This window comes from Cervus elaphus, chromosome 29 (assembly GCF_910594005.1).
Source record: "Cervus elaphus chromosome 29, mCerEla1.1, whole genome shotgun sequence".
Classification (NCBI taxonomy): Eukaryota; Metazoa; Chordata; class Mammalia; order Artiodactyla; family Cervidae; genus Cervus; species Cervus elaphus.
Genome location: NC_057843.1, coordinates 24,108,893 through 24,685,608, shown reverse-complemented (window position 1 = coordinate 24,685,608; position 576,716 = coordinate 24,108,893). Strand labels below are relative to the sequence as shown.

Below are 576,716 nucleotides of genomic sequence, written 5' to 3'. Positions count from 1 at the left end.
CCATACCTGATGTCGTCATGATGAGGGTTAGAAGGGGCGGCAGCAGACCCACCATGCAACACAGGTACGGAATCAGTTTTGACCAGCAGTCCATCTTGGTGAACAGCGTTTTCACTCATAGAGCGTTCTTTTTTTAGCCTGCCAACTGCACGGATTTCTTCATTTTGAGGGGTTGGAGCAGGTCTTTCTAAATCCAGAAAATCTAGCGGTCTTTCACTCAGTGTGAGCACACAAAGTGCTGTTTTTGGAGCCACAGCCTTAAAGGGAGTTGACTGTATAAGGTCAAGATCTGCTGGTCTTGAAAATGGAATGTCTTCATTATTTCCTGCTACCACAATTCTCTCTGGAACTTGTATATCACACTAGCGTTTGAAACTCCTTGAAATCCTTGTTCCAGGTCAGCATTTGGTGGTGCTACCTTTAATTTTTCCAGGACCCTCATTCGCTGACTAATACCTTCGGTGTATTCCATTTCATACTGAATTCGACTAATTTCCGCCATCTCAGCAGCAGTGGGAGAAGGAAAGGCTGCCCCACTCACTAAATGTGTACCAATTACTGCTTGTTCTTTGGCGTTATCTGCTTCTGTGCTTCAGAGTAAATCCATTAACTTGCCTCAGTATGCACGTGCTGGATTGAGGCACTTTTGACCCCCTGGGCCCGCTGGAGGGTTCCTGGCGAGGGCCGCCGCCCGCGGCTCCTAAAGAGTCTCTTAATGAAAGTGAAAGAGGAGAGTGAAAAAGTTGGCTTAAAGCTCAACATTCAGAAAACTAAGATCATGGCATCTGGTCCCATCACTTCATGGCAAAAAATGGGGAAACAGAGGAAACAGTGGCTGACTTTATTTTGGGGGCTCCAAAATCACTGCAGATAGTGATTGCAGCCATGAAATTAAAAGACGCTTACTCCTTGGAAGGAAAGTGATGACCAACCTAGACAGCATATTAAAAAGCAGAGACGTTACTTTGTCAACAAAGGTCCGTCTGGTCAAGGCTACTGTTTATTCCAGTGGTCATGTACGGATGTGAGAGTTGGACTGTAAAGAAAGCTGAGCACTGAAGAATTGATGCTTTTGAACTGTGGTGTTGGAGAAGACTCTTGAGAGTCCCTTGGACTGCAAGGAGATCCAACCAGTCCATCCTAAAGGAGATCAGTCCTGGGTGTTCATTGGTAGGACTGATGCTGAAGCTGAAACTCCAATACTTTGGCCACCTGATGTGAAGAGCTGACTCACTGGAAAAGACTCTGATGCTGGGAAAGATTGAGGGCAGGCGGAGAAGGGGATGACAGAGGATGAGATGGTTGGATGGCATCACTGACTTAATGGACACCGGTTTGGGTGGACTCCAGGAGTTGGTGATGGATAGGGAGGCCTGGCGTGCATGGGGTCACAAAGAGTCGGACGCGACTGAACTGAACTGAACTGATGGGTACAGAGGCTTCATTACACTCCTATTTTTGTTTGTATTTTATAATTTTCATTGTTTTCTATAATAAAATGCTTTTTAAAACTAATTTTTGAATAAAGAATACATCTATTTTTTTGATCAGTGGTCAGGACAATTTGTTAGGAATATCAGTCATGTTTGGGGAGAGTTATATAAAGAATGTGCTGAGTAACTCCAAAAGACTCTAGATGAGCCTTTACTGATAAAGTTGAGACAGAGTCTCCAGCCAGATAAGATACTGGAGTGGAGAACAAAGAGAAGAGTGTGCTGGGGCTCCCTGTGGAGAGTGGAACACACTGAGTCATTTAGATATCATATGAATAAAGCAGATGTAGTGTTTGTTGACGTCATTCTTACTAAAAACTCTTTCTAAAACAATAAACTAAGAGTGCTTACGGGCACCAGGCCTTCAAACACCATGTTTTTGAGAATTCATTATGAGGGACTGGAATGAAATAATTTGTTAATCTACAAAGTATGGATTATAGAAAATCTGGAGCAAGTTATTCTGTTTGGGAAAATAAAGAGCCATGAATTTAGTACTGTTGACCCCTGAACAACACATGGGTTAGTGGTGTCAATCCCCTTGTGCAGTCTAAAACCTGCATAAAACTCTACAGTCAGTCCTTCCTATCTGCAACTCCACAACCGAGGATTCAACCCACTGGCAGATCTCATAGTGTTGCAGCAAGCACTTATTGGAAAAAATCCCCATATCAGTAAATCTGCACAGTTCAAACCCACAATTCAAACTGCAGTTGTTTGTCAACCGCAGTTCCTACTCAACTATGAAATCACCAAAACTGAGCCTGGGAGACTTCTATTAACAAGTAAGTTAAGAAACTTTGCTAGGCCTCAGTTTTCCCATCTATTAAATGAGTTAATTAGACTAGACAATCTCTATAGGGATTCCCTTCAGTTCTTTTCATCTCTGAAATTCCATGAAATAATTAAAACAACTTTTTTTATATAAAATTTCAAAATGACATAAAATGCAGAGAGCACAAGGAAACCTCAAGTACCAATCATTGCACTTCAACATAATGTCCAATTTTATTTTACCTCAACCCCTACTCACCTTCCTGCTCCCACTATTATTCTGAAGCAAATTCTAGACATCATATGAAATATATTTTAATGATTCTCTTGAAGCAGATAGTTTATAAACAACATATCACACAAGTTAGTCTCTCCACTTTTCCAAGATACCTTCTCTTACTGCAACTGTAAACACTGTCATTTAACTTGGCATTGCAGAATGCTAAGGTTCACATGCTTAACCCAGATACACTCAGTAAAGGAGTTACCTTTTTTTTTTTTCTTTTGCCCTGCAGGTGTAGCTTATGGGATTTTTAGCTTCCCCACCAGGGATTGAAGCCAGGCCCTTGCCAGTGAAAGCATGGATTTCCTAACCACAGATCCACCAGGTAAGTGCCTAGTATGGAAGGACAAGAAGTTCACAAACTAATTCTGAAGTATTAGTTCCTTTGTAAACTTTTGACCAGATAGTCACTATCAATGACTGGTTACCACTAGGCTCAAAATGACTCCAACCTAGTATTAAATAAGACATTTTTATTGCTGTGCATTTCTACTGAATCAACTCTTACTGCTAACATGGTCAGGGAGATAGTTTCTGCACCCCATATATGCAATAAACGTTGGAAATAAATTGTCAATACGGCCCTCATGACCAAAGTTTAATCTCATACTTTTCAGCAAAAAAAAAAAAAAAGTCAAAAAACAGATTTAATAAGGAGAAAGTAATTTTTTGGAAAATGATTACTGTGTGTGTGAATGCTTATTAGATATACACAAATCTTGTCAATTCTAATTCTGACCTGCCACGGAATCTATGAAGTCACTGGCCACGTTTTTTTTTTTTTGTCCAGAAGGTAAAAATGTTCTCCCAATTTGTTTTAAACCATTTGCTTCTTCCTGAATAACTAGCTGCTATTTTTTCATGTATATATAATTGCATATACATAATTATTTCAGGATGTAGTCTACAACATTTCATATAATTTGCATTAAGGGAACCGATCATGCATGCAGCCGAATATATATGGAGGCTACACTTACTTAGGAGGCAGGAGTGGGCTGATTATCTAAACGAGAGATTTCCAAGATCCGAGTTCTCATCCCCTAATCTCAGCCGAGGCAGCGACACCAAGCGCGGTCTAAGACTCTCCAGGGGCGCTGCAGCCGGGAAGGGCTTGGGGAAGCCACAGTCGGTGGGGCTCTCTCCTGTCCGGGAGGCCCCCAGTCAAACGTGGGAATTCCAACTCCCACCCCGAGAAGGAAGCTTTCGACAGTGTTCTCAGTGACTCTGAGCGACTCGGCGTCACTTTCCCCGCCTGTGAAAAGCCCGAAAGGAGCAGCCGCCACCTGCCCGAGGCCAAGGCAATAAAGCCACACCAAACTGCGAGTCTGAGCCCCGCAGGAAGGGGTGCGAAGCGGTGCCTTGAGCCTCTTCTCCCTGACTAGTTTCTGCTCGGGATGCGCAGGACGGACGCGGCGGAGGTGCTCTCTCAGAGTGGCGACAGTGTGACCGGGCACCCCGCGGGGGTCGCGGGTGGGGGAGGGGAGCAGCGGCCCCGCGGCCTCGGCCCTCTCCGGGGGCGGGGCTCGGGCGCTGCCCCGCCCCCCGCGCCCTCCTTTTCCCCGCCCCTCCCCCACGCCCTTTTCTGCCGCCCCCGCAGTAGGAAAGGGAGCGGGAGTGGGGGGGAGGGAAAGTGCTGTTCTATGGAAAGGGGCGGAAGGAGGCGGAGGAAAGGAGAAAAAGGGAACAGAAACATGGCCGTCAGCTGTCGGGGCGGCAGTGCAGCGCGCAGCTCCTAGGCAACCCGCAGCCCGCACGGCCGACCTCCGGTGAGCCGAGGCGCCGGCGCGAGCTCGCGCTCCCGGCCGTTACCCCTCGCTGCAGGAGGCGCCCCTGGAGACCCAGCCCGGGAGCCGGCGCAGGCGCAGACCAGGCGGCGGTGGCCGCCGGAGCCAGTCCCCCGCCCTGCTCTGCCGAGAGAGACCAGGCCCGAAGCCGGCGCTTTCATGCCCCAGGAAGGGACTGTGCCCGGGTGGCGCTGAAGGAAGATCGGGCAGCAGGTGAGCGTGCGGCAGAGGACCTTTGGCGGAGGAACCCTGCGCCGCGCCTCGGCCGGTCAGAGTTCCGGGCCGGGAGGGCGCTGGGCAGGTAGCGACTCGGAGGGCTGAGTTCCGACGGCCGGCTTGCGGGGGGTCGCCCGGGAGGCGGAGAGTGGCGGGGGCTGGCGTTCCCGGCCTAGTTTCTTTGCGGTTTGCGGGGGCGGGGTGTCCCAAGGACCCTGCGGGGTATGATGCGCGGAGAGGCCCCGCCTGGAAGAGCCTCCCCGCGCAGCCGCCCGGGCTTCGGGGAGCCACTGCTGTGGAAGGAAGCGCGAGGGGTCTGGGCCCTGGGGACCGCCAAGGGGACCCCGCCTGGGTGGGGGCGGGGGGAAGGGGCGGGGACGAGGGTTCTCGAGGGCTTTGGGGCGGAGTGGGTGAAGAGCCGAGATCCGGGGCCTGGAGAGGGGTCTGGGGCCAGGTCGGGGGGAGAACTCGGGACCTGGGCAGGTGTCGCAGGTGAATTGAGGACATCTCCGCCTTACTGTGGCGGATCCTCAGGGCTTCTTTGTTGGCGATGACTTTTAGGAAAGTGACTAAACACAAATAAAACCAACTAATGAGCCCCTAATACTGACTCTTGTAAAGAGCTGTAACTTTTCTACATTGAAGATGCTATCATCTATCTGCCCTCCCATTCCCCCGGCTTTCTGCTTCGTAGACTTTTCCCTCTGAAAGATGGTGCCTCGTCAGGATAAATAAATGACCCAATTTTTAAACAGTGCGGACCCCCCCCCCCCCATTACCTGTTTGTTTAACTGGAAAATTTAGGTCAGTTACCGAAGTTATTTGTGCAAACGTGAGGAAAAGAGTCATCTCCAGTAATAAGCCCTCGGCTGTCTGTGTTTTTGCTTCTGAGAAATTGTCAAGTCTTGTAGTTGGGGTAATTGATTTACTGAACCAGCTTAATTGTGCGCGAACTCGCGTTAAGAAGTTCTCGCTAGACCCTAATTTAAGATAGGAGTAGGTTTTCCCTTCCGGTCTCTTGGTTTAGAAGATGAAGGGTGTGGTAAGGAGAGAATGTTAGTGCTAAGGCGCTAAGTTTTCAATAAATGTTACATTTGAGGTGATCATGTGTATTAAGCTTTCCGAAATTAAGAGAATTGTAGGATTTTTATGTGTACACGTGACACGAGCAAAACTCAAGGAAAACTTCATCTCAGCACTGAAGGATATCTATTCTTTATCAGTCTTACCATGACAAAAAAAACCCTCGCTTTTATTTTTTGCCCTGTATTACTGTTGAAAATTTGATAAACTGCTTCTTGGTGTGACTGGAACTCAAAAATGAACTTAGATTTGTATTCATGAGGTTAATCTGCTTCTCATTTAAACTTGCTTTGACTCGTTTTTCTAGTAATGTCAAACTCGATCCACACTTTCCCCCATTGGTATCTCCTGTGGCCATTTTGCCGAATAGTTGATTAGGATTATATTATTTACCTATAATATGGCAGTTCACTTTCGCCGTAGTACCTCACTTACTGTACTACTGTTTAGACTTGTATGATGGAAAAGCTACGATGTTAGAAAGTTTGAAGCTGTAAGGTTGGAGTCATTTACTCGTGTGTAATTTGTAAATGAGTGCATTATGTTGTTGAGAGTAAATATAGTATTTTGTAGTTTAAACTTGAGCTTTCAGCTGGGGAGGTTGGCAGTAGAATTGGTGTGTGGAGACTGATTTTAAAACGCAAATGTTTTAAATTACAAGGGACTGCAGTGGTGTGTGTAAGCTCTAACAATTCATAGTGCCAGATTTGGAAGGTTATTTGGTTGAGGCAGCGCTGTAAGGAAACATGTTAAGTATCTGCAATAAAAGCCAGTTTGTAGCTATAGACAAGGGATTTTGCATGTTAAGTAATAACCCAAGAAGGCACCTTTCCTCTGCCAGTTGAGACCAAAACATCTCGTGTTTTCATTGGAGTTTCCTGCTAAGACAGATACTGATTTTGCATTGAATTTGCTGCTCAGTTTGAAAGTTAGGTTTCAGTCTTATTCTTGCAACTTAAGTACAGGTTGTAAAGTAGAAAAGAAACTGAGTTAGCGGCAGGTTGTCTTATTTCGTCTTCTTGATTTGCAGATGGAATTTGTTTTAATTTGTATTTCCAATATAATCTATTTTCTGAAACTTAGATAGTAAGGGTAAATAAGCTTTTATAGTACATGAATTAAAATTTTGTCTTCTGTATGCTGGTACCAGAAGTTGTACCTCCTCTTTAAAATTGTCAGTTTGAAATAAATAAATAAATAGTCAGTTTGACATACTTGCAGTAATGGGACACCTTGTTGGAACTGGAGAATCCTTTGAAAGAATTAAAACTTGGGGAATGAGTTTGTATAGTATAGCTAGTATAAAATGGTAAGTCTTTAGCATCAGATTGTAGGAAATTCCAAAATCCAATAACTTCATATTTGAAATTTAAAACTTAAATTTTAATTAATAGATTTATTTATTGTTATTTGTGGGGGGAAATTAGGTAGTTTTTAAACTTCAAATTTTTTCTAAATTTATGTCAGTATGTAATACATATGAGTAAATGTAATAGAATTCTCTTTGTGTGGTATTTGAAAACTAACATGGTGCTACATACTGCTATATTTTATGGTTTTGTATAGTGGTAGTCCAAAGTTTACTATCATAGTTTATTTAACCAGTATTCTGTCTTTTTAATATTTTAGTAATTCCACCTTTTCCATCTTAAAATAATGCTATAATGAAATCTTTTTGCTAGGATGATGGTCCAATCCACATTAAACGTTTGAAAATGTAGTCATTCTTTTTTTTTTTTTTTTCTTTTTTTTGAAAATGTAGTCATTCTTTGTAGTACTTCCTTTGCAGTGGATCATGAGGGCTCTTACGATACGGTATTTGATTGAGGAATGAAAGCAAGGTGAAAACTGTAGATGTGCATCTGTGACTTGAATTTGTTGGGTAGAGATCAAAATAAAAATTTGTAAGTCTCTGTTACTGATTTGCTGCAAGTTTCTGTAATAATTCTGTTTTATTTTTCAATATAATAAAATTCTTATAAAATTCTTAACTCTCATGGTAATATTGTGGGGCATAAATATTTCTAACTGGACCTCATTTCAGCCAAATTTAATATTTGTGAATACAGATTTATAATCATTTGACTTACAGGATAGTCATTTTATGGGTTTTTTTTAGCTCTTTGAAATATTTAAAAGGATTCTTTGACTCTCATTTGTCATTGTGTACATGTGGTTCCTTTGTCTCTTAATTTAGGGATGCTTAGATTCTGAAAGCATACATGTTAGGAGTCTCTGTTGTTTAATTGTAGAAACAAGTCTCTATTAAATAGGTACTATGCTATCTGCTAGGGATAAAAACATGAATAACATGCAGTCTGCCTATTAAAGTCTAGCAGGATAAACATCCTAGTCTTGTCAACAAGCATCCACATCATGACAAATCTGGAACGGAGCAAACGGAGCTGTTGTAGCAGGGAGAAATACCTAGGCGTTTCTGGTGTGAATTAAATACAGTTTACATAGAAGGCATTTGACTTAAAACTCAAAGATGTGAAAGGCACCAAGTAATGAAAGAATGTGATGGGCTTTATTAAAATGCAAGTAACTTAGTGTTGGGGCACGGGTTATTTTGAAGGGAAGTGGGGAGTAAGCTAGAGGGGTAAGGAGGGACTATGTCATGAAGAGTATTAAAAGTCAGATAGGAAATTAAGACCATAGACACTGTAGGAGACAGGGAGACATTTAATGATTTTAAGGTATTCAGTATCTGGCTCAATAGTGAAGGGAAAGCAGCTTGAGTGAGGCTGCACGTTCATCAGCTAGAAGATCTTGTAGGCATCTACATGAGAATTGAGAACAGCAGTGGTGGGGATGAAAGAAAGTGGGTAGAACTGAAAATATGCAGACATTTTCCTCTGCTTGAGGAGCCCTGCTTCTGTACTTGCCTATGGGGCACCTGTCACACCAGCCTTCTTTTAGATTCCTTCCCTCAGAGCCTTTGTATGTACTATTCCATTTACCTGTTCCTTTTCTGAGAGGGCTTTTCCATTTCTTTTCTCTTCTTTTGGCCATGCAGAATGGCTTATGGGATCTTAGTTCCCTGACCAGGAGTTTAATTCGGGCTCACAGCAGTGAAAGCACTCAGTGTTAACCACTGGACTGCCAGGGCATTCTCCTGAGAGATCTTTTCTGATTCCACTGTCTAGTTAGATCAAGAGAGGTCAGTTATTATCTTAGTGAATGTTCTATATGTACTTGAAGCGATTTTGGATTTTGCTGTTGTTGGAGTATTCTATAAATACTAATTGTGTGAAGTTAGTTGATAGTGTTCTTCAAATTTAAGTATCTTTCTGATTTTCTGTGTACCTGTTATATGCATTACTGAATGAGGAGTGTTGAATCCTCTTTAATTATGAATCTGTTTATTTCTTAACTTCTGTCAGTTTTTGCTCCATGTACTTTAATGCTCTCTTGTGAGACATGTACATGTTTAGGATTGTAATGTCTTGATGATTTAACTTTTAGTGTTATTATGAAATATTTCTTTTTATCTCTGCTCCCAAGTCTGCCTGTTATTAGTATGGCCGCTCTGGCTTTCTTGTGATTAAAATGTACATGATATATATATTTGCATCCTTTAAAAAATACTTTATTTTTTTTTTAAATACTTTATTTTTAAGAACAGTTTTACATTTACAGAGAGTTCTCTATATTCCAGACCCAGTTTCTTAACATCTTATACTAGTATATTGTATTTGTTACAATAAATGAACCAGTATTGACACATTATTACTAACTAAAGTCTCTAGTTTATTCAGATTTCCCCAGTTTTTAACTAATGTCCTTTTTTTCTGTTCCAGAATCCCACCCAAATACATTTAGTTGTGTCTCCAGACTACTTTTTTTTTTTTTTTCCCCAGACTACTTTTGAGTATAGCAGTTTCTTAGATTTTCCTTGTTGTTGATGACTATGACACATTTGCCAAGTACTGGTCAAACATTTTGTAGGATGTCCCTTTATTGGAGTTGTTCTGATTTTTTTTTTCAAGGTTAGATTGAGGTTATATGTTTTTGTGAGGAAGGTTGCATAGATAAAGCCCCATTACAATATCTCAAGAGTACATATTATCAGCATGATTTCTTTCATTTTTAGAGAGTTTACTTTTTTCTTTTAAAAAATATTTTTATTTGTTTATTTGACTCTGCTGGTCTTAACTGTAGCACATGGGACTTTGGTCTTCACTGCAGTGTGCATGCTCTTTTAGTTGTGGCACGTGAACTCTTCGTTGCGGCATGAGGAGTCTAGTTTCCTGACCAGCGGCTGCACCCAGGCCCCCTCCGTTGGGAGCATGGAGTCTCTCAGCCAGCGGACCATCCGAGAAGCACCTTGACATGGGATTTTGATGTCGGTCATGACTGCTTGGCTGATGTAGTGTTTGTCATGTTCTCCACTGCAAAGTTACTCTCTTCCCCACTTCCATTCTGTACTCTTTTAAGAAGTCACTAAGCTCCTCCCACACATAAGGAGCAGGGGATCACACACTCTTTGAGGACAGAGTATTTGCTCCAGTTATTTAGAATTTTTTGCATTGAGAGAGTGGTCTCTTTTCCTTCATTTATTTATTCATATCAATTTGTATTAGGATGGACTTACAGGTGCTTATTTTATACTTTGGGTTATAATGCAGTCTTACCTTATCTGCTCAAATTGTTCTGACCCTGGCAATTGGGAGCTCTCTTAGTTGACTTCACTTGGCTCCTGTGCTCCTTTGACACACACCCTTAAATGTGGGTTTGCTGTTGCTCTTGTCTGTTTGCATGTTTGTTAATTCTGGTGCTAAGTAAATGCTCCAGGTTCTTTTTTTCCCCCCACCTTGTTTTTTAAATTTTTTGCTCAAAAATTTTCAACTGAAATATAATTGATTTGTAGTGTTGTATTAGTTTTCAGTGTAGAGCAAAATGATTCAGTTGTGTGTGTGTGTGTATACACTGTATACATACATATATATATATTCTTATTCAGATTCTTTTCTCATATAGGTTTTTACAAAATATTGATTATAGTTCTCTGTGCTATGCAGTAGATCCTTGTTGGTTATCTGTTTTATATATTGTTGTATATAAAGTCCTTTATTTTATATTTAGTAATGTGCATATATTGGGGCTTCCCTCGTAGCTCAGATGGTAAAGAATCTGCCTGCAATGTAGGAGACTCGTGTTTGATCCCTGGGGAAGGGAATGGGTACCCACTCCAGTATTCTTGCCTAAAGAATTCCATGGACAGAGGAGCCCTGGTGAGCCACAGTCCCTGGGGTCGCAAAGAACCGGACACAGTTGAGTGACTAACACTTCATTTCACTTGAATTCAGTGTGTATATGCTCATCCCAAACTCTTAATGTATCCCTCCACCCCCTCTGCCACCTTTGGTAACCATAAGTTTATTTTCTGTGTCTGTGCAGGCTAATTTTGTGTAAAGGTTTCCTCTGCTTTATGAAAGTAGAGTGTACCTATGAAACCTTTCATAAACCACTACGGTGTAAAGCAAAGAAACAGTTACCCTAGGACACATCTTGCTAACGGTTATGCACAATAAATTTAGATGAAGCACGGATGCTTTTAGACACAGTTCAAAGCTATGTCAGCTTGATGCTGATATGCTGAGTGTAGTTACTGGGGAGGGAGTTTGGTTACGCTTTTCTCCCTCCTCTGCTTGGGGTGCCTGCTGCCTTTAAAACTGCTTGCTGCAAAACAAATGCCATCCTATTTTTGCTTTTCACCTTTTTCCATAAAAGTAGTTTGTTTGTTTTTTCCAGATTTCTTTTGCATTAGCAAAAACCAGGTGCTTATATAGGTCTTTTGTAAAAGTGAAGTGGCATAAAGCAAACTTTTGAAAAGCAAGGGATACCTGTATTTCCTGTTCCAATCCTATAATTAATCATTTCTTCAAGAAGCCTTGGCTCCTTCTGTTGGAAAATAGCGTTAGAAATCAAGATCCAGGTGCTAGGTGTGCTGATGGCTACTGGGGTGGCCTTAATTCTGGGTCTTCTTAGTTGATTGAGCAAGGAAATATACTTGTGTATATTAGCCTATGATATACCTATGTCTGTAACTCTACCTATATGTCACAATGTGTATTTATATTAAACTAAATGAGTTCATAGTGAGCTCCCACTTGAATCCGTTATTACATGGATACTCCTCCCCTAGTCTCTCTGTAAATTCCTACTTAGTGAAAAAACGTGGCTCCCACCATCTGTCATCCATTTATGTAATTGTTCAGTACCAGTATACGTGTATAACAGTGTCAGAACTGTTAACTCATAGCCCTGTGTGAAACTGTTTTATCAGCTAGAGTGCCTGTTTGCAGTTCCTGTTGCTTTTAAAGGCTGTACTCATTTCTAAAGTTACTTTGGCTAGCATCTTGCCCTCCACACCCCCCAACCCTAACCCCTTCAGTGAAATTGTTTCATACATTTGTGATGTTCTCATGACCTACTCCATATTCCTTCAGGGTATCCCATGACATCCTCACTGGATTTAATAATTTTGCATACATTAAAATTCACTCTCTGTGCTCTGAAGTTCTGTGAATGTTGACAAATGCTTAATGTCAGTATCTACCGTTACAGTATCAGATTGAATAGTTTTACATCTGTAAGAATCCCACACTTCAACTCTTCAACCCTCTGCCAAAACCCCACAGCCCTGGAAACCGCTGATCTCTTTACTCTTTCTATAGTTTTGACTTTTCCAGAATGTCATGTAAAAAGGGTCATATAAAAAACAGCCTTTTCAGACTGGCTTCTTTCCCTTTGCAATATGCATTTAAGGTTCCTCCAAGTCTTTTTGTGGCTTGATAGCTAATTTATCACTGAATGTATCAGGTTTTTGTTTGTTTTGTTTTTTAATCTATTCACCTATTGAAGGACTTTTTCTTTGCTTCCAGTTTTTGGTGATTATGACTAAAGCTGCTGTCAACATTATATGTAGGTTTTATATGGATGTATGTTTTCAAATCAGTTATGTAAGTACCTAGGAGTGTGATTGCTGGTATAATCACACTCCTTAGAAGGAGTCTACAAGGATTGTCAGCTTATGTCTAGCTTTCTAAGAAACTGTTAAACTGTCTTTCAGAGTGGCTGTTCCATTTTACTTTCCCTTGAGCAATGATTGGAAGTTTCTGTTCGACATCCCTTTCAGCATTCAGTATTGTCAATTTAAAAAAAAATTATTAGCCATTTTAATGAAAGTGAAAGTCGCTCAGTCATGTCCAGCTCTTTGCGACTCCATGGACTGTAGCCTGCCAGGCTCCTTTGTCCATGGAATATTCAGGCAAGAATACTTTAGTGGGTAGCCTTTCCCTTCTCCTAGGGATCTTCCCAACCCAGGGATTGAACCCAGTCTCTCTCATTGCAGGCAGTTTCTTTACTGTCTGAGCCACCTGGGAAGCCCATTTTAATACGTCTGTATTATTGCATCTCATTATTTCAACTTGCATTTCTCTAATGACTAAATATGTTGAGCATTTTTTCATATACATATTTGCCATGTGTATGTGTGGATCTTTCACCCATTTCCTAATTGGATTGTCTGTTTTCTTACTGTTTAGTTCTCTGTGTTTTTGCTGTGTTTCGGATATCAGCTCTTTATCAGATATGTCTTTTGCAAATATTTTATCTCACTCTGTGGCTTGTCTTTTCATTCTCTTTGTCTTTAGCTCAGCATAGGTTTTTAGTAGAGTCTATCTTGTCTTTTTTTTCTTGGATTGTGCTTTTGCTATTGTATCTAAAAAATTCATTGTCAAACCTGAGATCTCATAGAGATTTTTGCCTGTATTTTCTTCTACAAGTTTTATAGTATTGCATTTTACATTTGGTCTGTGATTCATTTCGAATTATTCTTATAGAAAGTATAAGGTCTCAGCCTTGTTGTATATGGAAATCTAACTTTTCCACTTGTACTTGTTGAGGCTGTCTTTTCTCCATTTGTCTTTGCTCCTTTGTCCAGTCAGTCACTTTTTTAATGGTACTTTTAATGCATTCGTGTCTTTGTATTTAAAGCATATTTCTTGTAGATAGCTTAGAGTTGAGTCTTACATTTTTATATCTGGTCTAATAATTTCTGCCTTTATTTAGGAGTGTTTAGACCATTTGATAATTTGCTTTTCAAAATAGCCTTTATTGAGATATAACTTATACGCCATAAAATTCACCTGTTTAAAAGGTTCAATTCAGTTGTTCTTAGAATATTTAGAGTTTTACAGCCATTGGCATAATCTTATTTAGAGCGTTTTCATCACATTGGAAATAAATCTTTGTCCATTCATGGTCACGATCCAGCTCTCCTCTCTTCCACCCCAGCCCTAGGCAACCACTAGTCTATTTTTTGTCTCTGTAGATTTGCTTATTCTGAACATTTCATATAAATAAAGTCATATAGTATGTGATTTTTTATGAATGGCTTCATTACAGAATAATATTTTTGAGGTTCATGTTGTTATACATATCGGTATTTCCTTTAAAAAAAAATTGTGGTGAGACTTTCCTGGTGATCCAGGGGCTCAGACTCCAAGCTCCCAGTACAGAAGGCTCAGGTTCAATCCCTGGTCAGGGAACTAGATCCTACTTTCCACAACTGAAAAAAAAAGATCCTGGGCCACACAACTAAAGATTCTGCATGCCTCAGGGAAGAGCAGAGATACTGAGTGCCACAACCAAGACTTGATGCAGCCAAATAAGTAAATAAATAAGTAAAAATATTTTCTTAGAAATTATTTAAAAATTGTGTCGTAACTCCCATCATGTAAAATTCATATTAACAACTTAAAAATCTATTAATACAGTGCAGTGGCATTTACTACATCCTCAAGGATATGCAACTGTTATCACTGTCTAGCTCCAGAGTGTTTTTATCACTCTGAAAGGAAACCCTTTTCCCTTTAAGCAGTCACTCCCCATTCTCTTTCCCCCTCCGTCCTCTTCCTGACAACCGTTAGTCTTGCTTCCTCTGTAGATTTGCTTGTTCTGGATAGTTATTGTGAATGGAATAGTGTCTAGTTGTTGTGTCTGGGCTTTTTTCGCTTAGCATAATACCTTCTAGATTAATCCACGTCACAGCATGACTCAGTAGTACTTCATTCCTTGTATGGCTGAATAGTACTCCATTGCATGGAAATTCCACATCATGACTTGATGGACATTTGGGTTGTTTCTACATTTTTGCTATTTTGAGTAGTGTTGTGATGAATATTTGTATCCAGGTTTTTATATGGACTTTTTTTTTTGGATTTATTTGTATTTTTTGAAATTGAGGTATAGATGATGTCTTAAGTTTCAGGTTACAGTGTAGTGATTCACAATTTTTAAAAGTTATCCTCCATTTATAGTTATAAAATACTGGCTATGTTCCCCGGGCTGTGTAGTATATATCCTTGTAGTGTATTTATTTTATATATAGTAGCTTGTACCTTTTAATCCCCAACCCCTATCTTGTCCCTCCCCTCTTCCCTCTTCCTGTTGGTCACCACTAGTTTGTTCTCTCCATCTGTGAGTCTGTTTCTTTTTTGTTATATTCACTAGTTTGTTTTATTTTCTAGATTTCGCATATAATACCATACAGAATTTGTCTTTCTCTATCTAACTTGTTTCACTAAACCTAATATCCTCAAGTCTGTCCACATTGTTGCAAATGGCAAAATTTCATTCTTCTTACATAGTTAAGTAGTATTCCATTTTGTGTATGTATGCATGTATCATCTGTTGATGGACATTTAGGTTGCTTCCATATCTTGGCTATCAAAAATAATGCTGCTGAAAACATTGGGGTGCATATATCTCTTCAAATTAGGGTTTTCCTTTTTTTCCCCCAAGTATTTGCCCAGCATTGGAATTGCTGGGTTATATGGTAGTTCTGTTTTAGTTTTTTGAGGAACTGCCATACTGTTTTCTACAGTGGAGGCACCAGTTTACACTGCCACCAATTCACACCGCCACCAATTCACACCGCCACCAATTCACACCGCCACCAATTTACACTGCCACCAACAGTGCAGTTCCCTTGTTTCCACATCCTTACCAGCACTTGTTACTTGTGTTCTTTTTGAAGCTAGCCATTCCGACAGGTGTGAGGTCATATCTCATTGTGGTTTTGCTTTGCATTTCTCTGATGACTAGCAGTGTTGAGCATCCTTTCAAGTATTATGGACATACATTTTCATTTGTCTTGGTGTAGACTGCTTAGATTTAGTGAAATTATTGATACGGTTGGGTTTGCATGCATTATCTTGCTATCTGGTTTTAATGTCCTGTTATTTGTTTCTTTTTGGATTGAGTCTATTTTAGTATTCCATTTATCACCATATTGATTTATTAACTATACATCCTTTTTTTTTTAAGTAGTTGGCTTAAAATTTATTACATGATCTTTAGCTTTCAATAGTTTGCCTTCAAATAGTATTATACTACTTCATGTACAACCTAGGACTTTTAATTTTGTGTATTTCATTCTCTTCCATTCTTCTTCATCATCAAAAGAGGATAATACTAGTTACACCTTGTTGGGTTTTTAGGAGTATGAAATGAGATAATGCATGTAAAATATTTAGAGTATCGCTCATGCTTTTATTTATTTTGAGAATAATAGAAGACGACTGACTTCATTTGAAGTTCTTGAATCTGCAGATTGCAAGTTTCTTTTTAGGTTGCTTCAACTACCCATTTCCTTGATCACACCCAAGATTATTGGTTCTCAGTTCTAACTGTATATTATGGTTAACTGGGCCTCTTAAAATTTTTTGATGGGAGGATGCCACCCTTAGAAATTCTTACTTCCTTGGTCTGATTTTTTTTTTAAGTATTCCAGCAGACTCCAGTGTATAGATAGAATAGCGAACCATTGCCCTAGACTTTATCATCATGATGTATAACTTAAAATATTTTCAGCATCTAATTCTGACTTCTGTCTCTCTTTTGCTAGCTTGTACTTTAATACCCTGTTTTGATATTTCTTTGGAGAAGGAAATGGCAACCCACTCCAGTATTCTTGCCTGGAAAATCCCATGGATAGAGGAGCCTGGTGGACTACAGTCCATGGGGTCGCAAAGAGTTGGACACGACTGAGCGACTTCACTTTGATGTTTCTTGGATTCTATCCAGACCACCAGGCCATTGTTCACACCACTTTTTCACTGTCCCTCATCCCCCTGATACAGTAACTTCTTTCCTTACCCAATTACATTGATTCATTGAAAAAAATTAAAAGTTAATGCCTACTAATGTTCTGTACTATTTTGTGAGGTCAAGTTACCATCTCTTGTTTCCTGCTTCCTTCACTGTAATTAGGGTAAAACTTCAGCACCGATAAAACACAGTCCTTTGCAAACTTTGTGTTCCCTTAAACCTGAGCAGTAGAGTGTGACTAAAGAAAACAAACAGCAGTGCTGACTGTCTCTCTTTAAACTTATGGCCATAAATGCCATCAGCATTATGTAGCCATTTACGCTTCTGCTTTGATTACTAAACAGAGTACTTAATCTCTTTTCTTCCTTTACTTGTCTCTCTCCCTCTACTGCATCCTCCATCTGTGCTGCATCTCCTCACCTAGTAAGGATTTAGCTCCTGCTGTTATCTTTTGTCTCCCCTGCATCATCCTTCTTTCCTTCTGAATCATATTTGCTAGCATAAAAACATGCTGTAACATCTCAAATCTCTCTCTGTCATATATACACACACCCCTTTTTGTTTCATGTATAGCAAAATTTGTTGAAAAGACTTGCTTGTATTGTCTCTATTTTCTTTCTTTGCATTTTCTCTCCAACGTGCTTGAGGCTGACTCTTCATCTTCATCTGCTGAACCCGCTCTGGTCAGTGTTCTCAGTCTTAAAGCCACTCTACCTCTCATCAGCATTTGACACGATTGATGAGTCCCTGTGTTTGGAATAATCTCACTTATTTTCTGGATGCCATATCATCCTGCTTGTTTCCTGATTTATGGCAGTTCCTTCTCCGTCAGTTGTGTTTTCTAGCTTCTCTTCCCTTACCTCAAAGTTGGAATGCCCTAGGCTTAGCCCTTAGACCTTTTCTACATCAGTATAGATATCTTACTTAATACTGTGATTATTAGTATCATCAGTTCGCTGCTGACTGTGGCCTTGATATTTTTATCAAACTCCACACTGTTGGACTGCCTTCTCTAATTTGTATGTTTTAGTAGGCATCTGAAACTTGTCTGATACAGACTTTGGGTTTATTTACTCAAACTCACTCTTTTTCGCACTCTCGGTGTCTGGCATCAACCATTCACCCGCTCAGTTAGGCCGCACGCTGGCTGTCCTTAGTTTCTGTGTTTTCCCTCTTACCTCCAATTCATCAGTAGCAGTTTTATCTTTAACCTGTATCTCAAATCCTGCCATCTCTTATCACTCCCTCCGTAATATGTCATTATTATCTCTTCCTGCACTGCTGAAGATACCTTCTAACTGCTTTCCCTGCTTCTGCTCTGTTCTCCCTCTGTGTATAGCAGCTGCTGTGATTTTTTAAAAGACATAAATAATAGCACATCACCCTCATCTGGAGGCTGCTGGTCACTTCCCAGCACACTTAGAGTAAAATCTAAAGACCTTACCTAACTTGAAAGGTGCTGTATGATTTCCCCCTTCACTGACCTCATCTTAGTACTCCCTAAGTTCCGGAGCCATCTCCTTCTTGCTGTTCCTCAAAGATAAAGGAATTGACCTGCCCTTAGGCTTTTATTTTTTATTTCTTTTTCCTTGCAGTGTTTTCTATCATCATATGATTTACTCTTTCCTATTACTTCAACCTCTGCTCAGATTTTACTTCCTTAACTTCTTCAAAGAGATCTTCCTTGATTGGACTATAAAAAGCACTTCAATATAAGCACTTCATATAAACACTTCAATATAATTTTCTTACTCTGCTTTATTTTTTATTCACAGCATGTTTGCTTTCTGAAATTATTTATAAGTCTATACTTGTTTACGGAATATTTCCCAACTGTAATGTAAGCTCCATAAAGATATGGCCTTTTGTATTTTCATTGCTTTAATTCCCCTCATTTAGAACAAGGAGTGAGATTCAGTCATAGGTTGTTGATGTACCAGCAGTGATTGTTTGGCAAACATAAAAGCTCCTTCCCGTTAGCCACAAAACTGTAAAATAATTATGAATAATCTTAACAATCTGCAGGACATGGATGGAGAAAATCATGAGACTTTACTTACAGGCTATTAATAGCAACAAAAAAAGACCTGAATAAAAAGGAAAGCCATACCATACTCACTTGACTGGAGAACTTAATGTAAGGATGCTTGTTTTCCTTAAATCTGAGTTTTAGACCTGTTCCTAACAAAGATCTCTACTTTCTTCCTCCCAAAACTTAAGAAGCTTGGATGAATAAACCTGGATTTTTTTTTTTTTTTTTTCACTTTTCCAATGAGTATTTATTCTTAGTTAAGCCAGCCATGATTCAGGATCCCAGGGTGCGGATCACCCCAGGTGCCCCTTGATTGCCCTGAGAAGGATGGAGGACAGAAGAGGTGAGGAGGAGCCAGTTCGGATCTTCCCAGGAAATGTGCCTTCTGCCTGGCGATCGTCCCAGGCTGATAGCCAGGATATAGGGTGGAGGGACTTGTACACACACCAATATAATTCACACATGGGGACATCACCCCCTTTAGCAGGCATTGCCTTCTCACAGCTGTGGAAGTCCAGTTTTGCCAGCAGTTCCTGGTTTGGTTCTTGTTGGAGAAGCGGCTGTTAAAAGGAGCAGGCTGGTAGATTTTTATTTTGATTTTGATGTTTTCTGCCATACTGCTGGCTCCTAAAGATACCCCTGAAGCCGCTATGTGATCCTCACCAAAGACGCCAGTCAAGTTTTTAAAACGGAAAAGTTTTTAAAAAAGGTGAAGAGGGAGTTTATCTACCAGATCAAAAAACATGCAGAACTATTACAGTTAACTGTGGGTGGTACTAGCTTGGAAGTTGGCTAATGAAACAAAATAGAAGTTAGTGTTTTTTTTTTTTAAGATTATATGGAATTTTAGTATTTATGATTTTAGTATTTAGTATGTAGATAAAAGTGAGAGAAGAATGTAAGTTAACCTTTCCATTATAAGTAGATGACATGATTATAAATGCTGTAGAGCATTTGTAAAGCTTTGATACCCTGTAGATATATTTGAGATGTGTGGAGCTCTTACAGTTCGGGATCTAATTAACTATGCCTTTGGGTCATCTTCTGTTTCATAAACTATTTCCCTCACTCCTTGACAACTTTAATTTTTTGATCTGATAGTGTGCTTACCTCTTTTCCTTTTAATTTGTTATTATTTTCACTGTGTATTTAGTAGTCAAATGAACTTAATAGAATTTTTTCATAAGCTATCATTAAATAGACTGTGAATGAGACTGAAATGCATTAAGCATATATGTTTTGCTGCTTTGTGATACCTATTGCTGTTCTTTTTTTAAATTTATATATTTGGCTGTTTTGAGTTTTGGTTGCAGCGCACAGGCTCAGTTGCCCTGTGGCATGTGGAATTTTCCCGGACCAGGGATTGAACCCATGTTTGCTGCATTGGCAGGAGAATTCTTAACCACTGGACCACCAGGGAAATTCGTATCTATCTTTTTGAATCAGTGCTTTTGTTTTCTTCCAGTAAATACCCAGGAGTAGAATTGTTGGATTGTTATGATAGTTTTATTTTTAATTTTTTGTGGAGTGTCCATATTGTTTTCCATACATTTTCCCATTAAATAGCTGGTCTTTTTGTCTTCTTGATTGTTTCCTTTACTGTGCAAAAGCTTTTGAGTTTGATGCAGTCCCAATTGTTTATTTTGTTCCCTTGCCTGAGGAGATATATCCAAAAAAATATTACCAAGACTATTGTTAAATAGTGTACTGCCTATATTTTATTCTAGAAGTTTTGTGGTTTCAGGTTTTGTATTTAAGTCTTTAATCCATTTTGAACTTATTTTTGTGCATGATGTGAGAAAGTAGTTCAGTTTGTTTCTTTTGCATGTAACTTTCTAGTTTCCCAGTGCCATTTATTGAAGAGGCTGTGTTTCCTCCACTGTGTATTCTTGACTCCTTTGTCATAGGTTAATTGCCCATAAAAATAGATTTGTTTTGGCCCACTTTATCCTATTTCATTGATCTGTGTATCTGTGTTTGTGCCAGTGCCATGCTGTTTTGATCACTGTAGCTTTATAGTATAGTTTGAAATCAGCTCATGTGGCACCTTCAGCTTTGTCTTCCTTTCTCAAGATTATTTTGGCTTCCTTTCTCAAGATTTGGGTTTTTTTTGTGTTTCCGTACAAATTTTAGAATTATTTGTTCTAGTTCTGTGAAATATGCCATCAATATTTTGATAGAGACTAGCATGAATCTCTAGATTGCCTTGGATAGTACATTAGTTCATCTAGTCCATGAGCACGGTATATCTTTCCATCTGTTTTGCCTTGGATAGTACATTAGTTCATCTAGTCCATGAGCACGGTATATCTTTCCATCTGTTTTGTCTTCAGTTTCTTTCATCAGTTTTGCAAATACAGATCTTCCACTTCCTTAGTTGGATTTATTCCTAGATACTTGTTTTTGATGCACCTGTAAATATGTTCTTAATTTATCTTTCTGATCATTAATTGTTAATGTATAGAAATGCAGCAATTTCTGTATATTCATTTTGTATTCTGCAATTTTGCCAAATACAGTGGTGAGTTCTCATTGCTTTTTTATTTGGCTGTGCTAGTTCTTTGTTGCTTTGCAGACTTTTCTCTAATGGGGGCTACTCTTCCTTGCAATGTGTGGGCTTCTCATTGGAGGGGCTTCTCTTGTTGCAGAGCACGGATTCTAGGGCACTTGGGCTTCAATAGTTGCTGCATGTGGGCTCAGTAGTTGTCATTCCTGGATTCTAGACCACAGGCTTAATAGTTGTGGCACGTGAGTTTAGTTGTCCCATGGCATGTGGGGTCTCTCTGGACCAGGGATTGAACCCATGACTCCTGCATTGGCTGGTGACTTCTTTACCACTGAGCAACCAGGGAAGTGCCTCCCCCCACCCCCACTCCATCCCTTTGTTTTTTTCTCTTTTAGCCATACTGTGTGGCTTGTGGGATCTTAGTTCCCCAACCAAGGAAACTATTGAACCCATGTCCTCAGCCATGAAAGGGTGGAGTTTTAACCACTGGACCACCAGGGAATTCCCTCAGGATTTTCTATGTACAGTATCATGTCTTCTGCACACAGTGAGTTTTATTTCTTCCTTTCCAAATTTGATTCCCCTTCTGTTTCTTTGATTTGCTATGGCTGGAACTTTCAATACTATGTTTATTAAAAGTGGAAGAGGTGGGTATCCTTGTCTTTTTCCTGATCTTAGAGGAAATGTTTTCAGCTTTTCACTATTGAGTATGATTTTTTAATGTGGTGTATTATGTTGATTGATTTGTGTATCTTGAACCATCGTTGCATCCCAGGAATAAATCCCACTTGATTATGATGTATGATCTGTTTAATGTATTGTTGAATTTGGTTTGCTAATATTTTGTTGAGGATTTTTACATCTGTATTTATCAGTGATATTGGCTGGCCTGTATTTGTGTGTGTGTGTGAGATACTCTCTGGTTTTGGTGTGGGGTGCTTCTGGCCTCGTAGAATGAGTTTGGAAGTGCTTGTTCTTCTGCAATTCTTTGGAATAGTTTTGAGAAGGTTAGGTGTTTTTCTTCTCTAAATGTTTGGTAGAATTTGTGTGTGAAGTTATCTGGCCCTGGACTTTGGTTTGTTGGGAGGTTTTTTTTTTTTTTAAATTACTGATTAAGTTTTATTACTGGTAATCTGTTTATATTTACTGTTTCTTTCTGATATATCTTTGGAGATTGTACATTTCTAGGAATTTGTTCATTTCTTCTAGGTTGTCCATTCTATTGTCATATGATTGTTCATAGTAATCTCTTATAATAATTTGTATTTCTGTGGTGTGGGTTGTAACCTCTTTGTTTCATTTTCTATATTATTTATTTGGGCCCTTTTTTTTCATGATGTGTCTGGCTAAATGTTTATCAGTTCTGGTTATCTTTTCAAAGAATCAGTTCTTAGTTTCACTGATCTATTCTTTTTTTTTTTTTAATTTTTATTTATTTATTTATTTATTATTGTTTTTATTTTTTTAATTTATTTTTTTATTAGTTGGAGGCTAATTACTTCACATCTTTTTTTTTTTTTTGCCTCTATTTCTTTTATTTCTGCTCTGATCTTTATGATTTCTTTTCCTCTACTATGGGTTTGATTGCTCTTCTTTTTCTCATTCCTTTATTTATTTTTCTTTTTTCCCCCTCATTCCTTTAGCTATAAGTTTAGGTTATTTATTTGAGATTTTTCTTGTTTTCTGAGGTAGGTTTGGGTAAGGTAAGCTTGTGTAGGTAAGCTTCCTTCTTAGAACTGCTTTTCCTACATTATCATAGATTTTTGATTGCTATATTTTAATTTCTTCTTTTTGACATCATATTTTATATTTTTTTGTTTTCTGTATCCCTTAACTACTTACTGCAGATGTAAATGATTTTACTACATTGGTCTTTTAATCTTCCTTTGTAAGTGGTTGATTTACCACCTTTACTTTATATTTGCCTTTATCAATGAGATTTTTCCTTTTGTAACATCTATTTTTCTAGTTGTAACCTTTTATTTTCCACATGAGAGTAGTCTCTTTAACATTTCTTCTAAAAATACTGCGTCTTGAGCCCTTGGTGAAAGTAGCTGGGTCTTGAGGCAGATAGGGTGGGTGTCTTTAGCTGGCTGGGCCACAGATTGGTAGGGCCTGGGTAGCCACACGGCTTGAGGTGTCCCAGTACTGGCACTGACTGGGACAGGTCAGTGAGCTGGGACAGGTCCCATTGCTAATAAGTTAGAAGATTCCAAAATGACATTTGCCAGCACCAGTGTGTTCATGGTGTATGAGCTCCCAAAATGGTTGCTGCCAGTATCTGTGTCCACAGGGTAAGCTCCAGTTGCCTTCTGCTGTTCAAGAGATTCTCCAAGATCAGCAGGTAGGCCTAACCCAGGTTTCTTTCAAATTACTGCTTATGCCCTGGCTCTCAGTGTGTGAGATTTTGAGTGTGCCCTTTTAAAAGTTGAGTCTTTATTTCCTAGAGTCCTTTGACTCTCCTGAAAGTAAGCCTCAGTGGCCCTCACAGCCAGACATTGTAGGCGCTCATCTTCCTGGTTGCAGTCTCTGGGTTAGGGAGCCTGATGTGGGGCACCCTGGGGAGTTACTTCTGCATTTGTAATTATCCTGTTTGTGGTTCCCACCTGGAGGTGTGGTTCTCTACCATATCCTGTCTCTAGCCCTCTTGTTTGTTTCATTGTTGTAGAACATCTTTTCTGCTAGTTTTCAGGTCTTACCAGTGTTACTCTGTAAATAGTTGTGACTTTGGTGTGCCCTTGGGAGGAGGTGGGCTCGTGGTGGCTCAGCTGGTACCGAATCCTCCTGCAGTGTGGGGACCAGGGTGCGATCCCTGGGTTGGCAAGATCCCTTGGAGAAGGGAACAGCTACCCACTCCAGTATTTTGGCCTGGAGAATTCCATGGACTGTATATCCATGGGGTCATAGTAAAGAGTCGGACATGACTCTGCAACTTTCACTTTCACTTCACTTGAGAGGTAAGCTCAAGGTCTTTCTATTCTGCCATCTTGACCACTTTTTTATCCAGTCGTTTTAGCATCCATTTGATGATTCTTACTTGAATCTGAATACTGTGATGCTTGTAAAATGGCTTTTAATAATTTCTTAGGTGTTTATTATGTTATATTCTGTTTTGAAGAGTCTTCCTTTGCTTCTTTCACTTTTATTCATTTATTTTATAATATCAGCTGTGTGGACTCAAGGCCTAAAAAAAGTCAGTGTTTTATTAGTCCATTACTGTCACTCATTTTGATGCTAAACTTGTTCCCAGATTGGCCAGTGGGAGACTCTTCAAGCAGTTTCAGTCCCCTTTTGATAGAACCCCCCGTTAGTCTTTGAGCAGTGCTTTTTTCCCCCCTTGTATAAAATATTCTAGGTGTATCCTGTGTTATTTTTTTTATAACAATTTAAAAAAAATTTTTTTTTTAAAAATAACAATTCCTGCCTTGGAATTGGCCATTTCTCCAAGGAGCTCTACTATCTCTTGACTGGAAATGTCGTAAAGAAACAGAGATTTAGGTGCTGGGCTTGTTTGTTGCTGGTGGAGTGACACAGCTTCTGGGTTTTTGTTTTTGTTTTTTTTAATAGCAGAAAGGAGGAGGAGATACACTGACTCACACATACATATTTTACAGTTTTATTGAGCTGTATTCTATACACCACACAGTTCATCTGTTTAAAATATATAATTTACTGATTTTTAGTGTAGTCACAGATTGCTCAACTATCACCACAAACAATTTTAGAACATTTTTATTCCCTCAAAGAAACCCCCTACCCATTATCAGTCTTCCCTATTTCCCCTCACCCTCAGGCCTAGCAGCCAACCACTTTTTCTGTGGATTTGCCTGTGCTGCATCATATAAGTGGAATCATACTATCGGTCTTTTGTGACTGACTTCTTCCACTTAGCATGTTTTAAGGGTTCATCCATGTTGTGGCATGTATTACTACTTAATTTTTTTACTGCTGAACAATAATAGTTCATTGTATGAATATACTATATTTATCTCTATCAGTTGATGGACATTTGGACTGTTACCATTTTTTGTAACCAATAATGTTTACACACATGTATTGAAACATTTTTATTTTTGAATTATTTTAGGTTTACAGAAAGGTTGAAAAAATAGCACAGAATTCCTGTATTTTTCTATGGCTGACATTTTATATTACCATGATACATTTTTCAAAACTAAGACATCAATACTGTTACATTGTTGTTAACTGAAATCCAGATTTTATTTTAATTTGACTAATTTTTACATTAATAAAAGATTTCTGTGATCTAATTCAAGGTGCACATGCCTTCAGTTATATATATTTTAAAATTGTGAGTTCATAACGATACCTCTTAATTCCATTCTCAAATAGAGATTCTTACTTGTCTTATCCCATCCCTTAGTTATATCTCCCTTTTCTCATAGCAAAAACTCTGGCTTCCAACAATTATGCCATTGTAGAGTTCATATTGAATAATTTCAGAATTGTTACAAACATACCAGTATTAAAAAAACAAGCCTTCTAAGTAAAGGTTAAGATTTATTTTCAGTTCTTCATGTTAAATTGTCCAAACTTTACTTGGATTAGTTTTCCTTTTTCATTCTCTTGTATGTAATTACATTATCAGTTTGATATACACTTAGGTTCATTGGCTCACACAAATTTCATGATGAAGTTGGGTATTTAACCAGGTCAGTACTTTAAAATGAAATTTAGAAATTGTTCTTTTATAGATATTTAATCTTTAGAGTGAATATAGCCTGCTTATGCATTTTATTTGTATGGTATTTAAGGATTTTTAATGAGTGGCTACTGTTAAAACTTGGTGATTTAAATAAAAATTTGTATTATTCCAGTGCTCAACTCTGTGTTATCAGGGTAGAGTTGGAAAGGAACTATCCGGGCTCTCTACAGCCCAGGCAGTCACACTTGGCGTGGGAGGTAGATGACACATGGTTTGGTCACAAGAGCTCTGCCCTGGAATATTGGAGGTGTGTGGTGGGGAGCGGGGGTGGGATCTGGATTATTTCTGCTTTCTCTTGAAAATACAAGAAGGAAGTTCTGATTTTACCAAATCCGTTTGGCAGTAGTTGGATGAATTTGACCAGTAGTCACTGCCTGTGTTCTCTCTCTAGTTCTGACAGCTCATATCTTCTGTGACTCCTTTAAAGCGTTTGTGTTTTCAGCCTTTCTTTATATCCCTTCTTCCTTACAGAACTGTCAGTTGCAGGTGCAACAGTGTGGAATTACACTGTTTTGTGTTCATAAAAAGAAGCAGAGTTTATCTGAAATGAGTTACTTTTTTGATTTTGTAATTCCATGAATCAGCCAGCATAACTGATGTTGATAATACTTTTTATGTGGAATCACTAAGGCCTTAATTGTAGCAGATAACTTTGATAATGCATTACTTTCATTGTGGTTTAAACAATGTTCATTTTTCATTCTCTATGGTTTGGAATGCCAGGGAACACAGATATTTTTGAAACTTTAAAAAATCTTTTTATTTCAGTGACAGGAATTTTGTAAATTACATTTAGTCTTGTAAATTGAAGTTAATAATATTTTGTTGATATTAAGAGTATTTATTTATTAAAATGTATGCCATTCTAAATAGTAAGGTGAAAAGAAATTGATTCTGAAAGGGTATCTTGACTATAGTTGGAAAATGAAGTCTAATTATTTAACCGTATATCGCCTAAGTTTTAATAAATATTTTAATATTTTTCAAAAGTTTTTGTTAATACAGACTAATTTTTACCGGAGATAAAGCATTTCATAATGATAAAGGGGTCAGTTCATCAAAAGGACATGGTAATTCTAGATAGTTATGTCTGCAGAGCTTTAAATTACATGAAGCAAAAACTGATAGAACTAAAAGGAGAGACATCAACAGATGTATAATTATAGTCAGATTTCAGTAACACTCTGTTAATAATTAAACAAGTGGGCAGAAAATTAGCAAGGATATATAGATTTGAATAATACTAATAACCTTCTTGGCCTCTCTCCAGCAAAAATAGAACATACATTCCACTAAAATGTACATTGTATTTATCAGAGACTATATTCTTAGCTGTAAAACTAATCTCAATAAAGATAAAAGACTGTAAGTCATATGTAGTATATCCTCCAAGCATAGTATATTTAAGTTAGAAATTGGTAACCGAAAGATTCTTGGAAAATTTCCAGGTACAAAATTTGGAAACTGAAAAACATTATGTAGCCCACTGGTTAAAGAAAATACTTTAAGAAAGAGAAATTTTAAAATATGTTCAACTGATTAAGAAGAAGACATAACTGAGTTCATGAGATGCCACGAAGACGATAATGGAGAGGAACATTTTAGCTCTGAATTCATACATTAGAAAAGAAAGATCTCAGTGACCTCAGCTCTGACCTTAAGAAACTAGAAATAGAGCAAATTAAATTCTACATAAACAGAGGAAAGAAAATTATAAAGTTCAAAATAGAAGCCAATGAAATAGACAAGCAAGAAAGAGAAAAACCAGTGAAACTGAAAGCTGGTTCTTAGAGAAGATCAATAAAATTGACAGTTTTCTAGCCAGACTGATCAGGATAAAAAGAAGGCACAGACTTGATTGATATCATAAATGAGAAATGTGACATCACTACATATTCTACAGATGACTAAAAGAATAAGGGGATATTATGAAAAACTTTATACAAGTAAATTACACAACATAGATGAAATGGACAAATTCCTGGCCATATGCCCTCTCCCACTTCTTCATTTATTCATTTATTTATTTTAATTTTTGGCTGCTTTGGGTCTTGCTTGCGGCCTGATTCTCCGCTGTCCCGCGGCTTGTAGGATCTTAGTTCCTGGACCAGGAATTGAACGTGCGTCCCTTGCATTGGAAGGCAAATCCTTAACCACTGGATCACTGGGAAGTCCCCCCAATTCTTACGTTAAAATGTAACCCCCAATGTGGTGGTATATGGAAGTAGGGCTTTGGGAGGTGTTTTGGTCTTGTGGATGCAACCCTCATCAGTGGTTTTAGTGTCTTTCTCAAAGAGACTCCAGGAAGACTCTGCTCCTTTCCACCCTGAGAGGTTACAGTGAAAAGACAGCCTTCTGTGACCTAGGAAGCCAGCCATTACTAGACACTGAATCTGCCAGTGCCTTGATCTTGAATTTCCCAGCTTCAAGAAATAAATTTTTTGTTGTTTGTAAATCACCCAACCTATGATATTCTGGTATAGCAACCTGAATGGACTAAGACTGATACAAACTCTGAAACTACAGAATATGAAAGTTTACTCAAGAAGAAATAGGTAACCTGAATTGCCCTACATGTTAAAAAAAAATGGATTTATAGTTTACGATATACTCTCAAAGTAAACTCTAGACCTGGATGTTGGAAAAAATTAACAACAATTCTATAAAAATTCTTGAAAACTGAAGGAGAGAGTTTCCCCAAGTCATTCTGTGAGACTATCACATTCAGTTCAGTTCAGTTCAGTCGCTCAGTCGTGTCCGACTCTTGTGACCCCATGGACTTCAGCATGCCAGGCCTCCCTGTCTATCACCAACTCGGGAGTTTACCCAAACTCATGTCCATTGAATCAGTGATGCCATCCAACCATCCCATCTTCTGTTGTCCCCTTCTCCTCCTGCCCTCTGGAGAAGGCAATGGCAACCCACTCCAGTACTCTTGCCTGGGAAATTCCATGGATGGAGGAGCCTGGTAGGCTACAGTCCATGGGGGTCGTGAAGAGTCGGACTCGACTGAGCGAGTTCACTTTCACTTTTCACTTTCATGCACTGGAGAAGGAAATGACAAGCCAGTCCAGTATTCTTGCCTGGAAAATCCCAGAGACGGGAGCCTGGTGGGCTGCCGACTGTGGGGTCACACAGAGTTGGACACAATTGACGTGACTTAGCAGCAGCAGCCTCCTGCCCTCAATCTTTCCCAGCTTTAGAGTCTTTTGAAATGAGTCAGCTTTTCGCATCAGGTGGCCAAAATATTGGAGTTTCAACTTCAACATCAGTACTATCACATTATCTTGATATCAAAATCAGTTAAAGATAGTATAAGGGGGGAAAAAAAGAACTATATCCCTCATTAACATATGTAAACTTTCAAACAAAATTTTAGCAAGTAGAATCCAATAATACATGAAAAGGATAATATATGGATGGAGAATAAGCACATGAAAAGGTTGTCGACATCACCAGTTATTCAGTTCAGTTCAGTCACTCAGTCGTGTCCCACTCTTTGTGACCCCATGAATCGCAGCACCCCAGGCCTCCCTGTCCATCACAAACTCCCGGAGTTTACTCAAACTCATGTCCATCGAGTCGATGATGCCATCCAGCCATCTCATCCTCTGTCGTCCCTTTTCCTCCTGCCCCCAATCCCTCCCAGCCTCAGGGTCTTTTCCAATGAGTCAGCTCTTCGCATGAGGTGGCCAAAGGATTGGAGTTTCAGCTTCAGCATCAGTCCTTCCAATGAACACCCAAGGACTGATCTCCTTTAGGATGGACTGGTTGGATCTCATTGCAGTCCAAGGGACTCTCAAGAGTCTTCTCCAACACCACAGTTCAAAGGCATCAATTTATCGGCACTCATCTTTCTTCACAGTCCAAATCTCACATCCATACATGACCACTGGAAAAACCATAGCCTTGACTAGACGGACCTTTGTTGGCAAAGTAACATCTCTGCTTTTTAATATGCTGTCTAGGTTGGTCATAACTTTCCTTCCAAGGAGTAAGCGTCTTTTAATTTCATGGCTGCAGTCACTGTCTGCAGTGATTTTGGAGCCCCCAAAAATAAAGTCTGACACTGTTTCCACTTTGCAAATTACATCTATAGCTAAGTATCACTATAGGCATAATAGAATGTAGTCTAAATTTAAAAGACTGACCTTCTAAAGTGTTGGAAAGGATGTGGAACGACTGGAACTCTCAAATACTGATGATAGGAATGTAAAATGATATAATCATTCTAGAAAACTTTTTGGCACTTTTTTAGAATTGCATATACCTACCAGGTGATCCATTCATTCCATCTTAGAATTTGACTAAGATAAATGAAAGTGTATGTCTGTTAGGCTTGTACATGGATATTCATGTAAGCTTTCTTTATATAAATAATAGCTCCAAGCTGAAAATAGCCCATATGTTTATTAATGTAGGTGAATGGATAAACATCTTGTGGTATATTCGGACATGGAATTGTTGTTAATTGTTTAGTCGGTAAGCCGTGTCTGACACTTTTCGACCCCACAGACTGTAGCCTGCCAGGGGAATACTGCTCAGCAATAAAAAGGAATGAACTGTTGATATAAATAGTAACATGGATGAATCTCACAATAATTACATAAATGAGTGAAAGAATCCAGACCAAAAAAGAATACACTGTGTGGTTTGAGGTATATCAGTTCTAGAAAGTAATCTATAATGACACAAAGCAGGTCACTCATTGTCTGGGGAGGGAGGGATGATGAAGGGGTACAAGAGTATTTTGGATGTCAATGAATGTATTCTCTATCTTGATTTGTGATATGGTTTCATGGGTGTATACATTTGTGAAAACTTACCAAATTGTGCACTTTAAATATGTACATTTTATTATATGTAAATTATACCTTAATAAAGTTTTTTTAAGAAACACATAAAATCCATAGAAATATTTAAGATTTCAGAAGCTTAACTTTATTTTTAGTGTTGCTGAGTTTAAAGATAATAGAAATCTTGACTCAGCATTCATGTTCTCTAGATTTCTACCATATATTACCTAAGTGTCCTTTAATATGTGTTTTATATAATTTTGTCTTTTTTGGTTATTTTTTTTTATGCTGTATCTGGTATTTATATATGAAATAGTTAATGACCCCTAAACACACTTAGTTTTGACCCTTAAACACTCTTAGTTTACCCGGTGTTTACTCAAAGTTTTTTAACTGTACGGGCATATTCCTGATTGAATTAAGAGACTGGTTTAATTATTTTTATTGCCTTTTGTTGTTGTTTAGTTGCTAAGTCCTGTCCAACTCTTTGTGACTCTCATGGCTCTGTCCATGAGATTTCCCAGGCAAAAACACTGGAGTGGGTTGCCATTTCCTTTTCCATGGAATCTTCCCCACGCAGGGATAGAACCTGTGTCTCTTGCATTGCAGGAGGGTTCTTTACCACTGAGCCACCAGGGGCGCCCAGTTTTATTTATTATTAGTATCTTTATTTTTTTCCTATTAGATCTTGAATAATTCATGAAGAACTCAATTCATTTGTTTAAATGTAAAGTTTAGCTCTAAGAATTCTGTAACTTAGAATGATTTTTTTAAAATAGTATGCATTTTGTTCATGTGTGTGTGTATGCATTTTGCTGAAAGGAAAGCACCATGGCCCTCTTCCGATAGTTTGATTATCCTTAACAGGGCCTTAGGCATATGATAGAATCATAGTTGTCTTACAGATGAATTCGTGCTGTAAACTTCTACTTTGTAGGAGGTAAAAATTGATGAAATGCTATCATAACAAGCTTCTTCTACAGAATGACAACAGTTTGTAAATCCAACTGGGAAGTATGCTGGTTAATTATTGTTAACTCAGGAATATTTTAATTTAGTGAATTAGGGTAAGGCATTTCATTTAATCGATGTATTTTTTTTTCTCTCTGTCTCTCTCTCCCAGGATATCTAGTAGCAGCCATGATAGAAAACAAAGGGCCCAGAGTGGTGGACTACTTTGTTGTGGCAGGTCTCACTGATACATCTACTCTTCTGGATCAAGAAATAAATCGTTTAGATACTAAGTCAACTGGACCTAAAGCTCCAATTACAGACATTGCAGTTATTAACAAATCATCTGGGGAAACAGTACCTGAAGGTTACACCTGTGTTGAAGTCACTCCATCCGGTCTCCAGGCAAACTTGAACTATGGAAGTCTGAAAAGCCCAGAACTGTTTCTCTGTTACAAGAGAGGAAGAGAGAAACCACCCCTTACTGACATTGGGTATGGTGACTTTCTTTTGCTGTAGTGAAGGGAATAAAATTTATTTAAGGTGCACAGGAATAGAAATTTTAAAATCCTTGATGGTTCTGTTATTTGTTACTTGAAGATCAAGTGTACTAAGTATGTACTTCTGTCCATCCTTACTGAATTTCTCTGCATTGTACTGAGTCATTAGATTATTTCCTTTCAAAAGAATATTGAAATGAAGGCATTAGAGCCTGAAATGTGATTTCATTTCTGTTTGTACTTATCAGGTAAGTTTACTAAACATAAAAGAACAAAAAGCTATAGTGAAAGTATATTTTTAAGGAGCTAGTTAGGTTATGTGATCAGGGTTTGTGAAGCCCTGAACTCATTTAAGAAGAGCAGGCAGCAGCAGCTAGGATTTAGATCATAATTGTGTTGACCCTGTAGATATGTTTGCAGAAAGTTGATATCTAACCAATACTAAGTCATCTTTTCCATGACCATGGGATAACGTTTGGGTTGCCATTTCCTACTCCAGGGGATCATCCCAACCCAGGGATTGAACCTGCGTTTCCTGCATTGCAGGCTCTGTACTGCTGAGCCATCAGGGAAAGCCCTTTTTATTTATTAGCTCATGTGTAATTTCTTTAAGCAGTGTTTTATAGTTTCAGTCGAGGAATTTTTAAAGGGAAAATTTTTAGGAGAATTTTGAAAGTAAGTTTTGTGAAAACATCTGAATATTAGATAAAACTTCTAAGAACTGACCTGAGGATGGTTGGAGTATTGCCTGTCTTTTATTTCATGTTTCTTATAATCAATTAAAAAAAAATTGTTTGATCCTATTTACACTTCTGAAATTGTGTTCTAACTGTTAAAAAATAGTAGTTAAGAGATTTATAATTCCCAAAGTAATAATTTTAGTTTTGGTATGTAATTAAGTTTTGGGAAACAACAGGTGAGACCAAAAAAAAAAAAAATGTATTTTGTTATCAAGGAGAAAAAACTAGTGTTAACCTGACATAAGTTTACTTGTCAATTTTTTTTCTTCCCTCCCATACAGAGTTTTATATGATGGGAAAGAAAGGCTTATCCCAGGATGTGAAGTGATCCAAGCCACACCCTATGGTCGCTGTGCCAATGTCAACAATAGTTCAACTACTTCACAAAGAATCTTTATCACTTATCGAAGGGCTCCTTTAATTCGGCCCCAGAATTCTTTGGCTGTAACTGACATCTGTGTCATTGTAACCAGTAAGGGAGAAACCCCTCCCCATACTTTCTGCAAAGTTGATAAAAACTTAAATTGTGGAATGGTAAGAATAAAATTTCATTTCTGAAATTTCATATGAAAATTAAGAAAAATTTTTTGGATTCCTCTTTATCATTTGGTTCATTATTTACTCTCAGTTTATATTGTCATGATTTAAAAAAAAAAATTTAGCCTTCTGATTTTCATGGTTCATTGTAACTTAAAAAATCCTTAGCTATCTGATGTTTTAGAATAATTTCATCCAGAAAATAGATACCTAAAGTAAGGGATTTTTTTTTTTCCCTTGGTATGTGCTAATACATCACATTAATGTACAGATTTTACTAGCTTTTGGGTTTCAGTGTTGTCTGCAAGGACAACTTCAGGGAGACTGGGTTGAGATACTGCATATATTTATTTAATTATCTTAGATATTGTAGTTTTCATCCTTATTTTAAAAGGGTTATAGTGAAAAAGAAAAATACAACGTATGCATTGGATTTATAGTTTTTTTATGACCCTAAAGTTATGTTTCTTTTGAGTTGTGTTTATGTTGAGTTATGTTTATTTTGAAAAATATTTTAAATCAGACTGAAAGCCTAAATGACATAGTCAGAGCTGACCGATGCACCCAAGGCTGTTTGTCAAGACCAGTTTGACTCTGGAGATAATGACTTCATAGCCTCTAGTGGCCCCAGTCTTCCCTAGTTTGGGCTCAGCATCCCCTCCATTTTGTGCTGTTTCTTTCAAATAGAGGCAGCCTTTGCATGATTACAGAGTTCTGAACTTTTTGAAACAGACCTCACATCAGTTTAATTTTTGTGGCAATGTTTTTTTATTACTCCTTTTCTTTTAGTGTTTTCCATTTTATGCTTTGTTATATTGTATACTATATAGTCTGCTTGATAAACATGTTTTTTTTTTTTTTTGATAAACATGTTTTAAATAGACTTCCCTGAAGAAATAATCAAAATCTTTAGAAGACATTCGACAAAATCAATTGATTTTCACTCTTTTGTCTTTTATTTATTTATTTATTTTCTTTTCTTTTGTCTTTTTAAAACCTAACTTATATTTTACAGTGGGGTTCCAGTGTGTTTCTGTGTTATAAGAAGTCTGTGCCTGCTTCTAATGCTATAGCATATAAAGCTGGTAAGTAAATTTGGGAAAAAAAAAAGGTTTCTATTTCTATAGGAATTGTTACACACTAACATTTGGTTAGAAGAGACAGTGTTTGCTCCCTTATACAGTTTGTGGAACTGATCTATTCATAAATTGAGTTAATTATAACTTTAGCATGTAAAGACATTAAGTTTTCTTAAGTTCATACTACAGGATATATTCATATTACCCCTTACCAACAAAAATACACTATTAATTGAACAGAAAATTTTATTCCAAACAAGCATTTGTGGAATAAACATTCAAACTGTTAGTCTACTCTAATAGATTTAATAGTTGAGTGGAAAATGCGTACTCTCTGACCTTTTTATATTTTGACAATCAGAAAGGTGTCAAACTGCATCTTTGCTTCTTATATATCTCCTTCTCTTATTTCTGTGTGTCTGATTTGAAACCACATGTTACTTGCCATGAGAGGTGGACTTGCTTCCTTTTTCCCTTGTTGCAAAGAATCAGCTATATGGAAGAGAGGAGGGCCTGAGAACCTTTTCTGCCATGAAGTGTTTGAGAAATCTATCGTCACATTCTTACTGCACAGTAAAGTGTCAAGGGCTGTAAAGATTTAAGTGTGACCTCTTCATCCCACTGGTATGGTGGGATAAAAACTGAAAATACAGGTATGCTCCAGCTGTAAATAGAAGAGATACTGGAATACTTCTTGGTGAACAGAAGCAGTGTCATTACTTTTTGTCATGCACAATTTTTGGAGTAAGGTTTTACTTCAGGGAAGTCAGGCAGATCCATATATGAGAAATCTTAATTGTCCTCATAAAGACATCCATATTAATGAATCAAACCATTTAATTTATAATATGAAAATAAAGGCAGCAACTGACAGTTATAAATTTCAGTATCACTTTAAAATGTAATGCTGTTAATATTGCTGTAGTGTGTTGATTATATGCGGTTTCCTTAAAAAAATTTTTTTGAGGTGTTAAGTGTCACTTAAACTTACAGAATTAACTTATAGAAACAAATTTTGTGAAACTGTTTAGGCATTTGATATAAGACATACATATTAGAATAAAGAGTTTTGGAGACTGAATTTGGACTTAAAATTCAGCTACTGATTTTCAAATGTTTAACCTAGAAGTGTCTGTGTATTAGAGATATTAGAGATGTCATGTAGCTGTTTTATTCTGAGGAGGCTTTGTTTGGCTTCTGAGAGTGCCCCCCTCCTCCTGCTTCCTTGATCTCTCATACTTTGTACTTAGTCACAAGAGTTTCTATCTCATTTACTTTTCATCTTGCATTCATTTTACACTGCTGCTCATTCAAAATAAGTTTAGGGGCTAAGATAATTTCTGCTGCCTTAGCTATACTGTCCCTTCACTGAGTTTATTTTTTTTTTAATAGGAGGCTAACTGAAATAGTTGGTAAATTTCCCTGAATGTTTCTTGCATTCTCTAAGATGTTGGCACTATGCAGGAGAAATAAATTAATGGTTCTGTTAAATAGAGTTTTAACTAGTATATTTAATACATTTTAGTGTTATAGTGAACTCTAAGTCCATGAGTAAAAATAAATGTTAAATTTGTTATTCTCATTTCTGATATGGCAAGAGAAAAGTTGATCTTGAAATTTCACACATAAATATTTCACATATAAAATTTGCTATTAAAATGTCTTATTAGTATGTTTTACATATTAATAACTACTTAAAAGTAACAGTTTAAAAAAGATTGTTGCGTTGCCTGGTAGTGCAGTGGTTAGGACTCTGCACTTGCACTGCTGTGGGCCTGGGTTGACTCGCTGACCCGGGAACTGTGATCCCACAAGTTGTGCAGTGCAGCCAAAGAATGAAAAATAAAAAGAATAAATAAAATAAGGAATCAATGGATAAATAAATTATCATTATCTTCTTTCTCCAAAAGGTTTAATTTTTAGATATCCAGAAGAGGACTATGAGTCATTTCCACTCTCAGAATGTGTCCCTCTCTTCTGCCTTCCGATGGGAGCTACTATTGAATGTTGGGATCCCCAAAGCAAATACCCACTACCAGTTTTCTCAACTTTTGTTCTCACAGCTTCTTCTGCTGAAAAGGTACATGTTTTCCTTTTATTAAACCAGTTTTGCCCATGTTTTTAATCCACAGACTGTTTAATATGAGATGTCTCATTGAATGTTAGGATCCTATTCAGACACAATACATTTTTTATTTAAATTTTGTACTCTAATGCCCAAAGTGAGAAGTCAACATGAAAATTGGAATCAGGATACTGATACCACTTGAGTGTTCTTAGGAGCAAATATAAAGTCTCCGGAGAGATACAGCCAACACCCAGGACTCAAGATGAGTTTCTAGTAAAAGATAGAAGACATAGGTACCATAGGAAGAATCAATAAGACACAGACCTAGATTATACCTTTAAGATATTGAAATGATAGATAATATCAAAGATATTGTAAATTGAATATATAGTCGAAATATTTAAGACCTAAGAGAGAAGCTCAACACATCAAAGAAAGAACATGATATTTTGAAAACTGAATAGACAGGTTGGAAAAAGAAGTGTCTAGAAATGAAAAATATGTTCCTTAAAACTAAAAATTTAATCAGTGGCCTAAACAGCAGGTAAGTCATGCATGAAGGAAGAATTAATGAAGTGGAAAATAAGTTACCTCGAATGTGGCACAGGAAAACATAAAAGGAATTTAAAAATGTAGAGAATAGAATCAAAAAGACCAATAGATACTTAATAATCCAGAAGGAGAGATTAGAAAGAGTACAGGCAGCATTTTAAGAGCTAATGGTTGGTTGAAAGTTTTCCAGGGTTGATGAAAAATTGAGTTTTCAGGTTAAAGATGTACTCTGAATCTTAAGGAGAGAAAAAAAAAACATATATATAGAACCACTTATTTCATGTTATAATAAAACCATGGAATACCAAAGACAGAAAATATCCAGAAAGGAAAGACATAGCACTAGCCATGAAAGAAAAGGTGAATAATAGGACCTTATTGAAGTTAAGGACAGCTGTTCATTCAAAGGTACCATTAAGAAGGTGAAAAAGGAAAAAAAAAGGTGGAAAAGGAGAAAGTAATGTGATACAGTATGTGTTCCACGAGGGTCTTGTATTCAGAATATTTAAACAACCTCTACGTTGTCAACAGGATAAGAGATAACTCTGTGGCCCAACAGTTATACACCTGAGCGTATCCCAGGAGAGATGAATGTATGTATGTATTCTCCAAAGCACATGTGCATTTGTAGGTTCCAAAAACTCAAAACATGTATAAACAGTAATAATGACAAAGAATAATCATTTAAAATAAAAAAGAAATGGCAAAAAAATTAGGAAATAAAAAGTAAATAAAGCTACAGATCTAGTGGAAATTTAAAAATTGAAACCTTTCATAGGATATTTGATAGAATACTCAGTTTTATTGAAGAGTGTGACTGACAGAGGCTGACTTTTGTGAAGCAAACAAAAATGCATCTGTGTCCATGAGCAACCTTCATGTTTTCAACCACTGTAAGATGATTAACTAAGGTTAAGTGTCCAGCAGTGTCTGGAACATAGTAAAATTCTCAGTGAATGAAGGCCAATACTGTATTGACTGGATTGCTTACAAGTAAGCTAACTCTCTAGCTTAATAATCATTTGTAGTTTCTCACTTTGAAAGCAGTAAATATAAGTGAATTTTTAAAGATCTTCAAACACTTGAGTTACCGAATATACCTTGACTAGGAGAGAACAACAGAGCCTCTTTGAGATGCTTTTGTTATATTGCTTGTTAAAAACCCTTGAGATGACTTTGAAATAATTGTATCCAAGAGTAGTGTTTGTATTTGTAAATTCAAGGGTAAATATAATTCACACAGACATACATATGATATATATACACATGTATATACATACACACACATATATAGTGTTAGAAGATTTATAAAAGTGTCATTTATCTGTTTTCAGTTATAAGACTTATAAAAGTGTCACTTATCCGTTTTCAGAACCTTTTCATCACTTGAAACAGAAGCTGCTTCTAATCCTACCGTATGTCCCTCTCTTCTACTCTCTGTCTCTACCAGTTTGTCTATTCTAGGTAGCATATATAAACGGAATCATATAATATTTGTTTTCCTGTGTCTGGCTTGTTTCACTTAGCATAATGTTGTCAAGGTTTGTCTGTGTTGCAGTATTTTTCAGAATTTGATTCCTGTTAGGGGTGAATAATACGAGTATATGACTGTATGTGAGTGTATATACAGTCAGCCCGCTGTATCTGTGGATGCCAAACCTGTGGATCTGGAGGGCTGATTGTACTACTCGTACATTTTATATAAGGAACTTGAGCATTCATGGATCTTGGTATCCGCGGGGGGTTCTGGAATCAACCACCCTTGAATACTGAAGGACGACTGTACCACGTTTTGTGTATCTGTTCATTTGTTGGTGGACGTTTGGGTGGTTTCCATTTTTTTGGTTATTGTGAATAATGCTGCTATGAACATTGGTGTACAAATATTTGTTTCAGTCCCTGCTTTCGATTGTTTTGGGTATATACGTAGGTGAATCATATGGTAATTGTTTAACTTTTGGAGGAGCTGCCAACTGTTTTCCACCATAGCTGCAACCATTTTATATTCCCATCAGCAGTGCTTGAGATTTTTTTTTTCATTTTATCTGTCATATGTACTCTAAGAAAATAGTTCTTTTGGAATAGAGGAGAGAAATTAAGTTTTAAAAAACACTCAAATTTTATTATGAAATTCTTTTACTCTGTAGGTATATGGAGCTGCAATCCAGTTTTATGAGCCTTATTCTCGAGAACTTCTAACAGAAAAACAGCTTATGCAGCTGGGCCTGTTGACACCTGTGGAGAGGAAAATGGTCTCTAAATCCATCAATTCGAACAAATGCATTTGTTTACTCTCGCACTGGCCTTTTTTTGAAGCTTTTAGAAAATTTCTCATGTTTATCTACAAACTTTCTGTGTCTGGACCACATCCTCTTCCCATTGAGAAGTATGTATAATGATTTGAAGGGTGTCTGATGGAAAAATTGGATGTATATATGTACATTTCATTGTTTACTTAACTTTAAGCATAAAGAGTTGAAAGGGAAGGAGAATCACAGTCATCCTGCTTTTTACTTGCTCGCTTCTTCACAGAATCCATGACTTCGAATTTAGAACTAAGGAGTGGTGGTGAGAATCATCACATAAAAATGTGAGAATTCTTTCTGAGAATTCAGCTAAGGAAGAAACATACACGTTGCATTGTGTGTGTTCTTCATGCTTATTCTCAAATAACCAAGAGAAAAATAGCTGTTGATGCACACATACCCCAGCCAATCCAAATGACCATTTCAAGTTAAAACATCTCTAAACTGATGTAGAAATTAAGGGTGAGGTAATTGAGACTTCCCTGGTGGCTCAGATGGTAAAAGCGTCTGCCTACAATGTGGGAGACCCAGGTTTGATCCCTGGGTTGGGCAGATCCCCTGGAGAAGGAAATGGCAACCTACTCCAGTATTCTTACCGGGAAAATCCCATGGACAGAGAAGCCTGGTAGGCTACAATCCGTGGGGTCGAAAAGAGTTGGACAGGACTGAGCGACTTCACTTTCACTTTCTTTAATACTAAAGTAAGGTTTTGATTTTAGTGTTGACTGACCTCTACATGTTTTCCCTTCAATTTGTAATTCTCTTTGTCATGGAAATGTTTTGAGAACCAGAAAAATAGATGTGGAGTCACTGTCTTTTTAAAATCACGTCTTTTCTGACTTCTAATGGCACATTGACTTTTGTTTATTAAGTTTTAGGTAAGTGGCTTTGTCAAATCCGGGATGATCAATTATATTTAAGATCTGTTAAAATCCATGAAGTATTTTAGAAAAGTAATTGTCTTTATTTCAAAATTTTTTTCTAGGCACATTTCACATTTTATGCAAAACATCCCTTTTCCTTCACCTCAAAGACCAAGAATCCTGGTACAGGTAATCAAAAAAGAGTATGTTTGAAGGGAGGGCGGCATATGTTCATTCCAGTCATCGCAGTGTGGACTCTATGGCCCTTTGGGTTTGAGGTGGAGCAAGATGCATCCATTATGTCCTTGAATTCTTATATTTTGTATCTTTAGCGAATACTCTTTTGTACTTTTTTTTGAATTTAGGGTATACAGAATTGGAATAATTATAATACTTGTTCATGACATCATCATTGGTCCATTTGTGGCCTAAATTTATGTAGCTGATTTTAATAACATAAAACCCAGAATTATGTTGAGGGCAAGTTTTTAATATCAGAGTGACTTAATAAATATTAAATGTGAAATCAGTTATGGTTGGAGGGCATAAGTAAAGTTGTCTGTAATAGTGCTCTTCAAACTGTCTTTGTTAAAGGACCAGTTTCTTTTTATTTCCAGTCGATGGCAGACCTGTATAAGCATATAGCTTATAACATAAGCAGTCAGTGTAGACATGAACAGGTCTATACCCTGTCCAAAGACATGAGTTCACTGATAATGTAATTGGATATGAGAGCAATGTCAAATTTCCATAAAAGTTTCTAAATCACTTTCTCTCTATATACAATTTCTTCCTAGACCGATAACAGTTTGTAGACTGGCACTTTGAGTAGAGGCAAGCTATTTAAACATTTTTTCTAAGATAGTTACCAACCTTATATAGGATAGTCAGGTATTGTTAATCTTGAATGTATTTTTATTTTATTTATTTATTTAGAATGTATTTTAGTTCAGCAAGTATTAATACACATTAAGTAGTTGCCAAATACAAAGTAAATATTTGTAAGGCTTTTAAAAAGCAGTTACTCTTTTTAAACAGGTGTATTTTAATTGACTAACTGAATCAAAATTCATTTGATTTAATCATTTAATTATAAAGAACTATATACTTCTAAGTAAATACAGCTGTTGTTTTATATTTTAGTACATGGTTCCAAAACTGTATCAGTCTGCATGTTAAACAGTTTTCCATTTTACCCTTGATATAAATATTTAGGTTTCAAATTTGGCTTCGTTAATTTATCTTTTTTTTTCTTTTTTTAAGCTGTCAGTCCACGATGCATTAATATTATCACAACCAGTTTCTACACCTTTACCACTAAGGTAATTAACGGTATATAAAATAATACATTTATTCACTTGGATCAGAATGCTTTAATATATTTTAAGAGTTAGTATGATAGAACTGTGCTATTTTTACAAATGGAGAATAACCTTAATGTTTCAAAGTTTGATAGCTGGTTGTATGGTAGGGGTCATTCACCATTTTAAAAATGAAACACTTAAAGAGAGTTGCAAGATCAGATGTAGGGAGTATCTCCCTCTTCCTCTCATCTCCCCTCCCCATATCCAGTTTATTACTAAATATTTCAGGTGAACTGCCTTTACCTCCTAAAATGCCTTGAATCTCTTAGCTTCTCTTCGTCTGCGTGGCTGGTCCAGGCTCTGTACAGCCTTCACCTGAGCTGTTTCGTTATGAACCTCTTCACTGGCACCCTTTTGCTCTTGTTTTCCAGTTTTTTATTCACACTGCAGTGTGCCTTTTTGAGGATGCTAATATAAAATTGTTGGAGAATGCAAATATTTTTATTTGGGGCATAATCTCTTACTGTATTCACCTCTTCCTTTCCTGTGCTTTAGTCACAATATGTTTATTTCAATTCCTTGAACATGGCAGATGGTTTTTCTTGCCTCAGGAACTTTGCAAGTGTTGTCTCCCCACCAGCCTCTACCTTCTTTCTTTTGAGCTTGGCTCAAACGGCTGTTCTTTAGGGAGATCTTTCCTGATAAATGCCCCCTTTGTTTCCGAAGGATGAATTTGAATAATTTTCTTGCACCATCTCATTAACTTTGCTAGTTTGCAGTGATGACTAAATCAGGACTTGAGGTTAATATTATATTCTCAATGTATCAATATTCAGAAAATAATAAGCAAAGCTTAGTACCTTTTGGTGAAATAGTTGATAATCTTTCTCTCCTTTTCTAGTGGAGCGAACTTTAGCACCTTGTTAATGAACCTGGGTCCTGAGAATTGTGCAACGCTGCTGCTCTTCGTTTTACTCGAGAGTAAGATCTTGCTGCATTCTCTGAGGCCAGCTGTGTTGACTGGGGTAGCTGAAGCTGTTGTAGCTGTAAGTATAGAATTTTCTTTTTAGTACAGAATTCTTGAGAGAATTTTTACTCTGAAGGGAAATTTCCTTCAGTGAAAGCAACTTTGAAATTACCACTAAATGTTTAACATAAATGTAATAAAGTGGCAAAGAGATAATATAAAGAAAAAAAGTAATTTGTATTGAGAGAAAATTTCAGTTTCTAATTTTTCATATCTTGGAGTTCTTCAGAGAAGTTATATGATTACATAAAAATAGAACTTGTGAATGAAGTTTACTGTGTTAAATGAGAAGCTCTAGTCAATTTCAGCTGCCCTAAAATTGTGGGCAAGACTTTCTCCCAATTTGAACCTTTAATCATTGTGGGCCAGTAACATACACGAAAATCTAGGTGATTGTAAAATTGAACAATGTACAAATGCTTTGCTATTGTGAAAAGCATAAATAAAAATTCAAGTCCCCTCCGGTTTTAAAACCTCTTGATAGCATCCCCTTGCAATTAGAAAGAGGTCTGATCATTAGGGCTTTATAGGTCCATAGTGTTGAATTTTGGATGTTCCATTTCTCTATCTTCCATTATTTGTTTAATTTAAAATAGTTGACTCTCCTTTCTTCCCTTCCCCATTTTACTGACATGGAGGTAAGGATCTAGGTCTCTTTTCCACTCCTGTGTCCTCAGCACTTATTACAGTTAAATAGCATGGAGTAAACACTCTGTAAATACTTGCTGAATGACAAATGGGGTATGTCTCCAAGATCTTAATCTGGTCAAAGAAATGCTGCTAGGACTGAAAACACTAATAGCTATTTGAGATGGTTCCTGGGGGACAAAGGTCCTAGTTATATACTAATTATTCCAAACCTCCCCAGTTGCATGTGAAAGCAAAAGTAGTTATAATGTGAAAATATTTGTTAATAAACTGACTAGTTTTAGAAAGTTCCTACTCAAATATTCCTTCCTATAAAACTTTAGGGATTATCTACTGCCCTCTCTCTGAATCTTTGTAGTTTAGTCTCTTGCAATGTGAACTTGGAAATCTTATTAAAATGCAAGATTGCTTGAAATTTATGTAACCGATGTTGCTTGCAAGACTGTTGATAAATGAGGATTTGATAGTAAGGCAACTTAGCATTTAAAGAGAAGAAAATGGAAAAGAATGGTGACAGGATAAATTCTGCAAAAGGAGAATGATTTTGATATAAAAAAATATTGAAGAGTTAATGGAGCCTTGTAGCAAGAATTGGTGGAACCAGTGGATATTTTTGTGAAATTGACTGTATTTTTGATTGTGCTGTGAAAGTCAAAGATGAAAATAAGGATGTTGTATTTTGTTGTTCAGTAGTTTTATTCTGAAATTTCTTACATAGTTGGAGGTATAACATACCTTTTGTTGAATGGAAGATGGTCAGTTTTTACTGGAGGAAATCTGGAGTCCTTGCAAGGTCTTTTGCAAGCAGTTCTGTCCCTCTGCTCTCTGATATCATTTTCCACTTCTCTGCCTTTTGCTCACCCTGCTCCGCCTGTGCTACCCCTGGAGCATATTAGGCAGTCCTCACACCATACGGTCTTTGCCCTGGCTGTTCCTTTTCTTCAAAGCGCTGTTCTCCTAGATATCCCCTTGACTAAATCCCTTACCACCTTCAAGTTTCAGCCCAGTGTCTCTTTCTTAATGAGGCCTACCCGCTTTGGCCTGTTTAATACTATAGCCTACTTTCCCTCTTTCCTCTCTGCTGTTCTAAACTCTAGTACCTTTTACTTGGCTTTACTGTTTTTTTTTTTTCTCATAGCACTTAGCACTCTCTCACATGGCATATAGTCTGTTTATTACGTCTTCTTTTTGTTTTCTCTCTCCCTGCTAGACCAGGTGTTTGAGTAAAATCCTGGCTGCCGCTTGTTTTTTGTAAATATGTTTTACTGGAACCTAGGCCATTTATTTATATATTTCCTCTGCTTTCATCCATGAAGGCAGAGTTATTTGTGACAGACGCATTATGGTTTGCAAGCCATAAAATATTCTGTATATTTTACAGAAAAAGTTTGCTGACTCTTATGCTGTACTATAAACTTCATGAGGGCATGGAGCTTTGTTTTATACACTGTTAGAGCCCCATCGTGTAGAACAGTCTTTGGTACATGTTAAGTGCTCAATTGCCAGAAAGCAAGTAAATGATTGAAGACAGAATTCCAATTCTACCATCTGGAATAACTGGCAGAGGTAGTAAATGTTATAGGTAATTATTTGGGGTGAGTAATGATGGGTAAGGCGACAGTTGAACTAGACCTTGAAAGACAGCAAAGATTTTTATAATAGAAGAAAGATTTTGTCATCAGTGATTAAAATTTTAATATTAGTTGAAGTGGAACATTTTATGTTTATTTGGGCAGTTAGGAAGATTTTTTGTTGAAATTTTTAGTTGACTGTTACTATTCCCAAGATAATCGTTTAAATTTTTTGTTTTGTTTAGTTCTTGGTGTTCTTAGTTGAATTTTAATCAGAGGTTATCTTGAAATTTAATAGATGGATGAAATGCATCAGTTAGAAATCATGAATTTGTTTTATAAAATTTCCATCAATTTTTTCCCTTCTCTCACTTTCTCCATAAAGTAGGAATGTGGATTTTCTATAGACATTAGAATTAACGTTCAAAGAGCTGTTAGCATTTTAATTGTGCTTATGATCATTGTCATGCCTAAAGGTTTTAATCACAGTGGTTCATAGGATTAACCTGTAATGTTTTATAGTCATTTATATTTTGGAATGAAGTTTAAAGTGAAAGAAACTAGACTTTAACTGCTTTTTAACAGTCCCTTTCAATAATATTAGTTAATTACGTAATTCTTATTGCAAATTTAAAAGTTGGTTAATTTTTTAAAACTTTTTTCCCAGATGATCTTTCCATTTCAGTGGCAATGCCCATATATTCCCCTTTGTCCTCTGTCACTGGCGGCAGTGCTCAGTGCACCTTTACCGTTTATAGTTGGAGTTGACTCAAGGTACTTTGATCTTCATGACCCACCACAAGATGTTGTTTGCATTGACTTGGATACAAACATGTTATATCTGTAAGTTGATTCTTTTTGTATTATGTCCCTTTATATTTTTCTCCACATGTAATTGTAGTTCATCAAAACCATATACAAATTGGTACTTTTAAAAGTTGTTAATAAGTCTTCATCTTCAATTCAGTGATTCTCAATCAGGACAGGTGTCAGAGTCCTGGAATGTTACATAGTTTGAAAAAGAATGTGTTCAGTATTATAATAGTTTATATTGGATAATATTGTTAATGGTAGGCAGGAGATGTTTATGTTTATCAGAAGATAATATGGATTCTTAAAAAGAAAAAGGGTAAACCCTGCTTTCAGAGCTCAAGAAATATGATGTCTAGGTTTAATTCAGAATCCATGTGTAAGTCACAACATAGTGACCTTATCACAATATAGGGTCATATTATGCTGTTTCCTTAGTTCAAGATTTGAATTTTACGGGGATTATAGAGAAATTGATACTAAAAGTCAATCACAGTTTGTGTTTAGGTGATAAATTTGTATAGCAGTGATGTAACTGAGGGTTCAGAGAGAGTACCACACTCGTAAAAGCAGCATCATCCATCCAGTTCTAGATGGATGTTTAGGCGCTCCCTCCACACCCCATCCTCAACGACAAGAGCAGCAAAGTGGGAAAGAGCGGTAAATAGTGAAAGTTCCCTAGTGTAAGTGTCAAATTCCAGATCCTGGGGTGCTTTTATTCTTTCCTGTTTGATATTGGTAGAAAATGAATAGAGAAAGAATTTGGGATGAGACTTCAGTGGTTACAACAGTCGAATTGGTTGGGGAAAATAGGCTTGCCTGAACCCAAAGAATAATTTAAGGAAGGAAGAAAACATTTGATGTACCTTAAAAAACAATTTTGAAATGAATCTACCATTGTATTTTGAAAACTGTAATTGTGGTATTGTTGTTGCTCCATACTATGTTTGTATATTTATTTGAGCTTTCAATACTTTTTAAGAATTGAAGTATAGTTGATTTACAAAATTACACTATTTTCAGGTGTATAGCATAGTGATGTAGTCTTTTTATAGCTTATATTCCAGTAAAGGTTATAAAAGCTGATGGCTATAATTCTTTGTGCTGTGCAGCAATGGTCCCCAGCCTTGGCGGTACCAGGGACCAGTTTCTTGGAAGATAATTTTTCCATGGACTGGGGGGGCGGGGGGGCGCGGTGGTGGAATGGTTTGGGGATGGTTTGAGCAACAATTACATTTATTGTACACTTTATTTCTAATCTAATACTGCCATTAAAGTACCTGTCTATGGCCCAGAGGTTGAGGACCCCTGCTATACAGTATATGCTTGTTGCTTATTTATTTTGTATATAGTAGTCTGTGTCTTTTAATCCTATACCCTTATCTTGCCCCTCTCCCCTTTCTTCTCTCTACTGGTAACCGTTAGTTTGTTTTCTGTAAATGTGAGTGTGTTTTGCTGTCCCTTTTTTTTGTTTTGTATTTTAGATTCTACATATAAATGGTAGCACATAGTATTTATCTTTGTCTGACCCATTTTACTAGGCATGATATTCTCTAGACCATCCATGATGCTGCAGATGTTAGCATTTTACTCTTTTTTTATCAATCAGTTCAGTTCAGTCACTCAGTTGTGTCCAACTCTGTGACCCCATGAACTGCAGCACGCCAGGCTTTCCTGTCCATCACCAACTCCTGGAGCTTGCTTAAACTCATTGTTCATTGAGTCCATGATGCTATCCAACTGTCTGATCTGCTGTCGTCCCCTTCTCCTCCTGCCTTCAATCTTTCCCAGCATCAGGATCTTTTCCAATGAGTCAGTTCTTTGCATCAGGCAGCCAAACTATTGGAGCTTCAACTTCGGCATCAGTCTTTCCAATGAATATTCAGGACTGATTTCTGTTAGGATGGACTGGCTTGGATCTCCTTGCAGTCCCAAGGTACTCTCAAGAGTCTTCTCCAATCCCACAGTTCAAAAGCAGCAATTCTGCACTCAGCTTTCTTTATAGTCCAACTCTCAGATCCACACATGACTACTGAAAAACCATAGCTTTGACTAGACAGACCTTTGTTGGTAAAGTAATGTCTCTGCTTTTTAATATGCTGTCTAGGCTGGTTATAACTTTTCTTCCAAGGAGCAAGCGTCTTTTAATTTCATGGCTGCAGTCACCATCTGCAGTGATTTTGGAGCCCCCCAAGATAAAGTCTGTCACTGTTTCCATTGTTTCCCCATCTATTTGCCATAAAGTGATGGGACCAGATGCCATGATCTTAGTTTTCTGAATGTTGAGTTTTAAGCCAACTTTGTCACTGTCCTCTTTCACTTTCATTAAGAGGCTCTTTAGTTCTTCTTTGCTTTCTGCCATAAGGGTGGTGTCATCTGCATATCTGAGGTTATTGCTGTTTCTCCCAGCAGTCTTGATTCCAGCTTGTGCTTCATCCAGCCCAGCATTTCTCATGATGTACTCTACATATAAGTTAAATAAGCAGGGTGACAATATACAGCCTTGACGTACTCCTTACCCTATTTGGAACCAGACTGTTAATAGTATTTATTCATTTATCTATTGATGAACACAGGTTGCTTCCGTGTTTTGGCAATTGTAAATAGTGCTGCTATGAATAATGGGGTGCATATATCTTTTTACATTAGTGTTTTCTTTTTTTCTGGACATATACCCAGGAGTGGAATTGCTGGGTCTTACGGTAATTCTATTTTTAGCTTTTTGAGGAACCTCCATACATTTTCCCACAGTGCCACTACCAATTTACATTTCTACCAACAGTGTATGAGTGTTCTCTTTTCTCCACATCATTGCCAGCATTTGTTATTTGTCTTCTTTTTGATGATAGCCATTCTGGCAGATGTGAGGTGACATTTCAAAATTGTTTTGACTTGCTTTTCTGTAGTAATTAGTGATATTGAGCAGCTTTTCATGTGCCTGTTAGCTATCTGTATGTCTTTGGGAAAATGTCTCTTGAGTTCTTTCTGCCCATTTTTTTTATTGCATTGTTTGCTTTTTGATAATAAGTTGTATGAGCCGATAATGAGTTGTATTGTTTGCTTTTTTGATACTGAGTTGTATACGAGATGTTTTGGGTGTTAATTCCTTGTTGGTCATATCATTTGCAGGTATTTTCTTCTATTCCATAGGTTATCATTTTGATTTGTTGATGATTTCCTTTGCTGTTCAAAAGCTTTTAAGTTTAATTAATTCTCATCTGTTTATTTTTGCTTTTATTTATTTTGCCTTAGGGGAGTGATCCAAAAAATACTACTTTGACTTATATCAAAGGGTGTCCTGCTATTGTTCTCTTTCTCTTAGAGTTTTATGGTTTCAGGTCATCTATTTAGGTCTTTAATCCATTTTGAATTTGTTTAGATATTTGGTGTGAGGGAATGTTCTAATCTCATTTGTTTTACCTGTAACCCTCCAGTTTTCCCAGCACCAATTGTTGAAAAAACTGTCTTTTCTTCATTGTAAATCTTGCCTCCTTTATCATAGACTAATAGATTGTAGGTGCATGGGTTTATTTCTGGGCTTTCTGTGTAGTTCAGTTGACCTATGTGTCTGGTGTTTTGCCAGACATAAAATATGCTGTTGCTGTTTTTTTTTTTTTTTTTTGCTGTTGCTGTTTTGATCACTGTAACTTTGTAGTACAGTAGAAATCGGGGATGTGATGCTTTCAGCTTGGTTCTTTCTCCTCAGGATTGCTTTGGTAATTTGAGGTCTTTTGTGATTGTTCATGAATTTTGGGATTACTTGTTCTATTTCTGTGAAGAATGTCATGAGTATTTTGATGGGGGTTGTATTAAATCTGTAGGTTTGAGTAACATGACCATTTTAGTGATATTAATTCTTTCAGTTCAAGACGAGCAAGGGATATCTTTCCATTTCTTTGTATCACCTCCACTTTCCTTCTATGACTTTTCAGAGTGTAGGTCTCTCACATTCTTGGTTAAGTTTATTTCTGGATATTTTATTCTTTTTGATACAGCTTTAAATGGGGTTTGTTAAAAAAAAACTTTCTGATAATTCATTATTGCTGTATAGAAAAGCAACAGATTTCTGTCTATTAATCATGTATCCTGCAGGCTTGCTGAATTCATTGATTAGTTCTAATAGTTTTTGTGTGGAGACTTTAGGGTTTTCTTCAGAATTTATTTTTAATTGAAGTGTAGTTGATTTACAATGTTGTGCCGGTTGCTGCTGTACGGTATAGTGGCTCAGTGATACACAAACATACATTCCTTTTTAATATTCTTTTCCACTGCGGTATATCACAGGATATTGAACACAGTTCCCTGTGCTGTATGTTAGGGTTTGTTTATCCATTCTGGATGTAATCGTTTGTATCTTCCAACCTCAAACTCCCAGTCCATCTGTCTCCCTCCCCTGTTCGCCCTGGTCAACCACCAGTCTGTTCTCTGTGTCTGTGAATCTCTTTCTGTTTTATAGGTAAGTTCATCTGGGTTGTACTTCTAGGGTTTTCTATATAAAGTATCGTGTCATCTATAAAGAGTAACAGTTTGAGATCTTCCCTTCCAATTTGGATGCTTAATTTAACGGGAAGGAGGTCCACTTTTCACCATTGAATATGATGTTAGCTGTGAACTGTCATAATGGCCTTTATTGTGTTGAGATTTGTTCCCTCTGTAGCCACTTTACTGAGAGTTTTTAGATGAGTGGTGGTTGAATTTTATCAGTTGCTTCTACAGTGTCCGTTGAGATGATCACGTGGTTTTCCCCTTTCCTTTTGTTAATGTGGTGTGTCACGTGGATTGATTTTTTTTATATTTAACCATCCTTGTGTTGCTAGAGGAAGTCCAACTTGATTGTAGTGTATGATCCTTTTTATATATTGTTGGATTTGATTTGCTAATATTTTGATGAGAATTTTTGCATCTATATTCAAAGATATTGGCCTGTAATTGTCTTTTTTGTAGTGCCTTTGTCTGGTTTTGATAACAGGGTATTGGTGGTCTTGTGATGAATTTGGGAGTGTTTCATCCTCTTTAATAATTTGGAGTACTGTTAGAGAAGTTTGGTAGAATTTCCCAAGGAACTGCCTGACCCTGGACTTTGTTTTCTGGGAATTTTTTAAATTACAAATTCAATTTTAGTACCAGTGATTGGTCTGTTCAAAGTGTCTGTTTTTCTTTTGCTGCCTTTAGAATTTGCTGTTTACCTTTAACTTCTGCCATTTTAAGTATGGTAGCTCTTGGTGCGGGTCTGTTTGGGTTCATCTTGTTTGGGATCCTCTGTGCTTCCTTTACCTGGTTCTCTGTTTCTTTTCTCAGGTTTGGGGAGTTTTTAGCTATAACCTCCTTAAATACATTTTTGATCCCCTTTTCTGTTTTCTGGTACCCTTCCCTATAAGGTGAATATTGGTACATTTAATGTTATTCTTGAGAGCTCTTAAACTGTTTCCATTTTGAAAACTTTGTTTTCCTTTTACCTCTTGTTAGTCCCAGCAGTTCCCTAAACAGCTTATCTCCCCTGCATAGGAGACTGGGGTGCCCTGCCTTTGGCTCTCACTGCTCCCTCCCATGAGTGGGTGTCCACCTTATAATCTTTTTCCTCTGAGTCCCCTCCACGGACACAGGTCCTGACTCAAATCACTTTTCTTTCCTTCCGTGTGTATCTGTCTTATTGATTTGGTGGTACAGTAGTTCACCTGCCAGTTTTCAGTTAGTTTTTCATGAGAATTGTTCCATGTGTTGAGGTATTTTCTGATGTGTTGATGGGGGGAAGTGAGCTCCATATCCTGGTTGTCCACCTACTTGATCGATCCCTACTGTGAACATTTAGATTTACTTAGCACCTGGAAACAATGAACTGCTTGCAAGCCCTAAATATTTCTTATAGTACACATTTTGTTATTTTTTAGTAACTATCCCTGAAAAAGTTGTTTCAAGGTTGCATATATTGTGGTGCTTTGGAAATTATTTTGAAGTTGTAACTCAAAGATTTACCCCATTTTATTTGCTATTCTGAATAAGATAATACAGAGATTGTTAATTTTGCTCAGATTTAAATAACTTCTATATAATTTCTATAGATCAAAACGCTATTTCTAAAATAGTTTTGAATGTTTAATTATACAATTATGAAATGTTTTAGGTACCAAAGAATTATAGAGAATAATGTAAATAATTTGCATGAATCTTCCACTTAATACACATTATATTTATACTAGTATAAATGATGTTTTGTTTTGCATGCTTTAAAAGCTTTTACGTTTGTCTAGTTTTCTCATTTGCTGTTTTACTTAGCATTTTCTGTGAGGTTCACTTACGTTGATACATGTAGCTCTGCTTTGTTTTCAATATTTAGCAGTGTTGATGGCTTTTTAGATTGCAGTTAAATTTTAAAGTATGAACAAAGCCTCTCTGATCATTATTACGCATATTTCTTTGAGTATATGGTTAATATACTCAAAAATATCCCTGAAATATATACCTAGGAATTTAAGATTCTAGCATTGATGTTCATAAGTGATATTGGCTTGATACATAGCATTAGTGCCAACTCATGGTTGGCACATAGTGCTTTCATCTCTGTAGAGTTTGTTACTGTTTGTAACAAACAGACTCTGTATGTTACTGACTCTGATATTTGTTGAGATTTGCTTCTGATAGGTACTTTGAAGTCTCAAGTCAGTTAAGTTTGACACTTAAAATATTATAATTCTAAAATGTAACTCTGATACAAGACTTGTCTTGTATTCATGACTCCAGTTAATGAAAGTCTGTGTTGGAGGGTTAGAATGAGATGACCAGATTTGGCTGAGGTTGATTGAAATGAAAAGAGAACTTGGAAGTCTCTTAAGAATTTAAGTGATCATTTAAGTGATCATTTAAGAATGCAGATTCTTAAATTGTAACATCAGTGTAAATACTCTTTCCATTTTCTTTTTTAGTTTGACATAAGAATTTTGTTTAAGACAGATTATAACAGACTTTATTAATGATGTTGTTATTTAATAGATCAGATGAAAAGAAGAGCATGAACTGGAAGCAGCTTCCCAAAAAGCCGTGCAAAAGTCTGATTAGCACCTTGAAGAAATTGTATCCCCAGCTATTCTCAGGTAAATGTGAGGAAAAAAGAAGGGATTTTTTTTGTTTAACTTTTCGTTTTATGTTGGAGTGTAGCCGATGAACAATACTGTGACAGTTCCAGGCGAACAGCAGAAGGACTCAGCCGTATATATACATGTATCACTCCCCCAAGTTCTCCTCCCATCCAGGCTGCCACATAACTTTGAGCAGATTTCCCTGTGCTATACAATAGGTCCTTGTTTGTTATCCATTTTAAATATAGCAGTGTGTACATGTCAATCCCAAACTCTCTAACTGTAAAAAGGGATATTTTTAATGAAAGAATGTATATAAAAAAATTCTTGTTAAATTTAAACATAATTTTGCTGTGTTTAATGGGAGTCTCATTACAAAACAAATTCCAGTAGTAAGAAATAACTATTGTGGTTCATGGTGTTTTGGGCATGTTTTCTGTGCCTCCCTGTTTGCCTCTGCCAATGATCCCTTCACATTAATGAGGAGAGGATTTTCAAGAAGTCATGGGCTTTATTTTGACAGTTCCCTTAATTGTTGAGTTATTATATATGTATAACAATATGTATTTTTTATATGTATAACATTATGTATTAATGTCATTTATTTCTCTTTCTTGTTTTGTCAGTTCACCGAAAAACTCAAGAAGGTTCAGCAATTGAGATGACTCCAATTGAAGCAGATTTCTCTTGGCAAAAGAAGATGACACAACTTGAGATGGAAATTCAAGAGGCATTTTTGCGCTTTATGGCATCGATTTTAAAGGGTTACAGAACATATCTCAGACCAATCACAGAGGCTCCTTCAAATAAAGCTACAGCTGCTGATTCATTGTTTGACCGACAGGGTGAGTAGCGTTGAAAATATAAATACTTTTTATTTTAAATGAAAACATTTTCTATTTGGTAGTACTACCAAGAAACATTTACTATAAGGTCTTAGAAATTTATATTAAAATATGGTAATCTTCTGTGTATTTGTAATCTAGTTCTGTGAATAGAATTTCTTTTAACTTTTATACCTTATTTTTTTTCCTGAGAAATTTGAAATTGGAGGTGTTTAATTATGAAATATCTAAGATGTTGCTTATATTTATAGTAGTCTATGATCAGTTATCTCAGTAGAATGAAGCTGGTCGTTTGCTTTTAGGTGTTTTCTCAACTTTGTATAATTTTTGACCTTATACATGCTAGGCTTTACAGTATTCTCTAACAAATAGTTCTTGGAATAAAGCCACCAGTTTTTAAAATTTTTTGAAAAGTACAGCATTGTTCCAGGGGAAAATACCATACTCATTCTCTTCAGTATTTGTAGTTTTAGGAAATTACAAAGATTTGTGTTGGTATTCAGCAGCTCTTATATATATATAGTGGTAAACTTAACAGATACATCAGTATTCATAACGACAATTATTTTACATATCTATAGTTTGGCCCTGCAGTTTTTTTTTTTTTTAATCTGTATTTTCCCAATAATCCTTTTATCTTTTCTCATTTCTGGTTTAGGACGACTTATCTCTCAAATATTTAGTTACCACTTACTAAGTCCAATTAGTTATTATTTAGGGATATAGAGGAGTATAAAATCTAGCTCCTTGGGATACCCAATGGAAAATAATTTAACATGTTTTAAGAAATAGAACAAATACTCAAGAAAAAGATTTTACATTATCATTCAGTGAGAGGGCATAAACATTCAGAAAAAGGAAACATTCTTAAAGATGAGTATTTTGGAAGACTTTATGGAAGGAAGAGCATGACTTTAAAGAATGGATATAATTGCTATGATCAACCTAGACAGCATATTAAAAAGCGGAGACATTACCAGCAAAGGTCCATCTAGTCAAAGTTATGGTTTTTCCAGTAGTCATGTATGGATGTGAGAGTTGGACTATAAAGAAAGCTAAGCACTGAGGAATTGATGGTTTTGAACTGGTGTTGGAGAAGACTCTTGAGAGTCCCTTGGACTGCAAGGAGATCCAACCAGTCCATCTTAAAGGAAATCAGTGCTGGTATTCATTGGAAGGACTGATGCTAAAGCTGACGCTTCAATTCTTTGGCCACCTGATGTGAAAAACTGACTCATTGGAAAAGACCCGAAGCTGGGAAGGATTGAAGGCGGGAGGAGAAGGGGACGACAGAGGATGAGATGGTTGGATGGCATCACCGACTCAATGGACATGAGTTTGAGTAAACTCTGGGAGTTGGTGATGGACAGGGAGGCCTGGCATGCTGCAGTCCATGGGGTTGTGAAGAGTCAGACATGACTGAACGACTGAACTGAACTTAACAATTATATTCAGATTCAGTTTTCTTGGCAAGTGGTGCTCACATGAGGCTCACTACTTCTTATTGCAAATCTGCGTGTGTACCATTTTTAGTACTCCTAAGATTGATCCATGGGTTCAGGTGTTGTCAGACTCATTCATTCACTATAATTTCCCCACCAGCCTTTCATTCAATTGTATTAGTAGCCTTTGCTGATCATTGCCTAGATCCATTAGAAGAAAAGACTTCTTGTTACTGCTTGGCAAGAATAATTTATTTCTGTTTCATTGGAGCCTTTCTCAACTAAGTAATATTTCAAGGTGATATAGTAAGGACAACAGCATGTGGAATGCCCTGAAGCATAACAGAAAGGCTGGAGGAAAAACTGACCTTAAAAACCATGCTTGAAGTGGTGGATGAAAGCCAGATCATGTTGGCTCTTTTAGGAACAATGAAGGATTTCAGTGTTAATTCCAAGAGTAATCGCAAGTCAGTGAGGGATATTTAAGTAGGTAATAGGATCAGGTTTGTATTTGTAAAACAAACAAACAAAAAAACCTCTTTGACTTCTCTGCAGAGATTCAATTGGAGAACCCAAAGTATGGATCTACTTATTAGTTGATTAATGCCTTGGTTCAAATGAAGTGACCTAGATTATTTGATAGCATGAATAGAAAAGTGATTTTTAGGATGTAAATTCAATAGAGCTTGGCAATTGAATATGGGATGTAAGAGGGAGATGTCAAGAACAACGTAGAGCTTCATGTCTTTAACAACCAAGTGGATGGTTTATTGTTTATTTAAGTGCCCTTTATTGAGAAGAGAAATGGCAGAAAGGGGAAGGATCTAATTATTTATTAAGGAAGAGTTTTTCATTTTATTTATTTTATTGAAGTATAATTGATGTGCAGCCTTTATATGTTACAGGTGTACAACACAGCATTGTAATTCATAATATTTACAGGCTATACTCCATTTATGGGGGCTTCCCAGGTGGCGCTAGTGGTAAAGAACCCACCTGCTGGTGCAGGAGATGGAAGAGATGCAGGTTCAGCCCCTGGGCTGGGAAGATTCCCTGGAGGAAGGGATAGCAACCCACTCCAGCTTCTTGCTTAGAGAATCCCATAGACAGAGGAGCTTGGCAGGCTTCGGACAGGATTGAAGCAACTTAGCGCACACACATGCACACATGCCCTCCATTTATAGTTATTATAAAATAGTGACTATATTCCCTGTGCTGTGTGTCCTCAAAGCTTATTTCTTCTATGCATGATAGTTTGTACTTCTTAGTCCCCTACCCCTATCTAACCCCTCTCTGCTTCCGTCTCCCCACTGGTAGCCACTAGTTTGTTTTCTATATCTGTGAATCTGTTCTTTTTTTTTATTATATTTACTGATTTGTTTTATTTTTTAGATTCCATTTATAAGTGATAATATAGAGAGTATTTTTCTATGTTTGACTGGTTTCACTAAGCATTAAAGTCAACTGTGTTGTTGGAAATGGCAGAATTTCATTCTTCTTTATGAATGAGTAATAGTCCATTATGTGTATGCATGTGTGTGTGTGTGTATCACAACTTCTTTATCCATCCATCTGTTGACTAGTTAGGTTACTTCCTTGTCTTGACTATTATAAATAGTGCAGCTATGAATATTGGGGTGCATATATCTTTTTGAATTAGTGTTTTTGTTTTTTCTGGATATATATCCTGGAGTGTAGAATTGCTGGATCATATGGTAATTCTATTTTTAGTTTTCTGAGAAACTCCATACTGTTTTCCACAGTGGTGCCATCAATTTACATTTCCACCAACAGTGTATGAGGGTTCGCTTTTCTCCACCTCCTCGCTGACATTTGTTATTTTTGTCCTTTTTGATGATAGCCATTCTGAAAGGTGTGAGATGATGACTCATTGTGGTTTTGATTTGTATTTCTCTAATGATTAATGATATTGAGCATCTTTTTATGTTCTTATTGGCCCTCTGAATGTCCTCTTTGGAGAAATGTTTGAGGAGAGATTTTTAAAATGAGAGAGACCTGAGTATACTGGTTACTAGCTAATAGAATTTTCCAGAGAACACTGAAAGAGCTCTATCCCAGGCTCATGGTGGGTTTGGCGTTAGATAGGAGGAGGGTCATACTCACTGTAAAACATGGTCAGGAATAAATGACAGCAGAAAGAGTCATAGATTTTATAGTGAGATAATGTAGTTCTCACTTAATGATATTCGTTTTCTCTGCAATATAAAGTACTACCATTCAGGGATGAGGGAGAGAACATGGAGGGAGAACATTTAAACACTGAAAATAACTGAAAACATGAGTAAAGGAAAGTTCAGATTCCAGAAATGTAGTGTGATTACTGGTCAGAGATAAAGGTGTAAGTTAAGTGGTTTTGATTCACCTAGTTACATAACTCCATCGCCCCTCCCACCCCCACCCCCCCAACAGCTTGCATTCAGCCACAGTGCTGCAGATCCAGAGAAAGCAGACAATGTATTGCTCCAGAGCTAGGTTATACTAGATGAGTTTGACAAAAAAGACAAAAGGGCATAAGAATTGAGAGTGTTGACAAGAAAATAATTAAAATGGACATGGAATCAATGTTAGATAAAGACGTGAAGATAGGAGGGTGTATATAGAATGTAAAAGGGTGAATGGATTGCAGATTACCCCTCACAAAAGGCTTGGTAGGAAGAACTTAAGCATACCAGATAGACAGGAATAACAGTCAGAGAGTAATTTGTAAATTAGAGATTTGGGAGGCAAAGCTGTTTATAGTGCTACCAAGAAAAGTCCAGGGAGTATGAAACTCCGTATAGAAGTTGGTGATTGAGGTGGAGTAGACCATAAATTATTGAAAGTTAAGGAATTAAAAACTCTTTGAAATGTTGGATGGTTGGTGTTATGGGTGTTGAAGAATGATGATGGGAGGAGTTGGAGAGAAGACTTTGAATTAGGTGCCCTGCTCTTCAGTGGATGAAGGAGTGTTTCTAAAGTCAACAGCTGTCTACAGTTAATCGAGGAATGGATTAAATAATAGCCAGAAGAGCAGAAGTTTCTATAAGATGATAACATAAGTAATTGTCTGGTAGCATTGCAGAGGAAAGATCCGACCCTTCCTGCTTAAGAGTATGTAGAGTATTAGAAATTTTCTATTTGAGATCTGTAGGGCTAGAGACTCCTTATAGGAAATTCAGATTTCAGTGAAAAGGTTAATGGTATAAGTTAAGAGTTTTCATGGTTGAATTAGGCAGAAGGGACTATGGTCCCTTTATATATGTATGTATATAAAGATAAAATAATATATATAGAAGTTTAAAAATAATACATCTAGTTCTGCTTTGAAATTTGAATTTAATTCTAATTTTATTTTCTTCAGGATTTTTAAAAAGTCGAGATCGTGCCTATACAAAATTTTACACCCTTTTATCCAAAACACAGATTTTTATTCGTTTCATTGAAGAATGTAGTTTTGTAAGTGATAAAGATACTGGATTGGCTTTTTTTGATGACTGCATAGAAAAGGTAAAAGTTTGTCCGGTAAACCAGTATTAAAGAAAAGCTTTAATAATTTGTTCATCTTTATAATCATTGTTTTATTAGCCCAAATGATCTGAGGAAAGCATTAAAGTTCTGGTGTTTGTGTGTGTGTGTTTGTGCACGTGCGTGCACATGCAAATGTTCAGTGCTACGCTTAATATAAGAATTGTTTTCCTTTGTGGCATCTAATACTACCAAACATAGCTGATTTTTCCCTTTGAATCTCACTTTCGTTTGTATTAAGTACTAAGAACATCACTGAAACTCCTGAATCTTTTTTTTTCCACATGACTAAGATAAGATTTAGTAGTTCATTAAAAAATGTTTAGTTTTGGGAATTCCCTGGTGGTCCAGTGATTAGGACACCTCACTTTCACTGCCAAGGGCGCAGGTTTAGTCACTGTTCAGGGAACTAAGATTCCACAAGCCACACAGGGCAGCTATAAAGAAAACCCCAAAAAACAAACCAAAAAAAAAGGTTAGTTTTGTGGGTAATGGAAATCCTGTGGGTTTTGTTTGTATCTTTCCAGATACTTTTGCTAATATATTTCTTTTTTTTTTTTTTCATTTATTTTTATTAGTTGGAGGCTAATTATTTTACAATATTGTAGTGATTTTTGCCATACATTGACATGAATCATTGTCCTGATGGAAACTATTTGGAAATATGTTAAGGCTTTACTCACTCATAAAAAGTTTAAGTTGACTTTTAAAACTTTATTTTTGGCTGTGATGAAGGGCAGCATGAGGCATTCATGCTACATGCAGGCTTTTTCTGGGTGCTGAGCGCAGGGGCCACTCTAGTTGCGGTGTGAGGGCTTCTCTTTGCAGTGGCTTCTTGTGTTGCGGAGTATGGACTCTAGGGTGCGAGGGGTTCCGTACTTAAAGTACTCAGGCTCAGTAGTTGTGGCGCATGGGCTTAGTTGCCCCACGGCATGTGGAACCTTCCCAGACCAGGGATCAAAACCGTGTTCTGTGCATTGACAGGCAGATTCTTAACCACTGGACCACCATGGTAGTCCTGAGTTGATTTCTGATGGTGATAACTCACATATTTTTTCTCATTTTTTGTAGAGCTCTTATTTTTGCTAGGTGGGTTGTAGGATTTATTGTTTATGCAAACTATATTTATAAAATTATTAGAGATTGTATCAAAAAAAGATAGACTCTTATGACATTGTAATTTTATAGGCTCCTAATGATTTGTGTATCTTAGAAGACTTGCATAATTTTCTCCCATTACATCAGTGTGATCTGAAACTCTAGGAATACAATTTAAACTTTTCAACATTTTTGTTTACTTAAATATTGATAGTCCAATATCATTCAGTTAGAGAAGCTGGGATATTGTCAATCACCACTCCAGTATGCTTGTCTGGAAAATTCCATGGACTGAAGAGCCTTCAGACTGCAGTCCATGAGGTCGCAAAGAGTTGGACGTGACTGAGCAACTAAGCACAGATATTATCAATCATTAATGCAGGAGTTTGTTAATAATGAAATTTTTGGTTTGAGAAACCAGGTTCTTGTGATTGCCCATCTTTTCCTTCTAAAGAGGGATATATGAACAAACTAGTCAAGATGAATTGTTTTCTATCCTAATAGTCAAAAGAGAAGTATTATACAAGTATGGGGTCCACCAAATACATTGTGAAGTGTTTCATATCTACCTGGTATTAAAAAAGAATGAATTTTTAAATTTGAATTTAAGGTAATCTCTATTAAATTCACAGTAGACATTTTCACTGAGAATTCTTTTTTTCCCCTAGTTGTTTCCTGATAAAGGCACAGAGAAAACAGATAAGGTATATTTTTTTCTTAATTACAAGTTTCAGCATTTTAGAATCAGGTCTTGCTTATATGCAAATTAATTGAAGAAAATACTTATTTTTAGGTTGACTTTGATTCAGCAGAAGATACCAAATTGATAGAGCTAGATGATTCACAGAAAAGTGAGCACACTGTATTCATAATGCCACCCGAGCCACCTCCTGATGACGGAAAGGATCTGTCACCAAAGTACAGGTACCAGGAATGATTCTGAAGTTGTTTGGGTACAATTTTAATATTTTGATCTTTTGCAACTATTAGTAGATATCTATATTGATCATTTATAAAGGTCATTTTCAAAATGTATTCTGTGAACTGGTGGAGATGGATATCCTATGGAGATACCACCAGGGATTGTAATTTAAGAACCGGACAGCCCTGTTTGAAGGGAAGCCAGATGCCGATCACTATTAATCTAAACATTTACCACATTTTAATCTTTAAAATTTTCATTTCTGAAGAATAAAAATATTTGTGAGGATCCCCTCCCTCTGGGGTGTTTTGTTGTCAGTGAAAAACTGAAATTCTTACGCATTAGTAAGCTGTCACTTAAAAGTAGAGGGCCAGGAATCACTCTTTACTAAAATAAACTTAGAGAATTTGGATGGGAATCTTTTAAGAAATTAAAAAGCTTGTTTATTATTATGATCATGGTAATACTTAATACATTCAGAAAACCACACAAAAATAATTAGCACATAATTTTAGCACCAATACTTAATGTTTGTTAACAATCGTATGTATATCTTTCTGTCTTTTTTGTACATAGATTTGAATTTACTTAAAACAAATATTAGTTCATCTTGCCCATATTTGTTGTGATGTGTGTTTACCTTTAATGGTCTGAACGTTTTCCCATGCCAGTAAATACTTTTGTGCCATATCATTTTGAATAACTACATTGCATGCCTTTGAACTAGTTTCCTGTGGAATTTATTTGTAGTTCTCTGCTATCTATATCTTTGTGTGTACACACAGTTATTTTCTTAGGCTGTATTCATAAAAGAATTTCTAGGGCAATGGGAATATAAAAGAACTGTTTTCTAAAAATAAAATTAATGTATAATCTCACTAGGACTACATAAGAATGAAGAATGTATACCTGAGATGAGTGATTTAACTAAGTACTGTTTTGATTGCATGTCAATTATAGAAGGAGAGTTCTTTTTTTATTTTGGCTTTAATCATTATACATTGGAATGCAGGTATTGACAAATAAGTAAATCAGGTATTGACAGATAAGTAAATCAAATAGGAAAGGTAATATATTTCAGAAGAAAATTGGCCAAAGGAAATAAGTAGGCAGTTTCTGAGAAGAAATGCTAATAGTCAGTAATATGAAAGTATGTTAAGCTTTTCTAGTATTTAAAAAAATGCAGATCAAATGATGAGTAGAAGCATTTTTATTCTATCAGTTTGAGGATAGTCTTTCCTACTAGTTAGAGTATATTTTGGAGAGTATATGAGTATAACCTCTCTGGAAATAATTTGACAGTGATTATAATAATTTTTATTTTCTTGATAGACATTTACCATAGAAAACTCTTATAGGGTCTTATTCTAAGAAATTAAGCAAAGTATTCACAAAGATAGATGTACAAAGATACTTAATTGCAAAAGTTGAGAAATAATCCACAAATGTCCAACAGTAAAGAATTTGTTAAATTATGTCACGTCCCTAATATAAAAATATTATGGCATTTTTCCTTTTATATGAATACAAGGTATTTTTATAAAGAAAAATAAAATTGCAAAGTATATATACTAAATGTTTTAATATAAATTATCATTGAATACATGTGTTCTGTTGAAAGAGTTATTAATTCTTTAGTCAAAATATCAGGGTTTTCTGTGTTCTAGGAATTGGTTGAAAATAACATATAGGATGGGGAGGAGCCAAAGTTTCCATGTAGATAGTCTGCTTATCTTATTAATTACATCATCATACCTATTTGAAAAAGAAATGTGTATACAAGGATTTTGGAGAATAATGTTGGTTACATTTGAGGTTTAGAAATATGCACCTAAATTCTGAAATAATATGAAGAGTTAATGTATTTTAAATCAGCAGTTCTATTTTTGCTTTTTATTTTAGTTACAAATACTTTCCAAGACTGGACCTTAAGCTTTTTGACAGACCACAGGAGTTGAAACTTTGTTTTAGTAGACACCCTACTGGGAGTAGCATTACAAACAGTCCAGCTCTCATGGCTAAGAGAACTAAACAGGTCAGATATTCTTTATCTAATTTAAAATGTAAACTATGTATATGTGATATGTAGCTCATAGTTTAGACTTATCACCCACAGAAATTATTTGAAGATCCACTATGGTTGTTAATGAATTAAAATTAATTTCTTGCAACCCTACTTGTAATTTGAGGGTGAAGGTTTTGAATGCTTATGTTTATGTTCTAAGAGAAACTTGGCAACTAAATACAGTTTTAGAAAACTTTATTGAAATATAATTCACATGCCACACAATTCACTCATTTAAGTACACTCTCTGGCTTTCAGTACATTCACAGGGCTGTGCAGCTGCCACCACAGCCAATTATAGAACATTTTCACCACCCTATAGAGAAAGCCCACACCCCTAAGCTGTTAACCCCCCTAGTTCCGCCATCTTTCATAGCCCCAGGCAATCATTAATCTGTTTTCTGTCTCTATAGTTTTGCCTATTCTGGGCATTTCATAAAAATGGAATTGTACAGTTTGTGGTCTTTCGTGACTGGCTTCTTTCACTTAGCATAATGTTTTTAAGGTTCATCAGTGTTGCAGAATGTATCAGTATTTCACGTATTTTTATTGCTGAATAGTATTCCATTGTGTGGAATATTTTATTTATCCATTCATATACATGTGGTTGGCTCTTACTTTTTGGCTGTTATGCATAGTAGTCCTGTAAACATTTGTGTACAAATGTTTATGTGGTTATGTTTTCATTTCTTTGGGTATATGCCTAAGTAGAATTGCTGAGTCATATAGTTACACTGTGTTTAACCTTCTGAGAAATTGTCAGACTATTTTCCAAAGTGGGCATACCATTTAAAATTCCCACCAGCAGTGGGAATTTCACCACATTCTTGTTATCGTCTGTCTTTTTGGGTTTAGCCATCTAGTGCATATGAAGTGGTATCTCACTGTGATTTTACTTTTTCATCATGGTTAGTATAAATATATTTTATACTGAATATTACATTATAAAGGGAGTTAACTTAGGACAACCTAGACGTCTTGCTTAAATACTGTATTTGATTTAGGTATAAAGAGTTAAACTGTGGTTAGGTGCGAGTTAAATCAAACATCCTTTATATATATATACACATGTATATACTGATATTTGGGGTAGCTCCAAAACATGGACAATTTCAGAATGAAATTCTTGGTTCAGGTTTTATCAGTTCGAGTACAGTCCCTCAAATCCTAGAGGTAACTTGAGGTGGTCTGTAATCTCATATAGTACACAGTTCTCTCAGTGTGTCTGAGGCGAATTTTTTTTAACATTATATACTTTTATCAGCGTAATAAAAGGCAAGTTTTTTAAAATGGGAGAATTTTGGTACTAAGTCTCTAGATTGCATTTGCCCGAGAATCTTTCCAGGCACATCTCTTGGAAGCTCATAACAATATGTTTAGTTAGAACACACCCAGCAGAGGGATCTGTCGTGCAGGGCTGATAGTGTCAGTCTGACGTGTGGAGGGCTCTATAGTTTCTGAATGTCTGTAGAGTTCGATAAAGCTCAGCAGTTTTGATGCCTTTTCTTTCTTCCACCTAAATCAGAATGAAAATCAGAAGTAGAAAATATACCTATCAAATTATTAGGTAGGGACATCTGTGATCTTTGTCAGAATATGTTGCCTGCAGAGGAATAGGTGATTTGAAAGAAGCTGTGACGAAATTAACACAGAAGGTAGAATAGAAATCTTGGGAAATAACTCAGAGCACTCAGAACGTCTTAAACTTTTAGTTGGGAGAAGAGTGAGAAGGCTCTGACTTTTCAAGAATGATATTATAGAACTCATAAGCTATGAATGACTAAATCACTTTCGTTCGTCGCACATTTGAGTGCCATATATGTGAAGAGCACTTAATTACCTATTATATTATTATAACATGAATGATGTCCACTTTTAAGGAATTTCTTGTCTCTTAGGAGACACATGCTTGCCAAAAAAATAGTTAAAATACAGTATAAAGTGCTCCTGTAAGAAGAACCATGTGGCACTAAGTAGGAAGCCATTCACAAAAGCAAAAATATGAAATGCTTGATTGCAGAGTCACATTTTACATTAAATTCTTCTCTCCCTTTTACTTTTCACTTTTCCTGTCATCCTAATAAATTTTAATGAATGTCATAATTTTTTATTTATTCTCTTTCTAGGAGATAAAAACAGCTCATAAGTTGGCGAAGAGATGTTACACAAATCCACCACAATGGGCCAAGTGTCTCTTCAGTCATTGTTACAGTTTATGGTTTATTTGTCTCCCTGCCTATGTTAGAGTTTCTCATCCTAAGGTCAGAGCACTTCAACAGGCATATGATGTGCTTATTAAGATGAGGAAAACAGATGTGGATCCTCTAGATGAGGCAAGTATAACACTGAGTTGTTACTAAGATAAATTCTACTTGTATTTTTAAGAAAATTTAGGTCTCAGTTGCTCTCAGTAACCTCAGGTATTTTCATTAAACTGTTACCCTGTTTCATAGAGCTAATACCTATTGTTTATTTTTAAATACATTTATTTAAAAGTTATTGCTTTGAAAAAATAAAAGTTATTGCTTTGAAATTCAGCGAGGATTGACTTACTTGGACCAGATTACCCTTGATAGATAGAAAAAATAGTGATTTAATTTTATTCTTGAGATAACTTTACTAAGAAGCAAATAGGCTTTTAGTAAGTGGCTTCCCACTTAGGACCTGTGTCATAGGTGGATTACATAACCTATCTGTGATTCAGATATTATGTATCTGAAGCTGGAGGTCTGAGTTGCTCAGCCTTGGCACTGTTGACATTTTGGCCCCTATAATTATTTATTGTGAGGTCCTTTCCTGTACATCTAGAATGTTTAGCAGTATCCTTGCCTCCACCCACTAGATGCCAGTAGCTCCATGTAATGAGGAATGTCTGCAGGATAATGATATTTAATTCCTTTCCTCAAATGGTTAATTTGATAGTTAAATCTGTTAATGTACATCTGTCTAGACGAGTGCCTGATAGTAAGTGCTCACTGAACAATGTGCTGAGTCTCTTCAGGCTCAGAATCATCCTCAGAGATAGGCAGTGGTATTATCCGACAGACAGCTGAAGAAACTGAGTTACTGATTTAGTTCTCCTCTTTGATGTGTTTCCCTTTAAAAATTATTTTTGTGTTAAAATAACTGTAAATGATATTAGAACCAGATTAGAATTTAAAATATAGTTGGAATAAAAATTCAGAGTAATGGGTATTTGGGAAGAAGGAGACAGCACAAGATTTGAAGAGAAATATAATTGAAGAGGAGCACATGATAGGCTAATTTTTATGTTTAATTTTTTCCTCTTTTGAAATAAAAAAGATCTGAAACTAGTACAGCATGTACCTTATTAAGATTTAATAATGCTTGTAACCACACTAAACTTGTTTTTCTCGAAGTATTATCTGTATGTTATAAAAAACTTTTCAAATATAGAGTTACAGAACAAATACTAACATATCCATTCTCACATTTGATTACATATTCTCTCATCTGATGTTTATAAAACTGTTTGGAAATTTAAAGTGTTTGATCAGTATTAGTGTTTTGTACCTCATATGTTTTAATGTTATAAGAATTTATTCTGATAGAGTTAGTTTTTGTATCTAAGATATATTTTAGGATATATTTCAGCTATGTGGCAGCATATCATATTTTTAAAGTGCTGTAAAATATGCTCCATGAGAGAGCTAGTATTAATTGTTACTGCACTGTAAAGTCAAAGCACATTACTTGGTTAAGTTTCTTTGGTAAATTCACAAGACAAATTTCCTGAAAAGTTGTTTCCTCTGTATGTATGTATTAAGGTTCTACGGTACTTACAAGTAATTACATTTCTTGTTTTCTAACATGCAGCAAATACGAATAGTAAGCTAAAAAATGTTTTTATATTATTTTCCCAATCAACATTCCGATAGGAGGCTTAACATTTGGAGGTTAATTTGTTGTATTCCTACTTCTAACAAGTTATATTGACAGATTTGTAGTCACCTGAAATAATTACATCTTTCCAACTGGAAGAAAGAAGTGTTTGTTTTAAAACTTTAAGGATGTGTATTTGCTTGGCATATTTGATGCATTTTATTTATTGATTACACATTGGGTTGCACATTAAAATTTTCACAGTATTTTTATGTAGTCATTTCCTTTGGTATTCCCAGCAACTCTTTGAGGCAATTATATATTATAATGTTACATTTTACAAAGAAAGAAAATTTGAAATTTAGATGAATGACACATATATAAGGCCACCTAGCAAGTAAGTGGTTTTGATTTTTAGGTTCATACTCCATTAGAAACCACTGTCTCATTCATATGCTTAATGTTTGTTTTAATTTGACAGCTTTGTGATCTACATGTTATGTTTATAAAACTTGTAATAATGTAGATTTTTAAATAAAACTCATAGAAACCCAGAAATAGCATATGCCATGTAGGCTAAATTCAAGTTAAAATGCATAACATGTTTTGCTTTTAATACCATTTATTGAATTTTTAATGGAAATGAAATGTTTGTGTCAAGCTCTTTCTTACATGCTGGTCTCATTTTGAAGGTTCAAGACAGCTTAACTCAAATACCAGCCTAGGTACTTTGGCAAGGTTATCTGGAAAACCAGGCTCAGATGGACCCCTCTTCCTCCATATAAGTCTCAGACCCCTCCATGTGATACTTGGGCTTTTCCTATGATAACTTAGCACTCCAAGAGCATGTGTTTCAAGAGAGAGAAGTAGAAACTGACCTTTCTTAAGGCTTAAACCAGGAAACTGGTACAGTTGTCACTTCAGGCAAATCCTGTTGGTCATGCAGTCTCAGAGGCTTTCCCCTTCAAGGTGAAGGGACAGAGCCCTCTCAATGGGAGGAGTAGTAAAGAGTTTGTGGCCATCTTTTATCTACCATAGATATCCAAAAGGTATCATGTTGTAGGCAACAACATACTACAATTAAAAAATTATATCCCTCACATTTTTACTGTTTCTTTAGTTTGGTGTCTGCCTCTTATACAAGTGAGCCTGGAAGTTTGAAGGAATACTTTGTCGACTTCAGAATAAATTGTTGAGAATGGTTTTGGAAAATCCAGATTAATCCCAATTTGACACAGAAAGTGATTTATTTCTTCATGACTCAGAATCTTAGAGTCGAATAGAACTTGAAGATATTTTAGTAAAACTTCAACGTAAAACCTGAGATGTTGGAAATCTGTAACATATGGGACCTTGTCTGAGCTTGAACTGGCTCTATGAGAAAGTGTATTTTATGCTGAGTTCAGTTCCACCTCCTTACGGCTTTTTGCAGAAGTCGTCAGTGAAGTGACACTTCAGATATTTGAAGAACTCTCTTGTGCCACATTCTTTTTAATCATGGCATACATCTTTTATATAGTAAGAGTTTTCTTTAACTTAGTCATTTGTGAAGTTGCTCTGATAATTTCTGAACTCTTCTGCTTCTGAATTAAATTCTTCATTTCTAGCTGTATGTGTGTGTATATCTATATACAAACACACAGTCATCTTTATGATCCTCTGCTTCTTCACATCTCTTTCCCTCCTTCATCTCTTGAGTTAAATATCCTTTCTCAATTCTTTTTTCTCTTCCCTTTTAAGAGGCCACAACTTAGCTTTATGGTACTGTTCACAGTTGTTAAACAACTCTGTTATAAATAGAGACATTTTACAAATCCCAAGAAGAGTAGCTTTTTCTTTATATTTTCTTATTCTCAAATTAAGCTATAGTAGTTTTTGGCTGCTGTGTTCACTGCTCTTGCAAGCTGGCTAGCCTCTTTGCCAGGGATCCTTACAATTACTGTCTCATTCTTCATGGTTTCTACTGTTGTCTTCCAAATGTGAGATTCTAAACTTTAGGAGTTGCCAGTTGGATTGTCCTCTTATGATCAATTCTACCCCTCTTCACTAAGCACATATTCTCAGAAAAGCCTTTGCTAATAGTATTACAGTGTTTTTTACTTTCTTCCTTTTTAAGACATAGGTTTATAGAATTCTTTTTGTTATGTAGGCATCCTAGAGATGCTGCTTTTAATTCCTTTAGCATAAAATATAAAACATGATTTGGGAGAGAACCATTTTAATCATGTGCAATTTTAAAAATGAATTCCTCCTCAAATTATGGAAAATAATAATAATTGTTCTCTTTGTATAAATTTAGTTACTGAAACCGATGGTATGTGTGCCCATAGATCTTATATGGAAAAGTTAATAGTGCTGGTACTTCCATTGATGAATAGGTTTTTAGAATAGTTTACCAAGACTCTCAAACCAGAACGAAGGACAAAAGAGTAATGACTATTGCTTGATAACTTTGACAGGAATTGAGTGAAGTCATTTAAAAAAAACCTTTGCAAGTCACAGACTAATGCTCTGATGTTATTTTTTGTTAGGTGTGCTATCGAGTAGTGATGCAACTTTGTGGACTTTGGGGTCATCCTGTTTTAGCAGTGAGAGTTTTATTTGAAATGAAAACTGCTAAAATAAAGCCAAATGCTATTACTTATGGCTATTATAATAAGGTAAGTAGGATTGACATTAGGCAGTATATGCTGTTTATTAAGACTGATAAATTTCTATACATTTTTTTATTTAGAAAACTTAGAAGTTTGGGGGTAGTATTCTTTTTGTATATATTATATGTGTGTGCATTTAAAAATTCAAATATTCCTAATAATCATTATTTTAATCGTTATTTTACCTTTAGGTAGTTTTGGAGAGCCCGTGGCCTAGCAGTACCCGCAGTGGTATCTTCTTGTGGACGAAGGTACGGAATGTGGTACGTGGCTTGGCACAGTTTAGGCAGCCGCTTAAAAATACCGTGCAAAAGTCACAGGTCTCCTCAATATCAGGTAATACACGTGATTGGAAAGATAACTTTCTTGCTGAACCATAAGTTTTATAGGCATATGAATTTTTAATTATATGAGGCAGAAAACAGAGGTAAAATTCTAGTTGATATTTTCATATACTACTAAAAATAGAGGTTGCCTTGGCCCAAAATTATTTTCTTCTCTCACAGATTTAGAAAGTATTCTGCAACTTTAAAAGAACTGTGAGTCACTCATGTTTAGTTTCAGAGATTACCAGTGAATGAGTTACTGAATTGCTGTTGTGCTTATCTTCAGCTCCCCAGAATGCCACAGGCGGAAGTGATGGGGACACGGTGAGCCACGGTAGCGTGGATAGTTCTAATGATGCTAACAGTGGGGAGCACACAGTCTTCGTCAGAGATTTAATCAGGCTTGATTCCACTGACAATCACTCTAGCACAGGTACTAAAATCTGGATTCACTAACCCTTCACTTAACTCTCATGTTAAGTCTTCCATTTTGTAAAAAAGCTTTTACCTTCCTCTTTCAAGTTTGTGCAGTACGATTACCTTAAAAATACCATGTATAAATAAGGGGAGAAGGTACACCTCTGACTGCAGATCATGTCTCTTTATTTCCTGCAGTATAAAATTAACTTTGAATTGCTCTACAAAAGTCTCTCAATGGGGAGGGGGGATCGGGATGGGGAATAAGTGTAAATCTATGGCTGATTCATATCAATGTATGACAAAACCCACTGAAATGTTGTGAAGTAATTAGCCTCCAACTAATAAAAAAATTTAAAAAAATAAAAAAAAAAAAAAAAAAAAAAGTCTCTCAATGGTACTTTGTGTTTGTTCATCATTAATTTGTGCAAGTATATGATATAATTGTTAGGAATTATATAATAGGCCTTTTGTTTTAAGTATTGTGATCTGAGAATGTTGATGCTAGTAGTAGATATTGCAAGTCCTTTTTTCTTAAGTGGATAATAGTCATTAAATATTTGAATTATGAATATTAAAAAGGAACGAAAAGAAGTCACACACCGTGAGAAAAAAGTATTCTTTGCTTGGTCACTACCTTAAATGACACTTTAAAATCTGCAAAACTGCTGAAGTTTTGTAGTTTTACATACAAAGCCATGGGCATTCAAAGCTCTATCCTCTGAAGTTAGAAATAAGCTTAATTAAAGTAGCATACTTTGCATGTGTGTTGCACATCCTTCTTGTGTTTTTTCTTTTTGTTGTTAACTGTTAGTATCTCAAGCTTTTCCTTATAAAGAACTCTGAGTCTGAATCCCTGTGCTGCATCTGATGAACTCGTCGCGGTGACTGAAGTTTCCTTTTCTCTGCTCTCTGTTGCTCTGCTTGATGCTCTGTGCTGTTTCTGGGTGCTGCGTTTGTCCTTGGCTGTTATGGTGTGGGGTGCAGACAGACTTGTATGACGTGAAGCTATGGATACACATGTGCATTAATTCTACCCTTGAATGTTAACCACCTCAGGTAATTTCCCGTTTATTAGGTTAAACTTTGCTGACATGCATGGGTGGGGGAGAGGCCTTTTGTTTTAAGTACCTTTACAAGTAGAAAGCAATTTTAGTTTTCTTGGCTTTTTCTCCTGTATAATCACATATGTACTACTGAAAATGCCCAGGTAACTTTATGATTAATTTGCAAAGCATATTTGTTATCTTATTTGAAAATATGCTATGCCTGTCTACAGTTCTTATTTTGAGGGTGATTTGTAGCATCACTGTGTCAAATAGTTTTATGGGCATTAAAGATTTCAGTAGGTTTTGGTTGCTGAAACTGATCTGCTGATTCTTGTGCTGGAAACTACCCCCATGATTACAGAAGCAGGTATAAGTTGGTGAAAGTCAACATAAAACTATAAGTTAGAATCCTGTTTGTAAATTAAATTTCTTTCACCATGTAGGAATTTTCATGAGACTTTAATTTGAAAACCACCTTATTTTATTTCCTCATATATTTTTTCCTTGTACTTACAGAATAAACTGATTTCATTTGTGAAAAACCAAGAAAATAATTTGTGGTATGAAACCATTTCACCACTTAGAATAATAATTATTATTTATAGTAAGCACTCTCCTTCTCCCCCTAGATTTTTAAGTTGGTCTCCTTTAAGGGGAAAAAAAAGATCTAATACTGGGAAACTGCATGAAGATTGTGTATTCCCCAATTGGGGAGGAAACTTCAGGTCGCTTTTTCATATATTTCTTTTCAGTTACATTTCAAATGACTGAAGCTCTAGTATTGAATTTACTGTGATTATGTCTCTGTAGAGTTTCTGGTGATGTCATCTGATACTTTTGGAAACCTCCAGCCCAGATGCTTAAGTTACTCTTTTCATGAAGGATTATCTCATAGAATCTTTCCATTTGGTACCTGATACTGAGTCAGTTAGCTTATTAAAAGCATATCTGAGTTTAATCAGTTTACTCAGTTCCCAGTCCAGTGTCCGTTTCGTGGCACCATCATGTTTTACCAGACTTTCTGAGGGGCCAATAAAAAAATGACTGAACGTAGTCATTCTTAATAGCAGTATTTTTTACAAAATTTTTTTAAAAAATTGAAGTACAGTAGACTTACAATATTGTGTTAATTTCAGATGTGATTTAGTTATATATATATATGTATATATTCTTTTTGAGATTCTTTTCCCTTATAGGTTATTAAAAAAATATTGAGTATTGTTCCCTGTGCTATACAGTGGGTCCTTGTTGGTGGTCTAAATAGCAAATTTTTAAAGTTTGATTCTTTTGTTTTTGGCAAACCCATAGTTTCAATGGTACTTTAAAGAGCAACAGAAAGTGAAAAAAATAAAAAATAAAAAGTGGTAGACAGTGGAAGTCACTGTATTTTTCGTTTTATATGTTTTTCATTGGCATCCTTGATAATGTTTCCCTAGTAACTTGCCTTTATTTCCTTAAATTTATTTTATTTCCTTAAAATGATGGAACATTAAAGGCAAAGTAGACTTTTAAAAAACTATTTTGAAATCATTTTAAGCTTATTAAATGTTTCAAGAGTACTACAAAGAACTCTTGAATAACTTTTATCTAGCTTCATTCACTTTTAGGTTAACACCTGTATCATTTTCTTTCTGTATGCATGCACACATTTTCTCCCTAAATTATGTGAGAGCAGATTGCATACATTTTGCCCTTTTACCTCTTAATACTATAGTAGCGTTTGCTCTTACATGACTGCAGTAGAGTTTACTAATTCAGGGAAACATTTATCTACCACTTTAATGTATGGTTGTTATCCCAGTGTTGTCATTTGTAATGTCCTTTGTGGTACTTAACTCCTTCTCTTTAGTCACCCTTAACCAGCATAGTTCCTCACCTTTTCTTTGTCTTTCATGACCTCGACCTTTTTGAAGAGTAAGTCAAGTTATTTTGTTTGTTTGACAAATTTGAGTTTGTCTGATGTTTCCCTGTGATTAAATTAGATTATGCATTCATGGCTTTTCTACCAAAATGCTGTTATAGGCTTCTGAGATGGTCACATCTCAGAGGCCACAGTTTTGTCTGTTCCTTGGTGGTGGTGTTGATTTTGGTCACTTGGTGTCAGTGTTTGGTTTCTGTTAGTTACTATTAGCCCTCCTGCAGATAATAAGCCACTTGTGAAGAGATACTCTGAAACTATGCAATAATACCTGCTTTTTCATCACACTTTCCCTTTTAAGTTTAGCATCCATTGATGATTCTTGCCTGGACCAGTCTTTACTCCTGTGATGGTTGTAAGGTGGTGAATGTCCTTTAGAAATGTCCTCTTGTGTTTTTGAGCACTTGCTTTCTTACATTACAAAGTGTTCCTGGCTCATTCTTGTACCTTCCCCTGCCTGAGCTCTGGAATCAGCCATTTCTTCAAGGATCTCAGCTTCCTTTTAATGGGCGATAGATTTTTAGAAACCAAGATCTGGGCCCTAGATATGCTTACTCCCTCCAGGGTGGTGGTCTAGACTGTTTCAGCAGAGCTGGAAAAAATTTTTATGTTATTTTAGAAATACTTCTAATTCCAACTCAGTTACACAAGTTTTTCTTTGCCTTTCTGCATGTCATTTTTTTTTCTTTTGTAAAAAATCTCTCTCTTCTTCCACAGTCAGAATCTTGGTTCCCAACATCATCACATTTACTCAGTTGCTCAGTCTTCCAGTACACATAATACAGTTTCAACACTGCTACACACATTTCCCTGTGAGGAACAAACTGAAGGAGTTCAGAATTTGGCTACTATCCCTCAGGCTTAGGGTGTATACTCAAAATAATGTATTAAAAGTTACTTGGATTAGTCCTGTCCCATCCTTTAAGTGTGGTTATGTTACTCATAAACAATTGATTTCTTTTGTTTCTATGTACATTCAGTTTTAGTTACATCCCCATCCTTGGTTTTGCTGATTTAATTTTTGAATATATAGAAATTACTACATTTCCAAAAATAAAAAAGCAATATGATAATCGTAGTTAGATAAATTTCCTCTCTATCGCTTCCATCCTATTTTCCCACACCTGTTGGTGACCAGTTTTGTTGTTTTATGGTTTATTATTCTTGCATTTCTTTTTGCAGAAATAAGCAGGTGTATGTTTTATTTCCACTTCTGTCTTAACACAAAAGGTAGCATTTTATAAATACACTCCAAAAGAAACTTTCAAAGCATCCAAATCTACTAATTTATACATGAGGAAATTAAGATTCATTGCTTTCAAGTATGTAATGGTTTTTAGTTTTGAAATTCCTTTCTACTATTCTTTGCTTCTTATCTTTGTTGTAAAATGTTTTCTGCGCTTTGTGAGCTGTCGTCTCTTCTTTCTTTTTAGAAGTTGAATTGCGTAAGTTGGTGGAATTTTCTTTTGACATTTTATAGCTGGACTGTAAATATATGAAAACATATGTCAGTCTTTATTCTTTGTTAACAGGTGGTCAGTCTGACCAAGGCTATGGGTCTAAGGATGAACTTTTAAAGGATGATGCAGAAATTCATGTGCCTGAAGAACAAATGTCAGGAGACTTAATAACTAAAACAGAAGGTTAAGTACTGATATTTGCTTAGCTTTACTTAGTGAGTTACCTCTATTATTTAAAAGTCTTATTTGATAATTTTGGTGATAATGTTCAGAAATGTAAAGTCTGGGCTTTATAAGATATTATGTACTGTCATCTGTGGGTTTCCCAGGTGGTGCTAGTGGTAAAGAACCTGCCTGCCAATGCAGGAGACCAACAGAGGCACATTCGATCCCTGGGTCAGGAAGATCCCCTGGGAGAAGGGCATGGCAACCCACTCCAGTATTCTTGCCTGGAGAATTGCATGGACAGAGGACCCTGGTGGGCTACAGTCCATAGGGTTGCACTGAGTTGGACATGACTGCAATGACTTAGCACGAACTCTCTGTCATATATGATAGATTTTTGGTAATCTCTGAATTTAAGAATTTAAGAGATTTTTAGAGACTCTGTAGGTCAACCCTCAATTTTGTAGGAAAGTGCAACCCATCATGGTATTCATTTGCCAATGTAAAGTAACTATTTTGTGATAGAACCGGGACTAAACTTTGAGTCATCAAACTTGTATTCCAGCGTACCTTTTATTTTAAAATGCTCTTTCACTAGAAGTCCTTCAGATATCTAAGTTGACATTTTTCATTTGTAAGTTCCAATATAGTCTGTGTAGTTTTTCTTCTTTTAGGGTACTCACTGAGATAGAAATGTTTTCTAGTAATCACTTTAAGAAAATATGGAGAAATATTTGGCTTTATGACAACACAATGTTCTTCTTGTCCTCTTACACAAAAGTTCCCTTTCTTTAATGATGTCACTTATTTTATGCTCCAGAATTATACAGAAGCAAGCCCCTCTCCTGCTTGAGATGTGATGAGGAATGTGACGAAAGGCCAGTCTTAATTGATTCACTCAGGAATGCTCAAGTTAGAATTATGAATGCTAAAATAAAGCATTTATTTCAGTCAATACTGGCAGCATTTATGGCATAAAATAAATCAGAATAAATGAGTAATAAAATAATCATGTATTCATCTCCACATAGAAAAAAAAAAAGTCCATAAGATATGTTTAAAAGTACTGTTTCTGTTCAGTACTGGCAAAGATAGAAATGATAACGTCCAAATATTTTTTCCCAGAGGTGTGCAATGTCTCTGCTGTTGTGGCCAAACATTCTCAACCTACTGCAGAGCCCCAGAGTCCCGCTGAACCTCCTGCATGGGGTGGCAGTATTGTGAAAGTTCCATCTGGTATATTTGATGTCAATGGCAGAAAAAGTAGCACTGGTAAGTCTTTACATTTAAATTATTAAGTTTTTTTTTACTTATTATTTTTTGGCTGCACTGGGTCTTTGTTGCTGCATGCAGACTTTCTCTAGTTGTGGCGAGCTGGACACGACTCTCTAGTTGTGCATAGGCTTCTTACTATTGTAGCTTCTCTTGTTGCTAAGAACAGGCTCTAGGACGTGGGCCTCAGTAGTTGCAGCTCCTGGGCTCTATAAAGTGTGGGCTCAATAGTTGCAGTGCATGGACTTAGTTGCCCCTCGGCATGTGGGATCTTCCCGGACCATGCATTGAACCCGTGTCTCCTGCCTTACAAGGCAGATTCTTAACCACTGGACCACGAGGGAAGGTCCAACACTTTTGTTATTAAGTGTTTAAAACATACTTCTCTAGGTCCATGTGTGTCTTTAGTGACTTTATAAATTGCTAACTTAATTGTAATGAACATGCTCAAGAATCAAAAGTAATAAGCTGAATCCTGTAAATGGGCTAAAGAGGAAATTAAAATCGTTATTTAAAAATACTTTATTTTTAAAAAGAAGAGTATTAAGTGTGTCTAGATGTTATTTGGAAAACCTTTTTTAAAAAATAAGACTGCATTCGTGTATTCTGTAATTTTAAAAATTTTAATTCATTTATGGCTGCATTGGGTCTTCATTGCTGTGTGCAGCCTTTCTCTAGTTGCGGTGAGCCGAAGCTACTCTTCACTTGTGATGTGTGGGCATCTTCTTGTAGCGGCTTCTCTTGTTGCAGAGCACAGACTCTACGGCTTATAACCTTTCAAAACGGGCTCAGTAGTGGTGCATGAATTTGGTTGCTCTGCAGCATGTGGGATCTTCTCGGACCAGAGATCGAACCTGTCTCTCCTGCTTTGGCAGGTGGATTCTTAACCCTGGACTACCGGGGAAGTCCTGGAATACTTTTCTTATTGTCGTGTCTGTTTTGAGTTCTGTCCTCCTTTCTTACGGTTGATAATGAGAGAGGAACTGTAGGGTGGGCCTCATATTCATCCTGAACAGAGAGGCAATTATGTGGTCAAATTCCAAAGGGCTTGTGCATAGCAAGGTGATTCCTATACCTGAAAGGAAATGGAAGAAAAAGATTCATATCACTTAGATTCTACACAAAAGTGCCAGCGGGTCTTTAATTTTTGCCCAATTATTATAGGTACCCTGAGCGACTTCTTATTTATGATTAAGTTGTTCAGTCACAGTGTTAGTTGCTTAGTTGTGTCATCAGACTCTTTGCAATCACATGGACTGTAGCCCACCAGGCTCCTCTGTTCCTGGAATTCTCCAGGCAAGAGGACTGGAGTTGGTTGCCACTCCCTTCTCCAGGGTATCAGTATTTGTAATGACACTCTATTGTGTGTAACTCGAATAAATTGGAGTTTACTACTGTCGATTATGTTGTAGCCCTCCCAAATACCCTTAAGGCAAACATTTAAGGGTATGATTTTATTTTATTTTATTTATTTATTTTTTTTAAGTGTATGATTTTAAAAGACAATGAGATTGGCCTGTGTTATTTGCGCTTTGTTCCTAGCAGCTACAGTTCACTTCCCTAAAGTCAGTTGTCTTATCTGTAAGTGTATCTGTTTGTGATTTCATAGACATTAATTTGCTTAGCTTTTTAACATGGAAATATTTCTTATTCCTAAAGTTTTTTGGTTTTTTTTTTTTTTTTTTTGGATACCAATTTCCATTATTTTGCAGGGGGTTGAGGGGTTTTGTTCAATAGGTGGAACTAAATGTTTTTTTGAAAGAGTAATATATATATTCTTAATCCTGTTTTCCCAACGTATTGATAGCAGATTAAAAAGAAAAAAGGAGGGCAAGAGTTTTCTTCATCAAATGTTAAGAATCTTCTCAGAATATTGAAATGGACATAGTTTGGGGACTGGTGTGTTTTTCCCTCTTTTTATTGATCTTATTTCCATGTTACATTTTGATGTAGAGTTATTCTATTAAGAAAGGAGAAAATGGAATGAGGCTTTTGCCAATATGTTAAACATTTTAATTTAAATATGTCAAACATATTTTAACATATTTTAAGTCAAAGTTAATTTAAAATTGAACAAAATGTGCCACTAAACTAGAAATAAGAACCAGTAAATTTGCAAAGATCTCTTCTAAAATATTGGTAAAATTTTTTTGAAGCAGGTACAAACTTCGGAGTTCCGAAACAGGCTAATTTAATTCCCCTAAAAGCTTTAAAAAATATCTCTAAATGCTTATTATTAGTTCTCTTTAGTTGATTATGATTATTAGATACCAATATGAACTATTAAAAAGAATCTTGAAATTAATTTGAAAGATTTAAAAAAAAGATTTTATCAAAGGCAACTTTTGCCCCAAACTCTAAGGTTCTTACCCTTTTTAAAAAACCAATGAGAATCCTAAATATGAATGCTTAGACTTAAGTTCTGCTAATCCCAGTGAGTCAGTGGTAAAGAATCCACCTGCAATGCAGGAGACCCTGGTTTGATCCCTGGGTCGGGAAGATCCCCTGGAGGAGGGCATGCCTAGAGAATCCCATGGCCAGAGGAGCCTAGTGGGGCTACAGTTCATAGGGTCACACATGACTGAAGTGATTCAGCATGCACGCAGTGATGCAACTAGAGATAATTTTTGGTCTTGGCATAGAAAAAATTGCATGGTAGCAAGGAATTAATGACTGCCTGCATCACCTAAAGCTGGGAGAGGTTCCTATAGACACTTGATGAAACATGATTGATCTCTGTGAAGGCTGGGATTATGTCTGTTTTATTCTCCATTGTATTAGCACTTCATGTAGTGGGTACTTAGTAGGCATTCAGATACTTGTTGAAGGAATAAACAGAAAAAATTTTGGCTATTCAGATTTTATTAGGCTTCTTATCATTTGCTGATTCTAAGCACTTCATTCTAGATCCTTTTATTCAGTACTTTGGAGAAGTAAAACTTTGGCTATAGCAAATATGTAATCTATGACTATGAATTTGCTTTGTGCAAAGTAGACTTCTGGTAAGAATTGTTGAATTAGGTATATGAAATCTAGGATAGAAGAGATTATTTCTTTTTCTGCCTCTTTAGCTGCTAAGTCATGTCTAACTCTGCGACCGCACGAACTGTGGTGTGCCAGGCTTCCCTGTCCTTCACTATCTCCTGGAATTTACTCAAACTCAAGTCCATTGAGTCTGTGATGCCATCTAATCATCACACCCTCTTATCACCCCTTCCTTCTCCTGCCCTCAGTCTCTCCCAGCATCAGGATCTTTTCCAGTGAGTCACCTCTTCTCATCAGGTAGCCAAAGTTTTGGAGTTTCAGCTTCAGCCTCAGTCCTTCCAATGAATATTCAGGGTTGATTTCTTTAGGACTGATGATTTGATCTCCTTGCTGTCCAAGGGATTCTCAAGAGTCTTCTCCAGCACCACAATTAGAAAGCATCAATTCCTTGGCATTCAGCCTTCTTTATGGTTCAACTCTCATATCTGTACATGGCTACTGGAAATAGTTTGCTTTGACTATATGGATCTTTGTTGGCAAAGTGATGTCTCTGCTTTAGCTGTCTAGGTTTGTCATAGCTTTTCTTCCAAAGAGCAAACGTTTTTTAATTTTGTGGCTGCAGTCACCGTCCGCAGTGATTTTGGAGCCCAAGAAAATAAAGTCTGTCACTATTTCCATTGTTTCTCCATCTATTTGCCATGAAATGATGAGACCAGATGCCATGATCTTTGTTTTTTGAATGTTGCATTTTAAGCCAGCTTTTTCACTCTCCTCTTTCATCCTCATTAAGAGGCTCTTTAGTTCCTCTTCACTTTCTGCCATTCAAGTGGTATCATCTGCATATCTGAAGTTGTTGGTATTTCTCCTGGCAGTCTTGATTCCAGCTTGTGATTCACCCATCCTGGCATTTTGCATGATGTACTCTGCACGTAAGTTAAATAAGCAGGGTGACAATATACAGCCTTGACATACTCCTCTCCCAATTTTGAACCATTCCTTTGTTCCATGTCCGGTTCTAACTGTTGATTCTTGCCCTGCATACAGCTCTGCTGTTTCTTTTTAGGTCTGCTGTTTAACACAGAATATATTTCTTAAGTTGAATATAAAACTCTTAAAATATAAAACATGTTTATAGATTATATTTATTGATAGGTATGATATCTGTCAGTGAACAATACAGGTTTATACAGTATATATTGCATGATCTTTTCTTAAAATATGTATGTATATGCATAGAGAATAAAAGGCATATTAGACATTAAAATGTTTTTAAGACACAGGGTTAAGCAGTGTTTTGGACATTTTCTGTATACCATCTAACCTTAATCTTTTACTCTGAGTATGTCTCACTTTCAAAAATCAGAAAAAAATATTCTTTTAATAAAAGTTACATCAGAAAATAGATGTATTTTTAATATTGTACTTTCTCTTTTTAGGCAGTACATCAAATATATTATTTTCTAGTCAAGATCCAGTTGAAGATGCTGTCTTTGGTGAAGTTATTAATCTCAAGAAGAATGGTGACAGAGGAGAAAAAAGACAAAAGCATTTTCCAGAGAGAAGCTGTAGTTTTAGTTCTGAAAGTCGAGCAGGAATGTTACTTAAGAAGAGCAGTTTGGATTTGAATTCAAGTGAAGTGGCTATCATGATGGGAGCAGATGCCAAGATTCTCACAGCACTGACGACAAGTCCTAAGACTTCTCCACTTCATAATTCAAGAACCCATAGTTTTGAGAGTATTAGCTGTCATCCAGCTGACACTAGGACTCGTGTGTCTGAAAGCACTTGGGATTCGGAGCACCGATCATTGGTGTTAGAGATGCTTGAGGAAAGCCAAGAGTTGATCGAACCTGTGGTTGATGAAAATGTAGCTAAAGCTACTATGACAAAGGATACATGTGACAGTCTACAAAATGATAGTAATCAGTCCAGAGACTGGAAAGCAGGATCCAGAGATCTAGCAAATAAAAGAAATAGCTTATATGGTGTTGCTAAAGCTGTCGAGAGGGAAGATGTTGAAACTGGACTAGATCCTTTGTCACTTTTAGCCACTGAATGTATAGGAGAAAAAACTGATTCAGAAGAGAAGCTGTTTTCTCCAGTTATTGCACGTAATCTGGCTGATGAAATCGAAAGCTACATGAATCTAAAGAGTCCCTTAGGTAGCAAGTCTTCTAGTATGGAACTACATGGAGAGGGAAACAGAGAGTCTGGTGCTACCAGTGCATTTATTCACTCTTTAGAGAGGAGATCAAGCCTACCTTTAGATCATGGTCCGCCAGCACAGGAGAGTCCTGAAAGTGAAAAGGACTCCCCTGCAGTGTCCAGGTCTAAAACTTTTACGGGGCGTCTCAAGCAACAGACTCCCTCCCGAAGTCCTAAGGAACGTTCAACTTCTTTATCAGCACTGGTCCGTTCTTCACCACAAGGCTCATTGGGTTCTGTGGTCAATTCTTTGTCAGGGCTAAAGCTGGACAATATCCTCTCAGGACCCAAGATGGATGTGCTAAAATCTGGTATGAAACAAGCAGCAACAGTAGCCAGTAAGATGTGGGGAGCTGTAGCGTCTGCCTACAACTACTCAGATGATGAGGTGAGAGCGCTTTATGTGTGCCAGCCATCTGATGTTGGAATGTTTGGAGTATTTTTTTAATATATGAATTATTATTTAGATTTTTCTGGTAATTTTGTTTTTTATATCTTAAAACATGCATATCCTACTTCTTCCTTGAAATGACGTAAGTATACATGTAAGGAATTTAATAATGAAGAAATAGAATATCAGGACTACTTTACAATTCCACAGCTCAGTCTGAACTAACACATTGTCTATTTAGTTGAAAGAATTAATGATTAATGTTTGATCTAATAATAATGCCATGTTGTATTTGCATATCACTTTTTAAGTGGAGGATAATTGCTTTATAATGTGGTGGTGGTCTCTGCTGTACATTGTTGTGAGTCATTGCATTTTTTTATATATATATTTATTTGGGCTTCCCTGATAGCTCAGTTGGTAAAGAATCCGGCCTGCAATGCAGGAGAGCCCGGTTCGATTCCTGGGTCGGAAAGATCCACTGGAGAAGGGATTATCTACCCATCCAGTATTCTTGGGCTTCTTTTATGGCTCAGCTGGTAAAGAACCACCTACAATGCAGAAGACCTGGGTTTGATCCCTGGGTTGGGAGGATCCCCTGAAGAAGGGAAAGGCTACCCACTCCAGGATTCTGCCCTGGAGAATTCCGTGGACTACATACACAGTCCATGGGGTTGCAAAGAGTCAGACACGACTGAGTGACTTTCACTTCACATATATATGTGTGTGTATATATATAGCTAGCAAGAAGCTGATAGATGACACATTTATATGTATATTTTATGTATTTATATAATATATATATATATCTCCCTTCTGTCTTGAGCCTCCCCCCGCTCCCCGCCACACCTCTGGGTTGTCACAGGCTTCCAGGCTGGCTCCCTGTGCCATGTGGCAGCTTCCTGCTAGTTACATTTTGCACATGATAGTGTATATATGCCAGTGCTACTTTCTCAATTTGCCCTACCCTCTCCTTCCCCCACTGTGTCCACCAGTCTGTTCTACATTTGTCACTCCACTTTTTAAATAACTTTGACCTGTTATTTCTTTAAGATACATAAATCACTCTACAGCTCAATTGATAGATTTTATACTGCGTAAGTAAAGCTAAGTTTTTGTTGAAGTTAGGTTGATTTTATAATCCTGTATTAATTGGTTTTATAATCCTGTATTACTTTTAGGTGTACAGCATGGTACACATTATATTCTGTTATAGGTTATTACAAGATATTGGGTATAATTCTGTTACAGTAAATTGTTTTTGTTGTTTTTCTTTTAATTTTTGCATACTTTGTAGACTGTTACATTTTTTTAGTTGTGAAGATATCATAACACATTTACAGGAGACTTGGAATATACAAAGCAAAGTTATATATAGTTATATATATAGTTCCACTGTATATTACAATTATTTTTAGGTAGATAAATTAAGATTTTTATATGGAGTTTCAGTATCAAACTCTCAAAAATTAATAGAATGAATAGAAAAGTAGAAGGGAAGAGTAGACCTGAAAAGCACTATGAGCCAATCAAAGATAATTAAGATTTCTACAGTTTTCACACAACAGCAGGATACAAATTCTGTTCAAGTTCTCATAGATTATAAACCAGGAGACTCTGGAACATACCCAGCAACATCAAACAAGGTACAGACATTTCACGGCCTCACGTGACTGCAGTCAGACAGACTCTGTTCTCTCTCAGCTCAGTCCTCAGTCGTGTCCGACTTCCTGCGACCCCATGAACCGCAGCACGCCAGGCCTCCCCGTCCATCACCAACTGCCAGAGTCCACCCAAACCCATGGCCATTGGGTCGATGATGCCATCCAACCATCTCATCCTCTGTCGTCCCCTTCTCTTCCTGCCCTCAATCTTTCCCAGCATCAGAGTCTTTTCCAGTGAGTCAGCTCTTCACATCAGGTGGCCCAAGTATTGGAATTTCAGCTTCAGCATCAGTCCTTCCAATGAACACCCAGGACTGATCTCCTTTAAGATGGACTGGTTGGATCTCCTTGCAGTCCAAGGGACTCTCAAGAGTCTTCTCCAACACCACAGTTCAAAAGCATCAATTCTTCGGTGTTCAGCCTTCTTTATAGTCCAACTCTCACATCCATACATGATTACTGGAAAAACCATAGCCTTGACTAGACGGACCTTTGTTGGCAAAGTTAATGTCTCTGCTTTTTAATATGCTGTCTAGGGTGGTCATAACTTTCCTTCCAAGGAGCAAGTGTCTTTTAATTTCATGGCTGCATTCACCATCTGCAGTGATTTTGGAGCCCAAAAAAATAAAGTCAGCCACTGTTTCCCCATCTATTTGCCATGAAGTGATGGGACCGGATGCCATGATCTTAGTTTCTGAATGTTGAGCTTTAAGCCAACTTTTTCACTCTCCTCTTTTTCATCAAGAGGCTCTTTCGTTCTTCTTTACTTTCTGCCATAAGGGTGGTATCATCTGCCTATCTGAGGTTATTAATATTTCTCCCAGAAATCTTGATTCTAGCTTGTGCTTCCTCCAGCCCAGCGTTTCTCATGATGTACTCTGCATATAAGTTAAATAAGCAGGGTGACAATATACAGCCTTGACATACTCCTTTTCCTATTTGAAACCAGTCTCTTGTTCCATGTCCAGTTCTAACTGTTGCCTCCTGACATGTATACAGATTTCTCAAGAGGCAGGTCAGGTGGTCTGGTATTCCCATCTCTTGAAGAATTTTCCACAGTTTATTGTGATCCACACAGTCAAAGATTTTGGCATAGTCAATAAAGCAGAAATAGATGTTCTGATCCAGCGAATATTGGCAATTTGATCTCTGGTTCTTCTGCCTTTTCTAAAACCAGCTTGAACATCTGGAAGTTCTCAGTTCACATACTGTTGAAGCCTGGCTTGGAGAATTTTGAGCATTACTTTACTAGTGTGTGAGATGAGTGCTGTTGTACGGTAGTTTGAGCATTCTTTGGCATTGCCTTTCTTTGGGATTGGAATGAAAACTGACCTTTTCCAGTCCTGTGGCCACTGCTGAGTTTTCCAAATTTGCTGACATATTGAGTGAAGCACTTTCACAGCATCATCTTTTGGGATTTGAAATAGCTCAACTGGAATTCCATCATCTCTACTAGCTTTGTTCATACTGATGCTTGCTAAGGCCCACTTGACTTCACATTCCAGGATGTCTGGCTCTAGGTGAGTGATCATACCATCGTGATTATCTGGGTCGTGAAGATCTTTTTTGTACAGTTCTCCTGTGTATTCTTGCCACCTCTTCTTTTTTTTTTTTTTTCCACCTCTTCTTAATATCTTCTGTTTCTGTTAGGTCCATACCATTTCTGTCCTTTATTGAGCCCATCTTTGTATGAAATGTTCCCTTGGTATCTCAGATTTTCTTGAAGAGATCTCTAGTCTTTCCCATTCTGTTGTTTTCCTTTATTTCTTTGCATTGATTGCTGAGGAAGGGTTTATTCTCTCTCCTTGCTATTCTCTTACCACCTGTTCTTTTACTGTTACGGAATTATGTTACAAATGCATATCAAAAGGTATTTAAAAATACCCTACATATTTTCAAGTGCAATGTGACATTTACCAAGAGAGATCTTTGACTTAGCCATTGAAAACCTCAGTAAAGTTAAAAGACTGAAAAAATACAGGAGTGATTGCAGAGAAAAAAGCATTTAAATGAGAATATTATTATAAAAATGAGAAATATCAAAGATACTTTATAAACCTATGTAATTAGAAATTTAATGTCTGCTTTTAAATGATGGGTGTATCAAAGAAGCCATAATAAGGAAAATTAGAAAATATTTGTAACATAATAAAAAATAAAAGAGAGTTTACCAGAATTTGTTGCATGCAGCTGAAGCTGTTCAGTGCAACTAAATACAATGTGGAATCCTGAATAAGGTGTGAAAACAAATAATAGACACTAGCATAAAATTTTGTGACATTTGATCAAAGTCTATACTTTAGTTAATACTGTATCACATGTTAATTTCCTGAGTTTTTTTAAACCACATACTATTTCTTAGACAGTAAATTCTTGTTGCTTATCTATTTTACGTAAAGTAGTTTGTATCTGTTAAATCCATAACCCTGATTTGTCCCTCTCCCCTTACTCTTTGATAACTGCAAGTTTGTTTTCTGTTTCTGTGAGTCTGTTTCTGTTTTGTATATACATTAATTTGTGTTACTTTATAGGTTCCACATGAATGATATACAGTATTGATCTTTCTCTTACTTATTTCACTAGTCATAATATTAAGTCCGTCCATATTGCTGCAGATGGCAATTTTCCATTTATTTTAAATGGCTGAATAACACTCCATTGTGTATGTGTGTTTTTATCACATCTGCATGATCCCGTCATCTATTGATAAGCACTTGGGTTGCTTCCATGTCTTGGCTATTTTATATATAGTGCTGCTCTGAGCATTGTGGTGCACGTCTCTTTTGGAATTAGTGTTTCTGTTTTTTCTGGATGTATACCCAGAAGTAGTTTTATAATAAGGAAGACATATAAGTCTTGTTTAAAGCAAAAATTCAAAAGGAAACTGCTTAGTGAAATGTTTTCTATCTTAAAGTATCAACAGTCAGTTAAAGCATTACAGTCACTGTAATCAGCAATTACAGTGTTCAGAATTTTGTTCATGTTTTACTCCTCTAATAATGATGGTTGTTTTCAGAATAATCATATTGCCAGCAAAAATTCTCACAATTATCTGGTTTTAATGTACTCATACTATCCACATTTTTCAGATAACATAATTAAAAGGGAAGTTAAGTCGTTTCTGTAGGATCATTTCTCTAGTATCACAGGATGTAATGGGGGACCAAGATCACAGTCTGGCTCTCCTGACTCTTAAGCCCCTACTCTGTTTGTACTGGGGTCTCTGATTACATTGGACACAGTGAGCTCCTAGGGTTCCTTCATTTTATAGTTTGAATATTGGGATAAACCCCACAGTCCTAATATACACTAGGGGCACAGCATGATCTTAAAGCATAGGTCATTGCTTGAATGTCTTAAGAGTATGGAAGAGAAATTCCAAATAATAGAGGTCAAGGTTTCAGAACATACGGTGATGAGAAAAGGATAGAATGAATATATTCTCATTGGAGAAGATCTTATGTATGTATGTGGGATTTTATTTTTTCCGATTAAAGGAGGAAACAAATAGAGATTACAGTTTCCCAGCTGGCCTTGAAGACCATATTTTGGGAGAGAATCTATCACCTAATACGAGTATCTCAGGGTTGGTCCCCAGTGAACTCACCCAGAGCAACACAAGCCTCGGCAGTAGCAGCAGCAGTGGAGATGTAGGGAAACTGCATTACTCACCAGGTAAGGGGGAGGGTTGTCCTCTCTTCTGACTCACACGCCCGTAATTCTTACCCCTGTACCACACACACAGTAAGCCCTCGTCTGTCGAGAGGATAGCCACACCATATTACCACTGTTATTTTATAGGATCTTAAAGTACTGTGTGGAATCAGACTGTGGCTTCCCTGGTGGCTGAGTGGTAAAGAATCTGCCTGCAGTGCCGGAGATGTGGGTTCAATTCCTGGGTTGGGAAGATCCCTTGGAGAAGGAAATGGCAACCCACTCCAGTATTCTTGCCTGGGAAATCCACTGAGTTTATTTTTATTTGTGTATATTTGTGAATTGTATCATTAGTTCTCAAACTTTGGTGTGTCTCAAAATCACCTGGGGTATTTGTTTATAAGTATATACAAATATCCAAGCCCTAGGCTAAAACTTTTGAGACTTAATCTGTGAAATGGAACTTTAAGAATATATATTTTTGACCAGCTTTCCAGGCGAATCAGATACTTACTAGAGTTTGAGAATTTCTTTGCTATATTACTGAAATCTCCTAGTTCTGTGTTATTTTTTTAATTGTAATTTTATTCATTTTCTCCAACTTTTTATTAGGAAAAATTTCCAATACCTTAAAAAGTTGAATCATATAGTGAACAATCATATATTCTCCACCTAGATTTGATTAACTATTGTTAAATGAACATAAGTAGATTTTGATACTAAACTGTTTGAGAATAAATTGCAGACTTCATGGTATTTCCCCCTACATATGCGTTTCCAAAGAATAAGGACATTTTCATACATAATGTGTTATGATGTTTACTTCTCTCTAGGTGAACTTCCATTTCCAAGAGGCATAAAAGGGCAGGAATTTGAAAAGTCAGATCATGGTTCTTCTCAAAACACCAGCATGTCCAGCATCTATCAGAATTGTGCAATGGAGGTAAAAGTTCTATATTCAGCCCATAATAAAGTGGCAGTAAGCATTTTCATTTCAGATTGGCATTTTAACAGAATTCTATGATACCTTCATGGACAGAATAATAAAATAAGTCATTTTGTTGAATTTCCTTGGTGTCTTATGTAAATAAGGCAATAAGCCAGTAGTTTTACCTATAAAGTAAATGTTCCGTTATTAATTTCAAATGTGATCCACAGAATAAATACAATTCTATGTTTGTCTCAAGAGGATGGACTATTAAGACTATTAAGACCTATTAAGACCACTGTTCACTGTGGTGGTTTTCAGTATGTGCATTTTTCTGCTCTTAGGTTTTGATGTCAAGTTGTTCACAGTGCAGAGTTTGTGGAGCTTTAGTTTATGATGAAGAAATTATGGCTGGATGGACGGCAGATGATTCAAATTTGAATACAGCCTGTCCCTTCTGTAAAAGCAACTTCTTGCCTCTTCTCAATATAGAATTTAAAGACTTAAGAGGCTCTGCAAGGTTAGTATTATAAAAGCTCCCTTAGAGAGGTAAGTGCCCTCTAAAAGGCATGACTTCTGGTGGAAGAGTGAAGTAGTGATGGTGTGTTCCAGATGTTCCTTTCCTTGCCCTCCTTCATTTTCAATATTTGAGAGAAAATACTAATATTGTAGGAGGCTGTTCTTCCATGTTATTTAACAAATGATTATTATTAATAGTTAATTTTTGGAGCTAAACTTTATAGGTTATATAAGTATATCAGTTATTATAAATTCAGAATTCTAACATTAGTTATTATTTTGATACTTCTGCCTTAATGACCTTGATTACGTGCTCTGGAGCCTCCCCCCCGCCAAAAAAAAAAAAGATGAAGGGGACTTTAGCTCTTTTCTTATCTTGTTGCCCTTTATGGTGGTGCTCTGTAATGTGAAATGAGTGAATTCTAGGCATTGGAAAAGAGATTAACTGATCTATAATTAGTCATTAAGTAATTGAGAGTTTGGTAACTGTTTGCTGACTTAAATACTTATAATTTTTTTTTTCTTCTTGTGGTGATTGTAAATGAGATTGTTTTCTCAATTCCACTTTCTGCTAGCTCATTAGTATATAGAAATACAAGAGGTTTTTATTGATTTTTGTACCCTGCAACTTCACTAGATTCATTTATTACTACTAATAGTTTTTTGGTGGATTCTTTAGGGTTTTCTAGATATAAAATCATGTCACCTGCAAACAGTTTTACTTATTCCTTTCTAAACTGGATGCCTTTTTTTCTCTTTTTTGCCTAATTTCTGTGGCTAGGACTTCTCTGTTATGTTTCAGCTTTTCACCTCTGATAGTGATGTTAGCTGGGGACTTGTCATATATAAGCTTTATTATGTTGAGGTATATTCTGTCTATATCCACTTTGTGGAGAGTTTTTATTATAAATGGATGATTGGCCTTATCAACTGCTTTTTCTGCACCTGTTGAGATGATCATATTTTTGTCCTTCATTTTGTTAATGTATGTATCACATTGATTGATTTGCAGATGTTGAACCATCCTTGCATCCCATGGACAAATTCCACTTGAGCACGGTATATGATTCTTTTAATGTATTGTTGCATTTGGTTTGCTGGTATTTGGTTGAGGATTTTTGCATCTTTGTACATCAGAGATACCAACCTATGGTTTTCTTACTTTGTGTGGTCTTTATGTGGTTTTGGCATCTGGGTGATGTTGGTCTTGTAAAATGAGTTACGTGTTCCCTCCTCTTGAATTGTTCAGTATAGTTTGGAAACGATAGGCATTAAATCTATAGATGTTTGGTAGAATTTACTTGTGATGCTGCCTGGTCCTGGCCATTTGTTTTTTAGAGGCTTTTTGATTACTGCTTCAGACTGTACTAACAATGAATCAATTCAAATCTCTTCATGATTCAGTCTTGGAAGGTTGTACAAGTCCAAGAATTTGTACATTTCTTCTAGGTTGTCCTGTTTGTTGGTATATAGCTGGTTTTTAAAATATTCTTATAATTCTTTGTATTCCTCTGGTGCCCTTGTTATTTTCTTTTTGTTTCTGATTGTATTTATCAGAGCCTTCTCTCTTAGTCTAGCTAAAGATTTGTCTATTGTGTTTATCTTTTTAAAAACCAGCTTTTAGTTCCACTGATCTTTTCTGTTGTCATTTTAGTCTCATTCATTTATTTCTACTCTGATCATTATTATTTGTTTCTTACCTTCTACTGACTTTGGGGTTTGTTTGTTCTTCTCACATTATTTTTGGCTGTGCCCCGTGACTTGTGGGGTCTTAGTTCCCTGACTAGGCATCCAACTTGGGGCCCTAGCAGTGAAAGCGAGTCCTTTCCGTTGGACCACCAGGGAACTCCGTTTTCTTTTTCTAGTTCCTTTATGTGTAAGGTGGTTTACTTCACATTTTTCTTGTTTCTGGAAGTAGGCCTGTATTACTCTAAACTTCCCTCTTAGTACTGTTTTTGCAGCATCCCATAGATGTTGGTATGTCATATTTTCATTTGTCTTCAGGTAATTTTTTGTTTCTCTTTTGATTTCTTCATTGAACCAGTGTTTCAGTAGCTTATTGTTCATTAGCCACATATTTGTGATTTTTTTCAGCTTTCTTGTAGTTGATTTCCAGTTCCATACCACTGTGATTAGAGAAGGTAACTTTATATGATTTCAGTCTTTTATTTATTAAGCTTTATTTACTTATTGAGCATTGTTTTCTGTCTCAACATATGGTACATCCTTGAGAAAGTTCCATGTATACTTGAGAAGAATGTGTATTCTGATGCATTTGCATGGAATGTTCTATATAAATTTATCAAATTCGTCTGATCTTAGGTTTCATTTAAGGCTGCTTTCCTTTCTCTCTGATCTATCCATTGATGTAAATGAGATATTAAAAAGTCTCTTACTATGTTAGTCAATTTCTCTCTTTAGATCTGTTATTTTTTAATGTATTTTGATATTTTTGTATTAGGTGCATATATATTAATAATATGTCTTCTTGATGAATATTATTTATCATTAATAAATGATAAATATTTATCATTATTTACTATCCATTTTTGTCCTTTATTGCCTTTTTTGGTTTGAAGTCTGTTTTGTCTGATAAGGGTAGGACTGTACCCACTTTCTTTTGGCAGCAGTTTTCTTGGAGTATCATATTCTTTTCCTTCACATGTAGTCTACATTTGTCCTTGGAGCTGAGGTGAGTCTTCTGGAGACAACAAGTCATTGGGTATTGTTTTATGTAGGAGTTTTGCTTTTCTTTTTTATTATTATTATTTTTATACAATTTTTATTTTCCATTTACAGTTACTACAGAATATTGGCTGTACTCCTCATGTTGTATAATACATCCTTGAGCCTATCTTATACCCAGTCATCCCAGATACTTAAAGAGTATTCTCTCTGTTTAGTAATATCACTTCTGAGATTGAACTGCCCGAGTTTCCTTTTAGCTTACTGAGTTTCTTTATGACAGCTATTTTGCATTATGTTAACCAGTTAGATTGCAGTATTTATAGCTTTAAGTTTGGGTTCTGGGGGAGTGTAATTTTTTTGTGTGTGGGAGGATACATGTAACTGTGGTGTTCATGATGCTTGATGAGTTGTTCCCATTGCCAACATATTTGAAGTACTGAACACCTTTCTGCTTGATTCTGACAATTCAACTGGTCAAAAAATAGAGGTCTCTTGTTTTCTGGTAGGTGGTGATATATTAATAGCACAGGTCTTTGGTTCCTCTCACCTGAGCTGCCTCTATTATATTTGAGTTTGCACTTTCCACACTCCACTGCCTCTGTCAGAGGTGTGGCCGTGTGACCTTGTTACTGCTTTCTGGGCCTTGGGGTCATTGGTGCTTTGCTGCTGCCACTGTGGCTGGGGTCTTCCGACCCGGTGCGTTGGGATGGTGGGCTCTTCCCGCTTGTCTGGACTCCCCTGGGTTGCAGGCTCTGCCACTGCTGGTAGTGGTCATCTGATTTTCTAAGGTTCGTGGGCTCCACTGGCGTGGGACGGCGGGGCAGGGGGCCAGAGTTGTGGGTTCCTCAGCGGCCAGAGGGGTGAGGTCCCAGGCCCCTTTGCCCCTCAGTTAGCTGTCGTGACAGCTGCTGCTGCTTCTGGGAGGCTGGAGCTGTGTGCACTTGCCTGCACTGCTGCTCGGTTTTCTGAGGCTTGCCAGAGCTTGCCAGAGCAGAAGGCTGAAACTGGAGGCTGGACTTGTGCTGTTCCTTCCGTTTCGCCGCCTCTGTGTGTTCTAGTCCATCCCGCTTAGGTGGACAGGTGTGTGGGAATCTCCAGTGTATCAGGCAGAGGTACCTTTGTTGCATTGTGGATGTTTAACTGCTTGTAAATTGAAGGGGCGAGATAAAGGTAACTTTGCACCGTGCCGCCTTGCAGATGTCACTCGCCTTTACTCATTTTTGTATTTAGTTTTCTTTTTCTTGTTGATCTGTCTTGACTATTCTTTTTTTTTTTTCTTAGCTGCACCATGCCACTTGTGGGATCTTAGTTCCCTCACCAGGGATAGAACCCAGGCCCTAGGCAGTGAGAGTACAGAGTCCTAACTATTAGACTGGCAGGGAATTCCTGTCTTTAATATTCTTGATATTAATTCCTTGAAGAGAAATGACCAGTTTTGATGTTATTATGCATTAATTTTCCACCTTATGATTTGTGTATTTGAAATCTTCTTTTTAAATAAGATTCCAAAGATTCCCATCTGTAGTAAATGAAAATCTTTTCCTAATGTTCTTCTGTTACCTTTCTATTTTCCCTGTGGTATTTAGGTTTTAAATACATCTGTAGTCTACCTTTGTGTATGATCATAGAGATCCAGGTTTATTTTTCTCCATATAATGAGCCAGTTTTACATCCTTCCTTCATTAATATTATATGTAGTATCACCTTTACCATATATCAAGTTCCTGTGTATACCTCACTCTGGTTCTGTGTTCTGTCAATACTGTATTATTTTTATTACTATATTTATGTTATGTCTGGTTGGTAGGGTAAGTTCCCCCTTTGGAAATTTTTTATAATTATTTGATTATGCATATAAAACTTTAGAGTAACTTTGAGTCCTCCCCCACAGAAAAAGTCCACCTTAAGTTTTCATGGGATTCAAATAGATTTGTAGGTTCCTTTGGGGGAAATGGACATCTTTAGTGTTATTCTCCTATGAGCATGGTATATATCTCCCTGTTTTAGATCTTCTTTTAATAGAGTTTTAAATTATTCTCCATAAATTTTGTACTTTTTTGTTAATTGTGTTTCTTAAGCTTTTGTGGTATATTTTCTAATTGAATATAAACCAGCATTATTAATCTTCCTCCCCAGTATGTCATTATGGAAAATTTCCTACTTATGGCCAAGTTTAATTAAAGATTTTTTTTTTTACAGTACACCCAAATATCCACCCCTGTATTCTTCAGTTAAGGTTTACATTGCTTGCTTTATCACCTGTCTATTCTTCCATCCATCCACCAATCCATCTTATATTTTTCTTTGTTTAAAATAAGATGTAGATGGGGAGGGAAATTCCCTGGCAGTCCAGTGGTTAGGGCTCTGTGCTTTGCAGGAGACACAGGTTCAACCCTGGTCAGGAAACTAAAATCCTGCATGCTTCACAATGTGGCCTATTAGTAATAATAATATGTAGTAATAATATTACTACTAATATGTAGTAGTATTATATTAATAAAAATAAAAATACCTTTCCCCCCCAAAATTGAGCTTTTGTATCATTAACTAGAGTTCAGTATTTATTTACAGATTTTTTTTCATTTAAGGTAAATTTGATTTCTGCAAATCAAGATACAGAACATTATTATGACTTCAAAAAGTGCTTTTTTATGTCCCTTGCAGGGCAAAGCTCTCACCCGATCCCCACCCAGAAGGAGAAAAAGAGAGAGAAGATGAAAATAAATTACTGAATTAATAGAGGGGAGAGAGAATGCCTAAAGACAAAAATGGAAATTCTTAAGCGGGGGAAAGGGTATTATAAATAGTTATAGGTTAATACCTGTTAAAATGCTGTTCTTTATTTTTTTTAACTAAGAAAATTAATGAAATATTTTGCTTTCCAACTTCCCTCATAGCTTTCTTTAGTGTCTCTCAAAAACTGAAGGGATCTTGAATTGAACTATAGTGACCTGCTCTGGATCTTTTCATTTGAAAAGTTTCAGACAAGAGAAGAGAGAATGAAAGCAAGAGTGTGTGTATGTGTGTGTTTGAAATAGGCAGTATTTCTATGGATTTGTGTAATTCATTAATGAGTATTTTACTATACAGTGATTGTAAATATGATGACATTTGGAGGATTCTAGGATTTTTATAGACTTTTTTATACTTCCTTTTTTTTTTTTTGAACGGATCCATATTTAGCTTTTTCTTGAAACCAAGTACCTCTGGTGACAGTTTACAAAGTGGCAGCATTCCATTGGCAAGTGAACCTTTGGAGCACAAACCCATATCCAGTTCAGCAGAACCTGACCTGATCAACTTTATGGATTTGCCAAAACATAACCAGACCATTACTGAAGAAACAAGCTCTGTAGTTGAATCAAGGTACCACAGAATTCAGAGAACTTTTCATAAAAATTGGGTGCCCCTGTAAAAATTTCATCTTTAAATACAACCTGGCTGACATAGACATAAGTTCTGGCATTTTAAGAATGTAACTTTAAAGGCTACCCACTCCTGTATTCTGGCCTGGAGAATTCCATGGACTATACAGTCCATTGGATTGCAAAGAGTCAGACATGACTGAGTGATTTTCACGTTGTTTAAATATCTAATGAAGGAATATGGTGATAAACCATTTTTAATACTGTTTAATGTTTTACAGTGGTCTTTATCAAAAATGAACTTTCCAAAAGAAAAAAGTATTTTCCCCTTCAGTGTAGTCGTTGCCAGTTTCCAGATACATACTCTCTTTACAGTCAAGTATACCTTTAACTCTTAAATATTTACTCAAACATTTATTGAGAGCCTATTGTATGCTCAGCATTATGCTAAACACTAAAAATAAAAAAGTAAATAAAATCTGACCTCTGTTCTTAGGTGGGTCATGGCTTGAAAGTGAAAGTCACTCAGTCTTGTCCAACTCTTTGTGACCCCATGAACTATACATTCCATGGAATTCTCTAGGCCAGAATACTGGAGTGGGTAGCCTTTCTCTTCTCCAGGGGATCTTCCTAACCCAGGGATCAAACCTAGGTCTTCCTCATTGCAGGCAGATTCTTTACCACTGAGCCACAAGGGAAACCCAGGTCATGGCCTTGTAGAGATTAAATACTTGACAGTGAATCTACATTACTTACTTGGATGCATTATACATACTTCCAGGTGATTTTGTTTAATAAAGGTGAGATAATGCTTGAATAGAGCACATGAATGGGCACTCAGTCTTTTAAAAATAATACCATAATACTTAACCATATACCGTCTTCCCACCCTTCATCAGATCATCCACTCCATCCTGTTTTTCTGACTGATTTTACAAAAATACCTGAAGAAAAGTTAATTCCTATAAGGCAGTACTGACTCTTCTCAGATACATTCAGTACATTCAAAATTTATTGTAGAAAATACTCTAGCTCTACAGATTTGGACTGTTTAAACCAATCTAACCACAGCATTTCTCCTTCATTTTTTTAAGTGATGAAATAATGAAAGCCAGCGGAGATGTCCAAACTGTGAAAATTTCACCTATGCCTAATAGTTTATCAAAACGAAATGTGTCTTTGACTAGAAGTCACAGTGTTGGAGGTCCCTTGCAAAATATGGACTTTTCCCAGCGACCGTTTCATGGCATTTCAACAGTTAGTCTTCCAAACAGTCTGCAGGAGGTTGTGGTATGTAACAATATTATAATTATACTGTGTGTTCATGTAAGTATTTATCAAAATAGCATCTTCTTCTGTAGTTTTTTTTATCACATGAAAAATGATACATTTTCATAAGCAGGCCAAGAAATTTCAAATTTCAAAAATACATACAAATAAAGAATACAGTGAGTCCTTTTGTCGCACCATCCAGCTTCAGTAATTTTCAACTTACAACATTTTTGTCATGCATACCCCAATTCAGTTCTCTTGTACATCCATTTGAAGCAAATTTCAAACATATACTCCATTTGTCAATATTTCAGTATTTATCTGTAAGAGATAAGGACTCTTAAAAATGTAATGCTGTTGGTTCAGTCGTTAAGATTCCACACTCCCAATGCAAGGGGTGCAGGTCGGTCCCTGGTCAGGTAATTAGTATCTCACTTGCCACATGGTGCGGCCAAAAGTCAAACAAACAAAAAAGTGCCATTATCAGACCCAGGAAATAACAAACAATATCAGGGTCATTCAGTCTTCGTTCGAATTCCTAGTGGTTTCAAAAATGTCAAGTATGTGTGTTTTGCAGTTTGAGGAATCAGGATCAAATAATGCTTTGTAATTGGTGATCTGTTTTCTAGTCTTTTTAAATCTATAGACTCTTTTCTTCCCTTGTAATTTATTTGTTGAATGCAGCCATATAAGTTGGTAATTGCAGCTTGAAGCTTGATCAGATTCAGGTTTTTTGTTGTTTTGTTCATTTGTTTATTTTTACAAGACAGCTTCATCAGTAGTGGTATGTCTTGAGGGACATGAACTATCTCTGTGGGGTTCAGTTCAGTTCAGTCACTCAGTCATGTCCGACTCTTTGCGACCCCATGAACTGCAGCACGCCAGGCCTCCCTGTCCATCACCAACTCCTGGAGTCCACCCAAACACATGCCCATTGTGTCGGTGATGCCATCCAACCATCTCATCCTCTGTCATCCCCCTCTCCTCCTGCCCTCAATCTTTTCCAGCATCAGGGTCTTTTCAAATGAGTCAGCTCTCTGCATCAGGTGGCGAAAGTATTGGAGTTTCAGCTTCAACATCCGTCCCTCCAATGAACACCCAGGACCGATCTCCTTTAGGATGGACTGGTTGGATCTGCTTGCAGTTCAAGTGACTCTCAAGAGCCTTCTCTCCAACACCACAGTTCAAAAGCATCACTTCTTCTGTGCTCAGCTTTCTTTATAGTCCAACTCTCACACCCATACATGACTACTGGAAAAACCATAGCCTTGACTAGACGGACCTTTGTTGGCAAAGTTAATGTCTCTGCTTTTTAATATGCTGTCTAGGTTGGTCATAACTTTCCTTCCAAGGAGCAAGCGTCTTAATTTCATGGCTGCAATCACCATCCACAGTGATTTTGGAGCCCAGAAAAATAAAGTCAGCCACTGTTTCCACTGTTTCCCCATCTATTTGCCACGAAGTGATGGGACCGGATGCCATGATCTAGTTTCTGAATGTTGAGCTTTAAGCCAACTTTTTCACTCTCCTCTTTTGCCTAGATAAGTTATCCATTTGGAGCTATAAAATGATGATAGTCTAATTCTGTCATATTCTTTATTATATGAAATATATTTATAAAGAGAAACTTATCCCATGGCTTTTGTCTGATTTTCTCCAAAGATGCAGTTTATGTTGGAAAAGCAAGATAAATGTTTGATTTTCTTTTTTCCTTTTATTTATCAAACTTCACAGTGAAAAAAGAAAAAAAAAACAACTTCACAGTGACAGGTTGGGTTCCTAGCATTCTCCAAGGTGATCCATTATCTGGGGGTATAGAGTATCATTATGAACTCATGGGTTTAAACATTTATGTTTACATCCATTGCTGTTGTTACCCTTATTGATGCTTGTTTTATTCCTTCTTTGGTCAGCTAGAAGCCTCTACATGTTGGTGCCTTATTCCTTTTGACACAACTCTAGTAGCTTTTGTGGGGCTTCCCTGATCACTCAGTTGGTAGAGAATGTGCCTGCCATGCAGGAGATCTGGGTTTGATTCCTGGGTTGGGAAGATCCCCTGGAGAAGGGTAAGGCTACTCACCTCCAGTATTTTGACCTGTAGAATTCCATGAACTAGTCCATGGGGTCACAAAGAGTCAGACACGACTAAGTGACTTTCACCTTTGTATAAGTTTTTTTAACGTTTCCTTGCTTTCTTGTATTATAAGATGTTTGACGCTCAAGTATTACATATTTCCTTCTTCAGACCTCGAATCAGTCATTTCTTTAAGAAACATTCCTTTTAGAGAAAAACAGTATTTGGAGATCTCAATCTGGGCACCATGGGTGCTTATTAATATTGGTCATAAACATTTAATTCTAATTGTGCACAACTTACAAAGTCTAGGTTGGGTTTCTTTTTTCATTCACTATTTCATTTGATTTATAAAATTGCTCTTTAGTTTTTATTGCAGTCAAATTTATAAATAAGTTAGGTATATTTTAAAGACTCATCAAATATTAACACAAAAAATGGCCTCATCTGTTTAGTTTTATGTGGAAGATAAAGTCAGATTTTTTTGGTATCATCAGAATACCAAAATACATCAGAATATCATTTGAAACATCAGAAATGCAAATATTTCTTGTAAAAAGTTGAAAAGGAAAAATCAGTCATACATAGGGCATTGCTCTTAATGTGATAAGAGAAACTCATGTTTAAAATAGGGCCTGAAAAAATAAAATAGGGCCTGGTATATGGATTAATAATTTTTGTTCATAATCATTTAACAAGGGTATTTATGATTCAGTACTTTTTCTTCTTTTATGTTTTCTTTAGGGTGTTCTACTACATGTAGTAATGGCCCTGAAATAAGTTTGAAAGGACAGAAAAGTATGCTGTCATTGAGACATACTCTGAAGCATACATACTAAAACTGATCATGCTTACTCTTTCTCTCTTTCTGTCTTTAAGGATCCTTTAGGAAAAAGACCCAACCCTTCCCCTGTCTCTGTGCCTTACTTGAGTCCTCTAGTGCTTCGCAAAGAACTTGAATCTTTGCTAGAAAATGAAGGCGATCAGGTGATTCACACGTCCTCATTCATCAATCAACATCCAATCATTTTCTGGAACCTCGTTTGGTATTTCAGGCGTTTGGATCTTCCTAGTAACTTGCCGGGACTTATCCTCACTTCTGAACACTGCAATGGAGGCGTGCAGGTAGGGAACCAACTTCTGTACGTATACTATATTCATGTTGGTTAGGATGAGGCTTAACTTCAGGTATTAGGAAGTATACGATAGTAGTGTTAAGTCATAGGGTATTTCTCTCTCACTTAACAATTTAGATAGGTGGTCCAGGGATGGTATAATGCTAGAGACTTGAGAGCCTTCTATCTTTTTTGCTTGCAGTGTGGCCTCCCATTTCCAAGTTTTATACCTGGTCTAGGGTAGCTGTACTCTACTTCCAAGCTACCACATCCATATTCTAGTCAGCAGTAAGAAGAAAAATGGATGGAGAATATATTCTTTATTTAGGGATAGTTCCTAGATTTGCATGTAATCTTTTCATACATATTTGTTTGGCCTAAATTTAGTTATATGATCATTTCTAGTGGCAGGGGTAGCTAGAAAAGTAGTTTTTATTCTGAAATATAATATTCCCAGCTGTGAGGGGTGTTTGGGGGAGAATGGATACATGTATATGTATGGTTGAGTCACTTCGCTGTCTACCTGAAACTGTCACAACATCGTTAATCAACTATACTCCAATATAAAATAAAAATTTTTTTTAAAAAGATATTCCCAGCTGAAATTCTCACAACTTTATTTTAAAGGATTTGTATTAGCCATATTTTTCAGATATAATTAAAAACTAAAGTTATTTTGCTAGGTCACATACTGAATAAGTGATGGGGGGCAAAGACCACAGTCTGGCTCTCTGACTCTGTTTGAGCTGGCATCCTTGACTCCCAGGGAGACAGTAAGCTTATGATACTGAATATGGAGAGATAACCCCCACCCCAAACATACATCAGAGGCACAATAAACTTTTAGTCTTGTACACGGTTTTGACTCATTTATGTACTAGTCAGTACAACGAGATAGCAGTAACTGCTGTACTTTTCGTACCTTAAAACTTGTTGTGATGGAGGTTAACCATTCACGTAACTGCTGTGCCAGTTACCAAGCTGTCACTCAGCCCTTGAAAGTCAGATGAGAATTGTGCACCTCAGAAAATAATAACATTTGTACTTAGATATAAATAAAAATTAAAATTTTTCTTCTGAGTTTTAGGTCTAGAATTTTATTTTATTTTTTTACAAACCCTTATGTCGAGGGCTGACTTTCAGCAGATCATAGCGAGGGAGCTGCTCTGCCGTGTACTAAATCTCTACCCAGAAGCGAGCCATCCACGAGTGGTTTAGCACCGGGTCCCCCAGGAACGGGCAGTGTGTGACGGGTGAGGGGGCAGCTGCCTTTCCAGCTGCACCGTGTCCCGGGAGGAAGGGCTCTCCACCATGCCGTGCTCCAGGTCTAGAATTCTAAAAAGGACTCATCTGTTTTATATAATCAAGCTTCACTAGGTCCACTGATAATTACTATTATGCTTAGTTATTACCATGCTTAGGGTACTAATACTTTCTGTTGATCTTTTTTTAGCTTCCCCTGTCATCTCTGTCTCAGGATAGCAAACTCGTTTATATTCAGCTGTTATGGGATAATATCAACCTTCATCAGGAACCAGGAGAACCTCTGTATGTTGCATGGAGAAATTTTAGTAAGTAAAATAAAGACATAAGACTCAAACTGGAAACAACCAAATATCCATCCACAAGTGAATGCATAAGCAAGTTACTGTGCAGTCCATCCACACCGCAGAATACTGTTTAGCAATAAATAAAAATGGATGCCTGAGGGAAAAATAGAATTAAGGAGATGAGATTAATTATTTTGCTTTGTTTTTAAATCTTTCATTCACTTTTAGTATCTCCTCAGGCTTTTTTCCATTTTATTTCAAATTTATTTGTTGTACCAACCTGTTTATTAGATGTCCAGTTGAGCTGAAGAGTGGCTTTTTTGTGTGATTCTTACGGTTTATCTGTCAAATATTAATTTGGTGTAAGGTATTTGGAGAGTAAATTCTGTATAGCAAATGTGTTTGTGTAGATCATAATTTCAATTATATGGGTACAAGCCTCAAAAGATTTTGGCTTTATTTGCAGTTTTTTATATATAGAACATATTTTTAAAAGGGGTTTAAATGGTTAGCCAATATTCAGAAGCCTTGTGAGTCCGTAAGAAACCACAGACAATCCAATAGGTCAATGGGTAAATGGTATCAGTAGGCAGTTTCTGGAAGAAACATTAAAATGCTCTGTTCTGTAGATATACAGTGTACAAAGCTGTCGTTAAAACAATGCTTCCCAAAAGATTATAATAATGAAAAACTTAATACCTAACAAGAGAGTTGTGATAAATCCACATTTTGAAATGTTGGCAAACAAGAAAAGGAAGGAGTTACTTCTGTATAGATTCCTGAAAGTTTGGATGCCCATTATATTAAGTGGAAAAAAAAAGGCAAGTTGTAGAACAGTACATTTTGCAGGAAAACAAAACCAAAATATTTTATTAATATTTATTGATTTTTGGCTGTGCTGGGTCTTCGTTGCTGCACGGGCTTTTCTCTGGTTGTGGTGGGTGGTGGGCTGCTCTCTAGTTGTGGTGCAGGGGCTTCTCATTCAAGGCCTCCCTTGTTGCGGAGCACAGGTGCTAGGGCATGCGGGCTTCAGGGGTTGTGTCTCCCAGGCCCTAGAACCCAGGCTCAGTAGTTGTGGCACATGGGCTTAATTGCTCTGCAGCATGTGGGATCCTCCCGGATCAGGGATCAAACCCACGTCTTCTGCACTGGCAGGCAGATTCTTTACCACAGAGCCACCAGGGAAGCCCCTGTATGTTTTTAATGTATGCATAGAAAAAGGTCTAAAACTATATATGTCCCGAGCTGTTAGCAGTACCTGCTCAGAAGAGAAAAGGGATTGTATTTTTTCCTACAGTCTTTCACTACTTAACATTTTAACTTGAATTATAACTGCAATTTCTTTAGTTGTTTCTCCTCATATCTTGAAATAGATAAGTGTTTTCAAATGTTCTCTAATTTGTGGTAGGAACAAAATTTAGAATTCCCAAGAATAGCTTTGTTTCTTTACTTGGTTTCTTTAAATGAAGAATTGGCACATAAATAAAATTATAAGACATAATAGAATTGAGTGGTGACTTTCGGAAAAGCAGTATGGGGAGCTGCACAGTCCCACTTCCCAGCAAAACAACATGATTGGTGAAAGTTATTAAAGACAAAAAAATGTCTCTCTCTGTCTATGACTATAGAGGAAAATGAAGAAACATTTATTTAAGAAAATATATATTAAATTGCAGTAAAAGCAGTGATTTCTGTAGCACTTGGGATACAACTTGCTGCTCCCCACCAGCCCCCAGTCAAGGGCCACAGCATCTCCCTGGGAAAGACCCGTTGTCAGCAGTTCTCATCCTCCCAGCTCTATAGCGCCGAGGCTCAGTTCCTCCACTCAGCCCCCATTCCTCGCCTGTTTTGGCAACCCTTGAATACTGGGGCTCTGATTGTTCTCACAGCATGTTGCTCATAAGGGAGAGGTTTTATGCCTTTTGAGGCAAGCTAAAGAATCAGAGGCAATGGCATCCCTCCAGTGCCCCACTCACAAAGTAGGGGAATCATTCTAAGAGAAAGGCCACAGTTCCCAGCCCCGGCTCCAGAGCAATGGCCAAGAGACAGGCCGTAAGAACAGAGAGTTCAAAAATTCTCCCCAAAGGGAATGATCTTATTTGGAACAGACTAGAGAAGTTCAAGCCTAAAAGCACTCTTGGAAAAAGTGGAGATTTTGGTGAGAGGGCCAATATTACCCTGATAAAAAAACCAAAAACATCACAGGAAACAAAAACGAAAAATCTGTATCACTTATGAATATAGACATAAGGATCCTCAGCAAAATACTATAAACCAAATCCAGCAATTTATAAAGGGGACTGTATATCATGACCAGTGCTGTTACCCCAGACATGCTGTGTTGATTTGAAAATCACTTACTATAATACACCGTATCAGTCAGAATAAAGGACAAAATCCACATGATCATCTGTATGGGCACAACTAAAGCATTTCACAAAATCTCTTGTCCTTTGTTAAAAACACTCAACAAGCTAGGAATAGAAAGAAACCTCCACAGCCTGATTATGAATATTGGAAAACCCACAACTGGTCTCATACTTAGTGGAGAAGGACCGAATACTTTCCCTCTAAGCACAGGAACAAGACAAAGATGGCTGTTTTCATTATTTCAACATTGTACTGGAGGTTCTTGTTAGAGCAATTAGATGGGAAAATAAAAGGCATCTAAATTAGAAATGAAAAACTATCCCTATTTGCAGGTTCTGTGATCTTATATATGGAAAATCTTAAATTAGAAAATCCTAAGGAAATAAACACACACACAGAAAAAGACAAATGGATAAGTTCAGCAGAGTTACAGGATATATGATCAATATATAGAAATCAACTGTATTTCTATATACTTTCAATTAATAATCCAGAAATTAAGAAAATAACTCCCATTTATAATAGCATTAAAAATAATAAAATACTTATGAATAAATTCAATAAAAGAAGTTAAGAAAATAAAAACCACCTAAATAAATGGAAAGAAATCCCATGTTCATGGACTAGAAAAGTTAATATTGTTAAGATGGCAGTACTCCCAAATTGATCTATAGATTCAGTACAATCTATATCAGAATTCCAGGTGGGTTTTAATAGAAATTGGCAAGCCTGTCCTAAAATTCATATGGGTTTTCAAGGGACCTAGAATAGTCAAAATAAGTTGTAGGACTCATACTTCTTGACTTGAAAACTTACTGCAAAGCTACAGTAATCAAAAAAGTGGAAAACTGGCATAGGATAGATACATAGGTCAATGGAATAAAGTTGAGTTTCCAGAAATAAACCCACACATGTTAATTGCCTTTCAACAAGAGTGCCAAGGATCATTCAGTGGGGAATGAATAGTCACAACTGGAACAACATGCAGAAAAGATAAAGTTGGATTTCTTTCTCACATCATACATAAAAATGAACTCAAAATGGATCATATACCTAAATGTAAGAGCTAATACTATAAAACTCTTTAAAGAAAACATTGGAATATATTTTTTCATGACCTTTTATAGGACCAGGCCTTCTTAAATACCCCCACAGAGGTGACAAAAGAAAAAGTAGATAAATTGGACTTAAAAACATCTGTGCTGAAAAATTAACCATTAAAAAGTGAAATGTCAACCCACAGAGTGGGGGGAGATACTTGCGAAACATAAAAAGTATCTTAAGGATTTGTATTCAGAATATATAAAGAAGTTTTAAAGCTCATCACAAAGAAGAAAACTCACCTAAAAATTGGGCAGATCTGTCTTAATTAGTTCGGGCTGCTGTAACTAAATAGTACAAACTGAGTAGCTTACTAAAAAGTGTACTTACTATTACTTTATTAGCTTATAAAAATTTTATTTCTCACAGTTCTGGAGGCTGGAAGTCCCAACGCCAGGTTGCTGGCATGATCAGTGAGGGCCCTCTTCTGCATGGCAGACATACGCCCTCAGGCAGTACAAGGGATGAGGGATCTCGCTGGTGCCCCCTTTTTAAGGGGTGCTAAACTAATCCATTCATGAGGACTCTGCCCTCATGATCTTACCACCCACTGATGGTCTCACCTCCCAATACCATTTAGTAAGCATTCCTTTTCAACATATGAATTTTGGGGTGACACAGACATTTAGATCCTAGCAGGATCCTGAATTGACAGATCTCTAAAAAAGACATGCAGATGACCAGAAACAAATGAAAGGATGCTCATTATCACTAGTGGTCAAGGACATGTAAGTCAAAACCACAAAGAGATACCACTTCACACTCACTAGATTGGCTTTAACCAAAAGGGCAGATATTAAGTTGTGGTGAGGATATAGAGAACCCCAGTTCCTTGCTAATTGGGATAAAAAATAGTTCCGTTGCTTTGGTATAAATAGTTTCACAGTTCCTCAAAATGGTAAACACCGTATATGACAGCAGTTGCACTCTTAGGTATACACCCAAGAGAAATAAAGGCACACATCCACATTAAAACTTGTACACTGTTCTCAGCAATAAATTTTCCTAATATCCAAGTAATGGAAGCAATCTAAATGTTCATATTAACTGATAAGAGGAAAGTATGGTATATCCATACAATGGAATATTATGTGGCAATAAAAAGTAGTGAATACTGATATGTTACAAAATTAATGAATTTTAAAATATTACAGAAGAAGCCAGACACAAGAGTATTTTATATGAAACAATCAGAAAAGGCAAATCTGTAGAGACAAAATTAGATTAGTGGTTGCCTAGGGCTGAGGGGGTGGGAAGATAGAGAAGTAACTGCTAATAGGTAGATTTGGAAGTGATAAAAATGTTCTAAAATTGGTGATGGTTGCACAACTCCATGAATTAAGGAGCAGCAGTGAAATTGCATATTATCTTTGAGTTGAATGCCCTAAAATCATAGCATACAATGAAATTAAATCTGTTCAGCAGTAGAAAAACTAGGATTAAAACCCATAGAGGTTGTCTTTTTTCCATTGTATATCCTTGCCTCCTTTGTCGAAGATAAGGTGTCCATAGGTTCGTGGATTTATCTCTGGGCTTTCTATTCTGTTCCATTGATCTATATCTATATCTGTCTTTGTGCCAGTACCATACTGTCTTGATGACTGTGGCTTTGTAGTATAGTCTGAAGACAACCTCTTTAACAAGTGGTGCTGGGAAAACTGGTCAACCACTTGTAAAAGAATGAAACTAGAACACTTTCTAACACCATACACAAAAATAAACTCAAAATGGATTAAAGATCTAAATGTAAGAACAGAAACTGTAAAACTCCTAGAGGAGAACATAGGCAAAACACTCTGCGACATAAATCACAGCAGGATCCTCTATGACCCACCTCCCAGAATATTGGAAATAAAAGCAAAACTAAACAAATGGGACCTAATGAAACTTAAAAGCTTTTGCACAACAAAGGAAACTATAAGCAAGGTGAAGAGACAGCCCTCAGATGGGGAGAAAATAATAGCAAACGAAGCAACAGACAAAGGATTAATCTCAAAAATATACAAGCAACTCCTGCAGCTCAATTCCAGAAAAATAAATGACCCAATCAAAAAATGGGCCAAAGAACTAAACAGACATTTCTCCAAAGAAGACATACAGATGGCTAACAAACACATGAAAAGATGCTCCACATCACTCATTATCAGAGAAATGCAAATCAAAACCACAGTGAGGTACCATTACACACCAGTCAGGATGGCTGCTATCCAAAAGTCTACAAGCAATAAATGCTGGAGAGGGTGTGGAGAAAAGGGAACCCTCTTACACTGTTGGTGGGAATGCAAACTAGTACAGCCGCTATGGAGAACAGTGTGGAGATTCCTTAAAAAACTGGAAATAGAACTGCCATATGACCCAGCAATCCCACCCCTGGGCATACACACCGAGGAAACCAGATCTGAAAGAGACACGTGCACCCCAGTGTTCATCGCAGCACTGTTTATAATAGCCAGGACATGGAAACAACCTAGATGCCCATCAGCAGACGAATGGATAAGGAAGCTGTGGTACATATACACCATGGAATATTACTCGGCCATTAAAAAGAATTCATTTGAATCAGTTCTAATGAGATGGATGAAACTGGAGCCCATTATACAGAGTGAAGTAAGCCAGAAAGATAAAGACCATTACAGTATACTAACACATATATATGGAGTTTAGAAAGATGGTAACGATAACCCTATATGCAAAACAGAAAAAGAGACACAGATGTACAGAACAGACTTTTGGACTCTGGGAGAAGGCGAGGGTGGGATGTTTCGAGAGAACAGCATCGAAACATGTAGATTATCTAGGGTGAAAACAGATCACCAGCCCAGGTTGGATGCATGAGACAAATGCTTGGGCCTGGTGCACTGGGAAGACCCAGAGGAATTGGGTGGAGAGGGAGGTGGGAGGGGGGATCGGGATGGGGAATACATGTAAATCCATGGCTGATTCATGTCAATATATGACAAAAACCACTACAATATCATAAAGTAATTAGCCTCCAACTAATAAAAATAAATGGGGAAAAAAAAATTTAAAAAGAAAAAAAAACCCATAGAGGGCTTCCCTTGGTGGCTCACTGGTAGAGAATCTGCCTACCAGTGCAGGAGACAGAGGTTCAATCCTTGGTCTGGGAAGATACCACATGCCATGGAACAACGAAGCCTGTGTGCCACAAATACTGAGCCTGTGCTCTAGAGCCCGGGAACAAAACTAGCGAGCCCATGTGCTGCAGCTCCTGAAGCTGGCGCACTCAATAGCCTGTGCTCCACGACAGGAGAAGCCTGCGCACCATGACTACGGAGCAGCCCACCCTCACCGCAGCCGGAAGAAAGCCTGGGCAGCAGCAGAGACCCAGTACAGCCAAAAATAAGTCTAATTTTTACAAAACATAAACCCATGGCAGCCAGCATTTCCTCTTGTAACAGAGAACTTTGCTTTTTGGTTCAACACAAAGGAAATATTACTAGTTACCTTTATTAAGGGGCTGGGTTGTATGCAAATTAATAGCTTGCTTTATGACAGATGCTCAAAAGGAGGCTGACTGGGCACCTTTTGGATACACAGTTCCATCTTAGCTGATGTGGGTATCATAAAACTGTATGGTTGCTGGGACTACGTCCAGTATTAAGTTTACCCTTTTTCTGGGCCAAGCTTACATTGTTGATTTGGTGTATTTTTAATGTTAACTGTGATTCAGTTCAAATATGCCACTGAAGCACTTTTATAACATATGAAATTGGTATAAGTATTTTTTCTTAGTAATTCATGAATTACTCTTGTATCAGTTAGGATTATACTCTACTGTATTTAATAGAAAATGACAGAATCTTAAACAGGTAAAGATGATTCTCTCATGTGAAGAATTTATGTAGCTACTCCAGGACTGGTAAGCAGTTCCTCTGTCAGCAGGGGCCTAGACTCCTTATACTTTGTCTGCTTTCCCATCTGTAAAGACTCATGGTCATAGGATGGCTGCTGGAGTACCAGCCATCACATCCCAGCCTCAAGCACAAAGCCCTTAAGTGCAGGGAAAGGAAAAAGGGACAGGCCTCTGCTATCTGAAGAAAGCATTAACTGGTTACATTGCTGCATAATTGTGAAGATGGAAAGAAATAACTTCTTTAATAGATTGAATAAGTGTATTCTTTATTACTGTGTTCATATCGTTAGATTCTGAAAAGAAATCGTATCTCCTGTCAGAGGAACAACAAGCAACAAGCACTTTAGTAGAAACCATCAGGCAGAGTATTCAACATAATGATGTTCTTAAACCCATCAGCCTACTTTCACAACAAATGAAGGGAGATGTGAAAAGACAAAGGTAATAATTCAGTATTTTTTACTTGATGTCACTGGAAATAATTTCATGATTTTTAAAAAATTACTTTCAAAACTATCTCCAGTTGTAAAAGAAACATACTCATTATGGAACATCTGATTCTTTTTTAAAGTGCTACCCAAATGTATACAGTCATACTTCAGCACAAACATAATAAAAATGTCTGATGAATAAATTTTAGTAAGTGATGCATTCATGTCTAAAATACACTCAGTCTTTGGGAAACACTACTTCTCTTCACTGGAAACCTATAAATATGTTTAACATCAGTGTTAAACATACCTACTGCTTGTTCAGGCCATGTCACACAGCGTATTTTGTGAGATGTAAAAAAATATATATGGGTTTAGGAGTAGAACCAACTTAAGAAAATGATGGAAGCAGTGAATCACAAAGGATATGGAGCTATCCTGATCCTCTTACTATTTATTATCTGCTAACACATTTGGATCAGTACTCACCGTGGTCTCAGCCTGAGTGAATTTTGTGATATAAGCTTCAGAAAAAGGGACATAGTATCTTCTATCAAACATAAACAATGTTTCCAGGTGCTCTTCAAGTTTGTAGTCATGGCATCTTTGAAGACAGTCTCAGAAGTAATAGGACAAGAATTCATGATGGAAATCGATAGATCCTTTTATAATTTTAGCAGTTGATATGGAGATTATCTCCTTTACAGGCTAAAGAGTAGCCTGTTACAAGCATCTGATTTAAGGGCAGGGAAGGAATATGAGAAATGATACAGCTTCTGAAGCTTTTAAAGAAAGCTGCATGGAGCATCATCAGAATCAGCATTACAAATTTTTTTTTCTGTGTAAATACTCATAAGTCAGTTCCTAAATTCCCCCCTCTTTTTCAACAACTGAGGCATGAATTTGATTTTTAAGATTTGTCTTGCTTTTATGTTCGCAAATCAGATAAAGGTGATTTTACCTTTACTGTTCGGTTAAATTACTAGTAAGAGACCACAGAACCTGTTTGTGTCTAAGGGTTTAGACCCCTAACTTACTTAGAAACTAATTTCTTACTTTGTCGTGTAGCAAAAAATTGCTTTTGTATGAATTAGAAATTAGAATTGAAAGTTACCTATTGCATTATTAAATATCAATAATTTTAATAGCTAAAATAAGCCATTTTTGTTTTGAACATGAAGCTTTATGCCCATTAACTTTAAACTTTTTAATTTGAAATAGAAGTTTGCAGGAAATTGCAAAGAAAGTATCTGTGGACCCTCTACCCAGTTTCTCCCAAAGGTGACACCTTAAAACTGCAGTGTAGTCAAAACTGTGACACTGACATAGATGAATACACAGAACCTAATCTTTTTTTAAAGTATAGCTGACTTACAGTGCTGTTAGTTTCAGGTGTTTTTTTCACTATTTAAAAAATCTTCTTAGCATATTTTTATGCTTTTCGCCCATTAACTTTAAAATATTTGTTTTATAGGAGTTTATACAGAGAAATCCTCTTCTTATCATTAGTATCTCTTGGAAGAGAGAATATTGATATTGGTAAGTTGGTCAAATGGGGATTACTAAAGGTGGTTTAGTCTTATTCTCATAAGTAATTTAAAAAATTCTAACTGATATGGGTAAATACTCCATTTGCCTTTTAAAAGATTTCTATTTTTAAATGTGCAGTTTATATATATACAAAATGATTTGACTACCATTTTTAAATGCATAGCTTTCATCTTATTAAATTCCAACTACATTTTTGAAAATATCTTTCAGAGGCTTTTGACAATGAGTATGGACTTGCATACAACAGTCTGTCTCCAGAGATTCTTGAAAAGTTGCAGAAAATTGATGCTCCACCAAGTATCAGTGTGGAATGGTGCAGGAAGTGTTTTGGAGCACCTCTCATTTAAATAACAGATTCACTAGACTCTTGACACAGTGCTGGGGGAATAGATTCAATCTGGAGACATTTAAGGTTTGTTTCACATTACAAATTGGCGAAAACTGAAATGAAGTTCCTCTTGGGACAGTATTTATGATGAAATCATACCGAATCATCTCAGTGTAAAAATGCCATTAAAATGCCCCAAGGTTTACTGAAGATTTACAATTTCTGAGCTGTTTATATCTGCTGAAAATTGGTGTCGCATTTCTCAGTATTTCTAGTAGTTTGATAATGGAAAACCATATTTGCTCTTGGCATTTTGTTTGTTTGAAGCTATTGAGTTTGGGGAATGGCAAATTAATGTAAACCTGCCTAACCCCCAAGCAAATGAAATCTCAACTATTTGTGTATTGTGTATATATGTGTGGCTGTGTAGGTGTCTATTCAGCCATATTATATTTATTAAAATTCTTAAATTGCATGTTGCAATAGTTTTTTGAAAGGGGTTTCCAACTATTAAAATGAGTACTCTATGTAGTCATTTTAAGTTCAAAATTACCTGAAAATCTGATGAAAACTGCCATGCCTTTGACTTCAAAATTAATATATTATTTTTACCCTTCATGCTATATATTAGCCCCCTTAACAGGTTGTATTTCAAATATCCAGTTCCTTCATCCTCTTCCCAGTACCATGTTAATTTGCAACAGCTTTAAAATGGAATAAATGAGCCAAATAGTTTAAATGAAATTAGATCAGCTTCATAATTTACAAAATTAAAATTCTTGTGTATGTCTTTGGGTCTGAAATTGTTCAGGCACATTAAATTGTTGCTATTGTTCACTTTTAAAAACCTGTGGAATAACTTGCACTGCACAGAATTCTACTCTTGTATAATACTTAGATTTGTATGCTTATTTGTGCATTTGTAAATACGGTTTTTTAGGATGAATCAATTAAGTCTTAAAACATTAAAGCTTATTAAGCTTGTTGCTGTAGGTTTAAGAAAATCATGACCTCACATGCCTCACTGACATTCATGCCTTTCATTAAACCATCCCTTAAGGATAGTAAACTTCGTCTTCCTTACCTTTGTATGCATGGTTTGAAAAACCAATGATTATGTGTGCTTCCTTTTATAGAATAATTATGCAGATGACTAAATCACAGTTGATAACTATTTCCAGATGGTACAGTTAACAGCATACACTGTTACTATACCAATCTTCCAAGATTTCAAGGTTATTAAGACCTATGCAGAATCCTTATTTCAATTTATGGTTAAAGTGGTGAGTGAAAGAACTTTAGAATTCTCATTGCCTTAAAAATGAATCTTTTGCACTGTCTCAGAGTGTATATATTTGCAACTTAAGACTTGGTACTAGTTTTAATACTTTTAACACTTACTGCCCCAACAGAAAGTTTGGAATTACCTTGCATATAAAAAAAATTGAGGTTGAATAAAGTGAAAACTTCACAAGTTTGCTGTTCTCGTCTCTTACATTTTTAAGGCTCCTGAAATGTGCACAGTAGTTCAAGCTCTTGTGGTGTTCAGAATCCCAGTACTGTGTTCCCACTTTTCTGTGGTTTTCAATAATTTGAACTAATTAACAAAGCACTTCCCACTAAAAAAATACTCATGTATTCCTAAATCTTACACATTTAGGAGTATGTGAATTTTACAGGAACTTTTACTATTAATCTAAAAAACAGCCAATATAAAGCTTAGCCTATTTAGAAATAAGTCTGATTTGTATTAAAGTTGCTTAAAGGCCTTTTCTGGCACCTACCACTGGGCAGTAGAAATTTACAGCAAAAACAAAGACAAAACATCGAATCATTGAGACTTCAATCTCCTTTTTAAAAAATGCTCCAAGTTAACTTCTCTGTCAATTGCCAATTGAAGTTTTGTAACTCTTAGCAGCTATTGGTCCTGTCCAGCAGAAAGTAACAACACTGTAAATCACCTGCACCCCAATTTTAAAAAGACCTGTGGGCATCCCCTCTACAAATCTTGCTTCTCATAGTTCAAAGTGCCCCAAACTATCCAATCATCATCCACTTTTTAGCCAGATCCTTGGGTGATTCTTCTGCACAGTCTTAACTGAAGCACTTCTTCAGTCTCTACATGCCAAAGCCACTTGAAAATTTTACTCACCTGTGTTAATACATACTCCAGAAAAGGAGCACCTTTTAAAGCCTAATGTACCTTCTCTCAAGACCCTCTCACCTGTTAATGGTTTGAATAAAGGTTCTAACTGCAGTTACTATAGAAAGCAGACATGGTACCTATAGAGAGAAAAAAAAAAATACCCTTTGGGAATTCCCTGGTGGTCCAGTGGTTAGGAGTATGCTCTGCCTGCCACGGGTCTGGGTTTAATCCCTCATCGGGGAGCTAAGAAAGAGCCTACATCCCGTATATCAAACAGCACAAGGTATGCTTTCTGTGCACATCCTTCATAGATGCAAGTGTCTAAAAACAGGTACAGTCAAGTCCCCTGCAGAGTGTGAAATATAAAAATGTAAATCCACTTGAGTTGAAAAGGTTTCTGTTAATGTATTAAATCTGCACTGTTTTTAAAAGCTTTGTAAAACTATTCTAAAATGGTATCCATTAACTGTGTTTTCCACAACTTATTCTTTTTACGTATGACAATGTCCATCTTCACAAGGGCACTTTTCATATATCGTGTAGAAACTATATTCCTTAAAATAAAGTCTATCAAAGATTAATAGTCCTAAGTCATTTATTTCCCCCATCTTGTCCCATGCGTTGCTGAAAAGTCAATCAATCAATATAAGAATTCTGAGACACCCACTAAAAGAAACTCTGTTCTGGCCATTTCTTCCACTATCATATATAGACTGTTTCTGAATTTGAAGGACTATCACTCTCAAGTATCTCTTGTAGACCTAATCCACTGCTAGATTATACAGTACCTGCTTTTACATAAGAGTTTGTGGGCCTTCATTTATCTATTTGATCATCAATTAAAAGTCAAGAAGGGAGATTTGATGTCTGATCTTATTTATTTGTTACTCTTAGAACATCTCATTTTTGACTGGACTCAGACTTAGAAGTAGAAGCTCTCAGAGAGGACAGCCTCCGTCTCTTGGCAATCTGTTCCTGCCGTTTTTCTTTGGCCTCCTAAACAAAAAACAAAGTGCGGTTAAAGCTTATCTGGATTAAAAACTGCAAATCCCATAATTCCTATTTCCCCCTGAGATTTACCTTCATTCTCTTGGCCAAAAGTTTAGCATATTCTGCAGCCTCTTCTTTGTTTTTCTTAGTACGCTGTTTCTTCAGAGCAATACGCCGGCGTTTGTGTTGCAGAACTCGTGGAGTCACGAGACGCTGAATCTTGGGTGCTTTAGTCCTAGGTTTCTTACCTAAAAATTTAGATGATGACTCAATCACTTCAATACCCTTGCTCAACAGGACCCACATTTACATTTTTAAAACATCAGAGATTCAAACTTAGTAGCACATTTAATCCTCTAACAGCTCACTAAACCATACCAATAGTTTAGATATCAAGTTCAAGGTCATATATAAATTTATATTATTTAGTTGAACAGATGGAAGTCCTATCTTAATTTTTACTACTCACTTTGATGTCCCTTCCATAATTACATTGTCTTGGTAGGGTATTGTGTGTCTATATCATAAGACATGTGAGCATTATTTTAAAACAGTATTTAATTTGTCATGAAAACTTAAGTAAAGCATTAACTGCATCACTATCCCACCCACCATGCTTTGAAGTCCCAATTTGTTCTCAAATTTCTATTTTCCAAGACAGGACCTGCTTATCTGCTTCTGAGGAGTAAAACCATCAACATTCATTAATTTCTTTCGCAATGCTGTGCTGCTTGTAGGAACTTAGTTCCCCAACCAAGATTTGAATCTAGGCCACCACAGTAAGGCAGAGTCCTAATCACTGGACCAGCAGCAAATTCCTAAAGTATCTTCATTGAGCCTGTCTGGATTATAAATCCGCTTCAGAGCAGGAGTCTTTTCAGATGTAATGGTTTTAGTTTGTGGACCCCTGTGAGAGCAATAAACACTCCATATAAATATAGTCTAAGACTAAATGCTCAATTTTCCAGGTTCTGCTAAATGATAAAGGAGTTATAAAGAAACAAGAACCATCTTATAAATACTATGAACTAGCACTTACTAATGTTATTTCCAGGAGTGCGACTACAATTACTTTTTAAAGTGTATGATCTTCATGAGGATAATTGTGTATTTATACCACATCTTCAGTACATAATAGAACCTAGCACAGAGAAGGTTTCCAAATATTTGGAATGAGTGACCAATAAGCACTTAACACACGCCAGGTATTAATTAGCTTATTTAAGCCCACAGTCCTGGACACCAATACCCCAATTTTTTCTGATTTGTCAGGAAAACTCAACCTGAAACTAATATGTTATTTATGATGATATGTTATGTTGACTAATGAACAATATACCTGCTTAAAATATAAAACACCAAGTTTTCTTGAAAAAAACTAAAAATTTGAGTTTCCATATGATCCAACAATCTCACTCCAAGGCATATATCCAGACACGACTGTAATTCTGAAAGATACATGCACCCCTAAGTTCACAGCAGCACTACTCCCAGTCACCAAGACAGGAAAACAACGTCCATGTCCACCGACAGACGAATGGACATCATACATACATACATACAGTGAAACAGGAAGCTACAAAGAATGAGTGTCATCTGCAGCAACATGGATGAACCTAGATGATCATACCGCGTGAAGCCACAGTTAAGACAAATACCCTATCACTTATATGTGGATTCTAAAATACAACACAAACTCTACAAAACAGACTCACTGACACAGAGAACAGACTTGTGGTTGCCAAGAGAGGTTGGGTGTGGAGGGATGGATTTGGAGTTAGGGATTCTCAAATGCAAATTATTACACATGGAATAAAGTCCTACTCATATCATAGCACAGGGAACTATATTCAATAACCTGAGATAAATCATAACAGAGAAGATTTTACATATAACAATCACTTTGCTGTACAACAAAATTAACTTTAACAAAACATTTTTATAGTTAAGTCAACTACACTTCAACATAATAGTTATATATATATATAAAATGTTCCCTGGTATCTTGAATGGTTTTCTAATTCACAAAGCTATCGCTATCCACATTCAGAAGTTAAAGCAACTTACGTTAATGAAAGCATCAGCTTAACTTTATCCACTTCAGTAAACAAAAAATTAGAACCACTGATATGTTAAGAAAGCAAGTGTGTGACCGTGAGAGCATATTCAATCACAATCCCAGACCTTTCTCCTGACCCCAAAGCAATGAACTTAAAACATCTGAGAAGTTATCTTTCAATGAACTCATACAATGACTCAAAAGCAAATTTCCAAGAAAAATTCTAACACTATAGGGCACTAGTTATAATGAGGATTAATTCCAATTGCATATCTTGACCCTTTTCCACACTAATTTCCTAAAAACGCATATTCTAGGTAAATAGTAGGCAGAGATTGGCTTCCAACATGCATACAGAATGGTACAACTAATGAAATTAAGAAAGCCTTATATTGCGTAATCTTTCATACCTTCTTTGTTTAGGGGCTTTCGCACAACATACTGGCGGACGTCATCTTCTTTAGAGAGATTGAAAAGTTTGCGGATTCTGCTAGCTCTTTTGGGACCCAGGCGACGAGGCACTGTAGTATCAGTGAGTCCAGGAATATCCTTCTCCCCTAAAAGAAAAAAGTGAACAGACATTTTTAATTCAACAACTTCCTTAAAAACAAGAACCCTAATCTGTTCAGGCATTGCCAAAGCCAAGTCCACTTTCAAAGACAGATTTAAGTCAGTGTTGACAAAAATAAACTCCAGAATAAAAGGCTCACCTTTTTTCACAATGACCAAGTTGAGAACACTCAGATTGGCATCCACAATGCAACCCCGTACAGATTTGCGCTTTCTCTCTCCAGTCCTCCTTGGTCTGTAACAGGAATGCCCCTTACTCAGTAGCAGGCGAACTCGGCCATGGGTCAAGACACCCTGCTTCATGGGGAAACCCTGCTTATCGTTCCCGCCACTGATTCGGACCACATAACCCTGCAAGAGAACACGATGACACATTTAAAACAAAGGATTGTGGCCTCAGAGAAGTACACCCTTAATTCTACTTAGTACCATTCATTAAGACTGATTTGACACTTTAGTTTCCTCCAGTCACTAAATTTTGTCTGTACTTCCAGTTTCCCAAGTTAGATTAGCAAAATCTTTTCAATCAAGTCATATTTCTAGCCTATATTTTACCAGAGTTAACAACTCTTAGGGTATAAAGAGTGTGTTATGAAACCGAAGTATTAAGGAACCACAAATCAGAAACCATCCTTCTTGGCACTTTTGAAGATCCCTTTGGAGACCTTTAGCTTGCAGGTCAAGAACGATATATTTTCATTTGATCTACATAAACACAACCCTGCCGGGTGATAGCGCCACCTTATAAAGTGACATTTGGAACTAAAGTTGGGAAACAGAACCCGAGTGTGAAGCCCATTATATTTATCAATTACCAATAGCGTTTACCACCTCTCTTAAATAGAGCTAACAATTCAACTCGACAGTCAACTTTTACCTTCCATTCTTCACCCAGAGCGTCAGCAGCAACTTCTGTGGCCATACGCTTCTCGTAGAAGGTACGAAGTTTTCGTTCATCGTCCACTTCAATGAGCTTCTGGCAGCCAGTGGCCGGGAAAGAGATGTTCAGCTAAAAATTGTAAACGACGGGGAAAAGAACTTCATGAAAATCGCAGAACCACTAGATAGGTTATTCCATAGCAAAAAGCCTTTCCTGTCACCCCCACACAACAGAAAATTTGATTATATTCACTAAAGGACACGTGCAAGGAGCCACAAACACGGCACTAAAAACAGGACCCATCTTGCAAGGCTTGAGGAATGCCGCCACGGACAATTACGGCCCACAGTCGTTCACTCTCAGATCAAGGAGCCTGACCTACTTGCCGTCAGCCCGGCCGCCTCTGTCCTGCCTGGGAGTCAAGACGCCACCATGGCGCTCCCCGACCGGCGTAGCTCCAGCTGCAATCGCTCGCCATCCGCTCTCCCATGGAGATCCGGCCCCAGAAGAGCGACCCTTCTCCTGCCTCAGACCCTTCTCCATCCAGGGCCAGGATTTTGGAGCGCAACGACACATCGTGGGGCTTGATCCACGTTCCACAAGCCTACCCGAACACCCGCCACTAGTTCCTACCTTCATTCTGAAGTGGCCGACAGCCTCCGAGGCGCCACGAAAAAGAGACCCAACTTCCGCTTAGCCCAGGTCACATAGGCTCTTCCAGTTCTCGCGAGATGTGCAGACGCCTGGGATAGTAGACGTAAGTATTGGTAGGCAGTACTTCCGGGGTGGGGCTAATCAGCGGTTGGGAGATAAGAGTCGGTGGGCGGTGCATGCGAAGCGGCACAGGTTTAGTACGGGAGATTAGTCTTTCTACTTCTTGTTATTTCCCGTACGATTCTGGGTTAGGGAGCAGCTCTGCTCGGTCCCGGACACTGCTTCTGATGATACCAGGGAAGGAGGCGGGATCGGAGTTCGACTGTCCTGCGCTCTCCTGTACCTCAGGCTCTATCCGAAGATTTCCAGTTTAGGAGCGTGCCCTGCCCTGGTTCCGGTCTTGAAAAATTGCGCTTTGTTTTTTCTTAAATACTTGATCACCCACTTGTCCTTTAACCGCTTTTCAGTCATCGTTCTGTCACGTGCGTGCGTGCTAAGTCCTTTGGGTCGTGTCCGACTCTTGCGACCCCATGGAATGAAGCCCTCCAGGCTCCTCTGTCCATGTGATTCTCCAGGCAAGAATACTGGAGTGGGTTGCCATGCCCTCCTCCAGGTGATCTCCCCGACCCAGGGATGGAACCCGCATTCCTTCTGTCGCCTGAATTGGCAGGCGGGTTCTTTACTACACTAGCGCCACCTGCAGTTCTACCACAGAATGATGCATTCAGCCAGCCTGTCTTGCAAGCCGTTTAACGTAACCATAGTTACTCCGAGTCCCGGTGCCTGTTAAAGAGCCTCTCTGCTTTCTGCCTTTCCCCTGCGATCTTTTTAAAACGCGAAGTTCTGGAGAAGCGCAATTTATCTCCCACTGCAATTAAATACTTTCCAAACTTCTTAACCTACTTTCATATATTTTCCACAGTCCAAAGTTCAGCTATTGCCATTTGTTAATGCCATGCAAGGCGGAGAAGGAAATGGCAACCCACTCCAGTATTCTTGCCTGGAGAATCCCAGGGACGGAAGCCTGGTGGGCTGCCGTTTATGGGGTCGCACAGAGTCGGACACGACTGACGTGACTTAGCAGCAGCAGCAGTCCTTGCTAAGAGAAGCCTCTGCTGACCACACAACCAGAAATTGTATTCCTCTCCTCTAGTGTAGCACTATTTTCCTTTATTTAATCATGATACATAAATAGTTTGCTTATGGTCTATCTGCATACTAGATGGTAAATTAGGCTAGGTCTCATAACTTCACTATGGTATACAGGAAGCAGTAAAATGCATGGCACTTAATAAGTAAGGCTCAATAATATTATGTGATCATAACCCTAGTTTTGATATGTATTCGTCTTTCAGAGTGTGGTGGTATGGAGCCAGCCAGCAGAGGAAGAATGAGTTGAGTGTATTACAGTAAATTTTGAATCAGCAATAATTCAGCTCTTAATAGAACAGAAAGATGTGAAGAAAACAGGGTGCCTTTGATAGTCCTCCAGAACATTGTTGGGAGAATGAGAATCCAGATGATCTAACTTTGAAACCCACAGTACCCTGAAGAATGGAACACTTACTATCTATTACATATTTACTCCATATTTTTTCCTCAAGAAAAACTTTGAAACCCACAGTACCCTGAAGAATGGAACACTTACTATCTATTACATATTTACTCCATATTTTTTCCTCAAGAAAAACTTTGAAACCCACAGTACCCTGAAGAATGGAACACTTACTATCTATTACATATTTACTCCATATTTTTTCCTCAAGAAAAAAAACCCTGCGTTTAAAATAAATGTTTACTTTCCAAGATTATCACATCCATCTTCTGCTTCAGTATCACAAAGTTTTGAGTTTAGGTCCGCTTCACATTCAAAGCTGAAAGATTCTACTAAACCCTATTTGTGTGGTAAGTCACTTCAGTTGTGTCCAACTCTTTGCAACCTTGTGGACTGTAGCCCATCAGGCTCCTCTGTCCATGGGATTCTCCAGGCAAAAATACTGGAGTGGAGTGTCATGCCCAACTCCAGGAGATCTTCTTGACCCAGGGATTGAACCCGCCACTCTTATATCTCCTGCATTGGCAGTTAGGTTCTTTACCACTAGCGCCACCCGGGAGGCCCAAATCCTGTTTGATCATCTGATATTAATGTGAAAAATGTGCCCAAATGATGCATTTAAATTCAGTATATGTAGTTTTTGTTGTTAAGGTGAAATTGACATAGCATAAAGCCATTCATTTTTGTGTGAACAGTTCAGTGGCGTTTAGCTCTCACAGTGTTGTACAGTCAGCACCTCTATCTGGTGCCAAGACAGTTTCATCTCCCCAAAAGGAAACCTTGTATCCATTAAGCAACTGCTCCCCATTCCCCTCTTCTACCAGCCCATGGTAGCCACAATCTGTGCGCTGTCTATATGGATTTACTTAAACTATATATTTCATATAAGTGAAATTATACAGTATGTGATCTCTGTGTCTGCCTTCTAATTTTTTTTTACAGTCATCCACATTGTAGTGTGTATCTGTTTTTTAATTCCTTTTAATGATTGAATAATAGCACTTTGTACATGTAGGTCACAATTTGTTTATCCATTCATCCACTGATAGACATTCGGGCTGTTGCCAGCTTTTTTTTTTTAAGTTTATTTTTGGCTGCACTGGGTCTTCATTGCTGTGCTTTCTCCAGCTGTGGCAAATGAGGGCCACTCTCTAGTTGCAGCTTCTCAGCGTGGTTGCTTCTCCTATTGTGGAGCATGAGCTCCAGGGTAGGTGGGCTTCAGTAGTTGTGATGCAGGGGCTTAGTTTCCCCACAGCATATGAAATCTTCCTGGACCAGGGATCAAACCCGTGTCCCCTGTGTTGGCAGGCAGATTCTTAACCACTGGACCACCAGGAAAGAGGTGGTGATTGGACAACACTGTGAGAGCTAAATGCCACTGAACTATTCACATAAAAATGAATGGTTTTATGCCATGTCAATTTCACCTTAACAACAAAAATCACATACACTGAATTTAAATGCATCATTTGGGCACACTTTTTACATTAATATCAGATGATCAAACAGGATTTCGGCCTCCCAGGTGGCGCTAGAAGTCCTGTTTCCAACTTCTGACTGTTCTAAATAGTGCTGGTATGTTGAGTACCTATTTTTAGTCCTTTGGGGTATATAGGAGGAATTGCTGGGTCTTGTGGTAAATCTGTGCCTCGTAGGAGAACTGCTAAACTGTTCAGTTTCATTTTCATTCTCCTCAGAAATGTATGCATTTGTTATTTTGTTACTTTATCTCTCCTTTTAAATTATAGTCATCCTAGTGGGTGTGAAGTGGTACCTCAGTGTGGTCTTGATTTTCATTTCCCTAATGACTAATGAGCATCTTGGCCATTTGTATATTTCCTGTAGAGAAATGTTTATTCAAGCCCTTTGCCCTTTTTTTTTAAGTTCTATTTTTATTGAAGTAGTAGTAGTGAGTTAATAAGAGGCAAACAGTAAAATCCAGGACTATTCCTCAGGTTTTTTTTCTTTTCTAATGCATTTTTTATTGTGGTAAAAGACATGAAATTTACTGTCTTAACAATTTTTAAGTATGCAGTTCAGTAGGGTTAAATATATTCATGTTGTAAAACTATCTCCAGAACTATTTCTTCTTGAAAAACTGGAACTCTGGACTCATAAATCAGCCCCCATTCCCCCCTCTCCTCATCCCTGGTAACCACCAGTCTTACGTATCTATGAATGTGACTACTTTAGGTAATTGATACAATTGGAATCATACAGTACATGTCTTCTTGTGGCTGGTTTATTTCACTAAACACGATGTCCTCAAGGTTCATCCATATTGTAGTGTGTGATAAGATTTCCTTCCTTTTTAAGACTGAAAAATATTTCATTGTATTTATATACCACATTTTATTTATCCATTTGTCTGTTGGTGAACATTTGGATTATTTCCACTTCTTAGCTGTTGTGAATTCTGGTATTAACATAGACATGCATATGTCTCTTGGAGACCCTGTTTTCAGTTCCTTTGGATGTATATCTAGAAGTGAGATTGCTGGATTATATGGTAATTCAATTTTTAATTTTTTACTTTCTACTAATTCCCATAGGAGTTGCACCATTTCATAATCCCACAAGGGCTTCTTTTCATATATTTGAATTGGCTTGTTTTCTTATTGAATTATAAAATTTCTTTATATATTCTGAATATATATATTCAGAATATATATTCTGAATATATATATATATATATTCTGCTATACCCTTATTAGATACATAATATGCAAATATTTTTTCCCATTTTATAGGTATATTTCCACTTTCTTGATAAAGTCCATTGATGTACAATGGTTTTAAATTTTGATATAGTCCAGTTATCTAATTTGTCTGTTGTTGATTGTGCTTACATTCTCATATCTGAGACAAATCCATTGCCAAATCCAAAATCCCTATATTCTCCAATAATTTTATGGTTTGAGTTCTTGTATTTAGGTTGTTGATCCATTTTGAGTTATTTTGTTGATATGGTTTGCAGTTGGGAACACAACTCCATTCTTTTGCACATAGACATCCAGTTGTCCTACCACCATTTGTTGAAGAGGATATCCTTTCCCTCCTTGGCACTTCTGTTGAAAATCAATTGGCCACAGATGTACAAGTTCATTTCTGGCCTCTCAAGTCTGCTCCATTGGTTTATACATATCTGTCTTTATGCCAATACCAAACTGCTTTGATGTGTAGCTTTGCAGTAGGTTTCAAAATCAGGAACTGGAGTCCTTGACTTTTTGGAGGTTTTTTTTTTTTTTTTAGTTCTTTGGGATCCAATATGAATTTTATACTCCTATATGCAATGGATGCTCTTGGAATTTTGATAGGGATTGCATTTAACCCATAGATCATTTTGGGGAGTATTGCCATTTTTATGACATTGTCTTTCACCTCATGAACATGATGTGTCTCTCCATGTATTTAGGTCATCTTTAATTTTTTTCAGTACTGTTTTGTGGTTTTCAGTATGTAAGTCTTTTCCCTGCTTGACTAAGTTTATTCCTAGGTATTTTGTTCTTGTGGATAACATATGATATATATTATACATATATATATATATACACGCATATACTATTTTTTCTAAGCTGTTTGAAATTCAGAAGCATTTCACTTCTGAATACTTGGGGATATATTCTAAGAACACAGCTATTTTGCTACATAGCCTCAATATTGTTATCCCATCTAAAACTTATTATTTACATAATACTTTCTACTATACAGCCCATATTTAAATTTTACTGATTATCCACAAATCTCTTTAGTTTTTCCCTCAAACCTATTAGCTCGAGGGCCTGGCCCCACCCATCAGCAGGTGGGTACCAGCCCCAGGATCCCCTGGACCATGTAACCAGCAGACACTGCATGAGATAGGGCCTAGTAGCTAATCAGACTGTTGGCCAGCCCCACCTACCAACATATCCAAACAAAAGAACAAGACAAAACTCCAGAAGAAGAATTAAACAAAGTGGTAATAAGCGGTTTACCTGATAATAATGTCCATAAAGATTCTCAATGAACTTCGGAAAAGACTGGATGAACACAGTGAGAAATTTAATAGAGTAAAAATATATAAAGAAGAACCAAGCAGAGCCAAAGAATACAATAATGGAAATAAAAAATACATTAGAAAGGATCAATAAATCAATTCATACTATACAAGGCAATCTACAGATTTAATGCAGTTTCTATCAAAATGCCAAAGTCAGTGAATTCCTTGGCAATCCACTGGTTAGAACTCCATGCTCTCACTGCCTAGGTTCAATCCCTGATCAGGAAACTAAGATCCCACAATTTGGCACTGAAACCCAATTTCTTTTAAAAAGTCATTTTTCACAAAACTAAAACATATAATTCTAAAATTTGTATGAAAACATAAAAGACTCCAAATGGTCAAAACAAAACTAGAGGCATCATGCTCTCTGATTTTAAAATATAATGAAGTTATAGTAATCAAAACAGTATGTTACTGGCATAGAAACAGACATATGGATCAATGGGACAGAATAGAGGGCCCAGAAATAAACCCACACTTACATGGTCAATCTATGACAAAGGAGGCAAGAATATGAAATGGGAAAAATAGTGTTGGGGAAACAGGACAGCTACGTGCAAAAGAAACTGGACTGCTTTGTCACACCATAGACAAAAACAAACTCAAAATAAATTAAAACTTAACACATATTGTAAAGTAATTAGCCTCCAATTAAAATAAATAAATTAAAAAAATAAAAAAAGATCCTACATTTTGCAATTAAGATCTGGCACAGACAAAACGAAAAACAAAACAAAACAATAGAAGTAATTCTTAGCAGTCTAGTCCACAGGCTAGAGTAGTTTGTCTCTTGTAACTGAACCCTGACTGAATATAACCATTTTAGCCCTTCAGTCTTTCAAGTTGTCATCTTTCAAAGCAAGTATAGTACCCAAAGTTAAAGGCTTCAAGCTAACTCATAAGGTCCACAATCTGGTAAAATTCTAGGTAAGGCAAATAACTTTATGCTGTTTCCTTTAATTTCCTGGTAAATTAATTAAGAAGGATATGGTTTTATCTGCTCTTCTTAATAAATTTATATACCTTCTTATTAAATTTATATACCATTAAAAAAAAAACTTAAGTACAAGATCTGAGACCTCTTAGAAAAGAAAAAACAAAGGCAGTACGCTCTTTGATATTGGCCTTACCAATATTTTTCTTTTTGATGTGTCTACTCAGGCAAGGGAAACAAAAGTAAAAATAAATATTGCACCAAACTAAAAAAACTTTTGTGCAGTGAAGGAAGCTATCAACAAAGTGGAAAATCTGCCTATGAATGGGAGAAGATATTTGCAAACAATATATCCCATAATAGGTTAATATCCAAAATATACAAAGAACTTGTTTACTTAAAAAAAAAAAAGGATGAAAAATGGCCAGATGACATGAATAGACATTTTTCCAGAGAAGTCATATAAGTGGTCAACAGGCAAAGGAAAAGATACTCAGCATCACTGATCACCAAGGAAATGCAAATTCCAGGAGATGATGAGATGATGAGGATGATGAGATATGTCATCCTTCATAAAAGGAATATTCAAAATAACATCAGCAAGATGGCTGAATACTTTCTTGCTCCTACCCCTCTCATCAAAGACAATAATTCAGCATCCATCAGGGAGAAAAGTGCCTTTGTGGCAGCTTTGGGACCCAAGTTGATTGTGAAACCTTAGTCCAGTCCCAGACCAGGGAGAGAGATTTTGTGAAGGCAGTCCTGAATCCAGGGTGCTGACTTCACTGGTCACAGACTTGAAACAGCTCCATATCTGAGAACTCAGCTACAGCACCATTTGGCTTTGGTTCTGTCACCAGTACTGTTCACTAAGGGACCCAGAAGGTGTCACGCCTACCCGTGCATTTGACAACAGGTACGCAGACCTCAGTCTTGCTGTAAATTCTGAAGTGGCTTATGAACAGGGTCTAGCCAGTCTTGCCTGTGATCTGGGAATCCTTGCATATATCCCTCCTAACTCAGTCAAACTGTAGATTTTAAAATAACCTTTAACTGGGATTCAGTCTATCGTAGTCAGTTAGCAAATGGCCCTGCTGATGGAAGGACCCAGCAGCAGACGCTCTAAACCCTAAAATGGCCCTATACTTGGTTCCAGCCCCTCTGATCGTGGCTGTGAAGCAGTCCAGCCCACCCAGGGACTTGGTGGGAGACCCTCCAATCCACACCTCCAGACCCAGGTCTGCAGACCTTACTCTTGCCTGTGAAACCTGAAATAACCATGGGCCTCAGTTTCACCCCTTCTCAGCCACAGTCCAGAAGCAGTCCTGCCTGTCCAGGGATTCATCCAATTACCAGGTCCTCCCAGGGACCTGGTGGGAACTACCTCCATGTACCTGCTAATAGGCTGCTGCCTGAGGACCCAGCTGTGGAAACTGAGGCAGATCCTTCTCCCAACACCAGAATATTGAACAAAGTACTAGAGGTAGTCCCATACCAGACACACCAGATCAGACAGAATCTACACCTGCCCAAACCTCTGGTAACATCCCTGCCAGCTAGGGAGCCTGCCCACTCCCACAGACCCAGCAACATCACATAACTGGCTCTCATCCAGCAAGACTGCAATTCTGAAAGTAACCCATCATCCCAGGGAACTGACAGGACCTCTCAGAGATATCTGCACCCCTATATTCATTGCAGCATTATTCACAATAAGCAAGACATGAAGACAACTCAAGTGTCCACTAACAGATGAATGAATAAAGAAAATATGGGGAATTCCCTGATGGTCCAGGTCTTAGGACTTGGCACTCTCACTGCAGGGTCCCTGGGTTCGATCCCTGCTAGAGGAACTGCTGCTGCTGCTGCTAAGTCACTTCAGTTGTGTCCGACTCTGTGCGACCCCATAGACGGCAGCCAACGAGGCTCCCCCATCCCTGGGATTCTCCAGGCAAGAACACTGGAGTGAGTTGCCATTTCCTTCTCCAATGCGTGAAAGTGAAAAGTGAAAGTGAAGTTGCTCAGTTGTGTCTGACTCTTAGTGACCCCATGGACTGCAGCCCACCAGGCTCCTCCATCCATGGGATTTTCCAGGCAAGAATACTGGAGTGGGTTGCCAGTACCTTCTCCAGCTAGGGGAACTAATATCCTACAAAAAAAAAAAAAGAAAAAAGAAAATTTGGTATCTATCTATCTCTAATGGAATAGTATTCATCCATTTCTTAAAAACTGCTATTTGCAATAACAGGGACAGCTCTTGAGGGCATTATGCTGAGGGAAATAAATCAGATAGAAGACAAAATACTGTATGGCCTCACTGATTTGTGGAATCTAAAAATAAAAAAAGCAGAACTCATAGAAATAGGGTTAGAATGGTGGTTGTCAGGGCTGAGAGGTGGTAGAAATGGGGACACACTAGGTGTTAATCGTTGATGGGATATACAAGCAGAGATATCCAGGTACTGTTAGGTACATAGGCGTGAAGGCTGAATATTTGACTCAAGTGAAAAAGGTGGGTTTGGAGTGGGGGGCCTGAATTAACATGCTGGGGATGTCATAACAAAGTACCACAAACGAGGTGACTAAAGAACAGAAATAAATTTTCTCACAATTCTGGATGGAGCTAGAAGTCTGAGGCCAAGGTGTCAGCAGGACTGGTTTCTTCTGAGGCCTCTTCTTGGCTTGTAGCTGACCATGTTCTCTCTCATATCCACGTGGCCTTTCCACTGTGTGTGTCTGGGTCCCAATCTCCTCTTCCTCCAAGGTTACCGGTCATATTGAGTTAGAGCCCTGCCCAATAATATCATTTTAACTGAATTACCTCTTTAAAGACCCCCATCTTCAAAATACAGTTATATTCTGAAATACTGGGGATAGGACTTATACATGAGAATTTGTGGGGTACACAGTCCAACTCCTAACAGGGCCCAAAGGTCAAGTCTCTCTACTATGAAGAGCCTGACTAAATGGAACACATTTTGTATTCAATAGCACTGAGATAAAGTACTTCTCAAAGCACTCAGTAAAGGTATTGGGTTGGTCAAAGAGTTTGCATGGGTTTTCCCATAGTGTCTTAGAGAAAAACCCAAGGGAACTTTTTGGCCAACCCAATAAAATTTCCCCTAACTCACTGAGCAAATGAGTTTTTCAAGTGTGTTTAGGGAAAGAGACATTTTCCAAAAGGAGGTGTAAACACAGAAAGGAAGAGAAGTAGTAAGGAAGGAAATGGAACTTGAGCATTTCAGTAAGCTGTCTCATATTTGGCTCAAGTCAAGAAAACAGGAAATAACGATCATTTAGACATAAAAAAACTTTAAATTTCAAGGGCAATTTCTACTTGTAGGAAGAAACTAATTTTAAAACATGCCATGCTGTGTTTGGGAAAGGAAGCTAAATCAAAGAAATGAAGTTAGGAAAACTTCTTGCCAGTATTTCTCTAAGTATATGCAGGAGCAAGAATTACAATGGATTTCTCACCCCTTGGGTCAGGGGCTAAGGGATGTTTTTGCAGGTTTGTGGAAAACAAGCTCTGGCATATGTTGATGAAATATTTGGTGGTGGGCAGGAAGGAAAGGGGATGACAAGAAAAATACTAGAATAAATCTTTTTTTTTTTTTTATCAGATTAAGTCACTATATCAGAGCAATCTTCTTTTTGTTCCACCTATTTTCATTCTTTAATAGCTATGTGGCCTTGGACAACTTATTTATTTCATTCTCTCCATTCCTTAATTTCACCATCTTTATTTTTTTTTTTAATTTCACCATCTTTAAAATGGTGGTAATACGTTCTTTATAGAGTTTGTGTCAGGGATAAATGAACCTACACTTGAAAAAAGGTAAACACTTCTGGGAGTGAGTATGGTAGACTCTCAATGAGTGTTAGTCGTCCTCACCATCCCCAGCACCACGTTATCACCTGGCATCATCTACATCCCTCTAACTCTGCTCCTGTCACTGTCATTTCCAGAAATGTTTCCTTTCCTCTCCCCTTAAACTGTGGTGCTTTGGGGAGGCTTTCCCCAAGGGCTCCAACCTAGGCTGATCTTGCTACGAGGAGGAGATGGAAAGCTGAACTTGGTGCTGAGATGTTGTGGATTAACTCAGTTGGTGGATAGCCTTGAGGAGGCATTACTGAGAACACACCTTCTGGACTCAACAAATTCACACAGCAATTTCATCAAAAATTGGCACTGAGGTTCCAGCAGGTTCTTCCATGGGAGGAAGTTGAGAGTGGGATTTAATCTACTCGAAGTCGTCATCAAGTAGGAAACCACACAGACCCTAGAAGCACCAGAGAGAGAGGGCGGGGAGAGCTGTGGCTCAGACACAGCCTGGGTCCCATGGCATCCACTTCCTGTTCCTCACTGATTGGCCCGAAAGGTCGCCATGATGAAAATTCATGAGTTGTTTGTAGTTAGTTGGTATCTGCAAGGAGATACCTGAATTATTCTCTGAAATTATCACTATAAATCCTGTCAAAGATTTCTTCAAAATGCACACCCTAAAATACATTAGTAATGTCTTCATACGGGGAGAAATCCCAGCCCTTGTGGTGGGTCCAACTCACTTTGGGAATTATCAGATATTTCTAGGATTAAATTTCTTTACATTTTCACACTTCACAGGAGGGTCAAGTGTCCTCTAACTTCCCTTTTGTTTCCCAGGCTGCACAGCTAATGAGAAAGAAGAAAAATCTGTGGCTCTTCTTGGTGTCTAGTTTGTAACCTTCCTGGTAATGACTGTCTCTATCTACAGAAGATGCTAAATTTTACATTCTTGCCTCCAACTATTATAATGATTAGAGAATTTAATTAAAAAAAAAAAAAAAGACGATCTTCTCGGCCCCAATCTTCTTCACTTTAAAACCCCTGACCTTTCACCTGGACCTCTCTTTTTCAGTAGACAGTGTTTCTTCCCATTTCTTGCAGAGGTATGAATTGCTTTGGGGCTTCCCAGGTGGCTCAGTGGTAAAGAATCCACCTGCCAACGCAGAAGCTCTAGGAGACACTGGTTTGATCCCTGGGTGGGGACGATCGCCTGGAGAAGGAAATGGCAAATTGCTCCAGTATTCTTGCCTGGGAAATCCCATGAACAGATGACAGTGGACTGCACTCAATGGGATCACAGAGAGTTGGACACGACTTAGTGATTAAACAACAATGAATTGCTTCAATCTTCTCTCACCCTCCGAATGTGTCCAGGTGTTTATATATATCCTCCATATTCCCCTCTTTCTTTGCATAGAGTTCTGTTAGGACACTTGGGTTTAAGTCACAGAAATCCTATCCAAACTAGCTGAAGCAAAAATGTGGCTTTACTATGAGGGTTCCAGTTTATCTTCGGAACATTTCTATGTGGCTAGGTCTCTGAGCTGAGCTCAAACCAGGGACTTCTTTTCCACCGGAACTGTCTCTTGTCTATTCTCTTCTGCTGGGTTCTGCCTACGTCTCCATCCATTGGAAGAAGTTACCAATAGTGCCTCAGTTAAAATCTCCATTCCATTAGACAACTAGGTGAAACTGGAAGAGCTCAGTTCTGCTTCCAGATTCCGACGGGTGCATTCTGATTAGTCAGCCTGAGCCAGGTCAATGAACTCTAGCCGTGGAGTTGGGTCACGGTGTGTTACCGTGGCTGTTCCTACGGTACCATCTGAATGGAGGTGGGGGCAGGGGAAGGTGGGAGGTGGGCAGGAGAAGGTCCCAGAAAAGGAGAGGATTCTGGAACAAAACAATACGTGTCTACTCCATGCTGTCCCTTCTCTCCATGCAAATATTATATTTCACTTCTTTCCATCTCCTTCATTTCTTTTACATTTTCAATCTGTTTTCTATTTGGGCATTACAAATAGAAAAAATTTGCTCAAGGCCCTCCTCTACTAGAAGACCACCCCATAACTCCTCTTCTTCAAGCTCCTGCCCAATCGTGTACCTTTTTTTTTCCAGCGAATAAATTTCATCTGCCCTTTGCTCACATTTCACCCTAACCTGGTCTCCTCCCACCTCCATTTCCTCAAGGTGTGTCTTGGTGTTCGAAAGGCCAAAGATAAGGCAGAGTGAAGGCAGCATGAAATGTATAGGCCACGGTGAGCAGGTGTGAGCTCTCTGACGTGCCAGAGACCCCTCCTGACCCATCTCAGTAGCCTCAGAGCCCAGCCCCAAGGGTCCCTGGACTGTGAGGCGTGGTACTGACCAGGCCCTGACCTTTCGAGCTTCCTGGTTCCAAGGAGTCTTTGGCCACAGCTCCACCTGGACCCCACCCTGGCTGCTGATCTAAGTTTGTTTATCAAAGCCTCCTTTGGTGAAAGGACCTTCTCAGAGGCCTGGGGGTGGCCTTCAGGCCATTTGCCATTCACTTCCACAGGTGAGAATAACTTCCCTGCCTGGCCTGTGTCCTTTAGGATGAAGGAGAAGGTAACAACTACGGGTTGGACCGGAACTGTTACTTTCAGGGTACCTCCCGGTGAAGATGGAGCCCCCAGAACTTGCTCCCCAACTTGCCTTTCTGGTGCTCTGGGATATATGGGTGCTTATGGAGACATCCTATTTAATGGAGCCTTTTGCTGCTTTAATTTTTTAACTCTTTACTATGGTAAATTTTAAACACATCGAAAGTAGAGAGACTAGTTTTACTGGTCTATCACCCAGGTTCAACCACTCAGGTTCAACAATAACCCATTTAAAGCCAATGTTGTTTCATCTATACGACCAAACCAACACCCTTCCCCCAAATCTCAAAACAAATCTCAGAAATGTTTTACCTGTAAATATTTCAGTATGTATCTCTAAACGATCATGTCCCTTTTGGGGGGTTTATTTTTTATTTTGGCCTGGTTTATTAAGGTCTAACTTATTAATACATGCAGTAAAATTTTCCTTTCTTAGGTACAGTTCTGAGGTTTTAGAAACTCAGTCAGATAGCCACACACCCAGGAAACAGAATAGTTCCATCACTCCTCAAAATTTCCCTGTGCCTTTTTGAAGCCAACTCCACCTCCCATCCTCAAGTAACCACGAGTGTGTGCTAAGTCACTTCAGTCACGTCCGATTTTGTGCAACCCTATAGACTGTAGACCCCCAGGCTCCTCTGTCCATGGGATTCTCCAGGCAAGAATACTGGAATGGGTTGTCATGCCCTCCTCCAGGGGATCTTCCCGACATAGGGCTCAAACCTGAGTCTTTTATGTCTCCTGCATTGGCAGGCAGGTTCTTTACCATTAGCGCCATTTAATTCCTTAGTTTTACCTTTTTCAGAATGTCATAAAAATGGAATCATTAAGTATGTACCCTCTTGAAGAATCACCTTTTAAAATGTAATCATCATCACTACATCTCTCCAGTCAGCAATAATTCCCCCATAGCAAATATCCAGTGTTCACATTTCTACAATTGCTCTAAAAAACATTTGCTTATACTCTGATTAAGGATCTAAACAAAGGATTGCTATTGGTTGTTACATCTCTAGAGATAATCTATAAATTTCCTCCTCATTTTTTGTTTTAAGAAATGAGATTGTCATGAAGCGTTTCCCTTAATCTGGACTTATTTTATTTTTTAATATTTATTTTTATTTATTTATTTGGCTGTGCTGGGTCTTTATTGCAGCATGCAGGGTTGTGGCATGTGGTGTCTAGTTCCCTGACTAGGGATCGAACCCGGGTCTCCTGCATCAGGCATGTGGCGTCTTAGCCACTAGATCACCAGGGAGTCCCAATCTGGAATTTATTGACTGTATCTGCATGTTTTCATTTCTTCCATTCCCAGAGACCTGCTTCTAAAATCTGGCAAATAGACCAGCAGCATTGGCATCACCTGGGAGTTTGTTAGAAATGCAGAATCTTGGACCCCACTCAACCCCACCTGGGTTTCCCAGGTGGTGCTAGTGATAAAAAAAATCCGCTTGCCAATGCAGGAGACAAGAGAGACCCAGGTTCTCTTTCTGGGTCAGGAAGATTCTCTGGAGTAGGAAATGGCAACTCACTCCAGTATTCTTTCCTGGAAAATTCCATGGGCAGAGGAGCCAGGCGGGCTATAGTCCAGGGGCCACACAGAGTCAGAAATGACTGAGCACGCACACACACAAAAACTATAGAATCAGAATTTGCATTTTTAACATTTTTAACAAGATCTCCAGGTGATTCACCTCCTGTGAATGGGTAGTGAGAGCTATAGTTTTGATCTGGTTTAGGGTCACTGTTTGGGGGGGTGGCGAGGCTGCTTTATAGGCCATGTTGCATCCTTGATTTTTTCTCAACCCAACATACCTGCTTCTGGTCTGTCAGGACTTGAGCCTCCTTGTCACTCAGGCCTCTGAAAACTGCAGCCATGCCCATGGATCTGCCCTCTGCCCGCCTCCATTCTCTTTCTCTCCTGAGACCCAGTGAGCTCACTTACCCACAGTGAGCTCATTTACCCCATGGCTCAGGTGTCACCTTTAAAGTCACGATCCACAAATCTTTCTGATCCTGACCTGTCCTTGGTCTTCTAATTTACCTTTCTGGTTACTGAAAGAACGTGTCTTCCCAAATATTCAGCCTGCCCTTTAATTCAATACAAAGCCTAAATCACTATTTTCCATCTTATCTTCCCTTTCAAGTTAGTAACCTAGTCGCTTTCTTCTAATTGCTCAGACTACACTGTTTGAAGTTCTCTTCCATTTTTTCCCCCACTCTTTTATGTTGTACCTCTAATCAGCAGTTAAGCTTTATTCTCCTTCTGTATTTGTCAGCCACCATTAGGTTATGCTGGGGTAAGAAACAATTCGCCCCAGTTTCCATGGTTGACAGCACGAGGTTATATTTTTTGTTCAAGTTATGAGTGGATTGTGGACTGACTCCCACTCTGTGCTCTCTGTTTGTCTTCTTCATTCTGGGATCCAGGCTGAAGACACCGTCCCAAAACAGGGTTTGGAAAAGGGAAATGAGGAATGGCAGAATTAGAAATCACTTTCAAATGCTCTGCTCAGTCATGGACAAATCAATTCCATGTACATTTCATTTGCCACAGCCATTGACAAACTCAAGTCCCATATCCATGGGTTGGGAAAGTATGCTGAGTATCTTCAGTCAATAGTGCAACCTATCACAACTCCTATTTTCTATCTCTGCTGCATTCCTTATTTCAATTCGTTTTACCCCTGCCTCAACCTTCACTTCTTGCAGCTTAGAATTCACTTCCTCAGGGAAGCCTTTTCCCTGGTACTCTCAGACAAGATCACATTACCTGCTCTTTGCGGTCATGGGACTTGTACTCTCTCATAGCATGCAGCACAACTGTAATGAATTATTTATGCAATATTTAATCTCTGGCTTTCCTCCTAGACTGCAGGCTCCATGAAGGCAGACACAACATCTGCTTTGCTCACCATTTGATCCTTGGCCTCTGGAAAACTGTCTAGCGTAGCACATAGCATATTCAATAATTCTGTAAATGATGCAAAAGAATGAATGCATTTCTTAGTCATGCCAGTATCATCCCGCACTTGGACTATTGGCAGACATTATCAATAGTTTCTGATGTCTATTTTATTCTTCATCTATCAAGGTTTCCTTCCTAAAGACCTACTCTTTTCACATCATCTACCAGTCTTTTAATTCAGTCTCCTCTTCTGTAACTTTTCCTGCTGGAACTATACTGAAGTTTCCTGAATTATTATGCTGTCTCAGACCCTCATCCTTTTGCACATATTAGTTCTTCTAAAGAATTCCCCCTCCTCAGTGCTCTGCCTGGTAAAATACTGTACACCTTGTACATCTTAGTTTGGAGGCTGCCTCCTCTGCTCTTTGTGCCCCTTTGGTCTCAATGTAGACTTGGGCCCCTCTGCATCCACATTCTGTGTCTGCACCTCCGTTATAGCAACTGTCCTGTTGTATTCTAATGGTTTGTGTGCTTCTACTAGACTAAGCTCGATGAAGCCAAGAGTGTTATTTTTGTCTTGTATTACCGAACACTTACTATAGAGCCTGGCATGAAACAGGTGCTCAAAATTGCTGCTATCCTGTGGCAAGCTATAGTTATTTAACAAAGGAACAGCTTCTCTATCCGGAAAGCAGTGGTCAAAACACATGTTAACAACGTCCATGCACTTCAGGCATGGGCAAAGCCTCAGATTTTCAATTAGAATCAATTTACTTTTATTATACACCCAGTCCTAACATTGTTTGTGTTTTTCCAGGGCAGATTAGAGGAGAAGAGAGGCCCAGTGACAACTGCAGGAAGTGCCCTCTAATGACTGTCAGGAAATAATCCAACAGCACCCACGGCAGCAAAGGTAGCCACTTTCTTGGAGTGTTTGCACCAGTGTTTCCCTGGTGAGGTCTTGCTTTCTGCAGCCCTCCCCCATGGCCTTCTGAGCCTGGAGACTGTCTTAGATGAAAAAGAAAAACAAAAACTTAGTGACTTTTTTTGTTTCTCTCCTAGCTGGAGAAGGGACCAGACTCTGAGCCCTAGTTTCCTGCTGATGAGCCTGATGAAAGAATGACTTCCTTCACTGGGTTCTTTTTTTCTTCCTCTTTTCCTTGGTAGCAGCAGCAGCTGCAGTCTTGGCTTGGATTTGTTTTTCCTTTTTCTCTTTTTCAGGGAAGCTAAGTATATATTCCAGAGTGAATTTTTTTACCGCTACCATGAGTGTATTAGCTAAAACAGTGATTCTCAAACTTGAGTGTGGGTCAAAATCACCTGGAGAGTTTGTTAAGCTGGAGGTTGTTGGAGTCCATCCTCAGAGTTTCTGATTCAATAGGTCTGGGCTATGGACCTATAAATTTGCATTTCTAACAAATTCCTAGGTGGTGCTGATGCTGCTGGTCCCATACCTTCAGAATCACTGGCCTAAACGACAAGCCTCAAGCATGACCAGTGATGAAAAACTCTGGCCAAACAGCAAAATGCAGAAAATTTCATCTTCGATCATGCACTTCTTGCTTCATTTACATAAGCATTTGCCCTTTTTTTTTTTTCCCCCCAAGGCAGACTTTGTTACTTGATGATTTATTTCCACTTGTGGGACCAGCTGAACTGGATATTTATCATCAGATATTTACTTAGACCAAAAATAAATAGTTATAAATTCTGTAAAAATAGATGCTGGCATCCTGATTTCCCTGCAAGGGTGGTTCTCCAAACCTGCTCTCTCCTAGATCTCTATCACTGACTCTTATTTAAACCAAAAGTACCAGAAGCAAACTTATCATCAGAATTCAGCTGGACCCTGTTCTCTGCTGTCACACCCTGCAGTCCCCACCTTACTCCCACTCTCCCCAAGCTCCTTTTACTCCAGATATCAGATTTTGTGTTAAACTATTAATGGCAGTTTCTAAGGCAACATTCTATTAATAGGTCTGCTTCAAAATTAATTACCTAATGACCCTTATGGCAGAAAGTGAAGAGGAACTAAAAAGCCTCTTGATGAAAGTGAAAGAGGAAAGTGAAAAAGTTGGCTTAAAGCTCAACATTCAGAAAACTAAGATCATAGCATCTGGTCCCATTACCTCATGGGAAATAGATGGGGAGACAGTGGAAACAGTGTCAGACTTTATTTTTTTGGGCTCCAAAATCACTGCAGATGGTGATTGCAGCCATGAAATTAAAAGACGCTTACTCCTTGGGAGGAAAGTTGTGACCAACCTAGACAGCATATTAAAAAGCAGAGACATTACTTTGCCAACAAAGGTCCATCTGGTCAAGGCTATGGTTTTTCCAGTGGTCATGTATGGATGTGAGATTTGGACTGTGAAGAAAGCTGAGCGCCGAAGAATTGATGCCTTCGAACTGTGGTGTTGAAGACTCTTGAGAGTCCCTTGGACTGCAAGGAGATCCAACCAGTCCATCCTAAAGGAGATAAGTCCTGGGTGTTCACTGGAAGGACTGATGCTGAAGCTGAAACTCCAATACTTTGGTCACCTCATGCGAAGAGTTGACTCGTTGGAAAAGACCCTGATCCTGGGAGGGATTGGGGGCAGGAGGAGAAGGGGACGACAGAGGATGAGATGGTTGGATGGCATCACCGACTCGATGGGCATGAGTTTGGGAAGACTCCGGGAGTTGGTGATGGACAGGGAGGCCTGGGGTGCTGCGATTCATGGGGTCGCAGAGAGTCGGACATGACTGAGCAACTGAACTGAACTGAACTGAATGACAGGTCATGGTGTTAAGTGACTAAGGTTATATCCATTGAAAAAATGTTAGCAATGGAGAGAGTGGATGAAAACATCAGAAAAATGTTAAAACACTTCCAAGAAGGCCAACACAGGCATATTTGGAGTAATGTAACTTGCATCCTTCATGCTGGTCACCAATGGCTTTTGGCTTGAGCACCGTCTCTCTGTGCAGTTGTAACTAGGCGAACCCAAGGGGTCAGCTTTGATTTTGAAACAAAACTCTCATCTGCAATAAGACTTCCTGTGTAGGAAGAAAATTCATTCTTTTAGCAGGACTTGGAGAGAAGAATGAATACTATCCAGCGAATTCCAAATTTCACTGATACTAAAACTTTGTTTTGCATTGTAATATTGGTTATTTGTTTTGTATATAGTAGTGTGTATATGTTAATCTCAAACTCCTAATTTATCCCTCTCCCCACTTCCCCGTTTGGTAAACATAGGTTCATTTTCTATGTCTGTATGTCTATTTCTGTTTTGTAAATAAATTTACTTGTATCGTTTTTCTTAGATTCCACATGTAACTGATGTCATATGACATTTGTTTTTCCCTATTTGGTTTACTTCACTTACTATGATAATCTCTAGGTCTGTCCATGTTGCTACAAATAGGAGTATTTAATTCTTTTTATGGCTGATTAATATTCCATTGTTTATGTATATATACCCCACACCTTCTTTAGTCCTTCATCTATCAATGGACATTTAGTTTGCTTCCATGTCTTGCTGATATGGACATTAGGGTACGTGTACCTTTTATAGTTTTCTTGGGATATATGCCCAGGAATGGGATTATTGGGTTATATGGTAGTTTTATTTTTCAGGACACAGTGGAACTGGCTGTCTAGGAAGAGGACAGGATAGGAGTTGGGACAAAGTTGAAAAGAGAAGTGTGGTCTGGCTCCCAGGGGTGAAAGCTGGGTTTGCTGGAGTATAGGAGAGGAGTCGGGGGTTGCAGTTTCTATCAGTGATGGAGGTCTGGAAAGATAAACAAATGGCTCTGCAGGAACCTGTGGAAGACGGTCACTGGGAGCATAAGACCCTGGAGCACTAGCCAGGGGCCAAGTGGAGACTCAAGTCAGAGAGAGGTCAGGCCCTGGGGAGGTGCTGGCCTTCAGGGTACCACGTAGGCTGGAGCTCAGAGATCCTAGTGACGGTCACCTGAGCAGGGTCTCTTCTGCCACTGCTATCTTGAGCTGAATTTCTAGAGCTGCCCAAGGAAGAAGATGAGAGCCATGACCAACTGAAACAATTGAGTTTTTCCTTCTCCAGGAATCAGTGGGACTAGATTAGCTTTGATATAGAAACTACATGATCTCAGGTGACCTGGGCCTGCAGAGGCTTGAAGCAGGATTTCTGCTTCTGGCCAGAGATTGAAGTCAGGCCTCGACAGTGAGAGTGCTGAATCCTAGCCACTAGACCACCAGGGACCAGTGGTCAGTGACAAGGCCCTGGCCCATCAGCTGTACAGAAATGAATTTCCACATAGACACAGAAAGAAGCGAAACAAGTAAAGTGTCTTATTAGGAGGAAAAGGGTACACGGATAGGCACACAGGCAGGTTCAGAGAGAGAGAGAGTGGGAGAGAGAGTCGCATCCTCGCAGTAGCTTGAATCACTTTTATGGGGCATTTCTTCGGGGTTTCCTTTAGCCAATCATCTTGCTTTGCCAGGTTCAGCGTCTGTATTTGGTGTATCTCAGGGTGTGTGTGCACACATCTCTTGACCAAGATGGATTCTAGCAAAGAAGACCATGGGTATCAACATCACTCACTATGGGGTGGCACCCCCTCCCTATGTACCTCCAGGGGAACTTTCTGAGCAGGTATAGTCAGAAAGGTCCTCTTGACTTTGCAAACGAGGGGTATGTAATCCTTTATCTTTTATCTGGGTAGGGCTCATTTCCTCTCTCACTCCGGCTATTTCGGGGTATCTATCCACAGGGGACGAACCAGCTGTTCACCCTGGGGCCCACCTAGCTCTTACCTCAGGTAGAACAGTTACAGCAACGAAAGCAAAATAGTTATCTCACAGTTGAGATCATCCTCAATTTGATTTCTAGCTTGGCCACTTACTAGTTAGAATGGCATTGACGATAGCACCCACTTCCTAGGATCCCCTCTGGGAGCGCTAAGTGACACATGGAAACTCTTCAACAAATGCCTGATACATGCTGCTGATGCTGAGTCACTTTAGTCATGTCCGACTCTGTGTGACCCTATGGACAGCAGCCCACCAGGCTCTTCCGTCCATGGGATTCTCTAGGCAAGAATACTGGAGTGGGTTGCCATTTCCTTCTCCAGCCTGGTACATAGTAAGTGCAATATATGCATCATCATCTCTTGTATCTGGGGTGTTCTGAAGGTGCCATACCTGTCACACTGCATACTTTGGGGGTTCGGATAGCTGACGTTTGACCCGATGGGTAATAGAAGACTTTATTCTAGCATTGGACTCCAAGGGGCGGAGCGCAGGAAAGTATTCAAAATTGCAGCAGCACTCCACCAGGGTTTGGGTGGCAGAGGCTGCGTGGGAGAGTCCTTGGTCCCCCACTCCAGTCCCCAAGGTCTTCTTGACCCAGCCCACCGCACCAAGCAATGACTTCGCCGTGAGAGTGGGTGTCCCACGTATCATACAGGCAAGACTGAGCAAACTTCCCCAAGATTCCGTAGGGGTCCGGTCCCCCCGGGTTTCCTCCTTAATTTTAAGTTTTGCCAGGGAGAGTTCTGTCACAACTCGCTTAACAAGGGTAGGGGGCGCCTGCAAGTCTGAGCCGGAAGGTGGGCGGGGGCAGGCCTGTCAAAGCCTTTGCCACCTGCTGGGAACAGGAGTATTTGGAGGCGGGTGCAGGGGGCGGGTCCCGCCTCCCCGCCTGCCCCCTCCCCGGCACATCCCGCCTCTGGGGTGGGCGTGGCCGGCCCCGGGTCTCGCAGGCTCCCCCAGGGGGCGGAGCCTAGGGAGGGGGTCCGCGAGCCAGTCACGTCCTACGGGACAGAGCGGATCCCCGAGAGGCCGGCCCAGGAGGCGCCACATCCGGCGGCTGTCCCGTGGTGCATAAAGCCGCGGCCGCCGCTGCCACCACCACCACCGTTGGTTTCCAGCAGCAGCTCTGGCCTCCTCTCGGCTGCGGGAGCCCCTGCTCCAATGCCCCAGAGCGGCCATGAGTGCCCCGCACTGGTGGGACCAGCTGCGGGCTGGCAGCTCGGAGGTGGACTGGTGCGAGGACAACTACACCATCGTGCCTGCCATCGCCGAGTTCTACAACACGGTGCGGGGCACGGGAGCGGGGATGGCAGCCGGGCTGGCGGGAGGGGGCTGTCCCCCAGCGCAGCCGCCGCACCTGGAGCCCGGACCCTGGTCGACGTGTGTATCTGGGGCGTTTTCGCTCCGCGGCCAGAGTCGACCCACGCCCCCTCCCCTGCGCGCCTTCCAGTTCTCCATCTGTCCTCTGCAGTCTCTGTCCCCGACATCTGGGCCATTCTCCTCCTCTGGTCCCTTCTTTCTGATGGTTCTATTGTCCTGTTTGGTCCCCACCCGTCCCGGAGCTGGTGCCCCGTGTCAGCCCATTCTTCCAGTTTGGATCAGTTGGGAGCGGTGAAACCGCGGGGACTACTCCCTTCCTCCCTTAGGATCTCTGTGGTGTGACGCACTTGGGTCGCATTGTGCGATTTTTGCCCCGAGTACCTGCTCTAGGAGTCGGGGAAAAGGGGTGACCTCCAGGCAGGTCTGTGGGGCGGGGCCCACTCCGAAGGTTGGCGCTGCCCGCCCCCCAGCTCCACGTACATCAATAATGGGTCGAGTTACCTGGGGCCAGAATCAAGTTAATTTTACCAAGTTCTTGCCTTTAGTACGGAGCCTCACACTAGCCCCTAGATCAATTTCCCTAGGCCTGTGCTCTGTGCAGTAATTAAGCCAAAGAAGTGAAAGGGAAATTTGGGAGTGATCTGTGTCTGTGTCTGTGTGTGTGTATGCTTTCTGGACTTGCCTGGGTCTGTAGCTGTGGTCAAGAGGAAACTGTCCCATTGCAGAATCTTGTGTGCTTTTAGTTTTTCGTGGTAGGGAAAACCTGCAGTTGTGTGTGTGTGTGCTCAGTTGTGTCCAACTTTCTATGACCCCATGGACTGCAGCCCGCCAGGCTCCTCTGTCTATGGAATTTTCCCAGCAAGAACACTGGAGTGGGTTGTCATTTCCCTGACCCAGGGATTGAAACTGTGTCTCTTGCGTCTCCTACAGTGGCAGACGGATTCTTTACCACTGTGCCACCTGGGAAGCCCAAGCCTGCAGTTGGGAAGGAGATGTCTATTTACTCCTTTTGCTAAGTCCAATGTGGTTCTAGATGTGAGATGTTGTGTGGTCATTTCTGCAGCTTATCTTTTCACTGCTGTAATATGGAAAACAGCAACTCCTGCTATGTGAGTCACTGTGAATTTTGACTTTCTTCTTTAGGATTTTCTCCTTTGATTTGCTGGAGAGAATGTCCTGGGCTTGAGTCATTGCTTATTGCCTGGAGGGATCTCCGTGAGCTTGTCCCCATTCTTCTATTCACTGTTGAGGAAACTGACTCTGGAGGGGGGAGCGGCCCTGTGGTCATTTCTGGCAGAGCTGGGACCATGATCCAGGGCCTGTATTCTCCCTCCCTTCAGTGCTGAATTCCTGGGCTGCCCTCCCAGCAAACATTCCTTTTTTTTTCCCTTAAATGACTGGGTTAATTCTGCAAGGAAACCTGGCCCTCTGCTGCCCCTAGAAGCTGTGACACATGCAGTCATCAGAGGTGGCCACCCTCCACCTGTTCTATAGCCTGTTTCACAGCGTGCTGTCGGGTGTGGCCAGATGCCCACAGAGGATGGCCTGGAGCAGGGCTGGGTGCTTTCAAAGGCAGTAAGTCAGTTTTTCCATTTGTAAGTGGAGAGTACTACTAAGGATTTCACCAGAGTTAGAGAAGAAATGGCAGCTTGGGGACAGATTCTCACATACCCAGCAAGGTAATTATCTGTGGTGTCTGAGGCTAGTAGAGTCAGGTCTAGTTATTTGGCCAAAAAAGTTAGTGTATAGCTACTCTGAGTCTCCCCCAGGGTGCTGGATGAGGAGGAGAGCTTATTTTTGTCTTTACTTTTAATCTGGTCCCGTTGGAGCTGTTACGCAGTGAGTGCTAAAGTCTTTTCTAGAAATGAGCTGTTGATCTTCAGCTGCAGCATCTGTGGCTGATTAGCTCTGTTGGTCCCCCTGACAAACCTTGTTCTTTGGCATACTTGTAAACCACAGAATTTGCTTTAGCAAAGTGCGGAGACCGGGTCTCAGAGAAGAAGTCAGTCATCAGACTTTGTAGAGTGTAGATCCAAAGAATTTAGCAAAAAGCGTTTCCTCCTCTCCTTCCCATGTCTTAGTTATCTTCTGATCCTTGTCACAGAACAAACCCATGCTTATCTTACTCCTGTTTTAGGGAGGACGGTGAGCTACTTGGTGATGAAGTGAAAGCGAAGTCGCTCAGTCGTGTTTGACTCTTTGGGACCTGATGGGCTGTAGCCTACCAGACTCCTCCATAGGATTTTCCGCCCCCTCGTCCATGGGATTTTCCAGGCAAGAGTACTGGAGTGGGTTGCCATTTCCTTCATCTCATTAAATTCCCAGAGTAAGGCAGCAGGCCTAATTATTTTACAAGAAAATAATAATCATTACTGATTGAGAAAAAAATTAAAGATGTAAAATCAGGAGAAGACTCAGAAGGGGGATTCAGAACCTTCTTAATGGATCTTGGTGGTTGGCTGTCACTACTACAGCTGCAGTTACTCCTGGCTGCCACTAGTTGCCCTGTTGAAGCACCCAGGGGTCCTTTACAGTCCCCCTCAGCAGTGGGTGCTGTTTATTACATCCATTTGATGTAGGCCTCAGTTTTCTCCTGAGGCCTAGATAGATTTTGAAACTTGGTAAGGTCAAGAAAATGGCAGATCTGGAGTTAGAACTTGGATGGTCCATTTGACCCTGCTAAGATACTGCTCTTGAAGATGCAAGTGCCATTGTAGCTACTTTAAATTTATTTAGCACAGTATAGGTATTTATTATTTAGTCATTCTTTAACTTAAAACTCCTGCATTGGGACCATTTGACCTTTAGGCTAGTCATAGTAGTGGATATGGGACAAAAAGTTTTGGAATTTTTTTTTTTTGGCTGAACCTTGCAGCATGTGGGATCTTAGTTCCCAGACCAAGGATTGACAGAATTTAGGTCCCCTGCAGTGGAAGTGCAGTTTTAACTACTGGACCGCCAGGGAAGTCGTTTAAAGTAGTTTTTTTTGCCATTGTTGTTGTTTATTATAAAAGTAACAACATGATCATAGTTAAAAAAAATATGCAAGTTATAAAGTGAAAAATACCCTTTCTTCTGTATCTTTTGAGACATATTATAAGCATGTAAAAAACACATGTATTTGTGTAAACATAGAAAATACATGTGCAACATGTATGTACACAGTGTTAGTCACTCGGTTGTGTCTGACTCTCTGCGATCCCATGGACTGTAGCCTGCCAGCTTTGTCTGTCCATGGAATTCTCCAGGCAAGGATACTGGAGTGGGTAGCCGTTTCCTTCTCCAGGGCATCTTCCTGACCCAGGGATTGAACCTAGGCCTCCTGCAGTGCAGGCCAGTCTCTTTACTGTCTGAGCCACCGGGGAGGACTGTGTATATACACACCACAACCAAAGTTTTTTCCAGCCCAGTTGAGATCACACTATAGAAACTCTTCTACACCTTGGTTTTTTCACTTGATTTGTCTTGCAGATAATCCCATATTGGATTGTATAGAATTATTTTCTTCTTTGCAGTGTCTGTATAGTATTCCCTTTCATGGATTGACCAGTCAATTTATTATTGATGGACATTTAGGGCAGTTCCTGTTTATTGTTTTCATTTTGGTTTCTGAGCAATTATGCAATGAATGTCCTCAAATAGGCATCTGGATGTACTTCTCCAAGTACTAGTTCTAGATAGGAAATTGCTGTGTCGAGGGCAATATTTACTTTGAAGACTAGTGATTGTTGCTTAATGGTCCACCAAAGAAAGTACTCTGATCTGTGTTCTCACTGGCAATGTTTGGGAGTATAGAGCATTTTGCTTTTGGTGCCCATATATCTCCATTGCCTTAAATCTTGTCATCATCCTTTGCGTCAGCCAAGCCCAAATATCTCTTCCAAGAACATATCATGCCCTTCCACAGCCTTTTGCCTGTGCACATTTTGTACTGTTTCTTTTAAATACAAATTTTATTGAATTAAGTTCCTTTTTATGTTTTAAGTTTTAAGGCCTGGTCACAGTCAGAGAAAGATCCAAGACCTAGCATCTTTGGAGGAAAGTGGGGTCTGTGTTTTAATCACTTAACTTGGCCTTTGGGAATTCTGTTGGGGACCCAGGGGGACAGAAGGAAATGAACTGGTGCTGAAAAAAAGTCTTGAAGAAAAATACGTGCCTAAAATCAGCCCATGGTCTGTCACCTCCCCTACTCAGCTCTGCCCCCATCATCAAGATAAGTGGAATTCCCTTTATATGCCAAAGCTCACAGCCCACTCTCTGTAGGGCAGAATTGTCTGTCAGTCAATCTATCAGTCTCTCTGTCTATCCATTTAGCCATCCACTTGCTGGGCAACTGTGTGCCTATCACAGAGACCAGACCCACAAATAGTCACCTGGGTGGTGAGGACCATAGAAGAGATATATATATATACAAGTGGCTGAGGTGTTGTTTGTGGGATTCCCTCATAGCTCAGCGGGTAAAGAATCTGCCTGCAATGCAGGAGACCCCAGTTCAAGGTGTTGTTAGTCCTCTGCTCAGGTGGTATACTGTGGGAGGTGGGTGGATTTTGCAGGGAGGCCTCTGAGCTGGGTTCCCAACTTGTTCTGGTTTGCCTGGAATTTTACCATTTTTAAAACTGAAAGTCCCATGTCCTGGGAAGCCCTCCTCAGCGCCAGGCATGCTAGGACAGTTGGTCATCCCAGAGGCAGGAAGAAAGCCATGGATGGATCATTAGGAACCTGCATTCGATTAAGATACATAGTCTCCTCAGCCACGGCAATGTCTGTTAGCTATTTATGAACTTGTTGCTCAGAAGAATTTACAGCCTGTTGCTTTGTCAGTGTTTGCCCTCTGTCCGGGAAAATACACAATCGCATGCGTCAGGATGAGATTGCAGTGTGTTCCTGAGATTATTTTGGTGCAAATGTCACAGAATGAGGAACTCTCTAAGGAAATAATAAATTTTTAAATTGTGGTTTCCTTTTAATTAAACAAAATCTGTTAGGCAGGCACTGAACAAACTAATTCTCCAAAGGATAATCCAACAATGGGCTTTAAAAAATACCCCTTGGCTGAACTATTCAACTTCAGTGAGCTACATAACTCTGAGGGGAAGTTTCGTTTTCTCAGTAGAGATGGAGCCATTGAATCTTTTTAACCACGACTCATTTGCTTTCCCACATTTCTCTTGGAGTTCCTTCCTCTTTTTGTCTTGGGGAGCATCTCCCTCTAATTTGGGCTTTTCCTTTGCATAGATTGATATCTTTTTTCTTTTAATTTTTCCTGTGCAACATGTAGGATCTTAGTTCCCTGACCAGGATGGAACCTATGTCCCCTGCAAGGGAAGGGTGAAGTCTTAACCACTGGACTGCCAAGGAAGTCCCCATAGATTTATGTCCTGAAAAGGCATGGTGGAGGCCAGCAAGTATTGGTAGATGAGTTGTACAGAAGCAATAATGAGATTTCAGGGTTATTTGGAACTATCTGTTAAATAGTGTTTCTAAATTGAACTCTCTAATATGGGCATTTAAAATACTTGAGGTATCATAATTTCACTGGAGGTGTATTAAACTACCTCATGTTTTTGTGAATTGTGTGTAAATTTAAAAGTCATTATTGTGTACAATGCTAGTGGTAACATAGATTGAAAAAGCCTTTTAAGGGACAGCTTGGCCATAGATGGTTGTACGTGGCTGAAGCAAAGGAGACTGAGAGGATTTGAGGCAATAAACATATCCAGTTGGCTCTCCATGTCCGTAGTTCTGTATCTGTGGATTCAACCCAGTGTAGATTGAAAATATTTGGAAAAAAAAAATTCCAGAGAGTTCCAGAAAGCAAAACTTGAAATGCTGTATGCGTGTGTGTTAGTTGCTCAGTCATGTCTGACTCTTCGATCCCATGGACTTTAGCCCACCAGGCTCCCCTGTCCACGGAATTCTCCAGGCAAGAATACTGGAGTGGGTTGCCATTCGCTTCTCCAGGGGATCTTCCCGACCCAGGGATCGAACCCAGGTCTCCTGCATTGCAGGAAGATACTTTACTGTCTGAATCACCAGGGAAGCTTGAATTGCTGTATACCTGCAACTATTTACATAGCATTTACATTGTATCAGGTATTATAAATAATCTAGAGATGATCTGAAGCATGGGTTCCCAACCCTGGGCTGCAGACTAGTACATATTAGGAACTGGGCAGCAGAAGGTGAGCAGTGGGCGAGTAAGCGAAGCTGCATCTGTATTTGCAGCCGCTACCCATTGGTGCTTGAATCATCCCGAACCACCCCTCCCCCCGTCTGTGGAAAAATTGTTTTCCCATTGTAAAGTGTAAATTTATACTTTACGATCAGTATAAAGTATACAGGAGGATGTGTGTAGGTTATATGCATACTGCATATATAATGCTATTTTATATAAGAGATTTGAGCATCCAACGAATTCTGGTATCCAAGGGGCTCCTGAAACCAGTCCCCCATGGATACAGAGGGATGACTGTTCTGGGGTAACAAGCTGTGTTATGTTCCCCAGCGTTGCTGCTGCTGCTGCTAAGTCACTTCAGACGTGTCCGACTCTGTGCGACCCCATAGACGGCAGCCCACCGGACTCCCCCGTCCCTGGGATTCTCCAGGCAAGAACATTGGAGTGGGTTGCCGTTTCCTTCTCCAGTGCATGAAAGTGAAAAGTGAAAGTGAAGTCGCTCAGTCGTGTCTGATTCTTCAGGACCCCATGGACCGCAGCCTACCAGGCTCCTCTGTCCATGGGATTTTCCAGGCAAGAGTACTGGAGTGGGGTGCCATTGCCTTCTCCCTCCAGCATTGTTAGGTGGGGCTATAAATCAGTGTGCTTCCCACCATTAGTGGAATGGCTCAATAAAGTGTTGCCTTCTGCAGTACCCTCAGCAGGTGTGATAAATCTCTGTGACTTAAGACAAAAAGGTTAGCAGGGTGTATTGCTGAATGAGAAAAGGAAGTTGCCAAAATATAATGTTGCAATATGTGATATATATGTATTTAAATAAATGCAAAGAAATTGAGGATTATGAATCTGAGAAGAGTGGGTATCTCTAGGGAGGAGGATAGCAAGGCAGACTTTAGCTTTGTAATATATTCTTTTTCTTACACGGAGAACATTTCTTACACGGAGAACATGTACATGAGAAGAGAAAGTTATCTATAGTATCACAATCCCATTTTTCTCCTTCTTCCCGTTTCACCTTTAATTCCTTCTACCTCTATGTTTAACAAAACAGAGAGCAGTGTTTAAATCACCTAAAGGTCATAGGTGCACAATGTGTGATGCAATTCAGAATTTTCAGATGCCAATCGAAGCATGAAGCCAAGGTGGTCAGAATGTGGTTGAATGGATTGGAGGTGAAAAAAGTCAGCTTTGGGCAGTGGAAAGAGTGGTTGGATGCTGGCCCCACCTCTGTGGGTGACTGCCTCTCTGAACTTGGCTAGCCTGGGAGCCTTTCCAGGCCATTACTTAACATCCCCTTATAAAACATTAAACATCTCTCACGTGCATGCTCAATTGTGTCCGACTGTTAAGGTCTCTCATTTTAACTCTTAAGGATCTGAGTTTTTTCCTTTGCTTTCTTCTTTTTTCCTAAGATCTTGGGTTCTTTAAATAACTCCATGGAAAGTTAAAGGCTGTGATATTACACAGAGCCTTGTCCTGCATCCCTCCTTATCTGCTTTTTAGTAAATAAGTGAGAGTTGGCTATGTTCCCAAGTGTGGATACTGCATACCGCCTGGGACTGCTGTGGTCGTTTATCCAGACTCTCACCCAGGGTTGCCAGTAACTCCAAGAGGGGAAGGAGAAAAAGGTCCCCATCAGAATGGGCCAACTAGAGCAAGGCACCCCCTTCTCCAGAAGGATGCAGCCCCATGAGGGATTTGTCTTGAACTTTAACCAAAGGCAGCAGCCTTGTTCCTATCCCACCCCCACAAAAGATCTTGCTCTTTATCGCTCTCCACTCTATCCTTCTCCCCTTTCTAAAGAGTGTCATTCCCATCCCCTCTTGTTCCCAGATGGTGACAGAGGCGTCCATTGGTTACTGATGTTGCCAGTGTCTTCCCGCACTTTGCCTCCAGCTCTGGGGTCTGCTGATGCGTTTCGTTTAACTGTGCCCCAGTGTGACTTCCCAGGTCTGGAAAAGTCCTACCCTGGCTCCTTTCATTCAGTTTAGGCACCCACCCTCTTTGTTCCTTTGAGACCTGCTCTGTCTTGTCTAATATGGGTGACCAGTCTTTCCTTTCTAAAGCCCCCATGCTCTTGGCTTTCCAGCCTTCATCTACTCCATCTTCCTATCTCTGAAAGGTTTTAGTCTTTCTTGACCCCTCCGTCACCCCTTCCTCTTTGGTGTTGCGCGTTTAGACATTTACGCATTTGCGCATGTTGCACACTTAGACATTGTTTAAACATTCTGCACATCTCCTCTCCTCTGCCTGCCCAGTCCTTCCCAAGGAGCTCCTTACTCCTCAGTGAGAGGTAAAACTTTAGAAGAAGCTGATTATCCCTACCACTTCTACCTTCTGGGGTGGCCTTATTAAACAAACAAAGCAAATAAAAACCTCAGAAAATAACAAGTGTTGGCAAGGATGTGGAAAAATTAGGACCCTTGGACCTTGCTGGTAGCAGTGTAAATGGTTCAGCCATTGTGGAGAATTGTCTTGTGGTTTGTAAGTTAAACACACAATTACCATATAATCCAGTGATGTTAGCTTGGGGGGATATAAATCAGAGAATGGAAAACAAATACTGAAAACCTTGGACGTGAATATTCATAGCAACATTGTTCACTGTTAGAGTAAGGACATTAGGTAAACAAAATGTGGTATCCATACAATGAAATGTTACTCATGAAAAGAAAGTATTGATACGTGCTACAATGCAGGTGAACCTCCAAAACTGTGTGCTGAGTGAAAGAAGTCAGACACAAAAGGTCACTTATTGCATGATTACACTTTTATGAAATATTCAGAATAAGTCAATTTGTGGAGACAGAAAACAGATTAGTGGTTGTCAGGGACTGGGGAAAGGGAGAAGGGGAAGTGACGGCTTCATGGATGTGAGGTTTCTTTTTGGAGTGATGGAAACATTTCAGAACTGGATAGAGGTGATGATTGCATATTACACTTGTATTAACTGCTGCTGAACTGTACACTCCTAAAATGATTAGTTTTGTTATGTGAATTTTACCTCAGTTTTTAAAAATCTGAGGGAAAAAAAAAAAGAATTGGCCATGACCCCCTAGTTAAAAAAAAGATAGACAAAAAGAAATTTTAAAAAATTAGAGGTGAGATTCTAGAGTTAGGTTGTCCAGTCTGGTTTTTTAAAAAAATCCAGGTGACCTGTGAAAAGATAATAGACTCAAATCCAGTCTGAAAGATAATATGATGCCATTTTAAAGCTACAAATTTGATCTTTACCTAAAAGTAGGTTTGGCTTAGGGTGAGAAAACTGACGAGGGGGAAATGAGGAAGGCACTCGTGCCTTCACGTGGGCCCAGGACCTGGCTGGCAGAAAATTATGGGGGGGCATTAGAGAAGGAAATGGCAACCCACTCCAGCGTTCTTGCCTGGAGAATCCCAGGGACGGGGGAGCCTGGTGGACTGCCGTCTGTGGGGTCGCACAGAGTTGGACAGGACTGAAGCGACTTAGCAGCAGCAGAACAAGTCTGGTCCTTTTCATTCTTCATGAAACTATTCTTTTTAAAAATTTTGCCATTATTTAGTGCAGGCCTTATCTTTAAAGATGATTATTCAGGTAAATTAGGATGCTTCATAACTGGGCAGAAAAAGAGTTGTTGATTCTTTGCATCAAGAGAGGACTCTGGGCAGCTTTCAGATGGCAGTGTTTTCGTGTGTGTATGTGTGTGTGTGTGTACGTACATGGTCAGTTGTGTCTGACTCTTTGCCACCCCACGGACTGTGACCTGCCAGGTTCCTCTGTCCATGGGATTTCCCAGACAAGAATACTGGAGTGGGTTGCCATGCCCTCCTCCAGAGCATCCTCCTGATCCAGGGATCAAACCCAAGTCTCTTACGTCTCTTGCATTGGCAGGCAGGTTCTTTACCACTAGCGCCACCTGGGAAGGCCCAGTCTTTTCATAGCTGCTCCTAGGATCACAGAGGCAGGAAGTATCCCCCTAAAATGGTTACTAAAGAAGTTGTAAGTTTCCCTAGTTGTGAATTTTTTTTCTTGTTAAAGAAAGATGTGTGGCCATATTCATCTCCATTTACAAAGGACATACTGGGAACAAGCTGCTTTACTTTTTGCCCTTTTACTTAATATTCATCTTTCCGTTTTTCATCCCCGCTACCCCCCCAGATCAGCAACGTCTTGTTTTTCATTTTACCGCCCATCTGCATGTGCTTGTTTCGACAGTATGCAACGTGCTTCAACAGTGGCATCTACTTAATATGGACTCTCTTAGTTGTAGTGGGTAAGTGGATTCGTTTGTGAGCATGGGCTGAAAGGGAGGAAGTGGAACTTCGCAGACTCCCTGACCCCTTTGTAAACCAAAGTCACTCTGACGTCTTAACAAACTTTTCTGTTGTTTCCTGGACTCCAGAAGGAGGACTCTTTTGAATATGGGCTTGATAACAAGGTTGACCATAATTATCCCTTAATTGCATTTGAGAGTTCATTTATATAATAGTCACTGGTGTTGTGCCAGTGCAGTTTTATGTGAACTTCTCAGGGAAGTCTTGTGAAACAATTGTATTTGGATGAAACCATGGTTTCTAAAGAGCTAAAAAAAAAAAAACAAAAAACAAATTCTAGATGTTTGATCCTTTGTAATTCTGGGAAATACTTGTATAATTTTTATTTCCTTCCACAGGCAGATTAGGAATTCTTAACTATGAAAGAATGTTGACTTTTGATTGACTTTTCCCATGAAGGCTCAGTGGATGAAGACGCACTGTCCTTGTGCAGTTATTAAAGTTCTGATTTGCTGGTGTTTGGGCCCTGCTTCAAATCCTCTTTCTAGACGTGAAGTCTATATGCCTTGATGGTGTAGGTGTCGTCCTTCCACTTCTTTCCTCAGAGAGAGAGAGTGATTTGGTAATTTTGGTAGTCGTTTAGGAAAATGCTGTCCTTAATCGGTGTGTTGAATTTGTGACTGTTGTTCTCTGTGAACTTTTTTTATTGGCTGTGATTGATTCTAGGAATTGGATCCGTCTACTTCCATGCAACTCTTAGTTTCCTGGGTCAGATGCTAGATGAACTTGCAATCCTTTGGGTTCTGATGTGTGCTTTGGCCATGTGGTTCCCCAGAAGGTATCTACCGAAGATCTTTCGCAATGACAGGTAAGCTTGTACTAAATTTTTGCATTTACTACTAGGTGCGGTACCCCACTGGAGAAGGCAATGGCACCCCACTCCAGTACTCTTGCCTGGAAAATCCCATGGACGGAGGAGCCTGCTAGGCTGCAGTCCTTGCGGTCGCTAAGAGTCAGCCACGACTGAGCGGCTTCACTTTCACTTTTCACTTTCATGCATTGGAGAAGGAAATGGCAACCCACTCCAGTATTCTTGCCTGGAGAATCCCAGGGACAGGGGAGCCTGGTGGGCTGCCGTCTATGGGGTCGCACAGAGTCGGTCACGACTGAAGTGACTTAGCAGCTTAGCAGCAGCAGTACCCCATGTAACAATGTATATATTAACAAATATCACACCCTACTGAGTCTAACCTAGTGATGACCTTTATCATATATTTAATATCCACTGATTACACTGTCAGAGAAAAAATTCTGCCAGATAAAAGATGTAATTTTAATATACTCAGGGAAAGAATTTATCTAATGTTCATTAGGAAGATAAAGTCAATTATCTCCCTTATTGGTACTGGCAAAACTAGAAGGTTCAGTGGGGGAGAAAAGACTGAATGGTTGTTCAAAGACCTTTGATGTCCTGCTAGAACATCTTATTGGGTGTGTCCCAGCTCTATTACTTTTATATATTTGCAGTAGAATGCACACTGAGGAATTAGTTCTTGGAGCTGTAGATACTGTAGTATTCAAATTGTGTCAGTTTGCTTTTGATGAGAGCTACACACCAACACACACACATATACATACACATTCAAGCCGAAAACCCAGAATTTTAGGAAGAGATGCCTTTTAATATCCATTGTGTTGTGCTTATATGGTTATTTATCCAGTAAATAGTTCATGGACACTTACAATGAAGTTTTCTAGGCACTAGAATATAACAGTAAACAAAACGGCAAGGTCTCCACCCTAAGTGAGCTTATATTGAAGATGGAGAAATTGTGAATCAATAAAAAAATAATATAATGTTAGGGTGTGAAAGTACTATGATGAAAAATGAAGCCGGTAAGGGGGTCATGGTGACTTGGAGTGCTGACTTAGAGTTTGGTCAGGGAAGGTCCTTTCTGAGGTGCTCTTGTTAATATCTGAAGTAACAGAAGACATCATCATAAAGATGAGAAATGCTCCTAGAAACATATGACCCATACATTTCTCTGTACACACTGTTTTGTTAAAATATATACAGATAAATGAGCTTCCCAGTTGGTGCTAGTGTTAAAGAATCCGCCTGCTGTCGGTGCCAGGAGACACAGAAGATGCAGGTTTGATTTCTAGGTCAGGAAAATCCCTTGGAGGAGGAAATGGTAACCCACTCCAGTATCCTTGCCTGGAGAATACCGTGAATCAGGGGAGGCTGGTGGGCTACAGTCCATGGGGTTGCAGAGAGTCAGACACAACTGAGCATTCATGTACTCTATATGGATAAATAATCTAAAAATATGGATTCAATCAAGTAAGCTGTGTGTTCCCATGGAGGAACTATCCTGGAAAAATAAGAGTTCATTGTAGGTTTCCTGGTACCCTGAGTGGGACTGGGAGTGATGCAGCCATTAGAGATGCAGGCTCTTCTCTATGGATGGAGGTGGAAGAACATTCATGAAACATGCTGGCTTCAAAAAGCACATGTAGAACTGTGTGTGTGACACCCTCATTTTAGAATGAATGAAGCCTCTTTTTGACTGTATGTCTTCAGATATGCACAAACATGTCTAGAGGGTAAGGAGCCACTACCATTGGGCTCTTCTTAGGAATGGGAATGGAGAGAGAACTTTCACTTTTACCTTTAATCTATACTGTTTTACAATTTTTTTTTTTACAAAGTGCACGTGTTAATTTTTAATCCTAAAAAATATATTATTAAATGAGGTAGGAAGAAAACACACTTTATTCATTCATTCATTCATTCTTTGGCTGCACTGTGTGGCCTGCGGAACCTTAGTTCCCCGACCAGGGATTGAACCTGGGACCCTGGGACCCGGCAGTGAAAGTGCTGAATCCTATCCACCGGACTATGAGGACATTCCCAAGAAAACATACTTTAAATGGATTAGCTGTACAGTCTTCATCCGGGGCAGCAGGATTTGAATTAAATAGTATTATCTTTAAACACCATTGAGCAAAAAGAAGTATCTTCAAGTGGAAAGGAAGCTGTTCCTGGGCTTAGATGACATATGGTCTCCCTGGTGCGGAAACCTCCCAAATGCAGGACGTGTACTTTAGAAATCAGAGATAGCCTGGGCCAACCTGCTGTGTTTCAGTTGTGTTTCTGGTTTCCTTGTTCAGCCTCAGGAGAGATGGGGGTGATCAGAAAGCTGCCGGAGGAGGGGAAACGTGGAGGTGGATGCTGCTCGGCAGGGGCACGAGGTGGCTTGACCAGCAGGGATGTTTTGCCTCCGCCTGAGCAACACACCCCTGACCTTTTGGCTTTTCCTGTTGTCTCCAAAGATGCCCACCAGTTACTTACTTCCATGCTTTCCGGGAGCATGTTTTCATTGTATTGAGAGCTCAGGAGCCACTTTGCTGTTAGATCTGAGTCTTCAAGCCCTGGGATCGCAGTGAGAAGCTGACAAAATGGGAATAAGGGTTTTGTTGTTTCTGGTGCTCTGGAGACTTGGGTCTGAAATTCCACTGGACAATGTTTAATGTGTTCATAATAGAGAATCTTGTTCTTTTCTTGTTTCTTGGTGGGAGCAGGAGAGGAGAAAATGGGGCAATGCTGTGGTGACAGAAACTTACCAACTTTAGTGATGAAACAGATTGTGAGGCAGGGCGGTCTGACCACTGGAGACTTTTCCATCGCCCGCACTCAGCTGCCTTTCTCAGGGGAAGATGTGGACCCCCTGTCTTCAGTTTGGGGAGAGTCCATGGAGGCTCTGAGAACCCTCTGTGTCTGTATCCCTGGCTTTGCAGACCACCTGGGTTTGATTCCTAGATTCCCTGTTTAAAAAAAACCCAGAACGTATAACTTGTTTAGACTCTTGAGGTTTCTGTTTGCTCATCTGTAGAACTGAGTGACTAATAGTGTTCACCACAGGATTCTTGTTAGATGATCCTGCAAGGCCGTTCACAGAGCACTAAGAACGTGGTGAACAGTCAGTCAGCTTTCATTTTTAACAATTGCACATGGAGATTGCTGCCCAGTATTTGAGGTATACATGCTAATTGCAGGGTAAAAATGAACGTTGATCATTTTCATGAGCAAAGGAAGAAAAGGCGAATGTTATAGGAGAGGTAGCTCACTGTAAATAAGGATTTCAGCTGTGTCTGTGGACCTTCAATTTGCCAGTGGTGTGTGCAGCAAGAAGGCGAGAAGGCCAGACCGTTTAGCGTGGACTTCATCTCGTGATGTGGGAACAGGCAGCATCTCTGGTGTGGAATGGCATGCCAGACCAGAGATCTCAGGGCAACACCAGGAATTCTGCAGGCTGGGGATTGAGTGGTAAGCTGCCTGAACTTATATGATAGTAACCATTTATCTCTCCACAACCACCCCACCTTTATTTTTTCTTTTTCTGATCTAGACTTTGCTGGAATATTTCTCAAAACCTCTAAGGGGTCTTCCTTGGTGGTCCAGTGGTTAAGATTCCATATTCCCAATGCAGGGGGCACAGGTTCAATGCCTGCTTAGAGAACTAGTCCCCACATGCTACATGGTGTGACCAAAAAAAAAAAAAAAAATTAAAAAAGCTTATTAGTAGTGATTCCAGTGTGAAATTTCTGGAGAAGAGAGGGGATTGTGTGTTGGCCAAGTGACTTTGGATCAGACAGATCTAGATTTGAGTAACAATCCACTTTTTCTTCTGCACTCTGGTACCTCATTTTGCTCATCTAGAAAGAAGAGATAGTAAAAGTATCTAGCTCAGGGGTTAGAAACATATGTGAAAATTGTACACAGTATATAGCATAGTGTCTGTTACAGAGCAAACACTCACTTGGTGCTAGCAGTTATTATGAATGGCTAATACAGATAAGTGTTTTGAAGATAAAGAATATGCAGAATAGCAGGGGAATGTAAATAGGAATTATTGTTGTTCAGTCACCAAGTCATGTCTGACTCTTTGCAACCCCATGGACTGCAGCACGGCAGTCCTTCCTGTCCTTCACCATCTCCTGGAGTTTGCCCAAGTTCACGTCCATTGAATCGGTGATGCCATCCAACCGTCTCATCCTCTGTCACCCTCTTCTCCTTCTGCCCTCAGTCTTTTCCAGCATCAGGGTCTTTTCCAATGAGTTGATGCTTCGCATCAGGTGACCAAAGTATTGGAGCTTCAGCTGAATAGGAATAGGAATAGTAAATAGGAATAATTGGTGGGATTTTCTAAAAAGGCCTGTATTTCATCTTGCCTAGAACGTCTGAAGAATTGTTGGGATATGCACTCAGCTGTTGCTGGTTATTAATAATTGGACATTTCTGGTTTTTTTCTAATTTGACATTTCTGTTTTGGGAAAAAAGCAAACTGTTATAGGCTAATTGTATCCATTTTCTAAAAAAATTTATCCTGCTGTGGTCCTTATGATGTTTTGTCCACAAAATTTAGGGATAGCCCTCACCTTATGATCCAGTTTATTTTTTGAATCCTGAGTAGCAAGGTTGCAGGCTGGGATCTGCTTGTTCTGCTCTCCCTGCTGGGTGACTTGAGCGGTCATCTCAGACTCTCTGGGCCATATCAACTTTGTACTTAGGAAATGACAGGGGTGGACCTTCCAGGACCAAATGCTGGAATCCCGTGGACATCAGAGACTTGTCCTAAACAGGTTATGTTTTAGTTGTTGTTTAGTTGCCAAGTTGTGTCCAACTCTTTCGTGATTCCCATAGACTGTAGCCCTCCAGGCTCCTCTGTCTAAGGGATTTCCTAGGTGAGCATATTGGAATAGGTTGCCAATTCCTTCTCCAGAGAATCTTCCTGACCTAGGAATCGAACCCAGGTCTCTTACACAGAAGGTGGATTACTTACTGCTGAGCCACCAGGGAAGCCCGTTTTACGTTAAAGGGGAGTTTAAAGCAGTGAATCTTGTCCAGGAATGTATCTATCCCATGCCGGCCATCTGGGGAGCTTGTGGACATGTTTTTGGTGGTCACAGTAATGGAAAGTTTTATCATCCATAAATTCCATTTCATTTCAGAAGAGTAAAATGGGCATTACCAAATGTTTGATATGAAAAAAGGGACTAAGGGCCTGACAGGGTTAAAAACCATCTCTTTAAAGGGAAGCTAATGATAACAATAGTAACAGCTTTATTATAATAATATTATGATGATGGTACTGGGTTGCTAGGTTTGGGTTTGGGGAATACAGGAAGAAGGTGTGCTATGGGTTCACCAACCTTGTGTTCAGTTTGAGCTGATCATGGGCTGCAAAGTTGAAAACAGGACCAGAGGCAACAGTTGGGGATGTTTAGAGAACACCCTGGCGGCCCCTTGCCTCCTGGGTTTTCCCAGCTCTCTCTGTCCTCAGGGCCTCTGTTGACTTCTGTTGGCTTCTGCTGGCTGCAGAACCATGCATTCACACGGTGTCTTCGTTGACTGAGCTGCCTTCCAGAGGCGCATTCCTCCACACCCTCTGGGGAGCGGTAGGGAGGTGCCTGCCCATGTTCCTCTTAGAGAAAGCATGTTTCATCAAGCTCACTGCCTTTGAAATCTTTGGCAGGACTACAGAGAGCCTTTCTGATTGCAGTATCAGCTCATTCGACTTTTCCCTGAGTATGACATTTTCAATAATAATATTATTTAAAATAACATTTATTCTCAAATCATGGTCATGAGAACAGAAATAATGGATTTTATTAGCACACACCATTGTATCAGGCACTGTGTTGAGTGCCTTAATGCTTATAAGAACACTACAGGGCAGGTGTCTTGATTTTCATACAGAAAACCTGAGGCTTGGGGAGTTTTAGTGACTTGCCAAAAATCCCATGGGCTGCTAAGTGATGGAGGCAGAATGTGAACATACATGGGTCTGGTCTCACTGGACCCATGTGCTCTGACTCACTCTTGTTTTTCTGTGTCTGGGTCCTAAACCATCAGACACAGAGAGGTAGTACAGTTTTGAAAGTATCTGATTATGTGTTTGCTGTGGTTGTTATTTAGTTGCGTAGTTGTGTCCGACTCTTTGTAACCCCATGGACTGTAGCCCTCCAGGCTCCTTAATCCCTGGGATTTCCCAGGCAAGAATACCAGAGTGGGTGCCATTTCCTTCCCCAGGGCATCTTCCCGACCCAGGAATCAAACCCGCTCTCCTGCCTTGCAGGCAGATTCTTTACCACTGAGCCACCAGGGAAGCTCATAATTACGTGTTTATCTAATCTAAATGACCAAAAAGCCTTGACGTATCATGGAACCTCAAATCCAGTGATAGAGTTACTGGGGGTCTCCAGGGGCCAGGCACATGGTGGGGACCTGGGGCTGTGTGACGCTACTGTACTCAGGCCAAGCTGCAGACTCCTCTAGTAGCTGAAGGATGCCGGGGCCAAGGCTGGGAGAAAAACACAATTCTCCTGAGGATTTGCTGCCTGGATCCTTTCCCATGTACATATATTTCCCCGTTGGTCAAAGTTCAGGGCTACAATTCCTGTTCATTCCAGTCAGAAAGTTGGCAGCTTGATCAATGATTTCCTGAGCCTTGATGATAAGTGGTTTTCCTCTTTATGAGATACACTTGTATTTTGAAGGTTTCCATGCACTTTGGTTTCTTTCTAGTGGAATTTCATTCAAATTAGTTTCCTAACAGTGATGCTTTCCAGGGCTCCTGGCCAAAGTAAATGGTGCTAATGAGGAATAAACAGAAACTTCAGGAAAGTCATGTGCCCTTAAGATTCAGTAATGGATATGGGTCTTTGAGATCCTCTAGTCCAGACTAGATAGGAGATTTATAGATAAGGAAGCAGAGTCCCAGGGAGAGGGAAAGTAACGTGTCTAGGGTCACGTCGGCAGTTCTAGCTCTTTCTACCGAAAGCACCTTCGCTGAAGGGCTGTTATCAGTTATTTTTGATTCCAAAGGATGGTATCAATTATTTTTCTAACATTTCTCCTGTCCGAAACTTAACACAAAATTCCAGTGCATAAGAGGCTGTAGATTGTCAGTCAATACAGATTTCAGGATTTTATGGCTTTTCAGGGAAAAGAACAGACTTGCTTGCATTGGCCGGGAATCGAACCCGGGCCTCCCGCGTGGCAGGCGAGAATTCTACCACTGAACCACCAATGCCTCAACAGATTTCAGGATTTTAGACTTGTGTGTTAGGCACATGGGGCATTTTTTTTTCTTTTGATCTAGGATGCTTTATGGTTTGTAAATGGTCTGTTTTCCTTATAAAAGTCATACACGTTCACCTTGGAGAAGAGGGGTGGGCAGACTACATCTTTGGCCACATGGGTGACTTGTGTGTTTTTTGCAGATTAAGTGTTATTGTTGCACAGTCATGCCCCTTTGCTTACTTATTGTCTACAGTGGCAGGGTTGAGTAGCTGTGGCAGAGAACCTATGACCTGCAAAACCTAAAATATTCACTATCTGACCCTTTTCAGTAAGAATTTGCCCAAACATGCTGTAAAACACCTAGGGAAAAAATACAGAAAAGTACTGCTAAAAATAATCAAGTATTCATATCTTATCCTTAAAGGCTCAGGTTGATTATAATTTAACCGTTTTCATAGCTGAATATTTTGAACATTTCTGATTGTTTCTTAAGGTCGAATTCCTAAAATAACTGAGATAGTGTGGGAGAATGGTTTGCAGGCTCCTGGTCCTTTGTGTGGAATGTCTTTTGAGCTTGCCCTCCCAGCATCAGTGCCTGTACTTTGCCAACATCCAACAAACAAACACAACCCCTTTTGCTAACGGATTTGGTTTGCTTTCACCCACAAAGGGGCAGGTTCAAGGTGGTGGTCTGCGTCCTGTCTGCTGTTACGACGTGCCTGGCGTTTGTCAAGCCCGCCATCAACAACATCTCTCTGATGACCCTGGGGGTTCCCTGCATGGCGCTGCTCATTGCTGAGCTAAGGAGGTGGGTACCAGTCTTTCTCCCTGGCCCTCAGGCTGTCCTTGGGATAGGAACAAACCAGCTCTTGGTTCTTTTACTGCCTTTGAAGAGGAGTTACTCCTCCCAAAGAGTCATCCCTGACTTGTGGATTAGGATCAAGTTGGATGGTTTGGTTCAAAATATTAATCTCGTTTTCAGAAAGAAGGGACGAGTATAATCAATGTATTCTAATGATCCAAAAACTAGCTTAGGAGGAACATCTCAGGACCTGGCAGGTGCCTAGACCAAGCTGCCTAGAGTTAACTCTGCTGAAAGGAGAATGTTGTGTTGTGTTTGTTAGTCACTAAGTCAATCCCAAGGACTATAGCCCGCCCTACGCCTCTGTCCATGGGATTTCCCTGGCAAGAATACTGAAATGGGCTGCCATTTCCTTCTCCAGGGGCATCTTCCTAATCCAGGGATCGAACCCATGTTTCCTGCATTGTGGGTGGATTCTTTACCACTGAGCCACCAAGGAAACCCAAAAAGGAGAATAGATGTGATATGAACACAAGTTCATATGTGTGACATGACAAGAGTCAGAAGAAAAGCAAAGTCCTAAAGAGGCTATTGCGTTTATACAGAGAAGGAAAAAGAAATGAATGCCTGATTACAAAGCAGCCTTGCTACTTTCCCTGAGGCTTAGTTTCTTTCTCACAACCTATCAAGTAAAGCCTTTTACTGTTTGCATAAACATTTTCTTGTGTCAGCTCTATGTGCAGAGTTCATGTTGATACCCAGACACATTATTGGATTGGCCAAAAAGTTTGTTTGGGTTTTTCTGGAAAGTTGTTTAGCTCTTGTGTGTGTTTAAGACTGTCTTATTCAGTGCCAACTAAAACACATCTAAATCACTACCCGTATTGTAATACTCTTTGAAAATGCTTTTTCTCTGTACCACTTTTAGAAATCCACTCTAATTCATGGCTTATTGTCATAGACACAGATGGTCTTAATTGAAGTCTTCTATTTATCCCCTTTTGTGAGAGTTTCTCTGTGTAGTGTATAATCAGCTTTCTCTCACTCTTTGTTTTGAGTGGAGACATGTATGTTTTCTACCATTGCTTTGCCTCTGGGGATTGTTTTGATTGTCAGCAATACCAGGCAAGGTCAGCGTTGGTTGTTGAAGGGGGATATAAACTTGCTGGCTGGCAGTGGAAGGACTGTCCTGTCTTGTCTTGTTGGCTTTGAGTACCCTTCATGGACCTGGGAGAGAAGAGACCCATTTCAGAACATTAACAGAGCTTAAAGGTCTTTGGAAAACCATTAAATTGCCGATAAAGATATCTGAATGGATTTGTGATAGCCCAGTGATGCTGGCTGATATTAGGCCTGAAGTCAATAGAATGTTCTCTACTTAGCTATGTTTCTTGAGAATTCACTGCAATCTAGTTTTCATTTTAACTCCTGAGTTTCATATGTTTTAATCTATCAGTTCAGTTCAGTTGCTCAGTTGTGTCTGACTCTTTGCGACCCCATGAACCGCAGCACACCAGGCCTCCCTGTCCATCACCAACTCCCGGAGTCCACCCAAACCCATGTCCATCGAGTTGGTGATGCCATCCAACCATCTCATCCTCTGTCGTCCCCTTCTCCTCCTGCCCTCAATCTTTCCCAGCATCATGGTCTTTTCCAGTGAGTCAGCTCTTCGCATCAGGTGGCCAAAGTATTGGATTTTCAGCTTCAGCATCAGTCCTTCCAGTGAACACCCAGGACTGATCTCCTTCAGGATGGACTGGTTGGATCTCCTTGCAGTCCAAGGGACTCTCAAGAGTCTCCAACACCACAGTTCAAAAGCATCAATTCTTCAGCGCTCAGCTTTCTTTATAGTCCAACTCTCACATCCATACATGATTACTGGAAAAACCATAGCCTTGACTAGACGGACCTTTGTTGGCAAAGTAATGTCTCTGCTTTTTAATACGCTGTCTAGGTTGGTCATAACTTTCCTTCCAAGGAGTAAGCGTCTTTTAATTTCATGGCTGCAATCACCATCTGCAGTGATTTTGGAGCCCAGAAAAATAAAGTCAGCCACTGTTTCCCCATCTATTTGCCGTGAAGTCATGGGACCGGATGCCATGATCTTAGTTTTCTGAATGTTGAGCTTTAAGCCAAGTTTTTCACTCTCCTCTTTCACTTTCATCAAGAGGCTCTTTAGTTCTTAGTTTTAATCTATAATTTTGTTCAAAACTGGCTAACGAAAGGGAAACTTTTAAATTCACATTAGCTAAACAAGAGCAAATGAAAGGGCAGATTTTACAGAATAAATAAATTTTCCTTCACAACTGTGATCTTTAAGCAGGGAAACATTTTTCTTTAATACTCTAATCTTTTTAAGTAATTACAAAGGAAATAATTTCTATTCTATACTTGAAATTTTTTACCCCTGAAAAGCCAGTCATCATTACTGCTAATTAGTCTTCATTATGACCTTAAAAACTTGCAGCATTGTGGAAGTATTCCTCCTTCTATCTCTAGGGTCCATCTTTCTACTTACAGATTATCCCCTCCATTTCCTTTTCCTATTTTACTCCTGTAAATTGTCTACCGTGTCATCCCTCTCTCTCCAAAGGATCCTTCCCATTAGCTTGTTGAATTTCTCCCATTGTCTCTAACTCCCAGCCTAGCCTCTACTAGATCTGTCTCCAGCCATCACCCTTTCTCTCTCATCTGTCACAGCCACGCTTATTTAAAAGGTGTCTCCATCTGTTTCCTCATTTATTCTTCAAGCTACTCTAACCTGGCTTCTGTGCCCACTTTGATACCCAAACCCCTCTTGGTTGTACATCCACTGATCACTTTTTAGTCCTCCTGAATTTTACTTGTTTTCCCAGCTCTCTGCACAATTCACCCCCTCAACCTTGGAACATTCTTTCCTGTGATTCCTATAACACCACATTCTCTCTCTCTCTTTTTTTAACCAGTTCTGTGGCAGCTCCTCTTCAGCCCCTCATGAGAGCGCCTTCTTTTCTATGCACCTGTCCATGCAGGGAACCTATAAGGTACACCCTCATGTCTGCTTTGCTCTCCCTACACTTTCCCCTAAAACCTCTCATCTACTCCATGCCTTTAATTCCTGTTCATATGCTGGAGAGAAAGGGAAAATGGAAATTGTTCATCTCTGTTTTAGTCACTACACTGGAAAGCGGTCACTAATGTCGTGGGGCTCTATATATTTTTTCAAAAATCTTTTCAAGGGGTACATGTAACCCTCCGACTGACAGGGCTTTTCAGGTTGTTTTTTGAGCAGGTCTTTCTGAGCCTGCTATCCATCCCATATTCACTGTGCTTTTGCCTATGTTTCCATCAGACAGCTGGGAAAGGTACCAGGAAGTCAGACTTTAGACACCATTAACCTGTTCAGCAAATATGAACCGATAACATCTGCACCCAAGAAGGGGTCATATTTATATTAGACGCAGACTCCTGCGAGTGAGTGAGCTGGACTGACTGGGGTGCAGGGCCTTTGAGGGACAGAGACCCCAAAGGAGGGGTGGAAGGGCCCTCAGCCACCAACTGCCTCTGGGCATTTCTCCCCAGGAAAAGAAGTCACCCTTTTTGTGAGCAATTTGGTAATAAGGAAGGAAAACAGCTGCTGAAGTTCCCCTCGAGCTGTTGGGGTTTGTTCAGAAACCCTTTGCCCCGGGGTGTGGAAGAGCTCATTCTTTCTTTCAGGAGCACCAAGAGCCTCCCTGAGCCTGACACCATCCCAGGTCGGGGAGACAGGCTGGAGATACATAAATGAAGCACAGAGGGTATCGGCGAGGCTGTCTTTGCTACAGAGAGAATTAGAGGGAAGAAGGTGATGGGGGCTTGGGGGTCACTTAGGAGGTGGAGACAGGTGGTGTGATTGTTAGGAACAATGCTGAGCCAAGGGCTCACTGAGGGACATCTGAACAAAATCTGGGAGGTGGCGAGCCCCGTGCCTGTCTGGGAATAGCATTCCAGGAGGCAGAACAGCCAGTGCTGAGGCTTGGAGCAGCGTGCCTGGGGTTTTGGAGGAAAGGCAAAGATTGCTGGGGGGTTTGATGAGCAGAGCAACGTGGGGCTGCTAGGAGGAGTGGGTGGAGCGCAGAGGGAAGCCAGCACACTGGGGCCATGAGCACTTCGGCTTTCCCTCTGGGAAGAGGGAAGATGTGGGAGGCCCTTGGGCAGGGCGTTGAGAGGTGACTGTAGGAACAGGGGCAGATAGATGGAGGTGGTTGCCATAACTCAGAGGGCTTGGACCCAGGCGGTGGTGATGGAAAGAGATTGGATTTGAAATATATATCACCGAGCTGATGAATTAGATGTAAGGTATGTGAGAAAGAGAACAATGACTCCAGAATTCTTGGCCTGAGGTCCTGAAAGCACCCTTCCCCAAGAGATCCGGGAGGAGAACGGGTATGGAACAGAAGAAAGGATCAGGAGCTCTTTGTAGACATGTGAAATCTAGATCAACACTGACCACCGGGTGGATGTGTCATAATGTGACGTGTGGTTTGCAGGTCTGGAGTTAAGAAGAGGCCTGGGTGAGGAGTGTGGCTTTGTGAACCATCGGGGTATATATAGTGTTTATATCCTTGGGCCTGTGTGATGGGGCATTGGGTGGGAGCCCTGGTGCCAAGGGGCCAGGGAGGGTTAGGGCTGGGGGCCGGGGAGGTGTGAGGGGGCAGAGAAGGGACCGGTGCGTTAGAAGGAGACCAGGGCTGACCCGAGCTGTTCTCTGCGCCTCTGGCAGGTGTGACAACGTGCGTGTTTTGAAGCTGGGCCTCTTCTCCGGCCTCTGGTGGACCCTCGCCCTCTTCTGCTGGATCACTGACCGGGCCTTCTGCGAGCTGCTCTCGTCTGTCCACTTCCCCTACCTGCACTGTGTATGGTGAGCCGCATCGTCCGGGGCAGGGGCTGGCGAGGCAGGGTCTACACTCTCTGCCATCTCTCTGCTCTCCTGCAGGGTGCATGAGTGTGCCCAGGAGCGGGGGCAGACCCTGGGCGCCCCTCTCCTCACGAAGACTGTCGGACGTTTCAGGGAGCAGGCTGAGCCAGAACAGACAGACCTAATTGCCTGTGCTTCCTGTCTGTGCTGTCTCTTACCTCTAGCTCTGTTATCAAGGCAGAAAGGAGCTTGGAGGTCGAAGCTGTAACCTGAGCTCTAGCTAGATCTGCAGGGCAAGGGAATGTGGAGAAGGCTGGGGACAGATGTGACGTGGGGACAGGACAGTCCCAAATCAGAACCAGGCACTCCTGAGCCTGAGTGACCAGCCTGGGCCTCACAGGTCACTTGGGGACAGTCTCACCCATTCATTTGACAGGTGGAGACACAAGTCCAGAGAAATAAAAGTGAATTGTTAAGGATCGCCCAGCTGGTTACATAAAACCAGCCCAGAAGCTTAATCGTGGGGAACATGATCAAGCATCTATAGTTTAGAAGGCTCAGGATGCACCGTTAGGTTAAGAAAAAGGTTACAAAACAGCTTGCAGGATCCTGTCCCCAGAAAGCAGAGGAGGAAATGGGGTGGTTTTCTTCCTGCGAACTGCTTCAACTCCAAACCTAGCATCATCTTTCCCTCTCTGTCCTCCAGGGCTTCTGATCGTGAGATATCAAGGGACAAGAGAAATCTTTAGAGTGCTCCTTGTAAGTTGAGAGCACCCAGGGAGGAATTCTAGTGGTAAGGAGTTGTTAAAACTTGTTAGATCCAGATTTGGAAGGAGGCTGACCTCTATCAGGAGATGCCTAAGATTATTCGATTTGAAAGAATTCTCTTGAATTCCCTGGGATGTTTGAACTTGTGTATTATCTACCATGAGACCTAAGCTGCTCTCAGGTTAAGACTTGGGAAATTCCAGATTTGTTCGCTGAAGGCAAAGCAAAGCAGCTCATGCTGGGGATTCCAGTCTTAGGATCCATTGCCTGATATTTCTTAGGTTCAACCTCGACTCACATTAGTGAATTTATATACACTTCGTATATCTGAGTTATAATTTACAGATTATTAAATGCACAGATTTTGTGTAGTCTGGTAAGTTTTGATAAATGTATCCACCTGTGTAAAGAGGATCTCATTCAAAGTATAGTACTTTCTTTAAAAATTTTTATTTTGTCTTTTGGCTGCTCCACGTGCAGCATGTGAGATCTTAGTTCCCTGTCAAGGGATTGAACCTGTGTCCCCTGCAGTGGAAGCTTGGTCTTAACCCATGGACCACCAGGGAAGCCCCTGGTGTGTTTTTAATTGATCCAAGTTCCTTTATCACAGAGTGATTTAAGTAAAATTAAAAGTAGAGTGTAGTAGTAACTTTGGTTCAATAATTTGTTTCTAAATTTGGTGTACTTTGAGTCCCCGCCCCCCAAAGTTGAACAGTTTTCTGGGATTTCCCTGATGGTCCATTGGTTAACATTTCCAGCTTCTGTGGCAGGGGGTGCAACTTTGATCCCTGTTTGGGGAACTAAGAACTCAAATGCTATGTAGTGTGGCCAAAAACCAAACCAAAGTTGAACCTTTTTTTTTTTGGTTCCAGTTATAGTGATATATTTATTTATTACAACAAATTTAAACAACAGGGAAGTATAGAAAGAAAGGCTTTTACAATTCTAATTCTGTCCAAAGAGAACAATTGTTAACAACCTAAAGTATATCTTTCCAGATGTTTAGTTCTCTAATTCTACTTTTAAAAATAAAAATAGCTTTCCTTCTATACATGATGCAAGCTGGTTCTTCTTTTGCTGTTTAAATCATGGACAACTTTCCTTACCAATGTATTTATATTATTTTCTTCAGCTTGTGTGTCCAGTTAATAACTCACAATATGGGTAATGCTATGTAATTTATTTAACCAACTTCTCTGTCAATGGATATTAAGGTTATTTCTAACTTTTCACTTTTACAAACAATTGGTAATGAATATCTGTATTTGTTCATATGACTGAATGTTCTCTTAGGTTATAATATGTTGCCAAACCCAGAGATACCAACTGACACAATTTTACTAAAATCTGTAAGATAATAAAAGTGTATCTGTAAGATATACTTTCACATATACTGGATGTTAGTAACTTTAAAAAGTATTTGTTAACCTGATTGAGAAGACTTTATTTTCATATCTTTTAAAAAGTTAGTATTTTGTTGGACATCTTTCAAATGTCAATTTACTATATCTTTCCTCTTTTGAAATGTGCCTTTTAAGTTTCTTTATCATCTCTGTGGAGTGTTCGTATTTAAACATTTATATCCAGCCCATACTTCGTGACACATAGTAGAGTCATTACTGTTAAATACCTATGTGCCGTTTATTATGCACATTTGTAACATTTTCAAAAGTATAGAGGGTAATACATGGAGCCCCCAGGAAGGCAACAGTTAGCTTCTGTATTATCTACAAGAGGCAAGTCTCATCCTTGCCACCCTCACCCACTGCCCACCCCACCCAGATTATCATAAAGCGAATCCCAGACACCCTGTGAAATGGTTGGTTTTTAGGGCTCTTCATCAGGTAGGGATTTTAATTCTTTGTCATATGGTACAACTATTCCCCGCTCCCCCGCCACTTTCCCATTTATCTTTTAGTATGTTAGTGATATCTTGCGCCATACTGCTTTAAACTTTCATGATTTCACCTCTGTCAGTCTTTTCCTTTAGTTTTTTTTTCCCCCTTCTCCCTTCTGCATGCATTACAGTGTGGCTGTGACATCCCTTAAATGACGCTGTTCTCAACTGAGCAAACCGGTAGTACTCTTACAACCTTCTTTATTCCGGGTGTGTGTGATGTTTATATGTTTGGCTATATTGGGTCTTAGTGGCAGTGCGTGGACTCTTGTAGTTCACGGGCTTCTCTCTGGTTGCTGTTCCTGGTTCTAGAGCGTGGGCTCCGTAGTTGGCGCGCTCGGGCTTAGTTGCCCCATGGCATGTGAGATCTTAGTTCCCCAACCAGGGATTGAACCTGCGTCCCCTGCCCTGGATGGTGGCTTCTTCACCACTGGATCACCAGGGAGGCCCGTGTTCCGTGTGTTTTTAAATGTAGAGACGTCCATTACATGTGGCTGCCACAGTGATCCCCTCTAGGGTTTTAGAACTTTGTGTCATTTTAAGAAAGCCCTCTTCCAAGGTTTATAAAAATATTCTTTTATTTTTAGAAGAATATTATAAACGAATATGTATAAAAATATTCTTTTAAATACGTTTTTTAAATGTATTTTAAATCTTTAATTTACCTGGAGTTTTAAGTTTCAGTATAAGGTGCAAAAGTTACATGCCTTTAAATGGTCCCCATGATAAAGATCAATATGAAAACTTTCTACCAGCACAGTGAAGATAAATAAAGGGTTTCCTTACTAAAGTGCAAAAGCTGATGAATCAGTGTAAAATTATTTCTAATGAAGGGTGTTAGATATGTGCAGCCCATTATTAAAGTGAGAAGCAGCGAATCAGTCCCATGTGCTCAGTTATTTCCATTCTCTCAATGCCTCTGTTTTCTTTTTTATTTTAATTAAATTTGTTTATTTATTTACATGTCAATCTCAAACTCCCAATTTATCCTTCTTCCCCACCCTCCCTCCCCAACCATAAATTCATTCTCTGAGCTTGTGAAGCAGTTTCTGTTTTGTGAATAAGTTCATTTGTATCCTTTTTCTCTCTTTTCTTTTTTTTGGCCATGCACTGTGGCGTGTGGGATCTTAGTTCCCCAACCAGGGATCGAACCCTCGTCCCCTACAGTGGAACCACAGAGGCTTAACCACTGGTGCGCCTGGGAAGTCCCTATATCCTTCTCTTTTTTCTAGATTTTGCATATAAGTGATATCATATTAGTGCTTCTGTCTTAAACCCTTGTTTTCTGTGGAGCCCCAAAGGCATTGGCAAGTTTTTCCTGTTATCAGGCTGGAATGTTTTAGAACATTTCAAAAGAGGCTTTGTTGGCTCAGAATTTATCACGTGCGTGCTATTCCGGGGGTGTGGGGCTCCCTCACCCCTTCTTAACTAGAGGAGGCCCCTGCCAGCCTTTGCACCTGGGAAAGGGGTTAGCCTGGAGGGAGCGGGGTGGAAGTCCGGCCCAGTCCCCCTGCCTCGGGCCCTCACGCGTCTGTCTCCTTCTCCAGGCACATCCTCATTTGCCTTGCTGCCTACCTGGGCTGCGTGTGCTTTGCCTACTTCGATGCTGCGTCCGAGATCCCTGAGCAAGGCCCCGTCATCAAGTTCTGGCCCAGCGAGCGCTGGGCCTTCATCGGCGTCCCCTACGTGTCCCTTCTGTGCGCCAACAAGAAATCCTCGGTGAAGATCACATGAATGGCAAGGCGGTGACTGGCCTCCCTGCCCCCTAACCTTCACCTGCCCGCACAGACAGCCAGGGTGGGGCTTTCGCAGAGTTGGGAGTGGGGTCTGTCTTTTTAAAATTCTATTCCCTTGGGACCTAACTAGAGTGTCTGTGGACCGCCAGGACTCCACAGTGCCTGGGGGCGAGAAATGCTTGCCCAGAGCTGGGAAGCGGATGGCCAAGGGACTCTGGGTGTGTATTCTGTGTCACCTCCAGCTGCACGTTGGGCTGCGTCCTTTGTGGTGATGGCAGAGCCGTCCAGTGGAGGACCCCTTGCTGCACATGCCTTGCTTCCGGGCCCAGCTGTCCCCATGTGTTCCAGGAGCCAACCCTGCCGTGACAGACACATCCTGCATCTGATGAGACCCTCTGTTGAGTGGAAGAGGTCAGAGCTTTTCATCTCAGGCCACCGTCCTAAATCAGAAGCAGACAAATGGAGGACACACAGGGCTTGTGCCCTAGGAGGCTGGCTTCCCCCTGCAGAGCTCTGTAACCCGAGGTTTACATACACGTGTGAACCCCTTTCCTGCTACCTCTGCTGAGAGATGGAGACTTGACTACAGATCCGGGTGAAGCTCACGTGCAAAACCCTCTATGCCAAAAAACCACACTCCACTTGAAGCCATTCTGGAAGATGAGCACAATCTTTAAACGCTGACATGGTTTGCCTCCCCAACCCCACCCCAGCCCAGTATCCTCAAATACAAAGAAGAATAGCTAAGGTGTGAGTGTTCCATACACAAACTCCTCCCCTCTTACTACTTGACCTCTGTGACCTTCCCAAAGGCCCGTGACAATCGCGGTAGGGATCCTGGTTCAAAATTTGGAGCAAATGTGAAGTTTGAGAAGTTGTTCTCATTGGAAGCCTCTTGTCTGCTGTCCTGTTCTGGAAATTACCGTCAAGAATCTTGCCTCTTCTTTCTTTGATATCTACTGTGGGAATTATTCTCGGTGTTCTCACAGGATGAGGTGCTTCCTGCAGCTTCTCCAGTCATTTGACCACTTGCTTTTCTTAAGTGCTGGCTGTAATTATTCACTGGCTGCTTTGGGTGCAGCAGGGCAAACCTCTTGCCCTCTGAGTTCTCACCTAAAGTCACACTGGCTGCAACTCATCTCCTCTTCACAGGGCTGAATGGAAGACCCCACATGTATCTTCAAGGTGCAAGGTGGGGATTCATGACCTCAGGGATACTCGTGTTAACTCAGGCATCTCTTGCTTTGCAACATTCCATCACGGGAGCGGGCAGAACAGATGTGTTCTTCTCATGTGGGAAGGAAGCATGTCAGTGTCCTCCGTACTTAAGAATGGGGCCATAGCAATTTTGGCTTGTCTGGGCACTCAGACTCTGGTTAGAACTTGCACAGGATCAAAAGGTGAAAAGTCCAAGAAGCAACTGAATTTAGAAATGAATGACTTTATTCTACTTCTGTGGTTTTCAAATGATTTTAGCAGAAGAACCCTGTTGGCCGTAAGGCGTCTTGATGGAGACCTAATGTGTGAAATAAGTTGTGTTTTATTAGCTTAATTTTATTTTGACGTTAAGCTTGCAGCATTTCCTGAATAATATGAAAGGCAGTGAAATGCAAAGTAACAAATTGGTGGTTTCCAGGTTAGAAAGTTTTGGTATGGAATGAGTGTCCATGTTGCTTTATTGTAGTTTAAAAATCAGTATTTGAGTTAAATATTCATGGAATCGTTAACATATGAATATGAGACCTAGGTGGCTTGTGGAACAGTATTGGAAAACTGCTCTTTAAGTCCTTTGGGTTTCAAGACTAGAGTTTTCTTTAAAGGGAGCTGTCAGACCATCCTCTTTTCAGACTGACCCACCAGTCATGGATTCTGTTCTCATCCATGCTGAAGGAGAAAAATGCTCTGAGGAGGGAGTTGGTTGTATTTTAAGCCCAGCTCTTTTAGTGGGAAAAAGTAAAGAGAAGCAGAGTGTAGGTAATGTTTTGTGTGTGTGAGATTTAGTTTCTGTCTTGAAAGTTCCTCAGTGATGGGAGCATTGTCCCAACCATCAAGGAGGGACCATTTCTCCTGATGAAATGAAGGGCATGTTCCTTGGAAACCACCACCTCCAGCCCCAAAGGCTTTGACCTGGCCCACATGGAAGGTTCTGAATGACCTTGGAAATGGGGATGAAATGCGACTCTGCTAGAAGTAAAGAAGTAAGTGCCCTAACTTACAGGGCTATTTCTCTTCTTCTGCAAGACAAATGACTAAGTTTCAGAAAGAATGCTTTTGTTAGGAAAAACAGAATGCCCTTCTAGCACATGTATGAGTGTTCAGTCCAGTCATATCTGACTCTTTGTGACCCCGCGGACTGCAGCCCGCCAGGCTCCTCTGTCCGTGGGATTCTCCAGGTGAGAATACTGCAGTGGGTTCCCATGCCCTCCTCCATTGGATCTTCCTGACCCAGGGATCAAAGCTGAGTCTCTTATGTCTCCTGCTTTGGCAGGAGGGTTCTTTACCACTAGCCCCCTTCTAGAGGTTGATTTTAATGGGATGAGGCTGAGAAAAAGTGTGGAATAGGGTGGGAGTATTTGAGGAAGACAAGTCTTAACTCTATGTCTGAACAGAAATCACTATGTTTACCAGTGTGGGATGGTAAATCAAGAGAGTAGGAATATACCAATCTTACTTCGTTTGGATTATGGCATCATTCATATTTATATTTACATTTATAGTCATAATACTCTTATAGCACTACATGCTTTTTAAGGAAAATGGGGATATCACAGAAAAGTTAAAGAGAAGAAAACAAAGTAATCTATTTCTACGGCTCAAGGACAACCACTGTTAACATATTTTGGCTTATTTCCTTCTTATCTTTTTTTCCCTAATACAGTTGTAAATAGATGCCTTTTAGAGCTGACAGTTGATTTTGTACCTTGAATAGAATATAAATGCCAGTCATATTTTTCCTGAAGAACAGGTTTTGGGATATTTGAGAGTTAGCTATATTCTTGAGTGTTCATCACTGGATTGTAAGACTTAACTACTGAGTCTTCCCTTTTTAATTAAGCCTAACATCAATGGACCCTAAGAAATAATGAATTCTACTTTTTGATATGCTTCTGCACTTAGACGGATGAGTCCTAGAAAATAGCTGTTAAATATATGGTTGTACAGGTTTTGATGTAAAGAGTGAATAGCTTATTTCATTCCTTGATGTGCAATCAAGAATCTTTTTATCCCCCCTGGTCATTCAGGGAGGTGGAGATTTGACAGTTAGGAGTTAGGTCATGACAGTTACTCAGCATGGCTATTAGATATTTCTTCCGGTGAGGATTTGCCTAAGATTGACACCCAGCAGGAACTGGATTTGGAATATTAAAAAACAAAACATTAATGTAACCAAGTGATCATTTAAGTTAATGATTCTTATTTTATAGTGTCTGATTTTTAGAAAATATTTCCTCTTATTATTTTAATGTAAAACCAGCACTTCAGTGACTACATTGCAGGTGTCTGGGGATAAGATGCCTGCATCTGTTTGGTAATAGGCTACGCTTGTGGGGTGCTGTGTGCCTGTCCCCCCGAAGAATGCCTGGGAGACATTCCTTGTGGATCAGAGATGTCCTTTTGGGAGACTAAGCATGATGGTCATCAAGCACAGGATCTGTAAAAATACCATCACCTATGCTATTTATTGGATTTCTCAGGTATGTAAAAACTTCTCATTCATTATGCTTATGCGAGCTGGTGCCATTCTGGAGGCTTCAGAACTGAGGGGTGAGCCTCCCCTGGCTGTTCATCACTTGGGGCTGATGTGGAACCATCTGCCTGGGGGACAGGTGAGCTCGCCTGGCCACAGCCTCTCTCATAGCTCCTGGCTCCCAAATGAACCTGGAAGCCCTAATAGTCAGCTCTTTGCCTGGTTGCTGCTGATCCAGCTGGTCAAAGAGAAGTCTTGGGCTAGGTTGAGATTCTCAATGGACTTTGTAGACTTCATTTTCCTACAGATTTTTTAATGGCCCCTACTTTAAAGAACTCCTTGTTTGAATCGTAGCTTTCCCTCTTTGTTAAACCAGTTCTGAGAGGATTTTGTAACCACAGTATGTAATTAGAGCAAATAGATACATATTTTCAGGTATATACCTTGTTCTGTACTTTATATAGGGTGTTCTGTATAAGGGTAGTGGGTCCACTGGCTGTGGTAGCATTTAACCTCTGTTACATTGGGAGTAACTGAAGGCCTTTTGAGCTTGTGCACTTTATGCTCTTTTTGTGAACTGACTGTGATGGCTATGTTTGCTATTAAAGCCCTAGGGGGCATTTTCTGTGAATGAATAGGTATATGTTTGTTTATTTCCAAAATGATTTCTGCAACAGCTGCTATGAGAAATACATTTAAGGGACTGCATCAGTTCATGGCAAATAGATGGGGAAACAGTGGAAACAGTGGCTGACTTTATTGTTCTGGGCTGCAAAATCACTGCATATGGTGATTGCAGCCATGAAATTAAAAGATGCTTACTCCTTGGAAGGAAAGTTGTGACCAACCTAGACAGCATATTAAAAAGCAGAGACATTACTTTGCCAACAAAGGTCTGTCTTGTCAAGGCTGTGGTTTTTCCAGTGGTCATGTGTGGATGTGAGAGTTGAACTATAAAGAAAGCTGAGCACCAAAGAATTGATGCTTTTGAACTGTGGTGTTGGAGAAGACTCTTGAGAGTCCCTTGGACTGCAAGGAGATCCAACCAGTCCATCCTAAAGGAGATCAGTCCTGGGTGTTCATTGGAAGGACTGATGCTGAAGCTGAAACTCCAATACTTTGGCCACCTGATGCGAAGAGCTGACTCACTGGAAAAGACCCTGATGCTGGGAAAGATTGAGGGCAGGAGGAGAAGGGGACGACAGAGGATGAGATGGTTGGATGGCATCACTGACTCAATGGACATGAGTTTGGGTAAACTCTGGGAGTTGGTGATGGACAGGGAGTCTGGCATGCTGCAGTTCATGGGGTCGCAAAGAGTCGGATACGACTGAGTGACTGAACTGAACTGAACTGAAGGTACATTTGCTCAAACTCATTTATTAATGAATTTGGGTATCATTCTTATTAAGCATACTTAAAATGAGTATATTTAATACTAATTAAACATGCTAGTTAATCATTGGTTTCTTCTTAGAGCTGTGAAATTAATACACTTACATATTTCCAGTATAAAAGTACCTAGAGGCAGTTTATTGAAAGGTCTGTAATTATGTCAGATGGATATAAAATCTCAAATGCAGAAAACGTTTCATCTAAGCTGCAGTGCATCCAGTCACTGGAAGGAAGGTCATATAACAATATAAAATAGTAAATGAATTTAGCAGGAAAATTCTGTATATCCATTTTTCTTAATTTCCTGTGACCATTATTTTTAAATTAAGGGATTCATAGGCAATCCTGTTTATAAGAATAATGTGACTATGAGAAGAGAAAGATTGAGTGGTCAGCAGTATCAGCAGTGCTGCCGTGGTCTTAGACATTTTTTTCTGGCCAGGACGAGGGGATGAGGGGTGGCCACTGAGGTCTTTGATAATCTGCTATAAGCAGCGGGTCTTCTCCCTAGGAAAATGGCCATTCAGAGAATTACTTGGGTATTCAGATGTCCCGAGAAGCCATCCAGGTAGAGAATGTGCGACATGACATGAAGCCAGGATTCACCTCCTTTCTGGTGGTGAAATTGAGGTCTCCATAGCTCAGCATTCCTGACTGCCCTCCAAGACCAATCCCAGCCCCCTTCTCCTGTGAGGACTTTCCATCACGAGGGAAAACTTACACCTTAAGAGTTGAACAAATTTGAAATTTACGTCTTCCTCAAGCCTCTGGTCCTGGTTTATACTTCTAGATTCTCCTTAAATGCTATCTGGATCTGCCGTATTTTTGCACTGTGGACATTTTTCCAGAATAAAAAAATGTTTTTAAATATGGTATTTGGGTTCTCTTCCTCTGCTCTCTCTGGAGCGGAGCTCAGCCTCCTCCTCTAGTCCCACCTTAAAGGGGCTGGTAGCCCCTTTCCCCAGTTTACAGAGTTACCTTTTTTAAAAAAAATTTTTAACTGGAGGATAATTGCTAAAGATTTATTTTTATCTCAAGTGGGCACTTTTGTCTCTGGTCACCCCCAGGCCTGGTGACCCTCTGAGTATAACTCACAAAAAGAAAAAAAATCAACCACACCTGGGTTTTTGTTGGCTTATTGGCTTGTTTATTTCTTGCTAAAACATTTGATTCAGCTGCTTTACAATCGAGCACAGAGACCATAACGTGATCTTTAAGAATGTTAACACAGAACAGTAAAGTCAGTAGAGCTTACTTTGATGTTAGGGCAGATGGTGGGAAAGTGGCTGACTAGGGGACTCGGGGCATGGCGTGACAGGAAATGCACGATGGCATCTTTGGTGACACTGGCTAGAGAAGGATGTTCGTGAACAAAGAACGCTGTAGTCACCAGGGTGGGGGGGGACCTGGAGCGATTCCTGGAGTATTATCGCCATCTAGTGGCCTTTCAGGGTATTGCTCTCAGTGGCACCTGTGAGGCCTTTCCCAAGTGAGACTCGGGTTCCATCCCTGGTTGGAGAAGATGCCCTGGAGGAGGAAATGGCAACCCACTCCACTATTCTTGCCTAGAAAATCCCATGGACAGAGGAACCTGGAGGACTACAGTCCATGAAAGTGAAAGTGAAGTCGCTCAGTCGTGTCAGACTCTTTGCGACCCCATGGACTATAGCCCACCAGACTCCTCCTCCATCCATGGGATTTTCCAGGCAAGATTACTGGAGTGGGTTGCCATTTCCTTCTCCGGGGATCTTCCCAACCCAGGGATCGATCCTGGGTCTCCTGCATTGCTGGCAGACTCTTTACTGTCTGAGCCACAAGGGGCTACAGTCCGCGGGTTGGCAAAAAAGTCTGACATGAGTCTGAGCACCTGAGCACACACACACTCACTATAATTGTCTCAAAGCTTCCACAAGTTATGCAACTTCTTTTGGGGCCCAAGTATGTTTCCCTGGATTTTTTTTCAAGCTTCTCTCTGCCTTCATTTCCCTTTCTTCTATCCCTCCAGCAAGTCATTCTTCACTCACTAGGTGTTTGATTTTACCTGATTAAAAATAAAAAAAAAATCAGCCAAATACCTTAAACCAAATATTTCCCTATCCACAAAGCCAACTTTATGTAGCTGTGATCTGGAGGAAGTTTTTTAATCCACTGGAGTTAAATTTAACTTTTGGTATCAATAGTTTCATTTACACAAGTCAAACATCAGTACAACCTCCCAAATTTAAAGACTGAATCCAGTTTGAACCAACGCTTTGCAAATACCTGCTATGCTAATACAGAAGTGAGCAGGGGTGAGGTGGGTGTGGGGAGTGTTGAAGAGGAAGGAGGCCATTAACTCTGCTGAAATCCCTACATAAGAGAGGAATTCATGGTGCTGGGGAGGCAGGTGGGGGACAGCAGTGAGGTTTGACCAGAAAGGAGTTGAGGTTTGAGAAGTGTTAATTGATGGCCCATGAGTCACATTTAATAATATATAATCTCAGTCTGATTAAAGTATCTGTAGGGAGTAATACTACCTAGGAGTAGTAGTATTTTCTTAAAGCCAATCTTATTTGAGAGCCCATCACATAAGTTATCTTTCAGGTAAGTTATCTTCTCACAATTATTTTGTGCAGCTATTGTTATTCCTATTTTGAATACCACAAAACTGAGGCTCAGAAATGTATCTTGAACACAGCTGTTTAGTGGCAGAATCAGGTTTTGAACCCAAGCCTTTTGACTCCAGTTCTGTTTCCATAAGTATTAAATCTTATTTTCAAAATGGCGAAGGAGGTAAAAGGTTTTTATATAGATAGGTGAACACTAAGTTGGGATTACTGGATTCAAAAGTATCTTTTTAAAATGCATGATTAGACAATATAGAGTAGCAGTTGGCATGTAGTGAATCAAGCTGTTGTTTAGTCATTAAGTTGTGTCTGATTCTTTGCGACCCCATGGACTGTAGCCTCCACTGTCTATGGGGTTTCCCAGGCAAGAATACTGGAGTGGGTTTCCATTTTCTTCTCCAGGGGGCTCTTCCCCACTCAGGGATCGAACTCGTGTCCCCTGCATTGGCTTGTTTATTCTTTACCACTGAGCCACCAGGGAAGCCTCAGTAATCAGGATTCCCCCACCATCAAGCAGTCCTGGGTGATGGTGCCATCTTGTGGCCACAGGCAGGAACCGCACTCCATCCTCACACCTTCCCAGGAGTGGATGACGGTGGCATATGGGGACTCCTCCCTGGTCTGGCTCCAAGCCATCTCTTCTCTTGGCAGTAGATCTGCAAATCTAATTCATTCCTGGCCCTCTCTACTTGGATGTCCAGTAGACTCTCGCTTTCGTCTTACCTCAAACTTGCACCTTGTTCACCTTCTGAGTAAGTCAGGCCACTCCATCCAGTTGCCAGAAGTCCCCACTTTCCTCATTTGTCCATATCTTACCTAAGAATAGGTAAATCCTCTCCATCCCACTTCCCCGCTGTCTCAAATCCATCCATTTCTCTCCATCCTAGAGAGTGCCCTGCTGTCTCTTGTCAATTCATCCTCCATACAAAATACCACAGATGGGCTGGCCTGACGGACAGACATTTACTTCTCACACTTTGGGACACTGGAAAGTCCAAGACCAAGGTACCAGCAGATTTGGCTCCTGGCGAGGACCAGCTTCCTGGCTTGCAGGTGGCCACCTCCTCTTGTGGCAGGGAGAGCGTGCTCCGGCATCTCTCCTCCATGTTATGGGGGCACCAATCCCATCATGACCTCACCTTGACCTGCATGTATACACGCTCTGTTGCTCAGTCGTGTCCGACTCTATGCAACCCCATGGACTGCAGCCTGCCAGGCTCCTCTCTCCCTGGGATTCTTCAGGCAAGAATACTGGAGTGGGTTGCCATGCCCTCCTCCCGGGGATCTTCCCGACCCAGGGATCAAACCCATGTCTCCTGCCTTGCAGGTGGATTCTTTACCCACTGAGCCTCTGGGGAAGCCCCCATCTTAATCTGATCACCTTCCAAAGGTTCTGCCTCCAAATACCATCACACAGCGGGGGAAGCGGGTGTGGGCAGCCGGTGTTTAGGGCTTCAACATATGGATTTGGGGGGATGCAAATTTTCAGGTCACTGCAGACTATATGAGGGAGATTTTTCTTCATTTTCTTGGTGAAGTCCTGAGGCCTGGGGTCGGGGAATGCATATCTGATCCAAGACCACAGAGCCAGTAAGCGGCTCAGCTCTCTCCCACCCCAAACCTGGGCTCCTTCCCTTCTTCATGGGCAGCAGAGAAGGAGGGACAGCGTCCACTGTGCTGAGTGGGGAGAGCTAAGGGAGAGACTTGGCTAATGTGTTCTGAGCAGCTTCACTATGCACCAGGCCCTCATGTGGATACGGGTGATGGATCCCAGGGCACATGTCTGTGACATAGAAAGACCGGGGCCCGGAGGCTGAGTCAGTTGCCTGAGGACGTGAAGCTGGTGACTGATGGAGATGTCACAGCATCAGCTGCCAGGTCAGTGTGTGTGTTCTTGCGTTTGCTCACCCCTTTCAGATTAGGTCGGGGTTTCCTGTGACGGTGAGAACAGATGACTGCAAGCTTCTATGGCTCAAAGCAACAGAAATGTATTCTCTCACAGTGCAGGAGACCAGAGTCTGATTGTAGATGTCCCCCACTGGGGGACTTCCCCAGTGGTCCAGCAGTTAACACTCCCTGCTTCTGCTGCAGGGGGTATGGGTTCGATCCCTGGCTGGGGAACTAAGATCCCACTTGCCATGCTGGGTGCCTCCCCTAAAGAAAGTTCAAGATAAAGATGTCAGTGGGGTTGGCTCCTTCTGCAGCTCCAGGGGAGAGGCTGCTTCTGCCTCTCTCCTAGTTTTTGGTGGTTGCCAGCAATCCTGTTACCTCCACCTGCAGACCCATCCGTTCAGTCTCCGCCCCTGCTGTCCAGCGGCTTCTCCCTGTCTCCGTGTCAGAACCTCCCTCTCCCTCCCTCTCCCATCTCTTATAAAGACAGCAGCCTAATTCAGTTCAGCCTTGATGAACTAATTACATCTGCAAAGACCCTCTTCCCAAATAAGGTCATGGTGGGAATCCCCGGTCTATGCCAATTTTGGGGGACAGCATTCAACCTACTGCCCTGTCCCACAAGCTGCTTCCCGCATCTGCCCAGAATATGGGATCCCCTCCCCTCGTGTTTAGCCAGAGGCCCCAGAAGAGTGTTACAGCGTAGCTGCAGTCCCAGTGTGCACACGAGCGCACACATACACACCCACCGCAGGCTTCCGCCTTCTCCTCCGTGGCCCCTGTTGGGGTTCCTCTAATACCTTTTTCACCCCCACCCGAGCTGGGGAGTGTGTACCCCACCTTGCCAGCTGCTGTTGAAAAATACTTTGAGAAACAGTGAGTGGTGGTAGGATAGGACAGAACGGGTCTCAGGGAGCTTGGCTGCCGTTTCATTTGGCAGAATTCCCTCCTCTGTCCCAGAAGTTTAGGGTGTCTGGCAGGGGAAAGCCAGCCACCTCTCACCCCAGGCACCCCATGGCCGCCTCCTCTTTGCGTGGCCAGAAACAAGCCCAGGGCTGACCTGGCAGTCAGTGTTGGGGAGGTTGAATTCAGACGTCAATCAATCGATCAGTCAATTCACAGAGCTAGAGAATGCAGGGTGCAGTGGGACACCTTGCCGGGTCCAGGAAGTTCGCTTTGATTGGGAGGCAACGTCCACACTGGGGACGAGAAGGGTGGAGATGGGCGGGTCAGTGCTCAGCGGAGTGCTCCGCGTCTTGTCAACAGCACTGGGATTGGTCGATTGGTCTGTCCGGAATGTGAGGCAGAGAGAGAAAGTGTGAGAGAGAGATGGAGACTCAAGGTGACTGTGCTGCTCGCCCGAGAGATCCCCTCACCAGCTGGTACCAAGGGTGGGGATACACTTGTGCCCGAGTGCCCGGCGGGTGATGGGGCGATGGGGGCGGGAGCCGGATAAGTAATGGGCCTTGGTCTTGCGAGGGGGCGCGCTGCCCAGAGTGCCCGCCAGGGGGCGATGCAGCCCCGCACACAGCGCGGGGCCCAGGGTGGCCGTGGACCCCGCCTCCCGCGCAGGCAGCAGAGGGTTCTCCCTGCCCATTGGCTTATTTCTGTCAAACTGCCAAGACTGGCCGTGGGCTGCAGAGATTCCGGCCCCAGGGTTAAGATCTGCACTCTGTGAGGCCCCCCCCAAACCCAGATTCCAGAGAATGGGTTTACCCCAAAGCTGCTGACAACTCCTGTTCTGGGCCCCTCACCTGCAGGAGTCCACGCTGAGCCCTTGTTCGTTTTTAAAACTGTTAGCTAATTAGGACCTACTCTATAGCACAGAGAATTCTACTCACTACTCTATAATGCCATATATACGCAAATCTAAAAAAGTGGATGTATGTTGGTGTATAATCCATTCACTGCTGCATTTGTGAAACTAGCACAACATTGTAAATCAGTTATACTCCAATACATTAAAAAAAATGTTTCTTTGTTTTTTGTTTTTTTTTTGAGACATATACCACGAACTATGAGTGATTGCATTACAAATTACCCCAACACTAAATTATAACAGGGCTTCTCAGGTGGAGCTACTGGTAAAGAACCCACCTCCTAATGCAGGAGATGTAAGAGATGTGGGTTCAATCCCTGGGTCAGGAAGATCCCCTGGAGAAGGAAATGGCAACCCACTCCAGTATTCTTGCCTGGAGAATCCCATGGACAGAGGAGCCTGGCAGGCTACAGTCTATGGGGTTGCAAAGAGTCAGACATGACTGAAGCGACTAAGGAGGCATGCAAGTTATAACAAAAACAAATATTTACCATCTCTCCATTTCTGGGGTCAGGAATTAAGCAGGGGCTTGGCTCAGCAATTCTCACTTAGGGTTCATCAGGAGTTTCAGTGAGATGATAGCCTAGGATTTGGGTATGAGATCTGGTTAGGACTCTCTGAGCCTCAGTTTTCTCATCTGCAAAATGGAGATAATAGAAGTACTCTTAGGGTTGTTATGAGGATTAATGAAATAATTTTCACATGGCAGAAATGGCCAATTGCCTACCTCAGGTGCAGCTCCCTCCTCTTTCTTTGTAATAGTGGCTCCAGTGTTAAGCTGTAAGGATGGATGGCTGCCTGGAATAAATCTACATTTTCCTTTTTTCCCCCCAGTCACTTCTGTTTAAAGAGATAGAAGTAGAAGTGGTAGCTTTCAGGAAACTTCTTGTGATGGTACTTTTATGGGTCAACCTAACTGGGCAAAGGGATGCTCTGATAGCTGGTAAAACATTATTTCTGGGTGTGTTTGTGAGGGTGTTTCTGAAAGAGATTAGCATTTGAGTTGGTAGACAGAGTAAAGAGGATTGCCCTCACTAATGTGGGCAGGCTTTGCCCAGTCCTCGGAGGGTTTAAATTGAGCAAATAGGCAGAGGAAGGACACATTTGGCCTCTCTGCTTGAGCTGGGGCATCCATCTTCTCTTGTGTTCAGATGTTGTTGCTCCTGGTTCTCTGGCTTTTGGTCTGGGACCACACAGTTGCCTCTCCTGGCTCTTTGGCCTTTAGGTTTAGACTGAAGCTACATGACCAATTTTCCTTGACCTTTACCTTACAGAGGCAGATTGTGGGACTTCTCAGTCTCTATAGTTGCATGAACCAATTGCAATAAATTTCTCTCTTTCTACCCTATTGGTTCTAATTTTCTGGAGAACCTGAGTAGTACTTCTTTTAAAAGAAACTGCTATCTCTATTTGTTTCTTTTGTTGTTTCCCTTCCTCTGTTTAACTTCCTGGAATGTGGGTGTGGTGGCTGGAGCTCTGGTCACCATCTTGGAACATGAGGCCAAGCAGCAAACTGTTGGGATGAGAGAATAGTGAGTTGGAAGGAGCCTAGATTCCTAAGTTTTGTGAAGTTGCCGTACCAATCCTGGACGGCCTACATTATACAGAAATACACTTTCACCCTGTGTTTAAGCAATTGTTACTTGGGTTTTTTGGTGGCCGGGGTGGGGGGTGGGTGGGTTTCGGCTCATGCAGCTGAGCTGAGCATCCCACCTGACTACATCCTTGGCAAGTGCCTGGTAGTAGGTGCTCCCCTGGTGGCTCAGAGGGTAAAGAATGCTCTTGCAATGCAGGAGACCCAGGTTCGATCCCTGGGTCGGAAAGATCCCCTGGAGAAAGAAATAGCAACCCACTCCAGTATTCTTGCCCGGAGAATTCCATGGACAGAGGAACCTGGTGGACCACAGTCCATGGGGTCACAAAGAGCCAGACACGACTGAGCAACTAACACAGGAGGTGCTCAGCACACTGGTAAGTGTTTTGAATATTCAAAGCTGGGGTTGAAACAGTCAACCAAACCTCATAGCTTGGATATGGGGAGTTAACAGTCAGGATGGCAGGGAAAGATCAGTGGGGCCAAGAGACCTGGGTCATAGTTTCAGCTCTTCTCTCAACCTTTATTTTATTTTCTTTAATAGAGACTGGACTAGTTTTGGTGTTTTCAAAACTTTTCAGCAGCAGAAATTGTTTTTTTCACATGGAAGCCAATATATTAAACAGATGTAAGTGGTACTTCTGACCCACCCAGGGGGATGATCCCCCTGGAGAAGGAAATGGCACCCCACTCCAGTATTCTTGCCTGGGAAATCCCACATACAGAGGAGCCTGGTGAGCTACAGTCCAGGGGGTCACAAAGAGTCAGACACGACTGAGTGATGGAGCCCACACACACTCTAGAAGGAGCAGTAATCTGGGGTAAGGGAGATATCAAGCCTTCATTGTCTTGGGTTGCCTGAGGCCTTCAGCTCTAAGTATGCTGAGGACAGAGCCTGTATCTTCATCTTACAGTAAGAGAAGCAAGGAGTTCATCACCTTATCTCAGGAGTCTTTTCCCCTTGTGGTTTTAGGCTGAGTATCACATTGCATTTGCCAGAAGTCAACGTGAAGCCACAAAACTCAGACTGCAACTTGAGCTCACTTTGTTTTTTTTTTTTTTTTTAGTTTATTTATTTTTAATTGATGGCTGTCTTTCAATTGAAATTGTGCACCTGGTCTCAGGACTTAGTGCAGCTTGAGTTCTTTATGTCTCATCAAAGATTTCAATGAGAAAGAAATTGATAGGTAAGAAGTGGATTTACTCAGAGAGTTGCACGTTCCATAGATAGAATGCAATCTGTCTCAAAAGGCAGGAGTGGCCCCAGGGCATGGGGTTGTCTTGAAAAGTGAGAATGGCTGAGGGAGAAATACTCCACAGACGGAATGTGGGTCCATTCAGAAGGTGAGAAGCCCTGGGGGTAGTTAGTTTTTATAGAGGTGAATACATTTTTTAAATTTATTTTTTAATTGGAGAATTGCTTTACAATGTTGTATTGATTTCTGCTGTGATAACAACACAAATCAGCCATAATTATACATATATTACACTCCTTTCTAGCCTCCTAGGTGTGAGTAATTTCATAGATTAATGAGTGGAAGGATTATTACAATTATTTTGAAGAAGGGGCTGGGATTTCCACTATTTGGGCTACAGCCCACTTTTTGGATTTTTATGGTCAGCCCTGAACTATCCTGGTACCTGTGAGTGTTGATGTATTACAATGAGTGTACAATGAGGCTCAAGGTCTCCTCGAAGGCAAATCTTTCTCCATTTTGTGCCAGACTGGTTCTAACCAGTTTTTGTGTTATCCTCAATGGCTATGTCGGGATTCCCCGGTGGTACAATGGTAAAGAATCTGCCTGCCAATACAGGAGATGCAGGAGATTCGGGTTTGATCCCTGGGTGGGGAAGATCCCCTGGTGGAGGAAATGGCAACCCACTCCAGTATTCTTGCCTGAAAAAAATCCCATGGACAGAGGAGCCTGGCAGGCTACAATCCGTGGGGTTGCAAAGAGTCGGTCGGACTTGACTGAGCACGCACCCATGCACGATGGTTATGTCGTTCTTTTAAAGACTGTGCCCTGCCCTCTTCACTCCTGTGTCAGGAAGACATCAGAAACAAAGACCTTGTGAGATTTTATTTTGCTGGTGCTGCAGGATTGGAAATGGCATTTCCTCTGGCCACCTAAGCCACAGGTGAGGGAATTATGCCGTGGATCAATAAAATGAGGACAAAGACATAAATCCTGTATTTACAGTTGTGTGTTACAGACTGCACTGTAAAATAAGAACCTTGCTCTAAACTACAAACACCTTGAGCTCATTGTCATGGTTGGACCACAAAGATGGCTGAACGCCGAAGAATTGATGCTTTTGAGCCACGGTGTTGGAGAAGACTCTTGAGACTTTCTTGGACTGCAAGGAGATCACACCAGTCAATCCTAAAGGAAATCAATCCTGAATATTCATTAGAAGCACTGATGCTGAAGCTGAAGCTCCAATACTTTGGCCACCTGATTCAAAGAGCCGGCTCATTAGAAAAGACCCCGATGCTGGGAAAAATTGAAGGTAGGAGGAGAAGTGGACAACAGGATGAGATGCTTGGATGGCATCACTGACTCAATGGACATGAGTCTGAGCAAACTCTGGGAGATGGATACAAGGAAGCCTGGCCTGCTTCCCTTCCATGGGGTCACAAAGAGTCCAACGCTACCGAGCAACTGAACAACAGCCGTTCATTGTTAAGGTCCTTACACATGTGTAAGGACGGATGAGGTAATCCACAGACGTTCAGTGAATGTGTCATCGACTCATTGTTTCTTCTTTAATGGTCAACTGTTGGGCTTTTGTGCTTTTCTTATTGAGTTAAGAAAGCTTTTGGTAAGGAAGTGAGCCCTCTGAATTTGTTATTTACTGCTATTGTTATTTAACAGGCAAGTGTTTGAAAGTGGTCATATTTGTACATCTTTTCCTTAAAAACTGCAAACTTCTCTGTGTGTGCCAGGCATCCAGGCACGGCTGTCTGGAGTCCTTTTCAAGCATCAGTCCATTGAATTCTCACAACAAGAGGCAGGTATTGCTCTCATGCCCCTTTAACAATTAAGGCAGTGGTTCTCAGCCTAATTCCCACCTAGCATAACCATGGGAAGCCCTATGCCTACAAGTTCTAGAGGCCCACAGATGCTAGTTTTGTTAACAGGTAGGGTTGTGGGTCCCCAGAGAAAGAAAACCAGACATGACTTTCTTGACATAAGAGAAGCCATTTTTGGCCTAAGTCATTTTGTGATGTTAAGTCTGGTCACAATGCTTGCCCTTGAACAGGGCTTGTGATAATGGTCTTAAGGGAGCAAAACTGCTTTGGGCAAGAGAAGCAACATAGCAAAGATAATAGATGGTTGTAAAGACTCTCAGCTCTGCATCAGAGGTAAAGACTAGCCTGAAGCATTGTCTTGAGCTGATTTGCAGAGTTTAATCCCCCCCTCAGGCGCTCAGCCACCAGAACTGGAACCTAAGGGATGATAATGTTCACCTTTTCTGATCTGACTGATTTCAATCCACTGAAGTTTGGACTCAATGGCCCAAGCTTCTTCATGAATACGCATCTACCCTTTAGCTTAAAACTTCCCCAATTTTGCTGTTTGGGTTGATACTGCATTGGGAGAGGTCCCAGGTATTCTCTTTACTTGCTGCAAGTAATAAATCCTTCCTTCTCTTGCTCCTTGGCTTGGTTGTGTCTCTTGGCTTGACACCTGCCAAGTGAACCCAGTTTTTTTTCCATTTATTTTTAATTGAATGATAAGTGCTTTTACTGGAATGCAAAAGTAGGAAGTCAAGACATACATGGAGTAACAGGCAAATTTGACCTTGGAGTAGAAAGTGCAGCAGGTCAAAGGCTAATAGAGTTTTGCCAAGAGAATGCACTGGTCATAGCAAACGCCCTCTTCCAACAACGCAAGAGAAAACTCTACACATGGACATCACTAGATGGTCAATACCGAAATCAGATTGATTATATTCTTTGCAGCCAAAGATGGAGAAGCTCTGTACAGTCAGCAAAAACAAGACCGGGAGATGACTGTGGCTCAGATCATAAACTCCTTATTGCCAAATTCAGATGTAAATTGAAGAAAGTAGGGAAAACCACTAGACCATTCAGGTATGATCTACATCAAATCTCTTACAATCACACAGTGGAAGTGAGAAATAGATTCAAGGGATTAGATCTGATAGAGTGCCCGATGAACTATGGATGAAGGTTCATGACATTGTACAGGAGACAGGGATCAAGACCATCCCCATGGAAAAGAAATGCAAAAAGGCAAAATGGTTGTCTGAGGAAGCCTTACAAATAGCTGAGAAAAGAAAAGATGCAAAAGGCAAAGGAGAAAAGGAAAGCTATACCCATTTGAATTCAGAGTTCTAAAGAATAGCAAGGAGAGATAAGAAAGCCTTCCTCAGTGATCAATGCAAAGAAAGGAGGAAAACAATAGAATGGGAAAGACTAGAGATCTCTTCAAGAAAATTAGAGATACCAAGGGAACATTTCATGCAAATATGGACACAATAAAGGGCAGAAATGGTATGGACCTAACAAGCAGAAGATATTAAGAAGAGGTGGCAAGAATACACCAAAGAACTATACAAAAAAGGCCTTCATGACCCAGATAATCACGATGGTGTGATCACTCACCTAGAGCCAGACATCCTGGAATGCAAAGTCAAGTGGGCCTTAGGAAGCATCACTATGAACAAAGCTAGTAGAGGTGATGGAATTCCAGTTGAGCTATTTTAAATCCTAAAAGATGATGCTATTAAAGTGCTGCACTCAATATGCTAGCAAATCTGGAAAACTCTACAGTGGCCACAGGACTGGAAAAGGTCAGTTTTCATTCCAGTCCCAAAGAAAGGCAATGCCAAAGAATGTTCAAACTACTGCACAACTGCACTCATCTCACATGCTAGCAAAATGATGCTCAAAATTCTCCAAGCCAGGCTTCAACAGTAGATGAACCGTGAAATTCCAAATGTCCAAGCTAGATTTAGAAAAGGCAGAGAAACCAGGGATGAAATTGCCAACATCCATTGGATCATCGAAAAAGCAAGAGAGTTCCAGAAAAACATCTACTTCTGCTTTATTGACTATGCCAAAGCCTTTGACTGTGTAGATCATAATAAACTGTGGAAAATTCTTAAAGAGATGGGAATACCAGACCACTTGATCTGCCTCTTGAGAAATCTGTATGCAGGTCAAGAAGCAACAGTTTGACCTGGACATGGAACAACAGACTGGTTCCAAATTGGGAAAGGAGTACGTCAAACCTGTATGTTGTCACCCTGCTTATTTAACTTATATGCAGAGTACATCATGAGAAACGCTGGGCTGGATGAAGCACAAGCTGGAATCAAGATTGCCAGGAGAAATATCAATAACCTCAGATATGCAGATGATACCACCCTTATGGCAGAAAGCAAAGAAGAACTAAAGAGCTTCTTGATGGAAGTGAAAGAGGAGAGTGAAAAAGTTGGCTTAAAACTCAACATTCAGAAAACTAATCATGGCATCCAATCCCATCACTTCATGGCACATAGATGGGGAAACAATGGAAAGAGTGACAGACTTTATTTTTTTGGACTCTAAAATCACTGCAGATGGTGACTGCAGCCTGGAAATTAAAAGACTCTTGCTCCTTGGAATAAAAGTTATGACCAACATAGACAGCATATTAAAAAGTAGAGACATTACTTTGCCAACAAATGTCTGTCTAGTCAAAGCTATGGTTTTTCCAGTAGTCATGTATGGATGTGAGAGTTGGACTATGAAGAAAGCTGAGCGCTGAAGAATTGATGCTTTTGAACTGTGGTGTTGGAGAAGACTCTTGAGAGTCCCTTGGACTGCAAGGAGATCCAACCAGTCCATCCTTAAGGAAATCAGTCCTGAATATTCATTGGAAGGACTGATGCTGAAGCTGAAACTCCAATCTTTGGCCACCTTATGGGAAGAACTGACTCACTGGAAAAGACCCTGATGCTGGGAAAGATTGAAGGCAGGAGGAGAAGGGGACGACAGAGGATGAGATGATTGCTTGGCATCACCCACCCTATGGACATGAGTTTGAGTAAGCTCTGGGAGCTGGTGACGGACAGGGAAGCCTGGCATGCTGTAGTCCATGCGGTCACAAAGAGTCAGACACAACTGAGTGACTGAACTGAACTACTTTACAATATTGTGTTGATATCTGCCATACATCAAAATGAATCAGCCATAGTTGTACTAATGTCCCCTCCCTCCCACCTCCCACCCCTCTGGATTGTCACAGAGCACTGGTTTGAGCTCCGTGAGTCATAGAGCAAATTCCCACTGGCTATCTGTTTTACGTGTGGTAGTGTATACATTTCCATGCTACTCTCTCCATTCATCCCACCCTCTCCTTCCCTCAGCCGTGTCCACATGTCTGTTCTCTGTGTCTGCATCTCCATTGCTGCCCTGCAAACAGGTTCATCAGTACCATCTTTCTAGATTCCACATATATACATTAATTTACGATATTTGTTTTTCTCTTTCTGACTTACTTCACTTTGTATAATATGCGCAAGGTTTGTCTACCTCATTAGAACTGACTCAAATGCATTCCTTTTTATAGCTGAGTAATGTTGCATTGTATATATGTATCACATCTTCTTATTGGATTCATCTGTCAGTGGACATCTAGGTTGCTTCCATGTCCTAGCTATTGTAATCAGTGCTGCAATGAACATAGGGGTACATGTGTCTTTTTCAATTATGGTTTCCTCAGGACATATGCCTAGTAGTGGGATTGCTGGGTCGTATGGCAGTTTTATTCCTAGTTTTTTAAGGAATCTCCATACTCTTCTCCACAGTGGCTATATCAATTTGCATTCCCATCAAAAGAAGGTGAACCCAGGTTTTCAGGTAATAACTTTCTGTAAGGATGGAAGCATTACTGCATATCTCTCCCAAGAACATGAGCCATGTAGACATGTGTGTATCAGGCTCTGTCACTGGAGGGTAAGATAAGGCATTCCTGGAACTTCCCTGGTGAGTCACAGGCTAAGACTCTGTTCTCCCTATGTGGGGGCCCAGGTTCAATCCCTGGTCAGGGAACTAGATCCTGCATGCTGCAACTAAAAAAAATATCGATGCTGCTATTGCAACTAAAGATCCGCATGCACAACTAAGACCTGTGCAGCCACATAAATAAATATTGAAAAAAAATCCAAAATATTCCCAGAAAACCATCAGTTGGGAATTTGGGGTCTTTTGAGCATAAGCTGCCTGTTCTTTCTCATTTCCTGCAATATACCTTTCTCTGTTCCCAGCCCTGTTCCTACTTGTTTGTCCGTTCTGTGTGTTGGACACACGAATGAGTTCACCAACAAATGGATGACGCTAACTGGTGACAAGCGACCCTGCTGATGTAAATGCTGACACATTTTTGACTACTCTTGCAGCTCAGATGGTAAAGAGTCTGCCTGTAATGCAGGAGACCCAGGTTTGATCCCTGGGTTGGGCAGATCTCCTGGAGAAGGGAATGGCTCCTCACTCCAGTATTCTTGTCTGGAGCACTCCATGGACAGAGGAGCCTGGTGGGCTACAGTCCATGGGGTCGCAAAGAGTCAGACACCACTGAGTGACTTACTTTTCACATTGGCAGCATACTAACTGACAAGATCTCTCCAAGTCCACTGAACACGCCTCCACATTTATGAACTCTATCACCAGGCCCCTTTCTAGGCTCCCTTCTCTCCTTCCAAAATGCACACCACCCACACTGAATACCCTCCCAGTAGTCAGGTATAGATGTGAGAGTTGGACCATAAAGAAGGCTGAGTACTGAGGAATTGATGCTTTCAAATTGTGGTGCTGGAGACTACTCTTGAGTCCCTTGGACAGCAAGAAACTCCAATCAGTCAATCCTAAAGAAAATCAAAACTGAATATTCATTGGAAGGACTCATGCTGAAGCTCCAATACTTTGGCCACCTGATGTGAAGAGCCAACTCATTGGAAAAGCGTCTGATGCTGGGAAAGATTGAATGCAGAAGGGGAAGAGGATGACAGAGGATGAGATGGTTGGATGGCATCACCGACTTAATGGACATGAGTTTGAGCAAGCCACGGGAGACAGTGAAGGACAGGGAAGCCTGGCGTGCTGCAGTCTACGGGTGGCAGAGTCAGACAGGGCTTTTGGTGTTCAGTCTGACACTGAAAAACAACATTTTGTGACCAGTGGCGACACCTTGTGGCCGAAGCGGAGACAACAGCCAAAGAACCCGGATTCCTGGCTTTCTCTCCTGGTGCACGTGTGTGCTCAGTCTGACTGTGACCCCATGGACTGTAGCCCCCCAGGCTCCTCTGTCCATTGGATTTCCCAGGCAAGAATACTGCAGTGGCTTGCCATTCCCTCCTCCAGGGGGCTCTTGACCCTTGGACAAAGGAAACCCTCAAGGAGACTATGAGATTTCCCAGGAGGGAGGACCCCTGTGCAAGAGAAGAAAGAGAGGTGAGATAAGGGCTCAGAGTCAAGTGGTTTGAATTATTAAAAGGGATGTGACTTCATTTGCTGCCCTAAGCTAGGTACAGGCATTAAGGATTGATGGCTGCTTTCATCATAAAAAAGGATGGAAGGAGACCAGACGTTTCCTGCCTCCTGTAGTTTTGCCAAGAGAATCAAACCTCAGTCAAGCTACCAATCAAGCTACCAGTGTGAAGGAACTTTGTGATGTACTCATGAATATGCAGTCAGCACATCTAGACTGTGGGAACCTGTACAGATCAAATGGACCAGGTTCTTCCACAGACAGATTTAAAGAAAAATAGGGAAGCTTCCAGATTATAAGATACAAGATAGGAAGAGACTTAAAAGGCATATCAAAGCTTTTAAAATATTCCAACTAAACCACAGTGTCTATAGATACACATACGGCTGAAAAAAACACTTAATAATGGTGGGATATTGCTGACCTGTTGGGGGAGAAAGGAGGGGAACTGTGGTTGGAATGAGGGTCCTAGGTAGGCTTCTGGGGTGGCTGCAGTGGTCTGTGTCTTGACCTAAAGGCAACTGCCTTGGAATAATTCATCAAGTCACACATTTATATTGTCACCTGTGTTTTATTTAAAATATAATTTTTTTCTTCAATGAAAGAAGAGTGATGCTGGTGGAGTCATAACCCTGAAAGAAAAGCACCTCTACCCTTGGTGAGGACAACACTGGTATTCTGGGGATAAGGGAGTAGTGACCTGTAAGTGGGTGGATGAAAATTCACTGAGGTTTGCAAAATGGTGATACCCTATCACTTCTTTTTCATTTAATAGCCGGAGTACTTCATAAAGGGACAATTCCCTCATATGCTATTGGTTACCCAGTGGTAAAGACCATATAGGGAAGGCAGGGTCAATCTTTGATTCTTTCTCTTTACTGCTTTTCAAGATTAAAAACTTGGTTCCTCACCATCCTTCAGAAAGGACTGGATGTATGTAATTCTGAACTCAAGGATTCAAACGTATTTGATGGGCTTCAAAGCCAGCACAGTTGTTATCACTTACACTCAATTTGTTCCATCTTGGGCCAGTGAGAGCCTCAAGTTGATTCTTGAATTTTCCTGATAGGATCCTAGTAATTGGCCGTTTCCTTGTTACCAGTAGGACAGTGTATTGTCCTTTTGTCTGTTTCCTACCCAGACTCACACTCAGCCATTATTCAAAGAAACCCTGTTTACCTGTTTTTATTTTAGTGAGACATATTTCAAAGCCTAATCTAGGTTCTAGGAATGATTACTGTTAGTGGTTTGGTCATCACTGTTAGCCCTCTTCAGTGGACAGAGCTACTGGACATGAGAAGGTTGAGAGATGCTCTCTGTATATGGTCCATAATAAAGCTTTTTTTTCTTCTTTTTTTTTAGCCCTCGCTGACCTTAAGTTTCCTGGAATCCTTCTTTATAAGCGGGAGTATCAGCTTTGCCATGAGCCAAATTCTGATCTTAGAGATGGTGTTCTACTGACCCGAATTCTTCCATTGAGTGTTGGTTAAAAATAGTACCTCACTCCTCATGCTCAGGTGGCACATGGTTGCCACACAGAGACTCGTATGGAGGCTGTCCCCTCCACAGTGAGGAAGTCGTCACTCTAGATGACTTAAATGTCCCAAAGTTTTCTACTTAAACAGTTTTTATTTTATTAAAAATTTTTTTTTTTAGCTATGCTGGGTCTTCGTGGTGGCATGTGGGATCTTAGTTCCTGGATCAGGATTCGAGCCTGCATCCCCTGCATTGGGAGGTGGATTTTTAACCACTGGACCACCAGGGAAGTCCCCCCGGGTCTCTTTATCGCCTGGCTGTCTGCTACCAAATATTACCTCCCACTGGTCCCTGCTCCTTCCTGATCTGTTGCCCTGTTCCTATGACCCCTCAATGCTTCCCCAGCTATTCTCCAGGACCCGCAGCCTTCAAGACCCACTTTGGATCTCATGAAGGCTTCTTGGACTACTTAAGCCTCCATGTACTTCAGTTTTCACACCCGTGAAGTGGAGAAAATTGAACCCACTTCACCAGGTTGTGAAATGTAAATGAGTTGCTAGTGGTAAAGAATCTGCCTGCCAATGCAGGAGATAAGAGACCCAGGTTCGATCCCTGTTTCAGGAAGACCACCTGGAGAAGGAAATGGCAAGCCACTCCAGTATTCTTGCCTGGGAAATCCCATGGACAGAGAGCCTGGCAGGCTACAGTCCACGGTGTGACAAAGAGTTGCACATGACTGAACGCTCACACACACACATAATTAGGCTTAGCACAGCACATTTAATACATTTCAGCTTTCCTTTTTTCTTCTTATTCTAGGCCCATAGTTCTCAACCGTGTTGCATATTAGAAACATCTGAGGAGGCTTTTAAGAGAAAACAGTGATGTTTTGTCCCCAGTCCTGGAGATTCTGACTCAGTGGGTCAGGACAATTGGCATTTTAAGTTCTCAAGGCGATTCTGGAGCAGGAGCTGGCAACTCACAGTGGCAAACCACCACCTCCATTACTACCTCCCAGGTCCTGTGAGGTGAGACCCTGCTGTGTCATTTCAATAAGTTTTTGCTGACTCTACCTCAAGCTGGGCTCTGTTACTTAGAACCAAGGGAGGCCTATGAATGCAGAAGGAATCTAAGAAAAATGATTGGATTGAGTTACATCTCAGGCAACTCTGGAACTGAAGAAGCTCCCCTGTCCTCAACCCCCGATTCCTTGGTGGACGACCTCCGAGTTGTCCCCTTGGAGGGGTCAACTACAAATTGTCACTTGCCGAGAGCATTTGCCGGTGACTGAGCAACAACAAGGGCACTTGCCACCTGCCTCTGTGGAGACTGAACCGTGTCAACCGCCCACCTTCAGCACCCCCTGAGGGAGTTCGGGGGGTGACTGAGGCACTCTGTGCTCCAGGGAAACTGGTGGAACAGATCTTCAGGTAGTTAGATATTCTTAGGAACTGATTTCGTGATCCCAAGCCTAGCATCTCCTCACATCTAGAAAATCACCAAATCCCTTCATGATGACATCAGCTCCTCGTGACTAGCAGAAAACCTTTTGTAAAGTAAGCGCTTGACTGCACTGAACTCCCCCTTCACCAAAATCTTATATATTAACCTTCCCCCACTACCTCTTTGGAGCAGTCTCTCAGAGCTATCTGAGGTGCTGTCTCCCGGGTTGCAGTCCTCATTTTGCCCCAACTAAAACCTGACTAGCAACTCATGTTGTGCGTCTTTTTAGTCGACAGAGGCCATGTCTGTTGTGGTGACTGCGTGTGCTGTTTAATGCTGTCCCCATCTCAGAGAGACCCAGCTGCTGCTTGAGTAAAATTTTAGTAACATATATTCTTATGACATTAGCTCAACAAATTTGAGAGAAAAAAAAAATCCCTAAAAAGTCTCTTTCATACTTTCCCCCTTGCCTTGGAAACCAACTACTGCAGCTGCTAACAGATGCATCTGTCTGTATGTAGAATGTATTTTGTTCTGGAGAACAAAAAGAATTATTAAAAGGGCGGCAGGAGATGGGACGTGTTTGTCAGCATTCAGCTTTGTTTTTAAATATTTATTTGGCTGTGCCAGGTCTCACTTGCGGCATGTGGGATCTTTAGTTGCAGCATGTGGAATCTAGTTCCCTGACCAGGGGATCAAACCCATGCCCTCTGCGCTGGAAGCTCAGAGTCTTAACCTCTGGACCACCAGGGAAATCCCCAGCATTCCCTCTGTTCTCCTTCCTCAGCTGAATCACCTAGTCTTCCTCTTTTTCTATTCTTTTGCTCACCGTACCCTTGTGCTTCTACCCTGGGAAGACAGAACAGCCCAGCCTTCATGGTCTGTGTTAAACCCACATGAGTCTCCATTCCAAGATGCCGAGCAAAGCTCACAGCTGGTAAACTCCACCTAGACTTCTTTCTTTTACAAATGAGCAGCAGATCACGACACTGTTCTAACAGGGAAATTTGCACAACAGTTTTGCACCACGGGGATAATGACATAGACTGTCTCCTGAGGATGATGAGATAGGACCATGGGTTTCAGACTTGGCTGTGCATTAGAATCACTGGAAGAGTTTCAAAAATTCCTGTGCTGAGCAGCACCTGGATATGTTCAATCAAAACTTCTGGTTTTGGGAGCTATCCATCAACATTTTAAAAGTCTCTTGGGACTTCCCTGGTAGTCCAGGGGCTAAGACTCCACATTCCCAGTACCAGGGAGCTGGATTCCGTCCCTGGTCAAGGAACTAGATCCCACATGCCGCAACTAAAAGACCTTACATGCCTCAGTGAAGACTGAAGATCCCGTTTGCTGCAACTAAGACTTGGGGCAGCCAAATAAATAAAAATAAATGTTAAAAAATGACACCTGCCCTCAGGAAATGTTCTGGGGTAGTAATTGAAAAATATTAAAAAAATATTAAAAACATCTCTCTAGCTAATTCCAACATGCAGCTACATTTCAGAGCCAGTGAGATAGTACTTGTTTATAAGTACTCAGTAGCTGCGTTTATTAAGGGCTTCCCAGGTGGCTCAGTGGTAAAGACTCCACCTGCAATGCAGGAGATGCAGGTTCGATCCCTGGGTCGGGAAGATCCCCTGGAGGAGGGTATGGCAACCCACTGTAGTATTCTTGCCTGGAGAATCCCATGGACAGAGGAGCCTGGAGGGCTACAGTCCATAGCATGCTCTATACCTAATCACACCAAAACTTTTGCAAAAATCTTACATAGTTTGTGTAGGTCTTCCCATTTCACAGAAGAGGAAACATATTCTTCCCAAGGTCACATGGTGGGCACACCAGTTAGCTTTTACTTTGTTACAAACCATCCCCCAAATCAGTGGCTAAGAATAACCATTTGTTAACTCACAGTCCTAGAGACTGGCCGTCAGCTGGGGTGTTGGGAGTAGGGCACAACCCATCGCATGACCTCTTCCATCCTCCAGTAGGACAGCTGAGCTGAGCTGCCCTGGCAGCTTGGAAGGATTCCTCTTGGAAGGCTGGATGGATGCAAGGCCTCTTGATACCTCTGCTTGGAACTAGTACTGTCATTTCTGTCATAATCTCAATTGGCCAAAGCAGGGCATGAAGGCTGCCTAGATTCAAGGGATGGTGAGAGAAACCCTGCTTACTGTTGGGAGCAGCTTCCCAACATATTGCAAAGGGGCAGGAATACGGGGAGGGGTTGGGGTGGAGGGTCACGTCCACCCTGCAGTCGACTGCAAGTTGTTAGGTAACAGAAGTAGGATTTTATTTTTCAATTACAAAGATAGCATACACACATGAGAACAATTGGAACAGTAAACAAAAGGGGAAATGAGGAAGAGAAATTCTCATTCTTAGTCCTAGGCTAGGAAAAAACGTTCTAATCTAGTCCTACTCTCTACATGTAAGTGTGATCGAGACTTCCTTGTTTATCTTGACACAATTTTCCCTGCATATGCATGGATGGGAGCACGCACAATTTTCCTGCACTTTATTCTTTCCTCTTAATAATGCAACTAAGTTCTTTCCACAGCAGCACAACTAGAAATGCTCCATTCCTTTTAAGGTTTACATAGTAATCCACTGAATAAATGTGCCGTTTATTCAACTACATATCCTACTGTTGGACACTTAGGTTTTCTGGTTTTTATTGTTAAAAATGCCGCTGCAGTGACTCTCCATGAATATCCTTTGTGTACTTGGAGACTAGGTTCCTCCAAGAGGAATTTCTGTGTTGAAGAGCAGAGCCGAACCTTGGTCTGTTCCCAAAGCACCTGCACTTTTCAAGATGGGTCTTCAGTTACCTGGGGCTTCCCTGATGGTTCAGCGGTAAAGAATCCTCCTGCCAGTGCAGGAGACGAGGGTTTGAACCCTGGGTTGGGAAGATCCCCTGGAGAAGCAAATGGCAACCCACTCCAGTATTCTCGCCTGGGAAATCCCATGGACAGAGGAGCCTGGCGGGCTATAGTCCAAGAGGTCACAAAGAGTCGGACATGACTGAGTATGAATGCTTCAGTTACCCACTGTTCCTCCAGACTTTTCTGTGACTAGAAGCTACTTTAAGAAGCATGGTCCCCTGTGCACATATGCATATATTGGACTTCTCCACACTCTTCCTTCCTAAGCAAGCTCAAGAGGTCCCGAGCTGTGCATTATTAAGTTCTTCCAAGAGGATCCAGATCAGTTATCTTTTCTGTGTCTTCCTTCATGATTTTTCTGGGAGACATGTACTACTTTGTTAGAGGCCAGTGATACAAGAAACCTAATAACCAGCGTTAACCTACAAACGATAGATTCCATCCAAATGAAGGCCTAAGATATAAATGAAAATTCCATGAATACTGGAAATACAAATAGGTGGTAAAAGAAGTCAAGCAATTACACAGCAATAATAGCAGAGCCCTATATTGAACAGTTAGGATTACATAAATTCCAACTTTGTTCTTGGTGACTTTAACAGTTCATGAATATCAAGTACAGAAACAAATGTGCAGTGAAGCTATTGCTTAAGATCTTATTTTTTCATCCTTTGATATTCTTTTTGGTTTTTTTCTTTTTTTTTTTTCCATGGCTCTTGATACCCACATGCCACCTGCCTGGTTAGAGCCTTGAATTCTGACCAAGTCTGTATGGACTTAACTCTTCTAGGAACAGCAGGTTGGTGACTCTCAGAATCTGGAGGTGGTAGGTAAGCACGCTCAGACACCTCACTCCATTTCTCACAGCCTCTGATTATGTTCCCGAGTAGATAGATGTAGCCAGTAATTCTGCAGAAGGGAACACACCACAGGGAGCTCATTTCTGGGATGTGGGGACAGTCTGCCTCGCAGGGCTGCTCTGCGGATAGGTTAAAGAAGTGGATTTCCAGAGAAGGCAGTTTCAAAAAGTAATTACTTAATGGTTGGGTTCTTTAGAGAATTTAAAGCATGTGCCTCAGACTTCAGAGCAGGAGGTATCCAGTTCCCAGTCTGTTATTTAATAACAGATATTGCTGCTGTCAAAAAGGCAGTGTTCTGCAATGTTCTTATTTTTATAGCTCAAAGAAGAATGTTTTATTCCACAGTACATGGAGCATCCAAGCATTTAAAGGCTAATTAATCTCTGCATTTCTTCATTCATGTATTCATCATTTGAGTGCCAAGCACCATCCTGGGTGGAGATAAAGTGAAATGAAACACATATACAACCTTCCCATGTATCAGTTAGCTTTGGCTATATAACAAACATTCCCAAAACATAGTGGATTAAGACATAAACTGTGTATTTAGTTTACAAGACTCTGGGTCAACAATTTGGGTGGGGTTCAGCTGACCAGTTCTTCTGGCCTTGGCTGAGTCTACTCAGGGTCTGTGGTCAGCTCTGGGGTCAGTCAAGGCTGGCTGGCCTGGGGGCCTACGCTAGGACGGCTCATCTCTGGCTCCATACCCCTCAGCCTCTGGCAGTGTGGCCTGGACTTACATAGCATCTAGGAAGATTCCAAGAGAATGAGGGGAAGGCTGTCGGGTCTCAAGGATTAGGCGTGGAACTGACATAAATAGTCATTCTATTGGTCAAATCAGAATAAATCAAGTTACAAATCCAGGCCAGATTCTGGGGAAAAGGGGAATACCTCCTGATGGTCATGGCCAAGAGACTTGGCAACAAGCAGGGGAATGATGGTGGCGAATTTTGCAAACAATCTGTCTCACTGCCTTTCACAGCTCATAGTCTGGTCTGAGAGACAGGAAACTGTGATAAGTGCAATTAAGACACTGTGTCCTTCTCTTCGTCTCTTTTCCTTCCTCTAAGTAACAATTTTATGTTCTACATCATGGAAATCCAGTCACTCCAGGTAAAACACTTCAACAAGTCAAAATCTGGTGCAGTACTGCTTCTTGTGACATTTCTGCTTTTTCATGTCTAAAGGCGGTTGGAGTGATCCATGGACCTCACGACCACCAAGCTGCTGGTCATATCGCATGCTTGATTTTATGACAGCATGCCCTGCCTTTAAAATATGTCAACATTCAAACTGTGCCTGGGTTTGGTTGAAACACATTGTATAGCTGCACACACACACATCTATTTCTTCAACCAGAGGCAGAAAATCATTTTGTTAAATTGCTTGGTGTGAAACCAATGAAAATGAAGCCATAGCTAAAGCCATAGCCATAAAATAGGATCTCTTAAGTGAGGACTTTTTTTTTATTCCATCAGCAAGAAACACCCATCAAAGTATGAAACCTCAATGGCAACACCAGATGCATCTAATTAAATAAATTTCCAGCATTTGCTGTGTGTGAAGCACGTTTCCCCGCCCCTTCCCACCACGTGAATCACTGACAAGAGAAACCCCGAGGTGAGTGGGTCTCAGACGTCTGGGTGCATGAGAATCACGTGGATGGGGGTGGGGTGGGGCATAAGTCTGTTTAAAATGGTGTTCTTTACCCTACCCTTCCACAGGAATTTGCACACAGGTGGTCAGGATTGCTCTTTAAGCATCACTGCCTTCATCCTAGAGCAGCTTTCCTCCCAGAAATGTTAAAAAAAAAAAAAAAAAGAATCAGGACCTTCACACTTCATCTTTCATGGTCATGCAGAAAGTACTAAGTGTCTGCCAGCCCAGTTTTCTGACATGGATTAAACTTTCCAGAGAACCTGAAATATGAACAGCAGTAACTCACTAACCAGGGACCAAAATGCCTTTCAAAAAACCCAGTTTGCCCCAAAGGGGAGCAAGTGCAGCTATAATTTGTGAATGCGCACCAGTGCTATTGTTTGAATGTCCTCTGAGATTGGACTCATAGGTTGTGTATCTACAAAGGGAATTTGGGGCCACCTAGTTAAACTCCATTTTAGGGATAAAGAAACTGAAGTCAAGGATCGTCTCTAAAAGTGGCAGAGATGGGACAAAACCCCAGGTCTTCCCATTCTTTAGTTTTCTTAAAAAATTTGGAATCTGCCATGCTCAGCCTACTGAGAGTCCTTTGGGTGCAGGGTCTCTTGTGAAGCAGCCAGTCTAGTGGGGCAAAAATGGACAAACTAATGTCCTGACTTTCTTTCCTGGTGTGCTGCTCAACTAAACAAGCTAACTCAGCACTCCTTTCTGACAAAGCAGGAGTCAGATGACCTCAGGCCTGTTCCCCAGCCCAGGAGCAGGACACAGCAGTGAGGGGGTGGGGGTGGCAGGGTGGGGTGACTACGCTGAGAAGCTGTGGAGTTTCCCAGCCTCCCTCTGTCCTGTTTCACGGCTCCCAGCCTCCCTCTGTCCTGTGTTCAGAGCGGAGACCTAACAGGCCTCCCTGTGAGAGCGTCACACCTGCTTAGCATCTGCCCCTTCCCCCATCTTCCCCACTACAGCCAGCACTCACCCAGGACGACAGATCTTCCAGCAGAGCCAAAACCTGGTTTCAGCATCTTCCTCAAATTAGCTCCACAGGCAGCCACTTCAGATCAGCCAGTCAGCGGGAGAGAGGGGACTAGTTTGCAATCCTGCTTTGGAGTGATTTCATCTGAAAGACAATTCTGAAGTCGGCATCCAGGGAATGAGGGTAACAAGACCTTGCGGGGCAGGTGGGAGTGGGGAGAGCATAGAGTCAGAGCTATGTGACAATGTGGCTCAGGGCTGGGTTCCCCCCAGCAGCCCGGGTGTTATCTGCTGACCTTCAGATAGGTATTCCTCCCCACTGAATCTCTCCTCTGGTCCATTGTGTGTGTGTGTGTGTGTGTGTGTGTATGAGACAAAGACTCAAGACAACCATTTGGAGCTGCGGGTTCAGTTTGCAGCCGCAGAACACAGTGATCCCACTCATGGGGCTCAAATGGATGTCCTTGACTTTCCTGGTGTGATTCTCAACCAAACAAGCTCACTTGTGACTGACAAGAGAATAAAGATTTGTTACTCAAAGCATGGGCTTCCCTGGTGGCTCAGCAGTAAAGAATCTGCCTGCCAATACAGGTTCCATTTCTGGGTCAGGAAGATCCCCTGGAGGAGGGCATGGCAACCCACTCCAGTATTCTTGCCTGGAGAACCCCATGGACAGAGGAACCTGGTGGGCTACAGTCCATGGGGTCGCAAAGAGTTGGACATGCTCAAAGTGACTTAGCATGCATGCAGGCACAGGTAATGTATGTGCTTGAGAGTTTGAGAGGTACTGGCTCAGAAAGTTGCCAGGATTTCACACTGACTGGTATTTGAAGTGTGCTGGACTTTGGCAGATGTCACCAAGACAGGCTCTGTCATTAGAGTTGGCTCAGCTCATGCAAAGGCACCAGGCAGAGACCATGGTCTGGATTTGTGACCAATGTTGAGAAAGAAAACTCTGTTCTTGTTTTGCACAGCCCTTTTTATTTCTTTCCCCATCTGCTGTTCATTCATCCTTTCTTATTGCTTCACCTTGCATAGGTCCAAATATCCAATTTACAGAATTTCTTCCAATCTTCTTGGTCACTCATGGGTTGTCTCAGCCCCTTCACTCCCTGTTTTCATGATCTGCTTCTCCACCATCTCCCTGCAGGCTCAGGGTTTTAACAAACCTAGTTTGAGGCCCTATTTGCAGAAAATACTGCTATGACTTGTCTTCACTGTAATTATAGCTGATTTGTTTACTGCATTCAAAAAGGTCCATTCAATTCAAAAGGCAAATAATGAGGTTTGGAGTACAAGTGCAGAGTGGGTCCTGTTTGCTGGCAAGAGGAGACAGTCTTATTCAACTGGTCCATTAATTGAGGGTCTTTCACCTGTTCTAAAAGTTATTAAAATCCCCATGGGCTGGGATTCCCATCTCAGTGGGCACTGGATGGCCAAGTGTCAGATGTCAATGCTGCTAACCAGGTGACATGCCTTTTCTCTGCTTGCTACTCTAGCCTGACATCTTGGAAGACCACTTTGCCCAGCACTGAGTGATGGCTAGATGGGTGTTATTCCCGCTAAATTCACTGCTATGGTCAGACTCCATGGAGTAACCACTTGACTAGGTCCTCTCAATACTTAGAAGAACAGTTGAGATGCAAAACGGGGAGTCTCTAAAGTCTGTCGAGAAGAAAAGATTAACTGTTGAAATGGCTCCATCTGCCTTCACTGTCCTCATTCAATCCATTCGCTGGTGGACTCAGAGCTGCCGTGCCTGGCTTCTGCTGGTTGCCAACATTTAGAGAAGGCAGACCTCTTTAAATCTGAGTCACTGAATCTGCGGATTAATTGTATTTCCTTAATGCAGACACCGTTAAGAAGGATCTGTCACCATTTCCATTAAGATTAATGAGTTATATGATTAATTGCTAGTTGTACCAATGCTCTTGTGTGTATGCTTTTCCCCCTGAGGATTATTTTGGGTGAAGCTTTCCACGATGGCATTTTCACACCAAACTGTATGATGGATCCTCTCCTGTGCAACAGACGAGTTACTAATCATACGAGGCTATTGACATTAAAATTGAAGAAATCAAAGATTTACTTCTCAGCTGCACCATCCACATTTCAAACGCTCATGAGCCACATGTTGTTGCTAGTAGCTATTGATAAAGGACATTTTCATCATCATGGAAAGTTCTTTTAGACAGTGCTGATAGAGACAGTGGAATTTAGAAAAAAGAACATGGGTTTCTGAGTCTTATGGGCCTGGTTTTTCTGCACACAGATTGCACTTCTGTGTTCTCAACCATTGCCTACCATGATATGCATGTCCTTCAGGTAAATAAGACACTGACATTTCAAAGGATTGAGTCTGCTTTATAGCTCAGTGGTTCTCAGATCTCAGTGAGCATCAGGATCACCTGAAGAACTTGCTAGAGCACAGTTTGCTGGGTCTCATCACCAGTTCTGAGAACATGCCTTTAGATTCCCAGGTGCTGCCCCTCAAGTCTTATGGAGCTGCCCTTGAATTGGGGAAACCAGAACACCTTGGTGGGCGAAGATTAAATCATCTGTATCCTTGATTTACACCAAGGAGGTCCACAGGCATATTCTTGAGTATGTGAACATTCATTATTAACATTGTAACAACTGTGATTTCACTCAAAATGAAAAGCGCAATAAACACCTATTCTGGGTCATCAATGACCATCTCAAAACCAACAACAGCATGCCATCTTAGTGCCTGTATTTGCATTTGTACTTACAATCACAGGGTCAAACAATTTCCACATCTGGTAACATTTAACTTTCGAAGTAGTGTTTCCTAAACTGGATTCTATAGAGTTCACTGAATATATAGGTAGGAGCCCTCGAGTCCCTGTGTTTGAGAAACAGTGATCTGGGAGAGCGGATGGAGGTGGACCCAGCAAGGGCAAGGGAGTGTTTTTCAGGGGGAGAGCGTGTAGCATTTGGATTGTGAAAGATTTTCTGTTCAGGACTTCCCCTCAATTTGCAGGCCACTTAGCATTGCTGGGCTTTGACCATTAAATGCCAGGCGGTGCTCCAGAGTCACAGGACAAACCCAAACTATTTGCATACGTTGAAAAATCCCCCTGCGGGGCACCAGTTCGGCTTGGCTTTAGGTGAGAAAGCCCATAGGCCGTCAGGCTTGCTTGAGGCAGCGGGACCTCTGCTAGTTCCAACCATCTCACAGCTGCAGCTGGGCCCTGGGGCCCCGCCTACCTGTTTCTGTTACCCCCAGGCTTCCGGGTTAGGTGGACCCCATCTTCAGGACACTGGTGGGGCCGCCTTCAGTCTACCGTTTGGCCTGTAGAGGGCAGCAGCACCCAGAATGTCCCGCTTGCTTTTTAACTTGGGAAGTGGTAGTCAAGCCTTGCCACAGTTTCCTCTTCATACCTTGCCCTTCTCTTTGGCAGTCTCCTCTAGAAAAGAGCTTCTCAACGTTCCCCCACTGCCCTGGCAGCAGCAAAGGTGTTGTTTGGATCACACGCTCATTATCCAGGATGCTGAAATGGGCTTAGGGCAGTCCTGGGGGCACATGGAGTTCTTTGGTCGGCAGGGACCTCAGGGAAGCATTAGCCTCAAAGCCAGGGGGCCGGGCCTTGAGAGCACGGAGAGCTGATTGCTAAAATCTGTGTCAGGGCTTCTCTGGTGTCTAGTGGTTAAGAATCTGCCTTGCAATGCAGGGGGCTGAAGTTCCATTCCTGACTGGGGATGATCCCACATGCCAGCTGAGCAACTAACCCCCGGGGCCAAAACCAGGGAACCTGCGCTCTAGAGCTTGTGAGCCACAACAAGAGAAACCGCTGGAGTGAGAAGCGCGTGCACCTCAACAGAGTAGCCCCCGCTCTCTGCAACCAGAGAAAGCCCGCGTGCAACAGCGAAGACCCAGGGCAGGCATAAGTAAATAAATAAATTAATTAAAAAACAAATCTGTGCCAGGCAGAATATCCAGGTAAGGTTGTGGGAAGCAGGCAGGAGGAGATGGAGGCTGGCTGATGTCGGGCAGCCCCGCCTTTTCCCCGCCCCGTTTTGTTTTCTCGTCTCCTCCTACCTCAGCTCCCCCTTATTTTTTTTATGGTGGTGAAGACTTCCCTCCTTTCACACTGACAAGTGACTGATGAGAGCAGAGAATCATGGTGCCTAAGAGCTTTCTCCCAGTCATCCTTTCAAGATAACTGTTTATAACAAGATTGCAAAGACGTAGAAACGATAGTATCCTGAACCCCTGTTTAGCCATCCCCCAGCCTCAACGGCTGTCAACTCATTGCCAGTCTGGGTTCTTTATCCCCCAGACCCCTCACTCCCAGCATCAGTGTTCACAAATCCAAGACATCGTTTCTTTTCAGTTTGTGCAGAGGGCTTTCTTCAGCCCAATCAACCATGTCATGTGCTGGTGAAGAAGCTTTGGTGGCACGGGGTCCGGGCTGCTTGGGGTGTTAGACAAGGCCCCCTGCTACCACTCACCTCCTCAGCTGCTGTTCCTCCATCCCCCAGCACGCTCTACCCTTCCAGCCACACTGAACACTGTTCACCCCAATGTCACATTTTCCCACCCGTCACTTGGTACAAGGATTTCCTTGTTAGATTTCTCATCCCTTTATGTATTCAGCGGTTGTGTTTTTCTTTTTCCTCAGCCCCTAGATGGATTTAAACTCTCCTGTGGGCTCCAATGGCATCAAGACACTTGTTTATTATGGTGATTTATCAAAGGGGGCGTATTTCTTACTATGATAGGCACTGCTTTAGGGGTATTCAAAAAAATTAGCTGATTCAACCCACGTAAAACAATTCTCATGAGGTGATAGATGGAACAAGTGAGGCACACAGAGGTTTAGTCACCTAGCCAGTAAGTGTCAGAAAGTGAAGTGTTACTTGGTCTATCATGTCTGGTTCTTTGCAATCCCATGGACAGTAGCCCGCCAGGCTCCTCTCTCCATGAAATTTCATAGACAATACCGGAATGGGTTGCCATTCCCTTCTCTTCGGGATCTTCCTGACCCAGGGGTTGAACTTGGATCTCCCACATTGCAGGAAGATTCTTTACTGTCTGAGCCACCAGATAAGTGACACAGCTGAGATTCAAACCCAGGCTCTCCTGCTTCTTAACCACCCTCGAGGCTGCTTACTCCAGCACAAACCCTGTGGTTGTCACGTGTTTGTCTTCCTCTGTGGACCACGAAGTCTGGGAGGAGGCGCTGGACCTCACTTTCCTCTGGGTTCCCAGTACTAATGCCTGCATCTGGCATATTGCTGCTCCTGACCACCCAGGGTGGAACCATGAGTAAACATAAGGCACTCCCTCTAGTCATTTGTGGGAACTTCCAGGTGTGGACTCTTCCTAGAGCAAGTTACAATTTCCACAGAGATCAGGGCCTCAGGCTAAGCAGGATTCCCCATCTTTTCCCCACACAGCACTGCTGCTGCGAATGGAGAGCTCGCTACGGCTCTAGCCTGGGAGCACACAGGTCGGCCAGGGCAAGCAGGAGACGGCCCGTGGAGGTGGGGCTGGGTTTCCTGTGTATAGTTTAAGAAAAGCCCCAGGTGTTTCTGATGCCCTTTGGGTGCAGCCTCTTTGTTGAGAATCCTTGAACTGGAGAGATAAGGCACTAAGAGGAAATTCTAGGCAATTAGTCCAGGGATGGAGGGGGAATTTGAGGATACTGGGGACAGGGTCTTCCCTTCAGACTCTCCTAAAGGCCATTCCTGAATCATGCCAATGGGAACGAATAACATTACGTTCCTTGTTGAAAACACTCTTTCTTTCTCCTGAAGTTCACTGGGACTGCTATGGGGCTGGATTGTGCATTTGAGCAAGCTCCTGAGAGGAGACAGGGAAAGCTCGAGTGTTTACACACTTCCCTGACCTGATTCCATTTCAAGGACATGGGTCGTTAGCTGCTGGCGGCAGTCAGAGCTGTATGCATACCTTCCAACAGCTTTGTGACCAAATTTGGGCATAACTTTATTTCTTTTTTGTCCCTGAGGTGATTATTCTTATTTAATGGAAATTTCATTATTAAATCTCAGCAGTGAAAGCCTTTGTTTTCTTCCTACACAATTCTCATTAATTAGAAGTTGTTATTACTCATTGACTATCTGGCTATAACCTAATTAGTGACCTAACTTAAGCCTTTCATTTTATTTTTTTGGCCGTGCTGTGTGGCATGCAGGATCTTAGTTCCCCAACCAGGAATCGAACCCATACCCTCTGCACTGGGGGTATAGTCTTAATCATTGGATCACCAGGGAAGCCCCAAGCCTTTTATTTATTTATTGCTATAATTTTTCATGTGGATCATTTTTAAAGTCTTTATTGAATTAGTTACAACCTTGTTTCTGTTTTTCATGTTTTGGTTTTTTGGCTGCAAGGCATATGGGATCTTAGCTCTCTGACCAGGAACTGAACACGTACCCCCTGCACTGGAAGCTGGAGTCTTAACCAGTGGACCACCAGGGGAGTCCCAAGCCTTTTAAACAAGGCGTCTTCTTATCATAGTTCTCTAGCTACTGTGGCTTGTGAGCAGCAAACCCTCCACCCTGCAATGCTGTGCATCATGGTTGGGTATATAAAACACCCATGGCAGCATGTGAAACACCTCAGATGCTATTTGGCTATTGCAGCAAAGATTATACACAAAACAAAAACCAGTTCCTAATATACAGTTCTACAGCTTAGGAGTGTGACCTTAGGAAAGTAACACTGTTGATTTAGCCCTCATTTTCTCACTTATACAGTAGATTAGACTAAAATGGCAATTTGGCTTTCTCTTGCACACCACTGGGACTAATTGGTAGTGGCTGCCTAGAATGCTCAGCGGATCAAGTACAGTGGGGAGTGCATTTGAGCAAGCTCCTGAGAGGAGACAGGGAAAGCTCAAGTGTTTACACACTTCCCTGACCTGATTCCATTTCAAGGACATGGGTCCTCTGTAATTGATTGTTGATGTCTGTTGTGGGTGAGGGAGCATAATTTACCAAGTGTTGCCAGTGGGTTGGCAAGGCCTTAAGTCTGTCCCTGCAGAAATAGACAGAATGTGTTTAATGTATGAGCTGGCCCTAGAGGCAAGGAGAAGTTTAGTATTTCAGTGTGTTATTTGTAGATATAGATCACCAAATACTCCAAAAGTTGTAGGAATCCTGGGTGCACCTCAAAAATTTTCCTGTCCGAGGCTGGCACCTAGATTGAAATGGAATTTGTCTTTGTATGCTGTTATTGGGCTTTCCAGGTGGCTCAGTGGTAGAGTCTGCCTGGCAATGCAAGGCCCACTCCAGTGTGCTTGCCAGGAAAATCCCAGGGACAGAGGAGTCTGGCAGGCTACGGTCTGTGGGGTCACAAAGAGTTGGACACAACTGAGGGACTGAGCATGCACCCATGCTGTTTCTAGTCAGGCTAGGCTTTTAGATCCCAGGATTACCTGGCACACTACTGGGTGAGGGTAGATGGGGGGCTGGAGGACTGCGATCAGTGGCATCCCAGGAAGAGATGTGTTTTCTGATGTGTGTAGTGTTACTGAGACAAGCACGATTCCTATAATCTTAAAGCTTAGAAAATACACTGACATCTCACTGAGGGACCCATTTTCTGAATCCTAGAGAGGTTATATAACTTGCTCAAGGTCACAGGAGGCAGGCAGGAGGGGGCTAACATATACTAAAAGCTCACTATAAACCAGGAACTTTATGGCATAATAACTCACTCTGTCCAGTGACTTATGGGGTGCGGGGGAGTAACGCATTTTGTAGTATTTCATAGACAAGGAATTGGTGTGCAGAGTCATTGAATAATCTGCTCACAGCTGCACATGAAGAGGTGGACCAAGGTCAATCTTTCCAGCAGTTCTGGATTCTGGTCACAGCAGACTTCCTCACAGGACTTGTGTGTATAATTGTCGATGGATTTGGACCCTAGTATCTTGGAATTTGTACTTCCCAGGTAGCATTAGTGGTAAAGAACCAGCCTGCCAAAGCAGGAGACGTAAAGAGATGCAGGTTTGATCCCTGGGTCGGGAAGATCCCCTGAAGGAGGGCATGGCAACCCACTCCAGTTATTCTTGCTTGGAGAATTCCTTGGACAGAGGAACCTGGTGAGCTACAGTCTACAGGGTTGAAAGAGGTGGACAGGACTGAAGCAATTTAGGGTGCATGCATACATCTTGTAATCTGTGATAACTAGGGAGTAGCTTTTTTTTTGAACAACTAATTATACAGATATTTGTAGGCCAGTTGCTAACATAGATGGTTGTGAGGGGAATTTCTTTTTTCTTTTGTAATTTATTTTTAATTTTAGTTATACCATGATAACTTAATAAAAATTACTTATTTGAAATATTTTCCTTTAACATTTTGTTAATCAAACTCATACTACAATAGGTTTTTTGATTGTCATTTAAATAAAGGAACTCAAATGATTTTAGTATTACAAAATTTTAACCTGAGATTACACTCAAAAATTAGAAAATGGCATTGCAAAAGATTGAGAATGAGTAGTAAAAAAGAAAACAAAACAAACAAACAAAAAAACCACTTCTCTGTAAAAGAGAACTAGTACCTGGAAAAATATAGCAATTTCAGAGCATACTATGGCTTTTTTTTTTTTAAGCACCATAACCTCCAAAGTGTGCAATCTGTTATAGGTTGTGGATGAAAAATTGATGGAAAAACTCAAATATTTTTGATCTGTAAAATTGTACCAATAAAAACTTGGTTCAGTAGAAATAATGGAGAAGATTCCCAGTAGAACGTATGGTTGGTAAAAATTTTGACATGGGTAGAAAAAAACTAAGTTGATGAACTGAGTTTCTGTTTTAAAATTTATACAGAAAGCAATGTCTCTTGGAAAATATCAATAAAATAAAAAGGATAAGTTAGAGATTGTTCTCTATAGATAATTGATCAATGATTTTAATCAACCTAATGAATATTGCCTGAAATCAGCATTGAATATCATTCTGATAAAAATGTTTATATTCTCAATCATAGATTGGAAATAACATCAAATAGCACAGGGAACTCTACTCAATACTCTGTAATGACCTATATAGGAAAATAATCTCAAAAAGAGTAGATATATACGTATTCCAACTGATTCACTTTGTTGTACACCTGAAACTAACACAGCATTCTAAATCAACTACACCCCAGTTAAAAAAAAAAATAGAACTTCACTAGTGGCTTAGATGGTAAAGAATCTGTATGCAATGTGGGGGACCTGGATTGATCCCTGTGTTGGGAAGATCCCCTGGAGAAGGGAATGGCTACCCACTCCAGTATTCTAGCCTGGAGAATTCCATAGACAGAGAAACCTGGTGGGCTACGGTCCATGGGGTCACAAAGAGTTGGACATGACTGAGCAACTTTCACACCAAAAAAAAAAAAAAAGAAAAAAAATGCCATCAAGGGCACACCCCAGAGTTTTAAAACACCACTGTGTTGAACACAGCATCAAAATGCCTCCTACCTTTTCTCTAAACATAAATCTTCGTCTCTGAGAAGTGAGATTCATTTTAGAAGGCAGGAAAATGAGGAGTGTGGATTTCAAATTTTTCTGAAACTTGGCCCTGTGCCCTCAGCCTATCAGCTGTGCTGACAGAGAACAGCCCCTGAATCTTCCTCTGGGGAGCAATCCGGCTATCAGGACACCACCAGTGAACGTTCCCTTTGGAGCATAGCTTTGGGGATGTGCTGTTTCCACGGTTGTGGCAGAAATGCCTTCAGCGATCTGGCAAAGCTTTGCTCGGGGAGAGACCCAGAGACTCGAGAGAGGCAGGCCTGTAAAACCCAAGCTGTGTTTGGTACACTGCCCATCTGTGTGGAACGCGCTAGAAGAGTCCCAAAGCTTAAGCTTCAGTAGTCGGCAGCTCACACAGAGACCACTGATGAATGATGCCAAAGGGGCTATTCGTGCTTCACGTTTTACCTCCGCACCATTGCATTTAGGTGGGAGTGGAAGGGTGGGAGGTGGTGTGTGTGTGTGTGTGTTTATGAAAAAGAGAGAGAGAAAAAGAGGGAAACAGAAAGAGAAAGAGAGAGGACCAAAGGGTAACTATTGGCTGCATTCCAGCCATCTTGAGGGAATGGATTGCGTTTCCTTTGATAGAACAGTAGTTCTCCACCTGGGGCAATTTCACCCCACCCCCATCCTACCCCTGGGGACATCTGTTAATGTCTGGAGACATTTTTTTGTTTGTTGAAATTTGTACCTAATGGGTAAACATTCTACAACTAAACAGCACCCACCAACAAATAATTTTCCAACCCAAAACGTCCATGGTGCCAAGGTTGAGAAATCCTTGAAATGGAGGCGCCAAGGTCAGTCGGTCAAATGCGATTAGTGGGCATATACACTTCATTGAGAAGCATATTGGAGAAGGAAATGGCACCCCACTCCAGTACTCTTGCCTGGAAAAATCCCATGGACCGAGGAGCCTGGTAGGCTGCAGTCCATGGGGTCGCGGAGAGTTGGACACGACTGAGCGACTTCACTTTCACTTTTCACTTTCATGCATTGGAGAAGGAAATGGCAACCCACTCCAGTGTTCTTGCCTGGAGAATCCCAGGGGCAGGGGAGACTGGTGGGCTGCCGTCTATGGGGTCGCACAGAGTCGGACAGGACTGAAGCGACTTAGCAGCAGCAGCAGAGAAGCATATATTTAGGAAAGCCAAGAAAAGAGTCCAAGCACTTGGTTGACTTTGGGGTCCTTATCTTGTATAGTGGTCTGTGTGCTCCATAACTGTAAACCCCAAAACTTGGGGTGATTATGTAACTAATGTGTGTGTCTGCTCAGTTGTTCAGTCGTGTCTGCAACCCCATGGACTGTGGCCCACCAACCTCCTCTGTCCATGGAATTTTCCAGGCAAGAACACTGGTGTGGTTTGCCATTTCCTACTCCAGGTGATTTCCTGACCCAGGGATTGAACCCACGTCTCTTGCATTTCTGGCATTGGCAGGTTGATTCTTCACCATTAGTGCCACCTGGGAATTATTCTTATTAATAGATGGTCCAAAATATTAAACATTTAAATACTTCAGGAAACCTGGTTTATTATATTTAACTTTGATAGATTAATAGGAGTTGCTTAAGTACATAGGAAGATTTTGTTTTTTAGGTTTGTAAGTCTGTTAGGCTTTTGGAGTGTTTGAGAGAATCATGTTAAACGTGTAAACTATAAAAAGTTCTGGAGGGAATTTAAATCATAAATAGGATAGTTATTTAGAATTAAATCTTTAAAAATTACCAGTTAGTAACCAAAAAAAAGCTGTGACTTCTTATTTTGATCTACAAGAAATAGGTTTATACAAGACTTTTTGAAATTGAATTTAAAGGCTTAGGGAACACTAGGCTTTTGAATTTACAATTTTCAATATATTTAATTAATTAAAACCCAGTTGTTAGAGTAGTCCTTTCAGTTCTCAAGATTCCCTCAGACATTTAAAAGCTCAAATGACATTAATCAACACTCAGTAGATGGTTGTCAAAATGAACAGTAACTCCTGATTGCCCTCTTTTCCTTTGAATCCTTGCAGTGAAACGTCCACAATTGTGTGTCAATTTCTTGAGATCTTGAGAGTCCCAATTAGCCAAAGGTAAGGATTATTCCAAAACAACACAAATTTTGAGTCAATAGTTTTATTTCTATTACTTTTCACACCAGGGAGACTTAGTTACATAAAGTGAGATATTCTATGAGTTGATTACCAGTAGTAGAAGCACAAAGGTGTGGAAAGTGTAACATGAACACAGTGAAGAAACGCCCTTTTTCAGAGTGAAGTCCATGTGACAGAAACATATTATTCCAAACAGCCTATTTACAAATAAATATAGCTTTCAATCTATGTACAGACATATTCACAGAGGATAAACTGATGCAAAATTTCCATACGTCTTGTCAGCCAGCAAAAGCTTGCTCATATTGAACAAAACACACACAAAATGACAAAAGTAATTTGGAAGTACATCAGCTGGATTCTTGTGGGGTAAATGCATCTTTAAAACGGAGGTGAACGGAGGAAACGTGAGATGACATCTATCCCTAAAAAGACCCTTTACAAAAATGGCATTCTGATATCTGTAATATAACCTGTTCCAGAAACAGTTTGCAAGTTCTAGGCCAAATGCCTATTTTGGGGTCAATGTTGATAACCTGTTCTCTGTTTTAACATGATGCAAAGAACAAAAGTATAATTTACCTCTCCTTTAGTGCTAGCAGCCACTTCATTAAACCAGGAAGGTAGCTTTGGTTACTCTTTGATGGCTCTTTTGAGACTGCAGATTGCTTGGAGATGGAAGCTGTTGCTTCTGGAGTTTTTTTTCAAAGTGGAGCAGAAGAAAAACGTCCAGGCTAGACGCAGGGCACACATATGAACTCTCTGCAGGGTTCAACAGAATTGTATGCCAGCAGAGGTCCCCTCGTCCAGATGGAGAGTCTTTGCACTTTGGAGAAACACTTCAGACCACAAAACAGCCCCCAACAGAAGCATCATCGCCTCCAGGTCCAGATGATCTTTCTTTAGGGCAAATGGCCAATTAAACATAAAGTTCATGGGGTTGGTCAATTTAACACACTTATTTACTCTGTATGGATAATTTAGGTACCCAGGTGGTGGATATTTCTAGGCTTTTAAGTGTCTTTTAGCCATTCTTTTTAGCTTTTACTCAAATTATATAAAAAATTCTGATGAAGTGTAACATTAAAGTTTTCAGTTGCGGGAACATCTGTGTGTATACGTATGTAAGTAGTCTACCGTACTGGGCCAGGAATTATGTAGTTTAGCAGAAAAGAAAAGAAAAAACCCAATGCATTATGAAGTCTTCTGTTTTACATGTTTTCCCGAGGAAGGTTTATAATTTAGGCAGAATAAATTATTGATAAATTGTATATCTCTATTTGCCATTTTTATAAGGGAACTTCTTAGACCCATCCTATATTTATATAAGAACTCAAACCTTAAATTTTCCAGGTATATATTTGCTAATTATCCATTTCACTCTTCTTATGGGTGAACCTGGTTTTACATAACAAATGGATTCCTGAAAAACAGTAAATCTATAACTTAAAAAAGGAACTATTTCCACTGTAGTATTAGAACTTGCTATTTAACAAGCTATTTCGAAAGTGAAGAATGTTTTTGTGAAATGAAAAATTTCTTTGATTTTCAGTTTTATTAAAGTACACATCTAAAATTTATCAGTAGATTAGGATTGTCTAGAACAATAATTATATGCCTTAAAAAGAGAACAGATAAACTCCAATTTACAACAAACAATACAAAACAGGAATGACTCATGGACTGCTTATTGATTGACTATATTCAGAAGCCCTGAATATATGTATTATTGGTACTTTATGGCTTTAATTAAGACAATTGTCTCTTATGAAGTACTATAAAGTGCAATATTAAAAAATTAAAAACCCAAAAGGCATCCATTGTCCTTCAGTTTTATCCTGATGAGAAGAATTAGAGATTTGTTTCATTAAATGGCAAAGAATTTTCTACTCTTACTTCATGCATGTAATTTCATCCTTAAAATTATTTTATTCAGGGATTCAGGCTTCATTCATGCATCCATTCTTTTTCTTTTGTGATGACATGATTTAAAAAATTAGTATTCTCTTTTGCTTAGTTGAGTGTTTTTTGAGAACTATCAGTCCCAAGGTCTTAGTTACTTTCAGATCCATATAAAGGAATGTGCAACCTAAGTGAGAATGCAAGAGCAAGTTCCCAGCCTTTTGGTGAACTGTAGCCCATTTTCCTGGGCCAGGACACCAGTCAACAATCTTACAATTCCCATCCAGCCCACCACACAAGGAACTAAATGTGCTGCGAGACTGGGATATGAGAGATAGTCCAATCATTTCCCCCACTTCCTATTGAGAGCAAAAATGCAAATTCCTTTTGGTAAATCAATGCAGGTAAGTGCAGGTCCGGAGTTTCTGAATGATCTCCAGTGCTGTCTCCCCCATTCTGAGTTCTTATTGAGTGGAGGATTGTGACCTTAAAGATGAAGTGTATGAATTTGACCTCACCAGAACCTCAACTTTTCATCAGAGGACAAATGCCTATTAGTACGTGTTGAGTCGAGGCCCACTGGTGCTCTTAAGGTGTAGTTGAGATTCTAGTCTCTTATGGTGGCGAATTCTGTACACATTTTAGTATCAATGAAGAGGAATTCCCTGCCCTGAAGAAATAGTCGATTATAAAAAACATAAGATGCTGGGGACCCAGGGCTAGCATTTTTCTATCTTCACCTTAATGCAAAGATGAAGGAAAGGCTCATTAGACTTGCCAGGTACAAGTGAAGCGGGGAGGCTGGTGGTGAGAACCCAGAAGGGGAGTAAGCACTGGGCCCAACCTAGACTTGAAAACTGGAAGTGGGGTTAGAAAGAAATGGATTGAGGCTTAGTAAGGCCCAAGGAAGAGGGGCTCCACTGGAGGTAAGACCACTCAACCAAATGCACCGGGGCAAGCTGAGAAACACGCTTGCTTTACCCGAATGCCCTGCAGAAAGATACCGAAGTCAGGGAACACGAGATTAGTGTGAATTAGCAACGAAGTGTGGATTTCTAAAAGGTACGGGCCACAGAGAGGTCCTGAAACAGGGGCAAACACTGGGTCTGAGGCTGTCCTTCCATCTTTTTCATACCTTACACTTGTGTCATGATTAGTCAAAAGGTTCCTGATTTCAGAGCAACATCAAGCATCTTAAAGGCTTAGTAGAGAAAAATTTAAAAATTATTGAGGGTTAGGAAAAAAAGACTCAGAAATAAAAATCTAAAGATACATTGGATGAAAATAGAGAAAGGGTCCCATAGTGGAGACTCCCAGCTCTGTAGGGGTAAATAGTGAACAGTGCCCAGGTGCAGCTCTTTTCTGCTGAACAGACAAAAAAAAGAAAAAAAAAAAAGGTAAATTCATTTCCCTGGAGGGTTGGGGGTGAACCTGGAGAAAGACTTCTCTGACATGATGGTTGTCAATGTTAACAGTTGATGGATCTGGGTTATACCAGGAACATCGGTGCTAAGGATCCCTCTCCTACAAAAGGGCTGTCGTTTGGATCAGGGTGATAGGTTGAACAAGCTCTCTTGACAGAATTAAACCTGTGGCAAACTCAAGGTAAATTCCATGAAAGTCTTTCAGACCAAGGTCTTTTACCTGCTTTAAAAAAATTCTTTAAGGTTTTTCAGTCTGTCAATCAATCATTTAGCAGAAGGGCTTCGGCTTAATTTGGTGTCCCATAGCGCCTCTCACTATTTGTTCACTGATTTGAATAGAGTTGTCTATCCAGTCACAGTTACTGATTTTTCTCTAAAAAACTGGCTGACTAGGGGATTTCTGGGTCCTTTGTAGCCTATTCTCACTTTGTTTAAAGAAAAGTGCCACCAAAGACCATGATGGAAACCAGGGGGTGCTGGGCAAGGCCGATGCCCTGGGCAGGAGGAATAGGGAGCGTGGTAGTGAGCACACTGTTTACGGGCATCAAGGTGGAAAGTGTGGACTACTTCCTTAACAAACAGAGTGCACTTGTGTTTTCTACATTCATCTAAATGCTCACGGCGATATCTGGCCAAAGTCAGTGCCATTTTAAAGCTCCCCGTGAAGTGGGGGGAAAAAAAAGCATGATGGTCTCCTGATAAGTAAGGAGTTCAGCTGGCTTTGAGTATGTCTTGCTTGCTTTTCTTGTCAGCAAGGTACTTCAAAGAATAGGAAGCTGTGGCATTAAAAAACTAAACACAAAGCTACAAAGGCAAGGAGCAGTAGAGTAGAGGCCCTTACCTTTCTTCCCAAGGCCTTCTTGAGAGAGAAACTTTTTTTTTTTTTTTCTGGGACTCTATGTAAACTTCTTTCATTGGGGAAAAAAGCCCGAAATTTGTAATTATTTAACACTATCTATCTATCATCTATCTATATGGGTATATATATATATCAACAGGACACTGGCTTTCTTGGGGATCCTAATAAAAGTAAATTAATTCCCCATTTCTTCCTTTTCCTTATTATTTTTCACTAACTTTCTCTTCATGACCAGTCCTTACCTACTAATTGAAGACAGTCTTGCTGAGGGAGGCACAGGGGTTGAGGATGTGTCTTTTGAAAATATTAAGCCATGTGGTTATGTAAGATCTGGCTTAGCAAGTTTGGGCATTAGCTTCTGAAACAAGTTTTCAGGAGACAGTTGATTTTTCCAGAAATCACCATGAGAACAGGTTCCCTTTATTGCTTCTAGAACGGAGCTGCTACTTATAGCCACTTAATTATTGGAGTAACAGTCTGTCCAGGTGTAGGGAGCATGGCATGCTTTTAATTGTGTGTGTGTGTGTGTGTGTGTGTGTGTGTGTATGTTGGTAGATGTAGGGAAGAAAGCAGATTGAAGTTTTCTGAAATGCTTGGATTCAGATGGGCATTAGACCCATGTCAGATATGACAACCAGCGATTTCAGCAGAGTGGTTAACATTAGTTCCCTCTTTTCCGGCTGTCTTTCTGGCCAGCAGGTTTAACTGTTGTCACATCCCTGGCCAGCTTTCTGTTAAGGTGGTCTGGGGGTGGCAGGGCTCCCCTTGACAGCTCATTCCAGTCACAGAGGAGTCTAAGAGCTGTGAGCAATGGTGGGGAGCAGGCCAGATCTCCCTACCCAGAAGGGATGTACATTAATATTATCAAATGTCTCATTGGCAAGGCAGCTGTGTTTAGCCCAAAGGCCTCCAAACACCTGATTCATGTCTTCCCTAGAAAATAAATTATAATGGCCCCTGTCAGCTGACACCTGTTAGAAGCCTTACAAAGCATTTTCGCCAAATATGAAACAGTTCCCTGCCTCTTTTTATAATCTTCTGGGCAAGGCTTTAGGAAATTCTGCTGCATCGGCCAAACTGATAACAACCCTCTGCCCTAGTATCTGCATGGCTGTGTTTTCTTGATCTGCCCTGCCTGGCTCAGCTTAGGTTTGGGAAGCTGCCTGCAGATCATCTCATCTCCAGCCTCAGTTCTTTAGGGTCTAGTCAGGTTCAGAAGGCAGCTGGACTCAGCATGGGCATTCCAAGATGCAACTGAGAAGGTTCTATTTGAGTATTCTCAGCGCAAGTCAAGTCGTTCTCTTGTCCTGAGCCTGCCTAGGGTGTCAGGGGAGGTGACAGCAAGCAAGACTTGCTTGGTTCACTGCAGGTAAAAGGAACCACTTGGGGACAGCTTGTTTATTTTAGATCAAACAGTAAGAAGTGGGCTCTTGAATTTTTGATATTTTATACCCTGCTCCAGAAAAGCAAAGAGGGTACTGGTAGCCTCAGTTTTTTCCCCTGTACTTTTCCATTGTGTATTCTTTTCCTCTACATCCACATTAGGGATATGACTGGCGACTTCTATAAGGCTGTAAATCTATATTCTTGGGGCAAGAAAATATACAAGAAAGTGCCTATGTGGATGTTTGGATGGCATTGTGGACACAAACCTCATGTGAGCAGGAGGAAAATGTTCCCTTTGGTCACTGGTGTGCATATTTTCCCTTTTCCTTCACGAAGACAAACTTTGATGCTCCCTGCTTTTGAATTCTGAATATAATTGGGTCAGAGGGTGATGATGTAAGTGATATATAGTGTATAGATAGATTTGGTATGAAGATATGTATGTATTTACACAGGCACTAGGGATGAGCTACTCAGAAAACCATGTTGTGGAAAGTTCTTTCTTATAATTACGGTAACGATTCAAATGTCTTTAAAGATCCACTGTTGCACCTATAGTCTTCTCTCTGGGTTTAGCCAAGCCCAGCACATAACCGCACAGACACATTATGGAGGAGAGAAACCTGCATACACCCTTGAAAGAGCGGACACTCTACACCCTTGAACGAGCGGACACTCTACACCCTTGAGGTGGGAAGTGGGCTTGGAAATAGCATCTTCTCAAATGCAATTAATTTTCATGATTGAGAACACTCCCTCAGAAGGGAGCTCCCAGGTGAGCCAACGCTCTCAGGCTGCTTGTACGAGTCTTCACCGTGAGCTGATAATGAACAGGAGAAGAGACAGGAGGCAGGGAAGAGCCAGAAGAACAGGGTTGTATTCAACACCCCTCATCCTTTCTGGATTTACATAGTCTATCTGCTGCTGAGTCAAAGTCACCTATTCAATCCTTCTTTCACACAACAAACCAGTCAATAATATACATTCACATAACAAACAACTCTGCTCCCCTTCAAGTAATGCACAGGGAAAGCCATCAACTCAATGTTCACTGGTTCCTTCTCTTTCAAAGGAATCAGCAGGAATTCCTGTCTCAACACAAAATCCTGCCCTTGAAGCAGGAGACCTGGATCTCTCTCTCACAACTGAACACTCAACTTTGCAAAGCTGGAGTGACTGGGAAGCTGGCCTCTTGGGCCACCGTCTTGGCTGCCGCCATCTTGGCTTCTTGCTTTCCCATCGGGCCTCCGCTTGGAAGAGCAACAGTGGGCACTGCCCGTGACTGCTGTGCCGTGTGGAGTGAGCTGAGGTTTTGTGGAAGGAATGCTGTGTTTGATCTTGATCTTTACTCAGTTGGGAGCACTGCATCCGGTCTCCCTGTGTTAGGAGGGATGCGCTCAAAGCAAAATCTTAGCGGCGGGGGAGAGGAAATCACATGGAGTAGTCCTCAGACGTGGTGTGTGCCCACTTAGATGTAGGAGGGCCACACAATAAGGGGCGTCTTCTATTTACTTTCAAATGATTATAAGGATGCAAGGTTTGGGGAAATGAAAAGCTGCGTATTTTTCACTAATATAGTCTGCCTCACCTTTGTTGGTTTTATTGCCACAGACCTGAGAAATCATATAAAGTGTCAAACAGAACTTGTGAGCACTGAATGAATGACATGAAAATGTCCCATGAATGCTCTGGAAATCAGAACCTCAGAGTGACTGGCTTGAAGCCAGTGTAAAGAAGCTGTTGAGCATAGTTTTCAGTGTACTCTGTGAGCTGGAAAGACTCCCTGATGGGACCCTCACGGCAGGAAAGACCAAATCCTGGTCCTGGAACTACTAGACAGAGGACCCAGGAAATTTCCTGGTGAACAAACACCTTTCCAAACATCTCTAAGCTGCCTCAATCCATGCAGTATTGATCAGTGTCAATCTAGTTCTACTGGTTGGAGGAAGACTGATGTCTTTCTTCAGCCACTGAAGCCCTTGATGACCACACTGGAAGATGCTTTAAAGAACCACACCATAAGGGAGCAAGTTCCACTGAGCACCTCTACTGGATGGTATTTCTTAGTGCATATCCAGGCTTTCTTGGCAGGCATTTTGATTATACATCAAGCACCTTAGCATCAAGATACGTCTGAATGACAATTACAGCTAAATTTGCCCCCTTCTTTGGATGATAATGGGACATGCATTGGAACAATATAGGTTCAGTTTATATAGTTTTGCTGTCCTAGAAGAGCACTAATTTGGTTTGCAATCATATTTTCTACTTGCATGCTGGGGCACTATATAAAAAAACAAACAAACACCTTTCCCAAACCCAACCCTGGTCACCTCCCCCTTGTCCCAAACCAGTATCTGCCCAACCTGGGTTTTACCTCCAGATGTCCCAATAACCCTGTGGGTTTCAGATAGTGTACCCCAGTTAGACTGGGCAGATGGTCTTCCCAGTTTGGCTTGTGGGAATGTTTTGGAGGGCTCGTATCAGGTTCCCTATGGACCCTTTCCACCCAGCCCTACCTCCTGCAACATATTTTCCTTAAACAGCCATCATACCAGGCAGAATCCCAATATGTCCAAGGTAGGTTGAAGTTCACAGCAATGATTCTCTTAGCTCACCTCTTGCACTTAAGAGGTAAAGCTCAGACTGAAGGTTGATGCCCCTCTTCAAATAGGTACTAGAAATATACTAGAGCTGTCCCTGAAAAGATGCAGTTGTATTTATATATATATATATATATATGACTTCATATATATATATATATATATATATATATAAGTTTTTTTTGTGTCTGTATACAGGTATAGACTACTCTCTAGGTGTGGAAGGAGAGGTATCATTACAGGAACAGGCGGGGGTGTATTCAGGTGCATCTATATATAATATGTATATTTTATATGTATGTATATCACCTTTGTCATTGTATCATTATGACGAATATACCTCTGACCAGCAAGGAGTACCTGTCAGCGATGCAGGCTGAGAAGCCCCAAACGCGGGGACCTGTTTGTCACTTGCATGGAGCTGCTGCAGGAGGCAAGGTGGGAGCAGCCCCATGAAACGAGCCGGCCCTGCGTGAATCCATCCCTCGTCAAATCCGCCAAGGAGGTTCGCTCAGAAAGCCCTGGGCTGTGGGCCTGCTGCCTCTTCTCCGGAGGTCATGGAGCCTACAACCCAGAGCGGGGAGGGACCGTCCATGCTGTTGGCTCAAGATATGGCTTTTCCCGCTAGATGGAGACAGGGCACACGAGGATTCTATCTTCCAGGAGGACGCTGACCACCAGGAACACAAAGTAGAGACCGAACATGATGAAGCCCAGCACTTTGTTCATCCGCCATTTGCAGAGGGCGATGGAGAGGATGACGAACAGCAGCATGATGAAGAGGAGGACGATGGCGCAGAAGAGCCCATTGCTGCTGACGGCCACGGGCTGGAACCTGTGAATGACCGTGAAGAGGAGCCAAGGCAGTGGGAGCCTGTGGGGGAGAAGCAGGGTAGACGGGGGGCGTAGTCAGACTCGTTGAGGAAGGCACAGGATGGAACATGAGCTTCTTGGGGTCTGATTGGAAACCAGTGTCCTGTTAGGTTCACTATGACTGGCGTCTGGTTGGCCCAGGCAATCATATAAGGAAGTCAAGTGACCTTTTATTTCCTTACTGAATGAAGGAGAGCAGAGAGAATTTGTTCTCTGGTTGAATAAGATCAAAGGCATGGCTGCTGCAGCTGATTTCTGAATTTGAGTTGAAATAATTGTTTTGTTTCGTTTCAAAGAGTAAAGTGTTATTCTTAGGCCTAAAGAGATGAATTGGAGGATGTGTACAGGGTAACAGGAGGAGATGATAAAAGCGTATAGAAATTAGCAGTGAAAATGGCCAAATTATTTTTTAAATGGGGACAGAGACTAACAATGACACATGCACGCACACATCCAATTCCGGTGAAGTTGTGGTTGACAGAACCACAAATAGGTAAAAACCCTTTGGGGCAAATACAGCATTTTTTAATACTTTTGACCTATCAGTTCGGTTGTCAGGGATCAAGCAGAAGGAATAATTGAAAATGCAGAGGCAACTTTTTTTCAGAAAGGTGATCATTCCAGTGTTACTCTGAGTAGTGAAACATCAGGGACACCTTAATCTCATATAATAGGCAGTTAGTTAAATAGCAAACTGTTAAGTCAATGTAATGTTATATAGCTATTAAAATCATAAACTTAAAATGATACAGGCAAATGCCCATGATATGATTCTATAAAAAGGATACACATAAAAATAGCAATTTAACTTCAATAATGAATTAGAAAGGTGTTGGTTTGTACTTATGTTTTATATATGCTTATATGTTGGCTTGTATTATGCTTTATGTGTATTTCTAAATCCTTTACCTTGAGTATATATTAAGAAGAAAATGCTACTAAGACTATGAAGAAACTGTTACACTCAATATATTGCTAATAACTTTGTAAACTGGTATAAACTCTTGGAAGAGACATTTTGGAAAAATATACTACATCAATAGCCATTGAAATATTTATAATCTTTGATCCATCAATATTTCTTTAAAAATTTACCCTAATAAAATAATTAAAAGAGATGTTTCTCCTCATAAAGTTTCATAAAACACTCATGCTATCAGAAAATTGAAAAAAATACAAAGGTCCTCCTAAAGGGTAATGGTAAAACTGAAAGCAACAAGATGGAATATTTTGAAGCTGTAGAATATTAATTATGAGAGCTAAGAAGAAACTTAGAAAAATGGCTGACTTACTAATTTGCTCATAGAGGCCTGCCTATTCTTTGCTAGGCATAAATGGCTTTAAAGTGGAAAAATAAAAGCCCTCCAACAGAGCAAAACTGATTATTCACTAAGAAAACTTTGTGAAATATTAGGAGAAAAATGCACAAAACTTAAATGTTTGTGGGTAGTAGGATTAGGGATGATTTTCTTTAAACTTCCATTTAAGTTACAACATATGTATAATTTAAGAACAATGAACAAAAAGCATTTTGTAACTCACTAGAATACTTTTCGAAAACATGATAAATATATCTCAAAGAACACATAATTTTCCCCACTATGTAAGATTTTCTCTTTTTATACTACAGAATATTTTCTTTCTATTTGTACAAGGTATTGACCAAGAAAACTGCTTTACATGTGTGGGCAGTAGAACTGAGAAACACTATTTATACCAGGGATGTCCCTCTTTTTAAAAATACACCTTTTCAGGCATTCATTCACTCACTCATCCATCCATTCATTCTACAAACATGTGCCAAGCCACTGCCATGCATTAGACATTGTATTAGGTTTTGGGGAGTTCCTGTTCTTGGGGAGTTCATAGTCTAGCAGACAGACTGATACACATGACCTTGACAAGAGTGTGAGATACAGATACACAGAGCGTATACAGGAGCACAAGCCTCTAGGCCAGGCTTAAAGGAAGCAGAAAACCAGGATTCGAGTTGACAACTCGAAGGGTACACTGGAGTTTTCCAGACAGACAAGCAGTGAGGGCTCTCGAGGGAGAGATGCCAGCGAAGGAAGAAAGTGTGGGACAGGGCCTCTTTGCACTCTAAGGTGGTACAGACAGTGAAGCTCAGAGCAGGGTTTTATGTTCAGATAGTGCCGGACTTGAGAACATAGACTCTGTTCAAATCCCAGCTGTCTCATTACTCATGTGAACTCTGTGCCCTTCAGTTTCCTTACCTGAAAAGTGGGGATGATAAACACACCTCATGTGTGGCTTAGATAGATAAAAATGTATGTACAGCATATGTGGTAGATACTGAATGAAAAAACTATACATTAGGTAATGGAAAGGATAAAAGAGAACAGTGTTGAACAAGATGTTCAATGAGAAAGATTCATTTTAATGGTCTTCCAAACTCAAGTGCTAAGAGGTCAGTTCTTCTAGGAACACAAGGATAGTATCCCATGTCTTACTTTCTCAGGGGACTGCCTTCTCGGGTTACTTTTGAGACTACTTTTACTTTGAACATGTTAAATGAAATGATAGAAATAACAGCATCTCTCCCCAGTCACATCCACTTTAGAGATTATTCATATTGAGAATTTCAGCTTGTTTAACTGTAAGAACAGAGCTTACTATCTGACTTTCAAAAAACCTAGACTATCTTCACCAGCACGGATAAAGAAATGATAACGCCAAACATGCCAGCGTTTTCCAAGGAAGGAAATGGGATAATTTTTTCCTGGCCTATGTTTTAGTCTGCTTTCCAAATCTCATCTGAGGCTGGTGGGGACTGTAATTAGAATTAGAACACGGAAAAAAAAAATACTGTGAAACTACCAGAGTATCTCAGTCACATATGAATGTTGAATATTCATGACATGTAGCCAATGCCATTTTATAGGTGAAATTCTCTCAAAGTATTTCCTACAACACCCACTCTCTATGTAAGTATGTGTTTCTCCCTGTCCAAGGATAACTTATTCTTCATGAAGTTCTGTGAAAATGAAAAATGGAGTTGGTGAAACTGAATGATACTACCAGTCTTTTCTTTCTGTTGCTATTGGTTGGTTTTGGGCTCTGAGATACTGGTCATGACTTCACAAGCTTCTAAGAAGGCAAAGACAGTGGTGGAGCTGATGTGACCCTTTATATAATGAGTTCTACTCACCCTACGGTGATGTCAAAAATGTTGCTTCCAACAGAGCTGGACACGGCCATGTCCCCAAGTCCCTTCCGGGCCACTATGACACTGGTGATCAGGTCAGGGATTGAAGTCCCAGCGGCCAAGATGGTCAGACCCATGATCTCTTCACTAATGCCAATTGTCTCTCCAACCTAAAAGCCATGACAGGGGCAAACAGAGGAGTGTTTGAAGTCACAAAACCATCAAGACCACTAACATTTCAATGCAACTCCCTTTTGATGAATTCTTACTCTGTGCTGTGCTGGGTATTGAGATAATAACAATGAATAAGCCACAGTAGTTGACAGAAGGATTTATATTTTAATGATGCTCAGACCCAAGAGATCAGGAATGTTCGCACAAGGATTAAATAGGTAATCTGAAAAAAGAGCTACAGAAGACTAGAATGCAGCCTCTATTTGATTTTTATCAAGACCAGGCAGGGGAAGCAGAAGATCAGAGTTATAAATGCCAATTGGTCACTGGCCCCATGGGCCAGTGCCTGACAATGGCACCAGATCGTATAGCAAATGTGCCCCTTAATTTATGACTGAAGATTAAGAATTGATACCCAGTGTCCCCATTTTCCCTTAACATCTCCTATTGTCTGTAACCCACTGTTAAACATTTTTAGACTGTACCATTTCCACAGAAAACTTGATTTTGGATGTTTTTGGGTTTGGTAACACAGGACTAGTAAGTCCGCAAGGCAGCCATGGAGAAAGCAACAGTTAGGAAATCAAGAGGACCTTGGTCCCAGGTCTGGCTCTGGCATTTATTAAGTACTTGACTTAGTGCCTACTGGGCCAACTGGGGAATGTCTTGATCCTCAATTTCTTTCTTTTTCTTCCAGTTTTATTGAGATGTAATTGACATATAGCTCACGTAGATGTCACTTTCTAATGGAAAGCAGTGAACTATGAGGGCAGGTATCATAGTTCAGTTCCCTAGGCTCTGGGGCAAATAAAAACACATTTGTGGCTGTCAAATAAAAACAGCTCCCAACTATGCTTTTAAGCTAGTGGGAACCGGCTATTATTGGCAAAACTGTGCATAACAAATAGTTGAGCACGAAATGGTGCACTTCCTATCATTTATAGCTTTTACAGGTCAAAGGTACAAATGATAGAATTAGTGCTACAGACTTACAACAGAATCTGCTATTTGATCTGCTGTCTGGATGTTTTGAAAGAGAAAAGCATTTCTTTGGTGAAAAGAAAGAGAAATGTCTCATTTATCATTGGCAAATAAAAGGCTTCTCTTTGTGCACTCTATATTTCTGGGCTTTTTTTTTTATAATTATAATTGTTCCAGGGATTGTGTTTGTATTTTTCTACAAGAGAATGAAAAGAAAATGAGATTGTGGAATTAAGATAATCATTAAAAAGTAAAGAAAAAGATGGAAGCCTGTAGGGTGATATTTTGGAGGAAGACTAAAGAAAAATATCTAGAAACAATATATTCCAGTAAGTGAAAAAAAATCACTTCTTTTTCTTTATCTGTACATGGAAGAATAAAAACAATTATTATGGAAGGCTGTTATATGTGTTATAAATGGCAAACATTCACAGCCTGGAAATCTGGAGGCTAAGAAACAGCTTTTAAATGTTTTTAATGGGTGTGCTCAGTCGTGTCTGACTATGCGTGCAACCTCATGGACTGTAGCCTGCCAGGCTCCTCTGTTCATGGGATTTCCCAGGCGAGAATATTGGAGTGGGTTACCATTTCCTTCTCCAGCGGATCTTCCCGACCCATGGACTGAAACTTCTGCAGTGATTTCTGTTGGATATTGGTAGCAAACGTCTCTCCGGGAATGTAGAAAATAATGACTTGGGGGCAAACAGAATGTCTGAAGACATTGATTTTTGGAAATATTGAGGAAGAGTAATCTGAAGTCAATGTCAGTAAAATAACTGTGATAGGAATAATATGGAATACATTGTAGGAATAACGCTTGGTTTATCAGACAATATTTTCAGTGGATTTTGTTAGTGATGCCATATGTTCTTTCTAAAAAAAATTAAGGTGTAACTTCCATACAGGAAAATTCACCCTTTTTAAAAAAGCATACAGTTTTGTGAGTTTTGCCAAATGTATGCAATCCTGTTTTCTCCACACCCTCAACAACAAATGGTATTGTCTGTCTTTTTGGTTGTAGTTGTACTAATGGTTGTGAAGTGGTATCTTATTATTTTTAAACAACTTTAATTAGCTCTAAGCTTAACTCTTTATCTGTAAACTGTGGATAATAATATTACCTCCCCCACAGAATTTATACCCATGTAGAAGGACAAAGGGAGGTGAATTATCCATATTCAGGTGGTACATATTCAGTCAATAATCATAGCTGTTAGTACCTCTGAGAACATAAGACCGAACATAAGACCTTTGCATCTCATTTTTCCTTTCATGTGTTACAACAAATAATTCCTGAGAATTTATTTTGGTGATGGGCATTATGACTGGTATTGAGTTAGAAGTAGTAAAAGTGAAATACATCATCATTTTTTGTAAATTCAGGCTCAAGGAAGAGACCATTTTGTCTCCACGTTTTTTCCTAAGAGCCAGTTTGATGAGAACATGAGGTGAGTGGCTGGCCAAGTGAAAGGAAGTGCTGCTGAGCTAGGCAAAACCCTGACATTCCTCCAGGCCCGGGCTGGCCTGGCTTCAGGCTGCAGAGGGCAAGTTGTGGATAGACTTGCCTTTCCTCCACACAGCTGTCTGGGGCTATGCCAACTTGATTCCACACTACAGAGAAGGGCCAGGAGATGAGGGAAAGTTAAGTGGAGTAAATTCCTTCAGTCTTGGAATATGTATGTCAGCTGCAATACTGTTGTGCCAGTTTCAGAAAGCAAACACCCTGATGAGCCACCTGGCAACCAAGAGAAAAGCCAGGCAGATGTCTGTCCTTCTCAAGGTCTTACCTGATGTGCCCACCAGACCATCAAGTAAGAGAAGACTGCGATCCAGGAGATGGAGCCGAAAAACGTGATGGGAAAAAACTTCCTTGATGACTGCAAGAGAACCAGGAGGAGGGGTGAGTGTGAGTACTAACCGAGGTGCCTGCCATCCTGGTGAAAAGTGAAAGCGTTAGTCGCTCAGTCATCTCCAACTCTTTGCGGCCCCCATGGACTGAAGCCTGCCAGGCTCCTCTGTCTAGGGGATTCTCCAGGCAAGAATACTAGAGTCGATTGCCATTCCCTCCTCCAGGGGACCTTCCCGACCCAAAGATCAAACCCAGGTCTCCTGCATTGCAGGCAGATTCTTTACCATCTGAGCCACTGGGGAAGCCCCATCAGTAACCCTTGGTCGAGCTGGGACATTAAGATTTCTCTCGGGAATGTGAAATTGGTTGAAGCCAAGCCATCATAAAACTGGCTGCTGAGATGGGAAGTTTTTTTTTTTTTCTTAATTTATTTTTAATTGGATGGTATTGCTTTGCAATGTTGTTGGTTTCTGTCATACAACAACATAAAGCAGCTGTAAGTATACATATATCTCCTCCCTCTTGAACTTCTCCCCCATTCCACCCCTCTAGGTTGTCACAGAGCACGGGGCTGATCTGCCTGTGTGATACAGTAACTTCCCACTAGCTATCTGTTTTACATATGGTAATGTATATGTGTCAATGCTACTCTCTCAATGCGTCCCACCTGAGATGGCAGTCTTTTGAAGAGAAGGTCTGTTCCTACTGTTGGTTGCTCAGACGGTCTCTGTTCCTGCCCTTTCCCCAGGGCTTGGCTTCTCAACCTTGCCTTCAACCCCTCAGTACTCCACATCCCCCCTCCTTCTCCTGCTCCCTTTTCTACCTCCTCTTCAAGTTCATGAGAATCAGTCTCTATTGCTTTGACTCATGTACCCTAATAATCCATCTGCCAGAAGGCCTATGGGATTAATCATGTAATTACATAATTAATTATGTAATTAACAAGAAAGATCAATAGTTTCAAAAACAAATGGGCTCATTTTACAGCCCTGTGAATTATGAGGAACAGCCACAGAGAAGAAGCTATCACCACAGTTAATACAGGCTCCTGAGGATGGCCAGTCTCTCAGATACTGGAACCACACAAGTAGTGATGCCCACTTGTGCTGCTCTTCACGGGAGTCGCAGAGTAGACACTCTTGGGAATGTTTTCTCTTCTGTTCTCCACCCTTAACTATGTCATGTCCAACTACAGAATTGGGCTTTTAGCCCTAGGCTTTGTGCAATCTCAAGCTTACAGTATGAGCACTTTTCAAATTTCTTTCAAACATCAGCCCAAATCAGATACATAAAATGCAATGTTTCTCATCTATCCCACTACAGGGAAATCCATGCTTGCACTGGATGGTAGTGGTGTCTTGCTGATCCTCTTTTTGCAAATTGGGATCCTTTAAAGCATGCTCAGAAAGCATAATATTCTTAGAGAGTCACTTATTATTGCTAAACACTTTCTATTTCAAAGCTTTCCACTTTTAGAGACAATCTTAGTTTTTGCTTTGATAATAACATCCAGTTCTGCCCAGAGAAATGAATGGAGTTGACTTGGATGAATGCTATCTCACTTGTCTGAAGGGCTGACCTTGGGCAGTCACACAGAACACTTCTGCCACAGCTTTTGAGAACTTCATTAAAAGCAAAAGATACACCTGTATATGGTAATCTTTTGAATATCAATAATGATGAACACAGTTTTATCGCTCCAAACAGGCTTGCGTTCTCTCTACTAATTTCAAGTTTTTAATATATGTTTTCATTATCATTCCTACGCTTCTGTTAAATTTCACAATAATCATTTTCTTTCTTTCAATGGCTGTGGATTTTCTTGGGTCACTGGTTAGTATGGATGTCTGTAAGGCCAGTGGGATTGATTCAACTGGGGAAAACATCAGACCCCAGTAAGTAGGCACTTATTCTTAAATGTTTCCCCTGAAACATTTGGTGGAAATATTTTCACATTTCAGACTCAGACTCTTTCTGAGGACCTGAGTACTATTTAATGGGTTATGGGGAAAAAAAAGTAGTCAATTTTTCAAAGTGGAGGATGAGACAGTTATTTTGAAAGCAAATTCCTTTTTTTAAAAAAATTAATTAATTTATTTGGCTGCACTGGGTCTGAGTTGTGGCATGCAGGATCTTTAGTTGTAGCATGTAGGTTCTTTGTTCCCTGTTAGTCGCTCAGTTGTGTTTGACTCTTTGTGAGCCCCTGGACTGCAATCTGCCAGGCTCCTCTGTCCAGGCAAGAATACTGGAGTGGGTAGCCATTCCCCTTCTCCAGGGGATCTTCCTGACCCAGGGACTGAACCCAGGTTTCCTGTATTGCTGGCAGATTCTTTATCATCTGAGCCCTGGCTAGGGACCAAACCTGGGCCTCCTGCACTGAAGCACAGACTTAGCCAGTGCTCCACCAGAAAAGTCCAAAAATCAAATTCCTTTAAAGCAAGGAGTTGAGCTCCAGCTGGAGATGAGATTCTCTGAGCCTTGGAATTGCCAGTGCCAAGTTTTCCCATGCAAGGCATTAGGCTGATTAGAGTCTCCATTCTTTTCCTCTGGTCACAAGTCACTGTTTCAGGACCCTAGGTGTGACGAGGGTTTCATCTCCCATGGCCATGCTGTGTCACAGGGAAGAGAAGGGCCCCTCTTGTTTTGTGGGGCCACAAGTGTGGTTTGAGCAGCAGCCTGTCTTTAGCTTGATTCTGAACATCCTGGGAGGATACGGAGTACCATCTCCACACTTTATAACACGGTACACGGACTGGATATCCTGGGAGACTCCTTATTTCACAGACTGCCCCCTTTCCAGGTTAGTTAACATACTAAGTATGTAAATATTATTTTATTATTATTATTTAAGTTTTTGTAACTTTGCATATCTTTTCATTGATATAGTGTCACAAGTCAGAATCAAATTATTTCAACATATTTCTCATCCGAAAAATATCATCCCTGAACCATAAAACATTCCCGGTCAAGAGGCAGAAAATAAGTAATTGGATTAAAGATTTAAGGGAGCCAAGTTCAAATCAATGTATTAGTGGAAACCTCTGTAATTCAAAATTTGATGCTTCAGTTCAGTTCAGTTCAGCTCAGTTCAGTCGCTCAGTCGTGTCTGACTCTTTGTGACCCCATGAACTGCAGCACGCCAGGCCTCCCTTTCTATCACCAACTCCCAGAGTCCACCAAAACTCATGTCCATCGAGTCAGTGATGCCATCCAATCACCTCATCCTCTGTCGTCCCCTTCTCCTCCTGCCCTCAATCTTTCCCAGCATCAGGGTCTTTTCCAATGAGTCAGTTCTTCGCAGCAGGTGGCCAAAGTATTGGAGTTTCAATTCAGCTTCAACATCAGTCCTTCCAATGAACACCCAGGACTGATCTCTTTTAGGATGGACTGGTTGGATCTCCTTGCAGTCCAAGGGACTCTCAAGGTCTTCTCCAACACCACAGTTCAAAATCATCAATTCTTCGGTGCTCAGCTTTCTTTATAGTCCAACTCTCACATCCATACGTGACTACTGGCAAAACCACAGCCTGGACTCGACAGAACTTTGTTGACAAAGTTATGTCTCTGCTTTTTAATATGCTGTCTAGGTTGGTCATAACTTTCCTTCCAAGGAGTCAGCGTCTTTTAATTTCATGGCTGCAGTCACCATCTGCAGTGATTTTGGAGCCCAGAACAATAAAGTCTGACACTGTTTCCACTGTTTCCTCATATATTTGCTATGAAGTGATGGGACCGGATGCCATGATCTTAGTTTTCTGAATGTTGAGCTTTAAGCCAACTTTTTCACTCTCCTCTTTCACTTTCATCAGAGGTTCTTTAGTTCTTCTTCACTTTCTGCCATAAGGGTGGTGTCATCTGCATATCTGAGGTTATTGATATTTCTCCTGGCAATCTTGATTCCAGCTTGTGCTTCATCCAGCCCAGCGTTTCTCATGATGTACTCTGCATATAAGTTAAATAAGCAGGGTGACAATATATAGGCTTGACGTACTCCTTTTCCTATTTGGAACCAGTCTGTTGTTCTATGTCCAGTTCTAACTGTTGCTTCCTAACCTGCATACAGGTTTCTCAAGAGGCAGATCAGGTGGTCTGGTGTTCCCATCTCTTTCAGGATTTTCCACAGTTTATTGTGATCCACACAGTCAAAAGCTTTGGCATAGTCAATAAAGCAGAAGTAGATGTTTTTCTGGAACTCTCTCGCTTTTTCGATGATCCAGTGGATGTTGGCAATTTGATCTCTGGTTCCTCTGCCTTTTCTAAAACCAGTTTGAACATCTGAAGTTCATGGTTCACGTATTGCTGAAGCCTGGCTTGGAGAATTTTGAGCGTTACTTTACTAGCGTGTGAGATGAGTGCAATTGTGCGGTAGTTTGAGCATGCTTTGGCACTGCCTTTCTTTGGGACTGGAATGAAAACCGACCTTTTCCAGTCCTAATGGCCACTGCTGAATTTTCCAAATTTGCTGACATGTTGAGTGCAGCACTTTCACAGCATCATCTTTTACAAGTCTTAATCAAGAAGCTAACTAGTAATTATTGGACATATAAATGTACCTAGTGTTGGATTAGGGGCTCATTGAAAAAAACATTAAAAATAACTTTTCTTTGTAAAATTTCAGGTCTTCATCCTTAACTAGGGGTAGGAAAAGTCTGGGTACCTACTCTGTACCTAGATCTTGAACTAGACATGAAATTCAAATCTAGGTCTGTCTGACTCTATATAGCACATATTCTTAGATGTTAGGAATCCAGGTTATACTCATTCCTAAAGAAAGACAGGGCCAATAATGCTCAAAATATACCCAGCTTTGGACACTTAATGATCATTATCATCATAATACTAGCTTGTGCTCTGAATGTCAGAAAATAAAGAACATCAGGGAAATACAGACTAGCATTCCAGCTGTAGGACCATCTGCCTCACCCAGCCTCCATACAGTGCTTTCTTTGGAAGCATCAACTTTTCATGCATCAGCAGTTTGGTTAAGTGTTTCTGGACCATCACATTACCTTATCATTTCCAATTTCACAGCCCAGGTAATTCCTCCTTTCATTTTTTTCTGGTTATTCCTCTTCTTTGGACTCTATGGTCTCATTCCAGTTATCACTGCCGAGTAGGACCTGTACAGTTATTTAGTTACCAGTCTCATTGGAAGGCTTCTGTGGTGGTTCAGTGGGTAAAAGAATCTGCCTGCAATGCTGGAGACCTGGGTTCCATCCCTGGGTTGGGAAGATCCCCCGGAGAAGGGAATGGCAACCCACTCCAGTGTTCTTGCCTGGAGAATCCCTTGGGCAGAGATGCCTGGCAGGCTGCAGTCCACAGGGTCACACAGAGTTGGACACGACTGATCGACTAACACTAACATTTATTGCAAGGAAGAAAGAGCTCTTCAAGCCAAGGTCTGATGTGTCAATTTATGGTTTGTAATGGTGGCTCATTCTGACATCTGCTGGGATGGGCCTCACACCAATTAGCAGAAAGCAAATTGTGTCCATATGCTGGCCGGCACATGTGTCCATTTCGTTCCCAATGTAATGGTTTACTTGTATAATTGACAGCTAATGTTCTCATTAGAAGTTTTTAGTACATCAGAATGATACTTTCTTGGATTAGAAAACATTTCTGGACATTAGCTGGTTGCACAAATTGGCCATCTCTTTACTTATTTAAATTAAAAAAATATTCACCGAGCATCTCCTCTGTGCAAGGTTCTGGGGCATACATATTTAACAAAGTTCTTCAAAGCAATCCTGTTAAAGATTAAAAGTATGGTCTCTGGATTACTATGAATAGTAGTAATCCTTGCTCATCAATTACCAGCAATGGACAAATTATTGGACATCTCTCTAAGTCTCAGTTTCTGTAAAATGAGGGGAAAAACAATATCTAGTTGAATTGAGGATTTCATGCACATGAAATGTCTAGCAAACTCTGTGCATGGAACAAGTACTCAGATAGTAATGGGAGTTGTTATTAGATAATATTAACCTCAATTTGATTTTTAAGACATGAAAAAACTGAAACTCAGGGAGGTGAAAATGACCATAGACATCTGGCCTAGAGTCTTGGCTTTGCTTCTTATTAGCTGGTCTTGCTTGGACAGGTCACTCAAACTCTCAGGTCCTCAATCACTCCATCCTTGCTAGAACTGTCCTTGGTTCATAGTAGACACGTAATAAATACTTGGTGAATGAACTAATGCATGACAGAAACTGCAAAATCCTGGGTGAGTTCTAAGTATCGTCCTAGATCTGATGGGTCATGTTTTGATATCTCGTGAGATGCATTCCTGTTTTGGAAGAACACCCATCCTAGGCCATGAGAAAATATAACTTTGGAGGGGTCTTTGTTTCCTTTATTATTTTCAATTTTCATCAAAGACATATTCTTCATTAAGGTTGAATTTCAGTTCTTGGACTTTTAAATTAAGTCCATTAATTTAAGAAAACTATAAATGTGAAACCCACATTAATTATCTGACATGAAAGTATGCATAATGCAACAAACACTGTCATACAATTTGCATATAAATGAAGTGGAAATAAAAACAAGTGGAGGTATAATTTACTCTGAAACTAGATGTGTATACATTAAAAAAAGTCATGTTTTCATTGTAATTATTGTCAAGGTGTGGAATGTTCATCTCCATGGGTAAGTAAAAAACTACTCAGGAGACAGAGCTACCAGGCTCGGAGGAGTAGCAAGTGTCTCTTCTCTCCCTGGCTAATTTTTCAACAGGCCCTGTGGCAGGACATGAGGATAGTGGAAGACTGGAAAAAATGGCCACATCACTTTACAATTCCTTCCACAGAGAGGTAAAGTCTGTTTCCCAAGTCTTTGAGTCTGGGCTGGCCTTAGGCCTTGCTCTGGCCAATAGAATGTGGTAGAAATGACAGCAGGCAGACTCTAAACTAGATCTTTGCGGCTTTGTGGCTTTCATTCTCACTGCTCTTGGAACTTGGCCGTCATGTGAGTAAGCCCAGGCTAGACTGCTTAAGGACAGAAGACCATGTGGAACAGAATCAAGGTGTTCCAGCTAACATACCAACCTTCAGCTGTGTTAACTGAGAAGCAGAACTGTCAGGCCGAGCCTCAGCTACATCTCCAACTCGGAGGATTATGGGCTAAAAGAATACTTGTTGTTTTAAGTCACTAAGTTTTGGGGTGTTATACAACAAAAGCTAACTTATGCAAGATCAAACCTAATGAAACTCTCTTGAGCTGAGCATGAGCAAGAAGCTGCTTACTGGCCTTTGTACCAACCAGCGTGCTTTTTTTTGTTCGGCATTCCATATATGCAAAGAATGACCATGTAACTCAAGCTAGTATGCTCTGAGAGTAAACTGGAACTATCGTATTGATGGTTATCTATGTTTTCCTGAATCACAGAATGTTACAGCTGGCCGGAAATCTAGAGATCTTCCTCCATTCCTGCATTTCACAAAGGAGGAAATATGAGGTTGAGATTTGAGATGTGACTTTTCCATGATTGCACGATGCATGTGTCATGTGGGAAAAATCACTGTAGCCAAAATGGTAGCATGAGAATGCTCCAGAGTCAGGAGACCGGGGTTTGAGTCTAACTGCTCTCACTAGTAAGGCTGTGCAATCTGGCCCTGTAGTTCTATAGGGATGGGCTTTGTTTCCTCTACTGAGTTTAGAGCAACTTAAAAATGGGAACTGTGGGACTTCCCTGGAGGTCCAGTGGTTAAGACTCTGTACCTCCAGTGCAGGGGATGTGAGTTTGATCCCTGGTCGGGGAACTAAGATCCCACATGCCAGCGTGGTGTGGCCAAAACAAAAAAAAAAAAAAGAGGAATTGTGATTGATGTGACTTTATGTCTCTTTTAGGGCATAAAGCCTGATGCCTGGCATATAATATATGTTCAATAAATATTTTCTGAGGAAATCTACAAACATCCAAGTTTCTACCTAAGAGTCTCATTTCTGCTTGGAATAGCACATGGTATACTCAGAAAAAGAAAAAAACCCAGTCCATCCAGCGATGGCCCTTGGGGGTACAGTGAGGGAAAATCCCACTGGCCACCCCAGCACACATTGTAGGGGCTGGCTCCTGTGGGGTACCGCTCAGCAAATTACCAGTGAGCGGCACTGCACGGGGAGTATCCTGTTTAGCTGCATCTGCTTGCTTTGCACCCTGGGGATTATGGCATCAGCTAGAGCAGGTCTAACTATAGCCATGGTGAAGTCCTATTTGTGGTCCAGGAGTCCCTGGTTGAGAACGCTGATCTTCCCTAACAGCTTCCTTGACTCGGATCACAGACAGAATGAGTACTCTGTCAGCCTTTGCTCCGAGTCCCACCCAGCCCTGAGGTTCCAGGACCTTAGGTCGCTGGCAGCCTCCTCCCATTCCTGCACGTCTTCCTGATGGCTCCAGCCGTTGTGCACTGACATTGATCACTCTTTTCTTTCCAAGTTATTTTAAAAATTATTATTAAATTAACAAATCGATGTAGAATTGATTTACAATATGTTTCAAGTGTACAGTACAGTGATTCAGTCCTATATATATATACATATATATACACACACACACACACACTATGTGTACATATTCTTCAGATTTTCTTCCCTTATAGGTTATTATAAGACACTGATTCTATTTCTCTGTGCTATACAGTAGGTCCATGTTGGTTATCTACTTTATAACATTGATCAGTCTTATTAGTGAACCAGGCCCCTCTGCTCTGGGCCATATCACACTAGACCTGCTGTGGGGATTTAGAAAATCTTGTCTGTCTCCTTCATTTTCCTCCCTGAGCTAAGCAAAAGCTTTGAGCTAACTAGCAGAGAAATGATGACAGAGAGGGAGAGAGAGGCAATGAGTGAGTGAGCGCATGTGAGCACGTACATCTCAGATATGTCCTTGTGATGGGAGCCAAGAAGAAACTGAACGCATTCCAGCTATTTGGCTGCAGGTTTCCAGGAAGCCAAGCCTTTGTATCAAGCAGATGCTCTGTAACAGCATCTTGAACAAAGAAACCTAGATAGTGCTTTAAATGAGCCACACCTGCTACATTCACCCTTTCCTAGCAGACGTCTAATGCCAGGGGTCTTTACGCTGGGGTCATTCCTGGCCTGTACTTGATAAGACAAGGCTCTCTGTCAGGTTGGCTTATTTCTGGGTCAGAACAGAGTAATGAGACAGGATGCTTCTCCAGTCTTTCTCAAATGAGGAAAGTGGGATCATAGCGGGGCTTTTGAAGAAGGATGCTAAATTATGCTGGATGTTATTACAGTATTCTATTCCAAATGCTTTTAGAAATGTTTTTGTATTTTTACCTTCTGGCACCAAGAAATATGAGGAAGAGCCCAAGCTGTGTGGTCACATGGGCCTGGGTGTGAATCTCAGCTCCATGCCCTAGGAAGTGACCAGGCATGAGCTAGTTAACTCCTTTTGCCTAAGTTCCTTTCTACTTATGCATATATATATATATATATATATAAAATTAGTAGATATACACTTTTGTTGAATGAGTACATGTGTGAAGGCCCGTAATATAAAAGGGGAGCTGTTTCTCTTTATTTTTAAATTTCTCATTAGTTCTTTCACCCAGTGGCCCAAGAACCCAGTTTGACAACACTGGAGGGGATGTTCTTTTAAGCTGATCTACATTCAGACTGTACTTTGCTGATTATAAGATGGTATTGTGTTCATAGCACCCAGTACATAATAGTGGAAGATAATAATATTGATTATGGTAATGATAATCCTGGAGGGAGCAGATCAGACATGTACGCGTTTATACCACATGAATGCATTGCTTTATTTTTTGAATTGAATGAGTAATTTGTGTACACAAATAGTCAACAAAATGTAAGTCACCCTTCTACCTCAGACCTTCATTTCCCCTTTGCAGAGACAATCACTGTGGTAGTTTTAAAACATGGTTGCAAATTCTTTGAAATTGCTGCCATCAAGGGTGTCATGTGCTGTAGGACACTGATAAATATTTTGTTGCCCTAGACAGATTTATGATCGCTCTGACTAGTAGGGTTCAGTGGAGGTGACTCTATGTGACTGCTGAGGCTAGATTAACTAGAGACCAAGGAGTGTCTCCTTGTGTGGCAAGAACACTGACTCTTGGAGCCTGGACCTCTTATGTAAGACAACTGACTACCTTGATGCTGACATATAGTGAGGAACCCCAGTCACACAGTAGGTTCTCTAGGAGACGATCCCGACTGAGCCCAGACTTTGAATCATCTCTGCTCAGGTGCCAGAAACACGAGTGAAGAAATCTCCAGATAGTTCTCCTGCTGCTGCTGCTAAGTCGCTTCAGTCGTGTCCGACTCTTGACCCCATAGATGGCAGCCCGCCGGGCTTCTCTGTCCCTGGGATTCTCCAAGAAAGAATACTGGAGTGGGTTGCCATTTCCTTCTCCAGTGCATGAAAGTGAAAAGTGAAAGTGAAGTCGCTTAGTCGTGTCTGACTCTTTGCGACCACATGGACTGTAGTCTACCAGGCTCCTCCATCCATGGGATTTTCCAGGCAAGAGTACTGGAGTGGGTTGCCATTTCCTGCTCCACTGGATAGTTCTAGGCCCCAGTCATCTGAGCCTTCCCAGCTGAGGCCACAGACATTCTGCAACAGACCAGACATCCCCAGTGTGCCCATTTGAATCCCTGATCCACAGGATCCATGAGCAAACTAACGTGGTTGTCATTTCACACCACTAAGTTTGGGGGGTGGTTCATTATGTAGATTTGCTAACCAGAACAATCACTATTATGGTGCATCTGTCCAGAGAAATTTCAAGCACATATATACATACGCACGTGTATATGTCATCCTTTCTTCCTTCCCTTTTAGAAGCAGGCTCTTGTTATATGCTGTGTCCCCCTCCTCCCCCGACAAGAAATTAAAAAAAATAAAAGCTTTACTTACAGGTTTTCGAACATCAGGTAAGGTAATCCAGAGAGGAAATACTATGGGGAGAACAATTAGGAATGTGACTTGTTTGCGTGGATCAGAAGGCCAGGCCAGGCTGAGAGGCTGGTCCTCTTCATCTTCACCCGTCTCTGTGGTCTGTTGTAGAAACAGATAAAAAAATAAACAAAAAAGACAATAACATCCTCAGGCCACAAAGCAAGGAGGGAATCTCCGGATCCCACTAGGAACTTTCTTGGGTCATCTCAGCTGCTTTCATCCATGGACTTTTTAGGTCTATTAGAGAATCCCATCTGTCATAGTCTGAATCTCAGGAACAAGAAATACATTGCTCAGCCATGAGGATTTAAGAACTTCCTTTCCTTTTTATCTTCCCTGGTGGCTCAGACGGTAAAGTGTCTGCCTACAATGTGGGAGCCCCGGGTTCTATCCCTACGTCAGGAAGATCCCCTGGAGAAGGAAATGGCAACCCGCTCCAGGACTCTTGCCAGGAAAATCCCATGGATGGAGGAGCCTAGTGGGCTACAGTCCATGGGGTCGCAAAGAGTCAGGCACGACTGAGTGACTTCACTTCACTTCACTTTCCTTTCCCTGAATATTCTCTAGTTTCCTGAATTGATAATTTCAACTGGAGTGAATTACAGCTCCGATCCACAAACTTCATAGGAGAAACCACATCTGCATAGCAAAAGACCCCAATTATGCAAATCTATGTTGCATTTGCAGGTTTCCCCTGCTGAATGCAACATATATTTGGCTCAGTGGTAAAAGAATCCTCGGGTTCCATCCTGGGTTGGGAAGATCCCCTGGAGAAGGGCATGGCAACCCACTCCAGTATTCTTGCCCGGAGAATCCCATGGACAGAGGAGCCTGGCGGGCTACAGTCCACGGGGTGGCAAATAACTGGACATGACTTAGTGACTAAACAACAATGTTGCATTCGCAGAGAAGTAAGAGAATGGAAGTAAGAGGTGCTAAACCTGTGGGTGTGGAGTGCACAGGGCCGCAGAGCTAGGGGGTAAATCTCAGTGTTTCTGTCCAGGCAGCAAGCAGCCTGTGTTTTATTTGCTGCCTGCTGAAGCCAGCAGCTTTTGAACTCCCAGAGCAAAAAGGGGCAGAAGACAGAACAGGGCCTGGCAGGATGACCATTAGCCTGTCAGATGGACCCTCCAAACCTCCAACACAGTACTGCAGATAGCATCCATCACTCCCTTCCCTGCTTGTTTAAAAATGAAAGTGTAGCAGGCAGGACCATGCGTCAGATCTAAAAATATCAACAGGAATTTTCCACTGATGCTTCCTTTTGAGACCACATAAATAAGCCGCACAGCTCCTGCTCCCCTGTATCCCCCACCTGGGACTCTTGCTTCCAGTATCCTGGAGTATTTCAAGCAGTAGCAATGAATCCCACCAGCACCTCTCCCTAGGGAGGTAGTAGGTGGGCCAGTCTCAGGCCATGTGGTCTACAGGAAAAGCATGCGACTAGAGAGAGGAATGAGTGTGACACCCGACTTGCTACCGTGTTATGTTTACTTATCTATAATGCATACCCTAATACTGCCAAAAGGATTTTTAGTGGCTTACACAATTACCCTCACTTTCTCTCCAGGAGTTGAAACAAATAATTAAAAAAGCTTATCTTAAGCCATACTGAAAAAGGTTCTTTCTATATGAGTGTATGTCCTTGGCAGCAGGTGAAAGAATTTTAAACACCAAATACAAGGGAATTAAGAGGATTAGGTAATAAGGCAGAATTAGGAAGTTGGTGCACATTATTTGGGTTATCTGGATCTTCATTAAATACGCTTCTTATGTTCTCCATCTCTTTGTTCTGCAATATGTTGGAAAACGAGGATCTAAAATCAGTCATCTACGTTTCCACCTTAGGAAACGAGAAAAGGAAGCACAAATTAGATCCAAAGTAAGCAGGAGAAAAGAGAGAATAAAAATCAGAGAAGAAATCAATGACACTGAAAACAGGAGGTCAACAGAGAAAGTCAACAAAAGCAAAAGCCGTTTCTTTTGCCACGTAGGGTTCATCCACCGTTTCCTTTACCCATCCCTAGGGCTCCTACCCCTGACAGAAGCTTGGGCGTGCTGTTCCTGGGTCCTCTTCTGAGCCACCTCCACCTTCTCCCAGAAGATGCAGCAGATGTAGCAAATATCACTCCCTATAGGGTTCACCCAGCCTCCCAAGGGGTCAGTTGACTACATGAATAATCTCTGTATAATGAGACCAGTGAAGACTAGAAAAGAGGTGCATGTTAACTGTTCTCTTCCAGATATGATCTTTCTTGTTTTAATCCAAATGAATGACCTTCTGCTCCCCATCTGGGAGATGCCTCAGGAATAGGGAGGATCATGGGAGAGTTGAGACCTTACATCACACATAATAAGTACCCTGTCTCATGCAAGGTGAGTGGTTTTATTCAGACAGAGAGGAGTCTAGCACTTCTTTGAAGACCCATCAATCTGATCTGGTGAGGTCATCAAGCTCCTCCCCCTTCCAGAATGGACACTCCCCCCCACCCCCCACCCCCACCCCACAGTCAGGTCCCCCATTGCCATCTGCAATCTAGAAACTTCTCTCTAAACTCTAAGTTAACCTTTTTTTCAGAGAAAAAAGCAAAAGCAACTCTTTATGACTCATATCATTTTAATGACACCAACAGATGGTGACATTTCATCAATAACCCTTCTGCTTATAACCTACGGATTAGCTCCTTTCTCCATCTGCCAAAGTCACCAGGCAGACAGTGCCACCAGCAAATAGTGGAAAATAATTGTCTGTTTAGATGCATAAGCTCTAAACACACTACCGTCCAACGCAAACAATTAGCTATATTGTACGGCTTCCAAAAGCTACATTTAAGGTGGCCGTTGCTAGGGCAGAAATGGACAAGGAGAAGATGCTGGGTCTCAGGCTACACAAACAGTGCTCTCTGTGGGGACATCATGGCCTCTTGTGGATGAAGCTTGCCATAGATAGAAGTTCAGGGGCCCAGAACCCTGCAGAGGATTTGAGAGGTACCCAGGGAACAAGGCTGTCAGCATGTCTTAGGGGAAATTCTCTGTGTCTTTTTGCCAAGTGCTATCTCACTCTGGTTCAATGGGTGACAGCTTGCAAGCTAGTTAGAAAAGTGGGAAAAAAGTACTGTTCCAAGTCTGGGGCTTGTTTTGCCTTTGCCCAAGCTGGGGCCGCTGGCATGATCATTTGTCTCAACCCCAGGAGAGGCTGGGCAGTGATTTTCCAGTTTTTCCTGGAGTTGTGGCATCCTGGCTTTGACCTTGCAATAACCCATCCTTACCTCCTAAAAGTTCTGTAGCATATCCAGAGAAAATGCAAAAATGATCCAGAAAGAAAAAGTCAACTGTCTTGTGATAGAAGGGTTTAGAATGGTGTAAGATCTGGGGTCTCTGTAGAATCCCTAGAATTATGCAAAATCAGGGCAGCAATTACTGATTTTGCAAGCCCTGACACAGGCTTCCCAGGTGGGGCTAGTGGGTAAAGGACCCTCCTGCCAATGTAGGAGATGCAAGAGATGTGGGTTTGATCCCTGGGTCAGGAAGATCCCCTGGAGGAGGGCACAGCAACCCACTCCAGTATTCAAGCCTGGAGAATCCCACGGACAGAGGAACCTGGTGGGCTACAGTCCATGGGGTTGCAAAGAGTCGGACACAACACAACAATCCCTGACATGGAAAACCTGAGGCTAAAACACGTGGCTCTAAGTTTCCACACAGTGACGCTCTGGTTGTCCAATCTTGAAGAAGCCAGTGCAGCCTGGCAGGAGGAGTAGGTGGTGGAGGATCAAGAGATTTGAATTTCGAGTCAAATTTGGAGGGACAGAACAAACAGCACCAAAGAATTTATTCTTTATCTATTATGAGGATGCTGGCAAATGACACAGCAAGAGCTTCTGATTGTTCTCTAGTATATATTCTGCCTCTTACGGATTGAATTGTGTCTTTTCCAAACTCCTGTGTTGAAGTCCCAGCCCCCAGGACCTTAGCTGCGACTGGAGACAAGGCCCTTAAAAAGGTGATTAGGTTAAAATGAGACCATTATGATGGGTCTTAACCCATTGCGACTGGTATCCTTATAATAGGAGGTTAGGACTCAGAGAGATACCAGGGATATGCATGCTCGGAGGAAAGACCATGTGAGGACAAGGCAAGAAGGCAGCCAACCGTCAGGAGAGGGGCCTCAGCGGAAAACGACCTCTGGACACCTTGATCTTGGATGTTCAGCCTCCAGAACTGTGAGGAAATAAATTTCTGTGCTTTAAGCCACCTGGCCTCTGATTTTTTTTTTTTTTTAATGGCAGCTCTAGAAACCTAACATATTGCCCTTGTGCTTTAGAGAAGGCCTCCTTTTACCTGGGCCTGGAATAAAGTCTCTATTTCCAACCTTTCTTGTAGCAAGGTGTTGTCATGGGATTAAGTTCTGGCCAATGAGATGGAATGGGAAGTATCTTCTGCAACTTCTGGGATGTGTCTTTAAAGGGTGGAGGTGTATCCTTCATCACTCATTCCTCCTTCTGACTGCCAGGAATGGGGATATTTTGGCCAGGATCTGAACAGTCGTCTTGGACCCACAGGTGGAGAAAAAGTATAAAAGGATCTGACTTTTGACACCCATCAAGAGCCATTCTGGCCCTGGGCTGCCTATAAAGACTTGGGAGAGACATAAAATTCTATCTCATTTAAGTCACTGTCATTTTGGGCTTTTGGTTGCTAACGGTGGAACCTTATCCTAGCTGATCCGGTGGCCTCTTTATGAGGAATCAAGGGAGAAAAATCTTTCACATCTCAGCACTAGGAAAATTCATGCTTCTTCTAGAAACTTTGAGACATCTGTGAATCAGGGAAATGATGCTATTTATTTCTTTGCACTGGGGAGTTCAGAGGCAAATTTGTAACCCCTGACCAGCAACCACAGCACTGGGATCTGAGCTCACCTTAGTCTAGTCTTTTCTAGTCTAGTCTTACTGATACATTTCCCCCTATCTTTTCCATCCTGTGCTGCATTTTTCTCAAAATAGTCATTTTATCCTTTTTTTCATCAGATGTATTTTGCAAGCAGCTCCAAATCTTTGTGAAGCAAGGTGGGACAGACCTAGAAATACAACTCTGCAGTGATCCTACAGAATTTTGGGGAGAGAGAGAGAGAGAGGAGAAGAGACAGAGGTGAGATGTTACTCTATGTGACAACATTGTGATAAATGGACAACTACCTTCTTGGATTCATTTATCAATACTGAAGGTTGGAATCTAGAGGTCTGACTATCAGAATACCTACCTACAGTTAGACAAGAACAGTTCCAGGGGTCAGCACCTATTGGGAGGTCTCTGGAGCAAGCAACTTAGTTTTATTTTCCTTTATCTAGTGAATGGGCGGGATGGCAGCAGTCTGTCTTGTTTGTGGTCTAGTAGCATGAGGATTTGTTCAGCTTCTTTGCACGTGATTCTTGTACTACTTCCACTTGTACCTGGTCTGGATGGTTTGCCCCAGCATAATTGTCAGGTTTCCAGTGGAGGGGCCTGGGCTGGATTCGTTAGTCCAGTAGCTGCTTCTCCAGCCAGAAAAATATTTCTTGGAAGCAACACAATTTCTTGTTTTTATCTGCGAAGGGCACTGTGCAGAATTCCAGTGTGAAGGTGAGCCCACTTTAATGCAATCTCTGTTAGCAGAGAATTAAAATGAACGCCCGGGAGGCATCTGAAAATAGGCCATCTTTGAGTTCAGTTTTATTGATCGGTAATAACATCTCATCTCCAGTTCACATGGAGCAGTCTCAGAGGATAACCTGAACCTGCCTCGCTCTCAACTTGGTGGGGGTTCGATTGTCCTTTAACCCCCACAAAAGGGCCACTCAGTTCAGCACTACAGAATGCCACCTCTTTTCACTGGAAAGTCCCTTCAGTGGGGCATGATGCTCGATAAAGTACAAGGCCAGTACTTTCATATCTATGTAGAAACAGAATTCATTTATGCTAAAACACTGGGCCAAGGTCAAGCTGGGGGCAGGTGAAGATTTATAGTGATTTGTAGTGTAGTAGCGTTAGTCACTCAGTAATGTCTGACTCTTTGCAACCCCATGGACTGTAGCCCGCTAGGCCCCTCTGTGCATGGAATTTTCCAGGGAAGAATACTGGAGTGGGTTGCCATTCCCTTCTCCAGGAAGTGATTTGTACTTCTACTTAAAAAGAATAGTCCCTAATACATTTATTATTGCTGCTGATTCTATAATATATCTGTAGGAAAAAACCCTCAGTTATACCTCTACATTGTACAGCCACACAGGTGCCCACATGAATGATCAAGCAGGGCAAAGCTCATGGAGTGTGGTGCATGCTACAAATCCCCAACAGGGTCCCCAGGGGCGGGGAGTGGGAAAAACTATCCATAAAAACATTCATCGAGCCTGAGACATGAGGCTGGGCGGGTGAGTGCATCAAGAATATTAAAAGTGTCACCCTCAACAAAAGCCACTAATAAAACAAGTGAAATATCTAGGCAACATGGGAGGCATTCATCTATAGACTGGGGCAATCACAGGATGCACAGTACCTGAAAGAGACCAGGGGATCAGCAAACGTTAATCCTCTTCCTTTCTGTCCTTAATCTCATCTCTGCAACTAACTAGCTGTGTGCCCTCAGGCAAGTCAACGGAAATGCTGGAATAGAGAAAGAACACATCCATACCACCTGCAAGGCATCTGGACCTGATGTACCTCACCCCTTTATAGGCCCCCAAAGTCCTTTAAAACCTTGTCATTGTGAAGCAGAGTTTGTTTGTCCCCTGCATTGTTTTAATGTGGGACTACCTTCCTGTCCAAGAATTTGTCATTCATTTCCATCATATGGACACTGAATGATCATGAAAGACAAGCTGCAATCATAGACCTCTGCAATCATTTAGTAGAGGAGCTTTAGGGCCCCAGAATCTCAGAGGAGCCCCGGGTCATTGAGCCCACCCCCATTACTTGAGGACCCTAAGATGAAATGATATGCAGAAAGAAGGAAGGTCACAGTGCCAGGTTCCTTTCACACCCAACCCAAGGCTCTTCCAAATACCACATGGCCTTCCCTCCTCACTCCTAAAAAACAGGTATGAATGTGCTTTATGTTCAATTACACCTGGCTTCTCAGATTTTCGAAGTAAATCAAATCTACTGAAATAGCAATGCTAGCTATGACAAACACTAAGCATGTAATTGACATAATTTTGTTTGATTTTCTTGAGCTTAATTTCTGGTGGTTTGGATGGCCCACTTTCTTGAAAAAGCTGATCAGAAACACCTGATTCTTAGGTGCACTCTTTTTCTTGAGTCTGCTATGGATGGGATATTTGTGTCCCTCCAAAATTCGTATGATGAAACCCTAACCCCCACAGTGATGTTGTTCAGAGGTGGAGTCTTGGGGAGGTGATCAGGTCAGGGTGGCGGAGGCTTCATGACTGGGATTAGCGTCCTTATACATAACTGGGAAGCTAGCTTGCCCTTCTGCCATATGAGGACATACTGACTAAATGTCCTTTTACGATCCAGGAAGCAGGCTGCAACAGCCACCTAATCTTGGACTTCTCAGCCTCCCAAATTGTAAGAAATAAATTTCCATTAGTCAGCTACACAGTCTGTGGCATTTTTCTTATAGCATCCAAGGCAGCTTTGAAGGGGAAATGAAGGGCAGATTTGGGAGTGTGTGTGGGAGTGTGTGGGGCCACTGTGATGCTCTCTTCCCTCCTCTACCTCCTTGAGCGACATCTCCAAAGAGCCAGGTACAAATTTAGAAGAAAGTCAGAAAGATAATAACAAGTATCGTATATTAACACATGTATGTGGAATCTAGAAAAATGGTACAGATGAACCTATTTGCAAAGCAGAAACAAAGACACAGACATAGAGAACAAATGTATGGACACCAAGGGGGGAAAGGAGGGGTGGGATGAATTGGGAGACTGGGATTGACGTATATACACTGCTATGTATAAAACAGATAATTAATGAGAACCCACTGTATATCACAGGGAACTCTACTCAATGCTCTGTGGTGATCTAGATGGGAAGGAAACCCAAAAAAAGGGTACACACACACACACACACACACACACACACACACACATCCATATAGCTGATGTACTTTGCGGCAGAAACTTACACAATATTGTAAAGCAACTATACTGCAATAATTTTTTTTTTTACAAAAGAAATGTGGGTACTGATAAGATATTAATGAATGTCAGAACTCCAAATACAGGTGAAAAAGAAAGACTTGTCCTTTAGCATCTCTGTCCAAGAAAAATGTGCAGAAATTTAGCTCAGGTTTGAGACAGGATGCGGTGATAGGCAAGCACACCGAAATGAGGGCTTGAGATTTTATGGGCATTTCATTGCTTGATGTCACCCCTGATTCTCATAACGGTGGATAATCCTGTACTGGCTACTTCTAAAATGAATATCTAGGGGACACTGGAGGAGATGGATTAAGCCCTTTACAATCATAAACTTTCCTGAGGCTCACTTTAGCAAGCAATGAAACAGGAGGCGGGTTATTTCCAGACTCCAGCATTCCATGTTCAAAGGCCAGTGGAACCTCAGGGGAAGAATATGCCCAACAAAACAGCATCATCTTGGAACAGGGATGATGTGCTTCTCGTCCTATATCTGTCCTCTTTCATTATTGAAGCATTAAGAACACTCTCTTTGACAGAGGTGGCATGTTTTACTTTTCCAATTAGGTTTCCTTGGGAACCGATGGAAAGGTGTGTGCGTGGGATGCTCCTAGAGAGAGAAGAAATCTTCCAAGTGTCTTACCAAATGAAGGGAGTGTTGGAGAAGGGATTAATAGACAAAGAAGACCCACTTGTGCTCCAGGACATTCTTTTACGACGTGACTGCTGTTATGTAAAATTAATTGAGATAATCTAGGAAGAGCACTTGGAACTGTGTTTGGCACACAGTAAATACTCAGGAAATGTTAGTTAGTTATTACTATTATTGTTAATAAATGGTTAGGAGAATAACTTCTTCAAAGATGTCCAGAAGAAAGAAGTTTGACTTGGTGAATTATAATACTTCCAAGCCGTAAAATTCTATAATTCAATTTTTTCATGTGAAAGTGGAAACTGCAATAATTGTGTTTCCCCATATATCCATTCATCCAACACTTATTGAGCATTCATTGACTGCAATGATGTCAACAATCTAATTTACTTTCCTGTTTGGTAAGAGGAATAAATAGAAGACCTTTGTAAATAAGATGAAAGGGAAAATTCCACAGCCCTAAGGAGAAAACGCTCTTTTATTTCAGTAGATAGGCTGTAAGCAGAGTTTTCATCTGAAACAAAACTTTCAAGCAGACTCATAATATTGTGACACCTTGATTCTGTGTTTCGTGCAGAGCTAAAAACAATACTAGAGTTGGAGCTCTCAAAGGTAAAATTACCAAAAATGCACAGTCATACTTTAATACAGTGAAAGGCTCCGAAATCAACATCTATTTGGCAAGTAGAAGGTGCCAAAAAACATTCCATGAAGTGATTTACTACTAAGGAAATCTATTAAAAATGAGATTTTTAAAAATAATAAATATCCATATGGCCACTGTATTAGTCTGCTTGGGCCACCACAACAAACACCATAGACTAGGTGGCTTGAGCAACAGAAACTTATTATAAACTCCCAGCATAAATACCAGCTGGCTCAGGGACAGTAAGTGGTTTTCATCTTATCTTCATTTTTGTTTTCCTAAACTGGTTGGCCAATTAGTGTGGTCAACATACCAGCAGCTTTCACTTTGTTTATTACAGAACTAGAATGTCATGATTGAAATTCAAAAGACCAACCCATAAAAATCTTCACTACTAGGTTGTGGATCATTTTGGTCTTACAGACCTAAAGACCTATTGTCAAAACCTCTAAGTGACACAAGGGAAAATGGATTTTGGGGACCCCAGAGCTATTGTTCAGGGCTTGCCAAACAAGGTGTGTATGAGTCATTTTGAGAGCAAACTCAGAGTTCTGGAACGGGTCAGCAAAGGGCTATAAGGACAATTTTATTTGTCATTTGCCTTTCCTGTTTAAAAAGGGAATAAAAACAGGATAGCCAGGAAGAAGAAAGTCTCTTAGACACAATGATGAAAAATCAGAGTTGCATTTGGAAAAATTCAGTTACTCAACTCAAAGATGAGTCCTTACTGACTCTTATGGGCAGAGTGTTGTGTCCCTCCAAAACTCATATGTGGTACTGGAGAAGACTCTTGAGAGCCTCTTGGACAGCAAGAGGCTGTCATTCCTAAAGGAAATCAACCCTGAGTACTCATTGGAAGGACTGATGATGAGGCTGAAGCTCCAATACTTTGGTCACCTGATGAGAAGAGTTGATTAATTGGAAAAGACCCTAATGCTGGGAAAGATTGAAGGCAGGAGGAGAAGGAGGCGACAGAGGATGAGATGGTTAGATGGCATCATTGACTCAATGGACATGAGTTTGAGGAAACTGCAGGAGTTGGCAATGGACAGGGAGGCCTGGCACACTGCAGTCCATGGGGTTGCAGAGTCAGGCATGACTGAGTGACTGAACTGAACTGAGACCTACTGAATCAGAAACTTGGGGGTGGGTTGGGCAATCTGGCTTTCATCAAGCCAGGTGATTCTGATGCAGGCTCAAACTTGAGGACCATGGCCCAGCCTCATTACTAGCAGCTGGGGGAGTGACTGAGCACCCAGTGAGCAGTTAAGCATTACTTTGCTAACAAAGGTCCATCTAGTCAAGGCTATGTTTTTTCCAGTAGTCATGTATGAATGTGAGAGTTGGACTATAAAGAAAGCTGAGCACAGAAGAATTGATGATTTTGAATTGTGGTGCTGGAGAAGATTCCTGAGGGTCCCTTGAACTGCAAGGAGATCCAACCAGTTCATCCTAAAGGAGATCAGTCCTGGGTGTTCATTGGAAAGACTGATGTTGAAGCTGAAACTCCAATACTTTGGCCACCTGATGTGAAGAACTGACTCATTTGAAAAGACCCTGATGCTGGGGAAGATTGAAGACAGGAGGAGAAGGGGACGACAGAGGATGAGATGGTTGAATGACATCACCGACTCAATGGACATGAGTTTAAGTAAACTCTGGGAGTTGGTGATGGACAGGCAGGCCTGGTGTGCTGCAGTCCATAGGGTCGCAAAGAGCTGGACACGACTGAGTGACTGAACTGAACTGAGGTCATAGGAGTGAGACCCTGATCCTATGGGATTAGTGTCCTTGTGAGAAGAGACACCAGACAGCACTTCTCTACTTCTTGTTCTCTCCACCCACACTCCTCACCCTTTTGTGTATGCAAGGCTCTATGAGGACAAAGAGAGAAGACAGCCAACTACACGCCAGGAAGAGAGCCCTTGCCAGAAACTGAATTGGCTGAAACCTTGATCTTAGACTTCCAGCTTCCAGGACTAGAAGAAAATAAATTTCTACTGTTTAAGCTGCCCAGTCTATGATTTTTTTGTTATGGCAGCCCAAGCAGACTGATACACACCTTTTTAAAGTATCTTAATTTTGAATTTTTTTTTTTTTTTGCTTTAAAAGAAATCATCATGTTCACTTGCTAGAATTTATTTGACATTAATTTTTATTGGAGCATAGTTGCTTTATAATGTTGTATAATTCTTTCTTTAGTGGTGACTTCTTTATTTTTTAAATTTATTTTAACTGGAGGGTAATTGCTTTAAAATGTTGTGCTGGTTTCTGTTGTACAACAACAACATGAGTCAGCCATAAGTACACATGTGTCCCCTCTGTCCTGAGCATTTCTCCCGGCTCCCCATCACACCCCTCCAGGTCAACACAGAGCACTGAGCTGAGTTCCCTGAGCTATATAGTTGCTTCCTGCTGGCTATCTATTTTACCCATGGTAGTGTATATATGCCAGTGCTACTCTCTCAATTCGTCCCCTCCTCTCCTACTGTGTCCGAATGTTCCCTATACTCATATCTCTATTTCTGCCATGCAAATAGATTCATCAGTACCATTTTTCTAGATTCCATATATATGCATTAATATATGATATTTGTTTTTCTCCTTCTGATTTATTTCACTTTGTATAACAGGCTCTATGTTCATCCACCTCACTACAACTGACTCAAATTCGTTCCTTTTTATGGCTGAGTAAATAATCCCTTTTCCACTCATTCTTTACTGAGTCTTTGAGAAATCTCTTTATTTTTGTTCCCTGAGTTTTTCAGTGTCTTTGCCCTTGTACTATTTACCAATATCCTTCATTCTCTTGACTCCACTCTTATCTCTATGTTTCTATCACTTATCTCTTTCCAAGAGATAAATCAAGAAGAGGTCAGTAACAAAGCATCTCTTTTGGGAAGGCAGCACCATCCTGAGATATCTGAATTGTCTTCTGAGTAGACATCCTGAACCAACAGAAAACATTTAAATGTCATACAGATTTTTAAAAAAGTGATTAATCTCAGCCTGTCTATCAGTAGGAAATAAGTCACCCCTCCTTAAAATACCATTTTATGGTTTGTTTTACATATAGATGGAAAAAAAAAAAACTAGCATCAAGAATTTAGCATATCAAACACAAAATGATAAGCTTTCACTCAGCAATGGCAACCTGAAAACACTTTATCTGTTTTTCCATGACTTTGAATTGAAACCAAGATTTCAAAATATTTTGCTGTGAGTGATGAAGCTGTCTGGACCCAAGTTTCCCATGAAGCCAAGAAACCATTTTATATTAATGTAAAATGGCATTTGGAGCGTCTGGTGAAATATAATTACTTTCCTTCACTTTGCATTTTGCCCAAATAATTCTGAGGTGCAACCTACAGACAAGATGGATTTCTTTCGGTACTGCTGCTATAAATTGGTTTTTGTATAGTTTTCATGGGCTTTGTAAATCCTGCTGATCCAAATCATAGAAGATTTGTCAACATAAAAGCTACTGAAGAATCATAAGAAATAATTCAAAAGTTATTCACATTGTTTTATCATCAATTGGATTACAGTTATTCACAGGACCAGTGATATTAATGTCAGTTTTTTTTCAGGGTGGCAATGGAGTTTTTTTCTTTTTATTAATAGTCAGCCCTTAATGTATCTTATGTGAATAATTAATAGACTTTCTTTAAACTCCTTCAGAAAGCACAATGACAAATGGTGTTATTAACAGTAACATTCTAAGTGAAGTTATTATTCTCTGTCAATATTCAAGTTTAGGCAGAAACTCAAGAGTCAGACCTATCTATTTCATTTTAACTGTGTTCAAAAGGCCTCTGTGTGGATCTTAAGCAGTTGGTAAATATTGTACAGGTCATCTGATATTGAAACTGGATCTCAACTTTTCCTTAAAAAATAAATGTATAGATTGAGAGGAAAAAAGCGTTATCTCCTTAGAAATGGAACCCATGTACTATGGCCTGGTAGATAAAACACTAATTTTTGCCTTTCTTCTGTATAGTGTGTACTAGGTTTTCTCGGATACTAATAAGTTTTTTTTTTCTAAGGCAATCATAGATCTAACATGGCTTGGACCTTGAAAACTCCAGTCTGACGAAGAATCTTTGACTATTGTTTTCCTTTCATACTTAGGTCTTGCCCTCTCTCCCCAGCACTTCCCCGTGCTCCTTTTTCACCAAAACTTCCTTTTCCTGAGTGCCAGAATGCTCTTAGGTTTCATCAATGTTTTGAGAGATTGAATAATCTCATTAACAGTGGGAAATTTGGCCCTTAGCTGTTTATAAACTTTCAAAATGGTTGACCTGGCCTTTACACCATAATCATTTAGAAGAGATACTTGCTCTTTGAATAACAGGAAGGTTTGAGGTTTGAAAACTCTCTGTTAAACATTGCTGGGACTTCCCTGGTGGTCCAGTGGTTAAGACTCTGAGCTCCCAATGCAGGGGGTACAGGTTCTATCATCCCTGGTTGAGGGACTAAGGTCCCACATGCCACTCGGCATGACCAAACAAACAAACAAACCCCAAAAATCTTATCATTGCGAAGAAAGTAAACATTTTCTAACTAAAGGTAATACTTTAGGAAGAGACACACCATGTGGACTCTGGATACCAGCTGCTTGGATAATCTTGGAAGTCCTTATCAGAGCTAACGTCATGGACCAATGTTCATTATGAAGTCTTTCTGCGGAGCTTTAAAATCATAGCTATAACTTTAAAAGACAACAATAATGCATTTTAGTTTTCTTAAGAGAAACCTAAGATTACAATCATGTCCATAATCTTTCTCTACTCACCCTTTACTTAGTCACCCAAACATTTTAACCAGCACTATAAGAGCAGATCTTAAAAACCAGATTGAGTTTAGGTGAAGACCAGCGCTAGGCTGGGAAGAAATAAGTTAGAGCTGAAATTCCAGAGGGAGAAAGGAAGGGTTTAATATAGTAAGATACTATTTCAGTTGTAAAGTGAGAAAAAAAAGAAGAAAAATGGGCATTTTATCCATTATCTACCTAAATATCTATCTGGTTGTCTATCTATACAAGTGTCTGTGTGTGTGTGTGTGTGTGTATGTGTATTCTCTTTTCCTAGGGATGTGGTAATCTTAAATAAGTCTGTTTGCCCACTGCTGCAACTAGGCAACTCTTAACCAAAGCAAAGACAATTTAGATTTCCCTAAGGACAGACAGAAATCTTAGAGGCCAAATGAAATAAAAGCTGCAACATATAAAAAGCATAATACATGAAGAAAGAGTTAAATTTTCAGATTTCAGAATCTAAGAAATTTGCAAGGCCTTTCTCTTTCTCCCTTCCCACTGTGAGCAGGTATATAAAGTGTCTGGATGTGTTATGCCTGGAGGACCATGATGAGGAAAGGCAGGAGCTTCCCTGAGCACGCCGGCCATGCGCCATCACCTGGCTGTTGTCCGTTGTTGTTATTGTGCAGTTGCTAAGTTGTGTCCAACTCTTTGTGACCCCATGGGCTGCAGCATGCCAGTCTTCCCTGTCCTTCCCTATCTCCCAGAGTTTGCTCAAACTCATGTCCATTGAGTTGGTGATATCATCTTGGCAAAATTAAAATGTAAGAAAATGCTGGGTTCTAGGTGGGAGAGAATATATTTTAGAATTGTCTTTAAAACGTGGATAAACGCCCAACATTGAAAATTTGGAAGGTCGGTAAATTCTCAGTGACAGCTCAACTCAGTTGTGTTAGAATCAACAGCATTCTATCAGCAGGCCTTGGGAGAAGATAATTAGCACTAAGCCATTTGAGAAGTCAAATTATTTCTTGGTTCCACAAAATTTACAAATGAAGAAGTGCTCACAGAGTGCTCTTTTAGAGTGCTCTTCATTGCCAGTGTAAAGTCTGGACATAAGGAAGTTCTCAGAGATGACGTGTCAATGTAAAATTAGTTCACTTGTAAATACGGTTTTGAAAACAGCAGGTTCATTAGATGAGATGGGTTAAACTCTCAGGAGAGTATCAGTGGTGAGTGTGTGGTGTGTGGGCTCATCATTTCCATTAATAAAGTTGGGAGGCACACTTCATTCCTCCTGGAGCTTGATAAAAATACAACTGGGAAAGAAAGAAAATTCAACAGTAAAAAGGCACAGAGCTCTTTCTGTGAAACTGTCCTTTGGGTGGCCAGAGTGTCCTGATTTCACACCTTTTTTTCTGATTCGAGAATCACAGCTCTAATTTACCTTGCTACTTAGTCATTCCAGCCTGGAAACCTCAGCATCACCCACAACTGCTTTTTCTTGTTCACTCTCTATGACTAACTTATTAAATGGTCTCAATGCTTCCTCAGAAACAGCTCTCATATCCAGTCACTGTCAGCCATGCTACAATTCATAGTTGGTCTGAGGCCTTGTCATCTGGGCTACTTAACAGACATTTTAAAGACAGTTTTACAAGTACTGCTAATAATGACAAACAATTGTGCAGTGCTTATTGTTCGCCAAGAACTGTTCTATGAGCATTCTAGTCTCACAGCAATGCTGTGAAATAGGATAGTATCCTTGTTTCAGAGAGAAGAAATATGGGAACAGAGAGGTTAAGTAACTCATCCAAAGTCACACAGCTGGGGAGTGGCCAATCTTGGATTTGAACTCATGTGGTCTGTCTTCAGAGACTTTTCTCTTAAAGGACTAATGCATACTGTTTCTGTTTTAATTTAACCCATTACTAGTTTTAGCTGTTGCATTTTTGGGGAATAGGTAAAACAGTTAACTGGTTCAAAATTCAAAAGCTACAGAAGGCTACATACTGAAAAATGCATGCAGAAGTCTCCCCCTCACCCCAGTTCCCTACCGCAGACTGCTGTTGTGTAGGAATCAGCCAGTTTCTTCAACAAAATCCAAAGCAAATGCTTCCACATCACTATGTTATTTCCTTTCTTTTCCCCCTCTTACAGAGAGTACACTGGATGAATTTGGCATGTTGCCTTTTCCACTTAACATATATTGAAGATCATTCCATATAAGTGCATGAAGAGCTTCCTTGTTATTTTTTTCTTTTTCTTTTTTTGGGTAAAGACTACAGATGGTTGAAAAGAGGGGTGGGCAAGCTTTTCCTGAAAAGGGCCAGATAGTAAATATTTTAGGCTTTATGGGCCTTATGGTCTCTGTCACATATGCTGCTGCTGCTTTTATCTAAAGCTTCAAGAAGATAAAAACATTCTTATCTCAGGGGTCGTTCAAAAACAGGCTGCAGGCCAGATCTGGCTACAGATCACAGTTTGCTAGGACTTTCCTGATGGCTCAGAGGGTAAAGAATTCGCCTGTAATGTGGGAGACATGGGTTTGATCCCTGGGTTGGGAAGATTCCCTGGAGGAGGGCATGGCAACTCACTCCAGTACTCTTGCCTGGAGAATCCGCATGGACAGAGGAGCCTGGCAGGCCCCAGTCCATGGGGTTGCAAAGAGTCGGAGACGACTAAGCGACTAAGCACTGTTTGCTAATTTTTGCACCAAATGGGCTCTTACCTTGCCACCCAGTAGTCTACCCTCCCTCACTCTGGCCCCTTTGTTACCATTCAGAAAGAGCTCTCTTCCTATCTCATAGATCTGATGCTGCCACTCCACGGCAGCTCCCTGCTTCCAGCAGGGGGATGTCCGTACTTCTCAGGCAGAGCCACAACGTCCTTCCTGAGGCCTGTGTGTCTCCTCCCTCCCCATCCGCTGCTCTGGTCCAGGCCTCATCAGCTCTGCCCCAACCCCTGCAGCCACCTCACTGCCCCACCACTGCTATCCAATTTCTTGCTGCACATCTGATCTCTACACCTCAGTGCACCCTCCTGGATCTTTCACAGGTGCAAATCACATCTGGGAACCTATGGCAGCTTGTTGTTGTCCTGAAAGGGAGTCAACTTGTGTATCATGGTCCTCAAGGCAGGCCAGCCCTGCTGGGACCTCACTGCGACCATCCGCCCTCCCTCTGCTCCCCACTCTCCAGCTACACTGACTTCTCTGCTCCTCAAACAAGTCAAGTTCATTTCTGCCTCTGTGGGTGCTGTTCCCTTGGCCTGGCTTGTTCTTTTGTTCAAGATTTTTATTTTTATTTGGATGTGGACTATTTTTAAAGTCTTTATTGACTCTGTTGCAATGTTGCTTCTGCTTTATGTTTTGCTTTTTCACTGCAAGGCATGTGGGATCATAGCTCCCAGACCAAGGATTGAACTCGCACCCTTTTCTGCATTGGAAGGCAAAGTCTTAACCACTGGACCACCACAGATGTTCTGGCTGGCTTGTTCTTAAAGTTCAGCCTCTGTTCAAACGCCACTTCCTTAGTGAAGCTTTCCCTCACCTCCCAACCTAAAGGGGCCCCTCCACTTGCCCTCCATTGAGTCACCAGGCTTTATTTTCTTCATGGCCCCATTGCTGTCCATAATTACGTCTTGGTTTACATTTGCAGTCTCTCTGCTCTGCTAGAATGGTCCTAAAATTCTGCTAGAATTTCCAAGGCCCAGCACATCGCCTGACACATACTGGATGAGCACTGAAAAGTTTCTGATTCAACAAGGGAAGAATTTCAGCCCAACTTACTTTTCCAAGTGGATTTCTCCTCCCTCCTCACCTCACATTTCAGTCTCTAGTTCTGCTGGCCTTTTCACCAGTCACTAACATGGATTTCCCTCTTAACGGACCATTTTGTCATTGCCTCCTTTTTTGAGCAACAAACTCCTACTCACTCCTCAATGCCCAGCTCAAATATTACCTCTTCTCTTAAGTTTTTGCACTTTCCCTTGCTTGGGTCTTCCTTTGGAAGGCTCCCAGAACACTCTGTATTCTTTCCTGACATGTGTGTGAAAGTCACCCAGTTGTGTCAGACTCTCTGTGACCCCATGGACTGCAGCCCACCAGGCTCCTCTGTCCATGGAATTCTCCAGACAAGAATACTGGAATGGGTTGCCATTTCCTTCTCCAGGGGATCATCCTGACTCAGGGATTGAACCTGGGTCTCCTGCACTGCAGGTAGACTCTTTATGTGACAAACTGGGTCATAATTATTTACCTACTACAGATGTTTATTTATTTGCTTATCATACCCTGGATATACTCAAACATTATATATGTATATATTCTTTCTATATAAATTTTCATTTTAGCTACAATGAACTTTTACCTATAGGGAAGGGACATCTTGGATGCTATTTATATAGTAGGTATGGGCACATAGGGTTCCCCAGAGGCTCTGTGGTAAAGAATCCACCCACCAATGCAGAAGATACAGGTTCCATCCCTGGGCTGGGCAGATCGCCTGGAGAAGGGAATGGCAACCCACTTCAGTATTCTTGCTTGGAGAATCCCATGAACAGAGGAGCCTGGTGGGCTACAGTGCATGGGGTCGCAAAAGAGTTGGACACAACTTAGCAACTAAACAACAAGAAAATGGGCACTAATAAATAATAGCATTTAGCTCTGTGCTAAGTGCTTTATGCACATTATCTCATGCAACTCTCCTAATATCCCGAATGAGGCAGGTACTGTGATTATCTGTACTTTGCAGATGAGGAAACTAGAAGAAGGTTTGATAACTCTCTCGTGTCGCCTCTGAAAATCACTGCCAGGCTGTCCTGCGGGCGGCTGGTGGGGAGGCTCTCTGAAGGCCTGTGTGCCCTGGGGCTCTTAGTGTATCAGCATGGTGCACAAATCTGTCCTGTCACCCTGAGTGAGACCCGGGGACACAGCTCTGCTCAGAGAGGGGTTGGCTGGGGCTCTGTCAACCCCCTGCAGCAAGCTGCTTCCGTGTGGGGGTACAGCTGTCCCTCTGCCAGCCAGATGGACAGGCACGGCGGCGAGGGTGCCCTCTGCACACCTGTGACTGTGTGTCCCCAAGGACAGCCAGATGTTCCTGGGGCCTGCCTCCTCCTGCCACATGCTGCAGACGTAAGCTGCTCTGCCGGCTCACCCTTGAGCTAACGCGAAGGGACTGTGGGCAGGGCTCTGGGCAGGAGGGCAAGAGTCTAGGAGGCAGAGGGCAGAAGTAGCTGCCATGTTTCTGTCTTCCTTTAGCCATTCCCCGCCGCCCCCCGCAGCTTTACTGAGGTGTAACTGACAAATAACAATTCCATCTATTTAAGGTATACAATGTGAAGACAGGTATACCTCATGAAAAGCACAGCAAAGGAAACAGTAGACAAATGAAAAGGCAACCTATGCAGTGGGAGAAAATATCTATAGATCATATATCTGATAAGGAGTTCATAACCAAAATATATGAGGAACTCTTACAACTCAATAGCAAACAATGAATAACCTGATTAAAAAATGGGTGAAGGATCTGAGTGGATATTTTTCTGAAGGAGACAACACACAAATGGCCAACACATGTACAAAAAGGTGCTTGACATCTTTATCCTTTCCTTTAAATGAAGAAAGTTTCTTTGCATGTTTCTTCAGGGAATAAAAGCAACAGGCAATGATGAGCAAGCGTCTTTCTAAGAAACACAGACTTCCTCTGTTGCAGAGAGCATCCCAATACAAAGGAGAAGAGAGGGTTGGAATTGGTTTGCTGTAGTCTGGCTTCATTATCAGCTCATCGGGAAAATTCTGTCTAGAGAAGTGGGTCACAAACTTTGGGGTCATGCTACTCAAAAAGTGTGGTTCTTAGACCAGCCACATCAGAATCACCTGGGAGCTCAGGAGAGCTGCAGACTTGGGGCCCCACTCTGGACCTGACAAACCAGACCCTGAATTTTAACAGAATCCTCCAGGAAATTCCTAAACACATTAAAGTCTGAGAAACACCGACTCAAGGGTGACTGGTTAAAATGTACATTTGGGACTCTATGCCTTAGAAATTCTGATTCACTTGATGAGGGTGAGATACAGAAATCTAACAAGCACCACCTACTTTTTGGTTCTGCCTAAATTTTTGAGCAACTGTGATCTGAGGCAGCGGAAACAGTACAGATTCTGTATTTAGACAGTCCTAAGGCAACAGTCCCAGTATTCTTGCCTGGACAATCCCCAAGGACAGAGGAGCCTGGCAGGCTACAGTCCATAGCGTCGCAGAGGCAGACACACAAGATCAGTGCTAAGAAGCAACTTAGCACACACACGCACAAGATCAAATCTCAGCTCTAATAGCTACAAACCAGGTAATCCTGAATAACTGCTTCATCTTAAGCTTTAGCTTCCTCACCTATAAAACAGAGATACTAAATGTCTATACCTTCAGCTGGGTGGTTTAAAGTGATAGCATAGACAAAGCACCTAGCACTGAAGCTATGGCACACACACAGTGGATATAAGTGGTAAGTATTGTAGCCATTAGATCAAACAGCTATCTAATGGTTGCAACACTGAACGATGGACTGGACCACAGTACTGACTAATTTCAACTGCAGGGACAAAAAAGGCCAAAGGGGGTTAACCAAGGGATGATGGCTGTGGTTTCTCTGTTACTTAATCATGGCCCTAAAGACACAGAGAGGATTAGACTGCAGCAGTGATCAAACTTTATCATCTATTAAAAATCACCAGGGACGGGAGTTAAAATGGTGATTCCTTGGATGTGTGTGTAATGTGTGACTGAGTCCCTTCGCCGTTCACCTGAAACTATCACAGCATTGTTCATCGGCTACACCCCAATACAAAATAAAAAGTTCAAAAGAAAAAAGTGCTGATCCTGGGTGCTGCTTCTCAGTGATTCTATTTCCCATTAGATCTGGGATATGGACCAGGGATCTGCATTTTTATCCCCAGGAGATTTGATGCATGACTCCTCCAATCTCACCCTGAGAAACAGCGGCTTGGAGAATGCGTGTGTGCATGCTAAGTCGCTTCAGTTATGCCTGACTCTGTGCGACCCTATGGACCACAGCCCATCAGGCTCCTCTGTCCATGGGATTCTCCAGGCAATAATACTGGAGTGGGTTACTGTGCCGTCCTCCAGGGGATCTTCCCGAGCCAGGGATCAAACTTGCGTCTCTTCCATCTCCTGCATTGCAGGTGGGTTCTTTACTACAAGTGCCACCTGGGAAGCCTGGCTTGGAGAATATGTCCACTTATATGATGAATGAAGAGTCTGATGCATGCGGTGCCCTGGCTGGTACTGGGAAGTACACACAGGGACGGATGACTCTGGGGTCCTCTGAGCTGGGAGCTGGGGCCTCCGAGGAGAATGCAGGTCTGTGCTGCTAGGCTAAAATATCAATACACACAGCAGCCTGGAGAGCAATGAGAAACTGCTGTACCTGGGCTTCTGCAGCTTCGATGCTGTGGGAGAGATTTCCATTTTGTACTGGTTCCGAAGCATCACTGGAGGGTGTCATCTCCACTTCTGTGCTGGTGCTGTTTGGGAGCTCGATTTTTTCTGTGACAAAATTTAGACACACAGAAAGCAAGCAAATGGAGTCAGTGGGGGTAAAAGCCATATTGAGAAGAACATCCTAAAATGTTGGGCCACAGGAGAAGGTAGTGGCGTCCAAGGGGTGATAAGACCCAGGGCTGGGTTGTGCCAGATGTCTAGGATTTTTTTGCCTCCCGGCCTTCCAGTGTACTCAGCCCTCCTCCTCTCTTTAATAGCTCCCTGGCATCCCTGCTGGCCTATGTCTGACCTTGGATACCCTATCAACTCTAGGGGTATGCCTTCTCTAGACTGGGAAAACTTACCAACTTGCCATTCAAGAACATGAGCATGGACATTTTAAAACCAAAACCATACCCAATCTCCACAGTACTGTCTATACCCATGACCACATCCTTCAGAGATTTTCTTACGGCAGGATCTTTTCTTCTATAATTACATTCTAGAAAGGACATTTATTAGCTTGGGCTTCAGGAGGCTTAAGTCCTAGGCTCTGCTCTGACAGAATCAGGTGGTCATCTCAGGGAAGATCCCTCATTTCTCCAGAACCTTACCTATGCGATGAGGGGAATCAACTGGGTGACCTCCAACGCCCAGTACTTTTAGCTCTAATTCCCTCAGGCTCAGTGGGTGGAAAGTTTGACCAGGGCTTTGGTGCAGTGGGTAGGGCAAACCTGGGAACCTGGCCTTCTCAAAATGCCTGGAGAATACTACTTAGGCGGTTCCACACTTGGGCATCCTATAGAAGACCAGGCAAGGGCAGGGGATGAACAAGTAATTGAGGTAAAAATCTGTGTCATTCCTGACTGAGAGGCAACATTTGGCTAAAGTGACTCCCAGGTGACGGCTGAGTACTGGGGCTTCTGGACACTGGGCCTCACAGGCAAGCCTGGGCTCATACTCTGATGCTTAAGCTGGGGGGTCCTTAGCATGTGACTTAGCCTCTCTCAACTTCCTTATCTGCAAAACTTGGATGATGCAGAATTAGAGAATGAAATTATGGTGGCCGGGGGAAGGATGGGGAAAAGGGATAGTTAGGGAGTTTGGGATGGGCATGTACACACTGCTATATTTAAAATGGATAACCAACAAGGACCTACTGTATAGCATGTGGAGCTCTGCTCAATGTTATGCAAAGTCTGGATGGGAGGGGAGTTTGGGGGGAGAATGGACACATGTGTATGTATGGCTGAATCCTTTTGCTATTTACCCGACACTGTCACAACACTGTTTGTTAATTGGCCATACCCCAATACAAAAGCAAAAGTTAAAAAAAATTGGGGTGATGATGACAACAGAACCACCACTGCTGCTATGACTAATCACAACGATATGATCAAAGGGTACACCTGTAGAGATTACATAAGAAAACGAACTTAAAGCTCTCAGCACAGTGCCTGGTTCAGAGCGAGCAAAGAAGAAACATAAACTATTTGGATCCACTTTACAGCACCTGACTTGCACTAGAAGATTTTTTTTCCAGGGCTCAGAGGAACACCTGCAGGTGATCAGTGATCGGGCACCACTGAGGTTTTTTGCCATAATTTCAGAGAGAGGGAAATATAAAGGGTTGCCCTCTGGCTGAGCTGGGTCAAGTCTTGGGACTTGTCAAGTCTAGGAGTTCGGCTGTGTGGTTGGTTCAGTGTCAGGGTCACCAGGAGTACCAGAAAGCTCATCAGTTTCAGATGTTGGCAGCTTCAGGCTGCTCAGAAAGTATTAGAGTATTTCTAGCAACTTCAGAAAAGTTAAACATTTCTATCACTGATAAATTTACTGGGAAATAATTTGAGAGTTATATAAAAATTGTTGAATTTAAAGGAGCCAAATTTTGGAAGTCATTGGGAAATGCTTTGTTTATTCATGTATTCAGTTGTGGAATACAAAGGCATAAATACATTTGAATATGGAAAGCCACTGAAACTCCAACTTCTTTTATCTTAGTAGTGATAGTGTTTTCCTAATGATGTTCTGCTGTGTGTGATTGTCTGTTTTTCCTAATATGCTTGGTTCAATTGTTTAAACTAAAAAATACTCAGTACCTTGGGAAATATTAAATCTATGTTTGTGTGTCTGTTAGCTGAGTTGATACAACTTTAGGATCAGCCTTTAATGACCAAACAACAGGGGGTTCTGGGTCCCAAAGTGAAGTTAAGATGTGTAAGAACAGACATGAACACATGAGAAGAAGCGACTTCCAGGAGTGAGAGCTAACATTTTAGTTTATTTCTTTTAAGTTCCCCCCGCCCCCATACCCAACAGAATCTTGACTGTTTCTTGGCCAAAGATTTTTCCTGAAACTAGAAGTCAGGAGAACAGAGGAGACATAAGCTCTTCCAAGGAATGTCATATATTTTGAGTGCAACACTGTTAAATTTTGTCTGCAGATAATTTTAGTTTCTTGGGCATCGTGTATCGCATAGATCCAGATTAGGGTAAATTTAGTCTGAATTTAGAATTTGAGAGCTACATTAGAGTCACAGACTGGAGAGGAGGAACATTATGTTCCAAGTTAAAATAAGACCACTAAATGTCACGATCTGGTCACAAAGGAACTCAGAAAAAGTCAACCAAAAGGGACCGGGGCTAGCTGCTGAATTCTTAAGAAGGGAGAGTCAGGGCCATCTTGCAGGGACCCGGTCACTCAGTTCAGGAGCAACCAAGTGAACAATCTAGTAATTTGGTGGGGGTGATGCAGGAGATGTCACAGGAATAAAATCTTGTTACCAAGCGAGAACTTCAGAAAGGGTACTCTCACCTTTTGTCAAGTATTAAAGGACAGGTCTGTGTGTCCTCATTTTGTGCAATCTCCGAAATGGAGTGATTTTCTACTCCAGTGGAGATGTGTGGTTAGGAGGTGGTATAAATTTATTTTAAAATTTTTACTTTAACATTATTATTTATTTATTTTATATGGCTCTTCATAGAATCATGTCACTGTTTTTAATGTTCCCCTGGGAGTAGGTGACCTATTGGGTCTGTTCATGCCCTGGACCCACCAGGGGAAGTGGGACTCTTTCAGATGTCCGAGAAAGGGCTGAGCAACTGGGTTCTGTGTCTGCGCTGAGTTGGGATGCCCACACTGGGTCCTGCTTCTCTGCCCCCTGCTTCACGCACTCCAGGGATGAACGGCAGGGGATGGACATCTCCCCTTACTCACCCACGTGATTGGCAGCCCCGTTCTGCCTCTCGTTCTCATCCACCTGACATTTCTTCTTGGCAATCTTGTGGAGAATTGAAGCCTTTTCTCTGAACCTCCCTGAAGCAAGAGAAAGTAATGGAAAGGAGACGGGGTGAGAAGGAAGAGAAAGAGAGGCTCCCGGCAAATGGTGAGGCGCTGGCAAAGCAGGTGCCTAGCTTTCTTAGCTAGGGTGTCGTCCAGGGGTGACCACTCCTTTCTGCCCAACCAAGAGGCCCTAGGACCTGCATGAAAAGTACTTTCTTACCTTGTGGATCCCTCAGCCCAGTTCTCTACTTCACAATCTCAAGCTGCTGGGTCACAGACAGAAGATCTCCTTTGGACCTCTTCTCTCCCTCCCAATTGCTTACAAAAAAACAAAAACACCAATCCTCACCGAAACTCCCTTCATTGCTGTGACTCCGAAACAGGTCTAGACACAGAACTGCTCCGGACGCATGCCCATTTCTCTGAAATTAGATGCTCATCCCAGGATTGGCTTTTGACCGTGGAAAGCCAAGCCCAGGGGTCCTTTGATTTGACTCTCGTTTTCAAACATGTATCTTAATTAACACTGCAGTTTCTAAAGGAGTCGGGAGCATGCATTGCAGTCGAATTAGCTGAATCAGCTGCAATGAAAGCATCAAGGAGGCAACTGATTGCATTTGGGGATTCAGGGCAAAGGATGATCAACTAAGCACAGCAAATAATGTCTGTGGGTGATGAGACACTTAAGGAAAGGTTCTGGAAAAAATACCGTTTTCAAAGTAATCGTTTTAAACAGCTGTGCCACAAAAGTAATGCTTCATTTCTTCTCCATTACTGACATAATTAATGGGTAAATGCATGCAACAAGCACAGGAAAAAAACAAACATGCAAAAGTATAGAGATTAGTGAAACATAGCACATTTTCCTTTTTTTTTTTTAATCCTTGATTCCCACTGCCCCCCTCCCCACTCCCTTCCTCCTGGGATTATTCAAGGTACAAAGGAGCCTCATTTTAAACTAACTAATTATTGCCTACATTTAGATGAGTCCCTGAAAATACTGTAACTCCTACAATTTTCCCACTAGACACTTGTGGTTGGCTCGGTTCTCTAGCAGGATATTAGCACGGGAGCTTATTCTACTTTTCGAGGAAAGACCACAACCAAACCAAATCAGTCTCAAACTATTTCCCCTGGGCAAGTCCATCCTCCTAGGATGGGACATGGCAGGTTGGCATCCCCACCCCACTCCTCCTGTGGACGGAAATCCAGGGGAGTGGTCATACAGGTGACTCGTGTGGCTGGTTGGGAATGACAGAAGCGGTAAATGAGAGACGGGCCAGCTGACTTCAATGGTGAAGGTGATGCAAAAGAAGCTCCTTCTGCTCAAAAGCTCCATTAGCCTTAAATCTAGATGTCTGCTTTCACAAGGTAGCCTCTAGGATGTTGGTCCCTTAGTCTAGGTAATGAATGTGCTCCGCTGGGCACATTCTTCAAGGAAACAGGAAGAGGAACATTATGCAGAAAAAAAGTAGGTCAGTGTGTGGCCTGGGTTTCATAAGGAATGAGAAAGAAGGACGAAGTGATGGACACGATGTCCCCCCTTGAGGGATAGTGAAGGTCAGCATTGGGTTTACCATGCTGGAGGGTCTTCTGCATTTAGCTATTTCTATTTAATCTCCAAGGAAAACCTGGGGAAGAAAGAGGGGAAGGAAAGAAGTAGGGGGACTAGAAGAAGGAGGAGGTAAAAGGGAATAAGAACGGAAAGAAAAAGGAAAGGAAAAGAAATAATTCAATAATGAGGAGGAAGGCAGGAAGCTGGGACTGTCTGGAGGTCGCCCAGGCAGCATGGTTAGAAGACACTTTCCCGTCTACAAAGTCTAGTCTTATTTGGGGACTAGGTAGATGGATAACAAAGAGTGATTCTCAGCATTTGGCAGCCTGAAGCCTAAAGAGGGGTACTACTTGTGTAAGATGACTCTAAGAAGTCCTTAAATCATCTGCTGAAAAGCCAAGAAGAGGAAAAGGGAGGTTCTGAAACGTTATAGAAGATGATGCTTCTACTAATAAAGCCACTCTGTGGACTCAGGGTCAGTCTTTGAGCTTAGAACAATCTGCAGCTGTATGATCAACCATGGCTATTTAAAAATTATATATAAGATAATAATAAAATGAGAGAGCATTCAGAAGAGGAAACAAGCTTGGGGAAATAAAACCTGAAGTAAACCAATCCAAGTCAAGCCCAAAAGTCATGAATCATGGCAGAGAAAATCGCTGATAGTTAATCACATGTTCTATATGGTTGCAAGGATCTTTTCAGAGCTCAGATGAATGCCAGAGACAAAGGAGAACAAAAGGGACCCCACAGCATGGAGGGGTTGGTCACTGCCTCTGCCAGGAAACATCTTTCAGAACAGGGCTGGCCACTGTCACTCGAGGGCTGGTTTTCCCAAAGTCTCTAAAGGAGGAGTGGGAGAGGAGAGGAGGAGATGATTCGAGAATTGGGATTTCTGAAAATATTTTCAGAGACCAGCGAGGGTTTTGTAGACTGTGTGCATCCCTCTTCCCACTGCCACAGCACCTCAGGTTTTCTGTGCTACAGAAAAGTGGGACAGACTGACTTGACCTGTTTCCTCTTGGGGTTCAGCCCTTGGGCAGAGGCTGCCTGGGGAGCAGCTCTCATCCACCCACTGCTTCTACTTCTTTAATAGAACTTCTGTCCTAGTTTGCAGGACCTGGCTGCCATTCTGCTGTGAGGATGCTGACAACGGTGGCTCCAAGGCCTAAAAGGATTTTCCCTTTTCAGAGACTGGCTTCTAGAAAAGCAACAGTGGAAGGCTCACCTTCAGAACTTAGCACACAGGGGAATTCCTTGAGGGTGCTGGAGCAGCCTCGCCAGCAGGGCACCCTCATTTCAGCCCCAGGACACCCCTGGGATCACCACGGGGCTCCTTCTGAGAGAAGCCGTGACGATGAGGCTGGCAGGACAAGACTGGGCACAGAATGTGATTCTCAAAGGGGCCCTCTGTGTTTGTGGGTCAGGAGGCCTGGCACCTTTAGGACCTGTTCAGCCTGAAGCCACAAGCCGAGAGATCACCCTGCAGTGTGTGTGTGTGTGTGTGTGTGTTAGAAACAGCACAATATCGTGGTTAAAGGGATGTAATCTGGGATTCCCAGGAGGCTCAGTGGTAAAGAACCCACCTGCCAAAGCAGGAGACGTAAAGAGATGCAGGTTTGAACCCTGGGTCAGGAAGATCCCCTGGAGGAGGAAATGGCAAACTGCTCCAGTATTCTTGCCTGGAGAATCCCATGGACAGAGGAGCCTGGAGGGCTACAGTCCATGGGGTCACAAGAGTCAGACATGACCGGGCAACTGAGCACACACATGGATGTGTTTCGAGGTAGCAAGGCCTGGTTTAAGCGCCAGCTCTCTCCCTGGCTCTGCTAGGTGAGGGTCGATAAATCCCTGAATATTTTTGAGTTTCAGTTTTCCTGTTTGTTAAATAGGGATGCTAACCACTGACTCCTGAGTTAAATGCAAGGCTTAAGTGAGAAAATACCTGTAAACGACTGACCATAGCACCTGGCATTGGCAGAACTCTGTAAACAAGAGGAAAAAGAAAACCCAACAAACAGCCCAGGGGCAAGGGTTACATGGCCCTGTGCTGCGTTAGAAGAAGCCTTGGCATCTTCTTGTCTTTCCATTAGCGGTATCTGACCTGACAGTGTAAGCATCCCGGAGGGCCTCGTTGGATTGGTGTTTAGTTTTCCATGATTCCTTCAAAGTCAGCTCCAAAACTGATTAGAAGCATCACTTTATATCTCTCTGAAATTGAGAAGGTCAAGGTGAGGGAGCTGACCCTCTGTGTTTTAAACTCTGATCTTGTGATCTTCAAATGGAAAGATAGTGATCAGCTTTCTCCCATCACCTGTGAGGGCAGAGTGCAGGAAGGGTTGTTGGTGTTGCACAGTGGATTTGGGGTAGCTCCAAAGAGCTTCCTGGAACACCAGGGCTTTGCCTCCTCTGTCTCAGGCTCAGAATTCTAAAATAGCAATAATGAACAGAACACCCAGCTCAAACAGTTGCTGGAAGACTTAACAGTTTGAGACACATCAGGTATTTAGATGGCCCTGACATACAGTCAGTTACTCAGAAAGGGTTGTTACTATTATGGAAGTGGATGCAGGATCTTCACCCCATAAATTACTGAAGATGAGAAGCTTGATATTCAAAATAGAGTGGAGGCTTAGCAGCCTCCGGTGCAAGAGGCCTTGGCTGTAAAGGCACCACTTTCACTGACTATTTTAGGCATGGATTCCACATTGGCATAGGGGTTGACATGGACAGATCTAAGAAAAACAACTGTAACTCTGTGCCTGGGGATAAAGGAGACATTTTTGAGCACTTTTCAAGGTGAGCGAAGGAGTGATTTTCAACATGTTTTAAGGCAACTTTAACAAACATACGCTGTTGCGTGTGAACCTTTAAAGTATATTTTTATATAGTGACAGATATTTGTATACTTAAAATCTCAGAAATAGCAAACTCGGCTCAAATCGTGAGGCACCTACGTCAAAACCTAGTACACAGTTTTAATATAGTTTAGCTTGGTCTGAAATTTGCAAAAGAAAACCAGCTGAGTGTTCTCAGGGCAGTGTGTGTTGAGGGGGTGGTAGGGATGCGTGGGAGGAAAAGATCAAAGCAGAAGGGCTTATTATGAAGAAGAACAAATTTTGGAAAAACAACCTGGCATCAAAAGCCTCAACTGATCTCTCTGCCATAACACAGGAGCTCCAAGCTGCATCGCAAAATCACCTTTGGAGGTTCTGTTTTCTCCAAGGTAGAGCATTTTACTTTTGTTCTGCCGTTGATTAATGAAAACAGCCCCTGGAAATTCCTTCACATCCTTCCCACCAAGTCATCAGCAGCGCCCGACAGGAATGCTTTGGGCTGGAGATGAGATTAGCTCCTGGCTGTCACAGAGCATTCTGAGCCCCAGCAACATGGAAGAGACAGGACCAAAGAGATTTATAGATGTAAAGGGGATGGCCACACACACCTCGGCAAACAGACCTTGGTTTGGGAGAAGAAAAGGAAAAATGAAACAGAAGGGAAAACTCAGTGTGTTTGAAATTATTTTTTGTGTTTTCAGTTCTGCCTTTCCTGTCTCTGTCTTTGAGGTGTACGGCTGGGCTGGCAGCTTAAAAAGCAACAGAGCACTTGAACTTTCCTCCTGTTTATCCTTTTTTTTTTTTTTCTGGAATCAGAGACTCAGGTCAGGCAGCCAGGCCATCGTGACTGAGAAGCACGCAATGAAAGCGATGTGGCAAAGAGCAAATGCTGACCCTTGGGGTCATTGCGGGTTCCTCTCTTTCCCTCCGACCTCACAAGCTATCTATCAGCAAATCTGGGGTCTCTACTTTCAGTGTATTTCAGAACCTGACCACTTTTCCCTCCCCACCTCCCTGGGCCGAGCAACAATCCTCTGGCCTCCCAGCCAGTCTGTCTTCCACCATGTCTTCCCTGTCCCCTGGGCTGGTCTTATCCCAGGGTCATTAGCGGTCAGATCACGCCACTCACTCCTCTGTGCAAAATCCTGCAGGGGATCCTTAGGGAAAAATGAAAACCAAAGTCTTGCCAAGGACCTGGAAGATTCTGTCCAGGGAAGCTCACCTCGACCCTCCTGTCTTGTCCCCTCCCCTTCTTCTAGCTTACTCTGCACCAGCCACCCTGGCCTTCTTCTTGCTGTCTGGAAAACACTGTGCTCTCTCCACCTCAGGGCCATGGCCTTTGCTGGAATGTTCTTCTCCCAGAGATCCACAGGCTCCACTCTCTCAACTCCTTCAAGTACTGATTTGTTGTTGACTGTTGTTCAGTCACTCAGTCGTGTCCGACTGTGTGTGACCCCCTGGACTGCAGCACGCCAGGCTTCCCTGTCCTTCACCACCAAGTACTAATACTTGTTTATAAATGTCACCGTCTCATTGAAGCTGCTCTGAGCAGCCTATTTAAAGGTACAGCTTTTCTCTCCAGCACTTGCCACCCCCAAGTTATTTTCTCTAAAGCATTTTCCACCACCTCATTCACTGTATCACTATTGCTATTGATTATCTGCTGCTTCCCATTAGCAGTCAAGCTCCGTGAGGGGAGGAATTTTCATCAATTTTGTTCACTGCCGTATCCCCAGCGCCCAGTGGGGCTCAATCGATCCTTGTGTTTGTGGTTTCCAGGCAAGCTGATGAAGTTCTCACAAGCTTCCTGTTGGCTAATGGGCCAAAGTAAATCCTTTCAGGCCTACTCAAGCCCAGCGCCCCAGTAGGGCTAAGGGTCCATATATAGAGCCCTAGGAACTGTCTGAAGTAAAGAGGAGAAAATAGGGTGGACTCAGTGTTCATGCTCCAGAAGTGGAATACAGAGGGGCACCCAGTTGCCCCCCTTCTGTACCTCCTCCCCCAATCAGGTCCCCAAGGTAGGCACTGCAAGGAAGAGGAGGAAGATGGAAGAGGAGGAAGATGGAAGAGGAGGAAGATGGAAGAGGAGGTCCAGCAGAGAGTAGAGTAGGGTAGGCTAAGCTCTGGCTCCTCCTTCTGTGTGAAGATACTCCTCATTTGTCAAGGCCTAATTAAAGGGATCACCCACTCAATGGACCTGAGTTTGAGCAAACTACTTGAGACAGTGAAGGACAGGGAAGCCTGGCATGCTGCAGTCCATGGGGCAACAAAGAGTTAGACACGACTGAGAGACTGAACTGAACTGAAGGCCAGACCCGAAGTCTCTCTACTGATACCCGCGCCCTCCTTCCCAAGTGGAAATCTACCGTCTGCTCTCAGGGCATTTTGTACTCATCACAGCCCTTATTTCAGTTTGCTGCCAGCCTCTCTGCTTTCCCCACCAGAGGGCAGGCTTCTCGGGGCAGGGATCTTCTCTCTGCCATCTGTGTATTTCTCTATGCCTCCACAAGTGTCTTAGAGTCATGCTTGGCACATCTCATGCACTCACTGAATTACAGTGAAGCTCTCCCTATATTAGCTCCCCTGGGAAGTCTGAGCTTTTCTTCCAAGTCAGTACAGGTCACAACCAATCTTCCACTCTGCAAATATTAACCAAGCCTGTGCTATGAATCAGGCAATGTTTGATAATAAGATCCATCTGGTGCCCTTGTAGGGTTCGCAGCCTGGAGCCAGAGAGACAAGAAAAAAGACTTAAGATTCATGCTGTAATGGGGGGGGCCTTCTCTGGAGGGCATGGAAACTCAGAGAATAAAGTTCGAAGATAGCAGACACTACCTAGCAGCTTGGACGAGTAAGGTCCACTTGCATTCCACAAACTGCCTTCTGGGGGAGCTTATTCATCTAATAGCATCTGGCCTGATTTTTATTCTTTTTTTTTTTTTTAGTTGGAGGCTAATTACTTCACAACATTTCAGTGGGTTTTGTCATACATTAATATGAATCAGCCATAGATTTACACGTATTCCCCATCCCGATCCCCCCTCCCACCTCCCTCTCCACCCGATTCCTCTGGGTCTTCCCAATGCACCAGGCCCGAGCACTTGTCTCATGCATCCCACCTGGGCTGGTGATCTGTTTCACCATATGATTTTTATTCTTAAAAGCAAAATATTAAAAATAAAAGTCTTGCTCTGCATAAGAACATAGAGTTTACTTATTTATTCTAAATCTACTTTTGAGATACAACCCTCAAGTTATTCTAATTTTTGCAAAGCATCATGTAAAACCAATTATAAGGTTCCATTGACATGAATGGAAATCAAAGTAGTATTGTAACAAAGTAATTTATAAAGCATCTTTAGTAAATATTTTGTGAATGGACCACATAATAAAGATGATTAACATAATTTAACTGTAGTGTATTTACAGGCATAATCATAGGACTAGTTTCTGTAATTAATAAGAATATTTACATAATTTACATAATCTCAAGCCATGGCCAAACTCATCATATAATGAAATGAAACAGCCTGATATACTTATTAAGGCTTTTAAAAATAATTTTCTGTTAAGAGTGACCTTTGGAGTCACAAGTAAGGCTCAGATCTGTCCAGGCGTGAATTGGTTCTGTCATCTCTCCTAATGGGGTTCACCTTATCACTGGAAATAGGGTCCCTTCTTAAATATTTTGGAAAATTTCCAATGTATTTCAGAAGTTGTTATCTTAAAAGAATGAAATTCTGTCCTTTATCCCAATTTCTTGCCTTTTCAGGGACTTTGCCTAATCCGTCATCTTTAATCCTTCCCTTTCTCCTCAGCCTATAGTCATGCTTGTCTTTCAATGTGGCAGCCTTTCTCTTGACTCCAGCTAGCCTACGGGCACTTGCTCTCGCTTGCTTTCTCTTTATGGCCAAACCTCCGCAAAGGTCAGTCTGTGCGGTGCCCCTGCGTCCCTAGGGCTCCTTCGGTCATTTCTTAACTCTGCATCTGCCATTCGTCAGCATTTCACCACTGAACCTATCCGCGGCCCCTTTTCACCTCCACTTGCCTGGCTCTCTTAGTGGCATCTGGTATTCCTCTATCCCTTCCTTGAAGTCCTCTTCGATGGTCAAGGACCCCCGAATGTGCCCCATATGTGCCACCACTCGCCAGGGTCCCCTCCTCGCTCCCTCTTCCTCACATTCTCCCAAGGGACCCAATGGACCACTGCTTGACTAGTGATGACTCCCACATTTGGAACTCTGGTCCAGGTCCTCTCAGCCAATGGACTTCTGAATATCTTCACTGGGAAGTCCCTCTCATGGTTAAACTCAATGTGCCCCAAACTTCCTTATATCATCTTCCTTCCTAGGAATCTGCTCTTCTGCTTACATTTTCTATTGGTGATTTCCTCACTCCCTAGGTTTTTCTGTCATCTTAGAGGTCCTCCTCTCCTTCATATCCAATGAACTGCCAAGTCCTTTTGAGTCTACCTTTGAACACTTTAGATCCAACCTTTCCTGCCTGGATGTTGGTTACAGCCTCTTCATTGGTCTCCCAGCTTTTAATCACACTGCCTGTATCCTTCTAATTTACCCTTCGTGTGACTTGGAATGCGTGCTCAGTCGTGTCCAACTCTTTGGGATCCCGTGGACTGTAGCCTGCTAGGCTCCTCTGTCCATGGGATTTTTCAGGTAAGAATACTGGAGTGGGTTGGCATTTCCTCCTTCAGGGGATCTTCCCAACCCGGGGATCAAACCTGTGGCTCTTGTGTCTCCTGCATTGGCAGGCAGATTCTTTAACACTGTGCCACCTGGGAAGCCCTATGGCTTGGAATGCTCTCTGTTTATTTGTTTCTAAAGACTCTGCTTTAGGCATTTCATCTTTCAGGAAGCTTTTCTCGAGTCCCTTTCCTGGGCTGGCAAGGTACCTAGGTACCTTTCTCTATCACAACACTCTGATACCTATGCCATCATGGTAGTTCTCATAGAACCTCAGAGGCGTTTTATTCATTCTCTCTCCAACTAACCTGTGGGCCCCTCAAGACAGGGACGCTTCTTTTCATCTGTCCCCCGAGTACTTACATTGTAGACTGGTCCTCAGTGTTTCTGAACATGATAACATTAACACAAACAACAAACGGAATCTTACAGCATGTGTGTGTGCTTGTGCGAGGTGCTTGGAGTTCTTGCTGTATGCAAATCTATTTGAAATTTACATTCTTTTGGTGAGTAGAAAAAGGAGGATCCAGAAACACACTGCAGGAAACTCACCAGACTCTCTTTTTGGTTAATGCCGAGATTAAATCTCCAAAGTCTAATTGTGTTTACAGTTAATGACTCTATTTTGAGACTCTCTCTGCTTTTTTTTTTTTTAGATAATCTAATCAAGTTCAGGCAAAATTGGGATTTTACAAATAAAAAAATTCGCAGCAGGTATCGGATGGCAAAATACGATGTTTCAGGCAAGGAGTCAGTTTACTGACCTTAGCTGGGGCTGACATGGCTTGAGAGCTACTGTTCATCATTTTGGGTCAACTGTTTTATTATTTTAGGAGCTTAATTTTCTGAACAGTTCTCTGCTGGATACACAGATACAAATGGCTCCCACAAACATTCGCAAAGGGGTTGTGTGATCTGTTTTAGACTTCTGAGCCAGGTTTGAATGTCTCCCCCCTGTTCTCTCTCTTCACCCTGTGGATATCTAAGAGATAAATGGGTAATGAATTGCTTTACCGAGGCGGGCTTCAGATCCAAGATTTGCCAGCATCCAGCCCCACTACCAGCTAAGGGGTAGAAAAGAGGTCTTTGGAGTCAAAGCTCACATGTTGGGTATGTCTGTTGGGTATGTTGCCAATGGTCTGTGACACTGATGTATTCATTTGGGCAGTTTTGATTTGTTCACAGCAGTTGGCAAATGGTAGGTGCTCAACAAATAGGTGTTGAAAGGTTACTCTGACTTGTGTTGATATATAAAAATTAGATTTTAGATCTGGCTAACATTTATTCTGTAGTAGCCAGTGTTTCACATAAACCCATCCTCTCCTGTCACCTGGATCTCATGTATTGCAAATGGTCAGTTAACTTGTGTTCTTCTTTTTCTTTTTTTGAATCCTCAACTTTACATTGTAAACTGGTGCCTGTCATTCTCATTTGAAACATGGGTTTGTAACAGAAGTGGCGGGACCTGCTGTGGGTTCTTAATTAAATGGGACTGAAGGTTTAGTGGCCCATGACTAAGACGGGATGATTCAGTTCATTTCAGATTTAATCAAAAGAGAAACTTACCATGCTTAATTGAACATGCCAACTTCCTGGTATAACAGATATCCACTTTTTTTTTTTAAAAGAGAAAGCTTCATGGAGGTGGGAAATTATATTATTAATTTATAATAACAGTATTCAAGTTTGACTGATGAAGGCGACTTAGCATTTTCAGCTCTGGGGATGTCAGAAATAGACAACAACAACAACAAAACCCATGATTCATTTCTGCTGCCACTTAACACTTTCTACATATGTGATGCGGCAAAATCTGCCTTTACTTGCCAGGTCCAGTCTTTCTGCTTTTACTGCTGATGGTTTAGATCATGAAAATAAGATGCAATGAAGTTTGGAGAGCTGGATGTATTCTAATGAGAAGACTTCCTTGGTTCTGGTTTTCAGGAAGACCACGAATTTATCCACTCAACTGATTTGATCTTTCCTATAGATCTGATGCCAGTTTCTAGTTGGTTAGTTTGGTTATGCACACGCACTAGGCTGCTGTCTTCCTAAGATCCAGCCCCAGGGAGAGACTTGTAAGAATACATCTCTGAAAAAGTAATGTGGTTAATAACCGGTGAGTTAAATCTGTTTGTCTTTTGGAGAAGGCCCAGCCTTAACAGAGAGCATCTGTTCAAGTGCCCAGAAAAATCATCCGGTTATGGAAAGTTGGACCGAATGACTTAAACCATAAACCTAGAATGAATGAAATATAACATGGTGCTGGAAATGGTGTCGGTGCATAATAGAGGTGCCCTCATAGGTGACTGGGAGGGAGAAAGGTAACCTGCAGTGACCTCGGAGTTTCTTTAGGGATATTAATGATCTTGAGGCAAGAAGGATACATGCTGGGGTGGAAATTGGATATTCTGTGTGGGAGGAATAGCCTTGTCACTTCATTTGGAAAGGACAAAGACTTCCATCAGAACGCCACCCTGGATTTCACTCAACTTTAGTAAAAACTTGGATTTCTCAAACAAGTAAATCAGAAGCTAGTTACTGTGCAAAAGCTCATCTGCTCTGTAATGAAGTCAGTTTGAATCTCTGTTCAAAGGACTTATTTCAATTTGTTGTTTAAGGCTCACACCTTCACTGTGAGTGGGAATCTAAATTGATGCAATACCTTTGGAGGGCAATTTGGCACTACCTTTTGAAGTTTAAAATGCGTATGTTCTTTGATGTGTCATTTTTATTTCCAGAAATTTATTTTATATGTTTGTTTATACTTCAAAGGGCTTCCCAGGTGGCACAGTGGTAAAGAATCCACCTGTCAATGCAGGAGACACAAGAGACACCAGTTTGATCCCTGGGTCAGGATGAGCCCCTGGAGTAGGAAATGGCAACCCACTCCAGTACTCTTGCCTGAAAAATTCGATGGATAGAGGAGCCTGGTGCTCCACCATCCATGGGGTTGCAAAGTCAGACATGACTGAGCGAACAACACACACATTTATATCTTCAACTTAATAGAGTTTATTATATGGGCAAAGAAGATTCTCATGTAGCATTGTAATAACTAAATGAATAAAAATGGAAATATCTTAAATATTCATTGACAGAGGTCTGATTGAACCCACCAGGGAAGAGGCAGGCAGCGGAATACTATGCACCTGCTAAAAAGGAATGGGGAAAGTAAAACAGTGCTAATATGGAAATATCTTAGATAAATTAATAAACAAAAGCCATGTATAGAACAGTGTATAGAAGAAAAGAGAATATGTTAAACTGATAAAAGTGGTTAACTGTAAGGAATGAATGGTATCTGGGGTAAGAGGGGGACTCATTTTTACTATCTTTCCTTATTTAATGTTTGCTTTTTATCTCTGCATGCATGTAATGATTTTATAATAAAAAGAATGGTTAAAATTAATTTGCAGTTTAAAATTTCTACTGTGGTAAAAGTTTGGATTTACAACTAAAAGAGAATATAGGTTTCATGGGGGCAGTTGTTCTTTTAAGGGTCCATTCCACAGGAAATAATGGACTATTTGTTGTATTTAACCACACTAATAGTTTGGCTGTGAACTGGGTCAAATAATACATAAGTGTTTTAGTTCAGATGCTATGGTCCAGGAACCTACGTATCACAATCTTGGTGGTAGAGTAACCAAAATGCAAGATCAAGTTTTCTGAAGGTTCATCTTAAAGACCAGTCTTAAAGGCAGACTGGCAAACTATGTCTGCCATCACACTTCATAAAGGCCACCAGGCCAGAGTCTTGACCATGGCATTATCCATTATCTGAACTTCTTGCTGAAGGAGTGTCCTTGGCTTCTCCAGAGAAGGGGGACTCCTGTCTGAGGCAGGCCACTCCATCTTTGGCCATGTCTGTAGGAAGGATCTTCCTGTGCTGGACTGAAATCTCTGTCCCTGAATTGAGGAGGCTGATCTCCTTCCTCAACTTTCCCCACTCCCAGCTGGACTCATGGGGTTCCCCAGAGCTCCTCTCTCCTGGAAAGACAGACCTTACTTCATCACTGCAAACTGCCCATGAGACCAATCCAAAGAAAGAGGTTCTAGTAAGGCTTTAAAAACATGGTTAGGTTGTTGCCATCCCATGATACATTCTTGTTCTCTTCAGTAAAGCCTCCAGGTCATCCATCAGCATGGAGATGCTTATCACCAAGTGGCTCTGAAAATCCCTGGTCTGACTCAATCTCTCAGTCCTGCCATCAGTAAATTTCATACATCCTTAACTTCTGTGAACATTTTTGTTCCTACTGAGTGTGGTTGTTTCTTGATGGTCCCTTTTCTCCTGTGGCCCCTGAAAGTGACACTATTTCTCTCCAAGTGCTCTTTACTCTATTCCACCCTCCCTTCCTCATTACTTATACATCAATTCTCTGTCCTTTGAAGCCCAGGCCGATAAACTCAACCACTTTTACTCAACTGACTTCCTAGTCATGCTTCCCTCATTCCCAAAGATACTGGAACACAGTTCACTATTTTTATCTCCACCATTACTCATGTTACCATCCACGGTGACTTTACGTGGGTGAACCCTGCAACACTTGGCTCCTTACCACCCTAACCTACTCTTCCAGCTGCCCTTTCTCACCTCATCCATCCACTCCTGCAGTTAAACCTTGTCACTGGCAATAACAGTACCACATCCAAACTCCTGACTGGAAGCATCTCACATTCTGTCCGTAACTCTTATTTTTCTATGGCAACAATTCTTTGATCTCATCTGTCACTTCATTAATGCCATCACCTTTTCACGGCCCTCCTTTAGACCAAGTTCTTCATTGGTTTCCGGGATGCCATTCTCTCCTCATCCTCTGCCTGCCCCAGTCTCCTTTGCTGTGTATTCTCCACTCTTCCCAGACCCTACACTTTAGAGTTCCCAGGGCTCAGTCCTTGGCCTCCTCTTTTCTATTGATTAGCTAGGTATTCTTATTTAGTTCTATAGCTTTAAATGATACTTACATTCTATGACTTTCAAATTTACATCTGTAACCCTGACTTTTCTCCTAAGCTCCAGACTCCAAATCCACTTTATCCATATCCACTGTTGTTCAGTCATTCAGTCATGTCTGATTCTTTGCAACCCCATGAATTGCGCCATGCAGGCTTCCATGTCCTTCACCATCTCCCAGAGTTTGCTCAAACTTATGTCCATTGAGTCCATGATGTCATCCAACCATCTCATCCTCTGTCACCCTCTTCTTCTGCCCTCAATCTTTTCCAGCATCAGAGTCTTTTCCAATGAGTCAGCTCTTCGCATCAGGTGGCCAAAGTATTGGAGCTTCAACTTCAGCATCAGTCCTTCCAATGAGTTTTCAGGGTTGATTTCCTTTAAGATTGACTGGTTTGATCTCCTTGCAGTCCAAGGGACTCTCAAGAGTCTTCTCCAGCACCACAGTTTGAAAGCATCAATTCTTTGGCATTCGGCCTTCTTTATGGTCCAATGCTCACATCCCTACATGACTACTAGAAAAACCATAGCTTTGACTAGACAGACCTTTGACTATATTAGCATGAGTTCTCAATCTCACTCCAGAGCTTGCTCTGGTCTCAGTCCTCCCCATCAACACACAGTTTTATGAAAGCAATATTTCTCTGTTATGGAGAGATTGCAAGTTGCCTATTAATATCTACTCCTTTTTCATTTCCTAGTGACATACTGTCTAAATTATTGGGAACAGCAAATCACCCAGCTTGACATACTACATTTCCAAGCTTCCTTGAACTAGCTGTAGGCAAGTAATGGAATTTTGTACAGATTTTACTGGGAAGGTATAAAAGGAAGGCTCCTTAAAAAGAAGACAAAATAGCTAGGGAAAATAATTTTGGGAGTAGGAAATGGTAACCCAGCCCAGTATTCTTGCTTGGAATAATCCCATGGACAGTGCAGTGGAGCCTGGCAGGCTACAGTCCACGGGGCCGCAAAGAGCCAGACACAACTGAGCACACACGAGACTTCTTGAAACACAGATGTGATGGCGGAGCTGAAGTGACAGCCATCTTGGACATGAGGTGCCCTTGAGGTTGAAAGTCATATATTAAGATGGTGGAGCAGAAGGATGAAGGAGTTTGGGTCTTGGATTATAGTGAAGCTTCCATATCAGCCATGTACAGCTTGCCTCTGGACCTCTTTTACTTGTGAGAGAGACACTTCTATCTGACTTAAGTCCCTGTTAATTTGGATTTTCCGCTAGAGTTGAACCTACGCTGCCTAATATATCAGAGTATATAACACAGTCTCATCAGTTCAAAGCCAGGATTAAAATATAATGTGAAGGCCACAGATAGCACCAAGTACCTGTTTTAGGATTACATTTTCAGAGGATACCTTTTGGGCAATGGAAAATACCAATGAATAGTATTAAAAAATTCAATTTCTTTTTGAAAAAGAACTGGGATCTGTGCTAAAGTATTAGTTGCTCAGTTGTGTCTGACTCTTTGCGACCCCATGGACTGCAGCCCACCAGGCTCCTCCATTCACAGAATTCTCCATGCAAGAATACTGGAGTGGTTTGCCATTCCCTTCTCCAGAGGATCTTCCCAATCTAGGGATTGAACCCAGGTCTCCTGGGCAGAATCTTTACAGTGTGAACCATCAGGGAATATTTCACTGCAGTTACGAATGTAAAATAACTGGCTAGACTACGTACCCTTAGGGTGCTTCTGTTTCTTTGAAATTTTTAAAACTCAGCCACATGAGTAACTGAGGAACCCATGATTCATATAAGACATTATTAATTTCTTAGGTTGGTAAAGGGGTTATTGGTTGCCATGAAACTAGCCTTAATTTCAATAAGGAAAAGATCATTATTATTCTTACCCTTGATATTAAAACAAACTTATCTTTGTTTTCCTTTATACAAATGAACAAAGATTGACTTTTTAAACAGTGGAGAAATTACTTTTCTAGAAATGGCTTCTGTTAAATGGCAATGAGTTTAGCACAATACATTGCATATTTGCAACGTTTCCTTAGTCATGAGTTCTGTTAACCTACTTATCTACATGTCTTTATGAATGTTTATCTTCAAAGAGCAGAAATGAGTAGTTGTGTATACTGCCATTGGTGGAAAGGCATCTCTTCTTTGAACTCCTCTGCTCCATCACACAAGCTTTCTTTTGAACTAACTTTTTACATTTTCATTTAAAGTAACTTTAGTAAGGAAGCCAAGTTCAATTTATTAAGGATTTTCCAGAGTGATAATAGTATGAATTTGGGTTATCTGTAGATGAGAAATAAACTATGGGTTACTGATTTATTTTTAAACTCAAGTATAGCTGATTTACAATGTGTTAGTTTCAGGTATATAGCAAAATGATTCAGTTTTTTATATATATGTGTGTGTGTGAATATATATATATATATATGTATTCTTTTTGAGATTCTTTTCCATTATAGATTATTATAAGATACTGAATATAGTTCCCTGTGCTGTAGAATATGTTTATCTGTTAACTATGGGTTATTCACCTTAAGTAAAAACTAGAGATTGCTCTTCCAAGAATATTAAGTATCATCCCATGAGGAGATAAAAGAATGGCTGCCCACGTAGGGGGAACTGAGGTCACTAAAAGACTATCCCTGGAGCCACTTGCTTGAATCTCTGGAAACATCTTGTTACAGATCAAGTCTAGGAACATGATTCATTCAGAGCAGGTGCTCAACTATCATCAAGTGAACATATTAGTATCAGGTGGTTGGTAGGGTGGGCGAGCCATCACTTAGGGAAGCAGGAATGAGGGAGTGGAGACATGGCCTCTTTTGAGAATCCTGTCCTCATTTCCACTGGGCTCCCTGGCGCCTTGGGTTTGCCCACCACGCTACTCATCTTGCTGCCTGTGTCCCCCACTGGCATGTAAATTCTTTAGGAGTCGAGCTATCTTTAATCTCCACGAGCCCTGTACTCAGTCTAATGCCTGGTCCAAGATGAGTGTTGCTGAATGAATACGTTAGAGAATGAATGCTGTTGGTTAGTTGCGCAGTTGTGTCCAACTCTTTGTGACCATAGGGACTGTAGCCTGCCAGGCTCCTCTGTCCATGGAATTCTCCAGGCAAGAATATAGGAATGAGTTGCCACTTCCTTCTCCAGGGAGGGAATGAATGAGTGAGTGGATAAAATTCTGATTGGTTCAGGGTAGGAGAGGAAGTTGGGTGTGGCCCAGGCAGCTGTTCTGATTTAGGTTCTGGACACCTGAGACAAGGGAGGGAGGAACTGGGCTCTGAGGGGAGGGGCAAATTTTACAAAAAATGTTACAATTTTTTCCAATGTCTAAGAGTAAGCAGTTTTTTAAAAAAAGTATTTAAAAACATTAAATTTAATATTTAAATATAAAATATTAAAGTTTAAAATATTAAGATTTAGTTGTAGCACATAGGATCTTTGGTTGCAGCATACAAACTCTTAGCTGTAGCATGTGGGGTCTAGATCCTTGACTAGGGATCAAACCCTGGCCCTCTGCATGGGAGTGTGGAGTATTAGCTACTGGACCACCAGGGAAGTCCCAGATCGTTTTACTAAAATAAAATTTTAACGGTATAGTATTCAAGTACGGAGGCCATGTTTCAGTCAATAGCTCACTGTCATTCCTCAGTCTGTGGTTCAACTTTTCCCATGAGCTGGTCTCCATCAAGCCTTTCTTCCTACTCCTACACTGTCCAGTTCCTTCTACCACCTCGCCGAGCAACCGCAGTGGAGCTGAGAAGGCGGTGAGTGGTCCTGAGTTCAGGTTCCACATCGCAACTTACTACCTCTGAGTCCCAGAGCCAATCACTTTGCTTCTCTGAGTCTTAGTTTCCACATCTAATAGAACACTTGTTTGGGCTTTGGTTTTCTCATCACCAGTAAAATCTACCTTGTGATCATTATAAGGATTAAGTGAATTTATATATATATATGTAACACTCATAGCATTGTGCCTGTTATCTTTTTTCTGAATACCTATGGGACTTACCACTCTCTTCCTGGTGGCTCAGTGATTATTAAAACTCAGTGTTTTATTTCTCCCCTGTCTGTAAATTCCATGGGGGCAAACTGTTCACTTTTTAATCTTGTACTTCAATGAAGCACCTAGCAGAATAACTTGCATATAGCAGGTGCTTAAAATAATGGACTGAATATGTGCAAGACAATTCTCTATACTTAGTAGATCATCACACAATTTTTCTTAGGATGGGGTGGCATATGTAATTCCTCTTTCCATTTAATCCACATTAGGGAAAAAAAGCAGGCCTCATTGCAAGTAGCTGACTTTACACAACACCCAGAGAAATCTCCAGAAACAGTTACAAATAATGACTGGTCACATGGGCAATTATAATAAAGCCCTGTCAAGGGCTAGTGACATTTCTAAAATTGTGAGAAGAAATGCTCAAATGGAGAGGAATATTTCTTGAAGGCTATACTAGTCCCCTATTGCCCATAACATCTTCATCATACTTCCTTAAATTGTGTAACATGGAGATGCTATAAATCACAGTTATTATTATTTTCAGCAAGAGGAAGAATTTGAAAGCCATGCATGGCTGTTGCCAGGTCTGAGGTTACTGAGCTGGCCTTGAAAGTCTTTTAGATGGAATCCCAGAATTAGGCTTAAGCCAGGACTGGCTTGTCATGGAGGCAGCTGCCAAAAGGGTGTAATCTGAGGTGACTGGATGGAGACCCACCCTGCCCCCACCCGCTGTTCCAGTCGTCCTTTCAATGAGTGCCTGAGAGGGATTGCTATGTGTTTGGAAAACTTGTGAGTCTTTCAAAGGTTACTACTCTAGATAAAGGATAATGCCTTAACCAGCATTTCTAAAAGAGTCCCACAAGAGGCTCCATGGAAGAATGGTTTCTCTGACCAAAAAAGTCTGGGCAACAAGGCAAACTCTATCCCTCTGCGAGCGTGCTAACTTGCTTCAGTTGTGTCCGACTCTTTCTGACCTTATGGACTGTAGCCTGCCAGCCTCCTCTGTCCATGAAGTTCTCTAGGCAAGAATACTAGAATGGGTTGCCATTTCCTCCTCCAGGGGATCTTCCTGACTCAGGGATTGAACCCGTGGCTCCTGTGTTGCAGGCGGATCCTTTACCACTGAGCCACCAGGGAAGCCTCCATCCCTCTAGACGATTTATATGCTGCAGGCACATGGAAGGCTCTGACAAGTCACATGGTGAAAAAATCTACTTAGCTTAATTCAGAAGCTCTCCTGCTTACTTAATAACAAAATCAAGCTTGCTTTCTTTTTTTCTCCCGGATGGCTGCAAAATGCCTAATGACATGATCTGATAGTAATATTTCATAGAATGTACTTTAAAAATGCTCCCTTAGCTACTATTAGCTATCACTGTAAATGGGATGAATTTTTCAGCTAAGAATGGGACACAAAGGGATATGCATGAAGGGATGGACAGTCCAGGGAAGGATAAGGCATCTTAAAGGTGACCCATGAAGGTCCCCAAACACAATTTTACAGTTTTGCTAAGGGCTGGTCATGCTTCTCCTGCTAGACATTATTTTGACTATGTTTGCCTGCCTAGAAAGCCCAGCTGTTTGATATCAATTGGTATCATCAGATCAGAAGCAGCACTTTTGCATCTTCATGTGATGTTGAATTTTCTGGTGTGGGGAAGAAGAGAAAGGGAGCTCTCCGATGGCAATTTGCTCCCATAGATGTGGAAAGAGGAAGGAAAGGAAGGGTAAAGGAGAAACAGGACAATAGAAGCAACAAGAAGCCAGAAGCAGCTCTGGTAACAAGACGCTAAGGGCGGAAGGCAGAGGACAGGATGGAGGAATGAGAGAGAATGAGGGGTTGTGACTACTCAGGTAGAAGGTAGCAAACCCACTGGCCACTCAAGCCATGAAGCTTAGACTGAGGGCTGTGAGATGCCTGGAAAAGCAATTAAATTATAAAGTCAGTGAGTCCCAAAGTTTTGGCCTCCCAAGACAATCACCAAGAAAAATCAAAGTGGTTTGAAGACGTGGATTGAAAATAATAGCTAGGACAGGAGCCTTCCTTTAAGGCAGGGACTGTTCGTTCTGTCCCCGTGGTGGTAGGATACTGATGCTCGTAGCTTTCTGCCTTTGGGGCTTTCATTGCCCAAGGATATGCACTTCCCCCACGTTGTTGGGAGGGCCTTGGGCTACAACAGAGCCCAGTCTGAGATCCTAACTGTGGCCCGCTGCTTTAGAAAACACCATCATGGTTAACTGACAGCACAGAGACAGAAGTAAAGAAGGGCCCCAGAGTTTTGTAGAAGCCAGAGTGGGGAGGGGCTGGGAAGGGCCTTCATCTTACCGAGGGCTGTCTGATGTTCTGCCTCCTGCATGCAAAGCAGCTAGGAGATCTTTGGCAAACTAAGGCAACTCAGAAATACTAGAAGCTGAAAACAAGATATGCAACACTTTGGGGAGTTTCTCTCATGTTGAAGGATAAAATGAACTGATTCCCCTTCCTAGGGTACCTTTGGCTTTCTTGTCCGTATCAGTGAAAAAAGCACGTGAAAACTCCAAATGTTTTCTTAACTTACAAATATTATTTACTGGTCAAAAAGTGGGGGTATGTGTGGGATTAGGACAAGAGGACAACTCCTTTTACCAGAATGCAAAATTTTCAAGTTGCTGTTGCACGGTGTACTTTTTTCAGAAAAGTCATTCTGACTGGGGGAAGACTGTGCTCTGGGACAGTGTCTGGAATTGTAGATACACTGAAAAATAAATCTCTGCTAGACTTCATTTACTCAGGGGAAATGCTCAAAATGATATGTCCAATCTCACACGGTGTGAACTCCAATATATACAGCACCACTGGCTGGAACGATGACCCTGGCCTCTCTCAGATGAGTTAGCATGGGCTGTGGGAGAAAAGGACAGGAGCCTACAGTCCTCTGCATCAGAAACAGATCTCCATTTTGAAACTAGGGATTCCTTTAGATTGATCATTCCTTTGCAAAAATCAGAATATCACCAGAAGATATGTATCTCCCCCCACCCCAAATTAGGGGCATATTAAAAGGAAGTGTTGGTCCGATGTATTTTTCTATGTTGTAAGCACGTGGAGGAACTAACGGTGACCCAGTGGGTGTGGGCTTGTGTTTACATTGCTGACACCATTTCACTGAGTGCATTACACGACTGAGATGGTTTGGATCGTTTGAATGGAATAACATGATCACCCATGGTATTGCATGTCTCCAATTCCAAATCAACACAATGGCAGAAACTAGACGAAAATGCAGAAAGAATAATAAATCACACAATGTCACTGAAGTCATGCAAAGGGGGGGAAAATAAAGACTAAAAAAATGGGCAAGCCACAGACACCATAAATTAAAAAAAAAAAAAGCCAATGCATACAATTCTAAAATCATTCTTACCTTCTTCAGTCATTGTGTCATAATATTTTAGCTTTCCATATGATCCAAGTTCTACAACATCACAGTAAAAGACACAAAGATAAGGAACGAGCTGTAATGCAAGAACTTTGTTTTTTACACATTCTTAATTAATCAGATTCAGAGTTATACTGTCAAATTCCGCAATCGTAACTATATAGAGATGTGCAAACATGGGCCATGTGGCAGACGGCTTTCACGGCCCATTTTCAGAAATCACTTAAAATATATTATTCCACTGGGGGTAGGACGTGCCCTGCATTACAGAACAGGACACAGTTATTTTAACATCTGATGAAACAGAACACTGGGCGAAGATACCTTCACAGCAGGTCCAGCCTTGCCCTGTCATTTTTAGAGATGATACGCCAAGAGGAAGGGCTGGACCAGAGACCCTTTCGAGGTTTGTAGAGACCCACTGGGATGTGTAGATGCCGGCATTCCTTGCCAGGAAACAGCAGTCCCAGGAGTTCATTTCACAGCTTTTCTCCAACAGAACTACTTCCTAGAGGTTAATAAGGAAGGAAGGCTACCTGGGAAAAACCCCAAATGAAAAACCATGTTCTAAACTTCCCTTTCATTTCTAATCTCATATTTCAGGCAAAAAGCACTGAATACCATGGGTGCAGCATGCTTGGAAGGGCTGGGAAAGGTGCAAAAGACTTCGGGAGGAAGTGGGAGGCATGCTCCCAGGGAAGAGCTGGTGGCCCAGAGCAGCCACAACACCATGCTCAGGGCATCACCTGCTGCTGCGTAGCCTGCAGGGGCCAGGAGACAACCGCCTGGATGTAGCTCAGGAAAGGACTCGGCTGTGATGGAAACCACTGGCAGAAAGCAAGCTTGTCTGAGTCAGCTGGTAGGAGCAGCATCTTGGGTAGGGGGACGGAAGAGGTGGGGACACACCATTTCTGTTTTCTTACTTCAGTTCTAAAATAGAAACTTTCATTCCTGTTCATCTGAAAACTCCAGATTGTTTGCAGCAATATTGCGAGCAGGTTAAAAATATTTTCCTGGTCATCACAACACTCTCCCAATAAACTAAGACTCGAGAGATACTCCTGTGATTCTGTGGAATGCTTCCATGGCTCATTAACTTGGTGGGCTGCTAAAAACTCACATATGAATGAACTAATAACTGATGGGTTTTATGTACAAGATAAGGCTCTAGTTTAAAACACAATAATAAATATTCTTCTCTGTATAGTATATATTATACACATTCTTTTTCCATGTGCCTAAAATTTTACATAAAGCTATTTACCTAAAGCTTTACCTAAAGCTATTTTAACACACTGATACAAAATTATGCCTTGGGGAGTAAAATCACCTCATTTTTATGTTTCTGCAAAAGCCTGCCTTTTCTGGATTTTGTTAGACCCATGACAAAGGATGCAAGTGCTTCAATAAGAAATTGAATTGTGCGTCAAAACAAGAAGGCTTTTTTAAAAAACTGACTTCTAGGGACTGCCTTCAGTAAAAAAACATTTTTTCTGCCATTTTAAGAATAGTAGTCTATTAGATATGTGACACTGCCAAAGTCTGGGATTTTAAGGTGATCTAAATTCCTTCATAAATATTAAACACATGTTCAGGGTGGCTTTACACATAATCTACACCTTGTGCGTGTGTGGTGTGATGTGTATGTATAATCCTGCAGTAAGCTGATGAATTATACCAGCCAACTAATTTTTTTGTAACCTCCACTCTTTCCCTGAGGTAAAGCAGGCGAATAAGCAGCTGGCATTCTCTTTATTTGCCAAGGAAACAATGTGGGCAGTTCATGAATGCAAAGTTGGGTCGAAACCATATTTCTGCACTTTGGAGATACACTACTGCATTTTTGTCTTTTGAGATGCTACCTCTGTGTACACACACACCAGTCTTCATGTATCAGCCCCAAACTTTCAAACATCTGCTAGTGACAGATGTGATTAAGTTTTTACCTCCTGTCTCATGGAGCCAGGTATAAACACATACAATCATACTCTTTGATTAATTTATTAAATTAATACCAACATGGTCAAAATTGGATCCAGAGGTGGCTGACAAAACTCACACATTCTTGATGCTGTGGCAATTCCTAGATTGTTCCTTAGCTACTTCCTTCGATGAGGACTAGGGCAGGGGGATAAGAACTGGATAGGATGTACCAAAAAGGAGGCTAAAGCTGGTGAAAGAGAAGGAATAAGAGCAGTGAAAGGCTGAATGACAACAGGTGATGGAGTGATTTGAAGCGCAGTGAAGAAGGTGGGCAAGGAAACAGTATTTGCCCAAGTGAAGAGAACCATGTTTGATGCTTACTTAAAAAAAGGTACACGAGAGTGTGAAGGAAACCAGTCTGTTGGAACAGAGTTTTTATAGTTGACCTCAATGGGATAGTGAGACAGTGAACTCGGCACCTCAGTGCTTTCAAATGGTCAGGGTGGTCTCTTGGGGCCGGTGGGACAGTATCTCCAAGAGCTGGCATCTCCCTTCCTTGAACCAGGGGATCAGAAGGTGCTGGAAGAGGGGCGTGCCATGCGACCAGGACAGACACAATGCGCATCCATAAGTCAGAGCACATTTGCACCTAGCTAGCCTCCCACAGCCCACGGACACCTCATGGGAAGCAGCCTGAGAGGCATGAAAACTCACCTGCAAGGGGCAATGGGCTCCCGTCAGCACACTCCCCATGGAGAGCAGCCGTGGCAACTTCAGCACCACTGGATTAGGATTCAAACTGGTCCCAATCCAAGCTGAATTTCTTGGGATAGGAGGGAGGAGGGAGGGGGTTCAAGAGGGTGCTGTTTAATACCATTGAATAACTTCCATTATGTCAACTGAGCAAGAGGAAAAGGGATGAATCAGTAGTGAAGATCATCCTGGTTACCACCTGGTGCCTCTTCTCTGTAACATTTTTCTAAGAAAAGCCTAAGAAAAAGTCCAGAACCCAGTGGCTGGTGTTTGAGATGAGCCTATGAGCTGATCAGCTGCCTAACATGGCATGATTGCTCATGCCATTTGGGCAGCTGGATCCATGGGCGTCCAAGCTCCTGGGTCTCTAGGAGAGCCTGAATCTATTGTCATTCCTCTGCCCACTTCCTCTCAGGCCTTCCAGCAAGGTCATTACCAGGCTTTAAGGTACCTCTGAATTCTTGTCCATACATCTTGGTTGATAAGTCAAGGAAAAGATCTTCAGTCTCCAAGGATCTGTGACTAAGAAGGAGTGCTTTTTGGCCCCTATTTCTTCCTTTCTTAAAAAGGGCATGGACACAGATTTCGCCTTCCAACATTGACCTTCTCAGCTTCACTTTTGGAACCTCTGGCATTCTCAACCCTTTTCTCAGCAAATTTCCCCAGACAGGAGCAGCACCTTTCCAGGCCTCAAAATTCTGACATATAAAATAGAAAGTCAACAGAAAAATCTATGCTGAATTCATTTTGTTAGAATAAAGAGGAGAGGTAGAGAAATCAGTGAAAGCAACATTCATTAAGTATGGTTGATGGAAAAAATAACTTGTGTGTTTTCTTAAATCAGAGAGCTGCTTTACTTTTGACACTGAGTTTGTAGATCTAAAATTTAGATTTTAGATTTTCTCAACACAGAGATTAGTTTCTTGGTAAAGTTGTCTAATACCTATTAAGAAAGTATGCAGATATCATATTACATCACATCCAGGAAAGGATTATTTTCAGTAGCTAAAAGAAGTTAAGAACACAGGCTTTGAAGCCAGGGTATAGGTTTGAACCCAAGGTCTGCCACTTTTTAGCTGTGTGACTTTAAGCAAATTGCTTTGCCTTTCTGAGCCTTGGTGTCCTCAACTATAAAAGGGCATGCTTGTGTTAATATCTATCTCACAAAGCTGTGGTGAAGAGTAGGTGAGATAATAATACCCACTAAGCAATCAATAATGAGCAGCTTCATTATTGCAAGCATCACCAAGAAGAGTGAAAGAGAATATATGGCACGTGGAGCAGAACACATAAGAAAACTTGCTATTTTACACAGGTTTGTTGGAACTAATTCAACAGTATTTACAGAAGTTTAAAATAGCTATTTGGTGTCCAACAATAAAAGATATTCTACCATTTGGGCTAGAAGTTAAAAGAAATTTCTTCATCAGTCCTGCCCTTCTACTCTCAGATCTGCGAAGAAGGTCGAAACATGGACCATAACCGTGGGAACAGGATGTGAAAAGCAGACCCTTCACTCATCTGATCACCAGTGTTCCAGCTTGGGACTATGCACCCTCCCCTGTAATATTTGCAGAGTCTGTCTCTCCAGTTAGGATGCCCATATCTTGGAGACTGAGACTGTATTCCTCTTTGGATCCCTCCCATGTGCCATGTGCTCCTCATATTTCTTAATCAAAGCATATAAATGCACAGCTCCCAAATAACAGTGCTTTGGTTTGTTGAACTTCCCTGGACTTGCTGAAGTCAGGACGGCAGGCACTGATACTTATGGCTTCTGGACTGCTGATCCCATAATATCGCTATCAAGGTTAAGAGGGGTAGGGGAGGGGTAGTTTGGGATTAGCAGATGCGAGCTATTATACATAGAATGGATAAACAACAAGGTCCTATGTGTATAGCACAGGGAACTATATTCAATATCCTGTGATAAACCATAGTGGAAAAGAATATGAAAAATAATTTATGTATGTGTAACTGAATTATTTTACTGTACAGTAGAAATAAACACAACATTGTAAATCTACTTTACCTCAATAAAATAAACTAAAAAAATAGAGGGCTTCTGAGTGAGACAGTTAAGATAGCTAATTTAAAGCTTGGTTCTATGACTTATGAGCTGGTGATCTTCTTTGCACCTTAGTCTCTTCTTCAGTAAAACAGGGACAAGAACAATAAATACCTATTCTCAGGAGGGTTTTTGGAAGATCAGATAAGAACATATCTAAAGCACTTTGTGTCACATGGCACAGGTATCCTTAATAATTGGTACCTCTTCCTTTTTTTTTTTTTTTGCATTTATTGACTGTTTATTAGTACTCAAGCAGCTCCACATGCTCTTATTTTAATTAAACCTCACAGTATGATACTCTAGGTTAGATCTTATTGTCACAACTGAGGCATCATTAGGTTATTAATTTAATCAAGTTCCATGATATACCATGTACTCAAACTCAACTTTTCTGAAGCAAAGCTTATGTAGTATTAATGACTGCTAGATATTAATTCTCAATTACAAAAGAAAGTTAATTTGGTATCATTTCAGTGAACAAGATGCCAGAGATTCTGAAAAACTAGTACAAAAATTGCAAACTATATAAGTTTAGGGCCTTTAAGTGTAGGAGTAGATAATTCTTTGTACTTCAGTAATTTTAAAGATTTTATATTTAAAAGAATGCAATAATATTCATCATCATATCCTTAAGCATTAAAAATAATTTCCATTAGGAAATTCTTTCCATAAAGGCATAGAATACTGCAATCAATTTTAGAAAAAATGCCTATGTTAAAGTGAATGTTAAATTTGGTGTTTAAAGGAAAATGTTTCAGACACTTGATAGTTAATCCATTACTTGATTTTTTAAAAAAAATTATTTAATTAGAGGCTAACTACTTTACAATATTGTAGTGGCTTTTGCTGTACATTGACTTGAATCCTCCATGGGTGTACATGTGTTCCCCATCCTGAAGCCTCCTCCCACCTCCCTCCCATCCCATCCCTTTGGGTCATCCCAGTGCACCAGCCCTGAACACCCTGTCTCATGCATCAAACCTGGACTGGCGATCTAGTTCACATATGATAATATACATGTTGTCAACAAAGGTCCGTCTAGTCAAGGCTATGGTTTTTCCAGTAGTCATGTATGGATGTGAGAGTTGGACTATAAAGAAAGCTGAGCACAGAAGAATTGATGCTTTTGAACTGTGGTGTTGGAGAAGACTCTTGAGAGTCCCTTGGTCTGCAAGGAGATCCAACCAGTCCATCCTAAAGGAGATCAGTCCTGGGTGTTCACTGGAAGGACTGATGTTGAAGCTGAAACTCCAATACTTTGGCCACCTGATGTGAAGAGCTGACTCACTTGAAAAGACCCTGATGCTGGGTAAGATTGAAGGTGGGAGGAGAAGGGGACGACGGAGGATGAGATGGTTGGATGGCATCACCGACTCAATGGACATGAGTTTGGGTAAACTCTGGGAGTTGGTGATGGACAGAGAGGCCTGGTGTGCTGCAGTTCATGGGGTTGCAAAGAGTTGGACATGACTGAGCGACTGAACTGAACTGAACAATGCTATTCTCTCAAATCATCCCACCCTCGCCTTCTCCCAGAATCCAAAAGACTGTTCTGGACATCTGTGTGTCTCTTTTGCTGTCTCGCATGTAGAGTCATCATTACCATCTTTTTAAATTCCATATATATGTGTTAATATATTGGTGTTTTTCTGTATTGGTGTTTTTCTTTCTGACTTATTTCACTCTGTATAATAGGCTCCAGTTTCATCTACCTCATTAGAACTGATTCAAATGTATTCTTTTTAATGGCTGAGTAATATTCCATTGTGTATATGTACCACAGCTTTCTTATCCATTCATCTGCTGATGGACATCTCTCTTCCTTGTCTGCCAAAGTTCCAACAGGAACCTCTATTTCAACCGGGCATGAGGTTGTTAAATCTTATCAGACTCTCATTATCTCTGTGAGTGGGCACCAATGTCAGTATCAATATCTGAAATGTGCAAGTCAAGAACCCACCGCCCTCCTTCCCCAGATGCCTTCCCTTAAACACAAGGAAGAATGTCAAAAGGAAAACTTTCAGTTTAATGAAAGGCTGCCTTGGCTAACTTCCAGAACCATGTTTGGCAGTATTAACATTTTAGTCTAAGGTGTTTTCTTTTTTTTTTTTTTCTTTAATTTGTGAATCTATTTTCATTATTGAAGTTTTGTGAATCAATAGTATGGGAGTTATGTATTTGTCATTTCCCATTTCCTGTCATTTCCACTCCCTACAAACATAACATTTATATTTGTAGATCCATACAATTTTTCAAAGTTTCTTACAGTGCTTGATTTGGGTTGACTTTGTTTCTCTTCTCTCCCTGTGTGAAAATTTTTTGTCAAAATCAATATGTATTCTGAGTTAAAAGATATTTCTAAGTCAGCCCAATTTAAAGCTTTTTGATTATTTTACCTAAAAAAGGGCTGTACAGTCCACCAAAATTAATTGCTTTCCATTAAAAGGCTTTCTTTTGTCATTACTCCTTTGCAACGATTGTTCATGTCAAGGCAAGTAATTTTTTTAAGTTAAAGAAAAAAAACCTTAAGAGATGGAGGTTAAATGAGGAAACAACCATATTCTCACTTCAGACTAAAGTCAGAATAAAAGGAATATTTTAACCTTCAAATTCAAATTCTCACTCAAAAAAAGCTTTCAGAGCACTGACTCACTGCAGAAGTTCTGCTTAGCAATCTGTGGGGGAATGATGTTTGTGTGTTAAACGTCCCTAAGAGCCTCCTAACTGAGTACACAGTTATCTGGGGACAGCTATACCCAACATGTGGTAACATATCTATGTCATACACAAGGTGTAAACAGAGGTGATTTTGTCCTATGGAGTTCTCATATTCAACTCTTTGTAAATCTATGCTAATGAGTGCTTCTTTTTCTTCTATGGGATTAAAATCTCTCACTTAGGCTTTTGGAAGCAAGCCAGTAAGTTTGCAAATGAAAATAAAAGGCTGAACTTGTGAGTAACCTTCCCTCAGCTACTGAATGTCAAGTAGGATTTATGTCCTTATATACACCACTGCCTCTTAGACATTTATCACCTGATTTTCACACCTTCTGAATCCAGCCCCTTCATGAAAAACTCACTCTTCCTTTTCAAGCTTCCAGCAAACCCAGGCACACTTGTTTTCCTTTGTTCTTGTTTTGGTCTCCCTTACTCTCTACATGTATTCCCTTGTTGACGTCAAACTGCTGAAATCATTCTGAGGCCCCAGTCCCTTAGAAATACTGATACTATGTTGGTGGCCAAATTAGGGATCAGAAAGATGCCCAGAAGCTGACCCAGTGCCTGGAGCACAGTAACATTCTGATAAAGCACCCATGAACCAAAGGGGCCAGGTGTGTAGGTAAGGACAGTGGGCCGAGGCCAACAATAGGGAGTGGTAGGGACTATGGAAAAGTGGCCAGTGAATGCCTACAAGGGGGTGACAGCCTCTTAGCTCCCATTCCATGAGGAAAGGCTGGGACAGTGTTGAGAGATCTGATTATTCAAGGGAAGCCAGATATCTGGACTTTTATGTGAAAATTCCTGACTTTTAAATGTTGGAGTGTGTGTGTGTGTGTATGTGTGTGTGTTAGTAGTTCAGTTGTGTCCAACTCTTTGCGAACCCATGGACTGTAGCCTGCCAGGCTCCTCTGTGCATGGAATTCTCCAGGCAAGAATACTGGAATGGGTTGCCATTCCCTTCTCCAGGGGATCTTCCTGACCGAAGAAGATCCTGGTATCTTCTTCCTGGTATCAAACCTATGTCTCCCACATTGCAGGCAGTTTCTTTACCATCTGAGCCACGAGGGAAGCACCTTAAGTGTTGGTAACCAATTCCAAATTTAAAAAAAAGCAAACCACTCTCAGCTTGGTTTAAAATCAGGATGGTGAGTCCAATTTTCTTATAAAATATTAGTGAATGAATGAATGAATGAATGAACAAGTGAGACCAGCGAGGCTTTTGGAACTGGGAGGGGTCGTTGCTCGGCTACCCTTCTGCAAAAGTCAAAGGCTTTGGTTCCCTTCCTCATCTCCCTTGAGGCTTACCTATCTCCCTTGGTGTAGGTATCACAGTGTGCTTATCTCTGACTTGGGAGCAGACTACAAGTCTCATCACTTCAGGCTTCTCTGGGACACCAAGGCTAAGTCCACATCAGGCCAACGGAAATGCTACTATGCCATGACTAACACACTCTTTTATTTTTTGCACATTCTTGCCATCTAGCTATGCTACCATATGAGTCAAAAGAGTAATTAAAAAAAATCTTATTTTGGAGAGGAATGAACACTGTCCATTAGGTGTAACTGTTCCCAATTATTTTTCAGGGAAATATCTGGATTGTGAAAAACACAGTGAAAGATTCTGAAAGGTAGGTGAGGATCACAGAGGGAGGTGCCATATAATTACATGGGAATTATCATCCTTGAACAGTGAACAATAATGTGTGGTCATTACTGTGGATCATCCAGATGGTTCATAATGAAACACCCAAGAGAGTCCCCAGACACTCCAACTTCTTACAAATTTGTCACCTAATTTGCACTCTTGCTCCTCTGCGGTGTTGCTTAGCAATATCAATGGTTACTGATTTCTGTCCTGTGAGGAGCTGACTCAGGCCATATTTCACTGTAATTTACATGCTCTGGATGATCAAACAAGAAAAATGGGACCAGGAAAAGCTGTTCTGCTGCTTCCCTTCTGAGATAGGTTGGGGAGGGGAAGAAAACAGGAGAGAACAAGCAGGTTTCTGGAAAGGATTTTTAAAGAAAAGCAATGAGCCACCCAGGCAAGAGAATTAACCCCAAACAGTATGGTTAAAAAAAAAGATTTCCTGGACATTTATGTGTCCTTTTAATTGTGTAATTAAAAGTCTCAACAATCCTAAGGTAACTTTAAACTGATACTTTGTCATAATGTTCTTCCCTTTTCCCAAAGGGATGCATAAAAGCATGCAATGATACAGCATGACAGTCCCATCATTTGTACTGTCGACCCCAAGACTTTGACTTGACAACTAGCTCTGCCACTCACCAGCCATGAGAGCTTGGGCAAGTTAGCTAACCTCTTTGACACGCAGCTCTCACACTCATATATGATGGGAACAATAATAGCTGCCTTGTAGTGTTGTGGTAAATATTACAGATACCTAACACATAACTGGCAAATAATATTCATTATGTATGTGATAGGTATTAATTATCAGGCACTTTAAAGCATTTATTAGTTTCCCTTCAACTAAATCAGGCAACTCCCATCATAGCATCCTTCTGATTGTCACAAAACCAGAGTGAAGCTGGTATCAGGAGCCCTTATCACCATGGAGATGAACAAGGAGATCTTATGGCACTCTGCATGATTTCTGGAGTCAAGAGGTGTGGGTTCTAATCCAGAGTTTACTTCTTATTAGCTGTGTGACCTTGGTAGCATGATACTTAGCCTTGAAAGCCTTAGTTTCCTCATCTGAAAAATGGGGCTAATTCTAGTACTCCCTTACTGCATTGCTCTAAGGGGTTTTATGTGATGCTGGGAACACTGGAAATTCTCAGTATGTAGGAGTTATCATTCTATGACTGGGTCAAAGCCCAGTAGTGATGTGTGACTTATTATAGTCACAATAAGTGGGCACCCAGGATTACAGCCTTGTTCTAACATTCTCTGCACAAGTTTATACTGGAGAAGAAAAAGGTAAAAGGAGAAGAATGACAAAAATAATAACTAGTTATGTCATGCCAAAGGCAGTCTATAAATGTCATATTCTTTTGTAATGACATCAGATACATGGAGACTGTTGACACTATTTAAAGAATGTACAACGCAGGGAAAGAGATAATATAAGTTTTGATTTTCAAAAGGAAAGTGCAAAAGGGATTCCAGCTGTTTGTCAAAGTAGTATTATTCAGTGGTTAAGAAAGTGAATTCTGGGGTCCAACAAACCTGGATTTGAACCTGGCTCTATCTATTATTTCCCTTATGCCCTGGGGCAAATTATTTACTTCTGTAACTTTCAGTATCTTTATCAGTAAAATGGTTATAATAGAAGAGGTTATAATATAGTTAAGTTTGTAGTAAAACAGACTCATAGGATGATGCTGAAAATTGAACGAGTTAATTTATATAAAATGCTTAGCACAGTGCCTGGCACATAGTAAGTAATCAGGGTTAGTCACTACATTTTTCATTTTTATTGCCTCCATGGGCATCAATCCAGAATTCTGGCTGAATATTGAATGTTTTTTCACTTCTCTTACTTTTCAGCTGGCGTTTCCAGGGAGAAAATGACATTGTCAAAGACAGTGAAAGAATATGGTTTGAAAGCAAAGAATATACAATATTAGATACCATCTATGCAACATTTGGAATTTATTTCTTATTTAAAAAAAATCTGTTTGAGCCCTTCTAATAGCAAGTTTCTAAAACATGTTCTTGGTAAGTTCTTTGTATAGGTAGGGGGTTAAGAAGCTAACATGTTCACTAATGACATCTACATCTTTGCATTTTTGCATCTCTGTAAATGGAATGATTATGTTTACAAAATCAGGCAAAAGGTACTTTCTTCTTAAATCTTATCAAATTTGGGGTGGGGGGGATACACACACATTTATTGCTCAGTCTTGAAAGTGGCAAGAGGTTCCATTCTCTTCCCCTATCCTTTTTTTAAAAGGATTTTTTTGAGTTGACACATACAGATAAGTCCAGTGTTCTCTTTCACAGAAATATGAGCTTGGTTATATTACGTATGACTAAGATCGTGATTGCAGCCATGAAATTAAAAGACGCTTACTCCTTGGAAGGAAAGTTATGACCAACCTAGATAGCATATTAAAAAGCAGAGACATTACTTTGCCAACAAAGGTCCATCTAGTCAAGACTATGGTTTTTCCAGTGGTCATGTATGGATGTGAGAGTTGGACTGTGAAGAAAGCTGAGCACTGAAGAATTGATGCTTTTGAACTGTTGTGTTGGAGAAGACTCTTGAGAGTCCCTTGGACTGCAAGGAGATCCAACCAGTCCATCCTAAAGGAGATCAGTCCTGGGTGTTCATTGGAAGGACTGATGCTGAAGCTGAAACTCCAATACTTTGGCCACCTGATGCGAAGAGCTGACTCATTGGAAAAGACCCTGATGCTGGGAGGGATTGGGGGCAGGAGGAGAAGGGGACGACAGAGGATGAGATGGCTGGATGGCATCACCGACTCAATGGATATGAGTTTGAGTAGACTCCGGGAGTTGGTGATGGACAGGGAGGCGTGGCGTGCTGCGATTCATGGGGTCGCAAAGAGTCAGACATGACTGAGCGACTGAACTGAACTGAACTGAACTTAAGATCCAAAGGGTGGGGCTTTAAGTGATGCTGATGCTTCTATAGCCACACCCACAACCCAACCAGTCATGAAAGTGAAAGTTGCTCAGTTGTGTCCGACTCTTTGTGACCCCATGGACTATACAGTCCATGGCATTTTCCAGGCCAGAATACTGGAGTGGGTAGCCTTTCCCTTCTCCAGGGGATCTTCCCAACCCAGGGACCGAACCCAGCTCTCCCTCATTGCAGGCGGATTCTCTACCTACTGAGCCACAAGGGAGGCCCAAAAATACTGTCGTGAAAGCCCTATCATTCCCACCCTGAACAGCCTCAATTCTGTCTTTTCTCCTCCATTCCTACTGTCCCTGCCTTAGTTGAAAGCCTTGCTGAGGTTGCTGCACTAGTCCTATTTGAACTCTCGTTTCTTACCAGCTACTCTTTCTCTTTCTTACCATTTACTGTCTAGTCCTGGCACCTCTCACCTATCTTTCACATTGTTACCAGCGTAAGGCTTTCAAAACACAAACTGAACATATCTCTCTACATCCCACACATCCTGTCTTTTTGTGTTGGAATTTTATGAGATCTTCTGATCTAGTGAATCACCTGGAGGTTCCCTCCTGCAGGCACTATTCCCGAATGCCCCCCCATCCCTAGTGTAAGTCACTCCCTTCACTGTGTCTGTTTCAAGTATACCCTTCTGTGTGTGCTCATCAAAGGCACCTTAACCTACTTGTTTTCTGGTCTTTAGGGCAAGGAATCAACATACTCATTTCGTTAATTGAGCACCCAGCAGAGTTCCTGGCACTCTGTAGGTGTTCAGATGTTGTTGAATTGAATTAAATCTCTATTTAATAGTGCTCTGTTAATCCTCCTTAGCCTGGTTGCCTTTGGTATGGATGCCTGTGACTCCTTCCATTTTAGTGTTTTAACTCCACAGTTTCAACTATTCTGTCTTCAATATCTCTGCAGGAAGGAAGTCTGCGAAGGGAAAATGCATGTAGCCTCAACTGTTGGAATCCTCTTCATTGCTTCAGGATAACTTTTGCTCAACTAAAAGCCAGACTGCTGATAAGACCAGTTTCAGGGGGATTTACAACATACAAAAGTGCCATCATGAGAGTACTCAGCATATAGAAGACAAAATGGCGGCAATAGCTTGGAAATGGAGATGAAAAAGAAAAAAAAAAACCAATCTGACTGGTGTGTGGAATGGATGCTGCATGCTGGCTAGAGAACAATTTGGATGTTCTCCTGGATCTCATCCTGCAGCCTGGCTGGATTCGGAAGAGTCTGCCAGGCAGAGAGAATCAGTGCTAAATTATGTCCAGCCGTCGGGTCAGCACAGCTGAGTTTCTACCCTCTGATGCACTGAACATCAAAAAATATCAGAAAAGTGTCCTAGAAGAGGGGAGGAAAAGCAATAAAATGGACAAACAAACGTCAGCTATTCAAGAGGGACAAAAGGGCAAGAGATGAGAGAAGAATGAGAAGGCAAAAAGATTTGGAAACAGAATGAAATGGAGGGAAAAAGACTGGAAGACAAAGGAAATCAATGCCACTGAAGGGGAAGTAATTCAAACTACTCTTATAATTTTGTAGTCTACACTTCAGTTCTGTTCAGAATGTCACTTTATTGAATACTTGGCTCCATACCACAATAGAAACCATCACCCCACATTATGAAAAATTACAGGATCAAAGTACAAAGAATGTTTATGCAATCCACTAAATTTCATTGATGTAGAAATCCATTTACCATTATTCCTACTTAAATACCATAAAAAGTGGGAAGATACAAGTGAACTTAAAATCCAGGATGCAAAGACAACATAGAAAATTTAGACATGTTTCACAAGTAGTCCATTATGCACCTTATATTAAATGGCAAATGCCTGTTGTGAAGCAGAGATCTGATGATGTAGGAGAAGGCAGGGACTTGCAGAAGGTTATGAGTGCTAATTACATAAACAGTGGCCTAAGGATGTTTCACCAGGATTAAAAAATTAGTACAATAATTGCTTTTCCAGATTTTTTTAATCAATATGTTGGAAAGAGGAATTTTTTTTAATAAGTCTGCCAAAAAGCTGTAGACCACAGAGGAAGCTGGGAGTTACTGAAAGGAAATGAGTCAAGTACCATGTCACGTTGATTTACTCCTCATTGTACAAAGAACAGAAGAACTTGTAAATATAGAATGTATAGTTATTCAGCTTCAGGATAACTTTTGCTCAACTAAAAGCCAGATTGTCAATAAGACCAGTTTCCATCTTATAGACAGGTAAGGCAGGATCTAAAAACTGGTACATGATGAAGAGACTTCTTTTTAAGCAAAAAAGGAGATGAAATAATTCAATGACTTACTACTGAACCTTTGAAGACTGCCTGAAAAATGCCAAGTGCAAGAAAGAAAAAAGAACTGAAAGCATTTTGGCAACTACAGATGTACCAGGCACTATTCTATGTGCTCTGTAAACAGTACTCCGTTGGATATACTCAATAGCCTTAAGAGATAGATGCTCTTATCTTTCCTATTTATAGGAAGCTGAGTTACAGAGATGTTAAATAACTCACCCAAGGTCAGACAACTAGTAAGTGGCAGAGCTGGGGTTCAAACCAAGGTGGCTGACTCCACAACGTGTCTGCTGAATGACTATACTCTATTCCCTCTCCCAAGAGCCTAGTGGGAAGATGCCTCCATGAACACACTCAGCAGGGGAGACAGCCTGTCTAAATGGGCATATTGCAAGATGCTACCTTGAAGCTCCAAGGATCGCTCCTCAAATTCTAATTCTCCCTAGCACAAAGAAGATGGAGAACAGTCCTGAGGTCAAGAAAAGAATTTGTAACCTTTTCTAGATGGCTCAGTGGTAAAGAATCTGCCTGCTAATGCAGGAGATGCAGGTTTGATTCCTGTGTCAGGAAGATCCGCTGGAGGAGGAAATGGCAACCCACTCCAGTATTCTTGCCTGGAAAATCCCATGGACAGAGGAGCCTGATGGGCTACAGTCAAGGGGGGTCACAAAAGAGTCACGACTTAGTGACTGAACCACAACAACTAGATAGGAAACTCCGTGTGACCTATTGTCCCATGAATGGGAACAGGATGCATGGAAAGGAAAATAAACAATTGGGTAAAGTTTTTTTCAGAAATGCCAGAGGAGACTTTTTATCATGAAGAGTTTTCTGGAATTAGATGGACTCACCATGATTTTTAATTCCTGACAGTGATGGTGGTTCTGGCCTGAAGTCCTTAGAGTTAAAGCAAAGCTACCTTTGCTATTGGCCATGTGGGATTAAGTGCTGCCAGTCTGGGAAGTCAAAGAGGGAAATTACCAGCACACAAGTAGCTACAGAGGCTGTAGCAGGTGCATTGCTAACACTCAGATACAACAACGATATTTATGCTGGTTTTCAGGAAGTTAACTAGACTCGGACAAGCACTGGCTTCTGTTCGCCTAGAGACTTACCTAAAGTGCGGGCTTGTAAAGGGAAATGTTCTCACATGGGGTGACCTCTCACATCAGCTTGCAATAGGAATGTGTTTTATGAATGAATGAATACATGAATCCATACACACAAACAGGAAACAAATTTGTAGACCCTTAAGTTTATATAAACCCCAATGCTGATCACTCTTTCTGTGAGTGTATGTGTGTGCTCTTGCACACGTGTGTATCATATAGCCTCACTGAGCCCCAAGACAACCTATAAAGGACAGATTGACGTGGGTCACGAGATTCTTTTCAATGGCTGAGGTGAAGAGGCTGGATTTGGTGGCTCTGCTGTCATGAGATTAGGAGAGAAATGGACCCTGACAGCAGCTTGAGGATTTGTTTTTACAGTATGACAACACCCAGAGGTGAGTGCATGGCATGGTGCAAATCCCAGACCAAGAGACACACTAGCAAGAAACCTGACTGCCGTCAGGGGGGAAGTGTCTCCGAACCGAATGCAAATCGTCCAACCTGCACTCCATGACGTGAGGCCGAGCTATCGATGGAACAAAGGAGAGACGTCTTTAGTGTTTCATTTGAGAGAAAACCCCTTTGAATGATGTTTCTACATCAACACGCTTTTGGAACGGGCCATCACTGACAAAATTAAAGTCCTTTTCCACCTTCACTGATTGCCCCATCCTTTGGGGGCGTCATCGCTGTGGCAGCTGTTTGGGAAACTCTGGGTCCCCCCTCTGAAGGAGTTCTAACTGCATCTCTAGAGCATGTGATAAGTTCACGAGCACAAAGATGAAACTATAACTGAATGGATGCCTCATTGCTTTTTCCTTTCTGTGTGCAGTGTTTACTTTCAAATGGCATCAAGTCAATAATTTGGTCACAGACTTTTGTGGACTTGACTTCAAGGCAAACCTGAGACGAGAGAGAGAGAGAGAGAGAGAGGGAGAGAGAGAGAGAGACTATTTCTACCCTCAAAAGCATTCATTTCAGGGAGACCATTCACTTTCTCTTCATGCCCCAAATGAAATGTATTTGTAATGTGTACAACACAAAGAGAGATTCAATTTCGACCATCTTTGATGTTCAAATCTGAGAGTAATGCTCTACTATTCCCCAAAGAGAGGAGCTATTTAACTTGTCCCTGCATTTGCGCTATGAGAGGCATTAATAGCCTGCCTTCCTCTATCCAGGCATTTAAATGACCGTCATCTTATTAAAAACAAAGCCAGCAGATTGCATTTTATTCTTTCCCAGTGAAGATTTTCACTCCTGTTGCCTGTCCACTCACCAGCTGAGGCAGCACACAAGCATCTTTCTCATTAATTTAAACTGATCCACGATTTGGGACCGAAAGAAAGGTTACAATACTGCCTTTCAGGGATAACGTCTCCACAGTTTGAATCAAATAGGCATGAAAATGACTTTCTTCTAGGATCAAATGACAATTTTTGAAAGTGCATATTGAAGCCATTTTTAAAAACAGAAACTGGGGAAATAAGTTCTGCTGCTGGGTGAGAAAAAAAGAAAAAGCAGCAAGCAAGTAAAAGTTTAATCTTCGTGTCAGCTTCAAGTTAACACCAAACATCAATGTGGAAGCACTGAAGTGATTTTACAAAATAAGACAGATGTCTGGCTGTAGGTATGGGAGAGGGACACATGGCTAGAGATGAGAGTCCTGTGTGAGTGCAAAGTGTTCAAGCTCTGAAGGCAGACTTAGGAGCTGGGTGACCATGAGCAAGTAATGTCACCTCTCTGAACCTCAGTTTCCTCAGAGGTAAAATGCAATACTTCCCGCAGACACTGATTGGAGAAAGACAGGAGGTGACTCTCAGGTGTGTGCCACTGAGTAATAAGCACTTCGAAAGCTCCGATCTCTTGTTTTTTCTCTTCAACATCATCTTAGGCCTTTAGTTTCTGGCACTTCAATGACACACACATAGTTATGGTAGAGGCATACACAGACACACACACTCAGACATAGACACTCACACGCAGACACACACACATACACACAGACATGTAGACACAGATACATATATACACATATACACAGATGTCCAAACAGAGCCACATGGATACACAGACACACAAACACACACACACACACACAGACACACCCAGACACATTGCAAGTGCCCTTGGACAGGAGAGCCCGCTGGAGCATTCAAGCAGGCAAATGGTCACACGCCCGCTCATCTCAAAGAAGCCCTGGCTTGGTTAGGCCAACCATGCATAGCTTGGGTTTCTCCAGCCACCTCCATTGCCCTCGATTCCTCACCACCTTCTCTGCCCGCCCATGCTCCTCACTGCCTTTGAGAACTGCTCTTGAAGGTCACTTTCTCTGAAGGCACCCTTTCCTGAGGGCCCTGCCCTCAGGTTTGCACCTAGGATGACGTTCCTGAAGACCTGGCAAGCACAGTTCACCTGCCCTGACAGCTTCCGCTTTTTTGCACACCAGCCGGGCCTCCCTGTTGGGTTTATCAATCTGCACTTGTCAGGATGTGATGTTGATTCCGTGAACGTGTGTGCTTTCACCACCTCGGGAATGAGGGCCTTGCTCCATCACAGGGCTGATTCTAGTGCTTCAGGAAGCCCCTCTCCCATCCCCCAGTGCTTCAGCCAGAGCTGGCGGACCCCACAGCACAGGTGCTCACGGCTTCTTCCTGCTCCCCGAGGGCCGCCTCTGGGGAGATCCTGGTTGCTTCTGGTCCAGCCTCCTCCCCTTCCTCCCAAATCCTTCAACCAGAGCACCCAAAAGCTGTAGCTCCGTGATACATCTTGATCTCTGCTGGGTGTATTTTCCCTATTTGTTCTTTGTTAAAAGTGCCTTTGCTCTTCCTGCTTACTCTATATAAATTTCAAAGTCAAGTTCTGAAGTTCCATAAACATATTTTTGGGATTTCAATTAGGATTGAGTTGCATTTAGAGTTCCATTTGGGAAGAACTGATATCTTTATAATATACCAACATTTATTTAGATCGTCTTCCATGTTCTTCAGAAATGACTACTGTTTTTGCACTAAAGCTAAACATTTTCTTTGGGTTAATCCCTGGCACTTTTTGGTTTTGTTGCATTTTGTTGAGTGGGTCTTTATTTATTTTATGTTTGACATTGATGGTTTATAGGAAAGCAATTGAGTTGGGCACACTAATGAAAGTATCTGATGTGAGTAAACTCTTAATGGTTTTAACTATTAAAAATATTTATTCTTCCCTGTGGGAATCCCTTCGAGCAAAAGGTTATGCTGTTACTGAGAAACAAGTTTGAAAACTTATAATCTAGGGTACAGGGAAGATGGGGAAACAATAAATAGTGGCTACTCATTTGTGAGGCTTTATGATGAAGATGTCCTGGAATTCACGTCACCTTGCATTGCCTGAGTCAGACTGATAAAGCAGAGATGACATCAGGACGTCACAGGATGTTAGTGGGAGGAAAATGAGGGACCAAAACTGTCCCTTCGGAAAGGCAGGGGAAAGGCTCTCAGGACACCCTTCCAGCCCATTTAAACGAAAGCAACATAAATGTGTTGGCTGGAAAGTGACAGCAGAGACCTGCAGTGTGACGTGAAGTGAATTTACCGTGGGGGAAGCTTGTCTGACTTTTAATAGCAAAGAAGGCAGGTATCGTACTATGAGTATGGTGTCATTTTCAGATATCTCATTACAGGATTCTGAAGATTTTTGTCATGAAAATGGTCTCAAGAGAAACACACATCAGGCCTGGGGACCTGTTGTTCTAAACTGTCTTGTGCCCTGAGGTTAAATAATCCTTCAATTCAATTACAAGCCACCTAGGCTAACACAATATTATCCCTGCTCTTGTGTTTCTAAGGCATCAAGTACACTTATTTGTTAAACTTTGCTACTGATAATAAAATTGCTGTTATGATGAAAAAATTTGAAATTCCACAAGGAAGGAGACATGATTGCTTCTCACTACTGCAGAGACAACCATTAACTGAATAGGACTTTGTGGGTCACATCCAAAGAGTCTTTTGACAGAGCATGGATTAAGATAATCTACATGGCTAGTCATATGTTTTTCAGCAGAAACATTATTTAAGCAAGCACTCATTCAATCCACTCAACAAACAGGGATTGGGATCCATGTAGACCAGGCCCTGGAGATAGAGGAGTGCCTGCCCTGTCCAAGGAGTAAGGGCAGAGACAGGAAACAAACAACAAATAAATATATTCATGGTGTTTATGGACAAATGTATTGCAGGGCAAGGAAGGTCCAGAACTCTGCTTTATTATCATGGTTTTGATTTTGCTGTTTTTCAAAGTCTGACTGAGTCAGATCTTTCTCATCAGGTGACATGTGTATGCTGACTTGAAGGAAGGGAAAGCAGGATGGAGAAAGACGAGAACATGTCATTTGGATGGAGGAAGACAGAACATGTGCAAAGGCCCTGGGGCAGGAGGATGCTGGGAGTTTGTGAGGAGCTGCTAGTCAATCAGAGGAGTGGAGCAAAGGGAATGACACACAAGAGGAAGGAGAGAAGGGGAGAGAAAGAGGAGGAGAGGACTGGAGCGGGGAAAAAGAGAGTGGGGAAGGAGGGAGGAAAGAAAAGAGGCAGGTCACAGGGGGCCTTAGGGCCACCACAAAAACTAGGCCTTTTCCTACTGGTGAGATGGTTTTGAACTGAGGTAGGGCATGATTTCACCTATGTCTTGGGGTAACCAGGCTCCTTAGATGGCAAGCGTTGGGACATGCTTTTGCTGGGGGAGGATTCAGGGCCACTGTATAAAATTTGGACTCAGAGGCCACCAGAAAATGTTTTAAAAGGGGGGAAGAAGGGGAACATTGTATCTCTTTGTTAATCAGGAACTTGAAAAGACAGGATGAAGGTTACTAAGGATGAGAAGGAGAAAGGGAACCCTTTGACTTTCACTGGGGTTGACAGTGGAGTTTCATGTTTGAGGGGGCAGACAGCCCACTTCTGGTTCCTTTGTAGGTCAGGGTGGTCACACAGCCCTGTTCCAGCCCATGTGATGTAAGTGGAAGTCTACTTCTGGGAACACTAAGGTTTTTCTGATTTTAAAAAAGACAACTGTGCTGTCTTCTCACCCAAAGCAGGTTGCCTATGGCTTTGTCCCCTCCACACTGTGTAGTTTGCCCAGAAAACGCCACTGAACCACGGACGGATGAACCACTCAGTGATGTGTGTCCCTGAAACAGGCTGGGTTAGACAAAAGGTGGTTCAAATTCTCTGGTATCTTCCCATACGGAGGTGGAGTCTCCTCCTCCATGTCTTGAGTTTGGTCTGGCCTTCGGGATGGTGTGACTAGTGTGAGACTATAATAGAAGTGACACTCTGGGACTTCCCAGGCTAGGTCATGGGAAGCCCTGCTCCTATTGCCTGGGCCTCTTGGATGGTTTGCTCATGGAGCTCTCAGCCATTGTATGAGAAGACCAAGCAAGTGGAAAAGCCCTGTGACAACATGGGGAGTCAGGGGCCCAGCTGAATCCAGCCTCCCAGCTGTGCCTTCAAAGGTGGCAGACATAGCAGACATGTCAGCAAGGCTCTTTTGGAGCCTTTAACCTGCCCATCTCCTAGCTGAATAGCATCAACTGACCTTCAACTGATACCACATGGAACAGAAGAATCACCTTGCTGATCCCTGAATCACCCAAATTCCTGATCCATGAAATTATGAGCAGGAATGATATGGGGGTGGTTTTAAGTCACTAAGTCTTGGGTGCTTTGTTACGTATCAATAGATAAGAAACACAAACACTGCTGGATCTTGTGACTCAGGCTCAGAGGCTGAACCAACCACCAATTAAAGCTTTTAGCAAGGGCTCCATCACGGGATTGATACCTGAATGGCACAGATGAGAAATGTCTTTTCATAGGTCATCTGTCCCGGATGATGTTGGAAACGTCCCTTATGAAAAGGGACTGTCTGCCATGCTGTGCCAATGCACGACTCAGCAAGGCAGATGCCAGGAACATCAACCAGTGCAACAGAGAAGCCACTGCAGTGTTCATGCCATCAACCTGGTGACGTAACCAGCACGCTCTATATTGTTAAGAGGTGACAGTTTGGCACAAGGATGTGTGAGTTCCAGTGATTAGATGCAAACAAAAAGAGAGATGACTATTTCTGAGAGCTTGGAATGTTCTTGGAATGGGAAATGATTGTGAATTTTTTTGGGGAAAAATACTGGAGCAATCTGCTTTCTTGGCAACGTGCTGTGGAGCAATTTGAAAGCACTGAAGTCCTTTCCATATTTTCTAATCACTCAAATCCAGAACTGATTATGGCTCTCTGCATTCTCCCAGATTCATGCCATTGGAGCACTCCACGTCTTTCAGGGAGAGCTTCACCTTGAACGGAGGTGCCTCGATTTAGATGGCACATCTTGCTACAGCAGGAACAAACACTTTAATTGCAGTACAGCCCTACAAGGACCAGGTGTTTTAGAAAATCATGGATGGCCTGACTCCGAGACAACCCAGAGTCACCCTCTCTTATCTCACTGAAGCAAAGCGTAACCTTCCCACCAGATAGAAAGACAAAAACAAGCCCTATCAGAAACTGAACTCCCTCAGACAAAAACCACAGAAATTTAGATTGTTGAGACCTATGGGCAAGGTCACACACACACACACACACACCCCACACACAGTTATATATATACACATCATCTTGGGAATGAACCCCAAGAAATTGGTAGCAGTCATTTCCTCTGAAAGAACTGGGGGACTGGAGAAAACTGGGAGTTTGTTGGAGGAGGAAGACATATTTTTCATCATAGTCTTTCCCCCCGCCCACAAATTTTATGTATTTATTTTTGGCTGCGCTGGGTCTTCGTTGCTGTGTGGGCTTTTCTCTAGTTGTGGCAAGCGGGGGCTACTCTCTAGTTGCAGTGAGCAGGCTTCCCATTGTGGTGGCTTCTCTTACTGTGGAGCACGGGTTCCAGGGCACAGGCTCAATAGCTGTGGTGCACAGGCTTAACTGCTCCATGGCACGTGGGATCTTTCTGAACCAGGGACTGAACCTGTGTCTTCTGCATTAGCAGGTGAATTCTTTTCCACTGAGCCACCAGAAAGCCTCACCACAGCCTTCTGAATTTTTTAAATTAAAATATTCATATGCTGTATTATTTTTCAATGTAATGAAACAGTAATTCCAGACCCGTATGGTACTTACAATCTGCTAGGCAATGGGTTAAATGCTTAATGTATATTGAACTCCTTTAGTCCTTATAACAACCTTATGATGTAGACATTATTATATATCATCCTGATTTTTACAGATGAGGAAATTGAGGTACAGAGAGGTTAAGTAACTTATCCAAGGTCACACAGCTAGTAAATGCAGAACTAGGATTTGGAGCCAGAGAATCTGGCTCTGGAGTCTGTCCTCAATTCCTATATAACATGCCTTGCCAGAAATAAGTATACTCAGTCTCTTGTTCATAATTGAGTTGGGGCAGGTAAGATAGTTCATTTTTTCTCGCACCTGCTCTTCTGGGTAATGGTGGGGAAGATGGTAGCTCAAAATAACCAAGAAACAACCTTAAACCTATGGGGTTTTAGAAAGCTTTGAAACTGTGTGACTATCAGGGCATGACTATGGCCAGGTGGCTTAATCGTTCTAAGCCATAGCAGCTACTATGTACCAGGTAGCCTGTTAGACCTTGGGGACAACTGGTAAATAAATAGAATCCCTGTTTTCTAGAAATTTACTGTGTCCTGGGGGAGAGAGGTAGTAAACAAATAATCATACAACTTGTAAAGTGGGCAACAAAGAAAAATTAAAGGATGCCCTGAGAGATGACAACTGGTGCCCTCATTTATCCTGGATGGTCATGAGGTGTCATTTACACAAAGTGCTGAAGATTGGGCAAAAATAAAGCAGGGGAAAGTGGAAGAAAATGGGAGAAGGAAAAGTATTTTGGGTGGAGGGAACAGTCTAAGCAAAGACTCTGAGGCAGGAAAGACATATCTATTTTAGGACAGAAGGCATCTGTCTAGCTAACACAAAGTAAGTAAAAGTGAGTTTGGAGAATGAGACAGATGGTGTGGACCATGGCAAGTATGTCACCATTTTCCTACGAGCCATGGGAAGCCGCTGCAGGTTAGCAGGAGTGACATGATTTGATTTACTTTTTAAGATCACTTGGGCTGCAAGGTGGAAAATATGCAAGGAAGGAGGCAATGGAGGGAGTGGAAGATCAGCTAGAAAGCTGTAAAGATGGTTGGAATGAAGAGCTCACAGCGAGAGAAGGAGATACCCTTGAGATCTATTTTGGTGGTACCCTACTTTATGAAATTAAAATATTAATGTTAGCTGTGAAGAGTTATTAGAAAGCATAGATTCACAGGTGTGAAAATGCTTTGCCAATTATAAAATTACTAGATTGAGGTAACTATTACTGGAGATGAAGGAATGAGAGAGAGGAATACGAGAGAGGCTCTAAGTTGCCCAAAGTCACACAGCTGCTTCGTGGCCGGCAGAAGGTTGCCCTGGGATCCCCTCACTCACTGAGATCATTTCTCTGGGGGTGACCCTGAGCAGTGGAGGGGAAAGAAGGTTAGTGACCAGGGCTAATTTCCTTGTCACATGGGCCTCTGGTAAAGAGGGTAATGATATTTAGGATGTCCCTGGCAAACGACTGCCCCTGAGTAAACAGAACTCAGGAGAGATGAAGGAAGGCTCCCTGGAAAACATCACATCAGCTATGCAACTCTCTGGGCCACAAGGTGGAAATGTGTTATGACTGCAGTGCTCCACAGTGAGAGAGAGCCTGTGATCCTCACTTATTATTCTGGGTGAAGGTCCAGTGAGGGGAGACAGGACCTGGGGAGACTCTCTCGACATCCCAGGGTTTTCTTGATTTCATCAGGACTCTTGAAATTACTTAGCAAAGCTTTACATTGGTAAAGAGCTCTGATTTGTGTGATATGATTTATTAATCTCATCCCATGTGTTCATTCACTGGCAGAGACCTGTTTCCAGGTTATTCGCCCCTGTGTAACATCAGGCTTAATTGTAAGGTCCAGGGATGAAGGTAGAACAGAAGACTTGGCAATATTCGAGCCCTTTGCTAGTGGCCTAACTCCGATATTTATCTGATGTATCAGATACCTACTTCCTTGAAAAAAAATTTTTTTAAAGCATACTTATGCAATTAAAAAAGCACAATGTATCTGGCTTCCTTGTGAGTATAACTGGAAGAACACAATACTAGACTCTTGGTGATGGTTTATATGATGACTCCAGGAGGTGAACCAGGGTGGTTCTTCGACCTGATCCTAAGCAGTTATCTTAGAGAGTGCTCTTTAGGTGTTTAGAAGCTTACCCCCCTCATCTTCCAATTGCCAAAGACTAGGTACAACATTAGTGTTCTGCAGTGAACATCATTCCCCAAACTAATTTCAGCCTTGCTAAGTCATGGAGTTCTTGTCTCTCTCTCTTTTTTAAATATACACAATTTATCAACTTATCCCGATACACAACTTCATTTTGAAACTGAGGAGGATGATGAAAGAGAACTGTCATTCCAGCTGGAAGGGAGAGAGAAAAAGCTCTTTTGTCTGCTCTGCCTGGTAACAAACTGTATTTATGCTGGAGGCATCAAAGGACAGAATCAGCAAACGGACCTCCGCTCCTGTTCCTGGTGCAAGAATCTCTCATGGTGAACTGGGCGGTGGTAGAAAAAGCGCCCGGAAGGGCTGGGGCTGCCTCTGGCAGAGGTGACACACGAGGACATTAGCGGGTTTGTGACGGAAGCACAAACATGTTTTATGAAGAGAGGCTTGTTCACAGCCTTTCCCTCCGCCCCAAACAAGCCCCCAAACCAAAGCCTGATGCTTACCTTCAGCCAGTGGGTCAAGGGTGTGTATCATGAGCTGAAAGATGCTGTTCCTCATGAGACTGTTGTGGAGGGAGGCGGAACTTCCGCCCCGCTGCAGACGCGGCTTCACCTGAGCAGAGGAACCAGACAAAGATGCCCTGAGTGCTCAGAAACGCAAGGCAAGCTCCTCACCTCGTCTATCATAGCATCACACACAATCGAACCAAAGATGTTTGACTTACATTCCTTCAAAGTTTCCGGAAGGAATGGCGTTCTCACATCTTTTCGAACTAAAGGGATTAACTGCTATCGTTTCTTGAGAACTTAGTATATGCTGGTCGATGTGCTATATCCTTCACCTCCATTAGCTGATCTCATTCTCAAACTGAACTTGATGAACTAGGCACTCTTATTGTTTCCTTTAGACAGATGAAGAAGTTTAGTCTTAAAAGAAGCAAAATGAGGCGTTTGGGTCATAAAGACAAAAAATGGAGGCTACAAGAATGGGCTGCAGGTCTGTTTCACTTCTCTCTTCTCTGAACCAGTGGGGAGTCGCTAAAATGTTTGGATTGCATGCCCTATCAGTAAAATTTTTGAGTGTGTATATGTGTATCTACTTATATGCATATGTATCTCTATCTCTATCCAGACACATACTAAAATAAGGGCATATATACCATAAAACATTTACAAGAGTAGAAATTATGAAGACTAATACAGGAAGTTAACAACAGAGGTGCTAATATTTCCCCCTTGCTCCACAAAGGAACACCAGGCACACATTTCAGGGTACCTCATTCCACGTGGGAACCATGGCTCTCCTCCATGAAGCCCTACAGCCTGTGTTAAGTGAGATCTGACGAGAGAGATCCTCCTATTATGTCTCCACAGAGAAGCTTCCTGACTCCAAAGGGGCCTTTAGTTTATGGGACTTTTGCAAAATGTTTCATCACACTATACATCTACAAGGAGGTTTCCTGAGAAAAGTCCCACAAGAATTTTCTTGACCAATACTTTTCTTGACCAAATGTGACCAAATACATTTGGAAAGTGCTACATCCTAGGCTAACTCACCTTTAGAGTTTAGGGTATGTATTAGACACTAAGATACACTAAGTCTAACACTAAAGAAGTATGATTAACTTGGCTAACTTGGACAGTGTTTCCGAGCATTGCTCTTTCATCCCTTATTTTAGAACACTTATTAACAATGATCCACGTGTTTGGAGGCAAACATGAAACCCAGAGTAAGCCTTGGTATTGGTAAAATGTGATTATAAGATACATAGAGAAACCTGAATTTTTTTAGGGTGATTTTATTATAACTGATACTCTATTAGAAATAATATTTCCAATTCTACAGCGTTTGGGGAAGAATCTGAGGGGATGACTGATATCTCAGAACCAGATCATGGTTCACAAAGGAAGAGCCTGGGTCTGTACCCCTAGCCCAGTACTGGATCTGGTATATCCTATGGACTCCCAATCCATGTCAGAAGTCTCTACTCTGAGCATCGCAGGAGGAAGAATGGGGTCATATGTATCTTCATTACTAGTCCTCTCAGACTCAAAAATCTGGAACTTAAAAAAAAAATGTGCTGTGTTATTTGATTCAGAAGATTAAGGCTTAGAAAATGTTAGGGGCAAGGTTAAAAGATTTGAATAGAGTTGAAATGTAATCACTGATGACTGAACATAAAAACTCTGAAGGTCATTTCCCTGCCAAGCTTCACAATACAAAATGTGATGTGTTAATTAGATAGGGACTGGAAAATGTGTTTGCTGTTAATAATATGTCATAATCACTGTTACTATGTCCTCTTATTTGGGGAAACCAAAGGAACTCTTCTATGGAAATGTTCCTTATCCTATGATTATATCTATGGAACTTAAAGCATTCTTCCAGGCATTATGTATATATTGAATGTATAGACTTCGTGCAGCATTTCTTTTGATGGAAACAAAAGAAATTTCCAACCAAAAAAACCAGGTGCATGCAGATACATAGAGAAATAGATACCAAGCATTAGATCCCTCACTGTCCCCAAACAGCAGCTCAACATCCCTTGGAATGGAATTTGAAAATACCTCACTCTTTCAACTTTTTCATGCCAAGTGAAAGAGGGAACTCAAATCCTTTTGAAACCTAGTCCCAGAAATCATTTGTCACTGAAGATAAGAATTCAGTTGACACTAATACCAGGACAGAACATTCGTACACCCGCAGATTAAACCCTCTAAGGATTCCAAGGGAGAGGATGACTTGAGCACAAGAGCCCTCCTTCCACCCACCCCTCCCCACCCTGTCCACAGGCATAGGAAAGGTATGGACAAGGCCACTGCTTCCTACCGGTAGAGTCTGTTCATCCTTGTCCCTGGCTGTAGAGGACTGCACAAGAGGAAAAGGCAGAAACAAAAGACAAAGAAATAAATAAACAACAGGTCACATATAGGTTTTACATGTAAACACAAACATCAGTATAAGGCAAGATTTGGTTCTTTCTGCTCCTGGGAAGGACTATGCCAACACAGGGAATTAAGAGTGTATGCTACGTGCTAAGTGGCTTCAGTGGTGTCTGACTCTTTGTGACCCTATGGCCTCCTCTGTCCATAGGGATTCTGCGACCTGCCAGGCTCCTCTGTCCACAGGATTCTCCAGGCAAGAATACAGGAGTGGGCTGCCATGCCCTTCTTTAGGGGATCTGCCTGACCTGGGGATCAAACCCGCGTCTCTGACATCTCCAGCACTGGTAGGTGAGTTCTTTATCACTGGTGCCATGTGGTTATTTAGGAATATGGTACTTTCACTTGAAAGATCAAAGTTGAATGGCCAACCCAAATGCCCAGTGAGAGAAGGAAGTTAAATTAGTTGTGGTCTGGTCATCCAGTGGAATGTCATGTGGTCACTACAATGAATGAAGTAAGTACACGTCTGATGACATGGAAGAATATCTATGATATATCATTCAGTGAAAAAATTAAAACCCTTATTTACTATCTCATTTTATAAAAGAAAATAAATTAATAATACTTTAGCACATATAAAGACAAAAGTTCTGCAAGAATCATTAGTGGTTATTCTTATTAGTGGTTAGTATCAAGGGCTGAGATTACAAGGATGTGTCATATTCCATGTCCTTCACAGGGAGTCAGTATTCACCACCCCGAGTGTGGTACATCAAATAAAGCCTGAAGACATGAGGCCACTGAAGTGAAGACGAAGATCATCACACGTGAAATCCAGATGACCCACCTTCTTTCCTGCCCAACCCCTTCAAGTTTTTCATTCTAAAAAAGGAAATATCTGTCGCTTTGAGAAAAGTTGACTAAAACACAAGGGCCCAGGAGGGCCATCCATCCATTGCGTGCTTAGTCACTCAGTTGTGTCCAACTCTTTTGCAACCCCACAGACTGTAGCCCGCCAGGCTCCTCTGTCCATGGCATTCTCCTGGCAAGAATACTGGAGTGGGTTGCCATTTCCTCCTCCAGGGGATCTTCCCAACCTAGGGATTGAACCCGTGTCTCCTGCATTGGCAGATAGATTCTTTACCACTGAGCCACCTGGGAAGCCTGGTCATCTGTTGGGGAGAACATAACTCAGACAAGGGGACTCTGGCACTCTTCCTCTGGCTTAGCTTCCTCTATGAAATGAAAACTCCTTTTTCAACAGAACCAGGCAGAGTCCTACAATCTTTCCAAGAGTATGCAGGTACCCTGGGAACGTCCTCATGATCAGACCACTGTCTCTGTCACTTCCCCTCGACTGTGGGTTCAAAGAGCAAGAAGAAACTGGAACCTTTCCCCCGTCTTGCCTCTGGTCCTCCCATTAATGTCTTTGCTGACCTGTCTTCAGGACTAATCACACACAGCAAGAAGAGAAGATGCAGGCAGAACTACTTTAATAGCTTCATGGGCCCTGCGTTCTCTTTTTTTAGCCTTACCAAACATGTCACAGAAAGAACATTCAGATGCCCCCACACTCCACCTAAAATATACAATTTTTTTTCTGTAAAAAAATGGGAAAGATAATTATAATTTTGCATTTCAAATTACTGGCTATGGGCAATTCATTGAATTTATGATAGGCATGCTGGAAATCTTGAAAAGTGACAAAACTGAACCTATGATTTGGTTTCACATGTAAGTTTTAAGAAGACTAACAGAATACTTAATAAAGTTGATATTACACATTTTGTTGACATTCAATTAAATATTCAATAATCTCATAGATAATTTTTGGATTTTAGAGTCGATATCAACATATGTTTTTTTCTTTTGGTTCCAGACAGTTTTGCAGACCCTTGAAGAACCTATAAGTTTCAGGCAGAGGCAGAAGTGGTTAGGTTGGAGGTAATTTCTGAGTACACATCCCTAGGGGCTTAGAGGTAAAGAGCCTCCCTGCCAATGCAGGAGACACAGGTTAGATTCCTGGGTTGGGAAGATTCCTCTGGAGAAGGAAATGGCAACCCACTCCAATATTCTTGCGTGGGAAATCCTGTGGACAGAGAAGCCTGGCGGGCTACAGTCCGTGAGGTCACAAAAGAGACATGACTGAGTAAACAACAATTTCTGAGTATCCTTTACAGGCATGACTAAATTTGCCGTAACCTCCTAATATGGGGCTCTGTCTCGGTGACTTCTCTAAAAACACTAATAAGAAAATATCCCTGATTCCCTAGTTCCCGGAACATGCTTGGGGAAGTGGAGTGGACGTGAAACTGTCCTTTGATTTCTGTTTGTGCTCTGAAAGGCACCGCATGATCCCATTTCTCTCTGGCAGTCCTTTCATTTTCTCATCTCCCACATCAGACAGCTCAACAAATGGCCCCACATTCTACAGAACAATCCCCCAGGGAAATTATCCAGGGCAGCCAGCTCAGCCTTTGGACACACATGGAGATTAACTGTCAGAGCACGCCTTTTCAGTTAGCAAATTTACACCTTGTGGTTAAATGGGAGACAAATAATTATGAGCTGAGATTTGATACCCCAGTGATACTATGGAACATGAAGGAATGGGATGGAACTGAGGAAAGAAAAGGGTGGTCTTTATAAGAACAAAAATATCACCAGCAGAGAGAATAGATTCAAAAGATATATTTAAAAAATATTTGAGGAAGAAAAAAAAAATCCAAACCTGTTTTTTGGTCTGAAAGGAAGAAAAAAAAAATATCTATTCCAATGACTTGCTTTTTCTCTCACAAGCAAGGAGGCTCATAAGACACAATAGATGGAAAGAAAGTGCTTTGTACATAGATTCTTTCAAGATAAAACTCAGTGCAGGGAAAGTTCTAAATCCTCTGCAAAATTTCCCACTGCCTATTGTCAGCACAAGTTGACATCATTAGTTTACTTTCAAGTGTAATTTGCAGACATGAATATACATCAGGTTGCAACATGTACATTTATATACACACACGTGGCAACTGAGGTCATTCAACATCCTCCACTTTCCTTTTATGTAGCTCTGTTGCAAAAAAAGATGAGAAATGTGACATATGACGGTCCTTGTTCATTTTCAGGGCTTCACCCACCTCTACTCAGAATTCCCAATGCTCACCTGACTTAGCCTCCATCTAATCACTCCTTGAAGCAGCCTCACAGTCCTGGAAATGTGCCTCTGATTATGTTAGGAATTCAATTTTAAAGGGATTTTAATTACACTGGAGGTAACTAGTAAAGGACCAGAGAAACGATCCAAATGTATACACCCTGTAGTGTTTCTAAGCACTGGATTATTTAGCTAAGTATCCAGGTTTTGGGTTGGCCTCAGTGTTGTGATTTTCTTTTCAGGGCTATTGAACATCTGGTTTATTCTAACTCACTGGATGTCACAGAAAAGACAACTTCTTCAAAAGAGGACCGATGTGATTTTAAGGATTAATTTTGGCATTCTGTTTTATAAATTTCCTTAATTTTAAACACACTGAAATATCACACATTTGGGCTACACTAATTTGAAAACCCAGTTCCTGGCGGTCTGTTCAAAGACTGTTGCCAGTTATAGGAAAGATTTGTTAAGCCAAATCCATAGTATTCCACAACGATTTTTGAGGAATACATCTTTTACTTAATAGAGTATCCTGTAATTCAATCCTTTATTTAATTTAAACTGACCCCTCCCCTAATTACTGCAAGTAATTGAACAACTGAGATGACGCCATTAATATCTGTTGTTCTTCCTGCTGGAAACCCAATTCCATGTGGCAATTTTGCTACCAGTTCAAAATGCGTTTTGAAAGTGCCCCATTCCTCCACCCCTGATAATAAAACACATAGCTCATTTACAAAGCATTTTTAACTCTATAAATCATTCACAAATCCTTAAATAACCTTTCTTCCACTGACCCTTGAAAGCCATTGGTTAAAAATGATTCCCCTGGGACTTCCCTAGCAAGTCAGTGGTTATAATTCCACACTTCCACTGCAGTGGGCGAGGGTTGGGGAACTAAGATTCCACAAGCCACAAGCATAATATGGCCAAAAACAGATACCCTTAATTCGAAGTAAAGTTTTTTTTTCTTTTTCTTTTTTTTATTGAAGGATAATTGCTTTACAGAATTTTGTTCTTTTCTGTCAAACCTCAACATGAATCAGCCATAGGTATACATATATCCCCTCCCGTTTGAATCTCCCTCCCATCTCCCTCCCCCTCCCACCCCTCTAGGTTGATACAGAGCCCCTGTTTGAGTTTCCTGAGCCATTCAGCAAATTCCCATTGGCTATCTATTTTACACATGGTAATGTAAGTTTCCATGTTACTCTTTCCATACATCTCACCCTCTCCTCCCCTCTCCCCATGTCCATAAGTCTCTTCTCTATGTCCGTTCTGCCATTGCTGCCTTGTAAATAAATTCTTCAGTACCATTTTTCTAGATTCCATATATGTGCATTAGAATATGATATTTATCTTTCTCTTTCTGACTCACTTCATTCTGTATAATAGGTTCTAGGTTCATCCACCTCATCAGAACTGACTCAAATGCATTCCTTTTTATGGCTGAATAATATTTCATTGTGTGTGAACCACAACTTCTTTTTTTTTAATTTTTATTTTTTTAATTTTTTAAATTAATTTATTTTAATTGGAGGCTAATTACTTTACAATATTAAAGTGGTTTTTGCCATACATTGACATGAATCAGTCATGGGTGTACATGTGTCCCCCATCCGGAACCCCCCTCCCACTTCCCTCCACATCCATTCCCTCAGGATCATCCCACTGCATTGGCCCTGAGTGCCCTGTCTCATGCATCAAACCTGGACTGGTGATCTATTTCACATATGGTAACATACATGTTTCAATGCTGTTCTCTCAAATCATCCCCCTCTTGCTTTCTTTATATCTGTGTTCTTTATATCTGTGTATCTTTCGCTGTCTTGCATATAGGGTCACCGTTACCATCTTTCTAAATTCCATATATATGTGTTAATATACTGTATTGGTGTTTTTCTTTCTGACCTATTTCACTCTGTATAATAGGCTCCAGTTTCATCCACCTCATTAGAACTGATTCAAATGTGTTCTTTTTAATAGCTGAGTAATATTCCATTGTGTATATGTACCAAAGCTTTCTTATCCATTCATCTGTTGATGAACATGTAGGTTCATGATGAACATCCATGTCCTAGCTATCATAAATCGTGCTGTGATGAACATTGGGGTACACGTGTCTCTTTCAATTCTGGTTTCCTCACTATGTATGCCCAGCAGTGGGATTGTTGGGTTGTATGGCAGTTCTATTTCCAGTTGTTTAAGGAATCTCCCCACTGTTCTCCATAGTGGCTGTACTAATTTGCATTCCCACCAGCAGTGTAAGAGGGTTCCCTTTTCTCCACACCCTCTCCAGCATTTATTGTTTGTAGACTTTTGGATAGCAGCCATTCTGACTGGTGTGTAATGGTACCTCACTGTGGTTTTGATTTGCATTTCTCTGATAATGAGCGATGTTGAGCATCTTTTCATGTGTTTGTTAGCCATCTGTATGTCTTCTTCAGAGACATGTCTGTTTAGGTCTTTTCCCCACTTTTTGGGTTGTTTGTTTTTCTGGCATTGAGTTGTATGAGCTGCTTGTATATTTTGGAAATTAATCCTTTGTCAGTTGTTTCATTTGCTATTATTTTCTCCCATTCTGAGGGCTGTCTTTTCACCTTGCTTATAGTTTCCTTTGCTGTGCAAAAGCTTTTAAGTTTAATCAGGTTCCACTTGTTTACTTTTGTTTTTATTTCCGTTACTCTAGGAGGTGGGTTATAGAGGATCTTGCTTTGATTTATGTCATTGAGTGTTCTGCCTATGTTTTCCTCTAAGAGTTTTATAGTTTCTGGTCTTAGATTTAGGTCTTTATTTTGAGTTTATCTTTGTGTATGGTGTTAGGAAGTGTTCTAACTTCATTCTTTTACATGTAGCTGTCCAGTTTTCCCAGTACCATTTATTGAAGGGGCTGTCTTTGCCCCATTGTATATTCTTGCCTCCTTTGTCAAAAATAAGGTACCCATGGGTGCATGGGTTTATTTCTGGGCTTTTTATCTTGGTCCATTGGTCTATATTTCTGTTTTTGTGTGAAGTATAGTTTTGATGTGACTTTGTAGAGAGACTTGCCCCACACACAGACCCGCATTACCACTTCACACACATAAACATCAGGTAAATACTCCAGAGTTTAGCTACATCATGAACACACAGCCCCTGTTTTACTCTGACTAGTAATCACCCACCTGCAAATTACATAATCAGATGGGTTACTGGGAAGATGTCATGTGCCAAAAACAAGTGTGTAAAATAAAGGATGGATGATCTGGCCAGTGGCTTTGACAACAGATAAGAAAGACAAGCAAATTTTCACAACAGTCAAGCAACAACCATAAACTTCTACCACCATAATCTTTCACTAAGTCCTGTGAAATGTACCTAAATTCAATGTGCCAAGGACTCAGAGGCACTATAAAGTCTATAAGAAAAGACATAAAAGTGTAATTATTTTGTCATAAGTGTGATTCAAAACATATTAGAAATATTAATTCATTATTTAACTGACATTAATGTCAATTTAGAAAAGTTGGGTGAGGGATGACTGATTTTCATTTAAAAAATTAACAAGAAAGTGTGAAATGATATCTCCTTGTTATTTCAGTATATTTACATGCAATAAGCAAAAACATTTAAAATCTCTCTTCTGATTAAAAACAAATAATCCTCAAAGCCTATGAGAAATCTAGGTAGATGATGTAAAAGCTTCAAATCAGAAATCTAAAAGGAAAGAAATACAACCATTTCTTAATCAGATGCAAAATCATGTCCCTTTGCCTCCCTTTATTGTGCCCTTAACATACTCCCTAAAAAAATTTTTTTTTTTTTAAGGCCGCGGCCGGTGTCCGGGGTTTGGCCGCGGGGAAGACGCAGCCCTGCCCGGCCCCGGCCTACCGCCCTTGCCGCGCCGCGGGGGCAGGAACCCGCCCCGGAGGTTTCCGCTCGGCGCGCCGCCAAGACTGCCAGGGGCCTAGTTCGGGGACCTCCGAGGCTCCCGAGGGCCCTTCCGCGTCGTGTGGGGCGCGCAGCCGCCTCCCAGCCCCACTCCCTAAAATATTAAGGGGACAAGATTAAATAAATTCCTAAAGAAAGGACTTGTGCTCAGTATGCTAAGTTGTGCCTGACTCTTTGTGACCCCACGGACTGTAGCCCACCAGGTTCTCCTGTCCATGGGATTTTCCAAGTAAGAATACTGGAGTAGGTTGCCATTTCCTCCTCTAGGAGTTCTTCCTGACCCAGGGATCAAACCTGCATCTCTCTCTCTCTTTTTTTTTTTTAGTGGAGTGCAGTTTATTACACCGTCAGGCCCAAGGCAGAGTCTCCTCTTAGCCAAGGACCCCGACCAGCATTTGTGAAAATCTTTTATATCCCATGTGTACCTGTCCAAACCCACTACCCCAATTCCCTTGAGACTTACATAAACAAAGGAAGGGTAAATACAACTACAATAACCCCATCATTCACGTGTTATGTGTTCAAACAGTCAATAATCAATAAGCCCACAGTTACATTCCAAATAGTTAATAACCGATAAGCCTGTGCTTACATTCTGGTAGATAGTGTCTGGAGGCAGGAGTGATTAGTGTCTGTTTTCTCTTCTTCAAGATTCCCCTGCCCAGAGGGGGGGTCTTATCCTTCCATTGTCATTCAAACCTGCATCTCTTGCATGGGCAGGCAGATTCTTTACCACTGAGCCAACTGGGAAGCCCTAAAGTAAGGACTACTAAGAGATTTAAATTCAAATTACGTTCACTACTGGTTGCTGGGTAATTATGCCACTGTCACTGTCCTTTAGGAAAGTAAGAATCTCAAAGATTAGTGAAGTGTTAAAGGCAGCTGCCCAGATAGCAATAATATCCACTTGCAATAATACCCATTAGGATGGGATGGGATGGAGAGAAAGGATGAAAATTAAGTAAAAAGCACAGTAATGAAAACTCACACTTTGGAAACAAAGCGTTTTGATGATTCATCCAAATAACTCCGATGATATTGAAATATTTGGAATAGTAGAAAGAAATTTCAGAAGAACAAATAGCCTTCAAAAAAAGGAAATGGAATAAAATTGCTTAGAGACAAGGAACAACATTTTGCCTTTTAAATAGTTGTACAAGAGAAGAAGTAATGTAGGATGAGAAGTGGTGTCATATAGTTAAGAATATGGAATTCAGGTCCAGACTCTGTGGGTTCATTTTGCTATTTTTGTCACTTATTAGTCGTGTGACTTTGGACAAGTTACTTAATCTCTTTATGCTTTAGCTTCCTCATCCGTCAAATGGGGATAATGATAGTAACTGCCTCAGAGGGTTGTTGGGAGGGTTCAATGAGTTTATATACGTAATGCACTTAGATGTTTGGTACATGGTAAACACTATGTATTGATATTAGCACTATCATCAGTGCTATTAATAACAGGAGCTACAAGAAATTATAATGACAAACTCTATGACAAACGTAGGTTCAAGGTTGTGAATGGGATTAGAGAACAGGGTGGTTTCTATGTGAAGTAGGAAAATTCCACTGGTCAGGATGGTGCAAGATGATTTGTTTAGGATGCCAGAGTGCAGTTAATTGTGCATGTCCAAGGTTGGCAGCCAAGGGAAGAGGAGATGACACAACAGATTATATTTCCTTGGCTTGGCTTCAGGCTCCATCCCTGTCCCATGAATCAGCATTGTCTGAAGGATATAGGATTGGCAAGGCAAGGCTTGCATTTCACATCTCGTATACCTTAGTGGGCCTGATTTTGATCAAGAAGTTCTGAAGACTGAAAGATTCAGAGAAGGTAGGACCCCTAAACTTACAGATGTTAAATTTTATATGTCAATTATATCTCGATAAGGCTGGAGAAAGCAAAATAAAGACAGAAAAGGAGTTTAATGCTTCTCCATAAATTGGTAAGTTGTACTGGGTGTGCACCATACCCAGCTCCCCCATCCAATCTCCCCAAATAGTGGAAATTGTAAGATCACTGAAAGCAGTATTCACCTGCCTCCTATGGTTCTTGATGTGGCTACTAAAATGCAACCACGTGGCAGGACAGAGTGAGGCCACTCAGGAGGAGTGGGGACTGTGGGGTTCTGTGTCAGGAACCAAAGCTTCCCTGATGCTTGTTCCACAGGCTAAATTAATAGTAATAATGGTTATTTAAATCTACTCCTTATAGTCCTTATTGAATCCTTATTAAATAGGTACATAGAAGACGCTAACCCCTCATTTTATAAATGGAAAGAGAGAAGGATGAAGCGCCCCAGGTTTGTTTCTGTACTTGGGATACTGAGCACCTTTGTTAATTCATTTAATTTAGGAATTAACAACCCAACAACTACTACCATCTCTCACCTCCCCCTGAAAAGTCCAGATGTTACAAATATAATACTTTGCTGTACCGTTTGAGCAGTTCTCAAAATTACTAATGAACCATTTTGATATGCCAATCAAACACAATCTGTTGGTGTTGTGGCATTAGTCACACAAATTTCCTTTGACTGGTAAAGAACTCCAATGTGCTCATATATTAAGTCCAGATTGCTTAACTTCTTCTGAGGAAAGAGGGTCTAAGATGATATGAACTTAAAAGTTCAACAAATGTTGGTGCTGGATTACCACAGAATAATCTGCGGTAAATGAAGCAAATTCTAGTAATAATGCACAATATTTATTGAAAACTCAAAATGTGCCAAGGGCTTCATATATAGTATCTCATTGAATCCTCACAATAGCAGATATTATCACCACTCCTGCCCCCTGTAACACATAAGGACCCTGAGGCTGAAGGAGGTTAGACAATTTGTCTACAGCCATGTAGCCAGTGAGAGGCAGAGCTGGGATATGAACTCAGACACCTGGGCTGCAGAGTCTCTCGAAGTGCTGGGGAAACAAGAAAGTGGAATTTTCCCTGCAGTGGCCTGTGGGAAGGAGGCTAGAAACTGCAAATATGGTAAAAATAGCTTATGTATATTAAGAAATATTTATGAGCTCTGACTTCCAATGGAAGCCAGAAAATTGTTGCCAAGTGATTGCTGTGGATGCAGAAATGACAGATTTTATTTGTGCTCATTTGGTACAAAAAGTTGTTACCTGGGAATAGAGAAAGTGGAGAGGTTATTTTCTGGTCTTCTGTCTCTTCCAGCATTATTATTTAGACTTGTCTACAACTGTCATAAATTTTCCTCTGAGTGTCTCTTGAAGGTCATGGGGGCATGTTTATGACCCTCACAACAGCATAGGTTCAAGTAACACTGCAAACTAGTTTATCCACATATAAAATTGACTTGTATTAAGGAGTTTATAGCTTAATAGCAGGTGGGAAGAGTGGGGTCCTCTCTTAGGTAGTTCATTTCTCACTGTGGCCATGTGATACTAGTCTATACTCAGTGTTTTTGGAAGCATGGTGTGACCAGTCTTCTTTATTTCTGACACTTGACAGACTGGTTCTGTTTCTTTGTTTCAAGAAAAAAAAAAACAACTCAAAAATGAAATAATCACATTCCCAGTGTCTGAAGCAATCAATGGAAAACTCTGAATAGCAAGTTTTGAATAAAGAAAATTTATTTGGCCCATCACTTAATATTTATTGGATAATACTTTTTGGACACTTAGTATAGGCCAGGCATTCTTCTAGGGATACACATGTGAACAAAACTGACAAAGATCTCTGTCTTCAGGCAGTTACATTCCCGAATATGTTATTATCATAAAATTAGACAGAAAGAATAGGTAGTAGTTAGAGCACTTAAAATTGGTATAATTAAAAATATACTGGGAATTCCCCAGCAGTTCAGTGGTTAGGACTCTGAACTTTCTGTCCTTTCATTGCTGCAGGCCTGGGTTTGATCTCTGGTCGGGGAACTAAGATCCTACAAATGATGTGGCCAAAAAAAAAATATATATATATATATATATATATATATATATATATTCTTAAGTGGATTAACTGTGGCCTGACCATCACTTCTGTATTCATACTTTTTTTAGTTTACTAGTCCTGGATTTAGCACACATATTTGGTTTGGAGAAAAGTTAGCAAACACTATAAAGAATACAAAAAATATGACTGTCTATAAAATTATCAACATATAGCAAAGGGCACTAGATATTTAAAGTACATCTTGAAACGAATAACACTGAAGATGTGATTTAATTTTTGATGATACTATTGGCAGCAAAATTCCTTGCCAATGTTTTTAAAAAACTTTCACAGACTTGAAAGAAAAAAATAAACTGAACTTCAAAGAAAACAAAAGAATATAATTTGAATGTAGTGTAGCTTTGTGATTTGGAAACATGTACCTCTTCACTTTTATGGTCTCTTAGTACAATGCTACCTCGTTAATGCAATATATCGATTCTCTACCACAGTTTTTAAAAAAGGATTTATTTATTTGTGGCTGTGCTGGGGTTTCACTGCTGCTCTCAGACTTTCTCCAGGTGCAGTGAGTGGGGGCCACTCTTTGTTGTGGAGAACTGGCTTCTTATTGTGGGGGCTTCTCTTGTTGCAGAGCATGGGCTCTAGGTGCTTAGGCTTCAGTAGTTGCTGCCTGTGGGCTCAGCTGTGGAGGCTCGTGGGCTCTAGAGCTCTGAGTCAGTAGTTGTGGCACATGGGCTTAGCTACTCTGTGGCGTGTGTCTTACAAGTTACACATCTCTGCATTTTGTATTTTGTCTACCTGTGTGCCAGCACCCCGCAGGTGCTCAGCAAACACTGATCTCTTGATGGACAGCTAGGAAGTTGTGGGATATAGTTTTGAAAGGAAGGAGGATGCTCAGATAGGCAGCAAAATCACTCTGATACAGAAAAAGAGTTGAGGGGCCTGGATCGAGTGTTGGGCTTAGCTCATGGTCAGCAGAAACTCTTTGGATTAATACAGAGTGGTACTGATTCTCTGGCTTAGTCCTTAGACCTTGTGCCCAAACACTATTGCATGGGTCCTTTAAACTAAGAGTCAGTCTTCTTCTTGGTGGTTGAATGGGACCTGCTATAGTAGGGGCAGAGCGGGGTGTGGTGGAAGCATTGGATGGAACAGGACCACCAGGTAGTGAAGAGGAGAACATGGCGGTAAGGAACAGTTCCATTGGGCACTGATCATTACACACCTTCACACCCTGGAAAAGTAGGGTACACAGTCAAGACTAGGAATCCCACCACTGGGGCTTGACACGAAGACAGTTACCACTCCATTTTCCCCCTAAGGCTGATGCCATCTACAATAATGAGAATCACATTAAGGTTCAAAGTTATTACTCAGACCACTTGTTTTTCCTACTCTTTGCTCTCATAGGTATCCCAGACAAATTGATATTTTAGCTACTTTATCTGTGTCCTACCTTGGATATTATTAAGTTATTCCCTCATGCTCTACCTTCCCAATATCTTCCTCCATGGTACCTTCAAAATGATTCTTTCATCCATCCTTCAAAACATATTTAATGTGTACCTTATATGCATTACACTGTTCTAGGTGGGGATGTTCTAGTGAATAAAACAGCCCAAATCCTTGTTCTTATACAACTTATATTCTAGTTTAAATCTCCCTTCTAAGACATACATAGTCTTCCAATTAAGTAGCAAAGGCAGCCATTAATATATAAAATCCCTGCTGACTTTTATTGAGCATTAACTACACTTGAGATAGTGCTGAATGCTCATTTAATCCTCATGACCATTCTAGGTGGAAGGTTCTATTAAGAAGCATTCAAAAAACCCTCTTATTTTGAAATAATTATAGAGTCACAGGTAGTTGTGAAAAACTAAGAGGAGTGCTGGGTACGCTTTACTTAGCCTCCCCCAAAGATAGCATTTTATACAACCATAGTACAGTATCAAAACCAGAAAGCTGGCATGTACAATCTATTGAGTTCACTCAAATGTTGCCACTCTTGTGTACATTTACTTGTGATTCTATATAGTGTGTATGGTGTTTGTGTTGCTCCATGAACTCAATCACACGTGTAGCTTCCTGTAATCACCACTGCAATCAAGATACTTAACTTTACCATTACCATAACATTCTTTTGTGCTATCCTTTAATAGTCACATCCATTTCTCTTCATCCCTCTCCCCTGGTACTTACTAACCTGTTACCTATCTTTATAATTATTTCATGATGGTTATATAAGTGGAATCATGAAGTATATATGCTTTTGAGACTGACTTTTTCTACTTACTATAATTTCCTTAAGGGTTATCCATGCTGTAGCAGATATCAATAGTTCTCTCCCTTTATTGCTGAGTAGTATTCTATGATATGGATTAACCACATTCATCCTTTGAGAAACATCTGCATAGTTTCCAGTTTGGGGTTACAGTGAATAAAGATGATAAGAACACTTATGTACAAGTTTCTGCAAAAGAATAAGTTTCATTTCTTTGATATATATGCATAAGGATTATAATCTCTTGGTCATAAAACCATCTATAGTTTTAAAAGTAACTGCCAAACTATTTTCCAGAGTGGTGGTACCATTTTACATTCCCATCAGCAATGTACGAGGGATCCAGTTTTTTCTGCAGTCTTGCTAGCATTTGGTATTACTGCTACTTCTTATTTTAGCCGTCCTAATAGATATAGTTATACCTCAGTGTGGTGTTAATGTGCATTTCTCTAACGACCCATGATGTTGAACATTTTGTCATGTACTTATTTGCTGTACTTATATCTTTATCAGTGACATGTCTGTGCCTCTCTTTTGCCCACTTCCTAATTGGATTTTTTAAATGTTATGTTTCAAGAGTTCTTTGGTTCAGACAGTAGAGAATTTGCCTGCAATGGAGGAGACCCGGGTTTGATCCCTTGGTCAAGAATATCCCCTGGAGAAGGGAATGGCTACCCACTCCAGTATTCTTGCTTGGAGAATTCCATGGTCAGAGAATCCTGGTGGGCTACAGTCCATAGGGTTGCAGAATCAGACAAGACTGAGTGACTTTTACTTTCAAGAGTTCTTTACATATTCTACATACAAGTCCTTTGCCAGATGTGTGGTTTGCAAATATTATTTCCCCATCTGTAATTAGTACTTTCATCTCTTTAACACTGTCTTTCACAGAGCTAAAGTTTTTAATCTTGATGAGGTCCAATGTATCCATTTTTTCCTTTGACACATCAGGTTTGGTAGCACATTTAAGAATTCTCTGCCTGGTCCTCAGTCCTGAAGATTTTATTTCTATTTATTTCCTAGACATTTTTAGTTTTATGTTTCACATTTAAGCCCCTGATCCATTTTTTTAAAAAACTGGAGTATAGTTGATTTACAATGTTGTTAGTTTTATGTGTATAGTCAAGTGAATCAGTTACACATATACATAGATCCATTCTTTTTAAGATTCTTTCCCCATACAGGCTATTATAGAGTATCAAGTAGTGTTTTTTTGAGTTAATTTTTGTATAAAATATGGATTTTGGTCATGATCCAATTTTTCCTATGGATGTCTAATTGCTATTATATCCATTTTAAAGATTAGGTGTGGAAGGTCTAGTGACGTTAACTGAATCATACAGGTAGTAAATGAAGGCGCTGGGGTTGAAATACAGGAAATCTAACTTGAAACTAGGTGCTCTTAAGGCTATACTTCCCTGGGTCCAAGGCATCACTCTCTGCATTCCCCAAGTAAACATAAAACACACTCTGAATTCACCTTCCATGTGGGACAGAAGGAGACTTATTCAGAAAATAGAAGCCCTCTAACCTTCCTAGAGTTATTTAAGAAAATCTGGAGCTTTATTCATTAGCCTTGCTTTGAACAAAAGTACACAATTAAAAAAATAAGCTATTATTTCCAACATCATACATCCTTTCAATTATACAAAGTGCAAACCAAAAAAATGGAGATGAAATTGAGATCCGCCATTAAGTAAGGACAGCTCTATTTTTGCTGATGAAGTACTAATGGACTGATGAGTTTGGCTCAGGCCTTAAAATAAAATTTCTGGATCCACCTAGTGGCTGTGGTCTCCAAAGGCATATCTTATCTGCTATCTGTCAATAGCACAAGGGAAACAGTGTACCACTGAGAACAGACATAGCCTCGCAGTAACAGAAATGGAAAAAGATATGCTCTGGGAATCCTAACTGCATTATTGTCAGATGGAGCCAGGAAGATCTGACGTTACAGACAGTACCATCTTCTTGGCCAAATACTCAGCACTATTTTCAGTGTTGGAATTAAAAATCTGTTGCAGAAGCAGGGGAAAATGACATGAGGAATATCCTATAGAAATAGCTTTCTTTCTAATTGCTCCTGGCTCTGAAGCCTTGGGTTTATACACTGAGAACTTCTTGATAGTTCTGGAGACTTCATTCCAGGGCACAAGCTTACTGCCCCTTGTGTGTATGTGTGTGTGCGTGCATTCTTTGTCACTTCAGTCATGTTCAACTCTTTGTGACCCTGTGGACTGTAGCCCGCCAGGCTCCTCAATCCCTGGGATTCTCCAGGCAAGAATACTGGAGTGGGTTGCCGTGTCCTCCTCCAGGGGACCTTCCTGACCCAGGGATCGAACCTGGGTCTCCTGCCTTGCAGGAGGCTTCTTTGCCACTGAGCCATCAGAGAGCATCTTAAATGCTGATGATCTATCATACGGCGTTGTATAATATTACCAATAAAAGTTTACTATTTACTCAGCTATAGAAATGCTGGACACCTTAGGACAGGATTCTAATACAGCAAAATGATGTTCCCGTGGGAAAATGATGCTCACTGATTGAATGAAGAGAATCCAAGAGTGAAAGAGTGTGCTTATGTTGACATTTCTCTCAAAATAATGTATGTTTATTCTTTAGGGACCTATAATGAAAAATATCAAATACTGATAAAGCCTGAAGCGTGTACAATGAAATGCCATACTACCACCACTTAGATTCAGTAATAGTTAGCATTGTCTATAGTCGCTTTATAATTATATGTATATGTTTATATTTTTTTCTGAAACATTTTAAAGTAAGTGACAGGTATCATGCTAACATTTCACATGTTATCTTCTAAGGACATGGTCATTCTCCTACAAAATCATTATATATTAGGTGTGTGCATTTTGTCTATATGTAATAGGTAGCATGTTGCCTTAACTGGCTAATACTACTAAGATGTTTTCCTGGAAAACATGGTCAACTATTATTATATTTATAATTTTGTCCCCAAGGCCAATTAGTTATTAAGAGTATGTGAAATAAAGCATCCATTGTATTTGTTAAGACCTCCTTCTTTCCTATTTATCCCACAAACCCATGAGAACAGATCAATAAAAATCATTTGGTTCATTAAAAAATTGCTCTGGACACAAAAATTCATTTCCTAACTTTGGTATCAGCTCATTGGTGGACAATACTGACCACACAGATATGTATAAATATTAAACAAATACTCTTTAGTACTAGAATTTGGGATCCATAGTCTGGATTTAAGAAAGTAGTTTATGAAAGCTCTGAACCTAGGTATAACATTTGGTGTGCATATGAATTTTCAAGGGTGGGGGAATATCCGTAGCTTCCATCAGATTCTTCAAAGTGTCTATCACCCTAGAAAGGTTAAGAATCACTCACCTAAGGCTTTCACAACACCCATTTTACAGGACCTTATTACAAAGGGCATAAATGATCAACTGCTAAATGACAGAAAGGAGGAATGCTAAAAGGACCCATCTAGTTTACTCAATGAATGACAGTCCGATGCCACCCGAGCGGTTCTGGCAGGGGCAAGCACAAGCATGTTACACACACTGACAAGTTCTCCATTAGTTCAAACTCTTCAGGCAAAAGATCTGAATGTCACTGCAGATGATCCAATTCTATTCAGTTGGCAGAGAGTGGGCAGAGTGCCAAAGGACAGCTCTGGGAACCAGGCACTCCTCTTATCTGACTATGTTTGTTCCAAATGGCCCCCCTCCTCTGCAGGCTTTGGCAACCTTTAGGGTGACTTACAACCATGACTGTGTTCACCTCGAAGAAACACAGAAGGGGGAAGCAGAAGAACCCAAAGTAGACAAGTAAGAAAAAGGAAAAGTGTCTCCTCTTTTACCTCTGTCCGTTTTGGAGAATGAATGCCAAAGGGAATAAAACAGGGGCATAAAGACACACTAGAACTGTGCCAGGTGTTCTCATAAGGCTATCTCAGGGCATTAGCAGAACTGCAAGTATCTCCCTTGTACCATTGTTTGGTAGCTGGTAGGAAGTGTAGCTCAGACGGATGAAGCAACTGGATGGGGAAAAGACAACTAGTCACCCAGTGAGTGAGATGAACGTGATAACCACTACACTATGGAAACGGGACTCCAGTGAGTAGGGTTAGAACTTGTGTCTTTTTTTCTAATGTTATGATTGAGGCATTTTATATTTATTTATTTCTTACAGTTTTACTGAGATATAATTGATGTACAGCACCATAATTAGTTCATATCCATTATCTAGTATAGACACAAATTTCTTTTTATGTCTTTTTGCCCCTGTGATGAAAACTCTTTGGATCTACTCTCTTAATAACAGAACCCATGTCTTTGAATGCCATTTCCCATCATAACTATTTAGTGTAGGGGGACAGGTGTGGAACACAAATGATAAAAAATAATAAACAAGTAAAGTCCCTTGGTTCCGTGGTATTGTTCACTTACTGTGCTTTGTTTTATGTTAGTTTATATTGAAAAAATGCAGGAGAGAGACAAACCAATAGCACTTAGCTTCTGAACGAACTGATTTAGGTGTACTATCCCATTTAATATGTATAGCTCCATATGCAGTAACAATCCCATTTTACTGCTGGAAAAAGTGAGGCTCAATGAGGCTGAGCAAATAGCCCAAAGCTTCAGATGGAGATAAAGTTGGGGTTCATGCCAGCACTGTTTGGTTGGAGAGGAGGTCTTCTCTGCAGACTTGAGCCTATGGGGTCAGGAAGTATATACCATCTGAGAGGGCACAGACTTTCAGGCCAGAGAGCACTCAGTTGAATATGGAAAGGTTATTTTCTCCAAATAAGCCTCCCCTCCCTTTTATCCAATACATACGTTCTTGAGAAGTTCTGCAGGAAATCAAGTTTTAGTAAATTGAATTTATCATTATTGCCAATGAATATTCATTAGGCAGATGATTCTAATACTTTCCTTTTATTTGTTCCTTCTCTTGAACTGGAGAGTCACAAGCATTTAAGTATCCTGGGATATCTAATGGAATCTCTGTTTTGTTTGGTTTCTGTCATGGAACAATTGTATCCCAGTGAGTTAGACTGTGACATCTGTATTTCTAACATTAAGCATTAAAAACAAGTATGATTCAAGGAGATAAAGCCATGGAATGACACTGCAGAAAAATGCAAAGTGTTTTAAAAATTCCTGGCTTGCCAGTTGCTAGTACTGTGGCCTCTAGCGAGCTGCTGGAGGGTTCTAAACCTCCATTCCTATACATGTAAAATGTAGATAACAGCTATATCAGAAGATTGTTTAATATCAAATTGAATGACATGTAAAATTTCCAAATCACCTATAAGCACCTCATAAACATGCATGAGAATACAAAATCACAAGAAGTTACAACTGGAAGAATTAAATATCTAACTCAGAGACGGCAGATAGCCAGGTTGAAATTCATAACCCTGAACAAATCCAGAATCTCTCAGAAGCTTTGGCCAAGAATTTCAATTTCATGGAACTGCAGAGAACTGCAGAAGTCAATCATTCTCATCCTAGATAGATGAGAAGGGAATCTGCTTCAATTCTTTCCATTTTCTCATCCAATAATTGTCATTTTGCATTTGCAAATGGTTCATTTTGCATTTGCAACACAAAGATTCTCGCTCATTCTCTCATAATGAGATCCCTCTCTCATAACCTTGTTAGAAAGTAATCAGGTGAAAAAAAAAGTAACCAGATGAAACCACTATACTACAGGTAATTGTGTGGGCCTTTACATGGTGGTTTACACTTTTACATGGTGGTTTATTTGCAAAATGGCTGCAATTATTCTCCTCCCTGTATCTATGTACCTTTGCAACAATGACTGTATTTCCCCCACATCAGGAAGTGGAGTTGGTTTTCCCTTGCCCTTGATCTGAGCTGGTTTTGTGACTTGCTTTGGCCAAGAGAATGTGGTGGAAGTGACAGTGTGACAGACTAGGTCTCAAGGGCCCTTGCATGCATGTAGACATTCCCTTAGAATTCTGCCCAGCCTTCACATGAACCAGCCCAGGCCAGTTGGCTAGTTATTCCCTGTCATGCCAGCCATCATCTGGCCAGATGACAGATATTACCACTTAGCAGTAGAGTAAATACTCTGGAGACAGGTATGTGTGTGGGACATACCTAGATGTGTGTGTGTTTCTCACTAAGGACCTTGTTTGGATATGGGGTCCTATTGGTAATCTCTAGATAATGAATTTCCAGCATAATGATTATGATATTTTACATAACCAGATTCTCAAATCTCCAATGTGAAAACTGATAGACACATCTCCTTTAATATAAGAGCCTAAGATGAGAGCCAATAGCTTTTAGGTCCTACAGAATCCATTTATCCACAGTTATTCAAGGGAAGTAAACCAACTTTTAAAACATAAGGCCTAGTGATGAGGGAAGAGGTAGGGAGAGGCTAAGAAGAAAGAAAATATTTCTTATTATCTTGGAAAACCTACAAATATTTATTCTATTAATCAAATCTCAAGCCATATGCACTCCTAAAAATATGTTTGTTAATAGATTTCTAAGATCATTCATGCTCCAGAATAATGACTTGAATTTATTTGAGAAATGGAGAAATTAAAACTTTCTAGTTTTTCTGGTTGATAATCTGGTAAATAAGAAAAACCTCTCCTTCTCTCTGATGAAGAGGTCACAAAACAAAATTATGATCATAACCTATTTATGCAGTCAAAAAGCATTATGTCATACAACTTTAATCTGCCTGGAACCTTTCCATGAAAGCATCATCAGTTCTATCTAAAAATGGCTCTCCTGCTGTTATTAATCCCTGTGCCTCGCTGAGTATTCACTGCATAAGTGAGATCAGATCCATTTGGAAAATAAGAAGTTGAATCTTTACCTTTTTTAGACATTAGAGTTAGGTGCCTTTCTTTCTGTACTGTTGGGCAAAGTATCTCCCTATGTCTAGGGTTTATTTTAGGTTGCCTCAACATTAAAAAAAAAAGAATATTTATGTTTTTGGCAATAAAAACAATACATATTCACTGGGAAGTATAGGTCTTGATGTGGGGTTTGCAGGACCAGGACAAGGGTAAGGCAAATGTCTCATTGGTATCTTGCACAAAATTTAAGGGGGCACGAAAAAAAAGCTCAGTAATATAAATGATACTAAGGCTATCTTTCAAAAATCAAAATTAATGCCCAGATTGGGTGATGCACAAAAGATCAACATTTTAAACAAAGATAGGCTTGAACGCTGTACTTGCATAACCCTTTCTTATGTACCTTATCTTAATCCTGGCCCTGGTTCTAATAAAACTTGATTTATAAAAATAATCATCTGGTTCATGGGCTATAGTTCCTCAATGAGATTTTTTTAAAAAGTACTGCATTAAAATATGATATATCTTGAACTGGGATTTTGGATACCTGCTTAAATTTTATACCTCACTCACTGCACCCCAGTTCCTGCCCTGGGAGTTCAGATTTAAGTTGAGATGATAAGCAAATGAAAGTTTTCAAGCAGGAGCTTGATGGGATTGAAGTTTCAAAAAGATGGCTTTGCCTGCTGTATAGATTGGAAAGTGAAAGTGAAAAGTGAAAGTTGCTCAGTCATGTCTGACTCTTTGCTACCTATGGACTCATACAGTCCATGGAATTCTCCAGACTAGAATCCTGGAATGGGTAGCCTTTCCCTTCTCCAGGGGATCTTCCTAACCCAGGGATCGAACCCAGGTCTCCCACATTGCAGGCAGATTCTTTAACAGCTAAGCCACAAGGGAAGCCCAAGAATACTGGAGTGGGTAGCCTATCCCTTTTCTAGGGGAATCTTCCTGACCCAGGAATTGAACAGGGATCTCCTGCATTGTAGGCGGATTCTTTACCAACTGAGCTATCAGGTATAGATTGGTGGGAGGTCACATGAGGAAACAAGGGGACCTGTTAGGAGGCTGATGCTTTAGTCTAGTGATCCTGTCCTTACCTAAGTCATCAAAGGCCACTTTGGTGTAAAGACAGTGGCCACGTGCCTGTCCTCACATCTCACTGGACATCTCAGCTTGTCTTCCTCCTGATATTTTCTCCTGGTTCTCCTCCTGCCTCACTGACTCCTCCTCCCCAGTCTTGAGGACTCTGCCCTCTTCTGCCCTTGAACAACCCCTTGGCCTTAAGTACCATCAATAGACACCTCTAGTCCTGACTTGTCCTCTCAAAACATGCTCATTCAACTGTCCATCTGCCATTTTCCATTCAATTTCCAGCGGGCAGACCTCACAAAGCCAAAGTTCATGTTCATTGATATTTCTCTCTTCACTGTTGGAATCAGTCCAATGACAAACTTAGATGTTACAAAACATCTTCATATTTCTTTGGTTTATTTTAGGTTGTTTAAATATTTTTTTAACACTTAACATGTATATGTTTGGACTATAAAATCAACACATGTTCACTGGAAAATTTTATTTCTGCTCCCCAAACCTGTTAATCTTCCTCGTCTTTCAGTAGAGGAAGGCACTGTCATCTACCCAGCTATTCAAGCCTCAAAATTAGCCATCTTGCTGCATTTTTCTTGTTCTCCTTTCTCCTACATCCACTCTACCAGCAAATTCCACCAACTTGATTGCTCAAATAGGTCTCCATTTGTCTTTTACTAGCATCAGTACCAAGCTTAGAAGGCTTCCTGAGGACCTGGCACCCACGGACTCAGGATGGGGTCTGCCCCGGCTGGAAGAAGCTGGAATGACAGGGTTGTTGGGGGGAAAGTGTGTTAAATATCCGGCACAGGTGGGAGGGAGGGAGACTGGCTTGGCTTTTGGGAGGGGGAAGATGCAGTCTGAGGAGGACTGGTTCCTCACATGACTGGATGTCCCCAGGTAGCACGGAAGCTAGACGGCATCCCAGCTTTAGGCCCACTGCACACACTCCCTCAGGCTTCCTTGGTGGCTCAGTGGTAAAGAATCTGCCTGCCAATGTGGGAGATGAGGGTTTGATCCCTGGGTTGGGAAGGTCCCCTGGAGAAGGAAATGGCAACTCACTCCAGTTCCCACGGACAGAGCAGCCTGGTGGGCTACAGTCCGTGGGGTTGCAAATAGTCAGACATGACTGAGCAACTAAGCACGCACACACGACTAAGCACGATCCACACGTGGATCTGGGGCCAGAAGGAGAGATACTCCAGCAGGCCCTGGGAGGTGCATCTGGTCGATCTTGGAGGGAGCAGGGTGATCTCAGTGAAGATGTGTCCAGTTATCATCTGGGAGGCTGCCCAATCAGAGAGCATTAGTGACAATGCTCAGCCAGAGCTCCGTTTGTAGGGCTCAGAATCCATGGCCTGGCATAGGGTTGACGCCAGGTGGCAGTATACCAAAACCACAGGGTCCATGCGCCAAGCTAACTACTTAGGGAGCCGAGTTCCCCAACGTGGGGGAAACGTAACTAGCAGTATATCTATGGGTCCTGCTCACATAGACTGGATAAAGGATGTTCACCTGATCTGCTGTTGTTAGATTTGACTCTGAGGGTGGCTTATATAGGGCTATGATGCTATGACTTTTCATGTCTTGTGATCGTAAGATCCTGCTTTATTTTCTACAGATCTGAATGAATTCATTAATCATCTGCCCACTTACAAAAATCAGTGGATTTGATTTAGTTACTACTGATCTTGACTGCTCTTTTTTTGCACATCAAATGTAAGCTATTCTGACCTTATTAAGATGAAGAATTTTTGTCGTAATGTTAAATATTGAAAAGTTATAAATACCCGATTTACTTATACCTGCCTTTTACTAAATTCAGTGGATATTATAGTATTAAAATATTAATTTTAATAGCTCTTTTCTACTAAATTGTCTGTTGCCAAGATCAAAGGACCCATTAGTCAGGTCAGTTGTTATGTTTTATGTTTTCCATTGATCTTTTTTGTTTGAAGTATCTCTAGCTTATTTTTTGACATGTTGCTGCTTCTCCACACTTGCCACCACCATTACTGGTGGAAATGTCCCTAAAATGGTAGCAATTGAGCACAGAACCTTTGGGGTGTATTTCTGTGTATGTGGAGTGTTTGGTACTGATAGGCCAGCAGGCAAGCCTAATCCAGATATGCTCCAGAGGATGGGTAAGAAAGGCTCACTGTCACAGACACCATGTCCCAGGATAACTGTCCCAAACACTCTCTCACGCTTTGGAAAGAGCAGACGTGTCATGTCTGAGCCTCCTCTCTATAACATATACTTACCAAAAATAATGATGAACATCTGTGTATGCCTTTCCAGTTTGCAAAGCACTGGCAATACATCACTGTAAGCATGTTGCTTAGGACAGCAGTTCTCAACACTAACTTTTCCTGCAGCATGTGAGGACGATACTGATGTGTGTGACACTCATACACGCAATGTGCCAGGGATGTGCTTAATCCATAGAGGGCAGGATTTCCCATAACTTTACACCTTTGCCCCCTTCTTCCTGGTGGAAGCTTGTTGGAACTCAATTGAGTGAGGCTGAGTTTATTGGGATAACTTTGAAACTACTCTAACCCCTGAAAGTAAATTTATGAATCTGGGTACTTAGTCACTGTGAATATAAACTACATATGACATGCTTCCCACCTGAAAGCACCCTAATCCCTCTCCACATGGGAGTTGTGAGTTTAGGGAGGGACGTGGAGCTTAGGGAGGAAGAGCATTTCTCACCTCAAGTTAGAAGATTTATGTAAAATGAGAATAAGATGAAGTGTTGGAGATACTATACTGATGATGAAAGTACTGGTATTATTGATGGCGGGGAGAGGTGGTGCTTAGAATTGTTGATTTCTGTTCTTTTCTGGAAATAGAGTATTAGGACAACGAGATTCAAATGAATGTAGGTGCAAGATTGGCTTCTGAGGAATAAGGGCATTCAGCCTCAATTAACATGTATGTAGTTTTTAAAGATGACACTTAACTGTGAAGGGTCTACATATTTCGTATAGATTCACTCATTGAATCCTTGTAACAGCCTGTGAGATAAGTTCTGTTTTTATCTCCATGTTTTAGAAAGGCAAAACCGAGGAAACTGAGGAAGGGGAAAATTAAATTACTTGCCTAAAGCTTGCTGTAGTAAATGAAAGAGCTGAGTCTGAATCCAGGCAGTCTACCCAAGGTTTGTGTCCTTAATCATCATGCTATTCTCTATCTCCAATTCTAGTTTATTTAATTTCAAATTAGCGTTCTATTTTCCTCATTTGACCTTAGCTTATGTAAAATTTCTCTATATTTTTACACAATATGCTTGATATATAAAGTCCATGTTTATTAAAAAATCATGCCATTTTCACATTTTGCTTAAGGGATACTTGTATATATCTGAAATTAGGATTCTTCATTAGGAATATTTGTCATCGTTAATGCTACTTGTTCACATTGAAAATTTTGTAGGTAAATGATTACATTAGTAATTCTTATTCTGTAATCACTAAGTCTAAAAGTACATTTACTTAAATAGGGCCTTTGTCCTGAACTAATCTTAGATTGAAACTTCCAGAACAAACTTTGACCAGGAATAAAACTGCACAAGGAGAATAAGAAATGCACAATACTTAAGAACGCCACATGGAGAATTCGGCGTGGCAGTGTGTTGGAGCGTGTGTCTCTATCAGATGGTCAGAGCCTGTTTGTCCTCTGTATCAAGAGGTCCGTGAGTGTGTCTGTGTGTTGGGACGTCTGTCACCTGATGATTGTGTTTCTTTGTATCTGTGTGTCTGCCTGGATGTCATTTGGTCAATGGGCACCTCTGTGCCTGTGTGTGTGCCCGTTGTCAGCTTGATTAGTGGGTCTGTGTGTCCATGTGTGATAGCTCAGTTGGTAAAGAATCTGCCCACAATGCAGAGCCCCAGTTCAATTCCTGGGTTGGGAAGATCTGCTGGAGAAGGGAATGCCTACCCACTCTAGTATTCTTGGGCTTCCCTTGTGGCTCAGTTGGTACAGAATCCACCTGCAGTATGGGAGACCTGGGTTCGATCCCTGGGTTGGGAAGATCCCCGGGGGAAGGGAAAGGCTACCCACTCCAGTATTCTGGTCTAGAGAATTCCATGGACTGTATGAGTCCATAGGGTTGCAAAGAGTTGGACATGACTGAGTGACTTTAACTTTCACTTTCAAAGGTGAGAAAAGACAGCCTATTCTATTACATTCTATTTTGTATAGTCTCTCTAGATGCTCATAATCCTCATTAGTGAAAAGAATAATTTTAGTATTCCAGCTCTACACTGTAAAGATACAGACAGAGGGGGCATATAACCAAGGACATAAAAGATGCCTGGATGTTATAATATATCCAAGTCCCATGAGATTACATGAGCTGATGTATTAATGTAATTTTATTCCTATTCATTTCTAATTCCATGATATTGGGAGTTGCCATCATTTAAGGAATATTTTATACTGGTGGTTGACTGTAAACTTGACATTTTTTTTTTTAACCTTAAAAAATGTCTTTGTTCCTCCCAGCCTGTGCAGCACTGCTATAATTAATTATTCAGGACTCTGATTTAGCATATTTTAGTTTGTGAGGCTGTGGCTATAAGAGCAAAGCAAGGACACATTTTTACTTCAGAGTGAAATTTCCACAAATAACAAAATAAATATGGTATATTTTAAAAGAAAAAAAAATGAAAGGGTTACTCACTCAGTTGTGTCCAACTCTTTGTGATTCCATGGACTTTAGCCCACCAGTCTCCTCTGTCCACGGAATTCTCCAGGTGAGAATGCTGGAGTGGCCATTCCCTTCTCCAGGGGATGATTCTGACCCAGGGACTGAACCCTGGTCTCTTGCATTGCAAGCGAATTCTTTATCATCTGAGCCACCAACATGGTGGTAAAACATAAATGTGTGTTTTTAATGCATGATGGCAAAGAAGGGTGTGGAACAAGTGGGGCTCAGGAGAGAATGTGAAAGGACGAGCATTTTCTAGATGGATCCCAATGACAGTGGGTCTGAGGTCAAGAGCAGCATGGGGGTGGGTGACAGTGAGGGCATCTCCAGTAGCCCAAGCACCAAGGAGCTCTGGCCTGCCCCACACCTCAATTTTGGGCTCCCTAGATTGGTTCTGCAAGAAAGAAGACCTTACACTAATTTTTCACTATGAATCACAAACATAAACTTTCTAGGTTTGTAAGGAACCTCTGAGAATTGTTCTTGTTGGGTCCTGTCTTTTTAAAGAGAAAGAAGCCCATCTTTAGAGAAGCAGCTCTGTTTGAAACACAAAGGGCATTGGATCTGGGGTTGTTCCAGCATCTTGTGTGATTTGTGAATGCTATCGGCCTCTCTGGCTTCAGCCTCCCTGGCTGTAACACTGATAATCCTTTCTAGGAGTGCTAGGAAGAGTGAATTGGAAAATGTCTATGATATCACTTAGGAAATTATGTAAAGCAACTCAAACATTGCCATTAAGTAACTCACGTTAGGTGTACAGTTGAGCAGGATCTGAGCTTTAGACGGAGTGCAAGGAACCCTAGCCATTTTGTACAGCTAAGCATCAGACAGGTATATTTTGGTGCATAGAAATCTGACATGTCTTTTTTCCCTCACCAAGTAAAATGTAAACTATTGAGTTTCTTGCTTGCTGTCAGACTCCCATGGAAGAAGATCTGAAGAGAAATTGTGCTTTCACCAACAGATCATTTCTCATCTCTGAAATTGCCCTTGCCACTGATTATCACAAAAACCAGTATTGTTCTCCGGAGCAAGCAGGGGGGCTGTCACTTTAGGGCTGACACACTTTCTTTCCTTCAGAAAGAGATCCTTCTAAAGCTTTGACTGCTGAATTCAAAACATCAGTGATGTCAGGCCAGGTTTGCCTTTTAAAGAAAGGTCATTGCTGTGAGGAACAGACCTGTGTTCGGGGCTTCAAATTGGGTGGGATAAGATTGACAGACACAATTCCACCAGAAAGAGTCTGATAGATAATAAAAAGCTTTCCCTTTTCAAAGGAAAAATCAGATAGGAATGAGATATAAACACACTTGTCCCCAATTCTCTCCTTCCCTCCCTACCTGATATTATCTTTCTGAGCTTGTTTAGAGTGAAAGTAAGTTTTTGTAGCTTTTACAGGTGTAAAAACATGGTGGCAACCGATTTTCCCAAGCATGTACTTGCCACTGCAATTCTTTCCTTTATTACACATTTTTGTACACACACACACACACACACACACACACACACACACACACTCACTCTGAGGGAAAGGAGTCACCAGTTGTTTAGCTATATCCCTTGTCTGGAATACTATCCTTGGCTCAACCTACTGCAGAAGTCTGTTGAATTTCCATTTATCCTTTGACCCTCACCTCTTCCATGAAGCCTTCCAAGATTTTCCCAGGTAAAATTAATTTCCTTTTTCTTCTTATCATGAGGATTCCTCTGTTACAGTAGTACTGACAGTCTGCCTTGATTAGCAGGTTATTTTTATTTCTGTTTCCCTCCTATGTTTGAACTCATCCCTGACAAGGAATCTCACGGTCATCTAAGCTTCTCTTCTCTCACAGAAACTAAAACTTTAATGAAGGTATTTATAGGAACATTTAGCTGTCAAAACTCTGGTTCAAAGTCATCGTCTTTCATCTCAGAGAACTTACAGATGGTCTGTATTGGGATTTCCTAAAACTCCTTTACTGGAAATTTTGGTCAAAGAGGAAAAGATCCCAAAGAGGTCTCTAACATTAGAGAAATAGGAGCAGTGGGAAGGATGGGAAAGAGGTGGCTGTTCGTGGCTATATTTTCATGTGACAGATGTCCCCAAGACAAGGGGGACAGCAAGTACTGCTCAGAATAGCACTCCTGATCAAGAAGCACCATGGAAGGGACAGGAAATGGAGCATAAAAGGTAATTTCACACAAATGTATACAAAAGAAAAACATTTCTGCATTGAGATGAAAGACGGAGATAAACAAGATTCATTCTCAGCAGGAAAGACTGCTTACCAAATGAATCACCTGGGTACCACTGATATCTCTACCATTAACCCCAATCTTTCAAGGGAATTTACGTTCTTACCTTTACAAGAATTATTACCTCCTCTCAGTAGACAGGAAAATGCTTGATACCACAAGTGGCACAAAGGGAAGGCCTGTGAAAAACGCAGTCATAGGGCATCTCACTTAAGCTGGCCAACATCCATTTTACAGTGGATATTCAGATAAGGACAGTGAACTTTGAGTTTGAAACTGCTCCCTCCTCCTATTGGTGACAGTGATGAGGATGTTGTGAAAGGTGACAAAGGAGAATAAAAGGTGAAAAACCCACGAGCAGAGACAACTCTATGAACTAGCTCTCATAAGTAAAAGTGGTGCTAACGTTGACTGAAGTGCCATAGGCCGTCTTATGCAGTGGGGAGTCATTAGTTAATAAAATTGACAGGACGATCCTGAAAGTTAGGTACTATGACCTTCATTCTCTAGGTGGACAGCAAGGTCAGCTAAGTCATAAGGCATCCAATTAATAACTGGTAGTACCAAGCCTGACTCTAATAAAGAATAAGAACCTGCCTAATAAGGATAACACATTAGATTCAGGAGAATGTTATGTATTATTTCAAACACTAATTAGATTCAGGAGATTAGGTGGGCAAATTAGAAAACAAAAACTAAACTCCCCCCTCCCCCCCAGCAAAGAGTTGGATGCTACATGGGGAAAGAACTTCAGAACACAAAGAGAAAAAGTTGAGGTAAGAAAAGGAATCAAACTGACTAAAATTAGCCCCTGTACCAACATAAGAGAATGCTACAAAACAAGGAAGTTAAAACAGACTGTTTAAGGAGAAGTGAAGGAAATAAAATTCACCTATAGAAAGCAAGCCCAGATCAGGAGATGATTTGTAAGGGTATTTTGTGGAATAGGGAAGGCAATATTTAATTCTATTGGGCAGAAGGGATCTGGGTAGATACTGAGCCACTGACAAGGAGGGACATCAAATGCAAGAGGATTTAAGGGGTTAGGATCAGTTATTGGGTTTTATGTTTCTAAAACAACCTCTGAAAGGGGTCAGACTATTCAGTTTCACAGACTCTGTACCACCCACATGTGCTGGCAGGCTGAGAAAGCTAGACCGGGGAAGGAAATGACTCAAAGTTATTTAATAAAACTGGCTGTAGTGAAATTGTCTGGGTCTAAAGATACTCATTCCAAAATAAGAAGACTTAGTGAATTTTACCAATGTTGATTAAAAACAAACTATAACCCCCTGCCTCCTCGCCCCCCAGCAATTCTTCAGAAGATGTGGATGATGGAAAATATAGAAATCATCAAGAAGAGTTCAAGATCAACGATCATTCAGACACCCTTTAGATACTAAAAAGGAATCAGTGTCAAATATTAGCCAACTTGTAAACACTGTAAGCGGGCTTCCCACGTGGCTCAGTGGTAAAGAATCTGTCTGCCAAGCAGGAGACATGGATTCAATCTCTGAGAAGATCCCCTGGAGAAGGGAATGGCAACCCACTGCAGTATTCTTGCCTGGGAGATGCCATGGACAGAGCAGCCTGGAGGGCTCCAGTCCATGGGGCCTCAAAGAGCTGGACAGGACTGAGCGACTAAAAATCAGCTGCAGCAAACACTGTGAGCATCCAGAAGTTTGAAGTAACAACTAAATAGTTTCAAGAATCAAGGTATATAAAACTTGTGTTTCTTGAGATGATGCAACAGGCATTTTGTATTCACTTTTATTACAAGAGTTGAGAAATATTAAACTTTTTCTTTTAAGATAATATTTGTGGATCTACATCTTGAGTTGTCCTGCTCAAAAATGTTTTGGGGTATTTCAAAAGCAACAGGGAGATATGAAATACTAGTGCATTAAAAAAAAAAAAAAAACCCACTGATGTTGTACTATTCAGCTTCTTAAGCCACTAAAACCTATCTTCATGGTAAAGGCTGGGGGTGTGAGCCGTCCGGAAGAACACTATGCTTGGACTTTAACATGAAGTTTCTTGCAGTATTGAGAATCACTTCCCAAAACTGACCTATGGAGAGAGTACATGTGAATCAACGGGTGCCTCAAATATAGGTGTCATTTGGTCACAAGTCTTAGAGTGTTTAAATACCTCTGTCCAATAAAATATTTCAGAGGTCCAGATAATAGTCCACCTACACCGAGTGGCGTGTGCTTCAACTAAGAAAGATGACAGTGCACAGGAAAAAGATTTAACTTCTGGTACAGAAAGAGCTTGTCCAGGTTGCACAGTTGCCAGGTGGCTATCTGGGATCTAGCACCAACAAGCGTGACATCATAAAGAGGCGCTGTTGTTGCTTTCAGCCACTAAGTCATGTCTGACTCCGCGATCCCATGGACTGCAGCACGCCAGGCCTCCTGTCCATCACCATCTCCCTCACTATCTCCCAGAGTTTGCCCAAATTCATGTCCACTGAAATGGTGATGCTATCCAACCATCTTATCCTCTGCCACCCTCTTCTCCTTTTGCCTTCAATCTTTCCCAGCATCAGAGGCCTTTCCAATGAGTCAGTTGTTTGCATCAGGAGGCCAAAGTATTGGAGCTTCAATTTCAGCTTCAGCATCATTCACCTTCCAATGAATAATCAGGGTTGATTTCCTTCAGGATTGACTGGTTTGATCTCCTTGCTATCCAAGGGACTCTCAAGAGTCTTCTCCAGCACCACAATTTGAAAGCATCAATTCTTTGGTGCTCAGCTTTTTTATGTTCCAACTCTCACATCTGTACACTGGATCCATACATCAATTGAAAAGACCATAGATTTGACTATATGAATCTTTGTCAGCAAAGTGATGTCTTCACTTTTTAACATGCTGTCTAGGTTTCTCAAAGCCTTCCTAAAGGGTACCCTCCTCTAAGTGAGTGAAGTTGCTCAGTCATGTGCAACTCTTTGCGACCCATGGACTGTAGCCTACCAGGCTCCTCTGTCCATGGGATTTTCTAGGTAAGAGTACTGGGTGGATTGCCATTTCCTTCTCCAGGGGATCTTCCTGACCCAGGGATCGAACCCGGGTCTCAGGCATTGTAGGCAGATGCTTTACCCTCTGAGCCACCAGGGAATTCCTCCTCTAAGTCAGCTACCAACTCAGAGCAGTGTAAATCTGCAGTAATCACGCAATTTCTTGGTCTTCTGCCCACACTGTCATATTTGCAGAGAAGAGTCGTGACAGTGTCTGAAGAGCACAAGATCTGGAAGCAGACTGCAGGAGCCCGAATCCCAGCTCTGTGAACACCTGGCAATGTAACTGTTCTATACCTTGGTCCTCACTGGAAAAAAAGAACAGTATGTTCTATCTCAAAAGCCATTTTGAGGATTAGGAGATAATTCACATAGAAGGCCTTGGCACAGAGTAAGTACTCAATAAATGTTAGCTCTCGTTAGCAGATTCTTTGACAACAGATTCAAGAGTTGAAAATGCAAGAAACCAGAGATGCAATACCTTCCAAAGACCAAAAATAATGGTACTAATTGGGTCCCAGGAGTCTACTCTGGTGGTAAAGAGAATGGATGCTGAAACAATCTAGTCTACTGGTTAAGAGAACAGAACTTAAAACAGATTTCTTCAGGGACCCAACCCAAAGAAAATTAAGAAGTGGTTCATGTGAAGACAAAGAACAACATGATGAAATGATCATAGCCAATATTTCCAGAGGCCTCTGGCTGACCATAAGCTAGAACTGCAGCTGTGGACCAGTCCTGATAATCTGCCTTTCCCCTTATTCTCCCATCCCATGGGAGGCAGCTTGGATGTGATGATTAGGGAGCAGCCTCTGGCTACAAAAGGAAGCAGAGAGCAAAGTTAACTGGCCAAATGGGAACTGAAGCCATGACGTTGGCCTCATTAAAAAGAGTCAGCAATGTCTCTTGACATTGAGTAGACCAGTTTTTCACAGACAGCCAAGCCATCTGCCAAGAAAACAAAATATGGTACACACAGGCAGATATGCAATCACACAAGCACAAATAAAAACACAAAAGCAAACAACAAATAGGATTTACAACTAAGACAGGCATTAATTCACAGATATTTTTACACATCGGCTTCTATTTTTTTTCCTGGTGCCAACATCAATAGCCTTCTATAAAGTCAGTTCTGTGGACAGGGTTGAAAGACTTCTGAAGGGGAGAACTATATGCTCTAACTTCCATGTGAAGAGACCTCATAGAGTGGTCAACTTGCATTGATGGGACATCAACCTACTTCAAAGACAAATAATGTGCTACCTTCTAAAATGTGAAAACTAAAAATGAAGTACCCCTTCAGAAACCAGCTCAGAGGTGGACTTGACAGTCACAGGCAGCACAGATCTGAAGCTCTGATGACCTCATTTGCTTTTACAATATGGTGTGACATGACCTGCCCCTTCTGCTTCTGCCCCAGCCACTCTTTCCACCTTTTATGCACCATCTTAGTATCTGCCAGGAAAACTTCAACTAGTCTGACGAGCCAACTCTCAGCTTTGCTTCACCTTCACCATTCCACTTGGTGACCTTGAAACTGGTGATAAACTTAGCCCACCTCAGAATGCCTCCTGTTCATCTCCCAATCTTGGTTAGGACAGTTAAGTTGTGAATCTGCTTCCCTGAGGACAGAGGCCTTTCACTCTCAGGGCCCAGCCTCAGATAATAATGGGCCAAGTGCAGACAAGATCTGTCATGGAAATGCCCCTCCACAGCCTGAAGAAGTGGGTGCATGCTCTTCTGAGCACTGTAACACACTGATGTTCTCTTAGGATACTCGATCACACGCCATCTTGGTTATGATCAGAGTAGTAAGACTGTCTTCTCTCTTCTTCTAGTTTATAATCCTCTTGAGAATGCAGACTCATTCATATGCATGTCTTTTTCCATGCCTAACACGTGGTAGGTGCTCAAGAAATATGCTGAATGAACACAATGACAAGCTAGCACTCATCATGAAGAAATATCTCTGCCAGAGGGGACTAGTGTCCTCATCCTTTGTCAACACTGATGAATATTCTTTGTTATGAAAGCATCATTCCCAGCTGAAAAGTTAACCTAAAGTTATTCCAGTAGCCATGCTGTGATGAGCTTACTTATCAGTCAAAATTCAGTAGAATGTTGAGCCTGGAGTCGAGTTTGGAGTTTTATCCCAAGTTCCAAATTGAACTCTCTGATTCCTCCATCATCACTTCATACTAGGGGCCTAGTCCAATGCCTGGTATGTAGTAGATGTGCAATGTATGTTTGCAGAAAAAAAACACACCCCAGTCTAACACCCAGTGCTCCGCCCAGGTTACATCTGTACTGGCATCCCCTAATACCTATGTCTTGTGCCCAGTCTCATATGCTGGTCCTCAGAGCTGCTGCCTCAGTGTCAAGGTCCTATGTGATTGATTTCACCTCTAGGCCAGCCTACACACCTGATTTTTAAAAGCAGCTTTCCTCATAGCTCAGCTGGTAAAGAATCTGCCTGCAATGCAGGAGACCCCGGTTCAATTCCTGGGTCAGGAAGATCCGCTGGAGAAGGGATAAGCTACCCACACCAGTATTCTTGAGCTTCCCTTGTGGCTCAGTGCGTAAAGAATCCACCTGCAATGTGGGAGATCTGGGTTTGATCCCTGGGTTGGGAAGATCCCCTGGAGAAGGGAAAGGCTACCCACTCCAGTATTCTGGCCTGGAGAATTCCATGGACTGTATAGTCATGGGGTTGCAAAGAGCTGGACACAACTTATGCATCATTTGTTTGTAATCTGTTTGTAATTCTTCCATGTTAAGTGCACAGTTCAAAGAGTTTTGGCCAATGTTAACATCATGGACCACCGGCACATTCATGGTACAGAACACTTCCATCATCTTGAAAGTTCCTTCATGCCCCTCTGCAGTCAATCCCGTTTCCACCCCCACCACCCCCCCCAGTCCCAAGCAACCACTGATCTGCTTTCAGTTATTACAGTTTTGCCTCTTCTAGACGTTCATATAAATGGAGTCACACAGAATGTAGTCTTTTGTATCTGGCTCCTTCACATGTTCCTGAGATTCATCCATCCTGCCGCATGCATCCATATGCACATGCTTGTCTTCAGTCTTGCCTGGGCCTTTGGCTTTGGTGCATTCCTGACACTTGGCCTGGCTGCCTTGCCCTGCAGACCTGTGTGCTTCCAGCAAAGTGAGGCTTCCTAAGTCCTGTGTTCTTCTCCTGAGTGACATACTGCTGTTTCCAACCACCTGGGGAATCAGCCCTTCTCCTCACCTGGTTAATAGCCCCCCTTTTCTGACCACTCACTGCCTTGGTGAGGAACCCAGAGGCTATCTTCCCTCTTCCCTCTCACTTAGGTTTATTACCTGTGAATTTCATTCCAGGTAAAGAAAGGAGGCATTGCAAAATATGATATTTAATGCTGTCCTAAAAATAATCTCTGACAGGTCTGAGAACCTCACACCAGCTGTATGTAATCCTTTAAGAACAACTTGAAGGCAGAGATTCTTTCTCTTTCAGTGATGAATATCCTCTGTACCTTCCCTCACCATCCTCAAGCCAGCTCATCACCCCAATTTCATGATTTCATGGCTGTTCAGCTGCTTTGCTCAGCTCAGACGTGTTCTCTTTGGCCACCTTAACAACTTGTGCAGACTCATGTCCATCACTCTCCATCACTGGAGAGTTTTCCTTGTACTTTCTTAGAAGGCATTTATGTGACTGGAATTCATATAACTGCAGGGATTTATAAATCTGTAGTGAAGAAAACCCTTCACTAATTAATGCAGTGATACCTTATTTTGCTAGCCACAACATCGAATGAGAATTACGAACAAATGCATCTTCCAGATAACTGAATCCTGTATCATTTCTGATGGAAACTTTTTAAAGAAACACTCATTACATCCTTCTTTGCTTGGGAAACACAGTATACTAGACACAATTTAATTTTTTCTTAATTTAGCCCTTCATGTCTGGAACATATTTAAAAATATTTTGTGTACTTCTAGAGATGGATCAGAAGACACCTTCTTCTCTTCCTATCAGCTTCTACATATTTAGAACATTGTTGGTCAGCTTCTGGTGGTCTCACTGTCTTTCAATTTTCTGCCTGCGTCTACACAGACAGTATACAAGATTATTAAAGACCCTGAGTAACTAAGAACATTAAATCATTAACTCATTTTCTACATATCGCTACAGTGAGGAATATGGACTTCATGAGGAATTTTTCTCCTCTGAAGTGATGGATATCTCTTTTATATAGTTCTGAATTTGAGGCTGTGTTACAGATGTGGGAGGCCCTGGGATTTTAATTTCAAGATGAACGGACTACTTTGGCATTGCTGCTGTTGTTCAGTCGCTAAATCACGTCTTACTCTTTGCGACCCCATGAACTACAGCACTTCCGATTCCCTGTCCTTCACTATCTCCCGGAGTTCGCTCAAACTCATGTCCATAGAATCAGTGATGCCATCCAACTATCTCAGCTTCTATCGCCCCCTTCCCCTCTTGCCTTCAATCTTTCCTAGCACCTGAAAATTATTTTTCTTTTGTTTTGTTACTTGTTTTATCTAAAACAAGCTAGTATGAATCACAGGTTAGAACTAAGTTACAGACCACAAGCTATGAAAATCTGTAAGAAGAGTGGCTGGTGGCAGATGAGTCTCAGGTCTCTTGGCAATTACAGTTGGTGGGTGGAAGTTTGCCTGGAGAGCTGAGCTGAGGACAATTTTGAGTTCCTATCTGGCTGGGCTCACTGGGAAAGGCTGCTGAGATTGACTAGTGATGACTTCCGTGTGCATGGGAGGATGGCACAGAGGCTTGAAAACTGTATGTTTAACTTTCCAATCCGAAGGTGCCACAATTGATTGTGAAAGAGGATCACGGGAGGCCACATGTTCTAACTGCCCCTGCAGAGCCTGAGTCACTTTCTCCCGGCTGGACTTCTGAAACTCGGCCTGCAATTATGACAAGTGGGTCCTTTCAGAATTATTTGTGCAAATCACAGACTGTCAGCTTCAATGCTGTGAACCAGATTGTGTTTCTCTCTGAAACCAGGGAATGGATCATTTCCATAGACAGAACTTCCATTTAAGTCAAACTGCTATGTAAGATACCACAATGAACAGAATACAAAGTTTCTGTGGTTGCCAAGACTACAACCAACATAAAAGAAAATGAAAGTAGAAATACTAAAAACTTACACCTTAGAAAATCAGGATTGTTCTGTGTGGTTGTGTGCTAAGTCACTTCAGTTGTGTCTGACTCTGTGCGACCCTATGGACTGTGTAGCCCTTCAGATTCCTCTGTCCATGGAATTCTCCAGGCAAGAATACTGGAGTGGGTTGCCATTTCCTCCTCCAGGGGATCTTCCCCACCCAGAGGTCGAACCTGCATATCATGTCTCCTGCACTGGAAGTCTGGTTTTTACCACTAGTGCCACCTGGGAAGCCCTGTGTGGTTAATTCTGTTGAGTTTTTATCAATCTGATTTTCTCCCCTATTTTTGGTTAGCATGACCTATGTTATTTTGGCCTGCAGAACTCTAGAATGATATTCCCCTGTTTGAGGCCAATCTAAGAATCTTTAGTGTTTCACTTTCCATTTCAAGTCTCTCCTTTTTCATTCACCTCTCATTACTCCAGGTTTCCAAACACACTCTCTGAAATTCTCATGGGTTCATCTGCCTTCAGTCTCTTTCCCAGATTCTCGCTTTTCCTATTCCCACCTTCAGAGCCCAGGCTCCCCCAGCTCCCATGTTCCTTGTTCTTATCTCTCTACACATTCTTTCCAACTCCATTACCTCTTAAGAAGTATCACCTGGGGTCTCTCTGCACCTCCCATTACTTTCTCCTCCCATTTCTTTGCCGCTGTGGTAGCTGAAATACCCCAATTTTGTTTTTGTCACCTGCTCCCTCACCTTAACTTCTTTTTTTTTCTTTTTTAACTATGGAAGATTATAATCGTACAATATTGAGTAGTACAGAACAAAATACAATTCCCGGAGGACAACTGCTTTACAATATTGTGTTGGTCTCTGCCATACATCAACGTGAAGCAGTCACAGGTATACATATGTCCCCTCCCTCCTGAGGCGCCCTCCCATCTGTCACCCCAACCACCCCTCTAGGTTGTCACAGAACCCTGGGTTGAGCTCCCTGTTTTTACCTGGCAAATTCTCACTTGCTATCTATTTTACACATTTGCGAGGGCAGCAGTGGAGATGCAGACATAGAAAACAGACATGTGGACACAGTGGGGGAAGGAGAGAGTAGGACAAGTTGAGAGAATAGCATGGAAACACATATATGTTACCCTTAAGTTCTTTTGGGTCCAGTCCAGTGGGATCTCTCATCCCCCATGCAGAGCCAAATCCCTTCCTTGGTTCCACCATATACCTCCTCGGGGGTCTTACCCCTACCAATCTGTGGGGGCCTCTTTGTTTCCCAGGCTTCCTTTCACCAGGGTGACCCTCGCTCCAGCCCTCCTGAAAATCCTGGGGAGCTGCCTTCTGTGTGTTACACTTTATTGGCTGGTGGCTCTGGGTTTCCTAACTTTGCAGTGGCAGAGTAGCTCTCCACTTCTGGCTTCTAGAAGTCGCCTCTTTCAATCCCAGGCTATAGTCTCAAGTCAATCTCAGAAGGACCTAGAAAGAACTGTATATATTTAGGAGAGGGGGCTCACTTGTCATAGTTGCAGGCCTAGTTTGAGAAATCCAGCCTGGAGAAAGAGGCCCAAGCTCTGCAGGGGCAGTTCGAACTTGTGGCCTCCTGCGATCCCTTTAAAAATTTTTTTAAAAAAAATATTTAATTGAAGGCTAATTGCTTTACAATGTTGTGTTGGTTTCTGCCATACAGCAACATAAATCAGGCATGGGTATACATATGACCCCTCCCTCTGGAACCTCCCTCCCACCTCCCACCCATCCCACCCCATCCCCTCCAGGTCACGGAGCACTGGTCTGAGCTCTCTGAGCCACATGGTGAATTCCCACTGGCCTCTGTTTCACGTGTGGCAGTGGATATGTTTCCATGCCACTCTCTCCATTCGTCCCACCCTCTCCTCCTCCCACTGTGTCCACAAGTCTGGTCTCCACGTCTGCATATCTACTGCTGCCCTGCAAACAGGTTCATCAGTACCATCTTTCTAGATTTCATATATATGCATTAATATACGATATTTGTTTCTCTCTTTCTGACTTACTTCACACTGTATAATAATCCACTGGCACCTTCAGATTGGAAAATTAAACGTGGTTTTCAAGCCTCTGTGCCCTCCTCCAGTTCCCACAGAAGACATCGCTAGTCAATCTCAGAAGCCTCTTCCAGTGACCTCAGCCAGATAGGAACTCAAAATTTTTCTCAGCTCAGCTCTTCAGACAATTTCCAATGTTCTTCTAAGGAGGGAAGAGCCAGTTTATATTCAAAACATAACAGACAAACTGCTATGACCTTGACAGTCAGAGGGAACCTCATGTGCCATGCTTTTGGTGGAGACAGCCAGGTATTCTAGATCCTTCACCGTTGTTACTCCCCAGACCCACCGTAGTCTTATACCTTATCTGCTACTCTCGTTAATGCCACCATATCCACTCCTGTCCTACATGGTCTTTGTGTGATCCACTCTATCTTGGCTTATGCCGTTGCCTCCCCCGTCTGGTCTGCATTTGCCCAAATCCTGCTTTCTCCAAGTTCAGCCCCAATACCATCTTTTCCACAATATCCTCTCTGATGAAAAAAAAAAAATTCTCCTAGATGTTGCATTGCATAACTATTGGTCTCCTTCTCAGTCTGAAACCTTCATGAGTTCTAGTTGTCATGAGATTTAGTTGTGTCCTGCTCTTGAGGACATTAGTCAAAGTGTCTCCCAAACAATGTGCTGTGGGCACTGGATTGATCCCACCTCAGCTATGGAAATTACCCCTGCTTTTGCCCAAGCTGCCATCTGGCCAGGACAGGTCCCAGGTGTTGAAGAACATTCACTAGGGTTTATGACTCTGAAAAGCAGAGAACACTGCTGGGAAAGAGGCCTGTGTGCATATCTGTGCTTGTTCACAAACATGACTCCTATACCTCTAACATTCATCAGATGCATAAGGGAGTGGCATAGCAGCTGGGTCACTGGAGGATGACCAGAACTCATCATAACACAACAGCTAACATTGATGATGATTATATGCTGGGTGCCAAGCTCACAACTCTATGAGGCGGCACCATTATTATTCCTAATTTACAGACAGGTAAACTGAGGCTTGGAGAAGTTAACAGGCTATGCTAAATATTCCCTGTTTGCCCCTCCACACCCAGTCTTCACCCTGCCCAATGCATGGGGAGGCCAAGTTTTCAGGCCTGCAGGAGTTGTTCCTCCTCTTGGGCTTCCTGTTGGACACCAGTGCTGGGAGGTGGCAGCAGGAGATTGGCACTTGGAGGAGAGAGAGATCGTAACGTGCATTTTCCTAGCTCCCTCCCTGCCTGGCTGTCCATTGCCAGTGGCTGCAGTCCAGGCACCATTTGCTATAACCACAGGCAGCAGAGGGCTCCAGTAACCCTCTGTCCTTTACACTTTCAGGCAAGAGATGGACCCAGGTACTACAGGGACCTTTTTTGGCTTTCCTGAATCCCACTGTTAAGAGTTGACTTATATCCCCCATTGACTAACATCCAGTACCTCAGAATGTGACTTTATTTGGAAATAAGGTTATTGCAGATGTAACAAGACTGGGAGCTGAGTGTGGCTCAGATCATGAACTCCTTATTGCCAAATTCAGACTGAAACTGAAGAAAGTGGAGAAAACCACTAGATCATTCAGGTATGACCTAAATCAAATCCCTTATGACTATACAGTGGAAGTGAGAAATAGATTTAAGGGACTAGATCTGATAGACAGAGTGCCTGATGAACTATGGATGGAGGTTCGTGACATTGTACAGGAGACAGGAATCAAGACCATCCCCAAGAAAAAGAAATGCAAAAAAGCAAAATGGCTGTCCGAGGAGGCCTCACAAATAGCTGTGAAAAGAAGAAAAGTGAAAAGCAAAGGAGAAAAGGAAAGATATACCCATTTGGATACAGAATTCCAAAGAATAGCAAGGAGAGATAAGAAAGCCTTCTTCAAGTGATCAATGCAAAGAAATAGAGGAAAACAATAGAATGGGAAAGACTAGAGATCTCTTTAAGAAAATTAGAGATACCAAGGGAATATTTTATGCAAAGATGGGCTCAATAAAGGACAGAAATGGTATGGACCTAACAGAAGCGGAAGATATTAAGAGGAGGTGGCAAAAATACACAGAAGAACTGTACAAAAAAGATCTTTACGACCTGGATAATCATGATGGTGTGATCACTCACCTAGAGCCAGACATCCTGGAATGTGAAGTCAAGTGGGCCTTAGAAAGCATCACTATGAACAAAGCTAGTGGAGGTGATGGAATTCCAGTTGAGCTATTTCAAATCCTGAAAAATGATGCTGTGAAAGTGCTGCACTCAATATGTCAGCAAATTTGGAAAACTCAGCAGTGGCCACAGGACTGGAAAAGGTCAGTTTTCATTCCAGTCCCAAAGAAAGGCAATGCCAAAGAATGCTCAAACTACCGCACAGCTGTACTCATCTCACACGCTAGCAAAGTAATGCTCAAAATTCTCCAAGCCAGGCTTCAGCAATATGTGAATCGTGAACTTCTAGATGTTCAAGCTGGTTTTAGAAAAGGCAGAGGAACCAGAGATCAAATTGCCAACGTCTGCTGGATCATCGAAAAAGCAAGAGAGTTCCAGAAAAACATCTATTTCTGCTTTATTGACTATGCCAAACCCTTGGACTGTGTGGATCACAATAAACTGTGGAAAATCCTGAAAGAGATGGGAACACCAGACCACCTGACCTGCCTCTTGAGAAACCTGCATGCAAGTCAGGAAGCAACAGTTAGAACTGGACATGGAACAGCAGACTGGTTCTAAATAGGGAAGGAGTAAATCAAGGCTGTATGTTGTCACCCTACTTATTTAACTTATATGCAGAGTACAGCATGAGAAACGCAGGGCTGGAGGAAGCACAAGCTGGAATCAAGATTGCCGGGAGAAATATCAATCACCTCAGATATGCAGATGACACCACCCTTGTGGCAGAAAGTGAAGAAGAACTAAAGAGCCTCTTGATGAAAGTGAAAGAGGAGAGTGAAAAAGTTGGCTTAAAGCTCAACATTCAGAAAACTAAGATCATGCCATCCGGTCCCATCACTTCATGGCAAATAGATGGGAAACAGTGGAAATAGTGGCTGACTTTATTTTTCTGGGCTCCAAAATCACTGCAGATGGTGATTGCAGCCATGAAATTAAAAGATGTTTACTCCTTGGAAGGAAAGTTATGACCAACCTAGACAGCATATTAAAAAGCAGAGACATTACTTTGCCAACAAAGGTCTGTCTTGTCAAGGCTGTGGTTTTTCCAGTGGTCATGTGTGGATGTGAGAGTTGAACTATAAAGAAAGCTGAGCACCAAAGAATTGATGCTTTTGAACTGTGGTGTTGGAGAAGACTCTTGAGAGTCCCTTGGACTGCAAGGAGATCCAACCAGTCCATCCTAAAGGAGATCAGTCCTGGGTGTTCATTGGAGGGACTGATGTTAAAGCTGAAACTCCAATACTTTGGCCACCTGATGTGAAGAACTAGCTTATTAGAAAAGACCCTGATGCTGGGAAAGATTGAGGGCAGGAGAAGGGGATGACAGAGGATGAGACGGTTGGATGGCATCACTGACTCAATGGATATGGGTTTGGGTGGACTCCAGAGTTTGTGATGGACAGGGAGGCCTGGCGTGCTATGGTTCACGGGGTCGCAACAAGTTGGACATGACTGAGCAACTGAACTGAACTGAGTGAGTTGATAAGGAGTAAGGAAATTCTAATCTAATATGACTGATGTCCTTAGAAGAAGACCTCCATGTGAAGACAGATCACGGGGAGAGTGAAGGCAGAGAGTAGAGATAGGCAGCTGCAAGTGAAATGATGCTAAAGATGGCTGGCTAGAACTGGAAGTGAGGGAGAGGCAAGGGTGGAGTCCCCAGGTTTCGAATCAGAGCTCTGCCAACACCCTGACTTCAGATTTCCAGCCTCTAGACCTGCGGGATGAGAGATTTCTGTTTTTTGAAGTCATTTAGTTTGTGGTACTTTGTTACGGTGGCCCTAAGAAACTAATCCAACTCCCTGTACTTTGAAAACAGTCCTTTCACTACATTCTCTTTAATTACTGATTTTGAATATGCTACATGTTTTCTGCGGGGTCCCTGACTTTCCTAAGGTGAAAAAGCTAGGACCTGGATCTAGGGCTCTGATGGCAAAGCACAAGTGCTTACCTTTAAAATAATACTAATAAGCATCATGGGTTAAACCTAGGCAGTGCTTTTATTAACTTCCATAATGCCACTTGGCCTGAACATAGTGTTGCAGATTGTACTTTTAGTGTTGATGACATCCCTGTTTTTCGTTATGAGCCCAGCTGGGCCTGTGTTAAATGGCAGAGTGGTGATGAAGAGTAAGCTCTTGAGAAAGCTGATTTTCTGAAGAGGCACAAATACACTCAGAATGGGACAAATGGAAACCAGGGTTCATGGGGGTCAGGATTTTCAAATATGTCACAAACTTCTCGTGAATACCATCAAAGCCTAAAACTATAGGACTCTTGCTTCATTTTTTTTTTTTTTCTTGCTTCATTTTTAAGGTGAACAGGCAGAGAATTGTGAGGGGACCAAATCCTTTTTAAATGCAAATAGGCTGGCTACTGGGCAAGCTGCAATTCTTCTGGATGAAAGAGAACTAAAAAGCAAAGAGATAAAAGGTATATAGGCCTGAAAGTCTTCCTTTGTCACAGAGGATCTCCTGATTGTTCTATCCCCTGGATCATCCCCAGTCTCTGTCTTTACATCCCCCAGTTCCTCCCTCAGGGAAGCAGGTGGAGGAAGCTGCTGTCTAAGTAATTACTGCTCTACCATTTCTTCTTAAATATGTCACTATTTTTAGTAGAAGTGACTCATTCATATAAGTAGGTACACCGGTGTTGAGGGCAAGTTCTTAGTGATGACTTAACCCTGAATGGTCTCAGTGTATTTGTATTTATTCTTATACCTTATCCCCTCTCTTGATGATAATCACAGGTGAGTTTTGATTCAGGGCACCCATAAAAACACTGGCCCCCCCCACTTCAGAATAATTTAAAGTGTTGTCCTCACAGATGCCTAAGAAATGGAAAAGTTCTTAAAAATCTCTAAAGCTGGGAGTGAGGGCAAGAAAGGGGAGATGGCTCCAAGTCTTGCTGAGAAGAGGCGGCAGGTGAATGAGAGGCCAGGAAGTGGGTAGAAAGATTCAAACAACGTGACTTCAGAATGCCTCTACTTTACTACGGGAGCAGCCAAAGTCCTATGCTAGGAACTGGAAGATTTCAAAGCCTTGGGGCAAAAGCAATTCATTCTGGAAAGGCAGTTTCCTGATTCCTCTCACAAAAGGAAAGCCTTTACTAGAACTTCCAGCACAACCACTCCCCCCACCAAGGTTGCAAACTTTGGCACTGAGCACTTTACACACCTACTCTCCTGTAGTCCTCAGGATACTTATAACACAGGTAGCATCACTATCCCATTTTATAGATAAGTAAACTGAGGCTTAGAAAAGTTTTGCAATTTTCTCAAGGTAACACACTAATAAATGGTAAAGTCAAACTAGGAACTCAGGTCTGGCTGAGCTCAGACATGTGATAATTCCAGCCCATTGGGGTGCTGCCTGAGGCTATCAGCTAGTGATCCTGCTTAAGGCAAGGGTGGGATAATCTGAGAAAATAGCATTGAAACATGTATATTATCAATTGTGAAACAGATTGCCAGTCCAGGCTGGATGCATGAGACAAGTGCTCAGGGCTGGTGCACTGGGATGACCCAGAGGGATGGAATGGGGAGGGAGGTGGGAGGGGGGTTCAGGATGGGGAACACATGTAAATCCATGGCTGATTCATATCAATGTATGGCAAAATCCACTACAATACTGTAAAGTAATTAGCCTCCAACTAATTAAAAAAAAAAGAGATAGACTTTGAATATTTTGACAGAACTTCTCATTCGGGGATGAACTGTCCTCCTCTGTCATAAGAAAGTCTACCTGGATGATTCTGTGGGTTTGCTGGATAAGAGAAACAGGGTACACATCTTGCCATTATGAGTTCTTTAGTTTAAATAACCTTTTTTTTGTAGTTCCTTTTCATCCAACACAACAATGTTGTCTGCTTATATTTATGTATTTTCATATCCAAGTCTGTGGTATATTTATTATTTAACTGACATTGACTATGTAACTCGCAAGTTCTCGCCACACTGCCTGTGCTACAGTCTTTCTGTGCGTGCTCAGCTGTGTTTTACTCTTTGTGACCCCATGGACTGTAGCCCGTCATGCTCCTCTGTCCATGGAATTTTCCAGGCAAGAATACTGGAGTAGGTTGCCATTTCCTATTGCAGGGGATCTTCCCAACCCAGGGATCGAACCAACGTCTTCTGCATCTCCTGCTTTGGCAGGCAGATTCTTTACCACTGCACCACCTAGGAAGCCCCTATAGTAGAGTATGAATCCCTAAATATCATGGCCATTTCTGTAAAAAAAACTGGATAACATACCCAACACAGTATCAAGGCAGGATCTTGCTTTATTATCCCTTGGATGTTTGAAGAAGAACGAGCAATTACTGTAAAATCACTACGTCCAGGGATCTTGCTTTTAAATATAAGAATAAAAAAAATTAATACTGTGTTGGACACGACTGAGCGACTGAACTGAACTGAACTGAACTGAATACTATGTCACATAAGTCAGCTCGGTATCTCTTGTTGCAGAGGGCCCTTGTGGGGCATTTCTAGGACTGTCCCACAGGATGTCATCATGAAAGATTAAAGACATTTCTTAATTCTCTTGTTAAGAGCCTCATATAGGGGTCTGTCTCCTGTGTCTTCATCCATATCTTTCTTGAGCACATTTATATTTATGACTCCAAGAAGTCACTGGGTTGAGGAAGTTCAAATAAAGGGCATGACAAGACTCATCAACCCTTTCATTTTTTCTGAAACTTTAATCACGAGATAGCATTTGAATATTCTCTAGGACAACCCTTGACTTCAAAACATGCAAAGTGAAAAACCAGGGACTCTGTAAATTCATTGTTACCTCCAGTGATAGAGACCTCTTTCTGCTTATCATTCATATGAAGCCTAACAGCATATCTGAGTGTGCATGACCAACATATGTCATTTTATCAAAATACCACAGAGAGTTATTCACCTGTTTCATCCGGACGACTTACTCAGGATTCCCTAAATAAACCTTGCACATTCCTCCTTGGTGCTTATACATTCTCCTTCTGGAAAATCCTTCTTTCTTTTTGTGCACCTGAGCCCCACTCATTTTCCACAGTATTGTTTGAGCTCCATGTCCTTCCCTGCTACCCCAGGTCAAGACCTTTCAATGTCAAGACCCAAGCTCTCCAATAGAAATATAAAGCCACACTTGCAATTGTGAATCTTCTGGTAGCCACATTAAAAAAGTAGCAAGAACAGGCATATACTTAAAAGTACTGTATTAATTCCTGGAAATATGTTTAGGGTAGATTTCTGGTACTCTGATCACATTAAAAAATAATAATCATGAGAGGAGATAACATGTTAATTAGTTTAAATGTAGTAACCATGCACTGTGTGTGTGTATATGCAGCATTGTAGGTCATGCACCACATGCTCAGTCGTGTCCAACAATTTGCAACCCCATGGATTGTAGCCTGCCTGGCTCCTCTGTCCATGGGATTTTATATCAAATACATTATCTTATATATATTAACTATATATGAATTTAATCAAAATATGTGCTCAGTCGCTTTAGTCATGTCCAACTCTTTGAGACCCTACGGACTGCAGCCTGCCAGGCTCCTCAGTCCATGGGATTCATCAGGCAAGAATACTGGAGTGGGTTGCCATGCCCTTCTCCAGGGGATCTTCCCGACCCAGGCATCGAACCCGTGTCTCCTGCATTGCAGGCAGATACTTTACTGCTGAGCCACTGGGGAAGACAGTCAAAACATATATAAATTTAAAAAGATAATTCACAAAGTAAAAAGAAAGAAATAAAATTAGTTATAATAATTTATTTTACTTAACCCAATATATCCACATTAGTATAATCTCAACATGTAATCAACATAAAAATTAGCCAGGAGATAAAAGATATTTACATTTTTGTGTACAAAGTCTTTGAAAACTAGAGTATATTTTATTCTCACAGCACGTCTCAGTTGGATTCGCCACATTTCAAGGACTTAGGAGAGACCTGAACCGGACAGGGCAGCACGAGACTGTGTGATTCTTAAGGACACAGAAGGAGCCACGCTGGTTGTTTAAAGTTTTCACTCCTCGAGTCACACTTCTGTCTGCTCTGCTCAGCCTGCCGTGATCACGGTACCCTGTGAACTCTCCACGGTATGCACACGTCCCTCAACTAACCTACCAGCCCTCGGGCAGAGACCAAGGCTCACACTTGGACTCTCCCATGGACCACACTGAGCCGCCTGTAGTCCCTGACCCTGGAGACCCACTCCCTATCGCCTCATCTCCATATGGACCGTCACTCCTGCTGGGAATACTCCTTCCACCTCTCCTTTAAAAAGTTAACACCATTCTCAAAGAGCACCCTATGCTTATTTTCTGAACATCTTTTATCAGGATTTATGTTGCACTGTCATAGTAAACTTGCTCATTGATCTCACCTACTGCCCTATGAGTTGCATTGTGTGTGTGTGTGTGTATTCTGGGTCCTACTGGTTTCAGATCACTAATAATCACGCGTGTGTGCTAAGTCACTTCAGTCGTGTCTGACCCTGTGACCCTACGGACTGTAGCCCAGCAGGCTTCTCTGTCTACAGGATTCTCCAGGCAAGAATACTGGAGTGGTTTGCCATGCCCTCCTCCAGAGGATCTTCCTGACCCAGGGATTGAACCTGTGTCTCCTGCATTGCAGGTGGTTCCTTTACTGCTGAGCCACCAGGGAAGCTCCAAACCTACAAAATGAATGCAAGAACAGCACATAGTATATGCTAAACAAAATATTAATTTATCTTTATAATCTTGGAAGAAAACTGGTTTCTAACTGAAGATATACTCCGCATTTATCATCTGCAAAGCAGATAAATGGTTAAGTGTTCAATACATTGATCCTTTCCCTGGATCGGGACAGGGAAAAGTGGAATCCAACATTAACCAAGCACTTTTTTTACTTATTTCTGCTATCTCATGACAACCCTGTAAGGGAAGTATCATTACCCTAATTTCACAGGTGAGAAAACAGAGGCTCAGAGAGGGCAAGAGACTTGTCCAAGACCACACAGCCCCAGAGTGCCCAAAGAGGAAAGTGTATCTCTGAGGATGACCTTTGTACTACTGTCCCAGTTACAACAAAGTTCTAGAGCAGTAGCCTTCTGATGGCTTCAAACAAACCTGAGCTCAGGCGGCTTCCTTTCAAAGATAATGGAAGAGAGCACAACGCGCCGGCAGGCATCTCTTCCATCTCTATTTCCCCACGAGGATAATCTGCTCCTCTCCCCACCCCGCTGAACATAAAGGAGAGCGACAGAAGATGCTTCCTGACTTGGCAGCAGAATAGACTCTTGGGGACACGGGAATGGATTGGAACAGTAGCCCTGGGTCTACATCCCACAAGCTGTCAGAGGGCAGGGGTCAACTCCAGCTTCTGAGCGTGAGAAACAGCTCTACTGTGCCCATCGTGCTTTCCCACAAGGCTCTCATTTTCTCTCTCATTAAGCATTTCTGCCACCCTCTGGACTGGAGTCTGCTGAAACCTCACCCAATTGCACTGATTAAACTGTATGCCCCTATGCTTGGCACTGTGGTTGGTGCTGTCATGGGCAACCCCAGCACTGCTGAGGTCTTCTGCAAGACACTGAAGTCTCTAGCAACAAACCCCGGTGGTGAACAGAGCACCGGGGTGCAGGTCTGAATTTGCAGGCAGGAACGATTTTCCCTCCAGTCTCCCATCTCTTTCTAATAAGCAGCTAGACAGCTGGAAGCAAGAGATTGGCAGGGCTGCTCTTGGAAGCTTTTGCTGCCCTAAGCACTGAAGGGTCGTGACCCCACAGTGGGATGGATGTGCGCTGTGTTGTGTGTGTGTGCGTGCTCAGTTGCTCCGTCGACTCTCTGCGACCCTATGGACCGTATCCCGCCAGGCTCCTCTGTCCATGCGATTCGCCAGGCAAGAATACTGGCGTGGGTTGCCATTCTCTTCTCCAGGGGATCTTCCCAACCCAGAGATTGAACTTGCATCTCTTGTATCTCCTGCATTGGCAGGCAGATTCTTTACCACTATCCCCACCCGGGAAGCCTCAGGGGGATGCGAGGATTTCCTCAACCAGTTTCTCTGCAGACTTAACATCTGAATTCACATCACATATAGATTAGCACTCTTCGGTAAACCTTGGGTTTGAGTTTAAATTTTGGTTTGTTTTATGAAAGTTCATGTATCTATCCATGTGTAAGAAAAGTCTATGTATAAGGAGACTCAGATACAGAAATCAGAATAAAAACGTTAAATTAGAGAAAATTATTTGCTTTGTTTCACAGGATAATGGATGCATGGTTTCTTTAAATGTCGTTTCCTTGAGGCACATAGAATGAGGGGTAGTTTACAGATAATTTTTTAAGGGAAAAAATATGGCAATAAATCATAGCTGCCATTTACCAAGTGGTCTCTATGAGACAGACTGTGATAAACACTTTATGTGTATTATCTCACTGTTCGCAGTAATTCTTTGGAGAAATCCAAAGTTCAAAGAAGTTCAAAGTAAGGGGGCGAACCTTGGTGTAGTGGGTTGAATTATGTCCCCCCACCTCCAACAAAAGGCATGCTCAAGTCCTAGTCCTTGGTACCGGTGAACGTGACCTTATTTGGGATGGGGTCTTTGCAGATGTACTCAGGTTAAGGTGAAGTCATACTGGCTTACAGTGGGCCCTAAATCCGAAGACTGATGTTCTCATAAGTAAAGATATTTGGACCCAGAGGACCACATGCATGCATGCATGCACACACACACACACACAGAAGGTGGCCATATGATGACAATGGCAGAGACTGAAGTAATGTGACTGCCAGGTAAGGGACATCACGAATTGCCAACAGTAACCAGAAGTTAGAGGCAAGGACACATCCCTAGAATCTTCAGAGGGAGTATGGTCCTGCCAATGCCTTGATCTCAGACTCCTGGCCTCTAGAACTGTGAGAGAATACATTTTGGTTGTTTAAAGCCACACAGTTTGTGGTACTTTGCTATGACAGCCCTAGGAAACTAGCACACTTGGGATGAAACCTCAGCTTTCTGATTCTGCAGATACGCAGTCCTCTTTCCAAGAACGTCAAGGCTGCCTGGAGTGTGGTCAGTGACATCACAGGTCCTCACTCTTATCTACACCAGATTGCCTGCTCTGGAGGAAGGCCTGTGAGAGGCATCAGGCAGGAGAAAGATACAAACTATCAGAGTGAGTTTCCCAAACATGGCCCTGGGGAAAGGGAGTTGAAGTGGTGCAAGGGCAGATGGAGAGGAGACTGTCCAGAAGGGATGCCACTGTCCAAGCAGAAATGGAGATGGCTTGGCAGTGGGGATGAGAAGACACTGATGACTTTGAGAGGTGCTGGGCGGGCAGGCTTGTGGAAGTGCCAACATGCTGGCTTCGGGGCAAGTCTGAGAGAGTGTTAGCTGGGAAGCCCAGGTTTCTGGCATGAGTAACTGGGTGGCTGGCGGTTCCATAGAGACAAGAAGAGAATAGTTCACTGTGAGCAATGTAGACTTGACCGATGCAAACTGAAATGGATTGGTTGTAGAATTCTCTAAGGGCATCAGGCAAAAGTAAGTACAAACATGGGAACGGCAACATACTAGCTATGAGATATTGAGTAAATCATTTAACCTCGCTAGGCTACTATTTCCTCATCTGTAAAAATGTGAGGATAATGATATGAGTTAATATATGTAAAATGCAATGGAAAGCACATGACGAATGGTTCACTTTGATAAAATATTTTATAAATAATAGAATGCTTTCTTCTTAGAATGCTTCAATGACACACTTCTATTATTTCCAAATGAGGTACAGGGACCTGTTTTTCATCTCCTCAACTAAACGGGAGAAAAATGTGAGTTAATTCAGGTGGTACAGAGTGGTTAAGGACCAGTGCACGCACCCTCTAATGTCATCAGAAAATAAAAATTATTTCTAGGTCTGTTAGTCCATGCAACTACAAAATATCCATCATTTTTACTGTAGAGATTGAAAAAATTTTGATTAAAAAGGGAATGTAAATGAATCAAAGGCAAGCAGTGCAGAGAGCATATATTTATTTCCAACGATTCATGGGAACAGCATGTACCAGTAATAACATAGCAATTTCTCTTCCTTAAAAGATTTTTTCCACTCTAAAGGGCTACTAAAACCATTAAGTTTTGTTCAATGCAGGACATCTTGTCCTTTTCCCCGAGGTTATATTACTTGGTGCCTTTCATGATTTCCGACAGTAAACTGCTCCCTAAGTGGGACTCTGTTCTTTGTCCAGAACATTTTATCTATTATAAAGCACAGTGTGTCCACCATGACAGGTGCTATTTATGTGCACACTTGCAGAGCTACACAAACAATCCACTCTTCTCTTAAAATATCTGAAATAAAACACTCAGTACAAATTAATAAAGATCAGGCACTTTTGTATTTGTATAACTGGACTCTGTTCTTCCAGCTGAGTTACTGATAAATCTAGATGCCTCCACCAGAGAGACATAACTCGATTTCTCTGCTATTTAAAAACATAACCTAAATGAATTATCATATTAAAAGACAAAATAACATCTCAAGAATCATAATGAAAGGAAGAAGCTGCTAAAATAATAAGGACAGAAATCTTGCCAAAGCCATTCCTTCTCCAATCTGATTATTTCCCTCAGGTGTCTCAAGATAAAAATGTTCAGAAGTGAACCTGCTGTGAGTTACTGTTTCTACTCCCCTACCCAGACCCATTCTTTCCCCTTCATTCCCTTCCTGGGTTAACGATTCCAGCATCTAGCCAGAGGCCTGGAGCTGTACTGGGCCTCCGCACTCCCTGCCCAGGTCTGACTGGTCCCCACATCCTGGAGATACTCTCCCGATCACTGGTTCACCTCTTTTCCTTCTCTCCATCCCCGAGTCTGCCCCCCTGGGCCAAGTGTTTCTAGACTTCTGTAACAGCCACTTCAAGGGTGTTCTTGCTTTTCATTTTGGAGCTCTTCACCCTCCACTGTGGTCCGAGGAGCTTTCTAAACTGCCACCTCTCTCTTCTTGGGTGAAGCCTTTCTGTGGTTTTAAGACCTACAGGTCGGAGTGTCAGCTCCTTGGAAGGGCCTGGAAAGACTGCCAGAATGAGCTCTTCCTCCCATGGAGCCTCTTATCAGGCTTCTCTCAGCCTAGCCAGCACCTGACACACAGCTGTTTCACGCTGCCTGGCTTCACCAGCCACACCATGCAGTTCTCTCTGCCTGGAAACGTTCCACTCCACCTTGTGACCCTGGACAACTACTTCTGATAGCGCCTCCTGCAGGAAGCCTACTGGGACCTTTCCTTCTCACCCACTGCCACCTTAGTACCCTTGAGGTACTCTGACTCCAATTCTATTCTTGTACATTCCCCACTGTATTTATATTTTATTTAAGACTGTTTGATGTAGACCATTTTTAAAAAGTGTTTATTGAATTTGTTACACTATTGCTTCTGTTTTACATTTTGTTATTTGGCTTCAAGGCACATGGGAATCTTAGTTTCCCCAACTAGGGATCAAACTTGTAACCCTTGCATTGGAAGGAGAAGTCTTAAACACTGGACTGCCAGGGAAGTCTCTCCCACTGTATTTATACTGTTTTAATTGACATGTCTATCTTCCTGGCCACAATGGCCACAATGGCAGCTCCCTGGATGTAGAGACAGCCCCTGGTTCATCTTCGCCCACCACACACCACCCCCGCCCCCTGTCCTAGCCCCGGTCTGCAGTGCAGTGCCTGGATATGTATACCCTTCAACCACTGAAGTGATTTATGATCCCAGTTGCTCACTGCCAGCATCCTATTGGGATGACTTTTCAGTATCATCTCCTACCACTCCACATCCTCCTAACCTATTTTATTTTTCAATCTTATCAGACTCTTAACTTCATTTTATAGTCAAGGAGAGTAAGGCTCAGAGCATGTAAGTCATTCCTTATATCACACTGCTAGTAAGTAAGAGTCAGGATTTGACCCTAGAGCTGTATGAGATTATTCAGCCCAGATGCTTCAGCCCGACACTTGACTACTTTACTGGGCTTTACACGGTAGATCGGGAGACATTTCTTTAAAACACTGAACACTTCATATCTCTATGTCTGTGCTCATTCTTTGCCTTCTCCCTAAAAGATCCTTCTCTCCTCTACCTGTGAGAGTCCTACTCCCCCGTTAGGGTCTAGTTCAAATGCCACTGACTTTAATAAACATTTATTGTTTTTGCCAGTTAGAAATAATGGTTCTCTTCCTGTGCAACCCATGGTATCTTCACACACACACGCATACACACACACAAACACACACACACACATGTGCATGCATGCACATACCCAGTCTGATACCTTCTCTCTCATGGCCTCAGTTATTTTCAAATTCCTATAATGATTATTTCTGCAAAACCTTATCCTTCATTACACTAGAGTGCCTTTAGTGTAGGGACCAAGTCTTTTCCATCTTTGTATGGCCTCAGCCTCAATACAATTCGGTACACATAAAAAGAGGCTTAGTAAATTTTGACTGAATAAATAAATGAATGAGTGTCACATTTTATTGGTCTATCTCTAAGACTGTGGGGCCTTCTAAACATCCTTATTCTGGTAACCTGAAAATAAATATCCTACCTTATTGGCTCAATTGTATTATTACATCTTATACAGTATTATTTCTCTTCATAGTGTGAGAAAAAGGAATAGAATAGGAAGGCGAAGACATTTTAATATGACAATATCCTGTGGAGTTTATTCCCATTTTATGGGTGGGAAAATTGAGGCACAGAGAGATTATGTCATTTATCCAAGAGCTCACAGCGAGGAAGCACAGTCAGAATGTGCTCCCAGATCTGCCAGCCTCTAGAGCACATCAAGGCCCATAAAAGTGTGTTGAGGGGAGGGCAGAAGGGGCAGACATTGCCCAGACTCTTGCATGTCTCAGGATGGGGATAACTGTTCTGTGTGCCTCTTAGGTCGTCCTTCACTGCTCAGGTCACAAGGTGATAGACATAGCCTGCTTTATCTGCAGTGAACAAACTTTATGGTGTTCTAAGGCACATTTCTGATATCCCTGACGAAAACTGTCCATCTACACATCAGCATAGAGACCTCAAGCTAATTAGCCCAATGCAGTCAGAGTAGAATGGGGTTAATTCTGCAATCATTAGAAGCTGTTGGGATTGACATATATACACCAGTGGGTATAAAATATATTACTAATGAGAACCTACTGTATAGCACAGGGAACTAGTGCTCTGTGATGACCTAAATGGGAAGGAAATCCAAAACAGAGGAGACATATGTATACATGTACCTGATATACTTTGCTGGACAGCAGAAATTAACACAACATTATAAAGCAACTACACTCCAATAAAAATTAATTAAAAAGAAAAAAGTTGTTTACTGTTTCATGAGTTTTGATGATAAAAAGAAACTTTGACTATTGTTTTAAGTTTTCCTAAACAATAGCATTTACTAATTATCGTGCTCAGTAATTATTTGTTGAACACATAAATAAGTGGAAATAGCATCTAAAAATTAGGTTTTTAAAATAACCTGGACTTTATACACTCTAATATTAGCAATGATCCTCTCTGGGTAGTAAAATCATAGGTAATTTTTGTTTGATTATCTGTATTTTCCATTTTTTCCCCTACATTGTAGGCTCTTTTTCCACATGCATATCTTACATAGTAGAAAACATTTTAGAAAAGAATTTTTCATTAGAAATTATGTTAGTGAGATAAAGACTAGAGAAAGCAAATTGAACAAGATAAATGACCTCTTGATTATTTGAAATTTTTATTATCGGCAATCCAATTCAGGTTAAAATGTCACATAAAACAGATAAAACTTTGTCCTCTCTTGAGGTATGTATTAGAAAGGAAAGATTTGGCTTTGGAGAGAAATAATTTTGTTATTTAATATTCATTTCTTAACCTAAGGGATTTTTTTTTTTTATCTGACATGCATTTTATTTTTTTTCCCATTTATTTTTATTAGTTGGAGGCTAATTACTTTACAATATTGTAGTGGTTTTGCCATACATTGACATGAATCAGCCATGGATTTACATGTGTTCCCCATCCTGATCCCCCCTTCCGCCTCCCTCTCCATCCCATCCCTCTGGGTCTTCCCAGTGCACCAGCCCCGAGCACTTGTCTCATGCATCCAACCTGGGCTGGTGGTCTGTTTCACCCTTGATAGTATACTTGTTTCAATGTTATTCTCTCAGAACATCCCACCCTCGCCTTCTCCCACAGAGTCCAAAAGTCTGTTCTATACATCTGTGTCTCTTTTTCTGTTTTGCATATAGGGTTATCGTTACCATCTTTTTAAATTCCATATATATGCGTTAGTATACTGTATTGGTCTTTATCTTTCTGGCTTACTTCACTCTGTATAATGGGCTCCAGTTTCATCCATCTCATTAGAACTGATTCAAATGAATTCTTTTTAATGGCTGAGTAATATTCCATGGTGTATATGTACCACAGCTTCCTTATCCATTCATCTGCTGATGGGCATCAAGGTTGCTTCCATGTCCTGGCTATTATAAACAGTGCTGCGATGAACATTGGGGTGCACGTGTCTCTTTCAGATCTGGTTTCCTCGGTGTGTATGCCCAGGAGTGGGATTGCTGGGTCATATGGCAGTTCTATTTCCAGTTTTTTAAGGAATCTCCACACTGTTCTCCATAGCGGCTGTACTAGCTTGCATTCCCACCAACAGTGTAAGAGGGTTCCCTTTTCTCCACACCCTCTCCAGCATTTATTGCTTGTAGGCTTTTGGATAGCAGCCATCCTGACTGGCGTGTAATGGTACCTCATTGAGGTTTTGATTTGCATTTCTCTGATAATGAGTGATGTTGAGTATCTTTTCATGTGTTTGTTAGCCATCTGTATGTCTTCTTTGGAGAAATGTTTGTTTAGTTCTTTGGCCATTTTTTGATTGGGTCATTTATTTTTCTGGAATTGAGCTGCAGGAGTTGCTTGTATATTTTTGAGATTAATCCTTTGTCTGTTTCTTCATTTGCTATTATTTTCTCCCATTCTGAAGGCTCTAAGGGATTTCTTTATAAACATTCCAACAACAAAATAGTTTTTTATTATAAAAAATCCAAAATAGAGTGAATAAAACCTTCAAGTCTCATGTATTTTGGCAATTATCTATGTAAATATATTTATGTGTATATAAATACTATATTCAGTTATATGTTGTATATATGAATATAATACACATTCTAGACTGCATGATATCTATTATATGTTGCATTACAAATTTATATAAATAGATACAATAATTATTCTTATGTATATATAAACATAAATATACTGTATATTTATATAAACAAATGCATACATATAACAGAAATGTATGTAAAGTGTGAAAGTGTTAGTCACTCAGTCCTGTCTGACTCTTTGGGATCCCATGGACAGTAGCCTGCCAGGCTCCTCTGTCTGTGGAATTCTCCAGGCAAGAATACTGGAGTGGGTTGCCATTCCCTTCTCCAGGAAATCTTCCTGACCCAGGGATCAAATCAGGGTCTCCTGTACTGCAGGCAGATATTTCACCAACTGAGCCACCAGGGAAGAGCAAAAAAATGTATGTAAACAAACATAAAATATAAACATACAATATACAAACATAAAATATAAATACACACGTAAGCACATAAATAATAATAATAGTAAAAACAATGAAAAATGATGACAGAGCCAGGTCCCTGGCAGTAAAGTGCCATAGAAAGAAATAAATGGGGCTTCAACCAGATTGTCTTGGTCTCAAGCCCTCTCTGTCACACTAGTTTGTAACCTTAGGCAAATGACTCAATGTCCTTGAGTCTCATTCCTCATGACTAATAAGGGGCTCCTAATACAGACTCCCGGAGTTGTTATGAAGATGAAAAGAGGTGATGGAGGTAGTATACCGAGCACAGAGTCAGTGCTCAGTAATGGGAAGCTATTCTGGCTTCTGCTTCCATTTGTTATTCTGACTCTAAATTCGGCGCTCTCTGCACCACACCACCCTAAGGCACTAGTCTCTATAGTTCTCAGTATCCTCTCCCACATCTATTTCTGGTAAGGAGCTTTGCACCCCATTCTGCGACTACCTACTCATTGGGAGGATTTTCAAATTGGAATGTGCACCAAGCTTGTGTAGACTCCAATACCTCCTAAGCAGCCTGAGCAGATAACCTTATGAAGTGATTAAGACAACCAAGTAAAGCCCTTGCCTTCTGATTTCTCTCTGGTTTTGCTGTCTGAAGTGATACTTTATTTCTATTTAATAAACATTGAAGGATCTTTTTCTGGTCCTCCGCACTTGAATTTTATTTTTCACCCAAGGGAAATCGAAAGCATTACCACAGCACGTCAAGGAGACATCTAAAGATCTCCTTATGATGAACAAACGGACGTTTTGTGTTTCAACCTTTCAACCAATTCCTGCTAAATAGCTCATATTTGCCTGCATTAAAATAAAACTTGCAAAAATGTCTGGAATTAGGAGATTGCCTATCTGGTATATTATATAATGGTATATAAGAAGGTATACCTTCTTACTTTTTATAGAATTGATATGAATTGACTACTGAGACTGAACTGATCTGAACTGCAAATTCATGGGGCTTCCCAGGTGGCGCTAGAGGTAAAGAACCTGTCTGCCAATGCAGGAGACCTAAGAGACGCGGGTTTGATCCCTGGGTCAGGAAAACTCCCCTGGAGGAGAACATGGCAACCCACTCCAGTATTTTGCTTGAAGAATCCCATGGACAGAGAAGCCTGGAGGACTACAGTCCATAGGGTCAACAAAGAGTTGGACATGGCTGAAGTGACTTAGCATGCATGCATGCAACGCAAATTCATAGCTCTTCCAAGTAACTGAATACAGAAACACCCCATCATAATATAACTGGGAGAAGAAAATCAATTATGTAACATATGGAGATGTGAATTAGGAGATTAATGAAAAATAATAGACTATAGTCAATCTGTGCTGTCTGTCACAAACCTCACAGAAGGTAGTAAGACTTGTACAAAGGGCAGTACGCTGAGCTGAAGGAGCTTCCAGGCAGTCAAGCTCTAATTCCGCCGTGATGCCCGTAGGACAAGAGTGTAGCCTTCCCACTGAGAACAGGAACCAGCAGAGCATGGGAGGCAGTCACCCACCCTGTCACCTGACTTTGTGTTATCGTCGGCCAGACTATGGCAGGTTTTTACCCAGCAGTCTGTAGATTGCCAGCACACTTATCTACATGTCAAAGAGAAATAGTATCCCAAGAGTCCCTAAATTGTCACTTCTAAGGTTGCATAAAGATGGTGGTGCTGTGGTCGCTGAGTCATGTCCATCCCTTGCTTCCCTAGGGACCATAGCCCACCAGGCTCCTCAGTCCATTGGATTTTTCAGGCAAGAATTCTGGAGTGGCATTACCAGAGAATTGCAAATCAAAACCACAATGAGGTACCATTACACGCCAGTCAGGATGGCTGCTATCCAAAAGTCTACAAGCAATAAATGCTGGAGAGGGTGTGGAGAAAAGGGAACCCTCTTACACTGTTGGTGGGAATGCAAACTAGTACAGCCGCTATGGAAAACAGTGTGGAGATTTCTTAAAAAACTGGAAATAGAACTGCCATATGACCCAGCAATCCCACCCCTGGGCATACACACTGAGGAAACCAGATCTGAAAGAGACAGGTGCACCCCTATGTTCATCACAGCACTGTTTATAATAACCAGGACATGGAAGCAACCTAGATGCCCATCAACAGATGAATGGATAAGGAAGCTGTGGTACAAATACACAATGGAATATTACTCAGCCATTAAAAAGAATTCATTTGAATCAGTTCTAATGAAATGGATGAAACTGGAGCCCTTTATATAGAGTGAAATAAGTTAGAAAGATAAAGACCAGTATAGTATACTAACGCATATATATGGAATTTAAAAAGATGGTAACGATAACCCTATATGCAAAACAGAAAAAGAGACACAGATGTAAAGAACAGACTTTTGGACTCTGTGGGAGAAGGCGAGGGTGGGATGTTCTGAGAGAATAGCATTGAAACAAGTATACTATCAAGGGTGAAACAGACCACCAGCCCAGGTTGGATGCATGAGACAAGTGCTCAGGGCTGGTGCACTGGGAAGACCCAGAGGGATGGGATGGAGAGGGAGGCGGGAGGGGGGATCGGGATAGGGAACACATGTAAATCCATGGCTGATTCATGTCAATGTATGGCAAAAACCACTACAATATTGTAAAGTAATTAGCCTCCAACTAATAAAAATAAATGGAAAAAAAAAAAAAAGAATTCTGGAGTGAATTACCACTTCCTTCTCTGAGGGATCTTCCCCAAACAGGGATTGAACCCATGTCTCCTGCACTGCACTCAGATGCTTTACCGCTGAGCCACCAGGGAAGCCCGTATAAAGATATAAATCACTAAAAGGAAAGATATATATTACTTCCTTGCCCTTCTGGACCTTGGTTGCAGTGGGATAGAAATGCCTTTCTCATAGGGTCGCTGGAGGCTTCAATGAGATCACGTGTGTTACATACCTCGCTCAGTACCAGGGATGCTGCGAACTCGAATAAACAGTTGTCATCACCACAGGAAGGAATCTTAATTGGTTCCTGCAAATGCAACTATCTAACATATAACAATAGGACTCTTTCAAACAAACATCAGTTCGACACACTGGTGCTGGGCAATGTTATTTTAGCAATGGGACTACAAAGAGAGTCCCTGCCCTCAGGGAGTTCACAGTCTAGAGGGAAAGACAGATATAGAAATTCATTAACACTGAGAAGTACTCAATGGGGGGGTGGTGGTGGGAGAAATGGAAGTGACAGGATGAACACTTAGCCTGTCAGAAGGCGGTGGCGGGGGTGGGGGGTGTCGCTGGGCTGAGCTTTGAAGGCTGGTGGTAGAGGAGGAGAACTGGATGCTCTAGATGAAGCCACAGACATGCAAAGGCAAGGACAGGTGCCGAAAGTGTCAGGGCACACTTACAGCTGGGTGTGGTTCAGATGGCCCAAACCAGGCGAATCCACTGCCCAAAGGTGGGTGCCAGGGAGGAACCTGAAGAAAGCAGACTGCCTACAAGGAGTGATGATGCTGCAGCGGCTTCCCCACAGGGGATGAGGTTCTGCTGAAAAGCCTAGCGTTTTTGTCCAACTTTCATCCACTGAAGTGGCTGAGTGAGCAATAACAGTGCTTTAATTGCACCTTCTTTTTGTTTTTTAATTAGAGGATATTACTTTACAACATTGTGATGGTTTTTTACCATGTATCAACATGAATTGGCATTAGGTACACATATGTTCTCTACCTCTTGAACCCCCCTCCCTCCCCATCCCACCCCTCTAGGTGGTCACAGAGCACTGGCTGTAGGTTCCCTGCGTCATACATCGAACTCTTACTGGCTATTTTACTAATTGCACTTTCTTCAACATTATGGGAAATGAAGATAGTTCCCCATATATAATCTTCACAATGAAAATTATGAAGTGAAGTGAAATACATTTCACTTTGGGGGTTCCCTTATCCCTATGATCTTTCATGTGATGCAAATTTACTTATCGTAAGGCAAAGAGTCATAGCTTCAAAGCCTTGAAAATGCCTCGATTTCACAGTGTTGAGAAGCTCATAAATACAACTAGTGACAGATTTCTTTCCTGTCAAGAGCTAACATAAATAAATGCTCTGACATTTTTGCTGACTTGAAACACTGAATATTTATCAGGTGTGTGTGGTGTGTGTGTGTGTGTGTGTATGTGTGCGTGCATCTAGAATTTGACTTTTTCTTGAGGCCCTTACTGCTACTACTGGGCCCATCACTTTCTGCCTAAGTGCAATAATCTCTGAATTATTTATTGGTCTCTCTGTCTCCTCCTCCTGCCCCATTTAGCCAGTTATCAGCAGAGTAGGCAGGGCGACCCTGTACAGAATGCTGTCAGAACATGCCTATCTTTTGCTGGAAACCTTCCAGATGGCTTCCTGTCTCAGACCAGAAGCCAAAGCCCTCACAGAGAGCCTCCAGGTGTATGAGGGCCCCCACTCACCCTTCCTCTCTGACCCCACCTGTCCTTGCTCAAGTTTCTCCAGCTACACTTCAGGTCTTGACCTTGCTCTTCCTCCCTGGAATGCCTTTCACCCTAGATATCCAAAAGCCCTCATGTCTTCAAAGCTCCCTTCCTTTGAATCTTTGCTCAAATGTTACTTTTTCCAAGGAGGCCTTCCTACCTCATTTCAAATGGAGGCTCCCTGCCCTCCAGCATTCCCTGTCTCTCTTCTCTGCTTCATGTGTTTCCATTGTACTTCTCAACCTGCTAATTTATTTAAAAAATTTTTTTTAACATTAAAAAATTTATTTCATTGAAGTATAGTTGATATAGCTTCCCTGTAGCTCAGATGGTAAAGCATCTGCTTGCAATGCAGGAAACCCAGGTTCGATCCCTGGGTTGGGAAGATCCCCTGGAGAAGGGTATTCTTGCCTGGAGAATTCCATGAACAGAGGAGCCTGGTGGACCACAGTCCATGGGATCGCAAAGCGTCAGATAGGACAAAGTGACTAACGCTCTATTTCAGTTCATAGTTGATTCACAAAGTTGTGTTAGCTGCTGCTGTACAGCATAGTGATTCAGTTATAAATACACAGACACACACACACACATGCACACACACGTGTGCGCAAACACGCACACACACAACACAGACGCACACACACGTGTGCACACATGCACACACACGCATCACACACACACATGCACACACGCGTGCACACACACACGCACACACATGTGTTAGTCGCTCAGTAGTGTTTGACTCTCCGTGACCCCATGGACTATAGCCTGTCAGGCTCATCTGTCCATGGGATTCTCCAGGCAGGAATACTGGAGTGGGTAACCAATCCCTTCTCCAGAGGATATTCCCAACACAGGGATCGAACCTGGGTCTCCTGCACTGCAGGCAGACTCTTTACCACTGCACCACCTGGGAAGCCATATATATATATATATGATATGATATGATATGATACAATATATATATATATATGTGATACGATATGATACAAGATATATATATATGTATATATATATATTCTTTTTCATATTCTTTTCCATTATGGTTTATTGCAGATATTGAATACTATTCCCTGGCTGGTACAGTAGGACCCTGTTTATCTATCCTACATATGACAGTTCAAATCTGCTAATTCCAAACTTCCAATTCTTCCCTCCTCCACACCCCTCCTGCTTGGCAACCAGAAGTCTGTTCTCTACGTCTGAGTCTGTCTCTGTTTCACAGATAAGTTCATTTGTGTCATATCTTAGATTCTGCATAAAGTAACATCATATGGTATTTGTCTTTCTCTTTCTGACTTACTTCACTTAGTATGATAATCTCTAGGTCCATCCATGTTGCTGCAAATTCATCTGCTAAATTATTTATTTTCTGGCTTCCTCCTCTAGAAGGTAATCAAAAGAGGGCAGAAATACTGGCTCTCTTGTTCACTGCAGTATCCCTCAGCGTGGCCCAGTTGAGGTCTGGGGCACCGAGCAGGAAGCAAACCATCTGTGGTCCAGTGGAGAAACGGGGTCTCACTGGGATTTTGGTGTCTCCATTCCCTTTGTCTCTAATTCATATCGCTCAGTTAAAAACAGTTTTTGAGTCAAGACAGTCTCTCTGTAGCACAACCACAGACTCTAAAGTGGTGGGCAGTAACACAGCCTGCTAATAGAACAACAGCAGGTTTGGCCATGATCTTTGTTCTCAGTTAGCATGAGCATCTCAAACACATTCTCTGGAGCTACAGATTAATGAGTGGAGAGATCATTTACTTTTACTATCTAGTGACTCATTCAGCCAACCTGTGTCTGGGAAACAGTATATTATGCTTGCAGAATATTTGAGAGGGGGTGACAGACACTCGTTTGCAAAAACAATTCCTTCGTGCCACTGAAATAGGCACTGATGGATGGGTTCCACTGGGCTGATTTATCATCATTTCTCCTGCCCAAATCCACCTGTTTCATCTTCCTGTTGACATTTCCTATGCAGACCTCTGTGCCGCAGGTTAATTGGAATTGGGACCTAGTTAGGGGCCTCTGAAACTCATTATCTTGCATCATGGATGCGCTTTACGTGAGCATTTATTGAAGTGAGATTCTAATTTTAACAGTGCTGACTTGCAGTGACGAACATTCAGAAATGTTCCCGGGGCCGGCAGTAAGATTCTCAATGGCTAAGGCAGCACACACAAAATTACGCTTAGTAACATCCTTTTGGCACTGGTAGTAGATAGGTACATATAGGACTGAGGTGGCTGAGTGCAAAACGTGGGCCATTCTGTCAGCCCAAATGGGAGAGACCATCCCCCTTAAATTGCTAATAAGTACTAGAAGGAATAAAGAGGTCCGTTTCCTGTAATAGTAAACCTTTTATAGAGCTGTTTCCCTTCCTATAAATTTTAACAAAAATGTCAAAAGCAGAAAAAACTTCAATACCGAGCCCCAGGAGTGAAACAGTCTCAATCCTTGTGGCCATGGTATGTGGAAAACCCCAAAGCAGGGGCCTGTTTCCATGGCAAAGTCTAATCAGTCCATTATCTTGTGTGACATAGCAGCAGTATAGGGAACAGGAGAAATACAGCATGAGGAAACACAGGAATGCAGGGCAAGAAATAGCACAGCATCTTTAATTCAGGATCAAAGAGATATATCTAGAGTTGATCTTAAAATATGTAGTTATTGGAACTAATTTTTTGTACTCCTTCTAGCAAGTGATGGAAGATGTGGAAGATTTTTGAAGGTAGGGCCCAAAGGGAGCCTCCAGAACAAGGAATGGCTTTCATCCATTTTCCATTCTTTTTACTTTATGTATTGATTGGCTCTACTGCCTTGGAGTGAGATGGATTAAAAAACAAAACAAAACTGATAGTGGTTTTTAAAAAGAAAAAGACACGGTAAAAAAACAATGCAGACTAAGGTTGCAGTAAAGTGATGAGCCCACAATGAATATTCAGCTTCACAAATCTCATTCCTAGCAAAATGCTGATGTAAAATTCTAGTGCAGGAAACTCGCCAAAGAGAGGAGAGCAAATCCCTTTAAAGAATGTTAGCTGAGTGTTTACTGGTTATTACAGTTTAGACACCATAATAAGTGCTGTTGGGAAATCACTGAAGGCAAAACCCCCACAGGTAAGGAATCCACAGATTAGTGGGAGAGAGGGAGGCTAGAAACAAGTACAAAGCTGGCCAATGGGAAATACAGGTCTTCAGTGCATCGGAGAGAGGCAAAGAGTGACTGCCTTAGCAGAGGGTTCCAGGGAGATGACATGGATGCTGAAATGTATTTTCAAGGTTGCAGATGAGCTCACTGTCCTTCTAGAAATGGAAGGGTCTGGAAGAGGTGATGGCCATTTGGTCTGGTCGCACACAGCCATTCTGATCAAGTGACCTACATTACAAACTCAGTAGCCAGCATCTTGCTTGCAAATTGTGCTCTGAACGATTAAAAAATCTCTTTGAAACATCTTCATATTTTTCATGAAAGATGCGGTCAACCAAACTTCATTAATTAAACAACGTTCAGTTCATTTACCCACTTCTATTAATTGGAGGCTTTCGATTAGAGCTGCTGCTGAAGTAACAAGGATTATTACAATGGGTGATGGAAATCTAGCTGAGAGAAAACAACTGAATATAGACAAGGTAGCTTTTCTGTGGTTAAATGGGAGGATTCCCCAGTGGCTCAGCAGTAAAGAATCTGCCTGCAATGCAGGGGACATGGGTTGGATCCCTGGGTGGGGAAGATCCCCTGGAGGAAGGCATGGCAACCCAGTCCAGTATTCTTACTGGGAAAATCCCATGGACAGAGGAGCCTGATGGGCTACAGTCCATAGGGTCACAAAAAGTTGGACATGACTGAAGAAAACAGCAAGCAAGAAACAGTTTGGGGGGAGTCATTTAAGAACACTGTTGGTGATCTGATGCCCAGGACTCTAGGCAAGGAGCCACGCCATGGGGACCTGAGCTCTATACACCCTCTTTGTTTTCTGATGCTTCCTGGCAGTTCCTCTCTGGCTCCTTACCATTTCCCTCTTGGGGGCTAGCCCTTAGGATTCTATGGTTGCAAGCAAAAAAGAAACTTTCTGTTAACATGGAAAAGGGAATTTACTGGAGAGAAATGGGAGAACTCAGTGGATTGAAAGAAAATCAGGAATCAAGTTTAGAAACAATAGGCATAGCATTCTCTGGGGTTCTGGGCAGTGGGAACTGATGGGTGTCTCCCTACAGGGCCATTGGCCACAACTTAAAAATTTTTTTTTCTGTTTTTGTATCATTTTACTCGAATGTCTAAGGCCCAGGATACAGACAGGGAGGCTTCCTTTAGCTGTGTAGTTGGTGCTAGAAGAACAGATCCCTTCCCGAAGTAGACCTCAGGATGCTGAAGCTGAGGGGAAGAGAGGCCCGTCCCCCACCCCCAGGGGTCTCTCTCTAGAACCTGGGTGATGTCATGAGAGCAGAGCTCCACTCAAGAAACGCTGATGACTGATGATGCCTTCGGACAGGATGGTCAAAACCAGTTTCTGTGATGATCAATGGGAGACGGTACACATGCCCTCCAGCAGTTAGTACACGTGCTGGGGAGGGTCACACTTCCACACTGTAACTGAGTACCACAACACTGGAAAAATGTAGGAAGATGAAACCCTGAGTGCATCTGATGGGCAAACATTAGGAGGTTTTCATTTGGGACATTCCAGGGTGGTGAGTTTCTTCCAGCCTTTTTGAAGAAGAAATGAAGTTTAGAATATGGTTCTTCCCATGATGGGAGCAAAAACATGAGAAGAGTACATATATTATACAAGAAAACTGGAAAAAGCCATCTCCGAAGACGATAAGACGGTGGCATTGCAGAGCTGAGTCCTGACGCAGTTCCACATTGACTCTGTCATGGTAGCCAGCACGAGTTAACCAAGTCACTGTGTTTTGGGAATGTGTTAAAATGGGCCATGACTACTCCTGCCTGCATAGTGCTAAGTAAATTAAAAATTTACATGTCATTAGGACGCTCCATGGGAATTCATGTGGAAGACTTGAAGGTGGCATGCACCTGGGAGCAAGTAGCCAAGTCAATGCCTTTTGCCCAAGCAGGTGGTCCCATACATCGGGCGGTGGGTGTGACAGAAAAGGGCTTCTGACTTTCTTCTGCTGGCCACATTCTTCATTCTGAAACAATTGTTCCAATGTGCCCCACACCACAGTTCTCAACTTGTTCCAGAGCTTCGGAGTTTTGCAGCTCATGGCTTACTTCTGGTTTGCTGTTCTACCTTCCCCATTCATGTGACTTTGGCACTGGTTCTCTGGTTTTGACCTTTGCCTTTTGCCTTCAGTCTGCCTCAGTTTCCCACCAGTTACTACTTTCCACTGTCTTGGTAAATACTCCAAGTTAGAGGATTGATTTTGGACCCAGTAATTTGAGTGATGTACTCTCCAGTCAGGTGCCCTGACCCCTTGAGAAGACCTGGGCAGTGATCAAAAAATCCCATGTTAATGAAATGTTCCTCAGCCTTGGCAATTCCACGTGGAATCATCCCTCTGCCCCATACGTGTATCTTCCTGTATTTATGCATCAACTCTCGGTAGTTTCTAATAATTTATCTCTCCTTTCACCATTTCACCATTTCATTAACCTGCTAGGCAATATTTCTGTATGCTTCGAGAAAAGCTCTGTGAAGGCTGCTTTCAGTGAGGGGTGAAATGATTTCTATAAATAACTTGCAAATCAATTGTTCAGCTTGTAGAAATCTTGATGAAGAAAGGTGCTATTAAATGTGAAACACATTTAATAAAACTTCATTTAAAAACTTCATTTGAGTGTGCAGCATGCTACTAATAGGGCTTCCCTACAGGCTTTGCGGGTAAAGAATTTGCCTGCGATGCAGAAGACATGGGTTCGATTGCTGGGTCAGGAAGACCCCCTGGAGGAGGAAATGGCAACCCACTCCAGTATTCTTGCCTGGAGAATCCCATGGACGGAGGAGCCTGGTGGGCTACAGTCTGTGGGTTTGCAAAGAGTCGGACACGACTGAAGTGACAAACACAGCATATAGCACACATGCTACTCATATTCTGTGAAGAGATCCCTGGACTCAGAGTAGGGCAAACCCGGGCTTGATCACCTGGGCTTGCTGGCTCCCTGCTTGTGTGACCTTAAGCAAATCATGTAACTTCTCCAGAACCTCAGTTTTTTTTTTCTTTCTGCAAAATGAGGGAATAACATCTCCCTCATTGTACGATGGCAAAACCAAAACAAGAGAACACGTGTAATTGTTGCTAATAAGACGCTAGATGCTCTTTGGTAGGCGGATTACATTTTTGTTAAATCTGAGTTTGAAAACTGAACCTAAAGGTGACTGCAAGTAGAGGTTGGGGTCCGTGAGAAATTGCTGGGGATTTTTCCTGTTTAAAAAAAAAAAAAGAGTTGTACTTCAGTTGACTAGAGATCAGATTTCCTTAGAATGAGTTTTGTTTATCCCTTCATTTTAAGATACAAATCAGATGTGTTCCTGGTGAATAACTTTCACTGAGAAAATACACTAGGAGTGCACTTGTGGAAATTTTTCTTTTTCATTTATTTTTATTAGTTGGAGGCTGATTACTTCACAACATTGCAGTGGGTTTTGTGGAAATTTTAAAAAAACATGTCACTGATTCTGGGTTTCTTAAGTGTCCCCAGAATACGTGGCCTTCTCTAAGCCACAGGCAGGGTTCTTATTTTGCATGTCCCAATGCTGTGCTCAAAACTCTCAGAATTTAAATTCTCTTAGTGTGTTATTTTGAGTAAATATAATGTCTCACAAGGTTAAGCTACAAGTCACTAGTGCTACATCTGAGTGCTTAAGATAAGTTACAGTTGACCCTTGAACTATATGCAAGTTAGGGATTTGGACCCTCCACACGACTGAAAATCTGTGTATAACTTAACAGTTGCTCAGTCGCCCAGTCGTGTCCAACTCTGTGACCCCATGGACGGTATCCCACCAGACCCCTCTGTCTATCGGATTTTCCAGGCAAGAATACTGGAGTGGGTTTCCATTTCCTCCTCCAGAGGATCTTCCCCATCCAGGGATCAAACTTGTGTCTCCTGCACTGCAGGCAGATTCTTTATTGCTGGGGCATTGGGGAAGCCCATAACTTATAGTTGGCCATCCACATGTGTGTTTCCATATATGTAGTTCTTCTGGATCAGTAGTTCCTCCATACCTGTGGTTCCAACCAACCTTGGACTGTGTCATTACTGCAACATTTACTGTTGAAAAATATCCACATATAAGTGGACCTGCAGAGTTCAAAGCTGTGTGGTTCAAAGGATCAACTGTAGTTTGGTTTAAATCTTACATAAATCTGAGATTTTAAATTCTATGGAACAAATTAATGTGCATTTATTAAAACAATAAATCTTTAATGAAAGAGCCCTTTCCTGAGATGGAGGAGAAAGAACATATATTAGGGACTGCATTGATAACAACTATTTTCTTAGTCATTTTACTTATCATTACTTCATCACATTTTCAACACAACCTAACAAATCAATCATCGTTATTGCCATTTTACAGATGAGGCTCATTAAGTGGTCTAAGTACATGAGCTCATTAAGTGGTTGAAGCCATAAATGGTACAGCTTTCCAGACTCCCTAGCTAGTGCCCTTTTATACTAGGGCTTCCCAAAGAGGGAAAAATTACAGCTAATCAGTCACTTGTCCTACAATTTTTTATAAAGGTTTGAGCTTTCCTCAAAAAGTCACATTCTGAGATTACTCAATTTGTGTCAACAAGATTGCTACAACTCTGATGATCTGATATTCTCACTAGTAAGGGGAGCTATTGAGAGACATCTGGATGTTAAGGCACTTCTTTCAACATAACTAATGCTCAGAATATTCATTCTATTATAGAGTATGGTAATGAGATCCATGACATCATGTTTATGAGACTTTTCAAGGAGTAAATGCCACAGACCAGTTGATATGAAAGGGAAAGGACTTGTCACAGTAGCACAACTAATGTCATTTTTGTCACAAGCAAAAGGCTTCCACTTCTGGCCACCTCTCATGTGTAAGGCCCTATACTAGCACTGATGTTTTCTCCCACCAGTATCTACTCCTCTTTTTGGATACGGCACCTCAGCCATCATGGAGGACCACTTTCTCTTCTACTGTGTGGAGGGAGGACTGGATCCCATCCTCAGCTTCATGGGACCAGGTGGCTTGGTCTGGTTCAGTTGCTGTATTTTACTTCCTGGCCATAGCTGCAAGCTGGTTAAATGCTGGAATTGATGGAGGAACCACTGGGAAAGAGGAGCTGGCTCTCCTTTGGGGGTTTCTATATTTTGCACGTTTGTGCCCAATCTACATGTTGGAATTCTAATGCCTGATGTGATGGTATTAGGAGGCAGGGCCTGTGGGCAGTGCTCAGGTCACAAGGGTGCAGCCCTCCAGAATTACTGTTTTATAAAAGAGACCTCACACAGCTCCCTAACCTCTGGTACCATGGGAGGAAACAGCAAAAAGATGCTGTCAGTTACTGCATTTCCTTTTTCTTTTTATTTACTGTCATTTAAAAAAGTACAGGTAATTCTATACACTAGGTTTTTATACATTATCACCTAATTCTTTGACTTATCCTATAGGTAAGTGTAATTTCTCCCATTTTAAAGAAAATTCAGTCCCAAAGTCCTAAATCATTTTCCTCTATGGTTCATAGGATAACAGCTGGTGCTAAACAATGGATGCGCACAGTGCACGGTAGATCCTGGGAGGGCTGAAAAGGAGGGATTGGCTGAAGTATATTCAGCACCAAACAGGTCTACTTCCTTTCTTCGTGTGTGTGTGTGTGTGTGTGTGTGTGTGTGTGTGTGTGTGTGTGCACCAGCAAAAGAGAAAACAGCATTGCAATGAAGCAAAAGAATCATAGATTTATAGACAAATCTCTACATAATAAACACCTTTGAAGCCGCCCAAGATAATTTCAGAAGTCTAACGCCAGAAGTCTAACTCAAGGAGATGTTTTATTCAAGTTTAGTCCACTGGCAACACTGGAACACTCTGTCTTTGAAGACATAACCAAGACAGAATGAGAGGAACCCCCACAAACATAGGATGCACATGCCTGTAAGAGAGATTCTGGAAGGGTCTTTCATCAGGGGCCAGAGGTCTCAGGAAGGAATAATGCTCAGCGTGGTGCCTGTCGACCCCTGTGACTTACATTGACGTGGTGACCACAAGGAAGGCCGAGCTGTGAAATATACACCCAAGGAAGAGAAGAACATTTCATGGGTACGGAGAGATGGGAGCAGAGGAGGTCATTTAGAAAACTAAGAAAAGAACTACTGGGAGCCAGTCTTCCCGGAGCTTGGGGTGGCTGAAGACCACGGGGAAGGCTCTGTTCCTGCTGACTCAGTCCTCCATGGGCCACTGTCGCGGTTGTGCCACATCTGTGTACAATATGTACTATTACTAACGTACTACCCCTGGAGAAGGAAATGGCAACCTGAGAAGCTATGTTACTCCCAGAGCCTGTGTTTCAGTGCCGCGTTCATGAGCCCCCTCTATCCCCTTCCCTCTGCTCTGACCCCTCCAAGTGTGTGCATCCTCAGCTATGTTTGACTCTTTGTGACCCTATGGACAGTAGCCCGCCAGGTTCCTCTACCCATGATATTCTCCAGGCAAGACTACTGGTGTGGGTTGCCATTTCCTCCTCCAGGGGATCTTCCCGACCCAGGGACCGGACCTGCATCTCCTGTGTCTCCTGCATTGGCAGGCAGATTCTTTACCACTGAGTCAGCCAGGAAGCCCCCTGACCCCTCCAAAGTCTCAGCTTTATACTCCAAGGCAGAAGATGTGTGCAGGCAAATACTGGCATTAGAAAGATGAGTGTAACAGTCAAACTTAGGACTTTCGCAAGAGCTTAAGTACATGATTACTACCTTCTGTCCACAGAAAAGGGTAAAGAATGACTTAGAAGTTCACTGCCTTATCCCATGTCCAAAAGCAAGGGCCACCAAATGACATACTTATAAATGAGTGGTAACTATGTACACGTAATTAAAATGCAATTTTGAAATTCTTTCAAACCTTAGTAGGAAGCCATATTAAGTAGAAACAAGTCATGCATCTATAAAAGTCACAAGAAAGTCACTACCTGAACTTTGGGAACAGACTTCCAAAGACAGATTTTGAGAATGCTTTTTCCCATCTGAATCTTATAGACACTAACAATGATCTGACCAGATTTTTTCTGAGCCATACTTGAAGAAGACTTCAATTTAGATGTTGATGAACTAGAGCACTGCAAGATGAAATGGAAGCCCCCTTATGAAGACCTTTCTTTTTTATGCTTTTAATTACATGTTTCAGCTTCTCTGTGGATAAAATATGCCAGTAGTAAAACATAAAACATGGTTTTCCTTCTGGATTGTAAGGAAACAGATGCTTTATATATTTGACGAATTCAGATGTAGTAATGGCTTCTCATCCTTTGAATATTCTTTATTCGCTCAATCTGCTTTAATTTTCTTTCAAACACGTGTCACTATATTTCAGTATTTCATTTGATATGTTTAGTGTCTCTTTCCTCCTCAAGGCTATCAGCTTTCTGAGGGCAAGGACTTTGTATTCTTGATGGAGTCTGCCTAGAACCTAACAAAATGTCCAGCACATAGTAGGTACTCAATAAAAGTTTGTTGAATGAATGAATGCTGGTTAATAATCAAATGTTTGCAATTAACAAATCCTCTTATTTTTTCAAGATCTTAAAAGCACACACTTGTTAGTCATTTGACCCTTGTCAAGTCACTTAATCACCTCTCTTATGCCTCTTGAGATACCATCAACTCACTGGGAAATTGTGGGAATAAGATGAAGGAATATTCATGAAAGTGTAGGGCCCTGTATGTAACTGCTGACATATCTATTCATGTGTGTATGTATGTGTATATATATATATGTATATATATGTGTGTATGTGTGTATATATGTATATATATGTGTGTATATATATGTGTGCATGTATGTATATATGTATATATATGTGTGTATATATATGTGTGCATGTATGTGTATATATATACATATATATATGTATAGTTGAAACTCTTTGGCCCAGGATCTAGCTCACAGTAGGTGTACCATAAATGTCTATTATTCATATTATTCATTGATTTTGCTACAGAATATAGTTATTTCTTTCCCAGTTGTTAGTATCCCTGTTCCAAGCCAAGAAGTCAATAGATGAAAGCATTGCCTTTATACATCTTAACTATTACTCTTTATATAATATCTATAATATGAAGAGGCTTCCAAGCTCTTCTCAGTGAACTACATTTAGAGGATAAAAACAGAACAGGATGTTGACAAGACTGATACACACAAAAGTTGTTTTTTCTGTCCCTTCTAAAAGGTCAGTTTTGTTTTTAAGATACTTCTTACAGATAGAAAACAGTGTCAGGGAAAGGAGGAACGTGAATTTTAAAAAGGTGACTTCTTTGGCAATTTTTCTTCCTTCCTTCCTGTCACCTTCCTCCTTCCCTTCCTTCCTGCTTCCACCTCTCTCTCCACCTCTCTCTCTCAGTTGTCTTTATCCATTAATTAGAATTAAAATTTTTTGTTATCTTCTTCATATAAGATAAATATCTAAAAAAATAAGTCGATAAGGAGTAATGCTTGCTCCTTGGAAGAAAAGCTATGACCAACCCAGATAGCATATTAAAATTAGAGACATTACTTTGCCAACAAATGTCCATATAGGTCAAAGCTATGGTTTTTTTAGTAGTCATGTGCAGATGTGAGAGTTGAACCATAAAAAAAGCTAAGCATGGAGAATTGATGCTTTTGAACTGTGGTGCTGGAGAAGACTCTTGAGAGTCCCCTGGACAGCAAGGAGATCAAACTAGTCAGTCCTAAAGGAAATCAATCCTGGCTATTCATTGGAAGGACTGATGCTGAAGCTCCAATACTTTGGCCACCTGATGCAAAGAGCCAACTCATTGGAAAAGACCCTGATGGTGGGAAAGGTTGAAAGCGGGAGGAGAAGGGGACGACAGAGGATAAGATGGCTGGATGGCATCACCGACTCAATGGACATGAGTTTGAGCAAACTATGGGAGACAGTAAAGGATAGGGAAGCCTGGTGTGCTGCAGTCCATGGGTCACAAAGAGTCTGACACAACTTAGTGACTAAACAACAACTAGAACTGATTTGTTATTCAGGTTGTGGGGAACAAAGTATATTTCTATCTCAAGACCTTTACAATTTATTTTACTTTTATTCTCTGATTAAGAGAAGGCTATAGGGTAAGTTACTGGTTAAAGACTTTAAAGGTGAATGCTGACTGAAGGAAAGCTAAGAACTGTGATTAGATGAACATGCATTACATGTCTCAAGGGTTGAAAATGCAATGCTGAGAAGTGTACTTTAAACTGCATATAATTTTTAATATCATCTATAGGGATTTATCATAAAGAATTCAGATATGCACAAAGATGCAAGGACAAGGACACTAGACAAGGATAATGAAACCAGCATTGGTTCTGGAGGTAAGAAATTGCAAATCCTAGTTTCTCATACCTTTCAGGCAGGTGAGACTACCCTATGGAGACAGGAGGCTTAGTGTCAGAGGAAAGTTAACCTCAGAAGCTTTGGACTCAGAGACACCAAACGCAGGCAAGGGTGGGCAGAGGGCAGAGTGAAAATGACTAAGTGGCTGTGCCAGGCTCTTCTTGTCTGATCCTCGTCTATCAAGGGCAGGAGACTGGAGGAGTCCTTCTGCTGAAAGGGGATGCGCCCAGAGAAAATGCTTTTAGAGACTTAAACTTGAAGCAAATAAAAAGCCCAGTCTATCCTTTATTTACTCTAGAGCAGTGGTTCTCAGCTTGGGGGGTGGGAGGGGGAAGAACTGTCTCTAAGGGACGACTGGAGACAGTTTTGATTGTCTTGACTAGAGGCGTGCAGTGTCACTGGCATCTCGTGGGTACAGACCAGAGAAATCACTCACGATCCTACCAGGCACATAACAGACCCCACAACAATGACTTATTCAGCTCCAACTTTCAATAACACTGCTGTTGAACCTTGGCTTAGAGTAAAGCCCACAGTTAATGCCTGTCCCTGCCTGGAGTCACTCACAGAGGACTTCAGCTGGTTTCAAAGGATGAACTTTTGGACTTCCTCCACAAATATGAATGGCTGGTCCTTCCACCACACATCTGACAAAAGCCCTACAATGAACGGCAGAGACAAAAACAAATAAACACCCATCTAATAAGAAAAACCACCTAATAATATAAAATGATTGGCAGGAACATAGACTATGCAAAAAACTTAAAAAAACAACGGAACACCTGTAATTGGTACAACCAGTCCTGAAATGTAATTTGGTGCTATCTAGCACATAAAGCTGAACAAACTGACCCAGTAATTCCACTTGTAGGGATTTATATCAGAGACACTCTTGCATGTGTCATGAAGAAAGATGGACAGATTATCACAGAAGCATTGTTTATTAACAGCAAAAAACCTAACTGTTCACCAAAAAGAGAATGGATGGATTGACAGCAGTCTATTCATATAGTTGAAAGCCATGAATTATTTAAAATGGAGCTATACATTTCAATATAGATACATTTCACAGACACAATGTTGACCAAAAAAGCACATTTACAGAAGACCCTATTCATTAACATACTACTTATATAAGTTTAGAAACGTGATATTTTACTGTACATCTTTTAAGGATTTGTTATGTCTATTAAATATGTAAAGCAATACATTTTAGTATCTACCGGATTCAAGGTGGAGGTTCCTTCTAGAAGGAAATGTTTTATTTCTTAAGCTGAATTTGGGGTTTAGAGTTGATTATTATATTATATTTTTTATGTCTTTGTTATGTTCCAAATTACATTACATAAAAAGTATTTTAATATTTTCAGAAAGAGAAAATAAAATACTATATGCAGTAAAAAGTAATATTCTCATTCATGAAGTAGGAATTCTAAAAATACAGTTGTTCTAAAAAGTTTAATGTTCAGTCAAGTTATTACATGCTTTAAAATAGAAAATTAAAATGTATGTATAGGGTTTAAAAAAATCTATAATTTAATTCCAAACACATAATTTCAATTTAGCCTCAAGAGCATCACTCTAAAATGAACTGATTTTTTCTTTTCTAATAACAGCATATAAAAAGACTGAATCATGTACCCATTTGGAGCATCTTGACGAAGGTGAAAGAGGAGGGTGAAAATTCTGGCTTGAAACTCAGCATTAAAAAACTAAGATCATGGCATCCAGTCCCATCATTTCAGGCAAACAGACGTGGAAAAGGTGGAAGCAGTGACAGATTTTATTTTCTCAGGCTCCAAAGTCACTGTGGACTCCAAAGGTGACTGCAGCCATGAAATTAAAAGACTTTCGCTTGCTCCTTGGAAGGAAAGCTATGACAAACCTAGACAGTATATTAAAAAGCGGAGACATCATTTTGCCGACAAAGGTCCATATAGTCAAAGCTATGCTTTTTCCAGCAGTCATGCATGGATGTGAGAATTGGGTCATAAAGAAGGCTGAGTGCTGAAGAACTAATGCTTTCAAATTGTGCTGGAGAAGACTCTCAAGAGTCCCCGAGACAGCAAAGAGATCAAACCAGTCAATCCTAAAGGAAATTAACCCTGAAATTCACTGGAAGTACTGTTGGGGAAGTTCTAATACTTTGGCCACCTGATATGAAGAGCCGACTCACTGGAAAAGACCCTGATGCTGGGAAAGACTGCAGGCAAAAGGAGAAGGGGGTAGCAGAGGGTGAGATGGTTGGATGGCCTCACCTACTTAATGGACATGAATTTGAGCAAACTCTCAATAGTGAGGTAGTGAGGGACAGAGGAGCCTGGTGGGCTGCAATCCATGGGGTTGCAAAATCAGACATGACTTAGGGACTAAACAGCAACAAGATGGATCTCAAAAGTCATATCCCATTTCCAGCTATTTTCTACTAAATGTTGTCCATATCAAGCATGGGGGAAGATTACTAAATTTTAATTTTAAAATTGCTAAAGAAAAAAAGCTGATTATATTATAAAAACATTTAGCAGTTATGTTCTAAAATAAAAAAATTAAGAAAATAAAAACCAACATATTTGTCAATGCTGTAAGTTCTCATCAGTGAATTAAGTCCCTCAGATAAGTGGCTACATCAAAAGCTTTTAAAATTGTAGTAATAACGTCTGCAATTATGTAACAAATGCCTTTCTCTTTGGCACTAATTTGTTCTAACTAGAGAAATCATTTGGGAATTGAGAAAAGCACAAAAAGCCTGTCATTTTTAATCATATAAATAAGTGATACAAGTAAAACTGAGTGGATTCATTTCAACTTCCTTATACTGACTTTGCTAAAAGTATTTTGTCATTTTAGAAATATTATATACTAAGAAGTAAAACATTAAAAAATATATACATTTAACAACTTAAACATGTTCATTATTTGGGAAAAAAGGATCCTCAAGGACATAATTTACATTTTCCAGTTTCACTGGCTTCATAAGTACTCAATAAATTAGCTTTGGAAACTGAAATGATAACTTCATCCTTTTTTTGGGACATGTTTAAAAAGTTCATATAAAATAAATTTGTAATCTACTCATTGTTTCATATATGGTGTGCTTCCACTAAACATGAAAAATCTATATGTTTCGATTAGTGAATACATATGTAGATATGGCCTGTAACGAAGTAAAAGACAAAGAAGCAAAAGTGTTTTAATATGGAAAATTTTTATCTGATTAAAATTCCCTGGCCAGTTATTTAAATTTATCCTAGCAAGTGCCTATAAGGCAGGATGCTAATGTAGCTGTGTTTACAAAAATGAAACGGTAACCAAGAAGATCGTGCAAATGAGATCTGTAAGATCTCCTCCAGCTCTGATATTTCACTCATTCATCTTTTCATCATTAGTGACTTCCTGCCTTCCTTTCTTCTTTCCTCCCTTCCAGATACTTCCTTTGTGCCATGCATTGTGGTAGACTCTGAGAGTAGAAAGATAAATAAAATGAAATGGGCTCCAACAGTGTATCAGCATGAGTGATGGGAGGGAACTACAAACCCAAGTCTGTAATATACACAGAATCCTCCGCATTTTGTGGGAGAAGGAAAAGAAGCTTGCCCCGGGCACACACACATAGAATCCTCTGTATAGAAGATGCTTAGTTCACACAGTATATCCTATCACATTTCCATCCACTTACCGTTGAACACAGGGAGACACAGAGAGGCGACCTAACTTGCTGAAAGTCACAGAGCAAGTTAGAAGGCCAACATTAGAACATATGTTCTGCTGTAATGTTCTCAACAAATGTGTTGAGAACCTGCCAGGTGTCTGGCTCAGAGCCAGGAGCTGGGGACCAGAAAGATGATTAAGAACCGGTTCCTACCCAGAGGCGTTTAACACTCTCCTGCTGGCACTGACTTGACGTGGGAGTCTGGGGAATCATTTTAATATTGGATTGCCTTGGTATCTACTGCTGGGTCTTTGAGGATTGAAGCAGTGTGGAAATGCACCTGGTACTGTGTGTGGATTAGAACACCTGATATAGTGCACATGGGGAAGCCAGTTCAGCTTGGCTGGCATCTGTAAAATGCAAATTAGGAGAATTTTTTTCACCTATCAGTCTTGCAAAAGTTTAAAAATAACAACACTCAAGGTGTGGAAATTGGCTGTCTTACCTACTGCTATTGGAAATGTAAATTTTATGTTTAAGTGCCAAAATTGCTGCATCCTGTGTAATAGTTTACAACCAGGAATGATTATTATGTTCAATAGTCAGCGATATTTAAATAAATTAGGCTTACATTCATGCGATGCTATGGTATATACAGCAGTTTCTTTCTTTCTTTAAAATTTTTATTCTATATTGGAGAACAGTTGATTTACAACGTTGTGTTCAATTCAGTTCAGTCACTCAGTCGTGTTCTTTGAGACCCTATGGAATATAGCACGCCAGGCTTCCCTGTCCTTCACCAACTCCCAGAGCTTACTCAAACTCATGTCCATTGAGTCAGTGATGCCATCCAACCATCTCATCCTCTGTCGTCCACTTCTCCTCCCGCCTTCAATCTTTCCCAGCATCAGGGTCTTTCCCAAAGAACTGGGTCTTCGCATCAGGTGGCCAAAGTATAGGAGCTTCCGTTTCAGCATCAGTCCTTCCAATGAACATTCAGGACTGATTTCCTTCAGGATGGACTGGTTGTATCTCCTTGCAGTCCAAGGGATTCTTAAGAGTCTTTTCCAACACCACACTTCAAAAGCATCAGTTCTTCGGTGGTCAGCTTTCTTAATGGTCCAACTCTCATATCCATACATGACTACTGGAAAAACCAGAGCTTTGACTATACAGACCTTTGTTTGACAAAGTAATAGCTTTTTAATATGCTATCTAGGTTGGTAATAGCTTTTCTTCCAAGGAGTAAGTGTCTTTTAATTTCATGGCTGCAGTCACCATCTGCAGTGATTTTGGAGCCCAAGAAAATAAAGTCTCTAACTGTTTCCATTGTTCCCCCATATATTTGCCATGAAGTCATGGGACCAGATGCCATGATCTTTGTTTTTTGAATGTTGAGTTTTAAGCCAACTTTTTCACTCTCCTCTTTCACTTTCATCAAGAGGCTCTTCAGTTCCTCTTCGCTTTCTGCCATAAGGATGGTGTTATCTGCATATCTGAGGTTATTGTTATTTCTCCCGGCAATCTTGATTCCAGCTTGTGCTTCATCCAGCCTGGCATTTCGCATGATGTACTCTGCAGGGAAGTTAAATAAGCAGGGTGACAATACATAGCTTTGACTACTCCTTTCCCAATTTGGAACCAGTCCGTTGTTCCATGTCCGATTCTAACTGCTGCTTCTTGATCTGCATACAGATATCTCAGGAGGCAGGTAGGGTGGTCTGGTACCCCCATCTCTTTAAGAGTTTTCCACAGTTTGTTGTGATCCACACAGTCAAAAGTTTTAGCATAGTCAATGAAGCAGAAGTAGATGTTTTTCTGGAACTCTCTTGCTTTTTCGATGATCCAATGGATGTTGGCAATTTGATCTGTGGTTCCTCTGCCTTTTTAAAATCCAGCTTGAACATCTGGAAGTCCTCAGTTCATGTACCGTTGAAGCCTAGCTTGGAGAATTTTGAGCATTACTTTGCTAGCATGTGAGATGATTGCAACTGTGTGGTAGTTTGAGCATTCTTTGGCATTGTCTTTCTTTGGGACTGGAATGAAAACTGACCTTTTCCAGTCCTGTGGCCACTGCTGAATTTTCCAAATTTGCTGGCATATTGAGAGCAGCACTTAACAGCATCCTCTTTTAGGATTTGAAATAGCTCAGCTGGAATCCCATCACTTCCACTAGCTTTGTTCACCGTGATGCTTCTTAAGGCCCCTTGAGTTTGCATTCTAGGACATCTGGCTCTACGTGAGTGATCACACCATTGTGGTTATCTGGGTCGTTAAGATATTTTTTGTATAGTTCTTCTGTGTATTCTTGCCACTTTTTCTTAATATCTTATGCTTCTGTTAGGTCCATACCATTAAGATTCAGTTATACATATATGTTAGATTCAGTTATAAATATATCTATTCTTTTTCAGATTCTCTTTCCATATAGGTTATTACAGAATACTGAGTAGAGTTCCCTGGGCTATATAAGCAGACCCTTGTTAATTATTTATATATAAGACAATTTCTGAAGATTATTTAATGATCTGGGGAAATACTCATCACCTAATAGCAACTAGAAAACCAGGATATTAAATATATATGTTGTGATCCTAGTTTTCTAAAAGTACAGTGTACATACATAGCTGTATTACATGCAATGGAAGGAAATATATTTCTGGGTGATGATATTACAGGTGATTTCTATTTTCTTTTTTTCTCTATTGTCCAAATTTTCTGTAAGCCAACTCCATTAATTTAATAATTAGGAACAAAAGAACATTAAGTGTGAAGCTAACTTTGTTCTGACCAGATTGATTCTCTGAAATGAACTATCTACTATCAACTGGTATCAGGCCACCATGACTCAGCCCCTTCTGGGCTGGATACCACAATGGTCTGGAAAAGCCCCATGACCCAGACCTGTTCCCCTGCTTACTAGCTAAATATTTGGGAGAAACAATTGGCTCAGTGGGTAAAGAATATACCTGCACTGTAGGAGACAAAGGAGATGTGGGTTCAGTCCCTGAGTCAGGAAGATCTCCTGGAGAAGGAAACGGCAACCCACTCCAGTATTCTTGCCTGAAAACTCCCATGACAGAGAAGCCTGGTGGGATACAGTCCATGGCATCACAAAAGAGCTGGACACGACTGAGCACACATACTGAAAGATGCTAGAAACAGACTGAGGCTCAATTCCCAAGTGACCACCTTCTTAGTTTGACATCAGTCAAAGTACATACATAACCTTGTAGAACCTTCCCCTCATCATTAGTAAAGCAGAGCTATTAATGCCTTCTTCAGAAGGTCACTGTGAACTGAACACCTTGTGTAAATGCTAGTAAAAGTTAATTTCCTTCCTTTCTTAGACTTGACTATTCACCACCCCACCCTGACTCTGAAACAAGGATTTAAAAAAAAAAACCCTCCATCGCCATCATTATCTGTTCTAATTTTAAAGCATACTTATTTTTGATATGTCAAAAATGTATAGACTCTCGTTTCCCTACCCTTTAATGGTCTGGACCTATGGGGACTCAGCACAGCTTGGACAAGGCAATGTGAGGACTGTGGACACATTTTAAGGGAGTCTTTAATCTAAGCTGACATCTGCCATACAAAGGCTCTGAAACTTGAGGCACTTCTCATCAAGGCAGGCAGAGTAGGCAGAGTAGGAGGGGTGAACGTCCTTGCTCTGATGTCCTGAAGTGGTTTAGCATATTATATCTCCCTGGATCCTAAGTTTATCTAAATAGATGCGTGACATTCTCTAAATGTGTAGAACTCAGAATTTCTCAGGCTCAATGTCTTTAGTGTCAACTGACAGCCGCACATCTTCAGTGTTTTCTTTAATTAACCTTCTCCATTTTCAAATCAATTTTCTCACTTCCTCATGGTGTGACTGCTATTCTAAGGAATGCAGACCTAAGGGATCCACATTTCAAGGTTCCAGGGGTTCATATGCCAAGTCTGGAACTCTGTCCACAAATAGATATCCAAGCACATCTGCTGTCTCTTCTGTGCACCCAGAAAAGTTCAAGGACCAAAATTCAAGTATCAGAGGATCCAGCCCTGTTTTATTTTCTGACCTCTGAGCTTCCTTTATGAGGATCTTACATTATGAAGGCATTGTGGATGTGTGAGAAAGGGGGCAAATTCCCTCAAGGCCCTCCTTGTTCTAGGAAGATTAATCGTCAAATGCTGGGAGATTGCCTGGAAGGGCTGGTCTGCAGGGGAGATGATGATGGAGGCAGACTGGATGGGAAGAACAGATGAAGGGCACATAATGCAGAATCCATGGGTGCCCCATCCATTTCCCTGGAGTCTCAGCACTTCACTGTGCTCTGACTGACTTGGAACCACTGGTATCTTTGTTGCTATAGTTCAGTCACTCAGTTGTGTCTGATCTTTTGCGACCCCATGGACTGCAGCACATCAGGCTTCCCTGTCCTTCGCTATCTCCTGGAGTTTGCTCAAACTCATGTCCATTGAGTCTATGGTGCCATTCAACCATCTCATCCTCTGTTGGCACCTTCTCTACCTGCCCTCAAATTTCCCCAGCACCAGGGTCTTCTCCAATGAGTCAGCTCTTCACATCAGGTGGCCAAAATATTGGAGCTTCAGCATCAGTCCTTCCAATGAATATTCAGGGTTGATTTCCTTTAGGATTGACTGGTTTGATCTCCCTGCAGTCCAACGGGCTCTCAAGAGTATTCTCCAACACCACAGTTCAAAAGCATCAATTATTCAGTACTAAGCCTTCTTTATGGTCCAACTCTCACATCTGTACATGACTACTGGAAAAACCAGAGCTTTGACTATAGGGACCTTTGTTGGCAAAGTGATAACTCTGCATTTTAATATGCTGTCTAGGTTTGTTAAAGCTTTTCTTCCAAGGAGCAAGCATCTTTTAACTGCATGGCTGCAGTCACCATCCACAGTGATTTTGGAGCCCAAGAAAATAAAGACTTGTGTCCACCTCCCTTCACTAAAGAGCTGAGGAATTAACAGCATCACCCCCAGTAGCCCTCAGCCGATGAGTGATAGGAACCAGTATATAAACACCTTACCCTTTGGGTGGAAGACCTCTAAAGTATGTTGTGTTTACTTCCTACTGCTACTATAAAAAATTACCGAAACATAGAGGCTTAAAGCAACATACATTTATTATCTATTAGTTCTGGAGGTCAGAACTCCAAAATGGGTCTTAGTCCAAAACAGGCTAAAATCAAGGTGTCAGCAGAGACAGGTTATTTCTGGAGGGTCTGGAGAGAATGACTGCCTTGCTATTTCAGCTTCTAGATGCTGCCCACACTCCATGGCTCTCGGTCCCTTTCTCCATCTTCAAAGCCAGCAATTTAACAACTTTGAGTCTTTTTCTGACTCTGACCCTGCTGTCTCCCTCTCATCAGGGCCATTTAGATTACTTTGGGCCCACTAGGATAATCAGTGTAATCGTCCCATCTCAAGATCCTTAATTTAGTCACATCTGCAAAGCCACTTTTAAGATATAAGGTAACATATTCACAGGTTCTGGAGATTAGGGCACAGATCTCTTTGTTGGGGGACACTGTTTGGGCGGCCACATGTGTGTTTTACACCATTTCCCCAAGTAATAAGCTCTAATCATCCCAGTGGTGGTGGCTTTATCCTTCACTATTATTTGCCTGCTTCCCCTTCCTGACTTACTCCCCTGATATCCTATCAGTGTTTTCTGAACCTCCCAAGTAAACTCATGTACTCAAAGTCAGGCTGCGGGGTCTGCTTCTAGGGAACCCAAACTTAAATATTATGAGGGGAGAAGCCTGCAGTAGTGGAGGCAGAGGAAAGAGTCAAGAAGGGCAGACTGGACCAGTAGGGGAGAATAACAATGGGGAGGCAGAAAGGGGTCTGAATTTGAGGAAATGACATTAGGACAAGAAATGCCAGTTAAAGGCGTAGGGTGTCTCCTATGAGGTGAAGGCTTTAAGATATGATGGAAGATGTTGCACTCAGAACTTTTGAGAAAATAACAATTTATTAATGAAATAAACAAGAGCTCTAAAGGGCATGGCCATCATCTGAAGCAATTTCCATCCCAGAGGCAGGACTGTGAACCTCAGAAGATCCTAAAATGTCTAAAACATGAGCTCATACTTTCCTTTCAGGGATCTTTTCATCTTGTTAGTGAGTGCTTTCCATACCAGGAAGGCAGGGTTCTAAACCCATTCTTTGTATCACATTAACTCCTTCTTGTGAGCACATGAGGTAATTATCATTATTTTTCCCATTTAATATTTGGACTAAAGATCACAGACATTAAGTAACTTGTCCAAGATTCTATGGACTATGGCAGAGGCAGATTTTGGAACTAAGCTCATTCAACTCCAGAGCCTCAGATTTTAATCACTGCTTTCCTCTCTCTCTCTTTTTTTTAAAGAACTCAAGAAGGCTCCTTCACAACATACCTCAACATAATAAAAGCGATATATGACAAACCCATAGCAAACATTATCCTCAATGGTGAAAAATTGAAACCATTTCCCCTAAAGTCAAGAACAAGGCAAGGGTTCCCATTCTCACCACTACTATTCAACATAGTTATGGAAGTTTTGGCCACAGCAATCAGAGCAGAAAAAGAAATAAAAGGAATCCAGATAGGAAAAGAAGAAGTGAAACTCTCACTGTTTGCAGATGACATGAACCTCTACATAGAAAACCCTAAAGACTCTACCAGAAAATTACTAGAGCTAATCAATGAATATAGTAAAGTTGCAGGATATAAAATTAACACACAGAAATCCCTTGCATTCCTATACACTAACAATGAGAAAACAGAAAGAGAAATTAAGGAAACAATACCATTCACCACTGCAACAAAAAGAATAAAATACTTAGGACTATATCTACCTAAAGAAACAAAAGACCTATATATAGAAAATTATAAAACACTGATGAAAGAAATCAAAGGGGACACAAATAGATGGAGAAATATACCGTGTTCATGGATGGGAAGAATCAGTATTGTCAAAATGACTATACTACCCAAAGCAATCTATAGATTCAATGCAATCCCTATTAAGCTACCAAAGGTATTTTTCACAGATCTAGAACAAATAATTTCGCAATTTGTATGGAAATACAAAAAACCTTGAATAGCCAAAGCAATTTTGAGAAAGAAGAATGGAACTGGAGGAATCAACCTGCCTGACTTCAGACTCTACTACAAAGCCACAGTCATCAAGACAGTATGGTACTGGCACAAAGGCAGAAATATACATCAATGTAACAAAATAGAAAGCCCAGAGATAAATCCACATACCTATGGACATCTTATCTTCGACAAAGGAGGCAAGAATATAGAATGAAGAAAAGACAACCTCTTCAACAAGTGGTGCTGGGAAAACTGGTCAACCACTTGTAAAAGAATGAAACTAGAACACTTTCTAACACCATACACAAAAATAAACTCAAAATGGATTAAAGATCTAAATGTCAGACCAGAAACTATAAAACTCCTAGAGGAGAACATAGGCAAAACATTCTCTGACATAAATCACAGCAAGATCCTCTGTGACCCACCTCCCAGAATATTGGAAATAAAAGCAAAAATAAACAAAAGGGACCTAATTAAACTTAAAAGCTTTTGCACTACAAAGGAAACTATAAGCAAGGTGAAATGACAGCCTTCAGAATGGGAGAAAATAATGGCAAACGAAGCAACAAAGAATTAATCTCAAAAATATACAAGCAACTCCTGCAGCTCAATTCCAGAAAAATAAATCAAGAAGAACTAAACAGACATTTCTCCAAAGAAGACATACAGATGGCTAACAAACACATGAAAAGATGCTCAACATCACTCATTATTAGAGAAATGCAAATCAAAACTACAATGAGGTACCATCTCATGTCAGTCAGAATGGCTGCTATCAAAAAGTCTACAAGCAATAAATGCTGGAGAGGGTGTGGAGAAAAGGGAACCCTCTTACACTGTTGATGGGAATGCAAACTAGTACAGCCACTATGGAGAACAGTGTGGAGATTCCTTTAAAAACTGGAAATAGAACTGCCATATGACCCAGCAATCCCACTCCTGGGCATACACACCGAGGAAACCAGAATTGAAAGAGACACGTGTACCCCAATGTTCATTGCAGCACTGTTTATAATAGCCAGGACATGGAAGCAACCTAGATGCCCATCAGCAGACGAATGGATAAGAAAGCTATATACACAACGGAATATTACTCAGCCATTAAAAAGAATACGTTTGAATCAGTTCTAATGAGATGGATAAAACTGGAGCCCATTATACAGAGTGAAGTAAGCCAGAAAGATAAAGACCAATACAGTATACTAATGCATATATATGGAAATTAGAAAGATGGTAATGATAACCCTATATGCAAGACAGAAAAAGAGACACAGATGTATAGAACAGACTTCTGGACTCTGTGGGAGAAGGCGAGGGTGGGATGATCTGAGAGAATAGCATTGAAACATGTATATTATCAATTGTGAAACAGATCGCCAGTCCAGGCTGGATGCATGAGACAAGTGTTCAGGGCTGGTGCACTAGGCTGACCCAGAGGGATGAGATGGGGAGGGAGGTGGGAGGGGGGTTCAGGATGGGGAACATATGTAAATCCATGGCTGATTCATGTCAATGTATGGCAAAAACCACCACAATATTGTAAAGTAATTAGGCTCCAACTAATATAAATAAATGAAAAAAATAAAGTAAAAAAAAAAAAAACCAACCAACCAAACAAACAAAAAAAGGCTCATGAAGATAAGGCTCCTTCAGGTCTCATGAAGATAAGCCACCCACAACTTGGTCCGCTTGCATTAGGAGCTTGGTCAGCATCCTTCAAATTGAGGGTTCAATTCTTTCTGCTCTCATGAAACCATTATAACAGGGCTCATCTTAATTCCATGATTTAATTTAATACCATTTAACTGAACTCCACTACTGCACAATCCAAGTTGAGACCCACTGAGTCAAATCATCACTAATCGCCCTAGACCAGTAGGAAGATGTAGCATCCTAGGCCACCCTAGATGGAAATAAATGATGAAATTACAAGATCTACAGAGTCAGAATCTTTTCTTTCTCATTCTGGATATTAATAACTTTATGACCTTAGTCTAATCACTTAACCTCTCTCTAATTTCATTTCTTTATGCAGAGGTAGAATTAATAGACCTGCCCCCTCCTTGGGAGATGTCACTGTGTTAACTGAAAAGTTCTATGTGAACTTGTTTTGAGTTTCAATACAATAGCAGCAATCATGTTAATTCAGGGCATAGTAAATCTTTTGTTTTTCTCCATGAATGCAGGCTTTAGTCCAATCTTGCCAACCAAAGTATCCTCTGTACAATTGGTACTCCTCAAATATTTATTGTTTTTGAAAGGAAGAGAAATTACTCATTGTCAAGTAAAATAACTCTCTATTTTTTCTGAATTGTAACTGGTATATGTTGCACCATCCTAGTCACTTTGACCAACCCCCTCTTTGCATTTATGTCTCACTTCTTGATTAGAAACAATCTCTCTTCTCTGTGTTCTTTGGATTTCTGTGCAAGCTGAAATAGTGAAAAGTCATTATGTCAAATAAGAAAACATTTGACTATAGGGTCTATTTTTTTTTCCTTTTTAATTTATTTTTTTAATTGAAGGATAATTGCTTTACAGAATTTTGCTGTTTTCTGTCAAACCTCAACATGAATCAGCCATAAGTATACATATATCCCCTCCTGTTTGAACCTCCCTCCCATCTCCCGCCCCATCCCACCCCTCTAGATTGATCAGAGCCTGTTTGAGTTTCCTGAGCCATACAGCAAATTCCTGTTGGCTATCTACTTTATACATGGTAATGTAAGTTTCCATGTTACTCTTTCCATACATCCCACCCTCTCCTCCCCTTTCCCCATGTCCATAAGGCTATTCTCTATGTCTGTTTCTCCACTGCTGCCCTGTAAATAAATTCTTCACTACCATTTGTCTAGATTCTGTATATATGTGTTAGAATACGATATTTATCTTTCTCTTTCTGACTCACTTCACTCTGTATAATAGGTTCTAGGTTCATCCACCTCATTAGAACTGACTCAAATGCGTTCCTTTTTATTACTGAGTAATATTCCATTGTGTATATGTCCCACAACTTCTTTATCCATTCATTTGCTGATGGGCATCTAGGTTGCTTCCATGTTCTAGCTATTATAAATAGTGCTGCAATGAACAATGGGATACATGTGTCTTTTTCAATTTTGGTTTTCTTCAGGGTATATGCCTAGAAGTGGGATTGTTGGGTCATATGGCAGTTTTCAGAGAAGGCAATGGCAACCCACTCCAGTACTCTTGCCTGGAAAATCCCATGAATGTAGGAACCTGGTAGGCCACAGTCCATGGGGTTGTGAAGAGTCGGACATGACTGAGTGACTTTACTTTCACTTTTCACTTTCAAGCATTGGAGAAGGAACTGGCAACCCACTGCAGAGTCCTTGCCTGGAGAATCCCAGGGATGGCAGAGCCTAGTGGGCTGCCGTCTATGCAGTCACACAGAGTCGGTCACGACTGAAGTGACTTAGCAGCAGCAGCAGCATGGTGGTTTTATTCCTAGTTTTTAAAGGAATCTCCACACCATCTTCCATAGTGGCTGTATCAATTTACATTCTCACCAACAGTGCAAGAGTGTTCCTTGTGCAACAGTGCAAAAATGTTCCTGTCCAGCATTTATTGTTTGTAGACTTTTTGATGAAGGCCATTCTGACTGGTGTGAGGTGATATCTCGTTGTAGTTTTGATTTGCATTTCTCTAATAATGAGTGATGTTGAGCGTCTTTTCATGCGCTTGTTAGCCATCTGTATTATGCATGTCTTCTTTGGAGAAATGTCTGTTTAGGTCTTTTTCCCACTTTTTGATTGAGTTGTTTGTTTTTCTGACATTGAGTTGTATGAGCTGCTTGTATATTTTGGAAATTAATCCTTTGTCAGTTGTTTCATTTGCTATTATTTTCTCCCATTCTGAGGGTTGTCTTTTTACCTTGCTTATAGTTTCCTTTGCTGTGCAAGAGTTTTTAAGTTTAATCAGGTTCCACTTGTTTACTTTTGTTTTTATTTCCATTACTCTAGGAGGTGGGTTATAGAGGATCTTGCTTTGATTTATGTCATTGAGTGTTCTGCCTATGTTTTCCTCTAAGACTTTTATAGTTTCTGGTCTTACATTTAGGTCTTTAACCCATTTTGAGTTTATCTTTGTGTATGATGTTAGGAAGTGTTCTAATTTAATTCTTTTACATGTAGTTGTCCAGTTTTCCCAGTACCATTTGTTGAAGAGACTGTCTCTTCCCTATTGTATATTCTTGCCTCCTTTGTCAAAAATAAGGTACCCATAGGTGCATGGGTTCATTTCTGGGCTTTCTATCTTGACTGTTGGTCTATATTTCTGTTTTTGTGCCAGTACCACACTGTCTTGATGACTGTAGCTTTGTGGTATAATCTGAAGTCAGGAAGGTTGATTCCTCCAGATCCATTCTTCTTTCTCAAGGTTGCTTTGGATATTCAGGGTCTTTTGTGTTTCCATATGAGTTGTGAAATTTTTTATTTTAGTTCTGTGAAAAATGCCACTGGTAATTTGATAGGAATTGCATTGAATTGGTAGATTGCATTTGGCAGTATAGTCATTGTCACAAGATTGATTCTTCCTACCTAGGAACATGGAATTTCTCTCCATCTATTTATGTTGTCTTTGATTTTTTTCATTAGTGTCTTATAATTTTCTGTGTATAGTTCTTTTGTCTCCTTAGGTAAGTTTATTCCTAGATATTTAATTCTTTTTGTTGCAATGATGAATGGGATTGATTCCTTAATTTCGCTTTCTGATTTTTTATTGTTAGTATATAGAAGTGCAAGTGATTTCTGTGTATTGATTTTGTATACTGCAACTTTGCTAAATTCACTGATTAGCTCTAGTAATTTTCTGATACTATCTTTAGGGTTTTCTATGTACAGTATCATGTCATCTGCAAACAGTGAGAGTTTTACTTCTTCTTCTTTTTTTTTCTTACTTCTTCTTTTCTGATCTGGATTCCTTTTATTTCTTTTTCTTCTCTGATTTCTGTAGCTAGGACTTCCAGAACAATGTTGAATAATAGTGGCAAAAGTGGACACCCTTGTCTTGTTCCTGATCTTAGGGGAATGCTTTCAGTTTCTCACCATTGAGAATAATGTTTGCTATAGACATCATATACGGCATTTACTATGTTGAGGTAGGTTCCTTCTATGCCCATTTTTTGAAAAGTTTTAATCATAAATAGTTGCTGAATTTTGTCACAGACTTTTCCTGCATCTATTGAGATTATCATATGATTTTTATCTTTCAATTTGTTAATATGGTGTATTGTATTGATTGATTTGCATATATTGAAGAATCTTTGCATTCATGCAATAAACCCAACTTGATCATGGTGTATGAGCTTTTTGATGTGTTGCTGAATTCTGTTTGCTAGAATTTTGTTGAGGATTTTTGCATCTATGTTCATCAGTGATATTGGCCTGTAGTTTTCTTTTTTTGTGTTGTCTTTGTCTGGTTTTGGTATCAGCATATATATGGGTCTTGTTTTTTTAATCCATTCAGCCAGTCTGTGTCTTTTGGTTGGAGCATTTAATCTATTTACATTTAAAGTAATTATTGATATATATGTTTCTATTGCCATTTTCTCCATTGTTTGGGGTTGATTTTGTGGATCTTTTTTCTTCTCTTGTATTTCTTGACTACATAATTCCCTTTAACATTTGTTGTAAAGCTTGTTTGGTGGTACTGAATTCTCTTAAATTTTACTTGTCTGAAAAGCTTTTGATTTCTCCAACAATTCTGAGTGAGATCCTTGCTGGGTACAGTAATCTAGGTTTTAGATTTTTCCCTTTCAGTATTTTAAGATATCCTGCCATTCCCTTCTGGCCTGCAGAGTTTCTGCTGAAAGATCAGCTGTTAAATGTATGGGGTTTCCCTTGTATGTTACTTGTTGCTTCTCCCTTGCTGCTTTTAATATTTTTTCTTTGTGTTTAGTCTTTGTTGGGAGAAGGAAATGGCAACCCACTCCAGTATTCTTGCCTAGAGAATCGGGTGAACAGAGGAGCCTGGTGGGCTGCTGTCCATGGGGTTGCACAGTTGGACATGACTGAAGTGATTTAGCATGCACACATGCATTGGAGAAGGAAATGGCAACCCACTCCAGTATTCTTGCCTGGAGAATCCCAGGGACAGAGGTGCCTGGTGGGCTGCTGTCTATGGGGTCGCACAGATTTGGACGCGACTGAAGCGACTTAGCAGCAGCAGTAGCAGTCTTTTGTTAGTTTGATTAGTATGTGTCTTGGAGTGTTTCTCCTTGGGTTTATCCTGTATGGGACTCTTTGTGCCTCTTGGACTTGATTGACTATTTCCTTTTCCATGTTGGGGAAATTTTCAACTATAATCTCTTCAAAAATTTTCTCATCCCCTTTCTTTTTATCTTTTTCTTCTGGGACCCCTATAATTTGAATGTTGGTGCATTTGATATTGTCCCAGAGGTCTCTGAGACTATCCTCAGTTCTTTTCATTCTTTTTACTTTATTCTGCTCTTCAGAAGTTATTTCCACCAGTTAATCTTCCAGCTCACTGATTCATTCTTTGACTTCAGATATTCTGCTACTGATTCCTTCTAGAGTACTTTTAAGTTCAGTAATTGTGTTGTTTGTCTTTGTATGTTTATTCTTTAACTTTTCTAGGTCTTTTGTTAACTGCTTCTTGCATTTTCTCCATTTTGTTTTCAAGGTTTTTGATCACCTTTACTATTATTATTCTGAATTCTTTCCCAGGTAGTCTGCCTGTTTCCTCTTCATTTATTTGGACTTCTGTGTTTCTAGTTTGTTCCTTAATTTGTGTAGTATTTCTCTGCCTTTTCTTTTCTTTTCTTTTCTTTTTTACCTTATTGTGTTTGAGGTCTTCTTTTCCCAGGCTTCAAGGTTGAATTCTTTCTTCTTTTTGGTCTCTTCCCTCCTAAGGTTGGTCCAGTGGTTTGTGTAAGCTTTGTGTAGGGTGAGATTTGTGCTGAGCTTTTTTGTTTGTTTGTTTTTCCTCTGATGGGCAAGGCTGAGTGAGGTGGTAGTCCTGTCTGAGATGATTGGGTTTATATTTTTGTTTTGTTTTTTGTTTAGATGAGGCATCCTGCACAGAGTGCTACTGGTGGTTGGGTGATGCTGGGTCTTGCATACACGTGGTTTCCTTTGTGTGGGTTCTCACTATCTGATACTCCCTAGGGTTAGTTCTCTGGTAGTCTAGTGTCTTGGAGTCAGTGTTCCCATTCCAAAGACTCAGGGCTTGATCTCTGGTCCCAAACTAAAATTCCACAAGTGGTTTGTTATGGCATTAAGGGAGAGTAAAACACATATCCAAAAACAAGAAACCAAAGATGAACCCCAGACAAATGGCAGTTACTAAATCAGGCAAATAATAATTAAAATAATGGAATATACACATATACATATACACCCATGAGCAAAGTCAAAACAGTCCAACAAAAATAAAGTATTGGCCTGGCGAACAAAGGAAATCAAAAATTATATTTACCAATTAAGAACAAAACTAACTAAAGCACAAACTGGAAAACAAAACTAAAGCAAGGTGCCAACTGGGGAATAAAGCAATGAAAACAAAACTAACAAATATGTTGAGAGGAGAGGAAAGAAAGAAAAGAAAGAAAGAATAGATAATGCAAAGTTAAATAGAGGTAGATGAAGATTTATATACATTAAAGATTAACTGCAAGGAGAAAAGAATGGTAGGAAAAGCAAACAAAGGAATAAATGTAGAAAAAATAATAATAGGTTAAAAAAATCAAAAATTAAAAATAAAAAAAGAGAAAAGAAAAAGGAAAACTCCACAGAACTGCAAAAGCCCAACATAGAGGCAGAGGTTTTTAACAACAATAAAAAATGTGACTGAGGAAAAATAAAACCTCAAAAGCTTAATTAGATTTCATAGTGCCAATAAAATTGACAGCTACAACAGGGGAGAAAAGAAAGGAAAAAGAAAAAAGAAAAAAATCCAAAAGAATCTACAGAACAAGTCAAAACATATGAATAATAAATGTTTTTCTTGAGTTGCTGATGTCAGAGTCCCTTCCCTCGCTGGGAGTCACAGTCTACCTCACCTCCCTAGGATGCCCTCCAACACTGTGTTGATTTCCAACCTGCTGTGGGGGCAGCTCAGATTCTAGACTGGTCCTACTCCTGTGTGTTCTTGCCTCCAATGTCCACAGATATCAGAACTAGTGCATTTTCTTTTGTGGGAGCACTCGATGTCCTTTTATATATTCCACAGACACAGCATCTGCCTAGTTGATCGTATGGATTTAATCTGCAGCTTGTAGAGCTGGTTGGAAGATTTTGGGTCTTCTTCCTTAGCCACACTGCCCCTGGGTTTCAATTATGGTTTTATTTCCACCTCTGCATGTGGGTCGTCCATTGGGGTTTGCTCCTGTGACTGCCTTGGAGGACTTGGGTTTGCCCCTGTGAGGGCCAGGTGTGGAGGTGGTGCAGCTGCTTGGGTCGCAGGGGTTCTGGCAGCACCAGGTACTCAGGGGAGGTGGTGGCTAGGGCAACAGGAAATGTAGTGTTCTAGAAGGGGATGGCAACCAGTATTGGCCAATATGCTCCAGTGTTTTTGCCTGGAGAACCCCCCATCCCTGATAGAGAAGCCTGGCAGGCCACAGTCTACAGGGTCACCAAGAGTTGGACACTACTGAAGCGACCCTGCACATATAGACACAAGACTTGTTTTGCCTGTGGCAGCTCTGTCCCAGTGAGAGTTGAGTGTGAAGGTGGCTCAGATGCTTGGCTTGCGGGGACCCTGGCGGCGCCAAGTGTGCAGGGACACAGACTGCCTTCACTGCAGGAGTTATGGCCCTATCAGAGTCTTTATTCGAGCCTCTTGTAGCTGGCGATCAGAAGGCCTCTTTGGCCAGTCTTTCTCCCTAGTTCCGCCCGTTCAGGCACTTAGAAGGTTCCCTTGCCTGGGGTCCTTCTCTGTTGTTCTACGTGTCAGGCACATAGAGGGTGCCCCCTGGTTGGGGTCCTACTCTGTAGACCGGTGCGTCAGGCACTGGAAGGTGGGGTCCTTTTCTGTAGTTTGCATCATTCACTTAAAGGAGCACCCTGGGTGGCATCGTGCTCTTTGTTCAGTGCGTCAGGCATCTGATGGGCCAGCATCTCTATTGTTCAGTTGCCGATGCTGGCGTGTGGGGAGAGAGAGGCCATGGTGATGGCTCTACCCACTATGTGTGACTCAGCAGTACTGCCTTGCTTCCATGGCTGCCTGGCTTTCCTCCACAGGCATTTCCTACCTCGATCTCCTCCCTCACATCCCCTCGATCCGTTTCTCCACAATCAACAACAGCCCTCGCCCTGGGATTGCTCCACAATCCCTAAACTCCAGTTCCCACCTCTGCCCCTTCCAGGAGACCTGTGTTTCTGCCTGGGGGTATGTATGGCTGTGGCAAGAACTGTCTGATTCTCATTCCATTTAGGCTGCCACAGATCAGCTGTTTCACTCTCAGCCTTAAATGTTTCTCCTGACTCAGACAATTGCCCCTATGTGGGGATTGGACCCCTGCTTCAGTTCCCCTACCTGCCGAGGGCAGGTCCAGTCCTACTAACACGCCTATTTTTCCCCCTAGTTCCTTCATCCTACCGAGTTTTGCATGGTTCTATATATTATTTTCCTCTGGTCAGGTATGCCTCTCTGCCCTCAGCTGGTGTTCTGGATGCACTTCTGTGTCTGAAGCTGTATTCCTGATGTATCCATGAAAAGAGATGTACTCCACATCCACCTACTCCTCTGCCATCTTGTTCTCCCCAACTTTCGGGTCTATTTTTAATCACACATGTGTAATTTTTATTGAGAATCTATCATATCATGTGGAGAAGGAAATGGCAACCCACTCCAGTATTCTTGCCTGGAGAATTCCATGGACCAAGGACCCTGGTGGGCTACAATCCATGGGGTTGCAAAGAGTCAGACATGACTAAGCAACTAACACTATTATATCATGGGCTCTTGGAGAACAACTCACAGAACTGGACTTCCAATAGGTTACCTAATAATAGCTAAAATAACAACTGACATCCATATATTGCTTTACAGTTGGAATGTGGCTTCCTATGGTAAGATGTTTCTCAAACTTCAGTCATTTTTATAACAGCAGCATGATATTTTGCCATATTTTCATAACTATGCTCTACTATTTATCAAGCATTTTACTTTACACTAACTTGCCTTTTCTAACTTAAAAAAGGTTGTTTAAAAAGTGAAATTTATGTCACTCCTACAACTAGAAAACCAATATTGCTTGTCATAAGTAGAAAGTAAATAAATGCAATGAAAACAAGACAATGCTTTTTAATTCCTGCTGGATACTGGTGCTGGGTAAATGTCTTTGAGTCCAAAATATGCTCATTTTTGTAAGGGGTGGAGAAGATGAAACAGGTTTGCATGTATGAGATAAAATTTAGAGACATTTAAGTTGAGATTGCTTTAGAGAATTATTTAAATTTTGGAAAGCAATATAATGGATTAGAATCTTAATTTGCACAGGAACCTGATTAAGTACCCTACACAGATATTATCCCCAACTTACAGATGACAAAATTAGGGCTCAGAGAGGTTAAATGACTTGCTCCTCCATCACACAAGATGGTAAATGACAGAGCTGGGCCTCCAACACAGACCTTCTCATTCCAAACTGTGGCTCTTCCAGTTGCACCCACATCCCTTTTGGAGTAGATCCCTGTGAGGGGAGTCTCAAAGGACTTGGATGGAGCACACATTCCCTCAAGCAGTTCACAATCTAGTCATGGAGATGAGAGATGCCGAGTGACATATTTAAATGGCATCAAGGGAAAGTAAATAAGCGTGCTTTGAGATAACTGGCCGAGGAGTAACTGCAAATGTTTAGCAAGTGAGTTCACAGTCAGTTGGACAACTAGGGAAGGCTTTCTGGAGAAAGTGAGATTAAAACTGCTTGTTAAAGAGTGAATAAGATTAGATGAATTGAAGAAGGACAGAGGAAAGGCATTTTGAATAATAACAACACTGTGGTCACAATTACCAAAAATATCAAAGAAAGCTCTGTGCTGGTTCCCTGCAGATAGGGGGAAATGCAGTTGTGACAGAAAGTGCCACAGCTACATTTGAGTCTTATGTGCTGTGAGGTGGGATTAATTACTGTTTTGGACTCTTTAAAAATAAATTATTTCTCCCTTAAAAATATGTATGACTCAGAAAACTGCTTACAGATATTTTTCCTAAGAAATGATGTTGGATGCGGGCTAATACTTATAAAGATGTGCCTCATCCTCACAGGGAAACTGGAAATATCTCTGATGTTTGACAACACGGGACTATGTCACATAAACTCTGACACATTGACTCTAGGGACACAGCATGTTTCAGGCAGGATGTCAACGTTTGCTACTGAAATGTGGTCTTTGGACCAACCCCATTACTTTCACCTGTTGTTTGTTGTTGTTTAGTGGCTCATTCATGTCCGACTCTTTAAGACCCCATGGACTGTGGTCTACCAAGGTCCTCTGTCCAAGGATTTCCCAGACAAGAGTACTGGAGTGGGTGGCCATTTCCTTCTCCAGAGGATCTTCCTGACCCAGGGATCGAACCTGCATCTCTTGCAGTGCAGGTGGATTCTTTACTGCTGAGCCACCAGAAAAGCCCCTCACTTTCACCTGAAACTTGTTAAAATCCATTTTCTGATTCAGGAGGTCTGGAGCTAGGTCTGAGCTTTTGCATTCTGAACAGTTCTGGGCTTCCCTGGTGGCTCAGTGGTAAAGAATCTGCCTGCCATGGAGACCTGGGTTCAATCCCTGAGTTGGGAAGATGACATGGAGAAGGGCATGGCAACCCACTCCAGTATTCTTGCCTGGAAAATTCCACAGACAGAGGAGCCGGGCAGGCTAGAGTCCATGGGATGGCACAGAGTTGGACACGACTGAAGCAGCTAAGCAGCAGCAGTAGCCAGTGATTCACAATGCATTTAAGTTTGAGAAGCACTGAGGTAGATGATTAAAGGCATGGGACATTTGCATTAAATGGCGATTAAACAGGCTGATTTTTTAAGAATTAGTTCTGTATATTAAATGGTAAAATTAAAAAGTATGTATAGATTCATACATATGAGTGAAAGAGACAGAGATGCAGACTGAAAGGGCAAGAGTCTGCGCATGACAGTAAGACAGACAAGAAGGGCAATTACCAAAGTATCAGCAGCAGTGGAATGAAAGGAGTTTTAAATTTTCTTCTGTGTTTGCTTATCTGTATTTTCTACTATGAACATGCTTTTTTTTAAATATAAAAGCAATAAAATGATATTTTTAATTCCTTTTCTGTTTTCAGAATTTCTCTGAGTTCTTTCTGGAAAAATAAACATGAACCAACAGGCTGAACTGGAAGACAACCACCCACAGGGATTTAATCAGTGTAACCAGGTGCTGTCAGAAGAGAGAAAGACATAAAATTTTCCACTAGGTGTGAAATAAGTCTGTGTAACCTTCACACTGTAGTCCCTGGAACTCTTGGGACACATAAAAAAAAAAAAGCCAGTAAAGCTATAGGAGCATAGGCATTTTCAAGACTGCCAACTGGGAAAGTACTTTTAAGATGAAATGGATCAATTTCCCTTAATAACTATTTTCAGTGGCTTTATTCTGAGTTCTGGTTAGGAAGATTCCATCCATGCTAAGTGAAAGTTGAAAGAGGATCCAACTGCTTTGTCAGAATGATTCTTTGCCTGAATTCGCTCTTGAAAAACTCACCTGAAACTTTACTCATTTCTGTCAGTTGTCCCTCATTTTGGTGATCCCTTTATTTCAGCATAGTGTGGTAGGAAAATGATTCAAATCCCAGGTTCACTATTTCCTAGCTACAGGGATGATTAGGCAACAGAAGTAAAGGCCTGTATATACAATGGAATATTACTCACCCATAAAAAGGAATGAAATTGGGTCATTTGCAGAGACATGGATGGACCTAGATAGTGTCATACATACAGAGTGAAGTAAGTTAGAAAGAGAAATACAAAGTGGAATCTAGAAAAATCATATAGATAATCTCATTTGCAAAGCAGAAATAGAGACACAGATGTAGAAAAGAAACATATGGACACCAAGGAGGAAAGGGGTGCGTGGGATGAATTGGGAGATTCGTGAGTGAAAGTCACTCAGTTGTGTCTGACTCTTTGCGACCCCATGGACTATACAGTCCATGGAATTCTCCAGGCCAGAATACTGGAGTGGGTAGCCTTTCCCTTCTCCAGGGGATCTTCCCAACCCAGGGATCGAACCCAGGTCTTCCACATTGCAGGTGGATTCTTTACCAGCTGAGCCACAAGGGAAGCCCAAGAACACTGAAGTGGGTAGTCTATCCCTTCTCCAGTGGATCTTCCTGACCCAGGAATTGAACCGAGGTCTCCTGCATTGCAGGCGGATTCTTTACCAACTGAGCTAAGAGGGAAGCCCCTAGAAGATAGGACTGACACACACATACTATTGACTCTATGTATAAAGTGGGTAACTAGTGAGAACCTGTTGTAGAGCTCAGGAGGCTCTACTCAGTGCTCTGTGGTGACCTCAATGTGAGGGAAATCCCAAAAGGAGGGGATATACAGCTATAAACATAGCTGATTCATTCTGTTGTACAGTAGAAATTAACACAAAATTGTAAAGCAACTATACTCCAATAAAAACTTTTTTATTAATTTTAAAAAAGAAGGTTCAAATTCCTTCAACACAAAATGGAGGGAAATAGCATCTCCTTTGGTTCAGAGGATGAAATGAAATAAAGCATTTATTAGGGAGCACTAAAGAGTACTTCAATTTCTCGGCGCTCAGCTGGTGTTGGAGAAGACTCTTGAGAGTCCCTTGGACTGCAAGGAGATCCAACCAGTCCATCCTGAAGGAGATCAGTCCTGGGTGTTCATTGGAAGGACTGATGCTGAAGCTGAAACTCCAGTACTTTGGCCACCTCATGCGAAGAGTTGATTCACTGGAAAAGACTCTGATGCTGGGAGGGATTGGGGGCAGGAGGAGAAGGGGACGACAGAGGATGAGATGGCTGGATGGCATCACTGACTCGATGGGCATGAGTTTGAGTAAACTCCGGGAGTTTGTGATGGACAGGGAGGCTTGGCATGTTGTGATTCAAGGGGTCGCAAAGAGTCAGACACGACTGAGCGACTGAACTGAACTGAACTGAAAGAGTACTTAAAAAGTTGACTGATTGCCTGATTCTTCATTCAACGACTATGTACCCTGTATCCACTATATGCTGGAAACTGCTAATGGCAGAGAATATAAATGATCCCAGACATGTTGCCTTACCTCAGATTGCTTTCAGGCTCAAGGGACACAACAAGGCAACACAATTACTGTACACTGTAAGAAGTGTTACAACAGCAAGAAGGGCCGCTATGTTGGGAACAAGTAAGAGGAGGACCTTACCCAAGCACTGGGATGGTGGTAGTGGTGAAGTCTTCCTAGAGGAAGTAACATATAACTGTGGGCTGATGAACCAGTGGGTCCTAGCCAGGAAAGGGTAGGGAGTTCCAGACAGCAAAGATAGCACATTTAAAGGCTCAGATGTGACAAAGAGCATGCATATTCAGGTGCTCAGCAAATGAAAATGGTGAAGATAGGAATTTGGGGTAGAGCATGGGGGCAGTGGAAAGAAGGGAAGTGACACGGAAGGTGTCAGCAGAGTCCACTCATGAAACGGCCTTGGAAGCCATGAGAAGGAGGTTTAACTTCCTCTGAAGGTCAATGGAGTGGCCATCATAGTCAACAAGAGAGTCCAAAACATAGTACTTGGATGCAATCTCAAAAACGACAGAATGTACATATGTACATGGTGTACATATACACCATGGAATATTACTCAGCCGTTAAAAAGAATTCATTTGAACCAGTCCTAATGAGATGGATGAAACTGGAGCCCCTTATACAGAGTGAAGTAAGCCAGAAAGATAAAGAACATTACAGCATACTAACACATATATATGGAATTTAGAAAGATGGTAACAATAACCCTATATGCAAAACAGAAAAAGAGACACAGAAATACAGAACAGACTTTTGAACTCTGTGGGAGAAGGTGAGGGTGGGATATTTCAAAAGAACAGCATGTATACTATCTATGGTGAAACAGATCACCAGCCCAGGTGGGATGCATGAGACAAGTGCTCGGGCCTGGTGCACTGGGAAGACCCAGAGGAATCGGGTGGAGAGGGAGGTGGGAGGGGGGATCGGGATGGGGAATAAGTGTAAATCTATGGCTGATTCATATCAATGTATGACAAAACCCACTGAAATGTTGTGAAGTAATTAGCCTCCAACTAATAAAAAAAAAAAAAAAAAAAAGACAGAATGATCTCTGTTCATTCCCAAGGCAAACCATTCAATATTACAGTAATCCAAGTCTATGCCCCAACCAGTAATGCTGAAGAAGCTGAAGTTGAACGGTTCTACGAAGACTTACAAGACCTTCTAGAACTAACACCCCCCAAAAAGATGTCCTTTTCATTATAGGGGACTGGATTGCAAAAGTAGGGAGTCAAGAAATACCTGGAGTATGAGGCAAATTTGGCCTTGGAATACAGAATGAAGTAGGGCAAAGGCTAATAGGGTTTTCCCAAGAGAATGCACTGGTCATAGCAAACACCCTCTTCCAACAACACAGAGAAGACTCTACACATGGACATCACTAGATGGTCAATACCGAAATCAGATTGATTATATTTTTGCGGCCAAAGATGGAGAAGCTCTGTACAGTCAGCAAAAACAAGACCGGGAGCTGACTGTGGCACAGATCATGAACTCCTTATTGCCAAATTTAGACTTAAACAGAAGAAAGTAGGGAAAACCACTAGACCATTCATGTATGACCTAAATCAAATCCTTTATGATTATACAGTGGAAGTGAGAAATAGATTCAAGGGATTAGATCTGATAGACAGAGTGCCTGAAGAACCATGGATGGTGGTTTGTGACATTGTACAGGAGACAGGGATCAAGACCATCACCAAGAAAAAGAAATGCAAAAAGGCAAAATGGTTGTCTGAGGAGGCCTTACAAATAGCTGTGAATAGAAGAGAAGTGAAAAGCAAAGGAGAAAAGGAAAGATATACCCATTTGAATGCAAAGTTCTGAAGAATAGCAAGGAGAGATAAGAAAGCCTTCCTCAGTGATCAGTGTAAAGAAATAGAGGAAAATAATGGAGTGGGAAAGTCTAGAGATCTCTTCAAGAAAATCAGACATATCAAGGAAACATTTCATGCAAAGATGGGCACAATAAAGGACATAAATGGTAGGGACCTAACAGAAGCAGAAGTTATTAAGAAGAAGTGGTAAGAATACACAGAGGAACTATACAAAAATGATCTTCATGACCCAGATAATCATGATGGTGTGATCATCAACCTAGAGCCAGACATCCTGGAATGTGAAGTCAAGTGGGCCTTAGGAAGCATCACTACGAACAATGCTAGTGGAGGTGATGGAATTCCAGTTGAGCTATTTCAAATCCTAAATGATGATGCTGTGAAAGTGCTGTACTCAATGTGCCAGCAAATTGGAAAAATTCAGCAGTGGCCATAGGACTGAAAAGGTCAGTGTTCATTCCTATCCCAAAGAAAGGCAATGCCAAAGAATGCTCAAACTACTGCACAATTGCACTCATCTTACATGCTAGTAAAGTAATGCTCAAAATTCTCCAAGCCAGGCTTCAACAATACATGAACCGTGAACTTCCAGATGTTCAAGCTGGATTTAGAAAAGGCAGAGGAACCAAAGATCAAATTGAGAACATCTGTTGGATCATCGAAAGAGCAAGAGAGTTCCAGAAAAATATCTACTTCTGCTTTATTGACTATGCCAAAACTGTTGACTGCGTGGACCACAATAAACTGTGGAAAATTCTGAAAGAGATGGGAATACCAGACCACCTGATCTGCCTCTTGAGAAACCTATATGCAAGTCAGGAAGCAACAGTTAGAACTGGACATGGAACAATAGACTGGTTCCAAATAGGAAAAGGCGTACATCAAGCCTGTATTTTGTCACCCTGCTTTTTTAACTTATATGCAGAGTACATCATGAGAAACGCTGGACTGGATGAAGCACAAGCTGGAATCAAGATTTCCAGGAGAAATATCAATAACCTCAGATATGCAGATGACACCACCCTTATGGCAGAAAGCGAAGAAGAACTTAAAGAGCCTCTTGATGAAAGTGAAAGAGGAGAGTGAAAAAGTTGACTTAAAGCTCAAGATTCAGAAAACTAAGATCATGGCATCTGGTCCCATCACTTCATGGCAAATAGATGGGGAAACAGTGGAAACAGTGTCAGACTTTATTTTTTGGGGCTCCAAAATCACTGCAGGTGGCGACTGCAGCCATGAAATTAAAAAACGCTTACTCCTGGAAGAAAAGCTATGACCAACCTAGACAGCATATTAAAAACCAGAGACATTACTTTGCCAACAAAGGTCCATCAAGGCTATGGTTTTTCCAGTGGTCATGTATGGATGTGAGAGTTGGACTATAAAGAAAGCTGAGCACCGAAGAATTGGTGCTTTTGAAGTGTGGTGTTGGAGAAGACTCTTAAGAGTCCCTTGGACTGCAAGGCGATTCAACCAGTCCATCCTAAAGGAAATCAGTCCTGAATATTCACTGGAAGGACTGATGCTGAAGCTGAAACTCCAATACTTTGGCTACCTGATGCGAAGAACTGACTCACTAGAAAAGACCCTGATGCTGGGAAAGATTGAGGGTGGGAGGAGAAGGGGATGACAGAGGATGAGATGGTTGGATGGCATCACTGACACGATGGACATGAGTTTGAGTAAACTCTGGGAGTTGGTGACGGACGGAGAGGCCTGGTGTGCTACAGTTCATGGGGTTGCAAAGAGTTGGACATGACTGAGTGACTGAGCAGAACTGAACTGAACTGAAGGGTCAATGAGAATTCCCAGGATCAAACATGGTCTCTTTGGGGTTTTAGGACAAACTCTGGCCACAGTGTGGAGGAAGGACAGGAGGACTGGAGGTGAGCTGCATGGCTGAAGCATTAATGCAGGTGAGAAAGAATCCTAGTCTGAAGTAGGCCAATATCAGTGCAACTGGATGACTGTAAATGAAGTGAGACTGGTGATTAACTGGAATTGAGGGATGATGGAAGAGGCAGCGAACATGTACTTAATAAATGCTTATTTCTTTCCTGTTCTCCCCACGGAGCTCCATCTGCCACTTCAGCAGCAGTGGAAAAAAATATTTTCTGGACACAAAATACCTGGTTCTCCTTAAAAAGTAACTGTTTCAAATGTATATAATAGACTAGCAGTTCTTAAAGTGAAGTCTAGGGATCCTTAAGGGTCCCTGCATTTCTGCTCAGGGGGTCTATGAGGTCAAAATTATTTTCACAATAAGACAGTATTTACCCTTTTTGCTCTCATTCTAGCAAAGCATACTGTGGAGTTTTTTAGAGGTGAAATGTCTGGAATGATGTTATTATGGCTTTGATGGCTAATATTATATGTTCCTGGGCTTTAATTTTTTTTAGTCAGTTTTAATTTCGCATATGGTAAATATAGAAAGCTACAACCCGCTCTAGGGGTCCCTAGTAATTTGTGAGAGTATAAAGGGGATCTGAGGCCACAAAATTTAAGAGCCACTGTGATAAGCATTTAAAGAACATTTTTAAAGACATTGACTCCCAAGAGGTCAGCAAATTTATAAATAAGGGTACTTACTGAGGGGCTGCCCTGGAGGCTCAGTGGTAGAAAATCCGCCTGTAATGCAGGAGATGCAGGTCGATCCCTGGGTCAGGAAGACCCCCTGGAGGAGGGCACGGAAAACCCACTCCAGCATTCTTGCCTGGAGAATCCCATGGACAGAGGGTACAGTCCCTGGGGTCGCAAAGAGTCAGACATGACTGAACGACTAACACAAACTCTATTTATTGAAGAGTCTAGTTCTTTATTTTTTAAGTCTTTATTGAATTTGTTACAATAATTGTTTCTGTTTTATTTTTATTTATTTATTTTTTTGGCTGTGAGGCGTGTGGGATCTTAGCTCCCAGACCAGGGATCAAACCCACACCTCCTGCATTGGAAGGCAAAGTCTTAACCACTGAACCACCAGGGAAGTCCCTGAAGAGCTGAGTTCTTACCTGAGTTTTGGTGAGCTTTCAAATCAGAGCTACAGCCTGTATACTGCAAGGATAATGCCTGGACTTTAAAGATGGCATCTAACTAGTGAGATCAGAGCACGTAACACACAGGGTACTAGGCAGAAATATGAAACCTCTATCTGCAATGCTGAAGATACTTTGTTCTCTAAACTTGTTTTTAAAGAAGTTAGAAAACAAAGTCACTGAGTAATACTCGTAGCTTAGAACAAGCTCTCTGGTGTGTGGGCAGAAAAGCAAAATAGAAGCTGCAGTGTGGGCAAGTGGAGAATAACACAGTGAGGAGGAATGATGCAAACCAGACTCTGAACCAGGAGCTCCAAACTCGTTTCCACCCCCGAGAGGGCTTGAGGATCCTCTATGGACCATGCAGAACAGAGATGCAGGCATAGAGAACAGACACGTGGACAGAGGATGGGGCAAACCGGGAGACTGGGATTGACATATATACATCACCCCATGTAAAACAGATAGCTAGTGCGAAGCTGCGGTAAAACACAGGAAGCTTAGCTCGGGGCTCTGTGATAACCTACAGGGGTAGAGAGAGGGGGATCCAAGACAGAGGGGATATATGGATGCACATGGTTGATTCATTTCATTGGACAGCAGCAGAAACTAATACAACAATGGAAAGCAACTATGCTGCTGCTGCTGCTAAGTCGCTTCAGTCGCGTCCAAATCTGTGCAACCCCATAGACGGCAGGCCACTAGGCTCCTCCGTCCCTGGGATTCTCCAGGCAAGAATACTGAAGCGGGTTGCCATTTCCTTCTCCAACGCATGCATGCATGCTAAGTCGCTTCAGTTGTGTCTGACTCTGTGCAACCCCATGGACAGTAGCCCACCAGGCTCATCTGTCCACGGGATTCTCTAGGCAAGAATACTGGAGTGGGTTGCTAAAAATGAGGCAATTGTGCCAGCTAATCATGTCAATCAAGCAGTCACCTCCTTGCAATCCAAAAGGTCTGGAGACAATGAAGGGAGCTTTATTGTGCCCCTGAAGAACACTGGAGAGTCTGCCCTTCCAAGAGATCACTGAATATCTCAGCATGAAGAGCCTGGGGAAGGTCAGGATAAGAGCAACACAGAAAAGCAGTCTAGGAGACAGACAGCAGTTAAAGCTTAAGACTTGAAATCAGGATTCCATATGGTTTTCAGGAAGATTGAGAGACCTCTAAGTGCTAATATGAAATCATCTCCCATAAGTAAAGCAGGGAAAAAAGCCAGCTGGAGAACAGAATGTATAATATAGCCTCATTTGTAAAAGAAAAAGAGAGGGAAGCAGGAGTCTATACATTTAAAAAATGCTTGTAAATCATAAATTGATGGAAGAGTACATCAGAGGTGAAAATAATAGAGTCTTGTGGGAGGGATAATGGGGGACTGGAGCTCTGGGTTGGGGGAAGACTTATTTTTCATTGTGCCTGTTTTGGTACTGTTTAAATTTTTTAATCACACAGATATTAAGTAATAAAAAAGTTACAATGAAAAAAAATTCTGAGTAAAAAAATAAGATTCATGAGTGGGTAAATCTAGGAAGACTAAGAAGTGCTTATGACTGAAATATATGAAACGTCAAAAGAGGTGGATATCTTTTAGTCTTAAATTATAAAACAGGACTGTCCTTGAAGTTTCTGAAAAAGGTTTAAGATGTCTTTTTCTTTAAAAACAATAAAATAGAACTCTGTTGAGTAAATAAAACATCTTTTCAACTTCCCATCCTTAAGAGGTGCTTCAGGAAGGATTTTGATAACTTCATGTATTACTTTGAATCTATTTATTCCTTTGTAAGTTGTTGACTTTTTGTCTAAAAGCAATATTCACCTCTAACCCTGCTCAGAGGTGAATAGTTTTCAAACATTTTATATTATATGAAGTAAAAATTTAAAACATTTTATAATGTTTTATGATGATAACATTTTTATGATGTTCTAAAAACATATTTCATTGTAGAAAATAGTTATTTAAAAGTTAGAATAAAGCTATATACGCAGACTTGACCATTTTACCCCACTTAACCTTGTTGTGTAAATATTTTGCTGTTTGATGAAAAAATATGTAAAAAACATTATTTTTAATGGTTACTATAATTGATTTACTGATTGCTTTATTGTCATGTAGACTGTCAGACTGTTTGACTGCAGCAACGTTTTTAAGTCCCTTAATACATTCTGCCAACCTACTTTCAAGAGAGGTTGTTAAACTTCCATAGCAGAACTGTGAATATAATATAATTTTATTTTATTTTATTTTGTGAATATAATTTTAAAGGGATTACTTACACAAAAACATTGATCATACCTATGATCAATGAGGCTGCCTAAGATCTGCATTATATACCTGGAATTGCAATTTTCCGCAATCTTTTCTACCTATCACCGACCCTAAGCCCTAAGCCCTTATCCTGTCCCTACTCTGCAACCCACCTATGTTCAGGTACTTCAGCTTTTAGCCTGATTTCCTTCAATATGTCTCCATTTCCAAAATCAGGCTTCTGCTTCAGATGACCATTATCTTGGCTCCTACCTGTATCAATGATTTGAAACATCTTCTCAAAAAAGTTTCCATATATTAAAAAAAATAAATTCTTTTTTAACCATTTACTTAAAGTTATCTATCATTTTCCTATATAGGGTTATAGAGAGAATGTGCTGTGTACTAATGGAGTATTCCATTTGCTACAATCCAGGGCTTTTGATTTGCCTCTTAAAAATTTCCACATATTTGAGAAATCAAAGACACAAGTTTTAATAGAATGAAGCAGAGCGATGCTATGTGAGTTCCAAACCTGGGCTTTGGCTCCTGTTCTTATGACCCTTGCCGCTGCCACCATGTGAACAATACAAAGCTGTCAGTTAGAAATGCTAGACAAGTAGAGAAGATAATGAGCAATACAGCTGAGGCTGTCTGGGACCAACCACCCCTGGCTAAGTCAGAGCTGACCCATCACTTATATGAATGAAGCCAACCCAAACCAGAACATCCATGCTGAGGCCAGCCCAAATTGCTAGCCCAAAGAATTGTGAACCAATGATCTATTTTGAGCTCCTATTAAATTTTCAGGTGGTTTTCTTTGTGGGGTAAAAATTAACTGATATGGTTATCTGAGGCATGTCAGTCAAGTTTCCTTATCTCTCACAAAAGGAATAAACTGTTCAAAAGTTCCCTATATAATTAACATTAAATTATTTGAAAACAGTATTACCCAACAGAACAAAAATGAAAATGCTCCATGGCTGAGCTGTCCAACATGGTAGCCATGGCTGCACGTGGCTACTGAGCACATGTAATGTGGGCTAGAACATCTGAAGAACTGAATTTTTAACTTTATTTCATTTCAATCAATTTAAATTCAAACGGTCACATAACAGTAGTAACTACCATATCAGAGCCTTCTATTCTAGAACTTCAGCAAACTGATCTTCCTAATCTTTGGATAGTAAACTCGCAACTGTGAGATCTTCCATCACTGGGCAAGATGGCTGGGGAAAACTCCTTCTTCAGGTAAACAAGTAGGTGAAATTCTTTTCTCCCATGAAAACTCTAGAATTAGTTTCCCAGGACATCTGCTAGCAATGCTTGGCTAGCTTTCTGAGGAGAGTCGTGGAATAGAAGCTTAGTAAAGTGGGAAGCAGAGGCAGAGAACAGAGAACAGAGGTCTCAACTGTTACCCCATATGACTTGGCTGTGAGCTCTCTTTCAAATTCTTTTCCTGGTAAATATCCCTTGTCACTGTGTACCAGCCACACAAGCCTCCTAGTTTTTCCTCAAATGTCCCAGGCAAGTTTCCATCTCTCAGCCTGTTGTTATTAACTTCCTTCTTAGCCTGAAATATTCTTTCCCTTGATGGAGGTTTCTTAACCTCAGTGATATTAACATTTCGGGGTCCCCTTTGTTACAGGGGGCTGTTTTGTGCATTTCAGGATGTTTAGCAGCATCTCTGGCCTCTGCCTGCTAGATGCCAGTAGCATCTCCCCACCCCCCAGACCAGGTTGTGACCACCAATAGCATCTCCAGACGCCAAACATCCCTTGACAGGCAAAATCACCCCTGGTTAGGAATCACTGCCCTAGATATCGGCATGATTCATTCCCTCACTTAATTTAGGTCTGTACTCAAATGCCACCTCTAGGGAAACTTTCTCAAAATCCAAGCTAAAACAGAAAGCCCATCTTCCTCTGTCCCCTTTCCCAGTTTTATTTTTCCACACAGTACTTATCATCAGCTAATATTATATCAGACAGTTCTGTGTTTATTGCCCATCTTCACTGCTTTGTTCCCTGCTATAATTCTAACACCTGGAACCTAAACAGTTGGTACATGCTTTATGAATATTTGTTGAATGAAGGACAGAAGGAGGAAATTACCCAGTGGAAAGATGAAAGGGACACATGCTACCAACAGAAAAGGCTTCAACTCTATTTTGCTGTTAAAATCTGTGTTGCTTGTTATGGACAGCAACGATGAGTTTTCAGGGAATTTCCTAATGGCACACTTTAACTCAGCTTCGTTATAAGGATGCTTTGAATGCAGAAATAAAATATTTTAAATTTGTCAGCTACATTTATGAATAGTATGTTACTTTTGAGACCTAAAATTACAGTCATTTCATAGCAGCAAGAACCTAGTTCTCACCCATTATAAACACTAATATCTGGGGCTTCCCTGGTGGTCCAGTGGTGAAGACTCCACACTTCCACTGCAAGGGGTGCAGGTTTGAACCCTGGTTGGGGAACTAAGATCCCACATGCCACACAGCACAGACAAAAAAAAAAAAAAAAGTTGGGATCTGCTTGCCACTGAGTAAAATGCATTCTAAAAATTAGAAAAGTGCCTGATTAAAGACTTGCATTTGTCCTTTACATTTATTGGCTGAAAATGTGTTTCTAAGAGGCTTTTATTAGCATTACTGGGTAGGCCTATCGACTCAATGGGTGTTACCATTATTCCAGCTCTAACAAGTTTATGCAGGTAAAGAAGTCCTTACTTAATTGTAAGACTGAATGCTTTTTCTTTTTTCATGAAAATTTGTAACATTTTTTTCTGAATTCCTTAAGACATATTAGATTGACTTCTAAGAGGCTGACTTCCTTCTGGAAAGAACTCCAAGTGTTTTGGGAGAAATTATAAGTGGCAAGAAAATTACACATTTTGGACAAGGAGGTAAAGCTATCTGCTGTCGGCTGGTAGATCCTTTTGAATGGTCAGAATATTTTCATAAAACCTGAATCCAGTCAGCCACTAAGTGAAGTTCCATAACACCTCAGCTCTCAAGAACCTCCAGGGAATCACTTCTGAATACATTAAACAGAACTTTTCAAAATTAATTCTACTTTCACATTTTCCAAGTTTTCACTGATTAAAGTCCTTCTAAAACAAACAACACTTCCCTCTAAAAGGACTTCTGTTCATAAGAATCACCTTAGGTCACTAAATACACACACACACACACAAAGTTATAAGTAGTTGTTTATAATAGATTATCTGTAACTCTGTGTGTGTGTGTGTGTGTATACGTGCGTGTACATATTTTAGTGACCTAAAGAGTTAGTTGCTCAGTTGTGTCTGACTTTTTGCAACCCCATGGACTGTTAGCCTGCCAGGCCCCTGTGTCCATGGGATTATCCAGGTAAGAATATTGGAGTGGGTAGCCATTTCCTTCTGCAGAGGATTTTTCCAACCCAGGGATCGAACCTGGGTCTCCCGCATTGCAGGCAGATGCTTTACCATCTGAGCCACCAGGGAAGCTCCTTAGTGACCCAAGGTCATCCTTATTAACAGAAGTCCTTTTTTGAGCTCTGCAGAAGCACCCGGAAGGGTAAGTGCACATTCTGTGTTTTCAGGCTGAGGCTCCCAAGAGTTGCCTGGAACTTACTTTCTCTCACAGGTAAAGTGCAGCATGTGTTGAAATATGATGGCATTGTCACGAGGCTGCCTTTTATAAAACTGATGGTTAAGTATCCTTTCTATCCTGGGGTTACCTTAGATTTAAAAAAATCATCATCTTCTTTACTCTTTTTCTACAGTTTATCAACTCTCGGGAAACTTCTAAACCTTGTTTGTGATCTCTAGTCAGCCCTCTTGGCCACTCACATCACTCATCTATTTTCCTTTCACTAGTTGTATGGAGAAGAAGGATTCTTCATTATTTCGTCTAAGAATTTATGTGAGAATGGGCAGGGAAAATCTACACCTAAGACATCTCATCCTCTTCTAACTCCACCATCCCCTTCCTTATCATCACCTTCACCACCACAATCATCATCAGGAAGTGACCACTTTCAGAGACTTAATACCAGATTACATTTCCCTGAAAGCATTCCTCTAGAAACCTACAAAATGCATTTTTAAAAAGGCTGTTGTATTATTTTTTATTAATGTCTAAGTAATCTGCATTTTTGATACCTTCAGGAAGCCTCATGACTGTCAACTTTTGCCACTTATTTTTCCTTTCCTCTAAATTATTTTAGGGGCTTCCCAGGTGGCGCTGGTGGTAAAGAACCCGTCTGCCAATGCAGGAGACACAAGAGAAGTACATTCTATTTCTGGGTCAGGAAGATCTCCTGGAGGAGGGCATGGCAACCCACTCTAATATTCTTGCCTGGAGAATCCCACGGACAGAGGAGCCTGGTGGGCTACAGTCTACAGGGTCGCAAAGAGTGGGACACGACTGAAGTGACTTAGCATGCATACAAATTATTTTAGACATTCTGGTTTCCATTTATTAATAACAAGTAAGTAAGCATCCATTCTTGGAAATGTTACTTAATGGATACCACATGCCCAAGGTCATAAGTAAGCACCATTTACTGCAAAACAGGTTAATAACACAGTGCAGATATTGTTGCTATAGTCCTATATTATGCAAACAAGAGCCAACTATTTTTGTAGCAGTTCTCTGAACTCACCAAAATGCATTTTAATGAACAATATGTTTGGATGTTTTCTATAGTATTGGTAGGATATATCAAATTGTTGTTTTCTTTCATAGTAACATTTTACTTTCTGAATAATATCCCAGTTGATACTTTGGCAGGTAGAAAGATGACGGAAGATAGCAACACAGCCTCTTCAAGATTAGAACCATAATTGCCTAGCTGGAGAATAGCTGAAGCACCCTCAAGTAAGACTCGGATTTGAAATCATCTTTCCCTGACAGTACTAAAAAATGATGGAGCCTCTTGGGAAATATTCTTCATCCATCTATGCCTTAGTTTGTCCTCTGGAATCAACACCAAGACTCCTCTGAAATCTCTGTGGTGAGGATTTTTTTCCTAAAAGTTAAAGGTTTTATTTTCCAGTCTCTCAGACTAGCTCCTGCCAGCACAGTCAACTTGCCCTTGTTGTGTTTAAATTGAGGCACAGTCCAGGGGGAAGCTGGAAAATTTGACAAAGGGGCACTATTAAATGCTACTTAGAGGGTGCAGGTCTATTTACAAAGATGTTCCCTGAAAAGAATCAGCAACGGACAATTTTTATACAGCTGCTTTACATGCTGGCTGCTTATAAAAGTTAAAACCATGCTTTGGTCAACTCTAAGAACCTGTCCTTTTCCTAATTTGCTCTTTAAAATTTATCTGTTCACATTGTTTTGTGTTGCAGGTCATTGAGGGGGTGGGGAGGAGGGAAAGACATCCTTTCATCAAGTGAAAGTGTTAGTCACTCAGTTGTGTCTGACTGTTTGCAACCCCATGGACTGTAGCTCACCAGGCTCCAGGCAAGAATATGGGAGTGGGTTGCCATTTCCTTCTTCAGAGTATCTTTCCCATCCAGGGATCGAACCCGGGTCTCCTGCACTGCAGGCAGAGTCTTTACCATCTGAGCCACTAGGGATGCCCTAGAAATACTGAAATAAATACCCCCATTCAGCTGAGTATAGTGGCATGTACAATACTTCAACAGAATGGACAACTTACAAAAGCAGAAGGCTTATGAAGAGCGTCTCTTTTTAAACAAATTATAAAATACTTGAATGACATATGTATCAGGCTAGGCTTCCTAGGCTTGTTCATTTCAAGTCACTCCCAGATTTCATGCTCCCTTGCCTTTTCCAGTCCACACTGCAGAACACCACCTATAACACATTCACCCATAAACCAACGGCACGTATTTACAATTCTCTATAACCGAAGACTCTGTGAGATGACAGTGAGGATAGCTCATTCATTATTGCATTCAGAAAACATAGCGTGAGCCTATTAATCCTAAACACCAGGCAAATGTGTGGGCCCCTGGCCTCACGGTCACCAGCCATCATTGCACTGTATGTCTGAAGGTCTTTGGCAAATTTTGTATGCAGTAACACCCCTCTGTGATCCCTGGGGTGATCTGATTTATCGTTATACTAAATGCAACCCTCCACACATCACAGCCATGTTATTTCAGGGATGATGCCTGATATCAACTTTTAGACCAACCACATTTTGAGAGATGGCTGGGATCTATAATAATTTTTTTGATAAATTCCTTTGCTGGCCTCCTTTATTTGGTCCTTTCTTTCTCACAGACTCTTAGTGTTTGTATCTGATAGTCATCATGCCCTCTCTTGTCCACAGAACCTCTTTTCTTGCTGTGGGCTTATCATATATGAACTCTACTATGTTGAGGGAAGTTCCTTTTCTACGCCCATTTTTTTGGAGTTTTAATCATAAATGGGTGCTGAAGTTTGTCAAAACCTTTTTCTGCATCTATTGAGATTATCATATGGTTTTTATCTTTCAATTTGTTAATAGGGTGTGTCACATTGATTAATTTGCATATATTGGAAGAATCCTTGCATTCCTGGAATAAACCCAACTTGACCATGGTGTATGAGTTATTTAATGTGTTATTGATTTCTGTTTGCTAGAATTTTGTTGAGGATTTTTACATCTATGTTCATCAGGGATATTGGCCTATAGTTTCCTTTTTTTGTGTTGTCTTTGTCTGATTTTGGTATCAGGGTGATGGTGGCCTCATAGAATGAATTTGGAAGTGTTCCCTCCTCTGCAATTTTTTGAAAGCATTTTAGAAGGATAGGCATTACCTCTTCTCTAAATGTTTGATAGAATTCACCTGTGAAGCCATCTGGTCCTGGGCTTCACACAGTCTTTTTTTCTTCCCCTATCCTGTTGTGTGTCAAATATTCCCTGATTCAATTATCTTTTTCTTTTGCCTCAGTCATGTCTTCAATGCTTCTGTGTTTTTGGTCTCAGTTTGGTCAGACAGTCAATGGTACTACTATAATCTCTAGGTATCCACGTCTTCCTCGTTACTACTGTTAGTTCTGTCTTCACTAAGTCTGGACAAAGAATTCCTTAAAATACATATTTAGCTGTTCCCAACACTGTTCCCCCTTCCACATCAAAACCGGTTTGTTGCTATTGCAGAGGCTTGAAGTTTTTCACACTCTGATATCTGAATTCTGGATAATGGATGGCCAACAGAGGTTGACCTAGCCAGAGTCAGTGAGAGCTTTTCCTGAGACACTGGGCATACTTACATCATTTGATTAAACGTAGAGGCTGAGTCAGAAGGTAAGAGCCAATGAATAGTACCTGGAAAACAGGCCAGAGAGCTATAGTGTTGCAGTTTACTTCTCTGCAACCTTGGACAGATTGTGCTGACTCACTGAGTCTCAAGTTTCCAGAAAAGAAATGGGAATGTTTGATCATAAAAAGACCTACACCGAGGTTCTATGGGAGAGAGGTGCCTTATAAGCAGTACATTCCAGTTTATTTGGAAGTGGTGACAGAATAAAATGGTTAGGTCAATTTAATTCTCTGATTAACCAAGAATTGTCATAGGCACCATACATGGACTTCTAATTTTCAAAGAATTGGCTAAAATGAGTTTATCAATAAAAAGATACTGACATATATGGCAAAACCCATCACAATATTGTAAAGTAATTATCCTCCAATTAAAATAAATAAATAAAATTTTAAATGCTTCTCCCAGAAGTCTATTTGATTTTTAAAGAACTCTAGAAAAAAAATGGAATTCTATACAAAATCATCTAAATTTGAAAGTTAAACTGATGAACAATAAAGTTACATAATGCCTGCTCACCTAATCCAGACTCAATGTATTGCTTGAGGTTATGAATTTTTTTTAACCTGGATCTTAAATTGTTTTCTTAGATGCTTTGTACAGCTTCTCTGCTCTTTCTCTGACTAAAATCATCTGAAGCCTTTTATTAGTAATTACACCAGAGTAGGAGTTTCCATAAAATGGTTGAACGATTCATTTTTCAATGACTCAATTACATGAAAATATCGCTGAAAATTTTAGTCACAAAAAACAACACATGTGTGTATTAAGATCTAATCAGACTGGGATAGATGAAGACAGTGATGACAATTCAATGACTTCATACTGGCCCAGTATAACTGTGTTCCTTAGACTGGCGCGGTAGCCCTTACTGACCGCCAGCCTTAGGGTCACTGCATCAGAGTCGCTGAAAGCCTCGGACTGGATGTAAACGCCATGCACGTTCAAACACTTGGATCAACAGTTCCCACTGAGGGGATGGCTTTCTATTAGCTCATTAAAAGATGACCCATTTTTGCTCTCTTCAACTTCTGGAATTTTAAAGTGTGGTATCAACTTATTTCCCTTATGACTCGCTGAATTTATACTGGTGTCTTCCCTTTTGAAATTTTTTAGAGCTGGTCTGAGGAAAGTGGGACACATTTCCCTTGACACCGTTTCAAGCTGTATGAGAAAGAGAAACCTGTCTGCAATAAACTGTCAAATGGAATAATGACAGAGTGCAGTCAAGTCATCTGCAAAGTCTCACCAGCTCTCTTCCACTTCCACTTCACATAATATCCAAAATGCCAAGGTTCCTGGTGAATATTTCTTCTGGGCATGTACTGCCAAGGCTTCACTGTTTGACATTTTCAGAGGCATAGTGTGCAGTTCTGGTGCTCACAGGACACTCTTTTTCTTGGTTACCAGCATCAAATTTTGGGTCAGGAGAGTTGTCTGCAGGGGACCTATGGCAACACTGTCATAACGGAACTAGTGGGAGAGGAAGTGTGGCTAATATCTTAACACCTTGTATATTATTTACAACCCAGTACTAAATTCTTTAGCACTCTTATCTGTTTCACATCTGACCTAGACTACTGTGTATCACTTTTTTGTTTTATACGAGTTCTTCACAAAGCTCTCAGGTGATGCTCAATGCTCTCAAGATGTCTTTATATCTTAGTTCCTACACCTTTGTTGTGCAAGGTAAGAGCTTAGGCTGAGAAATGAGAGGAATCAGAGTATTTGAGGAATTGTGGCTAAAATCTTCACTAATGGCAGAAGAGAAAGGGTCCAGAAGGTGAGAGGCAGAGCAGAGAAAGATAGGAACCAGCCTGGGTTGAATTTAAGGGTTTATGGAAATTTTCATTGTCAATTAAGATCAAATCTTGAGTACTTAGAACACCAAAAAGTTCACTGATTAAGTAAAATAGACCTCAATCCTAAACGAACTTTATATAACCACCTCAATGACTCAGAATATTTTGTCTCATATTATTATCCACCTTTATGGATTATTCTCTCTTTGGGTCTCCATTACTGCATAGAATAGAGTTGATTATACCTGGAAACCATGTTTAACAATACATATATAAAGTATTAATAAGTGCAACATTATGTGACTTCAAGCAAGTCACATCATCTTTCACAGTCTTAGTCTTTGAGACAACTCTAAATTTCCCCCAAATTCTTTTGTAGCTTGATGATACAGTTCACACAGTCAAATTTCCATAGGGGCCAACGAGGTAACATAAATGGATGAAGGAAGCTAGAGATAAACCTGTAGGTGCTATGCTACTAGTATCATGATCAATCAATACAAGCAATTCCTGCCTTGTTATACTCTATTTTTAAAACCTCTGTGTGTGCCAAACAAGGCCAAATGAGGCTGATTTGGGGACATCCATTTGACTTTGACAACCTATAATAATTTACCAGCTACTGCAACGATGGAATGCAAAAGACCCTTTTGAAGATGAAAGTGCCCACCTGAGACAGCCTTGTCAGAAAATGAAAGGGTGAAATTCCACTGTGAATACATGGATTATGAACCTTGAAATTGTTAACTGGTCCTTAAGAATTAGGCCTGGCATGCTGCAGTCCATGGGGTCGCAAAGAGTCAGACATGACTGAGCAACTGAGCTGAACTAAAGAATTAAACTACAGAACTACAAGAAACCTGCAGCAGTCCATGGTGCTTAAGAATTCTCCATAAAGCTGGAGCCTCTTCTCAAGAGTCTGTGGTATGGGGATACTTCACACTGAACATGTTGTGTGTTTAAAAAAAAAAAAAATCAACTCAGTGTAGCCCAATTCTGATGTATTCTTGACTCAACTCAGCAATATGAGTTTAAATAGAAACTCATGTCCTCAATTTTCTTTCTGTAGTTCTGAAACAATTGGTGTATGGAGGGTGGCTGGTGTGTGTGTGTGTGTGTGTGTGTGTGTGTGTGTGTGTGTGTGTGTGTGTGTGTGTGTGTGTGTGTGTGTGTGTGTGTGTGTGTGTGTGTACCATTGACAGCTTCTACCAGCATCATATAGTCCCCTGTTGTTAATAATACCCTGACTTGATTCTCTAAGTTTCCAAAAAGCACAGTGCTTGATACAAGTTACTGGTTAGGTACCAGAAATTCTGTTCCAGAGTGTGCAGTTCTGTGTTATAGGAATTACTCTTTCTGATCCTTCTCTCTACAAGTTTTACTCCTTGGTAACTATTCCCTTTGATACATTTAAGAAAAATTACTATTGTCTCAAAGTGATGGAAATTTAAAATTCTATATAACACACTAAAAAAGAAAGAAGAAAACAAACAAAAAAGGAAGTTGAAAACAGCATCTAATCCAGAGGATTTTCCACTCTAAAAACACCACTAATAAAATACAATTCACGAAATCAAAACATCAATTCTGTATGTTCATAAAACCGATAGCAAAATGGTATCACCTGGATTTCAGTTACAGATACCCTTTTCCATTATAAATTATATGTTCTGAAGTGTTGATCCTATGTTGATCCTAGCTAGAGGAGTTTTTGTGCAAATCTGGAATTTTTTTTTTTAAGTTTTAGAGTTAGTAATTTTCCTTGATAGGAGTAACAACAGTAAAAGAAGAAAAACATGGAGACAAAAATATGTGTTCCGATAAAATAACCAAACATTTAAATCTCTCCCTTCTTTCACAATAAAGACTTAAGAAGCTTTAATCATGAAATGATAAATATGATGGAATCAGGGAAGTTATTAAAGAATTTAAATAATAAATGGAAAGAATATTAACACCATTAAAATAGGAGGCTCTTTAAAACGTCATTTAGTCCCTGTCATTTCAGATACTTCTGCATCTTCCTCATTCTTATGTCTTCCTAATGAAACAACTCCACAGTACTTCTAAATAAATCATCTCAACACATAACAGCCTTCATTTTCATCCAAAGATGGAAGATTATTTCTTCCTATCTAAACTTAATCTTTTCCATTTAAAGCTTATTTCCTTTTAAAAAAGTCTCTCTGTCTGCATATTCATGGAAAAAACATTGGTCATTATTTCTCACATGACTGAAAAGTCACTAAATCAGTGAGGCTTGTGGACCTCATTTCTTCAACCTTAGTTTATGTACCTTTTACTTTCCATTTTCTAATATGAGGTTATTTTCCATGATACTTTTCTTTCTAATTCCTCACATCTCCTCCTAAGAGGAGAAAGCATTTCAGACACTACATGTCAACTGCCATTATGGCTTTTGTATGTGCTATTTATATGACCTTTCTTAAATTAAAATGGAAATCGTGGTGGACAGTATTTAAGTAGCTTCACGTATAGTAGGAGGTGAGTGCAAATAGATTTATTTAGACTAAAAAAACTGGATTATGAAATCTTAAAGTAGATGAAAACAGATACTATTTTCAAGAGTGTTCCCTAGGAAAGCTTATGAGATTAGGAATTCTATTGAAACAACAGAAAGTATGTATCTTCATAGGCGTTAACTGGGCTGAGCTGAAAATGACATTTTGGTATCACTTTAAAATAAAAAATTATCATGATATACAGTAACATGAATACAAATTGTGCCTCCTTTGGCATTCTTACATCTCCAACAGGAAAGCCATGAATTGATTAATAATCACTTTGTACTTCTTATGAATAGCTAAAACACATGTGATAAGTCAAGACAGTCTTTAAAGGAATCATGCAAAGTTTCATCAGAAAGAAACAGTTAACATTACCAGATGTCCATTAGGTAGAGGGATATAAATTAAGCTCTCTGGGAAATTACATAGGAATAGCATCATATTCATACATGTGAGAGTTGGACCATAAAGAAAGCTGAACGCCAAAGAATTGATGCTTTTGAGCTGCAGTGCTGGAGAAAACTCTTGAGAGTCCCCTGGATTGCGAGGAGGTCAAACCATCAATCCTAAGGGAAATCAATCGTGAATATTCATTAGAAGGACTGATGCTGAAGGTGAAGTTCCAATAATTTGGCCACCTGATGTGAAGAGCCGACTCATTAGACAGACCCTGATGCTGGGAAAGAGTGAGGGCAGGAGGAGAAGGGGATGACAGAGGATGAGATGGTTGGATGGCATCACTGACTCAACAGACATGAGTTTGAGCAAGCTCCGAGAGATGGTGAAGAACAGGGAAGCCTGGTGTGCTGCAGTCCATGAGTCAGACACGACTGAGCGACTGAATAACAAAATATATTCAATCCTTATCTTTGAGGTACTAACTCAACTTCAAGAGCTGAGGCAACAAAATGCAAGTGGAAGAATCACACAAACAAAATGATAAAGAAGACTTCCGAACAACTTTAACATGTATTACTGACTTTGAATGTGAAGGACAGAGGGAGGGGGAAATGTCAAAGAGTTTCTAGAGTATTTGGAGGTGCCAGAATGAGGTGAAGCCAGTATGGGAAGATAGGTTTTGAGGGACGCTGTTAAAGGCTATTTTCTTGTCCTAATAGAATCTGGAAGGTCACCTCTGAAAGTAATGAAATCCTCTCTGCACTGCAATAAGATTGTTCAATTTTTAATTCAAGGAAAATCCCAAAGCAAATGGCACTTAAAATACTGGGGCTTGGGGGAGGCAGTGATAAAATTATCATCAAAATTTAAAGACCTGTCAATCTAAGCAGTACACTCGGATCCATTTTTAAATAAATTATATTGTTTTTAAATGACAGATGCCACTTTTATCATGTACATTCACCAGAAATCTCCAAATAACTTACGGCAATTATTTTAGGTGCTGCTTGATCAAGCAGTCATGTCATTTGCTCTCTTTTTCTATTTTTGTTGCCTCGATGTGAAGGAGTTTTAACTTATTTCATAGTTTTGTTAAAACAAGGAGAGATAAGATGTACCAAAAAAAAAAAAAAAAAAGAATGAGCGCAGAGAACATCTGGTATTCCTCCCCCATTTAAAAATGATATTGAAGACAGGTGCTACCTTTCCAAATACTCTAGCACCTTTCATTGAATTTATAGTCAAAGTTTTCTCCCTGTAAGCGCTATCTAAAACCATAAACTGAATCTTTCATCTTATCACAGTGACTTAACACAGACTCTGAAATAAGCCATTTTTGCCATATGACTTTAGAATCAAGTACAGCACTAGAAGGCACCCTAAGAAATATTAGGGCTATTACCTGGCCTTCTAGTATAGCTGAATCAGACAGAGACAGATCAATTACTTTCTTATTCATGTAATTCTCCTTGAAAAGTAATTTCAAGAGAATTTCTGTTAATAATTAATAATAGAAGTCCAGGGCCAGAGTCAAAGTGAGAACTGACTACTGAAGCAAAGTTTACAGTTCAAAATGCCTTCTATACACCATACTTTAGGATAGAAATGGACATAAAGAGTTTAATTCAACAAATGTTTCTTGAAAATTTATCAAGTACTGGGTCCTGTACAAGGTATGTCATTGATAATGTGTGTATTTTGCCATCTTGAGTATTTGCAACTCATAAATTTACACAGGTTGAATGCATTGAATTATTTAGATGTGTGACCTATGAAGTAATCTAACTTATGGTATAATATGATTTGTAGTACATCTGTAGTAAGGTTAACATCCAAACACAACTTCTGCCATAGTCGTCTAATTTAATTTGCTCTGCAGTGATATTGATATAACCCAATTATTATACCTGGTGGAGAATGACAATTCATTCGAAGAAGAATTTAAGAGCATGTTTTCCTAGAAGATTTTTCTTTTGGAAACTCAGAGCCAGGAAGTTTGGAGAACACAGAATCATGATCAATCTCATACACTTGGTTAAACGCATAGCTGACTTGCTCAGTCAGACTTAACGAGGGACGCTATAACAAAGAGAATGACATTCTAACACAGCAGTCTGTGATAACATCTGTTTTTTTCAAACACGACACAATTTAAGCCGATCATTTCCTCTGAGAAAGGTGACGTCTTCAAAGTTAAAACTACATCGAAGGCCGAACAAATATTTGAGAGATAAGTGTGTACAATTTTGAAGGCCGAACAAATATTTGAGAGATAAGTGTGTACAATTTTGATCTGTAAAAGATGAATGGTGGAGAGAATAAAATGTTTAAATAACCCGACATGCCAGGTGAGGTCCTGCCAAAAAGTAACATTACTAACACAAAATCTGTTATAGTGTTTCCCTTTCAGTCAAACAGTACCAAGTGGCTTTGTTTTGTGGCATTTGTAAGTGGAAAACAGCAGAGTTTATGCCCATTCCAATTACCTCTAGCTGCTCTAATTCCTAAAGAGCCACATGATTAAGTTCAGAAAGAATTCAGTCTTTAAGTTTAAAAAAAGAAGTACAAATTACTTAAATTTCCCCAATTTTTAATTAATGTACACATTATAATTTTGGCATAGTTAGCAACTTAAACATCTTTGAAACCAATAAGGCATATTTCAAATACAAATATCAAACTGCAAAGGAAACCACTATAGGTAAGCCAATAAACAAGCCACAGATTAAATCCCAAATCCGACACAAACTTCAGGAGTTACTAAATCTCACCTCTTCCTCATACGTGCTCCTTACCCTCGGTCCCAACTCTTGCAGTTCTTGTCTGCATCATTCAAAACCTCTGTCCTATACTGTAGCTATATTTATCCACTGTAGTACATGCCAATGTACATTTTGTCCTACAGAGGGCATTTGCAATGTATAGAGACAATATTTGGTTGGCCCAACTGGGGGTTAGGGAGGGACTGTTGGCATTCAATGGGCAGAGGTCAGAGATGCTGCTAAACATCCTGGAGTGCCCAGCATTGTGAAGTGAAGTGAAAGAAAAGTAAAAGTGTTAGTCGCTCAGTCGTGTCTGACTCTTTGTGACCCCATGGACTATAGTCCACCAAGCTCCTCTGTCCATGGAATTCTCCAGAAAAGAATACTGGAGTGGGTAACCATTCCCTTCTCCAGGGGATCTTCCCAACTCACGGACTGAACCCGGGTCTCCTGCATTGCAGGCAGACTTTTTTTTACTGTCTGAGCTACCAGGGAAGCCCAATTCTAGCATAGTACTCCACAACAAACAAGTATCTGGCCCAAAATGTTAATAATGCCCAGGATGAGAAATCATGCACATTGTACATCTAATAAATGTTTAATTTCACATTGCACATTGTAATCACATACAACTCAGTTGTTTCTTTAGTAGCTAAATGAAGCAATGTCAGTCTAAACATACCTCCTTCGGAATAAGCAAACAGTTGAGGTAAGAGAATTTGGCTCAACATTTTATTTTTGCTCTGTGTTGGCTTAGGATGCAAAGCATACAAACTCTGTTGAATGTTTTTGATAAAAGCTCTCAGATTTGGAGGTAATCTGTCTACAAAATAAACTGTCTTTCCAGGACTTCATTTACACGTAACCACAGCATTTTATATGCATATTCATTTTTGCCATTTTAAAAAAGAAATATACACAAGAATATGATGAGATGGTTGTGTGAATAAAGGTCACAACATTAAAAACACATATGGAGGCCACTGTTACTGTGGTCTTGCAGGGCTGAGAGTTTAGGGGGACGTCTGACACATACTTCTTTTTCCACATTCCTAAAGATGCAGAACTGAGTTGATGTTGTCCACAGATCAACATGAGACTCAGGGTATCTTAGGGAAGTTTTCCCCTTACTCCCAGGATACACAACAGCTACTCATATTCCCCTCTGGGGTAGAGGTATGTTAGGTTTAAAAGAAAAGTTCAATTCTTGCTATATCCTGGCCCTTCTATACTCAGGGTGTGTGTGTGAGGGTGTGTGTGTGAGTGTGTGTGTGTTAGTCACTCAGTTGTGTCCAGTTCTTTGTGACCCTGTGGACTGTAGCCCGTCAGGCACTTCTGTCCATGGAATTTTCAAGGCAAGAATACTGGAGTGGAATGCCATTCCCTTCTCCAAGGGATCTTCCTGACCTAGGAATTGAACCCAGGTCCCCTGCCCTATAAGCGGATTCTTTACCACTTGAGCTACCAGGGAAGCCCTTTTATACTCAGATCTACGTGGTATTGGGGGAGGGGGGAATTCCTTATTCTCCCTGGTCTATGGGCTTCTGCTTAACAAGGATTATTTACAAACACTGTGATCTCTTGATTCTTTAAGCAAACTCAGCACTAGGGAGGCCACATCTTCATCAGGAAAAGGAAGCACAGTCAAGTCCTTTGTAGCCCTAATCAAGATTTCTTCATCAGTTTTACAGCACCTCAAAAACCAAGTTTCACCTCTTGGCAAGACCTTTCACTATGGGGACAAGGACTTCACTTTAAACACGGGTGGGACTACACTTCCTCTCAACAGGCCGTCTCCTTGCTGCAATAATAATACTCTAATTGCTTGGAAGAGAATATAAAATTCAGGAATATCTTATATCTGGCTGAAAAGAAGGTAAAATCTGGTTCCTCAACAATAGTACAATTTTCCTTTGTGTATTAGTGTGACTCTTGAGTGTATCGCTTTGGCTTATTCTTTTTATTTTGTTTCAGTATAAAGCAAACGAAGTTGCAGTGGGTTTTATTGCTTCCAAGCAGCAATCAGAAGGTACAGCCCTTCCTCTGAAACAGGAGAAGAAGTGCAAGAAAAGGCTGTGCTAGAGCCTGGAAACCTAGGTGACCTCCAAACTGAACAGAGTGTGAAATGTGATTTTGCTCTCTTTAGAATGATTATCAAATTCCTGTTGGCTAATAAGACCATTTGGCATTAAAAATCCTCTAGTTTGTCATGGAGATGACTCACTTAAAACCGTTACAAGATCGTGTTATTCACATATGGTTAACTTAGTTCACTTCATCTGCTGTTTACCAACTGTTCTATAGAATCTTTTTGCATCCTGTAGAATTGATCTGTTTACCTCAAGGCAAATTCAACTGGATCTATAGAGCCTTTTCTTTTCTTTCAAATCAAGGAAAGTTTACCAATTAAACTTTGGGTATATTTTGGGTTTGTTTTCTTCATGTCAGAAAGGTTGTATTTTATTTATTGTTTGGTAGTACACAGCAGGTCATTATCTGGCTGGGCGCCTTGGTGAAGTCAGTCCCAGATTTATGATTTGTACCTATTTCATTTAGGCACTGAAATAATTCAGGGTGAAACTTCTTCACCATTAAAGAAGCAAAGATTTTATCACTTTAATTATAGGGAATGTAAAAACAGCAATTGTGTATCAGCAGGCTTAACTACTCTTGGGTTCTTCTTATCAAGTAAATCTGTTGAGATTTTATGCTATAGAGTCCTAGCTTAAGTTGGCAAGAATTCTAGACATTTTTATGTAGGCAGAATCAAACGAGAGCGGGATCTTTATACAGTGACATTTTTGTCATCACCTCAGGAAACTAAAACAGAATGTTTCCGATACAACCCAGATTTTGAAAAGTGGCCTTTAAATAACTTGCAAGCTTAGCTCATAATCAGCATTTCTTTTGTGCATTAGAGTTTCACTTGAGTTCCCCTACCTTCTTCCCTAATTCATTTTTCTCTATAGAGTTTGCACCCTCCCTGACACTATATTATTTATTACAGTAGTCTTACTGTCTCTATTGTCTATCTCCTCTACAAGAAGGTAAGCTCCAAGAGGACAGGAATTTGGACCAGTTTTGTTCCCTGCAGGACACTAAGCACTTAGAAAAATGGCTACAATGTAGTAAACACTTGTACCATATGTTGGATGAATGAATACTACATCTTTCACTCTTCCGCCAACTATTTTTCTCCAAGCATTCAGGTAATTTCACTGTAAACCATTTTTTTAGAAGAAATAGTTTTTAAAAATTCATTTTTCCTAAGCATTGAAAAGACGACTCTATTTGAAAAACTACCCTCTAATAATTTACCTTATATGTCTCTGAGCAAAGATCAAGTCAGTTTTATTTGAAAACATGGTCATTTCCTATTGATACAAGAACTCATAAACCAAGATCTTTCCCAATACTTTCTCAGAGGGTAAAGGGGTGGCTTCCAGTCTTTATAGTACACCTCCGTAAATTCATAAAAGTGAAAGTGAAGTCGCTCAGTTGTGTCCGACTCTTTGCGACCCCATGGACTGCAGACACCCAGGCTCCTCCTTCCATGGGATTTACCAGGCAAGAATACTGGAGTGGGTTGCCATTTCCTTCTCCAGGTGATCTTCCCGACTCAGGGATTGAACCCGGGTCTCCCACATTGCAGGTGGACGCTTTACCCTCTAAGACACCAGGGAAGACCTAAGTTCATAAAAGCAAGCAGGTTAATCCTAAGGGCCTAAACCGCCCTGAGAGGTCAGTGTCATTAATCCTTTTCCAATGAAATAGCTGAATCCCCAAATGGCTTGCATTCTCACCAGGTAAGGGAGTAAGGAGCTGAAGTGGAATCAAGTGAGCTGGGCTTGGAAGCCATGCCCTCCTTTCTAAACATATCAGTCCCAGCTCAGGTCCAAAGAGTAGAGTCCCTCTTGTTCTTTGGGTTATTTATGGTTTTCTCAAAGGCAGATGGTCTCACTTGAGTTGCTCTGTGGGACTGGCATTTTTAATGAATTAGTGACAGGAAAAAAAAAAAAAAAATTGACTCACTCCCAGCTGGATAATTTCAAAAATACCAAACTGAAAAGAATGATATCTCATAAATTCAGGCAAATGGGCATTAAGGAGGTTAAGCTGGCTGTCCTTTCAATATACTGAGTATTAGCATTTTCCAAGGCTTCGGGCTGGTAATGTTGTTTCAGTTCCGAAGACTATGCCTTTCATTAAAAATCTTTTATGCACTCTGCTTTGTTATAATAAAAAAAAGTCTTAAGGTGTCACAGGTAATGATTACAGAAGGTTCTCAGCTCTGGGGGGAGGAGTGCTTAGAAAAGGCAGGAACAATTTTCAAAGCCCACATACCATTTATCTCAGTACAAAACAAAAACAGCTATAACCAACAATTCACATAAGTTTAATTATACAGATTGTTGATTTAGGAAATTCTGGATATTGGAGGGCACCTTAATTTTTATACAGTCAGAGGGCCAAAGAACTCTAGGCTAGCTTTCACTGCCAGGAGGAAGGGTGTTTTGGTTTGTTCAGTTGCTATAACAAAATACCACAGACAGGGTGGCATATAAACAACAGAGATTATGTCTCACACTTCTGGAGGCTGGAAGTCTGAGATCAGGATTCCAGTGTGGTCAGGGGATGGCCCTCTTCTGGGCTGGAGATGTCTCCTGGTATCCTTGTGTCATGGTGTAAGGGGCTAGGAAGCTTGATGGGGTCTCTTTTATCAGAGCAATAATGCCATTATTGAGGGCTCTGCCCTCATCATGTAAGTATCACCCAAAGGTCCCACCTCCTAGAACCATCAGTTTTAACATTAGGATTTCAACATATGGACTTTGGGGGAAGTGTGTGTGTGCATGCTAACTTGCTCAGTTGTGTCTGACTCTTTGCGACCCCATGGACTGTAGCCCACCAGGCTCCTCTGTCCATGGGGATTCTCCAGGCAAGAATACTGGAGTGGAATACTATGTTCTCCTCCAGGGGATCTTCCCGACCCAGGGATTGAACCTGCGTCTCCTGTGGCTCCTGCATTGCAGGCAGATTCTTTATCGCTGAACTACCGGGGAAGCCCCTTTGGGGAGACAAACATTCAAACCGTAGCTAAGGACGTATTCAATAGCAACAATTTGCTTTTACTTGAGTTGAGGCTTGGGTTATAAAAGCAAAGCAGTACACTGAAAGGACTGAATTTACTGTATGTAAGTTTTAAAAGAAAGTAACTGCCTACTCATTAGCTGCAAAACATGATTTGGTGCTAAATCCCTCAGCCACAGACCTAATGTTCCTTAGATTGCTTTTAATTAGCACAGGGACATAGAACCCAGAGAAAATATGTGAGGACAAAGCAGCCCCACTGTGAAGTTTGGGAGACTGCAAAGCCAAAGAAAAATTCCCTTCCCAGTACATTAAAATCCAATTTAAGAGATATAGAAAGTGATATTATTCATTTTTTAAGGAGGTGAGGGGGAAATGCTCAGTCTCACATACTGAGGGTATATAAGCCAGGGTAGTCCAGAAAAAAGTAAATAATGACGTACCAAAAACAAAAAAAAGAAAAGCACGAGTCTGAGGTAGGTGTTCTGTCTTTCCTATCTCTCCAATAGCCATAGTGCCAACACCTTGCCAACCACAGAGCAGTCACTCAGCGTTTGTGGAATGAACTGCAAGGATAAGAAGGAGCTGGGAACTACCATTTCAATGAATGAACATTAGTTCACCTCACTTGAGTCCACAGGTAAATATAGTGGACTATCGTTTAGCGCAACACTTCCTATAGCAGCACAACAATCTCCCTCACGTTCTTCAAGCTTCTGATCAATTACCATCAGAGAGGAGGTAGGCAAAATAGTCAGAACTCACACAATGCTTCATCACAGCCAATGTAGAATGTGTCTTTGGAAAGGTTAAATGTGAAAACTGATTTTGAAGGTCATTTGGCAACAACTGTCAACATCTTGACTGTATGTTTATCCTACAGACAAAATACATAATTCATCTGCCCATGTGTATAAAGATGTGCAAAAATACTCAATGCTATGATTTTGGAATTGTAAAAAAGAACCTAAATATACATCAATAGGGGAAGTTAAACCAGTGATGGTACAACCCGACCATGTAATGCTGGACCATTGTCACAGAATGAGGCCAATGTACATTGTAGCAACATGAAAATGCAGCCAATGTATCTATTAAATGAAAAAAGCAAGTTGCATGAGTTATTTTTGTTTATAAAACACATATTTGTATATTTATATGTACATTTCTTACTGCTTGAATTGCTTAAAATATGGATATATTATCTTTACACTAAGAGATCTAAGCACATTTAATTATCTAACGCATATCCTTTCTAAGAATACAAAGAAAGTGAAAGTGAAGTCGCTCAGTCATGTCCGACTCTTTGTGACCCCATGGGCTGTAGCCTACCAGGTTCCTCAATCCAAGGGATTTTCCAGGCAAGAATACTGGAGTGGGTTGCCATTTCCTTCTCCATTTCTAAGCACAGATGACTGCATTTAAACTCACATTTGACATCGTTTTAAGTGGTAACTTCTACTTCTTCCCACACTTAAGTCCTACAGTTCTTGGTTTATTTTTTACTTTTGGTAATAAAAGTTTCTGGCAATGTAACAAAAAGATACTCGTCTTTCAAGCACTTGACCATATTTAAAACTGCCATGCTTTTCAGGCCATTTTGCTTTATGCTCTATTTGTTCAAATGCTGAGGGATATTGATTTATCTTGAGGTACCTGTTTTATTTATATATTTTTTGGTTGCCCTTGGTCTTAGGTACTGCAGAGTACTTACGTACTCCACAACCAGGATTTCTCCGGTTGCAGTGAGTGGGCTTCTCATTTCTGTGGCTTCTCTTGTTGCAGCGCTTGGGCTCTAGGCTCTGGAGCTCAGAAGTTGCAATGCATGGGCTTAGGTGCCCAGCAGAATGTGGAATCTTCCTAGACCAGGGATCAAACCCATGTCCCCTGTACTGGCAGGCAGAATCTTAACCACCAGACCACCAGGGAAGTCTAAGAAACCTATTTTAAGACAAGCCAGCACAAAGCAGTCTAACATGGTAAATAAAGCAACTGACATATTAAGTTTAGCTTACTCTTCTCATTTATATGTTGTCTCAACAGTTAGCCATTGAATAAAATGTAAGAAATGGTTTCAGTTGTTGGAAAAGGTATGGACTTTAAAATCAGATCTTAGTTTGAATCCTGTCTCTGCCCTTAACAGGACTTATTTCCCCTGAGCCTCAGTCTCTCCATTTGTAAAATGTGTTTCTTGTGAGGATTATCCATCGTGTTACAGACAGAACGTCTCTGTCCCCAACCACCACCAGCCCCAATCTGTTTGTTGAAGATCTAACCCCCAGTGTGACTGCATTTGGAGACAGGATCTATAATGAAGTAATTAAGATTAAACGAGGTCATCAGGGTGGGGTGCTGGTCCAATAGGGTTGGATTTCTTATAAATGAACACAATAGAGTGCTCACTCTTTTCTCTCCTGCTGCCTAGTGAGGACACAGTGAGGAGACTACAGTCTGCAAGCAGGAAAAAGCTCTCACCAGAAACTGGTTCTAGCTTCCAGAACTGTGAAGAAATAAATTTCTATTGCCTAAGCCACTCAGTCTGTGAAATTTTGTTACAGCAGCTAGAGCTGACTCACACACACAGCATGGGTGAAGCATTAAAGACAGTACCAGCTGCGTAACTGCCACTGAATAAATGATGACCTCAGGACAGTGTCACTTTGCACAACAACCTATTATTGGAACATGATGCATATTGGGATTATGTCCCTACTCTGCATCACAACTACCTCCAAAACGTGAAAAGTGAGGACTGCCTGTATACTTACATTTCTTAAAATAATCATGTATTGTAATTACATGTGTGTATATTTAACAGGCTTCTAAATATATATATATATATATATAAATAAATATATACATATAATTACATGGTGGCTCAGATGGTGAAGAATCTGCCTGCAATGCAGGAGACCTAGGTTTGATCCCTGGGTCAGGAAGATCCCCTGGAGAAGGAAATGGCAACCCACTCCAGTATTCTTGCCTGGAGAATCCCATGGACAGAGGAACCTGGCTGGCTACAGTCAGTGGTGTCACAAAGAGTCACACACCACTGAGCGACTAACACTTTCATGTGGTTAATAGTAATAATATTTTAATGACAACAATATACCATCAAAGAAAGATGATGGATTACTGTCGTCTGTTCATTCAAATGACACCGCTTGGATGTAAGTGACCACAACCCCTAACCACCGTGCATAGTCAAGTCAAAGTGAAAGTCACTCAGTTGTGTTTGACTCTTTGCGATCCCATGGACTATACAATCCATGGAATTCTCCATGCCAGAATACTGGAGTGGGTAGCCTTTCCCTTCTTCAGGGGATCTTCCCAACCCAGGGATCAAACCCAGGTATCCTGCACTACAGGCTAATTCTTTACCAGCTGAGCCACAGGGAAGCCCAATAATACTGAAGTGTGAAGCCTATCCCTTCTCCAGTGGATCTTCCCAACCCAGGAATCGAACCAGGGTCTCCTGCATTGCATGTGGATTCTTTACCAGCTGAGCTACCAGGGAAGCCCAAAGTGAGGAACTAAAGGACTGAAAATTCATCTTGTAACTGAAGTGATTATCTTAGCCTGGAAGGACAGGGAAATACTATACACAAGAAAACAGATTGTCACCTCGCCATTGCTTGAGTGATAACACTTAGAGAAGACAGAGAAAGTTCGGAGAAGGGTATGATCTCTTTACACAGGTTGCAACTTAAGCTGGGCTAAAGATGTGGAAGTCCTGATTGCACAACTGCTTACAAGGAGATAGAGGACCAGTTCAAACACTCATAAATTTAACGGTGAAGGGAACTACACTGTGATGTAAATTGTCACCAACACAGTATCTAAAGGCGCACAGTGTTGTTCATGGTTATGAACCCACCCACTAGCTTTGCAACCCACCCACTGGGAGTCAGTTTCTTTAATCATTTGAGCATTATGTTCCTGGTCTGTAAAATGGGTATAAAAATATCTACCTTGCAGGTTGTAAGGATTTGAGAACATGGAGGAAAAGCATTGAGGTCATGCTGGTACATTGCAAGTGCTCAAAAAATGATTCCTACTGCCGTTTATTATGATGTCCAACATTTTACCTTAGAGTTACTCACTGGTAAAAACAACAGCAACAAGAAAAAAACATTTTCCTGGTGGATATTTGGATATATGCATAAATGGGTGGATGCAGATACCTGCCTGGTTACACTTACACTCAGCCCAGGGCTTGATCCCCAGAGGGCACTCAGTTACACCCGCTGCCCAAACGAACATTCCAGTGGCTTAGCACCACTGGCTGGAACTGGAGAGGCAGAGGTTGTGGGATTAACGTTCAAACGGTCCAATTAGCTTCTAGAAAGCTCTCTGATTAGTGGTTTGGACTGACAGGGCACCACGAGACCAGCACTTTTGGGAATGCTAGAAATGCTGGCTGTTCATGGTGTGAGTATATCCACCCATGTGACTCCTTCAGGGCTGGCAGCCTCATATAGAGGCTTAGCAATGTTGGGGATGTGTCAGGATATAACCCCAACCTCATAACCTGAGATCTACCTCTTTCCCAGAGCTGTGCTGGATCGTCCTCTGCCATTACTCTGCCTCCAAAGGCCAACTGCACATCATATGCAGAAACCATGGCTCTGACCATGAAACGAGGGACTGACCGCCAGGGTCACTTTTTATTGCAGGCCCAGTGGCCCTCCCATCTGCCTGTCAGCCTGGAGAAAAGGCTGAAAGCTGAAAATGGGAAAATAATACAGCTCCAACTGTTAAGAAATCCTGATTTTTTCTTTCAGTTGTCATCCTGTGAGTAAAACCTAGGAATTACAGGTTAACCTGTAACCTGTGTGTGTGTGTGTGTGTGTGTGTTTTAATTTCAGATATGGGCAAAAGCCACAGGGATGCATTCCTTAGACCACCCCAGGCCAAACGGTGTTGGAGGAAGAAAAGAGTGACTCCAAAGTCACATAAGGATGGAATATTTTGGAAGTCTTAAGATGTGACTGGTGTTTAAAAAATACAAAAGGCTAATATGGTTCTAAGCAAACACTGCACATATGAGCTGCTCTCTGGTTGGTACCCGAGTCCAAGTTTCCAGGCCTGATGGCCTTTGGTTCTTGAGTCTTAGCAACAAAGGAAAAAGCACTGTCAATCCAGGGTCTTTGGATTTAGAATTCTCTTGGCTCAGTTCTTAGCACCTTTTATGTGAATGCCCTTCTGCATTGTGTCTCAACACCGCTGACCTAAAGGTATCAGAACCAAAGTTCTTGAGGCCCTTCAGTCCAAAATTGCTTCACAGCAGAACCATCTCCATTCCTTTTGGTTGCAGCACTTTCTTCACTCCCTTGCACCTTTTGCCCAGGTCTTGTTCCAGTGATGACCTATAAGAAAATTTTATAGAGAATGCTGCTTGCCGCATAGGACAGAGCCTAGCACAGTCCTCTCGGCACCTGGCTTGGTGTCTAGATTTGAACAGATGTTCCAGAAGGGTTGGAAGGGAAGAAATCTTCCCGTTTAGTTATTTCTGGAATAATCCTAGTATCCCTCCCCAGTTTTCTTGACATAAAAATCCTCCAGCTGGTGGTTTGCAGCAGTTCTCCATGACAGTGGAAACAGAATGCATGGGAGGGTATTAAGTTGATTAAAATATTCTAAGACTCTTAATATATATGGTCCAGAAAGTAGTAAAAATACTCATTTTTATTGGACTTTAGTAAGTAAAGGATCTATATGATATATCTCTATAGTTTTAACAAAACAATAGTAAAGTAGAGGAAGGAAAAAGAATGTAGTGATAATGATAAATTTAAAAAGTGACAAAAAAGAAAAAAGAACATTTATTTAGAAAGACATAGAAACTAGCATGATAGATTATACATCCATAATTATGTCAACTATACACTGACTAAATACTCTAAGAGACAAAGACTGTGAACAGTAGAAAACTGACAAGTGCTAACCAAGAGAAGGCTGGTATAGCTATATTAAAATTATATAAAGTAGACTTTAAAGCCAAAAAATTTACTAGAAATCAAGAAGCCATTTCATAAGAATGAAAGGGTTATCTCAGCATAATGATATAATAATGCTCAATTTGTGTATTTTATAACATAACTTCAAAATATACAAAGCAAAAATTAATAGAAGTAAACAAAGAAACAGAAAAACTACACCATAGTGGGAGATTTTGATGTACTTCTCCCTGCAAGTGATAGAAAGAACAGACCAAAAAAAAAATCAGTACTGAACTAATTGAACATTTGAAGGATGTGATAAATGAGGATGTCTGCTGCTTTTTCCTCTATACTGCATTGCACTCGAGGTCTGAGCCAGGCTCACTCAGGCTCATTTGCAGGGACAGGGGTAAGAAGACAAATGGAATCTATGTTCTCCACATGTAAATCTGCAAAAATTACAAATCAAGTTACAAACTGTCAAAATATGTTCTGTACTCCTAACTTGACAAATAAATCTTTATAATGATAAAATAAAAAAGGATAAAGCTAATATTTCTGTATAACTTAAATTTGGCAAAATATTAAAGATGATTAAATTTAATTATTACAGTTCACCTCAGGTGTTCTGTTGATGTGCTGGCCAGGTTTAAATAAGTCATAAAATGAAGGTATGAAAAATCCATCAATTATCATATATTTATTCACAAAATTATTTTTATATCTTTATTTTGGAAAATTTGTCACATTTCTATAGTAAAGATTTTCATATAATTGGTACTATTAATGGTAATGATTTGAAGATTAAAAAATAAAATGCAATTGCAGTCAAGGTATGTAAAGTAACATATTCTTATAAAAATAAAGAAAATATAAAATATTGAAAAGATTTTCTGCTTTCAAAACTACATCTCTTCTATAATATTCAAAATTATGTATTAAGGCTAAAGACAAAATACAAATGAATTGGTCAATCTCAAAATTTTACATAAAAATTACTTAAGAAACCTGATATATTTAAATGTGAAAACAATAAATTTTATTAATATTGATTATGCATATAAAATATTTCCAACTCTCACATTCAATGTCCTTCTATATGTCAATGAAATGAATCAGTACAAGGTCTGATTCATTTCTATGAAATGAATCATATATATTAGGTCTCGACTTAAAAATATGCATATTTATGCACTCCCGGTGCTCTGCCGCAGGGCTGGGGCTAGGACTTCAGGATTTCAAAAAAAAAAGCAAATTTAAAAGTAATATAAGAAAAAAAAAAAAAAAAAGTAATATAAGTTGTTTCCTACTGTAAAATACTCCTCAACTGGGATATGCAATTGCTGCAAAGGTGTTGCTAATTTATGCATAATTTGCTTTTTCCCAGAACTACAAATAAGAACACAAGAGAAGTAAGAAAACAGGAGCCCAAACTACTGGGAAACAATACTTTATTATATAAGGAAGCTATGCATTCATACTATCTAAAATGAAAGATTTGTCGAGTTAATCAATTTGTCTTTTACCTCAGTAGTTCTGCCACTCCAGCCCGCCCCCTGCCCCCCACTACAAAGCAAGGTTAGTTCCCACTATCAACATGGACACAACTCACAAACTGTCATGGAATCTGGATGCCATCACCTTTGATTCAAAAAGAATGTGTAAGACTTGCAGAACCACTTTTCTGGAAGGTGGATGTTAGGGTAAAAGTGAATATTGGAGTAAGATCTCAAGAGAGAAGCTCATGCATTTTATAAATTTTTTATGTTCAGTATATATTTCTGATATGCTGTTCTAAAAGAGGTACTGGCCTTAACCAGAGCAATAAAGCAAGAAAAACAAATGAATGGTACAAAGATTAAAAGGGAAGAAGCAAAGCTTCATTATTTGCAGACAACATGATTGCACAAATTGAAAAGATTATCTTCAAAGAAACTACTTGAATTAATAACTGAATTTAACAAACCAATTATATTTCCATACAAAGAAAAGAAAATATAAAAATTAAAAATTATTACATTCAAAATTGTATGAGTCTATAAAAATCATTCATCTAGGAATAAATCCAATAAAAGATATGCAGAGCATCTACAAAGAAAATGAAATTACTTAGAGAAATTAAAAAGTGTAAATCAATGTAAAGGTACAAAATGCTATGGATAGAAGAGTCTATATTGCAAGTAATTTCTACTCAAATTACAGACTGAATGCAATCCTAATCAAAATCCTATCAGGTAAATTATAATAAGTTGATTTAAAATTTATATGCAAGTAAAAAAGGCCAAGAATGACCAAGAAAGTTCTGAAGAACAAATTTTACGAATGTATACCATTAATCCTTACTATGCTCAAACTACCGCACAATTGCACTTAACCTCACACGCTAATAAAGTAATGCTCAAAATTCTCCAAGCCAGGCTTCAGCAATACATGAACAGAGAACTTCCAGATGTTCAAGCTGGTTTTAGAAAAGACAGAGGAACCAGAGATCAAATTGCCAAAGTCCGCTGGATCATCGAAAAAGCAAGAAGAGTTCCAGAAAAACATCTATTTCTGCTTTATTGACTACGCCAAAGCCTTCGACTGTGTGGATCATAATAAACTGTGGAAAATTCTGAAAGAGATGGGAATACCAGACCACCTGACCTGCCTCTTGAGGAACCTGTATGCAGGTCAGGAAGCAACAGTTAGAACTGGACATGGAACAACAGACTGGTTCCAAATAGGAAAAGGAGTACATCAAGGCTGTATATTGTCACCCTGCTTATTTAACTTATATGCAGAGTACACCATGAGAAAAGCTGGGCTGGAAGAAGCACAAGCTGGAATTAAGACTGCCGGGAGAAATATCCATAACCTCAGATATGCAGATGACACCACCCTTATGGCAGAAAGGGAAGAGGAACTAAAAAGCCTCTTGATGAAAGTGAAAGAGGAGAGTGAAAAAGTTGACTTAAAGCTCAACATTCAGAAAACTAAGATCATGGCATCTGGTCCCGTCACCTCATGGGAAATAGATGGGGATACAGTGGAAACAGTGTCAGACTTGATTTTTTTGGGCTCCAAAATCACTGCAGATGGTGACTGCAGCCATGAAATTAAAAGACACTTACTCCTTGGAAGGAAAGTTATGACCAACCTAGATAGCATATTAAAAAGCAGAGACATTACTTTGCCAACAAACGTCTGTCTGGTCAAGGCTGTGGTTTTTCCAGTGGTCATGTATGGATGTGAGAGTTGGACTGTGAAGAAAGCTGAGCGCCGAAAAATTGATGCCTTTGAATTGTGGTGTTGGAGAAGACTCTTGAGAGTCCCTTGGACTGCAATGAGATCCAACCAGTCCATCCTGAAGGAGATCAGTCCTGGGTGGTCATTGGAAGGACTGATGCTGAAGCTGAAACTCCAATACTTTGGCCACCTCATGTGAAGAGTTGACTCATTGGAAAAAACCCTGATGCTGGGAGGGACTGGGGGCAGGGGGAGAAGGGGACGACAGAGGATGAGATGGCTGGATGGCATCACTGACTCGATGGGCATGAGTTTGAGTAAACTCCGGGAGTTTGTGATGGACAGGGAGGCCTGGTGTGCTGCGATTCATGGGGTCATAAAGAGTTGGACACAACTGAGCGACTGAACTGAACTGAACTGAATCCTTAAAAAATAGCACCACAGTCACACAAACCCATGAAGCTCCTCTGTCCATAGGGTTAGAATCCAGGCAAGAATACTGGAGTGGGTTGCCATTTCCTTCTCCAGGAGATCTTCCCAACCCAGGGATCAAACCTACATCTGCTTTGGCAGGCAGATTCTTTACCACTGAGTCACCAGGAAAGCCCTATAGAAATAGAAAAACTTAAAAAAAAAAAAAAGGTAGACAACTCAATGAAAGCATGCACAAGACTTAAAAAGACTTCACAAAATATATCTAAATAGCCAACTAAGTGTCCGAAAATGTGATCAAGAAAACAAAACTAAAAGTGATAACGAAACTCCATGACACAACTATTAGAATGTTTAAAATGAAGAATTCAGACAATGCCAACTGTTGCCAAGGATATAGAACAACTGGAACTATTAAAAGGAAAACTGTCCTCACCACTTGGAAAAGTTGTTAGAGGTATTTATTTATTAAAGTTGGACCGATGCATATTACAAGATCCAACAATTCCTTTCTTGATATATACCCAAGAGAAATGTATACAAAAGTGCACCAACAGTCATGTACAAGCATATTCGTAGCAACATTATTTGTAATAGCCAAAAGCTGGAAATAACTGTTTTTATATGAATGGCAGAATGAATGAATAAATTGTGGTATACATACGATAAATTACTACACAGTAAGGAAAATAAATGAACTATGACAAAATGCAACATGGATAAATCTCATCAACAAGGCAGAGCAAAAGATGCCAAACAAAAAAGTACATTTTGTATGAGTCCACATAGACAAAGTTCAAAACAGGCGATAGAGTTCACAGGTTGGGGAGAGGACCCGGGAGAGTACTATAAAAAGGCCCAAACATTTACAGTATTCTTTTTTCTGATCTAAGTGGGGCTTACATGAGCATGTTCAATTTGGGAATGTATCAAGCCAAAAGTAAATGTACTGAATTGTCATGAATGAAATTATACAGTTCAATGGGAAGAGACGGGCAAGGAGATGGGGTACAGTACGGTAAATAAAACATGAGTAGACAAACAATTATTATTGTTATAGTTGAGAGTTGGCTACATGGGAGTTCACTGTACTATCCTTCAAACTTTAGGTACATTTGAAATTTTCCATTATGAAAAGGGCCAGATTTTTTTTTAAAAAGACATTCATAGAAACCTACAACAGCCCCCTGATGGTTTACTGCTCCCTCTGACTGAATCACAGTTTCATTGACTCTATCTGAAGGTAAATAAACACTGATAAAACGAAATGTCATTTGAGGACAATGAGATGATGCTCTATTTTGTATGCCTTGCCTGGCACCCAGAGTGCTGCCTCTTCCTCTCTAAGAGCTCACAGATTTGGTTTCCACTACTGCCATCAGCTCACCTTCTTGCCTGAAAACTTCTGTGTCAGTGATTAAGCTATTTACCTCTCAGCTCAAACCTGCCATTCTATATTCCGACTCTCTGAAACTGAGGATGGGGCTCTGCAAACTATACTATTTTGGAGGGGGGCACTCCACGAGGCTTGCAGGATCTTAGTTCAATCCCCAACCGGGGACTGAACCCAGGGCCATAGCAGTAAAGCACTGAGTTCCCTGCAGGGAACCCCCTGCAAATTTGCTTCTGGTTTGCCAGCTGGCCTTCTCATTCTGCCTCCAAAAAGGGGCACAGAGGGAGACGCGAGGTCTGTAAGAAGAAGGGACTTGCTCCTTCCTTCCTACTTCCTGTCAGTTTCTTGATCCTTTGAGTTCCACCCCCCGGGGTGGTAGTCCCTTCCCATCCCAGCAGCTGAATCCAGCATGCCCTTCCTCACACGGCCAGCCTCACCACCCTCTGCTCAAAGATGGGAGCCTCAGGACAAACTCTTCTGAGTTTCTAAGTTTTAATAATTCCAGTCTTCTCCCTCTGTTTCCCCAGTCCTAGGAGTGGCGGCTGCTTCCTGAAATTCCAAGTCCCTGGTACCTTTAAGTTCTCTTACACTTCAGGTAATTAACAACTTCCTGCCTGGTTAACCATGCTCTGTCAAGCTGGCTCCTCAGGAGGAGGTGAGATTTCTGCCTCCTCCTGAGTCCTGACTGATACAACTTTCAAGAGTTATATTCTGCCCCTGTGGCCTCTATGCGTGACATAAAAATACTGATTATTTTCTCTCCCTGAGCATATACATTTGTTTTTTTAAAAAATCAATAAGCTCTTCTCCTTCCCACTTTCACCCTAAGTAAGCAGAACAACGATTTGAACTATTCGAGTATTTGGCAATCTCAATGTTTATAAATGACTACTGAACATGAAACAATTGAGCTTTGCCTGAACAATACAGTTATTCACACAGTATAAAATGGGACAGCTTTTGACAGAGTAAACCTGAATTTTAAGTTACATTGTCTCCCCCGTGCTTACATTATTCCTCTTAAAGCTTCCCATTGTGACTGAAATTGATATGACAATACTGAAGTTCAGAGGCAGAAAAGCCAAATTCTCCCTCAAAAGCAACTGTCATCAAAGTATCCTTGTCATAAAGATACAGAAGCTATATAGTAGGTGCTTAATTTAAAAGCAGAAGAGAGGAAAGTTGTGTATTATAGGAATGAGCGTTGGCCTAAACAGAGAGCAAACTATTGGGAATTTAGTCAAAATGTGGTGTAGAAAGATGGACAGGTATTATTCAAAGGTAAAAAAACCAAATCAATGTTTTTGTGTAAGTATATCTTCTCTGAATAAATTTCTGAGACATAACCTAAACACAGTCATCTTAGCTATTCCATTTAATAACATGTGACATTATGTATAAGAAGACCCCTACCCTAATGCAATTTCATTAGCGTGACACGCCTCTCCCCTTTGAATTCTCATATCACTTATATGGAATGGAGCTTATTATTACTACCTTTCTCTGCGCTCCCTCCTCTATACCCACTGCCTAGATTTTTTTAAGTACAGGGAGCTTGGGACCTTTTCTTAGTTCAAGTGTATAAAAGTGGCCAAAGAGGAATATGAGCCTGGTTTTCTGATTCACAGCCTGATCCTCCTTTCATAAAGGTGCTCTAGCTAGCATTACAATGCGTCTCCTTCAGGGATAAGGCAAACCAAGAAGTGACCTATGAAACGAATTGACAAACTTATTCCCTACCCACTCAACAGACAAACCTGTCCTCAGGAACGTCTCTTCATAGGACGTTGAGTCAGCTGGTCTCCATGGGTCAAAAATGGACCTCTCGCAGTGAGGCAGCAGCACCTGTTGCATTTGGAGGGAAACCACTGAGAGCCTTTATCAACAGACGGAATTCCCAACAGGATGTGGGGATTTCCAATTAAAATCAAAGAATGCTTTGGCTTCAGTGAAAGCCTTAAAAACAGGCTAAATGTCTCGGATTTTTCATAAGTCTGAGAAAAATCTGCTATTTTGAAAAATGGAAGCATTCTGCACTTAACATCTTTCTTTCAAAGCAACAGCATGTAAAAATTGAAAAGTCAAAATCAGTGTTGGGCTAAGGGAGCAGTTAGAACTGAGTTGCATTAATTACAGCTGAGGTTGTGTGACAGGGTCAATCAATTTCCCACTTCTGTTCATGGGAAGTTGATCATGCACTGATTTTAATTCACCTTACAAATTACACAGAATTTTAATCAGCTGCTTTTTAGGGAAACGGTATTTGAAATACAGGTGACACTGATTTTCTACATTTTTAAAAAAATGATCATTTACTGTGAGGCAAATATAACTTGAAAGGATAAAATGTTTTCGTTCAGTGGCATTTCTGACTTTGTCATTGTCCCCAAGCTGAGGACAGGATGGGTGTGGGCTGGATGCAGGTGTGAGCCCAAGACAGTTACTGTGAAGCACAATTTCTTTGAATTTGTGTAATATCTAACAGAGAGATTTTTGCATTTCATAATCTGTTCTTGTTTGCTTAATATAAAAATGTTCTAAATTACTTGCTAGCTAAATTATTTAACTGCGTCCCCCCTCTAAAATACCTACCAGGAAAATTATGCTTGGATTGTAGAGTTGTGTTTATCCTGAGGCATGCTACTGCCTCTCCTAATTCAAAAAGCATGGAAGTTTAGGCACAGTTCTTTTTGCTCTAAAAATGCTCTACCGGGCACATGGGGACAACAGAATAAATGGACTGATGCCTTGTGTTGATGGGTTGCAGGTAAGGAGGATACTTCCTAACTTCATTAACCCATCCCTAAACTGTAGGGCAGTATTTATGTGATGATTCAGTGGTTTAAAATGAAAACAGTTCTACCCCTTCAGTGCTACCTAATTCCCAGTCCTGGATCACTTCCTCAACACCCCCGCAGCACAGTGTTGCTAGAGGGGGAAGCGACAGTGTATCTCATTTCTAATGGGGTTCAGAGAGCTGCCTGCCATGTTTTCATACCTCATGCCAGTTACCTGGCATGTTGCATAGCAGTCCTGCCAAACCATTTCTTCTTTTCCCAAGGACAAAGCCCTCCTCCCTCAAGAAGAAGGTCTAGTTTATGTTAGTGAGAAGATTTACTCTACTCTTAAGATCAAGACCACTATCTTCAAGTGTTAGTCTCATAATCGTGTCCAACTTTGTGATCCCATGGACTGTGGCCTGTCAGGCTACTCTGTTGAATTCTCCAGGCAAGAATACTGGAATGGGTTGCCATTCCCTTCTCCAGGGGATCTTTCTGACCCAGGGCTCAAATACCACTTTATTTACTTCCATCTGAGTTCCCTTCTTTCTTAGCATATTTGGGGACGATTATCCCCATTCCTTCCTCAAATCAACCTTCCCACTTGTGTCCTTGAGTCCATCTCCTTCCTCTGGCAAGACCTTACTCACATCATGATCACAACCCACCAGCATCTCCTGTTCGTCTCTGTCCTTAGACTAGAAGTGTGTGGGTTCCTCTTGTTGCATCTTGCAGTTTGCAAACTCATCTGCTCATAGAGATCTGGTAGGCCATCTAAAAGAGGGCAGGACTAGATGGGGACTGATTCACCCCAAAACATATGCCTCAGCTAAAAGGAGCAGCTATCACTTGGCCCAACTGACTATTGCCATGTGAGAACACATGCCATGTGAGAACACATGCTCTGACTTTTCAAAAGCAGACAGGAATCTAGATTTCCATATGCAATCTGATAACTTTTAAATGGTGGCCACTAATTAAAAAGATGGAACAATTCAAAAGATGGGTTGAGTGAGTCAACCAAATACCTTGTGGGCCCCACCCATAATGTCTCCTTCCAACTTTCATTCGACTCTGCTTCCTGTTTGAATGTTATTTCACTCTCAGAACTTCCCAAATATCTAGTCTATAATTGTTGATTTCTTTTCCACACCCGTGACTTCTCTAATCAACTTCTGTATGCTTTGCACTCTGCTTGAAGTGTACTCCTGAAGGTCACCAGGAAGCTTCTGGTCACCAAATACTGGTACACCTGTGTGATGTATATATCTTTGTGCATCCTTAAAACAGGGGTTCGCAAAGTGATCCTGGGAGAAGTAATATCAGCATCACCTGGGAACCTTCTAGACATGCAGAATCTCATGTCCCTCCGAAGACCTACTAAGTCAGAAACTCTGAGAGTGAATCCAGCAATTTTGTGTTAATAAGCCCTCCAGATGATTCTGATGCCTGCAGGTTTGAGGACCACTGCCCTAAAATATACCTGCCCTTGAGTTCTTGGAGGAGGAAGAATTCTGTGTGAGGGAAATTAATCTATTTGTATCTTGCCCTACAACTTCATTCCCTCTCCTACATGTCAATGAACATCTCTGCATTGATGGAGCACTTTTTTTTTTTTAAATTTTTTTATTAGTTGGAGGCTAATTACTTCACAACATTTCAGTGGGTTTTGTCATACATTGATATGAATCAGCCATAGAGTTACATGTATTCCCCATCCCGATCCCCCCTCCCACCTCCCTCTCCACCCGATTCCTCTGGGTCTTCCCAGTGTACCAGGCCCGAGCACTTGTCTCATGCATCCCACCTGGGCTGGTGATCTGTTTCACCATAGATAGTATACATGCTGTTCTTTTGAAACATCCCACCCTCACCTTCTCCCACAGAGTTCAAAAGTCTGTTCTGTATTTCTGTGTCTCTTTTTCTGTTTTGCATATAGGGTTATCGTTACCATCTTTCTAAATTCCATATATATGTGTTAGTATGCTGTAATGTTCTTTATCTTTCTGGCTTACTTCACTCTGTATAAGGGGCTCCAGTTTCATCCATCTCATTAGGACTGGTTCAAATGAATTCTTTTTGACGGCTGAGTAATATTCCATGGTGTATATGTACCACAGCTTCCTTATCCATTCATCTGCTGATGGGCATCTAGGTTGCTTCCATGTCCTGGCTATTATAAACAGTGCTGCGATGAACATTGGGGTGCACGTGTCTCTTTCAGATCTGGTTTCCTCAGTGTGTATGCCCAGAAGTGGTATTGCTGGGTCATATGGCAGTTCTATTTCCAGTTTTTTAAGGAATCTCCACACTGTTTTCCATAGTGGCTGTACTAGTTTGCATTCCCACCAACAGTGTAAGAGGGTTCCCTTTTCTCCACACCCTCTCCAGCATTTATTGCTTGTAGACTTTTGGATAGCAGCCATCCTGACTGGTGTGTAATGGTACCTCACTGTGGTTTTGATTTGCATTTCTCTAATAATGAGTGATGTTGAGCACCTTTTCATGTGTTTGTTAGCCATCTGTATGTCTTCTTTGGAGAAATGTCTGTTTAGTTCTCTGGCCCATTTTTTGATTGGGTCATTTATTTTTCTGGAATTGAGCTGCAGGAGTTGCTTGTATATTTTTGAGATTAATCCTTTGTCTGTTTCTTCATTTGCTATTATTTTCTCCCAATCTGACGGCTGTCTTTTCACCTTACTTATAGTTTCCTTTGTAGTGCAAAAGCTTTTAAGTTTCATTAGATCCCATTTGTTTAGTTTTGCTTTTATTTCCAATATTCTGGGAGGTGGGTCATAGAGGATCTTGCTGTGATTTATGTCGGAGAGTGTTTTGCCTATGTTCTCCTCTAGGAGTTTTATAGTTTCTGGTCTTACATTTAGATCTTTAATCCATTTTGAGTTTATTTTTGTGTATGGTGTTAGAAAGTGTTCTAGTGTCAAAAGTTTTGGCCACAGCAATCAGAGCAGAAAAAGAAGTAAAAGGAATCCAGATAGGAAAAGAAGAAGTGAAACTCTCACTGTTTGCAGGTGACATGATCCTCTACATAGAAAACCCTAAAGACTCTACCAGAAAATTACTAGAACTAATCAATGAATATAGTAAAGTTGCAGGATATAAAATTAACACACAGAAATCCCTTGCATTCCTATACACTAACAATGAGAAAACAGAAAGAGAAATTAAGGAAACAATACCATTCACCACTGCAACAAAAAGAATAAAATACTTAGGACTATATCTACCTAAAGAAACAAAAGACCTATACATAGAAAACTATAAAACACTGATGAAAGAAATCAAAGAGGACACAAACAGATGGAGAAACATACCGTGTTCATGGATTGGAAGAATCAATATTGTCAAAATGGCTATTCTACCCAAAGCAATCTATAGATTCAATGCAATCCCTATCAAGCTACCAACGGTATTTTTCACAGAACTAGACCAAAGAATTTCACAATTTGTATGGAAATACAAAAAACCTCGAATAGCCAAAGTAATCTTGAGAAAGAAGAATGGAACTGGAGGAATCAACCTGCCTGACTTCAGACTCTACTACAAAGCCACAGTCATCAAGACAGTGTGGTACTGGCACAAAGACAGAAATATAGACCAATGGAACAGAATAGAAAGCCCAGAGATAAATCCACGAACCTATGGACACCTTATCTTTGACAAAGGAGGCAAGGATATACAATGGAAAAAAGACAACCTCTTTAACAAGTGGTGCTGGGAAAACTGGTCAACCACTTGCAAAAGAATGATGGAGCACTTTTTAAAAATTTTAATTTATTTTTCACTGCGCTAGGTCTTCGTTGCTGCAGAGGCTTTCCTCTAGCTGTGGCCAGCGGGGGTACTCTCTAGTTGCTCCTGGGCTCTAGAGCACAGGCTCAGTAGTTGTGGCATATGAGCTTAGTTGCTCTACAGCATATGAGATCTTCCCGGATAAGGGATTAAACCTGTGTCTTCTGCATTGGCAGGCAAATTCTTTATCACTGAGCCACCAGTGAAGCCCTGATGGACCACTTTTAAATTACAGGGTTTTCACTTTATCATCTCCTTTCTGCACATAAGAGTCCTACACGTTAGGCAGAGCAAGCCAAACAAGCTCATGGTCTTCATCTGGCCATCTTATAAAAGTGAAAACCAGCAACAAGAGGTTAAGTGATTTTCTTAAAACCGCAGTAAGTACAGTGTCAGAGTTAAGACTATTAATCTGGTTTCCTGACATAAATCACAGCTTCTTCTGTTTTATCTGTGTCTCAGAAATAGCATTTTTTTTCCCCCGACTTATAAGAGTCAATAGTATTAGCTGCAGAAAAGCTGGTAAGCATAGAAACTACCACAGAAGAAATGAAAAAATCACCGAGAATTCCATCATCTATTACTGGACATTTTCTTTACCTTCTTTTCCTTTAAGTGCAAGGGCACACACAGGCACAGGTGTGGCCTTCTCATCCATCGCAGGATATCATCAGGAGAGAAGCAGCATCCTTGTCCTCAGAGCCTATGCCAACTTTTGGAGGAGACCATAAATGAGAAGTCTCAAGTATTATTTCTTTATTTACTGTTCAAAGTTTTAAGTAACTCTAAAAGGAGATGCAAAATGTAAATGAAAACTTGGCTTTGCTGATTTTTTCGAGCGGCTGTGACAAGCGGCACTGCTAATTCTGATATGAAAATAGTCAGTATCCCTATGCTCTTAGGGGTGCCAGAGGCAATGTCAACTGCAGAGAGTGTGTATGGGTTCACTGTGACTACCCATAATAAAAACCCAATAATAAAAATACCCTCCAATACCATAACAGCCCAGTGTGTTATGGCTCCCGCAATAAGCTAAAATTAGAAAAATATACCCAAAGGCACATGATGGGAAACTCTTAATTTTTTTATGGACCCAGAGAATTATTTCCCCCTGATTCTGGCATTCCTGTAAAATCCAGTATTCTCTTCTTTACTTCCTTAACTCACATACAGAACTAAAAAGCGAGGGCCCAAAAGCCTAAAGAAGACTCATGGGGAGGTCAAGCAAAGTGCTATTTCTGACAAAAACCTTTTTTTAGGCACTTAAAGATAAGCATTTTAAGCTACATATGTTTATCTTTTTGGTTAGCAAGAACATTTGCAAAGGTGTTCTGAGTTCCTTTGGGGGGGCAGTTCTTGTAAGTTCCTAAACTACTGGATCTTCACTTCAGAATATAAATCAAACAATGAAACCAATAGTTCTATTTCAGAGCCGTGTTAGGAGAAAAAGGCCTCCTGACAAGAACAATCCCATTTGTGGAGTGTCTGTTGTGCGTCGGTATTGCACTGGCACTCTTCAGATAGCTGATGTAACCTCTTTCTAAAATTGTGAAATATTTTAAACATTCAAAGAGGTATAGCAAATATAATGCTCACCTGTGAATCTACAGCCTGACATTCAGATTCCAACATTCTGCCATACTGACAATGATTTGAAAGAAAGAAAACATTTTTCCTGTTCCCCTCTCTTTTTTAACCCTCGCCCCCTTTTATCATTCCCATGCACTTTTTATACCTTTTCCGTCTCTCACTCCCAGTATATACATATATACATATGCATGTTTAAAACATTTCTATAAATGGTTTCATAAAGTATATCTGCAACTTGCTTCTTTTGCCCTATATTACCTTTTGCAAGTTGATCCATGTATGCATAACCTCTTTTTTTAAAATTTATTTTAACTTATTTATTTTTAATTGAAGGATAATTGCTTTACAATATTGTGTTGGTTTCTGCCATATCTCAACATGAATCAGCCATAGGTATACATGCGGCCCCTTCCTCTTGAGCCTCCCTCCTACCTCCCACCCCTCTAGACTATCACAGGGCTCCTTTGCTGAAAGACTCAGGGAGCTTAAACTGGCACACATAACCTCTTTAAGTCTCAGTTTCCCCACCTGTCAGACAGGGACAATTAGGTTAAATTTAAAAGGTCGTAATTTTTCTGGTGAAGTGTTAGCCCTATGTCCAGTGTGTGATCAGCGCTTGCTAGCAGTTAATCACAAACAGCTTATTATTACCTAACATACCATGCTGCCTTTCATGAGATTAGCCAAAGCAGTTCTCCTTGCCTTCTCTGGCAATTAACATCCCCTAGGAACATCTTCCATCACTCATGACTTTCCACCCACTTCACATGACCCCAGGAGAGAGCAAAGGAGCGTAGCATCATAGGCTGATTAAACACACTTACAATGGTTCAGACACACACGCACATACCACACACACAAAGGTGATCTGTGCGCCAGGGACCCAGTGGCGCTGCTCTGTATGAATCCACTTCACCCCCACTACGCAGTGCATTTCACGGGTGAGGAAACTGAAGCAAAGAGACAGGTTAATAATTACTGCAGACCACAGAGCTAGTGAGTGCTGCCACATCCTGATGCCAAACTCAGGAATTCTTTCTCAGCCTGTGCCCAGGGCTGACACTCGGCTGCTTCGCCACCTCTGAGCCTGCATGGTTTTCTCTATTGTCTGGTTTTGCAAAAGTTGCACGTTCACAAAAGAGACCTGCGACAGCGAATGTTATGTGTGCTTCCCAGGGTATGTACTGAATTATTTACTAAAGACAAATACCCAGAGCCATTAGCATTGGACAGCGGCTCACACAGCTCAGCTGAAGCGGATATAAATATGTTGTGCAGGAGAGCAGAGCCGAGGTTTTGGTTCCCTGGCTCCCCCAGTCCTCACAGACGAGCAGGGAGATTTCCCTCTTTATCATGAGACACTGGTTTCCTTATGTTCAAACAACAAACCATCATTTGCTTCCCTCTGAAACAACACAGAGGGGAGACAGGAATTTTTAAGACTGGCCTTCCATTGCTGTAGTGGGGTAAGTGGTAGGAAAAAAACGCTGAGGGCACCTTTGTGAGCGTGTTTAATTAAACTTCCCTACAGTCCCAGCTAAGCAGTAAGGATTTTGCAGGATCCGATGCCAGATGTGGCTAGTTGGTGTGAAAATTACAGCCTTGTTCATTTAACCTAATTGTTCAGCAATACCGGTCAGCCTCTTTAGGTAATCTAGGCCCAGTTCTTTTTTGTTGTTCCTTCCTGTATTTTACCAACACAGCTCAAAGATCTTCCCAGTCTCCCAATGGCACTGGCTAGCCATGAGGGACGGAGCATCTCTAGGTGTAAAAGGAAGGAAGAAGCCCAAGGTACAGTTCAACGGCAGTGGACAATGACAGCAGCCCTCCCTCATTTCAAAGGGAGACAGTGAAAGAGGAAGTGAGTTTGTGCTAAACTAAAACAAGGACTTACTTCAAAAAAAAAAAGGACCTGCTCCTCTCTGGAACAGGCTGCTGTACCAGATTGTACAACCTCCCTCTCCTGAGACCTTTCGGTACAGGATGTACCATGTCTGATGGGCACAACAGCTTCCAGAGTTATTTCCAGATGCTATCAATAAGCCCCTCAGATTCTCAAGAATCCGCAAGACCGGTGTGTGCCTTCCAGACACCCAGGCAGCTCACCCCTCTTCCTTGCCCTCGGCTCAGGTTACTTAGGTGAGAAAGGTTAAATAAACAACAATGAAAATGAACAGGAACACAATCCAGATCCCCAGAATCCCCTTGAGCAAAACACAGGTATTGACTAATTTGGTTTAAAGCAAATAGAGAAATAGCACACATTTCTTTTGATCTCTGTCCCTGTCTGAATTCTATTAAACCAATCAGGATCTTTTTCTTTTTGGCTGTATTTTATACTCGATAGGGTCTTTTTAAAAAAAAAACAAAAACAGGTGTTCAAAGGAAAAACCAAATACCACCAGAGGTTAAAAAATACTAAACTGAGTTTACTTGCCTGTGCGCTAAGAACCAGAGCCACAGTACTCAGGAACTGAGTTCGGCTTATCTCCCTGGGCTAAAGGCAAAAGGAGTCCATTATTTCTTATTAGAAGAGATTCTACTCATTACAAGAAATATTTGAGGTAGACCGGGTTTAGGGTAGTCAGATTTAGCAAACAGAAATCCAAGATGCTCAGTTAAATTTGTATTGTGGATAAATGCAGATTCATTTTTAGTATAAGCTTGTCACATGTAATTGGGGACATGCTTATACTAAGAAATGATTCATTGTTTACTTAAATTTGGAACAATGCTTCGCCCAGTATTTATCTGGCTGTCCTAATTAGGTGAGGATCTTTGGGGTTCAGGGTCATGCAGGAGCAGCTAGTTCATATGGCCACATGTGGGACTTGGTAACATTTTTCTTTCACAATATTAAGTTGGGGTTGCACAATAGCACATTCTACTACAAGGACCAGAAACCAAACTCTTCCATCTTGGATTACCCTTTGTCCAATAAGCACAGTGGAAGAGTATACTTATTTTAGGGGCAACACATACGGCTCCTAGATCCTCTAGGAAGTCAAGCAAGATAAATCGCAGTCACCCATGCCTCCCAGACAAGGAGGATCCATTGCTGGTGTTGGGAAGGCGGTTCAAGGAATGAGACTTTGACATGACTGATTTCTAGCTTTTGAAGCTGGTTATTGGAGGTTTTCACAGATGTCCAGAAGACGGGCAGATTTACGGGCAAGACTAGGAAGGCTGAGGGGCACAATCCCTCTTTTCCTTCTCAGCTGCCCAGTGAATACCTCTTTATAAACATCCTCCACCTGGACTACCTGGGTAGCCCAGAAGGCTCTCACACGCTGCATGCTCAACACTTCCTTCATTCTCTTCTTCTCCAAACCCACTTGTCCTCCGTTAACTCCTGCCTCAGCTACAGCCAACGTACAAAGACTCCAACACCCACAGGCTGCCAGCCTCTCTTACCCGGTGAGTCAAATACCAATGCCTTGCAAGGTTGCCTCTGAGATGTCTCTCCAGTCACACCTCCCACCTGTCCCTTAGTTCAAATTGTCATCACTCCTCACCTCCACATCAGCAGAAAAGTCTTAATGACACCCTCCTCCCCTGCCAGGATTTCCTCTTTTTTTCTCTTCTCAAAATGTCCTGGTGGCTCAGATGGTAAAGAATCTGCCTGCAATGGGGGAGACCTGGGTTTGATCCCTGGGTTGGGAAGATCCCCTGGAGAAGGGAATGCCTACCCACTCCAATATTCTTGCCTGGAGAATCCCATGGACAGACGAGCCTGGCAGGCTACAGTCCATGGGGTCGCAGAGAGTCAGCCGTGACTGAGCAACTAACACTCTCAAAAATATAATGTTGAGGATGTTTCTCCATTTCTTAGGGCTTCCCTTGTGGCTCAGTGGTAAAGACGCCACCTGCCAACGCCAAGGTGTGGGTTCAGTTCCTGGGTCGGGAAGACCCCTTGGAGGAGGAAATAGCAACTCTAACACAGTATTCTAATGTATTCCATGGACAGAGGAGCCAGATGTACTATAGTCCACGGGGTCCCAAGAGTCAGACGTGACTTAGCAATGGAACAGAAGCAGCAGCTTCACTTCTTAAAAACCTAAGCAGCTTTTCATGCCTAGAGAATAAAATCCAACTAGCCTCAGGGTAGGCATACAGGTCCTTCAAGGTTTGGCAGCGGTCTTCATTTCCAGCCTCTTGACCAGCACTTCTCCCCCAACAACAGATGGGCCCCAACTACCGGCCGGATGTCCGCCATCTGATGCTCCTTCACGTCAGGATGGCTTTGCACAGACTGCTCTTTTACCTGGAATGTCCTCCATCTACCCTGTGTTTTCTATGGCACATCTGTCTTTCCAGACTCTGCTCAAGCAGTAGCCCTGCTTCTGTTAAGCCGTTTCCTTCTGTGGGGCAGAGTTAGCTGCTCCCTGAACCCCCAGAGCACATGGACCTGCTTTCACTCTGAGACTCACCTTTGCACTGAGTTTGGCAGCGGCCGGTCTGTCTTCCCCAGAGGATCGATCATGAGCTCTGGGGGCAGAAACTTGCTCCCCTTATCGAATCCCTGGGACTCCGCATAAGCACTGTCTATAATAATTATAGCAGTACTGATTATTACAGCTAATACCAGCTTATGTGCTAGGCAGTTTTCTAGACCCTTCATCTATTTTAACTCTTTAATCCTGACAAGAACCCTAAGAACCCAGTATTCTTATTATATCTATTTGCTAGAAGAAACTTAACCCAATGTGAAGGGCTGGCCAAAGCACCACGGCTGGTGGTTTCAACTCAGCTCGAGAGTAGAAGCACCTGAAAAACTCTGTAAAACTACTGATGTCCAGGCCAAGAACCAGTGACTCAGAATCTTAGGTAAGCAGACCTGGAGGAGCTAGGTGATTCTAATGTACAGCCAGCTCTAACGATCACTGATCTACTTTTTCCATCCTAAAAAACTTGAACCCATGTTGGAGGGAGAGGAGAGAAGCCAGAGAATTTTGGAGGGGGAAAAAGAGACCCAGACTCTGACAGCTGGGGCTCTAAAGTTCTGTGGCCCATGCCCCCAAGTCCCCCGGGAAACATCAAATCCTGGGCGAGGAGCTCAGCGCCAGGGCCACCAGACATGCTGCTTTGCCTCCTTCCCGGGCACCGCCGATGAGGACTGCGTTCTTGCCTTAGCACATGCCTGGCTTGAGGTCAGGAGTGGGAAGAGGTGGTGCATATGGCTCCTTTCCAATCTGGGCGTGAACTTTACCAGACAACAGAGGAAGGCTCTGGCTGAATTAGACATTTCTGAGCACATGCACTGTGATTCCGCCTAATCTTCTCCAAAGACAGAACTGGCCCTGTTTCTCTTGGTGCACCAGCTGCTTCTCTGAAATCATCCTCTTGCCAAAATTAGAATGTGTACTGCAGTAACCGCTTTCCACGTAGTCAAAGAGTTGTCAAAAGGCAGCATTTGACCTTAAAAATGTTCATTTGACGAGTGCCTGACAGGTATTTAGTTACATGACTTCAGTGCTAGTGGCTTGCCAGGGAAGAAGTAAGAAGAGAACAGAAACTAGAGAAACTTGATGCAGAAAGAATGAGGACTAGATCTGGGGTAAGGACAAGAAGTCAGGGGGTTTTGTTTTTCAGATATAAAGACCTAAAAAGGTGAGTTAGTATAGAAGTATTAGGAGGAATAAAACATGGGGCCATGGTGGGGTTTATCCAATGCAGGAGAGATCAATTCCAACCCAAGAACCGAGGGGTTACAACTTGAGCCCAATGAGGAAAGACACGGACTCCCTATGGCTGAAATAAGAACATGGTGGTATCTCCAAGGGTTAAATCTGTCAGAATGATCATCATGGTGAATGAAGATGTTTAGCATAGGCCATGCAATCCCAGGCAGCTGGATCTGGGCTTAACCCCTTATGCACTGTGTGCTTAATCATTCAGTCGTGTTCGACTCTCGGGGATCTTCCCAACCCAGGGATTGAATGCAGGTCTCCCACATTGCAGACAGATTCTTTATACAGTCTGAGCCACCAGGGAAGCCCAAGAATACTGGAGTGGGTAGCCCATCCCTTCTCCAGGGGATCTTCCCAACCTAGGAATTGAACCTGGGTCCCTGCATTGCAGGCAGAGTCTTTAACAGCTGAGCTACCAGGGAAGCCCCAGTCCTTTATAAGCTCTGTCATTTTGCGCAAACTCCTTAAACTCACCGAGCCTTGTTTCCTCATATGCAAAACAGCCTTAATAAATACCTACCTCATGCAATTTTGGGAAAGAAGAATCCACATTAACAATAATAACTAATACTTCTAGAGGGGGATGGTGTGTGTGTGCACACACACACACACGCATGTTTGAGTAATCTATTCACTTAATTTTCACAACAATCCCCGGAAGTAAGTATTGTTATCATAACTATTTTACAAATGAGGAAACTGAGGAACAGAGAAATTAAGTGACTTCTCCAGGTTCATGCTGATAATAAATGGCTAAGCCAGATTTTGAAACAAGGCAATCTGGTGCCAGTATCTAGGCTCTTAACTGCTATACTATGCTCAAAATTCTCTACATGCATTAGCAGAATAAATGAGGACACATGTCAAATGAAAGACAAATGGAAATGCCAGAATTCTTAAACTTCAGCTTTTAAAGGAGGGTTTCCTTAATCTCTCAGGTGCCAGCAGTGGCATTTAGACCTAGATTCACTTTCTATCTCATCCTCTCCTTTTCTTTGCACACTCTGGCTGGATGGAGAAGGGCCCTGTGGGAAGACACAGAAGCACCTTCTGATGTCCTCAGACCCCCGGTGATTCCCTTGACTCAGCAGGCAGCAAGGACAGGAACACACAGCTGAATCAACTTCATCTAACCACCCTCACTCAAACTGATGCTCCCCAAGGACAGCTCACCTAATTTCTTAAGATTCCCAAGTCCCAGAATTTTAAAAACCCCGAATATTATTTGTGTTGACAATCAATAAAGCTTTTAAGAATTGAGACAGCTTTATTCTGGAGAGTTCTAAGTGCTGGTGAGCAGAGCTAAAAACATGGAAAATATTAATGACCCTAAACTCTTAACATCCCCAAATAGTGTGTCCATTTCCTATACACTGGAGCACTTTTCATTTAGACTGGCACAAAACCAATCTATTTTTAAGCAACCAGCTTCCTATAATACTGTTTTCATCTCTATTTTTTTAAGGAATGAATTAAATTACATGACTGTAAACAGGAGAATCTGAACCTCCAAATTTCAGTTTCCTTAAGTACTTCCTAGCTTTAGTATTTTCTCATTTTGTCCATCAAGCAGAGTATCTGCCTACTCAGTCACCACCTCTCTAGAATAAGTTACTTCTTCAAAACTACTATCCTACCAAAGGTATGTACTAGTGAGAAGACAAAGCTGAAGACCAGATTGGCATCTGGTGGCATCTGAAGATTTGATGGGAAGAGTGAATCTCTTCCTAGATTCATTGTCGCTACTGGAGCAGGGGATGCACCTCAAGAGTCCCTTCTGATTCTAGCAATTGGCAGCTGCCAGCATCTCTCGCTTACTTCAACCACCGAGCTTCTTCGAGAGAGCCAAGCAGTATTTATGTAAATGACTGATTAAAGTGTATATTTGAACAAGCATGCAACAAAAATAAGTTTTAAGAAAAATAAAGGAAAAACTGAAGCCCCCAACCCTTTCCACAATACTGACAATTTAAGCTACATTACAAAGATGAGAAGGCTCACTACTTAGCTTTCACCATGGTCAGCCAGAGCACTGATTCCTCTGATTCTGAAAAAGGGGTCAAAGTGGCAGATTAGGAGGAAGGATTCACATGCTTCCAAGGACCCTGCCCTACTGCCTACCTTCCCAGAACCACAGTCCACCGTTCCTTCAAAATCCAGGTTCTCCAAGAAGTCCTCATAAGCACTCATCCCCTTACTAGGCTGAGTTAGGCAGTGGAGAGGACAGGGAACACAGAGTTTAGCGTGTGACAAATTCAGTGAGAGCCTGGCCAGCCATCTCTCTCATCGTGTGACTTGAGGCACATCCCCCTCTGAGCCTGGGACTCTGTAGTGACACAGGGACTGGCATTCAGCATCTGTCCCACTGGTTCCTTCTAGTATGCCTTCCTGAGCTACAGAGGTCAGAAACACCATGTCCAGCCCCCCTTGCAGCTAGGGTACAGGGTGCTATTTGGGTTTAGCTGAGCAGAGACTCACACAACACTCAGAAGGTGGAAGTGAGAGGCTATCTTATTGCTACTTCTGCTCTTTCTCCTGGAAATCATGGGGAGAATTTTTTTTATTAACCTGTGGTGTTTAATGACTAGGATCATAAGTACTGAATGAGATGTGAGGCACTGGTGACTTGTTGCAGAATGCACCAGTTCCCATGCTGGCTTCCTGATTGCTCACCTTCCTGACTGTGGCAGATACAGCAGCTCTCTGGGCAGACCAGTCTTACCGAGGGGTTCTGGGAGTCATTCCTAGAGATGCAGCCTGCTCCTCCCACCCTCCCAGTGACTTCTGTAAGCACCTAGGTCCCCCATTAAAACCCTCTCTCTCTTTAAAATAATAGAGTGGCCTCTATTTTCTGCAACTGAACCCAGAGAGATATACCTCTCCATCATTCGGAGTGGATATGAGGACTAAAAGACTAAAGGGACACAGTTAAGAACATAAGCTCTGGGCTCAGACGCCCTGAGCTTAAACCTTGGCCCTGCTTCTTGTTCTATAACTATGAGCAAGTTCCTTAATCCCCAATTACTACACAATGGGGTTATCCCACGAGTGATGCATGTAGAATGCTTGCCACAGTATTTGGTCCTTAGTAGGAATTCAGTAAATGTTAGCTTCTTTTGGTCCCAAGTTCCTATAGAACCCTCTGTACCCATCTACAACAGCACTTGTACTGATTAGCCCTCGGTGAACATAAAGCCAGAGGACTGTCTGTCATGTTGGGGTAAAAAGTACAGGAAAATCCCCAATTCAAAACAAAATGATTTGGGAGTAACCTTAAAGAAGGAGAATTGAAAGTGACTGTAACTAAGAAGATACTTAACAATCTATATTGTACCCTGTTATGAAGATACAGTGTGAACAGGCGGTCAGGTATAGCACATAGAGGCTGAAGTAGTGCAATGAGATGGAGTTGGCCAGGCCTGTCCAAGGGCTCTCAAGGGTAGAGAAATCTTGGCCGAGCAAGTGTTTCTCTTTGCTCGGTAAGGTCCTCCCGGCTGCGCCAAGAGTCTGTCAAGCATTTTTGCAAAGCAACACTTATTGAATCCATGGTGATGCTATCACCCGACTTCCCATTTTATTATCCAGACAGAGGCCATGTCAGACCAGTCAACTTGACAATTTAATTCCTCATTTTAAATTGATATATTGTCGCCCTGATTACGATAATTTGGTTTTCCAAGTACTTGTCTACTGGGGGATAATAAGGCACTGATTTGTTGATTTGGGCTTTCCTTTCGATTTTAGAGATGTTGCTCTCATTGTATTTTAATGGGCTCTAATTGGATTTGTATTAATAGAGAGCAGTCATAATGAGCTTGGGCGATGTAAGTCCACCTCCAAGAGACAATCCCTTTGCAATGGGCCATTACAATCAGGGTTATGAGTCTACTGGGCCGAAAGCCAGGCTCCTGCCTGTGGCAAATTCACTGAGGCAAATGCTACCTGCTTCCTGTGCACCGTGTCATCAGCTATAACCTTCAAACTTGAGAATCCAAACTACACGCAATGATCTGCTTTCATGTCTGTGTAAGCTCCTGGTGTGCAATGGCCATGCTTCAGTCAGATTTCACCTCCAAATGCCCACCTGAGTGCCTGGCACATACACAGTTGATATATAATACATACTGGATGCATAAATCCCTAAACAAATGGATGTGTCCTTCTGTAGAGGAGGCCTTTTATGAACTATAGAAACAAAGAGAAAAAGAAAATTCCAAAGCATTTCCAAGAAGAGGGAAATCATGGGCTTAAATGTTCTGTGGTGATTCTTTGAAAATACTCAAAATCTAGCTATTGATATTCCAGTATTTCTGGATAGCTCTTTATATCATGTTGCTATCATGGGTGGATTAGTTTTCTACTGCAGTATAACACATTTCCACAAATGTCAAGGCTTACAAAAGTATCCGTTTATCTCCCAGTTTACACAGATCAGGAGTCCAGGCACAGAATGCCACAGCCAGGCTCTTAGTTCGGGCAAGAATGTTATTAGGTGACAACTAATTTATCAGGGGCAAATAGAGGATGAGATGGTTGGATAACATCACCGACTCAACGGACCTGAGTTTGAGCAAGCTCTGGGAGATAGTCAAGGACAGGGAATCCTGGCATGCTGCAGTCCATGGGGCTGCAAAGAGTCGGATGCGCCTTAGCGACAGAACAACAATTTACCTTTGGCAAGCACTAAAGATTATACTGGAGTTTCAGATTATTCCGGAACTAGAAAACCAGATTTTTATTTTTTGTTTTTCTGGTTTTATTTCAGACTTAGGCTCTTTGAAAGAGGTCTTGACTCAAATGTGTTCATTTCAGGCAGAGAAAGACCATCTTTCTAAAGTCCTCTTAGAAAAAGTACCAGTTCAGGGGAAACTGCGAGGGGAGAGGGCAATGGTATCATAAATGTGTAAAACCAGAGCTTGGAATCCATGCCTCAGGCTTCCACTGCAACCTCTAGAAACAGAAATGAAAAAAAAAAAAAAAAAAAAAAGGTGATTCCCTAGCAGTTCCGTGGTTAGGGCTCTGTGAGGATCTGGGTTCAATTTCTGGTCAGGGAACTAAGATCCCACAAGCTACACAGTATGGCCAAAAAAGAAAAAAGAAAAGAAAGAAATGCTTACCTCAAAATACTGCAGTCAATGTACTCAATTTGCCAACTCACAACTGGAACAACTGACGGGCCAAATGACGGTAAACTATAAATTCTTTGAAGGCAAGGGTTGTGTCTCATTTATCTTTGTACCCCAAGAGGCAAGCAAGGGTCTGTCATGCATTTAGCACACTGTATGCTGATAAAATTGAGGATTTTGGACAGAACTAAGCGTGGTTGCAAAATAAATGGTGGCATTAAAAAATTATCAATACCTAGAAAACTTCACTGATTCATAAATTTAGCTGCAAAGGAAAAAGGAAAAAATTCTAGAATAATTTCTCTTATTTGGCTTCTTCTGCCTCTTCTCCTCCCCTTCTTCCTCTTCCTTCTCCTTGCTTTAAATAATGATCACCTAATGTTGTTTTTTTCTTCCTCAGAAAATGGATACAAAACAGAAACAACCCTTTGATAGTCTAAAAACAGCTTGAAGGAAAGATGAAACTCAGAACTGAAATAAAGAAATACCCCCAAATAACCCCATATGCCAATGGGATTTTTTTAGCTTTTTAAAATCACATACAACCCAGTAAAGATCTTGACAAAGATCTAGATATACCAGAGAAACTTGAGATTTCACCACCGTGTTTATGTTAGGGTAATTTCAATATCAAACAGGAAGAATTAGTTTACAGAACATGAAAGAAAATAACCTATGACTTGCCCATGGAGCTAAGTCTAGCCTTTTGCCTGAAATAAGTTGGTAAAGAAGACAGACACAGGGAGGGCCCATCAAACCCCAGACCCCGTCACCCTTTGCTCATCCCCATGAACATGACCCAAGCCTTCCTCTGGAAGAGGGAGGGAAAGAACAACCATAAGCAACCTCTTGGTCAGAAGGCTGTATTGGACTTGCAATTGGGACTATTTCATGTGAAATTCTTACCTTTCCTAGATTGTTCCCATCAGTCTTCAATGAAAAACAAATAAACCTAAGAGTTAGAATATAACATGATTTGGAAAATCACTTCTCCTTGCTAAAAAGGAACAAGAGAATATGGTTTCCTTCTGCTGGTCTTTGGGACCGAAATTTCTATGGGAGTAGTGCACATCTTGACGGTTGTTCAATGGGGTTGGATTGTGTGCCTGAGGGCCCAAGGGGAGGGGAGACCCCTGTCAGGCTTGGTTTGTTTTCAGTAGGGAAGGTGATTCCTCTTAAAGAGCACCACAATCCAATACCTCAAGACAGTTATTTTACACCTTACCAATCACTGGGGTTCATTGATAATTCCTGCTGATAAGGTAAGCTGCAACTAAAATATATCCTCTTGTTTCACTGCGGTAAAAATCATCTCTTCACCTTGCCTCACTAGCTTACCCCATCCTGCAATGCACCTTTCCTCGGAGGCTCCTGGGAGAGACTGCAAAAAGTGCTTGCACAGTTATTTTGTATCAAGATAGCGATCAATATGCAGTGTACTGATTTATGTGAAGATGCTCATCTTGTCGAGCAAAGAGAAATCAAGAACAATGAGCTTACTTGGAGGTCCTACTGTTTAGCAAGAAAACCAAACAAAACACAACTATAAACAGGCACTTAGACCTGGAATATAAAGCATAACACTTCCACTTAGCTTCTGAGTCTTTCTTACTATGCCTGCCATATGGTAGCAAGTTGGCATAACTTAAATATCAGAGGACCTTGTTTTGAAATTCCACAACCATATCTGGTTTCTCGGTGTAGGTGTCCAACATGCCAACAGATGGTGCCCGGCGTTTTACCCATTAAACTCTATGATCTCCATAACCATTTAATAATGAGATTGGACCAGATAAGATCAGAGAGCAGATTTTCATTCTGCACAGAGATTCTGCCAGCTTTTCAACTGCAAAGTGAATTTATGTAGTAAAAGCCTCTGAAATTATCCCATAAAAACAGAGCTATAAGCAATATTCTGCAGTCAGTTCTCGAGAATAAAGTGTTTGGAGAAAAAAAAAAAGGCAGCAATGCAGCCATATGGACACTCTCGCTTGAAAGATGAAAAATTGAGAATGTAGCAACAGATCACTTAAAATAATTGGTAACCATCCTTTTAAGTGAAAAATACTTTGGTTGCCCTTGGTTTGCCATCAATAATTCATTCAATAATTGTTTACTGAGCACCTATTATTTGCCAGTACACTTCTGTGTAATAGGGATTCGAGTGTGAACAAAATAAATTCCTGTCCTGATAAAGCTTCTATTTCACTGACTTCTATATTTCTACCATAAACCATGTACTAGCGTAGCTTGGGCTCCTGAGGGAGTGAGAAAGTCACCCTTTAGGCCACTGAACTGCAGATAAATGCCCTGCTAGATCCTGTAGTTTGAAAAAAAAACAAAAAGTCATCTTTTAAAAATAAGATGGGTTAATGTTAATCACTCTGCTTCTTGGCTTCCCAAGCAGGACAGATTTTTGTAACTCAGTCTGAGTCACGTAACTTCACTTTGTTGAATGTCTGTATGATCGACAGATGATTTTTATTACTCATCAGAGCATTTTTCAATCAAATTTTGGAACTCTGTTGCTTCCAATTTTACTGAGAAAACCGAAACAAAGAACATCCACAAATCTCTCCGACATACTCACCCATTACCTGCAGCTGTGCCATTACCTGGCTTCCCTGCTTACTAACTCAACCCTCCCATTTGTACCCAGAATCTCCTATCCCTTCCCCACTTAGGGGCATGGCCACAACAATCTTCCCCTTTTTGCATCTTCTGATCTCCCCGCTTTGCTATGTCATTGCTACGACCACACAAATGTGCTGTTCTTTCTTCCACTTAAGACAACTCTTAAACCAAAATTTTCTCCTGGCTTGCACCCATTTATTTGTTCCCCTTTACAGGTATCTCTGACTTCTCTGGTGGCTCAGACAGTAAAGCGTCTGCCTACAGTGCAGGAGACCAGGGTTCAACCCCTGGGTTGGGAAGATCTCCTGGAGAAGGAAATGGCAACCCACTCCAGTATTCTTGCCTGGAAAATCCAATGGACGGAGAAGCCTGGTAGACTACAGTCCATGGGGTCACAAAGAGTTGGACACAACTGAGCGACTTTCACTTTTCCACAGGTATCTCTAATTCCTACTTGCCCATTCCTTGAACCCACTTTACCCTGGTTTTCACCCTACTCGCTGCACCAAAACTGGTCTTGTCAAATGACCAGTGACCTCCTCAAGGCTTAATCCGATGTTCGGTTCTCTGTCTTCACCCTACTCGGTCACCAAATGATGTGATCACTTTCTTTTCTTTGAAATGCATTCTTCACCTGACTTCCACATTCTCCAGGTTTTCTTCTTTCCTCCCTGGCTGCCACTTCTCAGGCTCCTTTGCTGGCTCCTCCTCCTTTTCCTCCCATTTCAATGCTGCAAACTGCAAGACTCAAGTCTTTACCCTCTTCTCCTTATCTACATTCACTCCCAGGTGATTTTCTTCAGTCCCATGGCTTTACACACTATCTAGAGTCTTATGCTTTCTGAACTTGTATTTCTAATCTGAATTCCCGACTCATCTCTAACTGCCTACTCAACACACCATTTAGTGTTTAATTTAACCATTTAAACCACAGACTTAAATCCAAAATTTAACTCCTATCTTCCACTTGAAATCTGCTCCTTTGAAGTCTTTCCATCTCAATAAATGGCAGTTCCATTCATCCAGTTACTTAGGCCAAAAGTTTTGGTATCAGCTTTGATTTCTGTCTCTCTTTTTTATCACACCCTGCATCTAATCTATTAGCAGATGCTGTTAGCTCTATCCTCAAGAGAGATCCAGAATATGATCACTTTTCAGTGCCTCTGTTGTGACCACACTGGCCAGGCTGCCATCATCATCAACCTGAGTCATGCCACCAGTCACATAAATATGTAGGACATCCCTCTCCTACCCTACAACCTGTCATGAAAGCTCTAAAGGGTCTAGCACAAGGCTCACTGAACATGACTCAGACTCTCTCAGTGTTTCTGCAGGTATTATCCTCATTGTCATAACACTTTCACAACCATAGCTGTCATGAAAAGGTGAAGCACTCTGTTTTGGATTTGCAGTTACTCCCAATGGATATATTTCTGTATGGTTTTGTAGTTCTTCTGTTCCGTCATACTGATGTGATCTACAGAGCAGCATGTGTATGTGTGTGTGTGTGCACCTGCTCAGTCATGTCTGAGTCTTGGTGACCCCGTGGACTGTAGCCCCACCAAGCTCCTCTGTCCGTGGAATTCTCCAGGCAAGAATACTGGAGTGGGTTGCCATTTCCTTCTCCAGGGGATCTTTCCGACTCAGGGATGGAACCTGTGTCTCTTGTATCTCCTGCATTGTCAGGTGGGTTCTTTACCACCGGACCACCTGGGAAGTCCCGTGAGGCAACATACGCCTTTTGTATGTGCACGGCCTGGAGCCACGTGGCTGAGGAGTAAGAGAGGCCCTGAGTCCTGGGAGGCACTGTGCCTGCCTACCCAGAGGAGATGGCACCTTTCTCTTCACACAAACACGTCTTCTGCTCATCAAGTCCTGCACCTATAGAGCTATACGCTGGAGGGGTATGTATGCTTTTCTAATAGGTCTGCTCAGAGCAGGGAGCCTTTTGTAACCTGCTTAGAAACACTGAATAGGCCAGTAGCAGACTTGGCTATCTGGTTTCCCTGGTGGTAGTAGGGGTAAAAAATCTTCCTGTCAATGCAGGTCGATGTAACAGACGCGGGTTCAATCCCCGGGTTGGGAAGATCCCCTGGAGGAGGAAATGGCAACCCAGTCCAGTATTCTTGCCTGGAGAATCTGATGGACAGAGGAACCTGGCAGGCTACAGTCCATGGGGTTGCAAAGAGTTGGACACGACTGAAGTGACTTCGCACAGACATGGCTATCATTGTGCACACAGGGGTCTAACCCAACTCAGAACTCTACCCAGCCCCTTCCCCAAACAGTTCACATTTGCTACTTCTAAATTCTTCATGGCTGGAAAATCAGGCAACTTAACTTATTTGTATTTTGTATATGATAAAAGAAACAGACTTACATAGAGTTTCAAGAAGCCGTTTTATGATTAAGTGTCTGAAAATAGAACATCAATCTTCTGGTATCTCAAAAGCATTTGAGTTGCTCAAAATTGGTATTTGGTTGCTCAAAAGTCCTTTTGACTTTGGATCTTGGCTCTGTTATGGACATCTAGATAGTGAACTTCCAGATAAGTGGAAGTTTATGGGGTTGCAATTATATACAAATATAGATTGTCAGAAAGTGTTTTATTGATCTCTCAAGCTGACTTCATGAACATTTTTTCAGGATGTTCACATTCTAGCAATTCCCTCTCTAAAGACAATTTATTTGAACCCTACACTAAAAATGTGCTTGAAATCACTCTAATCCTATTTTTTAATATTCTCAGTTAGCACTTGCCACTGTCTCTTTATGTCTGTGGTTTCATTCGAACGTGAGCTCAGATATCCCCTCATTAATTATCACACTATCCTATGAAACAACAGAAAAGCCATCTGCTCTCATATTTTGATGTAGAAAATTGGGGACAGATAAACACATATAACTCATGAAATGTCAGAGCATTTAATGAGGTAGTAGGAACATAAAAATATTTAAAAATAGATATATAAAAACTAAAATTTAACAATGACCATCTAATGAGTCAGAAAGATACTCAGAAAAGCACTTTTTTAACTGCTGGGTCAGGTTAAGGATAAAGAGAGAGAAGGGGTGTTCATGGAACACAAAATCCTTAATATTATTTTTTTTTCAGGTGGCTTAAAAAAAAAACCTCTTTAAACCTCTATAACCCAACTCTGAGGACCTTAAGAATTTCACTGAGAAGCTCCATTCTGATCATATCCAAAACAAGCTATTCAACTATGGGTCCATCCTGTGATTCACATTTGCAAGAACCTGAACTGAAATGGTCATATGAGACTCTAAGCAATTTTACTAGAAACAAATAACCTAAAGCATGTATTGGGGCTGCTGAGAAGAAGCAGACAGTGCTCAGGAGAGGCGCTTGGCAGAGACTCAAATCCAAGGTGATCATGGGCTGAGCATCACTGGCAATACCACTCACTTGGGGCTGGTTTCCCAGAGCCACACAGTGAAATGAGATAGAGCTGGATTAATTTTTAGCACAGTTTTTGATTATCCACCAGTAAAGCATGTGGTGCTACTTCCCAGGGCATTTCAATTCTTCTTCCTAAAGCACAACACTATCTTATCCTGTTCTATTTATTTTTCTTAAGTGTCTGTGACTTGCAGAGCATTAAGATGCCAAAACATATGCTTCCTAAGCCTGTTCTCACTTCTCACCTTCACTTAGACTTTCAAGGTCAGAGCTATTTGTGGCTATCTACTTAATTGTACTTCAAATAAAAGGCAGCAGAAAACAGCAGATTTGCGATGGCCCTTCAAAGTAAGCATCAAAAGAGCAGCCTGTCACATCTGAACCTATTTAAATAAATCAGCCTCTTGTTCACGGCCCCCAAACTCCATCCACCATGCAAGCAGTCATTGTGCAGCTGAAGCAAGCTAGCAGGAAGAGAGGGGATGTTTCCTGGACCCCCTGAAAACCACTGGAGTTTTGAATCAATTGCGCATTTTTGTACATCGCAGGATTACATGGCCAAGTTCTATTTACCCTCAGAGTGTGCTCATTAATTAGGTTTGTGTAATTATAATTCATGCTAGGCAATGACAAAGTAGAGCATTACTAGTATTATTGTTATTTACTGTATGCAGCTCCATATACTTATAAAGCTTTGTTCAAAATGGATGCAAACGCTCCCAGGACCTGGAGTGGGAAAAGTTATAGGTTTTGGGACAGAGTGGGTAGATGGGCAGGATTGGCCCCCAACCAAGATGTCTAAAGCTAAGTGCCAAGGTTCAAACAACAACATGTAAGCAAAGTTCACATCTGAGAATGAAGGACTGTTATTCAACTGCTTTCCTGACAAGGCTCCTGGATAATATGTTGGGAAAGGGATTTGATAATAAGAAACTCTCTTAGATAATACAGAGAGGGATCAGGAGTAGCTTAAAAAGGGTGATGTAGCAACTAGACAACAAACATCCTCGGTCCAGTGTTCAAGTAGATTCATGTTCCCAGGTTCTCTATAATCAACAAGTCCTGAACCCCAAATGACCCCTAAATCCTCCTCCAGTCCTTAGCTTCAAGGGGATCAAGCTTTTCCCAAGACTAACTTAAGGGAAGAGGCAGCTTTAGGGTTGATCCAAGGTTCCAAATCACTAAGTTGATGCCGGGCGAAGCATAGAACTGGTCCCAGTCTAGAAGCTGCCTCATCCACACAGCATATTCCTTATTCCACAGAACAGAAGAAATTTACGATCACATATATGGTAAGGGGACTTACATCCAGAATATATAAAGAACTCAGACTCAGCAGTGAGGCAAATAACCCAATTTTTAAGTAAGCAAAGGATGTGAACAGACATTTCCCCAAAGAAGACATACAAGTAGCCAAGAAGCTCATAAAAAGATGTTTAACATCATCGTCCTTCAAGAAAGCTCAAATCAAAATCATGATGAGATATCACTCCACATCCACTTTGTCATTGTTGAGATGCTACTCTGCAACCACTTTGTTGTTGTTGTTTAGTGGCTAAGTTGTGTCTGACTCTTTGCGACCACATGGACTGTAGCCTGCCAGGCTCCTCTGTCCATGGGATTTTCCAGGCAAGAGTACTGGAGTGAGTAGCCATTTTCTTCTCCAGGGGATCTTTCCGACCCAGGGATCGAACCTGTCTTTCTTGGGTCTCTTGCATTGGCAGGTGGATTCTTTACCACTAGCACTACCCGGTAAGCCCCCACATCCACTAGGATGGATATAACCAACAAGACATATAATAGTAAATGTTGGCAAAGATGGAGGGAAATTGGGACCTTCATACACTGCTGGTAGGAATGCAAAATGGTACAGCCTCTTTAGAAAACAGTTTGGCAGTTCCTTAAAATGTTAAACATACAGTGAACACAGGAAATACCAATTCTACCCCTAAATGTATACCAAGGAGAATTGAAACCATATATCCACAGAAAAACTTGTAAGCAAATATTCACAGCACCATTACTTATAACGGCAAAAAAGTGGAAGTAAGCCAAATGTCCATCAGCTGATGAATGGATAAACAAAATATAATATATCCATATGGAACATTTGGCCATAAAAAGGCAACAACATGGATGAACTTTGAAAATGTTATGCAAGTGAAAGAAGCTAGACACAAAAGGCCACATGCTATGTGACTCTCACTGATATGAAATGTCCACAATAGGCAAATCTATAGCAACAGAAAGAACCCTGGTGGCTACCAGGGACGGGGATGGGAAGAGGGATGAGGAATGATAGACAGATACAGCATTCCTTTTTGGCGGTGATGAACAGGTTCTAAAATTAGTGGTGATGATTTTGCAACTCTGTGAACATACAAAAAAACCAGTGAACTGCACACACAGTTAATTCTATGATAAGTGAATTATATCTCAAAAAACTTATAAAAAAAAAAGTCAACAGAGAAACATTATACAATGCTACAAGGTAAGGAGGACAATTTCGAGGCCACAGCTGGAATGATACGGCTTTCAGAATTGAGGTCCCTTACCTGCCCTGACACCTATACTTCCAACCTGAGGGGACTAGAGACTGTCCACTGAATTGTTTAAGCTGGATATTTGTTGTTTGTTCCTTGACTTTAATACACAAGCCACTAAGTTTTATGATTGATTTAAGCCCAGACTTTTTTTTTTCTAATCATGAACACTCACCACCACCATTAGTAACTTTCCAAAGGGTATTCAGTGCCCTCTTTCTTTCTACCCTTGGTACCAAGTGAAACACTTGGTATACTTGATATACTGCGTATGGGATTGGTTAGTTCTAGAGTCAAGAAGAGTAATTCGATCCAAGGCAGAAAACTCAGATGCTGGCAAACATAAGGCCCAGCCACGATTGGATGGAGATGTGACAAGCTGAGGTTAAATACTGATGATGTCTATAAGAAAAGAGTAAATACATTTACAGGGCAGTGACAGGAGGGCTCAAGAGAATTTCGTGGTTGAGTGAGGTTCAGTTTCATAACAGGGAAACTGCTTCTCTCTTAATCCTCTGCAAGAACAGAGGGAAAGCAGGTTCAAGTCCGAACACTGAGGATTTGACTATTAGTTAGGGATTAGTGGGAGAATTGCTCCTTCATCTGGCTGCTTGTGAGGCAGAGAGAAGAGGGCCTAGGGGCTGAGGCAAGGTCCCAAAATGACAGGCCTCAGGGAGAATAGGCTAACAGCAAATGGGAGGGACTCAGAGGAAAAGAGACCAGGAGTAGAATATACGTGGCTGGGTGGGACCATATTCTGTTAATCACTTTTCCTGTGCAATTGCATAAAAATTCATAGGCTCCCTCTGAGGGAAAGCCTATGATTTTTCTTATTTATAGATAAACAAACATAAGCCCAGAGAGGTTCAACAACTTGCTCAAGATCACACAGCAAGGAGGGTCACACTCTCAGTCTTAAATAATAATTCTATCGTATTAACCCTTAACTGTCATCCTCCCTTTCAGGAAACAAAGTCTCAGATTCCTGGAACGCACGCACCAATGTTCAGTGCCCACCACACACCTATAATAACAAAAGTGGTTCAACATCGTTTTCATTGCTATCAGGTGTCAGGGAAAAATGAAACTGACTCAGCCTACGAGTGGTTAGGTCAACAGATGACAGTTTAAGTGGGAGGAATTGGGCTGCTGAAGGGGAAACCTGTCTGCCCAGCTCAAAGTCCATCAAGCAGTAAAAGAGAAAGTTATTTACATAGCACCAGCAACTTCAACCCTTTCTAAGAACATCCTATGGACGGGTGAAGAAGCCCGCATTACCCCTTCAAAGGGTTAATCTTTAGTTGGCCTTCTTATTTGGAAAAGGACTCTGAAGGTGGTAAGTTCAGGGCTTCATGACCTCACCACCTCTTTGGTAGGTCAGTCCATAATTACGGATGTATACTTCTTTCCCATTAACGAAGATGCTTAGAGTATCAGAGCTCATGGGGACCGTGGAGCTAAGGTAGCCCCTTCATTTTCATGGGAGATGCTTGGGGCAAAGCACCTGGACCAAGGTTAGACAGCCAGTGTTTGGGGATGAAGGGGACACCATCCCTCCAGGCTTGCTTCCTGCCAATGCAAGATTCTGAGTGCATCCTTTAAAGCTGTAAATATAGCATTAATATAGTCTGGTGCCCAGACCTTTTCCAAACCCATCAGCTTTTACCAGGACACGAACTCTGCCTGCATCATTTGGTTTACAAATCCAATCCTTCATAAAAAGGTAATCAACCTAATTGAAATGCAGCTTCGGCCATCTCGTCAAGTTCTGCTTCTCTCTGATTTCATGCCTGTTTCATCCACATTTCTTTTCCACCTGATGACAAGCTCATTGGGAACCAAGGATGAGCTGAGGCTCAGGGTGCAAGCACATCAAGCTTTGATCTGCACCTTCCTTACCCTGCAATCAGTCAGCGTCAGAGCCAGAGCGGGTGAGGAGCAAAGACACCTCCAGCATAAAGGGCTACCTTTGTGGAATTAAGAAAAGGTACCCTTTCCTCTAGGCAGCCACAGTCCCACACCACAGCATGCAGCTTGTCCAGTAGAGTGATGTCTGGATTTCTGTCCCCATTCGCCCCCTTGATCAGAGAGATGTCCTTACAGGGCAGCCCCACTAAGAAAAAGGAGGAAATAGGAATTTCTTAACATGGTATTTTTAAAAACTTACGTCACAACCCATTGGTGAGTCATGAAACTATTTTAGGGTTGAAACTAGTATTTGTAGTAGAATAGAAAATACAATATATATAAAACTGCCTCCCACTTAGATTTTATTTTTATATGTATATGTAAACATATACATATGTATGTGTATGTGCATGGGTGTGAGTATATACTGAGTCAAGATGAAAAATATGTTTCTTAGTGGGGATTGTGGTAAAAAATATTTGAAAGTCACTTAACAGAAAAGCTTCCCTGGTGGCTCAGATGGTAAAGAACCTGCCTGCAATGCAGGAGACCCGGGTTCAATCCATGGGTCAGGAAGATCCCCTGGAGAAAGGAATGGCAACCCACTTCAGTATTCTTGCCTGGAGAATTCCATGGACAGAGGAGCCTGGCGGGCTACAGTACATGGGGTCGCAAAGAGTCGGACATGACTGAAGTGACTTAGTGCGCGTGCACACGCACGCACACACACACACACACACACACACACACAATATGAAATGTGCATCTCATTTGGAGATTTGCTTTGTCTTCATTCTCAACTGCCCAGAGGGAAGCACTAAGAGAACCAGCATGCATTTAGGAGTCAGACAGGTGTGCGTGCTCAGTCGTGTTAAATGTGGTTTAACACCTCTAAATCTGGACCTTAGGCAGTCATTTATGTTTTCCGGTTCTCAGGTTCCTGTTGTGCAGATGGAGATGGTATCTGTTTCAGAATATTGATGTGGTAAGGACGTAGTATCTTTCAGCACATGTCCAGTTTTCAGATCTCTCTCTTTTGACTTTGGGGAGATCAGGAGAGACCAGTGACCCAGGGACACACATGCAACTGCCACCAAGGGTTTCCACTGCCAGAAGCCACAAAGGGGAGGAGGTGTAGAGTCCTGCGGTAAACTTTAGACAACGTTCTCCCATGCAAGTTGTTCTCCTGTCTGCCTGGGAGAACAGCCTCCCACAGTAATGCTTAAGCAAAAATGACTGTTTAGCCAAGTCAATTAAATCATCTGAGTGAAAATACTACCAGAAAGCCAAGTTAGGAAGAGTTTGGTGCTATGGGTATGGTGAGAATCTGTTCCTCTGTTTTAGGTAAATGTGTTAGATTGTCACTTTGGCAAGGTTAGAGTATTTCGCGTTGTAAAGATGAGAGCCTCTGAGGACAGAAATGACAGGCTAAAGTAATCTTTTAGGTGATGTGGGTCAAATCTCTTATTTTCCAGATTTGGAGATAGGGTCCGAGGAGGTACAGGATCCACTGAGGTCACGTGACCAGGGCCACACAGCAGTCCCTGGGAACATCATTTCTTAACTCCGGGTCACAAGGCCTCCCTCTTCAGAATAATTCATCCTTTAAAACAAAAACTGCAGCAACTTCCTGCCTTGATTTAGGTGTGGAAATGTGGGGAGGGATGAGGCCAAATTAGTGACTCTCAGTATATGTTTGTAAGAGATCTTTGAGTCATCACAGCAAACTTTAAAAATGATGCAAAAGACACATAGGAATTTGGGCAATCCTTAAGTGAAAATTTTAATTCTCAAAAAACATATTTGCAACCTCCCAATTAATCAAAGAAATGCATAAAACAATGAAATGTTGTTTTACCTATGAAATTGGTGAACATTAAGAATGGTAATAGTCAACACTACCAAAGATGTAGCAACCAAGCAGGAACTTTAAAAAGCTTGTAAACTTTGTCTCAGAATTTCTGCTTCTCCAAAATAAAAAATTCATGTGTAAGGCTGTGTCTTTTATAGTAGTGAAATATAATATGAAAATAACTTTCTATTTTATGATAATGCTAAATAGTGAACAATGTTTTTGAAAAATATTTAATGATATGAGGAAATGCTCATAATAAACCAAGTTTAAAAATACTAAAATGGTATATAGTCAATGTAAGTTTAAAGTTGTACATATCCAATATCATTTCAACTTATCTAGGTATATATGTGTGTATGTGTATATGTGACAGTATGTGTGTGTGTGTGAGAAAAATCTAGACGAATAAATGCAAAAATGTGCATGGTTATTTCTGGATGGTGCAATGGAGAGATTAGAGGCTATTTAAAATTTTCTTTTTTGTATATTGATGTGTTTTTATAATCCTATATGATGAATATATTACTTTAAGTATCTGGCAAAAATATTATTTAAAAAACAAATCTACAACTTAAACTTTCTGTTAGAATTGCCTTTTAGATTTGACTCAAAATTTGCCATTGGTAGGATCTTTTGTGGATATGGAGCCTTATTATATACAATGTCAGATTAAACATTCTGAAAGTAAACAATTAAAATACATATTAGCATCCCTTGCTATATGCACTATCATTTGACAAATCCAAAGCCTAAAACACATTTTTGGTAATATGATAGATTAAACATTCAGAGAAACCATTTTCAGTATATACACCTCAAATTATATGAGGTGTATGTATATTATACGTATCTAATGAATTATATATTAATATATAACATAGGTTAGATATTATATTTTATGTATTTTAAAATTCCCCATCTATATTAGGTGAGGAAGCAGTATTTGCTGTTCCCCAGTGGCTAGAGATGTGGATTGTAGAGTCTATGAACACGAGACCTGATAGGGAGCAGGGACCTTCTCCCTCCACTCCCAGTGGGAGACCTCCACTCCCAATACACTAGAAACCCTGAAGGGTTGACACTCGTAGTGGGTGAATGAGGGGGGAAAAAAATCTGCCTACCAAAGGGACATAGTAGAATATGCCTATTTTGGTCTTGGTTTTGAGTGGTACAGAAGGAAAAAAAAACAGTCTCCTTTAAGAATTTCCAACCATGGGCTCATTCCTGGATTTCCAGTCTGAATTCACATTACCTGGGTTAAAAAAAGTTAAACATTCAGGTTAGAATGATTCTAGTTTGGTTGAGTTCCCAGGCACTTGACAGAGAAGCAAACGAGTCCTCTCTGTGGGAAACACTTAGAACCCAGATTTCAGTGTCGCTCCACAAGTCAAATCCCAAAAAATAGAAGTTCAAAGTTTTAAAAGAAATCATTAAATATATAAAGAAACACCCCACATGAAACATAAAACAACACAACTAGACCTGCAAGGATACTAACACTAGAAATGCCAATTATGAATTAAAATATATTTAGTATGTTTAGAAAACTAAAAGAGGGCATTAAATAACAAAGGAAGAAGAAACAATGAAAATCAACCTGTCAGTGGTGAAACTGAGCCACAAAAACCTTCTAGAAAGGAAAAATATAATAACAACAATCAGAAACTAAACAGATTCAGGTTAGATAAAAGTGAAGAGAAAATCAGAAAGTAGAATGCAGATATAAAGAAATGATCAGAAAGAAGAACACAGAAAAAGATGAATAGTTGAAAGACAAGGAGGAAGGCTGAGATGGTACAACATATACCCAATCAGAATTCTAAATGAGATAGAGGCCAAACTGGTGGGAGGCACTAAATCCTCAAATTCAGGAAGTCTAACGAATCACAATGGGGATAGATAAGTGAGAAAATCACAGCTGACATGGCATCAAGAATATGCTGAACACCAAAAACAAAGAGAAGGACCTTATAAGGTAGTCAAAAAGAGCAAACTTCTTACAAAGGAGCGACGTTCACACCAGCAGCAGTCTTCAATGACAAAAACGGAAGTCAGAGGCAGTGAAATTATTATTACTATTTCAAAGTGGAGTGGGAAAATAACTTTCTACCCACCAAAGCTATCCTTCAAGAACAAAAGTGTAAAACAGATTTGTGAGCAAATAAAAATTAGCAGATATTATTAACAGATTCTTGCTAAAGGACCTTTATAAAGACAGCAAGTCAGTACAGGAAAAAACCATAGAGAAAAGTACGATGGGAAAAGAAGGGACAAGAAAAACTAGTAAAAATGGAGATACATCTAGAAACATTGATGGCATAATGTCTAATTTGTAGGATTAAAAATGTGAAGGTTATACTTCGATAAAACTGTTATGAAACACCAAGGTAGAACTTTGATTGTAGACTTCAAATTATTTACAATGGGGGAGAATTGACTGAGTTAAAGGGTTGTAAGGCCCTTAGGATGTTTAGCAGGAATGTAAAGATACTAGCTTTTTGAGTTAAATATATTCATTAAAAAATTTAGGGTAAACACTAAAAGAATAGAAATGGGATGTATAAATTCCAAACTACTAATGGGAAAAACTTAGAAAAAAAAATCCCCCCCCCAAAAAGGAGAAAAAATTATGAAAAGAAATAGATCAGAACAAATAGAAAGTATAGAATAGCATGATAGGAAAGAATTGAAATGTAATAGTAATCACAATCAATGTAAGTAAACTAAATGTTCCAGCTGAAAGATAATGATTGCCAAGCTGAATTAACAACAAAATGCTGCTATATGCTGTTACTAGAGACTTATCTAAAAAGATGTTCTTGACGCCTCACGGAGTGACATTCCTTGTTAAAGTTAAAATACAAATTATCTGGTCCTACCAAAACAAAACAAAGAAAAGAAAAAGTGAATGAGATGGGGAGAAGGGAAGGGAAAAGGAGAAAGGAAGAAAGTAGGAAGGGAAGTGGTGATAACTCCTAGCTCTCAACATTGTCAGGATTCACAAAGTACAGATCCTTTTTTGCTGGAGAAACCAGCTTAGCAAGGGGAACAGATATGTGCAACCTGCCCTTTGTCAATAAAAATCCACTGGGCTTTCTGAGTCTCTCCAAGGGCCTCCTTCACTCTCTGAATCACATGCGGTACCTGAAGGGTTTGCGTTAACCTAAGTAGAGGGAAACAAACAAGGGAAATAGCACCTAGATCAACAAACAGACTTGTGATACTGTGATTTATAAGAAATATATATTTGGTCATTAAGATGACCAAAATACATTTCTCATATATATTTGGTCTTTGTTCCCAGTTCCCAGTTCATGGTTCTCAAAACCCCTGGAATTTCCTACGTGTGGAGAGTGATACAGGTGTCTTTCATTATGTTAATGAGGCAACTTTTAGAAAGCACCTAAGGATTGGGGCTGGTTGCTAATGGAGCCAGCTGGATAATTAAAAGTTGGAATTCTCAGTCCCACTCCCTTCCAGCAAGGACAGATGGGTTGGAGAGATAGATAGCACTTCCTACCTACTGGTGTGAGGTGCCAGTCGCTCAGTTGTGTCTGACTCTTTGTGACCCCATGGACTGTAGCCCACCAGGCTCCTCTGTCCATGGAATTCTCTAGACAAGAATGTTGGAGTGGGTTGCCATTCCCTTCTCCAGGGGATCTTCCTGACTCAGGGATTGAACCCAGGTCTCCTGCATTGCAGGCAGATACTTAACGGCTGAGCCAGCAGGGAAGCCCAAGATGGGCTGGAGGGCAAATCAATTGCCAATTATCGATGATCTGATCAACTCTGCCCATGTAATGAAGTCTCCCTGGGTGCCTATGTGCTATGTCGCTTCAGTAGTGTTCGACTCTCTGCAACCCTACGGACTGTAGCCCACCTCTGCCCATGGGATTCTCTAGGCAAGAATACTGAAGTGAGTTGCCATGCCCTCCTCCAGGGGATCTTCCTGATCCAATGACAGAGTTCAGAGAGCTTCGGGAGTTGCTGAACGCCTGGAGGTGCTGGGAGAGAGGCGCCTGGAGAAGGTTCCCTGCCTTCCGCATGTCTCAGCTGGCTGCCCCTGAGTCGTACCCTTTTATAATAAACCAGTGATCTAACAAGGAAATGTTTCTCTTAGTTTTGTGAGATCCTCTAGCAAATTCATTGACCCCGAGGAGGGGTCACTGGAACCTCTGACTTAGAGTCAGTCAGAAGTACAGGTAACAACCTGGACTGGTGACTTGCTTCTGAAGTGGGGGTGGAGTGGGCAGTCTTATAGGACTGAACCCATAACCTGAAGAAAACTGACGCTATCTCTGGGCAGAGAGTGTCAGAATTGAGTTAAATTCTTGGCCACCCTGCTGGTGTCCGAGAATTCACTGGTGTTATGTGGGAAGCAGCCCCAACCCCACCCCCACACATTTGAATTGGGTCCAGGAACTCAAAAGAACACTGCAATCACAGGTTTCTAGAGGGTTAAGAAGTTTAGCGCCTATGTTTTCTTTCTTTTAAGGACAAAGAGTTTCCAAGTCTATCAAGTAATACTTGCTCATTACAAGGATGAGCTTACCTTGCCTTCTTTGAAATCTGTATACTAATTTAATTAATTTATTTGCTGGGTATGGAGGGTGAACAAAGGTTGAATTTATAATATATTCTTTGCCTTAGGAAAGCTTGGGACTATACATTTGTATTTATATAATTATTTATGGCTTAGTATCTTATCAGAAGCATTTTACTTTATGAAGAATATTTATAATACTGTCTCCATTTCGATTTTCCCATGATCGTTACAACAATTTGCACTGCAAACACTCTGGTGGCAAGCAACTTTTCAGGAACATACAAAATGAATAAAGCAAGGCACACCTACATTACTAAGCAGCCTGCCTTCAACTATCCAGCTTTAAGCATCTTTATTTAGACCATTCCCTTCATTTGAACTGGGTTGACTTGCTGTCAGATTACAGTGCCAAGTCTAAGAAGAAGTTAAATACCATGGACAGCTGCTTTCTAGGCCAATGACAGCCTAGCACCATAGCAGATCAACGGACCTCAGCAGCCAAGCCAGGCACACGGCAAAACACACCAGATGCCCTGAAAGTCCACAGCTTCACATCCTGCAGGATTCAAATTAATTCCTAACCAGCCACGGAGAGGTTTTTAGAAGAGGGTCACAGTCATTTATACATAAAAATACACTTAAAAAATTTCTGCTTAGCATAGATATATCAAAACCACAGTCAATGGCCTACTTATTGCAAGTAAAATTATACAAAATAAACTTTCAGGACAGCAAAGGTATTTGAAGGTTTCCTTGGAGTTTATAATATCTTCCCTGCATATATTCACTGTATATGAAATTAAGCTTATAAATATTATAATATGACAAATATCACATGCCCCTAAGAGAGACAATGGCCTGCATAACTTGATTCACTGACATGAACTATAATGTTCAAGAAATATTTTGAAATGCTCAAATTTGAAGTAATTTATTCTGATTCACTTTCCACTTAAGAACAAAAGATGAAAGAGAGGGAACCAACACTTACTGAACAACCCACATTTGCCAAGGACTATGTTAGAGGCTTAATATTCATTTCTTCATTTAACAATTTTTCCAACTTTATGAAGCAGGTATTATTATTTTCATTTTCCTAATTAGGAAACTGAGGCTCAGTGAGTTTATGTGATTTCTCTGACGTTACAAGGCTTATTACACACCTGAGTTAAAACCTTTTTTCCCTGAATCAAAGTCCAGGATCTCTTTACCATGTCATGACACTAAATGATACGTTTTTAAAGGATGATATTATCACTAAAAGATGTAATAAAAAAATCAAATTAAAAAGCCACACACCAGGTAGAATAGTTAAATAAAATGGGAAACTATTATTTAACTATGAGAAAAACATTCACATTTTCTATTTTTCCATTCCTCATAGTTGCCCCATCATCAATAATGAAACCAAATGAAGATTTTTCAACTTGTTCATGAAGCAAGTAGTTTCATAGATATTTCACTGCCTATAGCTCAGCAGAATTGATGAGTTTCCAGGAAGAACCATGATGACTTGTATAAAAATATCTAAATGTTTCCTTCACTTTCCCATACTCCCCTGCTCTATAACTGCACAAATAAAACAATGAGGTAGCCTTGCCTAAAAACAGGCTTAGTATTTTGCTTCCTAAATTCTTGTATAGCACATTCCTCTCTATGAAGACTCCATCAAGGAATTCTTTGGCTTGGGGTCTTTCTCTGAGTGTTCTGATGATGTTGGAAGTACTGACTTAGGTAGGAAAGGAGGGTGGGGTATACAGCCAGAAATCAACTTTTTAGATCAGAGAACAATAGCACCAGGCTCAAGGACCCGTCTCTCCTTGAGACACCTGTTCAGTGCTCAGAGCACAAAATTTCCACAAGATTCTGAAATCAGGCATCTGATAAAGACCAGCTGGTAAAAAAAACTTTTTTCCAACAAAATTCAAAAGTGAAATTGGCAAGGTGAAATTTCGTAAAGGAAATCACATATTATGTATTGGTCCACCTAAAAATATCTGTGTTCTAGTACACCAAACAAGACATAGCAATGTTAAAAAATTCTGGTCCCATGATAATTTATAGTTCAATCTAGTTTCTGAATGCCAAAATAAATGATAATCATTCAATGAAACAACTAAAACTATTTGGTGCTCAAAGGAAAACAATACAATGAACATATTTTTGGGGTAAATCAGAAACAGGAGATATAGTCATGAATATAAACTGCTTTCTTTTTTAATTAGGTAAGTCCAGAATTCCAAAATTTTTTAGGTGCACAATATTAAGCATAGCAAAAATTATGGAAATAAATAACTTTAAGGAATGTCAGCCTAAGTTATTGACTTTTAAATTACTATAAAAATGACATGACAGTCATCTAATATAGTAGGGTAAAAATCCTGCAAGAGCTGATTTAATGAGTGACATAATTTATTAAAAACTGTCTGTAGACCATATTTTAAAAGTTATTACTAAATGCACAAAACCAGCTTCTCCCTTTCTAGCAGAATACAAAATACTCCTGCAATCTTTAATACATCACTGGACCACTCTGCAAATTCCTTTTTCATACTCGTTGCCAATATAACCTTTAGCCGAATTCTGTGTCTAAGTTAATGAAGTTCCACTGTGCCGTAACAAAATGAAAAGTACTGAGTTCTCAGAAAGACTTTTTATCCTTGATGGGCCCAGGATATTTATAAGGCACCAAATCATTTCCTTGCCTCTAAAAAATCTGTCTTTCCCTTGGCAAATGTTCAGCATTCTAACTGGAATAAACACATAGACTACTAATGCAAACCACTTAAATGTGCAGTCAGTTTTGAGCAGATAGCTTGAGGGATCATCTTTCGGGCTACAAAATTAGACCAGGGAGGGGGCTCCAGTGATGACCCTATCTCATGCCCTTAAGGATACACACTAATATCACATCTGAATATTATTTGCCATGGTTTTTTTTCTTACTACAGTTTCTAACAAACAACCATACACTGAGTGATAGGTTAGAAAAAATACATTCCAGAATATTTATCTTTTGCATGGAATAAATAGAAATATCACTAGTAGTTTTTTTGTCTGCACTTTGCTTCAAACTGGCTGCTACAAACATGATAGATGGTCATGAAACTTGAACATAGAGGAATTAGGCTAAATTAATATCATTTTTTTCTTTACTCTGGACAAAACATCTCACCCTCCGCTTAACATCTGTTTTCTGCATACATGAGAATTTCCTCAGATGCCAGAATGAAAAGTCTGCATATGTATTTTGGTTTTCTGTTTAAAATCACAATCTGAGATGACATTCCAATGTTAGGATATAAATCAGAACTGCATCACTCTACTTAACAAAATTTTACTAATTTTCCCATTAGTAAACATTACTGATTATTTTTAAAAATTAACCTATATTTTTTTCAGATCAATTTCTTCTAAGTTCTTAACCAGTTTACTTGCTACCTAAGTGGTAGGATGACCACTGTTGTCTTTAAAACCCCCTCAAGTCCTACTCTAGAAAATATTTTGGGTCATGTTTAACATGGTGTGCAAAATGGGCCATCGAGCTACAGAGGCAGGCAGCATGGCTTGCCACTGACTCTCATGGATCCTGATTGGGGTCTGGTCGAGTGGTCTGAAGCATCACTGTGTGGATCAAGAAGCATGGCCATGACCCACGTGAACGACCAATCATGCAAGGCTCTAGGCTGCTGACTTACAGGTTCATATTTGGTGACACAAACACACTTTCTTTGCTAAGCACCTTTAAAGAAATGGTTCATGATAACTGTCATATGTTCATTTAAATAGAAAAAGTCCTGCAATGTGTAAAGCACACACACGTACTTTCCCATGAAAATAAAACTGCTCCAAAAATTGCTATGCCTCCTTGCACAAAATAAGAGACAAATAACTGCTGAGTCTTCTCTGGGAAGCTTATGTAACCTATATTTACAAATGTTTTACTCTGAGGCAAACAGCTTGAGAATTTAGTAGACATTCTCCAGAGTACCCCCAAATTTTTCCCACTGTGATGTCAGTCTGGCTACCAAAGAACTGCAGAAAGTACCCTGCCATCCATTACAGCCCCCAACGCCACCTGATTAAAAAAGTGGCAGATCTCAAAAGCTAAGAATTCAGAGCTATGGCGAAGAAAAACATTAAATAAACAACCACCGCCACCAACCTTTGGTTGGGCCTCTGGCGCTGTCACCTTGACGACTTTGTTGCGATTTATCATTTGCTTCACCCATCTTTCTACTTGGACGTTGAATTTCATGAAAACCACATAGCCAAAGTAAGCTGTCAAGAGAAGCAAGCTCTCCCACCACATGATAAAGTTATCCAGGAAAAATATGATCAGCATGATTAAGTCAATGATGTAGAAGGACACATCCCGAAAGAGCGGCCACCAAGTCAGGTTTAAGATTTCTCTGGAAAACAGAGCACACATGCCAATGACAAAGAGGATATTGAACACGGCTGAGCCCACGATTGTGCCAATGCCAACATTGCTGTGAGCAATAAACACCCCTATGAGAGACGTGAAAAGTTCTGGCGCTGAGCCCCCGGCAGCCATAAAGGTGGCTCCAGCCACATCATCAGAGATGCCCAGTTTTTCGGTGATGACAGTCAGTGAGGGAACAAAGAACTCATCACAGACAATGGCTAAGGCTATGAACATGTAGATCATCCCAATGACATGGAGGATGATGGCGCCTTTTCTTCGTTGCTCGAGGGAAAAGATGTCTCTGGGGTAGTCTCCCTGGGCATGATCTGTACTATTCTCAGACATGCCTTCCTGAGAAAGAGCTGGCTGTGGAGTGTAATCTCGAATCCTGTCATTTAAATCTAAGAGAGTTCTTTCGTGGTAACCGTGTGCTGCCCCGGGGCCACTTGCACCACCGACCTCTCCTGTGCTCTGGGTCTCTGTCTCAGAAAAGGCACGGATTGAAAACGGGACAGTGCTAATGGCTACCAGGCCCAGGAAAAGGCCTAGGATTCGAATCAACTTCAGTTTTTTCCTGACATTATAATGTCTCCTGCAGCCAGACGGTGACTTATCTGAATACCATTTCTCAAGGAAAGAGATGGTGGCGCTTTGGTGCAGATCCATCCTGGGTCTTCTGGTGGATGTGATGGTTCTAAATTTGTAGACTCAACCAGATGGTTCTTTCATACTTTTCTTTTCTTTACAGGTAACAGTGCTTGTGAGGCGCTTCCACAATCAGGAATTCTTAGGCTTCACAGGAAATATTTTCAACATTTATGCTTAAATAAAAATAAAAACAAGGATACGTGAATCATAAAATCATGTTTGTTTTTTTTTTTTACAAAACAATTTGGCAGTTATGAAAAAAATCCTATCCTATAGCCAGCCATGTGACCTTGGGTTAAATTCCTTAATTCTTCTGTGCTTCAGTTTCCCCATTTCAAAAATTAGGACAATTACAGCACCTACCACCAAGGAATGCTTTGAGGATGGGTTAAAAGATATGAAGCATTAAGAGTAGGATGTGACATATTAGGCATTTATTATAATGTGTGTACAAAGGCAAACATTTGGGTAAATACATAGACTACATATTTGTGTGTGTTAAATTAAAAAAAAATGTTGTAGATGAAAATCTCTGTTTATCCCACCTTAAACCATGTAACAAATAATATCCCGGTGCTCAAAAAGGTATCACTTCCTTTAGAATTATCTACATATTTGACAACCAAACCATTGCCTTATCTTTTGGTCCAATTATATAATTCCAGTTGCAGGCACACTTTTCGGATTTAATCTGTCACTTGGAAAGGGCTGAGTGCTGGAGGATCAGCACTCTTTTTCTGGACACTTAATACTCTCAGGCTCTTATTTTTCATGAAAACCCTCTCCTGTATATCAAATACAGATAAGAAGCCCTTTAAAATTTTAAGTTTAAAAGAATGTTCTGATGATGTAAACAAACCGTCTTCCCTAAATATCTAGATATTATTTTCAGCTAAAGCTTTAAAAAAAAAAAAACCTTTAGTCATATTTAAAATACACAACTTGGTAAATCAAACAACTCCTAACAAGTAGGCTATTTCAAGAGATCAAATATGTATTTCATAAATAATATGCACGTTGCAGTAATACCTCTGTCCACAAAAATCTGCCCAAAATAGCCCTGACACTGACCCTCTAGTAGGTTAGACAGCCAAGCAGTTTTCATTCTCAGCATCTACAGAGAAGGGTGAAATACCGAGATATGACAGTTGACATTCTGAAGATTCCTCTTTTTAATTTCTTTAAAAAACGGTTTTGATTGGGAGGGGTGGTTTTTTCTTGTATCAGCGATTTCATTTTAGAGGCATTCGCTGAGATCATCTCAGGTGTAAAACAAGCTAATTAAATACGCGCCAGTTATACACTGAGATTAGCTGGAACTCAGGTTTGCAGAGGGAGCCCAAACCAACCCAGGCTGAGATGCTGTTCCTCCTGAGATAAACCTAACCCCGCACAGATTCCCGGCTGGCTGGCAGATGTCTATGCTTAGCGTGAACGATTAAGCGACTCACTGCGCTCCGGGGATTGTCACAATGCTGGGCCGGGGCAAAAAGCACGGACGGACACAACTCCCAGGGTGCGCTATCGGCTCCAGCCGGAGCCCGACTCGACCTGCAAACCCACAGCTCCGCTCCACGCGAGCTGCCTCCGCCAGCCAAGTGCACCACCAGCCGCGCCCCAACTTTGCTTTGTGTGGTCCCAAACTTTCCCTAGTGGGTTCACAGGAAAATAAAACTAAAGGACAGACGCCTCACTAAAAAACCGGGAGCTGGGATGGGGCTTGGCCGGCATCTCCCAGAATCGCTGGTGAAGGGGAGAGCCCCTCTTAGCGCCTCTCCGACAGCAGGCCCCCCACTACCCGGAGCCGGAAGCAGGGCGGTTTGGGGGGGAGAAGCAGGGGGAGCTCAGAAGCCGCACCCGGCAGCGGAGAGAGTTGGCTAACTCCTTTCGGGGCCTGGGGCGCCCACGTCCACCGCGACGCCACCTGTGAGTCTGCCGCCAGATGCACGCCATCAGGATCCAGGGACCCCGACCTCTGCAGCCCCAGAGCCCGGCAGCTGGTCTGGGTTTGGCCGCCCGCACTTACCAGGATCCGCCAGGAAGACGCGCACACGGCGGGGACCCGAGCGCGGCCCGCCGCTCCGGTCCTCCGCCTCCTCCGGCCCTCCGCCTCCTCGCTCCGAGGCCCGGGCTGCGGCTCGCGCTCGCCGCCGCTCTCGCCGTCCGGGGCTGGGCTCGGGAGGAGACTGAGCCGCCGCGAGCCCCGCGCGCTGCCTCTGGTGCTGCCGGGCCCCCTCCGGCCCCTCCCTCTCGCCTCTGCGCGGGGAGCGTGGCCGCAGCGCGCTCGGCTCCCGCGCCCTCTGCTCCACGCCTCCTGGGCGCAGAGGCGACGCCGGCTGCCGTCTCTTAGGAGATTTCTCCGCAGTGGGGACAGGGGTCAGGATTTGCAGACGGGCAAGGACGAAGAGGAGAAATCATACAGGTCGGTGACGCGCCTGACTCCTTAGACCTGAAAGTATTGCCAACTTTGGGGTCATCTCTGCCAGGCCCCTTCTTTCCATTTATCTGCAGAAAGTGCCAGCAGTCACATATTTCTTTAGGAGGCGATGTAATGTGTAATGATGGTCAAGACGATCACTGAAAAGGCAGACAGGCCTGCAGGGTTGTGTGTCCGGGCCCAGGGTTTTTGAAGTCTCGGCTTTGGCTGGTTGGGACCCTAAAGGATCATTAGTCTTGCAGGCTGACCTTTAATTTTGTGGCTGATGAAGCTGAGACCCAAGACTGTCATTTTGAGTCATAGGCAGTGTTCATACGCTGGCCTCTGGACTTCGTGCCCAGAGCTTTTCCCTGCCCTGGCAGGAAAACAAGACCCCCTAGACCACAAGAAATTGAGTCAGGCTTGTTGGGAACTGGAGGCAAAATCTGGGCCGAAGAGTTGGCGAAGATGAGACAGGCCGGCTACTGGCGGAGGTCCCATTTACCTGACCCTTTGATAACCGCCAGAACTGCCAAGAGATACTCACTAGGAGAAACCTTTCATCAGAAGTTTTCCCGCTCTCCTTACCCTCCACCCTCTTCCTATTTTCCACTTAGGGTTTCTTCATGCTTTCCTGGGACCAGAGGAAACTTCGGTTGTGTCTGGAAAATGCACCACTTTTGACTTTGGGTAAAACTTTATACTCAGACCTCTACACGTCCCTGATAAGTCAAGAGAATCCTTGAGAAATTTGAAATCTCTTTTTCTCCCACCAAAGTCAGGCACTGAAGATTATTATCTTGCTAAGGATTTAAGGTCTTATTCTGGAAGTCATTGTGTGAATTTTTAATATTTGCCTGTTATTTTGGAAGATTCCAGACAGTTACAAATAGGACAGTATAATGAACCTCCAATGGGGCCATCACCCTCCTTGAACAACAATCAAGTCACTGCCAATCATATTTCATTTATACCCATTTTCTCCATGCCATCATTTTAAAGCAAATCCCAGATATTGTATCTTTTTAATTGTAGATATTTACAGAAATCAAGGAAGCTATCACTCACTTCCAGATTATGTCAGGAAGACTAAGGAATCAATTGAAATAGGCTCCCCCTAGACAAGGATGGATCAATCTGAGCACCAAAAATTGATAATAATTGCAATTGTTTCAAATGTATCAAGTATGATTATATCTGTAAGTTCATAATGATTCTATAGTAACTCTATAGGTCACTGTTGATGGGTAAGAAGGAATGAACTCATTATTTTGAAATTGTTTTAGAAAAAAGAAAACAATCATGGATTTAATTTACCTTTTTCATACAAATTGGACTTCAGGGTAACCAATTGTGCATGTGTGCTAAGTCCCTTCAGTCCTGTCTGACTCTTTGCAACCCTATGGACTGTAACCCACCAGGCTCCTCTGTCCATGGGATTCTCCAGGCAAGAATACTGGAGTGGATTGTCATGCCCTCCTTCAGGAGGTCTTCCTGACCCGGGGATGGAACCTAAGCCCCCTGCACTGGAGCACAGAGTCTTAGCCACTGGACCCCCATGGAAGTTCCACATCATTGGAACTTTTTACAGGAAGAAATGACTCTAGGGTTATAGTAATAATAAACAACTTTACATTGTTTTTGACTTGACATTTAGTCTAAAGGCTCATTTTTTGGCCAATGGCTCAAAGTTCTACTAAATTTTCTTAAGGGCAAAGTGAAAGAAAACTGAGTGAGCCAGGGAGTTGTGGGCAACAAAAGTAAAGATGAAGTATTTATGTTTACTTTGTCAGTTTAACCATCTCTTTTTTCCCTCTCTTCTAACACGATACTGTTTCTCCTACTTTCTATTATAATTTCTGGCTTCTCTGTTATCAATATCTATAGGCAATAGAATGTAAATGAAGGATTCAATGTGCACAAAAGTATAGTTCCCAACCTTGACTGTTGTTAAACCTTAGAATCGATGGGTGATAGTTTTAAAAGACTCCCGACAATGACCTCCTTCTTTTCCCCTTATTATGAGCTCCTTGAGGGCAAGAATCAGTATCATGTATTTTCCAGCATCAAGCACAGTGCTAGACATCCATTCAGCATATAGCTGTGGAATGAATTAATGAGTTGCAGCAAATGCAGTTCATTTAAGGAGAGTGGGCCAATCAGAAGGGTAGAGGCTATACGGCAGTAACAAGGAGCTCAGAAAATCACAGTGACTTAAGACAACAAAGGTCTCTGTTTCTCATTCACACTACCTGTGCTCTGTGAATTTTGCTGAGTCATCCTCATGCCTGTCTCCAAGTTGGTCACTATCTAGAACACTGCCAGTTGCTGTCACAAAGAAAAGATACATGGCAAATCTTGTACTTGCTTCAGTTTGGAAGTGATGCATTGAGGCTACTCTCACTTCACTGACTAAAGCAAAAAGCATTGCCATATCTATCTTCAAGGAAGCAAGAAAGTACAGTTGCTTTATGTGATTGGGAGAAGAATGGTAAGATTTGGTGGCCAGCACTAATGACTGCCATGATGGAGCAAAAAAAAAAAAAAGAGAGAGAGAGAGAGAACTAACATTTATTATGCACCTACCATGAACTAGAAGTTTTCACCTATCTCTTCTCAATCTCATGAGTTTTTGCACTATTACTAGTCCCATTTTACAGATGGATAAACTGAGGCTCGGTGAGGCTAAGTAGCTTGCCAATATTAAGCAGTTCTCATTTGTACCCAATATTGGCTCCAAATTCCACATTCTTTCTGCTAATCCTCACTATATATGACTGAAGTTTTTGGTCCCTGCCTAAGTAACAGTAAGCTACCTTTTTCCTGTGGGGATTACATGCTTAGGTGATTCCAGCGGATTTTTCCTTTTTTTTTTTTTTACCACCAGCTGGTCTACAATCTAGCATAACTATCTATTTTCTAAGAGGATCCATTTTGCATAGTTAAAAGTCAAAATAAATATCAAAATAAAAGCCCAGTCTACTCTAAAAATGTTCTTCTCAGGTCTCCAACCCTGAGACGACTTTGTTTTCCTTTGCCTTTGGCTCATTTTTTGGCCAATGGCTCTCCCCTTCCAGTTCAATGAGAACCATAAAAGCAGAAAAAAAAATACCTGTGGGGTTAAGGGAGGCAGTACAGGCTTCTTTGCTTTTGACAGTGGTTTCTGCAATAGCACTTAAAGCAACACACCCAAATCACTGCTCTTTCTTCTTTCTCTTCTTCCTCCTCTTCCTCTTCCATCTATTTAGGAAATGAGAAATGATGAATGCCTGTTATTTTTACATTAGGGACAGAAATATTTTCTAGGCTTAAATGCTCAGGAAACACAAAAATTGAATTTCTCTTTGCACCACCATCTCAGCTCAGGGCTCCTGGGCACTGAGGCAGGTGTGATGTTGAGGCAGGGCTCAGAGGAGGGTGGGAGCACAGGCCATCTACCAGTTGCATCAAGCAACCTGCAGTCTAAAACTCTGGCTGTCTTCCTGATTCCTGCAGAGACCTTCTGAGTCACCTCCAGGGTGCTCCTCAGCCTCTCACATCAGCAAGGAAATAAGGATAAATAATACTGGTAAAAGGAGATACACTGGGGAAGAGGCCTCGATTCAGGACAGCCCATCCAGAGGGCAAGCAAGGAGCACTTCTTTCTAAAAGCTCAAAAAGTTGTGCTCCTGCTGCTTTCCTCCTTAAAGTTCATTCTCTCTTCACCTATCTCTGACTCAGAATTCCAATATAAAGTTCAAATATTGGAATAGAAGTGTGCCTTGAGCCAGTAGGAATATGCTACTGTATCCTTGGTTTTGGATACTGAGATAAAATACTTGTTTTAGTCACTTCTTACAAGTAGTGTGAATGAGTCACTAGTCTTTTTCCCAGCTCAGGGGTCTCAAACTATTCTGTTCAGCAGCACCCAAACCCTCCATATGATGAATGCACGTGTGTGGTGGGGAGGGGTCCTAGTATCATGGGAACAGGCCTCCCCTGGTCTAGTACTAGGACTCAGTCCATAAATCTACTTGGTACTCATGCTCACCATCTCCCCAAATTAGCCTTTATTGCTAAAAATAGTGATCATTTCTCTATCATCCTTTTTGCTTATTTCTCAGTTTGTTCAGGATGAAAATGGAAGACAGGTGACATATAATGAACTCCTTAAATACTCAAAAGATTAGGTTGGCCAAAAAATTCATCTGGTTTTCCATAACATCCTATAGCAAAACCTGAATGAACTTTTTGGCCAACCCAATATTTCTACATGACTCATAACTCCTGCTTCCTGGTCCCTAGTGATGAATCATTTTCAAAGGTTTTGTTGTCTTATTTTTTTTTCCCCCCTGGTATTTATTACAATCTTTTGAGTTAGTAGGATCATTTTATTATTACAAGATTTTTCTGATTTGAATGTTAGCTGTTAAATTCCTATTGTGGAAGAAAAAGATTTCTTCCTCTTACAATATTCACCACCCCCGGCCCCCAAAGCCCTCATCTCTACAGAACCCTGTCCCCAACCTTTCAATGTAGCCATGTCGCCATTCTGAATAAATGAATATTCACATCCTTTAATAAGCACATTTTAAATTATGCAAACATAATCATCAGTTGGGTTGCAGAGTATACTAATTCACTTCAAACTCTCTGATAGAACTGTACATTGCCCCTCAGTACTTTTAGGTGGAGGGAATTTCAGTTGATCCACCAGTTTCATGGTTTCCCCTTCAGGAGACCTCAGTCCCGGAGCCCTGTGCCCTCCTGCTGCCACGTGAACCACCAGCTGCCCAGACCTGCTGCGTGGGTATCATCCTGGGAATTCTCTTCGCGTTGAGAACCCTGTTTCCTCAATCCTCTTTTCTTCTTTACTTTCCTGCTAACTGGAGCACAGCCTCCGGTGTCCTCTGTGGAGTCCTGCCCCAAGGCCACAGACAGGGAGCCCAGAACCAAGGTCACCTCTGAAACTGACTGAGCCTCTTTGCAACCATTGCCAAATGCCCCCATGATCATCACCAGCAGGCTTCTCGATTCCATTTTAGACAAAAATGCCCACCACAGTGCTTACCCTATAGCAACTTAACCAATCACCTAAAGCCAGCCTTTCAGCAGGAGTTTTCTTTGTCTTGAGGCTGCAAAAACTAACCCGTAAGAACCATCGACTTTCTCTGGTGGTCAACCCGCTATACTTGCAGCACCTACATTATCTGTGCTCTTTGTTCTTAATAAACTCACCCCTGTCTGCAATACTTTTGTGTCTGGAAATTCCTTTCCAACTCGCATTCTGACTGCCACATCTTCAGAAGGGAACATGGGAGAAATCTTGAATGCTTGTGTGTCTGAAATGTCTTTATCCTCCTCTTATGCTCTGTTCAAAGCCTGGCTTTGTGTAAATTCTTGGGTAAGAAATGATTGTCTTATTCCTCTGGGTCTTCCCAGTGCACCAGGCCGGAGCACTTGTCTCATGCATCCCACCTGGGCTGGTGATCTGTTTCACCATAGATAGTATACATGCTGTTCTTTTGAAACATCCCACCCTCACCTTCTCCCACAGAGTTCAAAAGTCTGTTCTGTATTTCTGTGTCTCTTTTTCTGTTTTGCATATAGGGTTATCGTTACCATCTTTCTAAATTCCATATATATGTGTTAGTATGCTGTAATGTTCTTTATCTTTCTGGCTTACTTCACTCTGTATAAGGGGCTCCAGTTTCATCCATCTCATTAGGACTGGTTCAAATGAATTCTGAAATGTTGTGAAGTAATTAGCCTCCAACTAATAAAAAAATTAAAAAAAAAAAAAAAAAAGAAATGATTGTCTCTTGGAATTTTTAAGGCACTTATTTCTTTCCTGTCTTTGATGTTTCATTGTTGCTGTAGAGAAGCCTGATGCTGTTCAGATTCCTGGTTCTTTTTGATGGGATCTAGTTTCTTTTTTGCGAAGATTTTAGAGCCGTCCCATTTCTCACGTTTCTCACAGTATTATAAAGCTTCATGATGATGTTCCCTGGAGTGGATCTTTTTTCATTCTTTTTTTTTTTTTTCTGCTTTAGAAACTCATATATGTCTGGGAAATTACTTTTGTGTATGCTTAAAAAATAATTTTCTTCTCTTCATTATCTGTGCTTTTTTGGTATCTCTGATTTTGAAATTGCTAGCCTGATCCTCTAAGGAAGATATTTTTTCCCTCCATTTTCCATCTCTTGAGAGATTCTTTGTATTATCATTTAACCCTTCTAGTGTTAAAAAGTTTCAGCTTATTTAATTTTTAAAAGTTCTATTTTGGTCTTTGCACATTTCTTTTATGTATAGTTTCCTGTTTCTATTCCTTAGGTCAGTGAGCATCTCTTCTCTCTTTGAGGCACTGTATGCTTCATGAAGCCATGGGCTTTTTCTGCTTTGTTCACTGCTTATGGTTCAACATCTAGAAAAAATGACTGCCCAGTATAATAAGCATTCAGTAAGTATCTTTGAATGAATGAGAATATTTATTATGCTTATTGCAAGTTTTCTTCTTCTCCCTGAAGTTTCAGTTTCCTACAAGTTCCTTTTTGCTATTTGTTCTGGCTTATTTATCTTTTCACAGGCCTTTGTAAAATGTCTGGTCTGCTTGGTATCTATTAATAGCTGAGTAAGACACTAAAATGCTAATTCAAAGCTCAAGGGTTTTACTCTATGGTAATCAAGTGGGGACTCAGCCATTCCATTGCTGGAAGCACAAGGGTCAGGATCTCCATAATTTAACTTGGGCTGATCCACTTCTCCATAGAAGAGTTCTCAAGCTCCTGTCAGCTATTTATTCCTAGTGGCTGGCGTTATGAGAGCTGAGCAAGAAAAGAGGTTGGAGGAGTTTCATTTTTCAATTGATCGACTTTAAGGTAGCTCACACTTGACCATGGCTTTGCTCAATATCCCAGACAACCCTGGGTGAGTTTCTTCAATGGGTCAACCTCAGTCTTCTGCCAAGCGGGAGGGGTTGTCTCTTGGCTGTACAGGATGGGGACAGGTCTTTAAAGATCTTATTACTTCTTTAAGACTTTCAGCCAAACTTCCTATTTTTAGCCCCATCCTGTATCCCTGCTCAGTTGGTTTTCTGTTGCTGCTATAACAAACTAGCTTAAAATTAGTGTCTTTGAAAAACATATATTTATTACTTTACAGTTCTATAGGTCAGAAGTCCAGTATGGTCTCACTGGACTGAAGTCAAGGTGTCAGCAAAGCCCCTGGTGTCAGCAAAGACCCTTTCTTGGAGGCTTGTGGGGAGAGTATGTTTCTGCTCATTCAGATGTTGGGGGATTTAATTCCATACAGTTGTAGGACTGAAGTCTCTGTTTATATGCTGGCTGTCAGCTGGGGTCACACACACAAAAATCTCTTTTTGTGGTTCATAATGAAGACTAATAGATCACAGATGTTTTGTGTTTAATCGTTTAGTTTTATTTGGCCCACTTTGGTGCTACAAATCTGCTTAGAGAGGAGAGAGTCCTTCTGTCTCCTCCCTCACATTCCAGTTTATTCCTGCTGTGTTCAGTTGTTCAGACATGTCCAACTCTTTGCGACACCATGTAGCCCACCAGGCTCCTCTGTTCATGGAATTTTTCAGGCAAGAATGCTAGAGCAGGTTGCCATTTCCTACTCCAGGGTATCTTCCCAACCCAGGGATCAATCCTGGGATTCTCACATCTCCTGCATTGGCGGGAGGATTCTTTACCACTGAGCCACCAGGGAAGCCCCCAGTTTATTTACATGGTGCATTAGTTTCCTTGGGCTGCCAAAACAAATTGTCACAAACATTGTGGCTTCAAACAACACAAATGTATTCTCTCACAGTTCTGGAGGCTACAAGTCTGAAATAAAGTGTTGACAGGGCCATGCTCCCTCTGAAGGCTCCTTTCTTACTTCTCGGAGTCTCTGGTGGGTCCTGACAAACCTTGGCATTCCTTGGCTTGTAGCAGCACCCCTTCATTCTCTACCTGTTTTCCCCATGACCTTCTTTGTGTGTCTTTCTGCATCTGCTCCTCTTCTTATAAAATCACCAGTCATTGGATTTAAGACCAATTTGAAATCCAGGATGGCTTCCTCTTGGGTTCTTTACTTAATATTTGCAAAGACCAAATTTCCAAGGAAGATCACATTCCTAGGTGTCAGGTAGACTTGAATTTCAGGAAGCCTTATTCAGCCTACTGTATGTGAAATGAAGAGTCCAGGTCTGAGAAAATGAGAAGGTTTGCCCGCATCCTGACCACTCCAGCCTTGCCAATTCTATGTGAAATTGTGGTACCAAAGTGTATTATATTTTTCTCTGTTAACCTGTATCTTCAATTTCTGTTGTTCCAAGCAACAGATTAGATTTCTCATGCCTTGTCACTTATTTTAAGGGAGTATCATTGAGCTCAGAAACATTATCTATTACTTTAAAAAAAAATTCTCCCTTCATTTTCCCAATATCATTATGTTTTGCAGAAATTCTTTTATCATTGGTAATTTGGGATAGAGCCATATCCTAGGTTCATGGTAGATGCAAGTGCCTCCACTGTATGATTTTATTTTCTTGAAATTCTTTTATCATTGGTAATTTGGGATAGAGCCATATCCTGGGTTCATGGTAGATAGAAGTGCCTCCAGTGTATGATTTTATTTTCTTGTTAATTTGGAAGCGTTTGAGTGGGACAAGTGAGGAAGTTATATATTTATAGTATTACCTTTATAGAAAGACTACTTTTTTTCCCCCAAAGAGCTATATAATATCTAGTGGATAATTTATTGAACAATTTCCCTTTTACCCTATTATTGATTTCCAATTATAAATAACACTGCAGTGGACAATATCATACTTGTAACTCAGTGTGGACACTCTTGTTTACCTTGAAGTATGTTTCTTGTTACTGGGAACTCATGTGTGTGTTTTTCTTAGAAGTAGATTGAGGAGGTCAAGTCTTCTCTTCTGATGCTCTTCCACGGATGTCTTCACTTCATCCAATAACCAGTGGATATTCTATCTTGTAATTAATTCCCTGGGTAAGCCAATGGGCTGGCAGTGCTGTCTTGACTAAAGTCTTTAGCAAAGTATTAGATTTTAAAATTCACACACCTATGGTCAATTAACCTATGACAAAGCAAGCAAGAAGATACAACAGAGAAAAGATAGTTTCTTCAGTAAGTGGTGCTGGGAAAACTGGACAACTATGTGTAAAAGAATGAGGTATAAACATTCTCTGGCACCATATACAAAAATAAACTCACAATGGATTAAAGACCTAAATGTACGGCTGGACACTATAAAACTCCTAGAGGAAAACACAGGCAGAACACTTTGACATAAACTGCAACAATATCTTTTTGGATCTGTCTCCTAGAGTAATGGCTTCCCAGGTGGTGCGGTGGTAAAGAATCTGCCTTCCAATGCAGGAGACATAAGAGTCACGGGTTCGATCCCTGGGTTGGGAAGATCCCCTGGAGGAGGGCACGGCAACCCACTCCAGTATTCTTGCTGGGAAAATTCCATGGACAGAGGCTCCTGGCGGGCTACAGCCTGGGGGGTTGCAAAGAGTCAGACACGACTGAGCCTGCACACACTACCTGGAGTAACGGAAATAAAAACAAAAATAAACAAATGGGACCTAACTAAATTTAAAAGCTTTTACACAGCAAAGGAAATAATAAACAAAATGAAGAGACAGCCTACAAAATGGGAGAAAATATTTGCAAATGATACAACTGACAAGGGATTAATTTTCAAAATGTACAAATAGTTCATATAATTCAGTATCAGTAAAACCAAACAACCCATTAAAAAAAAATGGGCTGAAGATCTAAATAGACATTTCTCCAAAGGAGACATAGAGATGGCAAACAGGCACATAAAAAAGATGTCAACATCACTAATAATTAGAGAAATCCAAATCAAAACTACAATGAGGAATTACCTCACACTGGTCAGAATGCATGCATGCGTGCTTAGCTGCTTCAGTTGTGTCTGACTCTGTGATCTTATGGACTGGAGTCTGTCAGGCTCCTCTGAGAACAGCCATCATCAAGGAGTCTACAAATAATAAATGCTAGAGAGGGTATGGAGAAAAAGGAACCCTCCTGCACTGTGGGTGAAAATATAAATTGGTGCAGTCACTATGGAGTACAGTATGGAGATTCCTTTAAAAATTAAAAATAGAGCTACCATATGATACTGCAATCCCACTTTTGGGCATGTGTATGGAGAAAACTGTAATTTCAAAAGATATGGGCACCCTAGCATTCACAGCAGCACTGTTTATAATAGCCAGGACATGGAAGCAACCTAAATGTCCATTAACAGATGAATGGAGAAAGAAGATGTGGTATATATACATAATGGAATATTTCTCAGCCATAAGAAAGAATGAGATAACACCATTTGCAGCAACATGGATGGACCTAGAGATTATCATACTAAGTAAAGTAAGTTATTATTTTGAAAAATCCAACTCTTTAAAAATCCTTAAAAATAATAGGCAGTTTTAGGCATGAATATTTAATAGAATTTCAAAAAAGAATACTATCAATATAGATACATAATTATAATCTATATTTGTAATTCTGCCTTGTTCAAAACATAGCTACTAAATGAAAACACTTCTTTTTGGAAAACATGTACCAAGACAATAAAATTTCACATTATTGATGAAGCTTCAATTGTTCTATGTAAACATACACGGAATAAGTTCCTTTAAATGAAAAATTCAATACTTTGAAGAGAGAAGTTTTTTTAATATTGGGGAGCTGATGTAAATTGAGTCCTGAAATGCTATAAAAGTTTTTGTGATTGATGTCAGAGAACACATATTTCAGTGAAATATACTGACATAAAAACCTTACTGAATTTATACAGATGTGCCTGTGTAATGTTAATAGGTTTTTAACCACAATAAAAAAAAATTCTGGATATTTTAATTTGGCACTAAGCCACCCTATTCAATCATTTCTGGATGATGCAATTAAAGCTATAAAGTAAATGTCTTCTTTATAATTGTATGTTTACTTTTATTCATCAAATAAACATTGGAGAGAGCATTTTGGAAGCGATAGAAAAAGAAATAATGAAATTAGGGAAATATTTACATCTCAGTTGGCAGCTTATAGTGCTAGAGCTGAAAAGTAGTTTAGAAATTATGTCATTGTTACAAATTGTGAAATAAGGTAGTTAAATATTTGAGAAATGAAAAAAAGTAATTTTGAAATGCATTAAAGAATTGAGGTTTTAAAAAACATCTTTACTGAGATATAATGCATATATCATTAAATTTATTTTTAAAAGCATACAATTCAATAGTTTTTAGTGAAGGAATAATTATATTTAGTGAAGAAGAAATTTATTGACAGTTGACTGTGGTCTGAAACATCTGATGTTGTGGAAAAATAGGGAAGTGTTAATTCTACAACTTTGTTCTTTTTCAATATTGTTTTGGCTTCTGCATCCCTTGCATTTCCATATGAATTTTAAGACCAGCTCCAGCTCCTCAGTTTCTACAAGGAAACCTTCTGGGATTTTGATAGGGATTGTGTTTTATCTGTAGATCAATGTGGAGGGTACTGATCTTAACAATATTAAGCCTTTGGTCCATCAACATGTGAATTCTTTCCATTTATTTAGGTCTTCTTTCATTTCTTTCACATCGTCATGTACCTTTTCAGAGTATATGTTTCATAACTCTTGTTATATTTAATCTCAATTATTTTATTCTTTTTAAAGCTATTGTAAATGGAATTGTTTCTTAATTTCATTTTGGGATTGTTCATTGCTAATGTATATACAGTTAATTTTTTATCTTATATCATCCTGCAACCTTGCTGAACTCATTTATTAGTTTTAATAGTTTTAGTGTATTCCTTAGGATATTCTATATGCAAGATCATGTTGTTTGCAGAAAGTTTACTTCCTCCTTTCCAATCAGGATGCCTTTTATTTTCTTTTCTTTCGTAATTGCCCTGGTTAGAATCTTCAGTAGTATGTTGAATAGAATTGGCAAGAGCTGTCTTGTTCCTGATCTCAGGGGGAAAGTGTTCAATCTTTCACCATTAAGATAATCCTAGCTGTGGGTTTTTCTTAGATGGTTTTATCAGATTTCTTTCACCATTAAATATGATGCTAGCTGTGGGTTTTTCTTGGATGGCTTTATCAGATTGAGAAGATTCCCTTCTAGCTTACTGAGTTTCTTAAAATCATGAAGTGTTGTTGATTTCATCAAATGCCTTTTCTGCATCTATGAAGATGTTCATGTGGCTTTTGTTCTTTATTCTATTGACATGGTACATTATATTAATGATTTTCAAATGTTTGGAGATTTTATTTTAATAAATGATAATCTATCAGATATTTTAACTTTATAAGAAAGAAATGTGTCAATTACTAAAGCTGACATATTAATTTGACAAACTACCATAGTGACTGAACATGTACCAATGTATTATTCTTGACGTCTGTCAACACAGTGTGATAAAGGTGTATCATGCTGTCAATAATGGAATGGCCCTGTAGAAAGCCCACCTACATTTCATGGACAATATTGACAAGTCTTGACTTTGTCATTTATCATATTGAATTAACCTCTTCAGCTGTACATTTAATAAGGATGCTTGTGTTTTACATTCAGGTTGTTGATAAAATAATAGAATAAAACAATGCCATAGACTGACATTTCCTGTGCTATTCTTCTAGAGACTGCTGTTTAAGTTTACATGAATCCATTAATCAATACTTTATGTTCAGCCATTCTTCTAATAAGAAGTCCACCCAACAATGCTATCAGGCAGAGAATATTACTTCATTTTGTCAAAAATACATCTTATGAGACTTTCTCAAAATGAAGATATATATGGTTAATTACATTATACTGTGTTTGGTGAGGACAGGTACTTTGTTACTGTTCTCACAGTAGAAAAACTAAGAGAAACTTCACTTAAGTTGAGTTGGGAGGCCAGAGGGGACACTGTCATGCCCTACAACAATAGCAGAGCCCAATAGGAAGAAGAAAGACTCCTCTTCTTTCCTGGCAAGGACTCAGGCATTGAAAAGCCACGGACTCTGTTTACTCTAAAACTTCTTTGCCTCTCTATTAGAGCATTCTCTTTTCCTTGCTCTGCAGGGACTTGCATGTAGCTCACTACGGTTGCAGGCCCCCAATTGCAATTCTCTGCTGATTCCAAATAAACCCATCTTTGCTAGAGAAATATCTGGCAGTCTTTTGTTTCAGTTTACCATCCTCAAACCCTTGAACAGTGCCTAACACACAGAAGGCTCTTAGTAAACGTTTGTTACATGAGTGAATGAATTAAATTCCCTGGTGTACTAACCTTTGTGTGTGTGTGTGTGTGTGTGTGCGCTTAGTCGCTCCATCATGTCTGACTCTTTGAGACCCCATGGATTGTAGCCTGCCAGGCTCCTCTGTCCATGGAACTCTCCAGGCAAGAATACTGGAATGGGTTGTCATGCAAGAAGATCTCCTGAAGATCTCCAGGGGATCTTCCCAACCCAGGGTTTGAACCCAGGTCTCCCACATTGCAGGCGGATTCTTTACCATCTGAGCCACCAGGGAAGCCCATACTAACCTATAAGAACCAAAAAAGGGAAAACAAATTGTTAACATGATGAGTTTTTGGTAAACCCATGTGTTCAAATGCATCTAAATTATGAGCTTGACAATTTTTTTCACTGTTAGGTCCAGGTATTATATGGTCTGAAGCTCAGACATTTTCATGGGCCTGTGAAAAACAATTCCAACTTCATTATAGGGCCTTAGCAGAGGCCTGGACAAGTGTGGTTCCCTGAGGCTTAAGCTGTGTTAGCTTCCCAATAAACTGTCTTATCTAAAATCTCACAATGGGTTGAAACTCATATAATGAATGAATGAATGAAATTCTTTCTTTTTCCTCCTAAAAATTAAATCAAAACTTTTTAGTTGCCTCATTTCAGTTTGACTTTGGATGTTAAAGCAGGTGAAATTAGAAAGGGCATGCTGTTTACCATTTATTAAGATAGGACTTCCCTGATGGCTCAGTGGTAGAGAATCTGCCTGCCAATACAGAAGACACGGGTTTGATCCCTGGTCCAGGAAGATCCCACATGCTGCAGAACAGCTAAGCCTATGTGTCACAACTTTGAGCCTGCGCTCTGGAGTCCAGGAGCTACAGTCACTACATGTGTGGCAAGTACTGAAACCCGTGTGCCCTAGAGCTGTGCTCCATACCAAGAGAAGCCACCACCACAATGAAAAGCCTGCACACTGCAACTAGAGAGTAGCCCCCACTCGCCACAACTAGAGAAAAGCCCACAATAGCAACGAAGAGCCAGCACAGCCAAAAATAAATAAATAAATAAATTTGTAAAATAAAAAGAATTAGGATAATTCAGACTAAAGATCATTGCTTAATTATATTTTTAAGATTAATTATCTGGAGAATTCATAGCAAGAAAACAATCATGAAATTTAAAGTTTTAAGGAACATATTGAAATCAAGCAGGACCCTGTGGATCCCCACACCCCATCACCCTGAGTACAAATCTTTTCTGTGTCCCCCATTTATTGTTTGTAGGAAAGAGGTTTCAGCCTCCTAGAACCTCCCTGAGTACCAAAGGATGGACTGAAATAGATGCCAATCAGGAGAATGAGGGAATACAGAAACAAAGGAGCAGCAATCAAGACATGATGGTGTAGCAATGGGACAGGGTCCCAGTTCCTCTTCAAAGAATATATCATAATGACAGAACTTTGGGAATTCCCTGGAGGTTCAGCGGTCAGGACTCCAAGCTTCCAGGTTTGATCCCTGGTTGCTCAGTGGTAAAGAATCTGCCTACAAGGCCGGAGACACAGGAGACCCAGGTTCAATCCCTGGGTCGAGAAGATCCCCTGGAGGAGGGCATGGCAACCCACTCCACTTGCCTGGAGCATCCCACGAACAGAGGAGCTTGGCAGGCAACAGTTCGTAGAGTCCCAAAGAGTCGGGCACGACTGAAGTGACTGAGTGTGCATGTAGGTAGGGAACTAAGATCCTGCAGCTGTGCAGTGGAGCATATGTGTGTGTGTGTGTGTGTGTGTGTGTATAAACTGTATGTTTAGATATAGTTCTTTTGCAGGAACTAAGGCCCCCCACCCAGGTGGAGGATAGTTACATCAGGCTGAACACAAGAGTCCTGGAACACGGCCCTGTTATCTCACCAATCAGAAGAAAGTCTGTACACATTGGAAGATAAAGAAGACTCTGAACGCCTTCCCAAGATGAATAATTGCAATTAACTTTCCCTTTTTCCCTTTAAAAATTTTCATGGTTGAGCAGAATCTTCGAAGTTGGTTCCTAGACATGAGTCTCCCTTCTCTCCAGGTTGCCAGCCTCCTTAATAAAGTAGCATTTCCTTTCCAACTGTCAGGGGAGTGTAATTTCCTCGGTTCTGTCTCGTCACAGCAAAGATTTGAAGCGGTGGATGTTAAAGCCCTTGGCGCATCACAGCTCTCGGACAGTCAGTGTTATGGTTCTCTGACAGATCAGTTTTATTTAGAAAATAAAGGAAAATACATCCTCAAGGCGTGGAGGCATGCCCACCCAAAAGACGTGAAGAGAAGAGAGAGAGAGAGAGAGAGAGCTCGCACAGGGGAGAGAAAGAGAGAGCGACCTCGGCCCTTTGGCTCTTCTTTTTATATGTTTTTTTCTCCCCTTGGGCCTGCCCTATGTAAATTGGGCTAGCTAGGAGTGCTGTTTGTTCTACCTGAGGTCCTTACTCTGGTCCTTGGACCTTCCTTTGTTCTATTTTCAGGGGCTTTTCCTTTCCTTGTCTTTTAGCCAGAACCACCGTTCTGGACTCCTGTTTCCTATTCTAACTACCTAACACCACCAACACTTGTCTCTCGAGTATTGGCTTTCCTGCAGCAGCAGCCAAGCCCGAGTTCACTAACGTAGGGGAATCCGCAAGGTGTTAAGACTGGGCTTACTGTGGAAAGGAAATGCGATCAGGAGTAGGGGGCTTGACTTAAGCCATTAACTAGGTGTGTGACCCTGACTAGGTCCCTCAATTCTATGCATCCTCAGTTTCCTCAACTGTCTGGACCAGAAAGACTCGGAGATTTTTTTCTGCTCTGCATTTTGATGCCTGTTTCTACATAGAATGGATTTGAAAATTCATTTTGGTAATTGTAAAAATCAGAGGTCAAAACAGATCCTCAAGGAGAAAATACAAGGGGAAAACACTAATTTTACATGATGTCTTATATCTCGTTTGAGATTTTCCTTTATAAATAAAAAGAAACAGAAAAGGAACTTAAAGTGTCTCTGTTACTGAACACGGATTTGTGTGCTCAACACAGTGAGGCCAAACTCCTAAATGTCAGAGTTTGGAGTAGAAAATCATTTACTGCAGAGCCAAGCAAAGAGAACAGGCAACTCATGCTCAAAACCCCCAAACTCTCCGATAATTTTGGGGAGAAGTTTTAATAGGCAAAATTTGGGGTGAGGGCTGCAGGGCATGTGACTTTCTTATGCTTGGTTACTGGTGCTAAGTCGCTTCAGCCATGTCTAACTCTTTGGGACCCAAAGGTCTGTAGCCCAGCAGGCTCCTCTGTCCATGGAATTCTCCAGGCAAGAATACTGGAGTGGGTGGTGGTTGTTGGTCAGTTGCTCAGTCAAGTCCAACTCTTTCCAGCCTGATGGCCAGGCTTCCCTGTCTTTCACTGTCTCCTGGAGTTTGCTCAAGCTCATGTCCATTGAATTGGTGATGCCATCCAACCACCTCAGAGTGGGTAGCCATTCCCTTCTCCAGGGAATCTTCCTGATCCAGGGAATCTTCCCAATCCAGGGATCGAACCCGCATCTCTTGCATTTCCTGCATTGGCAGGCAGATTCTTTACCACTAGTGCCACCTGGGAAGCCCAGATGGGACCATTTATAACCCCTGAAGTTTAAGTCAGCAAGGGGTGTGTCTTTTTGGTGACAAGGTGCAGGAGGAAGGCAATGAGTTTGAAACTTTACTCCTGCCATATATCCACTGAACAACAATATATTTGAGCACAGCCACGTTGTCTAGCCTTTCCTGTTAGTCCAGGAAACTGTTTCATAATTTTGTTATTCAATATGATTGATATTTTATTTTCCTTTTTTCACAACCTTTAGAGAGAGCCAATGTGTTATTAATAGAAGAAAAATGTACAACAGTGGATTCTATTTGAAAGAAAAAACCTGGTCTATTCAGGAGGGAGGATAAAATGAATGACTCAAGTAAACTTGTAGCTGCAACCAAATCTAAATATAAAAAGGTTACTATGACTACAAAGGTGACATATTTGAATAAAAATGAATGTGAAAGCCTTTTAAATGCTAATTGCAATTGGAGGAAGTCTACTACTTCACACTGCAGACAGTTCCCCCACCTCCTTCTGTACTTGATGGCTTCTGGGTGAAATCTACTTTAAACAAAACTATTGTTCCATGACTTTCCAAATACTCTGAGTTCTCTTGTTTAAGGCTTGAATGAAGTGGCACATTAGTCACTCAGTCTTGTCTGACTGTTTGTGACTCCATGGACTATAACCCATCAAGCTCCTCTATCCATGGAGTTCTCCAGGTAAGAATACTGGAGTGGGTTGCCAGTCCCTTTTCTAGGGGATATTCCCGATCCAGGGATCAAACCTGTCTCTCTTGCATGGGAGGCAGATTCTTTTACCGTCTGAGCTACCAGGGGAACCCTGTTTAAGGGCTGTACTCTGTACCAGTTCCAATATTGTATCTCTGAGTCTTCATTTGTTTAGTCAGAGTCTCAGGATCCTTTGTGTGTGTGTGTGTGTGTGTGTGTGATAAAGAGCATGACGATCTACCCAAAAAATCTTTAAGTTGTAAGCCATCCCTTCTGAATGGTTATGACTTTCAGTCAATTCAGAGAACATTCATAGAGCTAATTCTAAGTGCAGGGTACTATGGGGAAAACTCAGGTAGATAAACTTGGTGTTCTGCTCCCCATGGACTCCCTGTAGATAAGAAGTTATACTGAGTGATCTTTTTGAGTTCTTTCCAGATCTTGTTTCAGGTTCATCAAAGAAATAGTCACCATTCCTTGTACTTATTAAGTATAGATTGTACTGGCAGGTGCCTGAAATAAAACCACTACAATCGTGTCAGTATTACTGAGACATTCTTGGATTGGTTACAGCATTCTCCTTTCATCTCTGATAAGTTTAAAGGGCATATATGCATTCTGTTTTTTAAAAGCATGGGAGTAATGAAATTGGAACTCACTTTCTATTTCATGAAAGAAATGGATGGTATTTACATAAAGAGTATTTGATGAGAGAACTCTGTTTTCAGGATAATAATTAACAACTCTAAGAGAAATTTTTCTGATACAGTGTGGGAAATGAACATTTGAAGATTATTTAAGAAGGCTTTTCTATCCAGAACACAAGGAAGACTTACTGAGGATGGGCCTTTGATTTACAAAGACTGAAGCATCCGATGTTTACTTTTGGTTTTGTCATGACCAATAGCTATGTATTTCTAAATAAGTGAGTTAATGAACACACCTTTCACCTTTTGGTTTGTTCTGTTACTTACTTTCTAAATCTGTGCAGGTATTATTTAATTTTTTTAAATGTCCACAGGAGTTATCCAGGGAATAGACGGGTAGGCTAGTTCTTGGTTCCTTTTGTACACCTATGTTAAAAAATCTATAACTATATTTTAAAAACCCACCAAACCCTATTGTTGTTCAGTCACTAAGTCGTGTGTGACTCTTTGCAACCCCATGAACTGCAGTATGCCAGGCTTCCCTGTCTCCCAGAGTTTGCTCAAACTCATGTCCATTTCCTATCCCATAGGAACAGAGTAAATTCTCTGAGATAAAGGAGAATAAAAAGTAAGAAAAACATTAAAATTTTAAGGATTTTGAAAACTTATGTATCTAGTGGAAGATTATTTCCTCAGTGCACCAATTAACAGCCTCCAGAACATTTCACAGTTTGGGAAACTCTGACCTAGACCCTGGGGCACAGAAACCAGTCTGTTGGTGGGAACAGCAAGGAGTGAGTAAAGCATCCAAGTGAAGACTCGGATGTGGGGCCAGGTTATTCTGTGTACTTGGTAAGGCTGGCATGGACAGTCTGTCCTAGCATTGTGCCACCTCCTTTAGAAGTCCTTGTGGCCAGGCAAGGACAGTCTCAGGAGAGCAGGTACCAGCTGCAGGGAGCTTGGATATCCACAGCGGAGGAACTCAAGTGCCCAAGAGTGAGCACCTGATGAAGCAGATGAAGTTCATGAATGTGAACATTTAATTTAACCTGTTAATATAATGTGTCTGTTTATGGAGACTTGCTTCCCTGCTAGCTCAGACTGTAAATAATCTGCCTACAATGCAGGAGACCCAGGTTCAATCCCTGGGTTAGGAAGGTCCCCTGGAGGAGAGCATGGCAACCCGCTCCAATATTCTTGCCTGGAGAATCCCCATGGACAGAGGAGCCTGGTGGGCTACAGTCCATGGGGTTGCAAAGAGTCATACACAACTGAGCAATGAACACTTATAGAGACTAGATGTAAAAAAAAAAAAAAAGAAACAAAAAACTGTGTGGATAGGAAAGAACTTGGGAACTATGACTAAACCAAGCAGTTCCAGAAAAACAGGAACTGTATCACGAATATGAGGAACTGATCAGCGCTAACGGTCACTGGTGGAAGTGGGTTCCAGCAGTTAGTCAGCACTGAATTGGGTTGGCCAAAATGTTCTTTTGGGCTTGTCCCCTTAGCTCTTACATAGAAACTTTTTGGCCAATCCAACATGTACTCATGACCAAGTAGAAAGAGGGCACACCCATGCATCCTAAGATAATCAAATATCAGAATGTCTGAAAGGGTGATATTAATTCAGTTAATGAGTTCAATAAAGTAGTTGATTATATAAAAACCATGACAAAATTCATAGCTTTGTTGTATACAACCAGTAGCTTTTTAGAAAACAAAATGGACAATGAGACCTTATCACAATAATAATTATTTATGATTTTTTATTGACATATAGTTGATGGTCAATATTAATATAATATAACCTAAGTTACAGGTATGCAATATAGTTAGCTGCAAATTTTAAAGGTTATACTCTGTTTATAGTTATTATAAGATATCGGCTATATTTTCTGTATAATATAGCCTTGTAGCTTATTTTATTCATAATAGTTTATGCCTCTTAATCCTACTATTGCCTCTGTCCCTTTCCATCGCCCCACTGGTAATCACTAGTTTGTTTTCTATATCTGACAACAATAATTTTTAAACTATATAATAACCAATTATTAAGAATAACTTTACAAGTAATGTGTCCAGTCCACAGGAAGAAATGGATAAAACTTGTAGAATACTTGGCTAGATAAATAGGTATGTAAAATGTTGTATCACATTTTTCTTCTCTTCAATCCAAAAGTAAAATATCCTTATTGGGAGCATTTCTAACACCAAAATTTTAGAAAGTAAAATCCTTCCCCTTATTCTCCCTTAAACACTTTTCACTCTCCAGAGGTGTCAGAGTTAGCAGTCTGCTGTATCTTTACCTATTTATCTTTTTCTCTCTTTTCTTGATTTCTTTTCGATGAAGCAAACAATTGCTATCATTCCATTCCCCCCTCACCCGTTAACTTTTGTCTTTACCATTCTTTCATGATTTTTTTCAGAGGTTATCAGAGATTTCAGCCTGTAGTCTTGATTTGCAGTCTAATATGAGCTTCTCCTGATGGCTCAGTGGGTAAAGAATCCACCTGCAATGCAGGAAACACAGGAGACACGGGTTCAGCCCCTGGGTCAGGACGATCCTCTGGAGGAGGAGATGGCAACCCATTCCAGTATTCTTGCCTGGATAATTCCATGGACAGAGCAGCCTGGCAGACTATAGTCCCAAGGGTCCCAAAGAGTTGGACATGACTGGGTGACTAAGCGAGCATGGATTATATTTGATCATTTTCCTGATAATATTAAAACTTTAGATTAACTCAATTATCCCTCTATTAACGTTTTAATTTTATTTCTACACATCTTTCAAAGCCTGTAAGACATTGTTATTATTGTTCTATATTCTCAATAGTTCATTTTTATTTCTCCTTCCATTGCTCTTCTTCACTTCCTGCATTTCTGTGTTTTAAACTGGGATAATTTTCTTTCTGTCTGATAAACATTTGTATTTTTCTTAATGCAGGTTTTCTGGTAAAAATTCTGTTTCATTTGTTTTAAAACTTTTTAATTTTGCCTTCATTTTTGAAGGATAGCTTTACTGAATATAGAATTAATTCTTTTTTCTTTCATCATTTTCAAGATATCATCTCATTATCTTCTGACTTCCAGTTCTATTGAGAAATTGCTGTGAGCATTATTTTTTTAAAGATAATAAATATACTTTTTTTTCTCAGCTGCTGATTTTTAAAAATCAGTTGAAAAGTCTTGGCTATGATCTCGAGTTTTTTTTTTCCTTTTTCATATTCCTTTTTCTGGTTGCTTTAGCAGCCCTTTCATGGCTTTTAAACATATTTGTTGTTTGCCTTTTTTGTTTTTTTAATTTGGCTTTGTTAACTGCTCTCGGTGGGAATGCTGGTTTGCTGTAAGCCATTCCATTGTACCCACCAATATCTTATTGTCCAGACTAAGTCATATGATTACATCCCACACAGTGAAAGATAATTTCAAACGTTCTGAGTGACAATGTGCGTAACTGAGAAACAAAATTCCATTCCTAGGGAAGGTGAGAAGAATGAGTGTTGGGGTATGCAACTAGCCCTCTGTTTCAATGTAGTGGAAGCCAGTTATAGTTCTAGGGTGAGATGGGGGTGGTCTTCTCATATAGCAGGGCTGAGAGTTACCAGAACACACCTGTAATTTAGGTGAGCTCATAAAACAACCATGACTTGATTAATCCTATCAAAATGAGCTCTCTGGGTCTGGATCCATGCTCACCAGACAACCCTGAAGTAGTCACTTGGCTTTCCTTGGAGACTTAGAGAAATCTGCTGATCAGCAGGTATGCATCTATCAATCAGTTTGGTAGTTAACATTTCTCAAGGTAAATAATCAAAAGCAATGTCACGACCTGCATGATGAACCAGACTTCTTGAGCTCACTTTGCCCTGGATAAAATGACAAAATATCATGTCCTAACCTACCAGAATTTAATTGTTTCTATGGCATTCTTACTAAACTACTGTCAACCCTTAAATATTAAGCATCTCTTTCTAAATTTAACAGCAGGTCCTGTCTGTGGAATTGAAAAATGAAACCTCTGTTTAGAAAGATTTAACAAATGATATATAAGCTTCCAGTAAAGAAATGAGGCATCTTATAAGAGTAATGAACACTGGAAAGATCATGTCCGAAACTATTTTCTCATTATGTCAGACATGCAGTTGGAAAATGTGATCCTGAAACTTGGTGAAAAGAAAACTCACAGAGGATTCTAAAAGATTTATCTCTCAGATTGATTGGCCTGCAGTTTGGGGGGCTATAAAAAATGTTTGCTCTTTTTCAAGGTAGAGCAGAATATAGATTTTGGCTAATGTGAGAGAATCTCCCTATTAAGTTAATCACTGCAAGCATTGGGCCCTCACACACAGAAGAGATCTAAATTCTGAGGGTAAGGGCTCTCTTGGCACCCATTTCAATTTTATGGGAAAAATCAGATGACTAGGAGAAAAAATAGTAACTAGAGAGGTCCTTGGGATTCTCCTACAAAGTTTGAAAGAGGCACTTAATTTTTCCAATTCTCATTTCTTCCTTTTCCAATCTGTTATAGAAAATAAAATATGACCTCTGAGGATATGTTGCTTATACTAATGAAATAATAACCTCACTGATGCTGAGTTTATCGGATGGGCTCTGAGCCAATTTCCCTAAGCCCTGCTCTTGCTTAATTACTAGCTCCCTTAAAATTCAGCACTTTCTTAATTTTTTTTTTTTTTTTTGCAGTATGGGAGTATTTAGTTCTCTTTTCCTCCACCCACCCTCACTTTTTAAATTATATCTGCACACTAGTCCATTTAGTTCTTAAGCTTGTAGAATCAGATGTATGCTACAGAACCTATCTCTAGTAAAAGGCATTTATGCATAGATCCAGAGATTTTTGTTTGCATCTTCAAGAAATTCATAGACTCCTTGAAGCCCATCCAAAAACAAATTTTATATCTTTTATATTCAAGGAGATGAGTACATTTAATTTCTTTCTAGTGTATTTTCAGATTTTGTACATTTTGTAAATGGTTAGGCTCTTTTGTATCCCTACTGTTAAACATTTTACTTTTCAACATCAGTTCATAAGGTCATGCTGGATAAAAAACATAAAGAACTATATATAACAGTGGAGCCAATGTGATGGGCAGTAGAGTACAAGTAATACCAAAAACCTCCATGTTGGGACAAATGTTATAACCCATTTATTGTTTGCTCTATTTTTCACTTTACTGAGAACCTGTTGTTTTTGATAGCCCTGATGACTTTCCCAAGGCTTATACATTTTGTGGCAACCAGCTGCTAAAATTGACTGATAGAGTCTGGTCTCTTTTAATCCATCACATATGTACTTTTCTACTAGGAGCACCCTATACATGCTTTTCTCTCTTTCTTTCTCTCTTTGCAACCCCACAACTGTACAGTCCATGGAAATCTCCATGCCAGAATACTGGAGTGGGTAGCCATTCCCTTCTCCAGGGGATCTTCCCAACCCAGGGGTCAAGCCCGGGTCGCCCGCACTGCAGGCAGATTCTTTACCAGTTGAGCCACAAGGGAAGCCAAGAATACTGGAGTGGGTAGCCTATCCCTTCTCCAGGGGATCTTCCCAACCGAGGAATCTAACCAGGGTCTCCTGCATTGCAGGTGGATTCTTTACCAACCGAACCATCAGGAAAGCACCTTTGTATAATTAAATCCTCCCTTATTCTCACCTGGTGAGTGAGCAGCTTCCCTTCACGTGGTTATTCAGGGAACCAGGCTTTTTTCCATCTTGTGGCTCCTCTGGCCTCTAGAACTCAGAGTCCTCTGCTTCCAGTAGGGGAAAGAGGGGATAGAGAAGGGCCACAGTTACAATCACCTTGACCCGAAAGGGACATAGATCACTTGCAAACATATCCTCATTGTAAGAACTAGCCACATGACACCATCGAAGATACAGGGGTTCTGGGAAGTATAACTCCTAACTAGGCAGCCACTTCCTAGGGAACACGTCGACACTGGAAGAGGGAGCATGAGTTCTTGGTAATATCTGCCTACCTCTGCCACACCATAGGGTACCACCTGCATCTCGCATAATGGCAAACCCACAGCAGGCGTTCAGTAAATACCTGCAGGATGGATGCAGTTGTTTGAGGTGGTTTGTGATGAGCAGAAACATAGCAATTTCACATCCGGTGTACAGCTAGAAGAATCAACAGTTCTATTATGGTGTAGATGCCTAATTTACATAGTTTCAAAATAATAATCCAGGAAAGACTGCTGTCTCAGGTTTAGTATGTCAGAATACACCATGCTGGGTATCATCCTCGTTTCAATCTGTGGGTTAGTATCATGGCACAAATGCATCAATAAAAATAGAAAAAGAAACTCTGGCAAATTATGTCTGAGAAGCCCATTACAATGGGTTTCATCCTGGCCATTTCAAACTGCCTCCTGAGTTAATTGCCCACAAGAAGCAAAAGAGAGTGTAATATAAGGGCAGATAAATAACCAATCAAAAGTAGATTGAATTTAAACTAACTAATCCTTAGGTAAAGAGATTTGTGCTAACTGACCTGTTCCCATTGGGTGAGTACATGTATTTATATATATTAATTTTTGTAATGGCCAAATGAAGGATTATATATGTGGAACTAGGCATATATAGAACATATCAGGGAATTGTAGCTATGTGTTGGCATGTTTAAAATAACACCTTTGCTCATTCCACATTATAATTAAGACTTGAATTTCAAATATAAGAACTTGATTATGTAACAAATGAAATCATGTTTTCACCAAATCTCTAAATTTTAGCCTTATGATATATCTCTAAGTATGTACTTTAAATATGAAGTTTACAAGATTAGCAGGAACTGTAAAAAGCACTAAAAGTGCTTTCCGGTGTTATTTCAAAATCTTAAGTGCTCCCTCATTGCTCCATGGACGCGTGGAGGCCTGTGTCCTGTTCCCTGTAAGTGGAAAGTGCTCTGAACCTGTCCACTTTCCCCAGCTGCTCCTAGCCCTCGGCATCGGCCCCCAGGGGGGTCCAAACCCCCTCGGGACAGAGGGCCAAGGTGGAACCTCAGACAGAAGCTTGACTGGATCTTCAGGGTCAAGCTCAGACTGGCTTTGGCCCAGGCATCGGCCCTACCCAGAATTGCCAGGAGGCTTTGACGGCCACCACAGTGCCATAGGGCTTACCTCCCTCTGCTGAGGTCCAGCACTTGGCCGACGTGTGGCCAGAGCAGGCAGGAGTGTGCCTGCAACCCCCCTCAGATGCCTTTCCTGACGCCTTTTTTTTTTTTTAAATCTTAAACAACTCACTGAAGTGTCTCAAAGGCTATTAAGTTTTACCAAAATGAACCCTGCTTGAGTTAACTGGTCAAAGGGGTGGATTCTGGCCCTCTGAAGATTCCTTCTCCAGTCAGAGTGGGGAACTGGTGTGCAGGTTTACTGCTGGGTTCACTGCAGTGTCTGACCCTAAAGGCACGAGAAGAAGAAAATGAAAATGCGGCGGGTGGAGCTGGACTCGAGTCCTGGCCCCTGCTGCCTGAGGCTGCCCTGCACATGGACGCACGGGAGTTGGGAGCTGAAGGACCCTTGAGGGGCCGGGGAGGTTGAGGGAGACTGGTGTTCCAGGCAAGTGAGAAGAAAGGGATGGGTCAAGGGTTTGGTGCTACAGTCGGAAGATTTGCAATTGCTAACACATTCCTGTATGAGGCACATCACCCTTTGTCAGTTTGTGAATATATGTATTTTAAGCAATAAGATTCAGCTGGTCAGACTTTTCTGGGCAGTCTCGGTGATGCATTTCCTGTGCTGTGATTGTTCTGAAGACAGAGTGGCTCTAACCACTGTGAGAAGCCCAAATAAAATCCATCCCCAAAACCTGAAAAAAAAAAAAAATTCTTAAGTGCTCTCTGAATGACTTTGGCTTATTTTTTAAACAATTTTTTTTGGTACTGGTAGTGTCTGAATGATTGCTACGTAGAGGGGCTTTACATCTATGTGTGAAAAAGACCAATTTAACTGTCCATACTTCTGTGTCCTTAGAGTGGTGCCAATTTGTACTATACTGTGAAAATTCATAAACAGATGAAATAGACTGGTACTAAATGAAATTGGATCCATCCAATTAAATCTGCTCACATAGAATTTGTAATCTAGATTCTGCTTCTAGAATACACAAATAAATACACAGTTCTTTCATTTTGTTTCATTAATTAGCATATGATGATGATATTCCACATTGTTATTCATCTTACAGCAAATAGATTTACTTTTTGCCTTGTTAAGGTGGGTTTGGAAGTACCGCCAAAGGATCTATTGAGAATGTAGTATCAGTTTTAAGGAAGGCCTAACCCAAGGACGGGAGAAGGCAATGGCACCCCACTGCAGTACTCTTGCCTGGAAAATCCCATGGGGAGAGGATCCTGGTAGGCTGCAGTCCATGGGTTCACTAAGAGTCGGACACGACTAAGCAACTTCACTTTCACTTTTCACTTTCATGCATTGGAGAAGGAAATGGCAACCCACTCCAGTATTCGTGCCTGGAGAATCCCAGGGACGGCGGACCCTGGTGGGCTGCTGGCTATGGGGTCGCATAGATTTGGACACGACTGAAGCGACTTAGCAGCAGCAGCAGCAGTAACCCAAGGACATGCAGGAACTTAATACAGCGCCCAGTGTCTTTGACAGGGAATTGCTTCTACAGCAAAGCTCCCCAATCTTGACTATAAGGCTGATTTCTTTTTCTTTCTCTTTTTTTATTGAAGGATAATTGCTTTACAGGATTGAAACTCAGAAAAACATCACAAAGTTGTTGCATGTTGACAGTTGTACTTTTAGTATCTATGGATTGAGAAATAACACAATGATAATATCTGTTCTTAAGCTTAGCAATGTTTTAAGATATAGTCTCATGTCATTAATCATCATAGCATCAGCAAGTGTCTGTAAAAGTATAAGACCTATTTAGAAGAGGCAGGTTATCTATGTCACTGATGCTTGGCCTTCATATAAATTGTAGACCCTTCAAGGGCTTGTCATCAAGAGAGAGAAAAGTATTGATTTATATAAAATATATATAATTGGTGGTAGATATCTTTTTGAGATTTTTATGAAAATTCATTCTTAACAAAGGCCTAAGAGCTTTAACTAAAACTTACTTCTTTCCAGGGCCAGGCCAGATGCTATTCTTATTTACTCCCATATACTCCTAATCTTTTTTCTTTATCTTTTTGACCATGCCACACTGTGCATCTTGTGGGATTTCAGTTTCCTGACCAGGGATTGAACCTGGGCCATGGCAGTTAAAGCACTGAATCCTAATCACTAGACTGCCAGGGAACTCCCTGCCTGACCTTTTCTTGATGCCAGATGTGACCTCTAGTAATCCTGAGAAGGTATAAAGCCTTATCATTGCTGATACTCTTCTCCATGAAATTATGATTAAAGTTTGATGTTTTATAACACCAAGGAATTGCTTAGGAAAAATATCAGGCCTGGTTCATTAATTAGGTAATCTTCTGAACTATATAGCTCATTCTGCAGTATCTCTGAGAAAAAAATGTAACTGCATAAGCTATGGAAAATAGGAGCACTGACAGAATTTAAAAATAAGTCTGCAATTTGTAAGAATTACATTGCAGGAAGGAAGGGAGGACTCACCTGTCAGAGGAAATGTACCATCACACCTCTAGCTCTTAGGACATAAAAATGATAAACTTATGCAAAAACTCAGACCCCCAATCCAAGATTGTGGGGTGAAGAGGGGCCAAGGGAGCCTTAGGTGGAGGAGGCCTCCTTTCCTCCTTCTTCACAGGTCAGACCTGTGTTACTGTCTGAAGGGTCACCCTGCCTACATCTTTTTGCTTTATCCTTTGTGGGGATTTCCTCCAATAAAATCTCTCCATTTCATCTCTACTTGGCATCAGTTTTTTGGAGGACCTGAAGTAACATACCATTTGTTAGCCCAGATAAATCCTTATAAGCCTGAGCTATCTCAGCATTTGTTGTTTAGTCGCTCAGTCATGTCCAACTCTGCAACATGAGTAAAATAATAGTTTTTAAGTCCTAGGAATTCTGTGAGAAGGAATTCTGACAATGGATGAAAAATTCTCAGCATAGTGTCTGGCACAGGGCAAGTTGTCAATGAATAATAACTATCATGAGTTATTATCATTATAATCATATATCATTATTATCATTACTATCCTTCAGTGCTCCTGGAATTCTCAGCTTAGGAGAAAGGTGAAAAGTTGAAGGTGACCTTTACTTGGAGGAGCCCTGGATTCCCAAATGTGGTTGGGAAAGAAATCACAGAATCCTAGGTTGATCAGAATCCAAGTCTTTCGTAGCTGTCTGTGGTGGGGTTTTCCTAGCTGTTGGGTTTTTGTGTCATCTATTCTTGTTCAAAAGCCACTGAAAATTTCTCTGACCTACTGAGGTTAAGGCAAGGGTGGGCTGGGGATTTCAGGGACTTCTTGGCCAGAATAGAGTTTCCTCCCCTCTCACTTTTTTAAAAACATAATTTCAGATCTATATGATAGTTATAAGAATAGTACAAAGGATTTCTGAATACCTTCACCTAGATCCCCCAGATATTAACATTTATATGTGTGTGTGTGTGTGATTTTTTTCCAAATCCTTTAAGAGGAAGTAGCCAGCATGATGTCCTTTTATCTTGAAATATTTCATTGCGTTTTTCCTGAAAATAAAGAATTTTCTTACACAGACAGAGTACAATTTCCAATCAGGAAATTAACATTGATTCAATTCTATTGTCTAGTAGAGTTAGATATAGCATTCTGTTATCTAATAGAGCTTGTCCATTGTCTCAGTAATATCTTTCATAGAGTAAAAATCACAGATCAGACTTTAGAGTCTCCTCTTTTACTTTGCCTGAAATGTAATTCTATGAATAACTAGTAAGTGCCTACTAAGTGCCAGGCAGGAGCTGGTAAGACTCAGGTAGGGAAGAAGGGTTCCTCGCGTTTAAGCAGCTCACATCTGCTCCAGAAAGCAGACACACTAGTAACTAGAGAATGAACTAGGCTTGTAGTGTGGTATGTGGAGAGATTCAGCGGGGACTCATCTACTATGGGATGTATGGAAGGTGAAAATTGCCCACTTGTAGTCTCACATCCTGCCCTACAATAAATCCAGAGCAGCTAGATTTTGTCTTCTACACCGAAACAGCTAATTTCTTGGGTTAAGTAGCTTATGAAGTAGTTATTTTGCCATGTTGTCTGAATGAAAAACATTTTTAAATACCAGAGTTAAAATTACCTTAGTAAGAACCTCACCTGTGAGAGGCAGGAGGGAAGATGGAACCCTCTGAAGGTGGTTCTGGTGGCACTGCTGACTCGCGTTCCCTAGGCAGGTGCCCGCTGGGGTCTGAATTACCTCCATTATTTTTCTCTCACTCTCTTTATTCAACTAAATACTTGACGAGACTTCAAATGACTGTTTCACATGCTCAAGGGATGGAAAATTACTAAGACAAAATCTTTGCTCTGAATGAACTTATGCCAGGGAAAGTAAGACAAGGACATAAATGATCATGAAACAAAACATGAGAGAAGTGGTTTAGGAAGGAAAAAAGATTGCAAAGAGGTAGGCTCAAGGAAACATTCCATGGAAAAGGTAGCATTTAAGATGGTCATTGAAAGAGGGAAAGCTTTCTGGGCAATGTAAGTTGGGGACTCACTTTCTATGGGGTGTGAAGTGAAGTGAATTGAAGTGAAAGTCGTTCAGTCGTGTCCGACTCTTTGTGACCCCATGGACTGCATAGTCCATGGAATTCTCCAGGCCAGAATACTGGAGTGGGTAGCCTTTCCCTTCTCCAGAGGATCTTCCCAACCCAGGGATCAAACCCGGGTCTCCCGCATTGCAGGTGGATTCTTTACCAGCTGAGCCACAGGGGAAGCCCTCTATGGGGAGTATCATTATAGTTGAGGTCAAGAGATAGGAGAGCACTGTAGTGAGTGGGATACTCAAACATACCAACGATGGGAAGCCCCCTCTTCTGGGACACCAGGCACTCGTAGGACGGTGAGAAGCAGGGTGGAGAGAGAATCTGGAGGGGACTAGGGTACCTTAGAGTGTGGTCTCCAGCAAATCTTCTCCTAGTTCCTTGAGGGAGTCCTGGGAGTGGTCTGTCTCCCCTCCTCCCTCCCTCTCAGTCTTCCCTCTTCTCTGCACCTTCTCCTTTCTCTGCTCTTTCTCTTGGTATCAAGAGACCTATTCTCGAATGGCGTCCTATGCCAGGTTGGACAGAGACTTCATTCTATTCTCGTTCTGCACTTACTCAGCCCTCCTCCACTTTGTTAAGGTACAGGGGCAAACCTTCATATTTCTAGGTTGTCACGCAACCACCAAGATGAGGGATGCCGGTATGCCCATGCAGGAAATGAGTCCTATGGGTCATCTGAGGGATGGCCCTCTGTCTCCTCTGGACAATGCAAGGCTGGCAAGGTTGGCATTTGTGGCTCTAACCAGGTTCAATATTTTAGTCAAATTAGCTAGTTGCCTCCCAGTATGTCACTGTTCTAGGTCCAGGATAACAGGTCTACATGTTAGAAACTATCTGAGTTTACAAGAGTGCTTTCTTCCTGAGGACGCCAAACTAAGGCTATTCTGAAAAGTTACTCTAATATATATTTTTTCTTACTAAGGGCATGCAAATGACCACAAGGAAAGAACAAATGCCTACTAGTATTATTTTTATTTTATTTAAGTTTTTTAAAATTAATTTTTATTGGAGTATAGTTGATTTACAATGCTGTGGTAGTTTCTGCAGTATAGTAAAGTGAGTCAGATATATATATATATATATATAGAGAGAGAGAGAGAGTGTATATATATATATATATATATATATATATAGAGAGAGAGTCAGATATATATATATATCTCTGAGTCATATATATATATATATATACATACACACACACACACACATATATCTACTCTTTTATAGATTCTTTTCCCATATAGGTTATTGCAGAATATTGAGTAGAGTTTCTTGTGTTATACAGTAGGTTTACTAAATAGGTTTTTTATTTTTATTTTTTTTAATTTTAATTATCTATTTTATATACTGTAGTAAATAAATGTCAGTCCCAATCTCTTCCCTACCCCCTTCCCCTCTTGGTAACCATAAGTTTGTTTTCCCTTCTCCAGGGAATCTTCCCGACCCAGGGATTGAACCTGGTTCTCCAGCATCGCAGGTGGAGTTTTTTTATTGTCTGAGCCACGAGGCAAGCCCCCAACCATAAGTTTGTTTTCCAGCTCTGTGACTCTTTTTCTGTTTTGTAAATAGATTCACTGTCATACTGAGTGAAGTCAGTCAGACAGAAAAAGACAAGTATCATATGATATTGCTTACAGGTGGAATCTAAAGAAGTGGTAGTTGTGCTATTTTAAAAAAAGGTATTACGAGCCTTACTACCATATCTCTTTGATTCTAAGATGCACATTTTCATATGTTTCGATGTCTGTGAAATGGGAGCACGGCTTACATGCAACACGAATGTTTAATGCACTCTTTGTTTTCTGTCCCCACTCCCCAGTTTCCTCTTGCCTCCTCACCAAAGCAAACAAGTCAAAAGCTATTATTAAATCACTGTCCTACAATCAAGGGAATAGGGTGATATTTTCTTGTTCCTCACTCCTATCCCCAAGAGATACCCCTTCTGTTTATTAGCTGTGTGAGGAGAAGTCATCTACTTAAAGTTTCCTATTGCTGGTTAAGGATCCTCCCCTAGAGGATTCCGTGACCTCTGGAGTCACTATGTATAAGGCATGTCTAGACTATTTCCATCAGCCAACATCATTTCCTTTGCAAACCGAGCCTCATCTGAACAATTTCCACATGAGCATGTCCTTTTGACGTCCAACTGTACTCATGTTGCCTTCCTAACATAAAGCAGCAAAGGATTAATTTTTAACAATCTCAGCCTGTTTTTTTATGATGGTTATTATTATTATTTATTTACGTATAAATGATTCTATGATGATTCAATTACAAGTAGACACAGAGGCACTTTGTTCGGTAGATAGCTTTGTTTATCCCCCACAAAGCAGAATATGAATTAAATATACTTTAAATAGGAAATGAACGTGTTTTCCTGGAATTCTGAGTCTAAATTCATGAATGAGAGGGACTGATAACTAGATTCACTTGAGGACTGGGCGAGTCATAGCCTATCCTTGCTTTTAATTTTTCCCTCCAAGTTTTAAAAACAGGATAAAATCTGGTTGGAGTATACAGATTGGACAGATGCAAGGGATTTTTAAAAATAAAGTGTCATAAAAGAACGCATCACAGGAAAGGGTGGGTATGTGGAAGGGAGGGTATGCTGGTAGGTAACCCAGGAGTAGCTACTTTGCTGAAGAGGGGTGTAGTAGAAGAAGTTTAAAATGAGGGAAGGGTCTGCCTCTCAGGACCAGAGTAGCTCTGGCACTACATCAACATTCTATCTGAAATGTGGGTGGGGTTATTTCAATACAATTAACAGTTCTTCTGGATCACTAATGGACCGCCAGCCGCCCTTTCTTCCACTGCCAGCTATTCCCCACGTTGCCTGCTCTTCTCTTCCCAGGCTCTTCTACCTACCCTGCCTTTTCAGCTTCAACTGTGTTCTGACTTTTTTTGGTCTTTACACAAGAACTGAAATCCGACTTTCCCTGTAAAACTATCATTGTATAGACCACACTTTCTCCATGTACCTGGAACTCATAGGATGTGAGGGTTCGCATGGTTTGGTTCCTCTCTGCCGCTCTCTTCCTAGCTCTACCCTCTCTCTTGAAACTCTCCTCCTGGGAAGCCCATAGGGGTCACCTCCATGGCTTGTGTGAAGGGGCACAGACAGCACAGTTTGACACCAGCCTCTGCCGCTCAGAGACTAAGATCATGCTGGGTGGTGGTGAAGGTTAAAGAATTCACCGTTCAGGCTACTGGCAGAGGGCCCGGCAGGTTGCAAGCACTGAGCCCTTTCTTCAGTTCACTTTCTCTCTTACCCTCCCTTCTTATTCTTGATTCTGCCATCTGCACAATTTCTAGAAAAGTCTTTTAATTTCTGAGAACTAGGTGAGTTTATCATCTGGCTCACAAATTAGTAAGGTATCTCAACATCCAAACTGATGGCCCTTCCAATTCCTTGGTTTCACTATTCTTTATCAGCCTCTGCTTTAATTATCTTCATCATGAACAGCTTCATCCCCTCCAAGAACTTTCCTTCCGTTCTTTCACTGATAGCTTCCACAATCTCCCCACCTCTCCACAATACTAGATTCACAGAATTATCACTTACGATGGGCTTTTAATGAGAACTGAGTAGAGACAGAAAGATGTGCAATACAGAATAACATGACATTGAAAAATAACTCCAAGTGATATCAAAGATCTATATATCACATTACTCAGTATTTCTTATTTAGAGGTTTACCTGATAAATGAATCTCAGAGTATGAGGCCAAGAAAATGCTTGCCTCCTCTGATGATCTGGCTAGTGTCCTTTATGCGGAGACTGGAACTTAAGAGACCATCAGGTTTCCCTTGTTGCCTTGGCTGTTGGGAAGACTAGGACCTCCCTTCTTTTCCTTTCCCCCCCTCCTCCCCCACTTCCTTCCTTTCTCTCTTTGCTCTTTTACAAAATTATAACATTTTTTCCTTACTTTAATTCTTGTAGTGTGATTGTTCTTTTCCTTTTTATTACTTAAAATTTGGAATTTTATTGTATCTGGATTTTCTGCAGACTTTATGTTTTAAAAAAATTTGATGTAAGAAGGAGAGTGAATAAACACAACCTGGGATGATAGTGGCCTAATTTGTTCCCTTGGACCCAGACTCCTTCCCCTGGGGAAGGGGCAGATGGCTGATGAGGGACCAGCTCTATAATGATGATGGATCAGTCTTTCTGGTAGTTTTCCAAAAGTGCCTTGGCACGTCTCCAGGATTGCCATGGAGGTGTTGAGGCTACTGTGAGCCCAGCCCACTAACTTGTTCTGTCTTAGATATTGGGTTTTATGGCTAAGAGAAATCTTCTAGCAGTTGTTTTGCTTCAAGTATGAGAGGACATCTTTGCCTCAGAAAAAGTAAATTCTTTTCAGGAGCCCCTCGGGAATCTGAGGTCTTTTAAATTAAGATTCTTTTTACAATACACTTTCTGTGTGTTTGTCATGAGGCATTGTGCTAGAATATTAAAAAGCTTTGTATTTTGTATTGGAGTACAGCTGATTAATAATGTTGTGATAGTTTCGGGTGGGCAGCAAAGGGATTCAGCCATACATATACATGTATCCAGATTTTGACATGCATCAGTTCATTAGATTCTCACCAAAATGTTGTGAGATAAGTATTACTGTTGTCTAAATACAACAGCTATGATGGTGGTTTAGTCACTAAGTCATGTCCAACTCTTGTGACCCCATGGAGTGTAGCTTGCCAGGCTCCTCTGTCCATGGAATTTTCCAAGCAAGAATAGTAGAGTGGGTTGCCGTTTCGTTCTCCAGGGGATTTTCCGGATCCAGGGATCAAACCCAGGTCTCCTGCATTGCCGGTTGATTCTTTATTGACTGAGCCACCAGGGAACCCAACAATTATTAGTAGCTACATTTTATAAATCAGGAAATTGACTCTTGGGAAAAGTTAAATAACTTGCCCCAAACCAAACAGCTAAGAGTTAGGCCCCAAATCATCTATTAATATTTAAACCTAAATTCCCAACTACATCAGGATCTCTCAAGATGGAATGGAATAGACCAAGTCTCCCAGATTTTCAGGATGGCAGGTCATCCAGACCCAGGGGACTCCAGACTCCTACCCTTTCATAGCTGGACATTACAAGGATTCTGGAGGCTTTGGCATTGACCCGTGAGGCAAAGAGGAAATTTCATGGCTGGCAAATGCCGAACTGTATGAGTTCTAGTCACCAACAGCTATATTAAGTACCTGTATGTATTTCAGTCTGACTGCCAGGAGAAGACAATTCAAGGTCTCCTTGATGTAGCTCTCACCTGGAAGTCTGGGTGTAAAAGCAAGACCATTGCTTTTATGCTTCTTTTCAAACTCCTCTATTGCTCTTACCCTTCCACTGTCCCTTCCATCTGAAATACCTTCTCTCTGCTAGACCATAAAACGGAGCTGCTTATAAACTGTGCTGAAACTTGAATTAAAAAAAAAATTTTTTTTTCGGCTTTCGGCTAGGAGGAGGCGAAGGTGCAACTTTCTTCGGTCGTCCCGAATCCGGGTTCATCCGACACCAGCCGCCTCCACCATGCCGCCTAAGTTTGACCCCAACGAGATCAAAGTCGTGTACCTGAGGTGCACCGGTGGGGAAGTCGGTGCCACGTCTGCCCTGGCCCCCAAGATCGGCCCGTTGGGCCTGTCTCCAAAAAAGGTCGGTGATGACATAGCCAAGGCAACTGGTGATTGGAAGGGTCTGAGGATTACAGTGAAACTGACCATTCAGAACAGACAAGCCCAGATTGAGGTGGTACCTTCTGCTTCTGCCCTGATCATCAAAGCCCTCAAGGAACCACCAAGGGACAGAAAGAAGCAGAAAAACATTAAGCACAGTGGAAACATCACTTTTGATGAGATCGTCAACATTGCCCGGCAGATGCGGCACCGGTCTCTAGCTAGAGAACTTTCTGGAACCATTAAAGAGATCCTGGGGACTGCCCAGTCTGTGGGCTGCAATGTTGATGGCCGCCACCCTCATGACATCATAGATGATATCAACAGTGGTGCAGTGGAGTGCCCAGCTAGTTAAGAACTGCAAAGGAAAAAGAAAAATAAAGGATCATTTGACAACCAAAAAAAAAAAAAAAAAGCATGAATTTTAAAAGCATGTCTCCAAATAAATTTGGAGTCAAATCAGTTTGAACAATCGTTGTGCTACCGATGTCACTGGGTTCTCAATTACATTTGATTCACAGGCCTTTTATTTCTCCAACTGAATTCTAAAAATGATTTTAATTAGGAAGACATAACACTGACTTAAATTCAGTAATTCATAAGACAAAGAAAGGGACAAAGACTTCTGGTGGTGCGAAAAAAAATCTCAAATCACCAACATGCCAAATATTTATTTTCCTTCTGAAACAAAGTTATTGATTTCCAAATAAAGAATCCATTTAGGGACAAATATGCCATTCAGATTATAATTGCTTTTTCATGCTAAACTTAGAAGAAAGAATGTATGCATTAGAAATGTTAGCAATTCTAGAAGCAAACATTTTGCCCATGATAAACACCACATTAAAATACTCTAGCATAATGGAAAAGACAGCATTGCTGATTAAGTATCAGTTGACTCTTTGGTGTTTGCTTGTTAGTTTGAGATGAACTTTTTAGTGGTGGGATAGAATTTATATCACATCTGTGCCTGGCTGCTCTCACCCTGGCATTCCTACAGTTCTTGGATGAAAGACAAAGCTGGGTCAGGGATGCTGGTTTCAGAACAGGCAGAATCACCCAGCACAAAAAAAGAGGATTTCTCAGATTTTGGTCTCCCAAGAAGAATATTCCAGCTATAACACTAAACATCTGTACCATTTAGAAGTTAAAAAGGGAACTCACAACCTATGTTTCCAGAATCATTTGGCTGATGTTAAACTACTAACTATTCCAATTTATACAGAGAGAAGTTATCATTCAATACACAAACATTTAAAAAATCTTATTATAGGGTAGCTATGAGTTATAGATGGAGAAGGCAATGGCACCCCACTCCAGTACTCTTGCCTGGAAAATCCCGTGGACGGAGGAGCCTGGTAGGCTGCAGTCCATGGGGTCGCTAAGAGTCGAGGAGCCTGTCGGGCTACAGTCCATGGGGCCACAAAGAGTCAGACGTGACTGAGCGACTAAGCACACACACTGGTTATAGAAGGCATTAGTAGCTGATTCTATCAAAATGATCAAAGTCTTGTTGTGTAGACTAGAAATTTCTGAAGTAAATTTAATGCAACTCCAATTCATTGGGATGCTAAAAGATGATACTTTTAAAAATATAATCCATGGTCCTCTAGGCTTGAGAAATATGGTGTTAAATGCAAGGAGACAGGGTTCTTAGTGTAGAAAGTCTATGCTGTTACAGATACAGAAAAAGTGATGACCAGGACTGTATCTAATTAATCTCTTCTCTTTTTTTAATGTTTGAGAAGACAGGTTTATGAGAGCCTCTATTCAGAAGCCATCTTTGTCTTAGGTCAAAAAGGTGATGTGAGCAAATACAGATTTCTTACTGATTTCAAAGAGCCGGATCTGTTTGTTCAATCATCAATGACCTGAGGGCCATCTTAATTTTCCAATGACTTGTCCCTACTTCTCTTTCAACATGCTAAGACAGGAGTGATTTCTGCTATATGATGGCAAAGTGCTTCCTTCATTTTTACTCTGCCCACATAATGCCGGTAGGCCAGTTTAGTCTGAATTATCTTTTTCTCTTTGTTTTGTATTTCTTTGTGTAACTTCCTGACATACTCTTTTGTGTAGTGGATTGACAATGTAGTTCAAGAGAGAAGAACAATAAGTCATAATTGTTTGAAGAATGGGTCAAAGTCTGACTGGTGGAAAATGATGGAGAATATCCATGCAACTTAGGAAGCTACTACAGTTGATGAACATTTTCCCATCAGGCTTGAAAACACAGATTAACTCTAGAGACAATTCCAAGAAATTAGAGTATATAATTTTCAAAATGGCAAAATAGAATTGAAAACAAATGACATAAGTGGAAAAATCATAGGAACTTGAGGTGAATTTGTGATTGTAAGACCCTGCACAGAAAGGCTATTATCCAAACTCATCCTGTGACAATACTCATCCACAAAGTAAAGGAGGGAAACTAGTATCATTTTCCCAGGTAACCTCTTTCAATAATTTACAATCCTTATAACTGTAACTCTTTTTACAATCAAATCAGTATCCAGCCTTCAACCGTAGTAGCCATCATCAGGATCTTTTCCAATGAGTCAGCTCATCCCATCAGGTGGCCAAAGTATTGGAGCTTCAGCATCAATCCTTCCAAGTAATTTTCAGGGTTGATTTCCTTTGGGATTGACTGGTTGGATCCCCTTGCAGTCCAAGGGACTCTCAAGAGTCTTCTCCAACATCACACTTCAAAAGCAACAATTTTTCAGCACTCAGACTTCTTTATGGTCCAACTCTTACATCCATACATGACTACTGGAAAAACTGTAGCTTTGACTACATGGACCTTTGTTAGCAAAGTGATGTCTCTGCTTTTTAATATGCTGTCTAGGTTTGTCATAACTTCTTTTTCAAGGAGCAAGTGTCTTTTAATTTCATGGCTGCAGTCAGCATCCACAGTGATTTTGAAGCCCAAGAAAAGTCTGCCACTGCTTCCACTTTCCCCCCATCTATTTGCTGTGAAGTGATAGGGAACCCGATGCTATGATCTTCATTTTTTTGAATGTTGGGTTTAAAACCAGCCTTTTCACTTTGCTCTTTCACCTTCATCAAGTGTCTCTTTGGTTCTGCTTCACTTTCTGCCATTAGGGTAGTGTCGTCTGAATATCTGAGTTTGTTGATATTTCTCCTGGCAATCTAGATTCCAGCTTGCGACTAATGATTTCAGGGGACTTATTTATGCTTCCTATGTCCCTGTTGAGTTACATATGAACTTTACCTGAGCTCTCTGCCACTTTCTCTTTTGTGACTTGACTTCTGGGGAATGAATTCAAACCTTGGTTTCCATATGGTCAGAACTTGTGGCTTTGCTTTAGTCTTTCTGATGAATAGGAAAGTCATGAGTCTTTGTCATGAGTCTTTGGGATTACTGATGTTTTTGTGACTTTATTATGTATCCAAATTATTACTGAATTTTTCATTGAGGTAAAATTTACAGGGGGTGAAATATACTCAATTTAAGTATGTCATTCAATGAATTTTGATAAGTGTATACTCCTGTGTAACCTCTACCCCAGTTGAGATATAGAACGTTTCTATCACCCTGGAAAGTACTCTGGAATTCCCTTTCTCTCTCCCTAGGCAATACTATTCTGATTTATATTACCATAGATTGATTTTACACGTTATGCAACTTCATATAATTGGAATGATATAGGATGTACATTTTATAGCTAGCTTCTTCTGTTGAGCATGTTTTTGAAAATGAGAATCTATGTTGCTGTGTCTTAGTATTAATTCATTTTTATTGATCAGTAATAGTCCACTGTAAGTGAGTGAAAGTCGCTCAGTCGTGTCCTACTCTTTGTGACCCCATGGACTACACAGTCATGGAATTCTCCAGGCCAGAATACTGGAGTGGGTAGCTGTTCCCTTCTCCAGGGTATCTTCCCACTGTAAGAAATATTCCACTATATTCTACTGTAAGAATATATATCAATTACCTTGTTGATAGGTGGATGGTTTATAGTTTTGGGCTATTTTGAATACAGCAATAATCATTTTATACAAGTTGTTTCATGGACATATGTTTTAATTATTTTGAACAATGTACTTTTTCATTACCCTTAACTTCAATGTACACAAACGTGGGAAGTGGCTGGCCACCTACTGGCAGGTTGATTACATTAGATCTCTTCTACCACAGAGACGGCAGAGATCTATCTTCACAAGAATCACACATATTCTGGATATGGATTTGTTTTTCCTGTCTATAATATTTTCTGCCAGCATCTTTAGCCAAGGACACTCAGGTTGCCTCACCATCATGGCATTCTGCACAGTACTGTGTGTGATTAAGGAATTCACTTATTGCAAAAGAAGTACAGTACTGGGATCCTACCCACTGTAGTAACTGACCTTTACCACAAACCCAGTATCTGTAAGGAGCTAGCCTAAGAGAAAGGTACAATGGCTTGCTGAAGACATGATTATAATGCCAGTTGGAGATGACATTTGAAAAGAAAATGTTCTATAAAGCACGACACTGTGTATTATTTGAATCAGAGACCACTAAATGCTACTGTTTCCACAACCAGAACATGTGGGTCTAGGAATCAAGGGGTGGAAGCAGGAGTGGTTCCTTTTCATATTATACCCAATAACTCACTCACAGAAATTTTGCTTTTTGTCCTGCCAACAGTAAGCTGTGCTGGTTTAGACGTCTTAGTCTTCAAAAGAGAACACTTCCACCAACGGACACCAGCAATGGTTCTAATGAACTGAAATTTATGAGGCCACTACACAGACATTTTGAACTCATACCACTGAACCAATAGCTCTATTGCATTTGGGTTTCAGTCTGACCCACACAATGCTTCTATCTGATATTCCCTCTCTGAAATTTCCAATCTCTCTTCATTCCTCAAAACACAGCTCAGATCACTGTGTTTTCACTAAGCCTTGTGGTCGATCCCCAGCTCCAGGGATCTCCCCTTTATATAAAAAATATTTTTACACTTTAGAAACTCACTGATAATGTTGAATTATCACTTATAATTATTATTAATTTTGCAATGTTTATATTTTATACCCTCCAGCTGATTATAGCTTTGTTTGAAGCAATAGTTGTGTCTTTATATTCTGTGTACACCCTACCAGTGTACCCCCATTGGCTGGCCCATGAGGGATGCTGTTACCAGTCTGCATTAGAGGGGAAAAAATAAGGATTATGTAAATAGGATTTTTAAAAGTTCATATATTCAATTTAGAGGATTATCCTCTCTTTAAGGCTTCCCTGGTGGCTCAGGTAAAGAATCTGCCTGTAATTCAGGAGACCCAGGTTTGATCCCTGGGCTGGGAGGATACCCTGGAGAAGGGTGGGAACCCACTCCAGTATTCTTGCCTGGGAAATTCCATGGACAGAGGACCCTGGTGGACTCCAGTCCATGGGGTTGCAAAGAATTGGACACCACTAAGTGACTAACACTTTCACTTTCATCCTTTATTTATGCCCTTTTCACTTTCCTTGTGTCAACATGCTCCTTCTTTTTTGAAATTATAAATAATAGATGATAAGGTTTTCTGAAATCTTTCTTTGATGAAATTAAAATATTGGAAGTTCTATACCTGCACATCCAAATGTGAGGGATTATAAAACTCCAAAGTCCAAAAAATAGTTCCTGTGAACATTAGTACAATTCAGTTCAGTCAGTTCAGTCACTTAGTCGTGTCCAACTCTTTGCGACCCCATGGACTGTAACACACCAGGCCTCTCTGTCCATCACCAACTCCTGGAGTACTCAAACTCATGTCCATTGAGTCAGTGATGCCATCCAACCATCTCATCCTCTATCGTCCCCTACTTCCCCCACCTTCAATCTTTCCCAGCATTAGGGTCTTTTCAAATGAGTCAGCTCTTTGCACCCAGTGGCCAAAGTATTGGAATTTCAGCTTCAACATCAGTCCTTCAATGAATATTCAGGACTGATTTCCTTTAGGATGGACTGGTTGGATCTCCTTGCAGTCCAAGGGACTCTCAAGAGTCCTCTCCAACACCACAGTTCAAAAGCATCATTTCTTTGGTGGTCAGCTTTCCTTATAGTTCAACTCTCACATCCATACATGACTACTGGAAAAACCATAGCCTTGACTAGACAGACCTTTGTTAGCAAAGTAATGATTAGTATAATACCTTTTGGCATTGTGGTTTAATATGTATTTACTTACTAGAGACTTCACTAATCAGTGAGTCCTTGTCCTTGAAGAGCTGACAACATCTTAAATTCTCTTTGTTCAGAAATTTCCACTTGTGTTAAATGTTGTAAGAGAAACGCAGATTTAGCTTAGCTTCTGCTCATATGATTTTGAGATAATTCAGGGGGAGGAAAAATATCTTTCCTCATTATTTGGCATTAGGCAATTGTTAGATTATTTGGACTAGGGGGGTGGTTAATGCAACACACATACAAGAAAATGTGTGAAAAAAAGAGAATGATTCAGAAGGTAATAAATGGTATAAATTTCTGCATCTTTTACAAAACTGCTATTGATCTGTTAATTTGATTTGGTTCATTCCTTATATATCCCTGGGAGAAGTTCCTCTTAGAATTTAATGTTAGGAAAAATCTTGTGTGTGTCCCAAAGAACAAACTGCATTCTTTTTTATCAGATAATGTGAACTACATAATTTATAATGTTCCTCTTTTAGCTTTGGCTGCCAAGAAGCTCAGTGCTAAATCTAACTCTCAATTACATTAACCTATCTTCTCCGTGTTTGCTGATGTAAATCTCTCCTTCGTCTTTCTGGTTCTTTGTCTTTCAGATTTTTAAAAACTGTCCTTACATACATATGTTCTTTAGCTAACTTAATTACTTGGTGGAGAGCAGGAAAGGTAAAAATAATAAGCGTTATCATCAATAAACAGAATTCTCTGCATTGGTAAAAAAAACTGGGTGCTTACAAGGAAGGCAACCCTAACACACATCTCGCTACTCCCACGTCAGCACTTGCACACCGTCCTAAACCTCATGAATTTATTTTGAGTAATTCCTTTTCTTTCTTCATATCAGTAAACAAGTGGTTTAATTTGCTCGGAACAAAATAATGGGGTGTTCACATGGCCTACACTATTTACTTGGCCATTATCTGTTTAGATGGAAGAAGCTTCCATCCTAGGCTGGCTTAAAGCTTGAGCCCAGCTTTGAATCTAATCATCAGAGGACTTCTCTTTTTCAGAAAGGAAGCTGCAGTGTTAATTGGACAACTATCAGCGACTCCCTTGTGACCTCAGCTCTGGTGTGGGATCAGACTGTGTTAAAATCCTTGGCATTATGATTTAAATGATTCAGAACAAATGGATATTTCTGAATTTAGAAGCGAGTTAACTTGATAATACTAAACTTTTTGTGTACAAAGGAGGTGGTTTAAACTGCAGATTTGCAAATTTGAAAATTTTGTGCTAAACTGGGATGGGGGAAACAAACATTTAAATTTTGGTATCATATTCTATCTCCGTAAAGTGACTTGTGCAGGTTATTTAACTTCCCCATGCTTCTGTTTCTTCATCTATAAAATGGGTAAAATGGGAGCAATTGGGTAGAGAACAAATGATATATAGTAGCATAGGTAAAGTATTATATAAATATATTGTGTATGTATAGTGTATGTATTAAAGTATTATGTGTAAATGATACACAGTATTGTATATAAAGCACTTACCATGGTTCTAGGTAAGAATTAGCTATTATTACTATTTTAGAACTATAGAAATACAATCACATATAATAAGCATTATAGATATTTTAAACATTTGCCGTCTCATTATGTTATATACAATTTTACTTAAAGAGCAGGAGGTAAGATTTAAAAAAAAAAAAACCTCACCTCAGAAGATGAGTCTTTATTATTTAAACTGTGACATTTCAAGTTCCTTGCAGTCAATAGCATCAGATCCACTTATTCTTGTGTGCCCTGCTTGACCGGAGCAGTTATTGAACAACAGATGTTCATAAACACTGACCTGGAATAATCTGAATTCTGAGTAGCAGCTATTCAAAGGCTATATTTATTGAGTGCCAAGGATGCCCCAGGCACTGGTGATACAGAGATAAATAAAACATGGACTCCGTTTGCAAGAGGAGCACACCCTAGTGGGGGAGACAGACATGTAAAGAGACAGTTGCACTCCCAGGGAAGAACTCTTCCCAGGGAAGTGTGAGGAACGGGCAGGGTGAGGGGCACCAAGCTGGCACTGAGAGCCCTGGGGAAGGGTGGGTGTCATAGGAGGTTTTCCTGGTAGCGGAACCATGAATTTTGACCTTCCCTCTGCTCTGCGTTTGGGGTTTAGGTACTAAGTTAGCCAGTAAGACAAGAAAAAAATTAAGCATAAATAGAACCAAATGAGGGGAGGTGGCTTCCTGGGTGGCTCAGTGGTCAAGAATTCCCCTGAAATGCAGAAGACTCAGGAGACTGGGATTTGATCCCTGGGTGGGGAAGATCCCCTGGAGGAGGAACTAGCAGCCACTCTAGTATTTGTGCCTGGAGAATCCAATGGACAGAGGAACCTGGCAGGCTACAGTCGATAGGTTTTCAGAGTAGGACGCAACTAAAGTGACAGTGAACACGCACGCAAGCAGAACCAATTTATCCTTTAAAAATCTCTTAATTTCTCATTAAATATATATGGAATAACTCCTCTACAGATACACATCTGTATATTACTATCGCTGATAAAGTAGGTACACAAGTAATATTTTATAGTATTCTAGTTTAAAACTCATTATTTTTGTTATTTTGTTGAAGTTATAACATTCAATTCAATTAACTTAAATGTGCATATGATGAGATTTTGCTCATGGGCCAATGAAAGACATTGTACTATTATCACATTTATGACTCTTGTTTGCAATTGTTTCAACAGAGAAATAAAAACAACACTAGGGAAAGAAAGATTTATGTCCATTCTTAAAATGGAATTCATTATCACAACATAGCTGTGAGTATGAGTGACAATAAAATTTTACTTACCAATGTGTAGGCTTTAGCACAGAAATGTGTCTATTTTCATGCTATAGACTTTCTGTCAAGCAACCAAGAAAATGTCTTTATTCTTCTATGTCTGCAATGTTATGACTCTAGGAAGACATAAATATAGCAGGCACCAATCTAAACTGTGATGATCAAAACACTGAGACGATATTTCATCAACAATTAAGAATATTTAAATGAAAAAAAAAAAAGAATATTTAAATGAATGTTTCTATAATGGATTTCAATATAGAAAGTTCTTAAAAGGTTATTGTAGAAAAAAAAGAACTGATATATGTGAAGAAATTCATAAAGCAGTTAGTTAGCACATTCCCAGCAGGTTATTTTCTCAGAGAGGAGGCCCACAGTGTAAATCATAAGAATAAAATCTGCTTTACTTATAGAATCAATGTAATAATATAGAACTATGTTTCTGAGTAAGGGCCTGGTTTTCAATTCTTTACCATAATGGTCTCCTGAGATTATATAAATGCCTGTACACTATGAAGATTTAAAAATAATTAAAAATCAATTAGGCAAACATCAAAGTAGTTAATGACAAAATTATATTTAATGATACAGTAGCATAAGGTATTATGCAATGACTTCATCTTCTTTCTCTATAATTTCCAGGTTATACTGCAATAAATGAGAAATTAAAATAATTCTGTTCTTTATCTTATATTAAGAATGGTTTTCAAACACAGAGAAGAATACTGGAGTGGGTAGCCATTCCCCCTTCTCCAGGGGATCTCCCCATCCCAGGGATCGAACCCAGGTCTCCCACATTGCAGGCAGATTCTTTACTGTCTGAGCCACCAGGGACCTTCTCCTTTATTTTTTCACTTCAACCAGAAGCTTCATCTAGCACCTGGATGTTTTGCAAAGTGAACCTGCATTTACAATAGACAGCTCAACCCTTCCCTGAATGTCACTTTCTTCTCTTGGAATTAAACAATTTTACATTCTAGTGTTTAAAGCTTCCAAGGGTTAATTTTCATTTTATGCAAACTCAATAGGCTGGAGAGAGCTGACTTTTTCTAATTCCACCAAAGTTCTTTGACCCTTTGTTTCAGTCTCTGTGATAGGAGAGAGATTTACTCTATTTTTAATGGAAATCATAAATTTTTTTCCCAGCTGAAATTATTGTATTCTATGATGTGGAACTTTGGTGCTTCAAGTATCCATTTGTCTTGGCAGTAAAGCTAATCCAAATTGCATTCAGAAGAGAATGTTCACCTCCATAGGAGGAGGGATAGGCTTCTATTAGGTAGCCAACTCAGTTTTATTATGAGGATTTTAATTCTTCCCTAGTAATGCTGAGGCAGAAAGCATATGACACTGCAGTCAAATTGCAAAATAAACTGACTGAACTCTCTGCACTTGCCTAACACCCCAAATCACCACCTCCCAATATCCATCAAAGTCCCAGTTCACAGACAATATTTATTGCCTGCTTGAAGGATAACTAGTGCAATTGTTTCTCTAGATCAGCAGTTTCAAAGCTTTTTGGAGTCAGGGACTGCTTTGAATATTTGCCAAAAGCTATAGATTCCAACTCCAGCTAAAAATTCTGTAAACTGATACATATCATATTTTTCAATCAATATCCTTTATTGCACTGGAAATTTATTTCCTTCATATAGATAGAATAGGAAAATGTTGCCAAGAAATAATTATGTCTCTCATTCTCGTTTTTCATAGAGATAGAATACTTGCTTTAAAAATGTTCAAAACTGAAAACAAAATTAAAAGTAGAAATTAATTCTGAAGGTTTATTTCAGGATCAGGGAGGTTGTTTTTAGTCTATATGAGAAGTTGGAAATAGTGTAATGGTCTTGAATATGTATGACTTTGACCAAAATGCTTCCCAAATTTTCATTTTAACAGTTGAAAAATTTTAGAAATGTATATGGTATCAATAGCTCCCTTTGCCAGACAAAGGACAAGCTAATTTCTTAGCACTTGAATTCCCTCAAGATTCTTCCAGTTGAGTTCACACTGCATCATTTTCTTTGTCCTGCGTCATTGAGGTCAGCTTTGTCTGTGGCTGCCTTATTGATGCTGCTATATCATCAAGAAAGGATGCCTTCTGAGTCTCTTTTTTAAAAATTTAGACAGATAATCTAAGCAGAAGTATTTTTCTGTGATGTTTGATTGTGTCTTCAGATTTCTGCCTATGCCAAACTCTCTAAGGCTTTATCTTCTTTTCTCTGTATACAAAAGCACTTTAGCTTGAAAAAGCTTAGCTTTCTATGTTCAATTTTATGTTTCAGAATAGTGGGGAAAAAATCTTGGCCAAAATAGTTTTTTTTTTTTTTTTTTTTTACCAGCATCCCTAATGGTGACTGTATAGAAAGATTTTACTCACTCCCCTGTCCAAAAAGTATTGCTGAGAAAATCAAATCATGAACGAATACCTTCCTGTCAGATTTTGCTGAGCAGGCTTTCCTTTTTCTCTCTCAAGACACTGAAACTTCTCCCTGATGCTTCAATCTACTCTTTAAAGATGTGTCCTCAAGAAAACCAGTGAACTTCTGTTTAGTAGAAAACATTTCTCTTTTGTTCTTATTTCTTAACAAAATCATTTGAAAACAAGGTGAACGAAGTCCCTGGCTTCAGAGAAGTTGAGGACTTAACTTTGAGGAGATGATGACAAAACTTCCTTCAAGACCGTTTGCAGAGTCTCTGAGTGAAATCACTGCTGAGGACAGTGCTGAGTCCTCAATGACATACGGAGCCTCTCTGTTCATCAAAGCAGCAAACCAGATGTGTTACCAAGTCCTGCAAGGGCTCCATCTGTGCCCAGAATATCAAGACTATCCTCATGGGGAGGTTTTCTTGGCAAAGAAACTTGTCACCATTTTGAGGATAGTAAGGGCCTTTGAAGTTTCAAAACAGGGCTCAGGAAAGAAGAATTCTACTTTGAAGTATAGGTCTGCACCCAGCAGCTAAAATTCGGTTGTGCAACGAAGCTGTTTCCTCCCATTGCATGCTGAAAAGAAAGGGGGAGTTGCTGCCTATTATTCTATGATATGCTTAAAAATATGAGAAGCACTTGGGGGTAGGTGATGTCTCTTGACTAAGACATTGCTTCAGACCTCTTCCTCTGTTTCAAGTCACATACTTTCTCAGCTGTTTTCAAGGCACAGGGACTAACTAAAGCTTCTCCAGTTGTGCTTGGTAATGTGATAAGCAACCTTATTCAATACTTCAAAACAAGATTTTATGTTTGGGAAAATTTCAAGATTTAGTAGAATCCCAAGGCTTTTTCTTAAAAAAGATTTTTTTTTTCCTTTCTTCGCTGTCTGGTTAATGAAGTTTTCCCTCCTGCATTGCTAGGTCTAGCAAATTTTGTTCAGTTCAGTTCAGTCACTCAGTCGTGTCCAACTCTTTGCAACCCCATGAACTGCAGCACGCCAGGCCTCCCAGTCCATCACCAACTCCCGGAGTTTACCCAAACCCATGTCCATTGAGTCGGTGATGCCATCCAACCATCTCATCCTCTGTTGTTCCCTTTTCCTCCTGCCCTCAATCTTTCCCAGCATCAGGGTCTTTTACAATGAGTCAGCTCTTTGCATCAGGTGGCCAAAGTATTGGAATTTCAGCTTGAACATCAGTCCTTCCAATGAACACCCAGGACTGATCTCCTTCAGGATGGACTGGTTGGATCTCCTTGCAGTCCAAGGGACTCTCAAGAGTCTTCTCCAACACCACAGTTCAAAAGCATAAATTCTTCTGCGCTCAGCTTTCTTTATAGTCCAACTCTCACATCCATACATGACCACTGGAAAAACCATAGCCTTGACTAGACAGAATTTTGTTGGCAAACTAATGTCTCTGCTTTTTCATATGCTGTCTAGGTTGGTCATAACTTTCCTTCCAAGTAGTAAGCGTCTTTTAATTTCATGGCTGCACTAACCATCTGCGGTGATTTTGGAGCCCGGAAAAATAAAGTCTGACACTGTTTCCACTGTTTCCCCATCTATTTGCCATGAAGTGATGGGACCAGATGCGATGATCTTAGTTTTCTGAATCTTGAGCTTTAAGCCAACTTTTTCACTCTCCTCTTTCACTTTCATCAAGAGGCTCTTTAGTTCCTCTTCACTTTCTGCCATAAGGGTGGTGTCATCTGCATATCTGAGGTTATTGATATTTCTCCCGGCAATCTTGATTCCAATTTGTGCTTCTTCCAGCCCAGTGTTTCTCATGATGTACTCTGCATATAAGTTAAATAAACAGGGTGACAATAAACAGCCTTGATGTACTCCTTTTCCTATTTGGAACCAGTCTGTTGTTCCATGTCCAGTTCTAACAGTTGCTTCCTGACCTGCATACAGGTTTCTCAAGAGGCAGGTCAGGTGGTCTGGTATTCCCATCTCTTTCAGAATTTTCCACAGTTTATTGTGATCCACACAGTCAAAGGATTTGGCATAGTCAATAAAGCAGAAATAGATGTTTTTCCGGAACTCTCTTGCTTTTTCGATGATCCAGCGGATTTTGGCAATTTGATCTCTGGTTCCTCTGCCTTTTCTAAAACCAGCTTGAACATCTGGAAGTTCAAAGTTCACGTATTGCTGAAGCCTGGCTTGGAGAATTTTGAGCATTACTTTACTAGCGTGTGAGATGAGTGCAATTGTGCAGTAGTTTGAGCATTCTTTGGCATTGCCTTTCTTTGGGATTGGAATGAAAACTGACCGTTTCCAGTCCTGTGGCCACTGCTGAGTTTTCCAAATTTGGTTATGAAAGCCAAATCAAAGGACACATTAGTGTTACTATGCTTTCTTTTCTAGAATAATTTCCAATTTAAGGCGTAGCTGACAGAAACATAGAAAGATGTTTATTAACATAACTGTCAGAGCATGTGCAATAGGAAATCATGAGGCATCATTACACACTCTAAGATACTGAACATAACTGATAATATTCCATGCCACCTATTTATTCAGAATGAAATGATAGCTCAACTTACAAGTTGACATTAAAATGTATGTCTTTAACAAAGACCATTGTAAAACAGGAATAAATTAAAATATTTGATTGGGGGATGCATATATGCCAATTCATACAACTCTTGGAAGCCATCTATAAGGGGCTGTGTACTTAAGAACCTCTGGCTGAAGTCTTTAAAATCCTCCTCTATGAAGTCAGATTGACAGTAAGCTATGCTCTTAACCCACTTGAAAATGGCTCTCCACAGAATTGTTTCTACTGAATGATGATGCCTCCCAATTTAGAGTGAGGGTCACTGTAAGAAACAGCCTCATAAAACCTCTTGCTCTGTTAACTGTGGGCTTCTCTTGTGGCTCAGCTGGTAAAGAATCCACCTGCAATGCAGGAGACCTGGGTTTGATCCCTGGGTGGGGAAGATCCCCTGGAGAAGGGAAAGGCTACCCACTCCAGTATTCTGGCCTGCAGAATTCCATGGACTATACAGTCCATGGGGTCGCAAAGAGTAGGACACAACTGAGCGACTTTCACTTTCATTTTTATGTTAACTGTATAGATATTATGAAAGATGTTTTCGTCACATTACACAGTTTTCTCTCTCTCTCTTTGGCAGCCACAGGGAAAGTTTATTTTTATCTTTATGGACACCTTGAAACACAAAGTGAATCATATTTCCCTTCACAGTGGTTTTGAGAAGATTTAGAACCATATTTGTGGCCCACCAAAAATACCAAGTCAATATTTTTGAAATCTTGATGGCACAAAGTTAGTTCAAGCTGCTATTTTAAAGCTGCCAGCTGTTTTCTGATTCATTTTTGATAAGGACTACTTTATATGTTAAGAAAAATATTTTCATCTATCTTTTGCAAAGGTAAAGCCAAAATATCTTTTTTCAGAATGGAGAACTTTGGATGATCTGGGAGCTAAATTTCTCTGAATACCAATGTGAAACTTTGCCCGGTACTCACATCTGTGTGGACTATTGTGCTGTTGTCTAAAAAAATGGGTCTGACACTGAAGGTGAAGAAAAAGTAATTTTCTGCCCCTCTCATTAGGCCCCAGGGAAAAGTGGGGTCCTAGACTTCCAGTAGCGAAATCAGAGTCAAAAAATTCCTTTGTGAAACGTAAGCTGGAGTCTGCCATGAGGGTGAGCGCAAGAAAAAGGAGAGCTGTCTGGAAAGAGAGCACTGTATGTTTTCTTTGGAGGCATTTATGTTCCTGTCCTTTTGCACCTTTTTGGGTTTTGGTTTCTATAGTTGGATGTCATCTTGATATAAGGGTGGCATCTCTTCCTTGTGATTGTACCTTTAAGGCTAGCACCAGTCTTAGCCTTCATACTTTCCTTAGACCCCTGAGAAGCAGTGGAGAAAAAGGTAGGTACAGAAAGCACACAGAAGTCGTGGTTCTGAGTGTAAGAGAAGACTCAATATTGCCCACTGTCAGTTTAACCCATTGGGAATCTGGTCCCTCTGCAGTGGCTTTCTGAGAATTTACAGCAATGGGGATAAGAGGTGGCAAAAAAAAAAAAAAAAAAAAAAAAAAAAATGGAGACTTGGCTCCCACCTGGTCCTTTACCGGACAAACATTTTCTAAGGACGTTCAAAAACTGACCCACTAGTTGGAGAGCTGAGCTCAGTAGTTTGAATAAAGACAAACAGCAAGCAACACTGAATAACATCTGAAAAATGCTGCCCTTTAAACACTCCTATTCTGAGCTGTGCTCTGCTGAACCAAAAGTCTAGTTTAGGCACCCAGCTGACATGATTACTGTTGGGGATCTCTTGGTTGCATTTGATATGCAGAAAGACTGATGAAAATAATTGCACTTGAAGAGAAACTGGTTAAACACTTGTGACTTAGAACCTGAAAGAATTTAAAATTACCCAATACCAAAGTTATAACAATGAGGATTTCATTTACTACTTTAAGAACTACTAGAACATTTAATAGGAATATCATGTTTACAACAGGCAGATCTTATTCAAGGAAAGTGGAACAATACTGCCATTGGAAAAAGAAGGGCAGGGGTCTGGGTAGAAAAAAACAATGACAGCAATGGTTGTTTCATGCAGATGATGATGAAAATGCTTTTATATATGGAGGTTTTACAGCTTAAAAAACGTTTTCACATACGCTATGACTGTTGATCTTCCCAGAAACCCTATGAAATTTGGTTATTATTCTAATTTTATAAGTGAGTAAACAGGCTCAAAGTTCTGCAGCTAGCACACACTATAGTGGTAATTAAACACTTAATTAAGATTTGTTGTTCAGTCACTAGGTCTTCTCTGACTCTTTGCAACCTCATGGACTGTAGCACGCCAGGCTCCTCTGTCCTCCAGCATCTCCTGGAAATTGCTCAAAGCAACAGTCCTTCCAATGAATATTCAGGGTTGATTTCCGTTAGGACTGACTGGCTTGATCTTTTTAAAGTCCAATTAAAATTTAGGATAACTGAAAATCACCCTTTCAAACTTTAAGTGGGCTTTTCACATGGTCACCCTGTAAACTGATGTGACTCCATATTTCTGAAAAATGTTTATATACTGGGGTTTCTGTTGAGTTCACCCCTGAGCATGTGCAAGGGATTCAGTAATGGACAGGGAAGCCTGGCGTGCTGCAGTCCATGGGGTCACAAAGAGGCAGACACGACTGAGTGACTGAACTGAACTGAGCATGCGCAAATGATTTGGAAGTTACACTCATAACCTCCCTTTTAGTTTCTTTGCCAAAATTTACTATTTTATGCTTCTATATTTCCCCTAATTTTCTGATCTCTCTTATTCTCTGACCACACCTAAAGTGCCAGAGGAGCTCACATCAGCCAGCCCGATTTCTTCTTCAGATTGTTCGACACCTCCAACCTCAAGTGTGTAATGTCTCTGCTTAGAGGGATTATATCTTGGGTGCCTACAGTGTTAGCTGTGATCTTTTTACTTGGATTCTGTGCTGTTTTATTAAATATACCATTGATTTGTAGGCGTAAAAGATATCCTGGAGTAGTGGAAATGAGAAGGGTTTGTACTTGGATAAATTATGGTTCTACTTCGGGTTGTTGTTTAGTCACTAACTGAATCGTGTCTGATTCTTTACAGTCTCATGGATACGATCTCATAGCCTTCCAGACTCCTCTGTCCATGGGATTCTTCAGGCAAGAATACTGGAGTGGGTTGCCATGTCTCCCTCCAGGGGATCTTCCTGAGTCAGGGATTGAACCCAGGTCTCCTGCATTGATAGGCAGATTATTTACCGCTGAGCAACCAGGGAAGCCCTCTACTTTGGGTTACCACTTTCTAGTGTGTGATAATAGCAGAGGGGTCAGGGAAGCAGACTTAGAGCGATCTGGGCGAAGGAATGCATACTGGGCAAAGAGCCTGCTCCTCCTGTGTCGGGCAGGACTGGCATCTGTCTCACTATCATCTCACCATGTGTGTGTGTGTGTGTGTGTGTGTTTGGTTGCTGAGTCATGTCTGACTATTTTGGGACCCCACAATTGTAGCGTGCCAGGCCCCTCCATCCATGCCATTTTCCAGGTAAGAATACTGGAGTGGGTTGCCATTTCCTTCTCCAGATGATCTTCCTCATCCTTACAATATGTCTGTCAAAGTCCTGGATGACTTCCATACCTACATCAGTGATTAATTCTGCACCTTTAGTTTCTTTCTATAGTTTCTATCAGTCTATCTCAGCCACTTACTCTTAAGGTTATACTGTGCACATTACATTCACCAGTACAAGTTGAGAAGTCTCTCTTTGAAGCACTCTTCTCTCTACCCATTACCTCTCATTATCCCTCCTTGGTTATTTCAGCATTCCACCAAGTCCTCATTGCATTAAGTTTTTAATTCTTTGTCTTACTACTTCTCTTTCCCTTACATACCTCATCTGACTTCTCTTTTTACAAAGCTTAGGGTCCAGAGACCACCAATATAACTACTCTATTATGAACTCCTTTAAGTCCTACACCCTTCTCTTCCTCTATCGTATTAATAGTTGCCTTGAAAAATCCCTATGCAATTTAAACCTAATTATCTGTTTACTCTTTATCAGCACCCAAGCCAAACACTGGAGAGAGAGATAGCAAGATGGACGCCCAGTCTTTTATTATCTAACCTCAGAAGTGACATTGCATCGCTTCTTTTGTATTCTGTTAGAAGCAAGTCAATGGTCAAGGAGAGAGACTGTGTGATGGCATGAATACTAGGAGGCAAGGATCCCTGGAGGTTGTCTTAGAAACTGCCTACTACATCTGAGTTGCCTGTGACCCCATCTCAGCAATGTTAATTGGCAATTTTCTGCCCTCAACTCACTTGACCTCTCAGTAGGATTTGGTACAATTGATTACTTCTTCCTTAAAACACTGAGTCTCTAGGTTTTTGAGACAGTATAGTGATTAGGTTTTTCTTATTACTGACTCCTATTCTTCTACTTACCTCTAAATATTGCAAGGTTTGAAAGCTCTGACCTTTGGCCTTCTCGTCTATAAATCTACATTCTTAGGTGATCTAATTCTATTCCATAGCTTTTAATAGCATCTGTATGCTGACAAGTCTCAGATCTGTGGCTCTTCCAGTATCTTTCTCACAAGCACCAGAATCATATGTCCAACTGCTTACTTAACATTTATTTCTGCTTGGATGTCTGATACATATCTCAAACTTCTCATATTTAAAAGAACTATTGATGTCTTCTAACTCTTTCCTCCTCCTCCATCATCTTCTACCCCACCATCCCTTCTGCTCAAGTAAAATACCCTTAATTTCAACTGACCTTTTGGCCTTAATTCAATTTCAATTGCTTGGCCTTTTCAGGACAGTTGGCACAACTCTCAGGGAATAGGAGTTTTTGTTGTATCCAAGTTTAGATACTTGTGGAACATGAGCTCTGGATAGACAAAGAACATTACCATAATAATAGCTACTGTTTATAATGGCACCACTGGATACCTGGCATTATTCTAGGTGAATTAAATTTATTTGTCACTTTAATTCAGTCATTCAAACAAATTGTTGTTAAAAAAAAAAGATATTTTGATCCTTATTTTGTTGATGAAGAAACTGAGTCTCAGAGGGTTTAATGTATTTACTTAAGATCTTATTGCTGGTATCAGTGAGGGTTAGGTTCAGCTGTAAGTGAAAGGAACCCAATAGTGGCTAAAACAAAATGCAAGCCTGACTGTCCTCTCACAGGCTACATGGGCTGGCATGTTGGCTCCACAACATCAGACCCTGCTGCATGTTGCTCTCCGTTCTCTACACATGGCTATCTCATGGTCCAAGATGGTTGCTTGAACATCAGCTTTCATAGCACCCTACTTGCCAGCAAGAAGAAAGAAGAGGGGGCAGGGGAAGTCCCACATCTCTTGAGGACACTTCTTGGAAGTTACAAAGCTACTACTTCTCTTCATTTGTTCAGGCTGCTATGTAGAAAATTACCATAAACGGGGTGACTTACAAACAGCAAAAATTTGTCTGGAGACTGGGAAGTCCAAGATCAAGGTGCCAGGAGATCCTGTGTCTGTTGAGAGCTCACTTTATTCGTCTATTATTGAGCTACAAAAGCTGTCACTAATCATCAAAATCAGTGGAATCAAGACTTTTCAGACCTAGCTTTCTTTTCCAGCTCCACCAGTCTCGGTAGCCTCACACTTTCTTTTTTTTAAAACCTTTTTATTTTGTATTGGAGTATAGCTGATTAACAACATGGTGATGATTACAGGTGGACAGCAAAGGAACTCAGCCACACACACACATGTATCCATTCCCTCAAACTCCCTGCCCATCCAGGTTGTCACACAACATTGGGCAGAGTTCCTTGTCACAGAAAGCCATATTCTTGTCCTTACATGGTGGAAGAGGCAAGGAGGCTCTCTGAGGTCCTTTTATATTTTCTATAAGGGCACTAATCCCATTCATGAGGGCTCCATCTCGATGATCATATCACCTCTCAAAGACCCGTTCCTAATAAAATCGGAGATTAGGATCTTAAAATGAGTTTTGAGGGGATACGAACATTCAGTTTATACTCTTATTTCAACCTTTGACCAGAAAAATCTCAAAGGCTTGCCCAGATGCAAAGGGAGACTGGGAAACGTGGTCTGATCTCAATGACCATGTGCCCACCTAAATTCAGAATTTATATTATCCTGAGGAAGAAAATGAAATGGGTTTTAGGGAACAACTAGCAGTCTGCTGCAACAGGGATGTAAACACAGGGCTGTGTGGGTCTGGTGATCACAATCTTGTCTTCCCACCCTTGGCCTCCTGAGCACCTTAGCAGCTAAGGTTCCAAAGACAGCTTTGCCATGCGTCCTGGGGCAGCCTGTGTGCCTCTGAAACTCAGCCTCTGACACGTATGCTGCAGCTGAGGTCTCACTATTTCCTCAGTTTTCTTTTGCTCCTCAACCTTTTGAATACTTGTATAAACTTATCCCATATGTTGTAATTACTTGTTTTCAGTTTTTTTGGATCAAACATTGGCTAACTGGTAAGTTTATTACATGGCTGACTGAATTAATGTGCGACCTGATATTGTTTATGTATCTCCAACATGTTCTCCGGCATTTTATAGATGTTCAACAGGTAAGTATTATTGAATAAATGGATGACTGGCTGGAAAGTCTTTCCTAATTCAACATTTTTTTTTTCTGATTTTGGATAAATATAGCCTTTGCCTTCAGGATTGGGAGAAATGAAAGAAAAATGGATAAAGAAGATGAGTTATATTCACGCAAGTTCTTCCATCCCTACTTCTTTCTCTTTCTTTAGTACTGATGCAATAATCATGAATATTTTTTAAATCCAAATGGACCACCATAATATTGGGTTGCCCAGTAAGTTCATTGGGGTTTTGTAATGGAGAAACCCAAACAAATATTTTGGCCAACCCAACACTTACTAGGAAATGTCCCAAGTATACCACATTCAAGACTGATAACCACTGTATTAATGTTTCAGAATTTAGGAGTATTAGGGAAATTGTAATACATTTTATTCAGCCAAAGTTTACATATTTTCTCTTTCTGAGGTCTTCTTCACTGGAAACCTAAATAGAATTTTATATTTCAAAGCCCTAAAGATGAAATAAATGTTTAAAAAATCCCTTGCAAGGTAGAATCAGTGAATTCACAGTTATTCCAACTTTATAAAGAAGTAAACATCATTACATTCCTTATGAAAAACTCCAGCAAAAGCCATTGACATGGTTTGACTATAAACATCCAGCAACTAAATGACTGTATCAAGCTACAATCCCTGTGCTCAGCGATTTAGAGGAAGTCAGCAGTTTAACCAAGGGTTTTTGTTTTTGTTTTTTTTGCTGAGCAATTGAGTCCAAAAATAAAACATTATTACATCAAACTGCAGACAAACTAAAATCTGAATACATTTGCTATCTTCTCATGGCATTTCTGTACCTAATGAGCACAGCTGAGCCTGAAGGCATCAAGATGTTTTTCACCATTAGGCAATGGTGTAGAGGATTATCACATAAATCCTGATGGGCATCGTCAGTTCTGCTGGGCAAAGTAGGGGAAAGGTCAGAAGAGGATGCCAATGTTTTCTAATCAATGAAAGAGAGCAACTTAGCAGTTAAGGTTCCAAAGACAGCTTTGGATACATTTCTAAAACATTTCTCTGACCTTTTCCAGTTCAGGGAAGATGCATTATTTGCATTAATTAGCATGTTGAAAAATTCCTTCTGGACTGCCTAGTGCCTTTCTATGAGTGGTGGGAAATATGTTAGTAATCACAGTAATCTGTTAGAAAGAGCCAATTTTTTGGACTTTGCCTCTGAGTTCATATAAAATGTGAAACAACTTAGTTACATTGCATTAGTCTTTTCTGATTGATGAAAATGTTAACATTTGTCTAACAACATTGGTGCAAGGTGCTTAGGTTTTTAAGTGCCAGTATGCTTAGGCTGGGCTTTCCAGGTGGCAATCTGCTCTAGTGTTCTTGCCTGGAAAATTTCAAGGACAGAGGAGACTGGCAGGCTACTGTCCATGAGGTTGCAAAGAGTCGGACATGTCTGAACCACCAAGTGCACGCACAGACACAGACAGACAGACAGACAGACAGACAGACACACACACACACACACACACACACACACACACACACACACACGGTTAAACACTTGGATGTTGTTAAAAGGAAACACTTTGGAAGGTAATATAAATCATTACCATTTCCAACATAGTTACTACTTCCAACATAGTTACCACTTAACGAACACTAAAGTTATTTCATTTAATCCTCAAAGCAATGCTTGGAAAGAAGTATGACTGGTATAATTTAACAGATAACAAAAATGTGTGGTTGGAGGGATTAAGTAATTTGGCCCCAAACCACAAAGATACTAAAGGATAGAGTTAGAGTTGGAACCCAGGTCAGCCTGACTCCCAGAGCCAACATCCTTCCCCACACTTTGGTTCTCCCTCTGCCTTTGCTCTTCTCAACTGGCTGCTATTGTGAGAGTTACTTAGCTTTTTGCTACATCAATATCTTTGTCTGTAAAAGGGCAGCAAGAATAATTTTGTATCGTTGGGATTATGAGACTGAATTATATTCTGGTTATAAAACACTCAGTAAAATGCCTTTTTATACACACCATGATATTATCATTCTTTTAAATGATCACAAGGAAGGGTTGGGAAGAATTTAGTTATCACCCTCTTTTCTCATCTGGTGAGTAGGAGTCAGATTGAATAAATGTCATTTACTGCCAACAGAGCTCACATCCGGGGTCCTAGACTGACAGAACTTGGAAGACTCCATATGAAGCCTTCTCTGTAGTAAATGATGAGGAAAGTGAGGCCAAACTGAGACTGGGAAAACTATACACTTGGTAGAATTGTTTTTAAAGCTACTGATGAGCCTGTCCATGGGAGTACAATGAACTCTTATCTATTATTCTGCTTTTATTTCATTGCTTGAATGGGCCATTATGCAAACAATTAGTTATCAAATATATGTTATGCTCAGCATTTAAAAAATATTTATTAAAAGTGAAATTTTCTAAAAACTTAAATATCCATAGTCTGTGAAAACTTGCACTTCTTATTGAAGTATATTCAAAGAAACATAGAACAGAGTATTTTTAAAGACCAATTTGAGAGAGCAAACCTGGAGCACGCACAATTTTACTCACAGCTTTGTTATTTAAAAAATGTATTTTTATAAAGATTCATTTTTACCTTGAAAGTTCATATAAATAAGTATTAAAAACAAGAATTCTTAGTTCAAATGGGCAAGAAACATGTCTTCATTATATTTTATTTCTCAACACTGGTCATAAAATGGAAAGGGCTTGAGAGCTGAGTTTACAACGTCCTCAACATGTTAAAACAGTCTCATTAATCATCACCAAGCTCATGAGGTAAGTATTATAATGCCCACATTAAAATGAGATAACTGAAGCTCAGAGATGTTGAGTATAAATAAAGAACGTCACACAGCTATAAGGGACTAAGACAGGACTAGAACCCAAGTCTTTATGATTCCTAAAGCCCGAGTTTTTTCCAGTATTCTAGGGTTAGAACAAAACAGAATTTCGAACTTCAGATTTATTTTTTTACCACACATATTATCAACCAGCTCACTTTTTGTCTTACTGATTGGATCAGTCACAGTCAGTCAAGGAAAGAGAGGTTAAGTCTTTTGGTGTAGGAGTTAGATCTTGCATGGCTGTAAGAAGTTGTGACTTGAAGGCAGGAGAAGCAATCACAGGGTCAGAGAATGATCTCGAGCCCTGGCACATGGGGTTAGTCAGAGCTTGTGGGAGAATCTGAGATGCTGCGCATATCCAGCTGCTAACGTGGGGAAGCTCGAGGAAGGATCTGTGGAAGCTGACACCTCGGGGAAGCTGCCGCCCCTCAAGTCTGCAGCTAGGCGTGTGGCTCCCAAACTCACATCCTCCCTGGGGCGTGTATAACACACTTTTGCAAGAAAGCCCCAGACTCATCAGATGACAATGAAAGGCAAATTCGTGATCTATCTTCTGTTGATCTTGTCAGCCTTATCCTATGCCACTGCCTTACCCCATTCTTCTTCTGCAATGTAAACTGTAGCTGTCTGGTAGGTTTTGTGTGAAAAGCCAATGAAATAAAGAATGGGACAGAGCTTAGGATAAGGTCTTGCACAAAACGGATGTAAGTTGCAAACAAAACAAACTATTAATACTTCTCCTGGTTAAAGCAGAGGGTACGCTTCTCAAGGTTATTAGGCAGCTCAGAGAATTTCCACGAGGGGCCAGATCAGTTTGGAAGGCACATGAACAGAAAAGACATCAAACTATAGCATGCATCTCTCCTGGAAGCAAGCCTGTTGCAGCCTCTTCCAGGCACTGACATTGGGCACTGTTGATTCTGGGTCCTGAGTTCCAGAGTCGCCACCTTTGCTGTGGCAAAGGTCTCTGTTATCAGCCATACCAGGAAATGGCTTTCATGTTCTGTATTTCTCCCTACTCTCTTCTAAACCCGTATTTCCCATGTGTACATCTGACTGGCAGAGGCTGAAGGACACGTCGTCTGTGCCCTTGCTGCGTGAGAGGCTGGGAAAGCAAGGGAGTGAAAGATAAAGATAACTTTTCTGAAGGCTGCCTTCTAGAAAATGAGTTGCTTTCCTACAAATCTGATGGAAACTGGTGATAGCCTGGTGCTTAAAGCTGTCAATTCTGGTCAATTATGAGACTTAAAGCCTAGCTCTCTGATCATACCAGAGGAGAAACTGGTACTTCTTTGCTCTTAAATGCTGCTTGGTTGCTGCTACAGAGTTTTGGGCTTCCCTGATGGCTCAGTTGGTAAAGAATCTGCCTGCAATGTGGGAGACCCACGTTCAATCCTTGGGTCAGGAAGATCTCCTGGAGAAGGAAATGGCTACCCACTCCAGTATTCTTGCTAGAGAATTTCATGGACAGCAAGCCTGGCTGTAGCCCATGGGGTTGCAAAGAATCTGACAGGACTGAACGACTAACACTTTCTTTCACTTTCAGTCTTATCACACCAGGGAAAGGGCTGGTAACTTCTTTGGTCTTGAATGCTGCCTGGTTGCTGGGATTCAAGCCGACAGCTAACTATATCACGCAAATACAATGGTAAGTCTTGGTCCCCAGCTTTCTCATGATACCAGAGGAAGGCCTGGTATTTCCCAAAGTCATGAAGGATGAGGGCAGGACTGGAGCCAGTGTTCTGCCATTCCATATTACTATGGTACCCCAATCCCTGATTACTCGAAGGGAGGGGTTGGTGCTTTCCTAGCCGTATAGCTCATCAGCCCCTTGGCCCAAGACTGATGTGTTGCTCTCTCTAGGAGTCTGCTGTCTGTCTTGTTGGATCTCTGTGCATCGCTTTAGACTGCAATGGATTAGACAGGCCTGCTGACCTGCTATTGCTTCTATCTCTGTAAGCTTCATTCATTTGTTCATTCATTTAGTACTGGTGTGTGTCATGAGTGGCATTTTCCCTTCTTGCACAAAAGCAAATGCCTGGCTTCCACCTTTGGAAGATCGGACTCCTAATATAGAAAATTACCAAGACATGATCAAGCTGGATTCATCCCAGGATCATAAGGGTGGTTTGACATATGACAATCAATCAATGTGACATACCACATCAACAAAAGAAAAGACAGAAACCACATGATCATCTCAATAGATGCAGAAAAAGCATTTGATAAAATTCAACATCCATGCATGATAAAAAAAATCTTACCGAAGTGGGGACAGAAGGAACATATATCAAATTAATAAAAGCTATTTATGATAAAAACTCACAGCCAACATAATACTCGTTAAAAGTTGAAAATCCTCCTGCTAAAATCAGGAACAAGACAAAGCCACTCTCACCATTTTTAGTCAACAGAGTACCGAAAGTTCTAGCCACAGGAATCAGACAGGAAAGAAAAATAAAAGATATCCAGAAAGGAAGGGAAGAGGCAAAATTGTCATTATATGCTGATGACATGATACTATATATAGAAAATCCTAAAGATTTCACAGAAAACCTATTAGAACTATTAAATGAATTTAGCAAAATACTAGACTAACATACAGAAATTGGTTGCATTTCTTTACATTAACAATGAAATATATGAAAGGGAAAGTAAAAAAAGAAAAAGCCTTTTAAAATCACATTAAAAAATACTTAGGAATAAAGCTAACCAAGGAGGTAAAACCTGCTGGAGAACTATAAAACAGTGATAAAGGAGACTGAAGATGATTCAAAGAAATGGGAGGATATTTCATGCTCTTGGGCGTGCATGCATGCTAAGTTGCTTCAGTTGTATCTGGCTCTTTGAGACCCTATGGACTGTAGCCTGCCAGGCTCCTCTGTCCTTGGGATTCTCCAGACAAGAATACTGGAGTGGGTTGCCATATCCTCCACAAGGGGATCTTCCCAACCCAGGGATTGAACCCGGGTCTCTTAATCTTCTGCATTGGCAGGTGGGTTCTTTTACTGCTAGTGCCACTGGGAAGCCCATACTCTTGGATGGGAAGAATTAGTAGTGTTAAAATGGCAGTACCACCCAAAACAATCTACAGATTTAGTGCAATCCCTATCAAATTACCCATGACATTTTTCACATAACTAAAATAAATAATCCCAAAATTTGTATGGAATGACAAAAGACCCAGAGTTGTCAAAGCCATCTTGAAGAAAAAGAACAAAACAGAAGGCATAACCTTCCCAGAATTCAGACTACAAGACCACAGTAACCAAAACAGTGTGGTATTGGTACAAAAACAGACATGTGGATCAATGGGACAGAATAGACAGCCCAGAAATAAACCCACACACCCAGGGTCAATTAATCTTTAACAAACGTGGCAAGAATATACAATGGGGCAAAAGAGTCAGTCTCTTCAGCAAGCGGTGTTAGGAAAGCTGGACAGCCACATGTAAATCAATGAAGTCAGAACACACCCTCACACCATACCCAAAAATAAGCTCAAAATGGCTTAAAGACTTAAATATAGGACATGACATGACAAAACTCCTGGAGGAGAACATAGGCAAAACATTCTCAGATATAAATCATGGCAATGTTTTCTTAGGTCTGTCTCCCAAGGCGACAGAAATAAAAGCAAAAATAAACAAATGGAACCTAGTTAAACTTATAAGCTTTGCACAGCAAAGGAAACCACAAACAAAACAAAAAGACAATACACAGATTGAGAGAAAATCTTTGTAAATAATGAAAAAAAAAAAAAAAAACCCAAACAACTCAGTCAAAAAATGGGCAGAAGACTTGCAAAGACATTTCTCCAAAGAAGACATACATGTGGACAGTAGGCACATGAAAAGATGCTGAACAACAACAACGAGATGCTCAAAATCACTATTAGAAGAATGTAGTTTTGATTAGAATCAAAACTGCAATGAGGTATCACCTCACGCTGATCAGAATGGCCATCATTAAAAAGTCTACAAATAATAAATGCTGGAGAGGGTGTGTAGAATAATCCTCCTACAGTGTTGGTGGGAAAGTAAATTGGTACAACCACTATGGAAAATAATATGGAGGCTCCTTAAAAAACTAAAAACAGAGACTTGCCACATGATCTAGCAATCCCATTTCTGGGCATATATCTGGAGAAAACTCTAATCTGAAAAGATACCTGCACTATTCAGAGCAGCACTATTTACAATAGCCAGGACACAGAAACAACCTAAGTGTCCATTGACAGATGAAGGGACAAGGAAGATGTGGTATAAATATATGCAATGGAATACTACTCAGTCACAAAAGAGACTGAAATAATGTCACTAGCAGCAACATGAGTGGGCATAGAGGTGGTCAAACTAAGTGAAGACGTCAGACAGAAAAAGACAAATACCGTGTGACGTAACTTATGCATGGAATCTGAATCTGATATAAATGAGCTTATTTACCAAACAGAAACAGAGTCACAGACATAGAAAAGTTTACGGTTACCAAAGAGGAAATGGGGTAGGAGAAGGATAAATTAGGAGTGTAGGACTAGCAGATACAAACTACTATACGTAAAAAAGATAAACAACAAGGTCCTACTGTACAGAACAGGGAACTATATTCAATATACTGTGATAAACCATAATGGAAAAGAATATGAAAAATAATATATACATTCTTCTATATGTATATTCTTTTTCATATTCAGATATATGTATATCTGCCTGCAATGTGGGAGACCCAGGGTTGATCCCTGAGTCAGGAAGATCCCCTGGAGAAGGGAATGGCTACCTACTCCAGTATTCTTGCCTGGAGAATTCCATGGACAGAGGCTGTAGTCCATGGTGTTGCAAAGAGTCAGATACGACTGAGTGACTAACACTTTCACTTTCATATGGTTAGATGTATATATATATATGTATATATCTGAATCAGTTTGCTGTATGCCAGAAATTAACACATTGTTAATAAACTATATATACTTCAACTAAAAAAATAAATATTGAAATTTACCCAAATATAGGAAAGTTGTTCAAAGATGCTGGTGGCCACAAAGCTTGACAGATATCTATTACCTCCAATAAATATTAATTCATAACTATTTCCCCTGCCCTATACCCTACTGGCTTATTTCTGCTGGACTCCATTACCTGAAAGAGTAGATTTTGGCCTTAGGCATGCCTGGGCAAGCTTGGGTCCAAATTCTGCTATTGCTATGTCACCCTGGATAAATAGCACTCTCTAATAAGTCTCAGTTCCTCATTAGTGAAACAAGGCACTATAGTAATTGTTATGATAACTATCTTTTAATCATGATATAACTGACTTTGTCATGTCAAAGTGTTGTTATTATGATGAAAATAAGGTATGCAAAACAAGCAAAGTATGCAAGGACTTACTAACATCTCAAGCACACAGTAAGCATACAAGAAGTGCAAGTGATTCTTATAGGAAGACTTCAAGGAAAGGAGTTCTATCCTGCTCTCAATTCCTTAGGGCTCAGTCTGGTGATAGTGCACTCTGTTCTCTTTTCCTTTTTTAAAAAAATATTTGGACACACCAGGTCTTAGTTGTGGCACACAGGATCTTTGATCTGTGTTGCAGTATGCGGGATCTTATGCAAATTCTTAGTTGTGGCATGTAGGATCTAGTTCCCTAACCAGGGACTGAACCCAGGTCTCCTGCACTTGAAGCAGGAAGTCTTAACCACTAGACTGCCAGGGAAGTCCCCCACTCTCTTTCCTTATTCACTTTCATCCTAAAACCCAGTTGCAGAGGCAATTCTGAGAAATCTGCTCTTCATCAAAGGAAGGGTGAGGAGGATGCAAAAAACTGGAAAAACATGCAGGGCTCATGGCAACTCATGCCTATTTATCATGGATTACAGCAAGCTTCCTCAGTGTGAAATTCCCAACGTGCAAAGCATTTTAGTGCAGGGCAAATGTGGGCCTTAGGATAACAGTCTGATGTTGAATTCCAGCATTCCTTTCTACTACTTGTGGTACCTCAGGCCCTAGTGCCAGTCATCAATTTATTCATCTAACAGACAGAAGTTTGTGGGTCATCTACTGTGTGCCATACCACGGACTGGTGTGAACAGCACAGAGATTTCTCTAAGGAAGACAGACGTGGTGGTGAACACTCCTGATTAACTGCAAACAGTGTGATGATAAGAGGTGACTGCAAGGATAGCAATGGTGCAGAATAAAGAGCACTTCTATCTTTCTGGGTAGAGGGGAGGCCTCAGAGAATGCTCTACAGAGTAGGTAACATCGCAGCTGGGTTTAAAGACTGAATAGGCATTTTCAGGACAGGCACTGGGGAAAGGAACCCCTTAAAACAGATTAATTGTGAACTTTTAGAAATCAGTGGACCAGATAATCAATAATCAGATATTTTTAAAAAATGGATAAAGTCTTTAACATCAAAAAGCTCCTTATCATCACTAGCAGCTGCAGTTAGTGATAAGTACCAGCACCAAAATACCAAAAGAGCTGTTAAGTGTCATCTCACAGGTCTGGCCTGGGCAGGACAGGTGCTCTCTCCCTTTTCAATCAAGGTTTACTCTGGAAGAGGATTCTGATTGAGCCACTTGCCTAAGTCTCTGGAATTGTCACATGCCTACTGTAAGTATCATAATATCAATGAACATTATACTGAAAACCTGGGTCTCCAGAAAGGGCTGCTGCTGCTGTAAGTTGCTTCAGTCATGTCTGACTCTTTGCGACCCTATGGTCTATAGCCCGCCAGGCTCCTCTGTCCATGGGATTCTCCAGGCAAGAATACTGGAGTGGGTTGCCATGCCCTCCTCCAGGGGATCTTCCTGATCCAGAATTGAACCTGTGTCTCTTGTCTCCTGCATTGGCAAGAAGGTTCTTTACCACTAGCACTACCTGGGAAGACCCAGAAAGGGCTAGATTTCTAAAATAAGAGGATAGGAGTATAGGGTAATCACTCTACTGCAATTAAGAAGGGAAGGAGGAACAGAAATGGGCTATGTGAACTAGTGTTTATGAGATGTACGAGTATGGCTATAGATCAAATATTTGACGTAGTAAACCAACACAGTTTCATTTCCTCCCTAAATCATGCTATCTTGTCACTTCTACCTCCATGGCGAGGCTTGTTATTCCAGGGAAAGAGAGGACAGATTCTGCCTAGGAAGAGCCAGTGTCGGATTTTCTGGGACATGATTATGCTTATGGAGTGTATTAGTCAGTTCTGGCTCTTACAATACCATAGACTGGGTGGCTTAGGCAACCGGCATTTATTCCTCAGTTTTGGAGGCTTGAAAGCTGAGCTGAGGAGGCCAGCAGGGCTGGGTTCTGGGTGACGGCCTTCCCCCTGGTTCACAGGTGGTTTCCTTCTTGCTGTGTCCTTACACAGTGAAGAAGGAGGGAGCTCTGGTCCCTTCATCTCTGTACAAGGGAACTATCCCATCTGGTCATGTCTAAACCTGCTTAGTTACCAAAGGCCCCAAAATACTATCACATTGGAGATGAAAGATTCAAAATGGAAATTTAGGACTGCAACATTGTAAGGCGGCATAAGTTAGGATATGACAGAAAGGAAACAAAATGTCTGGCTTTTCTTGCTCAGGTGGGCTGCAGCAGAAAAAGAGACAGAAATAGAGCTGGGGGGAGGCATTTTATGCTTCTGTTTCCCCTTCCCGAAGCTGCAAGCTGATATGAGGCTGCTCCCTGCCCCACCCCCAAGATTAAATCAATGGTGGACAAAATGATGAAACTAAATTTTCTTTGGTCATACAAAAAAAAGTAGGGTTAAATGATAAGAACTGCTGTAATATTATCCAAGTATTTGAGTGGCAGAGTGAATAGAGACTATTTCCATGTTTGTCTGTTTTTTATTAGTCATGATTCTCAGTCAGACAAGATGAACACTGAACTGTGGTTTTTCTCATTTGCTGCTTCATATCACTCACCTCTTTTTAAAGGCTTTCATGTATTTAACTTGTTGGACTCACCTCTTAATGAGTGAATCCATGGGTCTATGACATGCAATATGTTTATAAATTTGCACAGCAGGGAATCCACTTAAAGCCAGATTTTTTTTTTCCCTTGGGTTTTAGTTAAGTCTGGACATGTCTGCACAGCTGGTAGAGAAGGCTGATAGGGCTCTGTTTACTGTGGGACTAAAGATCTTCATGATAAAGACTCCATCTTGAGTGAAAAGAATAGAGGCCAAAGAAAAATGACTATTGAGTCTTAATATATATAGCAAGTCTTGAATTAGGCCTATTTTTTAGTAAAAGTTTCTAAACTTCTTTAACTCCCATTCCAGTTCCAGTTCAGTCACTCAGTCGTGTCTGACTCTTTGTGACACCATGAACCGCAGCACGCCAGGACTCCCTGTCCATCACCAACTCCCGGAGTCCACCCAAACCCATGTCCATTGAGTTGGTGATGCCATCCAGCCATCTCATCTTCTGTCATTCCCTTCTCCTCCTGCCCTCAATCTTTCCCAGCATCAGGGTCTTTTCCAATGAGTCAACTCTTTGCATCAGGTGGAAAAAGGATTGGAGTTTCAGCTTCAGCATCAGTCCTTCCAATGAACACCCAGGACTGATCTCCTTTAGGATGAACTGGTTGGATCTCCTTACAGTCCAAGGGACTCTCAAAAGTCTTCTCCAACACCACAGCTTAAAAGCATCAATTCTTCTGTGCTCAGCTTTCTTTATAGTCCAACTCTCACATACATACATGACCACTAGAAAAACCACAGCCTTGACTAGATGGACCTTTGTTGGCAAAGTAATGTCTCTGCTTTTTCATATGCTGTCTAGGTTGGTCATAACTTTCCTTCCAAGGAGTAAGCATCTTTCAGTTTCATGCCATTCAACGGATAGTAAAATACAAAGCCTGTGGGACTTGATTAAGCTTAAGGAGGAATAACACAAGATGTGAAAAAGAGGAGACGAAAAGCCCATCCCTTTGGGTCCAATTGGTTAAAGGATAGTAATGCAGGGTCAGACAGAGGGGAGGGAGGAATCTCATTCAGACTGTCTCCTACTTCATCAAGGAAATAAGAGGACAACAGGCATAAGGTCTGTCAACTTTCCAGTATTTCCCCTATAAACACCTATATTTATACTGCTCTTCAGAAACTTTTGTCTCAGAAGATGTGATGTTACACTTTTCGTGAAATATCTGTGCCCCATCCCTTTCCACCTCTCGAGACCTTGCTGTTGTCCAGGACAAAAAAATTTTCCTCTTATCTTCTTAGGTTCAGTATCTGGGGGCTTGAAAAATAAATTAACAAAAAGATTAATAGGGCAAAGAGCACACTTTTAAAATTAATATTTACATGCACAGCAATTGACAGAAAAGAAGCAAAACTCAAGGACGCTATTAGACTTGGAGGTTTATATACTATTTTAATGAAGGAAGGAGGGTCTGTGCATCAAAGGATGATAAAACATGAAGTAATTAGGAAACATACAGAACTAAAGGAGGATAAGGGTTATTTTAGTAATGTCCGTTTATTCAAACTCATCTTGATGTTGACTCTATCTCTGGTGATAAGAACTGCTCTTCCTGGTGGTGGGGGTACCTTCACAAAGGGAAATTTATGCCCTACTAGGCAGATGAAAGGAGGAGATAGAATCTTTCCTGCATCTGTTGATTCTCAATTGCCTTCAGCTCAAAATCATCCTTATCCAAGGTGGCATATTCTGATCCCCCTCTCTATATCAAGCATACTCTCCCTGTGTTAGAGCTCCATTTCTGTCCCTGGTTGCTTCTTCCTCTCTTCTTGTGTGTGTGCCTGCGTGCTCAGTCGTGTCTAACCCTTTATGACCCCATGGACAGTATGTAGCCTTCCAGGCTCCTCTGTCCATGGGATTTCCCAGCAAAAATACTGGAGTGGGTTGCCATTTCCTCCTCCAGGGGATCTTACTGACCCAGGGATGGACCCCACATCTCCTGCTTGGCAGGTGGTTCCTTTACCACTCAGCCACCTGGGAAGCTCAAATGCTTCTTATCTAAGTGATGCATCCAGTGGCCCTTTCACATTCATTCAGAATGATTTTGTTGAGGATTTTCCAAGAGCGGTCATTGATCTAGGCACTGAGGATATTCTGGGTAAATAGTCCAGACATAGTCCCTATCCTCCTCAAATGTATCATCTTTTGTCTCTACCCCTTCTAGTTACCATCTAATCTCATTTCCTTTTCATCCAAACCTCAGACTAATCTACTCTCCCTGAACTTTCCTGTATAATCTTTATTTAAATTAGTGCCATGGTATCTATCATCCAAACCAGAAACCTATGAACTTATTTCAGTTTCCTCCTGCTCCTCACCCCACACATCATTAAATCCAGGTAGTGTTACCTAAATATTAAAAAAAAGAGACACACCCCATCTCCATTCCAACCACCATCTTTCTAGACTGGCCTTCATCATCCCTTGCTCATCAGTGGTCATTATAATGGGTCTCCCTGCCGCTAATGTCAGTTCTGTTAAATTTGTCTTCCAGATGAGAGCTATAGCAGTCACTGTAATGCTTTTAACTCCTCAAAGAGTCTCCATTTCCAACAGGATAAAGTCTGAGTTCTCAGTGGGGCCTCAGATTTTTGTCACAGCCTTCATCTCTGACCTTGCCACTTGTAACTCCCTGACTTGCCCTTTGTCCTTGTGGGTCTCTGCATAGGGCATGCTTGGTAGGTGTGTGTGCTTAAGCTCACAGCAGCTGGGAGCACTCTTTCCTAGGCTCTTCTTGCGCAGCTTTATTTACCTGAAGAGTTTCCTAGCTTTATGACCTTCTCTAAAAAGCCTTTTCAGATAGTCCCCCTTCCTGAAGGGAAGGATGGGTGTCCTTCCTCTATGCTTCCACAGTGGCTGTGGGTGTCTACTCATCACTATGTTCTTATATTCTAACTCTCCATTCAGTCTTTCTCACCTTCAGCTCCTTTAGAAAAGTGTTTGTTGCACAGTAGGCACTCAATAACTCTTTGTGGAATGAGGCCCAGATAAACCTTGATCTGGGCTTTTCCATGACTGGATGAGATTCCCAGGGCTACAGACATGGAACCCGATCCTAACCATGGTTTCACTCTGTAGAGTCATTAGACAGCCAGCATCTCCTTCAAGGGATGATATACTAATGGCTTAGCCTCAGCCTTCCACTCACTGCTCTGTTCAACCTTTGCTATAGCAGGAAATCACCTTGATCTGTGAAAACACCCATGACACACAGTCATTATCACTAATTCTTAACTCCTGCCAAGATCTTCTCCCTGCACATTGGCCTCTCTTTTTATAGAAATCAAAATCATACATTTAAGGATCAAGTTGGGGGTTGAGCAAACAGATATGAATAAATTGGAGAAAGAAACCATCTGGGTAACATGTCATTGAGCCCTTCAATGTCTGAGATCTAAAATGCTATTTATCTAATCACTCAATATGTATACATTTGTATTTACATGCTAAGCATCCTTTTAAAGTCACCATAGCTTCACTGTGATCCAGAATGAGGATTCTTGACTATGTGGTGTCATGAAGATGTTCAAATTGCTGGTATGAAGACTGAGACCAGGAGTCAGTGAATAGGTAAATCCTCTGTGGAGACCCACATTACCCTTACACACGCACAGGTACAAATGCTAGAGCCAAAAAGGACCTTAGGGATCATCTCAGTGAACTCTCATTTTATAGATTTAGAAACTGAGGCTGTTAAAGGCTTAAGTCCGTGTTCTCAGATGTTACCCACGGATATTGCTGGAAAGCATTTAAAGGTCCTAGAAAAAAGGTTAGAAATGTGAATTCCTTGTTCTCATCCCACCAGCAGGGATTTGACTCAGGTGTGGGTTGGAAAATATTGATTTCCATGAGTTACAAAGTTATCCCTGTCACAGTCAGGATGAGAATATCAGCTCTCTTCTCTTTACACTACAGCATATGACTTTCCTCCATTTATCTAATGAAATATAATCCCCCCTTTTTTCCACTGAATTCACATGGGACCCTCACTCTGTCACACGAATTTCTTGCTGCTGCTTTCAGCTTCATGCTATTCACAAACTGGATAAGGAAAACCATCCTTGTTTACATCCACGCAGTTTATAAAGTGTTCACAAAGAAAAGACTGTGCCACAGCCTTTTGGAGAAGGGCATGGCAACCCACTCCAGTATTCTTGCCTGGAGAACCCCATGGACAGAGGAGTCTGGTGGGCTACAGTCCATGGGGTCGCAAAGAGTCAGACATGACTGAAGAGACAGCATGCATGTACTCATGGCCCTTTACATTAGAGTTTTGTATGTGGATATCACATTAGAGTTTTGTATGTGGATATCACTCCCTTAACCCCGATCCCTTTGGGATTCTTCATTGGCCTAATTGATAATCTTCCCACCTGAACTTCATCCAGTCTGTATTTTTCTCTACCTTGTCCCAACATGATGTCATTAAAGATGTCAAATCTCTGGCTGACACCCGGAATGCTGCATCTAATTTTTCCCTCAACTCGAGGGCTTGTGAGATGATAAACAAATTCTTAAAAAACTGGGATGAAACTTTCCTGGTTTCTTAATAGTCTCTCCTTTCTTAAAGTCTGTAACCCCTGTCTCCTGGTTTTCTTCATGTCTCTCTGACAATTACTTCTTTCATTCATTGGCTCTGTCCTCATTTCTTGTAATCCAGTTGCCCTCACCTCTACATACGGACATCATTCTACATGCTCTCTCCAAGTTGTCTCTAAACTGATGACTCCAAGATCTACAGCCACCCTTTCCAAATGTAGGTCCCATATTCTCAGCCACACTTAACTGTTTGACTGCAGCCTTATATCAGAAATGCAGTCTGCAGTCACTCTTTTGTCTGCCCATCCACTGTTCTTAGAGGATGTGTCTTCTCACGGTCCATAAAGAGTAGCCATGTAAATTATTATATGGTCTCATCTCTCAGGCCATAGCTGATTTGATCAGACTGGCTATCTGATCCGAGCCAGTCCAATCAGATTCTCTTACCTGTGGGAACTGCAACAGTAAGGTGACATAGGGCTTGGGACCTTGTTCTGAAGATAAATGGGCAGAGGAAACCAGTATAGTGAGAATCTGGGGCCGGCAGGAAAAGAGAAATGAAGGAAAGTACAATATGATTGCCGAGAGAGACAGAGTGTGTGGTTGCCCCAGGATTTTCTGGTCCTAATGAGACTCTGCTCTATTGCCCTCATTGTAATTCCTGAAATTCAATGATTCACATTTCAAATATCATTTGACAACATACTTTATGTCAGGAACTTTGCAAGATACAAGAGATACTTCATTGAATAAGAAGAATATGTTCTCTGGCCTTACAACTCTTATGTTTGAATGCTTTCTCGCAGTAAATTCCTTCTTACTTGCATGTTTGAGTGAGTTTGCTGCAATCCAAGGATCCATGATTAGTATATAAATTAATTCTTAATATATCTCAGATCACGCTTGTCTTCCTCACTATGCAAGCTCCTTCTCCAGAAAACTGGTCTAGATCAGTGGTGTGGTGGGTGGGACACTCAGTCTTCAAAAGCAAAAACCTTGTAGTTGTTATTCAATCCTTCTCTGCTTCACCACATATCCAGTCCATGGCCAAATACATTGGATTCTACCTCCAAATGTCCTTCCCTTCAGACATTCCTTTTTTTTTTTTTTTTTTAAATTTTTTTATTAGTTGGAGGCTAATTACTTCACAACATTTCAGTGGGTTTTGTCATACATTGATATGAATCAGCCATAGATTTACACTTATTCCCCATCCCGATCCCCCCTCCCATCTCCCTCTCCACCCGATTCCTCTGGGTCTTCCCAGTGCACCAGGCCCAAGCACTTGTCTCATGCATCCCACCTGCAGACATTCCTTTTAATCCCTACTTTTATCCTGTCTTAAATTAGATCTTTGACACCTCCCACCTGCAGTGTTTCAAGCACCTCTTATCAGATCTACCTGTTGACCTTCTAAACAAGTCCATTGGCTTCCCACTGCCCCAAGGACAAAGGACAGGCTCCTTTTACAAAGGACGAATGTCACCTGTTCCAACATTCCTCTGTCACTCCCCCCACAAGTTGTATTACAGTGATTTCCAACCACATGAAACATCTAGCATTTTCTGAGTTTGTGCTTTTCCTTTTTTATTATTAAATAAATCACTTTTTAATCACCTGGCTTTGTTTAATCCACAAGATCAAGTTCAGTTTTTTCTAGTCTGTTTTCCCAAACCACATGACTTCTAAATACATATTTCTCTCTATCTAATGAGGCTTTTCTCACATCTCTGCCTGGTAAGACAAGCTCCAATATCATCACTTCCGATCTGGGAAGAAGACATGTCCTCTTAAGGCATTCTGTCCACTCTCAGAGAGTTTGCAATCCAGATAAGGGTAAGAAGAGGTAACAATAATAATCCCTCGTAACTATGCTGGGGGTTATCCCGTTTGGGATAAATGTGTCAAGGTTATGCCATTTGAACCATAGAGCAACCCAGAGAGGCAGATAAAGCAGGAATGCACCTCATTTTATAGATGAGAAAATGGGCCTGAAGGAACAAATGTTCTGCCTAATGTCATGTGGTCAGTCAGAGATAGGACCAGATTCTGGAAACAGGTCTTTGCAAAATTCTGTCACATAAAAGATCTGAGTCCAGATATTTCACTAGTTCTGCAACATGTGATTTTAATTTCATTTTAAAACATATATTTTAATAATTAAAAAACTGATTGAGATAATATAAAATTGATAACATGAAGCTGACCATTTTAATCATTTTAAAGGGTGTCGTCCTATGATTTTTAGTATATTCATTATGTTGCACAACCATCATCATGACCTAACCCCAGGATATTTTCATCAATCTCTGAAGAAAGGATATTTTCATCAATCTCTGAAGAAACACTGTGTCTTCCAGTTATTTACCCTCCACCTTATACCTGGTCACCTCTAGTCTACTGTCTCTATGGATTTGCCTATTCTGGACATTTCAAATGAATAGAATCACACAACATATGGCCTTTTGTGTCTGACTTCTTTCAGTTAGCATAATGTTTTTAAGGTTCATCCATGTTGGAGCATGTATTAGTATGTTGTTCATTTTTATGGCTAAATAATATTCCATCATATGGATATACTATATCTTATCTATTCAGTTGATGCATATTTGATTATTTCCACTTTTTGGCTATTATGAATGATATGGCTATGAACGTTCATGTACAAGTTTTTGTGTGAACATATATTTTCAATTCTTTTAGGTATAAAGATAGAGAGGGGGCAGAGAGATAGTTTTGTGTCTTATTTTTTCCACATAGCATTATATCACGAGCAATATTACACACAGCCATCCCTCCGTATTCTCAGGGGATTGGTTCAAGACCATCCCTTCCCCATACCAAAATCTGTGGATACACAAGTCTGTTATATAAAATGGTGCAGTATATAAAATGTTATATAAAGTGTGCACCTATGCACATCCTGAAGTAGACTTTAAATCATCTCTAGATAGCTTATAATACCTAAGACAATGTAAATGCTATATAAATAGTTGTTACACTGTATTTCTCAGGGAATAATGTAAGGAAAGAAGTCTGCACATATTTAGTACAGATGTAACTATGGTAGGCCTAACAACATAGTACATGTCAGCAATAACATAACATTTTCTTTATTTCAACACTTATAAATTGCTTTTTTTAATGACCTGGATGGGAAATACACAGAATAAAACACAGAATATTTAAAATACAAGTACATATAGAAAATGTAATTGCAAACAGAGAAAATATAAGTCCATTCTCTCTCTCTCTCTCTCACACACACACACACACACACACACACACACACACAATGTTAACATTCACCAAAACCCTGGTTCTCCTCTTCTGATAACACTGCTCTGATGATGATGGTGCCAGTGACCAGTGTTCATGGGACCTACAAAGCTGATGTGATGAAGTGATGAGATGCGTGGTACTCTAGCTAAGCGGTGAGATAGCAGGCCAAACTCACCCTTCTGACACGATGTTAGAAGGCTCATCTATGCCAGGAAAACAGGGTCCTATTGCAGACATGGGTGCTTTATAAGAGGCTGCAGCAGTGAGATAGTGTTAGGGGGCGGGCACATCACTTCCACATTCTCTTCAGTGAATCAGGGGCATTGGGGATGACTGGGAGCATTGCCAATTACGAGAAGGCTTTGAATTGCAGCCCCTTCTTTTCCAGGTATTTCTTCACTCCAGGAATGAAGCACGGTGGAACCATTCCAAGAACAAGATGGTGGCACCCAAGCCTTCTTGTTGTGTTACCAAAACACAGGCAGGCAATTTTTGGTTTTGTTCATAAGGGCCTGTAGATTGCATGCTCTGCAAAGGAGGCCTGGCTTAATCATATGGCCTGCTGGGTTGCCACCCAACTGCAGAGTAAGGCCATGTCCCCAGGCCTTGAACCCAGGGGCCTGCTTGGCGCTCTTGTGTGTGTGGGTGTGATTGGGCAGCTAACTTCCAGAATAAGCCTGTCTCATCACACTTGAAGACTTGCTCTGGATGGTAACCTTTCTCTTCTATGAGTTTCTTGAGCTCTTCTGGGAACCCCACCGATGCTGCCTCGGTTATCAGTTGGTGGTGATTCTCTTGTGATGAAGTTCTTGAGGCTGCTGCACTCTGCGCAGCTAGCCAGCTGCCCCTTACCAGCCACCTGGCTCCGGCTCAGCCCCTCAGACCTTCACAGAAGTGCTCACAGGGACTAAGCGCTTTTTCACACATCATTTTGCCATCAACAGGGATATGTTTCTGGGACATATCCTCTAGCCACACATTCAATACTTTCTCAGTCTTTGCAAGCTCCTTGTCAGGAACCAGGGAGACAACTTCTGCCGTTGTCGAGACAGCACTAACACTTCTGTGAATTCAGCTTCTTTCGCTTTATTGCGGAAATGCCCTTCCTACTGACCTCATGGCCCACTTCTGCAGGCGACACGCTACTTTTCAAAAGATCTAAGATTTCCATTTTCTCAAGATTGTGATTCACAGCTCCCTCTCTGAGGGATTGCTTTGACCACTTGCTTTTTGGGAGCCATTTTTTCATAGAAACAAAGGTTGCACACAGTACAAGTAGCCACTAAACAAGACGTAAGTCTCACAGTGCTCACGCCTGTTCAGGAGAGACGGCCTGTGAACCATCAGGGGGCTACAGAAAGGTGTCCCTCTCCTGTTTTTTGCAAGTACTCCATGTGAGGCAAATTAAGTTTTGTTTTGAGGAACTTTCTGGATTTTTAAAAAATATTTCTGATCCAGGATTGATTTAACTTGTTGGAGGCAGAACCCAGCGGAGGCAAAACAGCTGAGGTGGAACCTACCAGAAAGTAATGATGTAATGAGTTTACTTATACATCCTTAATATCTTTTTAAAGACAGATATCTAGAAGTGGGATTACTAGATGGAAGTCTGTTGTAAGGCTCTTGCTTTTTATGGTTAGATTTGCTTGTAAAGTGATTGCAACAATTTGCAAGTCCCCTTGATAAAATGCTATACCCTGCAGTCGCTGAATAGTATCAGTTTTTAGTATTAGCTGGTTTGGTGGAATGATAGTATTTTGTTTTCTCAGCCTTTTAAAATTTAATGCATGGGTGCTCAGTCACCCAGTTGTGGCCTAGTCTTTGCGACCCCATGGACTATAGCCCGCCAGACTCCTCTGTCCATGGAATTTTCTGGACAAGAATATTGGAGTGGGTTGCCAATTCCTCCTCCAGGGCATCTTCCCCACCCAGGAATGGAAGCTGCATCTCTTGTGTCTCCTGCATTGGCGTGTTTTTTTTTTTTTTTTTTTTTAAAACCACTGAGCCACCTGGTAATATTGAATTTGAAAATTCTGTTTTATTTCAATTCCTCAGAATGTTTATATCCTATATACATTTTTCTGTGAAGATTTTAGTATGTTTTCTAATGAGGTATATGAATTCTGAGTTTATTATGGATGGAAAAAATACCTCGTCAGTCTTATTTGTAGCAAATTTTCTTCTCAGTTTTGTTGGCAGGAAGGAGAGAGGTCTGCATTTAGTTCTGATAGTTATATTCTTTGACTTACAGATGCTTCATGTTTTCTTTTACATTAAATTTTGTAAGTTTTACTTTTTGCATATTCTTCAAGAGCTTTTAGGTTTGGGTCCTTGTTCACAAGGGAACCACAAAGGTACTGGTTTCTCTGTCTACTTTCAGGTTTTGATCTCACTTAGCCCTCTGGAATTTAGTGGCATTCTTAGGAAAGATCTAATTTTATTTTTTCATAAAATTTCAGCCATGATATTTTATTTATTATGACTTTAAAATTTATTTCTGGTAGGGCCAATGCTTATTGATTATTCTTTATTTTTGTTAGTCTTTTTGACATTTCATATGCATTTTTGGCTATAGGTGAATTTTATCATTACACTGTCAGATATTCTTGAAATCCTATTGAGATTTGGATTTAGATTGCATTTAGATATATAATTTAATTTGACATGTTTACAACATTCAATTTCCCATTCAGGAACATCAGTTCTCTCTCTACTCTTGTGTCCTACAGGCAGGTTTTGTGATTCTTTTCATGTAGATCATGCACATAAGCTTATCCCTAGGGTTTTTGTATGCCTATTGTTAAAATTGGAGAAGGAAATGGCAACCCACTCCAGTATTCTTGCCTGGAGAATCCCATGGACAGAGGAGCCTGGCAGGCTACAGTCCACGGGGTCACAAAGAGTTGGACACAACTGAGCGACTTCACTTGTTAAAATAGAGAGTAGAACTTTTTGCTGTTTTTCTATTTAAAAATACATTTTCACTGATAATGAATATTTTCATTTATGTTCTGTCTCAGGTATTAGGTTTATATGAAATTGTGATAGTTTTCCGGTCGATGCTTTGAGGTTTTAAGGTTATATGATGTGATACTATTTGCATATAGTTACTGTATCGCCTCTTCACTTGTAATAGCTGTATTTTCTCCTTCAAATATTAGAGCACTGTTTAAAGACATTATTACAGGCATACCTTGGAGATATTGCAGGTTTGGTTCTAGACCACCACAATAAAGAAAATATGACAATAAAGTGAGTCACACAAACATTTTGGTTTCCCAGTGTATATAAAAGTTATATTTACAGTATAGTGTAGTCCGTTAAGTGTGCAGTAGCATTATGTATAAAAATGCACATACCTTGATAAAAAATAAGTATTGCTAAAAAATGCTAACCATCACCTGAGCCTTCTCTAAGTGGTAGCAGTAGTATCCAAGATCACTGATAGGGATCACCATGACAAACAAAATAACTGAAAAAGTGAAATATTGAGAGAATTAGCAAAACGTGATACTGAGTCACAAAGTGAGCACAGGGTATTGGAAGATGGTGTTGTTAGCCTTGCTTGGCACAGGGTTACCATAAACCTTCAATTTGTAAGACACACAGTATCCATGAAGCACAACAAACTGCAATGAAACAAAGTATGCCTGTGCACCATAATGGAAACAGAAGGATTCTTAATCTTCTTCCTGTTGCTAATGAGAATGCCTCTAGTTCTTGCTTTGCTGTTAAGAAAATGACTGGGTATTGGTTTAAGTTAAATATTATTCCTCATGTTAAGGAAGGATCCTTACATTCCTGATTTGCTAATATGTGTATATATTTTAAATAAGGAATCAGGATTGAGTTTTATTACTATTATCCTTTGAAATAATCATATATCAATAGTTCCAACAGTTATGTATATGCACACATACATAGACTGATTTCCTAGTACTAAGCCATCTTCACATCTTGGGAAATATTTTATTTGGGTCTGGTATCATTTATTTACTTATTTAATTTACTGCTGAATTGTGTTCGTTAGTATTTAGGATTTTATGTGTGTATATTTGTAAGTAAGATTGACGTGGAGTATTTGTTGTTGTTTGGTGTTATTTGAATTATGTTTAGATATTGTGTTTATTCTGGCTTTATAAAACAAAGGGAAGCCTTCTGTCTTTTTCTGTGCTCTGGAATAGCTTGTGGGTTTTAGATTCATTTGGTGTGATTTCTTCTCTCTTGCTTCTGTGACACTTTCTGCTCTGTATTCCCACAGCTGAGGTTTTTCAGCTCCTACTCACCCATGTCAGTGTTTGGACCATGGGGAATCCAAGGGTGAGATGCAGGCTGGGGCTGCCTGCCTGCTGCCAATGGGTGTGTTTCCCCAGAGTTTGGTTGTGGATGCCTTAGAAATGCACTTGTGTGAGCCACTTTAAAGGCATTCCCTATGGGCACCATATGAATCAAGGGGCTAAGAGACCCAGCCACAGCTGGCTCAACAGAAGCCGAAGGCTGGGGGCAGCCAACGTGCCAGCCATAGACAGCCTTGTCTGTCTGAGGTAAACTGCTCTTCCCAACAGAGAGAGCATCAGAGAAGCCACCAAAGTCCAGTGAAAAAGGAGCCGACTGTGCAAACACCACATGGGAGGTCTTGCTGTCAGAGGACAGTGTCCCAAGCAAGTCAGATCATTTAAGTCTTCCATTACCTAGGACTTCAACCTTGAGCAGAATAAGTTGTCACCCTTGCCTCTCTTCACCTGAGATGCGCCACTGTTGGGGGCTGTGGTGAGAGAGGTGGGGGGGTGGGAGACTGAATTAAATGAAGGTTGGAGTTTTGATATTACACTGATAGGGATTTTAATTATTTAACAGTTGCAGGAGAACTTTTCTCACCAGAAAGTGCCTAGAAAGTGATGGAACCTATCCAAGCTTGTATCAAAGGGAATGATCTTACAGAGCAGAATGAGGGGGGTAGTATTTGAAAACTAGTAGAGGCTTCTATTTGCTTCCATGGAGTTCAGTTCATTCGGCACAGAGGCCCAATGAGGGGCACTTAGAGATCACTGAGTGGGATTCCTGGCCCTCTTTATATAATTACTTTTAGGATGTTCTGTTTTATTGTGCTTTGGAAGGTGATGGTAATACATTGCTTAATCTAAATCTTGGGCATTGTAATTTGCCTTTTATCGATGTAGTCTCTAATTGAAAACAGAAGGGAAGGACAGGAAAGAACTTTTAAAGAGAGCAGTGAAAATGGCTCAGATGGGATTTTGGCAAATCTAGTCTGAACATATGTGGGGCAAAGTAAAAGCACAATTAAATATCACGACCTATAGTTTGTGGGGGAAAAAAACCTTTTCTCCAGAGTCCAAAGCACTTAAAATGTATTGGAAGAATTATAATGGACTGTGGCTTTTTTTTTTTTTTAACTTTGATCTGAGTATTTTCACTATTCCATGTGTGTTCTTATCTTTTTGGTTACAGCTTAAAAATAATTTGAGGTTCTTGATATAGTCATGCAACATTTGATATATTTCCTTTTCTTTTGAAGTTACATTAAAGCCAAGTTTATGTTAAGAAGCAATTTACCAAATTTGTTAAGTACAGCATCTTGGAAATGAATTCTCTCTTCTAATCCCAACAATGTTTAAGATCACCTGGTAGGATTTTGACATTTCTTGCAGATTGATCCCCTTTGAGGGGTGAATTTATCATGATGGAAAGAGTTTTAGGACAGTTATCACATTTGCCAATGATTAATTTAGCACTTGTGATTTTTCAAACTGCAAAGCCTACATTCCCTTGACTAGACTCTGAGACAAGACTTGAAGGCAAGCATTTCTTTTAGGGTGTATCTCAGGGAAGTGCAGTGAGACAGGGAAGGAAAGGAAGCCAGAACAGAGCTACTGAAAGACCACATCACTGCGGGGCTCAGTCCTGCTGGGAGCCTCTGAGACAAGAACAGGCGCCTTCAGCTGGTGTTCGTCCATCTCCTGTTGGCCATTGGTTGAGTTGCTGGGGTGAAGTGGGCATTAGCTCTCTAGCACCCCCAGTGGCCTGTGTGTGACAAGCATCTATGGCTAGAGTCCTCAGGCAATAAGAAATTGAGAATTCTGAGGGGACACCGATAGAACAGTTACAGTATCTGCAACATTCTGGAGCTAGATCTGGAGCTAGACTGGAACGAAATTGGACTCAAACCTAACCTGCCCTTCCTCGGTGACCCTGGGCAAATTATTTAACCTCTCTAGTGTATCTGTTTCCTCATTTGTCAAAAGGACATAATAGTACCAACCTCATACGGTTGTTGTGAGGATTAAGAAGGTCAATACAGGTAACAATCTCAGCATAGGGTTGATACAATATATGTATTGTTTATTTATATTTACTATTTGAGGGCTCCAAAGTCAGTTTTCAACCCGCTCCCAGCCCCGCATCTGTGATAGATACAGCCCGGTTACCTGTTTCCCTCCCTTTCATTTAATGACATCAACACCTTTTCAATGGTTTTAATATCTTTACTAGGACTTAGAACTTGCCATGCCATCTGCAGTACCTCAATTGGAAAATAAAGTTCATCTTCCATCGTGTACATAAATATATAATCATCAGTTTGTGAGCATTTAAATGTTTCACTTGAGCACATTTTGAGAAAGCTTAGGTGATGATTAGTTTTCCCAGGAGATGACAGAGTGCTTGATGACGGAGGCACACAGCTCCACAGGGAACTCTGTGGTACAAAGTGGCTTCCCACTCCTGCCCTGTCCTTTTAGCCTCCAGCAGTGTTACTTCTCACGGGAGAGGCCCCAAGTCTCGCTGGTAATTCACATCTCAGAAAACACATCTATTATTTATATGGGATTTGAAGCTAATATAATAGGAGCAAATCACTTTTCAAAGTGGCCAGGATGGAAGACAAGGGTTAAGAAGCCTCTATGGATGTAAGACAAATTAAAAGCAGATATATAAGAAATGACCCTCCTGTCTCAAGAATGCTATGAGTTTGGGTTTAAACTCTCTGAACACACCTTGTTTTGCCTGTTCCCACTCACACACATTTGTGTATACGTCCATCTCCAGCGACTAGAGAAAACAGAGTTGAACAATTCACACCGTTGCCGTGGTTTCATGAGCAATTAGCTAGTCTAAAAGACTAGGCCAAGAATTCTGAAACTGCAAAATTCAATGTTTCACTCAAAAATTTTATAAGCTCTCTCCCCTAAGTATGAAATAGCTTCAGGGAGTTGTATTTTTTTTCTGCTAGTTTGTCCCTAAGTATTTGAGTCCATTATTTTTAGGGGAGTCAAGAGATCTTTTAACAAATCGTAGGGACTTCCTCTGATGTTAAAAAAAAAAAAAAAAAAAATGCAGCCATTTACTGTTTTTCGCCCGATTTGGAGAACTTCAATAAAATCTTTTTATGCACCCTATTTATTTTCCTAGACATTTAAAATTTTCATGGCAGGCTCAGCATGCTCAGTAATTCAAGTATTGCTTAAAGTGGCCAGGTTTTACTCTCCATGGATTATCCTCGGGGACTGAGGGTTTAAAAGAATGGCAGCCATGAAAAATCCCAGGCCTGCTTCCAGCAGGGCGCCCAGAATCCTAGTTCTACCTAAAAGGAACTTCTGCCTGCTCCACATCAGACAGTCCTTGTAAATCCCAGAACTTCACACCGCAAACTTTAGAGCAATGGGGCCATCTAGACTCCAGAGAGGGAAGTACTGAATGGGAAAAATCCTTCCTGGAACCTGGGCACTGAGGGTGAAAAGCCAAGCTTGTTCATGTAGCAGGTGATCAAGACAACTCAGCTTCTCAAAGACTTCCCCAGATCAAACACATTAAATATTAAATTTAAAATATTATAAGTGTTTGAATAGCTTAAATATTAAAAATTGAGTGTTCCAGTATAAAAATTAATATATTTCTATTTTATATTAAAACATTCTATTCAACCTAAATTTTTTTTTTCTTTTGACTTAAAAAGATATCACAATGTTTTTGTAGAGCACTGGATGCATTGTGGGCCATAGGCCTGCACCTAGGGCATAAATCTGTCCTGCTTGCATATACAAGTGAAGTCAGGAGTTCAGAACATCCAGTAACCTTCCTTCCCTGTATTTTCAGACTGTACTGAAAGGTGTCCAGACATGATGAAGGACTTAACATATTCATTTGCATTTTGTGCATTTCCTATTTTAATGTTTCTTATAATGTATTGTATAATAGATGACGCATATAACATGGTGGTGGTGTTTTTTTGTTTCCTAAGGGCCTTCATTGAGCTGACAATACCTCTTATGTATGTCACATCTTAGACGGGAGGAGATATGGCACCCTGGCCATGATGAGGAAAAATGGTCATCCCTCTCAGAGCTGTTCCTGCCCCAGCTCTTTACCCTCTGTATCACCCAGCCACACATCAAGAGATGTGTCCTTTGTCAGTTATTACCCAACCTCAGAAGCCACACAAAGATCAATTTTCCTGTCCTCTTGGTTGAAGCAGTCACAAGTCCAAACACATCCATGGAAGAATGACAAGGTCATATTGCAATAGAGAGACAAGTTGGATGAGAGATATCATTGTGGGCTCTGCTGGAGAATTCCATCTGCTAAACATTAGAGACAAATTAAGAGAGGATTGGGATCATTTCTAAAGGGAAGAGGGTAGCAAGGGTCACGAAGAGAGAGAGGTGACGTTTTGCTCATTTTGTTGTGCCACAATCGTCCGCATTTCTTTAAGGAACAGGCAGAACACCCAGCATGCTCAGGTGGGGGGGTTATTGCCGAACTGTCTGCAGAGGGGTCAGGAAGCAGAAATGGCAGAGAGTGGCCAGTGTGTCCTCTCAGCCAGCTGAGCTGAGACTGAAAGGTCATTTAGAGTGGCTGTGTTTTTATTTTTTTCAGGTTTTTATTTAAAATTTATTGTAATGGAGTCTGTGCCAAAGGGGGGTGGTGAAGGGTGGGGAACATGCAGGGGACAAAGGAACACGATGACATGGCCAGGGCCACAGCTTTTGTCGTGGGGGAGAGGTATGAAAGGAAAAGGCCAGGGCTGAAGCTGGGGTAGTCGAGGGAAAAGGGAGACACTGTGGCTGTATTCCCCCAGGAAGCACCTCCAGTCCCTGCATCCCCGCCATTTACCCTGGCCCCCTAGGATTCCATCTCTTGTCCTGCTTCTGGACCTAGTGGCTCCTTCTTCGGCTCCCCTTGACTTGTCCTCCCCTGGCAGATTCTTAAGCAGGATGATGTTCAGGGCCTGACCCCAAACAATCCCACCTGATGAAGGTACAATCCTTGCTTTCCCTGCTTCTGAAGTGAAGTGAAGTCGCTCAGTTGTGTCCTATTCTTTGTGACCCCATGGACTGTAGCCTACCAGGATCCTCAGTCCATGGGATTTTCCAGGCAAGAATACTGGAGTGGGTTGCTATTTCCTTCTCCAGGGGATCTTCCCGACCCAGGGATTGAACCCAGGTCTCAAGCATTGTAGGCAGACGCTTTACCGTCTGAGCTACCAGGGAAGAACTGCTTTCCTGCTTCTGCCCCTTCTCAAATCTCACCTTTTCCACTCTCTGGGGCAGAATCTTTGATTTCCCTCCTTCATCTCCTCCCTTCCCCTGGGAGGAGAAGCATTAACTCCCCAGAGAGGGGTAGCAGACAGAAGTGGGGGCTGGAAGAAGGAGAGCAAGAAGGACCATTGAGGGAGAAGGCTCACAGATCCCTAGAAGGGCAGGGCAGGGGGTCACAGAGAGGACAGGGGGTGAGGGCAGCGGCCCAGAGTGGCTGTGCTTCCGTGTTGTCTGACAGCCTCGCGAGTCAGATGAGAGCTCGGCCTACGTGGCTGCTTTCTGGGGCCTCTGACACTTAGTTCTCTTGCCATTTCCAGTTGCCTTGCTCCCTGCTCCTCTGATCTCATGGCTTATGCCCTCTATGGTTTCTAGAATACTGTCTTGCTCAAGTCTCCATCATTGCCTTGGTTAGCTGTCTACATTGGTAGTGGGAAGCTCAGTGCTCCCAGACATCTTCCCAGCAGAATCTGAAGAGGGCACCTTCCTTAATTGTGATTTTTACCAGTGATTCTGGGGCACCTGGGAGGAGACTGGGAGAAGAAGTGACTCACCCGTCTTTGATGATTTCGAGGGTTATGCTGTATTAGCATCCACTTTGGGGCTGCAGTGTTAGAAGATAGACTTATAAGAGCCCATATTAAATGCTACTGTGGATTTAATCATCTGTTACAGGCATAGCTGCTTCAGAAAAGTTATTTTCCCAACCGATTCCTACATAGGAGCCCACTGGAATCTCATGCCATTTGCCTCAAGATTAATACCTTTCTTTGCCTTCAGGAGTTAATTTCCTAAGGTTAGGCCCTGGGTGATAAATGGGGGAGAAAAGAAGACTAAACCTCCGAGGCTGAAACACAAAACAAAGTGAACAACTTCCTGCCAAGCTCCTCAACGTCTTCCTTCTCTCCTGTCTCCATGAGGGTCTATTGTCGTCCCTGTAATTGCTGTCCTTGAGCTTGTTTGGCTCTTAAAGCACAGAATCAGCCCTTTGAGTTCAGCATAGACAGAACCAAGGCAGCCTGTCTGACCGCGCCACGCTAAGTGCTCTGAAGGTCAGGCTTCGAGTGGAGTCAATTACTGCAGGGTTTTTGGCCCCAGAGCAAGCCAATGCCTCTAACGGGAAGTTTCTGTAGAACCCTTGGACCCTCGGTCTGCAGTATCTCCATAAAGCATAGCTTGCCTCAAGTAAAGGAGCATACATGATCAGCCCCAGAATGGCCAGGGACGTCCCAGACCTCCATGGATGTGCTGGGGAACAGACACCATGGACTTTTCACCGTGTGGCGAGATCTAGGCTGTACCTTTATCTGCCAGTGTCAAAAGTGTATACGTTTATAGTGATCAGGAAAGAACAGAGGAGCCTAGGGAAAGCAGACAGCTGCTTACATCCACATTCGTTCATGGTGTATATAGGCACAGAGAAAACAGAATTTTGAGAGACTGTGTGTACTTTTTGTCATGCTCTCCTAGAGTTGAACACAGGTTAAGAATTTTTCGTGTGGAAGGATATCAAAGTCTGTAGCAAACAATCTTTTGGGGTATACATATAAAAGTTTAACTATGGACATGTATTTAATTTGTAATATCTTAGTTCTTACTGCTGAAAAGCTCTACATTTTATATTACCTCATCAGTGTACACTTGTACCAAGATTTTATCATCAGAAACCTCAAATATTTTGTATTTGGGAATAGGTAAAACCTTGCACAGAAAAATAATGACCAGATCCTGAATTACATATTTTTCAAAGGAAAGCTAATTATTAGATGAGGATAAAACCTGGGGTCTCCCATTAGGGAGTGGATTCCGGCCAACAAATCCATGTTAATATCATCCTTGCTCCATTCGCTTCATTTTAAGAATATTTGGCTTCTGGATAGCGTCGGAAAACAGAAGGAACAAATAGTCTCTATTACTAGAGAGCCGGCTTTTCCTGAGGGAGATTTAAATGTGCGCTACACATGTGAATCCTTTTAAAGAAATTGCTTGGGGCTGGAGAATTTCCAATCCCAACCTCCCTTAACCCGCCGATGAGTAGGACACACATCTGTTCTTTAACTGCGCAGTATTTCGAATCTAAACAAACAAGCCCTTCCACGAAGAAGGGCCTGCTCTCGAGGCTGTGATTTTGGCTTAAGTGAGCCTCTGCGCCGCCGCATACATCTCTTGGGACCGGGAGAGAGCCATCTCCCGGCAGCATCCCGCATCCAGATCGCCCGCCGCAGCCTGAGCTGCAGTGACACAGCATGGCCACTAGATGGCGGGAGGGGACCGAGTTGGGCCACCGGCGGCGGTTCCTTTCTCCCTGCAGGGAGAGGAACACTTTTG

The 576,716-nt window shown here is 40.8% G+C and overlaps 5 protein-coding genes, 2 long non-coding RNA genes, 1 other non-coding gene and 2 pseudogenes across 16 annotated transcripts; 5 read left to right on the top strand and 5 right to left on the bottom strand.

Moving 5' to 3' along the window:
- The window catches only part of LOC122685789, an 878-nt pseudogene extending 287 nt beyond the window's left edge, over positions 1 to 591 (bottom strand).
- A 3,623-nt stretch (positions 592 to 4,214) lies between these two features.
- DENND4C (DENN domain containing 4C) lies at positions 4,215 to 112,639 on the top strand. Of its 3 annotated transcripts, XM_043890705.1 has the most exons (33): positions 4,215 to 4,550; positions 31,941 to 32,262; positions 33,290 to 33,542; positions 34,561 to 34,630; positions 36,535 to 36,704; positions 39,392 to 39,630; positions 40,536 to 40,602; positions 41,677 to 41,735; positions 42,619 to 42,763; positions 45,631 to 45,806; positions 52,761 to 52,861; positions 53,473 to 53,691; positions 58,495 to 58,640; positions 60,425 to 60,460; positions 60,550 to 60,680; positions 62,581 to 62,713; positions 64,870 to 65,076; positions 69,118 to 69,246; positions 69,432 to 69,576; positions 69,853 to 69,999; positions 74,483 to 74,593; positions 75,701 to 75,847; positions 80,269 to 81,425; positions 86,590 to 86,767; positions 87,580 to 87,689; positions 88,019 to 88,194; positions 94,065 to 94,247; positions 95,341 to 95,536; positions 98,472 to 98,717; positions 100,161 to 100,278; positions 107,893 to 108,043; positions 109,508 to 109,572; positions 109,795 to 112,639. In XM_043890705.1, the coding sequence occupies exons 2-33, from the start codon at positions 31,958 to 31,960 to the stop codon at positions 109,929 to 109,931; spliced, it is 5,853 nt and encodes a 1,950-aa protein (XP_043746640.1). In that variant the 5' UTR covers positions 4,215 to 4,550; positions 31,941 to 31,957; the 3' UTR covers positions 109,932 to 112,639. The 3 variants fall into 3 exon arrangements, with proteins under 3 accessions (XP_043746640.1, XP_043746641.1, XP_043746642.1); XM_043890706.1 differs by lacking the exon at positions 69,853 to 69,999; XM_043890707.1 differs by lacking the exons at positions 4,215 to 4,550; positions 31,941 to 32,262; positions 33,290 to 33,542; positions 34,561 to 34,630 and adding an exon at positions 34,664 to 35,277.
- On the bottom strand, positions 19,083 to 19,405 carry LOC122685894 (annotated as a pseudogene).
- A 278-nt stretch (positions 112,640 to 112,917) lies between the features above and the next one.
- RPS6 (ribosomal protein S6) lies at positions 112,918 to 117,319 on the bottom strand. The gene is made up of 6 exons (XM_043890709.1): positions 117,191 to 117,319; positions 116,555 to 116,686; positions 115,818 to 116,028; positions 115,518 to 115,664; positions 113,139 to 113,296; positions 112,918 to 113,054 (listed from the first exon to the last, which is right to left on the bottom strand). Exons 1-6 carry the CDS (start codon positions 117,194 to 117,196, stop codon positions 112,959 to 112,961), a joined length of 750 nt encoding a protein of 249 aa, XP_043746644.1. The 5' UTR covers positions 117,197 to 117,319; the 3' UTR covers positions 112,918 to 112,958.
- A 21,574-nt stretch (positions 117,320 to 138,893) lies between these two features.
- ACER2 (alkaline ceramidase 2) lies at positions 138,894 to 172,110 on the top strand. Of its 3 annotated transcripts, XR_006338613.1 has the most exons (7): positions 138,894 to 139,162; positions 149,508 to 149,622; positions 150,350 to 150,491; positions 158,383 to 158,520; positions 163,256 to 163,393; positions 167,603 to 169,989; positions 171,328 to 172,110. XR_006338613.1 is itself a non-coding variant. In XM_043891124.1 (6 exons), exons 1-6 carry the CDS (start codon positions 139,055 to 139,057, stop codon positions 167,787 to 167,789), a joined length of 828 nt encoding a protein of 275 aa, XP_043747059.1. In that variant the 5' UTR covers positions 138,894 to 139,054; the 3' UTR covers positions 167,790 to 172,110. The 3 variants fall into 3 exon arrangements, 2 of the variants coding, with proteins under 2 accessions (XP_043747059.1, XP_043747060.1); XM_043891124.1 differs by having other exon boundaries at positions 167,603 to 172,110; XM_043891125.1 differs by having other exon boundaries at positions 138,896 to 139,162; positions 149,565 to 149,622; positions 167,603 to 172,110.
- On the bottom strand, positions 157,652 to 157,722 carry TRNAG-GCC. Its single transcript has one exon. It is a non-coding gene; the product is annotated as a tRNA-Gly (tRNA).
- Positions 172,111 to 195,195: 23,085 nt separating the features above from the next.
- LOC122686238 lies at positions 195,196 to 202,389 on the top strand. 2 transcript variants are annotated; one of them, XR_006338669.1, is made up of 4 exons: positions 195,196 to 195,918; positions 197,427 to 197,568; positions 198,570 to 198,760; positions 202,272 to 202,389. It is a non-coding gene; the product is annotated as an uncharacterized LOC122686238 (long non-coding RNA). The 2 variants fall into 2 exon arrangements; XR_006338668.1 differs by lacking the exon at positions 202,272 to 202,389 and having other exon boundaries at positions 198,570 to 199,065.
- Positions 202,390 to 210,199: 7,810 nt separating this feature from the next.
- On the bottom strand, positions 210,200 to 489,952 carry SLC24A2 (solute carrier family 24 member 2). Of its 4 annotated transcripts, XM_043891280.1 has the most exons (11): positions 489,674 to 489,948; positions 486,736 to 487,820; positions 310,454 to 310,492; positions 308,125 to 308,233; positions 282,790 to 282,840; positions 261,270 to 261,368; positions 258,000 to 258,118; positions 236,320 to 236,460; positions 225,349 to 225,438; positions 222,410 to 222,576; positions 210,200 to 219,241 (listed from the first exon to the last, which is right to left on the bottom strand). In XM_043891280.1, the coding sequence occupies exons 2-11, from the start codon at positions 487,663 to 487,665 to the stop codon at positions 218,992 to 218,994; spliced, it is 1,995 nt and encodes a 664-aa protein (XP_043747215.1). In that variant the 5' UTR covers positions 487,666 to 487,820; positions 489,674 to 489,948; the 3' UTR covers positions 210,200 to 218,991. The 4 variants fall into 4 exon arrangements, with proteins under 4 accessions (XP_043747215.1, XP_043747218.1, XP_043747216.1 ...); XM_043891283.1 differs by lacking the exon at positions 225,349 to 225,438 and having other exon boundaries at positions 489,674 to 489,952; XM_043891281.1 differs by lacking the exon at positions 310,454 to 310,492 and having other exon boundaries at positions 489,674 to 489,949.
- Positions 489,953 to 489,955: 3 nt separating this feature from the next.
- Positions 489,956 to 505,418, top strand: LOC122686158. The gene is made up of 3 exons (XR_006338636.1): positions 489,956 to 490,069; positions 490,681 to 490,753; positions 505,149 to 505,418. It is a non-coding gene; the product is annotated as an uncharacterized LOC122686158 (long non-coding RNA).
- Positions 505,419 to 525,420: 20,002 nt separating this feature from the next.
- Positions 525,421 to 526,066, top strand: LOC122686110 (60S ribosomal protein L12). Its single transcript, XM_043891218.1, has one exon. The coding sequence runs from the start codon at positions 525,508 to 525,510 to the stop codon at positions 526,003 to 526,005; it is 498 nt and encodes a 165-aa protein (XP_043747153.1). The 5' UTR covers positions 525,421 to 525,507; the 3' UTR covers positions 526,006 to 526,066.
- The last annotated feature ends 50,650 nt before the right edge of the window (positions 526,067 to 576,716 follow it).

Bases quoted from the DNA above. Each gene is read 5' to 3' on its own strand.
- RPS6 (XM_043890709.1), bottom strand. The intron at 116,029-116,554 runs GTAAAAGTTGAC...GTTCTCTTGCAG, and splicing joins CTCTGGGTGAAGAATGGAAG to GGTTATGTGGTCCGAATCAG. The intron at 113,297-115,517 runs GTATGAAAGATT...CTAAATTTTTAG, and splicing joins AAAGCCCCTAAACAAAGAAG to GTAAGAAACCTAGGACTAAA.
- DENND4C (XM_043890705.1), top strand. From the start codon at position 31,958: ATGATAGAAAACAAAGGGCCCAGAGTGGTGGACTACTTTGTTGTGGCA. The intron at 32,263-33,289 runs GTATGGTGACTT...CCTCCCATACAG, and splicing joins CCACCCCTTACTGACATTGG to AGTTTTATATGATGGGAAAG. The intron at 41,736-42,618 runs GTAATTAACGGT...CTCCTTTTCTAG, and splicing joins TCTACACCTTTACCACTAAG to TGGAGCGAACTTTAGCACCT.
- LOC122686110 (XM_043891218.1), top strand. From the start codon at position 525,508: ATGCCGCCTAAGTTTGACCCCAACGAGATCAAAGTCGTGTACCTGAGG.
- ACER2 (XM_043891124.1), top strand. From the start codon at position 139,055: ATGAGTGCCCCGCACTGGTGGGACCAGCTGCGGGCTGGCAGCTCGGAG. The intron at 139,163-149,507 runs GTGCGGGGCACG...CTACCCCCCCAG, and splicing joins TCGCCGAGTTCTACAACACG to ATCAGCAACGTCTTGTTTTT. The intron at 163,394-167,602 runs GTGAGCCGCATC...CTCCTTCTCCAG, and splicing joins CCCTACCTGCACTGTGTATG to GCACATCCTCATTTGCCTTG.
- SLC24A2 (XM_043891280.1), bottom strand. From the start codon at position 487,665: ATGGATCTGCACCAAAGCGCCACCATCTCTTTCCTTGAGAAATGGTAT. The intron at 308,234-310,453 runs GTAGGAAGCAGT...TCCTCTGCTCAG, and splicing joins AGGATGAACAGACTCTACCG to GTGAAGCCGCGTCTGCAGCG. The intron at 225,439-236,319 runs GTAAGTAAAGCT...GTTCTCTTGCAG, and splicing joins TACCTGATGTTCGAAAACCT to TCATCAAGGAAGTTTTTTCC.